The sequence below is a fragment of the Lissotriton helveticus genome, chromosome 9 (assembly GCF_964261635.1).
Source record: "Lissotriton helveticus chromosome 9, aLisHel1.1, whole genome shotgun sequence".
NCBI classification, from domain to species: Eukaryota; Metazoa; Chordata; class Amphibia; order Caudata; family Salamandridae; genus Lissotriton; species Lissotriton helveticus.
In genome coordinates this window covers 480,817,721-481,305,307 of record NC_136070.1, presented here as the reverse complement: position 1 = coordinate 481,305,307, position 487,587 = coordinate 480,817,721, and the positions used below count along the sequence as shown (strand labels likewise).

Genomic DNA, 487,587 nt, shown 5'->3' with positions numbered 1-487,587 from the left:
CCACTCACCCACGCAACGCCACTCACCCACGCAACACCACTCACACACGCAACGCCACTCACACACGCAACGCCACTCACACACGCAACGCCACTCACACACGCAACGCCACACACGCAACGCCACACACACACGCAACGCCACACACACATGCAACGCCACACACACATGCAACGCCACTCACACATGCAACGCCACTCACACATGCAACGCCACTCAACCACGCAACGCCACTCACACACGCAACGCCACTCAACCACGCAACGCCACTCACCCACGCAACGCCACTCAGCCACGCAACGCCACTCAGCCACGCAACGCCACTCACACACGCAACGCCACTCACACACGCAACGCCACTCACACACGCAACGCCACTCACACACACAACGCCACACACACACGCAACGCCACACACACACGCAACGCCACACACACACGCAACGCCACTCACACATGCAACGCCACTCACACATGCAACGCCACTCACACATGCAACGCCACTCACACATGCAACGCCACTCACACACGCAACGCCACTCAACCACGCAACGCCACTCACCCACGCAACGCTACTCACCCACGCAACGCCACTCACCCACGCAACGCCACTCACCCACGCAACGCCACTCACCCACGCAACGCCACTCACCCACGCAACGCCACTCACCCACGCAACGCCACACACACACGCAACGCCACACACACACGCAACGCCACACACACACGCAACGCCACACACACACGCAACGCCACTCACACATGCAACGCCACTCACACACGCAACGCCACTCACACACGCAACGCCACTCACACACGCAACGCCACTCACACACGCAACGCCACTCACACACGCAACGCCACTCACCCACGCAACGCCACTCACCCACGCAACGCCACTCACCCACGCAACGCCACTCACCCACGCAACGCCACTCACCCACGCAACGCCACTCACCCACGCAACGCCACTCACCCACGCAACGCCACACACACACGCAACGCCACACACACACGCAACGCCACACACACACGCAACGCCACACACACACGCAACGCCACACACACACGCAACGCCACTCACCCACGCAACGCCACTCACCCACGCAACGCCACTCACCCACGCAACGCCACTCACCCACGCAACGCCACTCACCCACGCAACGCCACTCAGCCACGCAACGCCACTCAGCCACGCAACGCCACTCAGCCACGCAACGCCACTCAGCCACGCAACGCCGCTCAGCCACGCAACGCCGCTCATCCACGCAACGCCGCTCACCCACGCAACGCCACTCACCCACGCAACGCCACTCACCCACGCAACGCCACTCACCCACGCAACGCCACTCACCCACGCAACGCCACTCATCCACGCAACGCCACTCATCCACGCAACGCCACTCATCTATATGCAAAACGAAAAATGTCAAACTCTTCTATTGCGAGACCTATTGCATTTTAAAAGGGTCTATGTTTTGTAACCCTTCACTTTCACAATCTACTGCTACAATTACTGGAAATTGAACAACGTTTTATTTTAGTAATTGCATTACTATTGCCATTTCATGCACTTCCACACAACTTGTCGAAAGCATCGTCATCAGTTAATTTTTTTATTTATGTTTAGACATCCATCATGCAGCACACTTGTCCCCCATAGGTACACGACCAGTACCCAAACACCCTCTCTCCCCGCAAACGCTCTGCAGATCTCAAGCACCGACATTCCGACAACGAGGTAGGGCCCCAGTTTTACAGACGCAGTCTAATGTAGTTAAGGACAGGGCCTGCCTGCCTTCTCACGAGCTCATTTTGGAGCTTGATTTGTGTGAAACAAGAAATCTGCTCAGTGCGCTGCGCACAATAAAAAGTTTTTTTTACGCAAAAGTCAAGTTCCAAAGACCAAAGTGAGCTCGTGAGAAGGCAGGCCTTGACCTTTAACTACATTAGACTGCGTCTGCTACCTGCGGGTCACGGCAGGCACTGGAGTGAGAGCTCTACGCTGATGAGTAGATTTGTTCAGCACAGTTTAAAAAACAAGCATTTGCAATGCAATAGGTCTCGCATTTGTTAAAGTTAGAGCTGTTGACTTTGAAAATGACACTTTTTTCCCTTTGGTTTTTATTTGCAGTGTTGTAAATATATTCACATAGCGGTATTGCTATTAGTATAAAAAAGCAAAAGTAAAAAATATCGTTATTTTCAAGGCCAACAGCTCTAACTTTAATAAATGCAAGAAGTATTGCATTGCAAATGCTTGTAGAAAGGTACTGATAGGAAGAAGAGAAACAGTAGGGAGCTTAAGGTGTAAGGCAAAAACTGGGAGAGGAGAGAATTTTAAGAGTACGAGAGAAGGGCAGCTAGGGAAAAGAACGACGGATAAAGAAGATACAGATGAGTAGAGACAAGGGAAAAGAAGATAGGAGGTCAAAACAATAAAGAAATGGGAAGGAGACTGGAGTGAGAGAGAGAGGGAAATGGAAAGGAAAGAACGAGTTAAAGCTATTGGCATTGTAAATGACAATGCCTTTAATTTATGTTTTTAACACCTTCAATGCGGCTGATATCCCCCCCGGTCCTGAGCCCTAATGAAAACGGGCGTGGTCATGACGGAACGGTTCCGTCATGAGTACAGCTCGACCGATGCTCATGACGGAACCGTTCAGTCATGAGCATGGAAGGGGTTAAAACAAATACAAATATATAAGGCATTGCTATTTGCAATGTCAAAGCTCAAACTCGCGTAAATGCGAGACCTATTGCATTGCAAATGCTTGTTAGGTCTAGCTACCACCATACCTTGTGTGATCAACAGAAAAAAAAGCTTTAAGAAACACAACCGTCAGAGAGACTTTGGCTCCTCCCACACGTTTACCTTGATTACATTTGATTGGGAAGAACTTGTGCAGCGCTGCTGAGAAAAAGTGCCATGGTTGTTGAACTTATATTGGCTTCTGAGTGGTGTTCCCTCATCTAACATGGCTACCCCATTAAAATGCAAAAATGTGGCAGCGTGCAAGAACACAACCCCTCCACAAGATGTGATAGCATTGGCTAAGAATATTGCTCTATGAGCAAGCAGCAGTATAAATGGTAGAAGGATTTCCCCCATCCAAAGTGGTTGCTATGTCCAGCGTGAGAAGCAGTGGTATCTGAGCCTGTTTGCTTTTTCTTCTCTATTTGCATTAGCGACATTCAAAACAAAAAAGTTTGCTTTGTCCAACCTTATTTGCACTATAGAAGTGCTACTCACTGCAGTCTTAGCCTGCGGTCCTGTGTTGCAGCAGCCTCCTACGAGTCCTTGCTCCTAAACCAATCTACAACCTCACTCTCCTCAAATGACCTGGCTCCTCTACAGACTGCTCGCATCTCACACACCAGCTGTAGTCTTAGCCCGCTCTCCCCTCAGGTACCAGCCCCAGCAGAGCTCTGCTGCTATCCCGGCCAACAGGGCTCAGATGTTGGTCCAAATCATGGCTTTAGAAGCAGTAAAAACAGCATGTCTGGCCACAGGTGACCGCCCCACCATTCTTTTCAGTGGCTGTTATGAAGGCCAGTGGGATTCAGTGCTGTGCCAACAGGTACCTCGTGAGCTGTAAATTCTTCCCCCACCATACCCTTAGCCCGTAGTGCCAGTCAACTCCCAAACCAGCTCCTTGCCTCAGTTGCAATGCTTCATCTTAAGCATGTTGTGTTGCTCCTAATCTTCCTGCCTTTGCCTGCTTTCACCACTCTCTCTAGGCTGATCTTCAAAGCCTAAGACTGATCCAGACTTCTACACAAGCCCGCCACAGCCCCAGCTAAATCTCCTTTCCCATTCCATCCCACAGTCTTAGTATACTATCCCCTCTTGTATTGCACCTGTAGTTATGGATGGAACTGAATAGGCATATATTATTGCTGGAAGGACAGATATTCTGTGACTGCATTTGTACATGTGTGTATGTTCACAAGTGTTCAGTAGTTTAATGTGAGCTGTATTAGAGGTGTGGTTTGAATGCTGAGTGACAGTGAGTGGTGTAAGTGCAGGGTGAGCAGTATGAGTGCAGGGTGAAAGGAATGCCTGTGTACGTGCAGGGTGAAAGGAATGCCTGTGTAAGTGCAGGGTGAGTTTTGTGCCCGTGTGAAAATTCAGTGGCCAGCGTGCTCTAGTGAGTGGATGGGTAGAGTAAGAAGTGTGCCTATGTGAGCGGAGGATGTCTCATGAACCTGTGAGTGTAGTGTGAGCTGTGTGAATGCATGATGATGTATCCCTAGACACAATAAGTAATTCATCTTATCCTTGGCAGTTGGTAAGTGGGGATTCTGGTGTAACTGTGATTATCAATTCTGATCTTGCAACAAAATGTAAGCCTTTAGGACATACCAAAAGTTACTTTTCTAGAGGGGACGAGTCCTTGAAGGGCAGAGACAGATGCAGAGCTATGGAGAAAGTCCTCTTGGAACTTCAAGTCAAGTCTTCATGTGGATTCTGCCACCTTCTCCTTTACATCGGTCACCAAGCCCTTCCCCTTCACCTAGTGGCCACTAAATTGTGCACCAACAAAAACTGGTTTAAAATACAATTTACCTTCTAGACAAAATGTGTTTTACCCTTGGCAATTACCTTATTTCACTGAACCTCCTTGTCTGCCATCATCCCTTGAAGAGTACCTTACAAAACTCAATTTAGGATGTGTTCTTGTTAGAAATTTAGAAATGGGGGTCTCTAGTTGGTAATGGTTTGCACCTTTGTCCAAGTAGGGACCCTTGCTTCTTGTCAGGGTAAAGGAGTTACACCCTTAGATAACCACTGATCACCCCCTTGGTAGCTTGGAACGAGCAGGCAGGCTTATGTCAGAGGCAGTGTGTAAATCATTTGTTCACACATACAGTAGTGAAAACACTACAAATGGACACCACACCAGTACAGAAAAATAAGTAATCTTTATCTAAACCACACAAGGGCAAAAGAAAAAAACTCCATAATACATAAACCAAGATATCTTAAAAAATAGGTTATTCACACAAATAAAGCTTGTTGCAACAAATAACTCCACCTGGAGCTATTATGACGTGGTGACAGATGAAAATCCAAAATATGGCGCCAACCGCGAGGTGCATGGCATTGGGCACAGAGTTGCACAGACCCCCAAAGAAGAACAGTACCTTAGCAAACGATGAAATCAAAGATAGTACACAATGTCAAGGAGGTGATGCTTTGTTAGCGCTGGGCGGCAACAGTTCCTTACGACCACAGGGGAGGTGATGCATCAGTTCCTTACGGCACCAGGGGAGGTGAGGCATTGGTTCCTTACTGCGATGCAGGGGAGGTGAGGCCTTGCTTCTTTACAGTTGCCGGGGAGGTGAGGGGTTGGTTCCTTACTGTTGCTGGGGAGGTGATGTTGCGGTGGCGGAGAGGCATTGGTTCCTTATAACGGTACGGTGTCGATGGATTTGGGAAGTTACCCACGGCTAGTATCGGCTCCGTGATGATGAAGCAATAGCGTTGATGAGGTCCGGGCTGCGGTACGAGTAGGGCGGTGCGTTGTGAGCGTCACAAGCGGTGTCCTCGCTTCCGGAGCAGGCAGCAGCCTCAGTGGCGGTGTCCGAGTTGCGGGGCAAGGCGGGGCAGTGCATCGTACTCTTCATGAGCTTTGTTGCAGGTTGTGGTGTCGCTCGCTGGCAATTTCCCTCTGTGGCAGCTGAAACAGCAGCTACAGATGCAGGGACAAGGAGGAAATGAAGTCTTTGTGTCCCTGAGACTTGGTGTAGGCAAGCTCTACACCAAGCCCTTGGAGATCTTCTTCAAGCACGATACACAGCAAATTCTTGGCCCTCTCCTTGGCAGAAACAGCCACTTTATGCCAACCCCAGACAGTACACAGCAAACGGGCAGTACTTCTCCTTCAGTTTTCCCAGCTCTACTCCTTGGCAGAGGTTCCTCTTGAGTCCAGAAGTATTCTAAAGTCTGGGGTCGGGGCCCCAATATTTATACAGCATTTCACTTTGTTCTCTGGTGGCAGAGAGACTCAGTGCTCTGTCAAAAACAGTTCTGTCCTCTGTGGTCCAGCTTCCCGGCAGGAGGTGGAGACGGCATGGTGTAAGGCAGACCAGGCCTATTCAGGTGCAAGGAAATCTCCTCCAACTACTCTAAATGCAGCCCAGGTCTATTCAGCCCAGCCCTGACTCATTCAGGAAAGGCAGGACACACATCACCCCCGCGGTTGCCTGAGAGAATGCACATCTCCAACCCTGTCACTCCAAAGCCAGACAGTCAATCCACAAACCAGCAGAGGCACACAAAATGGCTAAGCAAGAAAATACCCACTTTCCAAAAGTGGTATTTTCAAACACACAATAAAAAAATCATCTTTACTAAAAGATGCATTTTTATATTCTGAGTACAAGCATACTAAACTCCATCTTTCTATCTTGCCCCAATGGGAATTTATATTTATAAGATATTATAAATAAACTCCAATCATTCTATCCTATGGGACAGATAGCCTTTCAATTGTGAAAAACTAAATACACTGTAGTTCACTATCAGGACATGTCACACACACCAAGTAATGTCCTACCTTTGACAAACACTGCACCCTGCCCACGGGGGCACCTTGGGCCTACCTCAGGTGTGACTCACATGTAATAAAAGGGACGGTTAGGGCCTGGCAAGTGGGTGCATTTGCCAGGTCAACATGGCAGTAAAAACTGTGTGCAGACACTGCAGTGGCAGGTCTGACAACCTTTTGCAAGGCTGCTTGTGGCACAATCAGTGATGTAGGCAACTAGCAGCATTTGATTTACAGGCCCTGGGCACACACAGTGCTAGCGACTTAGTAGTAAATCAAATAAGCCAATTATGGAAACACCAATCCATAATAAATAATTTACACAGAGAGAACGTGCACTTTAGCACTGAACAGCAGTGGTAAACTGCCCAGAGTTCTAAAACCAACAATCACAGGAGGCCAAGAGCTAAAAGTCTGGGGATAAACCTGCTAAAAAAGCCAGGTCTAACAGTCCTCTACAAAAACTTCTCTTTTATGTTTTAATAGACTTTAATTTTGCTCTATGTGTTATAAAAATCTATGCGGGGTACACATGACAAATGACTTGTCTCTTGGTTCACTACTAGCCAGGGCCACTTGAATTATGCAGCAGTGTTGACTAAATTATGCGTCAAGAAAAGGCAAATTATGTTATGTAATGCGGCACATTTTGGGATAGTATTATTTTGTCAGTTTTATACATAGTAACTTTGTCTCTGAAAGATTGCACCTTATTAATACCAATTTATTTAATATCTAAATACAGCATTAAGCAACTGAAATGTGACCATTCAAATTTTGAGGAGGGTCTTCCAGAGTGTAGGAACACATATTGCCATGTGTTTTAACCCCTTCCACGCTCATGACGAGCTGGGCTCGTCATGGTGTAGCCTCCTCGCACGCTCATGACGAGCCCAGCTCGTCATGAATAATGGAAAATGGAGGATCCCAGCACCGGGGGGGAAAACGCATAGCAGCCAAGTGGTTAATAAACTTTGATCTGTTTGAGCTAGAAACTATTGTTTTGGTCAAAATCTACAGATTAGGCAGCACACTAAGGATCATGTGGCAAACTATTGAATCGCATAATACAGTTGCCCTGCTAATAGCATACATGAATGGTTCAAAGTTTGTGCTTGCAAACTGTGAGTTCTGATAAATGTCAGTCGATGCAGAAATACATTTAAGAGTACTTAAGTGAAACGCTTCAAAGAAAAAGAAATACATTTTCTGAAATGTGAGACGTTGGCACATTTTAAAAAAAATGAATTATATACCATGCAGAGGGTTTAATTCCGTTTTTTGGATCTTAAAGGCAAACCAGGCCAATGGCTTGTGCAACATGCCTACATTTGTACTGTAAATGAAATCCTTCCTCCCACTCTGACATCAACAGTCCATATCAAGAGTGGGGACAGCAGGTGGGGGGGGTAGCAATTAAATTGCACAAAAACCTATGAACCGATGAATGGTCTTTTGAAGACCTGCAAAGTACTTTGGATGAGGCCAAGTCTGTCAGCCCCTGCCCAGCCCACGACGGCTGACAAACTACATGTGAACGCCACAACTCGGGCTACGGTAGACAAGGGGAGGGGCTGAATCCCTTTCAGCCTAATGGGTGTTGCTCGTCTGATAGGGTGCACTATCCTTGCCTTAGCATAGCATACAGTTTGAAAGGAGCACCATGGCACAAACTGCCTGTGGTATAAGTGGGCGGAATCTGAGGGGCACAATGTGCCCATACTTTTTTATTTATGATAGTTCTCCTACTTTTTTATGAAAATACATCTGTCACGGAACAGTTAATTCCAAGAGCTGAACTGCTTCAACTGAAGTGTAAGGCAGGGAGACTCCTGTGCTGTGAAACCAAGTGAGGGGCAGACAGCTAAATATGGTGTCTTGCCAGGGTGCCTCCTCGCATAAAAGAAATATAAATGTGAGCAACTAGTTAATCTGCAATTCCAAAAAGTGTACTTGGAAGCTGGTATTGCCTTTATTGACGGAATCTATTGAAGCTTCCTGCTAACACAATTTTTTTTGGGGGGGTGCAAAGTAGTTACCAGCTGAGCTGTAAAGTGTGTGCTTTCAAAGACCAGTTATACAATCTGGGTATTACTAAAATATATATTTGGGAATCTTAAGCCTTTTTGAGCATTTTATAGCAGTCTATCTTCTAGTATGTGTAATGCAAGGTTAAAATAATGACTTACAAATTCAGAGTGCTTTATGTCGCAGACTGGGACTTCGTAGCACTAAACATACACAAGTAACTATTGCCCACTGTACCAAGCAGGGTTCAGTTCTTCAGCTTTCTGGTTTGAGACACAAAAATCTTAGTGCATTAACTAATATATGTTTCATGATATACAATAATGCATTCCCCACTGATTAACTTAACTAGTATTTATTTTAGGTCTCGCCTGAGACAGCGCATGCTGTCTCTTCGAGACATTGAGTAAGTGGCTTTTTCACCTGCTGTGCGGAGGGGAGGGGGGCCACGCGCAGCGCCGCCGTGCTTGTGACGAGTTCGGCTCGTCAAGCTCACCGCAGCGCGGAGCTCATCATGACCACACCCATTTTCGAATGTTCAGCACAGCTGGGAAATTATCCCCGGGTGCGAGCGTTCCAACGGTCATGACGAGCTCAGCTCGTCAAGAGCACAGCGCAACCGTGCCTCATGACGACCTGAGCTCGTCATGAGCACGGAAAGTGTTAAAAGTGCCACCAGAGGCTTTTGCTGACCTCCAGCTTGTGTTCACGAGCACGTGCACAGCTGCCGTCTGTGTTTTTATTGCTGTAATCAGGCTCCTCTGCTCGCACTCACCCCTCCCTTCTCCCCCTCCTTCTTCGTCAGTTTCATTTGTGTCTTCTATTACTGTGAATGCTCCTCTGTTCGCACTCCCTTCTCCCCCTCCCTCTTCGTCAGTTTCATTTGTGTCTTCTATTGCTGTGAATGCTCCTGCCAGGCACACACACATCAGTCGTCAGTGCACGCTCTCACCAGGCACACACACCACCATCCGTCAGTGCACGCTTCCACCAGGCACACACACCACCAGCTGTCAGTGCACGCTTCCACCAGGCACACTTCCAACAGGCATACACACCACCAGCCGTCATGCACGCTTCCACCAAGCACACACACAACTAGCCCTCAGTGCACGCTTCCACCAGGCACACACACCACAAGCCGTCAGTGCACACTTGCGCCAGGCACACACACCACCAGTCTTCAGTGCACGCTTCCACCAGGCACACACACCACCAGTCGTCAGTGCACGCTTCCACCAGGCACACACACCACCAGCCATCAGTGCACGCTTCCACTAGGCATACACGCCACCAGCCGTCATGCACGCTTCCACCAGGCACACACACCACCAGCCGTCAGTGCACGCTTTTCCACCAGGCACACACACCACCAGCCATCAGTACAAGCTTCCACCAGGCACACACACCACCAGCCGTCAGTGAACGCTTCCACCAGGCAACACACCACCAGCCGTCACTACACGCTTCCACCAGGCACACACCACCAGCCGTCAGTGCATGCTTTCACCAGGCACACACACACTACCAGTCGTCAGTGCACGCTTCCACCAGGCACTCACACCATCAGCCATCGGTGCATGCTTCCACCAGGCACACACACTACCAGCCATCGGTGCATGCTTCCACCAGGCACACACCACAGCCATCAGTGCACACTTCCACCAGGCAGACACACACCACCAGCCGTCGGTGCACACTTCCGCCAGGCACACATACCACCAGCCGTCAGTGCACGCTTCCACCGGGCACACACCACCAGCAGTCAGGGCACGCTTTCACCGGGCACACACACCACCAGCCATCAGTGCACGCTTTCACCGGGCACACACACCACCAGCCGTCAGTGCACGCTTTCAGCAGGCACACACATCACCAGCCGTCAGTGCAGCAGGCAGGCTCTTCTCAGTTTCTTGGTAAATATGTGTTCGATGCCTGGGAGGGAGTGGGCTGAGTTTCCTTAAACCATGCTGAGTATGCAGGCGCAGTGCATGAACTTCTCTGTTAATGAGTCATGCTGCCTGGGGCTCACTTACTCCATACCTGTAAATTGCACCTGCACCAGGCTTTTTCTCATTTGCAAAGTTCGGCGCATGGCAGCCCCCACGCCCCTGGGAATAACTGCTTCCTACACCCAGAATGGAAACAACATTCAGAGCAATGAAAACAAGTTCATTTGATGCAAAGAACTGTTAACAAAAGCATATCCAACTATTGTAGGTTTGGCAACTTAAACAAAACAGCAACAAAAAACAAACAAGCACTGGCATAGCCAATAGGTCTCGCTTTTTGGACCCTATAAGTATTTAGTTATGCAGCAGAATATCCTTGGTGCCACAACACCAACTGTTGCATGGCTAAACACTTATAAGGTCCCAAATGCGAGACCTATTGGCTATGCCAATGCTTGTTAATTTAAGCTGTGCGTTAATATATATGTAGTTCCCTGAAGGTGAAAGACCGAAAAAATTTAAAAAATATTTTGGTTTTTTTAGCCACACCTTTGTTGACCTCACGCTCACTCACTCCGTCCCCTTTTGCGCACAGCATCACATTTCCTAAACTTTTATCAATAATGCACTTCAACCACTGCAAAGTGCGCCGTGTTTAGAATACAGGCCAAGGACAACAAGTCCCAAAATCAGAAGAAAATCCAGGACTGGCAAAATAATGCGAATATAAAAACAGGGAAACTTAATATCTCTGCAATTTAAGGTAGTCAAACTATATATGAACTGTATAATCTGCATATGACAGGGTCAAGCCAGTCAAATCTGGTGGCCTGGTCACCTGCACTCCCAGCCTCCTGCGAGTTTAGTTTCTGCATACAGCAAAGAAAAAAGTGTAAAACGGCGCTCCAGCTAAAGCACCTTGCAGATATGTTCCAGGTTTTCTTTAGGACCACTGGCTCGCTGACACTCCTGCAGTAGCAAGCTCTCTGAAGGGGTGCTATCTTTAATCTTTCTAATTTAAAACAACGACGTAGAAGGGCCAGTCCAACGTGAGATCCTGAGCGATAGGGCACGTCCGTTCTTCGCCAGCAGCCATGACTACAAGCTAGGTGACGGTCACAATCTCGGTATTAACTCCTGAAGAGTGCCTGCATTTTGATGGTCTGGGGCAGACCGCAATGGGCTTTGGCTCCGCCCACATGTCGGGAGTCACATGTTTGGAATTAGCATAAATTGTAGGTTTCCACTAAAAAGTGCTTGCCGTGCATGCAGCGGTTATCGTTTTTATACACCTCTGCACCTAGACACTACGTTTTTGGGGTGAAATATTGCACCTGAGAAAATGCGACTTTTAACTGTTTCTGCTTTCACTTTCTGTCCCAGGCGAGACCCGCCTTTTCCGCGTTGGCGCCATGAGTCGAACATGCTCTCTTCTGAAAGGCGCTTCTTCAGTTGGACACTAAGCATGCGCATTCAATAGTGGCCATGTCGCGGTCAGGCGCTCGAGTAATTACTCCTTTCACTGTTTCGTTGCTGAAGTTGATTACATATTCTCCTGACCCTATCATGGCAGCCGAAAGGACGTACCCTTTGCTTGTTTGCGCATGCGCACAGCCTTTAGCTCTGGACCTTAGGACCCACGAGGGTGAGCAGCAGGGACTTGTTGCAAGATCGGCAAGCCTTTGAGCAGAGCAGCTGCTGTGACTCTCAACACCATCTACCCAGCCATGTCTACAGCAGCGGTGCTAAGCGGCAAGACAGTCTCTGCGTGAGTACCTGCGCATGTGTTAGGGATTGGGGCGGGCAGGGCTGTAAATGAGTTATTTGGGGTAGTTAAATAGCTTTGCCAACTACTATGCATGGGTGGTTAGACTAACGCGTTTAAGTGTGGTGGTCTGCAGCACTGCACTAAAATGCATAGTCACGCATTATTACCGACTTGAGCGTTCTGCGAGGTACAGGCTGGGACAGCGACCGTCAAGCGCCCAGAGTGCTGTGATCATTGTGTGCGCACTGTGCTGCAAACTAATCTTGTCCCACACACTTATGTCTGTTTTTGTAAGTTGAGCAAGTCCCAGCCCCTCCTTCCTTTGAGCACCTTGGTTTCATAGCGAACGAGTGTTGAGATGTGATAAAAGTAAAAAATCCAGCGAACGTGAAAACTCGGGTATCACACTTTGCCCACGCGTCTTTCTCATTCCCGCTGAAAGCGGCTGTTTCACTTGCCTGAGCACATTCGAGGAGTGCACATTTTAGCCCGTGTTCCAGAGACTGCTGCTTCTCCTAATGTGACTTTAACCAAAACCATACGAGTGGGTACCATATTTTTGTAAATCATATTGCAGAATTCAAGTATTACCATCATGAGGTTATGAACCCCCCCCCCTATGACTGCATTTGGAGCAGTAAATAATTTCAAGCACTATAGGCGCTAATTGTTAGTACGGAAAGTCCGTGCGTGCAGTGGTCTTGAGAAAGCATTGTGTGTGTGTGTGTGTTTTTTATATATATATATATATATATATATATATATATATATATATATATATATATATTTTTTTTTTTTTATATCTGTAAGAGGTGAACAGTGAGCTGGGGGTGTCCACTTCGTAATCTTCAGTTGGTACCTAAACCCTATCCTCTCTCCAGAGTTGCCGTACTTGGATCTGGGGAAACTGGTTGTATAGTCTCTGCGTCGGCGCAACAACCTGTGATTGTGGGCAAATTACTTCATCTCCCCGTGCCTACCAAAAATATGTGTCCTTGTGTGAGCACTGCAATGGTAGTGGCATTACCGCAAAAAGTAGACTTGTGGGTACTTGGATAGTCCACAACCCCTGTCGCCTGAGTGGGCTGTAGTTGCAGGCAGTGCTCAACTTGAGCCGGTTGCTGTCTGTCGGTGCCACTGGTACGTGTTTTTTCCGCATCAGATAGTTCCCTAGAACAAGAGGGAAACACACATCGCAAAGACAGAGGAAGAGAAAGACAGAAAAAACAACACAAATGGAGATCTTTGTCACCAAATTTGTTTTTTTCTATATACATCTAGTGCATTTAAGCAGCTTGTATCAGTGTCATGCACTCCAGTTGGAAAACATGTGCAATGAAGCAGTCGCGGTCAAGGATCCCAGGTTTATATTCTTTTTTTTTTTTTTAAATACTGTCTGCTTGTGCAATTTGGCAAAGCGCCCACTGCATTTCTGCAAATGACAGCTTATCTTTGTCCCAGGCTCTTCTCCCACTGCTCAATGTCTGCTGTTGCAAAGATTAGGTAAACAATTCAGGGCCAATACTAAACCATCCCAGCAAAGTAAAGGTCGCATGCCCTTGAAAATGTTTGGGGACAATGCGAGTTAGGCCTTCGGTTTGTTATGAACTGACCCCAACTAACATGAGATCTCGAGCATCGGTAAGGTAGCTTTGCAAGGCCACTAATCTCTAAACCAAGCTGAACCCTGGCCTTTCATTCTTTTACAGTGTTTATTTCTGAGGCGAGCTTATTTGGGCGAGAGACCTGCCTCCGCAAAAAACTCCAGAAACATAGATTTATTGTCTGCACACATGTCCCAGTTTTAATTCTTAAATTAAGAAAAGCACAACCCGTTTTTGCTCTTCACTTCTCACCAGTTTTCACTTTGAAACTTTAAAGAGACCTGAGTTTGGATATCTAGTGAATTGTCTAATTGTGTGTATTTTTTTTAAATATTTAGTATTCTTTTCCAAAAACCAAAATATTACATTTAAGAACATGTTTATATACAAATCATTTTGATACCTTTACTATCACATTGCTTATTTTGTTCTTAATTAGTTCCTTTTTTATGAATGTGCATGCATAATCTTCCCTCAGTAGCCCTTTTGAAGGTCGTTCTCTTTATTTTACTTATAACAGCCGGGAACGCTTGTTGGCCAGCTTTCTAGTGTTTTATTTGCAGAGTTAGTCAAGGGATTATGTAGATTTGGGTTCACAAATTGATGCACGATTTGTTTGAGCCAACACATCTAAACGACTGGGAGTGCCTCTTTGTAGCATACCATTCCATTGTTTTTTATCTTTTCTATGTCATTGTCTACGTGGTGGGTGGAGTACTGTATTACATTAACGATGTCCCACACCACTGAAGATATTTGAACCCCAAATGTGATTTTGCAGGTCTTTGGCATCGGCCTGCAAGCAACCCCAAACACTTTTCAACCTCATTGGTAACAGCAGCTGTTACCCCTAGATAAAGTCATCTCAGTTGAGCACAACACTGCCGAAAATGGATACTTCTCAACTTCGGTGAGGCTATAGGACATGGGTACTCTTAAAACATTTTACCACGGGCAAAAAAGCACAGCCTGTGGCATGGCTGAATACCGTACTGATGCCATCAGGGTGTGGTTCAGTGGTGCTGTAATGAGGACGTAGGGGGGAATCAGTGCATGTACATGGTGTGGAGATTGAGTCATGGAGTTATTTTGTGGGTCAAATCTTATTCTTCCTATGCCTTAGTCCTCTAAATTGCCATTACGTGATAGCGGTGGGCGAGCCACAGAAGGTTTGAGTCAAGCTTGAGCCATATGTCTAGCTGTGGCTCAGCTCGAGGTGCTCTTGGTGCCTCACACTCAAAATGAACCCATCCTTCAAGTAGCTTCTGTCTGCCACCTAAGCTGTAGCCTCATGTACCAATAATTAAAGTCAAGCATCAGCTTTCTGATTTAAAACGTGAGAGGGAAAGAGCTGCCCATCCATTGGCTGAATTGAACCATGTAAAACCAGAAAACCTAGGATCAATTCCGGCTTGACTAAATTGTGTGATCCTAGGCAATTTTTTATTTCACTTTGCCTCCTTTTTCTTCATGATCACATATATAAAAATCACCTAGAAATACATGAGTTCAGGATGTGCAACATGCAAAGCCTTCTCTTGTCTTTGGTTTAATAAACTATAATGTTGTTTCAAGTGTAAGAACATCCAAGGCCACTCGGAGGGCGCACGTAATAAGTGACTTGTCTCTTGGTTCACTAATGGCATTGTTGGCAGGTAGGAGGCATGATTGTTTTTAAGTTCATGTTTGAAAACTATCACTACTAATAATTGTCTCTCAATCTAGTGATATAACCTGATGTACTAAGGCAGTGGTTCTTAACCTGTGGACTGGGGTCCGCAGGGCCTAGTCAGGGGGTCTGCAACTATTTTACAAAATTAAATAATACACAAATTAATAAAGTATGTACAAATAAGCAAATTGGAAAATTTGACAAACGCTTTCTATATTTGGTTGTGAATTAAAAAAAAAAATCCATGTTTGAGCTTTTATTTTTTGGGTGCATACTTGGTTTTTGTATTTTTGCGTATTGTTTTGAGGTTAAAAAACATATATATAAATTGCATTTTTGCTAAACCACACTTAATATCTGTATAGAAGTACTTCTGGCAGATGCTCCAGATCAGGGCACAATATAAGGAAAATGTCACTAGAAGTAGTGGCAAATACAGTGATGCTGAATAATCAGCAAATTATCAAAATGATGCCAAAAGGATCTGCCTAGTAAACTAATCTCAGCGCAGTAATCTGTTTGTGGTCATGCTAAAACATGCCAGACTACCTATAACAGCACACTTGTCTTTCTAATTACCTTTTTTGTTAAGCGTGCAACACTTCTCACATTCTTCCACACATCATGGTACCTACCATAATAATCTTGCCCTGTCTCAATACTTGTACACTGATGCTGAATTTTTCTGGCATTTTGCGAGTGCATTTATTTTCTGAAGACTTAGCACAGGGAAGGGTTTATCCAAATCCCAGAAGTTAGTCGGGCTTGAACGAAATCAGTACTAAGTCGCAAACCTTCCTAGTTAGAGCTTTTGATGCAAGTAGCTAAGTACCAACTACACAAGTTTGTACTCCTTCCCCTCCTGAAAGGCTGTGTTCAGTTGGCTTTCGGGCCACTTAGCGACACAGAAGTTACTCTACAAGTAGTGCCCGATGATCTGAGATGCTTCTCTGGTACTTCAGACCTTGAACTATAATGCAAACTTCTTTGGCCTATGTAACTACTGATGTACTACATCTCTTGTGAAAGAGTGCCAACTGAGGATACTCTCAGGACCGGGGTGCCAAAGTGGTTGCCTATGCAGATGATCCGCAACTCTTGTTTACCTTGAGGAAACACGAGGTTGGCACATCTCATGTCAAGACTTGCTTATCTGCGGTATTCAGCTGGCTTGTGTCGGCGCAGTTAAAATGTAATGCAGACAAAACTGAGATTCTTTTCTCTGGATAGTTTCCCCCTCTGTTTTGGCATCACTTCTGGCCGACTGAGTCCCCCTGTCCTTCCCCTTCTGGCTGTCCTGTGAAAAATCTTGGCATCTGGTTTGATGAGAAGCTTAGTTTTGGTAACCAGATTGTCAAACTTACTGGCATTTGCTTTGGTATTTTAAAACTTCTCTGTAGATTTCTACCACTATTGCCTCTCTCTGCTAAAGAGACGGTTGTCCGTGCTCTGGTCACCTCTCGCATAGATGATGCAAATGCGTTTTATGCCGGTTTGCCCTGTTACCTTCTGGACAAACTTCAGGTGGTTCAGAATGCCGCAGCTTGTCTTCTACTCGATCTTCCAAAGCCCTCTAGTGTCAGGCATCACTTGCGTAATTTACACTGGCTGCCAGTTAGGATAGGATTATTTTTAAGGCTGTAACCATTGCTCACACTGCACTCTACGAGTGTGGCCCTGCCTGTCTTGGGAAACGTTTTCAATTTTATACCCATGGCAGGTGTCTGTGCTTCTTTCTTTGCTTCTAGCATCTGTCCCCAGATTCCGCCAAACGTAAGGGTGGCAGTTCTCTGTCCTATCTTGCAGCAACTTACTGGAATTCCCTCCCCCTGGATCTACGTAACCTTAAGAATCCCTCCCAGTTTAGGAAAAAGCTACAAGCTTTCTTGTTCAAGTAGCTTGTCCTCTGCTTTCTCTGCTTTGGTTTCCCTTCATGCTTAGGCTCGCGCCAGGACACTCGATGGAGGAGCTGTGCGCGTTATAAATCCTGTAAGTAAATAAATCATGTCTGTGTTATACTCCATGTTTCTTGTAAGTCCCTCAGCGGTCATTCATATCCTCCTCCTTTTTTCAAATTCTTTAGTACCATCTTCTGTGATTTGATGTACTATTGGGGTGCCAATGGCATGGCTATTCCAGACACATAGTATGTGCATTTGGAATTGGCAAAGCAGTGCTTAACCTGTTACAGAATCCACACTTTGTGAAATCACAGCTTTTTAAGTCAGACGTTGCTGGCGACTATAGACATTTCCTAAATGCCAGTTAAGGTTGATGAATATTTTTTCTAGTTAAAAACAATGAACCACCTGTTTTTGTGTAATTTAATTTAGAAACATAACCTATGTAGAGTTATCTGGTTTAATATACCGCTCCGAAATGTATGAAAACCTTTACATTATCGGAATCTTCTTCCTCATTTTATTTTGTCCAGCATTCGTTGCCCTACCTTCAAATGTGCATACAGTGGATAAGTATTAATTGTAACCAAACCAGATGATTTCCCACCTATTATCATTTCCACTAAATATTTACTTCGGTTGATACCCAGTTGCTACCGAATTGTCATCTGCCTTATCTTAGCAGTGACAACCATATCTCGCTGACATGGACCTCCATACATTAGCGGGAAAAATACGAAGTACTCCTACTAATAAGCATGTCTCTTTATTGGAGTGTTCACCACCACATCAAAAGGAAAATTTTGATTGACCGACCAGGCCTTCGTCCAAGCCTGTGCGTGATGTGATGCCCCCTCATTTGAGTGCTTGAGGTGGAAGTCTGTTTCTTTGTTTGTACATTAACCTTTTGGAATCAGTTCCACTAGATATTAAAAACTAGATGATATCCAATGGCACCCTCAATATTTACCCCTGCAGATCTTTGCTGGCATGAAACTTTCTTGGATATTCTGACCTCTTCACGCGGCCGTTTTCCCATTTTGTAGAGTAGCGCACAATGAGGTGTCATCATTTATAATAGTTGCAACACGGTTCTTTCGGAAAAGGGGGTAGGGATACATTGCGGTAGAGCATCTGTAAAGAGTGAGAGATTAGAAAATTGCATTTATTGCAGCATTTTATGTCCCAAAAAAAGATTTTGGAAGACGGGGGTGGGGGGGGAGATGTTTCTCATCAGTTAAGCAATTTTCAGTTGGGCTTAATTCTTGTTGAGATATACCATTGTCGAGGTGTTGTAGGAGGACCAATGTTGTCTTGGTTGACTAAATTATGCGGGAAGTAAGGCAAATTATGTGACCCAATGCAGCACATTGTGATGTTAGCACTTTATTATAATGTAATTTTTACATATATGTGGGTTATGGTTTCACCTCCCTAAGTACCAATTAAAACCCAAATGTAACAATAAGCAACCAAAGTTTAGCACCTTTGCGAAGGGCCTCCACTGCTCCACAGCGCGTCGCTACATTTTAGTAACTTTTGATCATCCGAGCTTCAATTATTTTTGCTAAAATCAGAAATGTTTTTCCGCAAATGAAGTATTATATGGCAAATACGGTGAATCTATTATGCGGGAAAAGCGGTAGGCATAGAATCTCATACTACCAGTGGCCCTGGCTATTGTCCAGTAAGTCTGATCACAAAGGATATAGATACAATACCCATATATTCCGACTACAAAAAAGGAGCCTGCCTTTAAAAACAATGTGTATACTTCTGTCCCCACCACATCCACTTGCACCAACTATCCACATTTTCTCCGTTTCAAAATAGTTTGTCACGACGGCTGCCCCATTTTCCAATAATTATTGTAATCACCCAGACAATAAGGGTATAGATTTAACTGGCTTAAAAACTGTAGATATGAGCTGAAATGTTGTGTAGCTTGAGGTCTGAAGTCCGGTGTTTCTGCACCTCTTCAGTCTGCTAGATAATGTTAATATTCTAAAATGTAAGTATTCTAAAACTCCATCTTGTTCTCTAGTGTTTGCTTTCCCTTTGACATTAGCACCTACTCAGGACTTTTTTTTCCTCTTACAGCCTTGTGACACGTGACGTTTTTTTTGTAGTCATGCGATAGACATAAAAAGTGCACAAGTAATTAAAAGAAAACTAAGCCGTCTACAAGTGCGTTTCATATATTAACAAAAAAAATAAGATAGAAATGACTCTCCACAAAAATATGTGAATGGAAACCTGAAATGAAAGCAGATTGCTATTGAAGTGGACTACTTTCTAAGCAGATGTGTGCAAGACCAAAATGTTGTTGTTCATAGGGAGGAGAGCCAATTGCTGAAGTGCATTGACCAGTTGCCCCACGATGTAAGCTACGGTGGATGGAAGCTAATGTAAATGACATGCAAACAGACTATTTGCCGAAGAGGGCAGACCAGAAGCCTATTTTTGTATGTATATGTGTATATATATATATATATATATATATATATATGTGTGTGTGTAATGCACATGTGTTTTTATTATCATTCTTTTTGAGAACTTCAGTGTGGGAAGACGGCTAAAGCTGCCTCTGAGCCAGATCCAAAAAACATGTAGAAAGTTCAATACACTTTTTTGTGCTCGTGCCACCGGAGCATAAAGCAGGGAAGCCATTTGCTACCTTTTGCTTTTATGACTTATCTAGCTCTTATCTCTCATGCTTGAGCTTTTGAAGCATTTCCTTTTAGGTCTATGTTAAAGTGGCAGTAGTTTTTACGGTCTGTGAAAAGGTGGCAGGAGCTGTGCACCCTTCATTTTTACAGCTGTATGTATGAGGTCAGATGGAATGCTACTTCCCATTGTGATTTTAATAGTAGGCCTGAAATTGCCAAATTAAAATTTGTTTTTTTTATTTAGTCATCCATTGTTTTCAGTGAGAAAGACGGACTGATAATATTGTTTTTCTTTTATGGCATCACACTCTGTGTAAGGTCTTTCCTTTCTTTATCTTTTTGGCTCACTATCTCTCAAGACCTTGTCTGAGCACATAGCATCTGAATGCTCTTGTGCCTCTTTACCTTGCAGCTCTGAAGGTTTCAGCTGATTCTAAACTGTTTATATATTTTCCTTTGTTTTTAATGGTGTTGGAGCTTGATGCTTCACGGCGAGAAATGGGTGTGGTGTTGTATATTGGGTGTTGTTGTCACGTAAGAGGATTTAGGAGTTTGGTTAATGTAAATAATGGCTTTGTTAAAAGGTGTGTTAAGGGAACATTGTGTGATCACGTGATTTTACTGAAGCTATCTGTGCCAGTATAGTGAATGCTTTTCTCTTATGCAAACAGAGCCAGCCTCTATCCTCTCTCTCTATTCCCACGGTACTCCCTATTTTCTGATTCGTTTATATTTTCAGATTTATGACTTCTAGCAACAACACTATTTTCGTATGGTCTGCAGATAATTTCTGTTTGTGAGAAGTTGGCCTGGTATATACTGCCCACTAGTTGTAGTGGGCACCTTGTATCAGTCCAAACAACCCTTCCTGTTGATTCGGTTAAAGACAACCTTTATTGAAAGCTATCCTAGTGGTAGCTATGGAGAGCAGCCTTCAGGCTAAGTCTCGAAGGAATGTAAAGCAGCTTGTTTTACCAGAATATAACCTCCTGAATGACCAAATGAAGGGAGAACCACACAAGGAATATATAAAATATGTGTTTATTACTAAACACTCTAATAACCTCTTTATGAGCTTAGAGAACAAAGCACACAATATTAAATCACTAGAATGACAGTAAATAGCACAATACATAGCGGGCTCCATGGGGAGACCGAACCATATACTAAAAGTGTTATAACAACCACGACTTGACTAGACACAGTGCGTAGAGCACGTAGAATCGCTGGGACCCCAAGGAACCACCCAAAGTAGTGACACAGGGGACCCACTGAGGACGGGTGTAGTGTGAGAACAGACGCAAGCTCCGTACAACTCAGTCGCGGTTGGAATTTTAATGATTAAGGACACTTCTGAGAGGCCTTTAAGCAACACTTTCAAACATAGAAGGTTCTAAGACCAGCACCCTTGTGAGTACCGGAGTACCAGTGTTACCTAGCCCAGGGAAGCCAGGTGCTTGGGTAAATGTAAATGTAAATGTAAATGTAAATGTACAGGAATTTATATAGCGCAAATCACCAAGCGGTTTCTAAGCGCTTGCTTAGGGAACCCGTCCTGGTATTCCCCTGTGAGATAACCCGGCAGGGTATCCGCAAGGTGAAAGCCAGGCATCCCGCCGCGAGGGGCCGTTGTGGAGATTAAGCAAGCTATTGCCCAGAGTCGCAGAGTGTGAACCCGTGAATCGAGTAGGCACCGGAGCGAGAATTGTCGAGTCCATGGACATTTTAGGACTCAAGACCCCCCCGAGCCGGGAATTGAACCCTGGTCCTGGGCTGACCTCTGCTTCCAGGTCTGCCTCCTCTAACCAGTGAGCCACACTTCTCCACGGTGTCAACTGATGTTGGGAATCTTGGTCATTTTCAATGTCGTGATGCTGAAAAGTGCTGCTGATGGGAAAATGAAGTGGCCAGTGTGATCCAAGCCTGGATTGGGGATGAGAAGAACCTAAAAGCAGAGGGGACTGAGTCTGGGTCTCTTCAAGGTGACCAGGGACTCTGCAGACGACTGCCCACCGATGTCTGGTGCTTCAGGTGAGAAGAGGTGAAGCTTGACTCTGCAGCCACAGGAACCAGGCGACTGCGTCCAAAGTCCGGAGGTGAGCTGTCCCACGAAGGATGTTGAGTGCTGGGGGGGTCAGTGTCTTGATTGAACACCAACAATCCTTGGCAACTGCAACCCACGCAGTCCGAGGAAATCGGCTTCGGTGAGGACCAGCAAGATCCTGGAGACTCTCCAAGCAATGGAGAGTCTGGGCACGTCTGGAGCAATCAGGAAAGCCCACGGAAAGTTAAAGTTACCTTCACAGGGACCCACAGGCCAATGGACCAGGCATTGCGAAGGGACCTCGAGAGGAATCGCAAAATACCAGCGCACGGAACACTCGTGGAGTGTAGGCTGGTAATCTTCAGTGGAAACTACTACAAGTAGCCCAAAGCACAGCCTCGGGGGTTGCCAAAAAGCATATGGTGCTGCAAATGTACGTGGTGCACAGGGGTTCAGGTTGCACGGTCCCCAAGAGGGATACGGACCTCAGAATAGCTGGGAGCGCAGATCAACCTCGGAGACCATGGGATCCCACCTCCTGTGTTGCAGAAATCTTCTTGTTGTTTGCCTTATGGGTATTGGTTATTGGGGTATGTATTATAAGTTATGTGATGTGTTAGGATAGCCACTCTTAACATCTGTGGATTGAATGACTCTGGGAAACGCCGAAGGATAAAAGAAGATGTTCGAATCCTGAAGGCGGATATAATCTGCCATCAGGAGACCCACATCGAAGCCAGTAGAAATAAGATTATGGAGTTGGATGGGTATCAACTGATGATGTGGTCTAAACAAGAGGTCAAGACAAAGGGGCTTGGCAAACTTTTCTTGGTCAGCTTCCGATAAATGCGGTTGATGGGTAATCACACAGTGTTCAATAGATAACAATCTGTTCACATTGTGTTCTGTTTATGGTCCAGTTTTAGACGATCCTGAGTTGTTGAATTGGCTGAGAATTGAACTGGTGGGTTGGCCTGCACCAGTTATACTGTGTGGAGACTTTAATATTAATATTGATTTGTGTAATAGCGAATCATCCTGAAACAAAATATGTAGGTCGGAAGCCGAAAGTGTTCAGGTCTCTTACTCAGCTAAAGGAGCTGCATGGGCTGGTAGATGTTTGGGCGTCAACTCGGGGGCCAAGATCCAGGCTTTAGATATTATTCAACACAACCCCAATCTCATTCAAGATTGGACTATTTCTTTATCTCTCAAAGTCTGGCGCGGGGGAGTAAAATTGTCAAGTTCCCTAGGGTAATATCCGACCATAACCCTCTAGTATTGGAAGTGAATATTAAACATCCAAAATGTGTCTCTGGCTGGACCTTTAACAGGGCATTACTGAACGATAACTTGTATTTAGAACACATGGCTATGTGGATTACTAGATTTTTAAATGAGAATCTCGGCAGTACTAATATTCAGAATGGCTGGGACACTTTAAAAGCAGGTATTAGGGGGGAGACCACGCAGTTTTGGTAGGAGGCACAGAGGAAGGAGAGAAACAAATTAAGAGACCTGTATGAGGCACTAACTAAAGCGGAACTAAGTTTGGTAAAGCAATAGCCGAAGGAGGGGATATATAAATGGCACAGACTGGGATCATAATAGCTAGATCTGCTATAACCAAAGTTTCTTTTGCGAAGGCTTCTGGAAGATATCTTGCCTGGCGGACGAAACTTTATGAAAGCAATGAGAGGGTAGGGCATTTACTAGCAGTGTGAGTGAGGGGGAAAAAGAAGTACAAACACGGATTTTGGGAATCAGTGACCCTGATATTGGTTTAGTGTCTGACCCTAGTGCAATTTTGGCCACTTTTCAGACATTTTTATCAGAAGTTATACTCCGAAGACGTTAGAGATGTATCCCGGGTACAGGGTAAAATTACTAGTTATCTTGAAGTGGTTAAGTCGGATTATCTCTCACCTGAGGAATGTAGAATGTTGGATGTACTGATAAACTTAGAAGAAATTGCTAATGCCGTAGAGTTGTTACCATCTGGAAAAGCTGTGAGACCGGGGAATTTTATAAAAGTTTCCGAACCCAGCTGGCATCAATCATGCTGGAAATGTTCCGGTTGATACAGGATGGGGAATCTTCCCCCAGTATCTTGGAGGTATGCAAAGATCGCTGTATTCTTAAAGAAAGGAAAGCCGGCTACAGATTTGGGGGCCTATCGGCCCATTACATTAATAAATAATGATGTCAAAATCTACTCTAAGATTCTAGCAAATAGATTATCTGCTGTAATCAAGAAAATGGTCTCTCCTCAGCATCACGGCTTTGTACCCGGTCAGGAAACTATAGACCATATACGAAGGACGATTACATTATTTGATTATACCAAGGTTACAGGAGACCCTATGGCCTTAATTTTATTCGATGCAGAAAGGGCATTCAATAGGTTTCTCCTGGCCTTTTTTATGGGCAGTCATGAAACACTATGGGATTGGGGAGGGCTTTTTAACCCCTTCGACGCTCATGACGAGCCCAGCTCGTCATGGAGTTTCCATTGATTTCAATGGAAATTACATGGAAGCACTGCAAGTAGCTTAGCATCCAAGTGGTTAAAAGCAGTTCAGAGCATGTATAAGGATCCAATAGCCAAAATAGGAACACAGTCGGAAGAGATGTATAATAAGGGGAGGTACTAGACAGGACATGGGCGCCCCTGCTCTCCCTTGTTGTTTGAAGTATATATTGATCCCTTAATAAGATTGGCCGGATTATCCTGAATCAATCTTTGATGTGAAAATTCTGGGATACGCAGATGACCTAGCTATTATTACTCCTGCACCATACCAGGCTTTAGAGGAAATAAACCGTGTGACTTCACAATTCGGTAGTGTTTCCGGCTATCATCTGAATGATAGCAAGACGCAAATAGTTATTAATAATAAGGTCACACTAACAGATGTGCACGTGTTGCCTAAAGCTAGGTATCTAGGTCTGGAGATAAGTGCTAATCCGGAAGCTATTGTTGAGCTGAATCTTCAATCATTGTTATGTAATATTAAAGCAGACACCCGTAGAATTAATAATCTTTGCTTGACATCGATCATAAGATGTAATGTTATTAAAACGATTTTTCTCCCCATAATTTTATATTTTTTTAGAGCCATTCCCCTGGAATTTAATAAGATGTGGTTCCAGAAGTTTGATCAGGCAGTGTCGTGGTTCTTATGGGCGGGGCAGCGCCCAAGACGGGCACTATGGTATATGATGTTACCAAGGGATCGGGGAGGCTGGTCTCTCCCCAACTTTCAAATATACTACTGGCCGATCACGTTGAAGTATATGGGGTAATTGATAAACCGAGGTAACCCAGGTGGTCACGAAACATCAATATATCAATTAATCTGCGGAGAAGAAGCAAGGGGTCTCTTAATGCATCAAATTGATTTCGCATTTTATAAGAGGGTCAAATTTAAGGTTTTTTAGGCTCCTAAAAAGTTTGGATTGCAGTTAGGAAAAGATGTGAGAGAGGACGGCTTCATTTGTACTCTCCTTTAGTTAATAATCCCTTGCTTCCTGAGATTTTCTGTGATGTTTATTTTAGAAGATGGTCAGAGAGGGGGGTTAATTACATAGGAGATCTTGTATCTGGTACTAAACTGCTATCCTTTGATGTCATTAAAGATAGATTTGGCATCGAGAATAAAGACTTCTTTAAGTATTTACAAATACAGGATTTTTTGGCCCAAATTTTTTTTTATCCGAATTGGATCCCGTTATTAGATTTGATTAAGAATAACCACCCTTCGACATCTGCAGCATATAAATTAATCGATGAAGGAATGGGAGATGATCTTGCCAGGCACTTTGATAGAGGGCAAACAAACTTACAAGCGGGACGGGGGGGGGAGTGTGAGGACTCCCTGCTGCTTAGTCAAACAGCATCTATCTCTCCCAATGTGCAGCTGCAATGTTTTAAGACCTGGTGTAATCTCTATATCACGCCTGCACGGATCCTCCACTGGGGGGGCACTTCGGGGACACATTGTGCACGGTGTGGATTGGTGGGGGCAGACAGCACTCATATGTTTGCCACTTGTCCTAGTCTCTCGGAAGTACTGCTTAACATTGAGCGACAATTACAATCTATTATGGGCTATTTAGTATCTTTGAGCCCTCATGTTATAATGTTGGGGATTTCTAATGAAGTCATGGCAGAAGGCGATGTGAAATTTGTGTTTATTGCAATGGCTATATTCCGCTTGTCGTGGCTACGGCATGGCTCGATCCAGACCCTCCATCAGAATTTGTTTGGTTTAGTAAACTGTTATCTACATATAAATGGGAGATTTCTGTTTATAGAAGAAGAGGGAGGCGGGCAAGGGAAAAAGGCTAAAGATTGTGGCTGTTGCTAACTAATTGGCTAAGCAAAGATTAGCATACAACCCGAGTGTATCATGGTTTGGTTTTTTTGTGTCTAAATTTAATGTATAGATTTGTTCTTAGAAGGTGGATCCACTGGGGTGGGGGGATATAGTATTAAAAAGGGACATCAGACACAGTCATTCTTATTCTGTTTCTGTTATGTTATTTATACTTTTTTTTGTGTTTTGATGTCTCAATAAAAATATGTTTAAAAAAAAAAGGAAGTGATTGAACAACTTTTTGTAGTGCCAAGAAACTCCTTTTACCTGCACTATGATGCCACAACACGAAAAGGTAACAAACCATAAAAGGAATCGTTTCAGTGCTGCCCAAGATCAGTTTTACAACATTGCTCCAAATCAATTAAATTTCTTGAACATTTGAGCATCTGCATAAGTAAATAAACATGATTCAGTGAAATATGTTTACGGTTAACTTACTAATCTGGGTACAAAGTCCCTAAGAAACAGTGTGGTACATCGTCGGAATGGGCAGGCTAGTGTATTAGTGTTTCAAGTTTAAAAGGCTCGATAGAACTGAGCGTAAGATAGTGCCATCTGACTTTGCAAAAAAAAAATGTTTAATGCTGAAAATGTCTGCTCTTTTAAATTGTTCAGGCATTCGGACGACATGCGGACGTGGGGACTTCATCTACCAGCATTCATATCAAGTGCTGCGAAGGAGGTGGAAAGAGCGGTGCCTCCTACTGGATTAACCAGGCTCCAATGGGAGTACAATTAGCAGCATACTCCACACGCAATACCGTCGCAGAACAAACCACAAAGCTGGCAATGAATAAGGCAAGCGCTGTAATGCGTCTGCTAGGTGTATTTAATGAACTGTGTCTTCCTGATGGTGGCAATAAAACTTACCTGGATTGGTCCCAATGCATGTGTTGGACCCGTTCTTTAAGGAATATATATATATATATATATATATATATATATATATATATATATATATATATATATATCTATTTATAAATCACAAGTTAGGATCTCTAGGTAGTCCCTGGGTTTAGGTGGCGAATTGCTCTTGTTTCTGGAGGGTGTTTTCAACAGCACTGTTTTTTTCTAGTATGTTTTTAGGTCTCGCCTGTCGATGCGCATGCGCATCGAGCAAGCGAGACTATGGGGGCTTATCCACTCTTTATCCACTGCAAGGAATCGTGGCGATTCCTTGCAGTGCCCGTGACTTTTAAGCTCAATGCGCATGCGCATTGAGCTTAAAAGCGCGTGCACGTCCGTCTTGTTTTACCCGCTCCGCCCCCTCCCCTTCCCGCTATGTACCATTTCTCCTCCCCCTCCCCTCTCCTCCGTCCGTCTTGTTTGTTTAATTTAACCCGCTCCGCCCCCTCCCCTTCCCGCCGTGTCGCATTTCTCCTCCCCCCTCCCCTCTCTTCCCTCCGTCTCGTTTGTTTAATTTAACCCGCTCCGCCCCCTCCCATTCCCGCCGTGTCGCATTTCTCCTCCCCCTCCCCTCTCTTCCCTCCGTCGCGTTTGTTTAATTTAACCCGCTCCGCCCCCTCCCCTTCCCGCCGTGTCGCATTTCTCCTCCCCCCCTCCCCTCTCTTCCCTCCGTCTCGTTTGTTTATTTTACCCGCTCCGCCCCCTCCCGAGTTAGCCCACTGCTCTCTTCCCAGCTCTGAAGATCATCCTCGGCAAAAGAGCCGCCGACCCGCAGCCAGCATCAATGCGGTACAGACCTAGGACTATGCTGGTAAGTACTGGCCTCCGGTGCAAATGCTTGTTAAATTTCTAATAAATAGCATCCGAAATATGTGTTTTTGTGAAAAATTGCAGCTTCTAGACCACGAGAGGATGAATTGTTTGTTTAGCAAGCGCTTTCACTTTTGAATTACAGAGCTGGGAGTGGCAGAGCTGACTGCTGAGCATAAGAAGTGAGATCTCGCCTTCTTTTCATTAACACAGGATTCACGTCAGAAACACCCCCTCGCCTCCACTCCCATCCCTTGCCTCACGTCTCCCAGCACTGCAAGTACGGCTAGGGCTCGGTCCCCTTCCTGTTGTGCTCATCCTGATGCTTAGCTCCACTGCCTGCACACACCCTCCACCATGTTGCTTTTACTTTAACCCACACGCTGACCCTCGTGTTGTTTCTATATCCCCCCCTCCCCCCCCCGAACAATGCTGTAAATAATAAAAGGAAACCGTGATCTAAATTAACCTTTTGGCTGCAAGGCATTGCGTTATTTAATCCTTTATTTCATTACAGCTAAATTGTCATGTTCATAAAACCGGAACCTCGACCCCATAACGAGCCAAGCTTCCATCATGTGGGTTCTGCCTCCCTCTAAACGCGATGTGGTATTTCAGCCCGATCTGCAGTCTTTGGAACTCGGGAACCCGGTTCCAATCTCAGTTTTGGCTCAAACTCTTGAGATTCTGGGCAAATCCCCTAATTTCCTGATGCCTTGAACAATGCATGTGGCCTAGTGTAATGTAACTCTCGCTTACGCAAAGTGCTCTGATCCCTTCTGATCGAATTCACGCTATATTCTACAAACTGCAGAAGACTGCACTAAGGGGTAAAAAAACAAAAACAAAGCCTCAACATAAGAAAACACGAATAAACACTCGTTGACTGGCCGATTTGTACACAGTGGACCCAGGAAATCGGGACAAATCACAGCTTCCCTACTTAAATTTATAATTTTCAACAGATATTTTGTGTCAGAAACTCCTCCTTTTCCTGCATTAGGTGGAGCCACGCACGTCCAGTGAGAGCCTTCCTGTTGCGCCCTCCCTGCCAATCCTTTCCTTGTCGCAGCCCCCCATGTCCCCCCGTCTCAGCAGCTTGAGCTACGGCAGCAACTTTAAATACTTGCCACACAAGTAGGAAGAGCAGGCCGCATTCCTCCCCCTCACCCCCTCACCCTCACTCACTCACCCTCACCCCCTCACTCACCCTCACTCTCACTCATCCTCACTCAACCACCCTCAACCTCACTCACCCTCAACCCCTCACACTCACTCACCCTCAACCCCTCACCCTCACTCACTCACCCTCAACCCCTCACCCTCAAACCCTCACTCACCCACCCTCAACCCCTCACCCTCACTCACCCTCAACCCCTCACCCTCACTCACTCACCCTCACTCCCCCTCAACCCCTCCCCCTCGACCCCTCCCCCTCAACCCCTCACCCTCACTCACCCTCCCTCACCCTCAACCCCTCACCCTCAAACCCTCACTCACCCTCAACCCCTCACCCTCACTCACTCACCCTCAACCCCTCAACCTCAACCCCTCACTCACCCTCACTCTCACTCACCCTCACTCAGCCTCAACTACTCCCCCTCACCCTCACTCACCCAAAACCCCTCACTCACCCTCACCCTCACTCACCCTCAACACCTCACTCACCCTCACCCTCACTCACCTTCACTCACCCTCAACACCTCACCCTCAACCTCAACCCCTCACCCTCACTCACCCTCACTCACCCTCACTCACCCTCACACAGTGCAATAGTTCTCAGACCATTTCAGTTAGAGCTTTTAGAAATGTTTATGGCTTTTTTTATTTGTAATACTTTAGCATTGGCTACAGGAAACAAAAATGCTAAACATTTACAAAAAAAACCCATAAACAATTCTAAAAACACTAACTCTAATGGTGCGAGACCTATTGCATTTCCAATGCTTGTTTGTTCTTGCCTACTAGCCAGTTTTTTAAGGTTGGTTGCAAAATACCTTTTGTGGGCTATACAAAAAAATGGGATCCGCTCAGTCTGCCCACTGCTTGACTTTTATTGTCACTCTCATTTGCTTGCTTCTTATTTGAGGACTGTCATCTCATTTTCCTTCCCTCCTTTTTTGTGTTGTCCATCCTCCTGGAGTATTGCCTATTTACCATCCTTTCGACTTGTATCCTTCCACTGCTTACTTTTTTAGCGTTAGTTTTACCATTATCGTTAAGTTCCCCCACCCTGCATGGGCATTTCCTTCTCTTTTTATTTGGGGGTGGGGAGCATCTGTCATTTGTTGCCTGGTGCTCCGCCACAAGAAAGTACTTCTGTTCATGTAAAATAAAATTTTGATTTGCTAGAAGTGGCATCCGGCATCTCAGATTGAAAAATAAATGCTGCATGCTTTGTTCTAAAGGCTTGTGCATGTATGGTGATATATGTCATAACTGAAAATGATGAGACCAATGGTGGCTGCCATCACGCCTTTTTTAGGTTTCGCCTATGCAGCGGTTGCGCTGTGTCTTTGAGACCTGCTGTATTCAGGATGTGGGCATTAAGCTCCGCCTATGTTCAGCCCATACATTATTTGCCAACAGATCCCTAGATGTTGAGCTGATGCTCGTACACGTATCCTCAGCTCCCGAGTCGGCTGCTCTGACTGCTGCACCACATCCTCTCGCTCTGGGGACGGCATGCTACAGAATATGAGCCTGAACCGAAATAAAGCCTGTTTTCTACTGCTCACCTTGATGGCTTTCCTCCAAAGCTTACCCCTCCCACCCCCTGATACAGCATGGCTGCACACCTTTTTTATTTAATAAGAGTACAGCTTTCACTTTTTGCCTCGTCTACTTGAAATGTTGGTAGCTCTCCCCCTTATCCATTAATGGCGTCGCAATCACTTCGCTTTCGTATCCGGATCTGAGTCATTATCCCACGGATCTATTTTTATGCAGCTTCCAATCCCCAGGAGGCTGATTATCTCACTGCCATTTAAATACCTAGACTCAACACTAAATACAAAATGTAAAAAATATATTTAGGCCAAAATACCTTATTTATATTGCAAACTGGTGACACTCCTAGGATTCTTCGAGTCCCCTTAAGGAGATTAACAATGCGGGATCTTAAAGTAATCATTAAATGCCTCATATTATACCACAAGAATTGGATGTATTTGGTACGTTTGTGTTTGCGAAGGTTTCCTGTAAACAAGAATACCTCTGGGAGAAGCCGTGCACCGTTCCCCAGCACAAGGCATGCTCTCAGGGAGGCTTTCAGTTCCATTCCAAAGTTCCCTGCTTTACCTGTTAATTTACTCTACTGCAAACAAAAAAAACCATAAATTAAATACATTATCATTAGTAATGCCAATAGCTCTAACTTTCACAAATGCGAGACCGATTGCATTGCAGATGCTTGGTATACTATTGATATACATTTTGTGTTAACCCCTTCCATGCTGCCATTGGCCGACGGCAGCACTGGGCGCAGCACTCCCTGCCCAGTGCTGCCGTCGGCCAATGGCAGACGCGGCCCCGCCCGTTCTGGCGAAGTGCCGTGCGGGCGCATGAAACGGGTTAATCTAAAGGCGGACGGTTGCCAGTTCTTTATTGTGTAGGGGATATCTATGTTGTGGGAGTATTTTGTAGTCACTGAATTGTCACGTCATCGATTTTTGTCTGCTTCATATTGTCTCATGATACTAAGTGTTGTGTAGCAGCTGCTTCTTTCTGTGCAGATTTCACATAACACTATTTGCAACTTGTGTTTGAATGTTTGGTGTTGGAATGTTCTTTTCATTGCAAACTATCTGAAGTTCGTTGTTTTTGGTACATTTGATATGCAACCGGGTTTCACTTTTCTGCAAGGCACAGGCGGCTTTATACTGCTTTCCTCAGGTTTACCTATGTCTAGTTAAGGGTCGGTGGTGGGACCATGCTGTATCCCACCCTGAAGAGAGCTGATGCAGGAGTCTAGCGTGGTCCAAAAAGTCAGAGCACGAGCCGATCATTCACAAGATGTGTACCTAAATCACACATGGAATATCCAGAAAAATGCTCATAAAAATACATCTAAAACTCAAATATTTCTCAGACATTTGTAAGTGTTTCAGGTTAATGCATTTGATTATATCAGAGCTTTGAGTTACATTTGCAGGACACATTAGCACTCTTCGGAAAATGTTTGATAGTGAGTGGACTATTTTACACCAAGAGAAGTTATTTTTTTAGCATTTCATTGCATTTTCCCAACATTTTACATAAAATTCTGTTCATATATTTACCTGTACTCTCATTCATACATACCTGCCCTAGGTGAAAAACAGTATATTTTACAGCACCAATAGCTCTAACTTTAAAAAAAATGCAAACCTATTGCATTGCAAATGCTTGGTTTTTCCTGATGCTATACAAAATTGGCTGATGCTAACCTGAAATAATTAAAAGCAGCCCCTGGCACCTGTTTTTCCTCTCCTTTGAGCTCATCAGAGAAGCATAGCTTTTTTTGTCCATTCAGAAGGGGCACCTAGTGTAGGTCAAAACCAAATTCTGACAAGCCCTTTCTAAGTCAGTTGTTCATCGGTGGTGTCATAGAATTTGTACCAACAGTATATATTTGTCTGATGGGGTGTTTTTCGCAATTTAGCAAATGGGCTGCAAGCATTAGAATTTAGCGTTAATGTTACAGGAGACCCATGTTTTGGGCTTATTTTTAAAATTCTAATTAAAGCAATGACAAGTGAAGAACATCTGTCATGCCTATATTTACCTTTAGATGCTGTCTACTCAAACTCTATGCTAAGCATTGATCTTTAGTCATGAGTATACACCTAATCAATGAGCATGTGACAACGAAAAAATACACTTGGTTTAAACGTTTTAGTTATTTTTTCCAGCCTCGTGAGGGAACGACTTAAAAAGGAAGTCTTGTCGCTGAAGGAGCAAGCACCTGATTTTCGACCAGGTCTGGCAATTTTGCAGGTAAATTTGCTTTATTACTGAAATCTCAGTTTTGGGAGATCAATTTACCCCGTTATACGTGAATATTTGTGTATCCATTTAGGTAGCCTCATATTAGCATTTGGTTAAAATTGAGCCTTATGTGATAGCTCCCTGTGTTGTAAATTAATAGCGTGTGAAATGACAGGAAGTGTGGCTTCAGGGTGCAGGGGAGCATCTCCCCTGAGTCTCGCCAAATAATTGAGACCCTATCAAATTGAAACCAGAAACCATCGGGTGGACAAACTATCCGGCATGTTTTAAGGTTACAAGTAACTACCCAAAACCTCTTCAACATTTATGTAGCTCCTGGGGAAGAGGGAATGCTCTCCCAAATTGTAGAGGAAAATCAAAATAGACAAACGAGAGGCTGCCATTTTGCCATTTCCGGCTTCATTATTCTTCTTCCCCCACAACTACCTCCCATGTAAAAACATGTCTGAGAAACCAAGGGAAGGGTCCCAGTTAGTGCTCCTTTTTCTATATGGGCACTGGGACTTTAAGCCCAACATCTGCCAGGGTAGGTGACTTTACCAGGAAATCCTTCTAGGATCTACATTGCCATTATCCTGATCATCTGTGGCATCCCAGGATGCGGCCATGGTCATAACTCTTTTACCTACAGCTCTGTGTCACTCAGTGTCTAACCCCTTCCCCTGGCTCTGTGGGCCCTAGTCAGAATCCCTCCTACTTCTGCTCTGCGTGCGAAACCCCCTGGGGTAGCTGTGCACACTATAAGTTTCTTAATAATAATCAAAGAAGGCATTTTTTGAGATGTTGTATTATTACCTTTTATTGATTGAGAGGAGTGTTAATGTTGTATGTTCAATGTGATGTTTTATGAATGATCATGTTAGTGATCGAAATAAATGATTACAAGAAGGCATTTTTGCGCCTACACCGCACATGCAGTTCAGCGCGAGATCTGCCTTTACATAGGAATAAGTAGGAATTGGCAAAACATTTCCTGGTATACCCTCTGAACACTGGCAACTGTTGCCGGTTTTCAGTAGTACACTTGGCAAAGCTTGTGAATTTTGAAATTCATATATTTGCACTCACACAAGGGTGTAAAACTGCCGGTGCAGATTAAAAAAAAAATTGTGACTTCGATTGGTTAATTCTGCTGCCATGTCCCATAGTTACACAGATAGGGTACCCTTGTCAACATGAAAGCATGCTAATCAAAGAGGGCCATTAATAAGAAAGAGTGCAATTTTAGGCAGTCCTGTACTTTGCACAAAGAAAGCAAACAGAAAATGGCAAAATCAAACAATTAAAAAAAAGAAAAACGGTTCTTGGAATGTTTGTAGCACAGAGCTTGGACGGAGTGCCGGACTGTGGCTTGAAATGCTTACTATTTTTGGATGCCTCCAATATTACAGAAAAGAGGTTGTGGGAGCAGTTTCGGTATGTCTACTCCGCTTCTAGAGACCGAATTCGAAATCCAGGGGAGTGTAACCAGAAAAGGCAAATTAGAATTGGAAGTCTGGCAAAAAAGTTTCTAGGAGACCCTACCCACTCGTGGATTACAGTGGCATATTTCATCACCACTGATGTATCCTGGTGGCATGTTTCATCATCGGGGTCACTAACACGAATGCCTATGTTCCGGGTAGGTCAAACCTCCACCAGGAATGGGACATTTTTGAATTGTATTAGGTGAGATCTTCAAATAAAGTTTAAATTCTCTGACTTCTAATAGCCTATTTTATTACACTGCAGGGGTTGGGATAAGGTTATAAACAATAGGGGGTGTAAATGGGGACGAAATAAGGATCTCTCACATCCCACAAAAATCACGGTGTACATATTTCAAGCGTATCTGGCTCAGGAGGGTCGTGTCTTTCGTCCGGACCTAGAAGAACAGATTTCTGGTCTAGAAATCAGAACCATTCCCTGTAATCGTACGTGTTATATAGCAACCATTGTCACTTACAGTTCCCCGGGGGTGTTTTTTTGTTTTGTTTTTTTGCGAACGGTCAGAGAAAGAAAACCTAAAAGCAATAAGAACACACATCTCACTTTTGTGCTGGATACAGTATATCAAAACTCGGTGTACATCCTACATTTTGTCCACCTCGTATTACTTGTTTTGTCAGCCTTACAATTTGTGAGGCAGTTCCTTATATCCGAAGATCCCCAAGAAAAACTGCATTATTTAAAGAAACCGGATGTAAAATATAGACGTTATCCGTCCATAACGTTAGCACCTGGGACTGAAGTTGGTAACTAAATTAAGCTCCTTGTTAAAGAAACAAAAAACGGTCAGTACTTGCGTGTGCAGGTCTGGCCAAAAGGGCCGTGACCCCGCATAAACAGTGACGTACAGAGCGGTGTAATGTTACTAATCATTGTCATCTGGGATGGAAGTTGGTAATAGGGATTAAAACATTTTATAAATAAAGGTCAATTAGCATATTCAAAATGGAGATGCGAGCGCGGGGCAACCCAAAGGTGGTAATGACACACAAACAGTACAGTGTTATGGAAATTATTACCATATGCGAATGTGACATCTGGAATAAAACAAAACAATAATTACAGTGTTATCTACAACTGAGATCGTGTCAGTTTACACCAGCACAATGTTGTGCAGAAAGCACTACAGCTCTTTCAACAGTGTTGTAACCTGATGACAGGCTAAACAAGGTAAGCCCAGCACAAGGTTCTTTCAAATGACCTCTACTGCAGATATTTCACTTCTTACTTGTTGTGGCTAGGAATAACTTCAGGAATACAAATCGGTGTGATACTGTCTCTAAACATCACTTACATGGAATCCTCCGACCCCATAGCCTAGAGTGTACAATACCCACCTTTAAGTGCACCAGAAACACACTTCAGAGTATGGCTTTTGTCTCCTATATAACTTTGACCCTCGTCTTTGCCACATAAACACATTGAACCCCTGGACTATTTTTACTCTTTAATTACTGATGCTCTTGAAAAGCATGATCTTCCACTAAGGATATCCTAACTGTAGTCCCACTTCTCGGAAAGCCAGTAATCTACAAGCAGCATCCCTAGAAATAAAGAAAGCATTTCAATTAAAGAAGACAAATCAGTTAACAGATGCCATTTACTAGGCCTTTACAATTGGGAGGATTAACAACTAACTAAAGCCTGTAAAATGTTTCCGAGTTTAGTTGTGCTTTTTTCTCAGTAGCAGGTAGGGAACATAGTGCATTACTTTTGGTGGTGGGACACTGGCAGTATTAGTATTGCCCTGTTGATGGCGTGAGTCAAGGTGGCCTTATCTTTTTTTAGCACTACCTTGGATTATACAGAAATGTTCTGGGATGCTGTAGCATTATTAGTAGAGTGGATGTTCCCGAGTGGGTCTCTGTGGCCAGGACATTACCACTTGAGTTATCTTACCAGTGTGATACTCCGACACCTGCTGGACATGCCTGCATCTCTGGAGCAGGTGCCCTAAAATCTTAGTATCTAAATGTGGTGAATTTACGACCATGAAGGGAAGCGAAGTATCGTTACAATTGTATTTTTTCCATTTCAGTTTATTTCAGTGCAGAGATAACAACAAATAAAACGTATGTGCACTGGCAGACCTAAAGCTGAATGTCCCTAACTCAGCCCCACAAAATTCTGCCGTTTCTAACTCCACCCACCTCTAATGCAGAGACGGACAGACAGACAGATTTTTATGGTCCTTGTAGCACACATGTGTAGCTGAGCGTTTAGTCAAACTGATCTCGGTAATGAAAATGTAAGAAATGTGTGTATAGTAAAAATAAAATAAAGCTGTTAATTTTTCAGGAATAAAAAAAGGAAAATGTTTGTAGCGGCCATGGGTGTCCATGGAAGGGATAAGTTAACTAGAAATAGACTGTACCGAAGGAGCGCATGCAAGTCTAGTGTTGGGAGCTAGATATAGTTGTTCTGCCTGGTGTGGTGACATCATATGTGACAACAAACTGGTTTGTCCCTGCAGGTCGGGGATCGCGATGACTCCAATCTCTACATAAGTATGAAGCTGAAAGCTGCCGCTGAGGTAAGGATCGCCGTCCTCACTCCGCCTTCTTGCCAAGTTGTGGATTTTCAAAAAAATATGAGAAGTGAGACCAGGGCTTTAAGTGGGCTGGGTCTTGCTGGTGCTCAGCACTGGCACTTCTAAAAAGCAGGTGCTGAGACTGGTCCCTATTGGGCTCTCCAGTTTTGCCCTCACCCTCCGGTTGAAAAATAAATCTCAACTCTGTAGCGGTCCCACTCTTCACTGCCTTTGGTGTAATTTCAAAGAGACTAGGTATAGTTCTTTCACAGTTTCATTTCAGAACTGAAGCATTTTCAATATTTTATACAACGAAGCCATAGTTGCTGCTTATTTATCTTCTGCAACTAACAACCATTGACCACGCCAATAATCCTGGCTTGTTGTAGATGTCCTTTTACTTGTATTATATATCTGGATGCAATGACAGAAGCAGAATATTACATGTCAGGCAACACACTATGCTAAGCGCAGATTTTTAGCTTACTTTTTAAGCCACGCCCTAAAGACATTAGCCACGTCCTTTTGAGAGATCCCTTCCTCAGTTTTTCCATCCTACTTAAAGCCCTTGCCGAGACATTGCTTTAAGCTGACTTTTTCTATTTTTTATTTCAACTTATTCTTGTGGAGCCCTGAGTGCTACAGGTTTGGTTCTTCCGCAGCGAACAAAAGCCTTCATTCTTGACTGGTAGCAGACCTTTTGTTATTGACTTCTATCTGGTGATGCTCATTGTGATGTACATTTAATAGTCTGTTCAAGCAGTTGTTTGAGAAGTGTAGTCTGGTGAGTGTTGCTTTATCTCTTAGGTCATAACCAAAGAGCTATGGTCTAAGCATACCCACGCCCATCCTTCACATACCTGCCTCTTTGAGTTTATCAGTATTTTTAATTATTATTATTATTTTTTTTTTATGGGCCTCAGTTTAGAGTGCCTCCTTATGCATTGCACCTGCCAATTAGCTACATTCCAGGAGTTATTTTTTTTATCGTGCCATAACCAACAGTAGTTGTGAGTTTTCCCTGTTTAAATAGAGAATAACATGAACATTTTAGTGATTACTGCTCCAACATTTGCATCTCACAGCCATTTCTATTTGACCTCCCGATAAATACTTGCAGAACACTCCGTTTTGACAAATCCACCCCATTCCTGATTGAGTCATCTAAACAAACTGGGGTGGCCACAATTTTCGAGGCAATCTTAATCAAGAACTTAATGTCGCATCTTGAGCCGCGTACTGGTAGAGATGCCCTGGGGCATGGGACTTTTAAAAAAAAATACAAACTTCTTTTTTTTTTTTTTTTTTTTTTTTTTTTAGGTCGAGCATTCGAGACCTCTTGTATATATTTTTGTATGTACTTATATACTTTGGTATATACTTTATGTACTTTGTGGGCTCTGGAGATCAGCCCTAGGACTTGTCTGCTTCCGCTTAACGATTTTTTTTCTGTTCAACTGCCTCTATTTAACTGTCTTGATGAAAAACGACCAGCAGAGGTCAGTAAAATACCAGAATTACCTTCTGCTGAGGGACTTTCGATTTTTCAAATTTTTCTGCCAACTGCCTCTTTTTAACTTTCTTGATAGAAAATGACCAGCAGAGGTAGGTACAATACCAGAATCACTTTAGCATTCTCTAGATTCCAGTCCATGGAAATTGTCTTCAATGAGCACCTGTAGACAATAATATTTTTTTCAAATCTTGTATTTTCAGTGATCTGACCACTGAAGGCCCTGATTTTATATTAAAAACAGAACTTTGGACTATACCTTTCCAGCTGAAAGGCTTTATTTCTCTCCATGTGTTCCCATACCAGGCGTGTCACACAGTTTGGTGCATCCTTTCCATCCATGTTAAGGAACAGATGTTTCAGCACACAGGCTAATGTGATGCATAGCTAAGTACATATAAGGTCCCAAAGGCAAGACTAATTGCATTGCAAATGCTTGTTTTTTTTATAGGACTTCCGATAAAAGCAGAGCCAGGGAAACAATTCATGACAGCAATTCAGGATTCTGCCCGTCTCCAACCTTTTACTGCGCATGACAGTGTAACATCTTGCAATCACATTATATCCAACATTTGTGTTTTCGAAAATGTATTCATTCATCGTTGTGGTTTCTCCTTTTAAAATCTGATTGTATCTGAGATTTCAAATTGCCGTATATGATGTTTATTCTAAATTTGATTGCTGAGTTCTCACGGTAGGGGGTCAGTCCGTATCACCCGTCCTCCGTTTAATTTCCTGACTCCTTGTAGAAGATACAATAAGATTTTATTCGATTTTAAAAGGAGAAACCTCATCAATGAGAGAATTCAGCACAGACCGTAAGAAAATATTTTTTGCCCTGAAGAAGTCCGAGAGGACGAAACGCATTGGCTACGGTCTTTTTATCTTGCTGAAAAAGAAGCTATGAATAAAGAATTTGATGAAAACAACTCCGCTGAACTACCATTCCTTTGATTAAATGTGATTTACAAATATATAGATAAAACTAATTACTTATTGTGAACCTCAATTGAAATTAGAGTGCTGGACCATTGTGTGTTGTTTAAAGTAAATTGAGACAGTTCGTGTCTTAGGAGATTTAAGGGCTTTGGATCTCCGGTCCGTAGCACCTTGCCTGTTTAAATAAAAAATTGACTAAGGATAGGTGCAATTTTGTCTTGCCCCCAAACCCTGTTCTATCTGCACCACAGATAAGTTAATCATACCTGTGTATTTTTAAATGTAATTGTATTATTAATACAGTGTGCCGCCTGTGAATAGGACCTCTTTCTTTTTAGGATTTAAGATTGGAGGCACACTTTGAATTAGGAGCACTTAAAAGATATACTTGTTCCATGCTTGTGATGCTTATGGTACTTGTATTTAAATTTTCAGTCAAACTTGTTTTATTTGTAGATTGGAATCAATGCGAACCACGTGAAACTGCCAAAGACTGCAACAGAAACAGAGGTAGGCGTTGATTCATTGTGTGACATGTGATTTATAGTACAGTCTCAAAATTCATACTCTGCTTTGTGGTTAGCAAGAGAAACAAAAGCCCCACACATATTCACACATCCAGGGCCTGCAGGTTCTCTTTCAAACTTGCCTTCATTCCTTTTCTGGAATGTGTTTGTAAAGTCCTTTTGGGTCTATGTGTAAGTAGCAAGTGAAGGTGAACAGTATATCGAACACTGAAAATAATCAAAGTTTGAGGTTCATCTTTTTCCCAAGTTATTTTATAATTTTCCTTCAAAAACCTTTCTACTTTTTTTTTAATTGTGTTTTATTGATGCTCTTGTTTTTATAACTCTTAGTTTTCCTACGGCTACACCACGTTACTTACACTTATATCAAGCCTTGGCAATGTCCAAAAGAAGGGTTCAAGGAAAAGATTACAGGTGTGCCACACAATTAACAATAGGTCCTGAAACACTACAATTAAAGATGTTGAGAGTGTTGCCATTCCCCATGGTCCTCAGGAGACAAGTCCTTCCTCATCTCAGACTTACCAGTCTATATCAATGGCAAGACATACTAAACCCACTTCCCGGCATAATTTTGTTTTGTCTTATCTAGTTGTGGTGCTTGCTGATAAATTAATTACTAATGCAAAACTCTAAATAATAGCTGAATGTTACATTAGTAGTTTCAAATTTCCTGCAATATTGATATTAGGAATGTTAAATGGTGAACTGCGTTGTCGAACCGTAGCTCCTTAAACTTGCAAGCTGTAGAATTTGTGTTTTTAATGTATTTCGAGATTAACAAGGCTTGTATTTGGTGTTCTTAAAGGTTCAGGCCCAAGTAATAAGGCTGGTAGTAGTAGTTTTACAGGTTTATTGATTAAAGGAAAAAATGATACTGGATTGCCTTATTTTTGAAAAAATACGATTTTTCTTTTTGGTTTTAGAATTGTTTTCATGATGTGAAATATGTTCATGTTTTTTTTTGTTTGGTTTTACTATATTTTTTTGTGTTTCCATGGTAGGTGCTGAAGTGCATCACATCTTTGAATGAAGATTCTGCTGTTCATGGTTTAATTGTCCAGTTGCCATTGGATTCGGATAATCCTCTGGATACAGAGCGAGTGACTAATGCTGTCTCCCCAAACAAAGATGTTGATGGGTAATTGATCCCTTCTTGTTTGCAGACACGACCATGCCCAAACTTTTCTTCAACGGAAATCAGTGGTCACCCGTTATTTCATATTTTTTTCTTTAAAGAAATCTGGTGGCTCCTGCTGCAGATATGTTGTCACAGTACCAACACTGACATTGCTCAGTCATTGGGTTTTTTGTGTGTGATATATTAAGTACTTCATTTCTAAGTAACTCTCGCCCTTCTTCCTTGCACTAGTTGGCTTGGCATTTAGCTATTAACAAGGAAGCTATTTCCATGAAGAAATTCGACTTATTGAAATGTTTAAAATGTTTTCTTTCGGCTTTCTAATTTAGCTTAACAAGCATTAATGCCGGAAAACTTGCCAGAGGAGACCTCGGAGACTGTTTCATCCCCTGCACCCCGAAAGGATGTATGGAACTTATCAGACAGACAGGTAAGCAAAACATTGTTTGCTTGCTCCCGCCGAAATAGGGCTGCTGCCTCATAGGTAGAGAAAACGTGCGCTCCAAGTATTGGGAGCACAGCTTGAAGTTTCAGACCCTTTGAACATCTCTATAGTGAAACATTCTGATTCTTCTAATCATTTTCCTAAAACATTTTAAATAACGAAACACTAATTTTGTGAGCAGGCATGCTAATAAAGAAACATATAAAAAAAGTATTTCAGTTGTCTGAAGAAGGAAAGGAATAAAGAGGAAATATTTAAGGGTTTAACATTTTTTGACCGGACCGCATGGGTAAGGAAATGTCATGACCTAGAAGCAGGGAGTTGGATTTCTGAGTGTGTCCCATTTATTGACTGTGTGTGTACATCAAATGGCAAACACTCCTCTTTGATTAGCCTAAGCTGCTCGAACACAACCATCACAAAATCGAGCACTTGGGATTTTTGAAGAGAGCCCTGTAAACCAATAAACATTCCCTTGACTCTCTACACAGTGTGCGTCGTTTTAGCGCACCAGTTGGAGCCAGCTGCCTACAGGGGTGCTGAGGGCAATCTGATATTGGGTGATTATCTTAATATAATTTGGGACAGGTTTGGATAGATTAGTACACTACTTACAGAGATCAAAAGCCATATTAAGGATTCTGAGACCCGTGGTCTCCAAGAAGGACAGAAAGGGTTTAAAGTATACCAACAATACATGCGGCCAGGAGAGGGGGGGGTTATTGCTTCCATTCATACACCAGGCTTGATTATCTTTTCCTGTCTAAAAAGCTTATGAACAGGCTATGGAGAGCCCACATGTGAGGTGGTGTGTGTCTTGGGGGGGGGGGGGGAGGGAGAGTCTTAATATCAGATTACTGAGGTCTGCAAAAAAAATGTGATGGAAGGTCTGAAGAAGTTGGAAAAAGGACACAGGCTGATTGTAGACCCATCACATACAGCCGAGGTAATTCAAGCAATTTAAAATTATTTTGTTGTCAAGACTTCTCTTTCCAAACTCATTGGAACACATTCAAATCATCGCTTGGGCATGCAGCTATAGCCATCACAGCCAAATTCCAGAAGGTGGTGAGTCTTATAGAGGATCAGCTGTTGAAGGAACTTAAGAGATGGTTCGTAAGATCAAATGGTCACCCTCTTGCAGGTGTACTAGAGCTTTCAACAATCCGTTTTAACTATTGTTGAGAGCAAGGCAAAGCATGCATTACTCCCCCCCCCCCCCTCTCCCCCCAGCAGACCTTTAATGAGGAGGGTAATCGAGGTGGATACATTTCTGTTATTAAGTAAGGGGACACAGAAAACAAGGGTATTCACATCACCACTGTGTGCACCAAACACCTCTTTGCAGCAGACTCTGTCGATGTAGAGGACACACTGTAATTCCTTGAGCAGACTCTGACAGCTACTCTTCCGTCCCAGTGGGCAGAGGAGCTGGTCAAACCCATTGAGGCGCAGGAAATGCTTCCAGCTAGAACATCCATGAGTTTAGATAAGGTGCGATACACAGATGGGCTCACAATTGGTTTCTACAAATAATGTACTCTACTTTTCCTCAGCCCTCTGAAGACCCTGTTGAAGTCTTTTAGAAAAGACCCCAATAAGTGTGAGAGTGCATTGATTCCCCATCCCTATAAGGACCTAGAGGACTGCTGGTCTTCCAGACCTATCGACCACTGATGCTATGATTTTTACTGAGGTTCTTGCAAACAGTATTACTATGCATCCCACTTAGTGATTTGTTGTTGAATTGTCTGCTTCACATGGAGAAAAGATTGATTCCCATGTAGAGTGCCCTAACTGACTGTCCTTGTTGATATTCTCTGGTGGAGTCTCGCCCTCAAAATCTTTATATACGAGAAGCAGTTAAAACCCCGCTTGAGGTGTGGGATGTGGTTGCTGTGCAGGCGGTGGAACGTCTCCTCTCATTTGCCTCGCCATACACTCCTTAAAACTTTAATCCTTAATCGACCAAGTGATGGAGGCAGATCGATTTGAAAGAGGGGGGCAGGGGAAGAGAAGTTTGCCATGGGACAGCTGAAATCTTTCTCAGAGTATGAAAGGTCCTTTCATGTTACGGAACAGGAAAGACTTCAATATTCCCAAATCAGACATTAGGTCATGCAACCCCAGGCTAGGGAATGAGCAATTTGATGGCTCACCTCGCTCGAAAAATTCATGTGTAAAAAAATAAATCGATTCGTAGATGACCATGGTCGTGCGAGACTGTTTTATCTTGAGCAACGAGAAAGTTATGGGTAGATGGGCATATCCGACACAATAGGATGCTGAAATGGAGGGCGGAATCCCCAAAGAAACCAGGCAACGATAGTGAAGGGAAGTTTCCTTCCCTGTGTTGAACCTCCGGTTCATAATGCGCTGGTACTTCAAACTCCAAAGATTAAAACAGAGGCACGACCTACTTATTGTGAGATTGCAGTTTGATACAGATATTGTGGAAGGAGGTTCTTAGTCACGTAGAGATGGTTCTGGTGTAGAATCTAAGGTCAGGGGACAATCGATATTTGCCCGGCGGTATCGCCTCTTAGACCCATGAAATATTAATCAATGAAGAGGCAGGCGCTGGAGGCGGGAAGGCAGGAAACAAGGTTTATTCTCTCCGGAGGAGAACACAACAGTTAGACAGCAGGTATCGTTCTGAGGTGCTCTAACTGCATCTCTGAGGCCTGGCCTCTTATATACAGGTTTTATTGCTTTATTATAGATTACATGTTCATGGCAATGCTTTGATGTACGGAAAGACATTCCCGGAATCTCCCCTTCGGGCCCGTTCCCACACACATTTACAGTAGAAGTCCCCACCCCGGTCACAACAGGTGATGATTATCGCGCAGCTGGATATTCCGCCGATTCATGGAATGTGGGGGGTTCGATCGGATCTCATGGGGTGGGGGCTTTGATCAACTCGGGGGTCCTTTGATGAGGGAAGCTTTCTACTGTACGGGGAGGTGCGAGGAATAGTACCGGCAGAGCTGGGTGTCGGCCTGGGAACGAGGAAGACAAACGGGCACACACAGGAAAAAGGGGGTTGGCATCAAAGGGCCTGGGACCATGAAAAGGAATGAAGGGAGGTGTCGCCCTGGGAACAGGATGGGGTTCTGAGGCAGAGCTGCGCTGAAGAGGGGTTTATGACTCAAAGCAGGTGCGAGCAGGGGGGTTGGTCAGCGTGCAGGCTTGGTGAGGGCGAAGGGCTACGTCGGGGGCCAGTGGCATGCAAAAGGGCTATTCTGATCGAGGCACCTAAAATGGCGGGCGCGCACGACAAAAAGTGTGGCATCAGGGGGAAAGGCAAGATGGCGCAGATAATGTTTACCAAAATCGTACTAATTTTCCACACTGGGTACCCTCTGCTTGATGGTGGGCGGGGTAGTATTTCAGATGGAGGAAAGCCCTGCTGTAGCAACCGTTTGGAACGGCAAAACAAATGTCATAGCGGTCCATTTTTAAAAGATGCCACCAGCACTGCCCTGTGGATGCAGTTTGTGGCATAGCCGTGCATGTTTTTTGTCCATCAGGTGTGTAAGGACTTTAATAAACGTTGTGCTCTGCTGATCAGCCATTTTACGTTACTAGCTCCGCTGAGAGATCCTCCAACCCATGCCTGCAGGCGGTGCTGCAATTCAACCTTAGTAAAGTGTAGTGACATACGCGGTCCCTCCTCCTGCACCAAGCAGTGGGTTGGAAAGGGGGAAGGGGTGAATGTGGCCCGACGGGTTGGTGGGGAAGGAAGAAGTGTACGTTCCTGACGTACTATTGTAGAAGAGATTACATTAGATATGGGGAAGGTTCCACCGTGCTTCATCAGGTTGAAAAGAGGATGTTACTTTATTGAGCACCCATTGATATTAGTATCCTATCTCTTGTTGTAATTTTGTAATTGCATTTATATAGCACGTACTACCCCCGACGAGGTGTAAAAGCTATTTTTCGGCGAGTAGCCACACTACTCCGGAACCCAAAAAGGATTAGTGGTGAATTACTATAGGGAAATATGAAATTAATTTAAGCAGTGGACATGCTAATCTGTTATTTAGATTGAAAATGATGGAGGAGGTAAGGCTTTGCATTTATGTAGCGCTTGGTAATCCTGATGAAGTGTTGAAGCACTTTTCGGCGGATAGCATGCTAATCGAAACCCATAAATTTTTTCAAATTAAAACCTGGAGTTATGTTTTATGCCAATACATGGTGTTTGTGTGCTGGTAAGATAGTGAATGCTTCTGTATCACATAAATGTTTTTTAACTTTAGTTTCTTGCAATGTGCACGTTTCTTGGTAAATTGAAGCATAGACCAAGTTATCTTACCAGGTGAAGTATGAATAGTCAAGCGTAGTTTTTTAACTGTAGTTTGGGATATTTCTTTTTTCTGAAACTAATTTGTAAAAGACCTCCTTTAGCAAATGATTGTAATTTTTATTTTCAAAGATGTATTCGTATGCACTCATACCAGTTGTAAGCTGTGTAAATGGTGCCCCTTAAAAATATTAGTGCACAGTCCCTTTCAGGGCTTCCTATGATCCTGGGACAAGGGCTTGTCACTGCATTAATAGTATCAGTGCAAATTGCCAGAGGCACATTTTGATGCACACATTTCGGAATTCTAATGCATATCCTCTTATTTTACTAAACTTTTTATTTTTATTCTTTTAATTCTAGGTATTCAAATCCCAGGAAAAAGAGCAGTAGTAATTGGTCGAAGTAAAATCGTCGGGGCTCCAATGCATGATTTGCTGCTGTGGAATCATGCAACTGTGACCACCTGCCACTCGAAGACCGTATCGCTGAATGAGGAAGTGAGTGCAGAATGGAACCATTTAGACCCAATGAATGTCAATAAAGCCATAATGAATGTAGGGAGTGGCTTAAATAATAATTTTACCTCCCCATAGTAGGTGCAATGAATCGCTCTCCAGACCCCTTACTCTACCCAAAGACCTGCTGGTTAACGGTTTTTTGAATTTCAACAGTTGCTTAATTTGAGCCCGTTGTTGCTTGTTGGGCCCACCACACTTCATTTTTGGGGAGGCACTTACTTTTCCGCAATCGAGAGCAGGAGAGAGGGAAAAAAACAAGAGGGAAAGTAAGAGTGTAATAGTAAACCAGTGACAAAGCGAGAAAGCAGAGGTTTAAAATAACCTGCGAGACGGGGCAGGGAGTGTCTGGCCGTTTATTAACGAGACGTGAGGTGGAATTAACTTTGTAGCCTTGGCATTTGACACTCCAAAACAGTTGATAGCGCTGGCCACATAATTGAGGGAGTTTGTCATTTTTGGTTTGTAATCTATGGAAGTAGATGTAAGACTCCGATAAAATATACTGTGCCTAATGGTTTTGTATCTACGTGTCCCAGATTAAAATAAAACTTGTATCCCCTGCAGAACAATTTATTTCATGTGATGAGGAATGCATAGAACGAGGTATTTTAGTGCCATCCAGCAATATAGCACTGACATTGTTATTACCATAATTGAAATTAGGTTATTTACCCTGCTGGGCCATTGGCAATGCTCTTCAAAACACCTATCTCTGCATGCGAGATTGTGTGGCACGGGCTTGCTAGTGCGAAAGTAGGGTCCTGCAGGAAGGCGCTTTACAAAGATTTTCCAGCTGAAGAAGTTGATTTTAGGAGCAATGTATTTATTTTAATGCAGTTAGCTTTAATGTAAATGCGTTGCCTCGCCCTAGCGAATATCCAGAAAGAAACTGTTTTTGAGTTTGAAGTTTTTTTTTGCCCACTGACCATCCCCTAATCCGCTCTGCAGGCGTAAACAATAGGTGGATTTTGAGTATTTCGAAATCCGTTCAAATATTTGCTAACCGTGCACACACAAACCTGTCAATAAATGAAACACTTTCACTTACTAAAAAGGCCATATCTATTAATTTTGACAGTGCTTATTTTTTTGACAGGTATACCCAATTAATAAGGGCTTTATGGCCAGTCCTAATTTTCTCTTTGGTTGTGCCTCTTACGTTACCAGGAAGCAAGTGGAAGAAGAAAAAGGCAGCTTGCGTATCCCATCTCAAACTCCGCAAGACCCTCACAACCACAGTTATAAACACTACAACAAAAAATGCTTTTCAGTTATTAATTGGCAGTACCCGATACCTGTTGCGAAAACGTGGACTGTTAGGAACATGTAAAGGACCACCTGACTTTGAGTTAATATGAATCTGAAGGAAGAGAACTCTGGAACCAACTCTGCAAAGGGGTCAAAGAAACTTGTCTGCAAATTAGACTTTGCTCCTTTCCTTATCCTGTGATTGAATGCAGATAAGATAAACCCAATCTACTGGATTTCATAAAATCCTCTCCACTCATCATGCACTCTGCCCTTTGCCTTGAAGCCTGACACTAGGAGCTAACTGTCTGACAAACTGCTCTGCCTTTTTTTTTTGCGTTTGTGTCTTGTTTTCTGGCTTCAGCATGGCCCTGATGTAACCTCTGGGTGCTCCGAGATGGGCCACCACACAAAGTAGATTATTTCACAAGGAATCGAACCGTTTGATATTCTGCTCATTCACAAATATCACTGTGCAGGAATTTGGGGGTCCACTATAGCAAAGTACTTTGAGGGGACAAGGATTGAGATTTTCTCTGTTGTGAATGTTCTAGGGACATTTTCAGTTTAGTAAAGGATTAGCCCGAAGAGCGAGTCATCGGTGTTTCAGGTCATGTGGTCAGGGAGTTGCTTTATCTTCACTCTACATATTTAGTAGAAAGCCCAATCCTGTATCTGTAGTGTTTTATTCATAAAAGCATTATTCACACAGTTAAACAAAATGTATTAGTAATAGATTGGTCTTTTGATAGCATGGAATAATACAGTGGCACCAGCACGCAGGGAGTGAAATGCATATGCTGTGAAAGTGTGACTAATGTCTAATAGTACTTGCTTTTGATACCCGGTTGCTCCCTAGACCGACATCTGACCTTTCATAGTGTGGTAGCTGCGTCAAAAGCAATCTGTCTAGCCTGCTTCAGAATGTATCTTAACTGCAATATAGCTGACCTTCTACTGTTGTGATGCCTTGGAACTTCTTTTGATGGCTGCAGTATGAACCAGGTGTTCAGAGTATTGGGTAAACACATTGGTTAAGGGTTTTAATTACCACCAGTGTATGTATGCTGACAATACGTTAGAATTTATATTTATTTTATGTACAATTTTTTTAGTGCATGAATAGCAAGGGTATCCAAGAGACTGGTGTGTACATCACTATTGAAGGTTTTACATTTCCACCAGTTTTTTTAATGTCTTGACTGTAAGATGTTCATCTAGAGCAACCTTTTCTGTACTAAGAACCACTTATGTTAAATGAAAATAATCCCGAGCCACTAATGTTGTTACTCTTGTAATGGTGACAGCTTCAGGGCAAGATAATATCTGTGACCATCATATGCAGGATTACGAGCAGTGATCACCTTAGTCCATGTGGCAGGGTCGCCTGAAATATTGTATAAAAAGAATTTTCAATGCAATGGTTCTCATTTGCGAGCGTTTAAGCTATTGGCATTGTAAATGAGACTGCCTTTTATTTGTGTTTTTAAAAGAAACACATACATAAAAGGTATTGCTATTTCTAATACCTATAGATCTATCTCTCACAAATGTGAGACCACTTTAATGGTTACAGTGAGCAGCGTCTAAAGAAAGGGGCGTGCCCAACATTAAAGGGAAAGGGTGTATGGGGAGCTTTCACCCAAGCAGAATTTTTTTTATTAAGAGTGTCTGTAGCGGGCCCGCGCTGTAAATTAAATAAGCGAGGCCGCTAAAGTTAAAGTGGACCACGCTGTTAATTAAATAAATACATTAATAATAATATAAAAGCGTGTGCTTTGCTGCAATGTCATGGGCGTAATAAGGGAACAGGATTAAAGAAAATAGTGCTCACCGACTACATAAAGCAGACCGTGTAACACAAGTAAAAAGTCCAGTGGTTATGGCCGGTTTCAAATGCAGACAAAGCAGTACCAAGGAGGGACTACTAAGCCTATTCAGAAATGAAAAGCAATGATTTTGCAAGGACAGTAACAGAAGCCAATTGAAAAGATGGGCGGAGCTTCTATGCCATACTTAAATACAGCATGCCTCGCAGAGCAGTACATGCGTTGCCCAGGCTCGACCTAAAAAGGCGTTCGAGGCATGTGGGCTGCTAAATTCATATCTTTTGCATTAGATCGCCGCCTAGTGTTGGGTCCGGATGATCGCACATTGTTGTCCTGGAAGAGTCTTCGAAGTATCCTGAGATAGGTGGCTCCTCCCCTGGACTACAGTGCGCATGGGCATCGGCTCCATCCCCAGATTGTTTTTTTCCGCCATTGGGTTCGGATGCGGTCTCGACGTCTCTCTGTCGGACCCGAGAAAAACTAGCTTTTTACGGCCAAAAGGCCTTACTTTCATCGCGTCGGTATTGTTTGCGCACGGTCTCGAGTTCTTCCGTCTCTTTGAGTCGGATTCTATAGAGTCGTATCACTCTTCGGACATCGAGGCCTTCTCATCGCAACACGACCGCAACTTTTCAGCATGGAGCGGAGCCCGTTTAAATACTGTCCCGTCTGTGGGTCGAAATACCCACATATCGATGTGCACCCGGTCTGTAACAAGTGCCTCTCGCCGGACCACAACGAGGACAACTGCATGGCCTGCTCCAGATTCAGGTCAAAGAAGACTCTCAAGCTTCGGCGCGCGGTGCGCCTTGAGGCCAGACAAGCGGCCCCGGATCCAGAAAACATCTTCGGCGACCAAGAAGAGGAGGGCCAGAGCCATCATCTTCAAATTTCACCGCCCGCGACGGACGTCGAGGCAGATCCGGAAGACGACGATGGAGTCGTGGGTCAAGGCCTTGAATACGTCGACGAGGTAGGGGACGTCGAAGAAGTTTATGGGGCCGCGGAAGATAGCTCGGGTGATGAGCTATGCCCCGAAGGTTATGCGGATCAGGCTCGGGTCACGGGATCGCCAGTCGGCCTTACCCAAGACCCCGTACCGCAAGCCACGGCCCCGCCTTCAGGCCCGGCCACGGACATACTTGCTGTGCTGCCCGTAGCGAAACCGAAACTACAACCAACGGTATCGACTACACCTAAAATGGCCGACCCGAAACCGAAACCGAAACTTACGGATTCGAGCGTCCCTAAGATGGCGGCCGTTCCACCAAAGAAACCGAAACCTGCTGCCTCATCGACTCCGTCGGCCTCCGGTCCACAGAAGTCGAAGAAAACTGTCGATGCGACAGTGTCGACATCGTCGACAGAAGAGATTTCCTCTAAGAAGGGAGTTCGGCACGGGTCGACCGGTGCGACGCCTTCAAAGCCCGCCAAGTCCGGCGACAAGACTCCGGTTCCGACTGGGACGTCGTTAGTCGGGCGCGTGGTGGAGACGGAGCCGGCAAAATCACACGGATCGAAAGCTGGAAGCTCCACACATCGGTCCAAGGACTCTGTGTCTACGGCTGCAGCGTCAACGTCTAAGACTCAGAAGGGCCAACAAGACGTCGGATCCGAGGGCAAGGTGAAGGCCTCCTCGTCGGCGCCAAGTGCCGCTGTGAGTGACGCGTCCCCCATCGCCGCTTCACTACAGAGAATTCGGGAGAAGGCATCTGCGACGTCGGCTCCGATGCCATCGCACCAGAAGCCGATGGACTTGCCGGCGAAGCCTGCTGGTAAACTTCTCTTCCTTCTGCCGCCCAAGGAGGCTCCGAAGGCCTTTACGCCAAAAACGGCGCCAAAGACATCGGAATCGTCAACGTCTGGAGCACTGACAGGTCGACTACTCGACTCAGGAGAAGATTCTGAGCGTTTTATCGACGCAGACACGGGCAAATTGACCCTTTACAAAAGAAAGATCACTTCGCAACCAGTGGACTCCTATGTTATCCCACTGAAGAAGAAAAAGCTTGCTCAGGACGCTTCAGCCCTGATAGAACCTATCCAGCCTCCCCCTAGAAGGAGCCCAACACCTTCCCCAGACCACTCTGAGGGTGAAGGATATGGAGAAGATGACCAATACACTTTCCCCGTCAATGAACCCGATGCACAGCAAGATTCCTATGACGACATAGGTGACCAAGGCACCCAGGATGTGGGGCAGGACCAACAGCCTTTCACTGCACGTGCATCCCCAACAGAAGATTCTGCAGGTTTTCATGCACTCATTGAAAGGGCAGCTGCTAATCATGATGTGGACATGCATGCTGACCCAGTAGAAGAAGACTTTCTATTTGACACTTTTTCAGTCTCTGAAAGGACAGTAAAGACACTGCCTATGCTCAAAGGGGTCCTTAAGCATGCTGCGGACATCTTTAAAGAACCCACCAGGGCGAGGGTGGTCAATCCACGCATCGAGAAGAAGTACAGACCAGCCCCTGCAGACCCTGCATACATTCGGGGACAGTTGCCTCTTGACTCCCTTGTGGTCGCAAATGCCCGCAAACGGGCGAACTCCCAAACGACGGGTGAAGCTCCTCCCCCGGACAAAGAGTCAAAAGTGCTGGAGGCAGGGGGCAAAAGGGTAGCTGCGCAGGCTGCCAATTTCTGGCGTATTGCCAATACACAGGCACTATTGGCACGTTATGATAGGGCGCATTACGACACCCTAGAGCAAGTTTTACAACACCTGCCTCCGCAGTTTCAAGAGGCTACCAGACTGCTTATAGAGGAGGGAAAACTAATCTCTAACGCAGCCATTAAGTGTGCACTTGATGCCGCAGACACAGCAGCTAGGGCTATTAACACTAGCGTCATGCTGAGACGACAGGCATGGCTCCGCATATCGGGGTTTAAACCGGACATTCAAACAACCATACTCAATCAGCCCGTCAATCCTGATAGACTATTTGGTCCTGATGTTGACACCACCCTCGAAAAGATTAAGAAAGACAACGAAACTGCTAAGTCTATGGGGGCCCTACAATCACAACAGTTCCGGGGCAACACTTTTCGTCGCTCAGGTGCACGTGGAGTCACCAGAGGACAGATGGGTCAACAGTCACAGTTCTCCAGAGGTGGAGCACAGTCCTCGTACCCCAAGCAGAACAAAGGGGGTTATCGAGGAAACAGCACCAGAGGGCGTGGCAGAGGAAACAACAATTCCCGCTCCTCTGCCCCAAACAAACAGTGACTCTGTCACTGCCCCCCGACCATTTAACACCTGTCGGGGGGAGACTCAAGCAGTTCCTGCCAGTCTGGACAAACATCACCACAGACAGGTGGGTACGACAACTTGTCCAGTACGGTTATTGTCTAGAGTTAAAGTCCACTCCACCCAACATTCCACCAAGGCAACGGCCTATGTCCGCAGAGCATTTACACTTATTGCAGCAGGAAGTGGTGGTGATGCTGCAAAAGGGCGCAATCGAGCTCGTGCCAGTGGAGGAGGAAGGCACGGGGGTATATTCCCTGTACTTCCTTATTCCAAAGAAGGACGGATCTCTCAGACCCATTCTGGATCTGCGTCCCCTCAACCTGTATATACTGTCAGAACATTTCCATATGCTTACACTGCAACAGATTCTTCCCTTGTTAAACCAAGGGGACTTCTTAGCAACCTTAGACCTAAAGGATGCATATTTCCACATTCCACTACACCCGTCCCACAGAAAATACCTCAGGTTCACTATACACGGCAAGCATTACCAGTTCAAGGTCCTACCCTTCGGGGTGACCACAGCCCCAAGAGTGTTTACCAAGTGTCTGGCGACGGTAGCGGCGCACCTCAGGAGGCAGAACATCCATGTCTACCCCTACCTGGACGACTGGCTCGTTCAAGCCAAGTCGGAACAACAGTGCGCCGCGGACATGTCAACTACCATTCACCTCCTTCACGATCTGGGCTTCTCGTTGAACTACCCAAAGTCGCATCTTCAGCCGGCACATGTCCGGCAGTTTCTAGGTGCGACGATCAATACCCTGACGGCCATGGCTCAGCCAAACCAAGTCAGGATAGACAGCATGCGGTCTCTAATCCAAAAGTTCAAACCACAACACTCGCTTCCAGCGAGAGTGTTCATGCAGTTAATTGGCATGATGGCCTCCTGCATCTTCATAGTCCCTCACGCACGTTTACATATGCGTCCGCTCCAGGAGTGCTTAGCAAATCAGTGGACACAGGCTCAGGGACAATTGACAGACCTAGTGTTGGTTACCAGTCGGGCATACGACTCTCTGCATTGGTGGACTCCACACAACCTTTGCAAGGGCCGACTGTTCCAGGACCCAGTGCCACAGATTATCCTGACAACGGACGCATCTCTCCAGGGATGGGGAGCTCATCTGCTCACTTACACGGTGCAGGGACTATGGACGACGCAGCAACAGAAGATGCACATCAACTATCTAGAACTGATGGCAATCTTCATGGCGCTCAAGTCCTTCAATGTACATCTGTGCAACAAGGTAGTGTTAGTCCGGACGGACAACATGACCGCGATGTACTACATTCAAAAGCAGGGGGGCACACACTCGCCACAGCTGTCTCATCTGGCTCAGAGCATGTGGAAGTGGGCCATTCAGAGGAACATTTTCCTCATGGCAGAACACCTCCCCGGCAAGGACAATCAGATGGCGGATCTGCTCAGCAGATACAGCCATCAAATGCACGAGTGGGAGTTACACCCCTCTGTTCTCCGACCGTACTTCCAGCAGTGGGGTCATCCGGAGATAGACCTGTTTGCCACAAACGAAAACGCAAAATGCCAACACTTTGCCGCCAGGTTCCCTCACCCGCAGTCGCAGGGGAATGCGATATGGATGAACTGGTCAGGCAGATTTGCGTACGCTTTTCCGCCAGCCCCTCTGATCCCGCTGGTGGCAAGAAAACTAAGGCACCACTCGATGACTCTCATCCTGGTTGCTCCAACGTGGGCGCGCCAAGCATGGTACACCACGTTTCTTGAACTCTCGGTGGTGCCGCATCAAAGGCTGCGCCTCACGCCCAGACTTTTGACGCAGAACCATGGAGACATTCAGCATCCAGATCCGCAACAGCTCAACCTGGCGATCTGGCTCCTGAAGTCCTAGAGTTTGGATACCTTCACCTACCTCCAGAATGCATGGACATCATCAAGGAGGCAAGAAAGCCGACTACCAGAGCGTGCTATGCTGCAAAATGGAAGCGTTTTGTCATTTACTGTACAGCCAATAACATCAACCCGCTAGATGCATCTATCCCTAACATCATTTGCTATCTGTTGCATCTTTACAAGTGCAATCTAGCGTACACGTCCATTCGGATACATCTATCCGCCATAGCAGCTTACCTTCAGAACAGGCAGCATCTCTCAGTCTTCAGAGTGCCTGCCATTAAAGCTTTTCTTGAAGGCCTGAAACGAGTCATTCCCCCAAGAACACCGCCAGCTCCGGAGTGGAACCTCAATGTGGTCCTCACCAGGCTAATGGGACCACCTTTTGAGCCATTACACTCATGTGAACTCCAGTTCCTAACGTGGAAAGTAGCTTTCCTAATAGCTATTACGTCACTGAGGCGTGTTAGTGAGCTGCAAGCGCTCACAACCCAAGAGCCATTCATTCAGATTCATCCAAATAGGGTGGTACTGCGTACTAACCCCAAATTCCTTCTGAAGGTGGTGTCACAGTTTCATCTCAACCAAACTATTGACTTGCCTGCATTCTTCCAAAACCCACAAACGGTGGCGGAGAGAATGCTTCATACTTTGGATGTCAGGAGGGCGTTGATGTACTGTATTGACAGGACACAACACTTTAGGAAAACAAAACAGCTATTTGTTGCCTTCTCGCCACAGCACAAGGGCAACCCAATTTCCAAAGCAGGAATAGCCAGGTGGATTGTTAAGTGCATCCAAATCTGTTATCAAAAGGCTAAACGTACCTTAACGATACCCCCAAGGGCGCACTCCACACGCAAATTGGGGGCATCTATGGCTTTCCTGGGGAACATTCCTTTAGAAGACATTTGCAGAGCAGCCACGTGGGTTACACCACATACCTTTACAAAACACTACTGTGTTGATGTGCATTCCAAACAGCAAGCGGCTGTAGGACAGGCTGTTCTCAAAACACTTTTTCAAGTTTCTGCAGCTGGCACGGGCAACCGCCGCTAATGGAGGGACTGCTATATATTCTATGCAAAAGATATGAATTTAGCAGCCCACATGCCTCGAACTGAATATGCTACTTACCAGTATGCATCTGTTCTTGGCATGTAGGGCTGCTAACATTCATATCGCCCACCCTCCTCCCCGGTGCCTGTCGCAGCTGCAGACATATTCTTGCATTCAATCATTAACATGGACATCCTTTACACTATTTCACTCCATCTCTGCCACAATGGCTAAAAACAATCTGGGGATGGAGCCGATGCCCATGCGCACTGTAGTCCAGGGGAGGAGCCACCTATCTCAGGATACTTCGAAGACTCTTCCAGGACAACAATGTGCGATCATCCGGACCCAACACTAGACGGCGATCTAATGCAAAAGATATGAATGTTAGCAGCCCTACATGCCAAGAACAGATGCATACTGGTAAGTAGCATATTCATTTGTCTATGTGAATGCTTCTACATGGGTAATACATAACAGCCATGGCTGCAGTTTCCTTGGTATCAAAGAAATAGTGTTGGTAAGAAGTCTCCGCAGTGCTGCATGATGGATCTGTCAGTATCCACTTAAAATATATTTTGGAAATTCAACAGTTTTTCTCCAAACATCAGCCAGTGAGTTCTGAAAATGCATACATTGAATTGAATAGCTTTATTTCGATATTTTTATCATATCATAAAAGCAATACAAAAAACAGTTAAAAATATAATACAATTTAACAATTCATACCTCTATTTAATTTATGCCATTTCATCAATTCTGCAATTTTTTATAACCATCAATAAAATAACATAGGAGGGAATTTATTCACCAAAACATTATTAGAACAAGCTAAATCAATGCGGGTCTTTTTACTGGAGAAGCAATTTCCTCGCGGATCTTAACCGCCAGACCCAACCCAGAAATGTTGCCAGGCAACAGGCAAACAAAGGGCGAGCATCAGATCTCAAGATACGTAGAGCCTCCAAGTGCGATCGAGTGCCAAGGCTCAAGCATAGTGGTTTCAGCCATCTGCACCGAGGCGCTACATATGCGGGGCACTCAAACATTAGATGGGCAATGGACTCATCCCTTTTTTCGCAAAAAGGGCAGTACGATGTGGTTTGCAGCGGTGGCTTCCAGCTTGCTGTCCATAGACCTAATAGTAGAACTCCCACCCTGAATTTGAAGTACAACGACCTGTCCATCGGGTTGGGGATCATGTCCAGATAAAGTTCTCTAAGGGGGAGGTCCTTGATTAACAGAAACTCAACGGCAGATCTGCATAATTTAGAATTACTCATTCTCTCATTAGCCACCCATGACCAGTACAATTTCTTTAACAACTGTTTGGGTGGAGCTGTTCTGTTAGCCCAAGCGTCTCCAAGGCCCAGTTCACAGAGAAGCCGCTTTACTTGCATGAGCCAACCCACCTTGTGCCAGCCAGGGGATGAGAGAAGTTCACTCAAGGCTTCTGCGTAACTCAACAATTCTGGTACACTCCATATTCGAGCCCACAGTAAGAGGGGACGTAACCTTACTTGCTCGCTTATTGGGCGTGTACCTGCATCTAATAAGAGAGGGAGTGTTGGAGTGCTGTGTGGTAGCCTCATAAGATCTTTGTGAAATTTTGTTTTCAAGATGGGTCAGTGTATCAACTCTCTGGGTGCCCCACAATTCCGACCCATACAGCGCCGCACTCACAACCCTAGCCCTATAGATGTCTAGTATCGCCCCAATGGGTTTAAGCGACGAGGCACGATGTTCTTTTAGCAAAGCCCCTGTAACCCTCTTATGAGTCAGAAAGACTTTTTGGTGGTGAGCCTTCCAACTCATAGAGTCACAGAGTCGGATGCCTAAATAATCAAATTCCCTTACCCTTTCAAGTGGGACTGAGTCTAGGGTTGGGGGAATGACTGGCTTCCTAGGGGGGTTTAAGACCAGGAATTTGGTTTTGCTTATATTGATGACTAGGCCCCTAGAATCACAAAAGTCCTTGAACCTGGAAAGCAACATTTGAAGGCCTATCGGGGTTTTTGAAATCAGGAGGGTGTCATCTGCAAATAGGAGGGTGGGTATTTTCCTGCCCGCCAGGGAAGGTGCATCTGCTGGATGTTTAAGAAGATGCTCCACCACTCCGTTAACATAAAGTGAAAACAGAGTGGGGGCTAGCACACAACCCTGGCGGACACCCCTATCTACAGGAATGTGAGATGTTTTCTGGCCCTGATCACCCCACCTGATTTGAGCAAAGTTGCTTTCATGGAACTTGATAAGCAAACCCAACAAATACGGAGGGATACCTAAACCCTCTAAGACATTCCACAGTTGGTCACGTGGGACCAGGTCAAAGGCAGTCCGTAAGTCTATAAATGCGAGATACAGACTGCCTTTGCCCAGTACAACCACTTTCCAATAGATCATTAAAAAGCGAAATGTCTGTTTAATGGTGCCAGTTCCTGATCTAAAGCCGGCCTGAAAGTCAGACAAAACCTGATTTTCTTCAGCCCAATGCAAAATCCTACCTAGGACTACTTTGCCTGCTACCTTTTGGGTGGAATCGAGCAGACTAATTGGACGGTAATTAGCAGGGTCGTCCCGACAGCCTTTCTTAAAAATCGTGACGACCTCCGCACCCCTCCAAGAGTCCGGAAGGTGACCTCCCATCACGGCCTCGTTCAGAAGTAAGGCAATAAGCCCGCTCCAAACCTCTATATTAACCCGCAACAGATCACCTGGGAGGCCATCTGGGCCTGCAGCCTTGTTAGGAACAAGGCACCTGATTGCCCCTTCGACTTCCTTAGCAGCAAAGGGGTAGTCATTGCTTGTATTAGCAACCAGCACTCTATGCAAAGGACCCCTGTTTGTTTCTAGTAGGCCTGATGGCAAGGAATAGAGCTTTGAAAAATGTGCAAACCAAGCCTCCCCTGTAATGTTACAAGTCAGTTGTGAGTCAACGGGCCTATCTCTACCTCGGAGCAAGTCCCAAAACCCCTTCGTTTCCTTTTGGAGCTCGCATCCATTAGATCTCTCCAAAAGTTGGTTTCGTGCGCTTCTCTTGCCACGGATAGGACTTTTTTATAACTTTTCCTAGCGAGTCTAATTCGAGCTGGATCCTTCACTTTCACAGCTAGGACAAGTTCACCTTTGGCCGCACGACATGCAGAGGAGTACCATTTATCTCTACCCTTGGTTGCAGTTCTGTTAGCAGCCCTTACCCTACTCTGTGGGACTATGAACAATTCACTTAGAGCTGTGACAGTTTCTGTGAGGGCCGTGAGGGCATCAGGATTAATGGATTCCAATGTATCTAAGCGGAGCTTTGCAGCTGTCATTATGGTCTTGGCTTGAGCCATCTTTCCCTCGTCCGCAGCAACCTTAGCCCATTTTAGTCGCCTGCCGCAGTTTGAAGGAACAAATTAATGGGATGACTTCCATATAGGAGGAGACGTAGTTGGATTCCCGCCTTGCCACAGGGGGGTAAGGGTTAAGACCAAAGGGTTATGGTCGCTGTCGGATGTCAGTAAGACTTCCATATCATGGAGATACGACCATAAATTATGGTTCAGCAGTACATAGTCGATTCTAGAGGTGTGTCCCACCCTAGTGTAGGTGTGCGTTCCCCCAGAATCTGACTTAGAACGACCATTAGTAGCTCTAAGGTCGTATTCCAAACAAAGTGAGTTGATATCTATGGCACTCTGGGACCATTTTTTAATCGGATCTAGAGAGAGCAGGGGAATGCCTCTCTTAACATCGTCTACCCAGGTGTCCAGGATGTCTTCGCTGGCTAGGGGTTCGAAACAGCAGTTGAAGTCTCCTGCTAAGACAACAAAGGAATCGATATTACAGGCTCTGAGCTCCTCTTCAACTCCGGATGAGGATAACATTGACTTCTCCCCCCCCCCCCCCCCCTGGCCCCCCTTAAGTAGAGGTTAAACACTTCTAGCTTCCTACCCCCATGGCACGTTATTGTAAGTCTCAGAAGATCAGGAGATTGTGTGTTAATATGCCTTATATTTAAACCCAATGCAATACTGACCCAAATGAGAAGGCCACCCGACGGGCGACCTTTACTGCCCTGTGATTTCAATGCTGGCACGAAGTAAGTTGTGTACCCTACCCTGTGGCGGGGTTCCAAGCACCATGTTTCTTGCAGGAGACAAATCCCGAAAGGATCGACAAAGGAATTCCAATCTGGATTGTCAACATTGAGTGCAAGCCCTGCCACATTCCAACTTAAGATCTTCAGCTGGGGGTTTTCTATGGTTCTCTGTCTAGTCAGGGAGGCAGAAGCAGGGGGATCAATGATGGAGCCAGGGCCTACTCTTGGGCCACAATCAGCTGCTGCCGCTACTTCAGCGGCTCTAGTTGGTGTTTGAGTGGCCTCTTCCTGGATTTGGATATTAGCCCTGGGGACGGTAATTCGTTTGCCACGAGGCAAGGACAGCTGGTCAAATGGCATAGAAGTCGTTGATGGAGCAACTATCTCGTGCACAATTGCATGGGTTCTATTAGTATTAGAAGTGTACAACGCTCCCTGCACTAGCAAGGGATGTGCCATAGGTTGGACAAGTGGGGCGGAGCTAGTCCCGTCAGGGTTAGTTAGCAAAAAAGAGGAGTCAGGTTCCACATGAGGTAAGGAGATCTTTAACGGCAGTGGGGGATCAAAAGACTTGAGCAGTCAATCTACTTCTTCGAGACAACTGTACCTGTTCGAGGTTGATACCCCGAACCAGCGACTGGGTGGAATTTGCTCTTTAGTAGAATACCCCCTCCTGGACTGATGGTGTGCCATGGACCAATTGCCCCCATAAGTGTGTGCCTTACATGGTGGATAGAAGAAGGTTAGTGGCCTAGGTGCTATGGATGAACCCTCACCCCCAGTAGACCATGAGCAAATATGGTGGGCCGTGTTTGGGTCCTCAAACGTCACGACTATGCAATCGCCAGGTCTAGATTTCCGTGAGGGACCCACCCAGGGAACTCTTCGCACCATATTAACTCCACTTGTCCGACCATTTGGAATCGGTCTATGCACATTGAGCCAGTGCATGACTTTGTTCTTTAGAGACCAATGATTTTCGTATTGGCCGTTCACAACCTCCGGCACACCCGTCAGCACCACCACATAATCATTGGCCTCTGGGGGGAGATCGATATACCCCCCTTTAAAGTTGCTCTTATTATATGAGCCCTGAGTGTGACGGTGCGTAGTGTTGCTAGCATTCTGCCTTGGAGGAGCACCCACATTAATTTGTATGGGGACTTGGGGAGTGGGGTCCTTTGGCTTTGGGGCCCTGGGCAAGTGATCGGGAATTTTATGATCAACTCCCTTGGTACGAGGTTTGGGGATTGGCTGTGTTATAGCTGGTGCTGAAGGGGGAAGGATTGGAGTCTGTGGGACTATATTATTCTCTAGGAGACCTTGGTTTTCTAGACCTCGCAAGCCAAGAGTGGCCAAGGCTATAATGCTCTTTTCCATCTCTAATAGGTGGTTCTCAATGCGAGAAAGTCTTAGGTCCAGGGGAGATAGGAGCTTTTTTAAGGTTTCCCAAACTATTCCCATAAACTCCCCATCCCTCCCTTCCTGATCCTTTGATTGAGGGCCAACTTCCTCTGCAATTAAATTATCTTTCATGGTTGCAGAGGCTGAACCATCACTATCTTTTCCCCGGGGGACCTGTGGCGGGGTAGCATACCCTCCTTTGACGCTAGACACGGGGATATTACCAACGTTAAATAGGTGTGCCCCAGCAATTTTAGCCTTTTTGCGAAAGTATGCAGACCTTGGGATACGTTTCCTTTTGTGTAAATTACCCTTAGTACTATTACATGTGGATACATCTGAGATATCCAGGGAATGGGAAATGGTGGTGAGTTGTTGGTCAAGAATATCCACGGGCGGGTGCTGGCATACAAGCGGGGGTATGGGGTAACGGTGAGACAAGGGAGACCGGAGTGTGATGGACATCCGCCTGCGTAATTACGCAGCGCTGATTCTCCAGACGCTCCGGGGTAATAGCAGAAGCTATATGACCCAAGGATGATTTCTTAGAATTAGCAAACTCCAGTGACCACTTTCTAGCAGCAGCCAAATCTAAAGAAACTCGAGATTGCAATTTGGTAATTTCATTGTCTATAGCAATGTTTGTGCGTGTAATAAAGTCATCCATGGGGCCGTTTTGAATCAAACCCCCCTTAGCAGCCCTACTGCGGGTCGCTCGTGTGCACATGTTTAGCACAATAGGCGACCAGCATAAGCTATAGGTGGGAGCGATGTGGACTGTACTAATAACAGAGCAAGGGGCGAAAGAGGGGGGGGCCCAGACCAGACCGCTTAGACCTCGAACGGCCTCAAACGGCCCGCTCTTTGCCCGGTCTTCGCCCCAGGCTGCGTCCCGCGCTGCGGGAGTCAGAGGCTTTGATGTAGTGGGCGTTGAGGGCGGTGGGCGGGCCAGCAGGGAGAGCGGACCGGAAGCTCTCCCACGGTCACGCAGGGACTCCTGGGCAATGGAGTCCCTGCAACGCTCGCAGCCCCGCTGTAGCCACTAACCCAGCACCTGCACGGCTCCTGTTCCGCTTCCAACAGCGTCCAGTGCACTGCCCCTCGAGCAGGCGGCGAGGTTCCGTCGGGCAGAGGGCAGAGGGCAAAGGTGATGTCCCAGAAGAAGCGCCTCCAGGTAAATGCGCTTTAAAAGTTAGGCGTCCCCGTAATGCATACATGTTCATCCCCGACATGCTTTCCATTTTTGGTACACATATATTAACTCAAACCAAGCAGAGCTTCTGATTTACAAGACTGGGCTGCACACATGAGAGCAACTCGCAGGTGGCTGGAGAGCTACAAGTAGCTCACAGGCGTCTCGTTGGAGAAGCCTGAGACACTGGTTGGTGGGCCACAGTTGGAGATGCCTGTTCAATTCTTACTCGCCTATTTAAAATATACTTTTGTCACAGCTGAGTCACTTGAACGAGTATGGATGTATATTTTGCACACCAGTTTGCAGGTGCGGGATTTTGGGGGACCCAGGAGGCAGAATGAGAATAAGATTCCTGTGTATGGGTTGCGTCAAACTCTGGGGTCCTGTGCATCTATTACCCAGGGAAATTAGTTTCAAAGTAAAAAAATACAGAAGAGGATATTCGCATGACCCAGCCCATGCCTGTTTATAGAACTAGGAGTTGAGTAAGGTACAAGAGTAACACGAGGTTCTTAACAAAAAGGATGACAAAACACGAACTGCCTTCAAACTTGAGCAATAGAGGCATGAGTGAGGTACAAGAGTAACACGAGGTTCTTAACAAAAAGGATGGCAAAACACGAACTGCCTTCAAACTTGAGCAATAGAGGCATAATAAAAAAAAAACACCTGAGACCGTTCAAGTAACCGAGTTATTACAGCGAAACTGGGCTGGAGATCGAAAGTGTTACAGCAGGGAGAGAACTGAGGCAGACTAGATTAATCTGCTTACTCTGGTTTGTGTTCACTATGTTTATAGTAAAGAGAGAAGCTGACAGAGCCATTTACAGCCCATCTCTAATTTCTGGGTACCTCATTGACCTTGGATGTTGAACTGTATTGGGATAGTGTGTGTTAAATCGTCCTGCAGTATTTCTCATTTACCAAGATTTAGTGACGCTTCAGTGAAGTGGGTGTGTAAAATTGCTACCCTCAAGATTCAATATAAGCGATCTATGTTTGTGAATACAATTTGAAATGGTCAATTTGTCTTGCAGGTTGTTAGAGCGGATATCCTGGTTGTTGGAGCTGGGAAAGCAGAGATGGTGAAGGGTGACTGGATAAAACCTGGTGCTGTGGTGATAGACTGTGGAATCAACCATATTCCTGGTAAGAGATTGATGAAGTTTGAGTAGTGTTTAGTTATTTATGAACTGTCTACTTAATTCTTAGTGTTAATAGGGAAACCAACTGGAAGTGAAAGAAACATTCTAAGTGTTGACTCTTCTGTAGGTACAGAATCTTAATAGTCTGTGTTCAGTGCCCTTCCAACTGCCACTCATCGTCAATGACATAGTATTCTGCATCTATATGTTTTCCATACTAGCTGCAATTCTGTTTTCATTTGCTCTTTGGTGCAACAGATGTGAGTTGGAGCCTGTCTAATAAAAGGTTTCTACCTATAGATGATATAGTAAGGGTTGTTCCCATTTTTAAAATACCTCTGCATTATGTTTAGAAAGCATGTTAAGAGTTTTTGTGCAATAAAAGCATTTAAACGTTTGCGGTTTAAAATGCAGCTGAATTTGGAATACTGAAAGCAGTATCAGAATTGAGGTGGTGGGGGGATTTTTTGTTTGTTTTGTTTTTGTTTATGCTACACTCTAATACATATTCTCTTTTTTGCTTCTAATGGATGTTATCTTTTTGTTGGTGTATACCAGTGCTTCAGTTGAGGCTACCAATCATTCATACTAGTTAATGTTTATCGTACTTTCACTGTTCCCTCAAATCAATTTATCAATATCAATTACATTTTGAGCCTTCCATTTCAAATGTATTTACATTTTTAACCACTTGGCTGCTAAGGCCCCTCTTGCCCCTCAATGTAATTTCCATTGAAATCAATGGAAACTCCATGACGAGTTACCCTTGTCATTAGCACTGAAGGGGTTAATAATACTTAGTATTACATTTTGCTTAATAATCTGTAAATACTTTAATATTTGATACTATTATATTTTGTCTGGTCACGGACCAGATGTTAAGAACCACTTACCTAGAGCTCGCCCCCCTCTAAAATTCACTCGCTAGTGGTCTAAAGGGCTTTTTACCCCTGCTGGAGGCAGAAAGACTGCAGGAGGTTATTTACGAGGGGTGGGGCCTAGTTCCGATGCTTGGGTGGGCCACCTCCACCCATTTAGTCTCATATAAAAAATCCCTGGTGTCTAGTGGGCTTTCTGCCTCCCCTGGGGGGTAGTTTGGAGATAGCAAAAGAAACCGAGCATTAGGCCATTGTGAGGTGGCCCCTTCCACCTCAAAAAATAGTCTGGGGGGGGGGGGGGGGGGGGGAGTCTAGCAGGTGGATCTGTTCTTTGTGATTACTCTCCTGCGCGATTCCCAAATAGAGATCCAATAGGGAAAGGTACCATTGGAAAATGGAGATTCTCCCCTTTACAATTACACCTCCCCCATCCAAATCTGTGCCTGGGGGCTGAAATATGCCCATTAACACCAATATGTGAAAGTAAATAAGCCAATCAGATTGTCTTTGCACAGAAGAAAAAAAATATAGCTGCGGTTGCCGGGAAAGCTCTTCCTCAGCAGCTGAGACTATTTGTTTCATAAACTTTTATTCGATTACCACTTGTTTGTAATCATAAAAAGTACACATTAAATACAGTAAACGTAAGCAATTTCAATGTCAAAGTACTAAACAAATAATAATTTCTGCCATAAAGTGGAAGAAAGTTTAGAAGAAAGAAATTAAAAATTTTAAGATAAGAATTATAAAGGAAAGGTACATCAGTTTTAAAATAAAGGTTTCATATTCATCACCAGCTTTGCCGTGTTTTAATGCTGGCTTTTAAAAAAGTGGCCATGTACTTCGCAACATGTGGTGAGTCCAAGAGCTGCAGGAAAAGAAATGCGGGGTGACATGACCTATGTCCTGAAGATTGAAGAAGTGGGAGAATCCAGAGTTTTCGTGATGATTTATAATATTTACAGAAAAAAGTAATATGGATTGTAGATTGTAGGGAAACTCCATTACATGGACAATTCATGGGAGTGCGAGACCAGTTTTGAACTTCGGGGAAGGAAACTAAACGGAAAAAGGTGTTAAAACGGAATCTAGTCGAGGTATTTCTCATAGTTAGACAGATAGTAAGTCAGGTAGGGTTGAATGCCTTTGGTAATTTGAATTGCACAGATTTGAGTGTTCGAAGTTTTTACAATCTCCGACTGATTGCGCAGTTCTCTCAGGTGGACCATGCACATCTTTTTTAACTCTTTACTGGAGATGTCTTCGACACTGGGTGGTTCGTCAAAATAAGACCTGCGACCAAGATCATTAAAAAAGTTCCGCACATAAACCAGCCAGGGAATCTTGTGCCAGTTGGTTAGGGCTATACAGTCTGCGATCAAAGATCGTGTCAGATGACACTCAGGTTTAGACCATATGCGTTGCCACAATAAGATTGGTTGGGAACGGATTGTATCTATAATATAATCCATGCCAAGTTCTTTGTGGGAAGCATAGTTCGGGGCACTTTGGGGAAGGGCCAGCAGATATTTAACAAAGGCGTTCTCTGTTATCTGTAAGGAGTCTACGTGGCCATACCCCCATACGCCTGCACCATAGGTAGCCACACTATGGCACTTAGCGTAATAAATTTTCAGGAGTTCAGGTGAAGCGGGTTTGCCTAGCTTTCTCGAAAAAGAGACCAGGGCCGATGTTGCTCGCTGAAAGAGAAGGTTCCTGTTGGCCGTTGCCTTTCGCCAATCCAGGGAGTCATCCACAAGAATGCCCAGATATGGATAGACAGAGGTTTTCTCCAGTCTTAGATTGTTCACCAATAACGGTTTGGAATGCTTGACCTTGGGTCCAATGTGCATGGTGAATGTCTTTTTTGTGTTGATTTTCAGGCCAAGTGAACTCATGAAACTACAGTATTTGTTGAGTTGTTTTTGTAGTTGATTCAGGGTTCGGGCTAGGATGACAGAATCATCTGCATATAGCAGTGCCGGTATTGGACGATGATTTATCTGGGGTAGATCCTGGCTCCCTTCCAACATGGCCTGCTCTAATCCATTTGTATAGAGATTGAACAGGAAGGGAGCCAGTACGCAGCCCTGTCGTACTCCCTTCGCTATCGAAAAGGAGCGGGATAGCTCACCATTGATACCAAATCTGACGCTGCCTGTAGCGTCAGAGTAGAGTTCTCGTAGGAAAACTATAAGAGGTGGGTCCACTCCAAGTTCACTAAGTATTGACCAAAGTTTCGCGTGCTGAACACAGTCAAATGCCGCGCTCAGGTCGACATAGACAAGGAGGATGTTTCCCCCTTTTGCACCTACTTACTTTCCGGCCAAGAGGGCGAGATTCAAGGCCTGCTCGACAGTCCCAAGACCCTTCTGGAAGCCGTATTGCAGGTCGGTCATGATGTTTTTTTCCCGGGCCCAGGTTTGTAAACGGTCCAAGAGTACTTGACCTGCAATTTTGCCCATGGAGTCCAGAAGGGAGATTGGCCTGTAACAGGCCGGGTCGTTTCGGTCGCCCTTTTTAAAGATGGGAAGGAGGATTGACGTTGACCATGATTGTAGCAGTCCAGCAGATGTTACTGCTGCCAAGACCTGAGTGATTATTGGTGACCATAGTTCGATGTTGTGAAGAAAAATGTCCAATGGGACTCCATCTGGCCCAGGAGCTTTACCTGGTTTTGACTCCTGAAGTGCTTTAATGACTTCCGTACAGTTGAAATGGATGTTTATCGGGTAGATGTTATTTTACGAATTGTAGGCGGCACTATGTTCTATTCCTCCTTTGTCCGGTTGAGAATGACCAAAGATTTTAGAAAAATGCATGACCCAATCGTCTGCCGTGACTGCGACATCTAGGTGCTTCCCCTTGGTAGTGTCGGCCAGAAAGGGGGATCTTATAACTTGGCAAAATAGAACACTGTCCTTACGTTGGCAGCTATCATGAAGTTGAGCCCAGAGGTTTTTCTTAATTTCTAGTCTTCGTTCCCGTCTAGCTATGTTATAAAGTTTCCTTAGGTTTGAAATTTCCACTGGGTCTCTCGCGGGTCTATGAAGGGCTTCCTTTAAAGACGAGAGAGCCTTGCGGCAAGCTGTATCGAACCACCTCGGAGAGGTGGGGTTGTTGTTCCTGGATTTACCAGAAAGTTAATTTTCAATTGTCTTCAAGATATTCTGGAAACTACTCACGATTGTCTGGGGAGTGGAGTCTGATGATAGGCAGTCAATTATCCATGGTTTAGTTTTTCCGAGGACCCTCTCTGTTACTTCCTCTGGGTCTACCTTGGCCCATTTGACTGTGTAGCCATTTAATTTGTTCATAGTTAGTGCATTTTGTTTTAGGTGACTCAAAGTAAAGGAATGTGATTTAGCCATTTTTGGCATAACTCTTACACTAATCGGAAAGTGATCGCTGCTGGGATCGGTCCCAGTAGCGAAATTAGTTACTTGGCCTTTGAGATTCTGGGAGGACAAGATGAAGTCTATCGTGGTTAAATAGCCTCTACCATGGAATGTTGGGGAAAAATCTTTTTGCGGTTCCACTAGATCATTTACGAAGTCCAGTTCAAGGGAAAATAAAGACTCGTTTAACTTGTTGCCACAGATGGAGTGGGCAAAGTGGGACAAAGGACTGCCATGTTCATCTTGAAGGCCGCAATTTCCATTTTTATAGTTAGAACATAGCGGGAGATTAAAATCACCACCCCAGATTATGTGAGCCAAGTTTGAATGGGAGTCATTTTGCAAGGATGTTAAGAAGGTGGTAATTACGGTTAATGTTATTAGACAGTCCATTGTAGTTGAGTTGTTATAGTAGTTAATCAAAGTGTAAGTGGAATCTTTGGTGAATTTTATTTGCAGAATTTGGAAAGTTGGATATTCTTTTAACTTCCGAATAGATAATGAGGGGACAGTATTAGCAACGTAAATGGCAAGACCCCCCTTTGGTCTGCCCATAGCTCCTTGAATTGCTGGTATGTGGAAAGTTCTATAACCCACTAGATGGTTTGGAGTGGTGGACCATGTTTCCTGGAGGCAAAGTATCTGATGTTCCCTTGCTGTTTCAAGCCACGTCTGCGATGTCAGCTTGGAGCGCAGGCCTGCGACGTTCCAGTACATTATTGATAAGCTCGAGTTGTTTGAATCAGGTGGAGACTGGAAGACGGGAGGTTGAGATGGTAAGTGCTCTGATAAGGTCGTGGTGGCTACAGTAATGGTATTCTGATCATAAGGATGGTTTAAATTAGTGTCGCATACGCCCATTAAGGTTTCTGGGATATTGACCGTCGTTTCGTTCAGAATAGCATTACAAGATTCTGTGGTAGTCTCAGGCTGGGAACTGTTGGTAATAAGCAGGATTGGTTCTGGTTGGGCCTGGGGATTAGACAGGTATGATTGTGGGCCGGGCGTTAGTGGGGCGACCGTAGTTTTTGAGGCGTGGGTCTGGGATCTTTTAGCCCTTAACGGTCAATCTACCATTTCCAGGCAGTCATACCTGTTTTTGGTTGGAAGACCCTGCCAACCTTCCATTGAGTAGTGAGATCTGCCTTGTTGCCAGGGCTGGTTATGCCAGTCTCTGTTCCTATTTCTGCTCCCATAGTTGTGGCTATATCCCACCTGGTTCCAATGTCCTTCCTGGGGATGCTGCCAGTTTAAAATGGAAGGGTATTGATGTGTGTTCAGGGGGGGATATAAGAAAGAAAGATGTTGGGCGTCAATTATGCCCTTTTTCTCCAGAGAGGGCCATGAGCAAATATGGTCCACAGCGGTTGGATCCCTACAGTTTACTATGATGCAATCGCCGTGAATCGATTTATGCTCATTCCCTATCCAGATTACTCTGCGGACAGTGGAAATCCCACCTGAATGGTAGGGCTCTAGTGGTCTATTTAGGCTTAGCCACTGTAGGACCTTATTCTTAAGTGACCGGGCGGTTTCATTCATACCTTCAGTTAGTTCAGGTACGCCTGTTAAAATGACCGTGTAAGGGGTTGCCTCCGGAGGGAGGTGCACAGGTCGTCTGGATCTTGGCACTTTTTTAGGTGCCATTGAGAATTGTGTGATCGTTGTTCTAGAAGGTGAGACTGTCGATGTGTTTTTTATGACTTGGTTTGTGTTTGTATCTATTGTAGTATTTGCGGTATTTACGACTTTTGGAATTTTTACAGGTTCTAATCCTGATGGAGTCTGGGGCAAATCAGTAGATGCTTTAGCCTTTTGCATGTTAGACACTGGGTGTAGTTGTTTCTTTGCTGGTGGAACTATATCTCTCGATATTGATAGGGGTGGAGTGGGCACGGAAGGCTGTTTGGTTCCTGCACCAGATTGTAGGGATTGAGAAGCTTTGGCTGGGTGGATGTGGTTTCCCTTCCCTTGGTTAGATGGACGTGAGGTAGGCACGGTAGGGTATGTGCGTGATAGGATTGCTAATTGGGCTTCTATGTTCCTTACACTAATTTGTATTGGTTTTAAGTGTTGGGAAAAAAGATCTTTGATTGTAGTTAGTATTTGCAGGGTAGATTTACAAACTCTGCATGTGTTATCTGTCTCCTCTACAGTGATGGTAGGAGGAATAGAATTGTTTGCGATTAGTGCATTTGTGCTGGGTAGTATGGGCTGTAAGGACCAATCCCTCCCAGATTCCAAAGGGGTGTCGGGCGCCACTACATTACCACATGGGTTACTGCTTCCTCGTTTAGGAATGGCTCCTTCCCTCAGTCCCCGAGTTTGTTTATCTACTGTTGGTTCCAGTGTAGTCTGCGTTTGGCAAGCCTCTAGATCCGGGGTAATCTCTAGATCGACTGTCAAAAGAGAGTCAGACTCTAGTTCTGTAACGGATAAATCCACTGAACATGGTACTGTGTGAATATCAACTACAGCTGCAGATGGTGGGAGAATCACTGCAATAGGAGCTTGTTGGGTGGGAGAGGCCGCGGTAGCCAAAGGGCCCAGGGAGGAGCGTTTCGCTTTGATGAGGTCCAAAGATACTCTACGTTCCAGAAGAGAAATACTATGCTCGATGGCCTCATTAGTCCGTGAGATAAATTGATCTATAGGACCTGTGATCTGAGCTACAGCTAGTGCCGATTTTGTTTTGCTTCTGGTTCTTCCAGGCATGGTGGATAGAGGCGACGACAGAGTACATAAACGTGTCGAGATGGATAATGAAAATCAGGGGGGGTGGCCCGGTCCGGTCCCTCCCGGGCGCTAATGGGCTACAACGGGCCCGCCCTTGGCCCGGGCTTCGCCCCGGGCTGCGACCCGCGAGCGTCCCGCGATGCGCGTTACCAGACCTGCTTATATTCAAGAAGGAGGCGTGGCACTGTGAGGGGGCGCGGCTCGGCCGGGAAGAGGAACCAGCTGTTGGTGTTTAGAGGAATGCTGGTCCTCGCAGTCCCGGTCGCCGCGCCTCTCGCCTCCTCTGCGGCCACAAGGTGATGTACTCTCCTCCAAGGATCCAAGAACAGGCAGGGAACTGAAAACGCTACTCCTGTAGCAAAGGGAAATGACAGGCATTCAAAATCCTCTTGCGAGCGGCTGAGACTAGGAAATTAAAAAAATAAATCCCTCTGGTGCTTGTTGCAGAGGGATTTCCTGCCTTGGGTGTCAGGAAGTGCCGGAGCCGTCCTCCGCACCCAAGAGGTTAAAACAAAGAAATGAAAGATAAAGCATTTCAAAATACTGGAGGAAAAGCAAATGCATTTCCTATGGTATCTCAAAACTTTAAATAGAATTCTGTGTTTTCAAGCATTATGAATAACATGGTTTATTTTTTAGAATGTTACACTGAGGAAACTAAATCACATTTACTCTTTTTAAATTTGTATCAGAATTTGAAGGGAAAGGCTTGCTAAAGTCTAATTTACTCCACAAAGTATCCAACCGTTGGGTCTTTTTTTTGTAGACGCCCAGGGAAGATGATTTTGGGCTTCTAGGAGAAGTGTAAGGCTAAGTACACCTTCTGCCTCAGGCACCAGCTAAATAGGTGCAACAGATGCGGCCCCCCTAGTAGCATAAACTTTTGTGTGTAAAAGCGTGTGCTTCCGTGCAATCTGTGGAATGCAGACGTCCAAACAAAAATAACCCTTAATGTCTGCTTTTCAGCAATACCCCAACAAAAATATCCCTGTTGCTTTACAGACGGGTTGTGAGTGGTGGCGAGCAACACTGTGCAGGAGGATATTTGAGGGGGGAATTGGCATACCAGGGAGAGAGCTAGAAAACATGCACTGTCAGGTGCTTAATGAAAAAGAAAAATGTGTTCCCGCTCACATTTATGGAATTACAAGTCAGCCAATGAAAACGATTGTAAAGGGGCTATTCTACAGGCAAGGGACAAACACCAGAAGAGTAAGGCAAGCAAACGATTCACGGTAAAGCCAACTAATGGTGAGTAGTCAGTGGACTGTAAGTTGACCTTAAGTTCACAACAAATCTTTTGCAACCAGACCGCTTACGCTGTCTGGTAAGCTCAACCTAGTAAGTGATTTAAAAAGTGTAGTATTATAGACAACTTACTAAACATTGGTGAGTAAACAGTTGGTTGCTAAGTTTTAAAGGTCAGAGTCCACAACATTTACTGCTCTGTGCTACAAATCAGTCTGTGGAATGCACTCCTCTCAAGGTCTTCAGCTTTCTTTGTCTGGCCTTTTTGAAAGGGCAAAACCCAAACGTGACGTGGTGATATTTTTGGACTGGCATTGGCCAAGACATTTTGATTGTCATATTATCTAAATCTACATGTATGTATGTCATAAGTGATGTTATATGTGAGGTCATAAACAGTGCATTGCAGGGGCATAAGTTATAGTTGGCTCAAGGAACTAGAACTGCTGAATTTCTATGGTTTTGTACAATTGAAATCTGAGCCTAACTAGTACGCCCCTGTAACCTTTGGTTTTATTAAGTAAATTTCTACTTTTTGAATGTTATTTTCTAATTGTAACGTTTTGGAGTGAGTGTGGGATTGAGTGCACGAGTGCCTCAGTGGATTCTGCTTGTTTTCTGCCTATTTTTTTCTGCTCACTTATTACTTTATTTTGCCGCTTTCTGCTTGTTGCTAACCTTTTAGTTTTCTTCCTTCTGGTAGGCTTGGGCAGAGCTTGTGGAGTTTCACTCTGCAAAATGCCGCAGTTACTGAAAAACGTCACCAAAATGCGCACAGTTTTGTGATTGGGCCAAGTATTGCTCCGCCACCCTTAATTAAGTCCCCTTGTATGCAGAGAGTAATTTGGGTTCAAGCATCCCTCCCATTACCACCAGTAAGTCTCCCACAGCAGGATTGCTGAGACCTCGTTAGAGGCCCGCCCCCTTTATCAACCATCCTGCACACTACAGGAGGATATATATATAATATATGATCAAGGATCCTCGGAGATGAATCGCGTCATGCTGCTGGTGCTTATTTGAATCAATGAAACAAAAATCTGCACCTACCTGTGGTCCGTGCTCCTGTGCCTGTCTTTGGGAACAAATGTTGGAGTATATACACATACATACATACATACATACATACATACACACACATACACATGTAAAAAATACAAAAGGCACAGCAGCAGACCAAGGTCCATCACATTAATTCTGTCTGTTTCAAATATATGCTGGTGCAACTTCTCCCAACACCTGCTGCCAAAAGGTGTATAAAAAACAAATGTTCATAGAAAAAGGAAGGTGCACTCCAATAAAGTCAGTTGCGCAAAAGAGTTTTTTGAAAGTTCTTTTCTTTACTCATATTCCATCTTTTCATAAAAACGGCACAGCCAACGAGTTTCGTTCCCCTAGTGCCACAGGAACTTTGTCGGCTTACGCAGAGAACACCTTGGATATGGTGATCTCAGTCAGTTAGGCAAGGGTCCTCACTACGAAGCGTCACCAAGCTGAAATCGTCCCGGGTGTTCACGTTCTCGAACTGTTCATACAGTCCGCATCGAAGGATACTTTCCAAAGATAGTGTCGGCATTCAGGGGTAAATAATTATTTTCTTCCTGTAACGGGAGTCCGCCTATATTTAAAATCATCTAGGAACAATCCCAGAGTTCTTGCTGTATCTTATAAAGACCTCCGCAAAAAAGAGAGGAGGACCGGATTCGTGAGTATATGCCTCAGTAAAAATTATATAATAGCCCGTATCTAAAATAGGGCACCGTTGCGAAAACAAGGAACAGTGGATAGAAGAGATTCTTCTCCCCCGTTATGACCCGGCGTACACCTTGTAAGTGTCCCGCCCGTGATATCGATAAAGTGAGCCCCCAGCACCTGTGATAAGGCGCGTAGGTCCGATGTATCGGGTAGCCGGCAGACCCGATATATCACGGGCGAGCCTTTTTCTATGAACACATACACATGTGATATATGTATATATAATTATTATTATTTTTTTTACATTTCTCAAACTACTGATTGGATTTATACTAGATCTGGGCCAAGTGCTACCTTTCTGCCAAATTTAGTGGTATTCCGTCCAGTGGTTTTGGGTTGTGGTGTCTAAAAATCTCTCTGGAATTTAACATTGGAAAAACTCTTTTTGATGTATTTTTTTCTCTTATTTATAGAAGCTTCCAGCCAGCCCCTTTAATCCAGAGGTCTGTCATTCATGTTTTTGTTCCACCCACCACAGCATAGATTATATTACCAGCCCACTTCAGCCATTGGCTTACCTCACTAATGGATATGAATCTGCTCTTGCACACTTGTCACTCACAAAAAGTAGTCCCCTTCAGTACCAGTGATTACTGGACCAATTTTTGCGTTTCATGTAAAACATTAAATACTCCTACACATTTTAAAATGCCCACGTGTCTGCATATCTTTGATCTTTTTTTACTGTATTAAAAACCATTGAAATATGCGTACTTATACATGCATAGTAGGCCTTTTGAGAACATTTTTTGTAAAAGTATAAACGATTCCTTGCTTAGCCATGCGTAGTCAGCATCAGTAAACGGATTTGTCAAACTTGATTAACAAAACATTTCATAATGACTTCCCATGTGTGCTTTTGGACATTTGTTTGTGGAGCTCAGGTTGTGGACTGACCTTGTAGCCAGAACATTGCCCAACCAAATCTAACCTGCTATTCGAGTTTTATTGCTATTCTCGAGTGTCTGGCCTGTGCCAACGATTGATGAAGATTATCACATTTACACAGCCTGACCCAATCCTACATCGAGGCTTCTGAGCCCGATGCTATTAAAAATGTATCTCACTAAATGTAGAAGAGTGGGTTAACAGCCCTCTTTACCAGAACCACTTGTTGGTATTTCGGAGCGTTTCAAATATACGCAGTTCTGTGGATTGGCTAGCTGAATAATATATTCCTTTGTTGGCCAGTATAGTTTCACGGCCGTGGAATTCTTGACGAATTGCTTTCCGGTCATACCTTTTGTTTGTAAAGTTGCTGTAGGTCTTTGTTACTGGGTTCTTCTGTCCACATTCTGTACAGAAGGAAGCAGTAAGCCGCTTTAAACATTTCGCCCAAAAACGGGAAACTTTATTTTTTTTCTTAACCGCAATCTGACCTCAGGTGGTTTACTACAACAGTTCCTGGGTTAAAGTCCCTTTAATGTTTCAAAATTCTTTAACATCAAAATAGTTATATTTATTTTACTCTTGGGTAGGAAGACCTGTGACACTTAGATATTAATTATGATTTAAAGGGACGTGAATGTTTGCATTGATTCCTGCACACTTGGGTTCTGCACTTGTCGCAGTTATGGAGTTGCAAATTAAGTCTTTTGAATTTCTGTTATGCTGTTGTACTTAATAAAAATGGCAGCATTCTCTGCAGTCCTGTGCATGTGCTCGCACACCGCCCCGAGGCAGGGCCAGACTTGGATAATAGTATTTTTCACGGATGAACGCATGCGTTACGGTTCTGCTTGTGAAGAAAGAACTGAAGCAAAGCTGGCGAATCTGGTTCCTGTTGGAATGTGGGATGCGGTTTGCTGTTAATGGGATTACAGAAGAGAAAGGGCATGTGTGTTCCATTTGTAGAGCCGTAGGTTAAGGTCACAATCACGTAAATCTTTAGGCTGGGGCGTAGCTTGGTCTGTAAAACTGTGGGGTGTATGTGTTTTGGGGGGAGGGGGCCCTGCAGATTTGCCGACAATTGCGTTGTCATGTGATCTTAATCATTATATTAAAAGGATTTAGGGTCAGTCGAAAGGCAACGGAGGGCGGATTGTGTGGAATACTTAAATCACGGTATTTTGTAACATGTCCATGATTTAAGACCTTCGAAATGTTAATTAATACATGTAATGGGGGGAGGAGAGAGTGTAACAACCCAAACAGCCCCCCAACACACACAAACTGTACCCCTGTCTTTAGCAGGAATGACTACAGCATATATCAATATTTCTGGAAAGTGCAGAGGCAGGTGCAATATCTTAACTTGCACATTTTGTTAGTTGGCATTGGGCTTCGAACCCCCTCCTTGTGTATCATTGGTTGGCTTGGTTGTCCCAATTATTTGCTTGCTTCTCTTTAGTTAGTGCAAGCTGGGTTAATTTCCCCTCTGTGCCCCAATCCCTCTTGGCGCCTGTGCATGTGTTTTTAGACTGTCTCCCTTATATGCTTCTGCCACCCGCTCACCCCATGTTGGTTTCTCTCGCCCATGTGCTTTTGTCTCCCTCTCTAGTTGCTTTACCTCACCCACTTCCAGTCTTGTTGTTTGCCCCACCCACACTCTGTGCTCCTTGTTGCTTGCCCTACCATCACGTTTATTGCTTGCTTCAAGTCCCGTGTTTCTTACTTGTTCCCACTCTTGCGTTGTCACTTGCCCTTCTCCTGTGTCATTTTTTTGCTTGTCCCATCCCACCTTCTTGTCCGTACCCAATATCCCTCCCGTCCAGCTCACAACAAAATATGAGGCTGCCATCTCTGGCTTTCTCCCCCACCCCCCTCTAACTTGCAACGGCGTGGCTATATAACATGGCAAAAAGATATTGGCAAAGCCAATCGCTTCAGTAGGTTAAGGCCTATTGGCTTTGCCAATGCTTGTTAGCCCTTGTACTAGCTTAGACCGTATGATTTTACTAAAATGATACATCAATTGTACTTTACTCAAGCCTTGTGGCTGACACACAGCAGATGTTTAATCTCTTGTAACTATGTAGCACAAAATGAAGGCACTGGGATGGAGCAGGCTCCCAGGTTCAACTATTGATCTATTTCCACAGTAGAGATGCCAGCACATCTAGATGTGCTCAGTGTCATTACTCTGGGGTTGGTGGCACTACAGCACAGTTAAAGAGGTATTGTGAGCACACCAGTCTGGTCATTGACTTTTTGGCAGACACCTGCGTGGCACTTTATCCTTGCTGCATGCACGGTTTGGCGTGCATTTGGAAGCATTTTGAGCAGCGATTTTTCCAGCTGAAAGAGTAATCTTTTTATTTTTTATTTGATATGCTAGGAATGTTTTTACAGTGTTCTACGGCACAAACATAGTCAAGAGACAGTAGAGCCCTTTACTTGAGCACCAATATGTGCTGTATAAAGCAAACGTTAAAGTAATGTTGTAGTTGGATGAAAACGTCATCTAAAACTTAAAATGTTAAACTAAAAATACCACTGAAATTCCTCCTATAGTTTACTGAGCTAACTAGACCTTTTGCCCCTACCATGACCCGTGTTGTCTTCCATGATGTCTTTGAACAAGTCATGAGTGATGCTATCTGTAGGGTCTTAAGCTGAGCATGGTAGGGCACACATTCGAGTTAGCTTAGTAAACTATAACTAGTGAATTTTAAGCCTAACATTTCTAAGCTTTTTGTTTTGTTTGTTTTTAAACATGAACTAAGCTCTAATTACCATACCCAACTTCCATGGGCAGCCAACTTCTTCTGCACTTTGCCGACTTGGCTCAGGCCCTTCAACCAACCTTACCCCTCTCAACACACATCCAGTTGTGGAGGTTTTCTTATTTGTAATTCATTTTCCTGGTCCCTCTGGAAACCCATGGGATTGTGGTGACCCCCCAATTTTTTTTTTTTAAATGTTGGTCAAGAATTGGAGGTCTGCTATACTGCCCTTTATATTGTATTTTTTTTATAAAGCATTATTAACACCACTGGGATCGAGAGCCAATCGGAGGAGCGAAATGACAGATGGGGTGGGGTGGGGGTGGGGGGGGGGGGGGGAGCCTGCTCAGCCAATCGCACTATATTTCCATTTTTTTTTTTTAAACTCTTGCTCCCTTGGGATAACCAAGGGTCCAGCTGTCAATCTGTCTCTATTATTTTACACTTGTTTTAATAGCATTCCCAAAAGAAAATACAAAAACCAACTAGGCAAATAAACATTGAAGCAATTTCAGATACAAAAACGCGTTCAAAACCATAACTCTATTTTTGTTAACTTTAATTTCTCCTAAACCACTAAACAGATTTACACCAAATCAGCCATTGTTTTCTGTATCGTCTGGGTTTCTGTATGAAAAGTGAGAATATTTTTATTTTAATTTCTTTAGAACCATAGCCCCTTTTCTCTGCCCACACTTGAAGGATCAGCCCCAAAACTCCAGGAAGGGGCGGGCACAGGGGGAGATTAACTTTTTAGTTTTTTGTGAATATTTATCAAACTGCGTCTGATCTAACTATAACTACACCACTGTGATAGACCTATACTCTCTCACTAAAAGTCTACAGCTCTAGCCTTTGCCTATAAGCTGCCAAAAATAAAACAACTTGAAAAATGTAAAAAGTCCTCTTACAAATCTCCTCCAAACCTCGGGGAGGTGGTAATGTCATTTTTAATTTTGGAATGATTGGTCGATCTGAAGTAGAAGCACTGATGCTTTCCATATGCATCAGCTTATGTATCATGTGCAGTGTAGCTCCGTGCTTGTGGTTGCGCAGAATGGGTTATTTTGTGTTGTGAAACTCCCATCCCCCCTCCTACATTGTTTCTGAAAAGGCCTTCTACACGATGTACTAGCAGATGTATTGTGAACACAAATGAAAATTGGGTATTTTATTGCTGATTATTTTTTTTCAGTGTAACCTATTTTAAATGTGTTGGGCTGTAGGTGCAGTATTATCTTTGCCAATGTAGTACTAATCACAGGCATTTGTTAAGCATACTTGAAAATTCTCTGCTTTCTACGGGTATATTTTTAAATGTTCGCAGTTTTGGAGTATTGTGCTGTAGATTTGCCCTTCCTACCTTGCCTGTCAGGTAGATGCACTGATTTGTATGTTTAACCTTGTTTTATCAGGTAACTAAAATTAGATGGGCACCTTTAGGCCGAACCCCTTTTTCCCAATCCTTTAACTGTAGTAACTCAACATGCTCAGCACGTCTGTTTAATGTCCACAAATGTGCATATTGACTTAACAACTGTTAAAGATCTGTTGACTTCCAAATGATGCAGCTGCCAGCCCGAACATCCTTTGATGTCCCTCTGAAGTGCTCTGCAGGTTTTATAAAGTATTCCAAAGTGGGTCTTTAATTGTGATGGCTTAACGTTTGGACACCATATGCGATTGGTCGGTGGTAGCAGGGATCTCAGTTAAGTTATGGGTTTAAGAGAGAAGAAGAGAAATCCAGTTCAGGTCGACAGACCTTTAACTTTGAATGAGATCAATCAGGAGCTGTACATCACATGTAATTATCACGATTACTGTTCTATTTTCAGGAAATAATGAGTTTAAGAGTTAAAGGGTTTTATTAATCCAATCTTTTAGCATTTCATCTTTATTAGAATCCACATATAAATTTGTCAATATCAGTCATTTTTTTTTGTCAATTAAAAATAGTCCTCAAATCGTATTAAAAATGCAATAAAGGAAATAATCTTTATTCTAGGATTAATGAGAAAATGTCAGTCAGAATCCATAAAGAGTTCCAGTTTGAGAGCGTGAGAGTACAAGCATAAAGCTTGGCATCAAAATCAGCTCAACAATTTATCAAAGCAGAACGTCTCATAAAGCGGTCCAAGGGAATTCAGTAGATTCTCAGCGTATTGTTGAAGGAATGGGGAGTGGGTCTGGGAGTGTCTCTGGGTAATATGTTCACCTATTCTAGGAACACCCACTATTCTAGATAACACATTTTATTGATGTTGCAGCTAGTGGTTTCTTCTTTCTTCAGCCTCTGCGAGCCAATTGACTAATGCTAGGCGATTTTATAAACTCATTGATCTAATTGCCTCTAATTCTTTATTAGCAACTAGTAAAGCACCAGAAGTCCTGGTTGCCAATTTATCCACAACCATTGAAAGCTTTCTAATCTTCTCATCATTTAAGACCACTTCCACTGGTGGTATGAGTGCTCCAACAATTACTTCAACTAACTGTGTTCCATTGCCTATACTACGTTTATTTCTGTCTGATAATGTAATTGTTAAAGGATCTATACTGTATACATGAGGCATCTTGGGGAAATAGCAAAGCTAAATAGCAAATACCTTCCCAGTTACCTGAAAATAGGCATCCTGTCCACAAACAAAATAGACTCCTGGAATGACTGCTTCTTCTCCTTGTAAAATGTCATATACCTTCCGTAATTTCAAATGTGTGTTCGCAACAACTAATCTCTTCATGCGTCTTCTGAATTGGTTTCTTCTTTTGTGAACTCGCATACACCCTTTTGTCTTCTGTCTAATTTTAAATTTGGATAGATCATTTTAATAATCTTCTTTCTTCCAAATGTTTTTCAAAACTTCTTCCTCTGATTTTACTACATGAAGTGTTTGCTCTTCTTCCCTATAATGTTATAAAACACTTTCTTTAAAGGTATCATTAAGCAAGTTAAATTGCTTTTTTATACCTTACCATTGTCTGTAGGTAGGTATGGCCTAAAATAAAACCAAACTGTCTATTTCTTTTGCCTGTGGGTGTAAGTTCATGCTCTTCTGTAATGGAACTTTCAAAATAATAATGTAGTAATTTGAGTTATAATATTCAGTGTTCTCGCTTATATGCTAAGCAAAATACTACATGATTGCACATGACTAAGGCATGTGATGGTATGTCACCTCTTCTGCAGCTGATGAAGGTAAGTGTGCCCAGACATAGCAATACTTTGCATTTAATTCCTGTATTCCTGAACGGGTCTTGAATAAACATTTGTTGAGTAATCTTCTTTCATGTAACTCATGAATGATGTGTTCAATGTTGTTTAATCTATTATGTGTGTAGATGTCTTAAGAGCAAGTGTAGAAGTAATCTTCTATTTATCTGGTGTAACATAAATCACTATCAACATTGTTATGGCTACCAGGTCTACTCCTAAAAATGTAATGCCCATAACAATCTTACATCAAGCCCTATTCAGGAAACACATTTGCCTTTAATCAGATTGTTGAATTATTGCAAGTATAAATTTGTGTAACAGTCTACCTTCAGACTTTCTTTAAGCAGCTTTGTGGATTTTCTTTTGCAGTTCTTTCAGCTTTATTTACAGCAGTCTTCATATAGTCCTCTCTATACCTACTCAGTCTTCTTCTAAATGCTATCCCTACTCTTCTACAACAGCCTTTTGGCCTAGGGAAATCTTTGTATTTCTTTTTAAAGTATACATTTTTATGTATTTTTTTTTGCACTTTCATCATTCAATAGTGTCTCACTTTTGTTTCTTTTCAGAAATCTTTGTGAAACAGCCTTTTCCAAATGTATCTTTAGTGTGACGTTATAAGGATTTTAACAGGTGTGATCTCAGGTCAATTATATTTCTGTAGTAGGGGATCTTTGTGTATAGTCCTAATCGGTGAATAATCCCACCCATGTGCGTGGACCCCAGAGCAATCGAAATAGTCTCTTGAGTTGTCCTCTTCTGCAGTCCTGCTTAGCACTTGATTTACATAGTAAGTCCATTCAGGAGCACAATACCTTCGACAAGGCACTCGCGCTCTTTTTGCTCTTCTTGTATTCTGTTGATTTTCTTCTTCTGTGTCACTTACACTGCTTGATTTTGTCTCTTCTGCAATTGTTGGCAGTATGAGTTCAACTGACACACTGGATTTCAGTTTCTTTCAATCATAATTCTGTGGCCATTCAGTATTATAAGTAACTTTTTTTGATCCAGATCTGGTGTTGTCTTAACTGTGTCTAGGCTTTGAGATCTTCTCTTCTCCTTCTCCAGAAGCTTCAATGCCAGTTTGTGAAAATCACAGGAATCTGGATTGGTGTCACCACTTTCTCCTTCTTGCTGTTGTCTCTTGCAGTATCGCTCCTTGCAATTGTTCAGCCTGCGGTGGTTTGGTCACCAGTGCTTTGTTCAGGTGCACAGAACACTATTTCTTCATATGGACTTCTTACTCTCTGGGTGTGCAATGCATAGACCCAGTTTGGGACTGCAGCACACTTAACAGCAGAGTTTGTGGAGCAAATTACCTGGAAGGGCTCTTTCCATCTGTTCCAAACAAGACTTTCGCACGTGCTTCTTCACTAACACCCCGTTGCCGCGGCGAAGGTTGTGGCTCTGTTCCTGCTGTGGATTTAAGGTAGCAGCTTCAACCTGGTGAGTGACAGAACGTACCACATTGGCCAGTCCTCGGCAGTAATCGAGTATCATGGCATCTGCGATGTTCAAAAGTGCATTCGTAGGTGCAGCAGGCAGGCTCATTGATGGCCCCATCAATATCTCTTGTGGGGATAACCCTGTCTTCCTGTCAGAAGTACTTTGGAGACTCATCAACACCAAAGGCAAAGGATCTGGCAATTTAAATTATGTGGAGGCACAAAACTTGGCCAACCAAGACTTTGTGATTCCATTCAGCTGTTCAACAATTCCAGAGGTGTCTAGACGATGACTACAGTGTAATCTTTGCTCATTCTGCAAGGCTGCACAAAACATTCCTAGAACCTAATTGTTGAAGAGATTCCCACGATTTGACTCCAGAAAATCCTGTAATCCAAACTTTGGTGTTAATTCTCGCATCATCACTTTCACTAAAGTGAGACTGTCATATCTCCATGTTGGATAAGTTTCCACTCATCAAGATAAAACACATGTTATAACAAGGCATCTTGATAAAGTCCATTTGCATCCTGTTGAAGGGACTTCCTGATCTTCCTACGTAACTTAAAGTTACTGGTGTTCTTTTTCCTACGTTCATCTGCTGGCATGTCACGCAGTAATGGCACAATTCTTCTGCAAGCATCCTGAATCTAGGGTTAAACATTTTTTTCTGAATAATCTCACCATTGCATCTCTCCCTCGAAGTGTTGAGCCATTGAAATGTCATGTGAAACAATAAACTGTCTGGCAGCACTGGTCTTCCATCTGCTATAATCCAAATGCTGCTTGCGTTTTCCCCACATCCTGCTCTGATGAAATCCTGCTGTTGCTTCTGAAACCTTTTCCTGCAATCTCTTAAGCTCTTCCTATGTATCAGCTACTTACAACAACATTGAGAAAGCCGTGTCTTTCAGATTCATTTGTACAAGCCCCGTTAAATGTGCAGGCCACGAGCGCACAATACTGTGCAACTTTATCTACAAATCTGTTTCCATCTGACATATCCATTGCCGCTTCTGTAAGCTGCAAAAAGAACAATTGATGGACAGAATGCAGAACAATGTCACACATTCACCCCAGTACAGAGATCTGGGCCTAAAGCCATCATTTTTTTGTTCACCATGCCATTCCAGTTTGGACCCACCCATATGCATATCAGTCTTGACCCTGCGCCCAATGGAAACAGTCCAGCCTGAACTGCCAGGCCAGGTCCTCCAAGCATCCTAGGACCAGTTTCAGATTCATTTGTACAAGCCCCGTTAAATCTGCAGGCCGCGAGTGTACAATACCGTGCAACTTTATCTACAAATCTGTTTCCAACTGTGACATATCCATTGCTGCTTCTGTAAGCTGCACATTTAATAACTGCGACTTATGTAGGCATTTGCAATGCACAGCTCCCCCCACTGGAAGGAGACTCCCGGTGCACAGCTTGAAATAGACAATGCTGTCTTGTGTGAATTGTTCAACTAATCCAAAGCGTAATCACAGCAAAGGCTTAGAATAGTTCATCAACGATTTATTCCATACATCCAATATTTCAGAAAATCATAAATCTTTCCCGATGCCTAGAATCGACATCAATTCAAAAGTCGTATGTTACACTTGACATAACTCCCAGCATAATTCCCAATGCATTTCGGGCTGAAACAAAGCCCTTCCTCAGGGGACTGCTATGCCAAAGAGTACGAAAGCCGACTCTGTCAGTCCAAAGCAGGCAGATTTATGATTTTCTGAAATATTGGATGTATGGAATAAATCGTTGATGAACTATTCTAAGCCTTTGCTGTGATTACGCTTTGGATTAGTTGAACAATTCACACAAGACAGCATTGTCTATTTCAAGCTGTGCACCGGGAGTCTCCTTCCAGTGGGGGGAGCTGTGTATTAGTCCTTTAACTCACGCTGAATGGCCAGTCGGCGTTATCCTGGCAGCACGCTACAAACTTGATATTGGTTGACTGAAGACTTATAGAGCTGTGCAAGTCTGCTCTCATTTGTTGGCATTTGCAATGCCTCAAGCAATTTTCTTACACGTTCTCTATATCTGATGGGTGTATTCCCGAACAGGTCATGAAACGTCTTTGTGACGATAACTGTCCAAAGTCATGGACCACACCAAAGCCATATTGACTATCTGTTAATATAGTCACTCTTGATTAGGCTGTTAGACTGCAAGCTCTTGTAAGGACAGTTAATTCTGGTATTTGTGCTGAGGTAACGCCTTGAAGCTTCCACAACCTCTTGAATTGTGCAGTTCGCATAAGATTCTCTCTGAGCACCTTAATTGTTTGACATGAGACCTCCACAAAGATTACATTATCCTGCTCAAACAAAAGTTTGTCTTTTATGTCTGGCTTTGGCTTGGTGCATAAGTCCATGACATCTAGACACCCATGCTCAACGTAATCTCCACTAGAATCCTCATTTACAGGTAGCAATGTGGACGGATTCAAAACTTGGCATCTTTTCAGAATATTCTCGGCAGCAGTGATCTGCTGCTTGTATTTTGTAAATCTGCTGTTTGTCATGTACTGGGTTTTTGTTAAAGTGAGTAATAGCTCAACAGAATGTGGGACCATAACAGTCAAGTGATGTCCCATCACTATGTTCTCACATCTCTGAATACTGACACAAATCGCGACGACCGATTTAAGGTAGCCGGGCAGTCCTGCGGGTACTGGATCAAGGGTAGTCGAAAAAGAATCCACAGGTCTTTGTGAATCTCCATGCATCGGAGTAAGCACTGAGAGAGCACAGCCCCCCTCTCACTGCAAAATGCATCTTACTGCAATCAGACATTCCTAGTGCTGAGCCACAACCGACTTTCTCTCAGCTCTAGGAAAGCATTCAAGCACTAGTTATCCCATGAAAGGGGATCATGCACATCTTTGGGTGTCAGCCTCAGTAAAGGCTTCGCCATTAGGGAACCGTTTTTCTGTCCACTGTCTACAGTAGCCAACCATTCCCAGGAACATTCTGACTTCTGTGTGTTCAGGGTGGGTTCATCCTGAGGATGGTCTCTACTTTCACTTGTGACACCTGTACCCACACAAAGGGCTGCATACCCCCTGTAGTGAGTCTGGAGCCATGGCAAGGACTCTGTACACTTCAAAGGCCTCTTTGAAGTCTTCCCCCACCTCAAAGACACAACTGGTTATAAGTACTGGAACATAGACACCACCACTTCAATACACTTCTGACTTGTGGATACTCTGTTAGGAAGGACTGCTGTGCTGCTGAAAGGACTGCCACTCTGTTGCACTGCTGTGCTGACTTGCTGCCCTCCTTGCCTGGGAGAGAGGAGGACTGGATCTGCATCTATACAACCCAGAACCACAGTGACTCCTAGGGCTTGCTGGCTTGCCTCATGTTAAAAGTCTTAGGGATTTCAACGACTACAATTCACACATCTACAGCCCACGAACTTTGCCTTCTGAGAATCTTGCCCTGCCAAAAGATGCCAATCCAGTTGTTGATAGTGGGTATAAAGTGCTACAATTACCAAAAATCACACATTGCCATTGTTGCTCAGCTCCGATCCTGCGCATCTCCCTCAACAGCGACGCATTGCCGTTGCCATAAAGACCGAAGACATTGCATCACCGAGTGCGCAGCATATCGCCTCCAGTTCTCAACGCATCCTCAACTTTCAGAGGGACAAGGCTGGACCCTGTATCTGACCCGCGGTCGGCATGAATCTTTAGATTGGACCCGGTCTAGCATGACTTTTATGAATTACAGTTCAGTTTAATCTTTAAAAATTAATAACTATCGTTATACTTAATCGATCTTTGTCATTTTTGTCTGGTTTTGTTAATTAAATTAAGTTCCATTTTTCTATGCAGGTGTGGTATCTTATGTGTGGTGTTTCCACTGATTGAAGTGTTGCACAAATACTTTGCACATTGCCTCTTAAATCTGAAAGAGACACGTTAGTGATAGATTCCTTACCTTAGAATATCCCCAGACGTCAGACTGGATTCGGAAATTTTTGCGTAGCAGTACCCTTGCGCGTCGGTAGGCGTCGTCTGCGGCTCCGCGTCCGTCGTCTGCGTCGTGGGCGCCGTGATGACGTCGTCTGAGTACTTAGACGCCGCCTCCGCGTGCTGACGTCAGTTATTCTTTTTTCCGCGCCAGCAGCGCAGATCCGGAAAAAGTGGTACCTTAGTCTTTTTTGACTAAACTTTATTGATCCTTTTTGATCGTTCCTTTTTCGAGTCTTCGACTCCGGACGGTGCCGATAGGGATGCCAGGTTTTAAACCCTGTGAGGACTGCGACCGACTGATGTCGGTCACCGACCCTCACCGTCGGTGTCTCCACTGTCTCGGCGTCGACCACGACGACAAGACCTGTTCTGACTGCCGGGCCCTGACTTCGAAAGCTAGGCGGGAGCGGTCCCGCAAGCGACTCGAACTCCGGCAGTCGGCCCCGCGCCAGGAAAGGTCCCAGTCCGGACGGAGGTCGAGGGACCGGTCGCGGAGCCATCTGAGTCCTGGGAGTCTACATCACTCCTCAGGGTCGAAGTCGTCAGGTAAGAACAAGAAGTCGAAGAGACGTCATCGCTCCTCCGACCCCCCCCCTCCCCCCTCCCCCCCGCGACGCCGGAGGAGATCGAGCGGTTCCTCATGGCCATGAGGTCCCTCACTCCCCCGACAGGCTCCGCGGCGCCTTCGGGCCCAGCGGACCCGTCTGGGGGCCCTAGCGGGTCGGGGGCTTCGACCCCGACGCCGTCCGGTGCTTCGGCCCCGGTGCCGCCGGCATCTTCGGGCCCGGTGCCGCAGGCCCCCACTGGATCTGGTTCCGGATCCGGGTCGTCGCCGGTGGACTTAACGACCTCCCCTGCGCCGGTCCCTCAGGTGTCACCCCCGGTGCCGTCTTCGGGCGGCGCCGTCCCCGATGCCTCCCTCGATCCGGGTCCGGCGCCGAAACGGCGCCGCTTTCGATGCCGTTCGGAGAGTTCGTCTTACATGAACCGGCCCCATCATTTGATCCCCTTGAGTACCAGGAGATGGGTGATGAAGAGTATTGGGAGGGTCTGAGGACCCTCTGACACGGGAGTGGCAGTCCCAGGAGGACCCGACAGGTGGACTTGGGGATGCCAGTGATCTGGACACTTCGCCAGTCACTGGTTTTGTCTCCCCTCCTACCGTGGCTATGGAGGAGGGGGCTACGTACAGTGTGGTGCTGACGCGGGCGCTCAAGGCCTTGGGCCTTGAACTCCCCGTCGCGGCCGTGAGGACTAACCTCCTCACTGAGGTCCTTAAACCGCAGTCAAGCTCGGCTGAGCCTCTGCTGCCGTTTAATGAGGCCTTGACTGACGTTCTTTTGGGCACTTGGTCCAGGCCCGCTACAGGTTCGCCTGTAGATAGGAACGTGGCCAGACGCCACTGCCCGGCCCAGGGCGACCCTTGTTTCCTGTCCACCCACCCCACCCCTGAGAGCCTGGTGATCCAGGCCTCCAATTCCCAGACCGCATTCCCGCCGGCTCCGCCTGACAGGGAATCCAAGAGGTTTGAGCAATACGGCAAGAAGGTATTCTCCTCCCTAAGTCTGGGACTGCGGTCCTCCAACACCGCATGCCTCTTGGGCCGCTACACCCACTCCCTGTGGGATACGGTCGCGGACGTGCTGCCAGAATGCCCGTTGGAAGTACGGGCTAAACTCGGCCAAGCCCTTGTGGAAGGCCGAGATGCGGCACGTTATTCTATCCGGTGTGGACTGGATACCACCGACTCACTAGGTAGAGTGATGGTAACGACGGTGGCGATTCGTTGCCACGCCTGGTTGAGGTCCGCCAACTTCTCGGCTGATGTCCAGAATACACTCATGGACATGCCTTTTGATGGCCGTCGCCTTTTTGGCGACGAGGCAGACCATGCGCTTGAACGTTTTAAGGACTCCAGGGCTACGGCCAAGTCCTTGGGGCTCTCGGCCTGCGCCAGCAAACGGCTGCTTTTCGCTCCTTTCGTGGCCAAGGAAGGGGTGTACCCACACGTGTGCCAGCCACGCGCCGCAGGGTAATACCCAACACGGTGGCGGCCGTGGAAACTGCCGTGGCGGCGGTCGGGGACAACGGCGAGGACAACCTATCCGACCATGTCCTGATCTCAGAGGGCACTGCGAGACAGCTGCAGTGGTGGCTCACGGACCGCGATTGGGTCAGCGGCAGATCCCTCTCCCTTCCCCAACCGGAGCACGTAATTGTGACGGACGCGTCCCTCCAGGGCTGGGGAGGCCACATGGGAGAGGCGGAGAACGGAGGCCTCTGGTCTCTGGCAGAGTCCCGACTCCATATCAACCTTTTGGAGCTGCAGGCGATTAGTCTAGCACTGAAGGCATTCCTCCCCTCTGTTCGGGGGAGTGTAGTGCAGGTGTTCACGGACAACACCACCGCCATGTGGTACTGCAACAAACAGGGCGGGGTGGGGTCGTGGACCCTTTGCCAGGAGGCTTTGCGCCTCTGGCAGTGGCTGGAACATCAGGGCGTGACCCTGGTGGTTCAACACCTGGCAGGTTCTCTGAACGCCAGGGCGGACGAACTTAGCCGTCGGTGCATGATGGATCACGAATGGCGTCTGAACTTGGACGTGGCGCAAGGCCTCTTTCAGCAGTGGGGAGAGCCTTGGTTAGATCAATTCGCCACCGACGAGAACGCGCAATGTCATCAGTTCTGCGCGTTGGAGTTTCCAAGGCGGCACTCGCTCGGAGACGCTTTTCGCCGCGAGTGGAGTTGCGGTCTATTGTACGCCTTTCTGCCTATACCACTTCTGCCCAGAGTGCTGAAGAAGATCAAGCGTGACCGGGCCCAAGTCATCCTTGTGGCTCCAGACTGGGCACGAAGGTACTGGTATCCAGAGCTACTCAGTATGTCAGTCGATCCCCCGGTTCGTCTGCCTCTTCAGGAGGACATTCTGTTGCAGCAGCAGGGGACGGTCCTCCACCCGAACCTGTCCAGTCTCCACCTCCATGCTTGGAGATTGAGCGGCGACAGTTAAGGCCATTTGACTTGCCTCCTGAAGTCTGTAATGTCATTCTGGCAGCCAGGCGTCCCTCCACAAAGTCGGTATACGCCTGCAGGTGGAACAAATTTGTGGCATGGTGCACAGCAAAGGCTGTGGATCCTCTTGCTGCCCCTTTTTCTGAGGTTCTTCTCTTCCTTCTTTCTCTTGTCCAACAGGGCTCTGCTCTGGGCACTATCAAGGGCTACCTTTCTGCCCTTTCAGCCTTCCTAAGGCTGCCTGATCAACCTTCTTTGTTCAAGTCCCCTATTGTAACTCGTTTTCTAAAGGGTATCACACACATGTTCCCTCCTGTTCCGTTTGTGATACCTCAGTGGGACTTGAACCTGGTTCTTACGTTTCTGATGTGCGCTCCCTTTGAGCCACTTCACAACTGTCCTCTCCGTCTTCTTACTTTAAAGACTGCTTTCCTGGTTGCCATCACCTCTGCCAGGAGAGTGAGTGAGCTCCAGGCTCTTTCATGTACACCCTCTTTCCTTTCTGTCCATCCGGACAAGGTTGTGTTGCGTACTAAGCCATCTTTCCTGCCCAAGGTTGTCACGGCCTTCCATATCGGGCAGTCTATTACCTTGCCCACCTTCTTTCCGCCTCCACATCCCTCTAAAGAGGAAGAGCGGCTCCACCGTCTGGACCCAAAAGGTGCGCTTTCATTCTACTTGGATCGCACACGCCAGTTCCGGGTGGATGATCAACTCTGTTGGTTACGTGGGCGCTAAGAAGGGAAAAGCAGTGCACAAGCGGACCATCTCTCGGTGGATCATCTTGTGTATCCAGGCATGTTACTCCTTGGCTAAAAAGGAGCCCCCTGTTGGATTGCGGGCTCATTCCACATGGGCCACGGCGACTACAACTGCCCTGGGCCGGGGAGTGCCCTTGCAGGACATTTGCCAGGCGGCTACGTGGGCCTCGCTGCACACATTTGCAAGACACTACTGCCTGGACAGTCAAGTCCGGAGGGATGGCTTCTTTGGCCATTCCGTCCTCCAGGACTTACTGGTGTGATTATTGGTTTGCAGACCCACCACCGGGGTTGGTATTGCTGGGGTATCTATTCTAAGGTAAGGAATCTATCACTAACGTGTCTCTTTCAGATGCACAAGTTACTACTTGTGTAACGATATATCTGTAAGGGACATTAGTTAGCGATAGATTCCTTACCGACCCACCCATCCTCCCCGTTCTGCGAACCGATATCTAGGGTTAAGGTCATCCCCTTTCAGGGCCCTAGTTTCAATGGCACCAGTGTTGGTTTTTAACATGGCTCAGCGCTTCTGGCGCGGAAAAGCTGTGTCTAAGAACTGACGTCAGCACGCGGAGGCGGCGTCTAAGTACTCCGACGACGTCATCACGACGCCGACGACGGACGCGAAGCCGCAGACGACGCCTACCGACGCGCAAGGGTACTGCTACGCAAAAATTTCCGGATCCAGTCTGACGCCTGGGGATATTCTAAGGTAAGGAATCTATCACTAACTAATGTCTCTTACAGGTATATCGTTACACAAGTAGTAACTTGTGCGTTAAGCCTACCTGCTCTGTGCCAAGCTAACAGAGGGTGAGCACAGGTTAATTTATGGTGTGTATCTGACTTTGACTAGGATTGTGGTTCTTGCTTGGACAAGGTGCATACCACTGCCAACCAGAAACCCAATTTTCTAACAATTATCAAAATCCGTTAATCTATAATAAAATCGGACTTTGTCATAAAGAGGGGTCCAAGAGTACTCCGAGCATTGTGAAAGGAATGTGATGGAGTCTAGGTCTATAAATGTTTCTGGGTAATGTGGACATCTACTCTAGTAACACTCTACTATTTTAGACAACCCATTTTATCAGTGTTGCAGTTTGCGGTTTCTTCTTCCTCAGCCAGTCAACCGTCTTTTGGGAACAGGAACGCGTCTCTTCTCACAGGAACGCAATAACTCTTCTTAACAGTATTCCATGTTTTAACTATTTATCATCCTCTAGCAGTTTCATCTGATGTACCTGTAATTCATTTTCGGATTCAAAGCTACTGACCCCTGAGGGAAGTTTCACATCTATCTTTTTCTGAATATCATACCTATTCATTTATTATTCGAAACATTGTCTAAGCAGAAACATTTGCAGAAATAGATGATAACATTTATGCATCTATTATTCATTATGAAAAACATGCCCGGGGGAAGATCTGGAACGAAAACATTTTATGTGATTTAAGCATTCTTTAACCAGGTCTGCTTGTCAAGAAGATGTTGTTTCGACTATATAGCACTAGTACGGGTAAATATGGTTGCCTACTACAATTTTAGATTTAAACACATTTTTATTTTTCATCAAAGCCTACACGTACATTTTGCGGATTATAAACAATAATTTTCCAGCAAAATCAGGCCTCAGTCGATTAGCCCACTTATAATGAAAACCATTCTGATTTTCATGCAAATAGACCCCAAGAAAGTCCATCTATACTGCCTATAAGTATTCAACCATAGCCATGCTCTTACCCTGAGGCACGCTTTTCTTTAACTGATTTGGATGTGTGCACGTACCAAATGAGGGCATAGGACTCTGAGGAAATAGCAATGAGGATTCTATAATGCTCTGGCCCTTTCGGAATGGAAATGGAATGTTTTTTGTGTAATGCTTGGATAGATCACATGATTGGATTTGGGAAAGGATTGCTCCGCTGTGTGCATTACCGGATAACTAAGTAAGCCAGCACCAGTCCCTTCTAAAATATGAAACAAAGTAGCATGTGATTAAATCAAATCACGAGAAAATAATCACGTTAAAATTACATGCAGCTTGGTCACTAAAAGGGCAGCCCAACCAGCTCTGGAAACCACTTTTTTGTAGCACGTTTTTACAAGCTAATATTATTTAATATTCTTTACATGTCTTTTGGTTTGTAGCGCGCTCAAACTTGTGCATAAATCAGAGCGCTGTAAGGCCTAGTAGTACTGACTTGTACACATCCTCTAGTTTGGAGCTTTATTTAAAAAGTGTAGCTATTCTAGTGAAAATATCAGTTGACTATTATGAATGATTTCTATTGGAACCAATGTTGACATGTTTTGTTTATAGACCGTATATAAATATATTCTTTATTAACCCTTCGGCCAGGCAAAATGCAGCATTGCAGTGTTTTATGTCAAGATATCACATGTTGAACATCTTATTACTGTACTACATACAGTTTTTTCCTCTCTATCTTGCAACATGAAGCCTAAGCCCTGATTTAATTTGAGTGGCAAAATGACAGCGCCTGTACCAGAATGTAAATGTTGTTTCCTGGCTGCTCTCGAGGCACAGCCTGTGTGTGTGATGCTCTTCACGTTGGGGTGGTATCCTGACTAGGGCATGCACAAAGTGATGTGAGTTTCTCCATTTGGGTATGATCAAGCACAAAAGGCCAGCTCACCTGACTGAGTCCCCTTTACCTTGCACAAACAGACACTCCTGTCCGCCCTCCCCTTACCTTCTGCCAAGGGGCAGTGCTTCAGGATGTTTAATCGGCAGCCCCTATGTATCAAATGCAGCACAGTCACTATCCTCTTCACCCCGGTGTCAAGATCTCCAACCACAGGAAAGCAGGCAATATACTTGCGCTGTCTAGGAAAGCTGTCCTCTTCCTCAGTCTTGTGCCATGCTACAACCGGGGACATCCAAAGGGATTCTAGTTTGCTTTTAAAATTAATACTTTGAACCAAAATTGAGAATGAACATCACAACATGCATCTGTAGTATTGCCTCAGTATTTTATTTATTTACCTATATATTTTCCTACATTGGTATGTTCTTGAGCTTACTTATTCCTTTGAGCAGTCTAAAACTCCTTTTGGGAGTAGTGGTCTAGTGGTAGCCTAGCAGTGGATAGACTGTTCACTTCATTCTTGTGCCTATTAAAAGTACCTAATATATCAAAACCTTTGCATGCAAGTAATGTTTCTTTCTACTGTCTTGCAACCTCATATTGCTTACTATCTCCAAAAACATCCTCTATAGTTGTAAATCCTGCATGAAAAAATGACCTCTACTTAACACTTCTTCTTGCGTCTGTTTTTTCTCTTTCAAGTGGCGCTCTCCTTCCCTTTCATCCCTGGCACGCCTCCTTTCACTGAGCGCATCTCTCGAAGTCACATGCATCTTTACCTTAGTTTCTATTAATATTTATGCAAATTGCAAACCTAAGGATAGGCTTAGCTCTTGTGGTTCTAGGACCCCGTTGACACCGTCACCTCCCTTGGAGGGCGGATGATTAGGTGCTTTGAGGCGTTGGGTGGCGGCAGTAGAAGACTCACTCTCTGTCTTGGTGTCTGCTGCAGAGGGGCAAACAGGACACCTGTGCCACTCACAATGTGTGTTTTACTGTCCCTAAAGTCCCTCAACATGCAGGTTGGTCCTCCTCTGCATTGGTGTCCGAACTGGACACAACAAGCATCGACTGCTGCAAGGGATCCAGTAAACAGGGATTAATATTGTACCGCTCCGGTTGGTCCTGGCATCCCCATACTTGAAGGGAAGACTCATCTGGCCTGTAGGAGCAATGCTACTTCCTCCTGGGCGGCTGCTGCTGTGTAGTCCCTATAGGCAGCAGGTCGCTCTTTGGTGCCTGTGGCTGCAGGGGAGTAGCTCCTCTACTTCAGGGGAGTTCCTTTGGCAATTTGCAAAGCACTATTAGGCCTCTGGGTTTCTTGAGGTCTGCACATCGGCAGGATGAATTTGTTGCTCCACGAGGGCTAGGTGCAACAGGCAGGCTGTCGAGGTGCCTGCTAAGTCAGTCCTGCTGTCACTACACCCCACTTCCTTTGGGGGGTGGGCATCACTTTGTCCTAGATTTCCTAATTCTACGACTCAAAAGATAGTGGAATCTCTAAAGCCGCGTTCACTTCCAGCTGCTCACCCTAGAGGTGTTAGAGGTGTTAGAGGTGTATCCAGCTTGGCAGTGCAACACGCCTCCTACATAGCTAATTTTCTCATCCGTCCTGGTGCAGATGGCCCAGGGCAGGGGGGAATCAGCATCCTCTCCTGTGAGGGAAGTCCAGATTAGCATATCAAAGGTGTCGGTCTCTTTGAAGCTCCCTGCCTTGGAATGCTAATTTAACCAGCGTTCCTGGAGGAGGAGGTGATAATGCCTCTCTCCAGAGCAGCCATTGTTCCGGAGCCCCCGAGAGCGAAAGCTCTCACCCCTGGAGCTCAAACTCATCTGTAGTGGCGAATGGGACCAGACCAGTCAGCTTGTACACTAGAGGGCTAGTATGTTTCAGGGGATACAACTAAGGTCCCCTCTGGGTGCATGTACCTCTGGATTCCAATAATCCTCTGAATTATAGAGCAATTTCACGGTTGCTGTTCCCTGCAAAAATAATGGCGGAAGGTTTTTGAATCAAGAATTATCCACCTTCATTACTGAGGGTGGCGTTCTTGATCCTTCTCAATATGGATTTAGGGCCCATCACAGCACCGAATTGGCTCTAATCACGTCCACTGAAGAACTCTGACAAACCTTAGATGGCTGTGGGAGGGCAGCCCTGATCCTATTAGACTTGTCAGCAACTTTTGACACGGTCAACCACGATGTGTTGGTTGACCGTCTCTCATCGCTGGGGATCAGGGATAAAGCAATCTGCCCGCTAAGGTCTTTCCTATCAGATCGGTTTCAAGTGGTGACTCATGGCGATTTTGTTTCTCCTGCTTTTTCCCTTCCTTGTATAGTTCCTCAGGGCTCATCTTTGAGGCCTACCTTGTTTACGCTATATGTCATCCCGATGGCCAAATTAATTAAAAGCTATGGCTTCACCTTGGTGTCATACATGGATGACACACAGATTATTGTGTCACTCAAAAGTGCATCGCCCGCTATTGCTGCTCGATTTCAAGACTGTGTGGGCCATGTAGTATTGTGGATCAAGATAACTAAACTCGTCAAAAACCGAAGAGATGCTCTTTGGGAACTCATTTTCAGTTTGGTCAAACAGCTGGTGGCCTACACATATGGGTCCTTTACCAGTTCCTTCAAACAAATGGAAAAATCTTGGCATCCTTTTTGATACCAGCTTATCCTTTGAAACACAGATCAACCATATCTTCTCTGCTTTTTAACTCTTAAAAAATTGAAGAACGTTCTTCCCTTTGTTCCCTTTGATCTAAGGAAAACTTTGGTAACTTCACTTACTACATTCAGGCTTGACTACTGCAATGCTCTTTTCACCAGTGCAAGCAAGTGCAGCATTCGTAAACTTCTAACTGCTCAGAATGCAGCTGCCAGAGTCCTTTTCGGGCTCACACGCTATGACTGTCTCCAAGGCTCTCTCACAACTACACTGGCTGCCCATATCCAAGTGTATCCAATTTAAGGCCTTATGTATAATCTTCAAATCTCTGCATGGTCTTGCTCCATTGCAGCTGTCACAATACTTTGAACCGTATATTCTGGCCAGCTCACTCAGGTCGTCGGATTGTGGCAATCTGATCGTACCTAGGGTATGGAAAGCAAAGTGGGGAGGTACAAGTTTTACACATACTACTGCCAAGCTCTGGAATTCTCTCCCTTTAGCCTTGAGAAAAGATTCCATATTATAGAAGTTCAGGAAAGGCTTGAAAGCCTGGCTGATTTAATGGTGACTCCATTATTTATTTCAATATTCCATCAATCTGAATCACCTTCGGGTATATGAAGCGCGTTACAAATATTTAATTTCATGTATTGATAAATCCATCACTGGAACCAGTGTGAGTTTAACAATACTAGTTGTTTAATACCAAATACCATATGTTTGATTGAAGCCATTATGTAGCTGCAGAACTTATGACCAGTTCCCAGTACATACCTTAAGATGGCTTCCCGGTTTACTTGTACTGTCAGTAATGGAACTGGCCAGCACAGGGGCTTATCTGGTCATCCAGAGATGACTTTGAATGTAATCTAATGCACCCTGCCTGCTGTAGGGGTGACTTACAAACATGACATGCAGTGTCATGTCGTTTTTTTCACTTTTTAGAGCACCTTGTCACGCAGCCTGCAGTGGTAGTCTATATGAGTTTGGTGCTAAATCCCTTAGTGGCCCAAGCTATGCTGCACCTCATAGGGACCCTCTCTAGTACCTGTGCCGGAGGTACCAGAGGTACCACTTTGATGCTAAAGGTCTGGTCAGTCAAAGTTGCATCCAATGCCAGGTCAATGTGTGGGGGGAGCTACTGCAACAAAAACCCAGTTTCCTCCCCCCGCCTCCACCCAATGATCACGCCAAGTGCACAAGAAAAATTCCGATATCTGCTAAAACTGGACCACCCACTAATCTTGGGTTTCGGAGCACCATGCTGCGTGTGGTTAAGCAATTTAGCACTTCCTCAGAGTTGGTAAGCTCTGAATAAATGCAATCACATTACAATACTTATAAGGGCTTGCTGCCAAGTCCTCCGTATCCATTGGTCTGTTATCGTCATTCACATTTTTCTTCTGCCCACCACTACGTATAGCAAGGGCAATGGTTCAGCCCAATACAGCCATTGACTAACTTTTGTGAGTGATGACATTCTGCTCTTTCACATCAGACACATTCTCTGACAAAGTAGTTCCTTAATGCGCCGAGGAGCACTGTGGCAATAATACAATGATGGTGTTGTGTATTCAAAACTTTTTTTTATTTTAAAGATTAATGTGGACCACAGGCAACTTCCCAAACAAGTTTCATAAAAGTCTTGACAAAGCCAAAAGGTTGGCAGACAATTTCAGACAAACTGGCTTTGTTAACGTTATTATTTTTATGTCTGGCATTCGCCAAGACCTTTCGATTTTACTAAAATTGAATGTATAACATACTTAAAAGGGCTTTCAGCCAGCGCTGTTAATATATTGGCATGTTATTATGTCATTCACATGTTTCCTCTGCCTACTGCGTCACGCAGAATAAAGCTGTTTCATTGCCTTCAGCAACTGGCTAACTTCACTGTGTTTGACCGCATTATTCCCTTTCTCGGGGAGCACAACCACAATGGAGCGTTTCTCTTTAGGGTAGGAACTACTATGGTAATGTGTACTTTGTGATGCGACTGTACAAAACATTTTAGTTTCAACCAGTGATTTTGCAGGAGCCCGGCAGCTTCTCAACAATTATTTTTTGCAAAACCAGCACTGACCAAGCCAGAAGGTTGCAGACCTATGGAATTTACCCGTGCTTCCAGTTGTGTTTTTTAATTTTTTTATTAAGCAGTTCCAGCAGACTTTTCGTTTTACGTTTCGTTAGAGCCTTGAAGCTGCTACGGTCTTAAGTCTTTTTTTGGGTTTTGTTTTTTCACTCCAGTCTTAAATTTTGAAGATGTCAACACCGTGCACATCAAACAGCCGTCAAATGATGCAATGTTTCCTTAAACCATATCTGGTTAATCAGACTTTAAGATTTCCAAATCTGGTTCGGTATAGCAGGTCCACTGCTCATTCAGTAGTTTGTGGAGAAACAATGGAGCTGCAAGGATGCAGGTGAAGCACAGAAATATGTACCCTGTACGCCCACCCCTTGTTTCAAAGTAAGAATGTGTCGTATCCCTGGGTCCCAGTGCCACTGTGTCTACTGCGCTTTGTGTTCATAGCGGCACCCGTAGTTGAGAACTGTTAGACCTGTCTGGCCTTTTGCGTAGTCCCTCCAATTTATTATTTATTTTGTCCCCTTTTTGCCCCTCATGCCCTTATTTATTTTTGTGTCCACTAGCTTTTTCAAGGTGTTGGTCTAGGGGATAGGTGCTTTTTCACCCTCATAGTTTTTTACCTCAGGCCTAGAGGCCTTTCCTGACAGGAATTCCCTTGGAGTCACAAAATGGTGGCTACCAATTGTCCCAACTGTCATACCTGGAACCTGTCCCATAGGATAGAGTAGGGCATTCCAGAACCTTCTGGTCCCTTCTGGACCTCTGAGGGTCAGCCTATAAAAGGCGGAATGCTGGTCAGCCATTTTGTCTTGCAGTGTGGGCTGGCTGGAGGACAGGCTGTAGCGGAAGGTGGGGGTAGGATAGTCAAAGGGTTGACCTCCCAGTCTAGGGACGCTCCTTATTGATTCACCACCCGACCTCCCTTTGGTTACTTGACCTGTCCCCGCTGGGTGAGAAATCTTGGAGACCCTGGGCACCAATTCTCCCCTGGTCCCAGTATAAGGCGTGGGTGAGTGAGACTATACTTGAGGGAAGTGACTCCAGGATTCTCCCATCAGTAGCTAAAGGGACTGTGAGCAGGAGAGGAGTCAATCGCCATAAAACTCAAGCCTATTCCCCATTCCCCGTTACCTGGGGCAGCCTTTGCCAAGGAGAAATCGAATTGACTGTAGTGGGGCTGGAAACGTGTATTCAGCGAGGCGCCACAGAGTGCACTGGCCGCCTTGTTCAGCCCGCCTATGTTGCCCTGAATCCGGTGGCTGCAGCGGTCGCCTCTTGAGGAGAATCGCCTTTCCCTAGCTGTCTCCTGTCAGCGCTGTTCCGGCTAAAGGAACGCGTCAGTCGGCGCGTGTGGGCGGGACCGGAGGAGGCAGTCCCGCAGTGCCGAGCAGACCCCAAGCCGAGCCGCTGTTCTCCCGTGCATGCCCGGTCGCGCCGCTTCCCTACAGGAAGGTGGAGGCGGGACCGGACGGGGAAGCGCCTGGAGCACAGCAGCGGCTTGAAGGTAGTGCGGAATCTTCCTTTCCCCCTCGAGCGCCACACGAAGGAGCTGGCCCGAGCGAGAGAGGAGAGCTGAGGAGCCCCTAGAGCGGGAGAGCCTAAGCGTCATTCGGCTCCTTTTTCCTGCCGGTTATTTCCTCTCTTCCTCTGGCGTACCAAAACCCAAGCCAGCAAATTCATCCACAAGTAAGGAGACAGTTCAGAGGGGAGTGGTCTTCATAAGGAAATTAAAACGAGGGCAGGGGAGCGAGACTCATCAGTTAATTAAACAGAGGATCTGACTCAGTTTGTGCAACGCCCCTGAGGAATCCCTGAAGGGTTTACATTGAATGTTTGTTACCTTGAAAATACCCGGATCGGCTCATTGCCTTCAGTAGATTATTTCTTCAGGAGAGCCAGTCTAAGTCAAAGGGGAATTTGAAGGGTTGACCAGATCTTGCTAAAAACAGTGGTGGAGAGGGAGGAAGTGTTTAATCCCCTTTTCTAGAGGAGTACTAACTCTGCTTCCTGGGAACTACTGCCCTGTGATGCAAATGTGACAAGCCGAGTAAAGTGAATGGTTTAGCAACTTATGAGGAATTTAGAAATCTCATGTCTAAAATGTACTGTGCTGTTAAGTTGAGAAATTGCTTAATTTTCATGATTTAGAACCTTTGAAAAACTTGATAATTTCATAGGTAAATGTAATACACTGAGCTGTGATTTCTGAATCAAAAGAGCGAAGATTATTTTTATAAACAGGCTCGTATTTTTCCAAACATTGGTGTAGCGTCATTTTTGGGTGCTATTGCGTTGATTTACTGCTGGGTGGTTTGCAACCTTCACACATGTGCCTCTAGTGATTGTGACTTACCCTAGGCCAGGCTACCCTAGGTGACCTGACTTCTCAGGTTCCAACAAGAACTACAAACGATTTTGATAGGTTGAAGTTTTTAACCATAAACCAGTGGACACTGCTTGACTTTCTTAGCGAATCAAGAAGCGGTCAACAATAAATTCCATGTTACCTGCCATTTTCCTGAAGGAGGCAGGCAGAGAGCCCCTCAGGGACTTTGCTGTGGGAAGGAGCACCTTTAGATGTCTCTTATTCCCCAGAGGCTAGAAGGCTCTCCCACAACTCCAGACAGGAAGCTGCCCACAAGGCTGCTTATCTATTTCTTCTCTAAGCTGATGCAAGTCAAAGGTGAGCAGTGAGACTGTATTATGTTCCTGGGAAATAAGACCATACAGAGCTTAATTTGTGCTGATGATTGCCGATGCTCCGCACCAGCTGTTTATTTGTGACCGCTCCAAACATGGTGGCAGTCTGTCTATTTTTGAGCATAGCACATTAGCAGAGTGTTTAATAATTCAGTCAACCTAAATAATAATACTGGTGTGTCCAGTGTATTCTTTCTGCTTAGGGTAGCCTGGAGTAGGCAAAACTCACCAATCTATGGGACTGTGATGGGTAGTAGGCAGCACTGGTACTGCCATTTGATAGTACTGGCAGGAACATAGAGTGGGTCAAGCTGCAGTGGCCTCCTGAGCACTACTTTTGGCCGTGGCGCTTATTTTTTTTATTATTATTTTGACAAATTTGGGCACTGATCTGCAGCTTTCTCGTGTAGTCCTAAGAACATGGCTGCTCCTAACCCAAGTGGTCACCCAGAGCTGCACATGTTCTCCTATTTCAGCATTTTCACAGGTGAACATGAATGACCAGAAACCAGTGAGTGCCCCAAGGGTACTGTATCCATGTGCCTCAATGCACCGAGTGGAGCAGTAATTTAATCAGTCTGATCTATTGCTCCTTGATCTGGTCGTGCTGGTGTAAGTTACTTAGTCCCAAGTCAAACATTGCCTGACATGGCCTCCTGACTTTCAGAGAAGCTGGAGAGCAAGATTTGCCAGAATACCCTCTACACCAGGGACCTTCTATAGTGCACTTTACGTCGTGTCGGCCAATTGCAAGGACATGTATTTGATATTTTAGGCAAGGTACACCCTCTATATACTTTTAAACAGTTGAAGTTCATTGTCTTGTCAAATTAACTGTTTAAACATAAGTAGAAACGTTCTCACGTGGATGATGTTAGTAAAACGTGTTAATTGGAAGTTAAAAATAAACGTGTGGGATTCAGACACTTTCATCGCTCTCATACCTTTTTTTGTGTTGCAGCTTCGTGTGTTTTTTTCACACCAGTTGGTCTTCCTTTTCTCTGGCAGAAAATAATTTGTAATTGCACATATTTCCTTCTCACAGTAAAAATGTTAACTTGTCAGACAGTTAAATCCTTTATGCGCTTGCTGTTAGGATCCGCAAAACCGTCCATCGCACCTTAATATCCCATGTGCCTTCAGCCACTCCTCTTCTGAGATCAGTAAAACAAGGGCTTTTGTTATGATATTAACAGTGCTTTAAAGCGGTAAGCTTCTGGTACGAAGTGTTATATGTTAACACTCCAATGTATTATTGTTTATTACTCTTGATAAAGTGCTCTCCTTGGGTATGTTGGAAATTGTGAAAAATCATAAAGGTTTTTTTTTTATTTAGCCTTTTGATATTTGTTATCCCCATGCTTGTGCTTTTGATCCACATACATGGATGTGTTTCTAGTTCCCTTTCTCGACTGTCGCACTGCGGTAGAGGAAATCTTTTCCTTTGAAAACTCTTCATGATTATGTCATTTTTATCCATTAATCAATATTAATCCAACATTTTTAACTCATGCATCTTCCTTAATTACGCCACTGCGGAGACAGCATGTTTGCATTTCGAATACTTTATTCATCATTTTCAAACACCAAGCGTTGCCAATCCAGGCTTTAACGGAGGCGTGTGAGGACAAACATGTTTCAAAAGTGGTTTTATGAAATCAACGTGCTCCCAATGCATTTCGAATTCTATGAATTCTTCGTCAGGGGTTTAACTGAAAATAAGATAAAGACACAATTATACTAGCTGCTTGTCCATTATTAATGTGCTCTAGTTGATTTTTCTAACTATACCCTCCATTAAACAGAAAAAACAACTTATATTTGCAAAAACCCAAGCTACTCCCTCCGTGCTCGAACCCTACCATCTCCCATAATTTCATTAACAGTGAGTCACGACTCCCTCCCAGCTGCACAGGTCCCGCTAAGCCACAGAACACCCTTCACCCAATTTACCTTCTCTGCGCCACTGCTAGCATCATAAGTTGAATGACTTACAAGCAACGATTAACAAAACCGATATAGGCATGAGGAGATGATTGAACTCTGCTGCTTGGACAGTTCGTTTTTATGACATGTTCATGAAATGTTTAGTTACTAGCACATTCTAAATAGGGCACGCGGAAATCTTGTTATTTGTTATTTTTTACATAAGCTTTCACATTTTGCGGGAGGTTTAATAGGGGCGGATTGAATTTGAAGGGAGTATGTTTTTCTTTGACTGTGATGTGGGGCACCATGGGAGATGAAGTCTTTTGGTACGATACACAAGAATGAGGGGTGGAGCGGAGTAAAGCGGGATTGCTCACAGGTGGGAGATTTTTTTCTCTTTTAAAAAACGGCACGAGCGCGAGGGTAAATCATTAAGAACACTCGTTATGTGGAAGCTAAGCGAGATTATGATGCTAGCAGTGGCGCAGAGAAGGTAAATTGGGTGAAGGGTGTTCTGTGGCTTAGCGGGACCTGTGCAGCTGGGAGGGAGTCGTGACTCACTGTTAATGAAATTATGGGAGATGGTAGGGTTCGAGCACGGAGGGAGTAGCTTGGGTTTTTGCAAATATAAGTTGTTTTTTCTGTTTAATGGAGGGTATAGTTAGAAAAATCAACTAGAGCACATTAATAATGGACAAGCAGCTAGTATAATTGTGTCTTTATCTTATTTTCAGTTAAACCCCTGACGAAGAATTCATAGAATTCGAAATGCATTGGGAGCACGTTGATTTCATAAAACCACTTTTGAAACATGTTTGTCCTCACACGCCTCCGTTAAAGCCTGGATTGGCAACGCTTGGTGTTTGAAAATGATGAATAAAGTATTCGAAATGCAAACATGCTGTCTCCGCAGTGGCGTAATTAAGGAAGATGCATGAGTTAAAAATGTTGGATTAATATTGATTAATGGATAAAAATGACATAATCATGAAGAGTTTTCAAAGGAAAAGATTTCCTCTCCCGCAGTGCGACAGTCGAGTGCAGGAATAATGTACCCCAAAGGATTTATTTCTAAGTGAACCATGATGAGGTGTTTCATGGTGTCTGTTCGCACGCATTTCGCTACATGAACTGAAAAACTAAAGTAATCACAAAGGGAAGGAGTGCAGTTGCTCAATTCTGACTCTATGTCTAGTTCCCTTTCAACACCACCCCATCCAATCTTCAGTTATCTCATCAAATTAAGTGACCCCAGATAATGATTTTCTCGCCTCGCTTTGGTTCTTTGTGGAGAGCGAAGGTGATTTGAACACGCTTTGCTTCTATCTCTTCAGCCCTCTGCATCGGACTTCTCTTCTAGAACTTAGGGCCATTCCCACCAGATCCACCTTGAAGACTGCCTGAAAGAAACCTCTTATCTCCAGAATATCACACGGTTTCAATATCCCACCTCCTACACCTCTTTGCGTTCAGCCCATATAAACCAAAGAATAAATATGTAGCATGTTGGTTTGTCTTCGCCCTTCATCTTCTTCACAACAGCATCCATAGCTCATGTCTCTTTCATGCCTACTTGGTCTGTGTTAACCACTACAAGTGATTTATTTTTTCTCCCTATTTACCATGATTGTTATTAGGTCGAGCATTCGAGACCTCTTGTATATACTTTAGTATATACTTTTATATTTATATGTACTTTGTGGGCTCTGGAGATCAGACCTAGGACTTGTCTGCTTCCGTTTAGGGACTTTTTTTCTGTTCAACTGCCTCTATTTATCTGTCTTAATAAAGGACCAGTAGAGGTCAGTAAAATACCAGAATTGCTTCCTGCTGAGGGACTTTCTTTTTTTACAATTTTTCTGGCAACTGCCTCTATTTAACTTTCTTGATAGAAAACGGCCAGCAGAGGTTAGTAAAATACCAGAATCACTTCCGCATTCTCTAGATTCCAGTCCATAGGAATGGTCCTCCATGAGCACCCATAGACAATAATATTTTTTCAAATCTTGTAGTTTCAGTGATACGACAACCGAAGGCCCTGATTTTATATTAAAAACAGAGCTTTGGACTATACCAATTCCCGCTAAAAGGCAATATTTCTCTCCATGTGTTCCCATACCTGACGTGTTACGCAATTTGGTGCTTACTTTCCACCATGTTAACGAATTGTAGATGTTTCAGCACCCAGGCTAATGTGCTAAATTCATATAAGGTCCTTAAGGCGAGACCGATTGCATTGCAAATGCTTGTTTAAAGTACAGCCTAGAAATTATTTTTGCTGTCTTGTCAACTTCATGTTTTCTTGGCAAATCACTGCTGCACTTAATTGTCTTTGCTTCCTGGGATCTTTTTCTAACATAGTGTGCTAATATGTGCAGTACCCTGCAGGTCTAGTTCCATTGGCAAACACTAGCCTACCAGATTTAAGAATTGTTTGAACCATTTCCTAACCCTTTACATTCTGAAGAGGTAATCAGTTTAATTTGTAGTTGGCTTCTTGTATCGATAATAAAGCATCTGCAGGCTACTAATGATTGGTAATAACAGGCCCATCACATTACATGGGCTAAGTTTTGCCTTATTTGGAAATCTTAAAAGCAAGGTGAGTCCTTAGCTGATTTCGCACTTTAACTTTGTTCGGATTTTATACTGGCAACCATACACCTGTTAATCACTGCCTTGGATACAAAGGCTCTTGAAGAACCCCCCCCCCCCGAAATGAACCACTGCAACACAGGAAAGGTCACTTGTTTTGAGTAGTGGGTTTTTGGGTTCTGCCCTACTTGTTTGTGATTGGAAGCTCAGCTGCAGGGGTATAAGTCTACTAGGCAATCTCATTCATTCAAAATCTTTATTTCGGTTAAACAAACCATAAAAGAGTCATTAACATAGAAACAATACAATCTCTAAAAAACATGTAATGCCAATAATATCAGTTTCCAGTTAAAAACAAGCCATAAAAAGAGTTGTGATAAACAATACAGTATGTTATCTAAAGGGAGCTAACGAAACCGGCCAATTGCAATTCCTAACCCACTATTATAATCAGTCAATCCTTAGTTCGCTAAATGCATGGAAAATACACTGTACTAGGCAATCTAGTCTTGCAACCAGAATCATTGAACCTGAGAGCCCACATATGGTAAGAAGGCTCATTTTAGCATGTTTGTCTAGTACCCTGTCCCATTGACTGGAGATTTTTAATGTATTCATTTATTTAGTAAGTTTTATAAAGCACGATCATGACCCAAAGTTATCAGAGCACTCTACAAAGAAATAGAAATACCCTGTCCTATTACAAAACCTGGGTTATCAAGCCAGAGACACGCAATACAGAACAATGCATGAAACAGAAGTACCTCTTCCTTAGTTATCTTTATGGTAGTGAAACTGCAGACCGTTGCAACTCGTTATTCCAGGATTCAGGAGTCCACCCTGGACCAAATCAGTTATGTTAGGAATCTGTCAAATAAGATTCTTCTAGCCTCTTTTGATTGCAGTGGTTGATGAATTTGTTTGAATCTCCACCGGGAGAGAGTTTCAGATTCTGGGGGCAGATCCTGAGAACATTCGCTTTTAGGTACCGTACTCCTTTTTAGGGCTCACCTGCTGATGCGCATGCGCATAGCTGGCGAGCTATATTGTAGCTTAAACAGAGCTTATCCATCTCGGCGATTTGTTGCAGTGCCCGAGAAAAAAAGCTCAATGCGCAAGCGCATTGGCAAAAAGCGCGTGCACAATAAAGCCACCAGGCATCTCAAGCTTCCCCCAGCCGGCATTTCTCCTCCCCTAATTATTCACTGAACAGCCGGCCAGCACATCAAAGGCTGTTGCCGTGACTCGCATTTCTCCTCCCTCCTCCCCTTTCACTGCCCAGGCACGGCTACATTTGTTTGTTTCTAGACACTTGTTTTCTTTTCTGGCTACTGATCATTAATACGCGTTTGCAGACACAACAATAACGTGGGACATCCATTGTAACACACCATGAAACGTTACAAATAAATATGCACCGAACATTTCACGTGTTACCAGTAAACATGCCCGAGGCCCCTTCCGAGCACAAGCCACATGGAGACATCCTCCTAAGTTGTTGTTTCCCCTCTAACCTGAATCACTTTTATGCGTAACTCCAATAAAAGAGAACCGTAAGGAAAAGACAGTACTTTTCTTCACAAAAGATCTTAAATATTGTTTGCAGGGTCAATATTTGTAAGACATTATGATGGCCTCATCTCCGCATTTTTTACGATTTGCATTTGGTTACTATTTAAAGCCGATCTCATAGTTCTTTTATATTTTAAAAACAACATTAATTGTTACTCACACACAACGGTAATTTTTAGAAATGTTTTTTTTTATAGTAATTTTGTTACGTGTTTCAAACATTACACACTACACTAGTTGATTGTCTCTCTCCTCTGTTTTCCCTACCTAATTCTGGCAGTACTTACATAACTTTCTTTATTTATATGTTTTTGGGGACAATCAATTTACTATCACCCCTTCATCGGAATTGCTAGCACAAACATGGAATTGCTCGATATTGCCTTCTTTGTCTCAGTGTCTTACGCTCTACAATTTTCAAGATGTACATCTTTTCTTTAGAATGTCAAACAATCACAGAATCAGTTTTTTTATCGATACATCCTTTCTTTTTGTTACACACTTCAAATATATTTTTTCATTTTTTATATACTGCTTGTTTATATACTGCTTGGACGCAAAGCTTAGAGTAACCATGCTCAGTCACTAACACAAACACAAACAACATCTTCATGCCCCTCCGCTCACCTACGCAACAAGTCCTTTAAAACGAAGGCAGATTCGACGGTCCGCTCCTACCAGCCCTTTTCAACAATTAATTGAAGAAAGTCACACTATCACAAAAGCTTCTTTGGAGCGCTTCTTTACAGTGTACGAATGCGTCCTGTAGTGTGTGATTTTTTTTTTTTAAATTAAGGTTTGAAATCAAATACAAAACATGTGCCTTCATGGTATTTTATGCTGCTGAAGTCGATAAGATGGTAAGGTGACCAGGCCTACAGATTTCGACTGGCTGCTGCAGCATTTTCTACTTCTGCCCAGGGAACCAAAACAAAGGAAATACTTACGCCTGTCCTGGTTTTTAGAAAGGTGCAAATAAAAAAGGTTGAGAGTGGTTTTTATTAAGGCTTTTTGAAAAGGGAAAAATAACTCTCACCCCTCCCATCTTCCCTCTCTCCTCAACCTCCCCTCCTCCCTCTCTTCTCACTCACCCCTCACTCTCTCCCCTTTCTCCCCTCTCCTCTCACTCTCCCCTTCCTCTCCCTCTCTACCCTCACACTCTTCCCTCATTCCTCACCTCTCCCCTCTCTCCTCACTCTCATCTCCTCCCACTCTCCATACTCCCACCTCTCTATACTCTCTCCCCGCACTCTCTCCCCTTTCTCACCTCTCCTCGCTCGACCACTCTCCTCCCTCTATCCTCTCCCCCTCTCTCATCACTCTCCCCTCTCTCTCCTCACTCTCCCCCTTTCACCCTCCCTCTCTACCCTCCCTCTACCCACTCTCCTCACTCTCCCCTCTCCTCACTCTCCCCTCTCCTCACTCTCCCCTCTCCTCACTCTCCCCTCTCTTCACTCTCCCCTCTCCCCACTCTCCCCTCTCACCATTCTCCACTCTACCCTCCCCTCACTCCCCCCTCCCCTCACTCGCCCCTCCCCTCACTCGCCCCTCCCCTCACTCGCCCCTCCCCTCACTCGCCCCTCCCCTCACTCGCCCCTCCCCTCACTCGCCCCTCTCCTCACTCGCCCCTCCCCTCACTCGCCCCTCCCCTCACTCTCCCCTCCCCTCCCCTCACTCTCCCCTCCCCTCACTCTCCCCTCCCCTCTCCTCACTCTCCCTTCTCCTCACTCTCCCTTCTCCTCACTCTCCCCTCTCCTCACCCTCCCCTCTCTCCACTCTCACCACTCTCCCCTCTCTCCACTCTCACCACTCTCCCCTCTCACCAGTCTCCACTCTCCCCTCCCCTCACTCGCCCCTCTCCTCAATCTCCCCTCTCCTCACTCTCCCCTCCCCTACCCCCTCTCTCCCCTCTCCTCACTTTCCCCTCTACTCTTTCTCCACTCTCCCCTCTCACCACTCTCCCCTCCCTCTCTCAACTCCCACTCTCCCCTCACTCACCCCTCTCTCCCCTCTCCTCACTCTCCCCTCTCCTCACCCACCCCCCTCACCCCCCTCTCCCCTCTCCACACTCTCACCACTCCCCCTCTCACCACTATACCCTCTCACCACTCTCCCCTCTCCACTCCCTCTATCCACTCCATCTCTCTCTCCTCACTCTCCCCTCTCTCACCTCTCTCTCCCCTCTCCTCACTCTCCCCTCTCCTCACTCTCCCCTCTCCTCACTCTCCCCTCTCACCACTCTCCCCTCTCACCACTCTCCCCTCTCCTCACCACTCTCCCCTCTCCTCACCACTCTCCCCTCTCCTCACCACTCTCCCCTCTCCTCACCACTCTCCCCTCTCCTCACCACTCTGCCCTCTCCTCACCACTCTGCCCTCTCCTCACCACTCTGCCCTCTCCTCACCACTCTGCCCTCTCCTCACCACTCTGCCCTCTCCTCACCACTCTGCCCTCTCCTCACCACTCTGCCCTCTCCTCGCCACTCTGCCCTCTCCTCGCCACTCTGCCCTCTCCTCGCCACTCTGCCCTCTCCTCGCCACTCTGCCCTCTCCTCGCCACTCTGCCCTCTCCTCGCCACTCTGCCCTCTCCTCACCACTCTGCCCTCTCCTCACCACTCTGGACCACTCTGCCCTCTCACCACTCTCCACTCTCACCACTCTCCACTCTCACCACTCTCCCCTCTCCTCACTACTCTCCCCTCTCCTCACCACTCTCCCCTCTCCTCATCACTCTGCCCTCTCCTCACCACTCTGCCCTCTCCCCTCTCACCACTCAACCCTCTCCCCTCTCTCTCACCCCCCTCACCAGTCTCCCCTCTCACCACTCTCCCCTCCCACAACTCTCCCCACTCTCCCCTCTCACCATCATTCTCCGCTCCCCTCCCCACTCTTTTTCCCCTCTCTCCTCACTCTCCCATCACTTCCCCCCTCTATCCCCACTCTACCCTCCCTCTCCCCTCCCTCTCACCACTCTCCCCTCTCACCACTCACCACTCTCCCCTCTCACCACACTCCCCTATACCCCACTCTCCCCTCTCACCATCACTCTCTTTTTCCCCTCTCCCCTCACTCTCCCATCACTTTCCGCTCCCCCCTCTATCCCCACTCTACCCTCTCTCTCCCCTCCCTCTACCCTCCCCTTTTCCCCCTCTCCTCACTCTCCCCTCCCCCTCTCTCTCCTCACTCTCTCTCCCTAATCCCCTCTCCTCTCACCTCCCTCTCTAACTCGGGGACACCACCACTTCACTCGGGGACACCACCACTTCACTCGGGGACACCACCACTTCACTCGGGGACACCACCACATCACTCGGGGACACCACCACATCACTCGGGGACACCACCACATCACTCGGGGACACCACCACATCACTCGGGGACACCACCACATCACTCGGGGACACCACCACATCACTCGGGGACACCACCACATCACTCGGGGACACCACCACATCACTCGGGGACACCACCACATCACTCGGGGACACCACCACATCACTCGGGGACACCACCACATCACTCGGGGACACCACCACATCACTCAGGGACACCACCAGGAACACCACTCAGGGACACCACCACATCACTCGGGGACACCACCACATCACTCGGGGACACCACCACATCACTCGGGGACACCACCACATCACTCGGGGACACCACCACATCACTCGGGGACACCACCACATCACTCGGGGACACCACCACATCACTCGGGGACACCACCACATCACTCGGGGACACCACCACATCACTCGGGGACACCACCACATCACTCGGGGACACCACCACATCACTCTGGGACACCACCACATCACTCTGGGACACCACCACATCACTCTGGGACACCACCACATCACTCTGGGACACCACTCAAGGACACCACCACATCACTCGGGGACACCACTCGGGGACACCACCACATCACTCGGGGACACCACCACATCACTCGGGGACACCACCACATCACTCGGGGACACCACCACATCACTCGGGGACACCACTCTGGGACACCACCACATCACTCGGGGACACCACTCTGGGACACCACCACATCACTCGGGGACACCACTCTGGGACACCACCACATCACTCGGGGACACCACCACATCACTCGGGGACACCACTCAAGGACACCACCACATCACTCGGGGACACCACTCAAGGACACCACCACATCACTCGGGGACACCACTCAAGGACACCACCACATCACTCGGGGACACCACTCAAGGACACCACCACATCACTCGGGGACACCACTCAAGGACACCACCACATCACTCAGGGACACCACCAGGGACACCACTCAGGGACACCACCACATCACTCGGGGACACCACCACATCACTCGGGGACACCACCACATCACTCGGGGACACCACCACATCACTCGGGGACACCACCACATCACTCGGGGACACCACCACATCACTCGGGGACACCACCACATCACTCGGGGACACCACCACATCACTCGGGGACACCACCACATCACTCGGGGACACCACCACATCACTCGGGGACACCACCACATCACTCGGGGACACCACCACATCACTCGGGGACACCACCACATCACTCGCGGACACCACCACATCACTCGGGGACACCACCACATCACTCGGGGACACCACCACATCACTCGGGGACACCACCACATCACTCGGGGACACCACCACATCACTCGGGGACACCACCACATCACTCGGGGACACCACCACATCACTCGGGGACACCACCACATCACTCGGGGACACCACCACATCACACCACCACATCACACCACCACATCACTCGGGGACACCACCACATCACTCGGGGACACCACCACATCAATCAGGGACACCACTCAGGACACCACCACATCACTCAGGGACACCACTCAGGACACCACCACATCACTCAGGGACACCACCAAGGACACCACTCAGGGACACCACCACATCACTCAGGGACACCACTCTGGGACACCACCACATCACTCTGGGACACCGCCACATCACTCTGGGACACCGCCACATCACTCTGGGACACCGCCACATCACTCTGGGACACCGCCACATCACTCTGGGACACCGCCACATCACTCTGGGACACCGCCACATCACTCTGGGACACCGCCACATCACTCTGGGACACCGCCACATCACTCTGGGACACCGCCACATCACTCTGGGACACCACCACATCACTCTGGGACACCACCACATCACTCTGGGACACCACCACATCACTCTGGGACACCACCACATCACTCTGGGACACCACCACATCACTCTGGGACACCACCACATCACTCTGGGACACCACCACATCACTCTGGGACACCACCACATCACTCAGGGACACCACCACATCACTCAGGGACACCACTCAGGGACACCACCACATCACTCGGGGACACCACCACATCACTCGGGGACACCACCACATCACTCGGGGACACCACCACATCACTCGGGGACACCACCACATCACTCGGGGACACCACCACATCACTCGGGGACACCACCACATCACTCGGGGACACCACCACATCACTCGGGGACACCACATCACTCGGGGACACCACCACATCACTCGGGGACACCACCACATCACTCGGGGACACCACCACATCACTCGGGGACACCACCACATCACTCGGGGACACCACCACATCACTCGGGGACACCACCACATCACTCGGGGACACCACCACATCACTCGGGGACACCACCACATCACTCGGGGACACCACCACATCACTCGGGGACACCACCACATCACTCTGGGACACCACCACATCACTCTGGGACACCACCACATCACTCTGGGACACCACCACATCACTCTGGGACACCACCACATCACTCTGGGACACCACCACATCACTCTGGGACACCACCACATCACTCTGGGACACCACCACATCACTCTGGGACACCACCACATCACTCTGGGACACCACCACATCACTCTGGGACACCACCACATCACTCTGGGACACCACCACATCACTCTAATACACCACCACATCACTCAGCCCAACCACATCATCACTCAGCACCACAACAGCACTGTCCTTGCTTGCTACCAACAAGCATTGAAATAGCCAATAGGACTCACATTAGGAAAGTGTAAGCTATTGGCTTTGTGAATAACAATGTTATTAATTTATATATTTTCAAAGCCAACACATTAAAAAAAATTGTCATTTACAATACCAATAGCTCACACTTTCCTAATGCGAGACCTATTGCATTGCAAATGCTTGTTTTTTTTTTTTTTTTACCTCCTTCTAAATCTTGGCTGAAGTAGAAGACAACTCGCACTGCATATGGAGCTGCTGCATCTTGAGATTGTAAGCTTTTGTGCTAGGTAAATTTGAAACAGTTTGTAAATACTGTAGTTGGAAACCTGTGGTGTCCAAATGTTTTCTGAGACTACCCAAGCATATCCCTATTTGATTCCCTTGGCAACGGGACCAGTGTTGTAGCAATAGAGACTCCTTGTCGTGAATCTCAAATATATCCGCTTCTAGTAGCTACAGTGTTACTTTGCATTATTCAAGCTGTCCATATTATTATTTTTTGTTGGCAACCTGTGGAAAAGAGACCGTGTTGATGATTAATGCTCGTGAATGCAGAGGTACAGTGGCTGTGCTTTTTTGATTGACAGTTACTTCTTCGACCCTAGGTTTTGTGGGATGTTTACCCCTTTCCCTTAATCTCTTTCAGACAGTACGAAGGCCAGCGGGAAGCGCGTAGTAGGTGACGTTGAGTACGAGGCAGCAAAGCAGAAGGCCTCCCACATCACTCCTGTCCCTGGAGGCGTTGGACCCATGACCGTGGCGATGCTCATGGAGGTGTGTTTGCTCACAATCTTGGGGACCCTATAAACAAGTGCATGCGTAGCAATAACTGGGAGGTGCCTTGACTGGATTCTTATGAAGTGACATGGGGCTTTTGGATTTTCCGTCCATTTTCTACAGTAAAATTACCTCTCCTACACCTTGGGTCTCCAGTTCCTGGGAGAATTAATGCTGTTCATCTGAATGCCCGAATGTTAGGAAGTCACCCTACATTTTTGTGTATTTTGCAATCAACACTATAAAGATCTAAGAAAAATGAATGTTAAAAGAATTGTTTGCAGCATCCTTTTCTATGTGAAGGTAGTGGCAGATGTGTTTATTTTAATTGGTTTTCTTGGTTAAGTCCTCTTCCACCAAAACCAACATGGCCCTGAGACATAGAGCAATCCACATATTTCTTTTGGTTTTCTTTATAAGAGAAGTAAAGTTTTGAATAATTGAACCAACAAGCACTTTGGTAGCATTCAGACTCTGCAGCAGTCTAAAGTTTTAGATCAGTAAATGACCAAATGCTTTTTACTCTTACATTAAACTGCATTATTTGTGACAAGATGGACATAGCAAAGTTGTGGAATTTTGCTGACTAATTGGCAATATATCAAATCATCCACAAAACTTAAATATTTGCTTGAGGCCATTCCCGTCCCGTGTACTTTGTGAGAGTCACATGAGCCAATTTTTTTCTTGCTGAAATGCAGAGTCGTTGAAAATTATTTGACCGCAATCATGCATAGAGCATGTGACTGCCTTTTAGAACTGAGGAATGCATGGCCGGAGAAAATTGTGTTTTGTGGTCATTCGTGGACGTTGTGAAATGAAGTGCATGAAGCATTACCATGGTGTTCCTCCCTTTGCTGATGCTGTAAAGAAGCAAAACCGCATTGTGCAAACGAGGATGTTAGAAGACTATTGATGACCGTTGCAAGCCATAAGAAAACGAGCATCCTTCATCCTTTCTCCTCTTAATTCCATCCTAATGAAATGTGGTGTTCTATATAATGGGTTTCTCTGGACTAATGGATGCACATTGCCCACAAACACATTTAGCTCCGTGCCAGGGATAATCTGTTTGAATGCAAAACCTGTTAAGATTCCCCATCATGTCTCAGGTTCGTAAGAGAACCAAATAAAAGTGAGAGTGGAATGATTGAATTAACCTCAGCCCGTGGTGGTTGATCTGAGCCACATTCAAGTGTGTTGTTTTTTTGCTCAGTGTGCCTCTTCAGACATGGGCCGAGGTTATCTCAATCAGCCTTGATCATGGTTAATAGAAACCGCCCAGCCCGAGCAGGCAGACTATCCCAGACTGCTTGCAACCTTTGGGCCTTCTCAGCCAGGCGCAGTGTGTGATTACCAGTGCCCCTTATTAATTTAAGCATTCCTTTCATCACGCTTTGTATCTACTCTATATCTTGATCTGTTGATTTCAATACCAGGTTAGTGGCAACCTTGTAAGCAGTAACCATAATTGTTCAACTGCATAGTTGGGCCACCCCGTTTGAGTTAGGGAGCAGGATGTGTATCTGATAAACACTGCGCCCTCCGCTTTCGTGTGCCTACCTGTGTGTCCTGATACTCTATTGGATTTAGAGTTGCAACAGACGACTTTGTTTTACCCAAACAATAATCCCCAGAAAGTTGCGAATGAATGAATACTATAAATTACTGTGGTTGGAGCCCAAAAGATGAGTATGTGTGTGTATAGTTACCCTGTTAGCTCATTAAATCTTTAAAAGGCAAGCTGTGTTAGATTGTTTATACAAATGAACATTGTTTTGTTTCTTTAAGAACACTGTGGAAAGTGCCAAACGACATTTGCAGCAAACCCAGTCAGGGAAATGGAATATGCAATACAACCCGCTCCAACTCAAGACGCCTGTTCCAAGGTAATAGGAAATGTGAAAAACACACAAACCTGATGTGAGACTAAACTGGCAGATTTTGGGGGGGTTAAATGATTCAGAACTTTAAATCTAACTTTAGTTCCTTTGAGAGGATGGTGCTGTTATTTTTGTTTTTGTTAAATGCACTTACTGTGGTTCCTCTTCGGTGCTGGTTGGTGGTGGAGTCTGATTGCTCTGTTGGCAGAACTTCACAGTTTAGTGCAAATTAGAGGTGGGCGAGCCAGAAAAATAATGAAATTCACAGAGCGCGCCAAGTCGGGGTCAAGCTTGGCTCTTAGAACCCATGCACGAGCCAAGCCATGAACCTAGGATCACAAGATTTGGACGGTAAAGCTAGGACTGAGCCCAGGTTTTGCAGTTTCACATGGTGTAATCCAGCAGCCGAACTAGTATCTTTCTCCCCTGTTTAACATCCGCGGTTAATGGTTTGTTACGGGCTCGGCGACGTCACCGCCGAAGTGGGGAGGAGCTGCGAGCCGTATTGTAGCGGGTTTCTCGTTCGTGCTGGATACATTTTTCTTTGCTCGTGCATTTTCAGTGCGCTATTTTATTATCTGAATAGTGATTGGTCGTCGCGGTGCTGTTTTTTTAGTAGTCTTCATGTGATGGGGCATATGTAATGTTAGTCGGCCATTTTTGGCATATTCTGTGCGGTTACGCGCACGGCAGACCATTAATTTTAATTAGGAGCTGTCGGAGTGCCCTTGTAATGCAATCCAGATGGTGGGAGCACGTTCACCATTCTGCATTGCATGTATAGGGCGCGCGTTCGTCTGCAGCGTTTTTGGGGCTGAGAAATGTGGACGTCTATTGTATTGAACTTTTATGTGATTTATCATTGCTCTTTTATTAGCAGCCTTGGTTACACTAATTATGATAAGAGTCCGAGTGCCTAGAACATTGTCAGGGCTAATTTTGTTGTTTCCAGTAGCTATCTTAGTTCTGAGTTAGAATATTAATCTCGTGACACCTTGTGGCAGATAGGGGCTACTGCAGGGATTCGGTGCAAAGCAAGTACCACTCTCGACGAGTATAGTTTTTTTTCCAGCCGGCTTTAGCTTAACGGCTTTGTATTCGTGAAAAACGGCAGTGTTAAGTGCACATTAGCGGACTCCCAGCTTTTCATCCTGAACCACACCTCATAGAATGCCTGGTGAATGAAGTGTGCGCAGTGTGTCACGAGGACGGCCAGAGGGACTGGTCCACGTTTGAGAAGTGAATGGTGACGCAGTTAGACTATGCACACACAATCTAAGGGGAAGACAGAAGGTGAAAGAACTTGGGTATCGTACCGGCGGCATCAGAGCTAGGAGCGAGTTGGTGAGATACACGTGTTTAGATTGTACTTGTAATCAGTTCAGTTTTGTATGCTTGTTAAACTTTTGGTTATAAAAACTGTTTGCAGTACCCTTGCTGCCTTCAGTGACAAACCACAGGATGTCTGTACTCGCCATATAGGGATAGTAATGAACAGCTTTGATGTTATGCGCTATAATTCTCATGGAAATGAAGCAATATTTTATGGCAGGAAAAAAGCACTTGCGAAGGAAGAGTATGAAGAATTACTGGCACGTTAAAAACAATTGACAGACGCATTTCCTGTGGGCGGGAGGGCACGACTCCTTAGACTAAACAACGTGAGAATATATTTCAAATGTTTAACCGCTTCATGACATAATAAGCATTATAAACACTAAACTGCCCGCATTAATCCCTCCCCCAGATGTGGATGGGCTGACCTTAACGTGCGCCACTCTTGCGGATTCCATAACAGTTTTCTTTGTTTACTTGCCATAATTTATACGAGCCTGGCAACGGATTACTTTCCGTAATTGATTAGATTGTACGTGGTTAACGATCACAGCCACACTGGTTTAGTTACAGGTTTGTGAACCGCATCCCCAGGCCTGCTGCACCCTAAAAAGATTAATGTTGGCTAACCTTTCCATTTTACAGTAAATATGTGGAAGAGAACTGTGAGTTTAAGAGCCTGATTTCTTCTTGGCACGCCGTGTTCACAGACAACCAGTACTACCACTACCAGTACCACCACCAGTACTACCAGTACTACAGCCACCAGTACTACCTCTACCACCACCACCAGTACTACCAGTACCACGACCACCAGTACTACCACTACCACTACCACCAGTACTACCACCACCAGTACTACCACCACCAGTACTACCACCACCAGTACCACCACCACCAGTACCACCACCAGTACCACCACCAGCAGTACTACCAGTACTACCACCATCAGTACTACCAGTACTACCACCACCAGTACTACCACTACTACCACCACCAGTACTACCACTACTACCACCACCAGTACTACCACTACCATCACCAACAGTACTACCACTACCACCACCACCACCAGTACTACCAGTACCACGACTACCAGTACTACCACTACCAGTAGTACTACCACCACCAGTACTACCACCATCAGTACTACCAGTACAACTACCACCACCAGTACCACCACCACCAGTACTACCACCACCAGTACTACCACTACCTGTACCACCACCAGTACTACCACTACCTGTACCACCAGTACTACCACTACCAGTACCACCACCAGTACTACCAGTAGTACCACCATCAGTACTACCAGTACTACCACCACCAGTACTACCAGTACTACCACCACCAGTACTACCACAACTACAGCCACCAGTACTACCACTACTACAGCCACCAGTACTACCAATACCACCACCAACAGTACTACCACCACCACCAGTACTACCAGTACCACCACCACCACCAGTACTACCACCATCAGTACTACCAGTACTACCACCACCAGTACTACCAGTACTACCACCACCAGTACTACCAGTACCAGTACCACCATCACCAGTACTACCACCACCAGTACTACCAGTACCACCACCACCACCAGTACTACCACTACCACCACCACCACCAGTACTACAGGCACCATTACTACCACTACCACTACCACCACCACCAGTACTACCAGTACCACGACCACCAGTACTACCACTACCAGTACTACCACTACCAATACCACTACCACCACCAGTACTACCACCACCACCACCACCAGTACTACCACTACCAGTACTACGGCCAGCAGTACCACCACCACCACCAATGCTACTGCTCACCACCAGCCATCAGTGCACAATTTCTACAGGCAGTCACGGCCATCAGTACATGCATCGATTGTTACACATCCACAATTAAGTATTGTAGCAATCTCAGTATGGTACACTTTAGTTTTAAACATATTCATGTAAAAACACAGCATGCCACCATTGCTACAATTACAATTCAACACACATAATTCCACTACACACCACATTAACACACTCCATCAGTGAGAACATACCTGTATGCTCACTTCATATCTTGTATCACCCGCCGGGGGACAACCTCGTCTTCTCACAACAACTCATGGACACAATGTCAATCAACGCTGGGCGGCAAAACACACAAATCTACCTTGGCGACTACAATCTCCACTGGGATGACTGCAGTGACGCAGTAGTTAACAGCCTTAAAAATTTCCTTAACGCTTCTGACCTCACTCAAATATGCAACAGCCCGACACATGACAAAGGCTCTATCCTCGACCTAGTCATCTCCAAAGAAGACACCATTCAACTTGACTCAATCCAACCTTGTGACTGGTCAGACCACCATATTGTCACATTCTTCATCAAGGAAAAAGTTAAACGCATCCCGGTGCAATACTCTATGCCCAAAGTTTGGAAAAGAGACTTGAGGAAACTTAATACAAACTCTCTACCCCCTAACAGTTGCAATCTCCTACTCCCCCCTACCGACGTTACTGATGTTCAGTGCCTAACTGACCACTATCTCAACTCAATGGCCTCAATAATCAATGAGGCCGCTCCAATGCAACTGAAAAGAGTGTCCACCAAGATTTCCAACCCGTGGTACAATGGGAGTCTCAATGATGACAGACGGGCTATGCGAACGGCAGAGCGCACCTGGAGATCAGCGCCCTCGACACTGCACCTAAAAACTCTTTTTTGAGGAAGAAGAGAAACGCATACTTCAGGAAAATAAAACGCTCAAAGTCAGAGTTCTTCAGACTCCAGTTAGACCAAGCAAAAAACCGTCCAAGTAAACTGTTCGAGCTAATCCGATCTCAAGCTAAGGAACAACCCCCAGCCGTCGACATGATGAGCACTACTCCTTCCTGTGAAGATTTCGCGGCTTTCTTTAACAAAAAAACTGACAATATAAGGAGAGACCTCCTCAATGACGCAAGCCTTCACTCAATACCCAATTGCATAACACCTAATAAACTAAAAAACAATGCGACATGGTCATCCTTTGACACCTACTCTGAAGAAGAAATTGACAGAATACTTAGCACCCTAAAACCATCCAATCACCTCAATGACCCTCTTCCTGCTAATGCCGTAAAAGACTTCATTCCGTTGCTCCTCCCACTGTGGACTAAAATTATCAATAGCTCACTTCAGCAAGGAACCATCCCAGACTCCCTCAAAGTTGGTCAAGTCACACCTTTACTGAAGAAACCAACAGCCGACCCCACTGATCTAAACAACTACCGTCCGATTACCAACATTCCCACTCTCGCCAAACTTTTAGAAAAATGCGTTCAACTACAACTTACATAGCACATAGAACAGTTTGATCTCCTCAACCCTCATCAATCAGGCTTCCGAGCAGGGCACAGCACTGAAACAGCTATGACTCACATAATTGACGACGCCCTCCAAATGCTAGATCAAAATGATACCTGCCTCCTCATCCTCCTCGATCTCTCCTCAGCATTTGACACAGTGAAACATGAGAACCTACTCGAACTCTTAAACACAAGAATGGGCCTCTCTGGGACTGTTCTTCGTTGGTTCACTTCCTTTCTACACAACCGGTCTCAGAAATTCAAGAGCAAAAACATGATGTCCTCCCCAGTACCGGTATCGCTAGGTGTCCTACAAGGTTCCTGTCTATCCCCTACTCTGTTCAACCTAGTTATGGAACCTCTCACCACCCTGCTACAATCATCCAATGTACACTTTCACATGTACGCCGATGATACTCAACTATATCTCAAGTTACAATCCCCCAAAGACATCTTGCGTCTGAACTCAACGATCAGAAGCACCCAAGCTTGGCTGGCTGACAACCACCTCAAACTCAATGCTATGAAAACAGAGTTCCTCCTAATCTCACCCCCCACGAAAATATCTTCCGCACAAACATGGCTTAAGCACCTAACAGCACTCAATGTCCAACCGACCATCGTGGACTCAGCAAAATCGTTAGGCATAACACTTGACACCAACCTCAACATGCAGCAGCATATCAGCAAGGCAACTAAAGGGGCGAACTTCCAAATAAATACCTTGAGGAAACTTAAACCCTTCCTCCCAGCAAAAGACTTCCAATCAGCAGTTCAAGCACTAGTCATCCCTCGCATAGACTACGGCAGCGTGGCCCTCTGCGGCCTCCCCCTAACTACAACTGCACCCCTCAGAGCGTCACTAAACGCAGCAGCAAGACTCCTCACTGGATCTAAAAAACATTTGCATATCTCCCCTGACTTTAAATCCTTGAACTGGCTGCCTCTTGAAGCCAGAATACACCTGAAAATTGCCTGCATGACGCACAAGGCTATACACCTGAAATCACCCAGCTACCTCACCCATAAACTGACAGTCTCCGGCGGCTCCAGAACCACCAGAAGTACAAACAATCTTCTGCTGAAACCTCGAAGATTCCGGAAGGAAAAAACATACAAACGCTCCTTCTCAGGAATGGCACCCAGGATCTGGAACGCACTTCCTCCGGAAACCAGGCTCATCTCCTCCTCCCTTCTTTTTAAGAAAGAAGTCAAAAATATCCTTATGGCTAAATACACTTGAACAATTACGTCTGAGATACAATCCGATCAGTATTACCGATCTGATTCCTATGCACATGGGTTCTTATTTGTACTAGTCTAAAATGTTTACTCATATCTGTATTATGTTCTATTTTTGTGTTATCTACATTGTTGATGACCTACGTACAATTATGCCATGCTACCTCATACCTGTAATATTTGTAATAGTTCTACTATTTACATTAACTTGTTGACCTGCCTTCCTACTATGCTCCCCTGTTTCCCCACCCTTCCACCTCCCTTGTAAAGCGCTCTGTTATCTGCAAAGATCTTGTTCGCGCTATATAAAACTTTTAAAATAAAAAAATAAAATAAATTAACACACTCCATAACACTTAGCAAAAATACATTACCATTTACAATGCCATTAGCTCAAACTCAAATAAATCCGAGCCCGATTGCATTTCTAATGCTTGTTTTTAATTCGTGATGCATGGCATTCCAGCGTGGCTGGCAGGCAGTTCAAGCCCGGCTTGTTTTGGGCTCAAGAGGCGCTAGAGCTGAACCCAGAGCCAATCATCCTGCTCGCCCAACTCTACTGCGAATGCGTGCCTTATTGGACTGTCACAGCATATGCGATGGGACTACAATAAAAGGAGTCTATTTTTTTTTTTTTTTTTTTTCGTTTTAATACAACATTTCTTAACATTTCGCAAATAAATATCGTTGAAACTTTAGCACTGGAAACATTTTTATTACCGATGTTAAAGAATATTTGTTTACTTAAAAAAAATAAAAAAAATCTAATGGTTTAATCTTCCTGTAATTATACTGAGCAGTACATTTTAACATGATGAATACTCTCCAGATGTTGGGAGGCATCATCTTGAATAACAATTTAAGTTTATTACAGCATTTGTTTGACGATGTTTTACCGGGGGCACATCTATCAATCAATACATTTCTAAAGCGCACAGTTACGTCAAAGAATGCCACCACCCACCATTCCCCAACCAGCTGTTACGTTTGCGGAACTGGTTTGACTGAAAATGTAGACGCATGGACGAACCACAGTTCATATGGTTCCTGCGCTTCCGCCCAGATTGTGAGCAGAGTGCAAATTAAGCTATGGAGGGGAAGGTGCATAGTGCAATGTAAAAGGTGGGCAGATGTCACCTGCTTTTACCATGTTGGTCGTTCTCGCCTGCAGGCAGCTTTTAGCTTTTAGCTTTCTGTTTAAGATGAGCTATATGTACACTACTTGCAGTGGCCTTTCGGTTGGGCAATTGCATATCACTAGTTGGCTTTCTTGTCCATATAATTTGCTTCTTGTTCAGCCGCTTTGTAGGATGCTGCCTCTGTCCAAGATCTTCTCAGAAAGATGAGTATTTTTTTAGGTTAAACTACTTTTGTCTTTTAAAAGTCGACAGTGCTATTTTCAAACAGTTCAATGAGGCTTCAAAGGTAAGTACCCAACTTACAGTTCCAGTCTTCAGGGTTTAAGGTCAGCAAAGGGCAAGCTTCAGATAAGCCAAAGTCTGCACCACCAGGTGCACTGGAGCGGCCAGGTGAAGGTCCGATAAGAAGATCTGAGCAATGCGTTTCAATGGAGATCTGGAGTGCTTGAAGCAGATCGGTTGCAGGGGCCAAGCTTTGGGGGTTAGAGTAAGCACAGGGAGGGGGGCCACCAGGCAGCACCAAACATACACCACCAGCGACCCAGGGGTGGCCGGGTGCAGGGTTCAAATATAGCATTGGGCGTCCAATGCTTTTCAATTGAGAAACTCGGTTGGACAAACAGGGTGCAGGTATCGAGCAGGAGGCTGCAGGTAGAAAACCAGTGACAGCAGGGTGAAGTTAAGCTGCTGGGGATCGTAGGACACCGTTGGTCGAGCTCCAGGTGCTTTGGGTGCAGGGGTGTCCTTTGAAGTCTGATTCTTCTTACCAAAATCTGTCTGGGGGAGCCTCCGGACTCAGTCTGCTGGCATTGTTGAGTCCAGGAGGGGGTCAGCCAACGCTAGATTTGAGGTCAGAATCGCTGTGGAACCTGTTCTGGATCGGTGGTCCACCTGGAAACGGGCCGGAGGTGTCTGGTGCAGAGTGAGCAGGACTCGTGGTTCCAGGGGGCACCAGAGTCCTGTGTGTAGAGGTCGGGAGTTCTGGTCTTTATCAAAGGTCAGGCTCTTCCTCAGGTTCTGGAAGTTGCTGGCTGCAGGACAGTCTTCTTTTGCAGGGTCTTGGAAGGTGGAGACAGGCCGGTACGGCTGGGGTCAAGTCAGTAGGCGTCTTAAGGCTTCACTGCACGGCTTCCTCTTTGTCCTTCTTAGGTCGTCGGGAACTATTTTCAGGGTCTGTGGAAGCCACCTAAAAACTAAATTGAGTGACGTTTTAAGGGAGTGTCCGGTAGGGCCAATGGGGCGAGTACACCCTCAATTATGCCACCCTCCTGTGGAAGGCGGCATAGTCGTAGCCCTGATTGGAGGGGTCCCCCCCCCATCTTCAAGATGGCAGTGCCTGAAAGGTGTACTTCACCTCGCCTCCTACTCTTCCTAGGTTTTCCCGCCCCAAGGAGGGGGTGTGTAAACTGGGGGCTGCCAACTGCTGCTAGCAGCAGAGGCTGGGGATCGCATTACAAAGGCAGCAGGCTTTGAAGCTTCCCTCTCAAGCACCGTGCCCAGCCTGGGGGAGGAGGTATGACCCATCTGCCCAGGATGTGCATTGTTTGTCTCCAAGAGTAGAGGCTGTTGACCCAGGGGGCCAGAAACATGCCTGGTGGTGCTCATGCAGATATTCACACACTTGGAGTATAATGCTCCACTCCTTAGGGCTGGAAGGTCTGCTAGAGGGGTTACTTACCTATACCTTAGGCAGTGCAAGATTGGATGTTTTTATGATTTTAAATCTACACTTTTTTTAGAACCATACTGGGATATAATCTATATAATCTCTGCACCCTTGAACAGAATATTATGTTTTCAATTTAGGACCGGTACATTGCCCCTCAAGACTTTAACCGCTAGATGGGCCCCTGAAAGATGAAGTGTGCCCAACATATAATTCTGCATCCGAGTCTGTTGGACACGTTTTATTCGCTTGCCATGGGTATGATGGTATTCGCCTACATGCATTAAAGCAATATGTACGCTGATAGGGACACGAAGTAGTCAAGTAGCCCTCAGAATACCTAGATCGGATCCAAACCAGGCATATGTATGTGCAGTTGCTAAGCTTCTGGGCAAAATGTGGGATATGTGCTCAAAGGCATTGACAGCTGTCGCTTAACCCTATTAACTTCTCCCCAACTGTATAAGTAATTATTACACTTATTGTCTGTTTACTCACTATGAATCCATGTATGGGGATTGTTACTCTTGTATGAATGTAATTTGGATTTCTTAAGGCTGGGTCATTGTTATGAAGTCTAAAATTGTATTTAGCCCTTTTAGGTTTTTTTCTTTGTGTTTTACTGTGACTTTTCTAGCAAATCACAAGTGTAGTGTTATCAATTTCCCAAAAATTGTTTATTAAGATCCTAATGATATGGAATTTTTGTAGTGATATGCCAATTTTACCTTTATCAAATTGTATTCTGTTTTATATAACTTGCATTTCATGAATATCAGTTTTTTATTGTACACTTTTATGCCTATTATTGTTGAATAACGCATGCAATTGAATTGATACCACCAACTTGTGCTTTGCTTCTCCACCCCTCCCTCTCCTGCATTCTTTTTTTTGTTTTTATTAATTTAAGTTGATTTTTAAACCCAACTGTCTCCTGAGTTGGTCTCCCATCCCCTTTACTTCCTGCATACATATTGTCCTTCACCCCACAGACCTCCTCACCCACTCCTCCTTGTCTTGTTCTTTGTTGGTTTTTTTTTAAATCATTTGTTTCCCTGTTTTTTTGGGGGAGTTGGGGGGGGGGGGGCCTGGCAGCTTATTTTTCTCTGCCTGCTACTTTCACTCTGATGCACTTTCTTGCTTATATATTTTTTTATTTACCTCATCTGGAGATGCGTCTGCCATCTTGGAGCAATAAATTAATGTAAAAAAAAAAAAAATGGGCCGTGATGTCATGATGCATACCTTTGCGTAATCCTACTGCAGCTACTTTTTAGTTGTGGTTTTGTTCTATGTGGGCAAACATTTACTTTTGTTTTCCTTTTAACGATCCAGAACAGCATTGGCAAAATTAAAAATTCAGGTAACTCTTAAGATTAGTCCTCACTGCTCCATACTTCATGGGAGTGCATGTGTTTATTTACTTACTCCCCATCTCTCTCGCCGCCCCCTGTGAGCTCCTGTTGCTCCCGCGCCAAGCAGCTCATCCTCATCCGTTAATGTCCCCTGTCCAGTTTGTGTATAATATATATATATATATATATATATATATATATATATATATATATATATATATATATATATATATATATATATATATATTTCTCCTACTCCTCTTTGCTTGCTGCCACCACTTGTCGCTTTTTGTTCCCAAAACCTCCTACTTCTCAGTTGCCCGCTCACCTCTCCATGTCATGCTTTTCTTGATAGGATTTCCTCGCCTAGGTCCTCAGCTGCACTAGTCCCCTCTTGCCATTTTCCACCTCTACCATCAACCCTCTAATGCTCTGTGGTGGTTGTTTCAATTGTCTTTGACAATGCCAGTGCATTAAAAAAAACATCAGCCGCTGACAAAGGCAACCTTAATATTAAATGTGTATTAAGAGGCATTTGGATGGTTTGGAAAAGCTGACTGACTTTGTTAGTCCACCACCACAAATAGAGTTTATAAGTAATTGGTTAAAACTTGTTACTAATACTGCAGTGAAGCTCAGTAGAGCTATTGGGCATCATTAATATTTAGTTTGATTGACTTCAGGCAGGGGAAATATAACATAGCCTCTGCAAGAACACTAGCAATGAGACGGAGCAATAGTTAAAAAAGACAGGGTGTTGTCAAAGGTATGTATTCTATTCTAGCATGATGCTGCTGATTGACAGTTCTGTGCTACAACTGGAGGCAAGAATTACACTTTTTTCCCCTTTGCTTTCTCCCTTTACTGAATCTCAATCAGTGGCCGAAAGAACCAATATAGTAAAAGCAGACGGTCCAATAAATTTCCCACGGCCTGCTGGCACATTAACTGGTAAAGACATAATCACAACTGTCAATCCAGTGTACTCCTCATGTAGAAAGTGCAAAATAGTCTTGCCCTTGTCCTTTTCCATTGCAGTTTATCAGCACTTCTATTTCTCCTACAACTGTATTTTTCTGCATGTTTACCTATTGTGCCACTGAGATGAAGCTGCCAGGAGTAGCAACGATTGGCTCAGGACAATGTTGAGGATCAGCTGGAATGTATCCCCTGTGTCCTGCCTCAACCCATTAATTTCTCATCCTTTTTTAACTATCCCCCTCGCCTTTCTACTGAGGACTCGGAGGCTTATGGCCATGAGGATGGGACAATCGAAGACTTCCACTTCTCGCCACCCCAGGCTTTCACCAATGCAGAATGTCGCTCTGTAAACCATGACAGATGCCCATGTTTCGTTCTGTGGAACATCTCATTGACTGCATTCTAGTTCTCTTGTATGCCGGAAGCAGGTCAGCAGTGTGGCCCATGGTTGTTGTACTCTACAAAGATCAAAATGAGAATGGCAAATCTCTCAACCCCCGACAACCAGGAAGGAAGTGCCAAACAGTTGGCTCATTCACAACAAGAGTAACTCCTTGGACATCTATGAGGACACTATAGGCAATTGCACCTCTAGGAATCCAGAGAAGGGGTATAACCTTGCAGATGACTCCTGTCCTATAGAAAGGTGAAGACATGCTATCAGACTCTAGAGTCAAGGTAAGAAAGTGGACACAGTGGATTCTAGTCTGAAAGAGATGCCAGAAGCATTTACTGAGCAAATAGTGTAACCCGAAGGACTGTAGACATCCCAGTGCTTCAAGAGTGGTTCTGCTTGAACTTCTGAACAAGGATTTCATGACTCCTGTAGCAGAGCTCAAAATGCTGAAGTTAATGGGTAAGTTTGCAAAGGATCCCAAGAAGGCCATCCGTATATATTTGAAGCTTGGCCGGATAAGTTATTTCAGGTCCCCAAGCACGGCAAAATATGGAAATTCACAACCCTTCCTTTCTGCCACCCATCTCCTCAACCCGAGTTTGAATTGAATTTACAAACCATACCAATGGATGTCTACCTGGATGACATGATATTTGTGTTTCGGGAGCAGAACCACCCTTGTTCGCATTTCAGGATGGCAATACATCTGCACAACCAGGAATTTATCAGATGGATGAATGCATATCTAATCGGGAAGGGAGCATGGAATTCACAGGGTTCTTGGTAGACTTGCCAGCCATATCCGCCAGCTTCTGGTGGTTTAAAAAAAAAACGGCTAAAGTTGTTACCTGGAAGGTCTAATTCGAGCATTTGTTAATGACTGGGACTGTTGGCCTAGTTTATTTTCACCATTTTTCCAGTCCCATTTCTGTTACTGCTCCCTCCTGTGACTCGAAATGCAGCATATTCACAAGGTACTGCCCTGCTAAGATGACCTGGACTTGCCAGACTATTCTGAAGAAATCGAATGGTGGGTGGATCACAAGGAAGCCCGAAACGGGAATGCCATAGTTGGGACGGTCGTAGATATGGTCATCGAGTTGGGTGCGAGCTGGTTGGGCTAGCCTACCTAGGAAGACAATATCTGTACAATAGAAAAGTGGTCCAAGGACAATTTAAATGTACTTTTCAACAGCCTAGAGCAGTGGTTCTTAAACTGTGGTCCGGGGATGCCTGGGAGTCAGCATCCACTTAAAAAATTAAATAAAATGAACTGATTATTGAAGTGAATATAATTTTGCTTTTTTGTCAATTGAATAATATAGTTCATAATTTGTGTATTTGTATGATGGATGCTTGTATCTGCATGTGTGTATTGTTTTGCTGTAGAAATCAAAATTGCTTAGGCTGCAGCCCCAGACAGCCAGTGATGCCTCAATGGGGGAGAGGGGTGGGGGGGTGATTTCAATAGTGATTCAGTGAGGGTCCCTGGATTCCAGTAATGATTAAGTGAGGGTCCGCAGAAGGAAATGGGGTTGGAATCACTGGCCTAGAGTTTCTGTCTAGCTCATCGGCAGTAAAATGCATGTTAGATGACAGTCTGGTGCGGCATACTCTTATGGCTGGACAACATGTCTGTGCTGGGACCCACCAGTAACCTTGGCGGCATGATGTCCAAGCCTGCCCGAAGACTTGTTGGCACATCTGACTAAAATAGAAAATATATGTATTGAAGAATGTCTTCACAGAACGTCCAGAGTTGGTTACCAACTGAAAATTAAAATTTCTGATTGGCTCCAGTGACTGGAGTTTGGCTCCTAGGTAAAGGAACTGGTTGAATCGAAATTGAAGTCCCAGAATCAAATGTTCTTTGGCTGGATGCCAGCTCGAGAAGCAATGGCGGTGGATGTGTTCTTTTCATCACTGGACCGGAGGACGACCTAGTCTTTCCTTTTGTCCACAGTGATCTTGAGTGGTCTTTAAAGCCAGGCATACAAGAACATATCTGGCATTGGTGACACTTATAAGCCTTATTTTCAGTTTCTGCTGACGTTTTGGTATTTTCTTTTAAGGGGATCCTGAAGGCCCTTTGAGGGGTGAGTCCGCTTCTGGTGAGCGATTCTCTGCTACGTCTAATTGCATGGAGGATTTCATGACCTGTGTGCAAGCCCCTAAGATTATTTGAGCAGGCCCACATGTAACACACTTTGTCTATGGATACAAGAGGTACCAAGTCTCTTCAAGAGATGTTACAGTTGAGGTATGGAAAGGGATCGCAGGACCTTGGAGACTAAGGTGTTTAATGTCTTAAAATGCCCTGTCTTAATAGGCAGATAAAGGCAAGACTTATGGGACGATGAATACCATCTGATCCTATGCTTTAGTCCCATATGTTTCAGAACCATTGTATTGTTAACAGTTGGTGTGTAAACATGTGATGGGCATTAGGCTTGCTAAGACTCCTGTATAGTTATGCTCAGTTTGTATGCTAACAGAGAATTAGAATTGATTTTACCTTAGTGGTCAGATACAGATATTTCAGGAAGTTATCAGGCAACTGGATAATGTAAGAAGTGTTAGATGTGGAAGATAAGGTTTTTTTTACCACATAAAGGGGTGATGTTTACAGCCCCAGCGAGCACCAATCTCCACACCTGAATGGAAACATGTCCCAGTTTACCAGATCACCCCAGTTTGTTTGCAGTACAGCCTACAAAGACTGAACTAGGTATACAGCATTGATCCTCACACCTGATTGTTCACACTACTCTATTGGATGCGTGAGTGAAATAACTCCGTTAGATTTTTAGAGGTACTACTAGTGACCAACTTGGAAAGACAGAGAAGCATTCTTGCCTTGCTATCCACACACAAAGGTATTGCCATACTCTAGATCTTCCATATCTGTGGCTGTCACTCATCGGCAAAAGGTACGAGTTGTTGTGAAGGCCAAATTTTGGCAGTGGGTCCGTTTTTCTGATGCGTATAATGGCATTCAGTTGTCCATGAGTAGAACGCTATACAATTTAAACAAGTCTAAGGCATGAATTCTATTTAGAAGTTAGGAATTCACTGCAGATGAGGTTATTGTATGTTGTGTACTCTGTTGATGAGATCAAATGGAATATTAATGCCCACTTGAGGATATTGTCCCTACAGCTGTCAATAGAGGCACGTGTTCACTTCTTACCATTTTGCTCAGTTTCCATTAATAGTCCCACTTTTCAGTGATTCTAAAATGAGCTGCTGATGCAGCCACATTGTGCTTTTCTACAGTTCAAGAGAATGGTAGGCATACCTTAAGTCAATGTATATATTTTGTATGGATGAATTTGAACTAGGATTTTGTTCTGGTATGCACTTCTGTGTTTGTATAAAGTGTGTCACACTGGTGCTCTTTTAAACTACATTTTGAATGTTTTTAATTTCCTGTCTTAATTGTTCCTACTGTGTTTTTACTTTTTTATTTATTCTGTTGTGTGCCTCTTGTTTTGATTGCATTTAATGTGTTATTATTTTGTCATTTTTATTACTTTATAGCGTTCAGGAATTTTTGCTAATCTGCAATAAACTATGAATGATGGTGGTGGTGGTGTAGTACAATGATTGAGATTCTGAGTAAATCACTAGATAGTTCCCATGCCAAAAACGGTTGACTTATTTTTTTTTATGAAGCCTTTTGCTCCAGTTTCCTCTGTCTTTGGCTCGATGGGTATGATGGATCATACCAGAGCCGGATGGATTTGTTTCTCTTTGGTGCTCATTCCATGAGAAGAGGAATGGCCTCTACGGCTTTCCTCCTGGTCTACATGCTGGTGTACATTTTGTGAGTGGCGTCAACAATGAAAACGTTTTATTTCAAAACTGTGTTGGACATTGTTTCGTTGATGGTGAGTACGGTATACAAAAATAACCCTCACTGCAGGTCCCTATATAGAATCTAAACTTTCCCAGCTATCATGAAGGAAAGTTCGATGCTATTAAGGACACTGTGGCGAGGATTATCTCACCCTTGAAACCTTCTGTAAGAGGATAAGTTAATGTTGCTTTCCAGCCATGTAAGTTGATGTTGCTTGTTAAGATGATGACAATGATGGTATTATTGTCTGCCTATCTGAACTGATGGTCTCTTTATCTCTCAATAGTGAGCAAAGTGAAACCGGTGCAAGAGAAGAAAAGGCCTCGAGTGAAGTGACTAGTTCAGAAGAGTCTGTCATGAAAGTTAATCTCGGCAAAGAAAGAGGACCAGATGGAGAATCTTCAGTGCTTTCTGCGTGATGGAAACCCTTGATTTGTTGTTTAGATCACGTTTGTTTAGTACATTTCCTTGTTGGTCTTGGGAGATGTAGTTGATGTTTTCTGTTACTATGTTCATTGGCTGCTATGAAATTGAATAAAAAAAATTAAAATAATCACTTTGTATCCTAAATAGAATTTTACCTTTGCTTCAGGATATCGAATATTTGAAATTATACATTTATAGGCCTAACCGATCAAGACTTTATAGGTTTAAGCCAGAGATATGTCAAATCCGGAATATAAAATCTGATGGGAAAAGGTCCTAGACAAATAGATGCTGCTTTAAGTTGGGCTCAAGATAAACTGTCATGCCTATGTCCAAAAGTGTATTAGAATTTTTATTGTTGGGTTGCCCCGGATGAGGATTCCTGCCAGATCTCTAGACACCCACTTGCATGTGGCCAGCATAAAAGCAATCACTAATACACATTTCACCTTGATAAAAGATTGGAGAAACAGTATTGTTTTTTCTCCTTTGAAGACCTTGTGTATGCTCTGCCGCACATGTAGTCTTAATTAGTGAATTTGTCATGAAAGCTTTTCTTAAAGACATTAGAAAAAGGTTATTCCCAAACTGGTGTACCATCTGCAAATTGGTGTCTTAGCATGCTAGTAAGTTAATGTGGCCCCTACTGAAACACCTGTATGAATGCAGAATTATAGAGTTATTGACGGAAGGAGCTTGCCTCATTGCCAGCTGGCAAGACTAAATGAAGATACAGTATGACTCTTTGAAGGATTTTTATCTAAAGTCATGGCACCATTTCAGATCAGAATATTGTATTATCCGCTTTCTTTAATTGCCTATAATCTAAAGCTGTGTAATAATTAGATTTTATAGTTCTAAGGAGAGTTCTAATGGAAAAGATCAATGTGTTTAGGTAAACTAGAACAGTGTATCTGAAAGAAAGTTTGTTATAGATTCCTTACCTTAGAATATCCCCCAGGCGTCAGACTGGATCCGGAAAGCTTTTCGTCAGCAGTACCCCTGCATGTCGAAAGGTGACGTCGGTCGACTCTGCGTCCATCGTTGTGGTTGCCGGGATCATGTCGCAGATGTTCCTTAGACGACGCCCTCGCCCGCTGACGTCAGTTCTTTCTTTTTCCGTGCCAGCAAGCGCAGATTCGGAGAGTGCGGTACCGCCAGTCATTTTCTGACTTCTTTTAGAGTCTTACATCGACTCCTGGTGCATGAGGGATGCTCGGCTTCAAGGCCTGCGGTTCCTGTAACCGAGTGATGTCTAACGGATCCGTGCCGCGTGTGCCTCTACTCCTTGGAGCCATTACAAAAATGGGGTTTCCCAATACTGGTCGTGAACCTGGGTTCAATATGATACAAAAAACAGTTGTCCTAGACCTATATTTTTAGAAAATATATATCGAATCTACACTTATTGTTAATCAACAGTTTCCTGAGCATGCATAATGTTTAGCTCGCAGGATTAAATTCAGTAATTTTTGACTGAGTGCAAACAACCAAGATATACTTCAACAAGAATTTATTCCATATCATAAGGTGAACAGTTTATTGCTTACTGTATCGAGTAAGGAGAAGAATGGGAAAGGTTGCTCCAATTGAAAGTGTGAAGAGAAAAAAGGGTGCTCTGGTGTGGAAGAGGTGAAAAGGAATTTCAAATAGTGTAATAGGGGATATTTAAAAACAATTAGATGCTGGACTGATTACCAATTCTCCGTATTCTCTAGCCTTGCCACATAGAGACAATCAAGGTTCCTTTATATACTATTTACAAATACACAAAATGTATCCTTGTGTAGATTCGAGATCTACTCCCTGGAGAGCGACCACAACCCCAAGTCGTGCTCCGACTGCCAGACCATGGCCCTGAAGTCTTTGCGGGAGCGGTCCTGAAAGCTCCTCAAGGCCCAGGAGTCGGCACAGCGTCGTTCGAGGTCCTGGCCGCTTGGGAGGTCACGTCACCGATCACGGAGCGATCGTCACTCGTAGTCGAACTCTTCGCAATCGGGGTCAGGTAAGTCGAAGTACAAAAAGAAGTCGAAGAAGCATGGTCGCTCTTAGACTTCCCCTCGGCCGATGCGATGAAGGGTGTGGGTGGTGCCACTCCCGCGGCTCCATGTGCAGAGTCTTCAGGGTTAACTCCACCCTTCCCGGGTGCGACCCCTGCCCAGCTACGTCAATTTTACGAAGCGATGCACGCCATCTTTGGGCAGCACGACTCCGCCGGTGTGACTTCAGGCCCCGTGGACTCGGTTGGGGGCCCTAGGCCTTGGACGGCTCCGGCTTCTGCTCCACAGGGTCACCTTGGATCCAGATCTGGATTGGTGCCAGTCGACCTCATGACACGTCCACCGGTGCCGATTACACCGGCAGCACGTCTGCAGCTGACACCGGCTGAACCTCCAGCCAATGTCGACCCAGGCTTCCACCCCGATGTCGACCAACGCCAGATCCGACTTCGATGGGTACCTTTGTGCCTGCATTCCACCATGGCCATTTTCAGCCAGTATGGCAGCCAGAGGAGGGTGAGGAAGACTGGGAGGGGTCTGAGGACCCTTTAACTGCCTAGCTAGAGTATGAGCCTGACTGGAGAGAGGAACTGGGGGATGCCAGTGGTTTGGATACCTTCCCAGACCTAGGCATGTTGTCTCCTCCTACTGTGGCTACAGAGGAGGGAGCGTCGTATGCAGTGGTGTTGCATAGGGTGGCCGAGGCTCTCCACCTCGAGCTTCCTACGGTGGCAGTCAGGACTACCCTCCTGATAGAGGTGCTTCAGCCGGCAGCAAGCTCCTTGGAGCCCCTGCTGCCGTTCAATGAAGCCCTTACGGACATCCTTTTGGGCACCTGGTCCAGGGGCTCCTGTGGATAGGATGGTTGCCCGATGCCACCGCCCGGGGCGCCCCCACCTTCCTCTCCCAACACCCTCACTTTCCTCTCCCAACACCTTACCCCGAGAGCTTGGTGGGCCAAGCCTCTACGTCCAAAGGCACCATCCCTACAGCTCCACCTGATCGGGAATCCAAGAAGATGGATCAAATTGGGAAGATGTTTTCGTCCATCAGCTTGGGACTGTAGTCGGTAAACACTAGGCCTGGGCGGTAAATTCTGTTCCATTCGTGGAATTTGGGTAATTTTGCGTTCCGCAGAGAACGCGGAATTGCCAAAAATTCCGTGGCTTTGCGGAATTTTTTGCTAGTTTGTGCTTTCTAAATGCGTGTTCACGAGATTTCTCCCAGAGCACGCAAACAGCGATCGCGAAAAGGAAAAAAGCATCGCGAACTGGAGGAACAAGCAATTCCGCGTGTTCACTGAACTTTTGTGTGCTCGCAGAGATTTTTTACGGTTTCGCAGAGCTTTGTGTAGCGTGACTGTTGGGCCGTTATTCCCACTCTGTGTGGGATACGGTGGCGCAAGTGCTGCCTCAGTGCCCGGAGGAGGCCCAGGCTCTACTCTCCTGTGCTGTCGCAGAGATGCAGCAAAGTTTACTATCTGCTGTGGGCTGGATACCGCCGACACACTGGGCAGAATGATTGCCCCGTCAGTAGCCCTTCGCCGCTACGCTTGGTTGCGTTAAACTGGGTTTTCCGGGGATGTCCAATCCACACTTATGGACATGCCCTTTGATGGCCGTCGCCTTTACGGTGACAAGGCAGAAAACGTCCTGAAGCACTTTAAGGAGACTCGAGCTACGGCCAGGTTCTTCGGCCTCTCCACCACCTGCCCAGCGCAGTCTGCCTTTTGCCTCTTTCGTGGCTAAGGAAGGGGTGCCCCACTACGTCCCGCCAAGAGCCACAGGCTCAGTCCCAGCACGGCCAGGGACGTGGGGACCACCGGTGTGGTTCGGAGGGCCAGCGAGCGGGCCAGTCCACCTCCGCCCCCTCTGCCTCAGCCTCCAAACCCTCCTAGTCTGAAACTCCAGGGACACCAAACGCCAGTGGGCGGCAGGATCCCCCATCACTTTCGCACCTGGTGCAGCATCATGTCGGACAGGTGGGTTCTGCAGATAGTCCGAAGGGGCTACTCCCTCCCCTTCGAGACCACCCCTCCCTCCAAGCCACCTCAGTACCATTGCATGTCGGAGGATCACCTGGCCCTTCTTCAAGAAGAAGTTTCGGCCCTTTTGGCCAAGGGGGCCATTGAGCGCGTTCCTGTCGCACAAGTAGGTCGTGGTTGCTATTCCCACAACTTTCTGGTGCCCAAGAAGGACCAAGGCCGGTGTCCTGTCTTAGATTTTAGGGGCGTCAACCACTTCATCCGGAAGGAGAAGTTCAAAATGTTGACGCTCGCTCAGGTCTGGTTGGTAGCGTTGGACTTGCCGGATGCTTATTATTACATCCCCCGTCCTGCGGCCCACCGGCGTTACCTGCGGTTCATGTTAGGCCACAAGTACTTTCAGTTTACGGTGCACCCCTTTGGCCTTACCAGCGCCCCTCAGGTGTTCTCGAAAGTGATGGAAGTGGTCGCAGCTCATCAGCGCAGATCAGCGGTTCCAATCTTCCCCTATCTTGACAACTGGTTGTTGAAGGCGGGCTTGCCCCAGGCAGTCGTCTCCCACCTCCAGACTTCGGCCGACCTTCTGCATTTGCTGGGGTTCTCCATCAACGTGCCGAAGTCGCACCCGATTCCCTCTCAGAAGATCCTTTTCATCGGAGCGCTTCTGGACACGACCCAGTTTCGGGTTTATCCTTCCGAACAGCGAGTCCGGGATATTTGGGCTATGATTCCGATTTTTGAGCTTCTATCCCGGGTTTCGGTCAGGATGACCCTGAGGCTGCTGGGCCTCACGGCCTCCTGCATCCTGCTGGTGCATCATGCCAGGTGACCTATGCGGGCTCTGCAGTGGGACATGAAGTTCCAATGGGCACAGCATCAGGGGAATCTGTCAGATTGCGTCCCGATCTCGAAGAGCACTGCACGAAAATTGCCGTGGTGGCTCACAAACCAGGATTGGGTCTACGGCAGATCTCTCTCCCTTCCCCAACCAGATCACACAGTGGTGACAGATGCATCCCTTCTGGGATGGGGCGGCCATATGGGAGAGGCGGAGATCAGAGGCCTCTGTTCTCCGGTGGAGTCCGAGCTCCACATCAACCTTCTGGAGCTTCGGGCGATCTGTCTTGCAATGAAGGCATTCCTTCCCTCTGTCTGGGGAAGAGTAATGCAGGTGTTCACGGACAACACCACCGCCATGTGGTACTGCAACAAACAGTGCAGGGTGGGGTCGTGGACCCTATGTCGGGAGGCCCTTCGTCTCTGGACATGGCTGGAACATCAGGGCATATCCTTGGTGGTTCAACACCTGGCAGGTTTTCTGAACGCCAGGGCAGACAAACTCAGCCGCAGGTGCATGATGGATCACGAATGGTGTCTTCACTCATAGGTGGTGCAAGGTCTCTTTCTGCAGTGAGGAGAGCCTTGGTTAGATCTATTCGACACCGAAGAGAACGCGCAATATCAGCAATACTGCACGTTGGTATTTCCAAGGTGGCACTCGCTAGGCGATGCTTTTTGCCGCGAGTTGGGTTGCGGTCTTCACCTTTCCGCCTATACCACTTCTGCCCAGAGTGCAGAAGATGATCAAGCGCGATCAGGCCCAAAGTCATTCTTGTGGCTCCGGATTGGGCACGAAGAGTCTGGTATCCGAGCTGCTCAACATGGCCATCGATCCTCCGATCCGACTGCCTCTTCGGGAGGATCTTCTGTTGCAGCTGCAGGGGACGGTCCTCCACCGAACCTGTCCAGCCTCCACCTCCTTGCATGGAGATTGAGCGGCGGCAGTTGATGTCATTTGACTTGCCTCCTGAAGTCTGTGATGTCCTCTTGGCAGCCAGGCGTCTCTCCACTAAGACGGTATACGCCTGTCGATGGAACACACTTGTGGCATGGTGCGCCGCAAAGGTTGTGGATCCCCTTTCTGCCCCTCTTTCTGAGGTTCTCTTGTTGCTCCTTTCTCTGGCCCAGCAGGGCTCTGCTCTGGGCACTATCAAGGGCTATCTTTAAGCCATTTCTACCTTTCTAAGGCTTCCTGATCAGCCTTCTCTCCAAGTCTCCAGTTGTAAATCGTTTCTTGAAAGGCATCACTCATCTCTTCCCTCCTATTACCTTCGTGATGCCTCAGTGAGACTTGAATTTGGTTTTGACTTATTTGAATGTGCGCTCCCCTTGAGCCGCTTCACAGCTGTCCTCTTAGACTCGTAACTCTTAAAACTGCATTCCTGGTAGCCATCACATCTGCCAGAAGACTGAGTGAGCTCCAGGCTCTTTCATCCAAGCCTTCTTTTCTGCCTGTACATCCGGACAAGGTTGTCCTAAGAACTCGTCCATCCTTTCTTCCCAAAGTTGTCACCTCCTTTCACATTGGGCAAACCATCACTATGCCCACCTTCTTTCCGCCTCCACATCCTTCTAAAGAGGAAGAGAGGCTCCACCGTCTGGACCCAAAATGTGCGATTTCCTTCTATCTGGATCGCACAAAACAGTTCTGGGTGGATGACCAGCTCTTTGTTGGCTACGTGGGCGGCAAGAAAGGTCGACTGTACACAAGCAGACCATCTCTAGATGGGTCGTTGTGTGTTTTAAAGCCTGTTCTTCTCTGGCTAAAAAGGAGCCTCCAGTGTGGCTACGTGCCCATTCCACCTGGGCGACGGCAGCCACTACGGCTTTGGGATGAGGAGTCCCCCTGAATGACATCTGTCAGGCAGCTACGTGGGCATCACTGCACACGTTTACAAAACACTAATGCCTGGACAGCCAAGTCCGGAGAGACGGCTTCTTTGGCAGTTCTGTTCTCCAGGACTTTCTGGTGTGATCTTGGTTCGCAGACCCACGTCCGGGGTTGGTATTGCTGAGGTATCTATTCTAAGTTAAGGAATCTATAACTAACTGTTTCTTACATTTGGTAACAATATATCTGTAAAAAAAAGTTGTAGATTGCTTACCCCCCCCCCCCCCCCCCCCCTCCCTACACCCATCCACCATCCCCATTCTGCTAACTAATTTCTAGGGTTAAGGACATCCTTTCGGGCCCTAGTTTTGTGCACCATTGATCAGTGTCTTGCATAGCTCTGCGATCCTGGCTCAGAAAGTCTTGTACAGAACGGACATCAGCGTACTTCTAAGTACCCTCCGCAACGTCATCCCGGCGACCCCTGTGCAGAATCGACTGACCAACTACCGACGCGCAGGGGTACTGCTGACAAAAAACTTTCCAGATCCAGTCCGACGCCTGGGGGTTATTCTAAGGTACGTAATCTATAACTAACCTATGTTTCCTACAGATATATCGTTACCAAAGGTAAGTAACTTGTTTATCGGGTCTTTGAACATCTAAGTAAAGGAATTCCCTTTACAAAGTCATCAATAGCTTGCTGGAGTACACAACATAGTCAAAGTGTTTAAAGGCAAAGAACTGCTTTTCTCAAGAGCATGAGTAAAAATATACCTGTACAGAGCTGCAATTTGTAGCTCTCTACCTAGAATTAAAGGCACAACCATGACGATCAACAAAGGTTTGTTAGTTGGGGATTCTGTCTACTACCACTCCAACATCAAACCCAACTAGAGAGGAACATGAAGATCTGAAAGAAACAGGTTAGTATTAGATTCCTTACCTTAGAATATCCCCAGGCGTCAGACTGGATCCAGAAATGTTTGCGTAGCAGTACCCCTGCGCGTCGGTAGGCGTCGTCTGCGGCAGTCTGCGTCGTTGGCGCCGGATTGACGTCATCTGAGTACTTAGGCGCTGCCCTCGCACGCTGACGTCAGTTCTTTTTTCTGCACCAGCAAGCGCAGGTCCGGAGAAAGTGGTACCCTTTAGTCACTTTTTGACTAAGCTTTTTTGATCCTTTTTGGATCCAATTCGAGTCGTACGACTCAATCGGTGCCGGTAGGGATGCCCGGGTTCAAGCCCTGTGCCGACTGCAACCGACTGTCGGTTACCGACCCCCATCGCCAGTGCCTACATTGCCTGGGACCCGACCACGATGACAAGTTGTGCCCCGACTGTCGGGCCTTGACTTCTAAGGCTAGGCGGGAGCGGTCCCGTAAGCGCCTCGAGCTCCGGCAGTCGGCCCCGCGCCGGTCGAGGTCCCGGGACGGAAGGAGGTCGATGGACCGGTCGCGGGGCCGGAGTCATCACAGCTCAGCCAGTCAACACCACTCGTCGGGCTCCGAGCCCTCAGGTATAACGATCTTCTGACTCCCCCCGACACTCGCACGATGCGGCCACGGGTTCGGGTGACACCGCCCACGCGGCTCCGCGGCCTGCTCCATACCCACCGGTCCCTGGGCAGAACGCGACACCGTAGGAGATCGAAGCCTTCCTCATGGCCAAGAGGTCGCTCTCTCCTCCGTCTGGTTCCGAGGCGCCTTCGGGCCAAGCGTCACCGACTGGGAGCCCAAGTGGGCCGAGTGCTTCAGCCCCGGTGCCGTCGGCGACTTCGGTCCTGGCGCCGAGAGGCCCCACTGGATCCGGGTCACCGCTGGTCGACCTTACGCCCCGCCGGCGTCTGCCCCTAGGGTGTCATCCCGGCATCTTCCCCGCACGACGCCGTCCCTGGTCCACCCCTCAGTCCGGATCCGGCGTCAGAGCGGCGTCTCTCGACCCGCATTCGGCGCCGACCGAAGAGGAATTCTTCGAAGATCTGGGTCCATCCTTTATCCCTGAATTTCAGGACATGTACGACGAGGGAGACTATGGGGGCGGGGGGGGTCTGAGGACCCCCTGGCAAGTGAGTGCCAGTCGTTTCAGGACTGATAACAGGAACTAGGGGAAGCCAGTGGCCTGGATACCACCCCAGACACTGGTTTTGTCTCCCCTCCTACCGTGGCTACGGAGGAGGGGGCTGCTTATAGTGTGGTGCTGATGAGGGCAGCTAAGACCTTGGCTCTTGAGCTCCCCGTTGCAACGGTGATGTCTAACATCCTCACGGAGGTCCTTAAACCGCAGGTAAGCTCCCCAGAGCCTCTATTGCCGTTTAATGAGGCTCTCACAGACGTCCTGTTGGGCACTTGGTCCACTACAGGTCCCCCTGTAGATAGGAACGTCGCTAGGCGCCACCGCCCTGCCCCGGGCGACCCTAGTTTCTTGTCCACCCACCCCACCCCCGAGAGCCTGGTTATCAAGGCCTCTACTTCCCAATCCGCATTCCCGACTGCACCACCAGATCGGGAATCCAAGAGGTATGAACAATTCGGAAAGAAGATGTTCTCCCTTAGTTTGGGGTTGGGGTCGGTCAACACCGTGTGCCTCTTGGGCCGCTACACCCAATCTTTGTGGGATACGGTTGTCGCGTGCTGCCTGAGTGCCCAGAGGGAGCCCAAGCGAAACTCGCTCAAGCCTGCGCGGAGGGAAGGGACGCAGCGCGGTACTCTAGAGGATGTGGACTGGATACCACGGACTCGCTAGGAAGAGCGATTTCCACGTCTGTGGCGGTTCGCCGCCACGCCTGGCTGAGGTCCGCCAACTTTTCGGCCGATGTCCAGAACACCCTTATGGACATGCCGTTCGATGGCAGCCACTTCTTTGGTGGCAAGGCAGATCATGCGCTGGAACGCTTTAAGGACTCCAGGGCTACGGCCACGTCCTTGGGCCTGTCAGCCCGCGCCACGAATCTTCTGCCCAGCACTCCTTTCGTGGCCACGGGAGGGTTGCCCCCACACGTCCTGCCAGCCACGGGCCGCAGACAAACATTCAGCGCGGTGGCGGATGTGGTTACTGTCGCTGCGTGAACAGGGGACAACGGCGCGGCCAGTCCACATCTTCCCCCGCAGCATCCGCCTCAAAGCCTTCCTAGTCCGAACTTTCAGGCCCATTTGACGCCAGTGGGGGGCAGGGTTCGCCATCACCTCCTCCACAGGCGCTCCATCACATTGGACAGGTGGGTGCTGCAAATCGTCCGAAGGGGCTACTCCCTCCCCTTCGAGGCAACCCCTCCAGCCATGCCACAGCAGTACCACCCCATGTCGGGGGGTCACTTGCAACTTCTGCAAGAGGAAGTTTCGGCCCTTTTGGCCAAGGGGGCCATCGAGCCCGTTCCTGGGCCAGAAGTAGGACGTGGTTGTTACTCCCACTACTTTCTAGTCCCCAAGAAGGGCAAAGGGGGCCTACGCCCTATCTTGGACCTACGGAACGTCAACGGCTACCTCCGGAAGGAGAAGTTCAAGATGCTGACTTTGGCTCAGGTCTTAGCTGCCCTGGACCCAGGAGACTGGATGGTAGCGTTGGACTTGCAGGACGCATATTTTCACATCCCCGTCCTGCCGTCCAGTTTCAACGTGCACTTGGGACCTGCGGAGCTGGGTCAGGGGGCCAGCGGGCGGGTCAGGCCACCTCCACCCCAGCCACCACTGCCTCCAAACCTTCCTAGTCCGTGTTTTTTAGGCCCATCAAATGCCAGTGGGCGGCAGGATTCGCCATCACCTCCCCCACTGGTGCACCATCACTTCGGACAGCTGAGTTTTACAAATAGTCCAAAGGGGCTACTCCTTCCCCTTCGAGACTACCCCTACAGCCATGCCACCCCAGTACCACTGCATGTCGGGGTATCACTTGGCACTTCAACAGGAAGTTGCGGGCCTCTTGGCCAAGGGGCCATCGAGCGCGATCCTGCGCCAGAAGTAGGACGTGGTTGTTACTCCCACTACTTTCTGGTGCCCAAGAAGGACAAGGGCCTGCATCCTATCTTGGACCTCAGGGCCGTCAATCGCTTCCTCCGGAAGGAGAAGTTCAAGATGTTAGCTCTGGCTCAAGTCTTGTCTGCCCTCGACCCTGGAGACTGGATGGTAGTGTTGGACCGGCAGGACACATTTCCACACCGGCGTTACCTGGGGTTTAGGGTAGGCCACAAGCACTTTCAGTTTACCGTGCTCCCCTTCGGCCTTACCAGCGCCCCACGGTTGTTCATGAAAGTGAGGGTGGTCGCAGCTCATCTGCGCAGGTTAGGGGTTTCAGTCTTCCCCTATCTCGACGACTGGTTGTTGAAGGCGGGCTCGCCCCAGACAGTCTTCAGCCACCTCCAGACTACGGCCGACCTCCTGCACCTGCTGGGGTTCTCCATCAACGTGCCGAAGTCACACCTGTGTCCCTCTCAGAAGCTCCTCCATCGGAGCAGTTCTAGACTCGGCGCAGTTTCGGGTTTATCCTCCCGAACAGGGGTTCGGGATATTCAGGCTCTGATTCCGATCTTTCAGCCTTTATCCCGATTCTCGGTCAGGTTGACACTGCGGCTTCTGGGGCTGATGGCCTCCTGCATCCTTCTGGTGCATCACGCCCGGTGGCTTATGCGGGCTCTGCAGTGGGACCTGAAGTTTCAGTGGGCCCAGCATCAGGACAACTTGTCCGACCATGTCTTGATCTAGGAGGGCACTGCAAGACAGTTGCAGTGGTGGCTCACTGACCGCGATTGGGTCAGCGGCAGATCCCTCTCCCTATCCCAACCGGAGCACATAGTTGTGACTGATTTGTCCCTCCAGGGCTGGGGGAGCCACATGGGAGAGGCAGAGATCAGAGGACTCTGGTCTCCGGCGGAGTCCCGGCTCCACATCAACCTTCTGGAGCTGCGGGCGATCCGACTTGCACTGAAAGCATTCCTCCCCTCTGTCCGGGGGAGTGTAGTGCAGGTGTTCACGGACAACACCACTGCCATGTGGTACTCCAACAAACAGGGCGGGGCGGGGTTGTGGACCCTATGCCAGGAGGCTCTGCGCCTCTGCCAGTGGCTGGAACATCACGGCGTGACCCTGGTGGTTCAACACCTGGCAGGTTCCCTGAATGCCAGGGCGGATGAACTCAGTCGTCGGTGCATGATGGATCACGAATGGCGTCTGAACTCTGACGTGGCGCAAGGTCTCTTTCAGCAGTGGGGAGAGACTTGGTTGGATCTATTCGCCACAGAAGAGAACGCGCAATGTCATCAGTTCTGCGCATTGGAATTTCTGAGGCGGTATTCGCTCGGAGACGCTATTCGTCGCGAGTGGAGTGGCGGTCTGTTGTACGCCTTTCTGCCTATACCGCTTCTGCCCAGAGTGCTGAAGAAGATCGGGCGCGACCGGGCCCAAGTCATCCTTGGCTCTGGACTGGGCACGAAGATACTGGTATCCCGAGCTACTCAGCATGTCAGTCGATCCCCTGATTCGTCTGCCTCTTCAAGAGGACCTTCGGTCGCAGCAGCAGGGGGACGGTCCTCCACCCGAACCTGTCCAGCCTCCACCTCCATGCGTGGAGATTGAGCGGCGACAGTTGAGGCCATTTGACTTGCCTCCTGAAGTCTCTGATGTGATTCTGGCAGCCAGGCGTCCCGCCACAAAATCGGTATACGCCTGCAGATGGAACAAATTTGTGGCATGGTGCACAGCAAAGGCTGTGGATCCACTCTCTGCCCCCCTTTCTGAGGTTCTCCTCTTTCTTCTTTCTCTTGCCCAGCAGGGCTCTGCTCTGGGCACTCTAAAGGGCTACCTCTCTGCCATTTTTCGCCTCCCGATCAGCCCTCTTTGTTCAAGTCCCCAGTTGTAAATAGGTTCTTGAAGGGCATCACTCTTATGTTTCCTCCTGTTCCTTTCGTGATGCCTCAGTGGGACTTGAACCTTGTTCTGACTTCTCTGATGTGTGCTCCCTTCGAGCCACTTCACAACTGTCCTCTTCGTCTCCTTACTCTTAAGACTGCATTCCTGGTTGCCATCACCTCTGCCAGGAGAGTGAGTGAGCTCCAGGCTCTTTCTTCTCAACCTCCTTTCCGTCCTGTCCATTCGGACAAAGTTGTGTTGCGGACGCGACCCTCTTTCCTGCCCAAGGTAGTCACAGCCTTCCACATTGGGCAGTCCATCACCTTGCCCACCTTCTTTCCGCCTCCACATCCCTCGAAAGAGGAAGAGAGGCTCCACCGTCTGGACCCAAAACGTGCGCTCTCATACTATCTGGATCGCACACGCCAGTTCCGGGTGGATGACCAACTCTTTGTTGGTTACGGGGCGCTAAGAAGGGACGGGCGGTGCACAAAAGGACCATTTCCTGAAGGGTCGTCTTGTGCATCAAGGCTTGTTATTTTCTGTCTAAAAAGGAGCCTCCTGTGGAGCTACGTGCCCATTCCACTTGGGCCACGGTGGCTACTACTGGCCTGGGTCGGGGAGTCCCCTTGCAGGACATCTGTCGGGCAGCTACATGGGCCTCGCTGCACACGTTTGCAAGACACTACTGCCTGGACAGCCAAGTCCGGAGAGATGGCTTTTTCGGCCGTTCCGTTCTCCAGTACTCTCTGGTGTGATCATTGGTTCTCAGACCCACCACCGGGGTTGGTATTGCTGGGGTATCTATTCTAAGGTAAGGAACCTAATACTAACCTGTTTCTTTCAGATGCACAAGTTACTTACCTTCGGTAACGATATATCTGTAAGAAACAGTAGTTAGTATTAAATTCCTTACCGCCCCACTATCCTCCCCGTTCTGCAAACCGATATCTAGGGTTAAGGTCATCCCCTTTCATGGCCCTAGTTTCATGGCCCTAGTTTCATGGCACCAGTGTTGGTTTTTATGATGGCTCTGCGTTTCTGGCGCGGAAAAGCTGTGTACAAGAACTGACGTCAGCGCGCGAGGGCGGCGTCTAAGTACTCCGACGTCATCCCGGCGCCGAAGATGGACGCGGAGCCGCAGACTACGCCTACCAACGTGCAGGGGTACTGCTACTCAAAATTTTCCGGATCCAGTCTGACGCCTGGGGATATTCTAAGGTAAGGAATCTAATACTAACTACTGTTTCTTACAGATATATCGTTACCGAAGGTAAGTAACTTGTGCTACATGCGCATTGAATTAATCTAACTTGCTACCATTCATCCTTCGAGTTTAGACTGTTGGAAACCATATTACCAAGTATCACACTTCATATACTATAGCACACGAGAAATAACAGGATACAGAAGATGTTAATTTGTATGGTATTGTTGACTTTATATCTCTAGCATTTATATAGTGTTTCATTTTGCTGGGAAGACACCAAAGCACATTTGTGAACCAGTATCATTTTGCTCCTCTGGAATGTGCTGATTGGAATAGTGTGTCTCTGTTGTGTTACCTCTGTTGGTAGAGTTTTGATGATGTACATGAGGACACCAGAGAGGAGTCGTCCCCCTTGCTCGCTTCACCCCAGCACAGGTGCCATCCCAGTCCAGTGCTCCTTCTTGGGTATGCCCTGGTTAGTCTATACAACAGATGGGGCTTCGCAAAAGAGAGTACAGAACAGCAGTGAGTATTCGCTTGACTCAGTATAATGAGGATTCCTGTCTGCCAGGACTGAGCCTTTGATCATATTTAGATGGAGGCTCTGTACAATCTCAATTCTATTAGAATTAATTGCATTGCTTAACCTAGGGCCATGTGGAAAACCAAAATATCCCTGGAGAATTTCTGACATGTTTGGTGGGCTCCAGTTCTCTGAGATGCTCATTGAGAGGGTGCATCATTATTTTGGACCTAGATAACCTGGTGCACATCTGTGACCATTTATAGCAAAATGTCAGATTTATAGGTTCCATGACCCTGAACTGAGATTGACATGTAAAAGAGAGGAACTTGTGTTTTACTCTGCCTCTATGTACATATATTCCAACTTCAAAGTGCGGGAGTGAGAAATACCTTACTTGTTGGCTGATACTAGCGACTTGTTCAGTTTTGCTCAATTCCGTTTTGAGAGCGAGAGGACTCCACTACTGGACTTGCAACGGTGGCAAAAGCTGCAATGACTAATTAACTGATTGATGTTGTCATTGCATCTACTCTACAGTTTTTAAGAATGAGTTGTTGCGGTGTTCTGTGATATTTATTATATACAAATAACTTGAGGTGAATATTCTGCCTAGTTAAACAGGACTCTACTTTTAACTACATGAGTACAGTTGTGCCAGAGCTGCTCGTTTGTATGTTTGAATAGGCCTTGGGTAGAAGGTGCCCCCTTACCCTTAAGGTGCATCACTTTCCTCAGCACCTTGGTTGTTGGGGAATGTTTAATTTGGGATTGTGATTCACGGGTCAATTTGGGGTACACTGGTTTTTCAGGGTTTTGATTTGTAGAATAGGTTTCCTCTATTCTGTATCTGCCCTTAGCAAATTACATCTTGATGGGATGGTGGTGGTTGTTCTTCCCTTTACTGTACAGGTGAAATGTCAGTTTCAACTGTCCGCACAGTTGAACTGTTCTTCTTGAAAGTTGAGGCTTATTTAGTCCCAAAATGCCTACGCTTGTGATGCGATATATCTTATGGCAACCATGTGTTCATTGCCATGCTTCAGGGGAGGGGAGGAAGCTGGCTCTTTATGTGATCTATCAAACATCTGATATACTATGTAAAGAGTCCAGGGGCTCCCTTATGAGTGGACAGGGGCTTGCTATGCAATCCCAAAGAGCTCTGTTAGGGGGTAGTGTGGTCGAGCAGCCTTAGGGTTAACACAGCGGAGTGCAAGACATCTGCAAATACACACAATGATCAATACGTGACACACACAACTCAAGGAGATCCACATCAATTTATGAAAATAGCAAGTAGTTTAATATATGTTTAGGCATCAGAGAAAAATTGTTCCAGTAAGTAACTTTTTAAATATAAATTCTTTTCAGCTCTAAAAGTGGGCACAGTGCATTTTGAGTTCTGCATAGTAACCTATGGAAGGAAGAAAATGTTCTGCAGACTCAGGCCGGGGGCGACGGGTGCAGTGGTGCTGCAAGTGTCTGGTTTTGGTGGTTCCGGAGGCCTCGGAGTCTTTGCTTTTGAGTTCCTGCAGGGTGTAGGAGTGCGGGTCGGCCGTTCACGGGAGGTCTTGAGCCTTTATCAAAGGCAGGCAGTCAGTCTTCCCAGGTCCCAGGAGTCAACAGTTGCAGGACGAGTCTTCTTTGGCCCAGTTTTGGACGAGGTAGGCAGACAGGCTGACTGGGCTGGGACCAGGTCAGCTGCTGCTTATTGCCTCTTTGTTTTTCAGGCACTTCGGTGTTCTCTTTCTTCTAGGTCATCAGGACCTGCTTATCTGGCATCGGGCTACTGACCTTTGGTCACTACGCCCCCCTATATGACCACTTCCTGTGTGAAGTGGGCATAATCCTGCCCCAGAATTCCGAAGTATGCCATCACAGAGGGCAACTTCCGAAAATTTTTGTCTACCTCCGTGTAGCCCACTTGTGGTACTAGCCTCTAGGTGGCACCCTTACCTGACTAGCTGTTTTCCCCAGTTTCCAATGGAAAGGTGGCTCCCTTCTGTTCCTTCCAAAAGATGTTGGTTCTGATAGATACTTTTAACCACTGATGGTTCACCTATTGAATATTACCCGGGTTGTAGACTCTATCCAGAAACCTTTTATATGTATCACTGTGTGCTAGTAGGTGGCGTCCTGTGGCTCCACTTCAACATTGTTCTGCTTCTGAAGTGACATGCAGAGCCACATATAAGGACCACTCGCAGGCTGAAATCTGTTCCTTTCAGTCTTTGGGTACGTCCAATAGAAAGTCCAAGCGAGAGTATCCCTTACCGTCACTCTGGAACTCAATAGGAGGCATCTAGGCATCAACGTGACCCCAGTTCTCACTCCCGATAGTGTTCCCCTTCAGAGCAGATTGCGATCAAATCTACAAATTCTGTGAAGACCTGCTGTGGCTATTTGATACATTACTGGTGTGCCTCCCGGCCCCAAAGACCTGCAAGGGCCTCGAACTGGGACTCCACCTAAAAGTGCATAATTGGCTCTAGCTGGGTCCTCTGAAACAATGACAGGCTCGGCACCAGCTTCGCGGTGACTCCAATCCTGACGCCACAACCTAAACCAAACTGTTCAGCACTGACACCCCTACCGGTGCTGTCGGGCGGTGAAGTACAACCTATTGTGCTTTCTAACTCCTAAGCCTCCACCACTTCAGCTTAGGTCGCATTCTGATCCACTTGGGCCACAGTCTTTGGGCAACCCATACATTCCAGCACTTTGCAACTGCTTCAAGAAAGAGCCCAAACTCTTCATGGAAGAAAGTACATCCTTCTCCATGGTCATGCGAACGGTAGGCGAGGTTCTCAACTCAACCCATGATGGAGGTGAAGACTAATGTCCTCATTGAGGTGCTTTGTTCTGGGCAAATAAATGCCAAGCTCATGCTTCTGTTCAAGGAAGCCCTCACAAAGACACCCTTCTCGGGGTTTGGGCAAGACCCTGTTCCTGAACCTTCGGTGAACAGGCAGAAAGCTTGTCATCGTCCAGTCCGGGGTGACCCCAACTTCTTGACTCGGCACCTCATACCCAAGAGAAGAGTGGTGCAGTCCTCAAGGAGTAAAATCAACCCTAACTTATCCCTTACCCTACAACTTGATTGGAAATCAATACGGACCATGTGTTATCCTCAGCCAGTTTGGCACCATGTTCAGTCAATGCCAGCTGCCATCTATGGCATTAAACCCTTGCCGTTTGCGATTCCGTTGTACAAGTCTTATTTGGTCCCCCGGACAACTATGCTTTGTTCTTACACAGGCTATTATGAGATGTGGCAAAATTTACCATCCGCAGTGGCTTGGATACCACAGATTTGCATAGGCTGGCAGTTGGCACCGTTGTTGCATTCACAAGGCATACTTTGATATGATCCATAGGTTTTCCAACAACATCCAGTACATGCTAATATACATGCCCTTTCAATGGCTCTTGCCGTTTTGGTGAGACAGCAGACTCTGCCCTGGAGCGCTTCTTAAATAGTAGGGCCATGACGCACTCCTTGGGCCTGTCTGCTCCACCACATCAGCCGCACAAAGAGTTTTGCCCCCTCCGTGGATATGGTTGAGGCTGCCAATATTGCTATCTAGGTTAACCTGCTCGGCAAAACCTTCAGCCATATTGAGGCCGAGGCACTGGTACCAGGGCTGAGTGACTTCTTTAGGCACAGAATGTTTGTTGAAACAAAGGACTCTTTTGTCTCGAGCAGGACACCCAATAGTCGTACGTTAAAACGTAATTCTTTAAGGCGTTTGTCTCTAATTGCGGGCGCAGAACATGGGATTCCTCTTTAGTGTCTCAGATATTATCTCCAGTTGTCGATGCGTCATTTTGGGTGGTAAAGAATATTTTCAGAGGCCGGGCACTGTGTTCCAACAACTTTCAGCTCGACAAAACCAGCTCACAGTACTTCTTCGAACTCCGAGCCACAAAGATAAGATGGTGTCTGCATCAGAAGTGGGCTTTTGTTACTTTTGCTACTTTCTGGTGCAGAAGAAAAACAGGCTTTAATCCCTATTAGGCCTTTGCATCCTCAGTGCCTTTCTGTGGAAGGACAAATTAAAGATGCTCACCTTGGCCAAGATCTTGTGTGCCCGTGACCCTGGATAGTAACATTGGACCTGCAGGACTCTTATTTCCACACCCCTGTTCTGCTGACCAATAGTTGCTATTTGCCTTTCACATGGGGAAGGAGCATGTTTGGGTCGTTGTGCTCTTCTTTAGCGTCACCAGTACCCCTCGAGTGTTCACGGATGTGATGGCGGTGGTTGTGGCACATCCTCAGAGTTTAGGCGTCCGAGCCTTCCCCTACCTTGACGACTGGCTGCTGAAGGCAGATGTCGCCCACCTCCATACTATGGCAAACCACCTCATTTCATTGATGATCTCAATAAACGTGCCATGACAAAAGAGTAGCAGAGGCTCCATCATTTGGATCGCAAGAGAGCACTGAGCTTTTACATCATTCGCACAAATTAATATTGGTTGGTCTTTCATCTTTTTGTGGGGTTCTCTGTGACAAATAATAGAAGCTACCATGTCATGATGGATTGTCCTCTGTATTAGGATCTATTAATCATTGCCTGACAAGTAGCCTCGCGAAGGTGTGAGGGTTCATTGCATCGGAGCGAAGGTTGCACAAAATGCAGTCTGTCCTGAATCTGTCATGCAGCTAGGTGGGCTTCAGTGCACGCGTTCACGAAGCCTTGACATTCAGTCCATTGGGAGGAGCATTTTGCCCATTCAGTCATGCAGGAGTATATAGTCTTATCCATTCCACAGACCCACCCCCTTCAGAGATGCTGCTTTTGTATCTGGTCACCAGATAAGATTCTGTGACTAGAAGTATCCATCAGAGGCACAAGTCCATTACCTTTCAGGAATACTTTTTCTGGTGGATAATCTAACTGCAGGTTCCTCACCACCGTTACACCTCCCTGCTCTGTGGAAGGATCTCCCTTTTCATCTATATATGTCCCTGTTTAGGAATCTGCACACTGGCTCTTCAAGTTTGCTGAAGCTTGCAAAAAAACTGACTTCGCGCAGGGGTAGCATCATTTCTGGAGGGGAACCGAGTCATCACGGAGACACACTGCACCACCTACCTGCATGCAGAAGCACTGGATTTTGGCGTTTCTGGATCCAATCTGGCACTTAGGGATATTCATAATGTGAGGATTCTGTGGTTAGAGTATCCATCAGAAACCGTGTTACTGAATATAGGTAACTTGTTCTACTGGTGTGAGCCTTTGTGCGTCGTTCTCCTTCCATCACTTCACCTCTACACTGTTAGGAGTAGACATCATGATGGCTTTCTTCCATCCCTTTGACTCCATCTAGCACTTCTCTGGTTCCTTGATTCTCTTCCAGCTACTGCCAGCCTTGAGCCGTCTTCTGTCGCACAAACCAAGGAGTTTTTGTTGCTGTGTCCCAGATGTTACAGGAAGCAGAAGTCCACGACAGCTGCCATGGGCACAAGCCTATAACCCTCTGAGACGGCACTGCCTGTCTTGCACCACTTCTTCTCTTCCTCCTCTCCAAACTCCGGTCTGAAGCTGCTCTCCTCCACAACTGCTTGAACAGAATGTCCAAAGATGCTGGGAAGGTCCTTTATAAGCCTTTGCAGGACTTGATGGATGGCAACTTGTCACAGAGTGTAAGCAAAAATCTGGTCTTGGTTACCTCCCCATAGCTGAAACTTTCAAGCAGTACTTCTTACCCTCCTATGGACTCTGTAATTCCGGCATCCTTTTTGCAGCCAACTCGTAATTAAAACCCTGATATGTTTAGTCCTCAAAAGCTGCCTAAACCATTTATATAATCTTAGATCTCTTTCTTGTTCTGGAACGAAAACCTCTGGTGGTCAGAACCATCATCTAATCTCATCTTTAGTATTTTATCTTTTTACGTGCTTGACTTTTGGATGTACTAAGTTGTTAGGCTGTAGAAGGGACAGAATGCCACAGTTGTACTGATTAAGAAGCACTGGCATTACTTGATGGCCGATAAGACACTACTTCAGTACATAAAAACTACGCATGTATAACTTACAAAAGGGGTTTGACACTGGTGAATTTGGTTTGCCCCAGTTATCCACATACACCACCACACAACGACTGGTTGAACGACCATAAAAAAGTTTTTCATAAAGGCGGTCATTGTAATGTTTGTAGATGGGCACTGGATAAGACGCCGTTTTATGTCTATAATGACACTGGCATACATCAGATGTTGATGCAAATCGACTGTGCTACTAAATATGTAGTATATGTGATTGTTTCAGTGTCACAAAATTAACGTGAGTAGCATGGTCAGATAATTACGTGAACGTATGTGATCATTTTCATGCTATAAAACAGAATAGTATGAAATATCCCATAGTGGTACACACTCTCGACTGTGACACTCCGGGACGGTCACATAATTTCAGCTTTCATGAGATTGACCATATCTGAACGGATCCGAGAGGGGGCGCGCGAGAACTTCAGCTAAGACGAAGTGAGGCCACCCGAACTGTGAAACTCAGATCTGTGGAACTGGGTTTATTATAGGTAATGAACTACAATACTTTCAAGATGACTAGATTATCTGGTCCTTCTATCTACAAGCATAAGACAGTGTTCCTTAATATGATTTTAGTCAGTTCTTCCAGTTTTGGGATACCGGAACCTTCTGATGAACATAGAATGTATTTTAGGATGAGGAGCAGTCACCCCAAGTGTGATATCGCAAATCTCTATGGAAAAAAGCTAAATAATTGATTAAATGCTGTTTTTATAGGTACTGTGATTCAACATACATGTAAAATAAGCCTATTGTGCATTATACTTTAGTTTAGGATGCTCTGCCCATGTTAGATTTATTGCAGTTATTACAAGTGTATTATATAAATATAATAGCAATTTGGGGCATAAGTGTATTAGAAGTGAAACAATGAGTGGTGTAAATTACTCATGAATATTGGTATATGACTGTATATATTGTTCCATATTCTCAAGTAGCAACATTACACTTTGATTAACAAACTTGTTGAACAATGTATTATGTTTCATGTACTCTGATCATACATATTCTCATGAGATGTGAGAGGTAACCAAGTTGTAGTGTCAAAGACGTGTATCCTTCTCTTAAACTAGATGATTTTTTACTTTACTTTTATTTAATTCTGGGGCTGAGGACAACCTTGTCTTTCCTGTCAGGTTGATTTCGTGTAGTTGATCAGTTCTGATTTTTACTTTAAGATGGCCGCCAAAACCAGGCAGTCGGTCTACAATTGGGATTCTTTTGTGACTAGGATATGTTGAAATGGTTGGATCTATACTTTTTCAGGCTTAGTGAGGGGATTATATGTGATAAGGGGCACATTATTGAATTGTATTATTGGTGAGGGTATCATGGTGCTGCTCATATAAAGCAATATGAACTAGACCGTTCTTCGAGATGGCCGACTGAATTTTCTCTCCCCGCAACTGCTTTTGAAGGGTTACAATACAGGCATGGTATTTATACCATTCCGGGTACCCTTTGTTCAGTTATTACTTAAAAGGACAGGGAACCCGTTATAGGGATTGTGAAAATTGGTGATCATATAGGATTATATTCAGATGTTGTCTCAAGAAGTAGTTTGAAGTAAAATGATGAGTTAGATCAGATTATACTACACTGTGGCAGCCGTTCTCTCAGTTCCACACATAGCTTGCACTGGTGTAGGTATTGTCAAAAATGATCAACGAAGGGAAAAAGAAGCCTCAAGTGATTATGATCCCACTTGGCTTCCAAGTAAGTTGTAATAAAAGATCAAAACAGGAAGTGGGACCATTTCTACTGGAGGGATCTCAATAGGAAAAATTCCTTGGGACCCTCAACAGCTATTTACGCTCCATGGTGTATGCTTTCCCATAGACTTACTAGTAGTTGATCGCATCATTGGGTCTTATTTCCTCCACCAAGAGGTGATCGCTCTGGTTCAAGAGATTAGTTGAGATCCATATGTGGAAACGTGATCTAAAATTACCTCCTATCTAGAGAGAACACTTTAATAAAAACCTAGATAAGGATAAGGTTAACAATGAAAAGTGGATGTGGGTTTGGAATATATATATAATGTGTCCCTCACATTGTGAAAACTGGTTGTAGTGAAAACTGGTCTACATGCTTCAGTCCACTTGTGCCCTCTCGAGTTCGTTGGTTTTCGTACTGAACAATAGTATACGGGATCCCTTTTTCTGGTTTCCCAAGCCGGCCGGAATACTGCCACCTGGTTATATTCCGGTTTGACTCTTTCCAGATAGGAAGGGAACTCTGTTCTCTGCTAAATGAGAAGACAAAATCACGTGTAATATAGGCCAAATCTCATTGGTTTGGTACATAGAAGTGCTTGTATATAGCTTGTTTGGGTGCCCCTGATGGCAATCAATTGCATCCATATGGGGTATTGCTGTATTGTAATTTCTTTTAATCATATTAACAATCACATGAGCCTTTTATGTACAAAATTTGCCACATCCATATTCTCATTGTCTTTATTGTCTAGTGTGTTCGACACATTATTATCCTCTATCCCCCTTGATTTGAAATTTATGAGAAGACGGGAGCATTTATGTGTCAGTTATGTCTACATTTTTGGTGTGTGATTTAAGCGCAGATAAAACGGTTTGGATGAGTTATGCAAAAACTCAATACAAGTCATTCACGTGTAAATGTACTCACACCAAAAGTATCAAGTGCCCACGTCCCCAAGAAACGCCGCGCCTATACGAAAATACCAAAATAGAGCATAAAAACAAACTATTAGTGTACTAATTGATTTCGAAAAAATAAAAAAACCTGATCTCCTGGGCGACTTAATCTATAATCGAGAAATGCCATTCTTATGATGACCCCTACAGTATCATAATAAATGGGCCTGGAAATCAGACCCTAAGACTCTGTTACAGAATTGATTAATGGGCAACTTGGTTACTTGACATTTATTTAATGTTTTGATAAAAAGAGAAATGTTTTAAGGAATCTTTTTACATGAGAAGTATTTCCACACTGTCTATAACCAATCACAGCTAGTGGTCCATATTCACAGCCAATTGCAGCTAGTGGTCCATAAATATGGAACTGAGAACATGGCCAGGTAACATCCAGCAAAACACACAAGATGATGTACGGAATGTTGCACAATGGCAAAACATTCACCCCCAGTCACAGATCTGGGTTTAATCCATTGTTATTTTGCTCACCAAGCCACCCCAGCTCAGACATGGCCATATGCAAATCAGTTTTGACCCTGTGCCTCATTGGAACAGTCCAGCCCGAACTGCCAAGCCATGTCTTCCCTGGATGAATCAAGCATCCAAGGACCGGTTTCTGGCTATCAGCCATCTTCAGCCAGGATAGCTTGACTCCAGTGGCGTAGTGCGCACGGGACCCACGTCTGGGCATACTCTTCCCACATAGGGTGAACAGCAAAACACAAGATGATGGACGGAATGTTGCACAATGGCAAAACATTCACCCCTAGTCACAGATCTGGGTTTAATCCATCGTTATTTTGCTCACCAAGCCACCCCAGTTCAGACATGGTCATATGCAAATCAGTCTTGACCCTGTGCCTCATGGGAACAGTCCAGCCCGAACTGCCAAGCCATGTCTTCAGGTAACATCCAGGACAGGAGGGACCGGATTGAAGCGGATGTGCTGCACGGACAGTAAGTCCACGTCCAAGAGGTTATGGCAATGACCGGCCAGGTATCACAACGGGCATGGCTTCAAAATGCATGATTAACAGACATCTTAACCACATCACTAATAATAACCAGCAATATTTCACTTTGCCTTGTTCCCCTCCCTTTCTTTCCCCTTCCCTCTTTTCTTAAGTTAAGTAGAGCGGCAACTTCGTCTCTGCCTCTAAATCTATGGGGCCCTATATAACTACATGAAGGTATTTTGAAATATATTGTTTACAAATGTGTCACCTAAGTATTTTTTTATTTTTAAAGTCACACCTTCTTGTAATGGGCGCACATAACACAGCGTTTGTTACCTTGTATACATAACAAACGCTCAGACAGGATGAAGGCTTCGCACTTGATAAGTGCTAGTCACCAGTCTAACTTTTATAAAGGTCATCTATGTGATATTTTATAACCAATATGGGACACCAATGGCATAACTCAATCAAACCATTGTATCTATGCTAAAATCACATTCCGAAAATTTAGACCTAACAGGCACATACATTTTCCCACCCAAACAAGCTATACATAAGCACTTATTATGTACGAAATCAATGAGATTTGGCCTAAATTACACATTATTTGGTCTTCTCATTTCAGCAGAGAACAGCGTTCTCTACCTATCTGGAAATAGTCAAACCGGAATATAGCTTAAAAGTTGGGGACAGTGTTCCACCTGACTTGGGAAACCAGAAAAACGAATCCCGTATTCTATTGGTCCTGACGAAAGCCAACGAACCCGAGAGGGCACAGGTGGGCTGAAATATGTAAACCAGTTTTCATTATGTGATGTGAGGGACACATTATATATCCCAAATTCACATCCACTTTTCATTTTTAACTTCACCCTTATCTAGGTTTTTATTAATGTGTTCTCTTTAGATAGGAGGTACTTTTAGATCACGTTTCCACATATGAACCAGAGGGATCACCTCCTTTTGGAGGAATAAGACCAAATAATGATGCTATCAACTATTAGTGCGTCAACGACAAAGCATACATCATTGACCGAAAATAGCTGTTGAAGGCCTCACAGAATTTTTCCTATTGAGTTCCCTACAGTAGAAACTGTCCTACTCCCCGTTTTGACCTTTTGCTAGTATATATTTGGCATCAAAGATATTGCTTATGATGCATGCCATAACTTGATGGAATACGCCCCGTGAAGAAGCTACTAACGGACTGGTGAGTGTGCGGCTTAAGATACATAGTGTGAGATTAGATGAAATACGGGGTGATGTTAGAGTAATGAATAGATGTGTGGCACCCTTTACGGATACTCTTTCTGTGAGAGGGCGCATAAGGAATCTGTCGCATGTAAGAGATGATTATTAGACTTCGCACTGATTAAGCCAGCACTAAGTGGCATGGTAGTACCTTTTGACACTGCCCGGTGCACGTTTGTTCTTATTACATTGGGAAACAACGGGGCTCTACCACTTTGGAACTCATTGGTGTGCACTTGCAGGAGCGGGAATAATATATTTAGATTTTTACACATCTCATTAACATTCTCGGACCGGGTGTTTCTTCTGGACACCAGATTGACATAATCAAGACTACCTTATTGGGATACTGTTTCGCAGACCTTCATACATAATGGGTGACTACTCTCACTGTCCGGGTGCTTGTGAATATGAGAATGGCATAAACAAGACTACCATACTGGCATACAGTTATGCAGACCATTATATGAGTACAGATGAAATATCTGTGCTGAATGTCTTCTATTTTGCCTTTTAATATATGGCGGGTGTCTTTGTAAGACATGGAACAGGGTTTCAGGATTTATAGGCGTCATTTACAGAGGGTTTTTTGGACTGGCACTATATTATGTATTGATGGACGTGAGTTGTGATACAGGTTTTTGGAACTTTTGAATGTATACATAATGTTGCTATTTACTTGCTTTTATCTTGTTACAGTAACGGGACGTTGTGGACGATTGGTAATTTTGGCTCTTTTGGATTTTTCCTCTTTTAGATTTTGCAACACGGCTATTTTAACACAGGTTATTTTGGAGCGCTTTCTTACATTCTGTAGTAGGGGATCGCTGTGTATAGTCATAATCTAGTGAATAGTCACGCCCATGTGCGTGGACCCCGGAGCAATCAAAAATAATCTCTTAAGCTGTCTTCATTGCAATCCTGCATAGACAAGAGAAAATTAAAGACAATAATGCAGCCTGTACCTACAAGGCTACACTGTCCAGTACTTCACCTAGAAATGCCAAGGATATAACACCAATAACACATTTAACACGATCTGTCAAGTTTCACCCATAGAGAAACTTTCCTCCCCTCACCAAATCCTTGGAATGATAGAGAGGAAGGTAAGGACAGACAAGCCTCCATAAGCTGCCATTATGTGTCTGGAAAAGGGATACCGTGCCTTTAAGGAACTCTCTGGAGACCCTCGGTATCCCAGTATGCTCAGCCCCTTCCTTTTACTGTTAGTTATTTTTTCCGGCTCCTGCTAGCAGGAACCTGGAGCCTTAAGCTCTCCCTTTTTGGGTGTTTTGTTAACTTTTTGGCACTTTTAAAGTGTTAGTGTGTTCACTTGACGTATTTTTGCCTTTTCTTCAATTTTCTGGTGATTTTGGCCACTCTTTTATCAAATATGCCTGCCTTATTTGAGAAATGTCCAGAGTGTGCCAGGAAGAAGGCAATATCTGATCCACACAGGGTCTGTAACCTGTGTCTCCCTTCTTCTCATGTTCCTGGGACTTGTGCGATCTGCCTGCAGTTTTCCAGTAGGACCCTGAAGGACAGAGAGAAGATCAGGCTCCAAGGACTGGAGCAAAGAAGACAGCAAGGTCAAGGTGGGTCTGGGCAGGAAGGGGCTTCTTCCTCTGCCCGTGTTGAGGCCTCTGGGGGGTTCCCCAGTAAGAAGAAGGCCAGAAAACGCCACCGGTCTCCGTCGTCATCGATAGCCTCGATGTCGGCGTCGAGAGGAATGACCACGGTCTGCTCCCCGTCACCCCAGGGCTCTGGGTTGAAGCGACGTTGAGGGGATTGACATCGAGACATACAACGAGGTCGACGTCGAGAACTGCTTCGTCGTCGAGTCGTCATCGAGAAGGCATAGGCGATCGACGTCAAGGTGTCACCGTCGACTCGGCGTCGAGAAGGAGATAATCGACGTCGAGAAGGAAATCGTCGACGTCGAGAAGGAGATCGTCGAGGAGGCGTTCATCGACGTCGGAGGCGTTCATCGACGTCGAGGAGGCGTTCATCGACGTCGAGGAGGCGTTCATCGACGTCGAGGAGGCGTTCATCGACGTCGAGGAGGCGTTCATCGACGTCGAGGAGGCGTTCATCGACGTCGAGGAGGCGTTCATCGACGTCGAGGAGGCGTTCATCGACGTCGAGGAGGCGTTCATCGACGTCGAGGAGGCGTTCGTCGACGTCGAGGAGGCGTTCGTCGACGTCGAGGAGGCGCTCAGCGTTGAGGAGGAGAGCATCACCCTCCAGGAGACGTTCCAAAGCCAGGACTGTGTCTTCGGTCACCACAAGTCCACGGTCGCGGCGGCGGCGTCGCTCGGCTGCCAGGGGGACGGCCTCTAGGTCCCCCCTTCAGGTCAGGCGGAGAAAAGAAAGAGAGGGGAAGAGGCTCCGGGCTCGGAGCACTCACAAGTTTATTCCCCCGCCAAGCCGAGGTCACCTACACCTCCAGCGTTACCTAAGGACCCTCCTCCACGTAAACCCGACGCCGCCTCCGCCAACTGTCTCTCCTCATTGTCCTCCACCTCCTACACCACCACCTCTGCCGAGGTCTGCCTCGTTGCCACATCTCCCGATGCGGCCTACGGGGCCACCGCAACCTAGGCTCCCGTTTAGGCCGCCACAGCGCCCTCCGCTGCAGCCCGTGGAACGTCCGATGCCGCGGAGGTCGAGATCTCGCTACAGACGGAGGCATCGATCCAGGAGTCGCCGTCGCTCTTCTACAAGATCCAGACGGCACCACAGGAGGGACCGGTTGAGGTCCCGCTACACGGATTCCTCTAGTGCCAGGGACTATTTACCTACCCTGACGGATTCCCCTCGGACGGGTGTCTCCAGTAGATGACATAGTGTCCTCCCAAGACGTTTTGCCACTTACGTCCGTCATCTTCGAAACGCTGCACAAGAAGCAGTTGTCTCGCCCTTTGCTGCCCTTGGTGCCTGGGCTGGTAGAACCGGCCATGGAACTGTTCCTCACGCCTGCGTCTACGAGATCGGCACCTTCAAGGCTGCAGAAGAAATATAAGGCTCCGGACTCTGACCCAGCATTTCTTCGGGTGGATCCCACGCCTGACTCGGTGATTGTGACGGCAGCAGGAAAACAGCACGCCACCACCCCATCATCAACAGTGCCTTCTGACAAGGAGAGCCGCTGGATGGATTCAGTAGGCAGGAAGGTTTGCGGAACGGCCTCCACATCGATGAAGGCCGCGAGTGCCTCAACCCTGTTTTCGCGTTACAATCGGGCTCTGTGGGAGTCCCTCCAACAGTTTGCGGAACACCTTCCCCGGGAGAAGAGGGAAGATTTCCAAGAGATCGTCGCTGAAGGTCTGCTGGTTTCCAACCAGGTGATAAGTTCGGCTGCGGATTCTTCCCTCTCGGCAGCCCACGGGTACTGCCATGGGGTCAACCTGTGGCGCCACACCTGGCTGAGTCTTACATCCTTGAAGCCTGAGGCGCAGCAGAGAGTTGCTAACCTACCCTTTTCGGGCGAGACCCTCTTCGGGAAACATGCGGACGACGAGATGGCCTACATGGAGGCGGAAACCCTGACGGCTGTCGGGATGGAAAAGCCTAAGGAACAGAAAAAGACCTTCCGCCTGTTCCAGAGGCGGTACGGGGCGCAAGGCAGAGGGCAAGGTCGGCAGGCTGGACAGCAACAACAACAACAACAACAGCAGCAGCAGTTCCAGCGGAAACTCTTCCAAAAGCGCCAGAGGGGCCGAGGGGGTCAACAGTCTTTCTCCGCGACCAAAGGCCCGGCTGGGTCTAGGCCCTGAGGTGCTTCTTCCCCCCTCATCCGTTACCATTCAACATTACCTGGCAGAGTGGAGAAACATTACTCAGGACAAGAGGGTGCTGAATATTGTTTGCAATGGATACAGTCTTCGTTTCACCAGCCCGCCTCCAGCAATTCCACCGGTCGGCTTGCAATTCCAACTACGCGAGCTTCAGGCGGAGGCCGATACCCTGTTAAGAAAAAGGACGATAGAAGACGTCCCTCTGTCTCAAAGGGGAAAGGGTCTTTACTCACGCTTCTTCCTAGTACAGAAGAAAGACAAGAACGAGTTCAGACCCATTCTCGATTTGCGACAAGCAAACAAGTGGATTCGCAGGGACAAGTTTTGCATGCTGTCTTTGCACCCGATTTATCCTCAGCTGCAGATAGGAGACTGGCTGTGCGCGATAGATCTGCAAGATGCGTACTGCCATGTGCCCATTGCACGGAAACATCGGAAGTTCCTGCGCTTCCTCATCGGCGCCAATCACTATCAGTACACCGTACTACCGTTTGGACTGAAGTCTGCACCCAGGACTTTTTTGAAATGCATGGCTGTGGTAGCAGTGCACCTGAGAAAGAACAAGGTGTTTGTCTACCTGGACGATTGGTTGATCAAAGCCTCCTCCTTCCAGGATGCGCAATTGCACTTCAACAGGACGGCCGTCCTGTTGAACCGTCTGGGGTTGCACATAAATCTGTCCAAGTCAGTCCCGATTCCTGTACAGTGCCTGCAGTACTTGGGAGCCTCCATCAATACGCTGTTGGCAAGCGTGTCTCCTTCGGAAGGCTCAGGCTCTCATAGCTGCTCCATCGACAACAGTGAGGACGGTGTCTTCTCTATTGGGATCGATGGACTCTTGTATCTTCCTCACTCCGCACGCTCGCCTACACATGAGGCCGCTACAGGAATGTTTGAAGGACCAGTGGGACCAGAGGAGAGGGTGTTGGGACGATCGGATTCAGTTGTCTCTTCACGCCCAACAATCCCTGAGATGGTGGTGCTCAGCAGAGAATCTCCTCAGAGGGATTCCTTTCCACAAGGACATCCCGACTCAGACTATCGTGACGGATGCGTCTCTCTGGGACTGGGGAGCGCATTCAGACCATCTACAGATCCAGGGAACATGGTCTCCGACAGAGTCCACGTATCACATCAATTTCCTGGAACTCAGAGCTGTTCACTTGGCACAGAAGGCCTTTCAGCTGTCCTTCCAGACCAACTCCTTGCTTGTGCAGACGGACAATATGACCACGGTGTATTACCTCAACAAGCAGGGGGACTCGAGATCGCGCACACTGTCACAGGAAGCGCAGGCGATCTGGCACTGGCTGCTAGCCAGAGGACTGACGATAACGGCAACTCATCTGCCAGGTGTGCAGAATGTTAAGGCGGACGCCCTCAGCAGGTTGCTTCACGAAAACCACAAGTGGGTCATAAACGACGAGGTGCTCCACAACATCTTCGCCCTGTGGAGCACTCCAGAAGTGGATCTATTCGCCACCGCAGAATACAGCAAATGCCGCGACTTCGCCTCGAGGTATTACCAGCCGGGTACTCTGGGGAACGCGTTATGGATCAGCTGGTCGAACAGCTTTCTGTGCGCTTTTCCACCCATTCCCCTGATTCCAGCAGTGCTCATCAAGCTGGCCCGGTCCCGGGTGCGAATGATCCTCATTGCGCCGGAATGGCCCAGACAGTGGTGGTTCACGGACCTGCTTCACCGGTCGATCCTACCTCATCAGCGGCTGCCTTGTCGGCCGGACCTTCTCACGAAGTTCGGGGGGCAGATGGTGCACCCCAACCTCTCATCGTTGAGTTTGGCGGCATGGCTCCTGAGATAGTGCAATATGGCCACTTGAATCTTCCTGAGGATTGCATGGACATATTGAAGGAGGCCAAGGCCATCTACTAGGACCTCTTATGCTTACAAGTGGAAGAGATTCTGCATCTGGTGCATGTCTAAGAACTATGATCCAACGACCTGCAAGGAGGATGTTATCCTTCCATAGCTTCTGCATCTAGCTCAGTCTGGCCTTAATTTTCATTCCATTAAGGTTCATCTTGCTGCATTGACTGCTTACAGAAAATGCCCTTCACAGACATCCTTCTTCCAGATTCCTGTGATTAAGGATTTTTTGGAAGGGTTGAAGAAGGTGTTCCCTCCTGTTCGGCTTCCTTCGCCTTCATGGGAACTGAATGTGGTGCTATCCAGGCTGATGAAGGAACCCTTCGAGCCTATTCACAAGACTTCACTGCAGCACCTGTCTTGGAAGGCGGTGTTCCTTGTGGCCATTACATCGGCCCGCAGGGTGAGTGAAATTCAGGCATTGTGTTGCCAGGAACCTTATACTGTATTTCATGCTGCTAAGGTTGTTATGCCTACTCACCCTAAGTTCCTTCCCAAGGTGATTTCTGATTTTCATGTTAATCAGACTATAACTTTACCAACATTTTTCCAGAATCCTTCCACTCCAGCGGAACGGTCTCTTCATTCCCTGGATGTCAGAAGGGTGTTGAAATTCTATCTGGATAAGACCAAGGATATTTGTAGATGCGACCAGCTGTTTGTCAACTATGGGTCGGTTAGGACTGGTCTGGCTACAGTCCATCTCTAGGTGGATTGTGTCATGTATCCAGCTCTGTTATCAGAAAGCGAATAAGACCTCAGGGGGTAAGCCTAAGGCTCATTCTACCAGGGGCAAAGCAGCTACAACAGCTTTGCTTCGAAATGTTCCCATTGCAGAGATCTGCAGGGCGGCCACTTGGAAGTTGGTCCACACCTTTGCTAAGCACTACTGTCTGGACTCGGATACCAGAGCAGGTGCTCAGGTTGGGCAGGCTTTGCTGCGGAATTTGTTCGCACAATAGTGGCGTTTTCTATATAGCTCCACCGCCGGGTTGTTTTCGGATGGGCTTGCCATTCTATTCACTAGATTATGACTATACACAGAGATCCCCTACTACAGAAGGAGTAGTTTCTTACCTGTAACTCCAGTTCTGTATGGGCTTGCCATTCTATTCACTAGATTATGACTATACACAGAGATCCCTTACTACAGAAGGAGTAGTTTCTTACCTGTAACTCCAGTTCTGTAGTAAGGGTATCTCTGTTATAGTCATAAGCGCCCGCCCTCCTTCCCGGTGAAGAAAATGGTACTGTGATGAATGGTACAGGCCTTGCTTTATGCACCTTCAAAAAGAACTGAAAGTAAAAGGAAGGGGCTGAGCATGCTGGGATACCGAGGGTCTCCAGAGTTCCTTAAAGGCACGGTATCCCTTTTCCTGGCACATAATGACAGCCTATGGAGGCTTGTCTGTCCTTACCTTCCTCTCTATCATTCCAAGGATTTGGTGATGGGAGGAAAGTTTCTCTATGGGTGAAACTTGACAGATTGTGTTAAATGTGTTATTGGTGTTATATCCTTGGCATTTCTAGGTGAAGTACTGGAGAGTGTAGCCTTGGAGGTACAGGCTGCATTATTGTCTTTAATTTTCTCTTAAGTGTCTATGCAGGACTGCAATGAAGACTGCTTAAGAGATTATTTTTGATTGCTCCGGGGTCCACGCACATGGGCGGGACTATTCACTAGATTATGACTATAACAGAGTTACCCCTACTACAGAACTGGAGTTACAGGTAAGAAACTACTCCTTATCTCTCTTCTATCTCTTTATTTACTTGGGTGCGTGATTTAGAGTGTCTGGGTATACTCTTAAGAATATTACTCCCTTTCACTGAGTTCCTCAATTTATATTTATTTTGATACAGATTATTAGTTTGTCTGATCCAAGGGTCCTATTCGACTACATAAACTTTTTTCATGGTGATGATTCTATCTTTTGGTTCAGTTGATTTTCACTTTTTGTTTGGGATGTACGGTCACCTTTCTTTGGTGGGTGTTGGTATCTCTGTGACACGAGTAGAGTTGTTCTTATACAAAGTTCTTTGATTTCGTATTGCAGCCCTGAGGAAGTCGACGGGCCTATTCACCATACGACGAAACACGTGTTGGCTGTTGCGCATGGCTGTTGTACCGTGTATCAACATAACATGGACTACCGAATGTTTATGAAATAAGAATACCAAAGAATATCTCGAGTATGGACACTACGGAAATTGATGATTGATTCAATTAAGTGCTCAGGACTCTCTTTTTGTTTATAATTACATTTGCCCCGTTTGTGTTGAGGTTGTATGGTAGCCAAGCTTTGTCCTGTAGCACCATACTAATAATTGAGTAGTGTATTACTTTATGCCGAATATCCAATTAGCGCCATTCATGAACCTGGCTCCCTGACTTCTTTGAGTCATCGAATGAGAACCAGGAATTGGATAACTGAACTACAAACTAGAAATCAGACTCCTGTAGATTACTCTCAATACAATACTATATTGATAGATTATCACAGCAAGCCCAAATCTCCTAAAGAAATTTAGGTGAGCCAGAAGCATAAACACTAATAGCTCAGTTAAAGCTATACAGAATACCTGCAGTAGTATTTGTATTCTGACACCTCTCTAATGTAATCTCCTCTGGTCATTCGTCCCAAATTAGGAATGCACACTCAATAAAAAGGTAACAATCATGATAGGTGAGTCGTTATTGGTAATTTTGTTAATTTATCAGGATTTAAAGTAAGCCTGTGCATCAGTGACTCAAATTAAAGACAATTTAGTCAAATTCTAATAAGACATTTGAAATAGGATACCAAAGCTCAAGAGTTCAAAACGGGACATGGAACTTGCTAGTTCAAGCAGTCTCCCAAGAAGGAAGAGACCACTCTACGCACACAGCGCACACGTCAGTTCGTAAAGGATGCCAGGAGAGTTCACAGGCAAATCAGTATTGCCCAGGAACATTCCGTAAAGGAGTTCTTAAGTAAGGATGCAGCTAACAACTTGTCCGTCACTCACTCCTACCAGGCAAGAAGAAACTCCCCTATCCGTTAATTCGAGCAATAATATATTCTTTAAGTTTCGGGGTGACACCTCCTGGAATCACCTCATCTGGTCATATCACTCAGTCCATTGGTCAGGTCATATAGAATGAGTGTTGGGCGTCATAAAGAAAACTCAAATTGTAGCCAAATAGGTGGGACAATTACGCAGTCCTTAAGCAATCCAGTGTGTGAAACGGTAGAAAAATGCTGCTTCCACAAGAGCACATAAGTGAGTTCAAGAGGACTGGTGGCGTACTGAAACTTGAGGGGATCCCCGACTCACCACCTATCACTTTGCCGCACTGCAAAAAAATCTGGTATGTTTTGAATTAAAACCACCAACATTTGATGAAATGCCTCTATATTGTCTTGCTCAAAGTTCTAATGAAGTGTGAAACACTCTTAGCATATAAGCTACGCCATTTGTAACATTATTGTCAAGAGCAGATTATTTAACTGAGACAGAAATCAAAACAATGCCAAGGAGCAGTCGTATTGTCTCCGGAACTGCATACCGCTGAAGAACAAAGAACTACATAGGGTCTGAATTAGAATTGACATTGATGGAAAATAACTTGAAATTTTTAAAGACATACCCAAACCTGCAATTTCAGACTTGACTTGACTGACAATATACACAAGGAGTACATAAGATATAACTTGCCAGCTCCAAGAGAAATAAACATGTGAATTAGCTGCATGCCACACACTTGCGACTTTCAGGGCTTGTGCTTGAAAATAACCACTCTATAGTATTTAAAATGAGCTGCGGTAGCAATTTCAACCATCATGGCTTTCTTAGTAAACAGGACAAAAACAGTCAGGCAAACGAGCCTGAGGATGAAAAATTCTTGGATGCTTCAGAACACTGATGCAGATGTTTGTCTATTTGTATTGATCATGCCTGTACCGTAAATAATGGTAATTACAAAATTTAAGGCACACCTATTACAGACGAGTGCAAACAACACCGTAAATAACACATCATTTAGAATAAAAAACAAACCATATTAGCAAGAACCTAATTGTAGAATCTATACAAATTGTAGTAGGTGAAGCAACAGAAAAAGTGCAGATACTTTTGAAGTGCATAATAAAACAATCACCAGTCCAGCAATATACAGAAATCCAGTGTGTTTTGTAAAACAATCCCCTTTTCTTGCATCAAGATGAAAATACTTTCAAAGTGCATGATAAAAACAAATCCAGCAGCATTGGCATAGCCAGCGGGCGGTGGGTGACATGAGTTTTGGGGGCGGCGGCCTTCCCCGCTTTCACCTGCCGTCTCGGAGACAGTTGCCCGCATCATGCAACTGTCGTGGGGTGGCAACGGGAGGAATCGGTAGCACACACACCCCTGATCGTCAGTGTCACAGGCGGCCAAAGGTCTAGCTACGCCACTGTCCAGCAGTATGCGAAAATGAAGCAAGGTTAGTCAAACAATTTTTACTTTGCTTTGTGCATGGAGGCGCAAATATTTCAAAGTGACTTATCAAACAAAAACAGGTGCAACAGCTTACAAAAAGCAAACCAGTTTAATCAAACTATGGCCCTTTGGTTTGTGCATGAAGGTGCAAATATTGCAGTGACTGGCAACACAATAACAAGTTATGCAGCATAAAAATCAAACCAGTTTAAGCAAACAATTCCCTTTTTAAAGGCACAAATATTTTAAAGTGACAAATGAAATAACAAGTTCAACAGCAAACAAACAAACCAGTTTAAACAAACAATTCCCATTTTGAAGGTGCAAAGATTTTAAAGTGACTGATAAAACAACAAGTTCAGCAGCATAAAAATCAAACCAGCATATGTGATGTCTTGTTTTGATCTAAAAGAAACTTATGGATGTTGCATGAAACATAAAGACAACATTTCTCTGCAAACCCACATTAAGAATAAATTCCAGGAAAACAGTATTTAAAACTATCTGTTTATGATTCAAGGTAATCAGGGCAAGAATCTCTGACTGCAGAAAAGCGCTGGCTCTATGCAGGGGCCCCTGGAAGACTGGGGTATTGGGCTGGAGTCCACTTTGACCATGCCTTAAAACATCTCTGAATGTGCTTGAAAGGAAGAAAGGAAGACTCGCCTTCTCCCTGCAGCACATTTCTGCCCGGACCTGTTACCAGTAACTGGGCCCTGTACGGGATAAGCAGCCTGCCCTGTGCTGCTGTATTTTCATGATTTTACAGAGGGAGGCCGGAGGGTTGGCGAATGAGGCATCAATAGTACCGCCCCCTGCTCGGTACACTTTTCAGATAATCTGCACCAGCACCATTCATTGGGTCTTAGTCATGACAGCAGGTTGATGTGACTGAAAATATACTGCATGTCTGCACCTTAGTGACCGGTGTAGTAGTACCAATTGTGCTTCTTTGCTTATTTCACACTTCCTACTGTGGCATTGGCAGCACGTTGCTGGTTCCGGCCAGTCCAGTTTCGAATTCCACTCTGAGATGCGCTCAACCGCAATCTGCGCATGACTGACCCCCCTCCCCCTCATGTGCCCCACCCTGAAAACCACAGTGAGTGTGGTCATCGCGCAGCAGCGGCGCAGCGCTGCGTGCATGCCTTGCACAAATGTGAGTTAGCGGGGCTACGCGAGCCTAACCTTTATTTCCAGACAGGCCCAGGGAAACGCATATTACATTAATAATGGCCTGCTGGCCAGGCCCATGGCTATAATACAGCAAGTGCGGTGCAAAGGCGTGGTTGCGGCAATTAAAATGCGGCGCAGAGACTGCGTAGAGGCTGAGCTTCAGACCGTTCTCGTGTCAGTGACGCTGCTGCTAATTTGAAAAATTGCCCGCCCTCCCTGTTGACCATGGTCAGCGTCGTCCCCCAACTCAGTCCTTCTCTCAGCTCCGTCTCGGGGGCGGGGGGGGGGGGGGGGGGGGGCACTGCAGGGGTTATTGTTACGCCAGTGAAGTGGACAGTTCAGGATTGTATCCATAAAAATAAATTTCCGGTGTTTTCTCTAAATGTATCATATTAATAAGCTTGCTAGTACTCTCTAGTGATATTAAAAATGATCTCTATGCGTACTTATTTAAAGTTTTCTGTTTATTTTCATGGTTTTGTAAGGCTTCACTTTGTCCCTCAGTTATATTAATCTATCAGATTTTATAGTGTGAGAGCTTAGACTGACCAATTGAGAAAAAATGAATTATTCGGTCAAATTAATTTTTTTTAAAACATAAGTGGGAAAACAAAAAATATTAGCAAAACTGCTCGTGTTTTTGTGCAGCTAAAAGGAGAAATAGTTAAAGGTACAAAACAATTAGAGAATTCAAATTGAAGGAAGTTGGATTATATAGAAAATCATTGTAATATATTAAATTCTCTTTCTCCCAAGTTCAGCCACTAAAGTAGAAGACGTAATTTAGGTGCTTGCATTCAGAAGTTGCAGACCATCATCACTTCAAAAATATTCATTTAGTAAAGTATCAATACATTTGTAGGTTTGATGAATCCATATAAATACATTCTCGATATTAAAGTGACACACATACACGTTCAAACATTATTTACCATGTTTCTTACTGCAACAATTAGGTGAGGAATATTTGTTGAGAAGGATTGATTGCGAATAAATTCTCCAACGCCACACAGAAGTTCCAGTGATAATTACTAATAGTAGGACATGCAATTTAGAGTCGTAGGAGACGACAAACCATTTAACAAGGCCTCTCAATTGATTAACTAAGATGCACACGCTGATTTACTGACACTACCTCCCCTCCCAATTTACAGGCATAGTGAATCGTCATGACAAGGCAGTATCACTTAGAAAGTAATGCTGGGGCTGGAGCAACTTTAGGAATTGAGAACTTTAGTTTAAGTGGTATGAGAAGCCTGTAGATAAATACAATTATGATGCAAAACATATTATAAAACTCGTATTGACCAGCTGCTGTAATTGCATGTGCTAAAGATACTGGCATAAAAATAAATATTCTTTAGATAAAAGCTCTGCAGACTATCACGTCGGAGGGGGGGGGGGGGGGAAGTTTGGCTGCACCCTCTCCCGGTAGGGCAAAGGCAGATGCTCGACTGTTCATAGTAAAATACTTCAGAAGGGAGAGATACAAACTTAACCAAATGTTGGTGAATTTGATGTGTTGTTGTGAATGTCTCTTCACGGGTCTTCGTACTATTTCTAGCCTACCATTACTGTATAATCAGCAAAGGGGCGCCATCCAAATAATATCTACCATGTACCGCACAGGATGGTTACCCATAAGAAGATATCCCCGTTCACTGTATGTATATGTATAAATACCATAAATAAAATAAAAATTTAAAAAAAAACAGTGGGCCGACAGTTGGGGCGGTATAAATGGCTTCCCTATCGCGGCAGCGGCTCCTGGCAGCTATTTACGATTTTACTGGTATCGTGCTTTTGGGAAAGGGGAGAAAGGAAGTCTCATGAAGGTCGAATCAGACAAAAACAGGCCACCTGCGTAAAGTTAGACCACCAAGGGCTACAACGAAACGAGTGGATGTATGATCCTACATCACGCACCAACACATCGCGGCGAATACATCGCAAAGGGCAACACTTCGCCCTCTGTTACATCGCACGCATTTACAACGGCAATGCATTCATTCCTATTGGCAAGGCTGAAACATCGCAGGCGCCTAAATCGCACGTCACGACAACGCGTGCTTTTCCTTTTCGTTCTCCAAGGGTCAGAGGGGCATGTTCAAGGGGTAGGGAGAAGGTGTTTAAGGGTCACAAGAGAAGCACTTTAAAGGGGCCGGGAGGGCACATGTTTCAGTGTCACGTTTTAAGTCGGGGATCCAAATTTGCAAATCAACTTAAAAAACAAACATATAAATGGGGGATGAGGCTAGCCACAGTCCGGATGGCGGCCTAGTCTGAGGGCTCCAGACCAAGGATGGCGAGTCCTGAGGAGCTGGGCGGGGGCTGCCTGGTGCACAGGCTGAGCCTTCACCCATGGACCACCTCGCCCCTCTTTCTGGAGCCGGCTGAGTGGATGAGGAGTGCCCTTAGAGGAGCCCCTGTGTGGGGTAGACCCGGGACATGCAGTACAGAGGAAGAAAGTCTATTTGAACCCATGTATGTGTGTTTATAACGTGTGAACATAGCCAGAAGCCACCAGAGGTCTGCAGAAAGGCGGGGTGCAGCTGATGCAGGAAGTGGTGGCTCCTGTTACGTGTAACACCGGTGGGTGTGGCAGGGGGTTCCTGAAGATCTGCGTCTTCAGATGATTTCTGAAGTGGAGGAGTGCGGACACTGGGCAGACCTCCGTCAGGGGGCGCCCCGGACCCTGGGTCTGTAGCAGGAGGTGGCTGGGGCCTGGCCCCCACATTCACTCCTCTGCCTCTCCTTGGAACTGTCCTCGTGCGAGCGGCGCAGAGTACAAGAGGCCTTCAGCCAGACACCAGGTCTGGAGCAGGGCAAGGCTGGTTGTAACAGGCGATGTCCGAGGTGAAATGTGCTCTGTAAATGTAAGACCTGCACTCCTTTGTGTCAAAATGTCATCTCAAAATATTGGTCGATAGCAAGCCAATCGGGGGGCAACCCTGCTGGGGGTTGTGCCCACAACCCAAGTATAACTGCTCTGACTAGACCTAGAAACGACTAGGCCTGCAGGATGCTCTACCTTTAAGTCCCTAAGGTTTCTGTTAAAGTATATTGATTTCAAATCTTTTTTTATAAATGAGGTTCCTAAAGTAATCATGCTACTCAATGGATTTGATCAAAAATAAAGTGTAATTTGTTCAATGTTTCAAAACCATTCAATTGAAAACTGACTTTTTAAACTGTCATCAAACCAATTATATAGTGAAATGTAAGAACATATACATTTGTAAATCATAAACAATACTTTTCACAAACGTGTGTTTTGAATGAAGAAAACTAGCCAATGCATTTCGGGGTCCGTAGAACCCGGTAAACAACCTTTACAACGCAACTTTTACAACGCACTACCATTACAACGAAACTTTTACAACGCAAAAACTTTTACAACGCATACCATTACAACGCATGTTTTTACAACGCAAGTACTTTTACAACGCATGCCATTACAACGTAAGTATTGGTAAGTATATAATTATATTTAATATTTTATATGTTTGGTTTTTTTTTACGTTTTCAGTTTTTGGGTAAAGGGGTATTTTTAGGGTTTAGGGTCAGTTTTCATTTTATGGGTAAAGGGGTATTTTTAGGGTTCAGGGTCAGTTTTCAGTTTTTGGGTAAAGGGGTATTTTTAGGGTTTAGGGTCAGTTTTCAGTTTTTGGGTAAAGGGGTATTTTTAGGGTTTAGGGTCAGTTTTCAGTTTTTGGGTAAAGGGGTATTTTTAGGGTTCAGGGTCAGTTTTCAGTTTTTGGGTAAAGGGGTATTTTTAGGGTTTAGGTCAGTTTTCAGTTTTTGGGTAAAGGGGTATTTTTAGGGTTCAGGGTCAGTTTTCAGTTTTTGGGTAAAGGGGTATTTTTAGGGTTCAGGGTCAGTTTTCAGTTTTTGGGTAAAGGGGTATTTTTAGGGTTCAGGGTCAGTTTTCAGTTTTTGGGTACAGGGGTATTTTTAGGGTTCAGGGTCAGTTTTCAGTTTTTGGGTAAAGGGGTATTTTTAGGGTTCAGGGTCAGTTTTCAGTTTTTGGGTACAGGGGTATTTTTAGGGTTCAGGGACAGTTTTCAGTTTTTGGGCACAGGGGTATTTTTAGGGTTCAGGGTCAGTTTTCAGTTTTTGGGTACAGGGGTATTTTTAGGGTTCAGGGACAGTTTTGGGTTTATGGGGTACAGGGGTATTTTTAGGGTTCAGGGACAGTTTTGGGTTTTTGGGGTACAGGGGTATTTTTAGGTTTCTGGGTTAATTTGGGTTTTTGGGGTACAGGGGTACAGGGTAAAAAAAATTAAATTAAATAAATTAAATTAAATTATATTAATTACAATTAATTAAAAAAAAAAATATTATATACTTACCAATACTTACGTTGTAATGGCATGCGTTGTAAAAGTACTTGCGTTGTAAAAACATGCGTTGTAATGGTATGCGTTGTAAAAGTTTTTGCGTTGTAAAAAATGCGTTGTAACGGTATGCGTTGTAAAAGTATGCGTTGTAACGTCATACATCCGTAGAACCCTTCTTCAGGGGGACAAAATCATGATACAAAGTGATTATATATTTCTTCTTTTCTTTAGTTGCCGTGATGGGACACTACAAAGTAAATATAGTCTAATTAATATTGCTTCTTTTTTTACTGTGCATAGGTTTGAATAGGATTAGCACAAGAGTGACAGAATGTGAAGGAAAGTGATAGACTGTGAGTGAAAAACTGTTCAGAAATGCTGTAACCTCAAAAAACTGTACCAAGATAATCCCACGTGATCGTGTTTGACTCACGGCGTAGCATAATGATGGAATGTTCTCACTTCTACAATGTTCAGCCCCAGTGTACAATTCAGTTGTACACTGGGGCTTAACATTCTATCACTTTCCTTCACATTCTATCACTCTTGTGCTAATCCTATTCAAACCTATGTACAGTAAAAAAAAGAAGCAATATTAATTCGACTATATTTATTTTGTAGTGTCCCATCACGGCAACTAAAGAAAAGAAAAGAAGAAATATATAATCACTTTGTATTATGATTTTGTACCCCTGAAGAAGGGTTCTACGGAACCTGAAATGCATTGGGTAGTTTTCTTCATTCAAAACACACGTTTGTGAAATGTATTGTTTATGATTTACAAGTGTATATGTTCTTACATTTCACTATATAATTGGTTTGATGACAGTTTAAAAAGACAGTTTTCAATTGAATGGTTTTGAAACATTGAAAAAATTACACTTTATTTTTGATCAAATCCATTGAGTAGCATGATTACTTTAGGAACCTCATTTATAAAAAAAAGATTTGAAATCGACATACTTTAACAGAAACCTTAGGGACTTAAAGGTAGAGCACCCTGCAGGCCTAGTCGTTTCTAGGTCTAGTCAGAACGAGGTGAAATGTGACCAGGATCACAGGAGCGATAAGGCAGCGCCGGGACAGCCCCTGACATCCATCAGCTGTCGCCGGAAGCCAGTTTGACTGTCATTCGGCGCTGGAGAGGAGGGGGTGAAACACACAGACACAGGCTTGGGAGCGCGGGCCATCAATTCAAACACATAAAATAAGCTTCCCCTTAATGGAACAATATACAATAATGACACCGCATGACGAGCGTAGTCTATGACGTCATCACTCAAAGAATAAGGTGGAAGGCATCACGTGCATGTCCAGCCTAGTTTATAACCCTGAGGGTGATGGTATATGCTCATATAATAATCACAATACACCAGTTAAGAAATGAGCAAGAACGGACAGAAGGAAGGCTGTAAACCGCTGGAGTAATGGGGCAATGGAGGACTGGAGTATTGGAGTAAGGGAGTAATGGGATAATGGAGTATCAGAGTACCTATGCCGCACTCCAGCGAGATCCCCCTCTAACCCCCTCTAACCTTGCGCCAATCTCCACAAGTGTTTCATTCCCTTGTATTTCTTCTACCCTGTTGGCCACGGGGTCTCAGTACCGACTTCCCTTGCTGGTGAGGTGAGGGGACAACTCTGTTAGACGAAGGTAGTGCCGAAGTGCCGCTCCCAGGCGCATCTACCTCCCCCTCCTGCGGAAAACCCACCCATTCATCCACCATGCACTCATCCATCCACCCATCCATCATGCATCCATCCACATCCACTAACCCAACTGAGTTCAGTTTGAATTGAAAATAATTTCACGATTTCCACAGCACATATTATTTGTGTCGGAGCTTATATAGCGAGCCTTTACATGTTTGGTTTTTGTTTGCATTATTTGGTGACATTTGGAAATCCGTGCGTTTTTCCATAGTTCTATCAGAAGAGATGTTCCTCAAAGTACGGCCCAGGGGGCCGCCTGCGGCCCTCATGACACCATTACAAGCAGCCCCCCCCCCCCCGTGTAAAATGTTTCCGAATACCTATACAATAAAAATCTACACCAACAGAGAAAAGCAACATTTGTAAAAGTTAATACATATGGGCCTGTAGCCAAATTGTGGTGTCAAATGTACCGGAAATATAGCTACGTTTGTTTCTTTCCACTTTCAATGCACATGTGTAGATGTTCTTGTTATATATTTCGCTGATGCATGCAACATGTTGCGAAAGACATTTGAAGATGAATACAGCTGCAATGCTGGAAGTTCCCTGTAAATTATAAAATAAGTACAACTTCACACGAGCAACTTCAATGTTGTTGTCGTTTTTGCCTTTCCATTTTTCTTTCTCCGTGTTTTGCTGTTGTGTTTTTTGGGGACGGCACAGACACGAAATGGCATTATTTGGTCACATTTGGAAATCTGTGCGTTTTTCCATAGTTCTATCAGAAGAGATGTTCCTCAAAGTACGGCCCAGGGGGCCGCCTGCTGCCCTCATGACACCTTTACATGCAGCCCCCCGCAAAATGTTTCAGAGTACCCATACATACTATAAAAATCTACACCAACAGAGAAAAGCAGCATTTGTAAAAGTTAATACATATGGGCCTGTAGCCAAATTGTGGTGTCAAATGTACCGGAAATATAGCTACGTTTGTTTCTTTCCACTTTCAATGCACATGTGTAGGAGATGTTCTTGTTATATATTTTGTTGGTACAGAAAAGAAAGGAGCTATGCAGATTGAAAAGCAGAACAGAACAGAGCGTCCTCCTTTGAAGTAAAGTCTCTTCTAATGACCCCCGACCCGACCCTTAGCCCAAAAGCACACGTTCGACAACAATTACAGCACATGCGTTTTAAATGTATGCGTTGTAAAAGCCTGTGCGATGTAAGGGGCCGCGTAGTAATGGCCCGCGTCGGAACGTTGCTTGCGCTGTAACGCTTGCGATGTAAACGCATGCGATGTAACGCATGCGTTGTGATAGGTGTTCCCCAAACGAGTGCAGATGTCGAAGCAAAGCTGACTGAGTTAAGCATTTGCAATGCAATAGCTCTCACATTTTCTAAACTTTGACCTATTGGCATTTTAAATGACAGTGCCTTTTATTTATGTGCACTTTGTACTTCTAGTCATTGTTTGCAGGTTTTCAAAACACATAAGTAAAAGGCATTGTCATTTACAATGCCAATAGCGCAAACTCTCGCAAATGCGTGACCTATTGCATTGCAAACGCATGTTTTTTGTTAGTAGGTTTGACCTGGTGGTAATTATTCATAATACATTTTAAAAAAATGGTTAATAAAGCACACGAAACAAGAGCAGAGTCAACATATTTAGTGCATTTGTTACAACTGCATTACCAATTGGGGTCAAAAACGCACCCAAGTTCAGGCACAAAGGTTTATGCTGCTGCGCAAAAAAACATGTGGTTCTGAAGGGCTGTGCATGTATTGGGAGAAATCTTATGCCTGCATTTAGGATGTGTTTTCCACTTTTAAAAAACTCTTTAGGGTGAATGAAATGATCAAACTACAAAACAATGCTTCCAGTTCAATAACCTTTTCTGGGTCACATAGCAATTGGGATAAGAAAACCTCCCACTCTAGGCATTCAGGCCTGAGTGCTGAGCAGTGACCACTCAGGTGCTTCTGTTACCTCTTAAGAGATGGGAACACATGTCACTTTTAAGTGTAAATGTGTGGTTATGAGTCTGGAAGAGCCCGTCTCTCCCCTTCCCCCCTATAAGTGTCATGACTGGGTATACAATGATCCCAGAATAGGACTGGATCCATGGTTGTGATGTGTACTCTCTGAGGCTGCCTTTTGGCCCACTTCGCTCATGAGTATAGAAGGTGGCATAGAGCTTTCGTGTTCACTGAACAAAAATTAAACTAAAACTTTGCACTATAATATACCAAAATAATTATTTTGATTGAGAAAATGATACACTATATTAGACAAACGCGAGCGCATCAACCCCCCACACACAGCACAGCTTGTTCCAGAGTACAGTAACATATTTAGGACTTAGGTTGGTTTTCTTCTGGATTGTATGAATAAACGCACTCTGGACTCTACACAGAGGATAAAGTGAAGAATTGGCGCATTCGGTAGCTGGTTGGGGCAGAGTTTTCCTTTAGGGACTGAAAAAAGGCCTTAGTTTGTACTGTATCATTCTTGAAGCAGGGTATGTTGAAGGAATTGGAGCCAGCCTTTCAGCTGCTAGTTTACCATTTTGTTGGGAAAGAGAAGTGACTGCGGCAACAGCGCTTGTGGTTCCTGACCGCGCTGCTGGTGATTCAAGGCTGACTACTCTTTGACATTGAGAAAACGATGCTTCAGGGTGGTGAGCGTTCACGGACTGATGCATGTCTTTCTGCATGCTACAAGATGGACTATCTGATGGTGCTACAGAAGTGTTAGAAGGGACTTCTCTTGGTCGATAAGACTGGAGGGGTGTGAGCTCCAAAAATCGCACTGACATATCCTGTTATCCGACTGAGAGCGCCTGTATCGAGCTATTTTACTAAATAATACGTTCATTAGGGGTCAGAACACCCCCCAAACAACTCCCTGAAGCTACTCACCAGATGTTGGGCAGCATACAACGTGGTCTTGTACACAAATGTGTTCTGCATCATGAAGTCCTTCAACACAGCCCCATCATCGCTGAATGCCCAATTTTGCATATGCAAATGAACATATGCATTATTCTCTGACTGAAAGGGCTTGGACGGGAGATAGTTTGCTTTCGCCCAGGACACTGCCAATGCTGTCATGCCGAGCCCTAAAGAAACATTTATTTACATGCCTTGGCTGCACTGTGTCTCTTTGTTTCCCCTGTTTGTTACTAATTAATGTACGTGTGAATGGCCGGGCCCTTCGCACACATCCTTTCTGATGATAATGTGTGCTCCTAGCACCCTGCTCTCTCTCCGCATGTTTTCATTAATGCCTGATATTTTGTGAGTAGCTGAATAGCTGGCGGGCTCCCGGGAGTCCCTTGCAAGGGAGCAGCTGAAGTGCGGTGCACAAACATGGCTGCTCTGCAGACAAGCATTTACAATGCGATAGGTCTCGTATTTACGCGAGACCTATTGCATTGTAAATGGTTGTGTACCATCGAGGAAATGAAGAAGTCAGGGATTCTTTGTTAAGATTAAATAGACTTTATTGGAAGTCTATGTAAGTAAATTAAAGGACCCACAGCAGAGGCAGGATTGCTCAGTATGAAGACAGAAGTAGCATGAATCACGAGAGGATTCTAGAGTAGAAGGATAGGATAGAAAAGAATGGAAATAGAAGAAATGTGAAGAGTAGACTATTACACCTTCCTTTTTATAGGGAAAACAAAAACAAAATTAATACAATATTACATTTCAATTATACAATATAATAAAGTACAAATCAGAGAATGGAAATAAAATTAAGATAAATCAAAATCTTTTAAATGAGCAGGTAACTTACAAATTCTTTTTGAAGGTAAATTGGTTGAATCAATGACATTTTCAAAAGAAGTTTCCACATTATGGGTAACAACAGTTTTGTTATAAATTGCAAATAAAAGTTAAGATAAAACAAAATCCTTAAAATGAAGAGGTAATTTACAAATTCTTTTTGAAGGTAAAATTGAAGGTGAAACAGAAACCATATCAGAAACATCAACAACTGTTTCAGAAGATGAAATGAAGACCACATTTCTTTGTGAGGTAGGAGATGTAGCTGTAACAACATTACTACGCAAATTAGGTGATGCAACATTTGAGGGAGAACCAGAACCTTCAAACAAAATATAATCATCCAAATTATGTGTAATATCAGTTTTGTTATAGATTGCAGCTTGCTCATCAGAGATAGGAACAAGTCTGCTCTTGTTCCACCATTTCCCATCATGAAGTAAACAAGAACTGAGTCCAACCTTAGATATCTTGTAAGGAGAAGAGAAAGAAGATTCTCCTTTTTTGACAAGAAAGGGTTTCTTGATAAGAACATGCGAACCAGAATTAAATTCCGTTGATTGAACATGTTTGCGATTATCAAAATGACATTTTTGTTTGCTTTGAGATAAAGCTTGATTGTCGTAAAATAGCATCTTTGTTAGTAATGGTGACATCTCTTGAAGAGGAATTAGAAGAATGTCGCTCTAACCAAGAAGGAAGAAGTAAAGAGCGACATTTTCTGCCTCTTAACAACTCAAAAGGAGTGAAGTTAGTTGTAGAATGATGTGAGTTGTGATATGCATTGACTTTGTTTTTAAGAAAAAGATTCACATCTAATCCAGAGGATAGAGCAGTCTGAACACCTTCTTTACGAAAACGGTTTGCTCTTTCAACGAGTCCATTAGCAGCAGGACTGTATAAAGCTACTTGAACATGTTTAATATCCATGGATTTCAAGAAATCTTGCATGGCATTCGATACAAAATGAGTACCGTTGTCCGTAACAAGCTCTCTTGGAGGACCTTCAGAGGAAAAAACACATTTGAGGAATTGCAAAACAGAATTGGTCGAGGCTGATTCAACAAAAGAAAAATATATCCATTTGGAAAAATAATCAATCAAGACCAATAAAAATCTTGACGAGGTGGGTAACAGATTAAAAGGTCCAGCAAAATCCAAGGCAACTTTGATCCATGGACCTTCAGGTAAAGAAATTGGACGTAGTGGATTTTGTGTCGTCTTCCAATGTTTGTCAGAGACAACACATTGAGGACACAAATCAATAAAAGAAGAAACCTGAGCATTTAATGTAAGGCCACCAGTAATTTTCCCTAAGTTTCTTACAAGTAGCAGTGACCCCTAAATGTCCCGTATGTGCAATCATTATAAGTTTATTCCTAAGAGAAATTGGAGAAATAATACAGCCATTCCTAGTGCAGATACCATTTTCTAGAGATAATTCTGAAGAAATTTGTGCAAAAGATCTTAGATTATGTGAAACATTGCGAATAGGAGGCCATCCCTTAACAATAAAGTCAGAAATTTTCTTTAAATCATGATCTGTAGAACTGGCTTCAAGCCAATCTTTTTCAGATATGGCACCATTAGATGAAGAAGAAGCATCAATGGAAGCTACAACACAGTCAAATTCATCGATAACGTCATCAGTAGACGGTAATGGAAGCCGAGAGAGAGAATCCGCCCTGAAATTCTTACCGCCTTGAATATACTTAATGGTAAAATTGTATTCTTGTAATTTAGATAAAATACGTACTAGGCGAGCAGAAGCTTTGCCTAAACCATCTCCTTGCAAAAGATAAACAAGAGGCTTATGGTCTGTGTACAAGGTAAAGGAGTTACCCCAAAGATATGTTTTGAATTTTGGAGACAGCCCAGACACAGGCCAAATCTTCTCTTTCAATTGTCGAATATTTGGACTCTGCACTGGACAAAGATCTTGATGCAAAAACAATTGTGTGGTCTTTACCCAAATGTTGTTGTCCAAAAACTGCACCAAGACCAATTAAACTGGCATCAACAGTAACCGTGCAATGATGCCCATGAACAAATGGACTAAGCGCAGGAGCATTGACCACCAACTCTTTAATATTTTGAAAAGCAGCATTAGCATCTTTGGACCAAACAAAACTAGTACCTTTTTTGAGCAGAGTTCTCAAAGGTTGGACACAGGTGGAATACTCCGGTACAAAACGAGCATAGTACTCGCAGAGACCTAAGAAGGATCTAAGAGTATCTTTATCAGAAGGAGGCAGAGCTTTAAGAATAGCCTCAACATTACAGAATTTTGGTTTGATACCTTCTGGTGTGATTGTATGACCTAGATAATCAATTTGCTCAACTAAAAACTTGCATTTCTCAATTTGAATTGTAACCCCTCTTGAGCTTAAAATAGAAAAAAACTTTATGTCAAGTATGTAAATGTTCTTCCTTCGTCTCTGTGAAAACAAGAATGTCATCTTGATATGCTTGAACATTTCCGATATCTCTAAAAAGAACATCCATGACCTTTTGAAAAACTGAGGCCGCCGAAGCTAAGCCAAACGGCAACCTCAAAAATTTGTAAGCTCCAAAAGGAGTAACAAATGTGGTGAGATCTTGAGAATCATTACTAAGAGATATCTGGTGGTATGCAGAACGGAGATCAATGCTAGAAAAATATTTAGCATGACCAATGTTGGCAAGCATTTGTTGTATATGTGGGAGGGGATGACAGTCGATAATTATATTGCGATTGAGAGACCTGAGGTCCACACAAAGACGAAGATCCCCATTTTTCTTTTTTGCAAGAACAATGGGAGATACCCACTGAGAGGAATCAGTTGAAGTGATGACACCATCTACAACGAGTCTCTCCAATTGTTTTTTAAGATTATTCCTCACACTAATTGGAACAGGTCTGACCTTGTGAGTGACTGGTGTAGCATTAGATTTGAGTTTGATGGCATGTTCAAAACCTTTAATAGTACCAATTTTAGCATTAAAAACAGAAGAGAATTCTTTTTTAAGTAAATCAATAGGAGAAGAATCATTGTCAATAGTCAGAATAGGAAGGTCTCCTAGAACAATTTGATTTTTATGACCAGGTTTCAATTGAATACCTAATTTACCTAAGTCTCTCCAGCCAACCAAGTCTCTGCCTTTGAGTGCAATATAAACCTTGGTTTCAGTAGATCTACCAAGAATTTCAAGGGAGCCAATGAAGAAACCAAGAAGATCAATGTCCTTATCACCAAAAGCTTTGGGACAAATATCAGGAGCTTGCAAAGTTATGGAGTGACCCCAAATATTGAAGAAGGTGGTGTCAGCCAAAACAGTAATAGGGGCACCCGAATCAGCCATAAGCTGCAAGGATTTATTATTGATAAGGGCTTGACATAATGGTTTTTCACAATCTAATGGTTCATCAATAGACAATAACATGTTAGAAAACATGTTGTTGCACTCAGGAACAGAATGAGCAGAAACTGGGTTGAGAGAAGACTGTGAAGGAGACTGTAATTCAACACTATGTATTCTAAAATTTTGATTAGGATTGTTATAGAAACGACGAGATTTACAAAATTCCTGAAAATGGCCTGACCTTTTGCATTTACCACATTTTTTTACCTAAAGCCGGACATGAAGGAAAATTGGCAATGTGGTTTTTTGAACCACACCTAAAACAAAAATTACTTTTTAAATCCTTATTGACTTTAATGGCTGAAATGGAAAACTCAGCATTCTCAGAAATATATGAAATAGGTGAATGACCTTCATTTCCAGCTAAAGCTTGAGATGAAACAATTGACCGTTCAATGCTTTTTCCAATGTCAATAACCTTCGAAAGGGATTACGACAAGTCAACAGTCGTTCTTGCATTTTTTTTGAAAAACAATTAAAAACAAATTGATCTCTTATAGCAGTGTCAGTGTAACTCTCAAATTCACAGGTAGAAGCAAGAACACGAAGAGCGCCAGTATATTCTTCAACAGTTTCATCACTTCCTTGTTTTCTCTTGAAAAAGCTATGTCTTTCCAGCATGACATTTGGCTAATCGGAGAATTGGTTTTAAATTTTTCTTTAGATTCAATATATAAGTTCCATGTGCCATCACCAGAAGGTCTGGGATAAGGTGGTAAATTATTAAAGATTTTCTGTCCTGCAACACCCAAATGATTGTAGAGTAGAGCGTTTTTCCTTTCATGAGAATATTCCACTCCATCGATAGCAACAAGATAGTTCTCAAAAATATTGATCCATTGCTTCCAAACAATTTCAGGTTTACCTGGTTTTTGTAGGAATGGTGGAGGATGTAATGCACTTTCTGAAGAGGACATGGTGAAATAAAATAAAACTGTAGCTAAATATGATGTCATAGAACACAGTCAAGAAGTTGCAAGAAAATTGTGATAAAAATGAAGAATGTTGAGTAATAGGTAATGTCTTTAGCAGTGAAGATTATGATGTCATAAAAGAAAATATTTGGCACTCCAGGTAAATAGCTTTGTTAAAGACAGAGTTGAAAAATTCCACATTGGAGTCTTTAAACAATCCTGCACATGAGGTTCTAAATGAAAGAAACAAAGTTCTATGGAATGTAATCCTCAAAAAGGTTCTTTTCTTCTTTAACCCCTTACGCGCTCATGACGAGCTGAGCTCGTCATGAGTTGCGCCGCTCGCATGCTCATGACGAGCTCAACTCGTCATGTAACACGGCTTTTTTTAAAACGCCGCACACAGCGGGAAAACCGCTAGCGGCGATGCGGTTAATTTATTCCAAAAGAACAGTGGCTGTCTGTGAAATCTGGAACTGGAATAAAGAACTTGCTAGAACACAAATGACATGTTCAGAAATGATGTAATTCAGTTGCTAAGAGATCGAAGCAACAAGACAATTCCACGAGCTGAAGCAACGTTTCAAAATGCACATTTAAAAGATGCCTTAAGGCATAGTATGCTCGCGCTGAAGTTACTGTTAAAAATGGTTCAAAACATAAATCCAAGAAGTGAATTAAAGTCTTAGCAGGTTCCCAGTTGAATAATTCTTATAGTTCGAAGAGCAATATCAATTAGTGCTGCAGAGACGTTTAAAATAACAAAGTAACAGACCTACTTTGAATCAAACTGTCAGCTGGCTGACTGTGCACTGTGGGTCCGAAGGGAAAATCCACTGAAACAAAGTATCCAGGCAGCTCGTAGGAAGCTCCGTGACAGGTTTAAGCAGTGTTTCAAAGAAAATGCTTTTCAAGTCCTGATTTCAGCAGAGCTTCTAACTTCAGCTGGGCAGCAATCCTCGAGGCATAAAAATATGAATGGGCAGAAAATAAATATTTCCTTGACCCCACTCCTGGTACCAAATATGTACCATCGAGGAAATGAAGAAGTCAGGGATTCTTTGTTAAGATTAAATAGACTTTATTGGAAGTCTATGTAAGTAAATTAAAGGACCCAGTGCAGAGGCAGGATTGCTCAGTATGAAGACAGAAGTAGAATGAATCACAAGAGGATTCTAGAGTAGAAGGATAGGATATAAAAGAATGGAAATAGAAGAAATGTGAAGAGTAGAATATTACAGGTTGGCATCACGGACAACCGGAGGGAGGGCGTGGGTGAGAAGTCACGAACAACGGGTGGGGGAGGGGATTTAAAAAGGCACCAAAGCATGTCGTGCCTGAGGAGAACTTCCTTAAAGAAAATAGTGCTCACAATCTAAAATATCATGTGCCCTGTAACAAACGAAGTAAAGCGGCCAGTCGCCATGGGAGGTGACCAATGAAGAGGAGGCGGTACTAAGGAAGGACTAACAAGCGGATTGACGAATCAGAAGCCAGCATTTATGACAGGCAATGACACAAGCCAATGGCAGACATGGGTGGAGCTTCTATTTGCTACTCGTTAGGTGAGCGTATACAAGAAGTTTCGCAGACCTGCGCTGCCTCGCGCTCGACCTAAAAAACTAAAACGTCCACAAGCTAAATTGCTCTGGGACCCCTCTCCTCAGTAGCGTGACACAAAATGGCTGTGCCCCTCAGCAGAATCCTTCTATATCTTACAGATATTCATTGGTCTTCTGCTGAATTGGGGCATAGCCCTGGAAGTAGGGGTGCTGCAGCCAGTGGTCGAAGTGGGCGGGATCAGCAGGGCACAGCGTGCCCCTACTTCTCTAATGTCATAGATTCCATTCCCCTACTTTCTCATGTTAAACATTCCTCCCGGATGGCAGAAATCGCCAAGGCCGATAGTTAAGGCTTGGCTGTTGGGGACGGGCAGAGAAGGAAAAGGACTCTGTCTTTTCCTTCGTGCCCAGAGAAGACCAGGACAGTGTCCAGTTCTCCTGCAACTGGCAGCTGCCCCCCTCTTTTTGTTCCCCTTCTTCCCTTTCTTTTTGTCTTGCTACTCCTCATTTAGTGAAAACCAAGACTTCAAGAAACAAGTATTACCTTCTCTTTCTTCCCTTCGTTTATTTGCTCCCCTGTGTAACGGATCCAAAAAAGAAAAACACTTTTGCTGGAAACGTCGTCTTTTTCTGACATTTTTCAATTTCCCCTCGGGGTGGAGAGAAATAAAACATTCCAAATATGAAAAATAACTAATTAACTATAGCAAGACTGCGTGGTTGCAAGGTGGTCAGCTTGATTTATTCACACCTAAACACATTAGCGCCACTTTACAGTGTTTGCCAGTGAAGCACTACTTTTGTTTTCTCGTCTCTCTTTGAACAACATTGTTTTCCCTGGGTGGGAAAGTGCACCTTTCCTGGAGGTACTGAAATACCTGCTAGATGGGTGAATTGGAAAACAAAATGTGTGCAGCGGCTGTGTGTTCACCAATGTGGTCTTTTTAAACCATACTACTTACGTGTTTGCAAGGACGTAAGCAATGGGCTTTGAAATGGGTCCCTTATGGGCCCTGTAGTCATGGCCTTAACTTTTCAGGCAAAAGCACTCACTAATTTCTGAATAATGAGTGTAAAAGGAAAAAGGTAACAATGTTATTCCTGCTTACATTTCACATGCTTTACTTAATCTTGCATTCCCTATGAGTGTTTGCTTTTTCTAGGATGTTGTTCATTTTGTTTTTAGGCGGCATATTGCTATTGTCTAGTGCGTAATTTGAATTGAGTCACATCCAGGTGTTTATAGCGGGTCCGTGCAGGGCAAGTTTCTCTCAGTGGGGCAGTATGGTGTTCAGTGGGGGAGAGGATGTGGCACTATGGTCAGAGCTCCTGAATTTGGAACTGGGGAACCAGGTTCAGCCTTCATGACCAGTCCACCAGACCACTCCCCTTGAGAGAGCACATTCCCATGCTAGACCTTAGAAGGCCCCATAAGATCTTTAAAGCCCTGGTGTCTTAGCACCAGCAGGTGGACCCTAGCAGTGGCAAGTGTGGGTTAACCTTGAAGGCCTGTCCACCACAATCCATAAAGTTCATCTCCAGTCTTGCGGGCAGGCCTATGAAGCAGCACACCATGGAGTGACAATGACTCTGTCACTGAGGTCACAGGACCCTTGAGCAGGGTGGTTCTAGGGCAGTGCGACCGCACCGGGCGCTGACTTCAGATGGGGCGTTGTGTTTTTAACTATATTATGGTTTTAAAAGCACTCGCTGCCTCCTTCCTGGCCTCCAACAATTTTCGGCAACAACAAAAATGTCATGATAACTCCAGTGATTAATGTTCTTAGTAGAGAGAGATGGCGTTTTGTGTAGTGGAAGTTTTGACTCATGGAAAGGAAGCGCAGAGGGTTAATGTGCTTGCTGCTAAGAACATGTACCATGCAGATCACAAAGTGCATATAATGTAAATAGGTCAATGGGTTACTGCTTTTGTCAGAGAGACCTTATTGTTACTTGCAGTTATTAAGTTAAAATCCTAACATAGACCAGTGAGCTATTAACTGTCATGTAAGAGCTGTATGCAAACTGCAAGGTATAAATGAGAGCGTTCTGTTTTTTTCCCCAGTCTTTGAGTATCCTAATGTTGCAAAAAAGGGTTCATTTGGGTAGAAATGAATTCTGATTATTAAAGAAAATCCCCAACCATGGTATTACATTTTAAATTCTGAGTATGTGTTTCTCCAGACCAAGCACTATTAAACTTTGCTACCTACTAGTATGGTTGTCATGTGATCTCCTACAACTTGTAGTCCTTTGTCTTATGTAACATTTTCTATACAGTGATTTACACACGTTTCATTGATTGTTTCTGTGTAATATGTGTTGTAAAGTGCTCTGACCCCCTACACTGGTATTAGTGATGCTGTAAATTTTCTTTAACTTTATTATTTTGACATTTTTACACAGATTTTTCCTTATTAGTACCAGTGGAACATACAACTGCAGCAGTGAGAAAGGTGACCAGTCAACCTTTGCAAAGGGCCCTCCACTCCATAGCAGCACAAGTCACATTTTTTAGTAACTTTTGATTCGTTTGAGCTATAAACAATTTATTGGTTTAAATCGTCCGATTATGCAGCAGATGTGGCAAATATGGCAGAGCCATAATTATGTGGAAAACATTTGCAAAGTAGGATATTTTGCCATTCATGTTTGAACTGTTTTTGTGGAAAAAGGGAGGAGAAGTGCTGATGACAGAAACTCCATGGCTGGGAGACAAATGACTTGCAATTCCACTTTTAAGAATATTTGGGACATTCTGTGATTGGAAACGTATCCCACTTTGTGAATGTATTTATTTTTTAATAACAAATTTTATTCGGTTATTCCAGTGAAATTTCGGCCATAGCCCTACAAGTACCTGTACGAAATTAGATAAATCAGGAATACCTGCATTTTTTAATTTGTGACTGTAGTTTAATGGCAATAACCCATATTAAACCTTAAACATGTGTATTTATTGGTTAAATTAAATAACCTAATAAGCTGAAACTGGTTAGTGAAATGGGAAACAAATAGAAAAAATGGTATATTTTGCTCTTTCTGCCACACCTTTGACTCCGCCCACTAACCCAATCCATGGGTTATTCCCGCCTTCTGATTCTCCGCCCACAGTTCCCCTACTTTTTTTCTCCCACTTTGACCACTGGCTTCAGCACCCCCAGAAATAATCATGCTGAAGTTCAGAAGGTGAATAAGCAGTAAAGATGCTTTTAACGTTTGTGTGTATTCTGTCACATTTGCTGCATGTTCAAAGACAAAGGCCGAATATCAGGCTATATCTTCTGACAAATTGTTGCTTAGTCAGAAACTGGAGTGTACTTTTATTTATCTGACTGAAAAGCGAGAGGGTTTTGTAAAAGTGATCGAGGTGACAATCCTGCTGGGGTACAGGAGATGAAGGGAAAGGCTGTAGGATGTGAGCTTTTTTCTAACAACTACATTTTAATTTGGGGAAATGAACTATACATATTTCAAAATTATATCAGCATTTAGGAAAGCGCAAATGAAGCACTTTTTGTAATTCTGAAGTGGGATGGAAACAGATTTTAATAGGAACAAAAGAAATCTAGACACTTTTCTTGGAGATTCATGAAAGCACAAAGGGTATGGGGTAATAAATGACTGCAACTATCCCCTAATCAGTTATGGGTTTGGGTGCCAAGGATCAGAGATGCAATACCCTTACATCCCCTATGGAACACTCCTTAAAAAACAATTAAGTACACATAATAATCCAGCACTCCAACAAATAGTATGAATTCTTATGACAAACACATTTTCAGAGAGAAATCAGCAGGTCGTGGTGTAACTTCTTTATTCAGTATTCTTTTCTTTAAAAATAACGACATGGAGTAGCCAACGCGGTTCGTCCTTACGGACTTCTTCAGGGCGAGATTATTCCTGTAATATCCTTTTTAACGATTCTACTTCTAATTTTCTTATTAACATGTAGAAAAAGTTCAAGATTTCAAAGGGATTCCATATAGATCCTTAATATGAATAATAAGGTAACTTTATTTCAATCTGCTCCTGTGAAAGACTTCAAAGTGTAGTGCGGATTTATCTATAATCGTCCAGATTTGTGTAACAACGCCATGTGGGCAAGGATCGTCTCAGCCGGAATCTGGACGATTATAGATAAATTTGTTACAATTTGTTTGTCATAAGAATTCATACTATTTGTTGGAGTGCTGGATTATTATGTGTACTTAACTTTTCTTGGAGATGGGAAAGTGATAAATATTCACAGAAACACGATTTCCACACACATTCGATTTTGCGCTGTATATGTTTACCAGTAAATCTGCATGTCTATTCAAATTCAGTGGCCATTTCAACTGAAAATGTGCTGTCTGTAAAAGACAGTGACTTATCTGCCAGTGATCCAAAACACCACCGGCTGCATACCACCCCCTTACCACTCTCCCCCTGAGGAAACATGGCACATTTCTTACAGTTTTTCTTTTTTGCATGATGGTTAGATCTTTCACAATCCCTATGACTTAAGCAATATAAAATAAATGGCAGCACCTCACTCTAAAAATTGTTCCATCAACACTGTATAGGGGCCCTGTGAAGGTTTGGGGTACCCGTCCACCACATTTACTCCAGTGGTCTGTGTTACCTCCTGCCTCTCCTGAAAGGCTACCCTGAAACAAGTGTCAAATAGATCTCCTACTCCTCACTCGTTGACCATGTACAAACCCACATGGTACTATTTCATCCACTTGTCAATTCAACTCTTTTGGGTAGCAAAGAGGATGAAACATGCCCAGCCGACCAGCATTTTCTCTCCTGGCAAATCAAAGATGACTTTACATTAGATTGTCACATGAAGTAATCCCAACAGTTTGTGCCATCACATAGTGATCAGGTCTCTGATGAAGAACCCATGGGCTTTATGGTGCTTGCCTTATGCCAAACTTGTGCTTCAAGGAGAATAGTACTAAAGATGAGACAAAACTCAAACTTCACTGAAAGCAAAAAAAACAACAACTAATTAACGAGTGCATTCATCAAAAATCGTGTTAGCTTTCCAAGCATATACAAATTCAAAAGCTTTTTTATTTATTTAAGTAAATCATAAAAATCTTTATTCTCTGGGTTGGGGTGCATTGGAAGGGATGCATGTTCGTCTGAGTACACTGGAATAACAATAAGTCCTGTTGATCATGATAGAGGTGCTTTTGAAGCATTCTTTCTGTGTCAGCACTGGAATGAAACCACTACATAGAAGAATGCTCAAAGTAAAAGAACTGGGGAAATCACACAAGGGTGTTAAAACTGCACTCACACACAGAAATCTGTGTCATGCTTCATCATTGGGCTGCTAATACACCTCCACGCAGATCAACGCTGTAGGTGGAGCAATAGGGAGGGGGAAGACAATACAACACAAAAGTGGCAAGTAATGTGGGGATCACAATTGAAAAATGAGTGCAGAAATAGTGATTTCAAACTGGCTCCAAGGAGTCCCTTTAATAGTTTTAATATTGGGTACCCTGTCCAGGATACAAAATGGTCACATCTGGACCAGTGGATGGTGGTTTGGCAAACCAGTTATGAGTTACCAACCCCTCCACTCCGTAAGAGATGTCGACATGTTTCAGCCAGCTAAGTACAATCGCCCGGCTTTCTTCAGGACTTCACTATTGAATGCCCCTTAAAAAAAGTTACTAACCCTACCTCCTAATGTTCAGGATCGAGGGAAAACAACCTTGTTGTGTAACTTACTCTGTGCACTTAAGGAAGAGCGCCTTGCTCTCCAAAGTGGAACCGAGTTTATAAAAAATCTAAACTTGAACTGGCGGGAGAGCGAGGGCAGCTCCCTATAGTCACACTTTAGTCATGGTGGGCTGCGTTCTCTCAATGCGTCGCTCCCTGCGCTGTATATTCTCTCGGTTAGGGTGCATTGGAAGGGCTGCATGTTCGTCTGAGTACACTGGAATAATAATAAGTCCTGTTGATCATGATAGAGGTGCACTTGAAGCATTCTTTCTGTGTTGGCACTGGAATAGCACAGGTTTGCTGTGCTGCAGATCAGGAGTGAGGTTAATTAGCAGGCTGTTAGTGGCCCAGTACTGTTGTTGCAGTGAAGGCCTCTTTGGAACCTGTGGGAGTGTTAGGGCTGACAGGTTGCTCAGTTCCTCCAGCTGTGTTGTTGGAGGGTGAAAGTTTGATCTTATGTCAGCATTCCCTTATTTAACTATTCTTCCCTTATCATATTTTTAGATTAACATAGATAGTTGGTTTTCCATAGATACAAGTTTATGTATCACTGAAGTGGAAGCTTCCTTGTTTGTATTCATTTATGTCTTGCTGTTGTGGCTTCCTTTATTATATTTAGCTCTTCAAGGTAATGTATGTGATTGGTTTTGTATCCATCTCTCCTACTCATCTAGGTCCGCGGTTCACAACCTTTTGACTTATGTAGACATCTCTGAATCATTACTGGCGATACAGTGGTAATTTCACAGTAATTTCTCTATACAAAACCTCATCTACCTCTATACCTCTATTTTACTGTTAAAAAGGTGTTGGGCCCTTAACACCATGTATTACCTTCAGGAGACTTTACATAAACATGCACAGTCAAAAGTGCAATTATATTATTTAAGCCAATAAAGAGAGTTGGTGGGTATTTTAAAGGGTTTTTTTTCTAGTCAAAAACTAAGGTTTTCTCTAACCCGTTATTCATTATTCAAATAGCAATTAGGTTACAGAATTTTGAAAACAGGAAAAATAGCATTAATTATACCTTCAGGAGACTTTACATAAACATGCACAGTCAAAAGTGCAATTATATTATTTAAGCCAATAAAGAGAGTTGGTGGGTATTTTAAAGGGTTTTTTTTCTAGTCAAAAATTAAGGTTTTCTCTAACCCGTTATTCATTATTCAAATAGCAATTAGGTTACAGAATTTTGAAAACAGGAAACATAGCATTAATACAGAACATATTATAGTCTGCATATAAGCATCACATGTAAAAAAGAAAATGTGGCACAAATGTTAGTCAAAACTCTTAAAGAGTTTCTAGGAAAAAAGAGTCTTGCAAGGTTAATCAATAATTAATAATTTGCAAAAATCTCCCATTAAGAGAAATAGATGCATAAGACAAACATCTTTTCAAAACTAATTAATTAGTCAAAGCATAAACTTAGAATTTTAGCATCTAAACCTATTCTAATCAGCTGCACTCTCTGCTCTGGTGATGCTCAATCTGTCTCTCTCCCGCTCCATCATCTGACAGAAAGGCTGCTCCTTGAAAATGCCCCTCCTTCCCAAGTATTCAGAGGAATGTAATGTGCCTTGCTAAAAATATGAAAAAACAACAATTGATGGACAGAATGCAGAACAATGTCATACATTCACCCCAGTACAGAGATCTGGGCCTAAAACCATCGTTTTTTTGCACTCCACCCACACCACCCTAGGTCAGACATGGCTATATGCAAATCGGCCTTGACCCTGTGCCTCATGGGAACAGTCCAGCCCGAACTGCCAAGCCTTGTCTTTCCTGGACCGGAATCAAGCATCCAAGGACCGGTTTCTGGCTATCAGCCTTCATCAGCCTGGATAGCTTGACTCCAGTGGTGTGGAGAGCATGGGACTCACGTCTGAGCATACCCATCCCACTCGGGGTGACAAATGAAAAAACAACAATTGATGAACAGAATGCAGAACAATGTCATACATTCACCCCAGTACAAAGATCTGGGCCTAAATCCATCGTTTTTTTGCACTCCACACCACCCTAGGTCAGACATGGCTATATGCAAATCAGCCTTGACCCTGTGCCTCATGGGAACAGTCCAGCCCGAACTGCCAAGCCATGTCTTTCCTGGACCGAAATCAAGCATCCAAGGATCGGTTTCTGGCTATCAGCCTTCATCAGCCTGGATAGCTTGACTCCAGTGGTGTGGAGAGCATGGGACTCACGTCTGAGCATACCCATCCCACTCGGGGTGACAAATGAAAAAAAAACAATTGCTAAAAATATGACATGCAAGGGCTTCTCTGAAAAAAAAAATATGAGCAAAGAAACCCCTTCTGTCTCTCCTCGGACGCAATCTCCTCCCAGGCTGCAGCAATATCTCTCGCGACGTTTCTCGTACCTAACCCATATGATGTCTGGTCTAATCTGTTCTCTCAAGAGCTCACACGCCCCCCTAAAGCCTAAGAGCCTAAAGCCAAAGAGCCAACCACGCCTCCAAAGAGGTCATTATACTCGAATTCTTGGAAGACTACACAAAATGTTGCATTTTCAGTAAAGCTTGTACCTTATTGGTTAGCCAAGATGGCAAGAGGGTCTCACTATTCTGATCTCATTGCAAATTCCGAACCATACCGGTTTTAACAAAAGAAGCATTAATGATTAATATATTTATATGTTTTAGCAACATTTACTAGGAAAAATGTTTCATTCTATTTTCCTCCTTCCTGTCACATCGCAGGCAGGAAGGATATTTTACCTAACACTAGTACATTGGCACAATAACAAGAATGGACAGTTCACAGTGGCCTTGACTCCTTCGTGTCTTGAGGCAAGCTGGTATAATCTGCGCATGCTCTCTTCTTTTTAATGCAATTCACAGCCTTGCTGGATTCACAGGCAACCATTTTATCTTAGGCCCAAAAACAAAACAAACACAAAAGAGTATTAACTTTATGTAAATAAACCCATTATGTTTATCCACCCCATACTAATACCCTTTATAAATGATTACATAGAAAAGCTATTAGTTTAAAGCAGCTTTTCTTATTGTTTGTGCACAACATGCAGAAAAAAATGAATACATACTCACAGCAACATGCTTTAATGTTTTAGATAGCTTTTCATGCAAAAAAAGCGTTTTGCCCCACGTGTAGTGTATGGTGCATTGTTAATTAACACACATTATAAAAAGCGGTGTTATAAACTGAACATGTTTATCCAAATATGCAACAAAGCCAATGTCTCTTAAGACAGGAATAGTGAATGTAGATTGCAAGAAAAAATCAGCTGGGAAGAGAGAACACATTCTATGGTTATCCTCAAAGCTAAAAAAAGCCACTTAAATCACAAGTTTTTCTCAACACTGCAAAAACACATGTTAATTCAGCACAATCATTTCAGACTGACTAGGCCTCATTTCATGCCTTCATGTGCCATGTGTTTTAACTTGCACCAAAATGCGCGTGTCAATTTAAATGCAGTCTGTCTGAAGCAGAAATATAAAGCAATGCCTGACTCCATATGAAATCTGCTCCATCACTGTAATCTGGAGACCCCCTCTAAGGGCCAGATTCTGATGCGGTTTGGAAAGCTTCCCAACCGAATGGCTTTGGGAATGGTTTCCAATCGGATCGGGAGAGTCCAACCGACCGAGTACGATGCATCCGCATGCTTCCAGATACAATTTGGTTGGACTCCCATTGACTTCAATGGGAGCCTTTGTTCCGACCCAATGCATAGGCTCCCATTGAAGAAAGGGGTGGCTGGGGAAAATCGGGCACCCTGTGGTTGGCACCCCCTGGTGCCTCCCACACTGCATGGCTGGTAAGGGAAGACCCATGGGTACGCCCACAGGCCCGATTGGGAAGGCTCCAGGTGCAGGGGGGTCCACTACGGGCACCCAAAGTTTGATTCCAGCTGCTGATTTGAGTCGGACAGCACAATTTGGAAAGGCTGTCCAAATCCAGCATTATTCTCGGTCGTTTGGAAATGCCGCCAGTAGAGACGTACAATTCTGCTCCCTACGGCTCGGTCATTCCAAATGCCGTTGGGTTTGGATTGGGATATTCCTAACGCCTAACTCGCATCATACTCAGTCAGTTGGAAACCTTTCCGAGTCGGTTGGGAAGACACATGCTCGATCCGATTTGGATGGAGCAAATGCCGTTAACAGGCCTTCCTAACCGCATCAGAATCAGGCTTTAAGTACTTATTGGACGCTGGGAACCCCGGTCTCAGCAATTTCTATTACCTAAACAATACACAAAAATACAAAAACAATTATACACCAAACACATGGTCAAATATTGAAATCATTTTCTTTAATACACAATCAAATATAGAACGTTTTCAAATGATAAATGTGGCTTCTTTAATTGTGTATACTTTATTTGAATTCATTAATTTTAATATTATTTAATTGGGAAAAACAGATGCGGACTCCTGCGTAGACCTTGCGGACACCCAAGAGTCCTCGGGCCACAGACTAAGAACCAAAGAGGCCACTCTTCATGTTCTATTCCTAAACCAGATTACTGTTTGGCAAATGTGTGTGTGTGTGTTTTTTTATAATTGTGACTGTAAAGTAAGCCCCTATTAAATCTGTGGTGTGTCTGCAGTTCATTTTCACAATTACTTTGTATTTACTTTCCCCTATTAACGTTCTTGCTAGCTCATCTATTTGTATAAACATTATTTTTCTTTACTTACCAGCAAAAAATGTAATAGCTTATAATGAAACATGTATTTTTTTTGTTTATAGTCTATATTCTGCTTTAGATTGAGTTGATTTTGCCTCAGTGGGAGAAATCTAACAATCTCTCCATGTCTGTGTGTTTTTAAGTCCAGCTGTAGATTCACTTTTATTCTTGTTTTCATATGCTCTGTGTTAGAAATGGCGATTTCTGGTTGGCTAAGGCTTGCGCCAAAGCCAGGCAACAACCACCACTCTAGTCAGGGCAAGGAAGTCACCGCCAAGATAACCCCTGCTCACCCCCTTGGTAGCTTGGCACGAGCAGTCAGGCTTATCCCGAAGGCGATGTGTAAAGCGGTTGCGCGCGCACCCAACAACAACACACAAGGCCCACCACAAAAGAAACTTCACACAAGATTATATATAAAAATAGCCTTTGTATTATACCAAACACATTAGATAATAAACACACAATTTACACTGTGCCACTGGCACGGGCGGAATTTACAGGGGATTATATACATGGGATAGGGCCACGTGGACCACTGTCAGGAATAAGCACTTGGTAGAACTAGCACCTTGTAGAAATAGCACTTTGTAGGAATAGCACTTAGAACATAGAATAATTGTAGCGCCAAATAGCAAATGTAGCCACAACCAGTAACCACTGGTAAAAGGTAAGTACACCCTACTCAATCCTAAACACCTTAGGCATATATCATGCAGGGAACCATGAACGCACTGGTATAACCTATACTATGAAAAACAACCTCCTAAGCATAAAAATACATGTAGAGGTATAGGCATAAAGGCATTACACATGAGGCAGAAATCACATTAGGCAGATAATCACAGAACTGACCCCAGGCCAACTGGCCTCTCAGGGGCTTACAGGCCCAATGTCCAGAATGTCTGGGCTGGCTGCGCAGGCAGCCAAAGAGGAATGCGCAAGAGTTCTGGGCCTAAACGTAGCAGCTGCCCACTAAGTGCTGGGAAGCTGGGAACTCGAGCCTGGCACCAGCGTGCCTCCTGACTCTCCTGTGGGGGTCTCAAATTAAGCAGTAGTGCCCAAAACAACGTGGGAGCCTTGTGGGCTCTGAAATAACTGTGCCCCACACTGGGGGAGCGGCCCGCTGCCAATCGGGTCGCTCTACCCTCTGAAATGCCCCCAAAGATGTTGGAGCCACGGGGCTCTAAAATAAAATGTGCCCTCCAATCAGCGTTGCAGCCCGCAGGCTCTAAGTACACAAATGCCCCTGTGTGCGTTGGAGTCCCGATCTGGGGACTCGTGAAATACTGACCCCCTGGAGCCTCGTGGGCTCGCAACAATGCCCCCAGGAGCCTCTCGTGGGCTCTGAAGACATGCCCCCTTCGTTGGAGTCCCGCTCGGGGGACTCGTGAGCCTTAAAACCAAATGTGCACCTGGACGTCGGAGCGGCCCGCTATCAAGTTGGGCCGCTCAAGGAACCAGCCAGAACAACCCCGAGGCCCCTCCTTACCGGTCTGCTCCCTGGAGGCGGCGGGGGACGCTGGCTATCTCTTCTGGCGGCCGGAGCTCTCGACTGCTTGCGGGAGCCTTGGCAGCTTCACGGGTGCAGCGGGCGGGGCTCTCCCTCACTGGAGCCCCGCTGGCGGCTGCACCTCTCCTTCGGCACCGGGACATCCTGGGAGGCGGGGTAGGCTCCTGTACTCCCTCTCACCGGCCACTTCCTCTCTCGTGACGACGGCCGGCCTGGAGGGCGCGTAGCTCCGCCCCCAGGCAGGGTCACTTCCGGGTCGCCACGGGCAGTGCGGCGGCGACCCTTCTCCGGGAATCGGCCTCAATGCAGGGTGGGCTCCTGCTTCCTTCTCGGGTCACCGGGGGGGATCCCCACGTCGGGGGGGTCCCCTCTAAGGTCACAACAGCGGGATAGGCTCCTGTTAAAGATTAAAAGTACGGCAGAAATGTGGCGTGGGGCAGCCACGAAAAAGCGGCACAACACGGTGTGGGCTCCCGCTCGGGGGAGACAACGGCTGATAAGCGGGGTAGGCTCCCGCGCCGTAAATCAGGCAGGCAGTGGGATCCCCACGCCGGGGAATCCCTCAGGGCAGGGATCACTGCTCCAGCAGCGCAAATGCGCTATTCTCAGAAGGGGGAGGCCGGTGCTTCCCAGGGGCTGGCAGGCAGGAATCCCAAAAGTCCAGGCAAAGCTCTTTTAGAAAGACAGGGGGGGGGGCAAAGGCTGGGCCTAGGGGCCAGCTCACAGGGCCCTCCAGGCAGGGAGGCAGTCCCCAGTGGCGGTCCTCCTGGCGCCCAGCAGCAGCAGGCCCCCCTCAAGTTAGGATCAGGAAGATCATTTTCCAATTGGTCACAGCCCCTTTTTATACACATAAATCCTTTGTCTTTGGGTTGCAGGGTGGGGAAAAACCAGTCGCAGCTGGTTTTGGAGCACTCTGGTGTGCTCAGCCCCCTCCCCATTCACTGGCCAGGCTAGGGATATCAGAAGCACCACAGGGGGCGGAGCCAGCATTGTGTAGGGAAAGCCTAGCCCTATTCAGGTCCCAGGTGCACTCCTTCCACCCATCTGGTTGTCAATCTCTCTATTCACCACCAGGGCAGACCATCTTGACTCCTGGAGCCAGGCACACCAGCCAGCTCCAGCCAATCACAAGCCAGACAGTCTTTTCACCTTTATTACACAGACATGCCAACTTCTAGAAGGGGCACTTCCACACTAGACACAATAACGCCGCACACATCATCGCGCAGCATTTAATCACACGAGTGCGCACATACCAAACTCGACCCTGCACTCCCCACGCATCAGGAACTACCATGGACACTCACATTCCCCATGCATTCCTATGGGAGGGCAGGCCAATCTCACCACACGCACGCACTTTACACTGGGACACAGTGGTAAAGTGCGCAGAAGCCAAGAATAATTAACACCAAGTCACATACCAAAGCAAAAAGTTTAGGGGTGAACCTGCCAGAAGGGCCAAGTCCAATACACTGGTACCCAGAGGTTTAGGTATTTTATTCATATGTCAGCTTGCTTTACACCTCAGCTTCAAAAGGGTGTCCATACGAATTCCCTGAAATACCAATACCTTACATTCATACTTTTCTTTTTATTTGAACAGCCCCCCCACCCCCCCTCCCCTGTGATGTTTAATCGGCACAGCAATTACAGGATTGTTAGTTGAGGTTTTTTGAGAAAAAGGAATGCTCATCCTTTCATCCCCAAAGCATATTTTCCCATACTGTTCATGACTTCATCCAAGGCAGTCAGTCCTGAGTCTTTAGAGATGACGAGCATAGGATAGAATCTGAATCCTATATAAGTGAGGGCACTTGAAGGCCTGGAGCTCTCGGGTGTCATCATTGATGTGTAAGATGGGGCAATAAATGAGGGTTCACACCACATTTATATTGCATGCTTTACTCTTTCCTTTTTTCAAGTGACATTGACATCTCACGGTCTTGTGTACCAAAACCCATCGGACAGCTGGCTGCAGAAATCGGTTTACTCTCAGAAGAAGTAGAGTTGTATGGTCAAACGAAAGCAAAGATCCGATTGGCTACAATACACCGTCTGAAGGACCAGCAGGATGGAAAATATGTAGTTGTTACTGGGTAAGCTCTCACATGTCTAAAAATGTCTAAAAGTAGTGTATGGTTATGCCTTGCATAAACCATTTATACCGGTCTTGAAAACATTGGAAAACCTTTTCGTTCAATCACTCAGCTTGGTTTTGCTAGTACAAATCATGTGACTGGATCATTAAAGCCTGTACTTCTTGTTCCTTTAAGCATAACCCCAACACCCCTAGGAGAAGGGAAGAGCACCACCACTGTAGGGCTGGTCCAGGCACTGGGAGCCCACCTTAAACTGAATGTCTTTGCCTGTGTGCGACAGCCATCTCAAGGCCCTACATTTGGAATAAAAGGTAGGTTTGCCATGTGATTAATTGTTTGGTTAGAAGAGAAGCTAGTTTGACTACCTGAACTGTTACTTCATGCTTAGGATGTGCTGTGATGACAGGTGTTTGTGAATGTGATTTTTTAGGTCTCACCTAAGACTGTGCATGCACTCTTGCTTGCGAAGATCTCCTTAGCCCGAACGTTACTTACCATTGGTTAGCTTCATTATTACAACTATTTTCATCCTTTTCATTGGTGAGCGAGTGTGCACCAGTCTGCTTCGCTCAGGCTTCACTTTGCCTCCACATGTTTGTTTTCTTCCCTGGAGCACGATACCTGTTTTTGAATATTGTCCTTCTGCGCGTTGTGTGCTCTGATTGTGGTAATTTTTTTTTCAATTGCTAAATGGGACCAAGTAGCAATAATGAACCTTTCTCACATATAACACATTTCAGGAACATAAATGTCTGTCGCCTGTCTCTTTTATTGACGATGAAGCTGTAAACCGCCCCCTTTGTTTAATACTGTTACCATACACCGTTTTTTTCTGAATTAACATTTGAAGCTGTGTCACATTTACTTATTTGTTGGTTCTCTCATATAATTTAGAGGAAGTTTTATTCATCATTAAAAACACTTTTCAAAAGGTTCATGATTCACCCATGCCTCCCCTTATCGCTACAGACCGCTAAAATCACCCTTACCTCCGCCCATCCCCAGACCCTAAAATCACCCTTACTCCTTTTACCTCGACCCACACTAAAATGTTTAATCACCCTTTTACTGCCTATTACCTCTACCCACCCTGAACCCTAAATTCACCCTTACCGCCCTTTACTTCTATCCACCACAGAACCCTAAAGTAACCATTAGGTCTTTTCACCTCTACCCACCCCGAACGCTAAAATCACCCTTAACTTCCTTAACTACCCACCCTGAACCTTAAAATCACCTTTACCTTCCTTTACCTCTCCCCACCGCTGAACCCTAAAATGTACTTTACCTCCCTTTAGCTCTACCATGCCCTGAACCCTAAAACCATCTTTACGTTTACCTCTACCCACCCTAAACACTAAAATCACCCTTACCTCCCTTTTTCTCTACCCAGCCCTACACCTGAAAATCATCCTTACCTTTACCCACCCTAAACACTATCACCCTTACCTCCCTTTATCTCTACCTACATCTGAACCATAAAATAACTCTTACCTTCCTATACCCACATCTGAACCCTAAAATTACACTTATCTCTCTTTACCTTTACCCACTCAAATCCCTTTTATTTCCCTTTACTTCTTCCCACCCTCAAACTCTAAAATAACCCACCCTTAAATAGTCCTGCGTGTTAAAGGCTGCTTCCCCTCAGGCAGGACACTTTATGGCCCTCTCTTTAAACACCCTCCTGCCTCACCCTTGCCCACCTAAATCTTTTGGGGGCACTGTTGGTTGTTTTATGCTCCTCAGAATGTTTGGGGGGCACTTTCACCTCTTTGATAGTTTGCCACGACCTACTCACCTGAAACAGCGCATGCGCTGTCGCATGCAAGACAATTTGTTTACGTGCCAGGGGCTTAGAGTCAGACCGTTGCTTACCTTTGGTTGCCTTCATCATTTCTTTCATTTCTTTGCTTCTCTTTGGTTAGCGAGTGCCGACCTCACTGCCTCCTCATGTGTATGTCTCTACATTGGAGCATGACCCAAGTACTGCTTCCTTTGCTCTTATCCATCTACTGCTTGCAGCTTTCAGAGGTACTTGTTTTCTCTTTACTTGTATCCCCTTCCTCACTTCCCCCTCTGCATTGTTGCTTTCTGCCCTGCCCCCACATCCCAATCCTGTGTTGCTGCATGTCTGGTGTGCCCCTTACCCTCCCTGGTTGGTACTTGCCTAGTTCACCCCCCTCTTCTTCCCTTTGCCCTTCATTGCTTGTCCTGTCCTGCCAGGAAAAAAGCACCTAAATGTCATGCCAAAGGTTTCAAGATGCTAGAAAAATGCAACCTGTGCTGCTTTCCTTGCTCTGAATGGTCTTTTTGGCCCTGTCATCATTCTTCCTGACCCCATTATATAAAGATTGATGAATTTAGGTGTATTTTAATTTATTGTTCGATTACTTTTGCTAACAAGTTGTTATAATGCTTCGTTCCTGAAAACGTCTATGTTGTAAAGGCAGAGAACAATCCCATACTAGGGGAATTCCTTAACTTTCCCGGCATTTTTCCAATTCCTTCTTTTACTGTGGAATGTCTTGGGGCTGTTTACTTAGCCCCATTCGTTAATATATATATGTCTCCCCCCTGGAAAACCTACTAAGACACTCCGGTTTCAACCTGGTCTCTTACGCTGATGACACTCCGCTTATAGTTACGGTTTTAGAAAAGACCAAACAACGTTTCTAAAACAGTAAGTCATCTGCTTACACCTCATTTCAAAGATCACAACCTGTTCTTCTTTGAAACGCCTACCCATGCAACCTACCAAATTCGAATCTCCTCTAACTCTTCTATTAATCCTGCCACCCATAAGAATTAAACTCATACACCTCCAGACCTCCCTTGTCACTAATGATCACATCTACCTCCTGTTAAGTTAATCTGCCACAGAAAAACTGTAGGGACACATGGAATGTTTCCTTGGGAGCACAAGACTAATCACACTAAGCACTGGACCAACCACTAACCTTGGGTTCTGGAACAGCATGCTGTATGTCGTCAAGAACTTACACGCCTCATCAAGGGTTGTAAGGGCTATATAAATGCACTTCAGAACAAAGCAATGATAGATTCTCCGATCATTGCACTTCTACAAGAGGATTTATTTCTACTCTACAAAGGAGTCTTTACTGCCACATTTCATTATTTTCTTTCCATAGTGGCTGCAATTTAATTTAACTAATTATTATGTCTGCCTCTTTGTAGGTGGTGCTGCTGGAGGTGGCTATTCTCAGGTTATCCCAATGGAAGAGGTAAAGTAAATTTATTTCCAGATCTACTGGAATAGCCACACCATGTCATTCCTGAAATGTCTTTATTCAAAGGAACATATGTGTGAATGTGTGTTTTTATTGTACTGCACAGGTCCTGTAGCAATTCTACTATATTCAGTTGTGTGCTTTACAATTCATGAACAGTTCCCCATAAGTAAATGATGTTAGTCTAGGTAGCTCATCTTTGCACACATTTGCTCTGTTTGCCTGCAACTGTTGATTTGTAGATTTGTAAAAAAAAAATATATATTTCTTTTAAAAACACCTTTTCTTGAAGACGACACCCCACGATTCATAAGCTCTGATGAGGAATCATCAGCTCTTTCCATCTGTGTGCCTACATGAGATATATGTAAGGCAACTACATGAAAAATGTGTTCATGTGTAGCTCACTCTTGTCCCCAGTAATGATTCAGGTCCTAATTGATGCAGTGTAATGGTTTACTGAGCTTTCTCCTCCCCTAGCCCTGGGGTGTTCATGTTCTCCAGTACATCAAGAAGACAAAAGCACCTGCCAACTTTAGTCCTCTGTCTTCCTTACAATACACTTAAAAGCCTGGTTATATCCATTTTAAGGCATAATGTCCAGCTAATTACTGACCGATAGAGCAATTAAAATGAAGTTATTCCTGTTGGGCTGAAGAAACTGCTTACCTCCTGTCTTTAGTGTGACTCTGAACTGTGTTCTGACTTTGGTCTCGCAAGCATAGTCCCTTCTCTTGACTCAGGCCCATACTTTGCCGCCCATTGACATGAGCTGCTCTTGTGCCTCCCTGAGGATTGCAATGCTCCACAAAAATCTAAAACATCAGCAACAATACAGTATAAGCTGCTTTACAAACTACTCCTTTTGGCAAATTAAACCTTTAACCCTGCCCCCAATGTTGGCAGTATAATCCAAGTATTTGTGTGGCACTTACTACCACAACATGCCACTCACTTTAGTTCCAGACTTTTGGGCCCTTGTCAAATCTGTATTCAGCACGGCTACTGCACTAATGACATGAATCTTACACTTGCACCACATCATATCTCTTTATAATATATAGTATTCTGCAATCCCAGTATAAAAACAGTTCTCAAATCTCATTATAATCCGTTACTTGTGAAGCATCCCAGCGCCAATTATAACAAAATCACATCAGAACTGAACTGTAATAAGTTAATACAGTTGAGTTCTGACGTTACAGTGCCTGTTGCCAAAGCCAGCAGCTAAGGGGAAAGGCAGGCCAGGTCACGAGGCACAATTAAATTAGTTGTGAACACAAGATAAAAGGTCAAAGCACTCTAGACCTGCACTGGTTTTACTAATGTTCTAGGTAATATAGGTCAAACGGCGGTAGTGCGCAAGCTGGGAACCTGACCTCCCTCGCTCCCTTGATATTTTGGAAAACCAAAATTAATACCACAAACAAAAGGTGCTCAGCACATACCAGTATATTTATAGTAATAAAGAATGATATGATACAATTTTTAAAATTGCAGTCTAGTGTCAATCACAATCATAATAGATACACTCCCAAAACCCAATAAGTTTGCTGAAGACTTTGTTTTGTCCAAAAAGTTTTCTTCTTTCTTTATTTGATAGATGAAATTTTCATTCAATTATTAAAAACAAGATACATGATCATAGCCGACGCGGCGCGTTTCGTCTCCACGAGACTTCTTCAAGGCTATAAAAATATACAATAATGAGACTAATGTTATACAATGGTTTTTGTACAGGAAATATAATTTATATAGCGTTTAATTAGTATATCAAATTCAAACAGTTTAAAAACCTAAAGTAAACAGGAGAATAGTCCTATCTAGAGAAGTTTGTTTATATCAGCAAAGCAATAAGAGCTATGGGGAGATAAGAGCATATTAGGGAGACCTATATGCAATAAACATTATTTTGTATCGAAGCTGTTATATATTGGATTTACCAGAAATTAGCTTAATGTTAGAGTTCACGGGGATTTAGCTTTGAATAGTTTATCATAAATCAGGATAGTAAAGAAACACTAAAAAAAACAAGGAAAAATACAATGACCAAAAGAAACTCATCAAGTATAACTCTTTATGTTGACCTTTTCTGAGCAAATTGAAATACATACATAGCATCAGAATTTCACATTAATTTCACATAGCATATGTTTTTACTAAAAACGGAATAGTATTACATCCATTAGAAATTCCTAATAGTTTGATTTTTTTTTTAAAACTGTGTAAGAGAAATATCCGGACAAGTTAAAATGCATGCAAGGCATCAGAGTTTCACAATGATTTCAGTGCATAACAAAAAAGTCAATTAGGTCAAGTAGACTACAAGATAAGAACTCGCAGATCTTAAGTACCTTTATTTACAATCCTTTATAGTAATTTCTGATGAATCTTGCTCCAGAAATCGCCCGATAGTTTGATTAGCGCGTTCCTATCACTGGTAAAATCTAAAACAAATTGAAAATCACATGTATCATTCTTTTCTATTCTTACATAGATTCTTAACTCTTAGCAACTTCTAAGGTTTTATGGTATGTATACCTATATTACTTATAAACTACATACCGTGCCTGCCACAGAGCAGAGATAAGTATTCTCCAAAAATGCTGTTCGCTCTCAATGTTTTCCGCAATAGTATCCTTCTGTCTCAATCTATAGTGAAACAGAAAATAATGTAACATTGTTGAAACTGACATTTAGACGTATCAGCATACTACAACTCTTACTTTATTGAAAATCGCTTTTTCAAATCGATACTAGTCTTTTTAATCAGAGATATTTAAGAGAACTTGTATATTCCAATATTGGACATCGATATATATCTCAGTGTGGTCTTTGCACAGTGTTCGTATTCTTATTTTAGACGATTGTGCATGAATACAATATTCAAGAGTAATAACTTGCCATAAGTCCCTAAACAGGTTTGCTTACATCACACAAACCTAAAACACCCATAACATTCTACAGTGCGGATATGTGAAAAAAGAAAAACTAATTCATTGAGAGATTTAGACTAGTGATTATTTAAAATGCCAGCATGGTGGCACATGTCTTATGGAAAAGCGACCACATTTGCGTCTCTACACTGGACATAGTCACAAATGTATGCGATTGTCTCGGCAGGTGCAGGGCAAATTCCTGGAAATGGAAAGGTGGTACTGAGACCTGGAAGGACTGGATCCAATCCAAGGCCCTATCCCTAATCCCAACTTCCAAGAGGCGTTCGAGAAGAATCCCATGAGACACCGTATCAAAAGCGGTGCTTAGGTCTAACAGGACCAAGGCCGCCGAGTCTCCCACATCCAACCTACTCCGGATGGCTTCCGACACTGCCAATAGCGCTGATTTGGTGCTATGCCGTAGTCGAAAGCCGTGCAGTGATGGATCAAAGATGTTGTGCTGCTCAATGAATTTAGATAGAGTGGAGTTCACATGTGCCTCCACCAGCTTAGCCAAAAGAGGCAGCTGGGAAATAGGGCGATAATTACCAGGATCATCCGGATTAAGAGAGGGTTTTTTATCAAAGGGATCACTTTGGCGTGCTTCCACGCCCTAGGTACAGAAGCTGACCTCAGAGACAAATTGGCCAATTCTAAACTCACAGGAGAGATCAATGAGTGGAACTGGCGAAAGTGGGCAGGTGACATAGGGTCAGCTGGGGAACCAGACTTGATTTTATGGCATAGGGCCTCAAATTCCGGGTGCGTCAGAAGTGGGAATGATGATAAACCGTTGCCCTCCATGATATCCTCCCTTCTAGGCACCACTTTCTCCGTAGGGGGTAGCCTTAGAAAGGCCGCAATAGATCTGCTCAACTTTATTCACGAAGTGCTGCGCTAGTGCATCACACTGGCGACTGGAAGCAATGGGAGAAACTCTAGGAGCACCCGCACTCTTCATGCTATTGAGCAGGGAGAAGATGGTCTTTGCGGGGTTTGTACTGGCCAGAATCTTGTTGGCAACAAACTCCGCCCGTGCTCTCTGAATGAGCTTATGATATTGCTTGACAGCCGCCCGATATTCTAATTTTGCAGACACCTCATAAGAGCGGCGCCAAGCACGCTCTAGCGGCTTGCAGCCCTTCTTTGCCAAAGTTAGCGAATCATTGAACCATGGATTAGATGGCCCACATCCCTTCCCACCCTGTTTGGCCGGAATACAGCTGTCCAGGCCGGCCAACAGCCATTCATGGAAGCACAAATTTGCCCCCTCTATATCTGGGGGTAATTGAGGTCTGTGCTCAGCAAGCCAGGTAGATAACAAGTCAAAGTCTTGGTACTTGCAGGGGTACCACAGGGCTCCATTTTAAACCCACTTTTGTTCAATCTTTATGTGAGACTCCTGGCGGAGGTGGCAAAAGGCAGGGGGCTGTCCCTGGTGCCGTATGCCGACGACACCCAGTTGGTAATTGCTTTCTCAAAAAATTGCTGTGCCAATTTGGACAAGTTCAAGGAGGATCTTCTGGCCATCTCCGACTGGATGGTGGCATACTGTTTAGAGTTAAATTCCGGTAAATCTGAGATTCTGCTGTTTGGCAAGGATCAGGAGCTATGGTCCGAGCAGTGCTGGCCGGTCCGTCTCAAACCCGCCCGTTACCTAAGGAGGCTGTGAAGAACTTGGGCATGTGGTTTTATAACAGACTGACGTTTGAGAAACTAACAAAAGCTGTTGCTGCTGTTTGCTTCGGGCTCTTGCGGGGATTGAGACCCCTGCTTGTTTTTTCCCTCCCAAAGTTCGCCAGACAATTGTTCAGGCGTCCATTCTTTCCAGGTTAGACTACGGCAACTCTTTATACCTGGGCGCGAATAAAGCCAGCATTAAGCGCCTGCAGAGGGTCCAGAATGCGGCGGTGCGCCTTTTGGTGGCACTACCTATATCTTGCTCGGTGGCGCATGTACTCCCCAAACTCCACTGGCTGCCCGTCAAAAAGCACATTCAGTTTAAGGGGCTGTGTATTTCACACAAGATTCTGACGCACCAAGTCCCTTTAGGGCTATCTCGTTTGTTGATGCCCTATGTGCCTGGGCGTTCGCTGAGATCTGCCGACCTTTGTGCACCTCGAGTCTGTAGAGCGAGGGCCGGGGGACGCTCTTTTTGCTTTCTGGCGGCAAAACTTTGGAACTCGCTCCCGGCTCATATTAGAGTTATTCCTAACCTTTTGGCGTTTCGTAAGACCATAAAGACCTGGCTATGTCTGATGTTTAATCACTAGGTTGGTCTCTCATGCTCTTGACTCTGGTTTCTGGTTGCTCTGGGACGCCTAGTTGCTGAGGCAGCCATGCGCATTACAAATCCTAAATAAATAAATTGCTATATATGGCATGTTGGAGAGATGTCTGAGGCTATAAACTTGCAATCACCTGAGCAAAAAGAAAGCTAATTTCTAAGCCCATGTACGAAGATCTCTGTCAATGAACAGTGTCAATAGGCAATGAACTGGAACACCCCAAAACTGCACTTTGTGCCCATTCTCTTTCCATATAACTCTGTGAACAGTGGCATTTCTCCTTATGAAGGCAGCATTACAACATCTTTCAGTCCCAACCTTAAAAAACTGTGATGGCTATCATATTTTTACAAGTTCTCCCAGGTTCTAATCAAGCTATGAAGATGCTCCTTGCATCCATAAAATCAATCCCTTTACATCCTTCCATCCCCCTGACAGCTGCCAAGTGAATGTAATTAGCCGAGAACTTGCCACATTGGACCCTCACCTCAAAAAGCCTTAACACATCTGTTATCATTACATTCTGGCCCCTCCAGTTGCAAACATGTAATAATCACATCCATCTTGAAAAGGCCAAGTAGCGACTCTGCAGGCATACCCATCTTTAGATGTTTGTCATGTTATTGCGCTGGGTACTGGTAACTACTCAGCTTTTACTCTCACTGGGAGACTATCTGCGAAGTGACTTCCCATCTAGCTTCCAAGGCAGCTTTGGGCCAGTGCCACAAAACTAAACATGTGGAATAAAGTCTTCTTGTCAGCGATCAAGAATAAGCCAGTTTTCTTACTCTTATTCACCTCTCAGCAGTGTTTCAACCCATAGACCAACGAAGCTGATCGAATGACAAGTATCTATCACCAGAACTATCCTTGCATGTTTTTTTAATCTGTACTGCACTACTGTTCCCAGCAATGTAACCTGAGATATATTGTACGCAATATGACCTCCATTAACAGTTCCTTAAACATCGCTCACATCAGTCATCTTTAACATCTATATGACACAGATGGTCCACATCCCAGGATGTAACTACATTAAGCACCAACTCTATGCACACGACACCCAGATTCTCATTAACTGGTAAGCAAATCTGTGAATTGTCTTGAGATGACACACTACCTGGGTAAGTCTGGCACTGGATGCCACTAAATGAGACCTAGCGCAGTAATCAGAAAATAAGTGATCTTCACTGGCTTAATGCATCACTCATCTCTTCATTTACCCCACTCACAAGGACTTTAGGCCATATGTATCAAAAAAGAGTTTTGCGATTCTCAAATTGCGATTTTTAGCGAATCGCAATTAGAGAATCGCAAAATGCAATGTATGTAGGATTTGCTAAGCATGTTGTGAATCCTACATATTCCTTATTTGCGAATCGCAAATTGAGATTCGCAAATAAGGAATACCTTCCCATTCATTCCTATGGGCTAGGAGGGCCATATGAATGAATGGGAAGACATTCTCAATTTGCGATTACCAATTAGAGAATCGCAAATTGAGAATGCAATTTCAAGGTAGCAAGGGTGCCAAAAGGACACTCTGTTGCACCCCTGAAATATGCATATGTGCACATTTCGCACACATACATGGCCTAAGGGCATGTATGTGCGAAATATGGCACTTTTAAAAAAATCAAAAAAGTGCTTTTTTAAAGAAAATCACAAATTACCACCAATTTGAAGTTGGTGGTAATTTGCAATTTCTTAAGGCCAAATAGCAAATTTCTGGTGCTTCCAGAATTGCATTTAAGGAATCATAATTTGCAATTCATTAATTGCATTCGCAAAATAGAGAATCACAAATTTTGCAATTCTCTATTTTGCGATGGCCTTTTGGGATGATACATCCAAAAAGGCTTTTTCCAATTCACAAACTGGCCAATTCTGAGAATCTGCCCGTTTGCAAACGGGGAAAAAGTCTTGATACATATGGCCCTTTGTATTTTGTTAGTCTGAGGAATCCTTATCCAAGACATGTAGTTAAAGAGCAACCTTTACTTCACTTTTCACATTAATGCTAATACCAATGATGTGGTGTTTGACCCACATAATGTACCAAGAGCGTTTTCCATGCTTCATCTCCCTTGCAAAAGTGCCATACTACCAGTTTTAAACTAAAGACAGGGCTACTGCAGGGCCATGCGCACAAAATCCAAAGAATCCATAGCAATGTTAGTTCATGTGTGCACTCCAGGAGATATTGCTAAAGTCTTTCATCTAGATTAACCATTCAGGCACTAAAAATTGACCATCTGAAACCTACTTTCCATCCACCCAACCAAATAGAAAAGCATGCAAGACTCAGCCCTCTGTAACAACCTCCTTATAAATATGAAACTGCAAAGGGGCTTCATTAAATTTCATAGAGCCTGAAGTTTATTCCCATACGATGACATGCAACCAAGACAAATGTGATTTCTCATGAATCACCCTTTCAGCAGTCCGGCTCTTATGGACAGGTGCTGGTCACTGGCTAACTTGGCTAGTGCACCATTCAAACCATTATTAACCAGGCAGCGTCATGGCCATTTTAGAATTAAACCAGCGGTTCCTATGTGGACCTACATATTGCCATATTAACTGGCATTTCATGTAGAGTTGAAACTATTTAGTAGAAACTGAGGCTGTTTGCCACTGATAGTCTATGATCGCAGTAGATCAGGACCTAGGTGCAATTTCAGACGGACTGCAATGGGGTGCATGTCGAATACCCCAACCATGTTCATCCCAGTCAAAGATTTTATCTTTTGACTAAGAGCCATGTACATCAACACTAGTAATCGCCATTTTCATATTGCCATTGTTACCAAATCGCAATTACTGATGTATGAGACGTTTAATTTTAAAATAGCAATTCCCAGTGGATCACAGATCGACCTACCTCATGAATATTATTGAGGTAGGTCGCAATTTGCACCCTGCTAGGTATCCATGCCTTCACGTGAATAGTGACCTGCTAAGTCAGCAGACCACTGATTCCTCTTAAACAAACTTTTTTCTTTTACATTCGCAAGCAGGAAAGGGACCTCGGGGGACCCCTTCCTGTTTGCAAATGCATTACCACTAAACTTCTGTGACCTGTAAATTATGACTTTTTTATGACCAGAATTTCATCATAAAACATTAATACTTACCATTCTGGTTGGTTATTTGGAAGGGACGCCCCTTCAAAATACCCAATTGGTATTTGGTTTAAAAACCAAATTGTGATTTGGTAACGTGTTACCGAATCAGTGTTTGAGTGTAATAATTTTTCGCTGTTGCAAACAGAATTTGTGACGTCAGAAAAGCTTGATCGCTATGCCCTTAGTCTTAATTCACTGCTAGAGTACACTTCTAAGGCTCCCCAGGACATCAGGGGAGGCACTTAGAGACTCACAGATTGTCTGGCAGAGGCCAACAGCAGGGCCCAGTCCACCTCCAATTACCACTTGTCAACTGGCCACTTTAAGGAATAGGCCCCATGCAGCTCGTTGTCTCCCTATGGCCACATAGGTCATCCAGCTGACCCTTGGAGTTCACTCTTTGTCCTGGGTACAAGGGTGACAGGTCCAGTCCTTCAGGGCTCCGCTCAGGTTACAGACCGCAGATACAGTTCTCTTCGGATTTTCTGAAGGTCCAGAAAGTGTACAGAAGTACTTGCTAGTGCCAGGCACTGCTAGCTAGTGCCTGGCACTAGCTAGCAGATAGGGGTGATTCCTGGCTAGTGCCAGGCACTGCTAGCTAGTGCCTGGCACTAGCTAGCACATAGGGGTGATTCCTGGCCTGTACCAAGCCAATGGTGTAACAGTTCCCAGGTCCTGACCTACCTACTTATGCAGCAGTTTCTTAGTGCCTTACAAACCAGATTTCAAAAATGCAATGTGTCATGGCATTTGGCCACACCAAACCTGGTCTCTGGGTGCCTTGGGTTCGTGTGGAAAATGTATAGTGGTAATCCTAGTGTTCTTCAACATCTAACACTAAAATCCAGTTTGAGGCCGGCACTAACCCCACAAAAAACCTAGATACAGAACTTGTAGGACAAAAGCAGGGTCCTCCAGCAACCAGACAATGGATACTCAAGAATTGCCTTGTCATCCTGTTTTCTCCCTTTAAAGTGTGCCCAAAGTGTTACATGTGGCTCAACAGACTTGTGAAGCAGGAATTTACAGTATCCTGTCAAAATGAGGCCCACACCCTGCATATTCGTTTAGCGCCAGGGTGTCCGCATGGTTACAGTGCGCTCTATAAATGTTAAAAATAAATATTCTGTGGACTTCAGAGGAGTCATCTCTCAAGTAATTTGCTCCTGGGAGGCATTTTACACATATTTCACACCTATTCAAGGCTAATTACTGGCTGGGAGAAGTTGTGGAGTCAATGCAAATTAGCCTCCAGGAACTTCAGGCAGGAAGAAGTAACTTTCTAAAAGTCACTCTTCCTTAATAATTACAAAATTCAAATTTCACCATTGAATTTAATTTTTAATAACTATTTAAAATAGTTGGTAATTTTTTTCTATTCTAGCTGGCCCCATTCCTGAGATATAGTGTTAGTATTTAATATTGCTTCCCAGTGTTTCTCTATGATCCTGCTAGCCTTCCTATAGTGAAAATATCTTTTGGGTGCTAGTCACTATAAGGAGATTTTAAAATTACATTTCTACTCCAGCCGGGACGCCGTGGGCACCAGACTAGGTTTAACGCAGAGGACTCCTCACTATCAAATACTACACGGGAGAACCTCACCCCCCGTCCCGATCTTCTGGACTATAACCCATAGCGAAGATTTTTCTCGCTTCACTGCAGTATATGTAATTTGAACAAACTGCACTTTTTAACCTTTTTCCACACACCTTAGCGCGTGTGTTGGATTTTATTCACACGTGGCACCACCTTTTGCCACTCACTACCTGGTCCTGACGAAAGTCCCGTACACTTTTCTTTTGGGACTGAAACATGTAGACCGCCAACACCTAGACAACTAAGTAGTCATAATTTTTCTACCACATACTTTTATTTCACACCCTGGGCAGCCACTAATAAAATATTGGGCAAGGATTCCCAGAGGTGTATTTTATTACTCACCTTCATCCACATCACACAACTGCACCACACCTGCTCCGCTGTAGTCAGGCGTTGAAGCACAACCAGGCGGCATTCGGCTGCCTGGTTGGACCCCGATGATGAAGCATGACACCAACTAGGTTGGTGTGTGAGGGGTTTATAAACAAAAGCTATTGTGCCCAGCTGAGTAAGCTTAATTTACAAGTGACTTGGAATACCAACTAATATTTCACTACCTCCACACAGTGGGCCAGTCCAATTTGTTTTCACAATTACATATCTGGGGATGGGACTCGCCCCTTAAAACCCTTGCTCTCTCCATTGATTAGCCTACTTTTTAAATACCATGCATCTAGCCTTCTGGGTTACAAGGCATATATAGGGGTGACTTATTAATATTTAAATGGCAGGTTTTACCTGTCAAAAGGGTTTAAAGTACACAGAGCCCTAAAGCTAGCCACACAAATAGAGTTCATCAAAGTCAAAAAATTGAGGATGACCCTGCAGAAAAGCAGATTTCCTTCAACTATCAAACTTATATTTGCATTTTTAAATACTAACTAAAAAGTGGGATTTTTTTTAAATCTATCATAGTTCCAAAGGTTAACATCAATTGTCAGTCATTAAAGTATGCATCTTAATTAAAGGATGATAGGTGACATAAATCAAATGGTTTATTATTCGCAAATGTTAGAGTAAAGGATGTGGAGCATGTGGGTTAGCTTCCTATTTTAGCGTTACATTTTACGGTGGTTTTAGAGGTTGGAGTAAGGGACATAGAGTACACACTGGGGTTTATCCCATTACACTTGCATTAAACAAAAGATGATATTCCTTTTTTAAATAAACATTAATGCTCCAACATTCTGGCTCTCCCCACTCACTGCTGGCTACAAATGCAACTATTTTTGGAACTGGAAACTGTGAATATACCAGTTACAATGTGCTATAAATGTCTCTCTACAACAAACATACATAGTCAGGCCATGCTGGCGACACTTTTTCTCTCAACTAATTTTCTTTTCATTTTCTTAAACGTTGGTAGAATATTCACTATTGCTGTGATTTCAAGTTATGCTGATTTGTCTACTGACAGTGTGCACACAGAACCATTCTCATTAGTGAAGCAGCAAGGTTTGCTATCTAGGGGACCTCTAGCTCCACATGAAGGTCACCTGCACTAAATAGCCCTTAGTAAGTGGTATGATTAACAACAGAAAGGTTAAAAGTGACTTGACTCATTATATTACACCAGGGGCTAAAAAGCTTTTCAGACACATATGGTTGTGAAGGTCCAGTGTATGGGTGCCAGCATCAGAAGCCAAAACTCCTCTCGTGAGCAAACCGAACACCCACTCCAGCGACAGTTACATTGTGACCTCAAGTTACATTCTGCATCCCAGAGAGGAGGTTCTGAGCTGCAGTTGCTTTACATGTGTGACCCTGTCTTGCTGATTTGTTGCACCGGTAGGTGAAGACCACCTTCCTTCCTTAAAGCAGGTTAGAGGATCACATGTCAGACAGCATCATTGACTAGTAAAATTCATTGGGCAAGTTAACTGTTTTATTTTCAGGTGACTAAGTCCTAGTTGTTATAGCATTGCACAATAGTTACTCCAAAGTGTTGAGCATCACAAGCAGAATATGTTACAAATTAGGTTAGTTGAGGTAAAAAATGCTTTTTTCTGTGCAAACGTTAAGTGAACGCATGAGGATAAAGTGTCACAGTGGTGGATAGTGTCATTATGGTACATTTTGCGGTGTCCTGATAGATATGGGGCATTGAGGCAGAAATGGACCAGTGCATAGTAGTTGACATAAAATGATCTATCCTGGGGGAGCGTTCAACCCCTTTGGACAACAAATGGCAGAGAGAAGACATTTATTTGTATGTTAAGAGAAGATCAGGACTCCTTGGGCCTCAATTAGAGCAGTTGCTGTGCTTCACAGAACTTGTGGATTGAAATGAGCACTACCTGCAAAGACATTCTTGTGTAAAAGGCGAAAAGTGATTTAGGTAGTTTGTGGGAGATGGAATTGGGCTTGAAGGGTAGTAGAGATTCTGTTTTTAGATACAGAAACATCATGAGGCCCATTAATGGAGGCGTCCTACAAGTTATAACAGTTCTGAAAAGCAACACCAAAAAGAGCCAAGCAATGTGGGCTATTCCATGGTTGCACTAGTATTAATCTACACATTCAAAATAGATGTAGACGCTCAAATGTACACGACCCCACTGCTAGGGAATCGTTTTATACACATGATTTTTATAGAAACCTGAACCAGGAGCGCTTTGTATCTTTGTAATATATCCTTCCTATTTTTAGGATATTACAGCGAACAGTATACCCAACAATATAATTTGATCAGCCACAATTCCATGGGTAACATTTATATCACATGGAGTCACGAATTCCTGTTGAAAATTCTTCTTTTGTTGATATTCTTTATGGACATAAGTTAATCAGCACAGCCATCGCGTTTCGTCCATGAGGCCTTCATCAGGGTTTGAATTTGTATAAACAAATCCCTATCTCCAATCACTCTAGTTGATGCCTCTGCTCAGCACTGGATAGGCCTTCAAACAATAGCCAGAAAAACATTCAATTCTTGTTACAAATCCAATTTCGGTGAAGTAGTTTTCTAATGCAAACCCTAAAAATAGGAGAGATATATTACAAAGATACAAAGCGCTCCTGATTCAGCTTTCTATAAAAATCGATATTCATGGAAAGTTGAATTCATTGTTTTGCAGCTTTGTTACTGTACATGTAGTAAAATTAAGAAAACCTGAGATTTGTTCAAATTACTTTGAAGATGAGGTGAGTTCCTTTTTATTGCATCTCTAAAATATTTCTGTTTTCCTTATTTCATATTACAGTTTAACCTTCATCTCACTGGGGACATCCATGCTATCACTGCCGCTAATAACCTAGTGGCTGCCGCCATTGACGCTCGCATGTTTCATGAAAATACACAGTCTGATAAGGTAGGAAGTTACACAATTCCTTTGTTTTATTTAGTCATTGTAGAACCCTGTATTCATATGTTTCACAGTCAACTCTCCATTGCTAAGCAGCTTACTTTTTTTGTTTTTGAAGGCTCTCTTTAGTCGTTTGGTGCCTTCAAATAATGGCGTTAAGAAGTTCTCTGACATACAAATTAGAAGGCTTAAGGTAAGTTTTTTTGTTGCACCTTAGGTTTTAGTCTATAGTTTTCAATGCAACCAGACTGTTTTTTTATTTAGCCCATATAAAGTACATTTTTCACAACATACAGAATGAACATCTGTTTTAAAAATCAAGTTGCTGTGACTCAATACTGCAATAGTCTTTTGCCAGTATAGGTGCTGGAATCCTCTTGACAAAATGCAGATTGATACGCTTCTGGTCAGTTTAATTAAATCAACTCTGAGCCAAGTGGTCACTAAAGAGGCTAATCTGGTATTACTTGTCTCAAAGAGTTGAGAAACATTTTCTGCGTCATGTTTTTGACGTTACTCCTATACAAATTGGTAATGTAGTGAAATTGCAATTGAGTGACTAAGTGACAAAGCTAATCTCAGTTCTTCCAAAACATAGCTCTTAAGGACCGTTTTGAGCCACTTGCTCCTCACACTGGACAAAGAAATGGAAGTGTTACTGTTTTCTCAGACAATATGATTACATTAGCTTGCCTTAGCTTCTGTCATCTTGTTTTCCAGCATCTACTAGTTAAGAAAGGGAAAGGGCTGGCCCAGCCTTAGCTGATCAGGCCAGATCTATATATGGTTGTCTCCCTGGGAGATGTTAACACATGTTTGACTAGTGTATTCACAGTGAAAATAAGGAAGGCACCCCTGTGTCCTCTTTCCAGGGGAGTATCACCTAGTGCTTCCCTTTAGATGAGCGCTTGCTTGTTCATTATTAATTTTCAGTGTTGGCATGTGTATTATTTCTCTTGCCGCAATACGAAATAAGAGAAAAAGCAAACCAAAATAATGATATCAAATTGTTTTCTACTGAGCCCACTGAAGCACTGTTGCTATAACCCCACATGTGTGCTCCATTCAGTGTTACTCAATTAACCTTGGCTCGCTAGCCATCTGGCCACCTGGATGTGCTACACCAGAAATCCCCACAAACTTCCTTTTGGGTTTTGCGACACCATAGTTGTGTACATAAAACCTGCTTTGCTCGTTCCCATTTATGTTGATCATTTTTCAATCTCAGCAAAATCCATCACAAGATGATCATATACAAACTCCGTTAGGATCACTGCATTCTCACTCAAAACAGCCCAGGGCCGTTACATTTGACTTCCATTTCTTTATACCTGATGTTGTAAGGCCTATAGAAGCCTTGTCTGTGTATTTTCTGAACTAGATGACCACATACTCGGCTCCATGTTTTCTTTTTGAGGACTCCTTAGCTGTTGTATGCCTGGAAGTCCTAATGGGTCTAGTGCAATTTAGTATAGTTCATTGGATCAGTCTTGACTCTAAGATGAATAAGTGTTGAGCACTATGTAGCCAACCCTCTAGGATTCTAGCATTTTTCACACTCCTTTCAATTGCTTTATACATTCTGTTTACCTGGGAGGCAGGGGTAACAAATCCTAAGAGTACTTGTCAGCTAGAATCAACCAAGATAACAACTTAATTACATTTTTAAACAAGAAGTGCCTTACTGGCCTTTTGGTTGTGGAGGGTTTCGTGGTTTCAATCTCTTCTTTTAGCTGCAATTAGATAGAAGATTAGAAAATCTCCACGGAATTAGCCAAGAATTGGTAAAGAGCAAAATACTATTCCACTAGGCATCAGCATTGATATTCTTTCCAGCAGTTGGGGCACGTAATCCCCTTCAACAGACCACCAGTTTATAGAAGATAAGATCTTCGAGCCCTTCATAGCTGTTGACAATTGAAGGTTTGCTAACTTTTTCTTATTTGTCATCATTTTTACTTATCTCCCTCACCGGTGCACCCACTGCTTCTAGACAGCCCATCTGGCAATGACAGCAAATACTCTTTAGTGTGCCCTTAGCAGGACAGAGCCACCTAGTGGGAGGCAGGTCAGCCTCCTCCTGCATGCCTGTCAAAACATCACACAACAAATTGGTCCTGCAGACTGTCCAACGGCGCTGCGCCCTGCCATCCCTTTTCGACTCACCACACCTGCCACCTACAGTGGAATGCCTGTCTGAGGACCGCCTTTCTTCCTTATGCCAGGATGCACAGGTTATTTTGCCCAAAGGAGCCATAGAGGGGGTACTGGCTTCGGAAGTGGGAACTAGGTGTTATTCTTGCTACTTCCTTGTGCCTAAGAAGGAATGAGGCCTCTGCCCTATCCTGGATCTTCGCCCTCTAAACGGCTTGCTGTACAAGGAAAACTTCAAGATGCTCACCCTGGCCCAGGCTTTATCTGCCCTGGGTCCCTTAATTGGTTGATGGTGTTGGACCTACAGGATGCTTATTTACAGATCCCTGTCCTGCAGGCTCACTGTGCTATCTGTGGTTCAAGGTAAGCCACAAGTACTTTCCATTTTCGGTGCTCCCTTTCAGCATCACGGGTGCCTCTCTGGTGTAACAAAGGTTATGGCAGTGGTTACTGCTCATCTGCAGATGTTGGAGGTACCGGTCTTCCCATACCTGAAAGTTTAGCTGTTGAAAGTAGGCTCTTCACAGTCAGTCAAGAACCACCTCCAGACAACGGCGAAGCTCTTGACATCATTAGGGGTTTCAGTCAGCCTGCTGAAGTTGCACATTAATCCTTTTGCAGAGGCCTTGGATTGGCTCTGTTCTTTCTTAAAGAACAGGTCTTCTCTGCGTTGGCAAGCTCTAACTCCTATCCGTCCTCATTTGGAGTTCCACAGGGCTCAGTGCTGAGCCCACTATTATTTAATGTGTCTGTCCGTCCACTAGCAGAGGTTGCTGAAGAGGCTGGTTTGTCCCTTTTTCCCTACGCTGACGATACCCAGATCATCTTTTCCCTCTCTTCTTCTAAGGTTTCTGAATTCTCAATCCTTCAGTTAGGATTGAGTAAAGTTGCATCCTGGTTGCAAAACAACCTACTCAAATTAAACGGGGACAAGACTGAAGTCATGATCTTAAATAAAAAAACAGGACCTTTGGGGACCACAACATTGTTCCTCTGAAATGGGAGCTTTACCTATGCAGGTGCATCATGTTCGTAATTTGGGTTTCATCGTAGACGAGCAACTGTCAGTGAAACAATAAGTCGCCTAGGTGCCCTCTACCTGTTTCACTGTTCTGAAATGGCTAAAGAAGATTTTATGGATGATTCCTCTGTCAGCATAGAGAACAGTAGTCCATGCCCTAATTACTTCTAGACTGGACTATGGCAACGATCCAGAGACTTCAATTAGTGCAAAATGCGGCTGCTAGACTGTTTTATCGTGTGCCTAAGTTCTCCTCTATCTCAGGTTTTCTTCGTGACCTACACTGGCTGACGGTGGAGAAACGGGTCAAATTTAAAGCTGTGTGCTATATGTTTAAAATTAAAACAGGAGTGGCCCTGCAATATCTTCAAGATCTGGTTTATCGTTATCAGTCCTCGTGTCCTCCGCGCTCCGCCCAGCAGACCAGGTTCGTTGTCCCAAAATTCAGACGTATTTGTATGCGAGGTCGCTCCTTCTCCTATTTAGGACCGACCCTATGGAATTCTCTACCTGCTTCCCTACAAGAGGAAACCATGGGCCAGATGTAGGTAATTCTATTTTACCGACTCATAAATACCGAATTTTACCGATTCGGTATTTATGAATCGGTAAAATAGAAGGTGGGAGATTTAGGTAAATTCGGTAATTGAATGGATCTTACACTTGAGCCTGTGCAATCTGCACCTCAGTGCATAGAGATTGGGCAGCAGCAGTTGAGTTCTTTTGATCGCTCACTCAAGGTCATTGATGTCATCCTGGCGACCAGGCGCAATTTCAGGGAATCTGTATATGCAGGACACTGGGACAAATTTCTGCGTGGCTTGGTACTCGGCAGCTGGACCCTTTGTAGGCAAAATTGTTGGATCTTGTATATGCTTAGTTTTGGCCCAGCAAACCCTTGCTCTGGGCTCAGTTAAAGGTATCCTTTCGGCTGTTTCAGTCTTTTTACGTTTGTGGGTCCAACCGTCCTTGTTCAAATCAATGATTATGATTCGTTTTCCAAAAGGTTAGCACCATATGTTTCCATTAACGCCCTTTGAAATGCTACAGTGGGAGTTTAATCTAGTCCTCACCTCTCTGATGTGTACACCTTTCATACCAATGCACATTTTTGCACAGTCTTTCATTGTGCCTGCTCACCTGGAAACAACCTTCAAATGGCGATAACATCTGCACACCAGGTAAGAACATCAGGCCCTTTCGGGCCAGCCTCCTTATACCACTTTTTTCCCAGGCAAAAAACTGGTGCTAAGGACTCGAGCTGCGTTCCAGCCAAAGTTGATGACACCTTTTCATTTCAGACAAGCCATCACTCTGCCGACCCTTGCTATGCCTAATCCCTCAAAAGACTAAGACTAACTCCATCATCTGAATCCCATAAGAGTGCTCAGCTTTTACATTGATCGTACCAAGGAATATCGGGCAGACGACCAGCGGTTTGTGAGGTTCTCTGCAGCAAAGAAGGGCAAGACAGTGCATAAATTGACCATCTCTGGATAGATAACCTCTATTAAAACTGCTATGCATCGGCTAAAAAGCAGCCTCCAGAGACCTATGGGTTCATTCCACAAGAGCCAAAGCTGCTACCACTGTGTTTTCACACTGAGTTCCTGTCCTGGATATTTGTCAGGCGGCTCCATGGGCTTCATTGATCATGTTTACGAAGCACTACTGCCTCAACAGTGAGGTCTGTCAAGATGGGCATTTTGCATGGTCATCCCCACAGGACTGTTTAGGTTGAGCGATTCCACAGACCCACCACTTTGGGAGGTACTGCTTTAGTATCTATTTACAAGGTGAGTAATCTGCAACTAGAAGTATCAATTGAAAGGACAAGTTACCTACCTTCGTTAATGCTCCTTCTGGTGGATACTCTATGTAACTGCAGATTCCTCACCACTCCCCACCTCTTAATTCTCTCGAATGGGCTCTTGTATTTAAAAGGATCACGATCTAGGAATGTGCACACTGGTTTGTTCAGTCTGCAGATAGGCTCTGAGAACATGACAGTGTTCATGAAAGAAACTGACATCAGCACACATGGGTGTTAATCATATGTGGCTCCATTGTCACTTCCGGAGCATATTGTTGTTGAGCCAGAGTCGCATAGCGCCACCTGCCGGAATGCAGGAGCACTGCTTTGAGTTTCCAGGATCCAGTCTGGCACCTGGAGATACTCAGAAGGTGAGGAATCTGCGATTCGATGAAGTGTCCACCAGAAAGAGCATTATTGAAGGTGCGTCACTTGTTTTTCCAACCCTAATTTCTACGGTCACTGGGACAATGATGAATGCAGCAGCAGTACAGGAGGTGCATGGACTGCACCCCTATTTAATTCCAGGCCCGGACTTGCCGTAGCGGGCACCGGGCAATCCCCTGGTGTGCCGCACGGGTGGGGGCCGGTTTTGGGCCCCAGGGGGCCGAATTTGTTACAGGGCCGTTTTTGCAGCATAGCTGCGAAATCGCCCTGTAACAAAATCGGCCGAAACCGGCCCTGGCAAAGAACTCAGCGGCACCCCCAACCCCCGGAGAGAGGAGGGAGAGGGGCGGCCGAGCACTTTGCCAGGGCCGGTTTTAGGGCCATATGTATCAAAGCAAAATGGGTTCGCAAACGCCAAAATTCGCAGAATTCCGGTGTTTGCAAACCCATTTTCGCTAAATGGTATGTATGTAACATTTTTGGTGCAAAATAAGGAATCGCTAAATTTGCCATTCCTTATTTTGCGATTGCATTTAAAGAATTGCACATTTTGCGATTCCTTAAATGCAATGTATCAAGGAAAAAAACATTCCAAAATGCCATTAAGGAATCGCAAATTACCACCAACTTCTAGTTGGTGGTAAGTTGCGAATTCATTTAAAAAAGCATTTTTTTTAAACATCTAAAGGTGCCATGTGACGCTCATACATGCCCTTAGGGCATGTATGTGCGCCATATGCGCACACATGTCATTTTCAGGGGTGCAGCATGGTGTTCTTGAGACACCCCAGCACCCTTGAAAATATACACAATTTGCGATTAGCAAATTGCGAATCGCAAATTTCCCCTTCATTCCTATGGGCCTCCTGGCCCATAGAAATGAATGGGAAATTATTCCTTAACCCCTTCGACGCTCATGACGAGCTCAGCTCGTCATGAGGTACACCTCTCGTACACTCATGACGAGCTGAGCTCGTCATGTAACGCTGGTTTTCGAAATCTTCAGCACACCGCGGTAAATCGTACCGCGGTTAAGGTGTTAATTGCGATTAGCAATTTGCTAATTGCAATTAAGGAATTTTAAGGAATCGCTAAAAAGAAGCGATTTCCTACATACATACTATTTTGCGATTTCTAAATAGCGATTCCTTAAAAATCGCTATTTAGGAATCGCAAAACGGAATGTTGATACATATGGCCCTTAGTTCCCAGTCCGCAATGTACGTCATCTGTTTCCGGCTATTTGCTGGACTTATAGGTGAGCTTGATAGAAAAAACTTCCTTTAACTTTTTAGGTTTTGCCTGCAAGTGCGCACGTAGTGCGCATGCGCTAAAAAACCTTTTGAGTTGTATGTGGGATCGATGACCCGCCTCTGTCTCTCATTGGCTAGCTCCATAAATGGAGGCTAGCCATTGGGAGACAGAGGCTGTCAATCACGCTTTCTCGGGGAAAACGCGATTCGGGGGTGTTTCTCGGGCTTTTTTAAGTCCCGCCCCTTTGTCCCGGGCCACGCTGTGATTGGCTGCCGGCCCGGGACACTCCCGTGACGTCATTTCCCGGGCCGCGCTTTGATTGGCTGCCGGCCCGGGACCTGACTTGTTTTAAAGGCGATGGTTGGTGCTGCAAGACTGGAATTTGCACAAAACTCATCTCAAAGAGTATGAACTTTAAAACAAACAACATTTATTGAATTAGACCCGTTATTTTGTATACCATGTGAGGACATAGAGAAGAAGTTACCTGCTGATCGTTACATGCAGATCGTTACATGCACCGCAAGAACACACCAGAAACATGCTTTCGTCGGACACAGGATCGCACATAGTGTAATGGTCAGAAAAGCGTGGCTAAAATCATGCCTCGGTTGCGTGCACCTAGCAACGTAAAATGCAATCTATGCGAAAACTCCCGCATCAAGCGGAGGGGGGAGGGCTCCCCAAAGTGGATCTTACCTCCCGCCTCCCGACAGAAGATCTTAAATTGCCTCAACTTTGGTTTCCAGAGTATCCGACTTCAACATATGGAGCAGCGAGAGGCAGTGGGAAAGCTACTTCGAAGTGATTGACAAGCTATGGCACGGCACGGGGCGGGGCTTAGGAGTTGGTCCGCCTCACCTATCCTGCGATTGGTTGGTTAAAAGAACTATCCCGCCCCGGAAAAGAGAGCCCTCAAGCCACCGCCCCTTATACTACTGCCCCGGAAGAGGCAAATCAATAGCCAACCTCACGTGGGTCGGTGCACCAGGCAGGGCACGCTTGCTTTCTTCGTTTGCTTACTTAGTTCTTGTTGCCGCCTGGACAGGCTGTATTGTTAACGCTCCCGACTGTAGACGGAGCAGAGCAGGCGTCAGACGCCCACTCCTGGGACCTGCGAGCAGCAGTGAAAGAGCACAGGGTGGAAGCACTGTCACCCGTTCGTTCTTTGAGCTGTGCTTGTGGCGGTGCCAGGCTGTGAATGGGAAGGGGGGTCGGCGGAATGCTCCAGACAGCCCGGACTCTCAGGGAATCCCTATTTTAAAATATCCAGCAAGGTCATGCAACAGGCCGTCGCACTCTAAATCTGTGTGTTGCCTGTGCTTGTTTATACCCAGCCGGCCACTCATTCTTGTAAGGGTTCTAGCTTGCTAAATTGTATATTTCAGCCTTGCAGATTCTGCTCAGGTAACACTTAGGCTTTCTTGTTCTGAAGATTAAATAGCTCAATGATTCAGCTGAGATATGTTTAGAGATCTGTTTTTAAAGCAAACTCCCTCCGAACAGTTTGAGTAAATTAGATTTTTATCCAGAAATAGCCAGAAAGGATACAACAGCTAGCAAGTATTCAAATGTTTCTCATAATTCTCATGTTGTTGTTGACACGAGGGAAGTTAAGACAATGACCATGTCTGGTCCACTGGTAACTGTTGTGACCGGGGCGTTAGTTTTTTTGGCACTGCTAGTAGGGGAACATGAGGTTACAGTTCTGGGTTAAGGTTTCGAGTGTGTGTGATCATTGTTTTGTCTTTTTAAGTGTATGTTTTCCAGCAAACTAACAATAAGTTAACAAAGAGCGGGCAGCGCAATCGCCGGTTATCATGATAGAAGTGCAATGCCTCAGATTTGACAATGATTTCATGTTTTGGACACGTTTTAGTTCGAATAAAATGCTCCGCACATAGCAGGTTTATTTATTCTGGGATGTCGATTGTGGGCACGTGCAGAGTGAATCGCTCTCTTCCGGCTTTAGCAGCTACCATTGCTGTTTCACCACTGTCAACTTAAAAATATTCTATCCCAGGGCTATGGAATCTCATGTTTCTTTTTCACTTGACAGTATTCGCTCTTCACTGAAAGTAGCCACGTGCTTCTGAGAAATATAAGCAATAACAGAGATGCTGCTGGGAGCATTTTAGGTGGGCAGCAAACTGGGCACACTTTGGAAAACTTAATTCATGCATTTGTGTGTGTGTGGATGGATTTTCAGAAAGTAGACAATATAGGTGTTTTTTTAAGGAAACTGTATGACAGAGTCCACTATTGTATATCTTTTTTAATGCAGCAGTCAATCTTCAAATCTGTATGTGACTTTTCACTGCACTATTATGAGAACTGTTCAGTGCTTTTTATTATTATATTACAGATGTTCACGTTCTGGGACCATGATTAAGCTATTGCCATTGTAAATGACAATGTCATTTATTTATCTGTTTTCAAAACCAACACATAAATAAAAATGTTGTCATTTACAATGCCAATAGCTCTAACTTTTGCAAAGGCGAAACCGTTGCATTGTAAATGCTTGTTTTTAGTTATTGTTAAGTTGAATATTACGATACGCAGAATGCATAGCCATATTAAGAATTTGGTAAACAACTTAACGCATACTCGTACTTGGAGCCCAAGAAATATATTAAATATTATTGGTGATAGTCACCAGAGCCTCTTATAATAGATGTACCAAGTGTATCTAGCTCATAGATGTCTTTGGTCGAGGTCTGAAAAAAAATAGGCAAGCTCTGCATTGCAGATAGGCTGTTTTATCTGTTTTCTTGGTTCCACATGTTCTGAATCCAGTAAACACCTGTATGAATTTCCATAGTCTACAGAAAACCTGTCTTGCCTGCTCGGAACTATAACCCGCTGTAGTTCTCTAAATGGCCTTTAAGGCCATTATCCCTTGTGAACGTTTTACTCAGTACAGTATAATTCCTGTTATAGGTTTCTGCCTTGGGAATGAGGCATAACATCAGTATTTATTCCCCCAAAATCTGCATGGTTTGCCTTTTTTCCAGACACATTCCCAGGATAATTTCCCCGGTTTTTTTTGTCCGGGGTGGATGGGGAGTACGTAGAGGGGTGCATTGCAGAGATGCACACAAACTCTGGTTTGCAAAGGCATCAGAATGTATTACCCCCTAACTTGTAATCAGACCATAGCGTTCATCTTTCCAATTCTAAGAATATTCAATGATATAAAGATTGTTTTCCACTAAAATTATTTTAAAAACTATTGTTTCGTGAATATGCATGTCAAATTAAACCTGGCCCAATGTGCCGTTCTGATAGCCTTCTTGCTCCAGATTTTAATCTCTTTCTGAGATGCAGAATCTTATTTGAAGCGGCACAAGAAGGGCTCTTGCCTACCTAAGTGAACCTTTTATGAAATGTTGAATACATGGTTATATTAAGCAGTACGTACCCGAAACTCTGACTCATGTGTGAATTAAAATGTGTGGATGCGTTTGGCTGCACTTTTCATTAAAAGCTATTTCTGGCCTTTCTGTTCCTTAGCGTTTGGCAAATGATTTTCTAAGATTAATTCTCTCTCCGCCTCTGCTGTCTTGGCAGAGCTTGTTTTTCTTTCAAAATGTTCTTGTTTTGAAAGGGCCCTTTCGAAGTCATCACAGTTTTTTCCTGTGGGTGTGTTTTTAGATTGCAAGACTGCCATGCGAAATAAATAAAGTTGTAATTTCTTGCTTGCATCCCTGAGCGTTCTGTCTAATGCATCCATTTACATGAATGCACTAATGTAGAATCCAAGCAGGTGTGAAAGACATGTCGAAAAATAAGGTCAACTCACCTGTGATCGGTGGATAGAGCAAGCATTGATCATGTTGTTCTCTTCATCCCTTGATGGTTCTTACTCAGGGTCTTCCATGCACTGATTTCCATTTCGTACATTTATGCTGTTGAAGCGTATATTCTTTATTGCCCCTTCCTCACATTCTAAAAAAAAATGCACACTTTGACTACAACCAGCATTAAAAGGAAACTAAACAAAAACACAGCTAAATGTTAAATGGAACAGAAGGTACCCAGATTCAACGACTCCTACAGTTATTGATTTTGGCCATCCATAATTTTAATTTTCCTTGAAGGAATTATGGGAATTAAAGTGGCATATTTATAAGTTGCCTTACTTAGTCTGGAGTATAGTTTTTTCCCTATGCCATCCATTTGATCTTTTCATGGCTTATGACGCCCACATGTGTACAGTTAGAAGTCACCTAGATTTTTACACTAAAACATGTATCATTTGCTCTTACAACTTGTGTTTCTTCAATCCCAAACCTGCATGTGCCACCTTGTGGAGAGATCAGACCCAACTTCCAAAGCTTTTAAACCAGAAGCCTGCTTGACTAGTGCCACATATTCACGCCTTGCTGTGTAGGCTTCCATGCAACCTTTCCCTTTATTGATATGTTTCCTAATCAGTTGCCTTTTCTCTGCCAACCAGTGTGGACCAGAGTCTGCTTTTCCTATACTCAACCTCTCTGTACTTTTTTACTTTGTCTCTTTTGTTTTTTAGTGGATCTGCTTCGTTCTCTTTCTTAAGCTGGGGTAGCCTCCGTATGGTATCCAAGTCCAAGCCATGTGCATTGTAGCACAATCACTTTGCAGATGCTCACCTCCTGCTTGTCCAACCAGGCAAAGACATTTGGAGCACACCTGCACTTTATACTTTGCATTTTATGTTGAAGAGGCATTGGCCATGAGGTGAATGCAGGTATTTTGGAAGTTGGTGCCCACCTGAGGGATACAAACAATTGACTTGCGGAATGCTTCATTTAATCACACAGGTCTTATCCAGTCCACCGGGGACAAATCAACCTTGGAACAGTCCATCTCAAACTGCCAGGCCAGTTCCATCATGAAGCAGACCTCAAGCAGCCCCAGACCGGTTTTGGGCTATTTTGTTCTATTCAGTATGATGTTGCTTGGTTCCAGTGACACAGTGAGTGTGGGACTAATTGTATCGAGAAATACAAAAAGGTGATGGTTTGAATACTTGAATTAATCTCATCCACTGCTCATTGTCGTATCCCAGTCCTTCGTTGCTTTTCCCGCCATGCCACCTCAAGCAGGACTCAGCCGTGGCCCTGTTCCAGTAGGGACTGTCACCATCTTAGGCCAAACATCATTAATAAGTCTCAGACAGGTGGACCCACTGTATTGCACAGATGTCTTTCCTCCAGTTCCTAGTGACTTGTTCTGCTCAGCTCCATTATCCAAGGTCAAGGAAAAGGGTATTTCGTGCACATGAGCCGGGGAAGGGGGGGGGGAGAGTGGGGGGGTGAGGGGTGGTGGGGGGGTGAGGGGGGGAGGAGCGTGGTGGAACATGCAGACAATTGAGTAATTGCTCCAGAGATTCTGCTCACTCAGCGTCTGTGTCCCGGTGAGGCATTACACTGTCAAATTGAACTGTTTTTCTCTGGTGGTGCAACCAGTTCTTGGGACTGAGATGTCGAGCTCTTGTTTCTTCCTGGAAGCATTTCTATGGTCGTTCTCTGTGTCTGTCTTGCTCTGGACTTCTTTTTATTTTATTTTATCGAGTGCCACTCCTGGGTGGTGCAGGCGTGACTTGAGGAAGATATGGTCCTCTATTCATTGAGCAAAGGAGGAGACGTAAAAGAACAAGTTTTGGATATGGAGAAAATGTAGAAAGACTATTTTCCTACATATCTTCTCTCCATTCAGGTGGGCTTCCATACAAATCTCGTCTAAGGTCTTGAATCAGATTACAAAGTTTGTCTTCTCCCCGAATTATATTTACATGAGGAATTGCCTCAGACTGATCTCTACCCACCCTTTGCAAGACAACCGCACTACAACAGGTTTGTTACTTCTAACTTCACACTTTTCATACCTCCTGACACAATTCAGTTCGCCTTTCACCCATATCGGCACCTCTGCCACACTCATACCTCGCTCTTGCTTTTAGCTCATTCGTACATTCCTCTCTTCCCAAATATCAACCTAAAATCCTACAGCAACCCAAGCGCAAAACCCTAGCGCCCAATTTCTGAAATAAAATTCCTTCTATCAAACTATGACTTCTGTATTTAAATCTAATGTTATTTTACAATTAATTATGGCCATGGGTTTAGTCTTTTGATCTCGTACAGATGCTTTCGCTCCTTGGCGATAACCACTACAGAAGAAACTTGGTGTCAAAGTTTTTTTGGTAGCATGCCCACAAGACGTGACTCTTCCTCCAACATCTGCCTTGCTCCAGATCTGCTTGGCTTCATTAACTACTGAAGCCCTATTTGTGATCCGACTGTCACACACACCAACACTTCTGTGTGTGCTTGCTTTCTCCGCCTCCTTCTCCGCCCCTTCGTCCTGTGATCACTCTTAGTCTTTTAAAATGTGCTGTACGCCTTCCGATACCAGAGGGTACACGAGCCACCATCTTGGGCCTGTGCGCCCTCCATACAGGCCAAAACTTGGGAGACACTTGAGTACATCTTTGTTTCGGGTGGGAAGAGAGGCAAGCGGATATGGAACTCTGGCAGTTGCCATGAAGGAATGCTCCAGGACACTGGTGAAGTCCCAGAGACCCGAACCCCAGGTACCTACACAATTGAGGTGACAAATTTAAGCAGCAAAAACCTGGAGTAGCAGGGAGAGTCAAAAGAAAGGCCATGGCCACCATGACTAAGGGACGTGTGCTATGCTAAGATCCCTCCTGCCAAGCCTACTAACATCTTCTCCAGACACGCTAAAGAACAGCCCCATGTCTCACATTAATCGACTCTGTGCAGAGTCAAATAAGAGCCAGAGGGATTACTTCTTCTTCTGGCACCTTGAGATTAATGCACCTCAACCATTTCCCTTGCACCTTTCATGAACAAGAAAGCCAAGTAGCAGAGGCAACTAGGCGAGTACTGGGGGAAATACACAGCCGTATCACCTCTACAACAACAACCGCCCACCCCAGTCCCCTCACACAAACCAACAAAAAAGGTAGGCATGGCGCTACGCGACCAGGGAATCACCAAGGAGGACCTGCAGACTTGTCTCACTGACTTGCATGGTAAAATCGCGAATACGGTGACCACCTGAAATCGAACTTAGCGACTGGCCTTGCAGACATTACAAAAGAAATCCAAGCACTCTGGGAACCCGTGGCCACCAATGAGGATGACATTATAGCCATGAGCCAGGAAATAGAGAACTTGCAGGCAACCACAGCAAAAGCTGAGGAAGTCATCAAAGTACAATTTTATTAATTTTATTTTTATTTTAAGGAGTTTTATATAGTGCGAACTTGACCCAAAGGTATCGGGTATCAGAGAGATTTACATAGCACCAGTTGTGTTACATGAGGACACATTCATTTTTGTTAGGCACGGGGAGATTAAGTGATTTGCCCGGAATCACAGGATGTTCAGCGTCATTGATGAGACTCTAACCCAGTTCCCCAGATTCGAGGTCGACCGCCCAAGCTTCTCGGCCAACTCCTCTCCCCTATGGGAGAAATGCTCTGATTTGGTGGACAGGTCCCGTCGGGACAATATTCTTATCCACAACGTCAGAAACATCAGAGGCTGATGACTTGACACAATTTTGCAGAGGGCTCTTCAGCTTGATCCTCAAGGAAGACTCCTCCTTCTATGTACCGATCATCCATGCACACAGGGTAGGCCCCCCCCAAGACAGGAACACCACCGAGAGACAATATCACAAAACTTTGTTCCTCCCAGTTGAAAGATAGAATATTGCACAAGGCTAGGAAGATTGAGCAAGTCACCTATATGGACCAAGATATAGACCTATAGCAAGATCATTCACAGGCCATGCTAAACAGGAAATGAGAGTTAGCATTGATACACTTGACATCTAAAGATAATCCATGTCTCTTGGCTGAGGAAGGACATGCATGGAAGGCACGCACCTCATGTGGTAACATTCCTGAATTTACAAACAGACCCGACTAGCTTGCACCCTGATCACTATAGACTTTGATGATGCTCCGACATGCACATATACTTATTGCAACCCATGCCATACCACTGACAAGGAAACTGGGACTACCTGATAATGGAGGTGACTTACGAATGGTTATGTTGGTGGCCCAAGGAGGGGCAAATCGGCCAAAGCACAAATCATCTTCTCTTTGGGGAAGTATCTATCTCTTACTCTTGAGACAAGAATGTCTCAGGCCACATTTGGGGAGGGGGGCGGGGACACAGAAGCGGGTGAGCAGAGAGGGGAAGTTTAAGGTGAACACAGTCTATACAATGGTATGCTTGAGCTGAACAAACACGTGTTTTTGCTTATTGCTACCAGGAACTGAGCACTGGGGGTGAGTAGATTGCTCTTAACAGTACCTACAGGAGAATGGTTATAATAACTTTGTGGAACATAAATGGGTTACATTCCGCAACAAAACATCACAAGATCTGGAAGGAGGTGGAAGTTCTCCTTGATGTACTCTGTTAGCAAGAAACCCACTTGTGAACCTCAGGCACCCGCCTAATGGCAAATAAACTTTATCGGACCCAATACTTTGCAGCGACATTGGCCAAGAAGTGGGGAGTTATGAAAGGGCTCCACAAAGATTTCTACTTTGACGGAACCAGAGTGAATAGAGACAGGAGCGAAGTTCGCTGTATTTACTTGGAAGGGATACATCAGTGATTTCCTTGTAATAGCCTCAATATGTATGACCCCAACCAAGGACAGGAACTCTTTCTGACACGTCTGATAGCTGCGATAGGACAATGGGACCAACCTACCTAATGTAGGTGGGAGGCGTCCATTTAGCCTCAGGCACCTTAATAGATAGACACCCACAAGATCAATACCTACAATGCTCAATGTCACAAATATTATTACAAGGGCTATGGGAGGTGGGTTTGGTGGACGTATGGTGTACTAATCATCCTGATGTTCAGTCATTCACCTTTTCCTCACACATTCATAGGTCATATTCCCACATAGACCTGATGTGGGGACCCAAGAAGTATTAGTTAAGATCTTGACCATTAACCCGTAGCCCGATAACTGTGCCTGACTATGCCCTATCCTGCTGGGAAGGTAGGAGGCGTACCATTTACAACACACGACCAAGTTAGAAATTTGACAAATCCCCCGTAAAGAACAGACCCACTAGACAAGCACTTAGTGAGGCAATCACCCAATATTTTGAGGTGAATGCGACGGAAGAGACCTCCCCTAACATGACCCGGTACACTTTCAAGGTGATTATCCTTGGGAAATGTATTGCAGAGAAGGTGCAGATATCTTGTACAGCAATTCTATTCAGAACCGCCCTAGAAGCCGACCTCAAAGCAGCGATGAACTATCATAGGCAGACAGGATCGACAGACAGAATACCTAAATGATATGCAGGCGGCTGTCTCTCTTACCGGGAAGATTTATCTCCTGGCTACTGAACAGGCAGTGAAAGCACTACTCTTTCTGAGGCAAAGCTTCTATGAGCGAGCCAATAAGACGGGCTTGCTCGCCAGCTACATGCTCAAATGGTTCCCCAGCAGATATCTACCATCAACCGGGAGGTAGGCGACAACCTGTCACAAACTTAGACAAGATTAGGGCAAATACAGTTCTGCCTCAAATGCCCTACCTTATTGATCCAAACCAGTCGAGGTTAACCCTGCAGCGATAGACAGCTGACAACAGTAGGCGAATATTCCATGCTGTAGAAAAGGCTAAACGTAAGACAATCCCCATGCTGATCCTATTGCTGGATGCCGAAAAGGCATTCAACAGAGGAAACTGGAGCTTTCACACTAAAATACTATAAGCAATAGGACTCGAGCCATGGATCTGCACCTCGCAAGCTACTATCACCCATCTACGCGCATACTCCTAAAAGGAAAACTAAATGATTAATTTCAACCACATAGGGGCACACCGCAGGAGTATCCACTTTCCCTGTTCCTTTTTCCCTTGGTGTCGATCATTCGCTGACTGTAAGAGACAAAGGGCATGCCCTTGGTGAGGAGCAACACCCGATCCACCTATTCATGGACGACATCCTTCTGATACTGACCAATCCGACCCGCTCTAGCCCCAAAGTCGTGCAACTTGTTATGGCGTGGCAAAATATTTCGGAACTTAAAGTCAACTCATCAGCGAGACTCATCACTGGTTCAAGAAAACACTCGCATATATCCCCTGACTTAAAAGCCCTGAACTGGCTGCCTTTTGAAGCCAGAGTTCAGCTGAAAATTGCCTGTATGACACATTCGGCCGTACACCACAAGTCACCCAACTACCTCACTCACAAGCTGACTATATCAGGAGGCTCAAGATCCAACAGAAGCACAAAGAATCTCCTCCTGAAACCTCGTAGATTCCGGAAGGAAAAAACATACAAACGCTCCTTCTCAGGGATGGCACCTAGGATCTGGAATGCACTCCCGCCAGAAACTAGGCTTATCCCCTCCTCTGTACTCTTCAAGAAAGAGGTAAAAGCCATCCTTATGGCTAAGTTCACCTGAACCCTATTGCTACTGGAACAATGACAGTACATGGCTCCTATATTATCGGCTACCTGAATGCTTATCTATGTTAGACTCTTTTATGGCTGCTACTGGACCAAAATCACTGCACGGATGCTATATTATTGGTTTCCTGATTGTTTATTAAGGCTGTACACTATGACTTGAGTGCTTTACTAACTTGCAATCCACTCACTACTGCCTACTATTCTGTTTTCAACAGTGTGTTTACTCACCCTCTGGGGTGCTATAATCTTATTCGAGTCGACATTGCACGGCTTCTATATTATTGCTTATTGATTGTTATTAGTGTGCATACTCTTGTGCGATTGCTACCCTAATTAGCAAATCACTCCCTACCGAATTCTATACTGTTTTCAACAGTTTGTCTATCCTACCTACTGTTTCTGTAAAGCGCTCTGATATCTGCAAAGATCTTGTTAACGCTATATAAAACTTTAAAAATAAATAAAATAAACTATGATACATCAGAGATGCATCTGGGAAATGGCATTAAAACTAACCTAATTAGGTGGCAGAGTCTCTATGTATTATGTGTGGGTAGAGTGACAGTGTTTAAGCAAAATTTACTTCCTCAGCTTCTCTACTTGTTCCAGACTCTACCAGTCAAAATCCATTACTACGATCTCCGTACTCTGCAACAGGCCATAGAGCACTCTGTCTGGGCGGGCAGATGGGCAAGGATCTCAAGAAACTTACTGAGAACAGCCAGACAGACAGGCAAGTTAAGCTTCCCTGACATTAAGAAATATTATCAAGCATCCCAACTAAGAGTCCTGGTCGAATGAGCAATCCTTGAGACCAAGCGCAACTGGATCCACATGGAAGCGGCAGTGCTATGCCACGCCGCTTGGGTAGTCCAATGGCTTTCAAAACATGCAGGACCACCTGAATGCCAGCTCTTGGACATCCTTAGGCCCACAATGGAAATTTGGGACTCTGACAAGAACCCAGTGGCTATCCATGTTCCTGTTACTCCATTGTTTGAATACACAGAATTTTTACCCGGTATGACGGGTAGCGGCTTTGCGAAATAGACTGCAGCTGGGTGTAAAACGTTGGTGATCTTTATCAGATAGAAGAGGATAAGGACTTCGCCCAGTGCGATCTAGACTATTAACTCCATAAATATGACCATTTGCACTACTTCCAATTAATGCACTGGATCCTTCACCCTTTAAACAAGTTAGCCGCAACTAGACCCCCAACGAAGTGGGAAAACTTCTTTACGACATATGAGGACCCAAAAGGTCTTATTTACACCATTTACACCACACTAACCGAGCTATCACCAAACACGGAGCAGGTCTGTATAAAAAACAGTGGACGCAACAGCTGGGTCAAGGTATTTCGCTATCACAATGGGCAAAACTGTGGTCAGACATTCCCAGCCTAACCAAAAGTGTACAAAGTAGAGTATTGATGTATAAAATAGTGATGCGCTGGCATGTCACACCAGTTCACCTAAAACAAATGTATGACTCCGTCGAGGGTCTGTGCTGGAGGAGATGTGGATAGGAAGGGGAAACACTGCTTATCTAGTGGCGATGCCCAAAATTACACATTTTCTGGAAGGAGTTCTTTAGCCATGTAAAAGGAGTAATAAGGTATTCACTGGGAATGAACATGGCAGTGATCATCCTGGGTATTCAACCTCCGGAACTGCACCACATGACAAAGGGAGACTGCAGACTCATATTGAAGATCCCTCTGGTTGCCAACCAACAAATCTTGTTAAAATGGAAATCTCCAAACCTGCCAACAATGCGGAAATGGGCAGGGAATCTGTGGACATTATTGGCTATAGAGAAATTGACATGAACCACAAATTTGACCAACACTGGCAACCTATAATGGACTATTGACTAAAGAATGGTGCTTGGTTGCCCTAAATCACGGAGAGCATTAAAAATGGTGCAGTGAAACGCAGGACAGGCATATAGAGTCCCATCTCAGATACTGACTCATAGAATACTCGAGAAATTGCCATCAAAGTGTGTTCTTTTGACTTTTGCATGTTCACAGGTAGTTAATTTCGAACTACAGATGTCTATTTTAGGCGAGCTGATGTTCTGTTATAACTATTTCGGAATGGCTGCTTCCGAAGGAGAGTTCAAATTATTCAAATAAAAAAAACAAAATGGGGGTGGGGGGAGTTCAATGCAGTGGGTCTAATCTGACCCAAAGGTCAAGCTAATTTAGGATACTGCGTTTGGGAGGATGGGGATGGTGTGGATGGAATATTGTAGGATGTGGCTGACATTGTGGGATTCATCATACCAGTGATACTTTACCTTAATGTGCTGCTTGCTATTCCTTGTGTGGCTTGCTTGGTAATATCGTTTTACAGAATCACAGCCCATACAGTTGCTACCTTTACTAACATGCTAATTTATTCAAGCTAGCTGTACTGCTTTTTGCATATGCTCCAATGTACATAATGGGCCACACAGAGCTCCTTAACTAGAACACTCCTGCACTACCCAATATGGTCCATCACTAAACAATGTGTTAGTCCATTCTAACTCTGATGGCTATCTGCTGTTGACTTATTCCAGGTTTCCAGGGCTGTTAGTGTCCACCACTATTTTAACAGATGGCAAATTTGCTTTATGAACATTTAACATTAGTTCCCATTTAACTTTGTACCCTTCCACTGAGGTATATAATATTTTCCATAAATTCAAGGTTCAGTTTTGGCTCCAAGATGGAACCCCTTAAAAATATGTGTAGGTTTTGTTTGGCCAGAGTTTATGTAATCACCAGAAAAAGCATTAAGAAGCAGTACTGAGTGGGGCCCTTGCTCTGCTCATTTGTTGCTTATCTTCTGTACAAGCATTTGATTGGACAATAGTTGTGTACTCATGCAGTATCCATTACTGTTCATGTGCTTTGAAGTGTGCCCTACATGGTGCCGGGACAGTTTCAGGAGAGCTCTTGTTCCTCAAGGAACTTGGGGCCCAGAATACACCGGCATACTTTTGTGAGGACAGGGCGAGTCGTGTGCCCCTGTGTGTGCAGGGTAAGAGGTACACCCATGTGCAATCAGGTTGAGTCGTATGATACCCTGAGTGCAGGAAGCAGCATGTTAAAGCCTGAACTATTGGCATCGCCAGTGCATGATCAAACTGGACATGACTCCTCAGGGGATGGCATAAACCGTGATCTTCAATCCACGCCATCATCTGCCCTGCCACCACATCCTTTCGAAGTATTCACCATTTAAGGACAAACCGACAACATTAGCTGACAACCTTAATCTGTGTAATTTGTGCTTTCTGACAATAATTCTTTGGTGGGTACCTTTACCAAAAGTAAAGACTGATGGTTGTTCTTCGTGTCTGCGTGCCTAATACATTAAAATGGAGTCTATTCATCACATCCGGTAGTAGCCAAATCTGTTCCAGAAAGAGGCACATTCTTCTAAACTTTCCTATGTCCTGACTGTAACCCCAAACGTTGCAAACTTCCCCTCTTTATAGATCCTGTGTCTGTTTGTGTGGAATATTAATTAATGCAAAGATATCGCTCATGATGCCTTCCATACCTCAGCAAGAATGTCTTAAGGGAGATCACCTTCCCTAATATTACTTTTCTGTTATGGTGACACCGCTGTTGGTGTCTTCTTGCTCTCTCAATCTGAGAGATGGTTCGGTGGGAGAATGTGGCTAATGGCTCGACGACATGTATTGTATCTGTGTTGCGCTTCATACCCTGATGAGGTACCAACACGTATTTGCAGGCCAGCAAATGGGAGTACTATGGATGGAAGAGTGTGTGTGTGCGTCATATCATCCACATGATATTGGGTTGACGTTGTCAGTTTAAGAGTTGTTGCGCTTATAGTGTTTGTCACTGCACTGCGCATGAACTTGTAACTAAAAGGAGTGAAAACTATCACCATCATCATGTTAGTGTATGGATAGATAACAATGTGACTTCAGTGCGGCCTTAAATACTTTGGTGAGTGCTCCAATCATGTTGCTGCAAACGTGTAGCTGCGCTTACGCAAGTTTGTAAATGTGAGCAAAGACGCAGGTGTCCTCCTTGAGTATAGGCACAAAAAGAGCGATTTGGTGAAAGGGTGTTACCTTGTAGATACCATCGTACAGCATCTACAGGGTATGCCTGAAGTCCATAAAAGGCCGACAGAGGGGCAACTCAGAGCTATTAACATTTTACAACCCTTGTTGAGAAAGAGAGAGACCCACCAACCTGCAGGCCATATCGTGCATTTTAGTAGGGATAATTGACACTTTCACCCTACAAAAGTGGATCAAATTAGTGCAATTTCTTTGACCAGTAGTAGCAGTTGTTCTGAACAATGCTTTCAAATAGCAAAACTATAGCAGTGTACACTGTATAAAAACAATGTGTTCTTTAGGCTAGTGTGTGACCATGTCTGTGGTGTCAGCTGCAGGTGAAAATTTGCCACTTTGACTCAGCATTACAAAATCATAGCTCTTTAGATGATAATACCTAACATGTAATGTCTAAAACAATTTGATTCGAAGCAGAATATCGACATTTAAATACACAAAATAAAGGTACCACTAGGAATCTCCACTTCAGGCGCTGTGATTCAGGGCACAGTGCTGACATCGTACCAAGACTTGCAGGTAGAAAACCAACGACACCATATTCACTTTCACCGCTACCTCAAACTCCACCCGCCCTCACCCAATACATACAGCGCATCACCCATCCCGGAATTCAATCCCCTCATGGGCAAACTCCTTCTGGGAGATCTGGAATCCCATAAAATTACTAAAATCTATCGAACCCTAGTCACCAACAATACCAACACACTACCCGCCCTTCGGGAAGCTTGCGAGTGAGACCTAGACACATTAGACAATGACAACTGGACGGAGGTTGTGGGGGCACCCAGGGATGCTACAAATTTGGTCTGCCTTATTCAGTTTAACTACCTGCACAAGCCCTACTATATGCAATACTGACTATGGCACATGGGTCTGGTGGCCTCCCCAATAAGTCTACGCTGTGAGATGGCAGAGGGTACTTTTTTACATCCGGTAGGGAGCTGTACGGCACTGGATGGGTTCTGGCAGCGTGTCCCCTCCTGTGTGGGTGAAGTCCTCTCATGGGTCATACCAGGGGATCCCAAACGTCTCCTCCTCCTCCATAGGACTGAGGGTATTGGAGGTAATAGTTACAAACGCACACTTCTGTTCTTGGGCTTTACTCTTGCCGAACGAGATATAGCTAAGACATGGAATGTGGAAACTCCGCCTCCACTGTCCGTATGGAGAGAGGCATGGATCACTTCATTGGATTGAAAGTAGCTATCTATCAGGCGAGGAGCTGCCCTCAGAACCAATTAAAAAATTTGTCAAAGAATGGCAGACTATAGAGCCATTGTATTAGAATTGATACACCCTCATGACTCTGGGATTGACGTGTTTATTCAGGGATGTGGTCTGGGTGACAGGGGTAGGAGTCCGACTGCAGGGAACTAAACACGGACGATCACACCGATAGTCTGTGGGGATTTGTGGGGAAAGGGTGGGTATGGTCTTTGCAAGTTGCTAGTTTCCTTTTATTATTCTTTGTTCATTCTTCCTGTATATCTGGTATGTTGCATTCATAATTTGATATGTCAACCTGGGTTATTCAGGCCATGTATGTGCACAAAAACCTAATACAATTTGTTGTGAAAAAAATAATAAAGTTACCACAGTTTTGATCATGATCTCCAGAATGTAATCCAGAAGTGAAAATGCACAAGAACACATACAACAAGCATTGGAAATGCAATAGGTCTCGGATTTATTTGAGTTAGAGCTAATGGCATTGTAAATGGCAATGTCTTTTAGCCATGTGTTATGGAGTGTATGCATGTGGTGTGTAGTTGAATTATGTGGGTTGGATTGTAGCAATGGTGGCATGCTGCGCTTTAGATTAATATGTTTAAAAGTAAAGTGTACCATACTGTGATTGCTACAATAGTTAATTGTGGATGCTTTAACAATTGATGTGTGCACTGATGGCTGGTGGTGTGTGTGTCTGTAGAAATTGTGCACTGATGGCTGGTGGTGTGTGTGCCTGGTGGAAGCGTGAACTGCCGGCTGGAGGTGTGTGTGCCTGGTGGAAGCGTGCACTGACGGCAGGTGGTGTGTGTGCCTGGTAAAAGCATGCACAGACGGCTTGTGGTGTGTGTGCCTGGTGAAAGTGTGCACTGACGGCTAGTGGTGTGTGTGCCTGGTGAAAGTGTGCACTGATGGCTGTTGGTGTGTGTGTGTTTGGTGAAAGCGTGCACTGACCTCTGGTGGTGTGCGCCTGGTGGAAGCCTGCACTGATGGCTGGTGGTGTTTGCGCCCGGTGAAAGCATGCACTGACGGCTGGTGGTGTTTGTGCCCGGTGAAAGCGTGCACTGACGGCTGGTTTTGTGTGTGTGTGTGGTGGTGAGTGTGTGGTGGTGAGAGTGTGGTGTGAGAGAGTGTGTGTGGTGGTGTGTGTGTGTGTGTGGTGGACTTAGATCAGGTTTTCGTACCCTGCACACTCACACACTGACCCTGCACACTCACACACTGCCCCTACACACTCACACACTGCTCACCCTACACACTCACACACTGCTCACCCTACACACTCACACACTGCTCACCCTGCACACTCACACCCTACACTCACACACTGTTCACCCTGCACACTCTCACTGTTCACCCCGCACACTCACACAATGTTCACCCTGCACACTCACACACTGCTCACCCTACACACATACACACTGCTCACCCTACACACTCTCACACTGCTCACCCTGCACTCTCACACTGCTCACCCTGCACATTCACACACTGCTCACCCTACACACTCACACACAGTTCACCCTGTACACTCCCACAATGTTCACCCTGCACACTCACACACTGCTCACCCTACACACTCACACAATGTTCACCCTGCACGCTCACACAATGTTCACCCTGCACGCTCACACAATGTTCACCCTGCACGCTCACACACTGTTAACCCTGCATGCTCACGCACTGCTCACCCTGCATGCTCACACACTGCTCACCCTGTACGCTCACACACTGCTCACCCTACACACTCACACACTGCTCACCCTACGTAATGCGAAAAGACCTAGCTCTGCCCTTTGGCCTGTGTTGTAATCGTACAGTAGGTTGTGAGTAGTTGTGCTTGAATGGTTGGGGCGTCCCCTCCTTGCTGCTCCCCTCACAGAGGACCGGCTGCCTCCATGAAGCTTCCAAGACACGGGTTCAGCTGTTCTTTGTTTTAGCTCCTGTGTGTCAGTGCACCGTGTAAGCGCACCAGCATACCCTGCTCTCTCTGGAACACTCACACTGCTGAGTCTCTCACTCTGCTGTCACTCTCACTCTGCTGTTGCTCTCACTCTGCTGTCCCTCTCACTCTGCTGTCCCTCTCACTCTGCTGTGTCTCTCACTCTGCTGTGTCTCTCACTCTGCTGTCACTCTCACTCTGCTGTCACTCTCACTCTGCTGTCACTCTCACTCTGCTGTCACTCATGCAGTCACTTTCACTCATGCAGTCACTCTCACTCATGCAGTCACTCTCACTCATGCAGTCACTCTCACTCATGCAGTCACTCTCACTCATGCAGTCACACTCACTCATGCAGCCACTCTCACTCATGCAGTCACTCTCACTCTGCTGTCACTCTCACTCTGCTGTCACTCTCACTCTGCAGTCACTCTCACTCTGCAGTCACTCTCACTCTGCAGTCACTCTCACTCTGCAGTCACTCTCACTATGCAGTCACTCTCACTGCTGTCACTCTGCTGTCACTCTCACTCTGCTGTCACCCTTACTCTGCTGTCACTCTCACTCTGCTGTCACTCTCACTCTGCTGCCACTCTCACTCTGCTGTCACTCTCACTCTGCTGTCACTCTCACTCTGCTGTCACTCTCACTCTGCTGTCACTCTCACTCTGCTGTCACTCACACTCTGCTGTCACTCACACTCTGCTGTCACTCACTCTGCTGCAAAGGTAAGGGTCCCAGTCAACGTGTTTTATAAAACAAACAAAAGTTATTCAAAAACATGCACATACAACTCACAACACAACCAGAAATGAGTGATGTTGTTTATTCACATCCTCATTAGATACATTTCATGTATAAATGCTTTATGCAGGTTAACGTTGTGTCCAGAGTGAAATGAGAAGGAAGGGAGGAGGGAAGAAGGATGAGTGTAGGTGAGGAATTGGGGTAGTGTAGAACAGTTCAAAAAGAGCAAATGTAGTCACATAGAACATTTCTTGTTGACATCACATGGGCATACTGGTTTTGCCCCATACATTTCTAACAATTTGTGGAATCCTATCACATATATACACAGTAATTTGGTCTGTTGATTGAGGGTAGGTATCAGTACAAACGGAAAGTCGACGTTTCGACCCCTGGTCAGTGTAGGTTGAGTGGCACCTTACTTTGGGGTCTTCATCAGGACTAAGAGGTGGTGTGGGGGGATCGGGCACCTAAGGTTAAAAAATATTGAGTGAGCTAACGAAGAAACACCTTAAAATTAGAAGGGAAACGCAGTTGCAATAATTACCAAAAGGCCACTATGGATGAGTGGCAGCCTCTGCGGCTAGTAAATGGGCCACCAGGCTCCTGTTATACAGAGTGTCTTTTGTCCTAAGAAATGGGTCGATACAAAAGCGAGTGGGTTATTTCAGATGCATACCTGCCAAAGACCAGCTGAATTACTTGTAAGCTTGTACATTTAAATCATTAACAACACCCTGCCGGGTTAAACCCAACAAAATACAAAACACAATATACGGAGGGTTGAAAAAATCATCAATCAATTGCGAGAGCAAAAAGGTCTCTCTACTGTAGGTAGATAGGTAAGTGTGGAGTAATGGAAAAGGAGCCAAAGTGGGTTCCAAAATCAATGACAGTGCTCTCATAGCGAGCAGAATTGGGAGGAGAAAGTGAACGGACTCAGTAAATTCCCAAAGGATCGGCCCTTAGACAGTTAAACAGCCAATCATGCCATGACAACCTTCTTCAAACACGGAAGGAAAAACCGATTAAACGAGGTCTCGATTAAAACAGCGGAACATCCCGTGATTGAATTGAGGGAAACAATTAAGTAACCTGTAATCAGTGCTGAAGCTGGGCATGATGCATGTATTGAAATACCTTTAGGCACAAAACAATCCTTCTAATCAGGTTTGAGGGGAGATCTCTGTACATCCATACGGGCAAAAACGGGCTTCAATCTACGTAAGGGAGAAACGCAGGAGGAATACGGCCTCTGAAAACTTCAATACCGCAAGGGGGCAACCTCTCACTGGAGGAAAGGGAAAAAAAATAACAACTATTACTCACCACCGTATCCGATGTCCGGCTCACACGCATTAATCGTGTAGAGTGCGGCGGGGCGGTGTTCTTCTCCTTATTAAGGTTTCCAGCACGTGCAACCGCAGCAGCTCAATTCTCGCGGTGTACCGTGTCATAGAAACCGAAAAAAGACTAAATTGCTGTTTAGAATGGAACCGATTATAAACAAGCAGCTGGATCCTAGATGACGGTCGTACGGGGTGCGCGCGCACGGTGTTTACATCTTTTTCACTGGGCGCTGAACGGTACAGTCTGCTTCCGGGTCACGTGACGGAGTAGGGCTAGCGTGCTAACTGCTGCTTTTAGGATTGGACGGTGCTGTTGCTTGTCAAGTGTGTGCTGCACCTACAAAGTGTAGAGGGAGAGGGAGGGAATTCGGAAAAGAAGACTCGAAACCGGCCGACGCGGGAATCGAAACCAGTGGTGCGCGCGCACCAGAGGAGCGGGGAGCACGATAACACGCCGAGACGAGGTAGGAGATGTGTGTGTGTAAGGGGGGGGTTCTGTGTGTGTATGCACGGCGGCGGCGGGGGGGGGGGAGTCTGTATGTGTGTGTATGCGCGGCGGGGGGGCTGTATGTGTGTGTATGCGTGCGTGTGAGTCTGCTTCTCAGGAGCCATGGGAGACAGGAAGCGCGCGCGACCTGATCCCAGTTCCAAGGTTGCGCGTGCACCTCGCTTGTCTCCTGTCTCCCTTGACTCCGTAAAAGCGAGAATGATTACAATAGAGTCTCGGAACGACAGATTGCTTCGCAATCTGTTCGCAGTTCCGAGACCTAAAAACGAATTCATGAGCAAACATTAATCTTAAACATAATACTTACACTAAACCATAACCCTAAAAGTAATCCTCATGCTACTTTTTATGATACATTTCGGTTTTATATGTTATAAAAAGACATGACAGGTTATAAACATTTTTTTTTTTAATTAAATATCTGAAAGTTATGGATTCCTTACCTTAGAATTACCCACAGGCATCAGACTGGATCCGGATAATTTTTCTTCAGCAATACCTCTGCGCGTCGGTAGGTGGCGTTGGTCGACTCTGCCTTCGTCATTGGCATCGTGATTGCCGGCATGACGTTGCGGTATCTTCTTAGACACTGCCCCTCTGGGCTGACGTGAGTTCTTTATTTTTCAACGCCAGCCATTGCAGATCCTGAGAGAGCTGCACCTCTAGTCATCTTTTTCCAAATTTTGTCAACATCTTTTTCGAGTCGTTCAACTCCTGGTGCACAGGGATGTCACATCAGCTGATCGGCTTCAAAATTTGTGGCTCGTGTCACAAGTTGATGTCTGTTACGGATCCGCACCTTGTGTGCCTGTGGTGCTTGGAGCACGACCATGATCCGAAGTCATGCTATAACTGTCGGGTCATGAATCCAAAGTCTTTGCGGGAGCAGTCCCGAAAGCTTCTGGAGGCCCAGCAGTCGGGTCCGCGCTGCTCGAGGTCCTGGTCAAGAGGGAGGTCACGGGACCGGTCGCGGAATCACCGCCATCACCCCTCTTCGAAGTCTTCGGGTATGTCGAAGCACCAAAAAAGGCGCTCTTTGTGTTCTCCCCGGCTAATGCAACATGGGATACGGAAGGTAGTCGTCCGGCTCCGCCCACAGAGCCTGTTGGGTCGGCTCCGAGCTTCCCTCCCTTCCCGGTAGCCTTAGCGACCCCTGCCCAACTTCATAGTTTTTACAAAGCCCTCAACTCCATCTTTTGGCAGCCTGACTCTGCCTGTGCGCTTTCGGGCTCCGCGGACTCGGCTGGGTGTTCTAGGCCTTTGATGCCAGCGGCTTTGACCCCGGTGCCGCAGGGATCCATGCCTGGATCCGGAATGGCGCCAGTCGACCTTACGACACCACGGGCGCCGAATCCATTGGCGACACCTCCGTCCTCTCAAACGCCAGTTGTGTCCCCAACCGACGTCGACTCCAGGCTCCGCCTTGACATGGACACAGAGCCGGACTGACGTCGACTGGTACTTTTGTGCCTCTCTTCTAACCTGGTATTCCCTAATGCCCTGAGTGGCAAACAGAGGAGGGTGCGGAGGACTTGGAGGGGTCTGTGGACCCTCTGGCAGACCAGTTGGAAGAACCAGATTGGAGAGAGGAGTTGGGTGAGGCCAGTAGTCTGGACACTTCTCCAGACCGTGGCATGCTTTCTCCCCCCCTACCGTGGCTATGGAGGAGGGAGCCTCTTATGCTGTGGTGTTGCGTAGGGCGGCTGAGGCCTTGATTCTTGAGCTTCCTACAGTGGTGGTCCGGACTAACCTCCTGACCGAGGTGCTTCAAACGGCAGCTGCCTCTTCGGAGCCCCTTCTGCCGTTCAATGAGGCCCTCACAGACATCCTTCTGGGCACTTGGTACAAGCCCAGCACAGGGGCCCCTGTGGATAGGATGATTGCCCGAAGCCATCTCCCGGCCCTGGGTGTCCCCATTTTCCTCTCCCAACACCCTATCCCAGAGAGCTTAGTGGTCCAAGCCTCAACCTCCAAGGGCACATTCCCTACTGCTCCACCTGATAGGGTATCCAAGAAGCTGGATCACCTTGGGAAGAAGATTTTTTCTTCCGCCATCTTAGGACTGCGGTTGGTGAATACCGCATGTCTCTTGGGCCATTACACTGTGGTGCTGCCACAGTGCCCCGGAGGAGGTCCAGGCCGTGCTCTCCCGTGCAGTTGCTGCGGGTAGAGACGCAGCACAGTTTGCCATACAATGTGAGCTGGACCCGCTGACTCGCTAGGCAGGATGATTTCAACGTCGGTAGCCCTGAGGTCCACAGGCTTTTCGGGTGATGTCTAATCTACTCTTCTGGACATGCCTTTTGATGGCCGTCACTTGTCTGGCGACAAAGCGGCCAACACGCTCAAGCGCTTTAAGGATTCCAGGGCTACGGCTAGATCCTTGGGCCTCGCTACCACCTCTCGCCCCGCGTAGTCTGCTTTTCACCTCTTTCGTGGCTACCTGAAGGTTGCCCCACCACGTTCCGCCCAGAGCCACAGGCCTGCGCAAGCTGCCCAGCCTCCGCCCGGCAGGGGACGTGGGACCCAGCATCATGGGTCTGGGGGCCAGCGGGGGGGCAGTCCACCAGCGCCCTCTCTGCAGCAGCCTCCAAACCCTCCTAGTCCAACTTTTCAGGGCCAACAGTTTCCAGTGAGCGGCAGGATTCACCATCATCTCCCTCACTGATGCAACATCACATCGGCAGGTGGATTTTGCAGATAGTCCGAAGGGGCTACTCCCTCCCCTTCGAGGCTACCCCTCCCTCCATGCCGCCTGCTTTCCATTGCATGTCGAAGGATCACTTGGCCCTTCTCCGTCAGGAAGTTGCAGCTCTCTTGGCCAAGGGAGCCATCGAGCGAGTCTCTGTGCCAGAAGTAAGTCGTGGTTGTTACTCCCACAACTTCCTGCTACCCAAAAGGACAAAGGTCTGCGTCCTATCTTGGATCTCAGGGACGTCAACCGCTTCCTCCGGAAGGGGAAGTGTAAAATGTTGACATTGACTCCGGTCCTGTCTGCCCGTGACTCTGGAGACTGGATGGTAGCATTGGACTTGCAGCACGCCTATTTTTAGCTCCTCGTCCTACCTGTCCACCAGCATTACCTACGGTTCGCGGTAGGCCACAAGCATTTTCAGTTCACTCTGCTGCTCTTTGGCCTTACCAGCGCCCCTCGGGTGTTCACAAAAGTGATGGCAGTGGTCGCAGCAGCTCCTCTGCGCAGATCAGGGGTTCCAGTCTTCGATGACTGGCTGTTGAAGGTGGGCTCACCCCAGCCTTTCGTTTTCCACCTCCAGACTACGGCGGACCTCCTGCATTCGCTGGGGTTTACTATCAGTATGCCGAAGTCACATCTGATTCCCTCTCAGAACCCTCCTTTTCATCGGAGCGGTTCAGGACACAGCGCAGTTTCGGGCCTATCCTCCCGAGCAGCGAATCTGCGATATTCGAGCTATGATGCCAATGTTTCAGCCTCTATCCCAGGTTATGGTCAGAATGACCCTGAGGCTGCTAAGCCTCAGGGCCTCCTGCATCCTGCTGGTGGAACATGCCTGGTGGAATATGCAGGCTCTGTAGTGGGACCTGATGTTCCAGTGCGCACAGCATCAGGGGAATATTTCCGATTGCATCCAGGTCTCGGAGGGCATTGCACTCCAATTGCAGTGGTGGCTAACAAACCAGGATTGGGTCAACGGCAGATCCCTCTCTCTTCCCCAGCCAGAGTTCGCGGTGGTGACAGATGCCTCACTTCTGGGGTGGGGCGGCCATATGGGAGAGGCGGAGATCAGAGGCCTCTGGTCTCCAGCAGAGTCCGGGCTCCACATCAACCTTCTGGAGCTCTGGGCGATTCGTCTAGCACTGAAGGAATTATTTTCCTCTGTCAGGGGATGAGTAGTGCAGGTGTTAACGGACAACACCACTGCCATGTGGTACTGCAACAAACAGGGCAGAGTGGGGTTGAGGACCCTATGTCAAGAGTTTTTCCGCCTTTGGACATGGCTGGAACGTCAGGGCAAGACTCTGGTGGTTCAACACCTGGCAGGTTCTCTGAATGCCAGGGCGGACAAACTCAGCCACAGGTGCATGCTAGATCACGAATGGGGTCTTCACACTGAGGTGGTGCAAGGACTCGTTCAGCAGTGGTTAGATCTATTCGCCACAGAAGAGAAGAGGCAATGTCAGCAGTTCTGCTAGTTAGATTTTCCAAAGAGGCACTCGCTCAGCAACGCTTTTCGTCGTGAGTGGAGTTGCGGTCTTCTATATGCCCTTCTGCCTGTACCACTTTTGCCCAGAGGGCTGAAGATTAAGCGTGACCGGGTCCAAGTCATAGTTGTGGCTCCGGATTGGGCAAGCTCTTACACATGGCCATCGATCCTCTGATCAGACTGCCTCTTCAGGAGGATCTTCTGTCGCAGCAGCAGGGGACGGTCCTCCCCCCGAACCTGTCCAGCCTCCACCTCCTTGAGTGGAGATTGAGCAGCGACAGTTAACAGCTTTCAACCGTCCTCCCGAAGTCTATAATGTTACCTTGGCAGCCAGGCGTCCCTCCACTAAAACGGTATACGCTTGTAGATGGAAAACATTTGTGACATTGTGCCCAGCAAAGGCTGTGGATCCCCTTTCTGCTCCTGTTTTTGAGGTTTGTTTTGTTCCTCCTTTCCTTGGCCCAGCAGGGCTCTGCTCTGGCCACACTTAAGGGCTATCTATTGGCTATTTCAGCCTTTCTTCTGCTTCCTGATCAGCCTTCTCATTTCAAGCCCCCTATTGTAAATAGATTCCTTAAGGACATTAATCATCTCTTTCCTCCTATTCCTTTCGTAATGCCCCAGTGGGACTTGAATCTGGTTTTGACTTACCTTATGTGCGCTCCTTTCGAGCCGCTACATAATTGTCCTCTCAGACTCCTAAATTTAAAACCTGCTTTTCTGATTGCCAATACCTCTGCTCGCACGGTGTGTTAGCTTCAGGCTCTGTCTGCTGAGCCTCCTTTCCTTGCTGTTGATCCGGACATGGTTGTCCTTAGAACTCAACCTTCTTTCATCCCCAATGTGGTTACCTCTTTCCAATTTGGACAGACCTTTACTTTGCACACCTTCCCGCATCTTTCAAAGGAGGAGGAGAGGCTCCACCGTCTGGATCCAAAACGTGCGCCATCTTTCCATCTGTATCGCACAAAACAATTCCGGGTGGATGACCAGCTCTTCCTTGGCTATGTGGGCGCCAAGAAAGTTGGGGCCGTGCAAAAACGGACCATCTCTCGGTGGTTCGTTCTTTGCATCAAAATTTGTTATTCCTTGCCAAAGTAGGAACCTCCGGTAGGACTGCGCGCCCATTCCACCAGGGCAACGGCAGCCACTACTACTTTGGAACGTTGAGTACCCCTTAGTGACATCTGCCAGGCAGCCACGTGGGCATCCCTGCACACGTACATGAAACACTACTGCCTGGACAGCAAAGTCCGGAGAGACGGCTTCTTTGGCCGCTCAGTTCTCCAGGACTTTCTGGTGTGAACTTAGTTCGCAGACCCACCTCCAGGATTGGTATTGCTGGGGTATCTATTCTAAGGTAAGGAATCTATAACTATAGTCTCTTTCAGATGAACAAGTTACTTACCTTCGATAATAATATATCTGTAAGAGACATTTATTAGTTATAAATTCCTTACCGCCCCACCCATCCTCCCCGTTCTGCAAACTGACTTCTAGGCCAAGAAACTTCCTTTCAGGGCCCTAGTTTTGTGCACCAGTGGTCAGTGTCTTGCATGGCTCTGTGCTTCTGGGGTGGAATGTCGTGTAAAGAACTGACATAATTGCCCATGGGCGGCGTCTAAGTAGATGATGCGACGTCATCCCGGCATTCCCAATGATGAACGCGGAGTAGACCGACGGCCAGGGAGACTGCTGCGAAAAAATTGTTCCGGATCCAGTCTGACGCCTTGGGGTAATTCTAAGGTAAGGAATCTATATTATAGGTCTCTTACAGATATATAGTTACCAAAGGTAAGTAACGTGTGCGATACCGCGACGTCATTCCAGCGATCACGACGAACGCGGAGGCGACCAACGCCACCTACCGACGTGCAGGGTTACTGCTGAAGAAAAATCTCCGGATCCAGTCTGGCGCCGGGGGTAATTCTAAGGTAAGGAATCCATAACTAATATGACTCTTGCAGATATATTGTTACCGAAGGTAAGTAACTTGTTCATTTCTACTTTACTATTATGAGTGCATTGTCCTAAATTACATAAAAAGGATCTGCAAACATTTTTCCTTGGTGGCAATTGTACGTACAGCACTAGAAAATCGACCAGACGAGTGGACTTACCACAATCACAAGTGTCTCCCATCATTGGAATACTCGTGTATTTAAAAAGGTTTCCCAATAGGATATTTTAAATGTGGGGAACTTCCACAAAATGTCCTTCCGAAACATTTGAAATACTTTCCCGACTATAACTGCACTTTTAAACATACCTTAAAAGAAAGAATGTAAGATATGCAGTTAGTCTGGCAAAGTGCCCCAAACATTCACATTGTGTCTGGGGTGGCACAAGGGGATATTTGATTTCTTCAAATAGAATAATGTTTACTGTATAATGCATTGAAGTGGGCAAATGAAATATGGTGCAAATGCACGTTTCACTGCCCCCTCTGACATGTATGATTAAGGAATCGGAATTATGCATGGAAACCCGGATAAGTTGCACATTTTGGGAGTGTAACAATGCCTCTTAGAATTTCAGGTTATTTTGTGAATCGATTATTATTGGAAACATTTTAGACGACGACTGGGGCTAGATTACAATGTTATTACACATTTACATAGAACTAACGCAAGGCAGTACAGTAATGCTGTGTAGCATGAAAAAAGAGAGCAGAACAGCGCCATATCTATTAAGATGTGGTAATGTTCTGCTAGCTCCTTGTGCTGGTGCACTTTTGACTGCCAGGGACCAACACAAACACCCTTGCGCAATAGTGCCAGGGTTTTGCATTGTACAAAACATAGATTTTGCGCTAGAAGGTGTCAAACCATGCTTAAAGGCATTTCTAACTTAGTATGTATATTGTACAATATAGCATACATACGAAATGGGAAAAACGAGGAGAAATGATCATATTTGTCATTGTTCGCCTGCCTCGAGGACACGGACACTTTTGGTGCAAATTCCTGTTCACAGTCCTTTCTAAATAGGTTTTTGCATAAAAACCCTTGGGGTGGATAAATTGGAACGCCCCCTTGCACAGATATGCAATGCAGAATATTGCACAGTTTTGCGTAACTTTGGTTTACAATTCAACAGAAATCATGATTTGTAGAAACCCACCCTTGCGTTAAGAAAAAAAGTTGCACAAACCAGATGTAAACTGTTTGTAAATCTGTGCCAAAGTATATATATATTTTTTTTCTGTGGTATATCTTTTCTCTGGTGGAAGACTGATTCAATCACAAAATACCTTGCTGGATCTGTGAAACTGATGTCTGCTGAGGCTGTGAGACATTTCCTATTGAGACGAGTCTCCTGCCAGTATATTGTGAGACTTTGTACACAAACTGTGACAAGTGGCGTTGAAGCAGTAGAAAAGTAATTTGGTGTCATTTCTGCAAACATTATACATACACCTGAGGGAAGAATGTTGTAAGTTCAGCCCCGCTAATAGAGACTAGTGCAATACAAGGGTTCGTGATCTCCTCGCCACATTACTGCAGATCAGAAAACTAGAAATATTGCATTCAGTGAGGTCTGCACAGGCAGTCAGTCACGTAGACCGATCCCAAGACCACTGAATGTATTCACGCTGATTAACAAAGCACTCCCATTCACTGAACCTCGTGGCTTGATCAGTGAATGTCGGTCAAGGTTACTTTTTCTCAGTGAATAACCAGAAAGGTTTGCAGTAGAAGTGCTCTGGTGCATGGCGGTTCAAATACCGCAAACCACACTACCTCAAATGTGTGACCTGTGTGAATGAATGGTCATTTGCCCTAATTAAAAACTGTTTAAAAAAAGAGTAAAACTACTATTTTTCCTCAAAGCATCGGTGCTAAAAAATATCAGTTAACAAAAATAGCACGCCCTGAGGTATTTTATTTTCTTACCAAGTTGTAATTGCAAAGGACAGAAAAAGCCTTGAAAAGCGTTGGTATCCATTGTGTTCCTGTGTAAATAACTCCTGTCTAAGACTACGTGACGAACAACCATAATTATGTTCTGGAGAACGTTGTGACGCACAACACGCCTGCAAGAGATTTGAAGTCAAGCCTTGTATTTTTTCCGTCGTTCTTTCCCGCCTCAGGGACCGTTGGTCAGGCCACGCACTTTCCTTTGCCACTTCCGTTTTCACACTCTTAGCTCGAAGCAAGTAAATGTAATAACCATTAATTCAATGTAGCTCTTACGGTTCTCGTGTAATTCTATTTCCAGAGACTGGGCATTGAAAAAACCGACCCGGCAGCTTTGACGAATGAGGAAATAAGCAAGTTCGTGAGGCTGGATATTGATCCGGACACCATAACGTGGCAAAGAGGTACAAGAGAACTAAATGAATTCAAGTCTGCTGGGGAGGAGTGTTTTTGCAGCCTGTAAATGTCTTTATGTAGTTGATGCAAGTCTTACCAAACGTGGCCAGGGGGTTGGCGGGAGGGAGACGACCACCGCCTAGTAAAAGTATAGATTGTGTGTCATTTGGAAGAAGAACATACATATTGTGGCAGCTCCTTGGTGGATGTTCATAATTCACATGGTGGCTTCATTGGAGTCTTCGCCTCCCAGTCGGTTGCACCTTTGCCGTTCACAGGCGGTCTCATAGACTCTCTACTTTTGTGCGGTTTGGGAGGCTTCACCTCTGCTGGTCCCTGGTGGACCAGTGGATTCACAATACTCTTGTTCAGGAGGGCGACAGCGCCTTCTACTACGTTGCTCTGGTGCCGCCTGGCTGGACCTCTGAGAAGATTGATGCATATCATCCACATCATTCAACACTGCCCGCTAAGACCACAAACAAACTCACACCTTGCTAACTAAGCATGTACAGGACGATAGCTTTAAACCCAATTAGTGGATAGTCATTGTGCACAAACACAACCCCATCTCTCACATCAGTTTGCTTCACTTCAACCTTTATGCTGCCACTGTAACATTAAAGGGCTCCTCCAAACTTCTCACACACAACAAAACGAGTCCCACGTAAGCCATTCTTTAAACCTACACTCTCACATCCATGCTTAACAGGCGCAGTAGTGTTTTGCTCTAAAACACATCTCTAGCTGTCTGCTTCACACCTTTCTTGAACCCAGGGACAAAATCACAGCAATATGTGGGACATGATCTACACCTGCTAATGCACAAGAGTCATTGTATAAATCCACAATAGCAACGATGCACAACAGACGGGGTAGCTCCCTTCTTTAACACCCACAAGCGCTTCACAGTCTCATGAGGGGTATGAGATGCCGTGTGAATTTTGCAGTACACTACCTAATGCACTCCATTATTATTGATGATCCCATTTCTGTGTTTTAAGTTTGTAGAAATCAGACTTTGTTCTTAGTCATTTGATAAGAATTTGGGACAGGCAATAAAATTAGATATCTGTAAAACTATTACGGTGTGTGTACACATCAATTGGTCCCCAATGATAGAATCCATGTCGATGAATGAACAAAGATGAATTGTCCACAGAGGTTAATATCCACAAGGAAGTTGTTGCTAATCAAACAGTTCTGCTAATTTGAAAGAGCCAGTTGGAGAATGTATCAGTCAGTTAAGAGGATGATGGATTGGTGTTTATAGTACTGGTGTTCCTCATTACTTTGATAAGTCTTCCTGTTCATGATATCCATTTTATATGGTGCATATGGAGATGTACATGATGCAGTAGATTACCTGCTTATGCTATAGTCAGGAAGGATTTACAATACTAAGAGAGCTTTTGGTGAACTTGCTGAAGTACTCCAGGTTGGTATATGCGTAGACCAAGACTTTTAATTAGCCTTGATAAACTTAAGGTTAGGTGGAAAAAGCAAATATGTACTAAAATCTGAAAAACCTTTTAAATGGATTGGTTTATAAAAATACATTAAAGTGAAGGGTGTGGCCCATCTTTTTCAAAGAATATGCTGGATGTAAACCTATCATCTTGTCCATGAATGTGTGCTGAGAGTTTGTCTAGACTAGTTTCTTGTCAAGTCCCAAGGATTCCTATCTACAGCCGTTCAGTGTGCTCAACAAAACTAGCTCACATTTCACCGCCTTGTTTGTGGTGTGCACTTGACTCCCAGAAATCGGTGTATAATCCAGAATCCCTTTGGCATCACAGCAGTATCAATCAGTATTCCCTGCCTGAAAACTAGCCAGTTTAGGATGAGAGCAGTTTTGTTACATGGCATGGAAGCCCTAAGGATAGTGGATTGAGGGTAAGGGAAGTCTGATAGAAGTTTTTCTCACAAGTCAGCTGCTGCTGGGTGCACACCACAGAGAGGAAACTTGCAGGACAGAGAGGGAGGCAAACCACATAAAAATGGATGGGAGTGGATTTCCATTCTGGACTGTTGTTCAGATGGACAACATGAAATGCTTACTTTCTAAATATACAACGGATTCAAAGTGTATCATTCGACCAAAAGGAATTCTTACTTCACAACCTCCTCTCTCTCCTGCACACACCCCTCCCACACACAACGCCGTGTAATGTGCCTGCAACAATGATGAGCAAAAAAAATAAAAAGTCACACTGTGAAGAGTGGGAACAGTGGAGGTAACATCCTGGAAGGTCCAATTAGTGGCTCAAAAGGGAGAACGGTAAACAACATGTGTCATGTGCACATAATTGGAAGCTACACAGTTGTTGCTGTGAAAGAAATGTTATAGACAATCACCGCCTTCCTTGCAGAGGGAAAGCAAAAAATGCCTAAAACAGAGGACGGTGCAATTGGCTGGAGGTATTAAAATGCTGCCAATCTTGGAAGATGTTATTGTAAACAAGATAGAGCAAAACATTGGATTGAGAGGAAGGCTCAGGAGTGGGGGGAAGTGGTTGTGGGGTTTGGACAAGTGTACCATCACGGAAGAACCAATATACTAACCAAGCTGCTGTCCTCAAAAATATGCAGCATAAAATGAGGACTTTGACCGAGGCAAATTTAGACAGTGGATGAAGAACCACTGACCTAGTCAATTCTCTCAGAGTTCCGGTTCTTTGTGAACTGTATGTAGGAAACTGAGCAACGAAGAAATAAAAAAAAAATAGTTGAACAACGCAAAAAAGGGAAGGATGTTTCTATCCATTATGCATTGTGTTGCTGGAGTATTACAGCTGTCGAATGCAAATACATTGCATTCGACAGCTGTAATGTCGAATGCAATGTAAAAATGCGAATTTTTAAAACACGTAGATACATTATTTTTTTTAAATGATAGCTGCGCAGCTGGTATTCACTGATTATCCACCCTACACGGTATTGATGAAAAGCTGGAAAAACGAGAAGACGTGAGACAGGCAAGAAATTGAAGATTGTAATTCAATCTGCCACAAAAAAGTGTGAAAGAAGTAATAAGTTCGTACAAGCCTTAAATGTCCATGGTCAATATAATATATTGAAAGTCATTGGGAATCTTTGGTCGAGGGCTTGTGTGGATCCCCTCTCCAAGTTCTGCACCATGGCAGGGAAGACCCCGATTTATGGTTGGGAATGTTCTCTACTCCTAGGCTGCCCAAGCACAGGGATGAGGTTCTTTTGTCTACTTGATGGCATAGACCAGAAGACATAAGATCAACAGGTACACTTCAATGAGAAACCCCCCTCGCTTTCCTCGGCATGGCCCATATGCAGTTTTTGGATGGTTGTGAATGCCTTGGCGGATGACTGCCAGGCAAGCTATCAGCCACTGAAACACCTCTGGCTTCTTTACTGATCTCCCCTGGCTGCAGGACCAATGTGTATAAACCTCGGGCTGGCTATGTTCAGGTCCTATCACTAGCAATTCTAGGATTATGTGTGGCGTGACATTTGTCCAGTTCCTGCTTGCCTTCCTACTGTGGGCTCCCCTGTCAACATCTGAGCCGTTTTTAAGCGAGGCAGGTATGCGCATTGCCACACAACCTGTCAGCATTGAAGAGGGAAGATAAAAATAGCAGTTCCAGATTAAAAAAGAATGATCCACCAGCTTGTATGAGGGGATAACACTCGTAGTTGTGAATTTAAGACAAGGATCTCTGCTGCATCTCATGATAATTGTTTACAGAAAAATGCATGTATCTCGAATGCTCCTGTCAGAGTATATTTGAAGTCTCATCTTGGTGTTGCCTGATTTGATTATTTTTCAACATGAAAGCTACTAACAATCTGCTTTTCAATGCGGCTGAAGATGACAGCAGATTAATGCGGGTGAATGAGGAGATAAGCATATGTCATAAAACGCAATCAGATTTAGAAAAAAGTAATTTGTTGCAATGGAGATAGACAGGACAATAAGAGCGAACAACAGTCTAGAATGTAAACACAATTCACTGTTCGCATACGAAACTCCCACCTGCGTCAGAGTTTATGTCCCGGTGATATTTGGGTTTTTTAAATGTATTTTTTTATTTTATTTAAGGTTTTCATAAAGCATCATACATAATACAAGAACTACAATGCAACCCAGTTACATTATAATAAGATAAGGGATATTGCTTTCAAAATAAAAGAAAAAACGTAGCCTTAAACACAGATGTAAAAGGGTAGACTCCAGTTGTTATAATACAAAGAACAGCTATACTACATCACTTGCAGCAATATGGACAATGCTTATACAGTCACAGTGCTAGCAGACACTTTCAGGTGTCCTAGTTTTAAATAGGACAACACTGTAGACTGTAATCTGTTCTGTTTGACAGGAAGTGTGTGTGTGTGTGTGTGTGTGTGTGTGTGTGTCCGTGTGTCCATAGAAAAGAATTAACGGAAGCATCGATGTTGAGCCAGGGTATGGGGAAATATAGTGCTAGGGTGGGGATGGGTCTGTATGCATTCTAGCTCTATTTTATTGGCACTAAAACACATATACCTGTATCCGTAATGGAAGGGTGTCTCATACATAGGTACTAATGATGTGTGAAAGCCTATAACTACCAGTGGCTTCCTTGGTGGGCAATTCGTACAAGAACTGAAATGCTTATTATTTGACATATCGTCTCATCACTTGAGAGTTCAGCAGTGCTACAGTCTTGGACTCTGTTCATTGGTGCAGCTGAAGCTGAATAATGTTTAACAAGCATTGTTTAATAATGCAGGTGGAAAGGTATTGGCTTTGCCAACGCAGGTTTGTAAAACATTTTTTAAAGGAACAACAACGTTCTAAATACAGCTAAAAAAAAACTATATCTTCAGGTATCTCAAAACTGTATATTGACTTGAATATTTTCAATTCAATTCAATTCAATTCAAGAATCTTTATTCGGTGATTAGAAAACACCATAAAAGCACATTTATATATACACAGATAATCAATAAAAAATTATTAAATACTAATTAGGATCCTTGTACATAATTGATACGCTAAAAAAGAATGCCGACATAAGGGCCATAAAAATACAGATCACAATATTTAATTCCTCTCCCCTCGTCATTCTTAAACGGATTGCGACTTTGATAAAGTTCAAGATACTACACAAAGTTAAAGGGTCAGAGGCTTTTAACAGAAATACTAAGGCATCCCTGGCGTGTTCCAGTTGGGCCTTTTTTAAGATGTTTACAAGGAATCTACGCCTAGGCATGGAAAAATAGGGACAAAGCAAGACAAAATGAAGGGAATCCTGCGGAGACCGATTGTCGCAGCCGCAGGGGCCCTTCTGCTCGATAGATGAAGTAAACCCGGCAGGTATAGCCAACATGAAGGGGAGCAGATTCAGTCTGAGACGGCACATATAAAATCTGTCCTGTGCATTATGTAGAAGAAATAAGTAAGGCTCCATGCCCTCCACGCTCTTTACCAAACTGTGGGCCCTTACAGTTTTTTTCACTCCTTCAGCACCAGCTCGACATTGGGTTTCTCGTTCCAGAAATAGTTCCCTTACTTGCTTCTTGTGCTGTGCTGAAATAGTAGCTGGGTTCGTGAAAAGATTCCCCAACCCTAGATCCTCCAGGGTATTTTTCACGTATTTGAGCCAGGGGATGCGCATAGAATGGGTCCTACCTAGGCAGTCCAATAGAATTTCTCTGCTTAAATGCGCATCTGGGTTTATCCATATTTTTAACCAGGCCACTATTGGCCTAGGTTTTAACAAATCTTCCAAATATGGCCTCCCTAGCTCCCTGTGGGCTATAAGACCAGCAGTGCTGGGTGGCGCCCTCAGGATTGTTTTCAAATACCTATTTTCTTCCTGTTGGATTCTAGTTGTGTTCACGAACCCCCAAACTTCTGCCCCATAAATTACTTTGGAGCATGTTATGGAGCCGTACAAATTCATCACCTGTTCCGGACTCCATCTGCCCACCCTCCTGCCATATCCAGCTATCGCCCCATTGGAGGCAATCATTTTAGTACAACGTTCCGCTACCAAGGGGGTAAATTGCAGGGCACCGTCGAAGGTTACCCCGAGGTAGGAGAACGTCTTAACCTGCTCCAAACTGTGGGAACCTATTGTGTAGACAAATTTGGAGGAAGGTTTTTTGCCGGCCAGGAGCACATATGATTTGCCTAGGTTAACAGATAGATCCAGATTACTCATAAACTCCGCAAACCCCTCTATCAGGGTTTGTAGGCTTCGAGGTGTTCTTGCCAGTAAAACCGCATCATCTGCGTAAAGCAGGACGGGGATATACCGTGGCCCAACCCTTGGACAATCTGCCTTTAAACCCAGAAGGAACTGCTCCAGGTTATTAATGTAAAGGGAGAACAAAAAAGGGGCAAGTATACAGCCTTGTCTGACTCCACTCCTACACGGAAAGGAGTCAGACAGTCCTCCCTCCCTATTAAATCTGACCCTGGCCGTGGTGTCACTATGCAGTTCCCTCAATATGGTGATTAGGCCACTCTCTATCCCCATACCTGACATCATATCCCACAACTTTCCTCTGTTGACGTGATCGAATGCTGCTGCCAAATCCATGAATCCCATATAGATGGGTTCATCGCTGGCCAAGGTATACTTGGCAGTCAGCATATACAGGTTCAGGCACTGGTCACTAGTGGACCTCCCTGTCCTAAACCCATACTGGGTATCCGAGAAGATGTTGTTTTCTTCGGTCCATTCGGTCAATCTATTCAGGATTGCCCTTCCCAAAAGTTTGGCCGATACGTCAATCAGGAAAATGGGCCGATAACACTTAGGGTCATCCCTATTGCCCTTTTTAAAAATTGGCACAATGATCGCCTTAGACCAGGATGATGGAAGCCCACAGATAATAGCAGTATTTAAAACCCTGGTCATCAAAGGAGCCCATAAATCTATATTACTAAGGAACAGGTCGGGAGGAATTCCATCCGGGCCCGGGGCTTTATTTTTAGTTAAACCCTCCATCCCTGACATGATCTCCTTTAGAGAGAATGCAACCGGTGGGACCTGTCTTGGGGATACCGGTGGCTCCACATGGGTGCCAGACTCATAGTTATATAAACCCCTAAAGTGGGTAACCCAATGCTCCGGAAGAATATTAGCCCCTATCTCCGGAGAATCATTTTCTAAAAAGGTCGGTTTATTAATGATTCTCCAGAACCCCGCTAGATCTTTTCTTTCCCCAGCTTCTCTTAGATCTGCCCATGCTTCTGCCTGTAGGGCAAGTTTCCTCCGTTTGGTCTCTTTTTTATACTTTTCTCTACTGACCCTAATAATCTGTGGATCCCGTGGTTTCGTCTTGAGGGAGCATTTCAGTTCCCTCAGTGCCTTAGAGCAATCTCTGTCAAACCAACGGGGATTTACCTGGTTACGTGTAGGCGCACTAGACCTTAATAATTCATCAATTAAATTGGCAATATGATCAAATGCTTCCAAGACCCTTGGACCCTGTATTTCTAGATCTAAACAATCATTAATGGCCACTAGGCCCTTGTCGCCCAGAGTTTTATAAAACTGTGCCCCATCAATTTTAGACCATTTCAATCTCCTGCCTTGGTCAGTGGCCCTCTCCTCGATTAAACAATGAGATTTAATTCCAGTGCCCGCCTTGTAAAAGAGCGTTAAAATGAGCGGGTTATGGTCACTAAAACTGCTCCACTCTATCCCTACACTGATTATTTTGTTGATCAAGGATCTCGAGACCAAGATGTAATCTATAATAGATGCACAGCCCCTGCCCTTAAAAGTTGGTGGGAGTGTGCCATCCGACTGTGGGTCTATCATGTTAATTGTGTGCTCTAGGTCGTACTTAAGCCGAAGCAACCCAAGAGCCACCCCAGTCGGCGTGTGTGAAAAATGCGGCCCCTTCTTAATTGGGCATTGTGCCCAATCTGTATTTACCTTAATCAGTGCCGAACAGAGGTGACAGTTAAAGTCTCCTGCCAGAAGCAGCCCATGGGACGGCCCTTTATTCTGGGATATAATTTCTTGACCCAGCCTATGGTCAAGTTCAGCTAATAGCGGGGAATGGGTATTTAGTGTCTCACTGTTATAAAAATTAAAAACTGACAATTTTAACCCCTTTCCAGAAAACCGAACTACCTGTATACCATGTAGATTCCAGTCTGGGGACGACCAGGTACCTGGGAGGGATAAATCTACATAGACAGCTAAACCACCCATTGCTCTCCCTGAGCTAGGTTTTCGGGCGGGAACAAAAAAACACTTATAGCCCTGGAGATGGTAATTATTCACCACAGCCCATGTCTCCTGTAAGCATATAACATTAAATTTCCTGATAAAATCAACCCACTCCTTGTTGTTAAATACACCTGCTAAGCCCGCTACATTCCAGGAAATGATCCTTACATCCTCTCCACCTAATGCTACACCCCCCTGGCTCCTTGCTCCTATCTCCTGCAACACCCCTTGCATAGCCCCCCCGCCTCCTCCTGCTAAACTATCTACAGCCATACCCTTGTTTTCCAAAAGCATTGGTTCCTCCGCCCCAATTGTGTTAGTTTGCATAGCCCTGTGTCTTTGCTCCTCCGATATTTCTACTTGAGCGCCCTTTTCTGTGTTCTCCTTGGGGGCCTTCCCTATTTGTCAATCCACCCCCTCTAAGCCGTTCAGACAGTTGAACCGGTTGTAAGTAAGGAGAGGTGGTACTGGTCTACCAAATAATGGCCTAGGGTGAAAGGCCTGGTGTCTCCCCCTTCTTCCAGCCCTCTCCCATCTGTCATAATTTGGGAGTGGGTGGAGTAGTCCTGGGGCGATGGGAAAGAAAAAAGACACACGGAGGGTTTGGATGGTAGATTCCCTTGATATATTTTCCCCTTGACATATATGCGACACCGTACCCTTGTCCCTAAAACTCACCAATAAGCAATCCCCAGGGATGGATTTCTGAGTTCTCCCCACCCATGGGACCCTTCTTACCATTATAATTTCGTTATTAAGATGTCTCGGGAGGGGTCTATTTCTGTTTAACCACTTGATTACCCTGGTTTTTAGGGCACAAAAATCCTCAACTTCGCCTTCGTCAAGTTGCGGGACCCCCGCCATGACCACAGTAAAGTCGTTAGTCTCAGGTGGTAAGTTGGGACGACGAGGTCTTGCGGGGGGCTTCTTTTGGTTGTCCGGGATAATATTATCTACCGGGTGTACCAGAGGTACTGGGGCAAGAGAAGGGTTAAGTGTGTTGGCGTAAAGTGGTTTGGTAATTGCAGGTTTTGGGTTTAAGGGTTGTTGAGGGACTACCCCATTTACAGCTTGTGGGGGGGCTGGGTTTGCTACCCTGTGTCCCGACCCTTGCGGGACAACAGAGGTGATAATAGATTCTGGATCACTTCCCTGTCGACCAGCGTGAGTTTTCAGACTTCCCAATGTAGCCTCCAATATGGTTAGTCTGATCTCAATCTTTTTTATGCTTTCGCTGATCGGAAGTAGCAGCGACCTTAACAGGAATTCCAGGTTTCCCAGCGGCACAACAGAGAGGGGGACATTAACACTACTAGTTCCTGTATCTTTGATCAAGGCAGGAACTGTGTCTTCCTGAACGTTAGGTTTGGGGTATGGCTCTACCGGTAGTTTTACTATTGGTACAGGGGGTTTTAGGGATTTGCCAAAGTCCAAATGTGAGTTCTTAGGTTTACTGCTTCCCTGTGCTCCCTTTGCCCTCCTCCTACGCTTTTTTGGAGGGGGTCCCAAAATTACTTGTGTAGTGGCTGCTTTCGGTTTGGTATTCCTATCTTTATGAGCTGGGGGCGGTTGTGAAATTAAATCAATAGTCCCCCTAGCAGAACTGGGGCTGATGGCTGGAGCTGTACTCATGATTTCAACTGGTGAGGTGTTAGTACGCTCCCTTAACAGGAGTGGGACATCCTCAATTCGTGATAACTCCTCCCTAGATGTAATGGATTGTTCTCCAAGGGGGGTATTTTTCAGGTTGTCCACTGATCGTCTCCGTTCTGCCCTTAGCCGGGACAGATTTCCCTCCTTGTCAGCCTCCCCCACTGCCCGTGAGAAATAATTTTCAAGAGTCCCGATTTTCACTCCTCCCGGCTTCAAAGGGGTACTCTCCCTTGCCGGGGAAGGCATAATTTTGCTCAGGAAGGATCAGTTGTGACTCACAGAGTGGATATAACGAATTGATAGCTCCAGGAGTTACCTGCACAATCTGGAAAACCAAGAGAGTAGGCCCAGCCCAGCCTACTCCGGCCTATGACGGCCTTGGACGGTCCCGCCCTTGTCCCGGGCTTCTCCCGGCGCCCTCCCGCGCGCTCCCGCGCTACTAAATGTGCAGTCGAAATTATACTGGCGGAAGTGGGTGTGGAGAGGCGGGTGGGGCTGGGCGGGGCGGTCAGGGAGAGCGGGCCAGCTGGAATCGGCCTGCGCAACCCGGGACTCCTGGGAAACCGAGTCCGGGTTGCTGCTCGCAGCCCTGTCGCACACTCACCGCCCAGCAACAGCAGCAGCCTCGGCAAGCTCACTCCTACGATGCGGGACCCGCGGAGCGGGTTCCGCGAGCTGTGGCAGAAAAGGTCCTTCAAGGGGTCAGTGGGCAGCAGCAAGTTCCAGGCGTCCTTTGCAAGTCCCAAGGTAATTGAAATTCCCCGCGCTATTTGAGGCGGGTGGGGCTGGGCGGGGCGGTCAGGGAGAGCGGGCCAGCTGGAATCGGCCTGCGCAACCCGGGACTCCTGGGAAACCGAGTCCGGGTTGCTGCTCGCAGCCCTGTCGCACACTCACCGCCCAGCAACAGCAGCAGCCTCGGCAAGCTCACTCCTACGACGCGGGACCCGCGGAGCGGGTTCCGCGAGCTGTGGCAGAAAAGGTCCTTCAAGGGGTCAGTGGGCAGCAGCAAGTTCCAGGCGTCCTTTGCAATATTTTCAATTATTTTACACATCATAGTTTCTTTAAAAAAAAACTATATCTTCAGGTATCTCAAAACTGTATATTGACTTGAATATTTTCAATTATTTTAAACATCATAGTTTCTTCAAATACTTTTTATTCCGGATATTTGGAGCAGAATTTAAAAAGCATACGAAAGTTTCAGAATTTAATGGAAAACACTTGTCAAGGCCTATTTTGCTTTTTATGGGACTCCAAACTAAAGCAAATGTGACAGCCATTTGCCCCCCTACAATAACCGAGTTAGTAGAGAGCTCATTTTCAATGATGCTATCAATAGCTGAACGAGTGCAGCAGCCAACCCTCTCCCCCTGCATCATAAACGCTTTGGTGTGCCAGACCTTTGCTTTCATGCAGTTTGTCAAATACAGGTAATACAACAAAAACAACTCTTTAAGGCTGTTCTTTAGTCATACACTGGCAATAACATCCCTCTAATTATGCACTTACAAACCAGCTTGGAGGGTTGGGGGCAACACCAAGAGCACATGGGAGGCAGGTGCTTGAGGGGAAAGCCTCACATCAGGGAGAGAGCATGGAAACACGTGTACACCAAAGGAGGGCTGAATGTGAGCAGTGGAAGGATGCAAGTCTTCCAATCAAAAGGATGGTGGAGGCGATGCTCCAGGACATGCATAAGAAGAGGAAAGAAAGCCATCAAATACGAAGCAAGCACATGAGTGACAAGAAAGCCAAAGCTAAGAAATGATAAGCATGGGCTTTAAGTTTGTGGTACAGTCCACAAGAGGTCTTTCAACAATAAATAGTTAAACGCTGTGTGTAGGTAAGACCCTAAAATGCATTTATCTCCTCCACTTCACTCTGGTGTACATTGTACATTGTATATGACTAAAGAGATCCTTGTTCGACAGACTGCATTACTGGTAAGTAACTTTTTCATGTTTGTTGCCAACAAGTTTTATTTCTTACATTGCATTTGGTGAAGGAATTCATTATGATTAAGGCTTCGCATAGAATGAGGCATGTCTAATTGGTAAAGTAATATGCTTTCCAAATCTTTTTCTGTATACCGTATCATCTGCTTTCTGTAGTTTGTTTCTGAAGATGTGTTCTTGTAAACTTTTGGCCAGCCATACAATGGTAAAAGATGATTCATACAATTGCTGGGTGAGAAACTTACAGTTGTTAGTGGATTGTGTGTAATTTGATTGTAGCTGGCATTTAAAGACCACATTCTTTTTCTAGTAGATGAAGCATGAAATGCTTAGTGGAGCAGAATGTATCTTCTGCTGACTGATCTTCTGTGAAATGCTTGAATTTTGAAAAGGATAGAAATAATTTGGGACAAGCAGTCCTTTTACTCGAGGCTGTGTCTTCTTTTCTTACAGGTGTGGAACAAGCTCAGTAATTGTACCAAATGCTGAATTCAATTCTTTCTCCTTTTTAGGTCTTGCCAAGCCCGCGCATGCGCGGTTTCGAGACATGCTGTATCTATTGTATGTGCTTTCAGCACTTTCACCCGTTTTACTTCGTTCCATAATGTGCCTTTCAAAATTCCTTTGTTTTAGCTGGTAAATAGTTTACATTTGTCCCTCTTTTTGCTGTTTTGGTCACTCCCTGGAGACTGGCCTTTTTACGTGGATCATTTCACTATCCGCTGTATATTAGTTTCGGTGCACTACTTTTTCTTTTGCCTCCGCTTATTTGGCTTGCCGTTCGCTCTCAGAGGAGTTCTGCAAATCATGTCCTTATCTTGTTTTCCACTGTCTGGGGTTTCACAAGCACTTTTTCAGCCGGAGGCTATGTTGTTTTTCATCCTTTTAACATTTTTGGTTTCATTAGCTCAAATGTCCAAACCTTAAATAATAGACTTACTTTATGGAAGTGTAGTTTAAGACAGGCAACAGTAGGATCAATCTATTTACATTGTGCTTTTGACAGCCTGATTATTTGGATACGATTAAAGAAGTAAACAAGCTGTTATTGCTCCGTTGTATGAAAATGGAAGCAGCTTTAAGTTGCACCCTTTCAACTTTAGAAGATTTCTTTTTGGTTTCAATTGTTAGTGAAATAAAACCAATCTAAAGGGATCCCTCCTCTATAGCTAGACAGTGCAACACCACCTCAACTCCAGCACAACACCACTTCATCTTCACTCAGCACCATTTCAGCAGCACCACCTGAGCTTCACTCAGCAGCACCTGAGCACCACCACAACACCAGCACAGTACCACCTAAGCATCACTCAGCCCCAGTGCAGCACCACCTCAGTACCAGTGTACCAGTGCAGCACCACTTCACTACCAGCGCTGCACTACCTCACTACCAGCGCAGCACTACCTCCACATTAGTGCAGCACCACCACCTCAGCATTAGCGCAGCACCAGCACAGCATCATTCAGCACCAGTACAGCATCACTCGGCGCCACCACAGCATCACTCGGTGCCACCACAGCATCACTCAGCGCCACCACAGCATCACTCAGCGCCACCGCAGCTTCGCTCTACACCACATGAGCATCACTCTGCACTACCGCAGCATCACTCTGCACTACTGCAGCATCACTCGGCACCACTGCAGCATAACTCGACACCACCGCAGCATCACTCAACATCACCACAGCACCGCCACAGCACCAGTGCAGCAGCAACTCAGCACCAATTCAGAATTATCGCAACACCTCCACACCAGTGCAGCATCAGCACAGTACCACCTCCGCATCAGGGTAGCACCTCATCAGCACAACACCACTTCAGCATCGCACCACCACCAATGCAGCACCAACTCAGTTCCCCCTCAGCACCAGCACAGCACCATCTCAGCGTCAGCAAAGCACCTCCTCCGCATCAGTGCACCACCATCACCGCGGCCCCACCTCAGCAGCAGCGCAACCCCACCTCAGCAGTAGCGCAACCCCACCTCAGCAGTAGCGCAGCCCCACCTCAGAACAATTCAACACCAACGCAGCACCACTTCAACATCAGCACAGCGCCAACTCGGCACCACCTGAGCACCAGCGCAGACCTACAACCTGAGCATGACTCAGCGCCACTTCAGCACCACCGCACACCACTCAGCACCACATCAGTATAGCACCTCCTCAGCACCATCATAGCACCTCCTGAGCATCAGCACAGCACCATCTCAGCATCAGGATAGCACCATCCCATTATTAGGATAATACCACCTGCTCATCAGTGCAACACAAACTCAGCACCACTTCAGCTTCAGTGCAGCACTACCTCAGCATCCACGCAGCATCACCTCAGCACAGCACAAGCTCCTCATCATGACTCAGCACCACAGGATCAATCAGCACCACCACAGTATCACTCGGCATCGCCTGAACATCACCTCCGCACTAGCACACCACCACCTCCGCATCACTCAGCACCACCTGAGTATCATTCAGCATCACCTCTGCACCAGTACACCACCACCTCAGCATCACTTGGCACTACCTCAGACTGCCCTCAGAATCTGGCAGCTGTTGATTCTCCTGTTGTGTCCTTCCACCGCTCATGTTGTAATTCAGGTACTATTTACCAATCTCCACCCTCCCGTTGTTTGTCACCCCCCCTAGTAACTCATTAAAATCAAAGATACCAAAAACTAACAAAAACAAATCCTCATACATACATTGAAAAAAACCTGACCTTCGCAAACTCAACTCTCATCCTAAAAGAACTTTAATAAATATGCGACCTCAAGACCTACACACCTGCAATTGTACCTCTGCTGCCCTGGCCAAACACATACCAATGAAAACCTTGTCTACTAAAAGAACACCACATGTATTACTGGCACTATCACAAGAATTAAAGCAAACCTCTACACACTACAACGCAAGAGAAGTAAATCAAGGGATCAACAAAATCACTCCTAGCCACTGTAACAGAACCTACAGAAGAACCATCAGATCACAGAAAGACCACATTACTCGACACACAAAGCTGAAGCTGACTCCCCTTCTAAGGAACTCCACAAGATTCAAACAGAATTCTTAAATTGAGAGTGCCAAAAGACAGAAAACCATAATCAGAAGGCTCCTGTGAAAAAATCTCATTGAAATTGATCTAAAAAAATGTAAAGATAGAAAATGACCTACAGAAAAACATAGACAACACCACACCAACACATAAGCCACTAACATAGAAAGAGATAAAAGCAATCTTTACACTTTTACATACTTTTCAGTACCCTCTCAGAAAAGATTTCCTCAATAATAAACATTGTAAGCAAACTTTCAGGATCACCTTTAGACCTGGCACCTCCATAAATCTTTAAAAATATCCTTCACACACAACCTGTGCAGGGTAGGCAGCTAGATGCTTACTCAACAGGTACCTCGAGATAGGCTCATTCCCACCCAAACCGAAAACCTCCTACATTAGACCGGTACTCAAAAAGAAAAACCTCAATCCAGCAAACTACAGGCCAATATCAAATGGACTATTTTACAAGAAATATTTGAAAGAGCATTGTTTACTCGACTTTCAAAATTTACAGAAGACGATTACTTGATGTCATACTAACAGTCCGGCTTAAGAACAGGCAAAGGGACAAAGTCAATCATCATATCCAATAGGTATGACGTCAGATTTACAGCAAACAAAAATGAAGTGGCTAGACTCTTGCTCTGGAACTCCTCAAGCATTAGGCACTGTCCCCTTCACATACAACTAGAAAGACTTCATTTGCAGAATACATGAAAATACTCTAAAATGGATTGCTTTTTACTTCAATGATAAAACACTCTGAATCCCTCAGGCGTCCTTCTTATCCCCTCTTATATTCAACATCTACCTAAAACCCTTACCAAACCTGATTAAATCATTCAACCTCACCTGTTACAACTATGCAGGTGAGACGGAATTCATTCTAAAAATGGATGCTCCGGAAGACCTCCATAACCCATGTCTCAAAGTACTTTATTTTGGTTAAAAACCTTTACTTAATTAACACATGCTATATCACACAATTCATTGTCAGAATATCACCAATGCGTATCATTGCATAGGGTGGACAAGAAGGAAAAATAATCTCAGCGGAGAATTTATATCAAGCACAGACAAGTGACAAAAACTAGAAAATGGTCCACTATGCTGTCCGACAATGCTAAAAATCTACTGATAAAGCCTATAAATCTGGTGCCAAGGAGAATACCCCTTGTGTCCAACCAAAGTGCATGACAATCGATCATTAGTAGTGCAACAAACTGTATACAGCATGAGTGACATGCATAGCATACAATAAAAGATATCAAACACACAATAAAGATATCAAAAAGTACATACAAAATATAAACCGAATGTACATTTAAAAAAAAAGAATACACTTTTGATAAAACATCAATTCAAAGGCCTTACCGTGTGCTAGACAAATTAATACTCTTTGCCTTTCATCTTTAAATATACAATTTACAAAAATCTGCTCAGACCAAATACAACAAGAGGCAAAGAATCAGTAAAGAGTAATTGAAGTGCTGGTTGGAAAGAGCGGAAACCCAGGATAAGACACAGAGGTCTCATCCATTTGCGACTGGGTTTTACATACATTGGACAGAAAAATAGGACATGTGCAATGTTGTCAACAGCATTATTAGTGTACATTTACAGAACTCAAATCTTGATGACTGCCTTTGTGCCATAAACACACAGATGGTAAGTAACCACCTAAACCTCAACACTGCAAAGACAAAAATCATGATATGTGGACAAGGGCAAAAATACCAACTACCATATCGCCCAAGGAATTTGAGGACCCTCCAACAACAGCAGATGTCAGAAACCTAGGGCTAATCTTGGATTCAGACCTTTATTGATAACACTTCAGCATTGTCAAAAAGAGAGCCTTCTACACAATGCTGTGTCACATCTTCCCTTACCTTGGATACCAACAAAACTATACACCTCCCTCACTCTCATTATCTCCAAGCTTGACTATGTCAACAGCTTATTTCTCAACGCACCTAGATTCAGTATACACAAAATACAACTAATCCAAAACGCCGCTGCAAGATTCACTAAGTCTCTTCACCCATGAGAAGGCATGACTCCAGTCCTGCAATCACGCCACTGGCAATCTCTAACCAGAAAGGCAATGTTCAAGCATCTTTGCATCGTCCATTGAGTCTGCCAAGAAAAGGCGCAAGCATTATACCAAAAAGTTAAATTGAAGTAATCAAAACAAAACGAGAGAATGAATTCCATGCTTGCTCCACAAATTATCATACCACCTTGCTACACGAAATCTATATTGCTATTTCAGTACAATCTGTCAAGATCTGGAACGCGCTAACACCCACCAAAATTCACAGCATGCATGAACATATACACTTCAAAAGACAGTTTAAAACATGGGGCCTGATTACATTGGTTGTGGGACCATCACCGTCAGGCCATCAGTGGCAGTATCACTGGCATCGGCCCCTACAGGACCGCCCACACCATTAGGATGTGGCAGGTGGAATTATTGACTGCCTCGCATCAGATGGGCCGTCAGAGGGACAGAAATCCCTACAGTAGGGGGGACTATTATGTCCCTTTCCACCTGCCATTTCATGGTTGTCCGCCTGCCATGAAAAGGCAGGCAGAAAGTGACATTGGGGGCCCCTAACGGGCCCCCCTTCTCCCTTGGCCCTCAGCTATGGGTTGTGGGGGGCACCAATGGTGCCCCCCTAAACATCCCTGCACTGTGACAGGCACTGCATCGTGCCTGTCACAAGGTGCAGCGATATTTACAAACCTGCCTCTTAGCAGTGAGAATTGTGCTGCAGCTTTTTCGGGCTGCAGCACAAGCGTCAATTCTAAGAGGCATGTTTCCATCCGCCTCCACGGCGGTCGGATTGTAATTTGGCCGGCGTGACCGCCAACTCCCAGCCTGCCGCTCACGTTTCCCACAAGATCATAATCAGCCCCATGGTTATTTCCAAGATATTTACATCATTACACTACACTTGAGGTAAATCCAGAAAGATAATTACAACTTCAAGTTCAATCTACAGTTCACAACCCACCGATATGAAAAAATACAGCCAGCCCACTAATTTCTATAAGGAAACAGTCTTTACCACATGCAGTCATTACAATAAGGGGTCGATTCCGATCCTTGGGAAAAAAAGTCCATACGAATCGTATCCGGAGCCCTCTCCGTACGAATCGCAAACATGCCGGACGACCGACGCGTACGATCCGGACCGGGGTATGAGGACGCGATTCGAACGGTCCACGTCAGGTAAGGCCGATTCATACAGAAAAGCACACAATCACATAGACACCGTACGGTCCGTACATCCCATGATTGCAGGGGTATGATCCGTACCCCTACGGTCATGAGGTGTATGCACCGTACCCCGCGATCGCAGGGTGTGCGCACCGTACAGCCAGCGAACATGGGGTACGGTGCGTACACCCCATGATCGCGGGGTACGGTCCATACACCCCATGATCGCAGGGGTACGCACCGTACCCCTGCGATCATGGGGTGTACGCACCGTAAGCGGGGGGGGGTGTTCCGTACCTGTTTCGAGGTGAACTCTGCTTCTCCGCACGTTTTCGGCTGCCGTAAAAAAAGCGTCGTACGGTGCGTACCCGACACGAGTCGTACTTGCTGGGTCAGAGAAACCAGCCGCGAACCGTACGGATGTCGCGTACAGCGGGTTCCGAGCTAGATTCGTACGGGGGTTTGATTTGTACGGTCTCTGTACGATTCGTACGGAGTCCAGCTCCTGGTACGAATCGTACTTAGTCGTATGTAAGGGGGACGTTGCAAGGTACGTTTCGTACGGGAAAAACGATCCGTACGGCTATTCGGAGCGGTTTTTCCCGAATCGGACTCGACCCCTAAGTACCTTTACTGCACACAGTCATTTGCTATGCAATCCTTTAACACGCATGCCTTTACCAATGATATTGGTAAGAAAAGGCACAATTTGGATACATTGTTATTTTTGTGTATATACCTATCAAATTTATATTTATTTCATTATTTTAGGAGTGGGCTTTAAGGGATCTGGGATAATAAGTGAGAAAGTATATTAATACTCAGGTATTTTTTAAATACTAGTATATTCATTAAAATACATTTGAATATTTTAAATCATATATATTTTTAAAGACTTGTATATTGAATTATATTAAAATATAGTGCATATTAATTTAAAATATTCAAAATTATTTTTAGTTACATGATATGAGAGATCTAGGTGTAATGGGAAGGGAAGTATATTAATACTCAGTATTGTTTTATAGTTATGTATTCATGTATAAAACAAATGTAAATATTTAGAGGGTATATTAATTTAACAGAAACAAACATTTTTAAGGGGCAGGATATAAGTGATCTAGGAGTAACGGATGCCAAAAACATGTGTATTAATTTATAGATTAATTTAAATAATTACAATTATAGTGTATATTAATTCAAAGTAACAATTGTTTCAGGGGCAGGATGTAAGTGATCTAGGGGTAAGAGGTGGCGGAGTATATTAATACTGAGGTATTTTTTCCAAAATACATGTGTGTTTATAGAATGCATTAAAATAATTAAAATTATAGTGTATGTTAATTTTAAATAAACATAATACTTTTTAAGGGGTGGGATGTAAGTGATCATGGGGTAATGAGTTGGAAAGTGTTTTAATGCTTGGGTATTTATTCAAAATACTTATGTGTTTCTTGTTAAATTAAATGTAAATAATTGAAATTATAATGCATATTTAGTTAGAATATACAAAATTGGTTGGGAGTGAGATGTAATGGAACTTAGGGGTAATGGATAATTAAGTGTATAAATACTCAGGTTTTTACCAAATTGTTGTGTATTAGTTCATTTAATAATTTTAAATCATTAAAAGTAAAAGGTAGTATATTTATTTAAAAATACATATCTTTAGGGGCAAGATGTAAGGTAGCTAGGGCTAGTGGATGGGAACGTATATTTATTCAAAATGCTTGTATATTCATTTGTAAATTAAAGTTAAATAATTGGAATTATAATGACTATTATTTTAAAATATACAAAATCATTATTTAGATGAGGGTATTAGGGATCATGGGGTAATGGCTGGGAAAGTATTGTAATGCTCAGGTTTTTTTTTAAAAATACTTGTGTAATTTATGTGATAACTGTAAATAGTTAGAATGCCCATTTATTTGAAATATACCTCATATTTTGTTACAGCAGGATTGAAGGGATTTAGGGGTACTGGGTAGTGGAGTGTTTCAATTTCAAAATATGTGTGTATTTGTCAGTTAATTTAAAATGATTTAAATTAAAGATAAAATGTATTTAAAAACACAAAAAATAATTTAACATGCAAAAATTATTTATAAAAATAAAATTCATTTCGATGGTATAAAGTAAAACATTTTAAAACTGATTATTTAATAAATTCCAAAACATGAATGCTTTAAAATATCATTTTATTAATGAAATAAATTAAATATATTTAAATAATTATGATTTATTTAAGATATAACATGGTTTTAAAGTATATAAACATCTTAGTAATGGCAAAAAAATGTTTTGTAGATTTCCCATGGTTTCCCACTCATTTCTGTGCAAGAAATTGTCCTTTTTTAAAATGTATACTTTTTGGCTTGATGTTCTTGATTGTGCGTCTGTTTCTACAGTCAGTGGAGCGTTGCAGGAAAGATCAGAAGGAAAGAGGAGCTGCGGTCAGTTAAGACCAGTCTAATTTACTTAAAATAACATAATGGTTCAGTAATGCAAGGAGAGAGGTAAGGAGGTAGTTAGTTGTTAAATAAATATGATATGACTTGTATGTTTAAACCAGTTTTTCATCCCCGTACAAATTGCTTTCTTAGATGCACATTGGACCCGTTGTTATTCTTATATACCTTTTTTTTTTTTTTTTTTTTTTTTTTTTTTTTAAGTTTAGAACTTTTCTTCAAAAACAATCTTTAAAATACAAAAAAAAGCCAGTCAATTTTTTTTGTTGGGTTTTTTTAAAGGATGTTTTACATTTTGAAGAAGACTGGTTTCAGGAAGCAGATAGAAAGAAGGCAGAATTGCTTGATTACATGACTCCTGTTTTACAGGAGTACTTTAAAAATATATATATATTTTTTTTTTTTCAGGGGGTTATTTGGAAGCCATTCAGATCAGAAAAGTGTCTGAAGATCTGAAGAAAGAAGATTGAACTGTGGTTTTACTTTGCATTTAAAAAAAAAAATGTTGGGGTTTATAAGTTGTTTTTATAATGGTACAATTAAAAAATGCAATTGGAAAGAAGAAACACCTTAAAAAACATTGTTTTTAATTGATGTAGGGAGTGCCTTTTTTAATTTAAAGAGCACACAATGTTTTGGGATGTCTGTTGTTTTTTACATTTATGGATTGTGGGATTACCTGTGACTCTTAGGGAGTGGATAAATGAGTAATCACCAAGAGTTGAAGAAGGAAGACATCAACAAGGAGAACAATTTAAATATAAACTACGTTTTGAAAAAAAGCCAAATGTGTATTGTAGAGAATTTAAAACGAAACTAATGCTTCTTAATAAGTAATGTTTTACTCATGTAAGATGCATGCAAAATTGTCAAAGTAGTCTGAAACCCCCACACTGAAAATTGTTGGATTTTTGCAAATAATCTCTGTGACATTTGTTTGCGTTTTCTAGAAATACTTGGATTCAGACTGCCTGCCAATGATTGTGCCTGTCTCATTTCCTGAAACCTATGTTCCTTTTAATATTTTCCAGGAAATTATACAGGTTAGGGTGTGTTTCACCTATAGAACTGTTAATAACCTATGTCAGCCCACAATAGCATTGTCTGTTTGTGCATGTCCCTCTAAGCAGGTCGAGTAACAGTTTAACCACTCAAACATGCTTAGACAGTCAATCCATAATTCTTCACGGTAATTTAAAAGTAGCCAAGTTTACATCATTTTGTGCAAAGAAATCTTATTGTATGATTGATTTATAGAATGTATCTACGCATTCGGGAGATACAACACACAAAGCTGCTAATTTTCTTATCTTCCTACTTGAGAAGCAATCCTCCGCTAAGGATGTATTTTGTATTTTTCTCCAGTATGTCTGGGAAAAATTTAAAAAAATATCCTTGAATTTTGGTGTTTGGATATATCTTAATATTTATTATTTGCAAATCAAAGAATTATTATTTTTAATTTTACTGCAGACAACTCTGTAAATGCTGAGGGTTGCTTATCTGGTAGAAGACCAAAAATCATAGGTACTGCAGTGCTGTTTATGTTAGCATGATTAGTGTAAATTTGTATGAATGGATAGGGTGTGGACTTAAATTTGACATCCATCATCCAAATGTCACTTTTTTTTAGGGTTACTGGTTTTGTAGGGTTGCAAATATTAGTATACGTTTCTGAGAGTGTTTATCATCAAATATTATAAATTGGTCATCATTCGAGGATTTCGTTAGTGCAAGGGCAAAGTTAATATCAGAATAAGTTTTATGTGTTCTTAGTAGTGGATAACTTGCCTGTTTTTTCGCTGTCCCATTCATCTCCAATTTGCAACAGTGGGCTTATTATTACTTGCTTTATGATTGGAGATGTCTTGAGCTACCTCCCTTAATACTTAGCCACAGGTTTTGTTGGCGTGAGCACCAAGGGACTTTATATGTTGAACATGTTTTGTAACTTCTAACTCTGTTACAGAGTGGTTATGCTAACTCGGCTTTTCGAATATGTCTCTAAGAGTAACTGCTCTGCCTTTGTAATGGGCTCAGAAATAGTCAATACACATCCAGTGACACCTGGGCGCAGTAAGCCTTTCCTTGCAATACATTTACCCACCGAATGTTAGAAGTTTGTTACGTCTTTTCTACATTACATGTGCAGCTTGATGTGAATTTTCCATTTTTTGTTACTCTAAAAAAATTAATAATATTCATGTGCAAAATGTTTTTCAATTGTTTAGCATATTTTGTTTAATCCTATTGAAATAAAGGAAAAATTGGTTAATTTACTAAACCAGTTTAAAAAAAAAGTAATAAATGTTACTTTATTGAATTCTGTTGAATTTTTTTTCATTATTTTCCTGTTGGGGTATTAAAGATTGGTAAACATTTTGTATCTGATAGAGACATCTAGCTGAAGATTCCTTACCTTTGAACTTCCAGGCGTCGAGCTGAAACCAGCAGATTTTTTAAGTGCTTCGACTTCGCCCTGTCCGTCATGCGACAAGACGAAGGAACCTCCAGCGTTTGAGGCCTCGCACTGCAGAGCGGGTGCCTGGGTCGGCTCCTCGTTTCCCTCGCTTTCCGAGAGCAACCCCTGTCCAACTAAAACAGTTTTATGACGCTTTGTGCGCCATATTTGGGAGGCCTGACCCTGCCAGGAAAACCCTTGGGCCACGCAGGTTCAAATGAAGACCATGTGGGTTCTGTGCCTTCAGCTCCAGCCACGGCCTCCTTCTGGACCCATTCCCGGGTCCGGACCAGCACCGGTCGTTCCCTCTGTGATCTTCTCCGGCACCACATCTGACTCCAAGCTCCTCAACTTTGCAGGCGCCGCCTCCCCATCAGCATTCCAGACGACAAGAGCCGGTCTGGTTTCCACAGAGACTGGCGCCGACTGAGCCGTACAGCTCCACGCGGTTCAACCTGCCCTATTCTGGAGGGTTAGGAATGGATGATGAGTATTGGAAGGGGCAGCCGGATCCCTTAGAAATCTGGCAACCTCAAGATCTGGATTGGTATGACAAACTGGGTGATGCCGGCAGCCTGGACACCTCCCCAAATTCTGGCATGCTGTATCCCCCTAACCTGGTTATGGAGGAGGGGGCGTCATTTGCAATGGTGGTGTGTAGGGCTGCGGAGGTCTTGGACCTGCAGCTTCCTACAGTGGCAGTCAAGACTAACGTCTTGATAGAGGTCCTGCAGCCTGGTGTCTCCACCTCGGTACCCTTGCAGCCTTTCAACGAGGCCTCAAGACCAGCACAGGGGCTCCTGTGAACAGAACCATTGCCCCCTCCCTTGCCCTGCACCCGGCGACCCAGCTTTCCTCACCTCCCACCCCACAAAGCTTGGGGGTCTGAGCTTCCACTTCTCGTAGTACATTCCCTTCTGCACCCCTGGACAGGGAATCCTAAAGACTGGAAAACTTCTGGAAGAAAATTTCTCTTCCGCCAGTCTAGTATTGCAATCGGTGTACACTGCATTCCTTATTGGCCGTTATTCCCATTTGATATGGGATACGGGTGCAGAGGTGCTGCCCAGAGTCTCGGAGGGGGACCGGATTCCGCTCTCCCAAGTTATTTCATATGGGAGAGATGCAGCGAAATTCGCCATCTGCTGTGGCTTAGACACAACAGATTCGCTAGGCAGATCGAATTCTCCGACCGTGGCCATACGGCGCCACTGCCGGTTGAGGAAGTCTGGAGTTTCAGGGGATGTCTAGGCTAATCTTATGGACATGCCCTTTGATGGCTTCCGTCTCTTTGGAGACAAAACAGATGCAGCGCTATAGTGTTTTAAGGACTCACAGGCTAAGGCCAAGTCCTTAGGACTCACCAAAACATCCCGACCTGTGTCTGCTTTTGAATACGGAAGGGGCTTCCAACCGCACCAACCCTACTCCAGCCAGAGAATCCCATAAGTTCAGCAACCTCTGCGGTCTGTGGACTCAGTTCACCCTGACACAGCTAAATGTCAAGCCATGCGACAATCCCCTCCTCCACAGCAAAACCTTCCTAGTCCTATTCCCCTGGATCATACACGTCCAGATGATGGCAGGATACCCCATCACTTCCACCACTAGCGGGACATCACCTCGGACAGGTGGGGGTTTCAGATAGTCTGAAGGGGCTACTCCCTACCCTTCGAGACTACCCCTCTATCCTTGCCTCCAGCTTACGATCGGCTGACATAGGATCACCTTGAACTACTCCGCGAGGAAGTCAAGACACTCTTGACCAAGGGAGCTGTAGAGAGGGTTACCGGGCCAGAAATAGGCTGTGAGTGTTATTCCCACTATTTGCTGGTTCCAAAGAAGAACGGAGGACTTTGTCCTGTCCTAGACTTTAGAGCACTCAACTACTTCCTCAACAAGGAGAGGTTCAGGATGCTCACCCTTGCGCAGGTCCTGTCTGCCCTAACCCCGGGAGACTGGATGGTAACGTTGGACTTGCAGGACACCTATTTCCATATTCCTGTCCTGCATGCCCTTTGTCGCTACCTGCAGTTTAGGGTGGGCCACAAGCACTTTCAGTTTGCCGTGCTCCCCTTTGGTCTCACCAGTGCCCCTCGGGTGTTTACAAAGGTGATAGCGGTGATCGTAGCCCATCTGCGAAGATCACGGGTTCCAGTCTTCTCCTATCTTGACGGCTGGTTGCTGAAGGCGGGCTCGTCCCAAGCATTCATCTCCCACTTCCAGACTACGGCGAACCTCCTGCACTCGCTGAGGTTCACTATCAACGTGCCGAAGTCACACCTGACTCCCTCTCAGATGCTCCCTTTCATTTGAGCAATCTGGACACAGTGCAGTTTCGGGCTTATACTCGCAAGTTCAGGATAGTCAGGCTGTTATACCAATGTTTCAACCTCTATCTTGGATTTCGTTGAGACTGACTCTGAGGATATTGGGCCTCATGGCCTCCTGCATCCTGCTTGCGGACCATCCCAGATGGCACATGCGGGCCTTGCAGTTGGACCTGAAGTTCCACTGGGAACAGCATCTGGGAAATCTCACTTACCTGGTTCAGATATCGGAGGGCACTGCGAAAGACTTGCAGTGGTGGCTAACAAACCAGGATTGGGCCAGAGGGTAACCCCTCCCCCTTCCCCACCCTGATCTCACAGTAGTGACGGATGTGTCTATTTTGGGATGGGGCGGCCATCTGAGGGAGGTGGAAATCAGAGGACTCTGGTCTCGACGGAAGCCAGGCTCCTTTTCACCCTGTTGGAGCTTCGGGTGATCCGATTGGTACTGAAAGCCTTTTTACCATCCATCAAGGGAAGGCTAGTTCAGGTGTTCATGGGCAACACTACTGCCATGTGGCTGCAACAAACAGGGAGTTGTGGGGTCGTGAACCCTCTGTCAAGAGGCCCTGCGTCTCTGGACCTGGCTGGAACAATATAGGATTTCACTGGTGGTTCAGCATCTGGCCAGTTCTGAGAACGCCAGAGCGGACAAACTCAGCCAACGGTGTCTTGCGGATCACGAGTGGCATCTCAATCGGAGGTGGTGCAAGGACTCAGCGTGGGGGAGAGCCTTGGTAGATCTGTTCACCTTCAAAGAGAACGCAAAATGTCACACGTTTTGCACCTTGGAGTTTCCAAGGCGGCTCTCGCTCAGCTACCCCTTTTGTCACGAGTGGAGCTCAGGTCTCCTGTACGCCTTTCCCCTCATACCACTCCTGGCCATAGTGCTCAAGAAGATCAGGAACTACCTTTCACAAGTCGTTCTTGTGGCTCCGGACTGGGCATGGAAAGCCCCGAGCTTCTGGCAATGAGCATCGATCCTCCAATCAGGCTGCCCCTTTGGGAGGATCTTCTGTTACAAGGTGTGGTGAGTGTAGCAGTGCCGTGAATTGTCCCGCCTGACCCACGGATTGATGCCGATTGATTGGGCTAATGCTGGGCCATAATTAAATGCTCTCAACAGACTTTCTGTTCTTGCCGAAGATACACTCGAATGCAAGTTTTATATTAGACCTCGACTTTTGCTATGAGGATATCTAACTTATTTATTACATTTTAACGTACTGCACCTGCCGTTCAAACTTTGAATGGTTCCCCTTTAATGCTGTTATTGAAAACGCTCAAATCACTGTTTGTCCTGATGATGACCGCATAGTTAACCAGCGGTTGAAACGCCGTCGACGCATTCTGTGGCCATAGTTTGCGAAGGACACATTATATTTGTTTGTGTTGTTCTTTCTGTACATGTAATGTTTGTATGTGAGCCACGTGTTTGGTAACATGAATTGGTTGTTTTTGTTTTGCCAACACTTTTCTTTGAGCGTTTGTTTTACTCGAAGTGTGTTTTATCTGAAATTGTATGTGTAATAAATTATGAGTATTTTTTTAAATTAGTGTGGAACTACAGGCTTCTCTTTTTCTTTTCTTTTTTCTTTCTTTTTCTTTACCGAATTTTTTCGCATGTATTTGTAATTGTTATTGAATCTGTGTACCTGAACCTTTTGTTAGGTGTTATGATCTTCTGTTACAGCACCAGGGGAGATTTCTCCACCCAAATCTGTGCACTCTCTGCCTCCTTGCGTGTAGATTGAGCAGTGACAGCTTTGCTCTTTCTGCTGAGGTCTGCAAAGTTATCCTGTGACCCAGGCATCCCTCCATGAAGTCGGTATATGCCTGCCAATGGAAAAAAATTTAAATGTTGGACAGAACGGTCTATTGACACCTTATTTGCCTCTGTCAGATGTTCTCCTGTTTGTTCTTTCCTTGGCCCAGCAAAGCTCTGCTCTGGGCACTCTGAAGGGCTATCTTTCAGCCCTATCTGCCTTTCTTCGGCTACCAGATCAGCCTTCCCTTTTTAAATCCCCTCTTGTGCAGTATTTTTGTAGGGGTTAACTCATTTGTTTCCCCCTTCCCCTCTTATTATTCCACTGTGGAACATTAACTTCATTCTTACCTTTTTGATGTGTGCATCGTTTGAGCCGCTGCACAACTGCCCTCTATGGCTGTTCACTATCAAAACAGCATTTTTGTTGGCAGTTACCTCAGCCAGGAGGTTGAGCGAATTGCAGGAATGATCATCGCAGCCTCCTTACCTGGCCGTCTTTCCGGGCAAAATGGTACTCCAGACTAGGGCATTTTTTCTGCCTACGGCGGAAACGCCCTTCCATCTGGGACAGTCTGTTACTCTGCCCACTTTCTATGCACCCACACACCCTTCTAAGGAAGAGGCTCGTCTTCACCGTCTGGATCCAAGAAGAGGCGCGTCTCAGTCGTCTGGACCCAAAAATAGCATTCTCGTTCTACCTTAATTGCTCATAATATTTCAGGATGGATAACCCTCTCTTTATAGGGCACGTGGTAGCAAAGAAGAGACATGCTGTCCAAAAGAGGACCCTATCACGCTGGGGTATCCTCAGTATCAAAATATGTTACGCCTTAGCGAAGAAACAACCCCCTGAAGGCCTTAGGCCCATTCTACTAGGGCGAAGGCAGCCGCCACGGCTCTCCAGCCTAGTGTTCCAATACCAATATCTGCCAACGGGCCGCGTGATCATCTCTGCGCTTGTTCGCCAGACACTATTGCCTGGATTCTAAGGTTTGTAGGTAGGGCCTGTTTGGCCATTCGATCTTGCAGGATTTCCTTGTTTAAAGCTTTTCCGCAGACCCACCTTCGGGGAAGGTATTGCTTGGGTATCTGTTTAAAGGTAAGGACCCTGCCGCTAGATGTCTCTATCAGATGGACAAGTTACTTACCTTCGGTAACGCCGTGTCAGGTAGAGACATGATCTAGATGTAGATTCCTTACGGACCCACCAATCCTCCCCGCACTGCGGAATTGTTTTTAGTGTCGGGGTTGTTCCCCTTCTGGGCCCTAGTTGTCTCTTTTAACCCACCATGGTCAGTCACTTCATGGCTCCGCGCTTCTGGCACGGAAAGTCGTAAAAAGTACTGACAAATGCAAAAATAACAATTGATAGACAGAATGCTGATCAATGTCAAACTTTCCCCCCAGTACAGAGATCTGGGCCTAAAACCATTGTTTTTTTGATCCCCAATCCATTCCAGCCATATGCGAATCAGTCTTGTCCCTGTTCCCCATGGAAACAGTCGAGCCCGAACTGAGAGGTCCTCTATGGACTGGAAACAAGCATGCTGGGACCGGTTTCGGGGCATCACCCCTCATCAGCCAGGCTAGCTTGACTCCAGTGGCATGGATTGCACGGGACCCACGTCTGGGCATACCCTTCCCACTCGGTGTGACAAATGCAAAAATTGCAATTGATGGACAGAATGCTGATCCATGTCAAACATTCACTCCAGTACAGAGATCTGGGCCTAAATCAATTGTTTTTTTGCTCCCCATGCCATTCTAGTTTAGGTTCAGTCATATGCAAATCAGTCTTGACCCTGTTTCCCCATGGGAACACTCCAGCCCGAACTGCAAGGCCAGGTCCTCCTTGGACCAGAAACAAGCATCCTGGGACCAGTTTCGGGGCTGACCGCACGCCAGAGTGGTGGTTATATTTACAGCACGATGGGCACGATGCCGACGACGTCGCGTGGAGTCGGCCGACGCCATCTACCGGCTCTAAGGGATACTGCCATCAAAAATCTTCCGAATCCAGCCTGACAGCTGGAATTTCAAAGGTAAGGAATCTGCGGTTAGATTATGTCTCTACCAGATAAGGCTTTACAGAAGGTAAGTAACTTGTCCTTTGTAACAGTTGTCAAGGTACTTACATTCTGGTCTTGGGATAAGATGTTTGTTGATTGTCATGTTGTCCTTACCTGGTTGGAATTTGCTTGTGATTTATTGATGGTGAGGTTTTGTACTAGAAAAGAGAAACACATCTGTATTTAAAGCTGTTCTGTGAAGTTTAAAAATAGAGTTATGGTTAAAGATGTATGACATATGATTATCAATATGCCAGATTTATTTTTGTTGTCCGATAAAAACAAGAAAATGCTTTGGCTGTTCTGAAAAGAAAGCTTTAAATGTGCATAACCATGTATTTACCTTAGTTAAAAGCCTAGCATAGGGTCTGTGTTACATTTGTACTATAGTGGCTTTAATTGGGACGTATTTACTTTACAAAAAAACAGAGAGCTAATGTGCATTTGATTTTCAAAGACATTCTACTGCTTCTAACAGTTTTTGTTATCCCTTTAGAGTCCATTATCTTTCCCAAGATGGTTCAAATTAAAGTGGGAGTACTGAATCTGACCCCTTTAATGTTCTACACCTTCCCCGAGTTGACTTAGTTTGGAGTGGGAATGTTAAAAATTGCCCAGGTTGGCTTTGTCTGAAATTGAAATACTAAATCTGACTCCTAAAATGACCTACAGTCGTCCTAAATGAGAAGGGCATACCCATATGTGGGCCATGTGCTTGCTGTGCCATTGAATTCAAGCTAGCGTGATACCTGAAACCGATCCCAGGATGCTTGTTTTCTGGTCCAGGGAGGACTTGGCCTGGCAGTTTGGGCTGGACTGTTTCTGGACACATATAGGGCAATGCCTCCCTCGTATTTGAATCTCTGAAGGACCTTCAGACCTATGCTGGATTATCCCCCGGCCCAAAGCAGTGTTCCCACATGTTTGTCTACCCTAGCGAACAAAGCATCCGGGGTCTTGTAGGGACTTTTCTGGAGGATATATAGCAGCCTGGGAAGAGCTACTATTGTCTTAAACATTGCTGTCTTTCCCAGCAGCAAGATAGTCAACGCCTGTCAGTGTTTCACATCCTGTTCCAATCTTTTTATCACGGGTCCTAGATTCACCTCATAATGCAAGTCAGGGTCCTTCGTGATCCAGATCCCAAGATATTTGAACCTCCTTGTCCCCACTCTAAGTGGCAAGGAGCACACCCCAGCCTGTTCCCAGTCCTCTATCAGGAATAATAGGGTTTTGTCCCAATGTATGGTTTTCCGAAGATGCCGAAGACATCTCGCAGTCTGGCCGTGTTCGTCAAGTACAGCAAAAAGTAATCAGCATATAGTGAAATACGCTCGGCCCAACCATTACTACTGGGCTACCCCCAGATTTGAGCAGCAATCCACACCCATTCCTCCAGTGTTTCTATTGTCAAAGCAAATAGCATGGTTTAAAGTGGAATCCCCTGCTTAGTACCCCCTTTCACCTGAAACTCCCGGGAGGTGTGACTGTTAATCTTCACTCTGCCTTTTGGTCTATCATAAAGCAGTTTTACCCATCTAAAATATTTTAGTCCAAAGCCCACCTTAGCCAGAACCCCAAATAGATATGGCCATTCCCCTGAGTCAAAGGCTTTATCCCTCAGACGAGGCCCCTGCCGCAGCCAGGTTATTATAGAGCTGCCTTAAGTTCAGTCTTGTTGAACAACCCGACATGAAGCTATTGTAGTCCGGGTTTACCAACTCCGTTACTACTGAGTAAAAGGTACTTTTGACTTGAATATAGCACGTTACAACGCATGCTTTTACTACGCAGTCGTTACAACAACCGCGTTGTTACAACGCGATGCCATTACTATGCAAGTCATTACATCGACCTGCAGTAGATGGCGCCGTTACATTAGGAATGTATAATTTATAGGTTTGGACCTACTGTAGTATAGTTGTCAGCCCTCTTGGTTGGGGACAGATTTTCATGTGTCATATATTCTTAATGTTTTACCTTACTATACATGCAATGCATTAAAGTTACCTGTAGATTTTTTTTCATTACTAAAAAACCCCACATTTTGTAATGTAGTTTTAAAAAAATTGTGGTAAAGGCGTGTATGATAAATATTTGTATGGTAAAGGTCTTGTAGAAAAGTGGTCTGGAACCTGCATTCCAGGCCTCAGTGCCAGTGCTCTCTTCCTAAAACTGATTTTTAAAATATGGCAGTTTACCCATGAGGAAATACTACCTGTGCCTAAGAGTCCATTATATTAAAGGCGTGGACATGTAATTGCAAACTTGTGTGTCCCTATAGTGGCTTTTACCATTAAAGGCTGCTCTAAGTGATAGGCGGTCCATAGGATAACATGGACTGGCACCCGGGCAACCTCAGTGTTACCAACTCCATTATGGTACTGCCGAAATGTGTCATGTTTAGTATCAAACAACGTACCTCCTCACCCCTGACGCGAATCTTGTGTCGAGGAGGATGTGGCATGCACCCAGGTGGCTACCTTTAGAGTTTGCCCACCGGTTTGCCCCTGCCTTTCCTATGCTCTGGCTGCCAGCCCACAGCTCCTGCTACCAAGAAAGGAATCTGACAACTGCCAGGAGATGCCAACTCTTCCAGAAGTCAGAAGCAATTGCCTAGACGGAAGGGAGTCACACCTACCTCCCTGACAGGATGGTTACTGAAGTGACACAACAAAGCGGTGAGCTTCAAAGCATTAACCGCCTGTGATATGCAACCAGGCTGCCTCCCAAAGGAGGAAACAGCCTTCCCCCCGGTCCCTTGGCACATTTGCATCTTGGAAGGCGGGACAATTAGGTATTCAGGAGGTGTGCACACCTAGAAGGATAGCCACACCTCTAGAGTGGGCTACCTTGTCTGCACAGCTGAGGAAGGCTTCTACCATCAGACACTTACACCCACACCCCTAGCATCCCTATCCCTAAACCTAGGCTCTAAGTACGAATGGCATGCATCCTAGATACCACTGCATCCCTGAGAGAAGAACGGTTTCATATTCCGGAGTGCACATCTTTCCCCATGTAGCACTTCCTCTGTAGGCAATGTTTGATTACTCGCCGGCTCTCGGAGTAGTGAATAGAGAGGGATGAGGGCGTGTGTAGGAAGTAGGGAATCAAGAGCTATGAACCATGAAAGAACCGTCCATCGTGCTCACCCTCATCGTAACCATTATCACGGCAATCTGCTGCATATGTTCCTGGGTCGTAGTGCATAGTTCACATAATATTTCCATAAATGTGTTAAACATCCATCGCGCCACAGTTAGTTCAGATGCTTGAGTGTGATATTCTATGTATGAAAGGAATGCTTCGTGGATACCACTGCGTCCCTGAGAGGCTGACTGTTCCTTTTTCTAGAGTGCACATCTTCCCCATGAAAAGAGGCACGGTGCAGGTCTGCAGTAAACCTGACTGCCTTTTATCATGCATAGCACATTGGAGTCAGTCTTTGTGTTTTAGGGTTAGAGGGTCTAAACCCCTAGACGTAGGGTATAGCCCTAAAATGGGTAACAACCTACTGTAAACTAAACCCAGGCAGGAATATGGGTTATTGACCTGTTATCAGTTTTTTTTGTATTGGCTAGAGTCACTAGACTGAAGTTCTGTGTATTACCTCTGCCCTTTGCCCTTGTGGTGGGACTTCTTGGAAACTGATTGAGAGGAGATGCACTTGCGAGGGACCTACAGTTGATGGAAGGGTGGTACTCTCGAGTCTAGCTCTATACAGGTGACACAATGCTTTCTCTGGTTAACCCAGTTGCCTCCATAAACATGTTCCTCAGAATGTTCAAGTTATATAGGGAGTGCTCCGGGTTCTGCATAAGCATGGGCACTAGCACCTTGGTTGACATGCCCTTTGAAAGTATCCCCATCGAGGTTCAAGTACTTGTCCATATTTATCACTTGGAACACCAATGAAAGAGATAAACTGTCCCTACTGGGAAGAGCTGCCCTCTTTAAAATGATATCCCTGTCAAGATTCAGATATGCTCTTCAAAACGGCCCTTTTCCAGATTTCAGCTTCTAACAAATAGATGAGCCAGTACTCCTATTTCTGTAGGACACAGTAACCGGAGGAAAATCTTTAAATAAGCTCCAAATAGAGCATAATACTCCAAGGATATTCTGCAATATTATTGGGCATCGCACTTTATGGTGCTGAAAGACTGTGCCTTTGCCCCGCAGAAAACCTGTAGAGCTTATTAATAGGCACATCATGGGAGACGGGAAACCCAGCGCTAAATTATGGCAAAAAAGGCCCCAAAGGAATGGCTGCAATCCATTTGCATGGTGGTCCAGGCTTTGAGGAATGCATTAGACTCGATAGGGTGGCAGGGTAGAATTACAGAAGAAAACCCTGCTCCAGGACAGCAGCCTCTTGAGACAGGTGGGGGCACTGTTGAGGTTCCAGTCATGGGACAGAATAGGAATATCAAAGATGGAGAACATATGGAAGGATTCCGAGATGAAGACAGATGAGGAATTGTTAATATCAGAATAGGTTTGAGGTGTAAAGAAGGCATTAAAAGATGAATTCTGATTAGCCAAGTCCCATGTGTTTAGATATCTACAGGAAAGACATGATATGTTTAATACAAGGAGAGATTGGTTGAGGTGCAGGGGTGTCCCCCCTGAACAGAATACTTACAAAAGCCTTCTGGCTTAAGTAGTATCACTTATGTACAGGACCATAAATAATAATACTTCTGATTGTATGGGTCGGTTAAGAGATACACGAGTGAGATCTGGGTAGCCTAGATTAACACAGAATCGGAGGAGGCAAAAGGGGGGCACCTAGAGCGACCACAATAAAGGCATGTTTGCACCTGATCTAGTTTAAACAGTTAGAGTGTACCACTCATAATGTCAATTAAATGCTTACTAGTGCAGTAGTTTGGACCAGTGTCTCTGAGGATGTGGTGCAAGAGGGTACTTCCTTCACACATAATGGAACTGCCCACTATTGGAGGATTATGGAGAAAAGTAATGCCTCGCTTGGAGAGGGTATTTAACATCAAGACCAGCATGGAAGGTAAGCTAATGCTTTTGGATGTATGGGATGAAATCACCATACCTGCATGCTGACGTGTACAACCACTAGCTGTTACGGACAGGTGCCACAGCATGTGCTGGTGCATGGCGTCCGCATAGACCACATATCAAAGTAGGGGATGCCCAAGGAAATGTAATAAAATGTGTTTCTAATAATATGAGCTCCATGGACAACTGCAATCCAGGGAGGCGGGGTATACACGACCAGAGGCTAGCATCTAATATGACACGATGATCTATCAATGCATTAATACCTGATGTTTGTAAACGAAATCAAAACATGTGTCAGATCTCTGTATTTCCAATTGTTGGTTCTTATTTGTTTTATTTACAATGAAAACTCAATAAAAAATCATGGTTTAAAGAAAGGATGTAATGAACTCAGAAATCTCCGCGAACAGTTATTCCTATACTGTTTGCTGGTTAAGCTTAAAAATAGGATTGGGCTCTGAGAATATATACAAATGCTAAAAGCAAATTGGAAGTGATAAAAAGACTGAGAAAAACAAGAATCTTGGTGTTGTACGTATTAATCTTACCTTAATCCGGACATGGTAATTTTATGTTGTCTGATGAGTTTATCAAGAGCACACCTTCGATGGGGGAGGGCGTGGCTCCTGATAAAACATGGCTGTCATGACTCCAAGATGTTTATCTATTCTGTCTGCAGTGTTGGATACCAATGACCGATTTCTTCGGAAAATTACCATAGGACAGGCCTCAACTGAGCGAGGTTTCACCAGAACGGTAAATATTCGACTTTTCCCCCTGTTAAAACTTGAATTCTAACGTTTTTTTTCCTTCCTAATTGCTTCGTATGGGGGGTGCTGTTCCTTGCACTTTCTGACTTTCGAAATCTATGTGTACAGTTGTGACGTGCAACGACTATAGAAATGTAGATGTGTACTCTCGCCTCCATTTTAGAAGATATTGAGCAGTGCACAAAGGTACCTCTGTCTTGAGGAAGACTACCGAGATATCTTCTCACCTCAAAATGGGATTGATTTTAAATTGTTATTTGCAGGGTGCAGTCCTTGAAAGCATTGTCCATGAAGTGTCTGGGAATAGTGGTGTAGTTAAGACGACGTTGTCGGCACTATGCTTTCATCAGCATAACATGATTGTTTTTAAGGGTTGAAGAACATAGGGAGCATTTTATAACTGGACTGCTTAGACATAACTATATATAGCTGGTCATTGTATATCATGACTTTATACGTTATTTTTTTCCGAATGGGCTGATGACTTGAACCATATTAACAGGGCCACTGGAATTGTGTGGTTTTGCGGTTCTTTAATTTTCCACATAATTTTGGATTTGCGCATATGCCACAAAATCCGTCATCTAATGCATAATCTGGAGATGTTACGTTTTTTATACTTTATTAATGTTTAGGCACCGTCTTTAAAACATACAGTCTTTAAAAACAATAACATATGTTGTATATTTATACCATATAAATACCAATTCATCATAATACACTAAAAGCTCCAAACCCCCACCTATTTACACTAGAAGACACTAATCCAAGCAAAATTTAAGGAATTTAGCCAGTGCACAAAATTCCATCCTTAAGAGAAGGTCTAGTGCATCATTCGACAATTGATATTATATTTTTGTAAAAAAGGTTTTAAAATCAAGCAGCATGGCCTATAAAAATGACAACAATCAATTAAAACATAAACATTAACATTATGAAATGGCAGTCCACATGTGGAGTTATTCTCTTGATCTTAAATGGGCTTCAAATTTCTCAGCTCTTACATAACGTCCATTTAATCCTGCCCGGAACTTTAATAGTAATGAACGTAGCCGAGCATTTGGTAATGCCGACAAATACGGGAATACATTCATATTTTCCCATGAAACTAACATGTACTCTCCTGAGGGTTTGTTCCACACATATTCCAAGTCCGCCAGTCTAGATTCTCTTTTATATGCTTATTTTAAATCTGCTTTAGTGACCGGGCTGCAGCTATTTTTATTTCTAGTTTTAGGGTTCCTGCAATGTCTTGAAATCTTTTCTTTACCTCCTTGCCCACTGTAATTCACTTCTTTCTATTTCAGTGGCACAACAGGCTGATATCTTATGAGTATTTGGGGACAATAATTTATCCCAAAAGCGCAGAGTTGATTTATACACTAGGAAGGTCCAGGCGTGCAAATTAGCTTCTAATCTTATTGCCTGGGACACTGCACCTTTGGGGAGGGCCAACAATTTTTATAGACATTTGTTTTCGCACCTATCCCAACTTCTCTCCAAACTGATGGCTAACAGCTCGTCCCAATAGAGGCATTGCGTGGGGTCCATTGCGCTATAAACAGTTAAGAGGGGAGACCAGGAGGGGCCGCCATAAGTCTTTTTGAAGCAGACCAGTTCCCCTGTCGTAGCTAATGCCCTTGCCTCCAATAATTCTTTATTTAAGGTCCAAGTCAGCTGACTGGTAAATGTCATGCCCAGATACGTATAGGAGGACACAACCTCTATTCTACTATTGCCTAGATGCCATTTATACGGTTTACTTTTTTTCCCAAACGTAATTATCTTTGTGGAGATTTGGAGATCTGGAGATTTTAACAAAAACTGTTGTTTCTACCTCAAATGGATCAAAAGTTATTAAAAATGCTGCAATACATGTTGCTGAGCAGTGGAAAGCCTTCCATAAGTTTGACTGCTTATTGCTGTTTTTGAGTGTCAGGCTGGTATTAATGAAGTGAAACCTCTGCCCATATAGTGATACCATGTGTAAAAATGACAAAATAATGGGGTACTGCTATCACAAAACATGACAAATTAGGTTTCATAATTTGCCCTTTTTTGCTGCATAATTTAGTCAACCCTGCTGCATGATTTGGTCCTTCCTTGCACATAATTTCAGTGGCCCTCTATATAAGTTGTGATAAACTGAGTAAAATTTTAGCAATATCGAGTTTTAGCATTAGCGCTTGCACACTGTGCAGGCCCAAGTAGCAGCCTGTCTCCTGTCCCTTCCCTTAGAAAAGTGTGAGTAGTCCTATTCTGGTCCTCTGTCTGGGCCACCGAGTGCAGGGCTCTTAAGTGTCCAGAGCCTGAGGAGCAGTCATGGGCCATCAGTTATAGCATCATCTTCTGTTCTCACATTTTGTGGAAGCAGAGAGGAAGACTATATACTTGGGAAGGATGGAGGCTGTTAGGTTGGGAGAAGAGATAGTGGTTGCCAGGGCCGGACCGGCCGTAGCGGGCACTGGGCGTTTCCCTGGTGGGACGGACGGGTGAGGGCTGGTTTTAGACCGGTGAAAGCTGTTTTTGTTACTGGGGGCTGGTTGTACAGCACCAGGGCCAGTCCGATTTAATTGCCAGGGCTGGTATGCGTTCCCAGTCCTGCCCTGGTGGTTGTTGAAGCAGTGGGCCTATCATCTCCCCAACATTTGATGTCCATGGGCTACCCTAGGGGTGAGCATATTACTGTTAAATAATTTTCATTTGTTTCTCAGATATGTACTACACTTCAATTATGAGAACGTGTTGTGTACTCCGAGTGTGATATGTTAAATTTTTTCATGTTAAAAGGAAAGGACATCCACTGCTATGAAGGTGACGAAATGTTTCATTTTGTTCTCTTCAGGCTCAGTTTGACATCACTGTGGCTAGCGAAATCATGGCAGTCTTGGCACTCACGGACAGCCTTGAGGACATGCGGAGCCGCCTAGGGAAGATGGTGGTGGCGTCGAGCAAACAAGGGGAACCTGTTACTGCAGAAGATTTGGTACAGTAAAAAAGACTTCAATTTAATGCTTGACTACTTATCAAAAATGGCTGCTCCCAAAAATGAGTTTATTACAATCTTGCGCTGCTTTCATATTTCACAAAAGATCCCCCAATTTTCACCCTATGGTCGGGTACATCCACCATCTTGAAACTGTTTGTCATTAATGCAGATCACAAGGAGCTGTGGCTAATGGCCTTGTACGTCCTTCATTACAGCATTTCTCATATGTGAGGTCGCATTTTACTCCATAGCTTGGTATAATTGAATGTAGTGCCGGGTATGCCAGGGTTTCACCAGATCAAGACTTGAGCAGACCAGTACAACCTTCATCGAGCATAGTCATTTCAGGTTGCATCTAGGGTGTTCTGTGTACCTCTTTGGTAGTCTTTTCAATTGACTATGGTAGATTAACTCAGAAGAACTGTGGGAACTAAGAGCAGTTCTGTTAAAAAGTTGGGTTGCAGTCTGCAGTATAACTGACTGCATTTTGATGGCATTTCCAGTCACTCCTGCAGTTGATAACCTTGAATGTCTATGGTTTCCCATGATGTACTTGAATGTGGAATCATTTTGCGCTGGGCTGTCAATTTCCTCATAGAGAAGACAGTATAGGAGTAATGAAGAATTCCTTCTTTTTCACAATGTTTATATAATGTACTAATGCTTTACAAGACAATCAGAATCCGGCTCCTACCTGTTTCCTTTCTGCTGCTTCGCCAGTCTGCCATTTCTCATTATGACTGCACAATCAATGTGTATTGCCTTAAATTGCATAACAAATAAATTCGGTAAAAAGCACACAGTAGCGGCTGGCATGGACCGCAGGTGGCGGGGTGGAGGTGCTTTGGGTTCGCTCAGTGGGGTGAATATAAATGTTTTTTACAATTAAACTCACCTTGCCACCTGGTCCCTCGTCTCTGCTCCTGCTCTCCTCGTGGAACTTGAGGAACAGGACGCACAGCAGGCCCCACTGACAAATCACAAAGCTGTAATGCAGCATTGTGGTTGGTCTGAGTGTCCTGGTTCGACGCTCAACCAGGGATTAGGGGCCTGGGCATGTTCTCCACGCAGGCCGTAATGCAGTCTGCATGGAGAAGGGGGAAAGTGCGCATTGCTCTTTTGGGCGGCCCAAGAGGGCAGACCAAACAGTCATTACGCACTTGGAGTGCGCAAACCACTCCTCCCCTGCCCTGCTCCGAGAGCAGAGCAGACCGGCCCATCTGCCCGCAAAGCAGCACGAAACATAAAATGATAATAACGCAAAGTTATTATCATTTTATGTTTCTACTATGCACTGCTTAAAAGCAGTGGGGGCGATGCTCCTCCACCATACTGGAGGAGCCGCCACTGAAAGCACATGGATCATGAGAGCTTTCTAGTAAAGAAAACCTTGGCTGCTCCCAGCAAAGTTTACCATGGTGCCTTCCAGTGGTTTTAAAGAATGTCCTAAAGGGATTATACATGAAATAATCACTCTCCAACCTCATTCTGTGTCATGACATTCTACTAAGGATGCTTAACTTTAGTGCCATGTAGGTATCTTATGATAATGCCCATTAGAGGCCAGATGTACAACCATCCACAATTTACGACTTGTAAAACGAAATGTACTAATGTGTCTCAGACACATTTAGTGATTCCCAAAGGGGTCGCAAATGACCTGCTTCTTTAATATTCATGAGGCATGTTTCAATTTGCGACCCATTGGGAATGGGCTACAATCACAGGGATTGGGTCCTATTGGGTACAGCAGACCACCATGTCTGTGTTTGCTTTTTAAATAAAGCAACTTTTTTCTTTTCAAATGCAGCCCATTTTCCGTAAAGGAAAATGTGGTGCATTGAAAAGAAAAAAATTAAAAGTTTTCCTTTCATTTTTTGAGTGCAGGCAGTGGTCCCTGTGACCACTGCCTGCTCTTAGAAAATATATTCACATACATTCAATAAGGGCAAGGGTTCCTCTGGGGACCCCTTCCCGATTGCGACTGGCTTACCACCTACTTGAAGTAGGTGGTAAACTGCGATTGTTTTGCGACCACATTTGCCATCGCAAAACAATTGTACATCCCCCTGTGACTCGCTATTAGGAAGGGATGCTCTTGGCACGCCCCTTCGTAATAGGTTACCGACTCGCAAAATAGGGATTGTGCATACTATAACCCTTTTTAGCAGTCAGAAACTGCCCGATATTTTGCTTGCGACCATTACAAACGTCGTACATGTGGCCCTAGATGCTTTGTTAATACTATAATGGAACATCTGAATCCGGAGGATCCAATGAAGACCTGAGTAGAACAGATCTTTTAATGTTTGGGCCCTCCCAATGAATATCCTTGTTTTCATCGCGTGGAATGCTCTAAAAGCATTATATTCTTTTGCAATCAACAATATGTCTCAATCTAGGTGATCCCCTAGTTACAGGTTCTCACCTGTGTCCTTTGCATGACATGGTCAGTGTGGCCCTTGGTAACTGGAAGTAATGCTATTACAGAGCAACGACAGAAGCAGTAAAACCTGACTCAACACATTGAACATTATTTTTTAACAACAGTTAAATACTTTTTCTAGGGGATGATTTAACCAGAATTTGTCCATTCGAACGGTGTCTAGTCTTGGAAACGCCATGTAAAATTACTAATAAACAGGTTATCCGGTTTATATTGACACTGAGCATTTATTGTTTCTCACATGTGTAATAATTAAGCATTATTGCCTGTACCTCTGGGCAGTAACGGCTGGCAATCAACCACTCCGCAATAATGGGCGCAAGCTGCAGGCTAGGGGCTATGATGAGGGTGAGTAATTAGAAACTTTTATTTTCCATAATTCACAAGTAATTAAGTGTTCGCCATCAGTGGGAACAGCTAGTACTGGTATTCAAGTGCATTTCTGGACAGGAACATATGTTTCCGGGTGATTGCCCATCTTTGACAGAAAGTAGCTCTTCAGATTTGGGATGCTTGAAATGCTGCTTGCATTTTATCAGATCAAGTGCCACTCCAAAGCGCACAGGTACGTCCCAATCCTCGTCCGCCTGATCGCTCCGGAAGAAGCACGCTGCTGACATCCAGCTATTTCTGATTGAGTGGATCACGGTTGGTTACACGCAGTTGACTTCCCCCCAGACCCAATCAACCCTTTCTGCTCCATTAAAAATGTGTAAATTGTTTTGGGTCCTTTTTTAGGTCTCGCCTGTCGATGCGCATGCGCATCGAGCAAGGCGAGAGTATTGGCACTTATCCGCTCTTTATCCACACTGCAAGGAATCGTGGCGATTCCTTGCAGTGCACGATAAATTTAAGCTCAATGCGCATGCGCATTGAGCTTAAATGCGCGTGCACATGCCCCCAGCCGCCTACTCTCTCTCTCAGCCTTCCCACAACTCCGCCCCCTCACTACTTGATTGCACGGCCGCTAGGCCGTGCCTCCCCTACTCTCCTCCCCCCTCCTCCTCTCCTCCCATGCCTGCCTGCCTGCCTCAACTCTCCGCCTCCTCGATCTTCTGTAAGATCCACCACGTGTTTGGGTCAGAGCTACGATTTTAGCAACTTTCACAATACTCCGCCCTCTTATTGTTCTAGGTGATGAGAAACACAGGAGATTCCCAGAATCGCCGCTGGTGCTTACTTCCGGCCCCTCTGATTGACACTCTTGGAACAATTGATCAGTGAGGCTCGGGATTTTCCATTGGAGACACTCAACAGCAGCCTGCCCAGTGACGTCACATCCCGGAACGTTCAACAGTTCACTTGCGGGAATCGAAGCTCGCCGGGACGCATGCGCAGTTGTATGTTAACAAGCACGTACTAAGCGAAGTGCTGCGAGTATGGAACTCCTGCCCTCTCCCGTCCCGTGAAATCTCAGACCGGGCATTGGTGCCACCTTTCACGAAGAGGTTCGCAGCGGGCAGTTGGTCGTATCCAGGGTCGCTTTCTCATCGTCTGCGCGATTGTGTGAATTGACAAACACTTCATCTGCGACCAGGTGAGTGTTTGTCTTTTTGGAGTGTCCGAAAACCCTGGTATGGTCGCTCACTACCTGCGTCGGACAGTTAGGATTCCTTGGTTCTGTTAAAGTCGTTTGCAGCGCACACTGAAATATATGTGAATAACCTGCCTCTATTTGTTTGTTCCTGCCCCAAGAAGATAAACGGTCTTTTTAGAGCCTGGCTGGCCGTGAGCCTGATCTAGTACTGTTACTGGCACAGGGTCTTACGTTGCTGAGGGCGATAGGGTTTGTTTCGCCATTGCCTTTACGCAACTAGGACTGAACGACACTACTGTCCAGTCCCATAGCAAGCAAGATGTGTTGGTGGCACGAGCAGCTGCCCATCTGACCTGGAAGCATCGGCATGACGAACTGCAGCGATTGGTCACTAACAAAGTGTAGCCAAAGACTTGGGGCTTATTTACAAGCCCCTTGCGTCATTTTTAACATGGGGAAAAGTGGCGCAAGGGGCTTGTAAATCTGCCCCTTGGTCCCTGAGCATTGTTAGGGCGAGAGAGCACCATCATGAGTAAACGTTCATTATTTGCGGCAAAGGCCCACAGGTCTTATTGATGGGTGACTGGTGATTGCATTAATATTAAACTTTGCGTTTGTCTCTCGCGCCATATCAGGGCTTAGAAATAGAGGGCGGACCAACTAGACTTAAACCGGGGCACACAATCCCAACTTTAGAGCGGAAACTAAAAAAGGACTAGCGCCGCGAATACCTCTAAACTCACTCATCATGGCAGTGCTCTAAGTAAAGTAATATATCCAAGTTTATAACACGCAAATACTCGAATATGCCTCGAGTTTACCCAGAATGAATTTAAAAAATCTGAATTATACCAAATATAAACACATAAAAATAAAATGTTTGTCCTAGTATCTTATTTATATACTTTCAACACAGCGAAGTGTAAATAATAGTCACCCCTTATAACCCAGTGTGTTGCCTCAACCCCTTACATTCTGCAGATTTTGTAATACATTTGTCAATTGATCAATACATAAAACGATTCATTTCAAGTACAGCAGTAGTGCAAAATATACACACAAACAGGTATATCTATATTAATATTCAAGACCCTCAACCCCTCACCCTCACCCACCTTCACTCACCCTCACTCACCCTCACTCACCCTCACTCACCCTCACTCACCCTCACTCACACTCACCCTCACCCACCCTCAACCCCTCATCCTCACTCACCCTCAACCCCTCACCCTCACTCACCCTCAACCCCTCACCCTCACTCACCCCCACTCACCCTCAACCCCTCACCCTCAACCCCTCACTCACCCTCACTCACCCTCAACCCCTCACCCACCCTCAACCCCTCACCCTCAACCCCTCACCCTCAATCCCTCACCCACACTCACCCACACTCACCTTCACCCTCACTCACCCTCAACCCCTCACCCTCACTCACCCTCAACCCCTCACCCTCACTCACCCTCAACCCCTCACCCTCAACCCCTCACCCTCACTCACCCTCACCCTCACTCACCCTCAACCCCTCACCCACCCTCAACCCCTCACCCTCAACCCCTCACCCTCAATCCCTCACCCACACTCACCCACACTCACCCACACTCACCCACACTCACCCTCACTCACCTTCACCCTCACTCACCTTCAACCCCTCACCCTCACTCACCCCCACTCACCCTCAACCCCTCACCCTCCCTCACCCTCATTCACCCTCAACCCCTCACCCTCACTCACCCTCAACCCCTCACCCTCACTCACCCTCAACCCCTCACCCTCAATCCCTCACCCTCACCCACACTCACCCACACTCACCCCCACTCACACTCACCCCCACTCACCCACACTCACACTCACTCACCCTCACCCTCACTCACCCTCACCCTCATGCTAAACCCATTAACAATTCTAAAAGCACTAACTCTAATGCTGCGAGACCTATTGCATTTCTAATGCTTGTCTTAAACTCCATTGATGTCTTAAAAATAACTCCATCACCACACAGCTGAAAGAAGCCATACTATCAGAGAAGGGGACCAAACTGGGGTGACATGGTGTGCAAAATAACGATGGACTTGGATGCACCCAGAGTAATTACCAGTGGCTGAGATTAATTCAAGCATTCCATACATCACCTTTTTGTATACTTTAGAGAACGCGGATGCAAGTGGGTTGGAGCAGTCATTCTACTTAGTGAACATTGGGGACAAGCCTTCAGCTTGTACTCAGTAAGAGGGTACTGCTGGACCCTAGTGCCCACTAATGTCCCTCCTCCCTACAAATCTCTCTAAATCAGTGGTCTCCAACCTGTTCTGTACTGAGAGCTAGTTATGTTCAATGAAACGCATTGAGAGCTACTAATAATATTAGTGTAGTATAATCTCAATTTTTTATATGTATATTAGTTCAACCAAGCAGAAGCTTTCTAATTTAATAAGCTGGGCTGCACAAAAGTGAGCTACTCAGAGGTAGCTGGAGAGCTGCATTAGCTCACAAGCTAATGGATGGAACCCCCTGCTCTAAATTGATGACTTTCAGTAGAATACAGACTGTTTTGAAGAAGATTTGTTGCTTAAAGAATCATCTGAGGTTTATTGCATTGGTCTGGAACTTGGATGCTCTTAGTGATCTGTTGGCATTGCTTAATTTTGCAGGGGGTGGGCACGGAGGCTTATTGTTCATCGTCAGACATTCACCTTGAGAAAGAGAGAGAAAGGAAGAAAAAAGGAAAACAGTGAGAAAGGGATGAAAAAATCTGAGAGTGTGAGATAAAGAGACAGGAAGTGTAGGGTGGTAGAAGGTGGAGGCATAAGGTGGAACCAGGACTAGACAACATTGGTAGTCCACAGTCCTGGCATTTGGCTGCACCAATAGCAGCCTCTTGGGGAAAAGCTTGGGCCCCTGCACTTATTTTGTATTTATTTGTTTACTGCAGTTGAGCGCTGGGCGTTGAAACCCGTTGCCATCTAGTTAGGCAATGTTAACCTCCTCAGAAAAACACAACAAAGTTCTGAGCATAATGATAACACTTGTTAGCTATATTTCCCTTAATTGTCTGTGATGCTTTTTCATGTCCTCGTTGGAAGATGAGGGTGAGCAGGGCAGCTAAAAGTTTGTGGGGTTGTTAACCATACAAGTTTGAGTAATGCTTTCTGCTCCAGAAGATCGAAATAGGAGAAAATTGAGAAACCATGAAGCTCAGTCAGTGAGGTTGGGTTGCAGGAGTGGAGTAATGGGACCAAGAGCAGACCATGAGATAAGTCTGAAGCGCTGTGATCGGTTGATTATGAAAGTGCACCACAGGCTGGGGAATGTTGTAGAAAGTCTGTGACTTTATATATGTAGGCCTGAAGCAAGTGGTATTAACCAGAAGAGTAGATGACACTTTTGTGGTGGGGAAGGAGATACTTTTGTTATAATTTGTAATTTTATTTTTACAGGGTGTAAGTGGAGCACTGTGTGTTCTCATGAAAGATGCAGTGAAACCAAACCTTATGCAGACACTGGAGGTGAGCATTGTTTGGCCGCTTCTGTAACAATTCCGTTTGACATTGTTGTGTATTAACCTGAGACCTACAGATGTAAATGTCTGGAAACTTGTTTGAAAAAATTTAGATAATTTTTCATAAATCTGTTTCATGACACATTGTGAAAAATGCACAGGCTCCTGCCTGTACCCTATTGGATAGAACATCTGTTCTGTATATCTTCTTTTTAAAGCACAATATGGTGTGCACTGAGAACAAACTCCAAAAGAAAAGTGAAGGATATGCGGTCCGCCTCATTACACCCGCATTTTATTCTATGGCACTTGTAATGGCTCGTAAGAAATGCCCGTCATGTCTGTGACAGAGAATCCCATCCGCCAAACTCTAAATCAGACCCGTAATCTCAATGCCCTATAGCTTCCTTATTTATTACTGAAGAATTTAAATCTTGATTTTACAGTTTCTTTTCTATCCAACTCACTTATTCATTCATCTGTTTTCTCCTCAGGGAAGCATGCACATCCACATTCCCCTCTTTTATAAATGCACATTTGTATGTCTCTCTGCTAGGCCTTCACATCAGTATATCTGCCTGGCAAGCAAATGGATCTGTATTCACCTCTTTCAAACTTGTATATCCATATCCTGCCAAGCTTGCAGATGAGTCTCTTCCTTGCAAGCACCCACATCAGTACCACCCATCTGTCAAGCTTGCACATTAATCGCTCCCTCTGGCAAGTGACTGCATCAGTTTACCAGTTGTATGTGTCCTTGCATGCCCGATTCACACCCTTGGGAAGGTTAGTCCGGCTATGTCTTGCGCACACTTGTCAGTCTCCTCCTTTAGTAGTAGCATATGTAATTTTACAGACTGCCATGCACTCATGCATCGTTCGAAAGACTTATCTATTCATGCATCAAGTCCAATTCTCTTGCCTTGCTCGCATTAGTCATTTCAACCTCTTGAAATGTGCATCATTGTACCTTACCAGTTTTGAAACCTATCACTACCACCATTCTAAGTTAAGCATGTTAGCCCACTAGTCACATGCAGACATATTTTAAATCTCTAAAACCCATAAGTTCATCTCCTCTCTTTCTGCAAATTAATTTTATCCAGCAACAAATGCTTGTTTACCAAATGTTTTCCCCTTTTTCACATCTCCTCAGAATGCATTTTTCCATATTCCCGAACACGCCTCTTTACCACCTTCACAAGGCACATCTGCGTGCTTATGCATGCACATTTTCGGCCTCCACCCAAAGAAGACGCATCCTTTTTTGCAGTCACCACTGCCATATTGAGTGCCTGGATCTCACTAAACACAACTCCTGATGGTATCCCTCAGAAATGAAGTATAGTGGACCCAGCCACTAAAAAAAATCACCATCATCATTTTGGACAGTTGCATATTGTTTCTGGGCTGTCTCACCTCAGTGATCCTGGTATTGACCATGGCAAATAAACTACTCTATCCTGTCCTAAAATGTTATCCACATCAGTGGGTTAATTAATTCATGTTCGCATATCAGTGCAGCAGAGCGTGTTGCCCTACCTCTACGCTCTCTGATGAGTTACACTTTGAGTTTTCTTATATGTGCATTAGATCCAACGGTTTCTATTATATTTTTTTTATCAGAGATGTGTACTCGCCATAACCGCTAGTATAAAAACTGATGACATATTTTTGGTTTTATAAAAAGCCTGTTGAATCTAAAATGTTGTTTCTACAGGGAAATCCAGTGTTTGTTCACGCTGGGCCATTTGCTAACATTGCACACGGCAACTCCTCCATCATAGCAGACAAAATTGCATTGAAGCTTGTTGGACCCGATGGGTTTGTTGGTAAGTTCTTCGCGAGACCTCAGCTGGACATGCATGTTTGGGTCAGTCACCCCTACTGACGTGCAAATCTTTTACCAACAGTCACTGAAGCGGGGTTTGGGGCAGATATTGGAATGGAGAAGTTTTTCAACATCAAGTGTCGGTATTCGGGTCTACGTCCTCATGTGGTGGTGCTGGTTGCCACTGTGAGAGCTCTCAAGATGCATGGCGGAGGCCCTACGGTGAGTTCACACGAGCAGTGGTACAGTAGTTTAAAAAAAAAAATCAGTGTGCCAAAGTGGGCACACTGTACAGAAAAGTAATGTGTTGTACAGTACTTTGATGAGCTGTTTGACAAGTTTCTTCTAATGCTGGCATGTTTGCTGAGTGAGTTAAGTGCTTTTCAAGTTTATTTATTTATGCTCAGCTAATAAAACCCATTACAAATTGATTGAAACATACAAAAGCAAAAAAAGCGTTCAGTTCAGTGATAAAGTGCTAGTTGCAAATAGATATCACATATGAAATTTCATGATAGCAATAAAAACACTGTCGGCCACTGCCATAGCTCCAGTTGTAAAAACCTTAAAATCAGTTCATCTTTATTAAAAGAAGTTCATTCAGGCAGTGGCGGCCAGCATGGCTCGCGGGGGGGGGGAGGGGGGGGAGTGCCAGGGGGGGGGGGCACGCAAGGATGTGCAAAATATATTTTTTTTAAATTAACTTCCCCTCCCGCCGGGTCCCACGTCTCTGCTCTCCTCAAGAAACAGGAAGCACAGCCAAGCCCCACTGACCAATCACAACGCTGCAATGCAGCGTTGTTGATAGGCACCCAGGCTCCCCTGACCAATCACAACACTGCAATGCAGTGTTGTGATTGGTTTTGAGCGTCCTAGTTTGATGCTCAACCAGTGAATGGGGGCCTGGTCATGTTCTCCACGCAGCCTGCATGGAGAACGGGGTAAGTGTGCATGACTGGTTTGGGGGGCCCCAGAGGGCTGACCAAACAGTCCTTGCACACTTAGGAATGGTAAAACCACTCCTCTCCTGCCCTGCTCTGAGAGCAGAGCAGCCCACCCACCTGTCTGCAAAGCAGCGCAAACATAAAATGCTAATAACTGAAAGTTAATATAATTTTATGTTTTCTCTTCTCGCACTGCTTGAAAGCAGTAGGGCGACGCTCTTCCGCCATGGCTTAGTAGCCGCCACTGCAATCAGGGTGCCAGTCATTTTTTTTTTTGGTTTGTTAAACTGGTAACTGATTTCAAACATTTTAATCTAAAATTCTGAGTGATATAAGTGCATGTTTAAAAATCTCAGTCTGCTGTTGCTCCAGTTTTGGTGTAACTTAAAGTGCCGGTGCAAAAATACATAAGCGCATTGTTTACTGACTCGATTGTGCCCAGGTCTTTCTGGCTAGTTTCGTCCCTTTAGATGATGGTGTGCGCCTTTTCTGTGGTACGGTGCCCATTTTGTGAGTTAATTATTGCTTATGACGTTATAGTGATACACCCCTTTCTCACCAATACTACCTTTAGCGCTTGATTAATCGAAGTGCGAGTGACATCATTGGCAAAAACAATTCTGCAGAAAGGGGGACTGAAATCAACAGCAATTATAATTCAGTTTTGTTCTTGTTAGAAGGAAGGCATTGATAAATATGGTTAATGATTTCGACTTAATGCTTATTCGTGGGAGGGAGGCAGACTTTTACTCTCCCCTGGAAAACAGTTCGCAGTGACCAGTCTGCCGAGGCCTTTTACCGTATTCTGAAATGGGAGAGAGAGACACACTTGCATTACAGAGTCTTTTCTGGGTGCTCACAGGTAACAGGTGCCCGGCTAAACTGCATATTTCGTCTACAAACATGTCACGTCTCTCAGGCCTGAGATGTTAATCTATTTTCATATTTGAAGCTCTTAAGTTCTGTTGAAATCTATAGGTGGCTGTCATTTTTATTTATTTGCCCTGTGACATTCTGATTCGGTCAGGGTGTTTTTTCAGGAAAACATTAGGTAGGTGTTTTCTGTCCTTTATTCAGTTTCTGCTGTTTTTATTGTGATTTATTCGCCTCAAATATTTTATTTTAAACTGCTTCTGTTTATTTTTATCCACGTTTTTGTTTTACAGGTATGTATTGAAAACTATATTTTATGTTTCTTGCTTCTTCCAGTTGGTTTTTCTCCCGTACAATCTGTCTAAAGCAAATATAAGTTGTGTGTCTCCTTCGATTTCTACTTACAAGAAAGGTCTAGTTGTATTGTCAAGTTCAGCGCTCGCTCCTGATATCTGTGAACTGCACTGCACGGGCATTGTAAAGAGCTGGGTCAACTCCGCTCTTCATCCTTTCAAGTTTAACCCTTTCTGTGCTGGTGACGGAACCACTCTGTCACCAGCCACGGATGCGCTGTGCTGGTGACGGAGTAGTTCCGTCACGGCGCGGCCACCCCGCCTACGCGGCGTCAATTCCGCGCCTGCACAGCCGTTTAATGAGCGGGCGGAGCCGTGACGGAACCACTCCGTCACATACACAGCGCGCCCGTGGCTCGTGACGGAGTGGTTCCGTCACGAGCATGGCGGAACCGCGCGGCCCCCCTCCCCAACAGCACCGCTGCGGAATTACCGCCGCGGCCAAGGGGTTAATGGCAGAACTTGTCATGTACAACTTATCAAACATTGCAGCCCGTTGTGGCAAGCTCTATCAAAATAACGTAACTATTATTAGTAGTAAAAGAAAAAAAAGTACTATAGAGTAAATGACTGTTATGTTACTGTCACTTGTATAGCGCCTACCCTAGACAGTTTCTTGGCGCTGAGGTAACCCAACCCAATTTGCAATCATTGCGTTAATTATAAGCTTGTTTAAAGAGCCATCACCTTAGGAGCTCTCTAAATTCCCGTAGGTGGGAGCTATCCTAATTTCCATGGGTAAGGCATTCCAAAGGAGGTGGGCAATAACTGATCATCTAAGCCCACCTGTCCTTTTCTTTTTGAAGTGAGGGATTGATCAGTATTGCAGGTGGGTAAATCTTAAATTTCTGTTATGGATGGACTTTTGGATATGGGAATTTATGAACACTGGTCCTTTCATCTGGAGGGATTTGAATATGATTCAACAGGCTTTGAAGGTAGATCTCTGAGCAACTGGGAGCCAGCAGCGATGGTTATTGAACTGATTGGGGGTGTCCAGCTCATCAAGTATGCAGGGTATTGGCCTTTTTACTCTAAACAGGCAAAAACTCAACAGAAACCATTTTGAATAGCCAGAGGTCGAAGTGGGTGGAATCTCAGGGGCATCACATGCCCATACTTTTTAATTTGACAAAATCACTTCCCCTACTTTATGTGAACATTAAACCGTCCCAGCACAGTTAAATCCAACATTTGAGATGCCTCAGCTGAAGTGGAAGGGGAGCGGGTGTCCTGTGTTGTGAAGCCGAGGAAGGGACAGACAGCTGAACAACAAACAGGCCTTTTGTCCAGGGTGTCTGCTACCTGAAAGACATGTAAATGATGTCATTTGTTTAATATACAAATGTGAAGGCTGTTTGGAAGCTGGAATTGGCTTTAATTGATGGTGTCACTTGAAGAGTATTCTTTTTGAGACGGTATTGTAAGGTGACCTGATGAGCTGTGGAGTGTGTGCTTTTAATGGACAGTTATATAACATGTTTGCACTAGGTACAGTCTATATATTACTCAAATCTATATTTTTGGGGCACTTTTTTATGTTAAACCTAAATCTTTTTGTGCAGTCTATCTTATAGTGTATGTTCATTTTACATATTCACAGTGCTTTCTGTCCCAGGATGGGACTTCGTAACACTAGTAACACACAGCCACTATTCTCCACTGCCACCACAATTAAATTATGTGGCTCTCTGGTTACACATACAGATATCTGCAGTGTGTGCATTAACCAATAGAGGCTTCATAACATAAAAAAGTGCATATTTCACTTATTAGTTTAACTTTCATTTATTTTTCATTTAAGGTGTGTTATTTAATATACAGTTATTTGAAGGTGAAATACCAACAAAATCGTAACACAATATTTTGGTCTTTTTAACCACGCCTTTGATCTTGCCCTCCCTGCTCAGTGACTGTGCCCCCATTGGAATCAGGATCACAGTTTCCATACTTTTTTTATGCACTTCAACCGTTGTTAGTAACAGATGCACAGAAGTCTACCGAAGTTCCACCCAGATTGCCAAAAAGTATGTATGGATCAGTGATCAAGAGGGCTCTCTACGTATGCTTGAGCTGAAGTGGGGTTTTAAGTTGAAAAATAATTTTTCATGTACCCGAATTTCGACTTGCAAACCAAGCAAAAGATTAACTAAAATTTAAAAATAGATTTTTAATTATTTACCGGATTAAAAATATTCTTCCTCCCTAACCCTTCCCACAGAATGACATATGTTTAACCCTCCAGTCAATTATTCTCCTCTAAGTTCCCAAATAAGAGAGTTAAATATTCCAGTTATGAAATGTTTTCTTCTGTCCAGAGAAGGAAAGAAAACAGGGAACCACTGTGTTAGAGCTGCCCAAAGTGCTGGCACTATAATTGGTTAGGTAGAGAGGAACTAGGATCCCAGTAATTCAGCAGCTCAAAACTGCTCCCCAAAAATTATTTAGCCATGGTAGGAATGAGTAAAACGGCGTAAAAAGGGTTCTGCAGCACTGAAACTGATTTAAATCATAGGAATCAAATACCCCTGCCTTGAATACAAGTGTCCCAGATTGGGTGAGGTATTTACTGCCCCAGTCGATAGCCTTGGAAGTGTGGTATTTACTGGATGTGGTAAAATAATTATATTCCAAGTATTCCCAAAGAGAATGGAAAAAAATACAGGCAGAATGTTGGGTCTTCCACATAAAATTTTGCGTGTCTGTGTTTACTGATCATTGTTTCCTGGGAAATTTTGGCAAATTTTCCTGAGGAAAATTACCGGGTGCAGCGATTACCGCATATTAATTTCTGATCCCTGCACTCACCGGCAAGTATTTCACCTAACTTACCAGCTCTAACCCTCAGCCGCAAGCCTCATTCTTCACCTGATGCCTTATCATCTTTTGATGCTTTAGATTTCCTAAAGTTTGTTATAAGTGAATTTCGACGGAATGCATATTCTGTTCTTGAAGGTAGGTGCCTTGAGAGATGCCATAGGACTCATTTTGCTAATGTTTGCCTTTCTCCTGTTGGGAGGGGGGGCTATGAAATTGTTAGTTTTACTGATCTGTATTTATTTTCCATGAAACATACTTTGTTGAATTTGTATGGTGAGAAAAAGAAAACATACATTTTTCTGAGCAGGGCAAATAAAATGATTTCGCTGATTGAAGTGAGAATTTGTTGTAATAACGGATGTTCAATACTTTTCAGGTGACAGCAGGGGTCCCTCTGCCTAAAGAATATGTTGCTGAGGTAAGCCCCATAGTTGTTCCTAACCAGTATATATGTTTGGATCTGCATATAAATATATAATGCATTCATTTAGAAACAAATACTCAGTATTTCACCAAGATAATTTTTTTATATTCGTTACTTTAGGTCTTGCTTCCTAGGCAATGCGTGTGTTTTATGTTGCGAGACATATAGTTAGCCCGTTTGCTCCACCCCTGGGCTCAGTGTTGCTTCCCTGCCATCGCACACTCTGTGTTGCTTCTGGTCCCCTTTGTTAGTTAAGCCCTTCTGGTCTCCCATGTTGTTTTTGTGCACCCTCTTGTGTTGCTTCCCCCCAACTACTTTGTTCTTATGTTGCTTCTGCACTCCATCTGTGTTTCTCCCCCCACCTTGCAATCTAAAAAAATGCTTTTGCACATCTGTTTCTTTATATTTGCTATCTGAGTTGGAGTGGCAAAAAAATACCAGACATTTCATTTTGTAGGTGCACAGCTACAAAATGGCACATTAGGCTTTTTTCCTTTTTTTTCCATGTTATGTTATGCAGTTTTGTAGAGCGAACTATCACAGAGGAGGGTATACTGGCGCTGAGCAGGTGTGAGTCTAGCCACACCTAGGACCTAGTGGGACTACTCGAAAAGCCTGGTCTTCAGTTTCCTGCGAAATTCAAGAAGTGAGGAAGAAGATCTGTACAGCGGCAGGTCATTCCACACTTTAGGAGCAATGTAGAAGGCTCGACCGCTGAATCTGGTTTTCCGTATGTGTGGGTTGTGTGCAATTAGGCATCCGGCCATATGGAAAGGCCTGAAAGGTTTGTGAAAGCAGATGCGATTGTTGAGGTATGCTGTGCTAATGTTATGTAGTGCCTTGAAAGAGTGGGTGAGGCGTTTATATTGGCTTGTTTGTTATTGGATGTGAATCGGTGTGGTTTGATGTGAGTGTGGCATGGGAAGTTGAGAGTGATTCAGGCCACGAGAACTGGATGGTCTGCAGGCTTCTGGTGAGTTTTTGGTTGACCCCGGCATGAAGGGTATTCCTGTAATCCAGCTTGCTTGTGACTAGGGCATGTGTGAAGGTTTTCAGGGCACTAATTGGGAGCCGCTTGAAAATCTTCCTCAGCATCCTCGGGGTATGGAAGCTGAGGCAGTGATGGCATGGACTTGAGCAGTCATGTCAAGGTTGCTGTCGATCATAATCCTGAAGTTCTTGGTCTTGATGGTGAGGGTGCGTGTCGGTCCTAGCTCTGTTTGGCCACAGCTGAAGTCCCATGGTGATGTGCTGTTCCCAATGATCACAATTTCAGTATTGTCGGTGTTCAGCTTTAGAGAGTTGGTCTTCATCCAGTGGGCGATTTCAGTCATGTAGGCATTGAACTTGATTCAGGTACTGGACTTATCTGTGAGGGTGAGAATGAGTTGTGTGTTATTGGCATAGGAAAGGATGCTGATTTGGTGAGAGTGGATGAAGCTGGCTAGAGGGATCATCAACATGTTAAAAAGGTTCGGGCTTAGAGAGTATTCTTTCGGAACCTCTCAGATGAGGTCACGGGCATCCAAGGTGTATGGTGCCAGGCTAACTGACTGGGGCCTTCCAGTCAAAAAGGAGCGGAGCCATCAGAGTGCGTGTTCTTGGATTCCAAGGTCAAGGATGCAGTACGGCATCAGTAAAAGGTATTGGCAAAGCCTATATGTCCCAAAGGTGAGGCCTATTGGCTTTCACAAAGAGGTCAGCGTGACATTGCAGCAATCCTACTAGACAATTGCAGCATTTTGCACAGTCAAATTTCTCTCCCAGTTATGTAGTCTCAAGAAACTTGTGCTGGGATGGACCTTTTATTCCATTGCGGGTAGTCTTCAAATCATTGCCATCCCACATTTTCAATCCCTACAACATTGAAGCTGGCATACTGCAAGGTTCTTCTAGTGGAAACTGCACTTTAACACCAACTGGAGCCTTCTTCTGAACACCATCAACCCCACATGATCAACCAGCCATATTCATATGAGGAGTAGGGAGCAGACACCTGAGGGCATGGAATAAAAAAAAAATGAGGGGATATTCATAGGGTGTGATGTAGAGTTTGGCGGTCCTTGGACCTCAAAACCCGCAGTGGTGGTGGTCCGGCAACTGCTGCATCAGCAGCCTGACCGCCAGATTACAACTTGGGTGGCAGACCACCCTGGGACCACCCCAACCGCGGTGGCACAGTGGTCTTGAAGCCACCATATGCTAGGTGGTGCCCTGTGGCCTAATGGCTAGGGCGGTCACCCTCAAAAACTGAGGAACTCGGTTTGAGTCTCGGCGACAACGCACAACACCCCGTGAGTCTGGGCAAATCACTTAATCTCCCCGTGCCTAACAAAAATAAATGTCTCTGTGTAACACAACTGGTGCTCATGTAACCACTCTGATACCTGATACCTTTGGGTCAAGTTCGCTCTGTATAAAATTCGGGGGGGGGGGGGGAGCAAATTATGACTTTACTCACTGCCAGCGAGCGGTCTAATGGAAGTTCTTACTCCATAAATCTGCTGGCGGTGAGGAAAGAAAGGAGGACTTGCAGGGCCGCCTCTCGGCCCTGAGCATGGAGGTGCATGCAGGCACCCTATTCCTGCATGGCATGGACTTAACAGTTTGTGCCGTGCAAGAAGTTGCACTGGCTGTCCCGCGCAGTGCAGTTTAAGGCTCACATGTGAGCCTTTAAACTGCATGGCCATGCCGCCTGCCCACCAAACCACAAAATTACTAATATTCTGGGAGGTGGCAGTCCTGAAGTGGGACAGTAGCGTGGCGTCTCGCTCCCTGACCGCCAAACTCATAATCTGGCCCGTAGTGTTGTCCCCCTGCAGTGCAGAGAAAGCGAAAGGCAGCTATCAGTATGTGAGACTACTCATTTTATATGAGAACGAAAACATGTAAATAAATGTAGAGCGAGTTCAAGGTCATACTACAAAATGTGCTCCGTGTTCTGTTTTTTGGCTATATTTTATCTTCTGCATCACTTCCGTTTGGCCATCGTCTCATGGGATGAATAAAGTGACGTTTCTGTCCACATGAGCTGATGGATGACGCATCCTGGCTATGAGCCTGTCCTCTGCTGACGCAGAGCAGGATGGGGACGCGGCATTGCGTAGGCTGTTCTATTTTAATGTAGCATCACTGCAGGTCCTGCGCAGGTGTCGCAGTGTTGTTGTCTACAGAACCCACACGTCAACGCCTTCTCGCGACACTCGTACGTAGGCTGTTCTCTTTAGAGGCACAACATTTCTTGTATGCATGACTTCAGCTTCAATCTGTCAGCTGGCAGCAAGTCTCCTCCAACATCTCCTGTTGCCTAGGAAGAGAGTAGCACATCTCTGTCCTTTCAAGGTATAACAATCTTCACGCCCACTCAAACGTAAATTAGCTTACGTTGCAGGCTTCTTGATTTGACTCTAGCTGTGTCTATTTTTTTTAAGCTTTATGAAATTAATAGGAGCAGGCAGCGTTTTTTTATTCCTGTCTTGCTATCAGTTTTTTACGCAGCTTTCTCGTTGTTCTGACTGAACATGTAGTGTGCATGCGTGCACATACGTAAACTTATGTCAGAACTGGAACCCACTAAATAGTAAAATGAGGTTCCCAGGATATGCGCAATTAGTTGATATGACGTGAATTTACCTATAATTAATGTCACCAAGGGCCACTTGTATTTCTGGAATGGGTTAGAAAAAAGTTGTATTCATTTTAAACATTCCTGTGTTTTCTCTCGACACTATTACAGTTATTTGTTGGGGCAGAGGGGGGTTTAAAAACATATTACCTCAAGATCACTTTCATGTTGTTAGTCATTCTGAAAATCTGCCTGAATCTACATCTTCATCTGGTCGACAAGACAGGCCCTGGTACACATGTATATAATTCCTTGGTGATGAATGGGTTTCTCTCACTGAGGGCCAGATGTAGGTGGCCAATTACCGGTCGGTAACGGCTGAATTCGGCCGTTACCGACCGGTAATTGGATTTTGAGATGTAGGGCATGCATTTACAGAATCGGTATTTTACCGATTCTGTATTTACCGATTCGGTAAAATTACCGAATCGGTAAATACAGACTCGGTAAAATACCGATTCTGTAAATGCAGATGTAGCTGGCACATGTCAGAGTGCCACAGGGCTTTAAGAATCGGTATTTTACCACCCAATCCAATTGGGTGGTAAAATACCGAATCCAGGAGTGCATGCACATGTGTGCATGCACACCTGTGCCATGTGATACACAGACATGCCCTTAGGGCATGTCTGTGTGCCACATGGCGCACATGCCTATTTTTGGGGTGCCAGAGGGTGTCAAAGTGACACCCCCTGCACCCTTGCTAAAATCGGTATTTACCGATTCTGTAATTACAGAATCGGTATTGCCCATTGATTCCTATGGGCTGCAAGGCCCATAGGAATCAATGGGCAATACCGAATCGGTATTTACAGAATCGGTAAATACCGAATCTTAACGATTCGGTATTTACCGAATCTGAAATACCTACATCTCCCCCCCTCTATTTTACCACCTCTTAAATACCGATTCGGTATGAATCGGTATTTAAGAGGTGGTAAATTAAAATTACCTACATCTGGCCCTGAGTGATTATATTATAATATATGTTGTTCACGCTAAGGCGCTGGGTCTCTGTCTGCCTACCTCTTGTCTACAAGCGGGTGAGCTTTCTAATATACTTTCTCCCCTCAACAGTGAGTGCCAACCAAACCTTTTTAATGATAAATGGCAATACATTGTAATGCCAAAATCGGTGCTTACACAGGTGACCGACTTCGCCCAATGAATAAAATAAAGTAGAGAGAAGAATCCGCATCCGGTCACACCCAAAGCAAGAATCCATGTTTGCTGGAAGGAGACATCTGAGAAAGACTACTCCACCTTTAGTGACTTAATATTGTGCCCCTGAAAAACAAAATGTTAATCCTTTGTGGAGACAGCCAAAATTCAGGATAACATTTATAGAGTGGAAACACTGGCTTGCTCATTCCCTAAATTGTAGAACTGTTTGCATAATGTGTATACATCTGTAAATACCACTTACAAGTGTAATGAGGCTTGAGAAATGTTCATTTGTAATAAGCAGTTTTTGTTCAGCTAACTAGCTGTGTTCCAGTGTTTACATTTCTTGTGATGTGCCCTAATTTTCGTTAATTCAGACTTCAGATTAATCAGAGGCTCTAGCTGCATCTGTAAAAACCACCTTGAATGTTCTTTGTTGCTTTTGACTGCACAATGGTTTTGCAATTCATTTGGAAATGGAAAATGGAGCATATTGCACCTTAGCAGGGCATGTATCAGCCACATTGCCTGTCATTCATTACTGGTAGTGGGACAGAAACACAATTTTGGTCTTTAAACGAAACATTTAGGGCCTGATTACCTGTACCCTGTAAAATTAGCCACTGGTTTGCTCCGAATTTATGAAATGCGAAAATGGTCACCTGTTCTGACAATCTGAAAGAAAAATGTTAGTGATAGATTCCTTACCTTAGAATTACCCCCAGGCATCAGACTTGATCCAGAAAGTTTTCGTCAGCAGTACCCCTGTGTGTCGGAAGGTGGCGTTGTGCGGCTCCGCGTCTGCCGTTGGCGGCGTGGTCGCCGAGATGACATTGCGGCAGCTACTTAGACGCCACCCTCGCACGCTGACGTCAGTTCTGTTCTTTCTTTTTCCGCGCCAGCAAGCGCAGATCCGGAGAGAGCGGTACCCCCAGTCACTTTTTGGCTGAGTTTTTTCGAGGCTTTTTGTCTCTATCTTTTGAGTTTGCTCGACTCCTGGTGCAGTAGGGATGTCCGGCTTCAAGACATGCGGGGACTGTCATTGCATGATGTCGGTGACAGACCCCCACCGCGTGTGTCTTTACTGCCTGGAGTGCGACCACAATCCCAAGTCGTGCTCCGTCTGCCGGGCCATAGTGCCGAAGATTTTGCGGGAGCGGTCCCACCACCGTTCATCGGGATCGAAGACTTCGCACTAGGTTGAGGTAAGACGAAGGGGTCCAAGAAGTCGAAGAAGCGCCATCTCTCTCCTACTTCTGTTACGCGGCTGAGGGTGCGGTTGGTACCTCCCCCGCGGCTCAGGCGGAGCCTACGCAGTCGCCGCCGGCCTACCCTCCCTTTCCGGGTGCGTCGCCGATTCCGGCCCAGCTGCAGGAATTTCTGTCAGGCATGGCTCGCCTCCTTGGGCCGTCGGGCTCCGCCGGTATGCCTTCGGACCCCGCGGGCTCGACTGGGGGTCCTAGACCTTTACGGACGGCGGCTCCAGCCTAGCACCGCAGGACCCTCATCGATCCGTGCCTGGATCTGGTCAACGCTGGTTGACCTTGTGATACAGACTTCGACCACACCAGCACCGGACGACGTCGCCCCCGGTTTCAGCCCGATGTGGATACGGTGCCGGGCCGGCGTCGCTAGACGCCGATTCCGACACCGATGGGGGATTTCTATCCCTATGTCCGTCCTCCTTATTTTCGGCCTGATTATCCGCCCTCGGAGGAAGGGAAGAACTGGGAGGGGTCTGAGGACCCTCTCGCAGCACAATGTGAGTTCAGACTGGGCAGAGGAGTTGGGGGATGCCAGTGGTCTTGATACCTCTCCTGACCTAGGCAAGCTGTCTCCTCCTACCGTGGCTACGGAGGAGGGTGCAAGTTACTCAGTGGTGTTGCGTAGGGTGGCCGAGGCCTTCCACCTCGATCTCCCTATAGCCGGCGGCTACCTCTTCGGAGCCACTGCTGCCTTTTATCGATCCACTTTCGGAAGTTCTTTTGGGCACCTGGTCTAGCATTGGACTGGCAAGACGCATATTTCCACATTCCCGTCCTGCCGGCCCACCGGCGTTACCTGCGGTTTACGGTTGGCCATGAGCGCTTTCAGTTGACCGTGCTCCCCTTTGACCTTGCCTGCGCCCCTCGGGTGTTCACGAAAGTGATGGAGGTGGTCGCAGCTCATCTGCGCAGATCAGGGGTTCCAGTCTTCCCCTATCTCGACGACTGGCTGTTGAAAGCGGACTCGCCCAGGACAGTTGTCTCCCACCTCCAGACTATTGCCGACCTCCTGCATTTGCTGGGGTTCTCCATCAATGTGCCGAAGTCGCACCTGATATCCTCTCAGAAGCTCCTCTTCATCAAAGCGGTTCTGGATACAACGCACTTAAGGGTCTATCCTCCCGAACGGCGAGTCCAGGATATTCAGGCTCTGATTCCAATCTTTTCAGCCTCTATCCTGGGTTTTGGTCAGGATGAGCATGAGGCTGGTGGGCCTCATGGCCTCCTGCATTCTGCTGGTCAATATTGCCAGATGGCATATGTGGGCTCTGCAGTGGGACCTGAAGTTCCAGTGGGCGCAGCATCATGGGAACCTGTCCGATTACGTCCAGATCTCGGAAGGCACTGCACAACAATTGCAGTGGTGGCTCACCGACCGGCATTGGGTCAATGGCAGACCCTTTTACCTTCCCCAACTGGAGCACACAGTGGTTATGGATGCGATTCTCCTGGGATGGGGCGGCCGCATGGGAGAGGCGGAGCTCAGAGGCCTCTGGTCTCCGGCGGAGTCCAAGCTCCATATCAACCTTCTGGAGCTCCGGGCGATCCGACTTGCACTGAAGGCATTCCTTCCCTCTGTCAAGGGGAGAGGTAGTGCAGGTGTTCACAGACATCACCACCGCCATGTGGTACTGCAATATACAGGGCGGGTGGGGTTGTGGACCCTATATCAGGATTCCCTGCGCCTCTGGACATGACTCAGCCGCACTTGCATGACGAATCACGAATGGCGTCTTCATTCTGAGGTGGCGCAAGTTCTCTTTCAACAGTGGGGAGAGCCTTCGTTCGATCTATTCGCCACCAAACAGAACGCGTAATGTCAGCAGTTCTGCGCATCGGAATTTCCATGGTGGCACTCGCTAGGCAACGCCTTTCGTCGCAAAGCGGTCTGTTGTACACCTTTCCGCCATACCACTTCTGCCCAGAGTGCTGAAGAAAAGCAGGCACGACCGTGCCCAAGTCATTCTTGTGGCTCCGGACTGGGCTTGAAGAGGTTGGTATATCAAGCTACTCAGTATGACCATCGATCCCCTGATCCGACAGCCTCTTCAGGAGTTTCTTTTGTCGCAGCAGCAGGGGACGGTCCTCCACCCGAACCTGTCCAGTCTCTAACTCCTTGTGTGGAGCTTCAGTGGCGGCAGTTGATTCCTTTCGACTTGCCTCCTGAAGTTTGTGATGTCATTCTGGCAGCCAGGCGTCCCTCCACTAAGTTGGTATACGCCTGCAGGTGGAACACGTTTTGGGCATGGTGCACAGCAAAGGCTGTGGATCCCCTTTCTGCCCCTCTTTCAGAAGTCCTTCTGTTCCTTTTTTCTTTAGCCTAGCAGGATTCTGCTCTGGGCACTATCAAGGGCTACCTTTCTGCTATTTCAGCCTTTCTTAGGCTTCATGATCAGCCCTCTCTTTTCAAGTTCCCTGTTGTAAATAGATTCCTTAAAGGCATTACTCATCTTTTCACTCCTATTCCCTTCGTAATGCCACAGTGGGACTTGAACCTGGTTCTCACGTATTTAATGTGCACTCCCTTTGAGCCTCTTCACAATTGTCCTCTTCGTCTGTTAACTTTGAAGACTGGTTTCCTGGTTGCCATCACCTCTGCTAGGAGAGTGCGTGAGCTCCAGGCTCTTTCTTGCAAACCTCCTTTTCTGTCTGTCCTTCCAGACAAGGTTGTGCTCAGAACACATCCATCTTTTCTGCCAAAGGTTGTCACTGCCTTTCACATCAGGCAGACCATCACCTTGCCCACTTTCTTTCCGCCTCCGCATCCTTCCAGAGAGGAAGAAAGGCTCCACCGTCTGGACCCAAAACGTGCACTCTCTTAATATTACAGACTTGTACCGCGCTGGAAATCGACTCCCGAAGGAGTATCTCCGCGCCCCTGGCGTCATCTTTGAACAGAGCAGGTCCTACAGTGTAGCATTATTTCCCTTTGTCGGATAAACTAGTATTGAAAAAGGAAAGTTTTTAGTTTCTTCCTAAAAGGAAGATGTTCCCTACACTGTCTGATCTCTCTGGGGAGATTGTTCCACAGCTTTGGGCCAGCCACAGATAGGGCCCTACCCCCTTGCCTAGCATTCTTAATCCTAGGAACACATAGGAGTTCTTGATCTCCCGATCTAAGAGATTGGGAGGGAGCGTATGCATTGAATTTGTTTGTCAGATATTCGGGGCCTTTCCCTGTGAGGCACTTATGGATGACACAACATGTCTTAAACAATACCCTCTGTTTCACTGAAAGCCAGTGGAGCTTAATTAACAGGGGTTTAGATGGAGTACGTGCAGGGGCATTGAGGACAAGGCGTGCAGCAGTGCTCTGCACAACTGCAATCTGGAGATGACCCCCTGGTTGGCAGCTAACAGCAATCCATTACAGTAATCAAGCCTGCTCAACACAAGCGCCTGTACCAAGGTTTTTCTAGTGGTATCAGGGAGCAGGGGGAACACTTTTCGGAGAAGCCCAATGATATGGAAACAGTAGCCAACCACTTGGTTTCCATGTTGTTTCAAGGAAAGCTCCTGATCCAATTTTACTCCAAGATTTTTCACGCACTGTTTAGGTTTAAGGACTGGGCCCAGATCTTGCGGCCACCAGTCAGGAGTCCACAGGCGTTTAGCTTCCCCAAAGAGCATCACCTCCGTTTTGGAAACGTTGCACTGTAAGAAGTTCGAGGCCATCCACTGGGCCACTTCTGTCATACCCCGGGCAAAGGAGTTTCGCACTTCAGATGTCAAAGTTTTAAACGGAAAGAGGAGTTGTGTATCGTCCGCATACGATACCGGGATAATACCGTGGGATCTCATGATGTTCGACAGGGGGGCCACATAGATGTTAAATAAAGTAGGGCTCAAACATGAGCCCTGTGGCACCCCCTTAGAGATCTCCACCTCCTCCGACCGATACGTCCCCATGATGACACTTTGGGTACGCTTAGTGAGAAAACTCCTTAGCCAGGCCAGCACCCTGCCTTCCAGACCGATGTCAATTAGTCTGGAGGTCATGATGTCATGTGACACCGTGTCAAACGCCGCTGACAAATCTAAAAGCACCAGGATAACAGAAAAAAACCCATCCTGTAGCATATGAAGATCGTCAGCGACGGACAACAGGGCAGTCTCAGTGCTGTGCCTAGGCCTAAACCCAGACTGGGAGGGATCCAGCCCCCCGCACTTTCGATGAAATTTGACAAGTGCCGATTGACAAATTTCTCCGTCAGCTTCCCAAAAAATGGAAGGAGTGAGATAGGTCTTAGATTTGTCAATTCAGTCCAGGGGATGGTGTTGTTTTTCCTCAGTGGTTTCACCAGTGCCCGCTTCCAATCTAGGGGGACTTCCCCTGTGCTCAGGGACAGGTTGATTACATGCTGGATTCCTGTAGCCAAAACATTAGCCACTAACGGCATAATGCGTGCCGGGATGATATCAGAGGGGCACCCGCTTTTTGTCTGGGTAATTAAAGTAATTACCTCCTCCGTTGTTATGAGAGGGAATTCTGCCATCTTGTTAGGGCAATTGATATTCATATGTGCTCCAGTGGCTAGATGAACCATGTTGTCCACTATGGTCTTATTTTTGGTGTTATCTTTGGTAGCTATTATTTTGTCATATATACCCTCGATCTTTTTGGTAAAAAATTGGGAGATGTTGTCACAGAGTTCCTGGGATGCTATCTCGATGGTCTCACAGGCAGCAGGTTTAGTGAAGGTTTGAAGAACTTGATACAAAACCCTTGCATTGTTTCCTGCTGCTGATAGTTGTGCTGCTAGGTGTTGTTTTCGTGCAGCCCGGATGGCTTTGTGATAGATGTTTTGAGAGATCTTGTAATTCTCCCTATCCTCTGCCTTGTGAGTTCCCCTCCAGAATTTTTCTAACTTTCTTGTGGTTAGTTTTAGCAATCTTAAATCCTCTGCGAACCATACTTCTTGTTTAGAAGCAGATCGGGGTTTAAAAGTTCTCAAAGGTATAGCCTCCTTTATGGCCACTGTCACTGCTTCCTCGAGCTTGCATAACGCAGTGGTCACATTGGCTACACATTCACCACAACTGGGTTCGATGTATTTCCCCCTAAAACCGTCTGATGTTAATTTGTGCCAGGGTCTCCTGGTATCTGCCATCACCCTCTGTGTGGCTTGCGGTTTGTGGTTAATGCGGGTATGAAATTCAATGATGGAGTGGTCTGTCCATTCCACCTGGATAGGAGGTATGCATATTATAGCATTTGAGTTAGACAACACCAAGTCCAATGTGTGGCCTGCCCGGTGTGTTGGTCCCTGATTAATCTTTTTAAGCCCCAAAGTGTCCAGATCTGTCAGTAGGGTCCTAGCCTCAACACAGTTATTTAATTCACTGTGGATGTTGAAATCCCCTACCAAAAGGAAATCCGAGTTCTCCTGTACATGTGGTGCCAGGGCCTCAACCAACTGTATGGAGAAGTTTTCACATGGGCCTGGGGGGCGATAAACTAAAGCTCCCTTTCTAGTTTCCTTTGAGCTAGAATTAAGTCTAAAAATTAGAAGCTCCATCTGGGGAGTGCACACTGTCTCAATGATAATAACGTCTAGCTCCTGTTTAAACACAATGGCTATCCCTCCTCCAGTTTTGATTGGTCGGTCCATCCTCACCATCTTATAGCCTAATGGAACCCCCAATGTAATGGCCGGTGTGGTATGTGGCTTCAGCCATGTCTCGGTTAGGAAGCATAAATGTGGACTCTCAGATGTTATGAGGTCCCATACCTGTGTTGCATGTTTGGCCAGGGAGCGGATATTACATAGTAAGTGTTTACAGTCTAGAGGTAGGTCCTTAAGTGGAGTGTCAATCAGCCCAACTTGATGCAGAATAGGGATCGTAAGCCGTCGCTCTAACAGGCGAGTTCTGGTTTCAATGCAGATGGAATATTGCTCGTGACACCCCGAACATGAAAAGGGCCCCTCTAGATTAATTCCCGCCTTATGAGTACATAATACGGGAGCATACCTGTCAATATCCAGCAATGCCTGCCTGGTGTATAATAGCCTGCTACTGAGAGACATATCCTGACGAATGATGTGTTCCTCCATAGCCCCATGCCCCTGGTCCCGTCCTGTCGCGGACGGGCGCAGACGGGCTAGTCTTTGGCTCGTGAGGTGCTGGAGTAGGCGCCACACTGCGCGTTGAAGCCGACGAGTTGCTTTATATCCCTCAAGTAGGGGAGAGCTAGAGCGCTAACCGCTCGCCTCCCTGAGTGTATCTGGCTCTGCCCCGCCTTCCGCACCCGTGATTGGCTGAAGGGTCGGACCGGGCGTGCAGGCACAGGTCAAGCTGCTGGAAAGAGCTGATCCCTCAATGCGTGCAAGTGAGTGGATTATAATATGACAGCGTGCCACTAATAAATGGAGTAACGTTTCAGCAATTTTAAAAGTAAATTTTAAAGTGAAACTTTTACATAAAATATTCGAAAAAGTTCGAAAGCTCACGGAGCAGTTTTAAATCTTAAAACAATGCAGAGCGACTGTGCTCAAATATGGCGCCAAACGGAGTCGAGAGGAAGCTGCCACCGTCCCCCCTTACCGCAAATTCCGGTGCCTCCTCGCTACCTTTATATCCCTCAAGTAGGGGAGAGCTAGAGCGCTAACCGCTCGCCTCCCTGAGTGTGTCTGGCTCTGCCCTGCCTTCCGCACCCGTGATTGGCCCGCCTTCCGCACCCGTGGTGTGTCTGGCTCTGCCCCGCCTTCCGCACCCGTGATTGGCTGAAGGCTCTTTTTACCTGAATCGCACACAACAGTTCCGGGTGGATGACCAGCTCTTTGTTTGGTACGTAGGCATCAAGAAAAGTCGGGCCGTAAACAAGCGGACTCTCTCCCGATGGGTCGTCTTGTGTATTAAAGCCTGTTATTCTCTGGCAAAAAAGGAGTCTCAGGTGGGGCTGAGCACCCGGCTGCCACTTCGGCATTGGGACATGGTGTCTCCTTACAAGACATCTGTCAGGCAGCTACGTGGGCCTCTCAGCACACTTTTACTAAGCACTATTGCCTGGACAGCCAAGTCTGAAGAGACGGCTTCTTTGGCCGTTCTGTTCTCTGGGACTTCCTGGTGTGATCTTGGTTCGCAGACCCGCCACCGGGGTTGGTATTGCTGGGGTATCTATTCTTAGGTAAGGAATTTATCACTAACGTGTTTCTTTCAGAAGAACAAGTTACTTACATCTGTAAGAAACATTAGTTAGTGATAGATTCCTTACCGCCTCACCCATCCTCCCCATTCTACAAACTGATTTCTAGGCTTAAGATCATCCCTTTCAGGACCCTAGTTTCAATGCACCAGCGGTCAGTATCTTGCATGGCTCTGCATTCCTGGCACGGAAGGTCATGTACAGAACAGACGTCAGTGCGCGAGGACGGCGTCTAAGTAGCTGCCGCGACATCATCTCGGCGACCAGGACATCAACAACGGACACGGAGCCGCACGACGCCACCTTCTGACACGCCGGGTTACTGCTGATGAAAACTTTCCGGATCCAGTCTGATGCCTGGGGGTAATTCTTAGGTAAGGAATCTATCACTAACTAATGTTTCTTACAGATATATCATTACCGAAGGTAAGTAACTTGTTCTTTAGCAAAATAACCTGCACATTTTGGTGCTTAACGCACCTAAATGTGCATGCTCTGATAACTGCTGGGCCTTTTACCTGAGTTAAAGTCTAGTAGGTTTGACCTACCAAACGGGCGTGAAGTGTATCGCACCTGGTAATTACAGGTGTGATGTACATTGTACCACTTATTATTGTTTTGCCTTGCAAATCCTCTTCGTCAGCTGGCAGTAGAGGTTTTAGAACCGACACTTGTGATGGGCTTGGTAGGTCATGTGAGACATGGAATGATCAGGCAACACCATAGGGGTATTGCTTGAATGGGCCACAACCTTTTTTAAATAAAATACAACTGTTCACTAGCTTTATTTATTAACTTTTGTAGACATTTGGCTACCTTTCCCTCTCGTCGTTGTGTTGCTGGCTCGCTGGGAAAATTCCTTGGCCTTCCAGCTTACTTGACAGAAAGTCCTGTTCCCACAACCAATTGACATTCTTTGATCCAGGGCCGGCTTTAGGGCGGTGCGACCAGTGCAGCTGCATCTGGCGCTGAGCTGGTGGGAGGGGGCGCATGTTTAATACTAACATATGGGTGTGAAAGCACCTGCTGCAGAGTTCATTGTGTATCCAGCAGTTTTCAGGCAACAATAAAAATGTCAAGATAACTGGTGATTAATGTTCTTGCAGGAGAGATCAGAGTTTTGTCTAGTGACAGATTTGACTCATTATAAAGTACAGCAGAGGGTTAATATTCCTGCTGAAAAGAAAGTGTACCCTGCAGATCAAAGAATTGTATTTTATTTGAATAGTTCACTGGGTTACTGCAGTTGTCATAGAATTCCTTTTGTTACTTTCTGTTCATAAGTATCTGAAAGAGACACGTTAGTATTAGATTCCTTACCTTAGAATATCCCCAGGCGTCAGACTGGATCCGGAAACTTTTGCGTAGCAGTACCCTTGCGCGTCGGCCGGCGTCGTCTGCGGCTCTGCGTCCGGCGTCGGCGTCGTGGGTGCCGTGATGACGTCGTCGGAGTACTTAGACGTCGCCTCCGCGTGTTGACGTCAGTTCTTCTTTTTTCCGCGCCAGCAAGCGCAGATCTGGAAAAAGCAGTAACCCTTAGTCAATTTTTGACTAACTTTTTGGATCATTTTTGATCATTTCTTGAAGTCTTACGACGTCTGTGCCGTTGGGATGCCTGGCTTTAAGCACTGCGAGGATTGCGACCGCACGATGTCGGTCACGGATCCTCACCACCTGTGTCTAACTTGTCTAGGCGTCGACCACGACGACAAGGCCTGCTCCGACTGCCGGGCCCTCTCTTCGAAAAGCCAGGCGGGAGCAGTCCCGCAGGCGACTCGAACTCCGGCAGTCGGTCCCGCGCCGTGAGAGGTCTCGGTCCCATGGGAGGTCGAGGGACAGGTCGCGGGCTCGGAGCCACCACAGTTCCGAGAGTAGGCCGCACTCCTCCGGGTCGAAGTCGTCGTCAGGTAAGAAGCACAAGAAGTCCAAGAGGCGTCATCGCTCTTCGGACTCCCCCCGACGCTCGCGCGATGCGGCCGGGGGTTCGGATGACACCGCCCACGCGGCTCCGTCGGAGTCGCGGGCGCCTCGTCCAGCTCCACACCCTCCGGTCCCTGGGCAAGACGCGACGCCGGAGGAGATCGAGCGCTTCCTCATGGCCATGAGGAAACTCTCTCCTCCGACGGGCTCCGCGGCGCCTCCGGGCCCAGCAGACCCGTCTGGGGCCTCTAGCGGGTCAGGGGCTTCGGCCCGGCGCCGCAGGGTCCAACGGTCCCGGCGCCTTCGGGCCCGGCACCGCGGGGCCCCGCTAGACCTTCTTCGGGATCTGGGTCGTCGCCGGTGGACCTTACGACCTCCCCAGCGTCGGACCATCAGGTGTCGCCTCCGGCGCCGCCCTCGGGCGGCGCCGTCCCCGATACCTCCTTCGTTCCTGTTCCGACGTCGGGACGGCCCCAATGGGCGCCGCTCCAGACGTCATTTGGAGAGTTTCACTTCTATGAACAGGCCCCATTGATTGAGAACCCTGAGTATCAGGAGATGGGTGATGAAGGGGATTGGGAGGGGTCTGAGGACCCTCTGACCCGAGAGTGTCAGTCTCATGAGGACTGGGCAGGAGACCTTGGGGAGGCCAGTGGCCTGGACACCTCTCCAGACACTGTGGTTTTGTCTCCCCTCCTACCGTGGCTTCGGAGGAGGGGCAACCTACAGTGTGGTGTTGATGAGGGCTGCCAAGGCCTTGGGCCTTGAGCTCCCCGTCACGGCCGTGAGGACTAATCTCCTCACTGAGGTCCTTAAACCGCAGTCAAGCTCGGCCGAGCGTCTGCTGCCCTTTAATGAGGCCTTGACCGACGTTCTTCTGGGCCCTTGGTCCAAGCCCGCTATGGGTTCGCCCGTAGATAGGAACGTGGCCAGACACCACCGCCCAGCCCGGGGTGACCCATGTTTCCTGTCCACCCATCCCACCCCCGAGAGCCTGGTCATCCAGGCCTCCAATTCCCAGACCACATTCCCGTCGGCGGCGCCGGACAGGGAATCCAAGAGGTACGAGCAGTACGGTAAAAAGATCTTCTCGTCCCTTAGTCTGGGACTGCGGTCTTCCAATACCGCATGCCTCTTGGGCCGCAACACCCACTCTCTGTGGGATACGGTTGCGGAAGTGCTGCCAGAGTGTCCGTTGGAGGTACGGGCCAAACTCGGCCAAGCCCTTGTGGAGGGCCGGGATGCAACCAAATATTCTATCCGGTGTGGGCTGGATACCACCGACTCACTAGGTAGAGCGATGGCAACGACGGTGGCGGTCAGACGCCACGCCTGGTTGAGGTCCGCCAACTTTTCGGCCGATGTCCAAAACACTCTGATGGACATGCCGTTTGATGGCCGTCGCCTCTTTGGCAACAAGGCAGAGCATGCGATCGAGCGCTTTAAGGACTCCAGGGCTACGGCCAAGTCCTTGGGCCTCTCGGCCCCGCGCCAGCAATCGGCTGCCTTTCACTCCTTTCGTGGCCACGGAAGGGGTGTACCCACACGTGCTGCCAGCCACGCTCCGCAAGGTAATACACAACGCTGTGGCGGCCGTGGGAACCGCCGTCCCGGCGGTCGGGGACAACGGCGAGGTCAGTCCACACCTTCCCCCGCAGCATCCGCCTCAAAACCCTCCTAGTCCGTGCTTTCAGGCCCATGTGACGCCAGTGGGGGGCAGGGTTCACCATCACCACCTCCACTGGCGCACTGTCACTTCGGACAGGTGGGTGCTGCAAATCGTCCGAAGGGGCTACTCCCTCCCCTTCGAGGTGACTCCTCCAGCCATGCCACCGCAGAACCACCGTGTATCGGGGGATCATTTGCGACTTCTGCAGGAGGAAGTTACGGCCCTCTTGGCAAAGAGGGCCATCGAGCGCGTTCCTGGGCTAGAGGTAGGGTGTGGTTGCTACTCCCACTACTTTCTGGTACCCAAGAAGGGCAAAGGGGGCCTACGCCCTATCTTGGACCTACGGAACGTCAACGGCTTCCTCCGTAAGGAGAGGTTCAAAATGCTGACACTGGCTCAGGTCCTAGCTGCCCTGGACCCAGGAGACTGGATGGTAGCGTTGGACTTGCAGGACGCTTATTTCCACATCCCCGTCCTGCCGGCCCACCGCGCTACCTGCGGTTCACGGTTGGCCACGAGCACTTTCAGTATACCGTGCTCCCTTTCGGCCTTACCAGCGCCCCACGGGTGTTCACAAAGGTGATGGCGGTGGTCGCAGCTCATCTGCGCAGGTTAGGGGTTTCAGTCTTCCCCTACCTCGACGACTGGTTGTTGAAGGCGGGCTCGCCCTAGACAGTCGTCAGCCACCTCCAGACCACGGCAGATCTCCCGCACCGGCTGGGGTTCTCCATCAATGTGCCGAAGTCACACCTGTGCCCCTCTCAGAAGCTCCATTTCATCGGAGCGGTTCTCGACTCTGCGCGGTTTCGGGTTTATCCACCCGAACAGCGGGTCCGGGATATTCAGGCTCTGATTCCCATCTTACAGCCGTTATCCCGGGTCTCGGTCAGGTTGACGCTGCGGCTTCTGGGGCTGATGGCCTCCTGCATCCTACTGGTGCATCACGCCAGGTGGCGGATGCGGGCTCTGCAGTGGGACCTGAAGTTTCAGTGGGCCCAGCATCAGGGCAACCTGTCCGACCACGTCTTGATCTTGGAGGGCACTGCGAGACAGCTGCAGTGGTGGCTCACGGACCGCGATTGGGTCAGCGGCAGAACCCTCTCCCTTCCCCACCCGGAGCACGTAGTTGTGACGGACGCGTCCCTCCAGGGCTGGGGAGGCCACATGGGAGAGGCGGAGATCACAGGCCTCTGGTCTCCGGCGGAGGCCCGGCTCCACATCAACCTGTTGGAGTTACGGGGGATTCGTCTAGCACTGAAGGCATTCCTCCCCTCTCTCCGGGGGAGTGTAGTGCAGGTGTTCACGGACAACACCACCGCCATGTGGTACTGCAACAAACAGGGCGGCATGGGGTCGTGGACCCTTTGCCAGGAGGCTCTGCGCCTCTAGCAATGGCTGGAACGCCAGGGCGTGACCCTGGTGGCTCAACACCTGGCAGGTTCTCTGAACGCCTGGGCGGACGAGCTCAGCCGTCGGTGCATGATGGATCACGAATGGCGTCTGAACTCGGACGTGGCGCAAGGCCTCTTTCAGCAATGGGGAGAGCCTTGGTTAGATCTATTCGCCACCGAAGAGAACGCGCAATGTCATCAGTTCTGCGCGTTGGAATTTCCAAGGCAGCACTCGCTCGGAGACGCTTTTCGTCGCGAGTGGAGTTGCGGTCTGTTGTACGCCTTTCCGCCTATACCACTTCTGCCCAGAGTGGTGAAGAAGAACAAGCGCGACCGGGCCCAAGTCATCCGTGTGGCTCCGGACTGGGCACGAAGGTACTGGTATCCAGAGCTCCTCAGTATGTCAGTCGATCCCCCGGTTCGTCTGCCTCTTCCGGAGGACCTTCTGTCGCAGCAGCAGGGGACGGTCCTCCACCCGCACCTGTCCAGTCTCCACCTCCATGCTTGGAGATTGAGCGGCGACAGTTGAGGCCATTTGACTTGCCTCCTGAAGTCTGTAACGTCATTCTGGCAGCCAGGCGTCCCTCCACAAAGTCGGTATACGCCTGCAGGTGGAACAGATTTGTGGCTTGGTGCACAGCAAAGGCTGTGGATCCTCTTGCTAGCCCCTCTCTCTGAGGTTCTTCTCTTCCTTCTTTCTCTTGCCCAGCAGGGCGCTGCTCTGGGCACTATCAAGGGCTACCTTTCTGCCTTTTCAGCCTTTCTGAGGCTGCCTGATCAACCTTCTTTGTTCAAGTCCCCTATGGTAAATAGATTCTAAAAGGCATCACCCACACATTCCCTCCTCTTCCGTTTGTGATGCCTCAGTGGGACTTGAACCTGGTTCTCACGTTTCTGATGTGCGCTCCTTTTGAGCCACTTCACAACTGTCCTCTCCGCCTTCTTACTCTGAAGACTGCTTTCCTGGTTGCCATCACCTCTGCCAGGAGAGTGAGTGAGCTCCATGCCCTTTCTTGTACTTGTCCTTTCCTTTCTGTCCATCCGGACAAGGTTGTGTTGCGTACTAAGCCATCTTTCCTGCCCAAGGTTATCACGGCCTTCCACATCGGGCAGTCTATCACCTTGCCAACCTTCTTCCCGCCACCGCATCCCTCTAAAGAGGAAGAGCGGCTCCACCGTCTGGACCCAAAACATGCGCTCTCATTTTACTTGGATCGCACACGCCAGTTCCGGGTGGATGACCAACTCTTTGTTGGTTACGTGGGCGCTAAGAAGGGGAAAGCGGTGCACAAGAGGACCATCTCCCGGTGGATCATCTTGTGTATCCAGGCATGCTACTCCTTGGCTAGAAAGGAGCCCCCTGTTGGATTACGGGCTCATTCCACCCGAGCCACGGCAACTACAACTGCCCTGGGCCAGAGGGTGCCCTTACAAGACATCTGTCAGGCGGCTACGTGGGCATCACTGCACACGTTTGCAAGACACTACTGCCTGGACAGCCAAGTCCGGAGGGATGGCTTCTTTGGCCGTTCTGTCCTTCAGTACTTTCTGGTGTGATTATTGGTTCGCAGACCCACCACCGGGGTTGGTATTGCTGGGGTATCTATTCTAAGGTAAGGAATCTAATACTAACGTGTCTCTTTCAGATGCACAAGTTACTACTTGTGTAACGATATATCTGTAAGAGACATTAGTTAGTATTAGATTCCTTACCGGCCCACCCATCCTCCCCGTTCTGCAAACCGATATCTAGGGTTAGGGTTATCCCCTTTCAGGGCCCTAGTTTCAATGGCACCAGTGTTGGTTTTTAACATGGCTCTGCGTTTCTGGCGCGGAAAAGCTGTGTCTAAGAACTGACGTCAGCACACGGAGGCGGCGTCTAAGTGCTCCGACGACGTCATCACGGCGCCCACGACACGGACGCGGAGCCGCAGACGACGCCTGCCGACGCGCAAGGGTACTGCTACGCAATGGTTTCCGGATCCAGTCTGACGCCTGGGGATATTCTAAGGTAAGGAATCTAATACTAACTAATGTCTCTTACAGATATATCGTTACACAAGTAGTAACTTGTGCTACAATCCCTATATATCTCAGTGACCTGTCGTGAAGGAGCTGCATGCAAGCTGCATAGTTAGGTTAGAACGTTATGTTTTTCCCCCAGTCTTTCATTATCTTAATGTTGCTAAAATGGTTTAGTTTGGGTAGAAAAAATTGTTCTTATTAAAGCCAACCCCAACCACTGTGTTACATTTTAAATCCGGAGTTTGTGCTTCTTCATTCTAAACACCCCTAGAATATACTGCCTACTAGGATTGATGACATGTGATTCCTATATCATTTAATCTTCACTGTCTTAATGTAACATTTCCTATAGACTGATTTACATATGTATGATTCTTTGGCCCTGTATACTGTGTGTGTATGTATAATGTGCTCTGGCACTACACGGATACGATAAGCGCTGTAAAGCAAATGCCATTTAGCACTATTTTCTTAGTGCTAAACGAATCCTCATGTCCATTTTGGACACATGGTGCATTATGCGGCAAGAAAATAGCACTAAATGCTGGTTTGTACTCCTCACAGATTCCTGCGTAATCTCACATAATTTTACAGTAATTTTGCGTGATTACCCTACAGCAAATTACACAAGTTAACGCCTATCCCTAATCCCAATATCCCAGTACCCAAATGCATACCACTTCCTAAAGTAAACCTCGACCCAGGGACAAACTGAATCCAAGTACATGGGAAACTAGCAGTACGTGACTGTATCCACCATGGATACTGCTTAGTAGACACTAATTGCACCAGTACCTGCAGAAATGTCCTGACAGCTGCACTACTATCCTTGCATGGTGACTAACACAACAGAGATCTGCCTTACGCATGTTGAAGACCAATGAATAAAGCATATTCGGTGCTCTGCCTAAGTAAGCTGATCAAGCAGATTATTCACTACAGAAAGACTCACAGATTGATCATTGAGGAACAACATTGTTCCCTGTGGAGAAATCCCTCTCCTGCATCTGCTTCAACTCTGAAGGTGATTCGCTTTCTTTCCCATCCTGGAAAGAAAGTTACTCAAGCATTTGCTCCAGTAAATCTTTAGCCATTTCTAGAGTGGGGCAAAAGCCGGATCACAGTTTGTGAATGCCCACACAGGCACATGTTTGGGGTCATTCATAAACATACAAGGTCAACCACAGCTTGTTTTGCTCACATGATCCTAACTCTTGTGTGGCAATTACTACTATTTTTTTTTAATTCTTTTGATTAATTATATGACTTGAGATCATAATTTGACATATCTGCACATGCAATCTGTTGAATTCCAGTATAGCGTTCTACCTTCCAACTTGTTTGTTCGTTTTGAAATCAACCTCACCTATAATCCCCCTCCCACATTCCATTATAATACATCATTCAACTGTTTTCCAATGCGTATCTCCCCACCGGCAATGCACAAATATTCCCTCGGAATTTGTTCCACCCTCCCCATATTGGTCCCTTTTCTTGGGGCAGCCTCTGTTTATGTATACTGTCTTTTCGGCCGCCATGACCCAGTCCATATGTTTACACCAGTCTGTGTGTGTTGGCACAGTCTGCACTCCCCAGTGCTTTGCAATATTGCGCTTTGCTATTATGATGCCTACGGTTGCCCAGTCTTGGGCTGCATGGTCAATGTCTGTGGCTTCCCATATGTTTAACATACATTGTTTGGGCTTTGGTGGTACCAGAGCATCACTGACTCTTGTTATTGTGTTCATGATCTCTTTCCAGTATGTTCGAATATCCAGAGAGTCCCATATCGTATGAAACAATGTTCCTATAGCCCCACATTGCCGCAGGCAGAGCTGGCTGTCAGCTCTCCCCATTTTGGTTGGTGTCAACCTGGAAAAGTGCATCCTGTTGAGCACCTTGAGCTGCACCAGTCGTGATCTAGATTGTATTTCCACCATCCTCGGGGACTCTAGTGCCTTCTGCCAATCTGTATCGTCTAGCTCCCCAATGTTTGCCTTCCATTTCCCGCAGAGACTCACTATAGGATCTGGCTGGGTATTGATTCATTTTTGGTAGGTCAGGGAGATAGCCCTACGGTCAGTACGTTCCCTATCCCTATGATAGCAGCCTATCCTCCAAAGGTGAAGCCTCTGTGAGGGTAGTCTCTGGCGGAGTGGTGGCCATAAGCGCATGTCGAATTTTGAGATATCTGAATGTTTCTGTTGGTGCCATTTCGTACTTCTGAAGATGTTCAAATGGGATAACCCTCCTCTTGACCCTGAGGTCGCCAACCCTTGAAATTCAAATTAGGTTCTATTGTTTGAACCCTATGCAATTGCCCAGCCTGTCCAATTTCCCTGTTTCCCAGAGTGGGGTGAACTGCGTTGTCATGTTGTGCCAGCCCAGCTTCTTGTGGGATGTATGCCATATGTAGACTATGTGTGCAGTGGTTCCTGTGAGGCTTCTCCTTTGAGCTTTGTTATAGAGTTCCCTCATTACCCCTCCCTCCCCGAAACCGAAACGGTCCATACGGAATGCAGGTTCGGTCTGGGGTGAATGGATCCACTGGTTGAGAACGGCTAGCTGAGCGGCCCAATATTACATCTGTACGTTGGGCAGTGCAATGCCCCCATCACACCACCCTCTGACCAGTTTGTTCATGGCTATACGGGACGGTTTTCCTTTCCACAGGAGGTTGCTTACTTCTGTCTCCCCTGAAATAGGATGGGGAAACTGGAATTGGTGTATTTTGTAGGGCGTAGAGAAACCTAGGCAGCACCATCATTTTAAAAAGTGCGGCTCGCCCTAGTAGAGTCAGGGGGGGGACTGCCAGTGTTTAGCATCCTTGCGTAGTTGTTTAAGGGGTTCCTGAAGGTTCTTGTTCATGAAGTCTTCTGGGATGTCTGTAATGGAGATCCCAAGGTATCGGAAGCCATCCACCACCACTTTCACTTCACAGCCCTTGGGCAACACTGGAGGGGTCGCTCAGAACATGCAGTATGGCTTTCTTACAATTAATTGCATATCCTGAGTATTCCTCGTAAGTCTCAAAGATGCCCAGTAGCCTAACCAGGGAGCCTTTCGGGGATGCCATATATAGCAGGATATCATCCGCATATAAAGATATGCAGTCTTCTCTGTCCATCTGAGTCCACAAATATTTGTATCTCTCCTGAACCATGCTGCCAGTGGCTCCAGCACTAGGGCAAAGAGGAGCGGGGAGAGCAGGCAACCCTGCCTCGTACCTCTTCTTAGGGGAAATGTGTCAGCGAGTCTGTCGTTGACCACCACCTGCGCCAGTGGCTTTGTGTATAGCAGCCTTATCCAGGTTCTAAATTTGGGGCCTAGCCCCATGTGTTCAAGGACTGCAAAAATAAATGGCCATTCTATTGTATCGAAGGCCATACGGGCGTCGAGGGACAGGATGATGTATCTTCTCGGATAGTATATCTTTGGCTCATCATTCCGTGCAAGCGGCGTAAGTTGAGCACTGTACTCCTGTTTGGCATAAAGCCCAACTGGTCTGGGTGGTCCAGTTTCGCACGGTGTGGCCAATACTTGGGCCAAGAATTTAGCCTCTGAGTTAAGCGATAGGAGGCACACTCTTGGGCAAGTAGGCGCCAGTTTTTTATATAATTCAATAGGAATGCCATTAGGGCATAGGGCCTTTCCAGAATGTATATCACCTTTGGCTGTTGCTATCTCTTCTAATGTGAGCTCTTCCTCAAGTATTTGGTCCTCCTCTGCCATGAGAGCGGCGGTGTGGATATGTCTGGTGTCGCCGCGGCCACAGGGGCATAGATCCTCTGAGAGTGGTGTGCGAATGCGTCCACTATATAATGATCTCTCCCGAATCGAGTTGGAGTCTGGCCACCCATCTATCGTCTCGTTCTCGTTTATCTAGCCAGGTAAGAAGATTGCCCGCTTTGTCCCCCACCTCATAGAGGAAGAGGTGTGGCGCCGCGGCTAGGGCGACTGACTCCGGAATCTGGGGATCACGGTTCGATCCCCGGCACCGGCGGCAGGTTAGTCAAGCACCATGTGACTGGGCAATAGTTGGCTTAATCTTCCTGATGGCCCCCAGCGCCTGTAGACCCTTCCGGGTTATTGTGCGCTTTACAAATGTGGATTATTATTATTATAGACACTATGGCGGGTGGATGCCAACTTAGCCCTGGCATCCTCCCCCATATGCTCTTTGTATTCCTGTTTTTTCATATTCAAGTGTGCTGTGTTAGGTTTAGAAGGGTCTTGGGAATATATGGTCTCCAGGTTGTTTACTTCCTGTTCTATGGTCTCCATTATCTTGGTCTTTTCTTTATTATGGTCTGCAGTGAGGGAAATTGCCTGTCCCCTAATGACTGGCTGATAGACCTCCCACTGGGTGAGGGGGGATGAGACTGAATCCTAGTTTTCCTCAAAATAGTGTTAGGTGGTAGTAGCAAGGCCCTTCCAGATCTTAACGTTCTTGAAGTAGCCTGAGTAAATGGGGAAAATGCAGCATTGGACCGGGGGATGTAGGGTGTATTTGGCAAAGACTGGGGAGTGGTCCGAGATGCCCCTTGCTAAATGGCAGATCTCACTGAACTTCCCAACTTTGTCTGCTAGCGTGAGTATATTCTAGAGAGGCTCTTGTGTGTGCGCCTGAGTGGAAGGTATACTGCAGTGCCTGCGGGGAATGGATGCGCCAGACACCTACTAAGCCCAATGCCTCTAATAAGTCAGCTAGACAGGATGTTGTTCGATGTTGTTGTCTAGGGGGCATGCGATCTGCTAAGTCATTCAAGGTAGTGTTAAAGTCACCTCCTACTATTAATTGACCCTCCGGAAGCTTATGAAGAAATGCGCTCAGTGCCGGAAAGACAATTGATTACAACGCTGGGGGAAGGTATACCGTGACGATGTTAAATTGTCACCCTTCCCACTGGCCTGTGACTGCTGCAAATCACCCCTGGTCATCTGTCCACATTTGTTGGATAATAAATGGAAATAGTTTTTTAATCATGATCCCTACCCCTCGTGAGCCTGACGTGAATCCTGAGTGTGCCACCAGTTTTAAGCCCCACCTATCTAGGGCTTTACATGTGGTACCCATCATGTGGGTCTCCTGAAGCAGGTCAACTGCTGGTGCCTGACGCTTGAGGTATTGTAGCACAACTCCCCTATTCAATATATCCCTCAGTCCATTTACATTCCATGAAAGGAGCTGTAAGTGGGGTGTACTCGGAGGGTGGAAGGCGGGTGTAGATGTAATCCAATCACCTAAGGTGGGTATCTGTGCCATTGACTTCTGCTGGTGGAGTAAGGTTGGTCGGATATTGAAGATGTATTGCAAGGTAATATCTGTCAAGTTGTGTCTTGGTCAACGTTAAACAATTACAACTACAAATACAATAACTTTGTATCCCTCCCGCACTTCCCACCCCCCTCCCTGCCTCCCTGCATGACAGATTTCAAACTACCCGCCTCCCCAACAGTGCTGAGCTCCTGGTACCCAAACCCCTAAAACCTCTGCAGGGGGATCATTTCCAGTAACCTCCCACGTCCATCCCATGTCAAAAAGGTACATATCTGCCAATAACTGATAAGTCTCGATCAATACCTAAAGATGGATGGACAAACAATCAAAGCTGATAACATTGCATACACATCTGGATCAATTTGTGTAGTAAGTCTAGGGCGATGTCAGTTCACCATAATTGCTCGTGGTTGTTGTTAGTCACTTGGAGTTCCTCAGGCCATCTGCTGCCGTCTTGAATGCTGCCTCTTCTGCTACTGGACTTCCAACTGTTAATTGGTGCTTGTCTTGCATTTTCCCGGACTTTCTGTAGTTTGAAACTTGGCGCCAGACTTCAAGCCACTCTTGGGCCTCCGGCGTTGTGAAAAAACATGCCTTCCCCTCCGCTTCGACTCTCAGTTTTGCGGGGAAGAGCATTGAATACTTAAGCTCACGGTTTCTCAGTTCCTTCTTTATTGTCAGGAAACTGCGTTGTTGTTTTGTGACTATCGCCGTGTAGTCCAGGTAGAAGGTTATCTTACTGTGTTTGAAGCGCAAAGGCTGAGACGCCAGGGCTGTCTGTAGTATTAAGTCCCGATCTTGGAAATTGAAAATGCCGGCCAGGATAGGCCTCGGAGGGGCCCTACGCCTGAGTCTACCGCCTGGTACCCAGTGGGCTCTTTCCACTGAGAAGTATTGTGTTAGACCCCTCGGTTGCAGGTGGTTCTGAATGAGATCCTCCACAAATAAGTTGGTCGCTGGTCCTTCTGCTCTCTCAGGAACTATGATGATCCTAACATTGTTTCTTCTTGAGCAACCTTCATATTCGTCCAACTTCAAAGCCAACGCCTTGCTTTCATTTTGTAGATGCTTAACCTGGCATTTCAGAGTTTCCGAATCGTTGCAGAGGGCTACTGTGGTAGTTTCCGCATCCATCACTCTTGTGTTAATGTTTTTAAGGTCCGCTCGGACCTTGCATTTTCCAGGACTTTCCGTAGTTTGAAACTTGGCGCCAGACTTGAAGCCACTCTTGGGCCTCCGGCATTGTGAAAAAACATGCCTTCCCCTCCGCTTTGACTCTCAGTTTTGCGGGGAAGAGCATTGAATACTTAAGCTCACGGTTTCTCAGTTCCTTCTTTATTTTCAGGAAACTGCGTTGTGGTTTTGTGACTATCGCCGTGTAGTCCGGGAAGAAGGTTATCTTACTGTGTTCGAAGCGCAAAGGCTGAGACGCCCGGGCTGTCTGTAGTATTAAGTCCCGATCTTGGAAATTGAAAATGCCAGCCAGGATAGGCCTCGGAGGGGCCCTACGCCTGAGTCTACCGCCTGGTACCCAGTGGGCTCTTTCCACTGAGAAGTATTGTGTTAGACCCCCTCGGTTGCAGGTGGTTCTGAATGAGATCCTCCACAAATAAGTTGGTCGCTGGTCCTTCTGCTCTCTCAGGAGCTATGATGATCCTAACATTCTTTCTTCTTGAGCAACCTGCATATTCGTCCAACTTCGAAGCCAACGCCTTGCTTTCATTTTGTAGATGCTTAACCTGGCGTTTCAGAGTTTCCGAATCGTTGCAGAGGGCTACTGTGGTAGTTTCCACATCCATCACTCTTGTGTTAATGTTTTTAAGGTCCGCTCGGACCAGTGTAATTTCTACAGAAACTGAGCCGATTGGTGATTCCTGGAACGTGTGTACCCTATTTAGGTTGGCCATGATATCTTGTAGTGTGACCTCTCTTGTCTCTGCCACTGTGCGTTTTTCAGCTCACGTGGCTGCTGGGCCTGCCCCCACAGATTGTTCTTTGTCCCATGTAAATGTGTCCAGCTTAGTTTGGTGCATGTTGCAAGGGCCTCTCCCCCGCCATTTTGGGCCTAACGCTATTAAGTGTTGTCTGTAGAGGATACTACTCACCGCTGCCTGCCTGTGTGGTGGCGGTTAAAAAGAGGGAGAAACCCATATGTTTGCCAAATGGATAGGGGTACATACATGAAGGAAACACACAAAAGTCCCTGTATCTAAATATCTCAGAGGACAAGATACCTCACTGGAGCCAAGTAGCATGTGGAAACTCGTGTTGCTAATTTGTTCACTGTAACAGAGGTGTCCTTTCCGAAAAAATCTATAACGTTTTCCTTATTATACCACAGTAACACCAATAAGGTTCTCACGGATTACTGCTATTCAGCTCACAAATTATAAATAAAAGATTTATTAAAAGGTTCAAATAAGACAAAATACATTACATAGTAAAAGTTCTGAATAGTAGCCCTCCCGATATAGGTTACAATCTAATTATGACGCATATAAAGTTAAAAAAAGTCTCTTGTTATCACAAACAGGAAGTTAAAAAGTCGACGCAGCGTTTCGGTGTTTGTTCAATACTATCACCTTCATCAGAACAAAAAAATGTTCATAAACTCTTTCAATTGTTTGGATCATGCTTAATCATTTGCATAATCGGAAGACAATGATATTCTTGCCACAGGCCATATTCTCTTGATAAGTTTTCTTTGGTTGGAATAGTTCTGTGTCTGTTCGGGGTACAGGTCGCAACAGTCCACGCTACCCAGATTGTCTACACATCGGTTTCAGCTCACAGTCAGGTCATTCCAACCCTCGCTGGCTCTGATCACTTCTCTACCTCGATTTGCCTCTCGCCTGCATATTTATTACCAGATTTTCTTGCGAAGGACCTGGGATGAGACAGAGCTACTCTAGGCAGCAGCCATCTTCCACCGGCAATTACTACTATTAAGTTCTATTGAGTCTTGAAGAAGCAATGCGTAGTAGTAAAACCATTTGTGCCTGGCAAGATTTTTTGTGCTTGGTGGTTTCAGCTTGTACTTATTATCTCAGACTTCTGAAAATGATTCTCCCATTTCTTACAGCAGATGGTAAACACCAGACAGCCTCTGCTCTTACTCGTTTATGCCGTTAATATTCCAAAATATTTACTTAGAAAATTACAAGTTGTTCCAGCAGGGCCACGAGCTGAGCCAGAGCAGGATTCAGGCTCGAGCCTGGGGCGAACATTCAGTGGCTCTTCCGCTTTTCAGGAGTGCAAAGAATAAAATGATAATAACACAATGTTATCATTATTTTTCCCTTCTGAGGCAGGCTGTTCACAGAGCAGGGGCTATGTGGTTCGGGGCCGTCAAACCGTTATGAGCACTTTGCATGTTATCTACCAGGCTGCAGTATTACAGCCTGGTGGAGAACATGCAAATGCCCATAGTTGTGGTGACAGCAGTGTCGTGATATGCTTACGGGAGCCTCTGTGCTTCCTGCTTCAGTTCCGGGGCTTGTTGGGAAGAGAAGCGGAGGAGAGACTGTAGGAGAGTAGGATTTGATTCTTATAGTTACCCCCACTTTTTGCTGATGTGTCACTGTTTTTGACTTAGTCTGGCTGGGATCCTGCTATTCAGCACCCCAGCCTAGCTGCTTTCTCCTCTAAACTGTTTGCATGTACTTTAGGTACACTCCAGATTGGATTCTGGGGTACCCTTATAAGTCCCTAGTATATGGTATACTATGTACCTAGGGCATAGGTACCCTAAAGGCCTCCCAGGGGCTGCAGCATGTGTTGTGCCACCCCTGAGAGACCACTCAAATTGATACCACCGGTCTGCTACAGCAACCTGTGTAAGGTGGTGCCTGCACTCCTTACTTAGATATAGGTTCACTATATCTACCTTATCACTGCACATATAAACTAGTCACCCCTATGGCAGGCCTTATCAATTTTGAAGGCAGGGTGCTGGGTTTTATGTGAGAGGGAGCCCATGCATGAGCAGAGCCCCTCTGCAGCCTTCAGAATCTATTCTCCGGGGTTGTTATGTGATGCAGCCATACCATATACTCTGAAGTGCATTATAACCTTGTGGTAAATGCTAACTTTAAAACGGCTGTACAGAAATTTGTCGTGTTTGGTGTCAAACACCTTGGAATCATACCTCTACACCAGTAACTGGTGTGAGAGGTATGATTCCACCCTCCTAGATGGAGAAATATGACAACACCGGTACACCCGGTACCAGCTTTCTCGACCCTCGCATCACAAGATGAATGCTGCCAGCCACAGACATGAGTCTGCCCTCCTGCTGCTGAGCCAAGCCCGAGCAGGGGAAGGCATGCCAATAGGGCATCCTGTCACAGGGAGGTGTAACCACCTCCCAGGCAGGCTTTAGTGTATTTGGGCTGGGTGGGTGTACTCTGAGAGTGCTGTGATGTCTGCACTGGGGGCACATTTGGTGTTCCTGTGCATAGTCCAGCTCAAACCGGTTGCAGGAGCCATTTTCTCCTGCTCTGGCGCGAAACTGGACAAAGGACATGGGTGTAGCCACCCCTCTGTCCTGACCCTCCCATAGGTGGGTCCCCAGAGTTTGTCCCACCCTTCCTTGGGCATAAAGTAGGAACCCCTGACTACAGGACTTTAGATTTACCTGAACGAAACTCTGCTCCAGAAACCAAGTACTTCGATGATCTAAACTGCGCTAGATGACTGAAGAATCTCCCTTGGAGTAAAGGAGTTACTCCCCTGCTAAGCAGGTACCAAAGACGTATCTGACCGGTTTGTATCTCTGAACTCCTGTGGACTCCGAAGACTTTTGCAACACAGGAGGTGGGTTTCCAAGTGTCCCCGAGGTCGACTAGTGTGCTTAGCAAACCTGAAACCCGCATCCCTCATGGGGACCGTGCAACCCGGGCCCCTGGGCACCGTGTACATTTGCAGAAGCAATCTGCTTTCCGGAAAGCCCTGAAGCTGTGCTTCGGGCTACTTGTAGTCCAGTCCCCGAGCAGTGATTCCACCGAAGATTACCGGCATACACTCCACCTGGGCTAGTATTTTGTGATTCCTCTCAAGGTCCCTTCGCGATCCCTAGTTCGTTGGCCTGTGGGTCCCTGTGAAGGCAACTTTAACTTTCAGTGGGCTTTCCTGGATGCTCCAGACGTGCCCTGACTCTCCATCGCTTGGGGAGTCCCCTGGACCTTGCTGGTCCTCACCGAAGCATCTTCTTTTCTCTGACCGCGTGGGTAGCAGGTGCCAAGGCTTGTTGGTGTTCAATCCGGACAGTGGCGCCCCCCCCCCCAGCACTCGACATCTTTCGTGGGACAACTCGCCTGCGGACTTTGCTCGTCCTTGAAGTCTCCTGGCCCCCGTAGCTGCAGAGTCAAGCTTCACCTCTTCTCACCTGAAGCACCCGACATCGGTGGGCATTCGTCTACCGAGCCCCTGGTCCCTGGCAAGTGACCCAGACTCTGTCCCCTTTGCTTTCAGGTTCTTCTCAGCTTCGCTCCAGGCCTGGATCACACCGGACACTTTTCCTCTTCACGGCAGTAGCACTTTGCAGCATCACGCCATTGAAAACGACAAAGAAGCCCGACACAATTTGACACCTATGCACCCGGCTTCCCTGTGTTAGGTAACACGAGTATTCCGGTGCACACATGGGTGCTGACCTTAGACCCTTTTAAGCTTTAAAGGGTTTGGTCAAAGTCCTCTCCTAAGTGTCCTTAAACTTTAAAATTCCAACCGCGACTTTTCCATAGAGTTGTACGGAGTTTGCGGCTGTGTTCTCACATTGCACACGACCCCCGTGGGTCCCCTGTGTCACTACCTTGGGTGGTTCCTTGGGGTCAAGCAATTGTGCATGCTCTAGGCACTGTGTCTAGTCAAGTCGTGGTTGTAATGCCCCTTTCTTAGTATATGGGTTGGTCTCCCCCTGAATCCCACTGTGTATTGTGTTATTTACTGTTCTAGTGATTTAATATTGTGTGCTTTGTTCTCTAATTTCATAAAGAGGTTAGTAGAGAGTGTTTAGTAATAAATACATATATTATATTCCTTCTGTGGTTCTCCTTTCATTTGGCCAATCAGTAGGTTATAGTAAAACAAGCTGCTTTACATTCCTTCGAGACTTAGCCTGAAGGCTGCTCTCCACAGATACCACTAGGATAGCTTTCTTTAAAGGTTGTCTTTAACCTAATCATCAATAAGAGTCGTTTGGACTGGTGCCAGGTGCCCACTTTAATTAGTGGACAGCATATACCCGGCCAACTTCTCACAGAGATGCTGCTGTGAAGAGGTTAAGTGCATTTTTTTTTTTTCAGACACCCCTTTCAAATAGCCCCCGCTCCCCGATCCATGCCATCCGCCACTGCCACTTATTTGTATTAGGAGTCATTTTCGGAGGTATTGTCCTATCAGATCTCTTTGTTCTACCTCTGCCAACCTGCTTATTATTTTTAAGTTAAAAAACAGAGGATTGATAGTCACAGATTTGCTGTGTGCGTCTCTATGCTACGGCATTCCAAACCTGATACTGTCCGAAACAAAGTCTCTCCTTCCTTTTAAACGTTCCCAAGGCTCTTTAGTTAGCAATGACATCTTGATACGTAATATGTTACAGGTCGTCTAGTCTGTTTTCCCTCTTTAATTCCTCACTCTGTTTTGCGCCAAGAGACGGATAAGGCATTCGTTTACCGCTGAAAAGGCCTTTGTGGATCAGGCCCACAGTGTTTATGCAGACAAACACAGAGCTGCATTGCACTCTTCTGTTTTGGCCTAATTATCTTGAGAGCTGCCAGTGTTCCTTTTAATCATACTGTGATTGTTCGTTAAATAAAAAAAAATAACCTTTAGTAGCAGACTATTCTTGTCTGAAGGAGTTGAGAAGCACTCCTAGAGAAATGTTGTACGGAACTGGAAGCAAGGCAAACCGTCTGTTTTTACCCGAACATGTTGAACCGTGAATAATTTGATGCACATTTGAATTGGTTTTGTGTTAGCACTTCTCCAGAAATGAGAAACGCGCCAAGAACCTCAGGGAACTGAATATTGCCTTTTAGGCACTGATGGAAAAGTGTCCAAATGACCACATTCATGTCATTTGTATATTATCAGATTTTTTGCATAATTAGCGCTGTGTTTTATTGTTTGACTAGATTGTTTGGCACAATGCGCTGGCGCAGCAGCACACAACCAATTTTTGAGTATTTGAAGGTTAGAATGAAGTTGACTTTGTTACAAAAATGTTGGCAGCACCTGATGGACAGAATGCTGATTGAATCAAACGTTCACCCGTAGTCACGCGATCTGGTTTAAATCCACTGTTTTTTTGCTCACTACGCCACCCCAGTTTGGACCCAGCCATATGCAAATCAGTCTTGACCCTGTGCCTCTTGGGAACAGTCTAGCTCGAACTGCCATCCCAGGTCTCCCTAGACTGGACACAGGCATCCTGGGACTGGTTTCGGGGTATTAACACTCATCAGCCAGGCTAGCTTGAATTCATTGGCACAGCGAGCAAAGGACTCACTTCTGGGCATACACATCCACCTTAAGGCGGGAAGTGCTGCAGCAACAAATGATGGACCGAATGCTGAATGAATAACACATTCACCCCCAGTCAAGAGATCTAGGAATGGGGATTAACACGCACTATTGCTGCATCATTGCTAATTCTAAGGTACATGTGTCATAAGAGGCGCAAATTGAGAAGCAGCTAATTGCAAACCTTACACAACTAAAAACTTTGGAGCTGGGCAACTTTGTACCCAATGCATGCTTCTTAATCATGATCGGTCTCTAAGTTAAACCCACAACTGCTGATGCATCTGCAAGTAAAAGCGAGACGGAGGCCAAGTAATTGCCGGGGATGAATGCTATAAAAAAAATGTGTAACATGACCTGGAATTAGAGGAATGATTGTGTGTAGTAGATGCAAACAATACCTATGGGGGTTCCTGCATTCTATTTTACTTTTCCTTTGCTGTACAATGGTCTACATATTCTGCTACTTGATAGACGTGTCTTTGATCTTAACATTTTGTGTTATTCTTCCGATTGGTAGAATCTGGAGCTGCTGGAGAAAGGTTGCAGTAACTTGCTAAAGCAGATACAGAATGCCACTCAGTTTGGTGTGCCAGTTGTAGTGGCGGTCAACGCTTTCAAGTAAGTAAATGGAGCACCATAATTCCATCAGCATGCCAAGTGGCATCGGAGGCAGTCTGCTGCTTTAACCTGTGACTTGATTGTGTAGCCATTGCTCACTCTGGGGCTTGTCTATCTCATCTGCTCCTTGTACATTTTATTAAGATGCGCCTTTTTTAACCGGTGTTGCAAATGGAAAAGGTGGTGCCTTGCCAAAGTTCTCCGAGATGAAGAGCTGTCTCTCCTCCACATTCCTTTCTGCACCATCTCCCCAACCTTCTTGGACTCCCAACGTGTTATAGTTTCTTCTACGTGATGCTACATGTCTGTTTAGACTGCGCCTGAACAGCTCAAGCTCTTTGATATTGCTTATTAATTACACAAGAAAGACATCATTTGTCATTTTCCAATGTCTAGGAGGTACCATTAACCAGTAGTTATTTTGGCACCATTCCAGTATTACAATTTTTACACTTTATGTATTTTTTTGTTTTTTTAAAGTAGTGTTAGAACTGGGGTTTCTGGTTGGCTATGGTATGCTCCTAAGCCAGGCATAACCCCCCACTCCAGTCAGGGCAAGTAAATTACACACCAAAGATAACCTGTCCTCACCCTCTGATAGCTTGGCGCAGAGCAGTCAGGCTTATCAGAGGCAATGTGTAAAGCGTTTGTGCAGCACACGCACAAAAGAGACTCCACACAGAATTATATAAAAAATATATACAGGATATTGTACGTATCATAGACCAAAACGACATGAATCATAAATACTATGCAACCCCTGTGTCAGTACTCGTTATTCTGACAATGCAGGAATACAAAACGACATATGTTAGAAAACATCAGGGAATGGAATGCAATATAGATTATGAACAACACACGAGTCCTCACATGTCATCATAAATCAACAGTAGTAGGCCTAACAGTAGTGGGAAGCACAATAAGTTGCTTACCACTACCAAGATATTCGAAACTATGAAGGCACATGTCCTACCTTTTACTTACACAACACCCTGCCCACAGGGCCTATCTTAGGGGTGACCTATATGTAGTAAAAAGGGAGTTTTAAGGCTTGGCAAGCAGTTTTAAATGTGCAGTCAAAGCAGCAGTAAACTGTGCATGCAAGCCCTGCAGTAGCAGTCCTGAGACAGGTTTGAAAGGCTACTTCTCTGGGTGGCACAAGCAGTGCTGCAGGCCCACTAGTAGTATTTAAATTACATGCCCTGGATATATGGGATACTGCTTTACAAGGGACATATAAGCAAATTAAATATGATAAACAGGTGCAAACCAATCAAACCATGTTTTAGAGGAGAGAGCACATGATCCTTAGCACTGATAAGCAGTGGTAAAATGCCCAGAGTCCTAAAGCAAACAAAAAGGTCAGAAAATAGACTGAGGATAGCAAAACGTTTGGGGATAACTCTGCAAAAAGCGCTAGGCCCAACACACCCCCTTGCAGACTAAAGCCAGGGTTGACTGACCAATACCTTGATGGGCTTCCTTCCTTTGGGTGATAGAACTTAAACCCTGTCCTGCTACTGCAGGGGCATGCTCCAGTTTTACACCTCTCTGAACCCAGTTGGATCACTCTGTCTATACTGTCAGTGTCCACTAAGTTAGCCCACTGGGAATCCTTTTCCTCACCTGTGTACCCCATCTGTGTAACGCCTAACTTTAAGTTGTTCAAAGATGCATTACAGTAGGCAGGCAGTACCACCATGGCTAACAAAGTAATGTGGCCAAATCCGCCCCTTGGGCCGGTCTTCTGTCCTCTACCCAAGGTAAGTTCTGACCGTGAGGACAACAACCAACAGAGGCCACTGACAGCGCCAGAGCCAGGCCCCAGGCCATCCAGGGGTCTCTGTCCTCCGTGGTTTCTCAGTCGGGCGGTTGCCCCACGTGCATCAAATCCTTTCCTCACTCCACCTCCCACCAGTTTGAAGATAACCCTGCAAAAAGAGCCAAGTCTAACATGGAGTCTGTTCTTTTAAAATGTCATATGTAAAATCAAAGTTCTGAATGTAAGTTACTACTGAATGAGACAAACTATATGTGACTGGCATGGTAAGAATAGAAGAGGTTTCTTAACTTGATTGGGGGGAGGAGGTGGTGTTTACTACAGTCCAAAAGTGTAAAAAGTATGTTATTTATCAGAGCACTAGAAATGACAGGCTCTTAAAGCTTAGGCAATAAAAAATCTGCCCCATAAGTATCTAAATCCTTAATATTTGGATCTAGCGTTTGAAAAACACTTAAAATGCTGTGCCACATACCCATCCATCTTTTGCTTAATGTGTAAAATCAATAAGCGCGGAGGCCCAAAGTTTTAATTAGCTGCCTGCTGCCAGCACTCCTAACGCCAAGGTTTCTGAATACCAAGCCTTCCCAGTCTTGATTCCCCTCTGCCTCTTTATTCCAGTCTTTCTAACCCACAGTTTCGAATTTATAGATCTTTAATGAGTCCTTCTTTTCGGTATTTCTCTTCCTTCTTATTTTTCCTACTTCTACTTTCTGTATCTTCCTCCGGGTCAGTCTGAAGATGAAAAATAGGTCCCGGACCTCAAAAATAAGTGCTGCTGTTCCCCATCTGCAACCACCAGCACCAGATAGATTAGAAATGTGTGAGAGGGCATCCATCTGAAAAAATTAAACAAAAGATAAGTAACTCTCTTCCTCAATGTCTTTGTCAGTGGGGGCTCGTTACTGTGGGCATAGGGATGCCACCCTTCCAATTTTCGCAGTGCATGATTAGTGTCTATCAGGCTAACTCTGCCTGCTCTAAGCGACAGTCAAACCAAAACATTGATCATGGTCAGGCAAGCAGTTTGGTGCTTTTCGTGTCCTAATGCACATGTGTCACTTAGCCAAGGTTTGCTAAGCTGAAGTTCTCACAGCCTTGAGTACTGAAATATTCTCATACAGGCAAAGCCATGGCCTCCCACTGATGACATGCAGCAACATTACTCATGAAGTCAGCCCAAAGCACTTTAAAAGTAAGTCTGAAGTGCCCAGGAGTAACTACCAATCGGGGAAGCCTCGCTCTACCCTTTCATCACAAGGTGGGGTGGGATTATCAAGTCTCACTGACCCTCAACTCATTTGTATTTTGTTGATGTCAAACTTTCTCCCCCACCTTTATTTTCTTCCTTTTTTCTTTACTCGTGTTTAATATAAGTCTAAGTTAAGTTTGTACAGTTTTAGATAATAAGCTTTATTGGTCATTTTGAGTGTTCTCTTTTCGTAAATTACCACTGGACGGAAATTATATTCTATTTAGGTAATAATGTGATGATCGGTTCTGAAAAGCAGCAGATGGATATTTATGTTAAATATGTATGGGAATATACCAGTATGTTCTTAGTCCAAAGTGTCGGAAGCTAGATATGTTTAGGAATGATCATAAATTCTAAACCAAGCTGTTGTAGCAATGTGAGCATTGGCACATTGGAATCCCAGTGTACATACCTAGTCGAGATGTAAACCATGTCCTTAGCAAATGCAATGTCATCACCAACAATAATCTGTAGAACTGCAGGAAATCCTCCGCTGTTCTTGTATTGTACGTACTATATACACATTTGGAATAGTTGTGAATGTATATGATGATAATTTTGCTTCAAAAAATGCTGGAAATGCCAATAAAGAAATGTAAACAATTTTTTTTTTAGAAAGTTATACTATAATGGAGTTGATTTCTGATGCTTATGGTGGCCATCACTGATCTAACAAGTTCTGGCCCACAGATCGGACACAGAGGCTGAATTAGCCCTGGTTTGCAGCATTGCCAAAGATGCTGGAGCGTTTGATGCTGTGAAATGTACGCACTGGTCCGAAGGAGGGAATGGAGCCGTCGCCCTGGCTCAGGCAGTGCAGCGGGCGTCCGTGGCACCCAGTGATTTCAAATTTCTTTATGATGTGGAGGTAATGTTGTAAATTTAAATGGAACTTTGATATGTACCTGTCTGACTATGTTTGCCACTGTTAGTAGTTTTGGTTTATTAATTAAACTAAATATTGGCTCATCCGCAGGCTGCTCTATATGAATTTGTATAGAAAAAACGTATTACGCACTGAAAGGATGCTGAATATGGATTTCCTCGTCTGGTGCCGTATTTTCATCATAGGGCTCCAAAAAGTATCACCATTGTAGACGGATAGAATTTTTGAAAAATCTTTAACATCCATTTATCACATAAGACATTTGCCTAGTCTAGATGCACTTGCTTTGCCATTCTTCTCAAAACTCTGTAGACATCAGTGCCTTCAACAGTAAGGAAACAGTTTTCCTTTGGTTTATGTTTAGTTCACGTCCTCGTTACTGATAGTACTAATGTCCTTCACGCAAGCCAACATCACCGTCAAGGGTTCGCATTAAAAGAGATTAAGCAGAAAAGCTATTTTCTACAATATAGTCCTTGACATCAGATTGTCCAAATTTCATCATTCCCGTGACTTCATTTATCTTTCTCTCCCTATGTATGTGGCTTCAAGGAACTATAATACCAGGAAAGTAAAGCTTGAACTGGTTATCAGCCTACTGTTTTCTGATTCATGTTTTTGGAAGGTTATTCCTTCAGTTCTAGATATTGACATTTTATAGTGATGTCTGTGTTGGCCTAATATGTCCTGCCTGTCAGTCATTTTAAGCATGTTATGCGTGGTAGAATAGATATCCTTTGTGACTTTAAAAGACTGTTATAAAATTAACACATTACAGGGCCACTTGGATTGTTCGAACCTATTAAAAATGTATACAGATTTTGTTTTCCTCCAGCTCGCACAGGTGGCCATATTTTGTGAACAGCCTGTCTTCTCTTAGTCCTTTGGGCATGTTTCATGCAAATTAGGTATTTCCACTGGGGTTTGCAAAGAAGCGCAGCATGAATAAAACTAAAAGTGGTATACGAAGCAATACAGTGTGAACTTTAGACAAACTAAATTCAATATTCAGAATGTTTTTAAGCATACTGATTATAGTCTAAATAGTGGTCCCCAAACTTTTTAAGACCCATTTTATAAAAACTACAATCTTTAGAGACTCACCTACCTTTAACCCCTTGGGCGCCGCCGCAATTCTGCGCCTGTGCGGCCGTTTTAATGAGTGGGCGGGATCATGACGGCCCCCAGCCGTCATCAGCAAACACCCACTGTGATGCATGACGGACGTGGGCCGTCATCAGCATGGAAGGGGTTAATTGACACAAGGATTTTTTTAATGTAACTAAAGCATTGTGCGGTAGTGCATCGTCATTTACAGACAGCATATTTTCCATTGAAATAGCCACTAAATTTGCAGCCATACAGTTTGACTGAGAACTATATAGCACACAAATAATGTGTGGAAATCGGGTTTCTGAGACTATTTACCATTTGCGCATCATCAAGTAAGTGTATTGATTTGTTTTGATCCTATTAAAATCTCTGTTTCCAGCACACTTCGAAATTACGAAAAGTGTTTCATTTACAGGTATTTACATTTAGTTATGTGTTGCAAAACACAGCATCCTACATAATCGAATAATTCACTTTGAAAACTCCTCTCTCTTTGCAGTCAGAGAGAGAAATGAAAACTCCAATCTCCATGTTAAATAAATAAAGCAGCCTGACATTTGACCTCTGTCTTTGAATCATCAGCAAATGTGGCAATTTAATTTAAAGGCATGTTTTTATTTATTGCTCTGACTTTCTCGACCTACCAAAAAACAGTTCTAAACAGACCCACAATTTAGGAAAAACAGGTCTAAAACATTATTTTCCATGTGCTGGCTTTAATTAAGATTCTACTTCCCCACTGCCAGTGGTTTGTACCAAAGGTTACTCCAATGTAACTATGCATCTTTGCAATTCTGAAAATTGTTTAGAATCGCTGCCAGTAATAATAGGCAACCTTAGATTAGTTATATCATTTTTTTTTTCACAACCGTAATTAGTTGTATCATTTTGTTTATTATCCTATACACTATTTATACATTGTCATGGGTACTTATTCCTGAAGAATCGTTTTCACTATTTTTGTAGTATAGTTTGCTACTTTTTACATACTGTAGTTCAAGGTTTGAGCCCTGGACAGAACACAGGGAGAGTAGGTGCCTGTCGTATTACTACAAGCACTACATGTGGCACTTAAATTTGGAAGACAAAAGGGAGGCCTATGGATTTTTGTCAAAAATGCACCTTAAGGTATTTGAGGAAACAATGGGGCCAGGTTTTCCCAGGCTTGCACAGAGGCAGAGGGTGCATATCTTACCTTTAGGGGACGAGATGAGAAGTCTAAAAGGAGTCTATTTTCAGGTAGATGAAGGCCACCTCGCTCATATAAACAACATAAAGATCAAGCACAGAAGATTCCCTGCTAAATGCTCTTCCTCCTTGAGACAAAGTGGCTCAGGGGTGAGCCAGCACAGAAACAGCTCAACACCACTGAAATGTTCTTAGTGAGGCAGTATCTGCCCTACCACTGATGTCCTAGGACTTTTCCTTCTTCTTTGGACAGAAACGAGTCGTTGATGTTGAAGAAATAATGTTTAATATGTTTTCGCTCAAGGCACCAAATTACTCCTAGGGCTCAGTGGCTCCATCGGTGGAGCCTTATTTTCCATAATAACACTTCAATAAGTGAACTGTGTGACCTAGGTATGTTGCATTACACTTCTGTTTACTCTAACAATTTAGTCCGGCATCCTCATTCTTGACCTGTATATATGGTCATGTCTGATTCTCATCTAAACAACAGGATCATTCTGCTTGTTGGTATGCATAATCCTCAATTGTCTAGGCAGATACATTGAAAATCCTCGTAAAGGCATTAAGGGATTTAAATACAAGTAGACATTAAAAAAGGCTCATCTTATTGAATCCACTATTTTGATAACGGTGTTTGGTGTTCCCAGTTAGTGAGAAACGTATTGGGCCATTTTGGTGGCCTCTGTGATAAACCGCATGCACTTGTAAGGATATCGACCCACTCAAATCAGAAGCTTGAGATAAGACATTTTTCAAGTAATTAATCATTGAATGTGCAGTCTGTATGGCGCAGGATAGATTACGAAAATGTGAACTAATTTGGGGGCAGTATGATATTCAAATCTCACAAACAAAAAAAAGTTCTGTAATAATTCTACAACTAACAGCTCATTTAATATTTTACATAGTTGTTTATTCTGTTCCTGTTTTCTAAATGTATTTAAAATGATGACATAGGGTACAACATGCAATGTACTTTTAAGTTCTCTAATGAGTACAAAGTAACAAAACGTCTACTTTATTTAAATGTGGTTGCTTCTGATTTAGCAGGAAATGCAATTTCTGAAGATGTGTGTGCTGAGCCCCCTTGGCACTTAGCCGTTTAATGTGTGCACCTGGGAAAGGCTCGCTTTGAAGAGTTGTCGCTTTGTTCTTCTAATTTCTAGAGAAGACAAAGCCCATTTTCTTCCAGTCTGTGACAAATCCTTGTTAACCCACTTATAATATGCGTTTAGTCTCCCTTCTTCTGCGTGTAGTTTTGGCTTTCTGTTTAAGTGGGTAGTCTATTAAGAAGCACCACAGGACAGAATATATTACTTAGTCAGTAAGAATGATTTTTCAATTGATACATAGTCTCCCTACAGTCACACCACCCTCCCCTGCCCTATGAGATTTAACCTGAGCTGGTCCACGTAATTCTGGGTTGAGAAATAAGTGAGTAACTCCATTTTGTTTGCCCAAGAAATAGAGGGTGTCGCGACCTGTGCTAGAAAGAGTTTGATCACTCGAAGAACCATTTAGGTTAACGTTTTCTACAACGCGATCTAAGATCCTGCCAGTAATAGCAGTAAATCAATATGCGGCTTAATGGTCAATAGCTATTGTTACAGGTTAAGCAACCTGTTCTCATTTTTACAGTATCCTTTGTTCTACAAGGCCGTTGATGAATTATAAAATATCCTTGTTAACTGCATCCTAATGTATTAGCTTGCGACACCATTGCTCAAATACATACGCTTGTTTTTTCTCTCTGAATAAATTGTGTGAAAGTATTCTTTTTGTGACATGGAGCATTTAACACATTGACTCTCAGCCAGTAACACTAGCTATAATTGCATCTCAGTGCATCATAACACAGTTTTGTGTCCATGGCAACGTATTCCTCAAATGCTTTGTAGGGATTGCTCGGTAATCCAATAGGAAGCATTACGACCACTTTCTATTTTTATTTTAGCTACCAATTGCAGATAAAATCAGAATTATTGCACAGAAGATTTATGGAGCTGACGATATTGAACTTCTTCCAGAAGCACAGCAAAAAGTAGAAATTTACACAAAGCAGGTAGGTGATTACTCTTTGACACTGTACTTCTGTTTCAAGCTCCACGAATCTGCTATAGAAACACATGTTGTGTATAGTTCTTCCATTTAGTTAAAATCCAGGAACATTCAGTTAATTGTCTTAAATGTTAAATATTGTTTGCATGAGTGTGCCTGTAATGAGATTACCAAGTGCTGTGCACTAAACCATCAGAATGCTTCGGCGTCTGCACCATCCTCTGATCAGACAGTATTTTTCAGGGTCTGGTTCGATTTGAGGCGGAGGAGCAGGAACTTTTCCAACAGAATCCACTGAGAAAAATAGCCCTCAAAAGATTTGACCAGAATTGTTCTCAAAAGATCTTTCAATAAGAGGTTTGTTTGCAGGTTACTCTGTCCACTTGTGGAGAAAGTACTGCATATTTTAAGCCTGTATTGAAATACAAAGAAATGAATGCATAACCAGGGTTTGCCTCCTCAGGACCAGGATGAGAAACACATTTATAGTGAGTATTATGATTTCAAAAAATTACATAGAAATTGCAGGGAGAAACATTGGGTTTTGTACAAATTCGTATCTTGCTGGGATTTTGGATATCCAAGTCTAGATGAAGCCTTCAACACCTAAATACACACAGAGGGAAGACATCCTCTTCTGAATGGGATCAAATTTGCTTATGCCAAATGTGTTGAAACCAGAAGGCATGATGGCTGGGGTCCCCAAGAAATCTTAGTAGCACAGTCTCTTGTCTTTTGAAATGGAAAGCTGTCCAGTTGTTGAGTACGTAGTGCACAATTTGGATTTCAAGTTGAATTCGGAGTTATCGCCGATACCTTTGGTAATGGTGCTCTCATCTTCCTGCTTCTTTCAACATCATCTCATAAAAAATCCTTTAGTATCAAGCAACAAATAGTGAATGTTTGGTAGTCACAGTTCTTATTAGTTTTAGCATTGATTATGGCAATAACCTGTACCCGGGCTAAGGACCGATAATTTGTCATTCAAAAAGCAGAGGCCAGATTGTTTTTTAAAGTTTCCAACATTTCACCTGGCTGCACCCCTGTTCATGCAATTGCACTGCCCATAAAAGTGTGGTGCATAGTTAATGTGATGTGTAGAACACATCATGCTGTGCACAGTATCGCTCCATAGTTAATGAAATAACAACTAAAGCAATATATTACTTGACACACTACATTCTGTTGCTCTGCCTTAACTTCTGGACCCTTAAATTCACTTAGCCAAGAAAGGATGGCTTCTCTAACTCACCACTCAAGTTATAGAAGGATCTTCCTATCGGCTTTTGACTTATAATCAACCTTCTCTGTTTACGTAGACAACTGATGATCGGATTCTTTTTAGAAAGATATGAAATTTACTGTTGTCCTCAGAGCTTCATCCTGCCCGTCCAATGGCATCAAAAAACTTGGATTTATGTAGTACTTTAGATAGTTGTTTCCCATAACATGAGTGGAGAGGTTTGCAAAGCCATGTGAGGAATCTGAGTATTTACAGACTCTGAAGGATGGCTTTGAAACTTCTGAGGAAGTATATAGTAACATTTTAAAAAATGGTTGCTACTGTGATGATCATCACCCTGCAGACAGGGGGGGGATCCAACCTGTGTGGCATGAGTTTTGGGGGATGTGGCCTCTCCCCCTAAATCCCCACACCTGCTCTTACATTCGGTCGTCGCGGTTGGAAAACGCAGGGGCCTCCACAGGCGGCATAAGACCTAGCTATGCCAACGCCTGCAGAACATCCCAAGACCCTGAAAGACACTTTATCGTGTAGTCAACACAAAAAAGGGACATCCACAAGCTACATTTGAAAGGCCTAGGGCATCTGAAGGCACACCCGAAAATGCAATAGCATTTCAAAACTTCACTGAAAGACTCTATAAATTTGAAGATCTTGACTCCATCAAACTGTATGCGCAGGACATGTAAGCCTCCAAAGCAGCAAATGGACTTTGAAAAAGCTTAACTTCAGTATTTAATATGCTTATAGTGACATTCAAAAACAGCGAAACACAAGCCGCTGCGGATGGGACCTGTGCGAGTCATACGAAGGGGGATGCTTGTCATTCTGAGGTTAGCACAGAGTCCAGTCTGGAACCAAATTATTCTCTAGCAGAAACCAAAACATAAAAAAATACAAAGGATCATTGACGCATTATATGAGAACAATGTACAGCGGAGTCAACCACTAAAGAGGAACTGTCCTATAACTGGTTTACCACTGGATTATTTAACTATGCTGAGCTCATGTGAAAAGCAGAAGTAACATATGGCAACCAGAAGAATAGTGAAAATCAGTGAACTAGTTTTAGTAGAACCTTACATTTAACTCTATTTATAGCCCAATATAGCCAAATGTTCAATTAGTTAAAGACTATAAAATATATATCTACTAGCAACAGTTAGGGCTTGTTTCTCTTTGGTTCACTTCCACCGCACTACTGTGTTAAGATTTTTTTAATTTTAGAAGTTTTCTATAGCGCTGACCAGACCCGGCGGTATCGTAGTGCTTTACAACAGGAGGGAAAGAAAACATGAACATAAACAGTTTGGGAGGAAGATAAATGTGATCATAAGTGTTCAAGGAAAAAAAAAAGAAAAAAAAACATTGAGGTAGAGAGGTCTAGGGGTCCACGGTGCGCCGTTGAGGTAGAGAGGGTTAGAGGTAGTCTCGATACATGGACAAAGAGTAGGGCTGCGTGATTTCTCTGAGCGGCGACAGAGCATGCCGAACGGGATGGGGAGAGGGGGTGAGGTAGGCAGAGGATGCGAATTCCCAGATGTCTGGGGGCTTGAGAGTCACGGATTTCAGTTCGGGAAGGTCCGGTTGAAGTAGAGGACTTGTAGGAGTCTTTTGAATTTTGCAAAGGAGAGGGTAGTTCTGATGGGCACAGGGATGGAGTTCCAGATTTTGGGTGCGTTTCCTGCAAAGGAGCGGGCTGCGTTTTTTTGTTTGCGCGTTTTCAGGGGGATGAGTAAGAGGGAGTTGGAACTCCTGAGACTTCTAGACTGGCCGGCTTTCTTAAAGTTTAGAGGCTAGGTATTCTATTTTCCCTGTGTGCAGGGCTTTGTGCGTGAGTCATGCAGTTCTGAAGCTGGCACGCAAATCCACTGGGAGCCATTTTAGTTCTCTGAGAGCGGGAGAAATGTGGTTGTATTTTTTGACTCCGGTGACCATTCTGGCAGCTGCATTGAGGGTTGTTTTGAGTGGCGCTAGTTGGGAGAGAGCTTTCCCGGAGAGGACTGCATTCCCGTAGTCGAGTCTGGACAACACAAGTGATTGGGTGGCTTGTTTGAGGTCGCAGGATGGTATGTGGGGTTTTATTTGGTTGAGAAGCTTCAGGTTGAGGAAGGCACTTTTTGCGGAGTTCGTTGGTCATGGTTAGCTTGTGATCAAGGGTGATTCCAAGTGATTTTACAGAGCGTGCCAAGGTGAGGTTACCATTGAGAGCATCGATTGCTTTCAGCCAATCAATGATTTGCGGATTTTCTTCCTTGTTGGAAATGAGGAGGAATTCAGTTTTCCCCTGATTGAGTTTAAGGTGGTTGGCTGATAACCATTCTTGAACCTCTCTGAGAGTACTGTTGAGTCTTAAAATGTCATTGAAGGAGGATGTTTCCAAGCAGATCTGAGTGTCATCTGCATATAGATGGAAGGGGGTGTAGCCTTTTTTTAGAATTGAAGTGAGGGGTTCCATATAGATGTTGAACTATTGAGGGGAGAGAACGGATCCTTGGGGGACACCTCTATTGACGGGTAGAAGGTCAGATGAAAAGGATTTGATTTTTACCCTTTGGGAGCGATTTTGAAAGAAGGAGGAGAACCATTGAAGTACCACCTCATCTGCACCCATGTGGTCCTTGAGAGCCTTGATGAGAAGACTGTGATCCACCATGTCAAAGGCCGCCGATAGATCCAGGAGGATGAGGAGGCAGCAATGATCCGAGTCAAGGGAGTTGAGGATGTCATCCACGATGTTAAGGATTACAGTTTTGGTGCTGCAGCCTTTTCTAAAGCCTGATTGGTGTTGTTCTAGCAGATTAATCTTGTCGATATGTTGGTTCAGTTGTCGGAGAACGCATTTTTCGAGGATTTTGTCTAGGAAGGGAAGATTGGAGACAGGTCTGAAGTTGTTCAAGTCATTAGTGTCTAGGCCTGGTTTTTTCAGAAGAGGAGTGACTTGGCCAACTTTGAGGCAGTTTGGGATGATGCCGTTTTTAGGGAGCTGTTTATGATTTCGCACCAGAGTGGTGCTAGGGAGAGTTTCAGATTGTTGGCCATATGCGAGGGTAAGGGATCGAGGGCGTGGGATGAGGGCTTGGAGGAGGAGATTAAATTAACGATCTTGACGTCCGGTATAGGATCGAAGTAACTCCAGATGTCGATTGCTGGGGACCAGTTTTTGCCGGTAGGGTGGAGGTTGATGTCAAGAGAGAGTTCGATCTTTGTGATTTTTTCGTTAAAAAAGTTGGCAAAGCTGTCACATGAGTCTTTGGAGGCCTGGGCGTGGGTCGTGGAATGCTTGGATGTTTGTTTTTTGATGATGTTAAAGAGCTCTCTTGGCCTATTTTTGGCCTTATCCAGCGCGTTGGAGAAAAAGTTGTTTTTTTCATTATTGATATGTTTTTTGTACGGTCTTCTTGCCGTTTTGAGTTCTTCGCAGAGGCTGGAGGAGTTTTTTTTTCTGCAGAGACGTTCTGTGGCTCTGAGTTGTCTCCTTTCATCGTTGATGTCATTGTTGAACCAGGATCTGGAGGGGATGTTCCTGGGTTGTTCAGTTTCATTGGAGCTAGCTGTCTAAGATGGAGGACATGGTTAAGTTGTAGCGGGATGTGAGTTCTGTAGTTGAGAGGCCATCCGGGGAGATGGGCAGGAGGGTGTTCATATTTTCTTCTACGTCAGCTGTGTTGATCTGCGTTAGGTTTCTAGACCATGTTGGGGGATCATTGATGGGAGGTTGACACATGATCGGTTGTAGAATTTGATTAGGTGGTGATCTGACCAGTCGACCGGAAGGATGTGTTCTATGGTAATTGCGTCAGGTTGGGAGATGATGGCATCTAGGATTGGCCGTTTCTTTTGAGCAGTGCTGGATAAGGTTGTTAGAGTGTAATAGCTCGTTCAGGATTTGGACTGGAGCTCTGTTTTTATCATTCCAGTGGAGGTTGAAGTCTCCCAGAAATAGGTTGTTGTTGTCTCAGAGAAAGCAGTTGGCGATCAGGTCTGATAAGTGTTCTGTGAACGTGGTGGTGTTGCCTGGGGGGTGGTACAGGAGGTGGCAGCGTATTAGATTGTTGTTAGAGGATTTGATGTTGGCGGTTAGGCATTCGAAAGAGTTGCAGTTGAAGGTATCAACTTCGGACACTGACAGGGTGTTGTTGTGGATGATTGCCAGGCCTCCGCCTTTTTGGTCTTTCCTATCTTTGTTGATGATAGAGAAACCTGGGTGTACGAGCATGTCCATGATAGGAGGAGAGGAGTCGTTGAGCCAGGTCTCGGTGATGAAGGCTATGTCTATGTCGTGGTTAAGGATGGATTCTGCTAGCTCAGTGGCATGTTTTGAGGCAGATCTGCAGTTTATGAGCATGCAGTTGGTGCGGGGTTCTCCTTTTTAGATTCTGTTGTTAGTGACGTAGCCGGTATGTTGATGAGGGAGGCTGGGGGTCTGGAGGGTTTCGAGATTGAGTGCTCACGTCTGAATCCGGTGATCACCTGAAGCGTGGATTGCAGGGTGTCAGTGGAGGGGGAGGTGTATGAGGCCAGCTCGATCGCTTCCTCAGAGGACATGGCTTCTGTAGTTCTGTTCGGTCTCGGGGCAGCGATCAGGAGAGGGCGGGAGGACTGGTTGCGGAGCGGGTCTTTGGGAAGGCTGCGGGGAGGGGGGAGGGGGGAGATAGGAGTAGAGTGAGAATTTAAGGTCGGACTAAGGAGTGTCGCGAGGTTGGTTAGGATGAGATTCAGGCCCTGAATTATGGCGACTTGAGTTTCAATAAGGGAGAGACGGCAGCCCATCTCTTCTTGGGGGGAAGTGGGTTGGTTCTGGGAAGAGTCTCCTAGGCGTAGAGAGGAATTGTGAGTGTTGTTTTGTCTTTTGCTGGGAGTAGTGTCGTCGGTTAGGGTTATAGGAAAAGGCGTGGGATGAAGGAGGACGTGATGTGATAGTTATTTAATGCAGGTGGGTGTAGGCTGGTGCTTGGGAGATATGGGTTGAGTATTGAGGTCGCCCAGTAGTGTTTGGGGGTGGACCTGCAGAGGTGATTGTTTCATAGGATGGACTGGTGCAGGAGTAGGTGCCGTGTACTTGGAGGTGAAGGGATTGGATTGGCTGTAAATGTGCACTAAATCCCTTTGTGAATTCCAAACAATCGTGAACTTACACTGAAGTGTACGTTTACCTTTGTGAATCAGGCCCAGAATTTTGGAGCAGAAGACATATACATAGCAGTGTTGGCCTTCTGCCACTCTGTTGTCCTTAGTCAAGGGTTCCTTCCTACATACTAGCATCGTGATAAAAATTAAAATAGGGAGCAGCCATTCCCTTTCATGCAACAAAAATAGCAGATTTTCTTCCAAATATTTGCTCGAGTGGCATTTTGTACACTACCACGAGCTTCCTGAACAGTTCATTGACCCACTACTATGTACGAAAGGTATTTCTTGACAATATTGATTTAGGAACCGTGCACGTCCTTGTTGTATTGTTGCCGCAAGTCTGTTATTCTTCCATTGATTTTATTCTAAACCTTTAGCTTGCACTTTTCTATTTCTGTTATGTTGATGCTCCGAAAATCGCCAATCTCTTTAGTCAACTAATTTAGGAGATGCATTCAATGTGTCACAAGTTATAGATGAGACTGTCATTTTAACGAATCAGGCAACGAAGCCAAACCAATAATTTATTGATCCAATTAAAGCCCAGCTGCTTTTAACGTCGAGGACTTTGCTTCTTCCTGTCCCCAGGGCTTTGGAAACCTGCCAATCTGCATGGCTAAAACTCATTTGTCGCTGTCCCATGACCCGGAGAGGAAAGGAGTGCCCACGGGCTTTGTGCTGCCAATTCGTGACGTCAGAGCCAGCGTGGGGGCAGGGTTCCTCTATCCATTAGTCGGAACGGTAAGCTTTTGAAGGCTTTTGGAAACGTGATTGTATTTATAATGTCTTTTAATGTATTCAGAGGGATGCACAAAACTGATAAGCCACCTGTGGTAAGTTTTTCTCCATTTATCAGTAAACCAGCGTGCACTAAAATCTCCAACCAGCCGTCCTGATAGTTCTTACCTTAAAAACAGGTTAAAATGTACTGCAGCTGAGCAGGGACATTTTTAGGCGTTGGCAAAGTGCTCTGTTGCCCAGGGCCCCCACCTTACAAGGAGTCCCCGGGAAAAGGAACCTTTTCTCTTCTATTTCTCTACCTCAGTCTTTAACGTAGAATTGTAATTGGATTTATATAGATCACTTACTACCCCGGGTCGAGGCGTTCAATATTGTTTGGCATAGTGGGGCTTAAATTAGCCAAAACATTGGTAAATAAGTTGCTCTGAACAGGGACCCTCCGTAATTTTTTTCCGGGGGCCCCCAAAATCCTTCAAATAACCATGCAGTTTTGCTCATGCATGATTAAACTGTGGGGGCGCAGCACATACACCGGGGCTCACCTTTCTCGTGCAAAATCTACATTGTGCGCGAAGTTAAGTGCCACAACACTTTATTTTGTGCAGGACCAACCCACCTGCTATTGTGCGGAATGGGTTGTAAAAAAGGATGGCCAAGCAAAAGCAGCCCTAGGATGGGATGGGCGTAACCAGGAGGGCCAAGCAAAATCAGCTGTAGGATTTGAGGAAGAGATAATCAACAAAACTCTGTATGTGCATGAAATCCTGACACCAAAGGTGTGCCCAGACGTGGGTTCCTTGCTCACTTTGCCACTGGATTCAAGCTAGCCTGGCTGATGAGGGGTGTTACCCCGAAACCGGTCCCAGGATGATTGTTTCCGGTTCAGGGAAGACCGAGCTCGGCAGTTCGGGCTGGACTGTTCCCATGAGGCCCAGGGTCAATACTGATTTGCATATAGCTGTGTCTGAACTAAGGTGGCAAAGTGAGCTAAAGAACGATGAAGGATTCAACCCAGATCTATGACTGGGGGTGAGTGTCTGAAAAGTTTCAGCGCTCCGTCCAGCATCATCTTGTGTTTGCTTTAACAAAGGAAACCAGGCACAATCATTAGGCAAGCAGAATATTGCTTGATATTACCACGTCCAAAGTGTAATTTCTCTTAAATTAAGCATTTTACTCAGCTTATCCTTTGGATGTTGCCATCGTTTTGGAACTTGTACTCGAGGGTGTACTACCAGTGTAAGTTCCACGCTGCCTCATCATTGCTCTGTAGCGCCACGGTTTTGTTGGGCACACGCCACCAGTGACTGCAGCGTGCAACCCTCTGTAGATTTGACATTAGATCAGTTTTCCTCATGTGAGCTATGGTGACTTAGTCTGCTGATAGTGAGGATCAATGCCTCAGCCTTGAAAGCTGTAATTGGCGTGTATAGCTGGTAAAATAGCATACTTTACTAATGCATCCACTGCAGAGATAAGTGTGTAATTTCAAGGTCAGCAGTTTGGGTCCTGAGCAGGCAATTCAGTCTCTCATCCTTTGAAGTCAACAAATTAAGGCCTCTGTTTTTGCCCTCACCCCCAGGATGAAAAAATATCTTAACTGCAGCAATACCATCCTTCACTGCCTTTGATGTTACTTCAAAGAGACTCGTTATAGTACTTTCACAGTCTGAACATTTTCAATATTATATACAACAAAGCCATAGTTGTTGCTTATTTATCTTATGCAACTAATACCCATTGACAAAGCCAATAGTCCTGGCTTGTTGTAGATGTAATGTTACTTGTATTATAATTCTGGCTGCAAAGACAGAAGCAGCAAAATACCAGTGGGGCGGCACACTGTGCTAAGCACAGATTCTTAGCTTAGGTATTTTTAAGCCACGCTCTTAATTATATCGACCACACCCCTTTGAGAGACCCTCCAGTTTTTCCATCCCACTTAAAGCCCTGTTAGTAACACCCTTTGTTGGTACCTGGAAACATTTCAGTTCATACCAGGCACTCTAAAACTGTGCTAAAATATTGTGTAATGAATCCGTATAGACAAAATAATTGTAGGATTTCAGACTTTGGATATAGCACAAGTTGGGCATAGTGGAGTTTGTTAATTGGTTTTCTAATTTTTCCTTTTTATTTCACTCAAATTGGTTCTTTGTGGGCGACAATCTACTTCGAGATAACGCACGTTTAGCATGCCACTCTCGTTGACTGTAGACTTCATAGGAATGTTCCTGATATTAGTGATGAAAATAAGTTAATTGTTTATGTAGTGAGTTAAAATATGGGCATTGATATTTCATACGACTGTAATAAAAAGTTTGATTGCTTTTCCCACCCTTGCACAAATAAGTTTCCTTACCCTGATGTAAATGTAAATGTAAATGTGTTGGACTTGTAAAGCGCACAGCTGCCCGTGAGCGTCCCGGCGCTGAAGACCGCTGGGGTACCCGTCCTGGCTTTTCCCTGTGAGATGGTCCCTTCTGGGTATCTGCAAGGTGAAACCAGGCATCCCCGGCGTCTGTGGGGGGCCGTTGTAGAGATGAGGCAAGCTTAATGCCCAGAGTTGCCGAGTGTGATCCCTGGTTAGAGTAGGCACCAAGGCGAGAATTGTCGAGTCCGCTGACCCTGGTCCACGACCCTGCCGCGTCGGGAATTGAACCCTGGTCCCGGGCTGTTCTCTGCTTCCGGGTCTGCCGCCTCTAACCAGTGAGCCACACCTCTCCACTCTCTGATGTGAAATGTTTCTGTGCTGAGCATCTAAACATGTATGTATGTATGTATATAGTATTTCTATAGCACAATGTATAAACCTTTGCTATTAGAGGCTGCATACCTAACTATAAAATACAGAAATTAATAGTTTTATTACTTTGGAATAGCATAGTCTGGATTTGCAAGGTAAACATTGCATTGTTAAAGGTAAAGGTACGGACAGGAGTACAATCCAGGAACTGGGCATTTTACTTCCAAAAGTTATAGAAAGGGTACTCACATGCACGTGCTAGGCCACCCTGAGCAGCTGGGAGTTCTCTGCCGTTCAAAGTTGCCACCTCCCTTGAAAACCGCTTTGGCAGGAGCTGCATTCACTAGGTTTACATCACAATTTTGTATTAATTATATGGGCATGTCAGGAGTGTTTGATGTCATTGACTAGGCTTTGTCAAAGGAGCCTGAGCAAGAGAGAGCTTTGTTGGATTATTTGAGCAGCAACTGAATGGCATATGTTTTCTGGAGGACAAACGTTTTTGGTTGTGTGTTTGCTACCCCGCTTGTGTGATGCTGGAGCATTCTTGGTGGAATACTCAGCCCGTTATACTTTTTACCATCTGCTTTCATTTCATATCTGACGTAATAGCCGTCATAATCTCTTGGGCTTCCATTATTCCAAGTTTGTCACACCAGTGAAAAGACCTGAGTTGCAAAGTGAGGAAAACCAGGCCCGTAGGTACGGCAGGTGATGGGCTTTCTTATAAAGGCCCTCCAGGACCGTCTCCAAAGTGCTTCCTTTCACTTAGCGATGGGTATGGTGAACATGGCCAAGGCGTGAACATGTTCGCAATTTGTTGGGGTAAGGATCATGTTTTTCGGAGACAATACACTTTGAAGACTTCAGTCGTCTATATCAATGCCTCCGTCCACTGTCCTGTTTTCCTCAAGTGTGTTTGCATTTGTGAGCCTTTAACATAGGATGTTAACAACTCTTGGCTTTGGCAGTCCATCCTGGACTAGTTTCGCCCAACCAGCCCTCCTTGAAAAGATTCTTTAAGTTGTCTTGGTTACCTCCATCCAGTCTGTTTTGTGTTTTTCCTTTGTGTAGTCCCCGGCATATCTTGCTCCATGTCACACAGCTGGTAAATGAGACTGCTGTGGGATTCTGTTTGAGTCTCAAGATCAGGCATTCCATGTCTAGTTTCCTGCAATCATTCTGCTACTGATGCTGTTTAACATACTTTGTAATGACGTCCTTTGGTTGTATTTAGAGTTATTGGTGCCTCTCCAGTGATGTCATAGCCAATGCATCTTCCAGAGCCAGCCACATCTTTGTATTCCTGTTGGGAACTGGGCCACTCCTTCCTTTAAGTTGTTGTCATCTGTGGCCACAGCCTTGTATGAACCCTGGACCCTGACTTGCCCAGTTCGGGGCTGGGTACAGTAGCCCATTGCTAGTGGTATGCATTGCCTGCAATTTACACAAAATGAGCTTTTCTAGGGCATACTCTTCTTGAGCGGCCAGCCGTCAAATTATTGACCTCTATACTTCCCCTTGCAATTAACATGTCCGTGGACCCAGATTGAATAGGCGTAAGTGGATATCTTTTGCAGACTCCTCATCTTCATTAGATTATCTCCTCCCCAGGAGTTGCCTCACATGTAACCTCCTGTGTTCCGAATACCTCTTGAGACATAGGCTACCGTGGCACGCCTTCTAGTTCCTTTTGGAAGCCAGGTTACCATCTCCTCAGCCAGCTATGCAATTCACGTCTCTTATCTACCTACTAAACAATTGTTTGTCTAGTGAATGGGCAGTTCTGATTCTTTTTTAAATAACATTTTTTTAAACGATGTTCCAACCCGCAAAAACACTAGTGATGTAGAAGATGACAACTTCGGTCAAATGCAAAAAGGAACTTACACTTAATTTTAAAGCTGTGCTCCAATTTCAGACCCCCAGATACCCTAAAAACAGTCATACACTATAACACATTATGCTGATCACTACTCAAACGTTTGAGCAGAAAATAGTAAAAAAAAAAAAAAAAAGTTACCCTTGCAGACTGGCATATTGCAGACCCATCCAAGCTTGAATAAAGTTAGCACACTATAAGTCTTCTGGGACAACCAAGAGGCCCCAGAGTTCAAAGGAGTGCTACTTGTATCCCTGACTGGTTTAGGTAAAGGGTGGTCTCAACATCAAATATGCTGAATCTTCTTTAGGGTATCATTCAAACTATTTGATTCAATCAATAAGATTTTACATCTTAGAACATTTTACATACCCTCAAAACAGTGCTTCTGGTGCATTTTATTCATTCAATCAATCAATCAATCCATTTGTATAGCGCACTACTCACCCGGGAGGGTCTCAAGGCGCTTGGGGGAGGGGGTATGCTACTGCTCGAACAGCCAGGTCTTGAGTTGTTTCCTGAAGGCGAGATGGTCCTGGGTCAGCCGAAGGTGGATGGGGAGGGAGTTCCACGTCTTGGCAGCCAGGTAAGAGAAGGATCTTCCTCCGGCGGTTGCTCTTCGGATGCGTGGTACGGCTGCGAGGGCGAGGCTGGTGGACCGTAGCTGGCGGGTGGGCGTGTAGAAGGTCAGGCGGTCGTTGAGGTACTTGGGACCCAGGTCGTGGAGAGACTTGTGTGCGTGGGTGAGGAGCCGGAACGTGATCCTCTTGTCGACGGGGAGCCAGTGCAGGTTCCTCAGGTGGCTGGAGATGTGGCTGCGTCGGGGGACATCCAGGATGAGTCGGGCGGAGGTGTTCTGGATGCGCTGGAGTCTTTTCTGTAGCTTGGCTGTGGTTCCGGCGTAGAGGGCGCTTCCGTAGTCCAGTCGGCTGGTGACGAGTGCCTGGGTGACAGTCTTCCTGGTCTCGGTCGGGATCCAGCGGAAGATCTTGCGAAGCATACGCAGGGTGTTGAAGCACGATGAGGAGACGGCGTTGACTTGTCTGGTCATCGAGAGGGAGGAGTCCAGGATGAAGCCCAGGTTGCGTGCGTGGTCGGTTGGCTTGGGTGCGGTGCCCAGGGCTGAAGGCCACCAGGAGTCGTCCCAGGCGGAGGGCGAAGATCCCAGGATGAGGACTTCCGTCTTGTCCGAGTTCAGTTTCAGGCGGCTGTCCTTCATCCACTCGGCGACGTCTTTCATCCCTTCGTGTAGGCAGGTTCTGGCGGTGTCGGGGTCTCTGGTGAGGGAGAGGATCAGCTGAGTGTCATCGGCGTAAGAGATGATGTTGAGGTTGTGCTGGCGTGCGATGGCTGCAAGCGGTCTCATGTAGACGTTGAAGAGAGTGGGGCTGAGTGAAGATCCTTGCGGGACGCCGCAGATGACTTCGGTGGCCTCGGAGCGAAACGGGGTGAGGCGGACTCTTTGTGTTCTTCCGGCGAGGAACGAGATGATCCACTCCAGTGCCTTCTCTTGGATACCGATGCTGCTGAGGCGCTGGACTAGGGTGCGGTGGCAGACAGTTTCGAACGCGGCGGAGAGGTCCAGGAGGATGAGGGCCACTGTTTCCCCTTTGTCGAGCAGGGTCCGGATGTCGTCGGTGGCTGCGATGAGGGCGGTCTCGGTGCTGTGGTTGGCTCTGAATCCGGACTGCGAGGGGTCGAGGGATCCGTTCGTCTCGAGGAAGGCGGTCAGCTGTCTGTTGACGATCTTCTCGATGACTTTAGCAGGAAAAGGGAGGAGCGAGATGGGGCGGAAGTTCTTGAGGTCGGTGGGGTCCGCTGTAGGTTTCTTCAGGAGGGCGCTGAGCTAGGCGTGCTTCCAGCTCTCCGGGAAGGTGGCGGTGTTGAATGAGGTGTTGATGATGTTCCGGAGTTGGGGTGCGATGGTGGAGTCGGCCTTGTTGAAGATGTGGTGTGGGCAGGGGTCGGTCGGTGATCCGGAGTGGATGGTGTTCATCGTGCGGGCTGTGTCTTCGGTGGTCACCGTGGTCCAGGTGCGTAGGGTGGCGGTGGGGGGCGTTGGTTCGACGGTTGGGTGCGTGGGTGGTGCGCCGAAGCTGTTGTGGATGTCGGCGATCTTGCGGTGGAAGAACGAGGCGAGGGAGTTGCAGAGGTCTTGTGACGGAGTGATGTCGTTGGTGCCGGTGCTGGGGTTGGAGAACTCCTTGACGATGGTGAAGAGCTCTTTGCTGTCGTGGGCGTTGTTGTCCAGTCGTTCCTTCAGTGCTTTCTTCTTGGTGGTGCGGATGAGCTGGTGGTGCTTGCGGGTAGCGTGTTTGAGGGCGGTCATGTTGTCGGTGGTCCGGTCGAGGAGCAAGGCTTTCTCGAGGGTGCGGCAGGTCTTCTTGGAATCCGTGAGTTCGTCGGTGAACCAGGATGCCTTCTTGCTTCTGGGTTTGCTGGGAGGGTTCTTTAGTGGCGCGAGGTCGTCGGCGCAGGCGGTCAGCCACTGTGTGAAGTTGCGGGCTGCTTCGTTGGGGTCTGTTGTGTTGGCGGGTGGGCTTTGGCTGAGGGAGGTGGTGAGCTGGTCCGCGGTGATCTTAATCCAATTCCTGTGAGGTACCTGTTGCGTGTGGTGGTGGGTCGTGGATCTCTTGAAGCTGAAGTGGACGCAGCTGTGGTCGGTCCAGTGGAATCCGGTGGCGTGGCTGAAGGTGATGTACTTGCTGGAGGAGAAGACGGGATCAAGCGTGTGGCCGGCGTAGTGGGTGGGGGTGTTGACCAGTTGCTTGAGTCCGAGGTTGGCAAGGTTTTCCAGCAGGGCGGTGGTGTTGCGGTCCTTGTTGTTCTCCAGGTGGAAGTTGAGGTCCCCTAGAAGGATGTAGTCAGCGGAGGGGAGGGCGTGCGGGCTGATGAAGTCCGTGATGTCTTCGCTGAATTGTGTGCGGGGTCCCGGGGGTCTGTAGACGAGGGTGCCTCTGAGGGTCGTCTTAGGGTCGGTGTGAATCTGGAAGTGGAGATGTTCGGCTGCGGCGAAGGAGTCGTTGGCGTCGGTTGTGATGTGGATGGTGTTCCGGTGGATGATGGCGATGCCTCCTCCGGTCTGTTTGATGCGGTCCTTCCTGATGATCTTGTACCCGTCCGGGATGGCGATGGCGATGTCGGGTGCAGAGGAGGCGTTCATCCAGGTCTCCGTGAGGAAGGCGAAGTCCGGTGAAGTAGCGTCGAGGAGGTTCCAGAGTTCCACGGCGTGCCTGTGGACAGAGCGGGTGTTGAGCAGGATGCACTTGAGGTGGTTGCTGCTGGTGTTAGTCTTGGCGGGTGCGGGGCAGGTTCGGGGACAGGTGAACTTGCAGGTGCAGCAGGTGAAGGGTCCGTGGGTGCGTCTCGGGGTGGCTTGGCAGCAGGCGTGGGTCCGGCCGGCATTGAGTGCGTTGAGAGTGGCGGCGTCGTAGGTCAGTCGGGTCGTCTTGCACCGGCGGGGAGGGCCAGGGGTCCTGGCGCGGTCCAGGCGCAGACGGGCTTACCTTTGGCGCACCTTCGGCGCTCAATCGGTGCTCCCGCTGCATGCGTCCGCTGCGCGGTCGCTCAGGGGGCGTCATAAGTAATGCGCCAGGAGGGCGGGTCACCTGGGTGGCGGGAGCGGGGCGGCCAGTGGGCGGGGGGGGCGTAGTCGGCTGGAGGTCAGTGGCGGGAAGGAGGGCCGAGGGCGGCTCAGCGGCGGCTGGGTCGTCCGGCGGCTAGGGGGGAAGCTAGCAGTTAGGGGAGAGCAGCAGAAGGGGGGGAAATAGGGAATAGGGAAATAGGGGTACAGAAGGTAAGGGGCAAAGGGGAAGGTGAGTACAGGAGACAGGAGGCGGAAACCAGAAAACCCAACAGGCAAAGGGGAAAAAAAACGGAGGCAGCAGTAGGGGGGGGGGAACACTGAAAGGCAACGCAGTCAGTAGGCAGCAGGCAGCGCACTGGTGGTCAGCGGGCAGGAGCAGCGGTGGGTGGGGGCGACCTCGCCTGGAACAGGCTCAGCGGTCATTCCTACCCTGCTTCACTCCAACCTTTGATTACTTTGCCTTCAGAACATTAATGGAAATTGGCATGCCATTTTGAGATAGTCTGATATTTTATTAGTGTGCTAATTCATATCCCTGTATGTCATCAATTGCACTGTCTGCTTGAGTGTGGTGGGATGTTGGCTCTTAATTGCTCCCATTGTGTGGGAGTGTCCACAAGAACCAGTGTGACCATAGCACATTATAAGGTCATTATAGTTCTTTAAAACTGTTTTCTGAGATTGATTTGTAACTGTCTAGGTCTAAGCCTTCCCACCACAATATGGATTTATCCAGTGAAAGATTTACCTCATTGTTTATGATTCTTTTTGTCAATAGATGAGTACGATGCCAGGACTCCCTACACGCCCATGTTTCTATGATATTGACTTGGATCCTGTGACAGAACAGGTGAATGGTCTGTTCTAAGAAGAGATCTGCTTCTATCCTAAGGTAAACTTTGTCAGTGGCCTGTTTTTTGCAGACGTTTAAACACTCGTTGTGACCTCTTGCTTCTTTATCTGTTTTGTCCAGAATTACTGTTAGTTGAATGGGATTCTGACTGAATTACCATTGACATGTTTTTCATTGTTACCTGTTAATTTTTGTCTCTTTAACAGAAAAGAAGCAGCCAAGTAAACAAAGATCATACTCCACATCATTGAAATCTGCACATGAGGAATCAACCAATACGCACAAAAACTGTTTAACAGGAGCGTTTATATTATAAAGCTAGTTAAAACATAAATGATTTAGTGTAATTTTTAAAGCTGAAAATATTTTTAAATGTTTTATCGAGAGACTTTTTCAAATCGAAAATGAAAAACGGATCTAATACAATTTTATGTGGCAATCAAATTTATTTTTGTAATTAAAGCCTAAACTAAAAACCTCCCAACTTATGGCCAGTGTTCCTTGTCCATAAGTAAGTCTTCAGATCATCACCCTAAAGTCTTCACACGTTTTTCAGTTTTAAGCATTTTGTTTTTGCAACCATAAATAGTGCAGATACATTGTCATTAGTTGAAATAATTGATTTCAAGTGGCTTGGATAAAAGATGGATGGGTGCCATTTTTCATTGCACTTCTTGGTTTATGAACATTTGCATACAATATTGGACGTACTAGAGTACCAGATGAAGCCAGCCCTCCTCTTTCCAGTTTCTTTGGGAAGGACACCATTGCATATATTTCTTTATCAGAACTTTAAAAAAATCGTCCTTAAAACTCCCAACGTGAGGGAAACTCCCTGGAAGCTAGCTGTGTCTCTCCAATCAACAGAATCAAATTATCGTGTGGCCTTACTGTTCGCCGAAGGATTCCTCTAATTGTTAAATTAGTAGGTGCACATTCCATCATTCTTTAACCTGGAAAAAACTGGTACATTAAAGCAGTGACTTTTTCCAAGCCAGATATTGCAGATGGAGTGTGCAAAGCGAATGTGGTCGGTTTCTCACATCAACAGCACGAGACACGTCTAGTTTCAATGTCTTCAAGCCTCTTTATTGCACTATATTAATGGAGAAAAGAAAGTAGAAAGCACTACATGATATATTGTTAAATTATACCTATTAACCACATTTCAAAATAAAAAGTAGCAGGTATATTCGCCTATATTCTTAACTTTACAAATGTGACAAACAGTCTTTGCAACTTGTATCTCGATTCTTCAGGGTAGCTCAATTGGACTTTTCTGAGATTGCGACGCTCCACACTAGAAAAAAACATCAAACCCAAACAGTTCATAACTACAGACTCATTGCTCGTTCATCAGAAAATCTAATTCTTCAAACTAAAGTTCCAAAAACTGGTTCATGAACAACAATATAGGGAATCAGAATTATAATTATTTGTAATTTTAAATACACCTAATACACCATGTTTAAGACACTTAAAAAGATTGTCATTTTGCACAAATAACTCCAATTCCATTTGTGTTCCACTACTTCATTTAAAATGTAGTTACAAAAGATTGGTTCATCTACATTATGCCAACACCCTTGTACTCAATACGTGTGTGTACAAGCCTATACCAAACATACTTCATACACCGAAATTGTATGAAAATTATAGACTAACCAACGCTACTATTTAACCTGGTAATTTGTGCATTAAGAAACTTGTAGCAAGAGTTTTATCTTAAGTGGCATAAACATTGTTATTAGAGGCACTTAGAAATAAAACGTTTATATAATTCTAATCTTCTATGATTTTGATTATTAAACAATTTTTTGGAACTTTGTTTCGAAGAATATCGAATGATTTAGCAATGCAATGTTTGGTTTCATATTTTTTTAAGTATGAATCTTGACAATACCAAACAGTAAAATCTCTTAGGAAGTGATCTACAAGTTGTGAAATATGTTTTCGCATATTTGTAAAGTTAAGACTATAAGAGATACTAGTTGTTGTTTTTCTCAGACAGGGAAGAATGTTTGTGGTTAGAATAAAATTATTTACTGATAATGCATCATGAAATACACCCTACTGCATTTAACCAGGGGTATGACTTCGTTTAGCCAAGCATTTCAACTTTCCCTCTGATCAAAAAGATTGACTGTCTAGGCAAGATTTATTAAACTAAACGTAGGTGGTTCGTTGGATACAATTAATTTGTTCATAGTGTTAATAGCAGGGGAGAGGCGATTATTTGTCTTATCATGGCTAATAATATTATTTTACTATCTTACTTATTCTGATTCATTTGACTTGTTTATGCGAAATCCTGTGCTCCTCTTTCAAGTCTGCCTGTCGCTTTTAAGCCCTTTAAGTAATTTTTTTATATGTTGTGTATGTTAGTTTTATCAGTAGCACTTCGAGTAATAATCATTGGCATATAAATGTATTATTGTCTGATAAATCTATTAAACTCCTGTATGAAAACATGAATGGTTTAATAACAATGAGCCTGCCGCATGTAGCTTTTAAAAGCTGTGAGTTCCTAGCCCTGTGGTCGTCTCTTTTTTTTTTAAATGTACCTTACTCTTAAGTGTTCATGTTCATACAAATCAAAACGTCAAATCACTAGATGGATCCTCTCCAACTCGACGTGGACTACACAAATGGAATAACAAGTATTAATACTCACACGCAGCTAATAGATGAGAGTAACTAGCATCAACCATCGGCTGTCTCCTTTAAATTGCACAGCTGAGCTGCAGAATGGATGCAAATTGTCCATGGGGCTCCAAGGAGTGGTCCGAATGAGATCTACATAGTCCAACAAAGATTGTTCTTCCTGGATCCTGGAAGCGATACTTTTTCTCCCTTCAGATCCTCCTCAGCTTTGATGCATGCACCGTTGCTCTCACTCCTTTGGTTAGAAAACCTTATTTGATCTTATTCATCTCTCCACTCTGCCTTGCTGTGCCTGGGGCAGGAAATATGTGAATATTGTGCTTGCCAAAATCAATAATGATTTTTCTCTTGCTGCTTTCAAAAAGTAGAACCTACACCATGCTGCTGAGGTTTCCGTAAGGCCATGGTCTTAACACAGTAGCAGTGTTTGGAGGTACTCTGGTTTCGCTTTCCACTTTCCCCTTTGTAAGAGTAATACTTTTGGAAGTGACTCCCTTTCCACCACCACCATAAGGAGCACATGAGCCTAGCAGGGCCAAGCCAGCTTGTAGCTGGTCCCGCTAAAATTGAGAACTTTCTAAAGTTACTTATTTTGTGACATATTTTCACTGCCTGACTAGCCCACTGACTGTAGCTACGTAAACCCGGATATTGAGTAAGACAACAAAAGATCTATCCATGGTGCGCAAACGAGCTGGTATGTGCTCGGACATACCTTAAATTATTTACTAACTTAATAAAGCATGGTTCTCCGCATGCTGTCTTCAAGACGTTTTTAGGCAGTTGGAGATGTAAAAAAACTAGGGTAGCCCTACATTTGCATTGCTGTACCCTGATTTAAACCATTCCCGCAGTGATCTCTCAGCTGGATTACAATTTCTTCGGTAGGTGTCCAAAAGACTCCTTGCTTAAAATTGCATTTCTTTCTAGAGCTACACACACAGAGACACCACAAATATAAACTCAACTCCCTTCAGATATGAGGTATAGGAGGTGAAGTGATGATTCAGCACCCAAGTTGGATTGAACATAATTCTGAAAGATGATAGATCATGCAAAATACACCAAAGCATCAGCTTCACTTCATCGCTCCTTAGTTGTTGGATAGTGATGTCTCCGGTGCACAGATTCAGTCATCAGTGAGAACTAATGCAATAGGAGAGGGTACAGGCAAGGACTTTACCGATAATCATACAATGTATGAGCAGATCATTGTCGAGGCAACCAGTATTATGCATTTCTTTCCATGTCTGTAAAGACCTTGAGCCTCATTATGTTTGCTGTGCAGTTGCAGGTCACAACCTCGCATTGATGGCAGCACCACCATTGCCTTTTATCCTTCGAAGGTAAATAATTTGAGCATCATTAGACACCTCTGTTTACCTTGTAATAGTAGCACCTCTTACACACAGGGCCTAGAACCTACATGTATGGGGTGCTATGCAAAAGACGTTATTATTAACATATGTTATAACACAAGTTATTATTGTGTTTGCTAACCCTAGAATGACTCCACTTGATGATTTTTACGTTGTTCATTCTGTATTGGGTCTTACCAGTCTTTAGACCCAGTATATGCTTGGAGGAGCCTCTATTTACTATTAACATATTGTGCATTAGTAAATCAGCTGTTCAGCCCAAGAGGTCTCTTTGTGCCATTTAACTTGAATTTTTCATTACCCAAATCACTGAGACGCATTTTTTTGACCGCAGGAGGATGAATGGTAGGAATGGATCCACATGAACTGGATGGAACGTGGGACCTTGGGAGTCAAACATCGGTCCCTGGAGTGGGTGCAGTAGTCCACTGAGCAACCAGGAGCAGGCATGTGGTCTGGTTGCATGTTTGAATCCAAGCAGGTCAACTCAGGATTTAATTTGTCCAAGTATGATAAAATGAGCACCATTGGGTTGGGTAACAATGCACATCTGTCGTCAGCCCCAGGATATTGCTTTGGTTGTGAATGTGAATGAGTACTTTATAAAGAGGGATTATGTTATCTTATTGAGTATCTCGCCCAAGTCTCCTTTCCTGATAGTTCTGGCCCAGGTACATCAGCCTCAACTCTAAGATAACTGGGTCAGACATTTTCAGTTTTCATTACTCTCGTTAAAATTGTCTCCATTTATTCCAGCTACAGTTGTCAAAAGGGCTCCTATGTTTCAGGGGCCATGTGCTGCCTATAGCCATATGCCTAGGTCTGCGGCTCTTCAGGGACCAAACCCCACCCTGCACCCCAGTCAGCTTCAGACACGTTTTGCCTGTCTTGGTGACACTAGAAGAAACTCCTATTGTGCTGAACTTTACGTCGTGACTTGAGGCCCCATGTGCCTAAGCATAGGACATCATCTTACTTTTTTAAACTGCACTGTGTAGCTGTGGCACTGAGGGCCTGGTTTTGGTGGGGATAGGGGGGACTATAGAGTTTAACCTTATCTGCAGACCCTTTTCATCATGAGAAACTCGTGAATAGGATGACATCCAGCAGATACTGGCTGCTAACTATAAAGTCTGAATCCTTGAAAGTGGTCCGAATGACTGTTAGTAAGCACCATGAACCAAGTCCTACCGGACGCAATACATTTAGGGCAACCCTGATACTGTCAAACAAGAAGACAAAGCAAAGTTGTTTCTGGAAATATTCAGAAATGTAATAGCTTTCAGCAAAGGGCTGAAGTGTAATAGTTAACTAAAAAAAGAAAATGCTTTTTTTACCATACACAATTATTTTTTTTTTAAGTTTGAAGTTTATTGAAATATAAAGAAGCAAAGACAGAAAATGAAGAAACAATCAAGAGTCATGAGAAAATGGGATCAATCTTACAAAGTAGCGAATTACAGTTAGGAAACTAAAGCATAACATATGAAAAAATGGGTAATGAGTAAACAGGGTAAAAATATGATAAAACATGAGCTGTAAAATGATAATATGGTAATCGAATAAATTAAAGTAATGCAATCATGGAGGTTTACAAACTTCAACCGTACGTATTGGAAGTGGTGAAGGAGATTTAGCAACTGCAGATAGGTAGTCAGTGAGGGGAAGCCATAAGAGATCACGTTTGATTGCTAAGGAGATAGGAGAGACAAAATTAGTGTCAAGTCGGTGATTAAAGCAAATTGCATTCCACCATGCAGGGAAAGAAACCTCATTAGCTTGTTTCCAGTGTGATGTGATATGGTGGAAAGCAATGGCTATGCATAGGTCAAGTAATTTGTGGTTAGAGCTGGATTCAACAAGGGTGGGAGATAGGGAACCTAAGAAAATGTGTGAAATGGAGAATGAAACCTTAAATTTGAAAATTTTCTGTAGCTGGGACCAAACTAAGTGCCAGAAACGTAATATAGGGGGACATTCAAATAGCATGTGTTTCAAATCAGCTGAAAGGGAAGTGCAGGACCAACAAGTAGATGGAGTGTCTGGGGAAAAGGAGGACAGGAATAAGGGAGTGAATAACATACGATTATAGATAAAGAATAAGGTTTGTGTGGTATTTGCAGCTCTTGATGTACTGTGAATCTTGGACCAAATTTTGTCCCATAAAATAATGGACCATGTGTGAGATAAATCTTCTTCCCAAGCCAACTCAACCTTAGATTTTGAACGATCAGCAGAGGATTGTAGAGATTTATAAATAAATGACGCAGAAAGAGATTGATCAATAGCATTAGAAATCAAAAGATGTGTGGTAGGGATAGAGTTAGAGGTTGGGAGTGAAGAAAGATATTGAGTAAGGGATGGAAGTATCGATAAATATTGTTTACGAGATGAGGCAGGTAATGAGAATTGAATTTGAAGGTCCTGGAAAGAAAGAGGTTGATTATCTGAGAGAAGTTGTGAGATCCACTTTAGACCAAGGGAATGCCAGGATTTCCAATATAAGGAACGGTTGCGAATTTTGAGGAATTTATTATGCCAGATAGGTTGAGCGTGGGTTGAGGAAGCGGATGGGTAGGTGGATACTAAGTATGGACGAAGAAGAGAACAAGAGTGAGAAATGATGGGGGAACATATGGATGACACCTTAGAGGTAAAGGAGAGGACTTCTCGAAAATCGTAAGGAAGAAGAAGAGAAGATTCTAATGTGAGCCATAGGGGAGGAATGCGAGGAAGATCTGAAGAGAGCCATCTCATAGATTGTTTTAAAGAAAATGCGTTATGATATGACTTAAAGTGGGGGAACTTGACACCACCAAGGGATTTGTCTTTTTTCAGGGAAGAGAGTGCAATCCGAGATTTTTTGCCTTTCCAAAGAAATTTTAATAGAAGGGAGTCTAACGATTTGAAGTAATGATCTGGAATACGGATGGGAATCATAGAAACAGAATAGAGGACTAGGGGTGCTAGCATCATTTTGATGGAGTCTAGTCGACCCCACCAAGAAAGGAATAAAGGATTCCAACGAGTTATTGATGTATTGATTTTGTTAGAGAGAGATTCGAAATTAAATTTAAGAGTGTCTGGAATACGGGGGGCAAACCAGATACCTAAGTATTTAATCTTTATGGGCTGCCAGGAAAAACCAGAAGAGTCAAAGAGATGTTTTTGGCATAATGGGTTTAAAGGTAAGATTTCACATTTATCTACGTTAAGACGATATCCTGAGACGATAGAGAAAGAAGAAACTTGACGAAGGAAGGAAGGGAGAGTTGATTGAGGATTTGAGCAATAAAATAAAATGTCATCAGCGTATACAGATAATTTAGCTTGTTGGTGAGGACCATATTGGAAACCAGTAATCGTGTCATCAAGTCTAATCTTAGTTAAAAAGGGTTCTAAGGCTATAATAAACAATAGAGGAGATAATGGGCATCCTTGACGAACACCTCTTTGGAGAGGAAAGTAATCGGAAATCATACCATTTGCAAAGATTGAAGCATGGGGACTAGAGTATAGTAGAGATATTAGAGATATGAATTTAGGGGGGAAGCCGAACCATTTGAGAGCTTGAAACATAAAATCCCAACCAATTCTGTCGAATGCTTTTTCAGCGTCAAGGGAAATAGCAGCAAGGGGGGAGGCAAGGGAAGGAGCTTTACTCAAAATGTTAAAGAAGACACGAGAATTATCTGATGATAGGCGACCCTTAACGAAACCGGATTGTTCAGGACCTATAAGTTCTGGTAATAAGGGATCTAGTCGGAGAGCTATAATTTTGGCGAAAATTTTATAATCAGTGTTTACTAGTGATATGGGACGATAGTTCTTACATAGGGTATGATCTTTTTCCGGTTTAGGTATTAGGCAAATCAATGCTTCTTGGAAAGTTCCTTGAGAGGATCCGGAGGCCGCAAAAGATTGGAATAGGGAATGCAATTTTGGGAGAAGAAGGGAGGAGAAGTGATTATAGAATTCAATGGTAAAACCATCGGGGCCAGGGGCTTTACCTCGACGAAGAATAGAAATTGCATGAGAAATTTCCGATTGGCTAATGTCCATGTCTAATGAGTGAAAGTCAAGATGGGAAGCTTCTGGAGGAGGGATGTTTTGAAAATATGAAAGAAGATCTTGAGGGTCGGGAATAGATTCGGGAGTGTAGAGATTTTGGTAAAAGGAAACAAATTGAGCAAGTATGTCTTTATCTTTAAAGAAGGATACTCCATTTGGGTTTTGCAAGGATTCAATTTTTGTACGTTCTTTACGTATCTTAAGGTAATTGGCTAGGAGCTTGCCCATCTTGTTTTGTCCGCCGTAGTAGCGGGAATTGCATTTGAGAAGAGAGTTAGAGGCGGCGTTGGTAGTGAATTTATTGAAATCAAATTTGGCTGCGATTAATTCACGTAAAGAAGATTCAGAATTTGAGTTATAGTACGCATATTCCAATTTCTTAATATTATCCAAGAGTTGAGTTGACTTAGAGAGTGATTGTTTTTTCTTTTGGGAAACAAAATTAATGATAAAACCTCGTGCAGCTGCCTTAAACGAGTCCCAAATCATAACAAAGGGGGAGTCAGGAAGATGGTTATGTGTAAAAAATTCAGTAGAAAATTGCTTAAATTGGGTGCAAAACTTAGAATCAAGGAGTAAAGAATTATTAAATCTCCAACGGCCTGAATGAGGGGAGAAGGGAATAAGATCAATGTCTACAAAAACGGGAGCATGGTCTGAAATTAGAATGGAGCCTATATCTGAATGAATGGCAAGTTGAGCCAATGGTTTGCTAAGAAAAAGGTAATCAATACGTGATTGGGAGTGATGTGTAGGGGAGTAAAAAGAGTATTCTCTGAGGTCAGGGTGACAAAGCCTCCAAATGTCAACTAATGCATTATTCTGTATAGAGGAGATAAACTGGGTGTGCATCTTGGAAGGAACAAATTTAACTTTTGAATTTCTATCAATAAAGGGGTCATAAACTTGGTTACAGTCACCGCCAAGAATAACGTATTGGTCATTGAGGGTAACAAGTTTGTTGGAAATAGCAGGCCAGAACAGTTTGTCAACACCAGTTGGGGCATAAACATTGAAAATAACTAGAGGTATTGTATCTATAAGAAGATTAACAATTACCCAACGACCATCATCGTCGCATTCTTGAGATACAATTGAAACATTTAACTTTTTATGACAGAGTATAACTGTACCATTTTTCTTACCTACAGCAGGTGAATAGAGAACATGACCCACCCAACATCGTTTAAGTTTAGTAGCCTCTGAATCTGTAAGGTGGGTTTCTTGAAGGAGGGCTACATCCGCTTTAAGTCTGGTTAAATGCGTTAAAACTCGTTGACGTTTAATGGGGTTATTTAACCCCTTAACATTCCAGGTGACTACTCGGAATGTACATTAGCAAGAGAATGATATAAAAGAAAAGATAAGGTGAAAGAAAAAAGTAGTTGAATAGTGTTGAGAGAAGTAGTAAGATTGCAAGAACAGACGTATGCGAGAGATAGAGAGAAAAGGTGAGAGTAAGAAAAATATAAGAGAGAGAAAAGAGTATAAAGGAAGAGAAGAGAACAGAGCAAGAGAAGAGACATAAAACAAATACAAATGAGAACCGGGGGGTGACGACGCCAGAAGAGGACGACATCAACAACAGAAACTCACGTCATCGAACACCGGAGGAACCAGCTTAGGATCAATTGAAGGGAGCAGAAAACTACACCGGGATGGGGAACAGAAGGAGATAATCTGTGATGAGACAAAAATGGAGAAGATAGGTTAGGAGTACATAAGAACGCCAAATGTAGGAACTACGTAACATTATAACAAAATAGATATATAAAATATACAAGGGGTATGTGTGAACAGTAGGATAAGGGAAGTCGATACTAGGCACAGTAGGGAAACAAAAGGAGAAATACTGAATTAATCAAGAAAACACATGAATTATTAAACTGGTCTGGCAGTGTCCATGTTGATGGTTTCATGTCGACGGAGGAATTCTTCAAGGACTCGTGGATCGTCAAAAGTCGTTGTCTTTTCTTTATATGTAACCTTGAAGAGGCAAGGATGAAGAAGACCGAATCTGGCACCAAGGTCTCGCAATCGTGGTCGTAGATCCAGAAATTGTTTCCTTCGGTCAGCTGTCACTTTGGCTACATCTTGAGACAGATACAGACGATGACCTTCCCAGATAATCTGTTTCTTTGCTTTGGCTGCTGAAAGTACTTGAAGTAAATCAGTATATTGTAGGAAAAGCATTATGACTCCGCGTGGTTTGGAGGAAACTCTCGGACCCAGTCTATGAGCTCGCTGAATGTTAAGAGTGACAGAAGGTGGAAGATCTAGAATTTTCGGTAAAAAGGTTTGGAAGAAGGAGGTTGGATTGGACCCTTCTGTGAGCTCTGGAAGATTGTAAAGGCGTAGGTTATTGCGACGATTTCTATTTTCCAACTCCTCAGTCTGCCGCCTTAAGAGAGAGACATCCTTCTCCAATATAGAAATTCTAGAACAAGAAGATTGTAGAGCTTCCGTAGATTGTTCCACTAACAGGACTCTGGATTCGAGAGTGGACCATTTATCATGAAGAAATTGCAGTGTTTTAGTAGTTTCAGCCATGAAGGGTTTAAGTGCTCGGAGTTCTTCAAGAATCAGGTCCATGGAAGCGGATGATAACTCAGAACCTGGAGATGGAGGATCTTTCTTGTGACGTTTCGTGGAGCCAGGTTGTGGAAGTTTACTAGTGACAGTAGACTTAGGAATTGCCCCACGAGTGATATCCGCTTTAGAAGGAATGGTGTCCTCCATGGCCTGCGTCGTCGAATCAGAGTCTGAGGAAAGAGGCAGTTTGGTTTTGGAAGCCGTGAACTTGAGAGTGCGCAGTTTCCCCATATATGGTACGTGAGATAAATAATAATGTTCCAGTAGACTCCGAAGATATAAGTTGTGTGAAGAAGGTACCCCTCAAAATGGCAAAATAGCAGTGTTGTGGAAAGTAGAGCTCAACACAATGATGTCAGGACTGTGGTACGCAGATGAAAGAAAAACGCGTCACACAAAAGACATCAATAAAATAAAGGTGCACGCAAACTGGAAATTACACTGCATATGGTGAACATGAGAAGGCCGTCTGTATCATGTGGAGGAACAGATAGACATAGTTGAGGGTAGCCAGAAACAAATGGTATCCTGTTCAGTGAATTTCATTGAAGAGCGGCGCCCAAATGATGCACTCAGCTGGAAAACAGCATTTAGCGTGAAGAAAGCGTGAGGAAATAGGGGCACCAAAGCTGAAAAAACGCCAACAGGAGGAATCAGCTAATAAGGAGCATGAATATTGCGTATAACATCTTTGCTGCAATAATTACGGATCACCAGGAAAGCGCCGCACCGTGGCGCAGGGTCTCCGCTGACAGAGACCGGAGACGCGGTAAAGTTGAAAGAAAATGGCGGCCGCTGGAAAGCGCGCCGCGTCAGTCACTGAGAAAATGCATTGAGACGGAGTAGAGGGACGCAGGCGGTGTCAGTCTGCTCACCTCATGCTCCGACGCAGGAAAATGAAGTCGGCGTCTCAAAAGGTGCAGTAAAAGAGGAGAAAGCCGCTGGAATCGGCGCTCGATGTCCAGAGCTCCGCAGTCAAGCCGCCATCTTGTGCGGCGCTCAAGCCACGCCCCCACCATACACAATTATTGATCAGTTGTTTGGTGGATTTGCTAACTAGTGTTCGCCGTGTAAATATTTTGGGAAGAACCTGCGCGCGCCTGTAAAAGTGTCTTTAAATATTGTTCCGTTTTCACCAGTGGTGAAGGGTGAATGTGTTTAATGCATGTTTCATTTTTATTCCTAATTTAGCAAACTTTTCTTGCTGCAGGATTCTCAAATTCTTTTAGTCTTGCCCACTTGTTTGCTGTGGTTTAAAATGTACCATTTCCACATATCGTGCATGTTAGACTTGTCATCCTTAGAGTGTTCTTCCCCCCAAACTTTTTGCCTGCTTCCCTCCTCTTTTTGCTGAATCTTTTAGTTGGCATTAGTACTCTGAGCATTTTACCACTGCTGATCAGTGCTAAAGTACACATGCTTCTCCCCTAAACATGATAACATTGGTGTATACACAATTGGTATAATTTAACTTACCTGTAGTCTTTTGTAAAGTGGTATACCATATACTCGGGCCTGTAAATCAAATGCTGCACTGATTGCACCTCCCACTCAAGTAGCTCTTCAAACATGTCTCAGGCCTGCCACTGTAAAGAATGTGTGTGCAGTCTTATTGCCACTTCAATTTGGTATTTAAAACCCTTTGCCAAGCCTTAATGTTCTCTTTTATTTCACACAAGTCACCCCAACATAGACCCTAGGTAACCCAAAGGGCAGGAGGCTCTGAAAATAAAAGGTATAACATGTACTTTTAAGGTCTGCAGGTCCTAGTAGTGACAAACTGCTTAATTAGTTTTTCACTACTGTGAGGTGTACTTCTCTCATAGGTTGACATTGGGAATTCCTTAATACACTTTTACGGTGTAATTTCTGATTAGAAAGGAGAAGTTGGTCATATTTAAATATTTGGAATGGTAATGATAAATCCTCTTCCCTGGTAAAGTTGGATTTAAAATTACTATTTTAAAAATGCCACTTTTAGAAAGTGATACCAAAGGGGATGATGGACGGAGCGTTTGAGCCAATCAAACACTCACCCCCATTCAACTGATCTGGGTTTATTCCATCACCATTCTTGCTCACTCTACCATTGGATTTAAGATAGCCTGATTGATGAGGATTATGAATCCGAAACCAGTCCCGGGATGCTCGTTTCCGATCCAGGGAAGACATGGCTTGGCAGTTTGGGCTGGACTGTTTCCATGAGGCACAGGGTCAGACTGATTTGCATATGGCCATGTCTGAACTGGGGTGGTGGAGTGAGCTAAAGAATGGCGATGGATTAAACCCAGATCAGTTGACTAGGGGTGAGTGTTTGATTTGCTCAAACGCTCCGTCCATCATCCCCTTTGGTATTGCTTTGTTCGCCCTAAGTTGGCAGGGTATGCCCAGACGTGGGTCCCTTGCTCACTCTACCACTGGATTCAAGATAGCCTGGCTGATGAGGATTATGAATCCGAAACCGGTCCCGGGATGCTTGTTTCCGGTCCAGGGAAGACATGGCTTGGCAGTTCGGGCTGGACTTTTCCCATGAGGCACAGGGTCAGACTGATTTACATATGGCCATGTCTGAACTGGGGTGGTGGAGTGAGCTAAAGAATGGTAATGGATTAAACCCAGATCAGTTGACTGGGGGTGAGTGTTTGATTTACTCAAACGCTCCGTCCATCATCCCCTTTGGTATCACTTTTAGAAAGAGAGCGTTACTATGCTCTTACTGCTCTGTGTGCCTGCAGCCTGTCTCCAATGTGCGTCTGAGGTGGATGACAGCTACACTTACCCTCTAGACAGCCATAAACACAGGAAGGTTAAGTGTGCGTAAGTACTCATCTGCATTCTTGTTGGGTTAGTATGACGTTACCAACTATCATAAGCAGAAGCCCTTTACAGGTAACTACAGAAACCTTTTGTAACGGTATTAAGTTCATTCAAGTTTATCCTTATATATGTAGGGAGCAGCCTTATACATGGGTGTCTCTGATTGATTTTTCCATGTTTTTTGCCCTAACAGCATTGACATGACAGAGTGATTAATTGAGGCTATCAGGAGTACTCGCTGTATTATCGGTAGTAGTACTAGCCTTTATAGACACATCAAAGTATGTAAAAATTGATGTCTGGGGCCCCTCGAACATATGAGCACTTCTCCCCATTTTATGTTAATGGGGACTGTACATATTCCAGAGGTTTTTTACCGCTTGAACAACTATACCTTTATAATTCTTGTAGGCATAGAAATGTAACCACACAAGGGGTTGATTACCCTTGATTCAAGTGAGGACACAAACTTCAACAGGAATGCTCATCATGGCAAGGTAGATTGGCACATGACATATAAATGTAGTATATTAAACAGTGAGAACGCGAGAGACACACTCCTATGACGAAGTACCATTATTAACTATGTCTCTCCATTGTTCAAAACACATTGTAGGCATTGGTAAAGTTGCCCAATAAGGAGAGACTCTCGTTCTTATTCGGAGGATCCACCAACAAAAGAAAGTTTGCTAGTCAATTACCAGCAGCGGGATCTACCCACTTACAAATTATTTGTCTGTAAGTCATAATAAAGCATGACCGAGCATAATTTGCTCTCTTCTCTCTCTTGTATGCACGTCCGCACAAGTTAAGTGCTACAAATCGAAACATCTAGACATAGCTGTGCATGTCCTGTCAGCACATAGTGATGTGGGTGTCAAGAGCAGGTCTCTTGCAAAAACCAGTTCAAACTTGTACAAACTCACTGTTTGTTTTTTCTTGGTGATGGTGGTGTGTTTGCTAACACTATGCATGAGGTATGATCTGACTAGGAAATTTCGGCATCATACTTCCTAAATGCTTTTCACACATTTTTTTCTAACTCTTTTATATATAAAACTTGGTTTAGCTTTTTGTTTTTACCCCTTGTATTTAAGCATGGTATTGGGTTTAATCAACATTTAATGATTTAAATATGGGCTATTGAGACATGTCAGTTACATATCACAGGTACCCCTCCAGCATATGAATTGAGAAGGTTCTGAAGAAGGTGGTCAAGATAAGGCTTATTCCAACTAAACGCATGTTGACCTAGTCATATGCGCTCAGCCCACGATATGGTCATGGAGGTCATGGAGACCTCAAACACCGCTGTCCCCTTCTGACCAGGATGTATATGTGGTTCAGGGCTGATTGTTAGTGTTCATTTTTTTTTGTTTAATAATTTCTTATTGCGTTTTCAGATAAAGAGAAACATATAGTAATCAAATACACACATTATGAATAAAATATAACAATTGAAATAAAGGGAAAATGTGGGCAAAAAATTCAAAAGAGAAGAAGATAAAAAGAGGTGAAAAGAAAGACAGAAGAAAAGAAAAAGAAAGAAAAACATAGAGGAGAAGAAAAGCAAGAAAGAGAGAAAAATGAGGATTAAAAGCGTTAGAAAGTAGAAGACAGTAAGAACTTAAGATGCAGGTGCATATGTAAAAAGATAAGAAGTCAAAGGTAGCCAAAGTAGGTCAGATTTAATTTTCTGAAAAAGAGTAAGAGAAGAAACTGGCAATTCTGTGTTCGTCGCAAATATAGTTCCACCAAATTAATAATGATAATTTAGAGTTATCTTTCTAACAGGACAAAATCATTTTAAATGCTATAGCAATAAATTAAAAATCACTTCAAATGCTATAGCAATAAATAAATTAAAAAAATAGAACTAATAATAAAATCATTTTTGGGGTATAATGTTGGCGTTGAGTAGATAATATCTCATATAAAAAAATGTTTTTCTGAGATGAACCCGTAGGAGAAGATTTAGCCCTAATGTCAAAGAAATAGAGGTTAAGTGGGAGGTTGTACATCAGATGGTGTTCAAACTGGCACTGCCAGATATAGAGGATGAAGTGTTGAATCCACTAAACACTTCTTTACTAACAGGCCAAGTCCGTCTTACTTTAAGGAAGCCCGGCTGATTCCCTTGCTGAAAAAAGCAGGGGCGGATGTGAAATGCCTAAAAAATTTCAGGCTCATATCTCAGCTGCCGTTCTTGACGAAGGTGGTTGAGCAACACGTACTCACCATCCTGTCGGAACATCTGGAAAGTAACAACTTATTTGAGCCAAACCAAGCTGGGTTCCGTGGGAATCATAGCACGGAACTCGTTATGTTGTCTATTCTGGATGATTTGAGGAACAGGGCAGATAAGAAGACACCATGTGCCCTGGTGCTGTTAGACCTCTCCGCGGCATTTGATACCGTCTACCATAAACAACTACTGTCGCGGATGATGGATTTCGGCATCGGGGGCACGGCACACGCCTGGCTCTCCTCCTTTCTTAAAGGGAGGTCTCAGAGAGTACAGCTTGGTGACCTTCTTTCCACCACCACATCGATCACCTGCGGAGTGCCACAAGGGTCTGCCTTGTCGCCCCTGCTCTTCAATATCTACTTACAACCCCTGATTAGATTGCTCAACCAGATGGATTGCCATGTATACAACTACGCGGATGACACCCAAATAGTGATCCAACTTGACCGTGGTCCTGGTGGCCTCGTAAGACTGCAAGACATCTTGAAGCACACAGCTAACTGGATGTCCAGAAATTCACTAAAAATCAATCCGGATAAGACCGAGGTTCTCCCAATTACCAACGCAGGGAACCCATGGATTGAGGATTTCTGGCCAAAAGAATTAGGGTTACCACCGGAACCAGCAGCTGTGGTTAAGAGTTTAGGCATTCAGGTGGACGGCAGGCTATCTATGCAAAAACAAGTGAGGACGGTGGTTGGGACTTGCGTCGGTCTTCTCAGGCAACTTAGAAAAGTTTCACCTCTGCTGTCCTTTTCTACTCTGAGGCGAGCGGTCTCCACCACGATTCTGGCTAGGCTAGACTATGGTAACTCGCTATACATAGGACTGCCACAAAAACTTTTGAATAAGCTGCAGGTCGTTATGAACGACACTGCTAGGCTTATCTTTAAAAAGCCAAGAAACACCCATGCATCTCCCCTTATGCAAGAATTACACTGGCTACCGGTTAAGCAAAGGGTGATGTTCAAGGGATTTTGCATTGTTCACAAAGCCCTGTATGGTAAGGCTCCAATGTATATAAAATCTCGCCTGATCCCCTATAGCCCAGCGCGGACACTTCGATCTGCTGACGCCTCTCTCCTTATTCAACCACGTTGCAGATTGGCTACAGTAGGCGGACGTGCCTTCTCATACTTACTCCCAACAGCCTGGAATACGCTGCCAATAGAACTACGGAAGGAGACTAATTTGCTGACCTTCCGAAAAAAACTAAAAACAGTGCTTTTCCAGCAAGCATGGGGTAATTTGTAACTTGCTATGAACAGTATCCTCCACAGTGCCGGTTGTTTTGGACTCTGATAAAGCGCTTAGAGACCTCTGGGTTATAACGCGCTATATAAATTGAAATAAATAAAAAATAAAATAAAAATAAGATGTGCACTAGCACCTGCAAATTAGTTGTGTGTAAAATATGGAATAACTTGTGCAAATATATGTGCTAGTTATTACACCTAGTGCAGAGTTTTGCAAGGGCCATTTCAAGTCAGTAGAACCTAGTGGTAAGAGCCCTTTCAGAACAGTTACAGGTGGTATTTGTGCTCGTCTCCTAAGGGGAACATGTGCCACAACACATGTTATAAACAAATGTGACCGATTTTGCACTTTTCGCCCACCTCAGAATTTGTCTTCCCTGAAGTGTCCCTGAAAATGCTTTATCAGTGTCTTCCATAGTTATCAAACATGTTCTAACATTGTCAGTCCTGTTGAAAATAGTTAATCATTGACAGCAGCTATTTTGTTTACTGTGGCATTAGTCCTTATCTGGTTTGTGGTATACTGCTATTCAAGCCTGTTAAACTTTAACTGATGCAGCTTATTGCATGTCACATTGGGCTCATTTAGCAAAAGCTTTGTTATAGGCGTTGAATGTGCTTTTGCCCACGGTAATCTGACGCTGATCATTTGCAACTAAGTTACTATTTTGATGGATATTTCTTACAGCAGTTTCCTCACTTTTAAAATATCCCCAGGCACAAGGCTGGATCAGGAAGATAGCATAACTCCCTGTACCCTAATGGCTGGCATCATGCACATCCATATCACTCCGTTCCACCCCAGAAGTGACGGCTGGAACTGCATATAGGTGCTACCCTATTGCAGATGTTGGTTCTTTTCTTTCCAGACTTCGTACATGGATGCAGACCAAGTTGCAAAATGTTTCATAATAAAAAAATTATTTCCAGTGTCAAAGGGAACATGTCCCTTCCTACATCTACAGGGTTTAAACCTTGTAGGGACTGTCACAAACAGATGTCCATGAGCGATACCCAAACTGAGTGTCTCTGGTGTTTGATTTACGGCCACGATCCCGAGATGTGCAAGGGTCACTGAACACCACAGGAAGTCACATAAGGGTCACTCCTGGTCAAAGACAAGGGCACTGACCTGTTCGTCCACGTTTACCGGTAACTCCAAATCCAAAAGAAAGTGCAAGAGGTCCAAGTGGGTCTCGTTACTGCCTACCACTCTTTGAGAAGTTGCAAGCACGTCAAGTTGCCCCTCAGTCTCGCCCCTTGGCCCCTACTGAGGAGCCAATCCGCAGATGATTCTGATGCACCCCGATATTCCGGAGCCGCGGAATACACCACAATAAATGAAGGCCTTTAAGAAGCCATGCTTGGAATATTCTGCATCTGATGGCCCCACAGATGCACGTAGCCTCCAGTTGGGAACTCTGCCGATTCTGGGGAAAGACTATCCCATTGTCATGTCCAACTCCGAACCAAATCTAACTTGACCTCGGCCGAAGATGCATCCCAGGACCAGTCTGAAGCACCCAGTACATTTTGACACTTATATGACATTATCTATGCCTAGGAACTGTCCTTCAGTGTTCCAACAGCTTTTTGGACCAGACTCTGAGCAGAGTTATCCAGCTCCATTGACAAATGGTAGGGTTTTTCTCTGAGACTTACATGGAAGAGTCAATCTCATTCACCAAAGTCATCATCCTAGCTCCTGAGGTTCTAGAGTTACAGTTCCCTTCTTTTCAGGTGAACACCAATGTCATCACAGGCGTTTTTACAGCCTGGACAGATCTCATCTAAACATTTACAGCATTTCAACAACACCCACTTGGGCTAAACTCAGCTCCTGCCCACCGGTGAACAAATAGGTGGCACAACATCACAGACAAAGGGATCCTGCGTTCCTTATGCAGCAATCTACTCCTGAGAGCCTGGTAGTGCACGCTTCTACTAACATGATTAATCCCAATTCTTTTTAACATGACCCCTATTAAAAGTCAAAAAGAATTAAAGGTTTGGGAAGAGGATATTTTCTTTTGCTAGTCTTGCCCTTTGGTCAGTCAATGCCAGCTCTTTGCTGGGTAGGTACTCCCATGCGTTACAGCACATGGTCTCTAAAATCTTGCTAGCATACCCACAATACTTCCGAGCTAACTTTGCACAGACCATTCAAGATGTCCAGGATGCAGCCACGTATGTCATGCAATCAGGCCATGGAATGCTCAATATGATTCTGGGCTTATGGGAGTCACTCAAAGTAGCATGCTACAGCTTGCACATTGGAGGTAATTCTTGGGATAAGGGAGAATACCCCTGGTAAAATGCAAGCCCTGACAAGCTAGAACTAATTCTTGTCATACGGGCACTTGGGCATAAAATGCTGGGACATTAGAGATACTCTTGGATATAGTGGGGGCTACCCATGGCAAAATGCAGACCCTGAAATTAATACTTGGAATAAGAGAATACCTATGGCAAAATGCTGGTGCCGGCATACTAGAGGTAATTCTTGGCATCAGCAAGGGCAGCCATAGAATATTGTGGCTGAGGGATTGGAAGACTGAAATACTGGATTTTGAGGTGTGGAGCACACCTCAACCGCATGACTATACAGGGTACCCAGTTGCCACAACAACAGTTACTTATCAATTACATACAACTCAAGGCAATCCGCCTAGCTCGCACAAAGACAAACATCTTGACAAAAATGTATTCCATCCAGTAGCAGGGAGGCACTCACTTGCACCAGCTGCCTGCACTAGCCCAGGACATCTGGCATTGGGCCATTCGGTACCACATTCTGCCCCTAGTGGTGTATCTGCTGGGTAAAGACAGTGACTTTGCATACCAACCAAGTAGGGCATATCAACAAGTGCACGAGTTGGAGATGAATCTTCATGTACTCCAATAGCACTTTTGCCAATAGGGCACTTCCACCATCGATCTGTTTGCCACTGTGCAAAATCCCAAAACTCTGCGTCCAGATAACCACATCCACACTCCCTTGAGCACATCACGAAGGATGAGCTAGTCTAATATAATTGCATACACTTCTCATCCACTACCCCTTATCCCATATGTGGTAAGTACAATTAGGCAAGTGTCAGTGACCTTCATCCTATTAGCACCAATGTGGGCCAGGCAACCTTGGTACACCATGCTTCTGGAGAAAAATTACTTCTGAGGCTGGAATTTCTGACTCAGCACCTGAGTCGGTTCAGTCACCCACACCTCAGACATATATCAGTGCAAAAGACAACTTACTTCCCTCTTGGTTTGCAAGTAACACCATCGGAAGAGCAGGCTGAGGGGCGTGTTTCCCAGTTCATGATCAGAATCACTTCTAACAATTGCCGCTCAATACTCTAAACCGTAATGCGTTGAGGCCATCACATTATAAAGAAATAAACATTTGAATTGTGAAGAGTCCGTTTCTTAAATGAACCAGACTGAACCACGCAACAGCTGGCCTACTCTCTTAAGCTATGAAGATCAGCACTGCTTGTGACCACTTTACAGAATGTGGGAACTAATGGAATTCCAAAAACAAATTGTTTTAAGCGATTGTGGTCTGACAGGCACACATTAAATCCATTTGTTTTGCAGTGATTACGTGCCAAAATGCTGCAGGCAGTAAATGCAGTCAACTTAGCTCCCAGCAGCAAAACCAGCAGTGAAATTGGTCCCCACCCTGGCAGCCCACCAGGAAAACACCCAGGGCCAGTCCGAACTTGGTAGCAGCTTATATGCAGAATAGGGAACATTCGCCTCTTTTTAAAATCCCTGTTATCAAGACCTTCGTGGATGGCCTTATCAGAGTCATTCCTCTAAGGATGCCTCCAGCACCTGATTGGAAACTTAATGTAGTTTACATCAGACATATGGGTCCTCCTTTCAAACCACTTCACTCCTGTGGCATTCAGCTCTTGTCATGGCAGTTCAAATCAGTGAGTAGTGGGCCTTGTCTAGAGACGAATCATGCATTCAGGTTCATAGGGACAGGTGTTCTTGAGAACCAACCCAAAGGGGCATATCAACAACAGCCGGCGATAATGATCGCTTAGCGCGAGGATAATTATCGCCGGCTATTGCTGAATTTTATCGCAGAGATAGCGCACTATCAACAACGCTTATCTCCAATGCCATCAAGCGATGGCGGTGAAATGTGTGATTATCATGGAAATCCTTGATGATAGGGCAGGGTGGACTTAGCCATACAATCCACCTCCCATAGGATATAATGGCTAAGTCAGATTCAAAGCAGGCGTAATGAAACCTGGGATAAGCATGGTTAGCGCTACTTTTATTATCGCTACGCAGGTTAGCGGCTAGATTGATGATAGGAGAAAGTCGTGTTAGTGACATTTCTCACATAATTTTAGTAAGGAACGCTTACTATGCATCTCATTAGCGTTGAGATGTTAGGCATTAAGGGAACAAGCGCTGAGGCATGGATTCACGCGATAGCGTGACCTTGCTGATCGTGTGATAAAATTATCGCCGCTTTTCGCCCGAAAACGGATGCTGAAGCAGCAATAATTTTATCGCAGCGCCTTGTTAATATGCCCCGAAATTCCTACTGAAAGTGGTTTCCCGTTTTCATGTGAACAAGACCATTGGCCTACCCATCTTTTGGGGCAATTTACTTTTCAGATGTTGAGAGGACACTCGTGTATTACATTGACCAGACAAAGTAGCTGTGGCTTTTGCAGAGCCTCACATTGGAAACCCCATTTCCAAGGAAGGCATTTCTTGATGGTATGTTAAATGTATTCCAGCATGCTATACTAACGCCAGGAGTACCTTGCCTTCACAGCCTAGAGCACATCCACATTCAAGTGGGAAATCACTACTGATTTTCTGGGAAACATTCCTTTAGTAGACGTTTGTAAGGCTGCTGCAAGGTAACCACACACCCATTCACTAAACATGAGTGTGTGGACATTCAAGCGTGCCAGCAGGCAGGCTGAGAACACTGTTTCAGACATTTGCAGCATCCTGGGAACCTCAACCGGCCCTGAAAAAGGGCTCGGCCGTCCCCACCTCCCCACTCGGGGGGGATGGAGGTGCCGCCGAGCTCTTTGCCGGGCCGGTTTTCGGCCAATTTTGGAGCTATGCTGCAAAAACGGCCCTGAAACAAAGACGGGCCCAAAACCGGCCCCCACCCGTGCAGCTCACCAGGGGATTGCCCGGTGCCCGCTATGGCCAGTCCGGCCCTGGCAGCATCTGCTTGCTATCACTGCTTTGGGGAGGAACTGCTTTGCAGTGTATATAAAACATGTATATCTACAGCTACACATGCTATGAGCAGAAAGTGTTACTAGCCTTTAAACCATCTTGTAGAGGTTAATGCTGTAGATTCGTATGCACCTCCTCCCCAGACTCAAGCAATGATCACAGATGTCTGCACCATGGTTATATTCCACAATGCGCAGTACATACCATCTGTCCTGCAATAGGACAACCCACTTACACTACTGACCCTCTGAACAGAAAACAATCTGAGGTGAAGTCTTTGTTTTGGTGCATTGTGCGACTCAAAAACAACTTGCCAACATTATATGGCGGTACAAAAGGGGGTGGTGATGAACGGAGCATCCGAATCAATCAAACACTCACACCCAGTCAAAAGATCTGGGTTTAATCCATCACCGTTCTTTAGCCCACTCTGCCACCCCAGTTCAGACATGGCTATATGCAAATCAGTCTGACCCTGTGCCTCATGGGAACAGTCCAGCCCGAACTGCCAAGCCATGCCTTCCCTGGACCGGAAACAAGCTTCCGAGGACTGGTTTCTGGCATTCCAGCCGTCTTCAGCCCGGCTTGCTTGAATCCAGTGGCAAAGTGAGCAAGGCATATGGCAGCAGCATGCAAAGCATGGGAAACTTCAGTACTACATGATACGTACAGATGGTTACAGGCCAGGTAACATTTTCCTTCCAACATATGCCTGACATCTTTATTTGATACCACAAGCAGTGCAAACCATCAAATGTGCTCAGGCACCACACTCAGAAGGTACACATATGGCTCCACATATATATATATATATGGTGCCTATAAATTGCACAAAATAACGTGAAAGACGTGTACAGGGTCAAGCTTGAAGTGTAGGCAGGTATCCAAAATACTCATAAATGGGGAAACATCTGCTTGGCAGAGTAGTTTATGAATCTATTGAACAGATGAAAAGGGCAAATCACACATCAAGGACCTTGGGATCCCTCTGCATGGTATGTTGACAAAACATAAGTTACTCACTGTTCTGTACCGGGCAGCATCAATAACCATGATCAATCATCTTTGCACATTTCTGTATTTGAAAGATATCTAGTAAAATATACTCAATAGATTAGATTTGATGCTTTCCTGAAGTCAGTATTTGACCCTCCATGTGTACTATTGTGGCAGTGCATGTTCATTGCTCTGGGGTTCCGCCCAGGGGCATTGGTTTGCTTGCATGGGTCCACAGATCGCACGGGCCCTCCTAACCTCTGCAAATGCAACACCATTATCAGCCTTCTGGATTCCTTTTCTAATAAAGCTGTGAAGGACCCGTGCAGCTGCCACCATCTGTGGGCACATGCTTGCGGATGCCAACATATGTACAGATTCAACTCCTTCAGAGTGTAAATAAAAACATCTTGCAACTTCTGCAGCAACAGCGGCTGCTAAGAGCTTTATGTGCAGTTTGTTTTGAAATACTGATTTTCATTACAACTCCAGTTCTCACTTATACAAGCTGAAATGTTCTGGCACTTTGCTGGCCTACGATCTGTAGGGTATGTGTTGACAAACCCTTGAAAGCCCTTTCTAGTCCCAGGTGTTTCACGTGTTCAATTATATTGGCATGTTTTCCAAAGGCCCTGTGGCACTTTTAAGTCAGTCGGCCATTAAACATTCATAGAGGACTATGCTTTAATAACAGTTGCTCCTCTTGATATTACACGACTTTCTGAATGACGTGTGTGGCCTGCTAGTTAATCTGTACACATTTTTATTATTGCCAATATAAAATACAAACAAAGTCATGGAAATGAGCTATGGCAGTTCCTTAAATGAGGAAGTGATGAACAGGAAGATATTCTCTCCTTCACATCTCTTCCCTTAACGGGGGGGGGGGGGCTTGTCTAAATTCATTCAGAGGTTGTTGGAATCCAGGTGCACTTTATTTCATCAGATAAATAAGAATGCCCTACAGAACTTTATTCATCAGGTGCTGTCATTGACACTAATCTGGTGTTTCTGGGTAATAATCTGTGGGTTTTGGTGCTTAAACTATCAAAATCTGCATGGTACTGTATACTTTTCTACGGTCAAATTCTGGCAAGTTTGATCTGCCAAGATTTTCCAAAGGTGATATATGTAATGCACGCGGGAATTACCGGATTCCGACCTGTGCACAAACGGGATTATTCAGGGGTCAAAAAACACTGACCCACTTATAATCAGCACTTATGTGGGTATCAATACTCTGCACCTTCAACTAAGTCCTTAACCATAGCTTTTGCAGTTCTATGCCCGCCTAGCGCTCTGCTTCCTTCTCTGCATTCGTGCTGTTATCTGGAGCCTTATCACCTTTCTATTCAGAGATTCTAGTATACTGTGGAATATACAAGAATATGTGAGCTCATTTTAACCCTGAGAGAGCTGGCTTCAGTGGTGCAGCTATCATTGGTGCATAGGCCCTGGAATCCAGAGGTGTGAGGGGCCCGCTTTACCCCATTTATGGCTGTCTTTTGCTACCTAACCAGGAAGAGAGAGGTCCCATTTGTCTTCATTTCATTTAGAGGCTGAGGAACCTTTACCAAGCTCCTGGTTACCCTTAAAATGCTTGGCACCTACTCTTCAAAACAGAACTCTGGACTTTGCTCACAGTTAAGGGGCTTTGGCCGCTCCTACTCCGCTACTTCGCAGACCCAAAAGACTACCAGCTTAATAGAACCAAACTATTAAACGTTTAAATTATGGGAACTTTTTTCATAATCTCGAATAGTGAATCTGGCTCTTTAGAGAAATCCACCGCGATTGAGCTGTTTCCTCAAACATCCACCAGCAATGCGTGTCACAAATAGCAGCTATCTTTGAACCACGTGGAGAATGAAAGGCAGATACTTCACTAGGCCTGAGGCCTTCTCACTATAGGATTCAGCGCGAGTCATTGGTCCTCGGTCCCTCTGCTCCTCCGAGTGTTTCACTTCCTCCTTTCCTTTCCCTAGGGCACTGTAGAACCAGCCTCACACGCGTGGCGCATGTCCTAGATGTAGTGTCCTAGCATGGACACGTTCTAGTGTTCAAGTGTCTGTATTACACTTTACACCCACCCACCACAGACGTCATGGTGTCACATGACGCTGGCAATAAAAGGGGCCGAGCGCACGTGCTTGGGGCCATTCCCACTACCCTCATCTGGTGTCTGTGTCAGGTCATTTACTGCTCCTAACATGCGGGCCGAGGGCCCTCCACCACGAACCCTACAATGGCGACGAGGCCGGTAGTGCAGCCCATGCGTGCCACTACCCACTGCTATATCTACAAGAAATAGGGGGAGAGAGCTGCCCGTCTAGAGGGCATCCCCTGTGGCGAGGCGCAACGCGCCGTGAGGCCGGTAGGCACGTCGGCGCCATACAGCAAGCCGACCGGAGCCCACCCGCGTCGACCGCCACCACCGAGTGCACCAAGCAACAGCGGACCGCCCAGAGCCCACCTGCGACGGCCGCGAGGCTTACGACCCCACCGGAGAGGTACCCGGGCCGGGCGGAGCCCACCCGCCGCGACCGCGACGGAGCATCTGGCCCGCCGGCCGAAGGTGAGCCCCACGGGCGAAGTGTCCGCCCTGAACTGTGCCATAAATAAGCAGGACCAGCGGAGCCCACCCGCGGCCTGCCCGAGTCGTCCCCCGCCCCCGCCGCGTGTGTGCTTGGAAGCGGCAGGGGCACAGAGGCGGAAGACAGCGGTGAAAGAAGTGCGGCCGGACCCGCAATCACCAACGACTACGAGGGGGAGGGAGCGGAGTAGCTAACCGCCTCCCGACCCCCCTCGCCACGTCATCCGGGCCAGCGGAGCCCACCCGCGGCCCGCCGGTAGCCCCCAGCGAAGGAGGACTCAGCAACGCCAGCGGAGCCCACCCGCGGCCTGCCGGCGGCACCCCGGCGTGTAATGACACTGCAGAGCCAGCGGAGCCTACCCGCGGCCTGCGAGGCACATGGCAGGTCTCCGCCGCGCAGCGTGAGCAAGGTGAAGCTGCTGCGGCGGGAGACCGGGGAAAAGTGAAGCCTGCCGTGCCGGAGAACTATTGAACATTTAAATAGGCAGAGCCGGCGGAGCCTACCCGCGGCCTGCCTCGAGCACCCCCGCCCAAGGAAGAGTGACCGGAGCGACGCGCTCCCCAGCCTGAGGAAGAATCACCCCCCCCCCCCCCCCCCCCCCCCCGCGAGGACTGCCGAGGCTGCAGCGGGCAGGGAGGGGAAAGAAGGAAGCGCATACACGCGGCCAGCGCCGCCGCCGGTCTGATGAGCCTCCACCTCGTGGGCTCCCTAGAACAAATGAAGTGCCTGTGAGCGGCCAGCGCCGCCAACCATACACTGTGCCACGCAGAGAGGAAAACGTTAAAGTCTGGTACCCTGTGCACAGCCACGGAGCAGTACCTCACCACTCACACCCATACTCTCCTGCATACCAGGAACCACACATGGAAGTACCGGCACACACAACAAACATGTGAGCATTGACCCCTGATCTCGAATAACGGTGCCTCACTCAGCATGTGCCCAAACAATGCGCCTGTGCCTTTCTGCCCCCAAAAGTGAAATACAAAAGAAACTCACCAGCTCCCAGCAGCAGCAGCTCCAGCCCCCTGTGCACTGTGACCATAGAGTGCACATCAGGGGAAGACAAGACGGACTGCTAACAATTCCTGCAACACTGCCACCCAGTGGCCAACTGCAAAAGTGCACCTGCCTCCACAAAGACTAAAACAAGCATTGCACAACGCAAGAAAACTCACGCAGCAAGTAAGTTCTCCACAGCGCAAGTGACAGCGGAAGCGTCTAAACTCCCGCAGCAAGAAAGCATCCAACCTCTCACTCAGCAAGTAACTGCGCAACAGCGCCAGCGACACCCACACACACCAGCAAGGAGTCGGCGACTGCCACTTCCAACGCGACGTGGGAAAAAGGCACCAATGCCTCACAAAGCATCCAAGCACTGACGTCTGGAGGAAACGGCTGCCAAGCACTAAAAGAATGTCCAGGGAAACGACTGCCGCGATCAAAGGACGGAGAGAGCAGCGACGCCTTGTGGCCACAGGCGCTCACCGCATCATCAACTACTCCCGTCAACGGTCCAAAGCATCAAGTACCCGACGACAGCCAAAGCAGCAAGTACCCAACGTCACGCCGCAGGCGTCCCAGAACCCTGAACAGTAAGTGCGCAAACAACGCGCCCCGTGGCGACGCACAGCCACCGCAAGCAGAAAGAAGAATGCATGCAGCGCCATCGCGCAGAACAATCTTCGCGAGCGATCGCCCATCAAGTGCCGACCCGCGACAGATCCATGGCGCCTCCCAGGAGCCGATCCCCAGAATGATCGCCCATCAAGTGCTGACCCACAACGGGTCCCCCAGGAACTGTTGTAGCGTAAAGTCCGACAGGACGACCGAAAGCAACCTGCCAGGCATCGGCAGAAGTGGACCACCAACCGGTCCAGGACGTTCAACCATGAACAGGTCTACAAACATGGACCCCCGAACGTCACCAACAACCATCAAGAAAAGAAAGCATCAAGAAAAGAAGGTTCGCGACACCAACTCTGGCTGCTGAGGAAGAAGGAGAAAGTGTCCCCGACGAGGACAAGACCAGGGGTACACATGCAGGGTGCGCGCACTGCATGGAGGACCCAGGTCAGAAGAGAAGACACAAGTTTGGTCCAAGTGATGTCGCGATGCAGAAGGAAGTAAAGGAGAGATCTGAGTGGCACGGTTGCCACCGTGAAAAGGAAAGGTGAAAAGGAGAGATCTGAGTGGCACGTTTGCCACTGCGAAAAGGAAGGAAGAAAAGGAGAGATCTGAGTGGCACGTTTGCCACCGTGAAAAGGAAGGATGAAAAGGAGAGATCTGAGTGGCACGTTTGCCACCGTGAAAAGGAAGGATGAAAAGGAGAGATCTGAGTGGCACGTTTGCCACCGTGAAAAGGAAGGAAGCATATCCATGTGGCCTGTTGCCACAATTAAGAGTAGAAGGAGAAGTCAGTGCGAAGCAACGTCCTCACAGAGAAACAACTAAGGAAAGACAGAGAGGAGTGCAGGAAGACGAAGACCGCTCACTCCCGAAGAGAAGTAAGGTGACAAGTGCCAGGACAACAGTGAGAGGAACACGAGGCCGGAAGAACACCAGTGGCAAAGAAGACCAGCTGACAGACGATGTTTCCGCACACCCAGGATCTGCGGAGAGGAGCAAGCGAGACCGTTAGTGACATCCACCTTTGGGGTCACACGGACACTGGACACATGCCAGCCGTGGTGACCCAGGGGCAGAGGCCTCCGGGACGCAGTCCCCGCGACGAGAGACGGTCCTCCGACGCCCATCCGAAAGGTCCGGGGAGGGCGAAGACATCGCAAGCAAAGACAGAAACCAACAGCTACCTTGGGACGAGGCTGCGGAATCTGAGGTGAGACACATCGTCTCTTCCATACCCCCACTGACGGCGGCGCAGGAACAACTGATGTGGACACATCCAGCCCAGCGCGAATCCGAGAAGAGGACCTCAAGGATATCCCGTGGCAGGGGAACACCGACGAGAGGGGTCATCCTAGTGAGAGGGATGCCTTGCAACGGATCTGCCTTTTGCCAAGTAGGACACAGACTACAAATAAAGCTAAGGCCAAGGCCGGAAATCGTGCATCATTCCCCGGCGAACCACCAGAACTCTAACTGCACCCATCGCCGTGGAAGTGAGCAAAAGGAGGACTGTGAGGACAATTTGGTCGCAGAGTCATCAGCAGACTGTTTCCATCGAGCACCACAAACCGGTGCCACTGTGAACTGATGTTACCCGCAACAGGTTGAACACCATCTGTGATTCCAAGCAGCGGCGGATTGAAAGACACTGCGGAAGCTGAACACTTTACTGCATCCTGATACCTGTTATTTTCCCCACAGGTTGATTTCTGAATGTGGGTCTTTGCAATTAAAAAATGGGAGGGATGTAGTGTCCTAGCATGGACACGTTCTAGTGTTCAAGTGTCTGTATTACACTTTACACCCACCCACCACAGACGTCATGGTGTCACATGACGCTGGCAATAAAAGGGGCCGAGCGCACGTGCTTGGGGCCATTCCCACTACCCTCATCTGGTGTCTGTGTCAGGTCATTTACTGCTCCTAACATGCGGGCCGAGGGCCCTCCACCACGAACCCTACACTACACAGGCTTCCGTCCTGCCCGCCACAACTCCGAAGATGTTTTAGGAAGCAAGCCGGAAATAGAGCGTGAAAGTGAAGACAGCTGCATTTGAACAATCGCATTCCCTGCAGTGTTGGAAAGTATTCAGCCACAACCCCTAAGAGATGCGAGTCAGTACCCAATAAGCAGAAAGGCTCTTGGGTTCTTTGAGTATTCATTCTTTGCACTTAAGGGAGGTACTTTACCCCATAAAAGTCCCTGCCGCTGCTTATAATGTTTGCAGACTCTTCTTACTCGACACGTACTACCTCTTCAGGCCTCGTGCAAATGTGTCCGATTCTGGGACACACTCTTTAATTAGATGCAGCACAATCTGTGCGATCCCGACATGTCCGTGAAATGAAATCAAATGAAATGAAATGAAAGAATATTTGTATAGCGCCATACTACCCGGAGGCCTCGTAGCGCTTCAAAACCAAGAGTGACAATTCAGTGAAGACATTAGTTGAAAAGATGTGTCTTCAGGTGTTTACGGAAGGCAGTGAGGTTGTGTATGTTACGTTAAACGTTACGTTACGTTACGTTAAAATTATTTATACCGCGCACTTTCACCAACGGTTTCATGGCGCTCTTGACAAGTACAGTGATCAAGGGTGGGGGGTTATTCGTAGGCAGACTGAAAGAGCCAGGTTTTTAATAAGCTGCGAAAGCAGTCATAGCTGGGACATAAACGAAGTGTAGATGGCAGGGAATTCCAAATAGAGGGGGCCAGAACAGAAAAACTCAATCCGCCGTGCTTTTTACGTTTGAATTTGGGGACCACCAGGAGGTTGAGGGAAGCAGAGCGAAGAGCTCTGAGGGGGATGTGACGTGTCAAGGCGGATGAGATAAAGGCTGGGGCTGCCTCGGAGAGGGCCTTAAAGACTGAACATGCCAGCTTGAAGGTGCAGCGCTTAGAGACCGGGAGCCCGTGAAGACTGCGAAGGAGGGGAGTGACATGCTGGTGTTTAGGCTGGCGAAAAATCAGGCGGGCAGCCTGATTCTGCACCAGCTGCAGCCGATGGAGGTGGCAAGCGGGAATACCCGCATACAACGTGTTGGCGTAGTCGAGCCTGGAGGTGATGAGAGCAATGATGACTTGAATTAAGGCCTCCCTGGTGAGAAACCAACTGATTTTACGTATCCGCCTGAGATGGAAAAAACTGGATGAGATGACCGAGTTGATTTGGGGTCTCATCGAAAGGTCTTCAGAAATAATCACCCCCAGACTCTTCACTGTTCTCACAGGGGTAGGTGCCGTCCCCAGGGAGATTGGCCAGAAAGTGGAAATCCAGGGGTTAGTGGGACCCCCCACAAGAACAAGTTCAGTTTTTGTGGGGTTCAATTTTAATTGGCTGTGATACATCCACTCTGCAATAGTCAGCATAGTGGACTGAAAATTAAGACGGGTGGAAGGAGAAGGATCAATGGGAAAAATTAACTGAAGATCATCCGCATAATTGAAAATTGTGATAGGGGAGTTGCGAAGAGACGCTGGTAAGGGTTGCAGATATAAATTAAATAAGAGAGGGGATAGTGCAGAACCTTGGGGGACACCACAGGAAAGGGATGTGAGGGGTGCAGAGAAGGTAGACAAGTGAACAGCTTGTGAGCGCTGGTCAAGAAATGATCTGAGCCAGTTAAGGACCACCCCCTGAATGCCAGCATTATGGACACGGTCGATCAAGATGGCATGATCGACCGTGTCGAATGCAGCCGAAAGATCTAAAAGGACAAGGGCCTGAGGGATGTTTTTATCGGCACCTTTCCTGAGGGCGTCCATAACTGCTACTATGACCGCCTCAGTAGAATGGAGGGGTCTAAATCCGGCTTGTTGGGGGTCCAGGAAGGAGGATGTCTCTATAAAGGAGCTCAGGCAGCGGGTGACATAGGTCTCCAGAATCTTGCCTAAATAGGGAAGGAGGGAAATGGGCCGATAGTTGCTTAGAATTGTGGGGTCCGCATGGGTATTTTTTAAAATAGGTAAGACAGCTGCTTGTTTGAAGGAGCGAGGGACCTCCCCAGTAGCAAGAGAGTGATTAAGTAATGCCAGTGGGGGGCCCGGACAGGCAAGGAAAGCTTCTCTCAGGATCAGAGGGGGACAGCAATCGTTAGGGGAGCCTGAACTGACTTTAAAAAGAAGAGAGGAAAATTCCTGCAGGGAGATTGGAGGAAACTGCGACAAGGTGTTAGGGTTCCTGGGGGAAGGCAAGGAGGAAGAGGAGATGCAGGGGTAGGAATATTGTTTTTTATGGTTATAATCTTATCAGTGAAGTATGAGTTTAGAGAGTCGCACAGGGTTTGGGTGGGTTGAGGTTGGAGGGTAACCCTATCAGGCAGGGAAAGCTCATTGACAATTACAAAAATGTCCTTAGTTTTGCTGTGAGAATCCATTATTTTTTGAGAGAAGTAGCCCGTTTTAGCAGTTAGAATCAATTTTTTGTAGGTTTTTAGAGAGTTGACATAAACGAGTTTGAGCTGTGGGTCATAGTTACGGCGCCAACGGCGTTCAGCTTGCCGCAGAGCAAGTTTCTCGGTTTTAAGTTGGTCCGTGAACCAACGTTGAGCGTCGTGAGGGCGCTTAGCTTTGATATTTTTATAAGGGGCCACTTTGTTACTAGCAAGACGGAGCCATTCGTCCAAGTGATCGGCTTGATCATTTAGCGAGTTCAATGGCAAGGGTGCAGTGGAAGCCAACGTGGCGTGAAAGTCGGGTATATTTGCTCTTTTCCAGTTACGAGCAAGGAGATTCTTAGCAAGGGGAGGAGGGCGTGAAATATGAAGATGTAGTTGGAAGGAGATGAAGCTATGGTCGGACCAAGAACAGGGAAAAACATCTGGAGGGGAGATGTCAAGGTTGGACGTCCAAACTTGGTCAAGGATATGGCCTTTATAGTGTGTGGGGGAATGGACATGCTGGGAGAAATTCATGCTAGTTAATAGGTCGGAAAATTCTGAGGAGGATTGACTTTCGTGAGCAGCAGACGGCCAATAATTAAAATCGCCAATAACCAGGATATTGGCGTGATTAATCGCCAGTTGGGCAATAGAATCGCTGAAGAGCTGGGGGAAAAGAGGCATGTGTTCAGGGGGCCTATAAACAATGACGCAAATGAGGGACGACTTATCTGAAGAGAATTTAAGAGCTAAGCATTCAGTATCTCTCTTAAAGACTGGGGGAGAGCATTCAACGATTTAGCCGCTAGATGTGAAAAGGAGCGGCCCCCCCATCTTGCTTTCTTTATCTTTCTAATGGAGGCTAGAAATTGGTTACTAGATCGGAGCGATCTAGATGGAAGATAGAGTGGTATTAATGAGTGGAGGGTTTTAGGGCCTGTTTTCCAAATGGCTTTATGAGCTATGCACAGTGTTTTAAATTGAATTCTGGCATTCATTGGAAGCCAATGTAGTTGGCGAAGAGCTTGTTTGGCCGATTGTCTCCTGGGGACTTGGAGGAGAAGTCTGGCTGCACTGTTTTGTACCACCTGTAATTTGTTAATGGTGTACAGAGGAGCTCCCAGGTATAGAGAGTTCCCATAATCCAGCCGGGACCGAATTAAGGCCTGAATCATGATTCTTCGTGCTGAAAAAGGGAGGAGAGGGAGAATTTTTCGCATCATCCTTAACAGGGTGTAGCAGGTTGATTATAGTATTGTGGCTTGGTGATTAAAGGTCAATTTATCATCAAGCCACATTCCCAAACTCTTTATGTGTGGTTTGGGTGGTGGCGCTGGACCCAGACATGTGGGCCATAAGGGCATGATGGAGGTAGGGGCGGCATTGCTCAACAACATGATTTCAGTTTTTTCTCAGTTAAGACGGAGGCAGGAGTCCTCCATCCATCCGGCTACTGCTTCAAGGCAGGGTGTCAGCCTATCAGACGAGCCCGTATCTTGGCCCAATGATACCACCAGTTGGGTATCGTCTGCGTAGCTGACGATCTTAATGCCGAAAGGATGTACCACAGCTGCTAACGGCTTCATGTAAATATTAAATAGTGTTGGGTTCAATGCCGAACCCTGGGGAACTCCACATTCTAACCGCTGAACAGATGAGACTATATCTCCCTCAAAGACTTGGAAATGGCGATCACTAAGGAAGGAGGCGATCCAATTCAGTGCAGCGCCCGACACCCCGCTCGTTCTGAGACGGTTAATTAAGATGGAATGTTTAACAGTGTCGAACGCTGCACTGAGGTCCAACAGGATGATAGCTGCCCTTCCTCCTTCGTCTACCAATTTCCTTGCCTCTTCCGTTACTAGCAACAGTGCAGTCTCCGTACCATGGTTAGCTCGAAATCCTGTCTGGGTGTCATCCAACAGGCTGTTTGATTCGAGATGATTGGTGAGAATGTTGTTTACATGTTTCTCGACCAATTTACTAAGCCAAGGCAGGAGAGAAATTGGCCGATAGTTGGATAGAATGGAAGGATCCAGACTAGGCTTTTTAATCAATGCTTTCAACATTGCGCACTTCCATAATGAGGGGACTATACCGGTCGAAAGGGAAAGATTTAATATGTCCATTATGGTAGTTTGGACAGAATTAATTATTGTTTTTAGCTGATTGGGAGGTGCAGCATCTGTCAGAGATCCTGAGACTACTTTACCAATGATTATATTGAGTGTCTCTGGCGTCAGAGGGTCCAGATGGTCTAAGATAGGCACTCCGATTAAGTTGATATGATGTTGATTATCTATATCAATTTGGGTAAGGGGAAAGGTGTTGTATATAGTCTCTATTTTTTCTTTAAAGAATGCTGCGAGTTTGTTACAGCGTTCCAAGGCTCCTTCTTTAATGGGGGGTTTTTGGGTCGGATTAATCAGAGTTTTCGCTATTCGAAAGATCTCTTTGGAAGAATTTGCTGCAGTGGCTATTTTTTCCTCGTAAAATTTAGCCTGTGTTTCTTTTATCTCCTTTTTGTAGCTCCTAATAGCTTGTCTGTATATATCCTTTGTGTCTTTCGATGGAGAGGCTCTCCAAATTCTTTCAAGTCTACGGCATATTTGTTTTTGCAATCTTAGTTGAAGACTATACCAAGGTGCGGTGTTTTTCCTGTCACATTTCTGTATAGTAACTTTCGGGAGGATGGAGTCAAACGTATTTTGGATCCAGATATTAAAGTTGGTGTTTGCCTCTTCAATGTTAGTTCCTATTACAGGTTGAGTGGCTTTTAAAGAGGTTTGCCATTTATCCAAAGGTAGCTTACCCCACTCCGTCTTATACATTTCACAGGCAAACATTATCACACCTGTGCTGGATCTGTCTTTTAAGTGGCCCATCCTGCACTCAGGATCTGTCATCTAAGTGGCCCATCCTGCACTCAGGATCTGTCATCTAAGTGGCCCATCCTGCACTCGGGATCTGTCTTCTAAGTGGGCCATCTCCACTCAAGCACGCTGCGTTGATCATACCATAGTCTTAACAAATAGCAGTAATGCTGGTTGAGTAATGTTCTCTGTTACTCCAGATTGGCTTTGATAGCTCAGATTCACCCACTCATTCCACCTCTCAGTCGTGGCAGCTGTTGATAGTGGTTATGTCTATTAGTCTCAAAATCCCAGCTTACTTGGGTCATATGGTCTTTGTTCATCATTGCTGCGGTCTGCCATACTCACTGCCATTGGCCTGTTGAATTGTGCACACATTTGAGTGATTGCTGAAGGATTTGAGTGCACAAATATGCCAGGAGGTGTGTAATACACCAGGGGCCCTGCCCGTATTACAGAAAGTGCCCCGGGGATGCAACAGGCGTTTGTGCCTGCTTTGCACGACCAGGGCATTTTGGTACTACAGAAGGGGCCGCAGACGCTTGTGCAGTTCTCTTCTGTAATACTGATAGCACTGGTGCACACTGCGCCCTGACTGCATTGCCGGATCCGCGCCAGTTGGATTTCTTCTGAGCATTCTTTCGGTCCACCGCCGTGACGGTTATCGTTACCTGCGACAGCTTTCCTAATAACGTCCCGTTGGAATTGATCCTATTCCCCAAGGGACTCCACATTGGTTCTTGACTCCCGCCTCTCCAGATCAACTGCGGCTCCCGACCATTCTCTCACAGTCCGAATTTCGGGACACCTACTTTTCGGGGCCTGAATTGTTCACCTTGCCACCGCGTCTTGTGCGTATTACCCACCAGCGCTCTTTATGATTCGAACAAATTGAATGTCTAATATTGTATGCACGCAGGCATGTTAATTACTACTGTCCTGAGGATGATCCCATGAATTTCCCCTAGGGATCGAAACGTCGTCCACACTACATGTACCATAGGTATCTAAATGTTGTGGATCACAATGTACAATGGTAATCTCATGTAATTTAAGTCTGTCAAACAGTATGGAATACAGACTGTTTTCTCTTGCCTGAACCCCACTTTCCCACATTTATGTTGTCCGTCTATGTTTGTGAGTTGGGCGCAGGTTGCGTCCCACTTGTACTTGTAATTGATTGCTTTTTACAAAGCTTATTTAAAAAATAAATTCTGTCCGGCTGGACAAAGAACATGCTGTCTATTTAGCATATGTTTATTATTTGCTTCATAATCGTTATTGTCTAGGGACCATTGTCTTTAGTAATAGCACATAAAGCGCCAGCGCTATGGCCCATGCAAATGAGGGCATCCCGTTACCTCTGCATCCGCGCCGTATTACAGACGCCGGCGCAGAGGCAAAGAAGCTCTCAAAGGGCACACTCATAGTGCTCCACCTAAAAGGTGGCAAAATGTGTGTGCACCCCCTGAGAGCAGCTCATGGACCCCCCCCAGACATCTCCTTGCAGGCGAGTGCAGTCTGCAAGAGAGTCTGTAATTCCCTTAAAAAGTGCAGGCGGGTGCAGTCTGCACTGTGAAAACACGGAGGGGCTGTAAAGCAGACGCTCTGTTTTATCACCGAATGCGATGCCCTGGGGGTAGCGCGAGTTCGTGGCTGCCTTGGGGGCAGCGCATTCATCATATCTGAAAGAGACACGTTAGTATTAGATTCCTTACCTTAGAATATCCCCAGGCGTCAGACTGGATCCGGAAAATTTTGCGTAGCAGTACCCTTGCGCGTCGGTAGGCGTCGTCTGCGGCTCCGCGTCCGTCGTCGGCGTCGTGGGCGCTGTGATGACGTCGTCGGAGTACTTAGACGCCGCCTCCGCGTGCTGACGTCAGTTCTCTTTTTTTCCGCGCCAGCAAGCGCAGATCTGGAAAAAGCAGTAACCCTAGTCAATTTTTGACTAACTTTTTGATCCTTTTTGATTACTATTTCGAGTCTCTCGACTCCGAAACGGTGCCTTTAGGGATGCCCGGCTTCAAGCATTGTGACGATTGCGACCGGCTGATGTCGGTCACGGATCCTCACCGCGTCTGTTTGTCGTGTTTGGGCGTCGACCACGACGACAAGGCCTGCTCCGACTGTCGAGCCCTTTCTTCGAAAGCCAGGCGGGAGCGGTCCCGTAGGTGCCTCGAACTCCGACAGTCGGTCCCGCGCCGTGAGAGGTCCCGATCCCACGGGAGGTCGAGGGACAGGTTGCGGGCCCGGAGCCACCACAGCTCCAAGAGTAGGCCTCACTCTTCCGGGTCGAAGTCGTCAGGTAAGAGGCACAAGAAGTCCAAGCGGCGTCATCGCTCCTCGGACTCCCCCCGACGCTCGCACGATGCGGCCGGGGGTTCGGGTGACACCACCCACGCGGCTCCATCGGAGTCGCGGGCGCCGCGTTCGGCTCCACACCCTCCGGTCCCTGGGCTGAACGCGTCGTTGGAGGAGATCGAGCGCTTCCTCATGGCCATGAGGAAACTCTCTCCTCCGACGGGCTCGCGGCGCCTCAGGGCCCAGCGGACCCGTCTGGGAGCCCTAGCGGGTCGGCAGCTCCGGCCCCGACGCCGCCGGCGCCTTCGGGCCCGGTGCCGCAGGTGCCCGTTATCCCAACACCGCCGGCGCCTTCGGGCCCGGCGCCGAGGGGTCCAGTTGTTCCGCCGCCGCCGGCGCCTTTGGGCCCGGCGCCGCGGGACGCCGCTGGCCCCTCTTCGGGATCTGGTTCGTCGCCGGTGGATCTGACGACCTCCCCGGCGTCGGACCCTCAGGTGTCGCCTCCGGCGCCGGCTCCGGGCGGCGCCGGCCCTGGTCCTGTCCCCATTCCTGTTCAGCCGTCGGGACGGCCCCGATGGGCGCCGCTCCAGACGTCGTTTCAGTTTTATGAACAGGCCCCATTAATTGAAGACCCTGAATCTCAGGAGATGGGTGAGGAGGAGGACTGGGAGGGGCCTGAGGACCCTCTGACCAGAGAGTGTCAGTCTCATGAGGACTGGACAGGAGACCTTGGGGAGGCCAGTGGCCTGGACACCTCTCCAGACACTGGTTTTGTCTCCCCTCCTACCGTGGCTTCGGAGGAGGGGGCAACTTATAGTGTGGTGCTGATGAGGGCTGCCAAGGCCTTGGGCCTTGAGCTCCCAGTTGCGGCCGTGAGGACTAACCTCCTCACTGAGGTCCTTAAACCGCAGTTAAGCTCGGCCGAGCCTCTGCTGCCCTTTAATGAGGCCTTGACCGACGTTCTTCTGGGCACTTGGTCCAAGCCCGCTACGGGTTCGCCCGTAGATAGGAATGTGGCCAGACGCCATCGCCCAGCCCCGGGCGACCCATGTTTCCTGTCTACCCACCCCACCCCCGAGAGCCTGGTCATCCAGGCCTCCAATTCCCAGACCGCATTCCCGTCTGCTCCCCCGGACCGGGAATCCAAGAGGTATGACCAGTATGGGAAGAAGATCTTCTCATCCCTGAGCCTCGGCCTGCGGTCTTCCAACACCGCCTGCCTCTTGGGACGTTACACCCACTCGGTGTGGGATAAGGTCGCGGAAGTGCTGCCAGAGTGTCCGTTGGAGGTACGGGCCAAACTCGGCCTAGCCCTTGTGGAGGGCCGGGATGCAGCAAAATACTCTATTAGGTGTGGGCTGGATACCACCGACTCGCTAGGCAGTGGCGACGGTGGCGGTCAGACGCCACGCCTGGCTGAGGTCCGCCAACTTCTCGGCAGATGTCCAGAACACGCTTATGGACATGCCGTTCGATGGCCGTCGCCTCTTTGGCGACAAGGCAGACCATGCGCTTGAGCGTTTTAAGGACTCCAGGGCAACGGCCAAGTCCTTAGGCCTTTCGGGCCAGCGCCAGCAACCGGCTGCCTATCACTCCTTTCGTGGCCACGGAAGGGGTGCACCCACACGCGCCGCCAGCCACGCACCGCAGGGCCATACCCAACGCGGTGGCGGCCGTGGGAACCGCCGTCCGGGCGGTCGGGGGCAACGGCGGGGACAGTCCACACCTTCCCCCGCAGCATCCGCCTCAAAACCCTCCTAGTCCGTGCTTTCAGGCCCATGTGACGCCAGTTGGGGGCAGGGTTCATCATCACCACCTCCACTGGCGCACCGTCACTTCGGACAGGTGGGTGCTGCAAATCGTCCGAAGGGGCTACTCCCTCCCCTTCGAGGCGACTCCTCCAGCCATGCCACCGCAGAACCACCGTGTATCGGGGGATCACTTGCAACTTCTGCAGGAGGAAGTTACGGCCCTCTTGGCCAAGGGGGCCATCGAGCGCGTTCCTGGGCCAGAAGTAGGGTGTGGTTGTTACTCCCACTACTTCCTGGTGCCCAAGAAGGGCAAAGGGGGCCTACGCCCTATCTTGGACCTACGGAACGTCAACGGCTTCCTCCGGAAGGAGAAGTTCAAGATGCTGACACTGGCTCAGGTCCTTGCTGCCCTGGACCCAGGAGACTGGATGGTAGCTTTGGACTTGCAGGACGCTTATTTTCATATCCCCGTCCTGCCTGCCCACCGGCGCTACCTGCGGTTCATGGTGGGCCACGAGCACTTTCAGTTTACCGTGCTCCCCTTCGCCCTTACCAGCGCCCCACGGGTGTTCACGAAGGTGATGGCGGTGGTCGCAGCTCATCTGCGCCGGTTAGGGGTTTCAGTCTTCCCCTACCTCGACGACTGGTTGTTGAAGGCGGGCTCGCCCCAGACAGTCGTCAGCCACCTCCAGACGACGGCAGACCTCCTGCGCCAGCTGGGGTTTTCCATCAATGTGCCGAAGTCACACCTGTGTCCCTCTCAGAAGCTCCTCTTCATCGGAGCGGTTCTGGACTCGGCGCGATTTCGGGTTTATCCGCCCGAACAGCGGGTCCGGGATATTCAGGCTCTGATTCCCATCTTTCAGCCGTTATCCCGGGTCTCGGTCAGGTTGACGCTGCGGCTTCTGGGGCTGATGGCCTCCTGCATCCTACTGGTGCATCACGCCAGGTGGCGGATGCGGGCTCTGCAGTGGGACCTGAAGTTTCAGTGGGCCCAGCATCAGGGCAACCTATCCGACCACGTCCTGATCTCGGAGGGCACTGCGAGACAGCTGCAGTGGTGGCTTATGGACCGCGATTGGGTCAGCGGCAGATCCCTCTCCCTACCCCAACCGGAGCACGTAGTTGTGACGGACGCGTCCCTCCAGGGCTGGGGAGGCCACATGGGAGAGGCGGAGATCAGAGGTCTCTGGTCTCCGGCGGAGGCCCGGCTCCACATCAACCTGTTGGAGCTCAGGGCGATTCGTCTGACACTGAAGGCGTTCCTCCCCTCTGTCCGGGGGAGTGTAGTGCAGGTGTTCACGGACAACACCACCGCCATGTGGTACTGCAACAAACAGGGCGGTGTGGGGTCGTGGATCCTTTGTCAAGAGGCTCTTCGCCTTTGGCAATGGCTGGAACGCCAGGGCGTGACCCTGGTGGCTCAACACCTGGCAGGTTCTCTGAACGCCAGGGCGGACGAGCTCAGCCGTCGGTGCATGATGGATCACGAATGGTGTCTGAACTCGGACGTGGCGCAAGGCCTCTTTCAGCGATGGGGAGAGCCTTGGTTAGATCTATTCGCCACTGAAGAGAACGCGCAATGTCATCAGTTCTGCGCGTTGGAATTTCCAAGGCTGCACTCGCTCGGAGACGCTTTTCGTCGCGAGTGGAGTTGCGGTCTGTTGTACGCCTTTCCGCCTATACCACTTCTGCCCAGAGTGCTGAAGAAGATCAAGCGCGACCGGGCCCAAGTCATCCTTGTGGCTCCGGACTGGGCTCGAAGGTACTGGTATCCAGAGCTACTCAGTCTGTCAGTCGATCCCCCGGTTCGTCTGCCTCTTCAGGAGGACCTTCTGTCGCAGCAGCAGGGGACGGTCCTCCACCCGAACCTGTCCAGTCTCCACCTCCATGCTTGGAGATTGAGCGGCGACAGTTGAGGCCATTTGACTTGCCTCCTGAAGTCTGTAACATCATTCTGGCAGCCAGGCGTCCCTCCACAAAGTCGGTATACGCCTGCAGGTGGAACAGATTTGTGGCATGGTGCACAGCAAAGGCTGTGGATCCTCTTTCTGCCCCTCTTTCTGAGGTTCTTCTCTTCCTTCTTTCTCTTGCCCAGCAGGGCTCTGCTCTGGGCACTCTCAAGGGCTACCTTTCTGCCCTTTCAGCCTTTCTCAGGCTACCTGATCAGCCTTCTTTGTTCAAGTCCCCCATTGTAAATAGATTTCTTAAGGGCATCACTCGCACGTTTCCTCCTGTTCCGTTTGTGATGCCTCAGTGGGACTTGAACCTGGTTTTAACATTCCTGATGTGCGCTCCCTTTGAGCCACTTCACAACTGTCCTCTTCGCCTTCTGACTTTGAAGACTGCTTTCCTGGTTGCCATCACCTCTGCCAGGAGAGTGAGTGAGCTCCAGGCTCTATCTTCTAAACCTCCTTTCCTCTCTGTCCATCCGGACAAGGTTGTTCTGAGGACTCGTCCTTCTTTCCTGCCCAAGGTTGTCACGGCCTTTCACATCGGGCAGTCTATCACTTTGCCAACCTTCTTTCCGCCACCGCATCCCTCTAAAGAGGAAGAGCGGCTCCATCGTCTGGACCCAAAACGTGCGCTCTCATTCTATTTGGATCGCACACGCCAGTTCCGGGTGGATGACCAACTCTTTGTTGGTTACGTGGGCGCTAAGAAGGGGAAAGCGGTACACAAGAGGACCATCTCCCGGTGGATCATCTTGTGTATCCAGGCTTGCTACTCCTTGGCTAGGAAGGAGCCCCCTGCTGGATTGCGGGCTCAATCCACCCGAGCCACGGCTACTACCACTGCCCTAGGCAGGGGTGTGCCCTTACAAGACATCTGTCAGGCAGCTACGTGGGCATCGCTGCACACGTTTGCAAGACACTACTGCCTGGACAGCCAAGTCCGGAGGGATGGCTTCTTTGGCCGTTCCGTCCTCCAGGACTTTCTGGTGTGAGTATTGGTTCGCAGACCCACCACCGGGGTTGGTATTGCTGGGGTATCTATTCTAAGGTAAGGAATCTAATACTAACGTGTCTCTTTCAGATGCACAAGTTACTACTTGTGTAACGATATATCTATAAGAGACATTAGTTAGTATTAGATTCCTTACCAACCCACCAATCCTCCCCGTTCTGCGAACCGATACCTAGGGTTAGGGTTGTCCCCTTGAGGGCCCTAGTTTCATTGGCACCAGTGTTGGTTTTTGGCATAGCTCTGCGTTTCTGGCGCGGAAAAGCTGTGTCTAAGAACTGACGTCAGCACGCGGAGGCGGCGTCTAAGTACTCCGACAACGTCATCACGGCGCCCACGACGCCGACGACGGACGCGGAGCCGCAGACGACGCCTACCGACGCGCAAGGGTACTGATACGCAAAATTTTCCGGATCCAGTCTGACGCCTGGGGATATTCTAAGGTAAGGAATCTAATACTATCTAATGTCTCTTACAGATATATCGTTACACAAGTAGTAACTTGTGCAATAGGGCAAATGCACTCTACCCCAGGGCAGCCGTATTCATCATAAGGGAGCACATTTTCATTTGTTTGCCCTGGGCGCACCTTAAGGTGCGCCTGGCACAAACAATGAAAATGCGCCTTGTCTGTAATGCGGCCCCAAGAGGACATTTTTCCCCAGCCCTTTGTATCTTGTTCATGTTAGCTGATAGAGTTGTTGTTGTTGGTTTGTAAAGTGGTGTTGGTGCCAGTGCCAGATCCTTGCTAGACTCTTGCAAGAGAGGATCATCTCCAGCAGCATTTGTGATGCAACCATTTCACAAGGGGATGGAGCAACCTGTAATTACCAGTAATTCTATGCCACTGAGTTACCAGAACTCCCACTATTGGTAAATCCAGGAGTGTGTAATTACCATCTAAAAATATGGTGAGCTCATATTGGACCCTTTTTAAGGACCCCACTACCAGCTAAACATTAATTGCTTTCCAGCCAAACACCCCCATTTTAAGTTAAAATTGGATTACAAGTTTCTACATATCTGAAAGACTCTTAGCTGCAGATTCCTTACGTTAGGGTTATCCCCAGATATCTGACTGGATCCAGAATATTTTTCGTATGCGGTACCTCTGCATGACGGCAGGTGGTATAATTTGGCTCCACTTGGCATCATCCACGCTGGAAGTGACGTGCGCAGTGCCTATATGGGCGCCACCCCAGCAGGCTGACATCAGTTCTTTTCTTTTTGCACCATTCTGAGCAATCCGGGGAGAGCTACCCAGTCATTTTTTAACCCCTTGGGCGCGGGCGCGATTCTGCGCCTGTGCGGCCGTTTCGAAGAGTGGTCGGGTTCATGACGGCCCCCAGCCGTCATCAGCACACGAGCACTGTGATGCATGATGGACGGGGGCCGTCATCAGCACGCAAGGGGTTAAAATTACTTTTTGTCTATTATTTTAGACTTGTCTCCTGGTGTGACAGGGATGTCAGTGAGGAAGGCTAGATTCAAGCCCTATGGCGCTTGTTACCGGCATATTTCAGTGACGCACCCGCCCCTCATCTGACTCTGGTGTCTGCAGTGCAACCACAATGGCAAGACCTGCGTGGATTGTCATGCCATGGATTCCTAGGCCTTGAGGAAGCGATACCACAAGCTCCAACCCACTCAACGTGTAACGCGGCAATGGTCTTGATCCCAGCCGAAAGGTAGTTCCTGTTCTCAGAAACGGAGACATTGATCTTCGTTGCACTCCAAGCTGTTCCACTCCAGTAAGTCCCAAAAAAAGAAGAGTAAGTCGTGGAAGAGATTTTCAACTTCACCCCGTCCGTCAAAGTTATCCGACGAAATGAGGGAGCATCGTCACTCGAGGTATATCTCCGCATTGAGCCTGCGCTTGGGTCATCTCTGTGCCTCCCCGAGTTTCCGGGCGCCGGTATGACCACCTATCTCCTAGAGTTGTATGAGGCCAATCACTTCATATTTGGACGGTTCATCGTTGCTGGTGCACCTTCAGGCCCTATTGGTTCCCCACAGGCTATCCACCCTCTGTGCCAGTTGGGCCGCTTGGATCCACACATGGATCTGGACCGGTGCAGATCGAGCCACTTTGATCTTCCCCTGTGCCTGTCCCGTTGTCAGTGCTTCCGACAGTGTGTCTCCATTCTTACCCCTGATACCAACACAGAACAGAGCCGGAGGAGAATCCCCCAATGCCGGCTCAGGCGCCCACAAGAGCCATTCCTTCTGGGCCGGAGCCTGAGCCCTATTACTATGGCCAAGTACTTGGGGAAGATTGGGAGGGGCCACTGGACCCTGAAGAATACCAGCTTGTACCCGAAATTTGCACTGGTGTGAGGATTTGGCGGATGCCAGTGGGCTGGACACCTCCCCAGTTACTGGTTTGAGCTCTCCTCCTACCGTGGCTACTGAGGGGTGAACCTCATTTGCAATGGTCGTGAGACAGGCAGCTGAGGTTCTGGACTGGTGCTTCAAATGGGAGTTACACCCTCTGAACCGCGTCTCCCATTTAATAAAGTCTTGCTCATGGCCTCGTGCAAGCCCTGCACAGGGGCTCCTGTGAACAGGATAATTGCACCTGCCCCAGGGGACTCCAGTCTCCTCACCCTGCACCCTAACCCGTAGAGCCTGGTGGTCCAAGCCTCCATTTCCCGGGTAAATCCTGGCTCTTTTCCTACCACCCCACCATATAAGAAATCCAAAATGCTAGAAGCCTTGTGCAAGAGAATGTTTTCCTCTGCCAGCTTGGCACTGTAGTCAAGTAACACTGCTGTAGTCGGGAGATCCCTATCATGAACCAAGCACCTACAAAGGAATGGTGGCTCGCTGGCCCAACCAATCTACCCTCTCTCCACGTGCCCCAGCAGGAGTGGAACACAGACACGGAGCCACTATGGGGAAAACATAGAGATGAAGAAAACGAGGACCGATCCTTTAAAGGGGTGTGTTCCGAGCTAGGAGCCTCGCCCTGGAATGACGTTGCCATACGCGGGTTGGAGAAAAAGGAGGAAGCCCAGTTCCCGGCGTGTGACGACACAGAGGAGGAAGTACGTGGAGAGTGCCAGGAACAAGAGCCGAGAGGAGGAGAACGCGAAACCGAGTGGGGAAACCGAAGAACAGAAGAAGAGGAAGCGCCTGGAGGCCAACGACCCCGCGAATCGCCCAGCCACCCTCCAGGAGGAGAGTGGCTCTCCCAGGTACGACAAAGGGTGTCAAGCTGGGTAGGGAGACGGGGCAGTTACGCCAAGAGATAGGGTGGGGATTCGTCTTTACTTGTTTTGAACGCCCTCTCTTCGTTATTCCTTGGTTGTACTTCCCTGTCCCTCATTTGCACCTCCCGCACTATAGAGCACTTTGTTTCACTCGAACGCAAATTGCACCATTTGTTTTTTACTCGAGCAGCGGTGACCCCTCACTCCCTGGGCCCCCTGGCATTTGAGTAAAACGACAGCTACCTGACGGCCATCCCATTTGTCTTTTCTCTCCCGCAATATATACTGAGGAGACGTGTAGTCCACCTGTACCGAAGTTCCGTCCCAACACCAGACGAGCCACCTTCCGGGAAGAAGCCTCCGAAGTATATCCAAGCACCGAGGTCACAACGGATCCCCCTGCCTTTTCCTGTGAAAGACTGTCTTCCAAGAAAAATAAGTCATTTATAAAAATGAAACCTTACCTACCTTGCTCCAGTCTCCGGTCCCTTTCTCCAACCCCGCCACAACTGCATACCTTTTAGGCGGTTACTCCCATTCACTTTGGGATTCAGTTGGACAGGTGCTGCCTGTGGTCCCGGAGGAGGCCCAGGCCATGCTCTCCCAAGCTATGGCAGACGGGAGGGAGGCGGCTTAGTTCACAATCAGATGTGGGCTGAACACAACCAACTTGCTAGGTAGAGCAGTTTCTTAATCGGTGACCTTACGACTGTGTGCCTGGCTGTGGGCGACTGGGTTTTCAGGGGATGTTCAAGCTTCGCTTATGGACATGCCCTTTGATAGCTCCCATCTCTTCGGAGACAAGGTGGACTCCACGCTGAAGCACTTCAAGGATAGCAGAGCTATGGCCAGGTCCATGGATCTTTCCATGGCCCTCTACAAACCCCATTCCGTCTTTCTGTTCTTCCTTGGTCGCGGATGGGGCTCCAAGCTGCATCTCTATCTGCCCACCCACCATGGCGCTCAAGCTCCCTAGCCTCTGCGTAGCCGAGGATGTGGTACTACAGACCCTGTGGGTTGGGCAGCCAGAGGTTGGGTAGTGCCAGTCCTTCACGCCCCCCAGCAGCCACAGCCTTCAAGCCTCTTTAGTTTGCCCATACACCATTATCTGCACCAATGGAGGTCAATAACCTCCGTCTGTTGAGTTCTCCAGATTGTCCGAAGGCGCAACTCCCTTCCCTTTGTGACTACCTCTCCACCCATGCCAGTGACTTGCAACAAACTTATGGAGGGTCATTCCTCCTTACTCTACCAGGAAGTGGTTGCTCACTTGCCCAAGGGAGCTATAGGGAGGGTGCTGATGCCAGAAGTAGGTCGTAGTTGTTATTCCTGCTATTTCCTGGAACCCGAGGCCTTCGTCCTATCCTAGACTTGCGCCCTTTTCAATCTCTTCTTGAAAAAGGAGAAAGTCGGGGGCGTGGCTAGCTGCGAAACAAGATGGCCACCATCTAAGGGAGCCCCACCGGTCCAGTCCCGACATTCCAAACCAGAACAGCTGGCTGGACGAGGCTCCAAAACTCTAAAAGTGAGGCGTAGTGTGACTGGGAAATCGCGACGAAAATGGCGGTGATCGGGCCAGTGCAGCGGCCTGGATCGTGGCGGAGCTAGGCCTGTATGCTGTGGACCCTAGTGTGGTGTACGGAGCGAAGCGGCAGGAGCGGGAAGACGAGGCATTCCCAGCGGGCGCGGAGGGAAGACGCGGAGTCCGACTGAACGGGAACTGGGCTTCAGCCGCTCAGGTGATCAGCCAATAAAGAGTGGAACACAGCAGACGATGAGAGCAGTGTGCACAGCTGGGACTGGCCAGACCTGGGGCGAGCTAAGACGCAAGGCTGGCGGAGGAGGCATTGGAGGTGTGAGCGCAACGACGAGGTGGGAACAAAGAGTATGGGGGCATTTTAGAAATAGTCAGGCATGGCACTCGACTATGATCTTGACACATTGCTGAGGCACGGGACGCAAAGCAATCTATATCCTCCCTGCACCTCCCATTTACACCCTCCAACAGCCAAGTAGAACTACAGAGTGGCAGGCCCCCATCAATGGGACCATGCAGATAAAAGACTCAAGCCACCTCCATGAGTGCTAAAAACTGAAGCTTGGAAGCCACCAGCCCCCTTCCTCCCCCCAGGCAGGAAACCAACAGGCCCCCAGGAATAGTGTCTATGCCTGGACAGGCGTCGGCAAGTACTGAGTGAGGCTCCATGGCAGTACCCCGCGAGTGAGTTCCCCCCACCCCACCTCGCTATCCTGAAGTAAGAGATCATCTGGATTAGAGTCAAAGGAACAGAAAGGAGCACAACAGCAGCGCTATGATGGGTGGGAAGGGGCCTAGAAGTACCCAACAAACCAAACTGGACAGATACACACAGCCCAAAGAAACGAGTGGGAAGTTTACCGAGATGGAGCCAGACTCGGGCCTGCAATCTACCACAGCAGCTGGAGGACCAACGCTACAGGACATAATGACAGCTCTGCAAGGAGTGAAAACGGACCTAGCTGGGAAAATCTACACCGTTAATGTAGAAGTTTCACTGATGATGGCAGACCTCTGAAACCTGGGATCCAGAGTATGGGAAGTGGAGAAAGTGGCAAATACTCTGGTGGAAGACGCTAAATCACTCCAAAAGCAGGTCCAAGAGCTAACTACTACGACAAGGACATTAGAGGCAAAGCTGTAAGATAAGGAGAGTCGATCTCAACTGAACAATGTCCGAACAGAAGGTGCTGCAGTGGACCTATATGTAGAGGCCCGCCTACTGAACTCGCTCCAACCCATAGGTTTGTCCAAATACTTTTCTATGGAAAGAGTGCACCGAGTTCTGGGTACTAGGCCAAGACACAGGGCTCCTCTGCACCCGATAATCGCGTACAGTTTCAACTACCGAGACAGAGATGTAATCCTCCAGACCGCCCGGAGTGCTCCACCACTCAAAATAGATAATGCAAACATAACCTTCTTCCCGGACTTCACTACAAAAGTGCAGTAAGCTCTGAGAACTTTCCTCAAAGTCAAAAGGGCAATGCAAGAAAGGCGGTAAAATACTCAATGCTCTTCCCAGCAACGCTGTGAGTGTCAGCAAAAGGTAAAGTGTGAAGGTTCTCCATCCCGGATGAAGCATGGGAGTGGCTAAACGGGTGGCGAATAGCGGGAAGGTCCAGACGCACCTATGGAGGTACAAGCAAGTCCACAATTCAAGAGTCGACTAGCTAAATATAAAGAGTTGGTGATGCTCTCGGTGCTGGACGAATTGAGAGGCCTGGCTGACGGTAAAAAACCGAGCGCCCTGATTTTATTAGACCTTTCAGCGGCGTTCGATACCGTCAGTCATGCGTTGCTATTGGAAAGACTGAGTGACTTCGGCATCAAAGGTCTGGCTTTTGAGTGGTTGCAGTCCTTTCTGTCAGGAAGGACACAAAGAACACAAATCGGAGAAGAAGTCTCCATAGTGGGAGAGTTAGAATGTGGGGTACCTCAGGGCTCGGCCCTATCCCCACTACTGTTTAATTTATACTTGCAGCCTCTGATTGCCTCCCTGGCGAGTATGGGCTGCACAGTATATAATTATGCGGATGACACGCAGCTGCTGCTGAGTGTTGAAAATACAAATACCGCCCAACTGCACACTCAGAATATCTTGAGACACACGGTCCAGTGGATGACAGGAAATCTCCTAAAAATTAATCCAGATAAGACTGAGGTCCTGGTGATTTCATCTACCACCTCACCATGGTGTGACCTCTACTGGCCCGCAGAGTTAGGTCCAGCCCCAAAACCCAGCCTGAATGTGAAGAGCCTGGGGATCAAATTGGACGGTGAACTCTCCATGGTCAGCCAAATCTCCTCAGTTGTGGGTAGCTGTACTAATATTATCCGACAGGTACGAAAATTAGTGCCTATCATTTCCCAATCTATGCTACGTTCCATCGTCACAGCTACTGTGATCTCACGTATAGATTATGGAAATGCCCTTTATCTTGGCTTACCAAAAACCCTGATAAATAGGCTACAGGTGGTGATGAACGACGACGCCCGTCTTATCTTCAGATTGCCAAGACGCACTAAAGCATCCCCCCTACTACAAAGTCTCCATTGGCTTCCTATCAAGGAGCGAGTGGAATTTAAAAACTTGTGCATAGCCCATAAAGCCATCTATGGCATGGCGCCTGCATACATCAAAGATCGCCTGGCAGTGTACAGCCCAAAGAGAGCTCTTAGATCCTCAGACTCTCAGCTATTAGTCTGCCCTCGATACAAACTTGTCAGCAAGGGCGGACGAGCCTTTTCGGTGCTGGTTCCGCATCTATGGAACACACTGCCTGAGCCACTACGTAAGGAAGGAAATCTCCTACGTTTCAGAAAGGGGCTGAAAACGCTGTTATTTAGGAGAGCCTTATGAGCACTTATGCAAATGGATGCCCTCTGTACTGTCGAAGTTGTTGATTACCATCGATTCCCGAGCGCTTAGAGGCCTGTAGGTGATTGAGCGCGCTACAAATCAAATATAACAATAACAATAACAATAACAATGTGATCATTAAGGAAAAAAGTTATTATTTTACACGATTAACAGATAACTCTTCCAAGAAACTATTTCAGGTTGTTAAGAAGCTACTACTTCCAATAATAACAACTCTTCTCATAGCCTAACATTTTGCAATGCTTTGGGAAATGCATTTAAAGAAAAAGTTAATGGGATTTTTGAAGATTTTGATATCCACAACCTGCAACTTTCAGAACAATTCAATCTAAGTGTACAGGGTGACTGCTCGTTTCTTAATTTTTCTGCTACTACACCAGAACAAGTTAGCTCTCTGCTTCTGCAAAGTAAATCTGGCTCCCCTTACGACCCCTTTCCGGTAAAGATTTTGAAATTGGCTCCAGACATTATTGCGCAGAATTTATCAAACATCTTTAATACTATGTTCTCCACAGGCACTTTCCCTTCCATCTGGATACAGGCCTCCATCCTTCCTCTCTTAAAAACAATCCAATCTGAGCTGTACTGATACCTCGAATTACCACCCAATTGCACGCTTGCCTCTCCCCTCTAAAATCTGTGAAAAGATTATGAATATTGAGTTATCCAAATATATTCAGGATAACCAGCTCCTAGATACCACTCAGTTTAGCTTTAGACCAGGACATAGCACAGAAACTGCCCTGGTCAAAGCAACGGAAGAGGTGAAAAAGGCAGTGGATAATGGAGGTTCGGCAGTCATGATTCTTTTAGACTTATTGGCTTTGATACAGTAGACCTTACTACTCTCATCCACTACCTAGAGGAAATAGGAGTGAAGGGTACAGCATTGGACTTATTCACTTCTTTCCTTAGAGATGGAACACAAACAGTAGCTCTACGGAAATTCAATTCAACATCCTTTTCCTTGCCTTGTGGAGTCCCTCAGGGATCATCTTTGAGCCCAACGCTCTTTAATGTTTATGTACCCAAGCTGGCCCCTCTTATTAAACGTTTCAACTTCGAGGTAACATCGTATGCCTATGATACTCAATTGATAATTGCTGCTGCTAACAATGATACGTCGGGCCCTCTAAGATGCCAAAACTGTATTAAGGCAGTTAGTGGCTGGATGAGTAGACACTGCCTGAAACTTAATTGAGGTAAAACTGAGATTTTTGCTTTCGGGAATCCCTCCCCAGCTTGGTCCCTTAATTTTTGGCCGGAGAATGTTCCCCTTTCTCCGCTCCATGTCACCGAAGCTAAGAACTTGGGAGTCATTATTGACGATGACCTCAATATGAGTGCCCAACTATTGGCCATAACGTCCTCAGCTTATTACATCTTAAAACTAATCAGGAAACTCCTGCCATTCATTCCTGACAGCCACAGGAAAACCCTGATTACTGCACTAGCCCTATCTACATTGGACTATTGCAGCAGTCTCTATCTAAATATTCTAGAAGAACACATGAGACGACTACAGTCGGTTCTAAATGCCACTGCTAGAATGATCCTTAACCTCCCTAAGTTTCATTCTATTTCCCAGGTACTTTGTAAGCTACACTGGCTGCATATTCGCAGCCGTGCAAAATTTAAAGCCCTATGCTTTGCACATAAAGGAATGCACAATGTGGGGCCGGACTTTCTCAGATCGGCCTTCAGACGATATATTCCCAACAGAGAACTCCGCTCTGCTAATGCTAACATCTTAGCTGTTCCTAAATTTAAAAAGATGCAATGGAGTGGCAGAAGCATTATCTACAGCATGGGAAAACTTTGAAATAGTCTACCATGGCATATTCGGGGCATCCCTTCATTAATGGCAATTAGGATGGATATAAAAACGTGGCTATTTAACCTCTGAAACTGCCTCAAGCCTGCCTTCTCAAATAGCGGATATACACGCCCTTTAGAAAATTCCTTAACATAACGTAACATAGAAGATGCCGAGCGGGTCCCCCTGCAAAAAGAGAGTCTCCATCCCACTCTGGCGACTGAGAGAATACAAGAACATTGGCTCAAGCGAAGCGATTGAGCCTGAAGAGCTGGGACGGATGCGGCGAGGTCGGCTCCTCTGAAGACGGACCATGAGCAGTTATTGCTCCCACAGATAAGACCATAATTTACGTGTGTTACTCATTCAATGGTTCCATACCTTGAAATGCATGGTTAGAAGACAGGACATTGGTCTACACAATGAGCCTGGTAATACTTGTAAAGGGGGATGAAGGATAGTGACCGGCGGGCCCAGACACAGCTTAAGCCCACCCGAAGTTTGTAGGTTTAGTTAAAGGGTGACAGGCACTCTGCTGAGTTGGGGAAGGGGCAGTTATGTACGCACCATGAAGGGTAGCAGGGAGGGGGGAGTTTTACGGGTTGAATTTGTTGTTTGCATGTTTAACTGCTCACTATACTAGTTGCACAGATGCACCACACTCCGGGAAGGAGGGAGGGGGAACAGAACTGGTCAGCCACAAACCCGAACACATAGTGGGAGTAGTGACAGATATGCTGAATACAACTCTATTAGATGGTAACAATGGCATTGCAAACCTCTGACACTTTAGCCCAAATGTCCGCCACTACTCACACACACATCGGGCGGGACCTAACAATTCTGACCTGGAATGTAAATGGCCGTGGGAATAAAATCAAGCGACCAATGGTGATACAATACATTAAACTCCCCAGACATTGTCCTGCTGCAAGAAACGGATTTGAAAGGCTACACCTGCAAGGCACTAGATGGATTCGGCTATACATTAATGGCACATGCGGGTTTACCTCTGGCTCTAGGGGGGTGGTAATTCTAATCAAACTAACACTACCTTATGTGCCCCAAAAGACATAGCATGATCCATTAGGTAGATATGTGGATCTTACTGGGGTATGGGAAGGACATAACGGCAGTCTCTGCTCGGTATATGTCCTACCCCTGATGCACTCAGGGACATTCCCTGAGCTAAGTTCTTTACTCCTAAAACTCCCTTATGGAGTACTGATATATGGTGGAGACCTTAATGCAGTGATGGACCCTAACGTGGATAGGGTAACAAGTTCGGCAAGGGATCTGGAGCAGATGCTTTGCAGGCATTTGTTGAAGCAATGGGATTAGTGGACCTGTGGCAGTTACATAACCCTATGTCTAGACAATACATGTGTTTCTCGGCACTGCATCAAGGATACTCCAGGCTAGACTACATCTTGACGCACACCTTCAATGCAGGCATGGTCCGAGGTGCAACCCATAAGGGCATATCAGACCTCTCACTAGTACAAGTGAAACTGTTAGGGCCCCCAGAACACATGTACTACCACTTCGAATCGACCCCTGGCTCTTAAAGGATAAAAAGATACAAGAGAAAATACGCAAACGCACAAAGTTATACTTCCAGGAAAACTCAGGGTCAGTGGATTCACCTTCTGTACTCTGGGAAGCATATAAAACAGTTATATGAGGCTATGTACAGGCGCTGGCAGGGGGCAAAAAGAAAGAACAGAAAATACAATACAAAAATCTTGAAGGTGACCTGCTTAAATTGAAGGCTGCGGCAGCTAACTCCCAATTGCCAGACCCGCAGATCAATCACTTAATCTGCCTTAAACAACAGGAGATGCGAGATATTGCGGAAGGCAAAGCCAGTGAATATGCAAGGGCATCCCTAAGGAGAGTCTATGAAATAGGTGACAAAGCCACGAAACTCATCGCATCGCTGGAACATAGAGACAGGGAAAGGAACTGGGTATTTGAGATGAAAAATGCTGGGGGACAAACTTGAACGACTGGTGAAAACATAGCAGAGACATCTGCGACATACTATGAAGAGATATACAAATCTACCCCGATGCGAACCAAAATAGACTGTATTGAACTGGTAAAGGAGATTAAACTCTCCGTGCTATCATGGGAGGAAAGTGATGAATTTTATGGGGACATAACTACTGAGGAGATCTGCGGGGCGATTCGGGCTCTCCAGTTGGGCATACCAACTGAACTATACAAGGGATCTGTGTCACTGGTGGCCCCGTATATGCTATAGATGTTTTAAAGAGTCAGTAGATCGAAGTAGCTTGCTTGAGGACCAGAGATTACCTACAATTGTGGTTGTACCGATACAGGATAAGCCCCTAGACGACTGCTCCTCATACAGGCCAATCTCCCTGTTAAATACAGAAGCGAAGGTCCTGGCCAAAGTCATAGCAAATAGACTCACCAAAGTAATATCTGCCCTAATACACCCAGATCAATGTGGATTCATGCCAAGGTGCAGCACTAGACTAAATTTAAGACATTAATATGGGGTGATGCAAGCCATAAAATCCCAACCGAAAGCACAAAGTTACTCTCACTGGACGCCTGAATGGCATTCGATATTATTGAGTGGCAAGATCTATTTGCTGTACCGGAGCAATTTGGTTCCAAATTCTGGGCCTGAGTGCAGCTGCTATATACGAACCCCAGGCCAGAGTAAGAGTAAATGGTACTGTGTCCCTACAGGTGATGCTGCACATGCGTACAAGGCAAGGCTGCCCACTCTCGCCCAGTGTCTTCGCTAAAACGCTTGAGCCACTAGCGGCATGTTCAGGAATGGCCCAATCACAAGAGGCATACTTGCGGGAGGAGAATGGGAGGAAAGAATCAAAAAGGATGGTCTAATTGATGTCTTCACCACCTAGACCGAAACGTCAACAACTACACCTATTTTCTTTGTGAACTAGTAACTTGAGGATTTGTGTTCTGTTTTGCTCAGTTGCTATTTCCTGCTGCATATATTCTTTGAAATAGCTTTCCACATGAGTGATCATGAGATGTTTGTAACAACAAATCATATGTAAATCTCAGTCGGAATGTGTTGATATATATATTTATATATGCATTCGTTTGTTGTACCCTCTGATAAGTTTTTCACTATAAATTTACATCTTGAAAAATCTACACCAGTGTTAAATCAATCTGTAACAGATTCATTCAAATTAAAATAAGCTAATTTAACTTTGAATAACTGTATGTAACCTACTTGTTAGAGCTTACCACCGTTGCTGAATTATGCGAAAGTTAGAAAATCCCTTGTAGGCATATTTACCTGCTAACTACAAAATATATATATTATATATATTTAAAATGATGGCACTACCACCGTTATTGTATGTCCTTGAGAATACCTCAAATAGGATACCCGTGGAGTTTTCCCATAGGATAGTCTCCAAAATAGGACAGCTATTGTGGGATGGTGTCATAAAAAAATATGAATAACATGACGGATCCCCTGACAGTACTGACAGAGGCTTGAAAGGGAGATTGCTATAAGAGCATGTTTTCGACTGATACAACGCCGAATCATACATAGATCCTACACAACTAGAGCGAGACTGCACCGAATGGGTGGGTGTGCTTCACACAATTGTTTAAGGTGTTGTGGGGAGGTTGGTACCTTTTTTCACACAATATGGAGCTGCCCAGGGCTGCAAAACTTTTGGAGTAAAGTCACTAGAGTGATGTCAAGAGTGTTGGGACAGAAGGTCCCGATGGATGCCAGATGGCATATGCTGTGCATTACAGGAGAGGTTACACTACATCGTGGCTAATGCTAGCAGATATAATAGCCAAGAGAACTATAGCCCAGGCATGGGGGAAAGCACAGCCCACTTCAGTCAGGGAATCGGAAATCGACCTAGACTGGTGCTGTGCAGCAGAAAATATTATCTACCAGAGCTGCAGAAGCCCCCGGAAATAAAATGAGCCAAGATCTGGGGAAAATGGGTGGAATATAGGGGGCCTTGAACAAACACAAGAAAATAAATCAATATGTGATAAGAGGTAATAATATTGGTAGGCGCAGGCTTGGAGCGGGAGGGGAGTGCCGCTGGAACATGCAGGGACTTGCATATAGCAAAGAGGTATATAAGTGTGGTGGAGAACCCTCTTCAGAATACCTAATGTAATAACAAAAACTTATGTCCTTGATGTTCTGATATGAAACTGTAATACTTAAAAAAATGAAAAGAAAAAAAAGTAAAAGGAGAAATTCTAAATGCTCACGCTCCCTCAAGTCCTGTCTACCCTCGACCCGGGAGACTGGATGGTGGGGTTGGACTTGCAGGATGCATACTTCCACATTCCTGTCCTGCCTGCTCACAGGCGTTACCTGCGGTTCACGGTGGGCCATGCCTCCCTTTTGGCCTTACCAGCACCGCTTGGGTGTTGACCAAGGTGATGTTGGTGATTGCCGCTCATTTGGGGAGATCAGGGAATGCCAGTCTTCCCACTTTCTCAACGACTGGACTTTGAAGGCAGGCTAGCTCCAGGCATTCGTCTCCAGACTACAGCGGACCTCCTACATTGGCTGGGGTTCACTATCAAAGTGCTGACGTCACACCTGTCTCCCTCTCTGACGCTCCCTTTCATCTGAGCAGTTCTGGCCACTGCAGTTTTGGTCATATCCTCCCGAACTGCAAGTCCAGGATATGATACTGATGTTTCAGTCTCTATCCTGGGTTTCAATGAGACTTACTCTGAGGCTGCTGGACCTCATGGCTTCCTGGATCCTGCTTGTGACACATGCCCACTGGCAATGTGGGCTCTGCAGTAGGACCTGAAGTTCCTGTAGGCGCAGCATCAGAGGAACCGGCATGGTCCAGATCTCAGAGGGTACTGCAAATGGTCTGCAGTGGTGATTAATGAACCGTGATTGTGTCAGCAGTAGACCTCTCTCCCTTCCCCAACCAGATCTGATAGTAGTGATAGATGTGTCCTCCTGAGATGGGGCAGCCAACTGGTAGAGGTTGAGATCAGAGGCCTCTGGTCTCTGGCTAAATCCGGAGTCCACATCAATCTATTTGAATTTGAATTTGAATGGGAATTTATAAAGCGCGTAGCTACCCTGGGGCGTCCCAGCGCTGTAAATCGACCTATAGTTCTGGAGGGGGGGCAGAGGAAGTGAGGTATTATGGGAAGAGCCATGTTTTTAGTTGCCTACGAAAGGCCAGAAGGTTGTGTTCTCTTCGAATGGAGAGTGGGAGGGCGTTCCACAATTTTGGGGCATTGTAGGAGAACAATCGCCCCCCAGAACGGGCCTTTTTTATTCTAGGAACGCTGGCCAGGAAGAGGGAGTCTGATCTGAGTTGTTTGGTAGAGTGATGGGGTTTGACGAGGGATCTCAGGATCGGAGGGCCTCTGCCTTGCATTATTTTGTGTGAAATGCATAGGGTCTTAAAGGTGATCCTTTCTTTAATCGGGAGCCAATGTAGACTTTTGAGGGCTGGTTTGGCAGAGCATCTCGATTTGGTCCCGGTTAAGAGTCTGGCGGCGGCGTTCTGAGTGCATTGCAGTCTGTTAATGACTGATGCGGGGGCCCCCAGGTACAGGACGTTTCCGTAGTCCAGTCTGGAGTTCACCAACCCCTGCATCAGCAGTTTCCTGGATTGGAAGGGGATCAGATGGAGGATTTTTCGCGCTGTTCGAATGAGGCCGAAGCAGCTGCCAGTGGTTTTTCTGGCCTGAGCTTTGAAGTTGAGGTCTTGGTCCAGCCAGATGCCGAGGCTCTTAACCTCGGGTTTGGGGACAGGCGGTGATCCCATGCAGGGCGGCCATGAGAGGGATGGAGGGAGTTTGCGTGGGTTTCCCAGGAGAAGGATCTCAGATTTTTCTCCGTTTAATTTCAAGCGTGATTCACACATCCAGTGGGAGATGTTCTCGAGACACATAGCCAGATTGTCCAGGCTTTTGCTCGACTGGTTTATGGAGACCACCAGTTGGGTATCATCGGCATACATGACTGTTTTAATGCCAAATGGGGATATGATGTCCTCTAGAGGGGACATGTAGACGTTAAACAGTGTGGGGCTCAGGGAGGAGCCTTGGGGGACCCCACACTGTAACGGCAGAGCTTTGGACATGACTGTGCCATCGGACACTTGGAAGGTTCTTCCTTCAAGGAAGGATTTGATCCAGGATAGGGCGGTGCCGGAGACTCCTACCAAGCTAAGCCGGTGGATGAGGATGGCATGATCCACCGTGTCGAAGGCGGCACTCCGGTCGAGGAGGATCACTGCCACTGATCCTCCTGTGTCTATGATGGTTCTTGCCTCTTCGACCACGGCTAGAAGTGCGGTGTCTGTTCCCTGTCCAGGTCTAAACCCTGTCTGGGATTGGCGCAGGAGTTTGTTGGATTCTAGGAAGTGGGAAAGTTGGTGATTGACAATTCGCTCGGCCACTTTGCTAATAGCCGGGAGGAGAGAGATGGGTCTGAAGTTGCATAGGTCCGTGGGATCGAGGTGGGGTTTCTTGAGAAGTGCCCTGACTGTGGCTTTCTTCCAGTTGGCTGGAACAGAGCCTAGTGCGAGAGAGGCGTTAATGAGGTGAGTGAGGGGAGGGGCGACAGTGGTGGCGACCAGTTTTAGTTTGCTCATAGGAGCTGGGTCTGATGGGGCACCGCTCTTTACAGATTGTAAAGTGGACAGAAATAGCTCTGTAGTGACCTGGGAGAATGTTTGGAGGCGTGAAGCCTAAGAGCAGAGGGGGGGGGGGGTGTCGGGAAGTTGAGAGGAATTGGGAGCTGGGAGTGAATTAAGAATTTTATAAATTTTTGATGCAAAGAACTCGGCTAGCTGGTTGCATCTCAAGCCCGATGGGTCGGGTGTGGGTAGAGGGTCTGGGGTTTTAGTAAGAAGGCGTACGATGCGATAGGTTTCTTTAGCAGAGTTAGCTGCTGCTAGTATTTTTTCCTCGAAGAAGGTTGCCTGGGTGTTTTTTATACAGGTTTTATAGTGCTTGATGGCAGACCTATACTCGTTTTTAGGTCTCGCTGGAGTTAGCATCCGAAGGATGCGTCCAGCTAGGAGACCTATAGCCGCCCGTCTCGGGGGAATTAGGGACAAGAGGGTGTTACGAGCAGATTTGGCTGGATTTGGCTGCGTGCACGCGCTGCTCAGGGTCTGTGAACGCGCTTACGCAGGCAGGCATGCACACACAGAGACAGACGCGCAAACAGACGCGCGCACACACAGACACAGACACGCATGCACACACACCGCCGCCCCCCACCCCCACACACACACCGCCGCCCCGCACCCCCACACACACACCGCCCTCCTTACCTGCCGCCGTCTGTGCATGGAATGACCCACATCTTCCTCTCCTGCCTCGATATCTTGCTCTACCTTCTTCGCTGGCAGCAGTCCCAGGGCCGGTCCTAGGCATGGCGGAATGGACAGCTTCTCAGGTGCCCCGCCGCAGGCCCCGCAGAGTAGACCGCAGATCAGTGGGCCCGGCCGACATGAAATCCAGAAAGTGCTGCAAGTTAGTGGGATAGTGCACCGTCACAGTGCACGCACCCCCGCCGTGCGCGCGGCAGGCGTTTAAAGATATGGATCCCAGGGCCGTCAATCTGGTAGCGCTACCAATGACGGCCCTGGACATCATTTTGGCCAGCCTCCACTCAGTAGTGACGCAGCACGCCCGCCGCACGCGCTTCCTGGCCTACAGTTTACTCTCTTCAGCCAGGAGCAGGGTGGAGTCGGGAGTTGGTTTGGGCCGCGTTGGAGTAACGTCTTAGATGAAGGTAAGATCACAGTCAGTTTACTATCTGGTTTCTTTTTGCTTCTTTTCCTGTCAGTACTCCTGTCTTGTGTGCATTCTTTTGTCTTGCCCTCTGTTTTTTCCTGTCTTTGAAACTCCCTACCAGTCCTATCTTCTCTTATATCTTTTGCCCTCTGCTTATTTTTCTGTCCTTTTTCTGTTTTACCCTACTTGTTTACTATTTTTGCTGTAGTACCTGTTATAGACACCAGTGCCCATGAGCATATTCTTTTTCCTTGTTATTTCGTTTTGCTATTTGTGAAGCTCTATTCTTTTATACAAGATAAGTACGGACCTGGACAATCATTAATTTGTGCTATTTGGTAATTGCATAACTCCAAGTCTCTGCTCCCCATCTTCCTTCCTGAGAATCATAGGACTGCTCAATTCACAGCCCTGTAATCCCTGCTTGCCCCATGGCTCCCAAGAAGGTTTTGAGAATTGGCAGCAAGTGGTGCAAGAGCTGTAGATTCACGTTCCAAATAGAGAAATACGTTGACTTCTGTTATACTATTACCTGCACAGAGAAGGGATGGACACGAGGTTAGTGAGAGTGACTTTGACACCTTGTACTTAGAAAAGTTGAAAGGGCTGTGTTTTGGGAGGGAGAGAAGTTTGACTGGCGCTTACAGGACTAATGGGAGAAAGTAGTGCAAACCTCATGAGATTCTCTCTGGTGCACAGGCATACTGGACAGAAGAGATGACAGTTTTGCACAGGCTGAGGTCGAGATCAACCTCAGGACAATCAAGTTAATTGTGTGTGGGGGGGGGGGTGATAAAAACAGGGTTGTTAATGCCTTTTGATTATGTCCCAGGTAGTCCCATGGCCAGAATCATAAATAGTGTAGAGAATGTTAGCTCAGCTTATCAGGGCACAGACTGCACATCACTTTCAGGAGGGGAGTGCAATCACCCTAGCGACCTTGTGAAGACTGAAAAAGCACAGGCAGTGGGGCCCATTGCCCCTACCCCAGATGGAGTCAAGAATGATGCCACAAAACCGACCAGGTGTTGAAGTCCGGATCATTGCCAGAAATGATGGATTTGTTAACTGCTGGAGGACTAACCCGAGAGTTACGCCAGGCACAAATTGAATGCCTTACACTTTTGTGACTTCAGAAAGGAAGTCCAGGAACAAATCAGCAAGGGAGTACTCTGGAAGCATTAAACTGGCTGTGAGGATGGGCAACTGAACAGTGAGCCCATGAATCCTCTGCCAGGAGTATTCCACCAAAACACTGCTTCAAAAATGAGGAGTCACAAATATTGTACCAAAATATTGTGATGTGAAAAGTACTGTGGGTAGAATATAGATGTTAAGAAAATCATTTTGTTAAATCTTTTATATCGTTAACACACCAGGAACGCTCACCAACACCACATTATTGGCATTTCAAATAACAAAATTAATACTTTCATAATTTGAAAAACATAAACAAAAATTAAAAAATATTTACATTTACTACATCAAAAGCTCAAACTTTTCTATTGCGAGACCTATTGCATTTTCAATGCTTGTTGCTTTCCGTCGCCCAGTCCTTTCTCCAAAGGCGCTCAAGCTTTTTGCACTTTTTCCTAAGATTACGTAGTTCTTGGGTGAACCACGGGGATTTAGCTGTTCTCTTTTTGCTGGGGAGGGGTTTGACCGGCAGGGTAGCGTCAAGGGATTGATCGATCCAATCGTGTAGTTGGACGTCTGCTCTGGAGGGGTCTGGGTCCAGCACTGGTAAGGTGGAGGCCAGTGCTTGTGCCCATGAGATCGTATCCAGTTTTTGCCACGGGCGGGATGGTGCTTGGGGGGGAGGTCTCTCTGGTGCCTCAGCCGAGAATTGCAGCTTAAAGGGGACTAAGAAATGGTCAGACCATGGGACAGGGAGGGGGGTATTCACGACTAGTCTTGTGAGGTTAGTAAATATGGGGTCCAACAGATGGCCCTTGGTATGGGTGGGCAGGTTACTTTGTAAGTGGAGGTTCAGGGAGGCTAGGTCTGCTTTAAGGTCAGCAGCTATTTTATTAGTGAGGTCATCGAAATGGAGATTCAAGTCTCCTAAGACCGTAAAGTTCGGAGATAGACAGGCGAGGGAGGAGATGGTTTCCGTAAGAGAGTCACAGAACAGTCGTTGCTGTCCTGGGGGACGATAGACTAATATCCCTGAGAGGGTTGTGGATGGGGGCCGATGGATGGGGAAATGGACATTTTCACAGTCCTAAATTGGGCTGTCCTTAAACTGGCAGGACAGGTAATCTCGGTAAATGATCGCTATCCCACCTCCAATCCCTGCGGGTCTGTCCTGGTGCTTGATAAGGTAGCCAGCGGGGAGTGATTGAATGATGTCTGGGTCTGAGTAGGAGTTGATCCAAGTTTCGGTGAGAAAGAGGACCTCGATCTCAGAGTCTTGCAGAAGCATGTTGATTTCTGCCTGGTGCTTCGGGAGGGATCTGCAATTAAGCAGGGCCATCCTGAGCCAGCGTGGTTTAGGGGGGAGTCGTGGTGTAAGGCTATATGGACAGTTTGAGCAGCAGGAATGTCCCTCCTCTAAGGAGATGGCGCTGCGGCACGGCGCGGAGGAGGGGTCCCTTAGCATGTGGAGGGTTTCCTGGGTATACCTCAATGGTAACGGTGTAATTGAGGCAGGGGTCCTGAGCTCCGGGCTCGGTCTGGCGCGGACGGGCTTGCCTTAGGCGCGCCTTTGGCGCGTAAACGGCACTCCCGCTGCGCTCGTCCGCTGCGCTTCCGGCAAATGCACATGATTTATGCAGATGATGGGGGGGAGGAGTAGGTGGGCGTGGCCTAAAAAGGGGCGTGGTCTGAGTCCTCGCCAGTGATGGCGTCGGGAGGAGTGTTCAGGTGAGGCTTTGAGTCAGCGCTAGAGTCCGCTGCCCGGGCCGATCAGTGGTGAGCAAGTGCCCTGGAATGCTATGCAGCGTGGTGAGTTTTAAAAATACAAATTCAAAGTGACAATACAATTGTTTTTTAAAAGATTAGCGCAGTTCGCACTCCCGGCTTCCGCCTCAGGAACTAGGTAGATTTCTGGTAGTGGCGCTTGTATTCAGCGTTTTTATACCAGTGGCGGTGGGCGTGGCCTAAAAAGGGGCGTGGCCTGAGTCCTCGCCGGTGATGGCGTCGGGAGGAGTGTTCAGGTGAGGCTTCGAGTCAGCGCTAGAGTCCGCTGCCCCGGCCGATCAGTGGTGAGCAAGTGCCCTGGAATGCTATGCAGCGTGGTGAGTTTTAAAAATACAAATTCAAAGTGACAATACAATTGTTTTTTAAAAGATTAGCGCTGTTCGCACTCCCGGCTTCCGCCTCAGGAGCTAGGTAGATTTCTGTCTATTGCAGCTCAGAGCGTTCTGGCTGGCACTGAAATCCTTTCTACCCTCCATAGTTGGGTGTTCCTGGACAACAACACTGCAATGTGGCAATGTGGTACTGCAACAAGCAGGGCGGGGTAGGGTTGTTGACCTTGTGTAAAAAGGCACTGTGCCTCTGGACATGGCTGGAACTGCAGGACATATACTTGGTGGTTCAACATCTGGCGGGCTCTCTGAAAGCCAGGGCAGACAAACTCCACTGAAGATGCTAGCGAATCACCAATGGCGTTTCTATCCGGAGGTGGTACAAGGTCTCTTTCAGCAGTGTGGAGAGCCTTGGTTAGATCATTCGCCACCGCCAAAAAAACATACAATGTCGGTGGTTCTGCATGCTGGAGTTTCCAAGATGGCTCTTACTCGTAGATGCTGTTCCTCTCCAATGGAGCTCAGGCCTTTCCGCCCAAACCACTACTGCCCAAGAGTTCTCAAGAAGATCAGGAACAACTGGGACAAAATCATCCTTGTAGCTCTGGACTGGGCTCGGAGAGTTTGGTATTCCAAGCTGTTGAGCATGGCCATAGGTCCTCCAGGGAGAATCTTCTATCGCAGCAAAAGGAAAGGGTTCTCCACCCAAACCTGTCAATGCTCCTTCTTCATGCGTGGAGATTGACCGCAACAGTTGACGGCTTTCAGCCTGAAGTTAGTAATGTCATCTTGGTAGTCAGACGGCTCTCCACCAAGACAGTATACACCTGCCTTTGGGGCAAGTTTGTGGCATGGTGTGCAGAAAAATAGTTTGGCCCCCTTTCGGCTCCCCTATCTCAAGTTTTTCTGTTTTTTTCTTCTTTTTTTTTTGCCCAACAGGGCTCAGCTTTGGGTACTTTTAAAGGATATGTTTCTGCCATCTTGGCATGTCTGTGGTTGCCAGATCAGCCGTTCCTTTTAAAGTACCCTATTGTACATAGGTTTTTGAAAGGTCTCCAACACATTCCCTCCTTCACCCTTTATCATGCCCCAGTGGGACTTAAATTCAGTACTCACCTTTTTCATGTGCGCTCCCTTCGAACCGCTACACAACTATTCTATCAGGCTTTTAACAATCAAAAAGGCCTTTCTGGTTTTGGTTGTGAAAAAAAAAGGCCTTTCTGGTGGCCATAACATTTTTCTGAAGGGTCAGAGAGCACCAGGGTTTGGCACCTAAGTCTCCATACCTCAACCTCTTCCCATAAAACCTGGTCCGTCCTTCCTTCCTTCCTTCCCCCTGCCTAAATTTTTCACTCCGCCATATCCCTCTAAGGAAGAGGAGCGACTCCACCGAATGGACCGAAAAAGAGTATTGTTGGTCTACTTTGATCACACAAAAGAGTTCAGATTGGACGACCAACTGTTCTTGAGGTATGTCGGAGTCGAGAGTGGGAAGATGTGCAGAAGTGAACTATCTCGTGATGGATCGTACTCTGCATTAAGATCTACTATGCATTGGCTAAGAAGCGACCCCCTGAGGGTTTGCACACTCATTACACCAGAGCAAAGGCGCGGCCCACTTGGTTAGTATGTAGAGTTACGGTCCAGGACATCTGCCAATCAGCAACATGGGCGTCTCTGTGCACATTCACAAGGCACTACTGCCTGGACATCTCAGGTCTGTTGGGACAGACACCTCGCCCATTCAGTCCGGCAGGATTTTTTTGTGGGAAATTGTTTGGCAGACCTACCTCCGTGAGAGATATTGCTTGGGTATCTAGTCTAAGGTAAGAAAACTGCAGCTAGAAGTCTCTACCGGTATACAACGGTTAGCACGCATTTTTTACAATGCGGTACTGTTACCACGCTACTTTTACCACGCAAGTCGATACAACGACTTGCGCTGGGGGGCGCTCCAGGATAGTAAATAGTTTAATTTACTATCCAACTCCTTTCCCTAGAGTCCACGGGGACTGGAGTTGGAATAGTAAATTAAAAAATTTACTATCCAGCGCCCCTCCACGCAAGTCGTTGTAACGACTTGCGTGGTAAAAGTAGCGTTGTAACGGTACGCGTTGTAAAAGTACGCGTGGTACCGTCATACATCCGTCTCTACCAGATAATACGTTACCAAAGGTAAGTATACTGTTCATTTGATAGAGACTCTATCTCGCTGCAGGTGTGTTACAGATCAACCCACCCACTCAGCAAATGGATTTCTACCCACCAGGCTATTCTTCTTTCAGGGCCCTAGTGTACACAGCAGTGGCTGGTGTTCTTTGTAGCCCGTGGCATGGAAAGTTGCAAAAATAAACTGACGTGAGCTTTCTGGGGTGGCACCTATATAGGCACTGTGCACATCACTTCCTGCTCGGATGACACCTCTGATGCCACCTAGCAGCGTGCAGGGATACTTCTCTCGAAAAATATGCAGATCCAGTCTGTCACCTGAGGATAATTCTGAGGTAAGGAATCTGTAGCTAGATAGTCTCGACCAGATAAGGCGTTACCAAAGATAAGTAACTTGTTCTTTTCCACTCCTGTGATTACCAAAGTACCAGTTTATCTGAACCAAATTAATGCACTGCCCTGTTACTAGCACCAGTGGCACTAGTGATGAGAAACACTGTCATAGCTATTAGTGGTGCAGCCAGTGCAGTAGCACCAGGGTCCAGAAGGGGGAAGGCCTCAGCCTGCTCTGCGCTGACAGCAGTTAAGTAAGATATTGCTTACTCAGATATTTTTGTTAATGACTTCTGGGTGCCTTGTCTATATTTATTTTTGGAGGGTTTGTGGTGAGGATTTGGGGTTATCGAGAGAGACTAGGCACATGTCATGAGCTCAACTCTTTTGTAATTGAATAACTGCTGTCCATTGATAGTAAGTATAGTATTCACAGTGGATCCCATTACGGCAGCTATCTCTGGGCTTTAACTGTGATCCGGCCGACCCAATAAAATATACTGCATTTGTCCTGTTGTCATTTTCCAATACCGAGACATAATTCTACATCGCCTGCACGTTGTCTGCATTCCATACGGACCAACAACGTGGGGATGGCATTCTTATTTTAACTTCCAGCTGGGCCAGGACAATGACCTGATTTGAAGGGATGTCAGCCCTCCTTTTGTTCAAATATCATCCTGGCTGGAACCTGACTCCTAGACACCCATTCAGTGGAAGGAAACAAAGGCTCACAGCCTACCACTTTACAAGAGATTACAAGAAATTATTGGAGACAGCTTTTTAACTTTGTTCAGCTCCCTGCGTAATGGATGTGCTTGCACTGTAAAAATACAAGATTTATCTGTCTGAGTAATTACCCAAATATTGATTTAAATAGAACTTCACCTTTCATGTATTTTTTTTATAGCATTACTCATCCCAGTGTCAGAGGCTTTACATCAGACAGGCACAATAAACCATACAAGTGTTTAAATCAATGTAGAGGAAATGCTACATAAGACAATGAGGGTTATACTGTGTAGGATTCGCATTTCATCCATACTTGTAGACATATATGTTGAGTGAATCGTCGGTAAAAACACAAAGTCAGAATATAAAAGGTAATGCCGTTATGTGGCTGTTTGTACTAAGACGTTATTACTTCCCAAAGAAACCATTCTTAGAATCAGTCACGGCACCATGGAAACATGAAACGCATGAGACGAAAATACTTATTCATTTTGTTATAATTTCAGAGAGTGTCTTACCCTCATGTGCAGGGCTACAACACTATGGCAGCGAGCGCTATGTAAAACATGTTGCATTATTATGTGTCGGGCAAATTAGTCACCATCTATATTTTTAAATCTTTTTCTAAAAGTTGCAGGATGAGATAAAGATTAGAACTTACCCCTAATGAATTTAGATTGCTCCTTGTATTTTTTAAATGTCGCCAAAGAAAACCAAGGCAAACCCGTCCGTGCCACTGGCATGAGTGTCCAAAACAAAATTACTTCACACTGAGTACCTCTTTGAAAGTTAGAAAGGTTTTTATTATCATCTTCCTAATTATTGTGTTTGCCTATTGGAAATGTAAAAGTGTATAGCCTGTTTTCTTCTGTACTATTCCCTGGAGTACTGCCCTAAGAATCGGATTCTATATCACAAAGCTAGATCGTCTACAGGCCTATACCTCCCACTGTAGGGCTTTGGGGGGCTTGTAGTGCGGTTTAGTCCATTGAAACTAATTAGACTGTCACATTTCACAACAATATTTTTTTGAAAAGATGGAACAAGAATGGAAACAAGATGTCTTCTAGGCATGGACACCGATTGTGTCTCTATCAGTGAAGCACACTCAGGGGCATATTATCAAGAACGGCGTTAAAATTATCGCCGCTTTAGCGGCAGGAAAACTGCAGCTAAAGCGGCGATAATGGGCTTGATAATATGCCCTTGAGAATTCCCATAGAAGCCCATGTTCTGGTGTGAACATGGGCTTCTATTGGAATTCACAAGGGCATAATATCAAGCCCATTATCGCTAGTTTAGCAGCAGTTTTCCTGCCGCTAAAGCGGTGATAATTTTAACGCCGTTCTTGATAATATGCCCCTAAATTCGCGATAAGTTTCTAAATTGTATTTGCATCTCCAGAGTCGACCTTCTCCTGATGCCAGTGAAAACTTGTAAAGCAAATGGAATAGGATGTTCTAGATTGTAAAATTATGCTCAGAACTAGGGGCGGGGGTATTATTTGGGAAGGCTGGCGGTACTAGGAGCACACGTTGTGAGCGAGGACTATTCTGAGAACAGTGAGCTATTCTTTAATCCCTTTCTATGCATCCCTCTTTGAGGGCTCTGCCTGTTGTATCAGAGTCTGCGAACAATGACAACAGTGGAGAGGTAAGAACATGTCATCAACTGTGGCACCTTCAGGTTGCAGAATCCAATCCAGTAAGATAGTTCAGTTGGTTAAGGACCTGCTCCTTGGCCGGTGTGTATGCTTGAGTTCACAGGCTCTAGTCTAACATCAGTAATAAAATGGCTTTAGTGGCTTATTGAACAGGCTACAGAGAGTGAAAGAGATGAAGGGAGAGAGACATTTAATGTGACTTTTGTCTGCAAAGAGCTGAGTCTAATAGATATTGTGATAGCTTTGTCATAGTGCTCTAAATGTTTAACTGGTCTCCTAAAGGTGCAGTTGCTTGCTCAGTGCTACATATGGGATTTAACCTCCTGCAATGCCATTTTCATCAAGGCCAAAACTTTTTACTGCTACTTCTGGTGATGTCAGTTCCAGAGATGGCAGAGTTCACGCCGTACAGTTCAGCCTCCTCCAGGAAATTTGGGAATTGTCTCTGCTGCATGCTTGGTGTCTAACGTTTTTCACCACAGCCCCAAGTTCAACGGATGGAATTTGGAAACAAGAAGATGTAAACATACACTACCACACAGTTTTTTTCTGGACTGGATCCTTTCTTTGAAGGATGCCATTTTTTTGTGAAAGAAGTGGCAATTTTTGCCACTTTGCCTGCTGAGCTCCAAACCCTATGAAGTGAAATAGGCCTCAAACAGCTGATGAGTTCTTGCTGCTCTTCTGGGGGCGTAGTTGTCAATAGTGCAGCAGGTCCATTGTCATCAGGGCACAAAGTCCTGAAGGTTCTACTGAACCCTAAATATTGCTTTACTTGTCTACCCAACAGCAGCACCAACTCAGCCATAAAAAATAATGGGGTTGTTTTGTGTCCCACAGAACCTGCATATATAATATTATAGCTCTATTCTCAGGGCTTTGGTTGCAAAGCTCGTGGAGCCCTCACTCTGCTCCACCATATCCCCTGTGCCACTCCTGCACTGCAAGGAGTCAGCAGACAAACACTCTAACTAGATTGTTCATTACTATAAGATGAATACCCCAATTTAAGAGTGCCACCACCTCAAAATGATAACGTAGTCTTCCCAATGACAGGAGTCTGCCGCTGCTGACCCCAATGGTTTCCTCCTGAGGTTCATCCTGGATTACTTTTTCAAATGGTAGCTGGCAACGTTCAGCCCTTTCTCAGAAAGGGAGCAACAGCTGTGCAAACTTTGGTGTCTTGTGAGCGCTACGGCGTTTCCGCCTCGTGGTTTCCACGAGTGCTGCCACCTTCTCTTTTATTTACTTACATATCTTGTTATGTTGTGAAGTAGTCAGAAGCGACAATGTGTTATTGCTTGTGTCTATTTCATATGTGGCACCTTGAGGGAACTGTGGTCTCTCGTAGGTGTTTTTTTAAATGTGGGAGGTGGGATACACATGCAGGGGTAGTAGCGATTGGAGGTCATTCAAGATTGAACCTCAGACTGTATCCTCTGTTGCTCCTTAATAAAGACCACATGGAATATCTTCTCTAAAAAGCTGCATTTCTTTTCTCTGCCGATCCAACAATGGCAAGGAGTGGGCAGTGACACACATGCGCATATGCTTACTTCTGTGTCATTTTCATTGGATTAAAACATTTTTTTTAAAAACTATTCTGGATTCGTCTGCTGAAGAATCTAACTGTTTCGGATTGGTCTGTTCTACCACAATTGCTGGATTTCACAGATTTTACATCACATGTCTTTGCTGGGAAGTTTCTATCCTATTGGCTGTCTTCGTTGACCACACCTGGGAGAAGTGTGGCTCAATGGTTAGAGCGGCAGACCCTGATGCAGAGGTCTAGCCCGGGACCAGGGTTCAATTCCCCGCCTCGGCGGGTCTTGGGCTAAAAAATTCCACTGATCTGATAATTCTCGCCTCGGTGCCTCTTCCAATCATGGAGTCCCACTCTGCAACTCTGGGCAATAGCTTGCTTAATCTCCACAACGGCCCCCACAACGCTAAGGATGCCTTGCCTCCTCCTTGGAGTGCCCAGGAGTGGACACCTCACAGGGAAAGCCAGGATGGGTTCCACAGCGGTATTCGTACAAGCTCCTTGAGACCCTTGCGGTGAGTAGTGCGCTATACAAGTATCAATTTACATTTACATTTTACCTTGCAGCATCTTTGACCCCTTCTTCTCACTTGAGTTGCCGGAGGATTTCTGGAGTTTCTAACGCTGCATTCCGTCTTAGCCACGGTTGATCACAAGGTGCCAATCTTACGTTTGTGGCAAGGCTATTCCTTGTTGGCACTTCTACTTTATGTCAACATTTTAGCCACGCCTGTTGTTTCTGAGCATGAGGTGCTGATTGAAGGCTTGCGGCAAGACTATTCTTCTTTGGCATAACTGATGGATAGTATTGTTTCAGGGAAACAAGGCTGATTCCAATGAGCGTGTTGCTTCAGTATGATATCAGCTACTGATCAGTCAAAGCAATCGATAAGTTCATACCTTTTGCTCTTGAGGTACTGTACTATTAATTATCTAAACTTCTAGTTCTACTTCGTGAAGACTACAGTGACTACTTTTATTATTTTACTTTACTGCATTCTATTTTTGCAATATTTGTTCATCTCCTGTTCACTTAGATGACACGGACTACTTTCATTATTTTCATTCATTGTTTTCCTTTCATTGACTTTATTGTGTATTTTTTATTTCATTTACCATGTCTGTCATTGTACTTCCTCCTGCCTTTCTTAGTTCTCCTGGGGAACCATCCATGTACTGGGAAACGTGGGAAGCTAATGTTCCTGGCTTATGTTGATGTACTTGATGGGGATTAATGTGAACCTGAAAGGAAATTGGCTTTAATTAAACATTGTCGAGGTAGAATAGAGTTAAAGGAATTTAAAAATTCACATGCTTTGGTTATTCCTGGCGATATGAATGCTTATCAGTATGCTCCTAAACAACTTAATTTGAGTTATGGAAAAAACAACAACATCGTAATGTATTTATATTTTACTTGAGGAAACAATATTCTAATGAGTTAATTGAGGATTATTTCTCAGTATTTAGATCATTAGCTGTGACGTGATTTTGAGCACATCTCCTATGAACAAGTACTTAGGGATTAAGGACCAGATGTAGGTAGCCCTTTACTGGTCGGAAACGGCAGAAAATACCGATTTTCGGCCGTTTCTGACCGGTAAAGGGCTATGGAGATGTTGGGGCTAGAAAAACGTACATTTTCGGTAATTTTACCGAATCGGTAAAATTACAGAATCGGTAAATTTACTGATTCTGTAAATTTTACCGATTTGGTAAATTTACCATTCAGTAAAAATACCGAAAATGTATTTTGTCATGTAGGTAGCACTTCTAACAGTGCTACAGGGCCTTTAGAATTCGGTATTTACCATGCAGTACAATTGCATGGTAAATTACGAATTCTTGTGTACATGCACATCTGTGCATGTACACCTGTGCCATGTGGCACACAGACATGCCCTAAGGGCATGTATGTGTGCCACATGGCGCAAACGCCAGTTACAGGGGTGCAACAGGGTGTCAAAGTGACACCCTGTCCCCCTTAGCAATTCGGTATTTTTACCGATTCGGTAAATACCGAATCGGTATTTGCTATTGAATCCTATGGGCTTCAAGGCCCATAGGATTCAATAGCAAATACCGATTCGGTATTTACTGAATCGGTAAATACCGAATCTCACCGATTCGGTAAAAAATACCGAATTTTTACCTACATCTCATTTACAGATTCATAAATACCGAATCGGTAAAATTCGGTATTTATGAATCGGTAAATGAGATTTACCTACATCTGGCCCTTAATCCTTATGAGGATCAAAAATAATAAAATACAAGAGAGGTTGTGGACAAGTACTGATATGTCGCTTAGCGCTGCTATTGAGATTGCCACAGCAGTTGAGCGCTCAGAGAAATTTGTGCAGGAAATCAGAGGTTTTGAAAAGACTGATATTCATGTTGTACACAAGGATAGTCCTAAAATGAGAAACACATGTTGAAAAAAAGATATTCCTTGAGCTAATGATATAAGACATAAGTGGAACACACAGGATGGGGGGGGGAATGTACTTCTGTGTTATAGGTGTGGTAGCAAGTTGTTGTTTTTCTAATGTGGGATGCGGGATACATATACAGGGGAGGTAGCGGTTGGAGGGCATTCAAGATTGTACCTTGGACTGCATCCTCCAAACCTCCTTAATAAAGACTACATAGAATGTCTTTCCTGAAAAGCTGCTTTTCTTTTCTCTGCTGATCAAACACAAACCTGAATACTTTCAGCTGCATTGGTTGTATGATGAAATATCACCAACGAGGTTATTGGTGACAAAAATATCGCCAACCCCCCCCCCAAAAAACAAATATCAACTTTAAATACTTTGTACGTGAAGTCAAAAATATTTAAAATAAAGATACAGAAGACCACACTATTCCCACAAAATAGGAAGAAGGTATTTTCAATTGTAACTATCATACACTATATTAACTCTACAACATATATTAACTTTAAAAATATGTAATTATTTAAAAATATTTATATTGTAAAACAAATGTGTAACTTTCACACATAAGATAAAATACATACTTATACATAATTACAAAAAAGTATAACCAATATTTAAACATAAATAATATAAAAAAGCAAAGTTATTCTAATTACAAACAAAAGGTAATAAAAATGAAAAGTTAAACAATAACAACAATAAAATAAAAAATAAATATTACTACAAAAAATTAAAAGTATATCAAAACAATATACGTTCTACTAACTTCTGACATTAAAACAAGTATACAAATAGTAAAACAATTAAAAAAAATCTAATTAAAAAAACGAAACTCGGAGATTTAAATTCACTCCTCCCACTCCCACCTGGCCAACACTAGGGATAGTGTTAGACCTTGGAGAGTTTACATTTGTTATTTCCACACCACTGTAAGCAACTGAAGGGATAGTGCTGGACTTTGGAGGGGTTAGGTTGACTATTCCAACTCTGACAGAAGCAACAGTATAACAATTGTTGGACTCTGGAGGGGTCATACTTACTATTGCCATTCCAATATAAGCAACAGTAGAAAAAGTGTTATACTTTAGAGGGATTACATTTAGTATTACCACTTCAAGTAAAATGATGAAAAGTTTTGGACTTTGAAAGAGTGAGATTTCCTTTTTTCACTCCAACCTAAGCAATAGCAGCGAAAGTGCTGGCCTTTGTAAGGCTCAGAAGTACTATTCCTACTCCACCCTGAGTAACTGCAAGGACAATGTTGGACTTTGTTGTGGTCAAATTTACTATTCCCACTCCAACTTGAGGACAGTAAGGAATCTTTTGGTATTTGAAGGGATTAGATTTACTATTCACACTAGAACGTAACCCACAAAGTGTTGGAATTTGGAGGGGTCAGATCGATTATTTCCATTTAAGTGTAAGCAACAGTAGTTAAAATATTAAAATACAGAAAACTCGGATTTAATGTTACTTCCTAAATCAATACAAAATAAATTACTTAAAATAAACATAAAATATGATTCCATAAACAAAAAATATTAGTAATAATATATAATTATACATATTACTAATAACACATAATTAACCAGTAAAATTCTACAAACATGACATTAGAAAAATGACATCGATAGAAAAATATTATAAATACATTACAATACTTCCCACTCAGTTAACCTAAAATTCAACAAACACAAATTAAATTAAAGACCGAAGAAAAAACAATCCAGAATATTTGTTACATAAAAGTACAAAATTATCATAGAAAACCTTAAAAATATTCTAATCAACTCATATCCAATTTATTAAAAATAATTAACACAATTATTGAATTAACAAACCAAAAAACATTAGCATTTTTAAAGAATAAAATAATATTTATACGATTATCTAATTAAAAATATTTATAGAACAGTTATAAAGAATTTGAAACAAAATAAAGAGCTTTAATTTGTAACCAAAAGAAACAAAACACTAAAAAAATTAAGCTGATGATGTTAAAATAATAACCTATCACACAAATAAATAAGAAAACTCAACTAAATTATTAAAAAACAATATTATGTACAATTATATTTAAAATATATATTTAAAAGGCTGAACAAAGGATATTCTTAATATCTATACTCTGTCCCATGATATTTTTGACATCACAAAATGTGTGTCTCATGAGATACTGAAACAGTATTTTGGCTAGCTGGTGAATCTGCTTAACCCCAGGGTAAATAAGCAGAGGTTCATGAATGATTAGGGCTTCCAGAACCAGGAAGACATTGGTGTCCGTAGTGGGGGACAGATGGGACTCCGTGCCCCATCATGATTTGTCCTGGTCCGTTTTGTCCCCACCATCACAGCTGCGAAATGTGCAAGGAGGTGACACAGAAAATACAAACAATACCGTAGACTGGCATTCACATAATTTGCCTAACTACTTTTCAATGCAAAGCAGTGTTGTTTGCCTACAATGTTTCAATCTGACTGTCTATATGTGTGTATAAAAGTCAGATTTAAAGAGTTTAAGCAAACATACACATATGTGTGTTTCCATACACACACCTATATGTATTACAATGGCAGTGCTCATGCTAGCGTAGCTGTAATTAGGTCTGACTTTCGGTAGGAAATGCATTTTTTGTTTCTTTATGAACATTGGTGCTGTTCGACGAATCTGCACAAAAGTTTGCAAGAAAAGAAAAAAAAGGTTACTCACTTTGGCTCATTCATGGAAAGTTTTGAGATCTGTTAAGTGAAAGGCCTAGAAAAAAGGGGGTCCCAAAACATTAATGCCCTCTTTAGTTCCCATAGGAAATTCTGCTCTCCGATACAGAAAAAAATGCGGAACAGAATTTTACAAACATTTGCTGAAAGTTAGAACTTTACTGAGAGTGTGCTTTTCTTTATTTGGTGTTAATTAATTGAGTAGTTTTGGAGAAATTTGTATTTAAAGTGGGGCTCAGCTGTCATAAAGAGGTTAATATCCTGGAAAAGTTTTTGATTTTCACAGGAGTCCTGCAGTACCAACAATTTAAAAGTATCTCCATTTCCATAGGATGAACGTGCCTTTCCGCCCAGGGCCTGGAAATCACCACACATCACAGCCAAAGGACAAGAATGTGTGTTGGCTGTTTGCACAGGAATGCATGAAGGTTGATGGCTGAATGCAATGAGGGCGCTAGTAATTGCTTTAGACTAAACTATAACTGGTGTATTTCAATGTTTTCTTTTTCTTAACATTAACTCATGTCTCTTTCCAACACGTAACTATAACATTGCTTTAACTTTTGTTTTTTTACAATGACTATATATACACACATATATATATATATATATATATATATATATTCACTGAAAAAACCATAGGTTATAGACCATATATAGTTAGGAATTAGCATTTAAAAAACCTTTTTTTACTCACACAAAACCATTGAAATTCCATATATAGTTAGTTGCACTAACTATATATCGCGCACCCGCAATCCACTGCTGATCATGTCACATATTACATCATTCATGACATGGTCAGTGACATCACTGATGACATCTCAAATGTCCTTTTCAAGGTTTTGTAAATGCTAATTCCTAACTATATATGGTCTATAACCTATGGTTTTTTCAGTGAATTTCATTGGTTTTTTAAAAGCTAATATCTATAGCTGTAAAATGTATTCTTCTTTAAATCAAAAAATATATTTTATATGTTTATATGTTTATTAATAATTTTTTTAATTATAATTTTTTTTTGTTCGCTCCCGGTTCGCGAACCGGGAAGCTTCCCGTTAGCTCAATTTGGTGCCGCGACCCGGTCCGCGAACCGGTGAACGTTCCGTTTGCGCAACTGCCGCGTTAGAAATCAACATCGTGACGCGTCGCGGAAGCGCGACGTATCACGTTGTCGCGTAATGCGTCTTATGACGCGCCGCGTTAGCGCATCCGGAAGTGCTCCGGTACGCGAACCGAGACGCGAACCGAGACGCGAAGCGCAGCTCCCCGGAAGCGATCCGGGGCGCGTCGCAAAAGCGCGACGTATCGCGTTGCCGCGTAATGCGTCTTATGACGCGCCGCGTTAGCGCACCCGGAAGTGCTCCGGAGCGCAAACCGAGGCGCGAAGCGCAGCTCCCCGGAAGCGATCCGGAGTGCGTCCCGCAGCGCGTAACATAAGCGTAACAGGTCATGTGACTTGTTAATAAAACTTTTCATTGGTTCATTTCACTTTTGGTTTCCTAATGATGTAAGGCTAGGTCATGTGACCTAAAAATAACACTTTTCATTGGTTTAGAACTATTTTTTTTCCAAAATGATGAAAGCCCCCACCTTTTTTCTCACTCTGACTTTCAACTTTGTGAAAGGAAGACCTATTTTGCTGAGTGGAAAATGGCTTCACTAGTAGCTGCAGCTGGTGCACCCCCACCACCACCACCACCTCCTCATAGGAAGAGAGGACCACCTCCACAGTTCCTTCCCAACACAGAGGAGGAAGAGGATGAAGAAGAGGAAGAGGAAATACAGCCAACACAGTTTTTACGTGAGGAGCCCCGGATATCTCACCATAAAAATAGTTTCATTTGGCAGTTTTTTTCTTTTCCTGAAGGACAAAAAAAAGTTAATGCTCGCTATGTGACGTGCCTCATATGCAAAGAGGACTTATCTAGAGGCACAAATAAGAAGTATAGTTACGGCAACTATACTATGCACCGTCACATGCAGAGGTGGCATCCACTAAATTACAGCAGGGCAGAGATGCGTGACCTCCAGGACAACCCACCAACTCCTGTGGCCAGGACATCGGCACAGGTAACTCTGTCGGGGCCAAACATTCAAGACAACTTTGTCCACATGAAGATAGTGTGTTTATATTGCGGTACCTTACTCTCATGTGGCAATATGAGTATTAATTTGATAAACAGAGCATTTGAAAACCACAAGTGCTCAAAACGCCCCAAAAAATAATTTTTTTTTGCTCCTGTTGAGCCCTTTCCAATGCCTGTTTTTCGTTGTTTCCCCCCCCAAAGAACCAAAAAAAACATAAAATTGTTCAAAAAATACAAAAAAAACAAAAAATGTTCAGAAAAATAAAAAAAATATATAAAACAACAAAAACATTTAAAAAAAGTTCTTTTCAGAACTACCTCCCCTTTATAAAAAATTTGCTAGAATGTTTAGCACTCTGGCAACCTCTATTTCTTTTGGTTCGCTTCCCGGTTCGCTCGCCGGTACGCGAACCGGAAGCGAACCAAAAAAAAAAAAAGAAGAGTAAGTATAAGGGAAGTAAACAGAGAGTAATGTTAAAAGAAAGACAGCTATAGGGACTAAACCAGAGATACTGTTTAATAGATGTATTTACCGAAGAAAAGATGTAAGAGGATATAATTGTGAAAAACAAAATAGATAAGGAAGTGAAAGAAAAAAAGGAGAGTAGAAGAATAACAAAGAAGAGTTTCTTAGAGAATGTGAGTGAATGTTCAAAATAAGATTAAAACATGTGGAATAACAGAGAGAAAAAACAGAAAGCAGAAAAGAAGAAGTAACAGAAAAAGAATAATTGAAACAGCAAAGAAATGTAAATAACAGAGGGGCATATTATCAACATAGGCAATAAAAGTTTTGCAGCTTTTATCGGCAGAAATGTGTCGCTAAAGCCGCTTTTGCTGCAGAAAACTGCCGCTAAAACCGCTTTTGCAGCAGTTTTCTGCTGATAAAAACAGCAATAATTTTATTGGCTGTGTTCATAATATGCCCCTTAGTGTGCTTCAACTACACAGAGAAAGCATAATGAACAAGTAGTGAAAGAGTGATCAGTCAGAGACACTAAGAGTAATAGAGACGGAGTGAGTGAACAAGAGTGAGGAACTATGAGAAGAGAAAGACTGAGAAAAGGAGTGGAAGGAGTAGAGTAAGTAAGTAATAGAGAAAGGAATGAGGGAAGTAGCAAAGGCAGGAAAGTGAGGGTTAAAGAAATGAAGTAGTGAAACTAATAGAAGTTAAATGTGATAGAAATGTAACGAAAAGAGTAGAAAACATTTACCTTATAATTGTCGTTAACTTAGTCACTTGTTATTTTTATACTTTCAATCTGTGAAAGAGAGAACAAACATTTGAAAAATATTAAAACATGTATTTAAAAATTAGAAAAGACAAGGGAAAAGATTGAAGGACAAACAGTTTTTCAACAACTTTGACACTTACAGAAGCTTCTGCTTCTCCAGGCCCCCTACACAGTCCTAAAGATATACATTTTAAACTAACAGTATCTTGATGCAGATGAACTGAGGCCTATCTTGGAACATGGTGCATCTTTTGCACTGCTGTTGTCTCACAAAAGTGACGCAATGGCAGCGCAAAAGAGGTGCACAATCATCATAAAACTGTTCCTAACATTTTAAATGATTGTTTCAGGATGGCAATAAGGTGTGTCCTATCCAGACGTTTGTTTCAGGTGAGGCCTACTCAGGGTTGCAGATGAAATTTAGGCTTGTTCAAGAGTACAGAGGAGATAATACATGTCCAGGCCAACCAATAAAGTTCAGACCTCCTCTGTTTCCCTGAACAGGCCTAAACTTCATCTGCACAATGTGATTCGTAATGTTAGGAAACACAGGTAATGTATTTGAAAAACGTGCAATTTCATTTGCTCATTTCACAATCACATCACTTGTGTTTCCTTTGGTTAGGTATCTCATTGTGTAGATGTAGTCCAGCATATGAAAGAGTATGCACTGCATGCAACAACTTTGACACTTACTGAAGCCTCAGCTTCTCTATGCCCCATACACAGTCCTAATTATATACATTTTAAACTGACGGTATCTTGCTGGAAATGAACTGAGGCCTATCTGACAACATGGTGCATCTTTTACACAAAAGTGACGGAACAGCGGCGTAAAAGAGGCACACAGCCTTCATAAAACTGCCCTTAACATTTTAAATGATTGTTTCAGGATGCCAATAAGGTGTGTCCTATCCAGAGGTTTGTTTGAGGTGAGGCCTACTCAGGGTTGCAGATGAAATTTACGCTTGTTGAAGAGTACAGAGGAGATAATACATGTGCAGGCCTACCAACGAAATGAGTCATGTCCACTGCACTCTTGAACAAATGTCAGACCTCCTCTGTCTCCTGGAACAGGCCTAAACCTCATCTACACAATGTGATGTGTAATGTTAGGAAACACAGGTAATATAATTGAAAAACGTGCAATTTTTTTTGCTCATTCCACAATCACATCACCTGTGTTTCCTTAGCTTAGGTATCTCATTGTGGAAATGCAGTCTATCATATGAAAGACTATGTAGAATGTGAGCACTGTATGCAACAACTTTGACACTTACAGAAGCCTCACCTTCTCCATGTCTACTACACATTTCTAAATGTATATCATAAGTACAAAAAGTACAGAATTAATTATACATGTTAAATGGTTTATTTTTGCTGTTCTCGGAATTTATCAAATTTCACTAAAAACAGTGACTTGAAGGTATTCATCATATAACAGCGGGGAAAAAAAAACACAATCAAAATGATTGTGTTTAAAAAACCCATATAACATAACCAATCAGAAATCAGAACTCCTCAAAAGTAACTTACTTTCCATGACGTCGAAGGATGTCCTATGAACAGCTTACACTCGGTTGTGCTGTTTTTATTTTCAGCCCGCCACTTTCTGAAAGAAAACCTCCATCGTTTTGAAGAATATGTTACATACAATAAATGACTTCTCGCTCACTACCACACGTTTCCACAAGGCCAAATCATGTAAGAGCCATTTATAACTCTTGGAATTCTTGTAAGCAAATCCCGTCATTTTGTATTTCCGCAACTTTCAGAAAGAAAACGTTCAAGATCACTTTCACAATCCTGGACTAGTAATATCTTACCCTTCTTGCTCACTCATGTTCTACATTTCCTATGACACTGATACTGCTTACTATGAAGCAGACTTACACTACCTCTATGACTACTACAATTATTTAATTCTCTACATCACTTTTAATCACAAAGCAATATAAAACAGTAGATACAATTATATCAACCCCTAGAATCATTATACGCCAGTTACCTACCCTAAATTCTCCTTTCTGAAAATAGAAAGTAAGAATATTTTTAAATAAAAAGGCAACATTGTATCGTAGTCAAATGGGAATAATTTCCGAAACAGCAAATTTTTTTACATTTTGAATAAGCTGTGTAATAAGCGGATCTGTCAAATGACCATCAAGCCATATAATAGCTGCAGTTACAAATGTTCTTCCTAAAATCAACGACTGTGTAGCCACAACATTTGTAATTAAAGTTGAAGACTTACTTTCATCAGGTTTATATAGTTGGATTTTCAAAATGACATTATAATCAAAAGTTTGGACCAATAATCTAGACAGCATTGCAGACTTACATTCCCTCTACTCCATGTTTTGATTGGCTGCTTGAATTAGCTTATAAAAAGAAACAGTTTTTCTGAACTCATACAAAGTGCAGTTATTTTTCCATGACGTCAAGTGTTATGGTAAGAACACCATTTGCTTTGGGAAATACTCTGTTGTGCTTCAACTAATCTCTGCCCACCACTTTCTGTAAGAAAATCTTCTTTTTTTCCAGGAACTATTTAAAACTCAAAAATAACTTTTGACTCTGTACTACACTTATCCTCAAGGCCAAATCGTGTAGGAGCCATTAGAACCTCTTGAAATTCCTCAGAGCAAATCCTGAGATTCCTTCCCTAAAATTTTGGTTTTAAAAACACCAGGTAAGAATTTTTAAGGTCAAAAGGCAATTTTTGTTTAAAGTTAAAACAGAATCATTGCAGAATGACCAGCCATTTCTAGACTTTAAATAAGCTGTGTAATGTCCTGATGTTATTGAAGGACTGTCATGATATATAATTGCTGCAGTTACAAAAGTCCTTCCTGATATTGACAACTGTGAAGCCACAACATTTTTAATTAAAGTTGTCAATTTTGTTCCATCAGGCCTACATCGTTGGAACATTAAAATGACATACTGGCCATATGTTCGTATAAATAATGTTGACAACATTTCAGACTTACATTGGCTACACTCCATGTTGTGATCAGCTGCTTTTACTAGCTTATTAAAGGACACTGATTTACTGTCTGGCAAAGTTAAATATATAAATCTTTCTGAGTCTACACTAGTAGTACTTGATACTCTACAGTTCTTGCAGTCATGCTGCCATTGATAAGAAAGCCCAAACAGGTGATCTACATCTACACCTTCAGCATGCAATACATCAAGCATATACATTAAAAACTCCTGACAATCTTGCTGAATATTTTGAGAGAATTGTGTTTGACCTGAACATCTGTCTAACAGATTTCGAATTTCAGACACACTTTCTATTTTTGTTCTATCAGTGCTACATTTCTCTAACACAGAATTTAACAAACTGCAAAATCTTTGATCAGAATTGACCACAATCTCTTCTTTTACATTTTCTAGAGAAAACAAAACATTAACCACTACATTAGCATAGCAGTTGACACCAGAACTGTTTTCAAATTGAAAACCAACAACATCTTCAACAGAATCCTTTTTCTTTCTGCTTATAATTTCAGGTTCATCGACTTTTCGTCTTTTTGCTACAACCTCCCTACTATTGGTCGCATTTCTTCATTTCCGGCCTACCACACGTTTCTCAAACAAAGGATATTGAGGCAAATGTGGCGCATACTCTCTTCTTAACCTATTGTATTCCTTAACACAATCTAGATCCGCACAAATGTTTGTGACATCACACTCAATCAAGTACAATCCCGATAAAGTTCTAACTCGTGACAATGCCACATATGCCATACCCTCCTTGAACACAGAACTGCCAATATTCACCAATGCACTGTCTACACTTAAACCTTGCGATTTATGGATTGTCACCGCATATGCCAAGCAAACAGGAAACTGCTTACGGCGAACATATAAGTCTTTTACAAGCAAAAATCTAGCACAACAACGACCAATTAGCTGTACTTCCTCAATGCCATCAAATTTAATTTTTAAAAATTCAATTCCATCTCTATTTCTGTATTTCACAAAATCAACAACATTACCCATTGATCCATTTACCAGACCTCTTTCAACATGTAAATTCCTTCTTAAAATTATACGGCAGTTTAAGCACACATTCAGAGTCTTTTCAAAACCTGCAGTTTTAGATATAGTCTTCTCTAATGAATCCAATTTTGTTTTCAAATTCTCAGACAACATAATTGTTGATCCCATATGCTCTACTCTGTCAATAGCTTCCAGTTTCACAATCTCTTGGTTTTCTAAATGCAACATTTTGTTGTTGAAGATGGCACATTCTGCAAGAGTTGGCATCAAACATATTCCAGATTTCTTCTCAGTAATTTTCTGAAAAATATTCTCAGGCACAACGTCTTGTTCTGGATATAAATTTGACAGTAATCGTGCATGTAAAGCTTCTTTCCCATGCTCGGTCACTTTTCCAATTCTAACATCTTGTAGAATATTCTTGTAATCTTCATCCTTCGACCTGACGCATATTTTCATGCAGTTCAGCATAATTGAAGTTTAACCATATATTGACGTTGCCAATGCTCCCTAGGCACTTCCTGGTATCTTCATGCGTGAGCATTTTGAACACAGGTTGTCCTTTCACTGGTGTCAGCTGCAGAAGATCTCCGAAAACAATGCTGTGTTTGCCACCAAATAACACATCATACTCTGTTTTAAGAACTTCTTGCATTCTCAAATGCACAAAGGCAAGCATGACATTAGAAACCATGCTTACTTCGTCAATGACAAGAAGTTTCATTTTCCTCAAGACTCTTGAAACTTCACAACAAGCATCTCCAGATAACTTGTGGTATTGTAATTTGTTATCATGCTCCACTGGCAGCATCAATAGAGGATGCAAAGGATTACCTTTAATGTTATGTGCTGCCAGTCCAGTTGGAGCGGTGACAACACAAGACAGCGATGACTCAGTCCTTTCCTGCAAATAACATGAAATTGCTTTAATGAGGAAAATTTTTCCAGTTCCCGCTTCTCCACTCACGTACAGTCGGACAGGCTTCAACGACATACATGAGCACTCTTTCTTCTCATGACTTAATCCATGATCAATTTGCTTGGTAACTTCGTCATATATTTTCCTCTGCTCAACGTTGAGTTGTCTTTCCAAGTCTTCTAAGTTAAGCACATCCTCTTGAGCATGTGCCATGGCTCTTTCCACTTCATTCATGGCAGTGGCAGCTTCATTTTCGATAACAGGTCCTCCTAGTGGATCCTGACTCAATGAAACAGAACTCTGACTGTCCTGAGAACTGTCTCTGGCAATCTCGGCTGCAATCGTTGCTTCCTGCTCGATTTCCGCATTCAACATTTCAAGATATTTGGGAAAAGCAGGACATTCTATGGTCTCCTTGGCGGCAGTGAAAGAGTCTTCGTAACAGAGGAAATCTCCAAGCAGTTCCTCTTCTGCACGCCAAGGCTTAAAAAGTTGCAAAAGTGCTAAAGAGAAAAACTCCTTTTTTTCAGGAGATTCGCCACTCAATTTTTCGATGGTTTACCAAGTGGCATTTTCTTTGCTTCACCAGACATCCCTCACTTCCAATTACAGCATACACTCCTTTATCAATATCTTCTTTGATGTTCCTCTTGAATATGTAATTTTGTAGAACCTCATACAGACAAACATTCTCGAGGTGACTGCTTCGATTTGGATAATATGTATCCAACATGTTGGTCTTCAAAATATCGGTACTGTTTGGCTCCTTTTCCGCCAAATACTCAATTTCCCGCACAGGTTTCAGAACTCGATTACGCGTTGCAGCAAGACCAAGACTCGCCCAAACGATACTCCTAGATTTGGCATAGAGACTTGCTGAAGACAACCGGTCAGAACATTCGTAAGCTCCGATTTCTCGATGCGACAACATCTTCTGACTGAAACTGTACAACTTCTTACTGAGGCTCTTTTCATGGGAAATGTCCTCCCACATATCCTTCAATTCTGTCTTTTCTTTTTTGGTGATGTAAGATGTCACATACCGAGCCACAGCCATACAGTTATCAGCCACAAACTGTATATCCATGTTAGCATTCCACATGGACAAAATCACTGGGTTGTAGTCGTTGATGTACTTGGACTCTTCGTTCCTTTTCAAATTGTATGTGTTTTTAGGTGATTTCTTCATCACATTATGTCGCAGCGAAGACATCAAATTGTTCACTCTTCCTTTAGAAATCACCGGTCGTGGAAAGGCGAAACGACATTTGGTGTAGAACTTGTCCTTGTTTCTGAATTTACGACAACAGTACTTTCCGCAACGATGGCTTTGGAAGCGTAGAACTTGTTCTCTTAGGCTTTTGTCCTCCTTTGCGTTTGGAACAGCACATGTAGAATACTGTTGTATGAAACTCATCACTAAGTCTTCTGGATCTGTTCCAAACTTAGGTGCATCCTTGATCCACAGCAGCATATGTATATGAGGAGCACCTCTTGCTTGGTACTCCTTTCTCCAGAAGAAATCCAACACCTCTCCAAGAGGTGGATTCTTCTTATTCATGATGAAAGACATCATAGCTTCAAATCTATGATTGAAGTACCTGCATACATTCACTGGATCCAAAGAGCACAGTTCTCCGGGTGTCTTGAATTCGATGTTTTCAATGTTTCCATTTGCCTCTCGTAGAAATTCAAGTAAGTCTTCCCAGCCATACTCGGCACAGCTCAGAGTGAGGAACCATGTGGGAGTTCCTAAGTTCCTCAGCATACATTTTAAATCACCATGACGACGGTACCAGTACTCATTAGTACCACGCTGACACGCCATGAGATTAATCAGGTGACAATCCAAAATACTGTCTTGGACATTGACTTTATCCATAAAGTCACTTGCCGAGATGTTTTGCATCTGTATACCACTTTTCAAGATGTGGTTCACTGCATATGACAGTCCAGACAGATCGCTTTCAAACAGGAGATGAAACAAATAGGGAATGCATTGTCGAAACCTAGCATCTTCTGCATACAATCGTAAAGTCCGGTATTCAGAAGCAGGAATTTGATGAGGTCGCTCATCATATCTTCCTCCTTGACCTGTTGGAAATAGCTGTGGGAAACACCGAGCTTCCAAACTTTCCTCCCAAACACTAATGGGACTCCCTTTGGCTTGTTTCATTTGAAACAACTCAATAGCATTCCCCATGACTTCCTTGGAATGCAAAGGATGAACACTATAATGTTCATATATTTCTTCACTTTTAGAGGGTTCTACTTTCTCAATTTGACCAGCACACAAATCGCTATCCTCTTCCTCACTTACTTCCTCTTCTGCAACATATACATTCTTATAGTACTTATTATTTTTTTTCAAATACAATGTTGCCTTTTTGACTTTCCTAACATCTACTAAATCTTGCCATATTTTCTTATTCTTTGTCGGAACCCCATTAACTAAGATAACCAGAGGTTCCTCTTCCACTTTTTCTACTCCAATTGTGTTAATGTTTTTCTTCAAATCTAGAGGCAAATAAACAACTCTTCCCTTTAATCCTCTCTGTAAATCTGATGGAGGCAATTTCCCTGTCTTTGGCTCCATTCTTACAATAGCCTGAAAGGGATGGATACTTTGATTCAAAATAGATTCATAAGTATTTAAATCCTTCAATTCAGAAGGAATCTCACCCAATTCCAGATTATTATGAACCTCTCTAGCAGGCATCTGGTTTTGATTTAATTTATTACAACAATAAGTACACACACGTTGATCCAATCCCAAATCAAAACAATTTTCTACCATCAAGTATGTTGCGAAATCCTTCCATTCACTATTATTTTCCCTTTCACTTTTTGCATATAAATCCACTAACTTAGTCTGATTCTTATAATAAGTGCGTCGACAACACACACAAGTGAAATTAGGCCTCTCACTTGATTTCACCTGAAACGTGGCAATTTCCTTCTGAAAATTATCTGTACTGGAAACCTGTACACTATCTTCCACATTACCCTCTTCTTCTGGGTCAATTTCAACATTCTCCTCTTTACTTCCAAAGTAACAAAACTCAATTTCTTCACACATATTCTTCACATCTATTTCAGAACCATGCAAAAGAGCAGCGCATAATTGTTTAAGCATAACTGCTGGACTCTTAGCATAATACAACATTCTAACTAATTTCCTCACTTTATTATGATGCACTGCTAGCATCCTAAAATGATGAAAAACACTCTGGCATACTCTCCTGGAAAGACAAGCCAGTGAATGACCATGCAAACCTGTCACTTCTCTCACTCTGCAAGGATCTAATTCTTGCAACAACTTCATTTTCTGCTTCAAACTTTTCTTATTAAATGTCCGTACAAAATCACAAAGCAAATTGATTATTATTATTATTTTATTATTTTGAATTTTATACAGCGCGCAGCTACCCCCGAAGGGGTGTCCCGGCGCTAGAACCAGAGCCTCAGGGGAAAGGGAAGGAAAGGATATCAGCATTAAAGGGATCAGAGTAAGGAAAACAGCCAGGTTTTTAATCTAGCACGGAAGAGGGGTTCAGAAGGGCAGAATCTAAGATCGATTGGGAGACAGTTCCACAGTTTAGCAGAGATAACGCTGAACCCTCTGCCGCCCATTCTGGCGCGTCGAAAGCGAGGAGAAGTCAGGAGGCGTAGGTTGTTAGATCTCAGGGATCTAATGGAATGAGATATTGACACTCGCTTTTTCAAATAGTTAGGTCCAAGGTCGTTGATAGCTCGGAAGGCGAGAGTGAGGATCTTGAACTGAATGCGGCTAGCAATGGGAAGCCAGTGGAGCTTTTTGCGATAGGTGGTAACTGACTGACGGTATGGGATATTACCGATCAGTCTAGCTGCCGCGTTCTGAACGATCTGGAGATGATCGATCAGATACTGAGGAGCGCCAGCGTATAGGCTGTTGGCGTAGTCCAGGTGAGACGTGATGAGGGCCTGGGTGACTGTTCGGCGGGCGTCCAAGGGGAGGTAGGGAAGTATCTTCTTAATCATGCGCAGTTTCATGAAGCAGGCAGCTGTGACCTTATTGACCTGTGCTTTACATGAGAGAGAGTCGTCGAACTGATAACCCAGGTTGCGTACTGAGTGTACAGGGGAGGGAGCGGGGTCGAGTGCAGTGGGCCACCACCGGGAGGGGGGAATAGGATTTTTCTGGTTAAAAAACAACACCTCTGTCTTATCAGCATTGAGTCTTAAGTGATTATTAGTCATCCAGACACGAATGCTGTCAAGACATTGGCGGAAGTTGGCAAACGTGGAGTCCGAGTGGTCTCTGAAGGAAAAGATCAGCTGAGTGTCATCAGCATAAGAGACCACTCTGACTCCGCAGGACTCCACCACAGCGGCCAGGGGTGCGAGATATACGTTGAAGAATAGAGGGCTGAGGGCAGAACCCTGCGGCACACCACACAGCAGGGGTTTATCCTCTGATTTAAAAGGCCTAAGCATCACCCTCTGACTTCTTCCAGTAAGGAAGGATTCAATCCAGGTGAGAGCAGTGCCACCGATGCCGACCTGTTTAAGACGGTCTAGGAGGGTATAGTGGGAGACCGTATCAAAAGCGGCGGATAGGTCGAGGAGGACTAGCATGGCCTCCTCGCCCCTATCCACACACTCACGAATAGTCTCAGCCACTTCCAGAAGAGCCGTCTCAGTGCTGAAACCAGCTCGAAATCCGGATTGTGAGTCGTGCAACAGAGAGTTGTTCTCCAGTTACTCCGTTAGTTGCAGTTGCACGGCCTTTTCGAGGATTTTTGCGGGTTTGGTGAGGAGGGAGATGGGACGGTAGTTAGCAAATATAGTGGGGTCGGCATCGGGTTTTTTCAGGATGGGGACTACCAGTGCTTCCTTCCAGGTGGTTGGGAAGAAGCCATGATGGAGGGAGGCATTCCAGATGGAGAGAAAGGAGTTGGCCAGTGAAGGGGCCAGCTCACCCATGAGTTTGGCGGGGATAGGGTCGGAGGGGGCACCGGATCTGCATTGGGTGAATAGCCTGAGTGCGGTCTCAAGAGTAAGCTCGTTGAAGGACTGTAGGGAGGCGGATTCTGGGGCCCTTGTGTGGGGAAACTGGGGGGATACCCCACAGGGGAATGAGGCACAGAGATTATTTATTTTTTCAAGGAAGTAGTCCGAGAGTCCATCGCATAGTGCCTGGCTAGCGGAGTTCTGCGTGGCCCTAGCGGGGGGGTTGATGAAGTCTTTGACAATGGTGAAGAGGATTTTTGATGAGTTCTTGGCGTTAGCGATTTGTAGTGAGAAGTAGTCTCTCATAGTTGTTTCTTTTTGTTTAAGAAAATTTTTCAAAGCGGATTTGTAAATAGCTTTGGCTTCGGGGTCGTAGTTCTGTCTCCACTTGCGTTCGAGTATTTTACATCTGCTTTTTTCCTCCCGTAGGGCAGTAGAGAACCAAGGAGCAGAGGGGCGGGATCTGGCAGAGGAAATGGATTTAAGGGGAGCGATGGAGTCGATGGCTTGTAGTAGTGCAGTATTGAGCCTGGAAACATTTCCATCAATGTCAATGGAAAGAGGGTCCGGTTGAAAGTGGAATAATGGGTCTAAGGTGGCACAGGTGACCTTATGCCATTTTCTCCCCTGCTCTTTTCTGGGGACCGTAGGGGCGGGTTTCGAGCCCAAAGCAAGGTCGAAAGGGATAAGATAGTGGTCAGACCAGGTGAGAGGGAGGGAAGGGAGGACTGTGATGTTAGAGAAGTTGGCAAAGATTAGATCAAGGGTATGTCCAGCTGTGTGAGTAGGACCCTTGACTAATTGTAATAGGTTCAGACTCTGCATAGTTTCTATCAGGTTGTTAGCTTTCGAGCAGAGAGAATTGTCTACGTGAAGATTGAAATCACCTAGCGCCAAAAAGGTTTTGGTGTTTGAGGGAGAGATCAGCCAACTGGTGGGTAAGTGCAGTAAGTGAGAGAGTGGAGGTGGTTGGAGGATTGTAGACTAAAGTACCCGCCAATATTACTGCCGCGGTGTCAGAGACAGAGAAGTACATAGCTTCAATTATTCCGATGTTTGTCAATTTGGTAGTAGTCAAGTGAAGATGGGATTTAAATATGATGGCTAGACCGCCTCCTGATTTGCCCCCTGCCCGATTGATGCCTTTTAGGGTATAACCTGGCGGGGTGGCAAGGTAGATATCAGGGGTAGAGGAGTCTGTGATCCATGACTCGGTAAGAAATAATATGTCCCAATCGTCAGAAATAATTGACATCCAAATATCGTTGGCATGGCGGGGCAAAGACCGGCAATTAACCAGGCCTGCTTTCAGAAAGATTGATGGAATCCTGTCGCACACTGCAAATACTACTACACTTCCAGGTGTACACAGGTCCCTTAGGACCTCTTCCTAAAACCTCATTACCTAACACCTCTTCTGTCTCTGTTGTCACAAGTTTTTCTTTTTCAACTGGACAACCATCTTTCACCTCATAAGCTCGACCATTGGTGTCAACTGCATGCACCAAATCATTATCCTGGAAATAACTCTCCTCATTAAAAAATGCCTCACAACTTGAACTATGCACCATTCTCCTGAAAAAACTTCACAAAAATTACTACGATTAACTGTTCTCTTCCATCTACTATTTGTTTTGAAATCATAAATTGCCTTGTTTAGCTTCCTAATTCTATTGATTATCAAAATAAATAACTTTCGTTTAATTTCGAATGCCTGATCAATAACTTTCTCAACTTTTTTTTTCTCTTATAAAAAACCACTTTCTGTTGACCTTTCTTAATATTTTTTAACAAATTGCCAATTATCCTGTTGCGGAACATTCGTTTACGAATGTCCCTAAACTGTTGTTTCCTTCTACTATCATGCACAGAGTTATCTCTTGCTCTAGCAGTAACATTTTTGATTGGCCTTTCCTTTCCGTTTAAATTGCTTCTCTTTTTCTGGACTAAAACATTTTCTGTAGTACTACTTTTTTTTTTACAAATGTTTCTTATGAATGATTTCGTGGTCTTACCCGGTGCTTTCTTGGTGACTTGACGATTTTTTATTGTAGAGGACTGCTGCATTAATTGATGAACCTGCTGTCTTTGACGTTTTGTAGCCTTTCTGATTCTATCCTTAGACGGCATTCTCAAAATTTGAAATGATCTGCAGTTGAATCTGTGGTAAAATATAATAAAAAATGTTATTAACCACTATTACCAAACAGTAAATCAATAACAGTCATCAAAAACTTAACACACTAATTGACATTTTTACATAGAATATTTTTTAGTGCATTGGCAAATTTAGTACAAATAGTAGCAAAGAAATAGAATGCTTCTACATTTGACCTTTGCTCTTTTATATGTGAATCTGAACTAATTTTATGAGCATATTTTAATATTTTATTGAAGACACTACACATAACCTGTTTTTGAAGGTGTGTTTAATTTTAAATGAAACGGTTTACATTTTTACTTTTCATTTATTGTAAATTTTAAAAATAAATGTTTATAGTTCCATAGGCTTTTTTTTTTTTTGTGAAGTATCAAGGGCCCCCTGGTAAGGATGAGAATCCTGGGTCAGGGAAAACATACAATGTGAAGGTAAACACCCAGGCTATCTGTATGACAAAACACTAGCTATGTACTTGAATGCACCGTTACCAAATGTAGAGAACTTAAACCATAACACAAACAATCAAATTGATATCAAAAACAGTATGTTTTAATAAAACAGGGATACATTTTTACAGTGTAGTTATATGGACATGATGAATTGATGATAAAAAATGATATACTTTTATATTAAAAAACATAAATTAAAAAACATTAGGAGGACAGTGATACATGTCCTATCTATTGTTGCTGTGGCTGTTGTATGTCAGTCAACGCGTTTCGACACGTCGTGGTGTCTTCCTCAGGACATTTATAATTTCAGCCAATTTATCTATAAAGAACAGGACAATATTAGTTCTCATTTTTTCTCAAAACAATGTCATGGTTTACAGTCTCATTCTGTCTATTCATGGTAACGATAACAAACCCCAGAACAATTATTCATTTCATTTCAGCTATTCGATTCACTTCAGTTAGCATTGAGATATCTAGTGCAGTTCATTATTCTATTTATAACATTGCTTTATACATAGCATAGTGTACGAGAGGTGCATTATTGATGGAGGTACCTTAAGGTGAACAGGCCTAGACAATTATGATTATAACATGTTCTGTTTTGTCTATAACATACAATTGTTTCACTGTTAACATTCTTTAAAATTCCTGTTCAAATTTTATTAAAGAACGTCAGTTCTTTATCCTTCTATCAAAAAAGAGATCCAGAAAAAAGTTAAAGGAGCAAGATAAGAGAGAGAATATAAGGTTACAGAGATACAAAGGTTCAATCATATTTTTCAATGAAATTAAGGAGTTAACCTCGACCACGCCTGTAACTGGTGTCCTATATTATTATACGTTGCTAATACTGCACTTCTATTCTAGCCAACATTATGTTCAATTTCAGTCTGTGTATACCTATTCCAATACTCCCAGAATATTAAGTTTCCCATGCTTTTACCTGACTAGACTTCTGTTTAAACGGATCGTCTGTAAATTCTTCAGTTTAAGACAGGATAAGTGAGGCACCGTTTTTTTCTTCTTAAAATGGCATGTGAAAACCTGGAAAGGACATAATTTGTGTTCTTTAGTAGTAACCTGTTTGTTTTCTTATCATGATAGAGGTCGGCATCTAATTATCCTGATTTTCTCTTTATGTCGTATTGCATACCTCAGCGTTAAGGATTCACTGCTCCCATCTCACTTAGCCTGTATTCACTCTTTCAGTGGTTTTCTTTGAGCGGAAGAATACTTCTAGGCTATAAATAAAACAGCATAAACTAAACGTTATGTTGTGACATAAAGTTTTTGCTGAGATAAATTTAATCAGGCTTTATAAATGGTATCTGTCTCACCACGTATAAAAAAGTTTTCCAACTATTCAAGGCGACACACTAAAGGGCAGTGACTGGTGCCGATGCAGATTTTCGAACTAACACGCGTGGTGCCGGTAGAAGATTACAGCTCCCCGCGAACAAATACACCGTTACCATGTAGCTATTAGGAGAGAATAAAATAAATAGCACGTTTGATTATTCTGACTTTCCTTTTATAACAGACTCCTGTAAATGCCCCGTAGATTAGGAAAGCAACGTGTATTCATACCTTTGTAATTTTTTACTAAGAAGAAACACCGTTCGGAATCTAGCTCTTGCAGGCGAGGCTGCCGTCGGACGGGTCTCTTCGTTTCTCCCTTTATAACCGCGGAGACCAGCAGTTTGCTTTGCTCGGCGCGTGCTTCTACCAGGGCTCTAATCTTTGGCAGAGTCTCTGGGGAATTTAAGCGATAGTTTCATTAATTTATGAGCTATTATAAAGCTATTACGCTTAGCAAGCAGGGGCCAAGGGGGGGTTTCTTTTGTGCTTACCTCTTTGGCGCTCTTTTTCTCTCACGTAATGGTCAAATCAGCGGGCGGCTTGTCTCGGCAAAAACGAAGGGATTCACAACCCGCAATTCAATTGGTATTTATACTATGCCTTCGTGACATCATTTCCCTAAAACTCCACCCCTATTTAAAGCTATATTATCCCCTTTACCTATTCTGTTTTTTGAAACAAAAAGGATGAATGAAGAGTCTTCTAGTGTTCTGCTACAGATTTACTTTTACCCTTTCTACATAGGTTAGTGCCTCATCCCACTAGCTTAGCAACATAGATACTTTTAATTTGAGTGAGGTTTAGGGGTTCGATGATCAATTAATGATTCTGTTAAGATGGAATTTAGTTTGCATTTTAGTACATTAAATCACACGGTTCTGTAGGGGTCTTCTATTTTATTTGACAATTTTATCATATTATAGCATTTGCCCAGGGACATTCTAAGTTCAAACCACGTTCGTATGTGTCAAGGGTGAAAATCCAGTACAGTTCTCGTTTTTTCCTAATTTTTTCACCTCCCTTGTCATTTGGTAAATGTATTTTTTCTAGGATTCGCCATTTTATTTCTTCAGGAGAATGTCCGAAGTCCAAGAAATGGCTAACTAAAGGTGCTGTTACTTTTTTCGTACAGATAGCCTGGGTGTTTACCTTCACATTATAGTTCCATAGGCTCAAGCAGGTCAGCTTCCCACCCTATGTCATACAATTCTGACAAATCGGCATCCTCATCATGTTCTTCATCATCCTCAGGATTTAAATCATCCAAGGGATCTACTTCCACTGATGTTTCAATCACAATTTCAATGATAATGTCGAGATCAACAGATTGATCATTATCACTCATGCTTGATGTTGTCGTTATCTTTAAAGAAAGAGAACAACAATGAGATGTTGCAGAGTAAGAGACAAATCTCAGAGACTATAATAGTAAAATTGTTTAACAAGAGTAACATTTTGCAGCTATTATTTAGCCATGTCCAGTGATGCTGAGGAGGTGAGGCCTATGTCCAAGTTTTCAGTGAACAGGACTCATCTCTTCTTAACCTTGGATAACCCTCACCGACTCTGTGTCCCCTGCTCATACTTAAATGTAAAGGGGCAGATTTATGTTAACTGGCGCATCCCCACGGATGCACCAGTTAATGTGCACCGCTGCTCTGCCACCCATAGTGTGCCGCATTTACAATGTGGTGAAACCAAAAACAATGTTGTCCCCCAAACTAATTTTCTCTCGCAACTTCGAGGCTACAAACAAGGGAAAAAAACCTATTGTTTGTATGGGTTATTTTATTCAAACCCTTTTAGAAATTTTTTATTAAACCATTTTGAAAGGCATTTTAAGGTTGAGAAAAACACTACTTACAAACATTTAAATGTTTAAATGTTTGTAAGTAGATACATTTAAATGTTTTTAAGGTTGAGAAAAACACTACTTACAAACATTTAAATGTTTGTAAGTAGTGTTTTTCTCAACCTTAAAATGCCTTTCAAAATGGTTTAATAAAAAGTTTCTAAAAGGGTTTGAATAAAATAACCCATACAAACAATAGGTTTTTTTCCCTTGTTTGTAGCCTCGAAGTTGCGAGAGAAAATTAGTTTGGGGGACAACATTGTTTTTGGTTTCATTATATTACGGTCCAGTTGACCCCCTGTCCCAGGACCAAACTCCGTTTTTTTGCATTTACAATGTGGAGCACCATTGAGCAAAAACAGCACAGATGCGTCACGCATCTGTGCCGCAAAAGCAGCACATTGCAGGAATCACGTCATAAGCGTGACATGTCTACTGCAATGCACAGGAGGAAGCCTCACATTGCATGGTGCATCACTTCTTATGCCTGTTTCAAACAGGCGTAAGGATTTGATTCAGCAATGCTATAAAGCTGACTCAGTGAAATCTTCTCAATTTAACTGTGTTAGTTTTACAGGGCTTTCATGCAAATTAATGCATACCTTGCAACAAAACACCTATATGAAAACTGACGCAGGTTTCATGTGGCACAGGACTTTACAGCATGACACATCTGCCTAGATGCATCAAGTTGTAAATATGTCGCCACATAGCAAATCTTTTGCACCGCCGCTGCGTCACAAAAGTGACGCACAGTGACGCAAAAGAGACATACACCTATCATAAATCTGTCCCTAACATTTTAAATGATTGATTCAAGATGACGATAAAGTGTGGCCTATCCAGAGGTTTGTTTGAGGTGAGGCCTACTCAGGGTTGCAGATGAAATTTACGCTTGTTGAAGAGTACAGAGGAGATAATACATGTGAAGGCCTACCAATGAAGTAAGTCATATCCACTTCACTCTTGAACAAAGGCCAGACCTTTTCTGTGTCCGTGGACAGACCTAAACCTCATCTGCACAATGTCATTCGTAAACTTAGGAAACACAGGTGATGTAATTGAAAAATGTGGAGTTTCTTTTCCTCATTTCACAATCATATCACCTGTGTTTCCTTTGCTTAGGTATCCCATAGTGCAGATGGACTCTAGCATATCAAAGAGTACACATAAGTTGAGCAGTGTATACAACAATTTTGACATTTACAGAAGATTCAGCTTCTTATCTTGTTGGAGATGAAATGAGGCCTGTCTTGCAACATGGTGCATGTTTTGCATCACTGCTGCATTGGTTTCATGTGGCACGGGACTTTACAGCATGACACATCTGCCTAGATGCATCAAGTTGTAAATATGTCGCCACATAGCAAATCTTTTGCACCGCCGCTGCGTCACAAAAGTGACGCACAGTGACGCAAAAGAGGCATACACCTATCATACATCTGTCCCTAACATTTTAAATGATTGATTCAGGATGACGATAAGGTGTGGCCTATCCAGAGGTTTGTTTAAGGTGAGGCCTACTCAGGGTTGCAGATGAAATTTACGCTTGTTGAAGAGTACAGAGGAGATTATACATGTGAAGGCCTACCAATGAAGTAAGTCATGTCCACTTCACTCTTGAACAAATGCCATACCTCTTCTGTGTCCGTGGACAGGCCTAAACCTCATCTGCACAATGTCATTCGTAAACTTAGGAAACACAGGTGATGTAATTGAAAAATGTGGAGTTTCTTTTCCTCATTTCACAGTCACATCACCTGTGTTTCCTTTGCTTAGGTATCTCATAGTGCAGATGGACTCTAGCATATCAAAGACTACACATAAGTTGAGCAGTGTATACAACAATTTTGACATTTACAGAAGATTCAGCTTCTTATCTTGTTGGAGATGAAATGAGGCCTGTCTTGCAACATGGTGCATCTTTTGCATCACTGCTGCATCGGTTTCATGTGGCATGGGACTTTACAGCATGACACATCTGCCTAGATGCATCAAGTTGTAAATATGTCGCCACATAGCAAACCTTTTGCACCGCCGCTGCGTCACAAAAGTGACGCACAGTGACGCAAAAGAGTCATACACCTATCATAAATCTGTCCCTAACATTTTAAATGATTGATTCAGGATGACGATAAGGTGTGGCCTATCCAGAGGTTTGTTTAAGGTGAGGCCTACTCAGGGTTGCAGATGAAATTTACGCTTGTTGAAGAACACAGAGGAGATAATACATGTGAAAGCCTACCAATGAAGTAAGTCATGTCCACTTCACTCTTGAACAAAGGCCAGACCTCTTCTGTGTCCGTGGACAGACCTAAACCTCATCTGCACAATGTCATTCGTAAACTTAGAAAACACAGGTGATGTAATTGAAAAATGTGGAGTTTCTTTTCCTCATTTCACAATCACATCACCTGTGTTTCCTTTGCTTAAGTATCTCATAGTGCAGATGGAGTCTAGCATATCAAAGACTACGCAGAAGGTGAGAACTGTATGGAACATGGCTATGTAAGTCAAATAATCAAAATCTAAATTTGCCAAGCACACATGGGGGCGTATTTACAAGGACCTTGCACCACAGGGAAAGGTCTTAAATTAAAATGGGAAAAATAACATCAGAGAGACTCAAAGGCCTTATAAATATGCCCCAAGCAACCTATGAAGCTCTAGCATTACATATCAAGAAACCTAATTGATTTCAAAAATTGTTTTTAAACACATCATCTAAATCAATTATATACCTACATTCATCAGGAAGTGACTTAAAATGCCCTAAGACACATGAAAGCGTTTTTTTAAGCCCTTGCTCCATTTTTAGATCACTTTTAACATGGCTATGTAAGTCAAATAATCAAGATCTAAATTTGCCAAACACAGATGGGGGCGTATTTACAAGGACCTTGCACCACAGGGAAAGGTCTTAAATTAAAATGGGAAAAATAACATCAGAGAGACACAAAGGCCTTATAAATATGCCCCAAGCAACCTATGAAGCTCTAGCATTACATATCAAGAAACCTAATTAATTTCAAAAATCGTTTTTAAACACATCATCTAAATCAATTATATACCTACATTCATCGGGAAGTGACTTAAAATGCCCTAAGACACATGAAAGCGTTTTTTTTAAGCCCTTGCTCCATTTTTAGATCACTTTTAACATGGCTATGTAAGTCAAATAATCAAGATCTAAATTTGCCAAGCACAGATCGGGGCGTATTTACAAGGACCTTGCACCACAGGGAAAGGTCTTAAATTAAAATGTGAAAAATAACATCAGAGAGACTCAAAGGCCTTATAAATATGCCCCAAGCAACCTATGAATCTCTAGCAGTACATATCCAGAAACCTAATTGTTTTCTTAAATCGTTTTTAAACACAACATCTAAATCAATTATATACCTACATTCATGAGGAAGTGAGTTAAAATACCCTAAGACACATGAAAGCATTTTTGTAAGACCCTTGCACTATTTTAGCGTCACTTTTAACATTGCTATGTAACACAAAGAAACAAAATCTATTTGTAAAACACTTGACACAAATCAAAATTTTAAATACACAACTGTCTTCATAATGTTCTCCCTAAACCATACTATTCTCTATCTAAATTAAATGAATCTTTTCTCACCTTAGCAAATACTTTATGAGTTTCAAAACAGTCTCAGAAACACACCAAATTGTCTTTAGCAGAGCAAAAGGTATGCACTCCAGAGTCTGCAGCTATAAAAAGCACAGAAAAGCTGTAATTCATCACACATATCTCTCATGTCACCCAATCAAAACTCTTCCCTCACTTTTTTCAAATCAACACCCTTCCCCCCTCTACCCTTTCTGCCTTTTTTGCATAGCAACCACCTCCTGAAAGACCTCTCATGTTTGCAAGTTCACACAACAATGTTTCAATTGAACTCTGAACTCTCAGTACACCTGCATATCCAGTGCAATCTTTCATAAAATGATTTTTTTTTGACCATTCAAATTACATCTTTCAAAGAACTCATCCATGCACCCTAACTTTCTGTTTTCAGCAATCAAAATCCACCAATCACTGCTACTGCTTCATTAACACAGAAACTCCACAGTTTTTTTCATTTTAAACTCTTATTTTTTCAACTCCCATTTCATTGCCACACTTCATCTGACTGCAGCAGAACCTCCTCTCACCATGTTTTCTGTCTGGATTGTTGGACATAGTTACATCTACTGGGCTCAGAGGTATGCTGATAACAGAAATTTACCTAACCTCAATTTACAAGATGTGGAAATTAAGTGGTTTGGCCACAGAGGATTAAAATGTCACCAATTGATACCATTGGTGAAAACCTTTATGCATTTGCCTAAACCTGACCTGTTAATTGTGCACTGTGGAGGAAATGACTTGGGCACTTTGACTGGGGTAGGTCTGGAAATGCTTTTAAAGGACACCTTTGAGCAATTGATGGCACTTTTTCCTCAAACTGCCTTGGTATATTCAAATATATGCCAAAGACAGAAATGGAGGTGGTCGAACCAATTTTGTCCACAAATTGAGAAATCGAGGAAGCATGTAAACAAATCTGTTTCAGCTTACATGAGAGACCATGGAATGGGCTCCATCTACAACAATAACTTACGTTACTACATGCAAGATATCTACAGAGGAGATGGAGTTCACTTCTCAGATGAAGGGAACAGAATTTTCATTCTGAATTTAAAAATGTGCATTGGTACCTACTTATAAGTACCTAAATGTACCATAAACCCAAAAACTCTTCTCAGAGCTACCCTACATCTGATCACTCACAATTATTATTTTACTCTAACTTTTTTCACTAATTTTCAACAAAGTACGCTCCCCGGAGCGCTACCCGGTACGCGAACCGGAAGCTAACCGCGCAAATTTATTTAAAAAAAATGATTTTATTTCACACATATGGGCCTCCTCAGCCACCCTCAGAAAACCTAGGGGGTCAAAATACGTCTACCGTGCCCCCTTCTACCCATTCTGAACATTATTGCCCTCCATCTTCTATCTTAATTCGACCGAAACACAAAATGGTGGACTCCCGTAACGCTGCCGGTTCGCGTACCGGGGCGCTCACCGGGAAGCGCTCCATTAAAAAAGGTGGGAAAGTAATTTACTGAAGAAACCCTGGAGACACTTTCACCAAATATAGATTAGCTCATACTACATACCAATCCCTACCATTTTCACACATTTGTTTGGAATTCCATTTAGCCATTTAGCCTGTAGACCTCTCTAAATACCCTGAGGTAAATTACTTCACAAAACACATCTGAAGTGTTGGAATTGACAACCAATTAAAATGTTACTTTCATTTTCTACTTTTTTTACCTGACATTTGATTGGTTATGTACCTGAATATATATAAAAAAAGAGAGAAAAACACAGCCATTTTGACTACTACTTCCTGAACTACATTGCAAGATCATTTTCACTCACAACTTAAACTTGTTTTTAAAAGGTAAGATATTATTTTATAAATTTGAAAACATTTTCAGATAGTTATATACTATCCCTCTGTAAGAGTTAGACATTGAGAAAGGCTTGTTTATTATAATTATGGATTGATTTAGGTTTCTGTGGTATTATTATGAATTTACATAGGCTTTCTCACAGGCACTTTTTAATAGTACTACTTCATGCCTCAAAAGTACCTGTCTGAACTTAAACCCAACAGTGCCCTATCTCTACTGATATATTTATTTTTTATTCAAATTTCAGCACAAAAATGCAAGGAGAACAGAACATTTCCTTTGAAATTGTCCTAGACATGAACAATGAGGAAATAATTGAACCCATTGACTTGGAATTCATGGATGAATCACGAGACCATGAACTTCTACAATGTGTAGAATCTGTGGATCATTTACTTCATTATGATGACGGTCAAATGTGGGAAGTTATGTTCACTCAACAAGAGGACATATCGGACAGTCAAATGTTAGACGTTCTATTAAATTTTGAAAAAGAATCAGAAAAATAAAATTATATTTAATATTAAAAAATTGTTTGAGTCTTTAATCATTTTTATATGTAATTCATAAACGAGTACCAAATTGATTATAATGTAAAGTCAGACTTATAGTATACTGTGCACAATTCCAAAAATAAATTTATATTTAATAATCATAAATACTGCTACTTAAATAACAAAAAAAACAAAAAAACAACAAAAAGAACAATCAATAAACATACAATATTTCAAAATATCATAGTCTATCATTCTTTTTTCCTTATAGTACGCTCCCCGGACCGCTTCCCGGTGCGCGTACCGGGCGCTACCCACGCAAAAAAAAACAACATTTTTTTATTTTTTTTTGCCCCGCGGGGCCCTTTTAAAGCCTCCACATCAAACCTAGGGGGTCAGGGAGGATCTACTATGCCCCCTTATGGTCATTTCCCCCTTTGTTTTGGCCTCCTCTTGTCTCTCGATCCTACCGAGAGACAAGATGGCGGCCGCTCCAGACTGTTTAGAATGTTGACAGACACCGGAGAGCCAATCAGCTTCGCTTCGCGAAGTTCCGTTACGCGTCAAGTACGCGAACCGGGGCGCTGCCCGGAGCGCGCTTACAGATATATATATTTTTTTTAACGTTAATTTCTCAAAATTTACTGGAGCATATATATTGAGACCTAGCAAAGGCACATCAGGCTAACAGTCCCTACAATTTTGCCAGGTTTGGTGGAAATCCATTCAGCCGTTCGGGCTAAAAGTGAGGCCAACCGCCCTATGGAAATTAACATGGGAAAAACGCGTTTTGGGACCCCCCTTTTTTCTCGGCCCCCCCTTGACGAAACCCCCCCAAATTTTCAGGGGCTGCTCAGACACAAAATGTTCAATTTTCCTGAAAATTTCAGCCAAATCCGTCGACAAACGCCAAAGTTATTAGACATAGAATTTTCAAAAATCCCATAGAGAAAAAATCCTAACTATATATACCTACTGGCGACCGCCAGTAGGTAATATATATATATATATATATATATATATATATATATATATATATATATATATATATACATATATATATACATATACATATACATACAACACAAAAGAACAGAGTCACAAGCACTCTAAATGAGGTTAGTGGATTTTTATGATGAGAGTTCTCCAGCCCTTGCTACACATTTTGGCTTTGACAGCCTTGCTCAAGCACAGGGGGGGGTTGTGAAACCAAACACCTATATACAATCATATGTGCTTAACAAATGACCATAGACAGTAAAGAAGGACTGGCCCTGCGGCTATAGCTTAGTATTACAAATAATATGTTCTGACTTAACAAAAAAGAGAGAACGGATTTTATATGTAGCAAAGGGAATACTCCTGGTCCCCTTATAGTATATGTATCAAACAATTAAAGGAGTATACCCTGAAGATATAAAATGTCCACGTGGTATAGGGGAAGACACACAAAAAGGAGAGAAGTTTTCCTTTTCTAAGAATATCCCTCACTCACAGACCTAGTTGGTGACATGGTTCATCATTGGGGTCCCACCCGAATAGCCGAATGCTATCCGGGTGTGCTTCAACACCTGATTACAGTGGAGCAGGTTTTAGTCGCAACAGTGGTGCAGGTGAGTGAAAGCAAGTGTATTAAAATGTTTTCTAATTTAACTCCCTGAAATGCTTTAATATGGCAATATTACCAGGTTTTCTTCAGGACCTAGCTATGTGACCCGAGTGCAATACACGCGCTAAGGTGTACCCAACCCTGGGTCAATCAAATACCACTCCGTGTACTCACAGTATGGCGACCTCTCATCAATTGCTGAAAGGGGAAAATCTGAAAGAGAAATAAACAATCACATGTAGTTCAAATCAATTACGTGTGCCTTGATCTTCAGTTGTCTTCAGTGTTACTCCCAAACATGACTCAAAATTTTAGTTGTTTAAATAAACGTGGTGCGCATTGTGATTCGGGCATTCCAAGCACCTTACGTCTGTGAAACAAAGGTGAATGGTATCTGGCAGTCGTCCATACACTCTGGGCTGGTAATCACTCCATTTCGGTATTTCAACCCACACACAACATTCTTGATGTGGGTGTCTTATTGCTCGATTCATAGAATGAGCGTATATTTAGAGTGAGAGTTTTTGGTTAAAAAAGCATGCATGCTTGATGTGCGCTTAAAAAGACTGCCATATAGAACAGGGGAAACTTGGGCTTACTAGAGACTTGATTCGGTCGTGCCTCATGGAAGCCGGGGTATGGCGCTGGTTCTAGTCATACTCTATGGAGAAAAGCGAGACATTGGATTGCAGCATTCGCACACCACATACCTTAAGAATGGTCCTTGGAGCAGCAGAGCACACCCTCATGACACCCGGTCTACTAAATCCATCAAACCATGCCGCCCGCTTGTATACCTATTCTGTGAACCCTTGACGGCGACCCGAGGATCACCGTGTGTGCACCTCATCGGTATTTATCCCGGACCGGTCCCAGTGTCCTTCTGGGTACATCACGTGTGACGTGAACAGGTGGTCACGGCAGCGTGTGACTACGTCAGTGGGGTGCGTAGCTGGGCATTGAATGGGGACGTATGATAGGGCATTCCTAAGAAATGCTCGCATTGTGTGAAAACTGATTCTACAAAGGGGCACTAAATATCATTAATATTCATGCTGCAAGTTCTATAATCATCAGTGTGCGAATAAAGATGTGTGCAGTGGTGTTTTTATTGGGAAGAAAGTGACCTTAAGGGAAAGGACAGGTAATGTATAACACAAGTACAGGCGTACAAGCGGCAGGCATACATGGCAATATCTTGGATAGTGGTTATAACAACAAAGTGGACAAGAATGGGTCGTTCTGAATTATTAGTTATTACTGTAAATGGACCCCATGCGATAGGCTAGGAAGGCATTAACACTCGTGGAGACGGTACCATGATTATTAACGGTGATCCATACATTCAGGTTATGTTGTTGTGTGCCTGATACGATATGGTATGTGTGGTTAAAAGATGCAGTACAACTAGGGGGCCATGTATATGTGCCTCACATCAGTGACTCTATTGAGGCTCTACTGGTTAGCATGATGGTAACGCAAATCTGCCAGACGCTACTTTGTTCTACTGAGTAAAGTCATTCAATGTTATCAGTGACCCTAATCAGGCTCTAGGGAGGGAGTGGTGATCACATGATTTGGCAGGACGTTATCTTTGTAGTGCTGAGTTCCACGGGATACTCGTTTAGCCCGTTTTTGTGTGTTGACAGTCTATATATATCCAACGCTGCTCTTTCTCAAATAAGCGTTGTTGGATCTTTTCTCCAGTTTTGATTTGTTCAATTATTGTCCACCTCATAATATTAGTTGTATGGTTCATGTGAAGAAAGTGTTCTGTCAGCCTTGTTGTCACTTTTTTACACCTGGTGGTGCTGCGGTGTTCACAGATTCTGTTTTATTTTTTTGCTGGTCATGCCTACATACTGGAGGCCACACGGGCATGTTATCAGATACACTACATTCGCGCTGTTGCAATTTGTGTGTACGCCGTGCATGGAATGCCCGAATCACAGTGTGCACCACGTTTATTTAAACAACTCAAATTTTGAGCCATGTTTGGGAATAACACTGAAAACAACTGAAGGTCAAGGCACACGTAATTGATTTGAACTACGTGTGATTGTTTATTTCTCTTTCAGATTTTTCCCTTTCAGCAATTGATGAGAGATTGCCATACTGTGAGTACAAAGTGTGGTATTTGATTGACCCAGGGTTGCGTTTACCTTAGCGCGTGTATAGTACTCAGGTCACATAGCTAGGTCCTGAAGAAAACCTGGTAATTTCGCCGATAGGTTGAAACATGTAGACCACAATCACTTTTTATCACCACAAAGATACCATGGGTCAATCTAACCGGGCATGGTATCTTACACTATTTTTATGGTATGTTACCATTACAACGAAACTTTTACAACGGACTACTTTTACAACGCAACTTTTACAACGCAGGAACCATTACAACGAACTACCATTACAACGCATTTTTTTACAACGCAATAGTTTTACAACGCAATACCTTTACAACGTAAGTATTGGTAAGTATATTATTATAGTAAAAATGTTATAAGTTTGGGTTTTTGGGTAAAGGGGTATTATAGTAAAAATGTTATAAGTTTGGGTTTTTGGGTAAAGGGGTATTTTTAGGGTCCAGGGCAAGGTTTGGGTTTTTGGGTAAAGGGGTATTTTTAGGGTTCAGGGTCAGTTTTGGGTTTTTGGGTAAAGGGGTATTTTTAGGGTTCAGGGTCAGTTTTGGGTTTTTGGGTAGAGGGGTATTTTTAGGGTTCAGGGTCAGTTTTGGGTTTTTGGGTAAAAGGGTATTTTTAGGGTTCAGGGTCAGTTTTGGGTTTTTGGGTAAAGGGGTATTTTTAGGGTTCAGGATCAGTTTTGGGTTTTTGGGTAAAGGGGTATTTTTAGGGTTCAGGGCTAAGTTTGGGTTTTTGGGTAAAGGGGTATTTTTAGGGTTCAGGGCCAGGTTTGGGTTTTGGGGTACATGGATACAGGGTAAAAATAAATTAAAATTAATATTAAATTAAAATAAATTATATTAATTTTAATTAATTACATTAAAAAAAATATTATATAATTACCAATACAAGGATACAGGGTACAAATAAAATAAAAATAATAATAAATTAAAATAAATTATATTAAATTTAATTAATTACATAAAAAAAAATATTATATACTTACCAATACTTACGTTGTAAAGGTATTGCGTTGTAAAAGTATTGCGTTGTAAAAAAATGCGTTGTAATGGTAATTCGTTGTAATGGTTCCTGCATTGTAAAAATAGCGTTGTAAAGGTATGCGTTGTTAAAGTATGCGTTATAACGTCATATATCCTATTTTTATTATTGTCCTGTTGCTCCATATTAAAGCATTTTAGGGAGTTAAATTAGAACCATTTTTAATTCACTTGCTTTCACTCACCTGCACCACTTTTGCGACTAAACCCAGCTCCACTGTAATCAGGTGTTGAAGCACACCCGGATAGCATTCCGCTATTCGGGTGGGACCCCAATGATGAAGCATGTCACCAACTAGATTGGTGAGTGAGGGGTCTATTTAGAAAAGGAAAACTTCTCTCCTTTTTGTGTGTCTTCCCCTATACCACGTGGACAAATAATATGTTGCCAACTTGGACTGGTGCATCACAATGCCTAACTACGTGCTTACCACATATTCAAAGTTGAACATGTTCCATAATCAAAATAATGAATTTAGAAGTAAATAAATTGGAGACAAATGTATATGTCGTGATCAGCAACTTAATATGACATGCATCATACATAATTCAGCCCAAGTGAGCTAACTAAACCCAGCATGCCATACAGTCACACCCAGGTGGGCTACAGTCCATTGACTTAGGCAGAGAGTTCACTAAAAATTAAATCACAAAATGAAATAATAAATTACACAACCGGGCCAATATCCTCTCTGCCCTACACTCCTCACACGAGGCTGTCCCATGTCTGTATATTTGATACAATGGACCAGAAATCACAAAAATTAAATCAGATAATTAGTGCGTGTTAAAAACAAATCAAAGCCCTGAATTCTTTAGAGATAAAATAACATCTAGAGAAATACATATAATTCATTGTCCACATTTAACCTTCTTGGTTTAAGTGAATCAAATTTTAAAATGTATGTTAGCTTCTTGAAGTGCATTCCTGGCCAGTATGTAATTTAGACGATCTAGCCACATTGAAGAAGGCAGAACCACATGTCTCCAGGCCCTTATTGTGGCAGCTGGCCAAAACAATGTCAAGGTCCCATGCATACACACATAGATACTGCAACAGTCTGAGGGACTTGCAACATGACTACATGTCTCCAGTCTCAATTTAGCAAAGTCATATGCAGATTTGTCAATTTTTAAGACCACTCTCACCAGCCATACAATGTGTGTGCAAAAGACCAGATGTTCTTGGAGAGATATGCTGATGTTTGAAAACAATGTAGTTGAAGATTAAAAACATATTTAAAGCTGCTCTCAGAATGATAATCCGTAGTATGTTTGGCAGACTTACAGCTGGTAGTATTTCCTTTGTGCCAGTGGACACCTGTTGCTGTGCTGTTATTTCGTTAGTCATTTGAAGGCATTTTATACTGATAAAGCTCTTTCTAACATTGATGTTGGTAAACCCATTATAATGTGTACCCAGTATGTCGACAACCACAACATCTTGAAGGAAAGAAAATATATAGGTAACTATAATTGCACTTACATTCGTAACTCCACATCTATTTATCTTGATATATTTAGAACTGTAATTCTTCAAGGTGTGGTCACTTATGTCACCAACTAGATTGGTGAGTGAGGGGTCTATTTAGAAAAGGAAAACTTCTCTCCTTTTTGTGTGTCTTCCCCTATACCACGTGGACAAATAATATGTTGCCAACTTGGACTGGTGCATCACAATGCCTAACTACGTGCTTACCACATATTCAAAGTTGAACATGTTCCATAATCAAAATAATGAATTTAGAAGTAAATAAATTGGAGACAAATGTATATGTCGTGATCAGCAACTTAATATGACATGCATCATACATAATTCAGCCCAAGTGAGCTAACTAAACCCAGCATGCCATACAGTCACACCCAGGTGGGCTACAGTCCATTGACTTAGGCAGAGAGTTCACTAAAAATTAAATCACAAAATGAAATAATAAATTACACAACCGGGCCAATATCCTCTCTGCCCTACACTCCTCACACGAGGCTGTCCCATGTCTGTATATTTGATACAATGGACCAGAAATCACAAAAATTAAGTCAGATAATTAGTGCGTGTTAAAAACAAATCAAAGCCCTGAATTCTTTAGAGATAAAATAACATCTAGAGAAATACATATAATTCATTGTCCACATTTAACCTTCTTGGTTTAAGTGAATCAAATTTTAAAATGTATGTTAGCTTCTTGAAGTGCATTCCTGGCCAGTATGTAATTTAGACGATCTAGCCACATTGAAGAAGGCAGAACCACATGTCTCCAGGCCCTTATTGTGGCAGCTGGCCAAAACAATGTCAAGGTCCCATGCATACACACATAGATACTGCAACAGTCTGAGGGACTTGCAACATGACTACATGTCTCCAGTCTCAATTTAGCAAAGTCATATGCAGATTTGTCAATTTTTAAGACCACTCTCACCAGCCATACAATGTGTGTGCAAAAGACCAGATGTTCTTGGAGAGATATGCTGATGTTTGAAAACAATGTAGTTGAAGATTAAAAACATATTTAAAGCTGCTCTCAGAATGATAATCCGTAGTATGTTTGGCAGACTTACAGCTGGTAGTATTTCCTTTGTGCCAGTGGACACCTGTTGCTGTGCTGTTATTTCGTTAGTCATTTGAAGGCATTTTATACTGATAAAGCTCTTTCTAACATTGATGTTGGTAAACCCATTATAATGTGTACCCAGTATGTCGACAACCACAACATCTTGAAGGAAAGAAAATATATAGGTAACTATAATTGCACTTACATTCGTAACTCCACATCTATTTATCTTGATATATTTAGAACTGTAATTCTTCAAGGTGTGGTCACTTATGTGTTGTATGTGATTTGGGGCTTGATTAGGATAGTGGTCGGACGCATCCCTTCGGAAACGGGACCGCCCGACTAGCTGTTGGTGGTCCAGCAACCAGTATAACGATGCAACCTCCTTCAAGGCAGGCCCAAAGTGTATCTTTTGTATTGCGGCTTGAGCTGCGGCCTGCAGTACAAAATATACACTCTGTACATTTCCCTGCACCATGTGGCAGGCACCATGCGGTGCCTGCCACATGGTGCTGGGATATGTAGGGGGATACCATAGATGCTCCCAAGGGCCCATAGCGGAGGCCCAGGGAGCAAGAGGGGCCCGCTACGGGCTCCCAATATCCCTTTCCTCCTGCCTTTTCATGGCGGGTAAACCGCCATGAAACAGCCGACAGGAAGGGTCTGTGTAAGTCCCAATGGCGGTGCCTGGCAGGCACCGAAACCCATGTAGGGGAAGCGAACCCTCCGACGGGCTTAAGGAGCCCATTGGATCTGTGGTGGTTGGTCTCTCCGACCGTTAACCATCCGCTCGTCATCATAATGCAGTGAGTGGTAAAACTGGATCCGATGGCGATGAGACAGCCGCTGACGGTGGCAGTCACTACAGCAACACTGATCAGAATCATAAGTAGCTCTGGACTATTTTAATTGATCAAAAGAAGCTCTCTTTATAGGAAAGGTTAGAGACCACTGGTCTAGCTTGCATTCAAACTAAGCATTCCAAATTTTGGAAACATGAGACACAAACAAAAGGTACTTTGTTTTTGACCAGCCAGGCATATAAAATTGTAAGAACTCTCCTTTTAACCAAACGTGCGTAGGGAAATACGTTTTATGGTATACAATCAACCAGTAGCAGCAGATTAGCTAGAGTAATATTTGTCAGAGGCATGTTTTTAGACTGATTAGCAATGCAGTGTCATTTTGTGCTCTGCTGTCTTAAAACCGTGAGCCCTGATCCAAAGATGGTGCACAAGAGAGAATGAGTGTGGGGAAAAGGATGAGTTTAGGCAGGGGTGTTTCAATTAGTAGTGCAGCACGTGCAGTGGCACCAAGACATATGGGCATGAGGGCCCAATGCAGTCTAATTATGGCAATTTATTTTTTATTACAGAATGGATGTCCGGGGGCATATTTCTTTCTAGCGTTTTTACTAAGGGTATGTTCATTTTACAACTGATCTCAGAATCGGTCTTCCACTTTGGCATGGCTGATGAATTACCCTAAGGAAAGTGGCTTCCCTTAGTTTCTGGTGTGAGCTGACTGGGAACCCAAAGCTACTCTGGAAATTATGTCGGACCATCCCCCGGAAGAGGGGTGCAATTGTGATGCACTGCTGCTTTTCTTCCGGGGGGCCGATATTGCAGCATCACAGAAAAACTGGCCCCCACCAAGAGATGTTTTAAGGCATGGGCAAAGTGGGCTCTGGCCCCGGGCCCCAGGCTTTCAGGGGGCCCACTGAGAGAGTCTTGCCCTGGTGACCTTGAATAATTCTTAAACAGATTATTGTCAATAGCGTTTTCCTTTAATTTATTTTTAATGTGGGTAACGTGTGAGAGTCTATTACAGAGATTTTTCAGACAAATGTTGTGTTTATGTTTCATGCAACTAATTCTTTGAGGACAAGGGGACCCAATGGGTAGCTCTGAACCATGGGTAGCAATTATATTAGAAAGACAAAGGTCCTGAGCAGCAATTCGATAGTACTACAATGTAACATAGACCACAATAGGCTCTCTATATATTTGTTTTCTTGTCCAGCCGGACAGGAAATTTTAATAGTTAATTAAACAACAATCTTACTTTCGATAATGGTACACAGCAATAAGTCATTGCAGCGCGACACACTCCTGTGCCGTACCATGAGAAACAGGAGGGAAGAGTAAGGTGATAGGAAAGGGTGTGTCAGGCAAAAGGGGAAGAGCGGACAGGTCACTGTTTAGAGCCAATAAACAATTTATAACAGTGTATCCTGCAGTGGAGCAAACAACCAATATACAATGAATATACTGTATGCCCACTTAAAGGAGTCGACGTTTCGATCCCGCTCAAATTAACAAGGGATCATCATCAGGACTTAAAAAATTATTTGCCTGGTTTACTCATTATATTGCGCCTGTTGGGGAGGAAACAGGGAGAGAAGACAAAAAATAAAAAATGCAAAAGAAGATATTAACAAGGTGCCATTAGGGAGAGAGGTCAGTTATGCCAAACTAATGTAGTAATAATTATTGCCGGATTCGCAGTGGGTGAATCGTGCGCGTGATGTGAACACAGAATATTCTAAAAAATGCAGCTGACAAATTTTAAAAAAGAAGCATACATTACATCAATACTTCATCAAGAACTCGGAATCGCAGTGATGGAGGTGAAGGGGGGGGGCCATGAAGGTGCGTGAATCACCTCTACTAAAAGTAGACTCAACCCCCGGTGAGCGTGCAAGGGGGAGCTGTGTGCACTTATCAATTAGCTAGGTCGGAGCAGACAAGGCTAGCATACCTTAGACAAGGCTGCAACAAAGGAGAGGGAGTTTCACCCCGCCAGCAATCGTTCAGTGATGGCGTGTGTGGCGAAGGGATGCTTGAATAGTTCTGAGAGGAAGGAAAGATTGAATTTAAAACACCGTAGGGCACGTAGGGACCCAAAACACTTGATCCGGGTTAAGGACAACATACCTAGCGCTTTAATTGTAGATTTACAAGCGCGTCTGGCCTTCGTCATTAACGGTGCGTGGGAACGGTGGCATCCGAATCTACCAAGGGGGTAGAGAGTGATATTAAGCAGGAGTGTTGGCAAGGACAATGCTAGATGCATATTAGTGTGTCTACACAGCTGGGACAGTTACCTCTTAGTTACGAACGGGGGTGCGAGACAAGTCGCTACCCTTTGTAGAACTCAATGGTGGGGTTTGCGCAGGGGCTTGATGGCCAATCTCAATGGCGGTCAGACGAATGCAGTGATCCGCTGAAGCAGGTGGAAAGAATACGTATAATTAATCGGACCGCTCTGTTGTCCGGTGTCTAAACTAGTAAATGACAGAGGGTCGGCCTACCTCATGTGGACGGTGCCACGTACGGAAGGTTCATCCGTGTATGCAATGGATATTGCCAGCACTGGAGGAAGCAGTATGTAACCAAGGACACGTGATCCTGTGCGCATCACGCTGGCCACAATTGCGCGTTGCGCGCCATCTTGGGGTGGGATAGGTTGAGAGTGAAGGAAGGACTAGTGCAAAACGGACGCCATCATGGAAGGTGTCTCAGTGCAAGGACTGGTATATATGTGATTGGAAAAAGGGGTTGACGGCGCGACAGCATGCATTGGGGCTCCATGCATTTAAACATTTTTGACCACGAAAGTCCATCTTCTACATGCACAATTAATTGACTATTTAGAGCCAGGAGGGGGATCACAGTATAACAGTTCTCTTAAGGATTCTCTCAAAGAAGTTTGGTCCAATCTTCACTTCTGTTGAGTCCAGTGTGCAAAGTGTTGAATTGAATTATGGCCTTTAGTTCCTCGCGATTCAGGAGTTGGCTAAGATTACCCCCTCTCTGTGGTAGCTTCACTGCTTTCAAAATTGTCCATTTTAGATCATCAACTGTGTGTTTCAATTCAGAGAAGTGCTCGACCAGAGGCGCATTAGGAGTCCCACATCTGATGCGACTTCTATGTTGACATATTCGTGTCTTCACCTTCTGGGTAGTTTGGCCAATGTACATTTTGGGGCACGGGCATACGATCGCGTAAATAACGTTGCTGCTATTACAATTGGTGAAACTTTTCAAATCAACAGTTACATCATTGTGACTAAATTTACATGTTTCAATTGCAAAATCACAAACAGTACATTGCCCACATTTGACATGCCCTTGAAGTGGTGGCAGACCCCACATGGAGTCAATGGTTGTATTGGGAATTGCTGTCGGTAATGCTGCTCTCACTAGATGATCCCTTAAGTTCTTACTCTTTTTGAATGCAAAGATTGGTCTTTCAAGATTTAAAGGTCCAGCGTTCACCGTGGGCCAAGGTTTCAAAATCGATTTGCGGATTCTGTTAGAGATGGGGGAGAAGGTCTTTACACACGCAATCCTATCTTGCTTATCTCTAGTCTTTGGTGACAGTAACACTTCTCGTGGGCAGTGCCAGGCTCTTTTGGAAGCATTCTTTACTATTCTCCTCGGGTAACCATGTGCTTTTAATTTGTCGGTTAGATGCATGGCCTCCCTAAAGTAGTCAGCTTTAGATGAACAATTGCGTCTAATTCTCAAGAATTGCGAGTAAGGCAACGAGTCCTTCAATGCCCTCGGATGGTTACTTTCATACCTCAGTAAAGTGTTACGTTCAGTGGGCTTCCTGTAAAGGCGTGTCAGTAATTTGCCTTCTTCGTGATAGATAGTTAGATCTAGGAATGGTATTTCTGTTTTATCGTGTGCGATCGTGAATTTTAGTTCAGCACAGTTGTTATTCAGCCAATGCACGAAGGACTGTAAGGTGGAAATGTCAGAGTTCCAAATCAGGAAAATGTCGTCGATATAACGACGCCATAAAGAAATCCCTGAGTAGAATGGATTATTGTCAGTTAGTATTGACCCGGTTTCCAGGTCGTCCATGAACAGTATAGCCAGGTGAGGAGCAAAAATAGCTCCCATTGAGGTGCCCTTGATCTGTTGGTAGAAGGTGTTGTCAAGTACGAAAAAATTCCTGGACAGGCATAGCTCTAACAGTTGTAATATGAACAGTGTTGGGACCCTGTGGGGACGGGGTCGGGTATTCAGTACTTTCTGGATCACTAGAAGGGCCGCTGTCTGGGGTATATTAGTGTAGAGTGACTCTACATCCAAGGTACAGAGTGTATTGACCTTTGGATCAAATGGGTAGTGCTCTACCAGATTTATCATCCCCATACTGTCGCGTACATAGCAACAGGTTGATGGAACGAAATCCTTGATAAAAAAGTCAACGTACTTACCGAGTGGTTCCAAAATAGAGCCACATGCAGACACAATCGGTCTGCCCGGTGGAGACTCGATGCTCTTGTGAATCTTCGGGAGAGTGTAAATCACCGGAAGTCGTGGGCTTTTGACGTTGAGAAACGCATGTTCCTTCTTACTCAAAAAACCTTGTGCCCTGGCATCGTTGGTAAGCTTGAGTATGGTAGTTTGGATGTCACTTGTTGGGTTCTTTGGTAGTCTCTGATAGTGTTCAGAGTTAGCAAGTTGGCGGTTTATTTCAGCTTTGTAAGAGTCGATGTCCTGGAGGACAATCCCTCCGCCCTTATCAGCACTTTTTACTATGAGAGAGGGATTGTTTTTCAGTGTATTTAAGGCATCCTTCTCAGATTTTGATATGTTATAAGGAATGTAGCATTTTTCTTTTTCTAGGTCACAAAAATCCTCCAGAACCAACTTTTCAAAGGTAATGACTTCAGATGGAATCATACCAGCCATTGGTGAGAAATTGGAGGGGGGACTGAAAGGTGTAATCGAGATCGGGGGCGTCGATGGATGCAGTTGGAAGAAAGCTTTCAAGCGAATGAGTCTAAAGAATCTGAGTAATTCGGTTTGCAACTCCATGAAGTTGGGTCGAATGGTGGGGACAAAAGATAAGCCTTTCTTTAAAAGATCAGTTTCCTGTTCAAGCAACATGTGCCTGGACAGATTAAAAATGGGTATCACCATTGAGGATGCCTTAAATACACTGAAAAACAATCCCTCTCTCATAGTAAAAAGTGCTGATAAGGGCGGAGGGATTGTCCTCCAGGACATCGACTCTTACAAAGCTGAAATAAACCGCCAACTTGCTAACTCTGAACACTATCAGAGACTACCAAAGAACCCAACAAGTGACATCCAAACTACCATACTCAAGCTTACCAACGATGCCAGGGCACAAGGTTTTTTGAGTAAGAAGGAACATGCGTTTCTCAACGTCAAAAGCCCACGACTTCCGGTGATTTACACTCTCCCGAAGATTCACAAGAGCATCGAGTCTCCACCGGGCAGACCCATTGTGTCTGCATGTGGCTCTATTTTGGAACCACTCGGTAAGTACGTTGACTTTTTTATCAAGGATTTCGTTCCATCAACCTGTTGCTATGTACGCGACAGTATGGGGATGATAAATTTGGTAGAGCACTACCCATTTGATCCAAAGGTAAATACACTCTGTACCTTGGATGTAGAGTCACTCTACACTAATATACCCCAGACAGCGGCCCTTCTAGTGATCCAGAAAGTACTGAATACCCGACCCCGTCCCCACAGGGTCCCAACACTGTTCATATTACAACTGTTAGAGCTATGCCTGTCCAGGAATTTTTTCGTATTTGACAACACCTTCTACCAACAGATCAAGGGCACCTCAATGGGAGCTATTTTTGCTCCTCACCTGGCTATACTGTTCATGGACGACCTGGAAACCGGGTCAATCCTAACTGACAATAATCCATTCTACTCAGGGATTTCTTTATGGCGTCGTTATATCGACGACATTTTCCTGATTTGGAACTCTGACATTTCCTCCTTACAGTCCTTCGTGCATTGGCTGAATAACAACTGTGCTGAACTAAAATTCACGATCGCACACGATAAAACAGAAATACCATTCCTAGATCTAACTATCTATCACGAAGAAGGCAAATTACTGACACGCCTTTACAGGAAGCCCACTGAACGTAACACTTTACTGAGGTATGAAAGTAACCATCCGAGGGCATTGAAGGACTCGTTGCCTTACTCGCAATTCTTGAGAATTAGACGCAATTGTTCATCTAAAGCTGACTACTTTAGGGAGGCCATGCATCTAACCGACAAATTAAAAGCACGTGGTTACCCGAGGAGAATAGTAAAGAATGCTTCCAAAAGAGCCTGGTACTGCCCACGAGAAGTGTTACTGTCACCAACGACTAGAGATAAGCAAGATAGGATTGCGTGTGTAACGACCTTCTCCCCCATCTCTAACAGAATCCGCAAATCGATTTTGAAACATTGGCCCACGGTGAACGCTGGACCTTTAAATCTTGAAAGATCAATCTTTGCATTCAAAAAGAGTAAGAACTTAAGGGATCATCTAGTGAGAGCAGCATTACCGACAGCAATTCCCAATACAACCATTGACTCCATGTGGGGTCTGCCACCACTTCAAGGGCATGTCAAATGTGGGCAATGTACTGTTTGTGATTTTGCAATTGAAACATGTAAATTTAGTCACAATGATGTAACTGTTGATTTGAAAAGTTTCACCAATTGTAATAGCAGCAACGTTATTTACGCGATCGTATGCCCGTGCCCCAAAATGTACATTGGCCAAACTACCCAGAAGGTGAAGACACGAATATGTCAACATAGAAGTCGCATCAGATGTGGGACTCCTAATGCGCCTCTGGTCGAGCACTTCTCTGAATTGAAACACACAGTTGATGATCTAAAATGGACAATTTTGAAAGCAGTGAAGCTACCACAGAGGGGGTAATCTTAGCCAACTCCTGAATCGCGAGGAACTAAAGGCCATAATTCGATTCAACACTTTGCACACTGGACTCAACAGAAGTGAAGATTGGACCAACCTTCTTTGAGAGAATCCTTAAGAGAACTGTTATACTGTGATCCCCCTCCTGGCTCTAAATAGTCAATTAATTGTGCATGTACAAGATGGACTTTCGTTGGTCAATAATGTTTAAATGCATGGAGCCCCAATGCATGCTGTCGCGCCGTCAACCCCTTTTTCCAATCACATATATACCAGTCCTTGCACTGAGACACCTTCCATGATGGCGTCCGTTTTGCACTAGTCCTTCCTTCACTCTCAACCTATCCCACCCCAAGATGGCGCGCAACGCGCAATTGTGGCCAGCGTTATGCGCACAGGATCACGTGTCCTTGGTTACATACTGCTTCCTCCAGTGCTGGCAATATCCATTGCATACACGGATGAACCTTCCGTACGTGGCACTGTCCACAGGAGGTAAGCCGACCCTCTGTCATTTACTAGTTTCGACACCAGACAACAGAGCGGTCCGATTAATTATGCGTATTCTTTCCACCTGCTTCAGCGGATCACTGCATTCGTCTGACCGCCATTAAGATTTGCCATCAAGCCCCTCCACAAACCCCACCATTGAGTTCTACAAAGGGTAGCGACTTGTCTCGCACCCCCGTTCGTAACTAAGAGGTAACTGTCCCAGCTGTGTAGACACACTAATATGCATCTAGCATTGTCCTTGCCAACACTCCTGCTTAATATCACTCTCTACCCCCTTGGTAGATTCGGATGCCACCGTTCCCACGCACCGTTAATGACGAAGGCCAGACGCGCTTGTAAATCTACAATTAAAGCGCTAGGTATGTTGTCCTTAACCCGGATCAAGTATTTTGGGTCCCTACGTGCCCTACGGTGTTTTAAATTCAATCTTTCCTTCCTCTCAGAACTATTCAAGCATCCCTTCGCCACACACGCCATAACTGATCGATTGCTGGCGGGGTGAAACTCCCTCTCCTTTGTTGCAGCCTTGTCTAAGGTATGCTAGCCCTGTCTGCTCCGACCTAGCTAATTGATAAGTGCACACAGCTCCCCCTTGCACGCTCACCGGGGGTTGAGTCTACTTTTAGTAGAGGTGATTCACGCACCTTCATGGCCCCCCCCCCTTCACCTCCATCACTGCGATACCGAGTTCTTGATGAAGTATTGATGTAATGTATGCTTCTTTTTTAAAATTTGTCAGCTGCATTTTTTAGAATATTCTGTGTTCACATCACGCGCACGATTCACCCACTGCGAATCCGGCAATAATTATTACTACAATAGTTTGGCATAACTGACCTCTCTCCCTAATGGCACCTTGTTAATATCTTCTTTTGCATTTTTTATTTTTTGTCTTCTCTCCCTGTTTCCTCCCCAACAGGCGCAATATAATGAGTAAACCAGGCAAATAATTTTTTAAGTCCTGATGATGATCCCTTGTTAATTTGAGCGGGATCGAAACGTCGACTCCTTTAAGTGGGCATACAGTATATTCATTGTATATTGGTTGTTTGCTCCACTGCAGGATACACTGTTATAAATTGTTTATTGACTCTAAACAGTGACCTGTCCGCTCTTCCCCTTTTGCCTGACACACCCTTTCCTATCACCTTACTCTTCCCTCCTGTTTCTCATGGTACGGCACAGGAGTGTGTCGCGCTGCAATGACTTATTGCTGTGTACCATTATCGAAAGTAAGATTGTTGTTTAATTAACTATTAAAATTTCCTGTCCGGCTGGACAAGAAAACAAATATATATAGAGCCTATTGTGGTCTATGTTACATTGTAGTACTATCGAATTGCTGCTCAGGACCTTTGTCTTTCTAATATGTTTCATGCAACAGCCATAAAGTTTTTTTTAGCTCAAAACAGTACCTCACATATGAGAAATGGGGGGTGTCACAGAGGTTATTTACAGTTATATAGTGAGCTGCTTCTGTGTCACAATATTGAAAACATATGTAAAGATGATGTGACACAGATAATCCTGTAGAAAAGGTTTATTTCAAGTAAACCTTAGCACAGCAGAGAAACACCTCTACTCCCTTCCCTCAGCTCTCCAACTGCTCCACGATCTAGAACACCACGACAGTGGAAGCTTGGCATGAGGACAGAGCGAGGGCATAGCACAAGACAGAGCACACTGACTTGACAACAAAGCATAACATGGCAAATAATAAATATATATATATATATATATATACATCTTCCTCCTTATAAAACAAAATAAAACAATTAAGATACTATCTTACAAACATAATCAGACATCCATTTTGGTTTATGACAAATGCGCTTATCGCAACACTTTTGATTTTCATTAACATTGCTGTGTTCCACACAAATAGGCAAATTTTGAGTGTTGTCAGATGGTAAAATAACATCATCACTTCTTACAGTAACATCATTATTGACAATTGAAGAATTTGAAACATCAACAACACTCCTTCCATCAGAAACAGCCTCTGTAGTGATATCCCACTCAGAATGAGGATCAAAAGGACAGGTTGTCCTAAAAGACATAGAATTATTAGACCGGTTTGAAGAGGGATGAAAAATAGCTACCCTTTTTAGATTCCAAACTTTACCATCCGACAATTTTACAGCATTTTTAAGAACTTTGGTAACTCTCAATGGTTTAAAGAATTGACTTTCTCCTTTACTAGCTTTCCAAGACTTCTTGACTCTAACCCATGAACCAACCTTGACAAGAACAGTTTTAGTACACAGAAACCTGGGCACACATATAGATATCAACAGTTAGTACAGATTTTGCTCGAAATAGAAGTCGATACCGGTGGTTTTCTTTGAGGTATTTTATATGAGGATGTTCGTTGGAAAAACAACGCCAGCCGACACGTGTTTCGTCAACAGGTCAGTGCCTGTGACTCTTCAGGGCTGGGAACAAGGTGATAAATAAAAATTACAGTCGTGTATGTGAGTTATGTACAAGCATAAATGTCCGTCTCAAAGTGGCATTTGAAGGAAACCAAAATGGCGTGACAACATTCTCTAACTCTGGGTCAAAACATTTGAGTGCTGGAGCTTCAACAATCGCACGTTTAATAATGTCAAACTCAGCTTGGCATTCTGAATTCCAGAAAAACTTTACTCTATTTTTGAGAAGTTGTCTGATGTTGTACATTTTAGAAGATTTTTTTTTAACAAATCTAGAGTAGAACTCCGCAAGTCCAAGAAAGGACCGGACTTCTTCTTTGTTTTTCGGATTTGGTGCATCACAAATCGCTTCTATCAGAGAAGGTTTCAGGGAGATACCCTCTTAGCTAAGAGTATGACCTAAATATGTGATGGATTTTACAGCAAATTTACATTTTGAATGTTCAACAGTTAATCCTTTGGACTCTAAAATGGAAAGCACTTCATTAAGTATTTTGTCACGTTCATTTGTATCTGCCCCAAAAACAAGAATATCATCTTGGAAACATCTTACATTTTTAATCTGACCAAACAGATGGTACATCAATCTTTGAAAAATAGCTGCTGCAGAGGCCAAACCAAAAGGAAGTCTTTTATATTGAAAACAGCCAAATGGTGTGATGAAGGCTGTCAATTGTTTACTTTCTTCAGCTAGTGAAATCTGATGGTAGGCAGCAGATAAGTCAATTGATGAAAACCACTCAACATCCTTCACAAGGGATAACATTTCAGAGATTTTGGGGAGGGGAAATTTGTCCACTACTATATTATTGTTTAAATGCCTAAGGTCAATGCATAATCTCAATTTGCCATTACTGCGTTTAGCTACAACAACTGGAGAAATCCATTTGGCAGATTCAATGGGTTCTATGATGTCAGCTTTAACCAATTTATTTGATTCTTTTTCAACATCATCTCTAAGAAGAATTGGAATATGTCTGACTTTATGTATTTTAGGGCAAACATTGGACTTTAAGACAATTTCATGTTCTAAATCATTAAGATTACCTACGTTCCCATTAAAGACTTTGGGAAACTTCTTCAACATTTGTTCACATATTAAATCATTTTCATTAAGAACCATGACTGGTTCAGGGCTGTTAGGGTTAAGAATTATATCCAACTTGCCCTGATCCTTCCAACCCAACACAGCTGGTCCTTTCTTAGCAACGTACAATTTGCTAGTAGTTTGTCTATTCTTAAATTTAAAAACTAAAGACCTATACCCAACCATATCAATCTTTTCTCCAGAAAACCCTGCAGGCTGAATATCAGATTCCAAAAGTATATTCCCCAAACGAGTAGCAAAAAGAGATTTCCATGTAGCTTCATCAATAATGGTACATGGAGAACAAGAATCTGCATACATTTGTACAGTTATACCCCCAATGACCATAGAACATAAAGGTTTTTTAGATGACTTATTGTTGTAGTCATTTATGTTCCAAATAAAATGTTCTTTAGAATCATCACAAGAATCTTTGATGGTAAGTTTCTTGATGCCCTCTTCACCATCACTAGATTCATAGTCAGGTTCATCTAAACATTTAGGTCTTCTACCACTCCCTTTTCTTTTGAAAGCTTTGGTGAAGTGACCAACAATTCCACAATTGGAAGGACTATCACAGCGAAAACATCTAAAATTAGTGTTACGACTATACTCTCTCTTTTTATTGAACTCATCTAGCACGAGAGAGAGCACACTGACTTAACAACAAAGCATAACATGGCAAATAATATATATAACAACATTCATCACTACCCCTGATTATTAGATGTAAACGCATTTAGAATTTGGACCAGTGTACCTGTGCACCGGCAGTCACCTGGTCATAAAGGGCATGAAAAAGCTGAAACTGGATCATAAACTTAAAGCTGTTCTGAACAAGGGCCCCCAAAGTACGTTTAGCCCAGTGCCCCCAAAATCCTTAAGACATCCCTGCTCCCACCACTGCAAAACTGGCCCCCACCCTTTCAGCCTCCCGGAGAAATACCCAATGCCCGCTACGGCCAGTACGGCCCTGGTATTGACACATAAAGTAAAAATACTGATGCTTTGAATACATCGCTGTTTATTAGTAGTTTGAATTACACTAAACCTAAATAAACACAGAGGCAATTCTGCAGAAACAGCAAATAGCAATTTATAAAAACATCAAACTACCTAGATTAAAATGCGCGGTATTAAAGTGATTGCCTGCTAAGTGCTCTTTTGTTTACCCCTTTTCAAAACATTCTGAGTCTTGAGTCGTCGTGTTTTACATTTTCTTTAACTGTCAGAGACATGCTGTGAGAAATTAAATTTCACATTAAAAATAAAGATGTGTAGGCCTCATGACGTTGGCAGTACAAAATAATTCAGTGGTTAAGTAATTGCTACAGAGATTTATCCACAGCAGGCATGTGTGGATCCCTGCAGTGCCAACTCTCCTGCACATCCTTTGGAAGTGTATTTAGATAATGTACATAACTGCTTGCCTGCATTTACTTCCTGCTGATTTCTTAATTTTAATTGATATCTCCTAATGTTATTGATGCAGTGTTTTGTTCGTGCATTAGAAATATTACAAGTATTGGCAAAACCAATAGGTCTGGCTTGCTTTTGTGCTGTCATGGTTTCCCCAAATGTTTATTGTTGGAGAAGCACCCGGGCTCTAATCAATCTAAAAAAACATTTCTGGATAAAGTTAAAAATATTTATTTTCTTAAGAAAAACACACATTAGCATAGTAGCACCTGACACAGAGGGGGACTTCTTTGTGTGTGGACGCACTCCTTGTAAAATGGCAGCATGCTGTAACTCAAAGTAAAGTTAGCCAGTGGCTGAAGTTTGCTGTCCCATTGCCACATGATGCCGGATGAAAAATGTGAATGACACAACAACTGACTAATGAATGAAGTCTGGCTGAAAACTCCACATATGTAAATATGTTATGCCTATAATGTTAGTGAAATCAAAAGGTCTGGGCTAACACCAGACCTAAAAAATACATTTGATTTGGTGCTGGCTGCCTGCCTCTTGCCTTCGCTAATGCCTTTTGTAAAAAAAAATTATAAAACTTTCTAACAAATAGAGATAGAGAGGTTTGTAAAGAAAGAAAGAAAGATAGATAGCTAGACAGACAGATAGAGTTCTATAGATTGCTACATAGGTTTCTATAGATAGATATCTTAAGTTGTATTGATGGAGATATATTGAATAGATAGACAGATAGATTGGGTTGTATAGATAGATAGAGTTTTGTTAGAAATTGGGTTTCTAGTTGGCAGAGCTTTGCCCCCTGTCCAAGAGGGGACCACCGTCCTAGTCAGGGTACGCTAGATACACACCTGTGCTTACCCTCTGGTAGCTTGGCACATAGCAATCAGGCTTAACTTAAGAGGCAATGTGTAAAGTATTTGTGCAACACACACGGTAACACAATGAAAGCACCACAAAAAGACTCCACACAGGTTTAGAAAATTTGAGAATATCTAAGTAAAAACAAGACCAAAATTACAAAAATACAATAAGTAGAACCGGAGTTCTGAATTATTGAAGAATAACCCAAAAATAGTGCTTAGAAGTCAATAGCGCTAAAAGGTTACTGGAGGGTACACTAGACCGGGGTAATTGCACAGTTCAGGCCGACCACTATGGAGGTAGACCGACTACAGGACTCAGACAGGTCCTGCTTACAAATTACCTTGGATGGAGCAAAGTGTCAACGTCGAATTTCGAGTTGTAGAGGGGCCGCATTAGTCGTCGATTCATGAAAGGAGGCGAGTGTCTGTGCCATCACTGGAAGCTTTGGTGTTAAACCGCTTTGTGATGCAGGCACGCCTTGCCGGCTGTAGAAGTGTGGTCATCCAGCGGCCGCTGCTTCGGCGTTAAAGGTCATGCGTCAGATCAGATTGGTGCAAAGTCACTGCTGTGTTGATGTGGAAATAGCTGCAAGGACATTATTCATAAAAGAGGGGAGAGGGTTGAAAACAGACTCTACCACCCCGAACCCCCAAGTATCACATATAAACACATAAAGGGGTGGAGAGGACTAGCAGTGGCACAATCGTGTGTTTTGAAAAACTGCCCTCACTCACACACAAATGTGTGTGACATGCTTCATCACCGGGTCTGCTTACAAAACGCCCCGGCGTAGCCACGCATGGGGCGGAGCATAGGGAGGGGGGGGGAAACATAAAATACAAAAACAAAGACAGCCAACTCATCAATCCACCAGGGAGACCTGTACTTTTCAATTTTTCCTGTACATGGTTGACTGGTACAAGGTGGTAATGGCTCTCAAGCTGAGGGAGAGACACTGACATGCATTCATGTGGATTTGCATACAAGATCTATACAGATTGTTTGTGCTGAGGCACCACCATTTTATACACAAGAGTTTGAAGCAATAGCAAATGTTGCCCAAACAGAAGTATGACTCACAGGTCTCCATCTTGATACCATCTTCTGAACTATGAAATTAATTGATCCGTGTCCATCCATACCTGTCTGTGTGCATCTATGACATTCTGTGGAGTAGCAACCTGCCAGGGGACCTAATGCAAGAAGGGACATTATGCCCTCCATCCTCTGGTGTGGTAGTGAAAAACAACCACTAACAGGGTGAATTGGACCCACACATCCCTGGGCCCCAGTGCCACTGCACTTGCTTCACTATTGATAGCAACACATTCCAACCAGGGGCTACGGGTCCCAGATTGCCCTGCTTGTTGTGACTTTGCCAGGAGGTGGGGTCTCTTCACCACTGTGCCATCAGGCTTGTTTAACCTGCTGCCTCAAACCGCAGTGCGGGGCACATTCTAGTCAAGCACTACAGGTCCCAGATTGCCTTGCTTGTTGTTACCTTGCCAGGAGGCGGGGTCTCTTCACGACCATGCCATTGGGTGCATTTAACTTGCTGCCTCAACCCCCAGGGTGGGATGTGCCAAGGGCGGGCTCATCTTGTGCCCAGAGGAGGCAAGGCTGGGCCACTCCCCTTGGCTTTTGTTTCTCCTTCTGCAAGCGGTGAGTGCCCTCTGAAAGCTTTGTGTGCTAGTGTTTCTAGCCAATAGAAAATGGCCAAACACAAACTTCCAGGTGAGAAGAAAGTTTCTTCAAAAACAGCCCGGGGCACCGCCATTGAATTTTTTTCTGGTGCGAGCTGTGGGGGTCATTGATAAAGAAGTCATTCTGGCAGAATGAGCTTTATACCTTGAGAGGGGGGGGCTGGGCGAACCCCTCTTGGCGTCACAGGAGACAACTAGAGGGATGCACGACAGGGAGGTGGTAACCCCTACATTAAGTCCTACGATCGTGGTTGCCACCCCCAATTGCAGCCTACTGTTCCTTCAGCTAATCCAATGCCTGCACTCTATTCTTCACGCAATAGAAAGGGTGGGCCCCCGATGAAGAGTACAAAGGGAGTTAAGCCAATTGATCGATACAAGGCCTCAAGATCAACCAGGGCCACTAATACAAATGCCACCTTACATATCTGACCCACCATCCCTGCCTAACTTTGCCAATCCATCTGACTTTGGACGTATACAGCCTTGTCTGTAACTTGAGCTTTGATCACATTATGGGCAAATTTCAAGGACTATTGTCTGCCAGTTTATCCCCAATTCTCAACAGACTCACCAAATTAAAAGCCACTGTGTTCCAGCTTCTGACTCTTTACAACTGTACAAAAGGACTATAGGCTCCTAATGAAGACCCAGCAGAGGCTGTTGATCCACCCCACAGTTTGCACCCTGCCCCTCCAACAGCCCATGGCCAACATTAGGCTGGTCGATCCATACGGTATCACAATTCAACCTTCCTCCATCTCCACCAACAAAAGGGGGGCTGTTGGGTTTTGCAAGGGGGCTTCCCTGCAAGGGTAATTCGAGTGACCACAAGGCTGCACCCGGAGAACCAGCTAAAGCTACAGCGAGCCCACAACTTTGCCTTAATCAGGACCATCTTAATCTTCCCCCTGATTGTATCTCGAATGTGGTCATATTGACTAATGTCCCACACTTAAGTTCTGACCACGAGGAAACCACTGTCCAGTTAAATAACAAAGGTTGCCACTGGCTGTCTCGAAATACTGACTTCCGGACCAACCTCTTCAGGGGGGGGGGGGCAAAACAGGCATAAATATTGTTCTTCTGTGGCCCTTTTACAATCATTCTGCTCCTCTCCATTCAAATGACTACCGGGGGAAGCCTTGACCAAAACAGAACAATGGAACTCAATAATGCCATTTTCCTAGACAGCATTAGGTCTTCATGCGGAGATAGCCCATACAGACCCATTACAAATCATGCATTGGTATAGCAACGATGTAACAGGCAGTGGGGGTGCTCATAACTCAACAAACACATTACCAGCGGAGAACAACCAATCTACCCTCCTTTCCTTGCTCCTACTCACACTACCACCACTAGCGGTTTGTATCTTAGGCGCACAAACTCCTGAGTCCATTCACACCTTCATCCACTTCCCTCTGATTTCAATTTGACGCAGCCTCCCCTACCCAATACTCTTGCTATGCCTAGTGCTGCATGTAAAATGCCAAAATATTTCCTTTCATTGTTGTCTTGGAATATCGTGGCTCTAAAGGGAATAATAATGGACGTGTGGGATGTTCATTAATGCACATGACATAATCATTTTACAGGAAACATGGCCCATAGAAAAAACTTTTAGACTAGGTTATTCCAATTTCAGCATTGAAGCTACTCCCTCTAAAGCTAGTCGCTATCCGATTGCCTCGTTGTATGGGTCAAGAACATACCGGGTTTCATTGTAAAAAAGCTGGAAATGAATAGTAATGACATTCTGGGTTTGTCCTTGAGGGGCAGTAGTAACAGATGCCATGACGAGCTACATAATGTTTACAATCGCTCAACATCTCGCAGCAAGTAATCTCCCACGTTACTCCACTTTGCCCACCATCTAGCCACGAGAGCAGTTAGTTCCCCGCTACTAATTGCGGGGGACTTTAACACTATCTTTGAGCCGTTGGATGGTTTATCCTCTGTCCTTGTTCCAGAAGATGAGGCTCATGGTATCCCCCAACTTGAAAGTGAACCTTTATCCTTATGGCCGGTGGTAACTATGCAACTCTTCACCTTAACCCTGAACCACAGCAATCACCCCCCATGTAGTTAGAAGGACAGATGGTTTGATCAGTGCTTTGGTCTGGATTGGATAGTATCACACAGTTCTTGTCTGTTCATGTGTTCATGGTGGTTTTGTTTAGTTCTTTGTTTTCATTAGAGGCAGTTGCTGAGTTCTTAACTTTTGTTGTTTGTTGTAGGTAATGTTGCTGTGCTACGCAACCCATAGGTAGCTAACCCCTAAACTGGTCTGTTCTGGTGACCCTTGCGACTCTGAGCGATTGCCAGTGGCTAAGATTATTTCAAGCATCCCATCCATCACCTTGCTCTTGTTGCAGTTGACTCCCTAAATCCTGCCAATGTGCCCAAAAGTGCGTTCCATGCTTACGGTGCCATAGGAATCATACTACACCCTACTGATGAGCCCCGAATAGGACAAAACCATCTCCTGTTGCTTGTGGTCTCTCCTGAAAGGGGCCTCACAGTTCAAGGTGGCTTGTTCATGAGGAGCATTGTTGGTACTGATTTGCATAAGGTGAGAGTCATATAAGATCTCCAAACCTTTGCAGACAAATAGGGCCTCATTTATGGCATTTTGGTGTAGGGCAGCGTAGCAAGGCACCTTGCTGCACTGCCCTACACCGAAGTGAAAGGGCAGGAATGCACCATATTTGAGCAATTCTGGTGCATTCCTTTCCTTTCTGCCTGCGCTTGCGCCGTTTTGGCAGCATTGCGTCAATATAGGTAACCATGCACCATGATGCAAGGGTGCCTCCGCTGCAGGCAGCATTGTTTTTGTGCAGGAAGGAACACCTTCCTGCACAAAACCAATCCTACAAGGCGTTTTCCTCTTTCTATGTGTGCTGCAGGATGCAGCACATCTGGAAAGAAGGAAAAACAAAGAGAAATTAACATATTTCTCCCCATTACACTTCACCTCGGAAAGTGTTTGGATTTGATGCTTCCTCAGGCTTATATCACTTTGTAAATCTGGGGCAATGTCAAAACCCACCACAGCGCCCATGGAGGGTTTCCCGGGCACAGAGTAAGGTGACGCAACGATTTGTGTTACCGCGCCGTACTCATGATTTATGAGGCCACTCAACGACACGCCGGATGGCTTTGGAGGGCTTCATAAATCATTATGAGAGCTTTGCGTATGCATGTACCACTTTGTGGTGCAATAATGATGCAGGACTCTCATAAATAAACCCCATAGTACGTTTCACAAGCAGCCAGTGTCAAATAGACTGTTAATTCCCAAAGTACTCCTCTGTGCCCATGTTTGTGAAACATCTGTCGGTTAAAACCAACAGTGGGCATTATATGTTTTGCCAGAATTTACCATTCAATTCTTTTGTAAGTGAGCAAAAATGATGGGGCTTATTATCAAGACCGGCGATAAAATGATCGCTGCTTTAGCGGCAGGACACTGCCGCTAAAACGGCGATAATGGGCTTGATAATATGCCCTTGTGAATTCCCATAGCATCCCAGGTTAACACCAGGACCTGGGCTGCTATGGGAATTCACAAGGACATATTATCAAGCCCATTATCGCCGTTTTAGCAGCAGTTTTCTGCCGCTAAAGCGACGTTCATTTTATCGCAGTTCTTGATAATATGCCCCGAAGTGTTTTTACTAGTACAGTTAAAATCCTCCTAGCCAATAAAATGTGGTGGCATCATGTTTTTTTCATAATTTGTTTATTATTTACACCGTAACCTAAATGAGCACTAGAAATTTCACTGCCATCCAGGTAATTCCCTGAAACGTATTTGAAAGCAGACACGATTGAAATTTATACTCATATACTTGGGCGCTCTAGAGTTTCTACTGATGAGGGTTTTAATTTAAAAAAATATATTCAGGGAGTATTCGATAAATCCCCATACATCACTGACACACAAACAGTGCGCCTTTATTAAACATTCCCCATCGAATAGCATGTTTAAGGGCTGCAAAGTGAAGAGGTGTTTAGTTTTCTTTCAAGCACTGTACAGATAAGCTGCTGCTTCCTTTCCGTGCAATTTGTGATGAATGTCACACTTCATTACTGTCGGTGCATAAATTAATTCCGCAAGGGCTCTGAGAAGATTGAATACCTTCTTGAACGTTTGCTAATTAGTCTGAGAGCGTCTGCCCTCGCAAAAAGTCCTTTTTATAGCTTAGTGTGAGAAATTCAGTTTAAGCGTCCGCATTGGAGTCAAGTAAGAAACGAAAAAAAAGATTACAACAAATAGTAACATTTACGTAAAACAATTTGTTTATACTAAGCATCTGGGGACATGGGCCAATATTATGCTCACTAGAAGCTCCCTTTGTCTTGTCAGGCCCTGAAATATATCCCTTTTCTCCTCTGTGTATTTCTTCCCATGAATAGTTGCCTACTTGCTCGTCTTTCCTTCCCAAATTATTTTCATTCTTGTTTTTATTCTCCTACTCTTTGCTTTTATTTTTTTTGCTTAAATCTTTTTTATTGACATTTTCTCATTTTAAACATACAACTTGAACAATGCATGGACACCATGTATAGCTACCGTCAAGTGATGCGATATCAAGAAGAGCCCAGAGTAAGCCGGTGAGCCATTCAATAGTATACTGAGAGAAGACCCATGACAGTGTCTGTATAGGGGACAAATCAATGTCAGAGATTCTCACCACTGAACTGTCTGTTAGGCGTTCTAGACATGGTATGTCATAGGCCAAACTACAGACATACGGCCAGATTCATCAAAGTAAAATCGGCTCGCAAAGGGCCAGATTCTGAGAATCCGGCCCTTTGCAAGCGCTATTTTTGCATTTGGGATTCATCATCCCAAATGCAAAAATCGCAATTACAGAATTCGCCAAATTGCGAAGAATCGCATTTAAGGAATCTAAATTAGAGATTCCTTAAATGCTATTCATGAACCTTTTTAAAATTGCGAATTCGCAATATGGGGCCGCTATTTACCGCAAAGTGTAACTTCGTGGTAAATAGCGAAAACTTAGAAAATGCACTTTAGTGCATTTTTCCAAGGTGTATGTTACACACACACATGTCCTTTGGATATGTGTGTGCGCAACACCTGTGTACATTTGTATTTCAGGGGTGCTACAGGGTGTCCTTTGGACACCCTGGCACCCTTGAAATCGCTTCCTTATTTGCGATTCGCTAATTGCTAATCGCAAATAAGGAATAACTCCCCATTCATTCCTATGTGCCTTGAGGCCCATAGGAATGAATGGGAAAGCCATTCCTTATTTGCGATTAGCAATTAGCTATTCACAAATAAGGAAGCAGTATAAATCGCAAAATTAATTGCGATTTCTACATGCACCCCGTTTTGTGAGTCTTTAATAGCGATTCCTTAATAATCGCTATTAAGGACTCGCAAAAGAGGACGATGATGAATCTGGGGGATAGGGTTCAACAAAATGAGAACAACTTAATCAAAATAGGGGTAAGGGATTCGCTTGAGACCTGCTGCCGTATGTGGTATAACAGAGTGGACCATGCTACTCTTTGCTTTTATCACCTTTATTTGGTTTAATTACACGCCTTTATGTCCTTCGATCTTGTTTGCTTCTATATCTCCCTCAGATTCTTCAGCTTTCCTCTTCAGCCTTCTCGTTATCACTCATTGTGTTACACTTGATATCCTCTTAACCTCCATCTCCCCACCCCTCCTCCTCATTTCTCCTCTTATTCCCTTTGATCTCTTTCCTCTTCCAATTTTTTGTAGTGTGTATTCATTGGGTTCGGCATGAACATGGGGTATCTCTGAGCATCTACTCCTTCCTAGAGAGTAGAATAGAATAATTAGCAGTAGGTTTGGGAAGGGTAAACTCACTGAGACCATCAAGACATTGTCAGAATCCATGAAAGGTTTCAATGAAATAAAAGCACTGGAACGGCGAGAGAAGGTGATTAATGA

The 487,587-nt window shown here is 45.0% G+C and overlaps 1 protein-coding gene across 1 annotated transcript; it reads left to right on the top strand.

The window, feature by feature from the left end:
- Positions 1-12,134: 12,134 nt before the first annotated feature.
- Positions 12,135-362,097, top strand: MTHFD1 (methylenetetrahydrofolate dehydrogenase, cyclohydrolase and formyltetrahydrofolate synthetase 1). The gene is made up of 28 exons (XM_078660313.1): positions 12,135-12,305; positions 33,186-33,270; positions 37,244-37,303; positions 40,209-40,262; positions 41,284-41,420; positions 41,750-41,850; positions 46,541-46,677; positions 63,687-63,798; positions 112,803-112,930; positions 114,725-114,822; positions 196,589-196,762; positions 196,940-197,076; positions 199,964-200,010; positions 213,177-213,284; positions 213,397-213,471; positions 248,691-248,793; positions 283,721-283,797; positions 286,657-286,797; positions 294,218-294,286; positions 296,000-296,111; positions 296,193-296,332; positions 301,477-301,518; positions 335,059-335,159; positions 338,885-339,062; positions 343,339-343,446; positions 350,407-350,559; positions 359,552-359,665; positions 359,833-362,097. Exons 1-27 carry the CDS (start codon positions 12,265-12,267, stop codon positions 359,639-359,641), a joined length of 2,808 nt encoding a protein of 935 aa, XP_078516439.1. The 5' UTR covers positions 12,135-12,264; the 3' UTR covers positions 359,642-359,665; positions 359,833-362,097.
- Positions 362,098-487,587: the final 125,490 nt, after the last annotated feature.

Coding starts and splice junctions, on each gene's coding strand:
- MTHFD1 (XM_078660313.1), top strand. CDS start 12,265: ATGTCTACAGCAGCGGTGCTAAGCGGCAAGACAGTCTCTGC. Junction 248,794..283,720: donor CACCATAACGTGGCAAAGAG/GTACAAGAGAAC, acceptor TTCTGTCTGCAG/TGTTGGATACCAATGACCGA. Junction 335,160..338,884: donor GTGGCGGTCAACGCTTTCAA/GTAAGTAAATGG, acceptor TCTGGCCCACAG/ATCGGACACAGAGGCTGAAT.